Below are 492597 nucleotides of genomic sequence, written 5' to 3' on the forward strand. Positions count from 1 at the left end.
CAAATAAAAATTTATTAAATGTATCAACCAAAATTAATTTTAAACTACTAAGAACGCACTGTAATATGTTAAGAGCTGAGCTAAAATTCAAAGTCTCCAAAATTTATCAACTAAGAATCATTAAATGAATTTGATTTTAAAATAAAGAAGGTGGGAAAAAGAGAGTAAAAATGAAGGCATTCGCAATATTTCAGTCAATTGTACATCAATTAATCTTAAACTTTTAATATAAATAATTACGAAACATTTGTCATTAAGCAGCTGTGTGTTAAAATTGTTTTTGTTTCACTTTATTTACTTTCACAAAAATATTCTTTCTATTACGAAATGCAGTAAATACTTTGCGATTCCAAGGAGAAAAGCCCGCATGGCTTCTTTTGTCTCTCCGGTGTTACATCATCAAAGCAAAATGACAAAAGCAAATGTTGACATACAGGAATTAATGCAACGAAATTAGGTGCACAACTGCAAAGAAGATTATGTGGGTCATTCAATGACATATCTTTCCGAAAACAAGAAACTTGCCCTATTTTTTTTCCTTTATGGCGCATTACTGTTGAAGCACTGCTTTCGACTCCATATGAGAAAATATGTGCTTTCTTTCACTAACATTTAGTCCCTTCATTGTAGATGCACTTTTCCTATTCCTTTCATCATCTGAAATATGCACTAAGAAAATTTTTCATAATTTTGATCTTCAAAGATCCTTCAAACCGTTTTGATGTGGAAAAAAATGCAATGACTAGAAAATTTACATAGTTTTATATTAATACGGTAACTGTATATTAGTTAATGCTGAGCAGCCAAAAAACTCTTGAAGGAAATACATACTCATTTAAATCCCGACATACTTAATTTATGAATAACGATCCATTTACTCACTATTGATTTTTTTTTTCAAAATTTGTGGAGATTTATGTACGTTACCAAAACAGGGTTGTAATCCAACTTCCTCGAAGCCTTGACCCCCTTGATATCCAATTGTTCATTGCCCTGTATAGAGAGGAAGATATAAACAGACAATAGCATGCGTGCGTGCGCAGCTAAGAAGGCTTCCGACCACAGAGGTGAACCAAATAGAATCATATACCATTACAGCGGGGAAATCTTTTAAGTTACAATGTTGAATATTATGGACTAATATCAGTTTCTATATTTTACAGTTTTTCATGTCTAAAGTTAGTTCATATTAATACGCGTTCTGTGTACCTGAAGCAAACGCTCAGATTCATACTTCTTGCTGAATGAAAAAAAGCCTTACTATTCTATGATAAAATTACTAGTAGTTCGGGGATTGTTTAGCTTGATAATTGCGCACTCTAAGAGTAAGAGTTATCCTGATTATCTTCTGTAAATTCTAATAACATCAAATACAATGTTATTTACAGCGGTTTCTGCTTACTCAGTGTCTTGAGAATGTCTCTGTTTTACCAAGGACTACTCTATTTTTGAGTGTGTTAGACGTCCACGTTGTCCAAGCACAATTCGATGGTTCCCTTATGTGCCATATTCTTGTATTGACATAATAAAAGAAATAATGGTCCGTATCACATTCCTTTCCGCACTCGTAGAAGAGAGTATCCCTAAGTCTGAATCTTTTGGTTTTGAAACAGGGAAAGGTTCATGATCTGTCAAGAATTGTGTTAGGCTATCTTGGTGGGTCTTGATTTCCTTGTCAACATTTGGCAATAAGCGAAACCTACCTCTGCCTCTGACCATCTACTTTACCAATTTTGTAGCAAGCTTATCAAAGTTTCTCTCTTAATGTGAGACCAAGGAAGTTTAGTATATTGTTCTAGTAATTACGTGCCATTAGCTGCCTACTTGGCCAGAAGGTTCGTAGCTTCATTCCCTTGAATCCCTGTATGAGCAAGAACTCATTCTTTGGATGGAGTGGATCTTTGTGAGATAGGCATAGCCAGAAACTGTTTTTGAATTCGGTATACCAAGGGACTCCTGCTGATTTGTCCTGCGATAGCCGCCAGACTTGACACTGAATCGCTGATTATGGAAACAGACAATATCATAATCGAAGAGTTTATATGATAATGAGACATCTGATCAGGTACTTAATGTATGGTCTAAACTCGTAGTTCTCCATTATTACCTCGTAATCGATATTCTACCATTTGTGGGCAGTATCATGAATTCTAACTTTCCTGAAACGTACTACGGTGTGATGCTGATATTAAAGATTTAAATTTTAAGCTATAGTAATTATTAATTTCAAGTGTTATTTTATAATTTTATCAGAACTTACAATTAAATATAATATCATAAAATCTGCTCCTGGAAGTTGTAACATAAATAAACTCAAACGAACAGAAATTAATAAAAATTTAATCGGTACAAAAGATTTAAATTACACTTTTTTCAAAATGCTAAGCAAATCTACATAAATGCAAAGAATATCAATTATACGCTACTCTTCCGAACGAGCTCTTTTATATGAATTAAAACTATGGTGCTAAAGAAATGGCAGATGCATCTCAATAGCAGTATCTCTCGAGCCTTAACTCTTCTATCAAATGCTACTGATACTGAGTGGCCAAGCTCAGAACTCGCAAATGCTGAATTCGTTACTTCTAAAGCAGTAACCCAGGAAGGGGTTGTGAGTCGGAAAATTAATTATAGCAGAAAGCATAAGGGCTATCCAAATTCTTTGGATTAGAGATGAACCACAGTGAGTTTTTTAAGGTTACGATGAATTATTTATTATATTCACCTCCATTCTCGGTATCTTGTTGCAAGTCATAACGCATCCAGTTAACTCGTGGTTCGGATTTCAGGCAAGATATAGTTGATTTTGACGTTCTCTGCTTCGGAAAACCAAGTGTCTCTATGACATAAAGAAAATTGACTGACTAAAAAATTTCATTGCATATGCTAATGCTCTAATTTAGTGTTTACGAAGCGTTCTCGCATCGCTACCCATTTATATCCAGTTCCAATTTATCTTGACGAGTATGCATGTACTTACTCTAGTAAAAAATAAAGAAAGAAAAAGGAAACTTAAGAGGAAAAATACATAATAACGAAATAATAATTAAATTTGTAACCGTAAATAATTAAATAAGAAATTAATGACATAGTAATGTTAACAACATTATGAATAACGCTGTAACTGCGTTTTATATGACATAGTTTTTCACTCCTCCTGTCGGAGGCGTGGAAGGACCTACTGCCAATACCACCTCTCTGTTTCTTAAAAGAATATCCAAGTCATAAACTGAAAGCGCTTCGCGGGTAGTTTTCGCAGAAACAAAATTAAAATTGTGATTAAGTGACTAACTATGATTAGGTGTAGAAGATTAATTTCTTTCTTCTTTTCGAATATAATATTCGTATTCTTAATGCGATATAATCAATAGTCATTAAGAAGAAACATTTGATTTCTTCCCGTAGAAAATTTTTTAAAAAAGGGACTTTCATTACAGAAATCTGTAATATGATGTTTAAATAAGAGTAATATGCTTTTGGATTGATGAGCATATTCCCATTTAAGTTATGCAATGGATTTGCTTTACATCTATTCGATTTACAAGGAACACAGACATAAAAACTAGAACTCGCTGTATATATTTATGTATTCTCCATAATTAAATTCTTTTAGCATTTGCCATTTGTAGTTGCATTATGGCAGCATTGTATATATACAGGGTGCCTTTATTTCAACATTTCTTAAAAAATGAATCAGATCTTGAAAGATTTCGAAATAAAATTGAGATTTAATTTCAGAACTCAAGTATATTCAGTGATATTCTCCCTTATACAAACGGCAGCTTCACCTATTAGAATTTCCAAACAGTTCAAATCTTATTTTTTAAAGACAACTAAATTATAATCTATAAAATATGCTCACCTCATAAATTTAATCTTAGGTAGTCAAATGAAAGAAATGTCAGAGAAGCTTTACTAAAGAAATTTTGAAGATGAAAGCAGTTCATGCTTTATTGTCTTGCATTGTTATATATTTAATTGAAGTAGATTATATATACTTAAATATACAGAATACATAAATTTAATTAATTGTGTATTTGCAATTATAACAAATTATCGCTATGGACTGCGTTTTTATTTCATAAAGCGAACGTAAAAAGCATAGATTGTGATATTTTGATATCTCTTAATAATAGGCGAAAAATTTTAACAAGAAAAGATACCAATTAAAAAAAAAAGTTTTATTTGATAGTTGCATTTCACATACACGAGATGTTCAAATAAATAAACAAATAAATAAATAAAACTGAATTTCTTTCCCAAATGTCGACTTAGTTTTACTATTCGGAATCTTTCAAGAAATTTTTTAGTTTAATGAAATATCACTAGCAGTCTTTTCTCCCTCTAAACCACGTAAAGAATATGAAACTGCTTTTCAAACGATGAAAAGGCGCACGAAAATTTTGGAAAATCCGAAAATCCTTTTGAAGAGGCGGTAGTTCATAAAAGTGCTATATCGACAGTCTTGCTATTTTCAAAATGTTGTTCGTGAAAATTTGGTGGCTAGGCGAAAAGTTTTGAATTTTTTTCACAATATTATATACATTTGCATTTAACGATTAATCAATCGGGTAAGATGACATGTATTTATTTATAATTATTTCTTTACTCTTTTTTCAGAATTCTCCTTCCCTTCTCCTTTTTGCTTAAGCAAATGGATTGCTGCAAATTGAAACTATATACAGATTGTAAGTGACACTGAAAAGTTAGAGCAACACTGGCTAGAACAGTCTAAATGAAGATGATTTAATTGCAAGTTTTTTAAAAGAACGATGATGATGATTCACCGTGTGAAAATACAAACGAAGCTTATATAAGTAGAAGATTTAACAAATACAATGCAAGCGTTGAAAAACTTTTCACAAAGAGAAAATAAAACAAGCTAATATTTTATATTAATTATTGGTTTAGGAAAACGGCATAAACCAGCGTTCAGGTTACCATTTTTATTAAAAAAACTGACACTTTCATCTTTTATAAAATATTTGCTTTAATTTCTTTTCAGTTTTTATAGATTAAATGAAATTAAGGAAAATTTTCTATGCATGAATATTTTAGTTAATAAAGTTTTAATTACTTTTAATTTAAAGTACATTTAAATATGTAAACTGAAAATGAAAATGTTTGCTTAAAATTTTAATAAACGATATACAGGTAAAGTAACATTTCTTGTTACGGCTCCCAACGGAATATTGTTGTAATACCTTTTCCATAGATTCACAGAGAGTTCAATGTAACTAAATTTACTGACTATGTGTAGTATTTTGAATAGGAAATGAAACTTACTTTAAATTAATAGAAATTAATAATTTTAATTAATAATTTTTAAATAAGTAACTTTATCCGAATTTAAATACAATAAGTCTAATTGAATGTAACTAAATTCGAGAAGTTTCCACGTTAAAATTAAATTAGGAACCATTAGAGAATCGGAGGCTTGACAGATCTGTGAGCTCATCTCAGTCAGACTAAATTCTCGGTGACGTGTCTCGGACAAGTTCCTCGCCTTCACATACTAATTCGCCGGATGAAGAGTTCCTTTTCAGACAACCGAGTGAAATGGATCCTCCTCGTCAGGAGTCCACGAAGCCAAATAGACGTTCGGGAGCGTAATCTGCAGGTGATTAATCTCACGGCTTCGAAGGTAATATCCAACGAAGTAAGGTTTGTGGTGCATGTTACGCACTTCATTATATCTTCCTCCGAATCCGCCGCTGGATGCTTTAAATTGAAAACCATAAATCTTCGTAAATTCTTCCGTACACCGGCTTTAAGATCAGGGAAAGTTCAGAGTCTGCTTTGTTGGAAAGGGAAGGTAATGTTAGCATAAAGGAAAGCTGGATCATTAAACTGATAATGATCCTGAAAGAAACGTGCACTCTTGGCCACCTGATAAAACATATATTTTATTTTAATATTAAAAAAAAAACGCTGTTTAATACATTTTAATATTAAAAAATAAATGACATTTTAATGTAAAAAACGCTGTTAAATGCAAACATTATTAAAGTACAAAATGCTGTTTAATATAAATATCATGGTTAAAACATTTGGGTGTCCCGCATACAACCACAAGAAAAAGTATTTCTAAACTAGTACTTATATTTATACTGTAAATATTGTTGTTGTCGTCGTTGTCTTGTCTATGAATTTCATGGAGAAATATTTGCCGAGCCTCAAGGAGATTGGACTTCCATTTCAACACGAGTTTGGGGGAAGAGCACCCCAGGGGAGGATCAGAGGGTCTCACACCCCTCTTCCCTACCACCAATCCATACGAGAGAACATTCGGCTCACCACATAGTGAGTGCCCCATGCTGCAAAAACGCCATACATTTACAAACATCCATGCCTTCTCCGGGATTCGAACCCAGTCCCTTCGGTACCACAGTAGGTTCTCTTAACCACTATACTGTCTGGGCGACAACACGGTAAATGATGATAAATATAAAGTTGGGTGGTGTTTCTTTGTTAAAAAAAGCGGAGTGACTATACTTATTTAAAACTCGGATCGGATTATTTCGCGAGTAGAAATATCTCATTCATTAAGTAAATTAAGGGACTGGTATAATTTATTTCGATTAAGATTTCACTTGATAATCCTGTTAAGCGCAGAATCATATCACAGTAGCAGGATCAAGGACGCCTAAAGAATTCAAAATCATATAGTTTCCCTCAATGAATGTTTAAACGTCTTTTGAAAACAATGTTGCATTCGTTCTGCAAAGCCAACTTGACCTAAATTTTAAATTAAAACATAAATTATTTAGAACTCTGATTATCCTAAAAATAATTCAGTATTAATATGGTCTATTTGAAAATAAAATGCTGCTACTTATGTCTACTAAACAATTATAGCAGAACTACTGGATGTAGTTATTTATTATGGGGCATACCTACAAACTGCTTCTTCATAGTGTGTCTACAGAATTTTAAGACTGAATTTGGTATTTGTTGGCAATCCGATACCGCCAAAACACAGAAAAATTTCTACTGGGGGTCGTTTGGAGATGAAATCTGATTTTTAATTTCTGGCAAGTATTGTTCGGAAGTCGAATTCAGAACGGTACATTGTTGTTCTCCGTAGTTTGCTTCCTAAAGAACTCTAATGAGTAAAAAGATGACGACTAGTTTGCCGTTTATTCCTTCGTTCTGCATATCCCCACTGCGTTTCGTTGTTTTCGCGTGGACGCCAAACGTCCAAGTTAAAACTTAAATAAAATTTTAAAAAAAGAAGAAGAAAAATTATCCTTATTTTTTCTTAGTTCCCATCCCAAAAGAAAAGAAAAGAAAAAATATTAATAAGAAATTAAACGAAAAAGAATAAAAAATCTCATTTTTGTGAAAGAATCTGGATAGAGCTTCTAAGGTTGCCAATCACTCGCCAAGTGTGTAATTTTGGGCGATATATTGGCATATACCGAATAACCAACAAGTACCCTAAATTTTTCCAATCAGAAAACTATTAACCGGTAATTACAAGCCATCGTTCCTAATATACCTGTATTGCTTTCTTAAAATATTATCCACTTACGGAGGGAGATTAAATGGAATCCTTTCTTGGTTTTATGCATCCGATAACGGCTGGTATGGATCCAGAGATTAAACAACCAGAAAAAAAAAATTTCGTACAGTGCAACTATCGGAAAACAATCTATGAAAACAAAACTGCAGTTGATCTTAATCATTCTTCTTCTTTGGTAGGTTTTCTGACGGCGTACTGTTTTAATTCCTTAACATAAAATCTAATCTGAAATGACTGAAGAATTTCGGGAATCCAGAAAATCCAAACAGGATGAAGAAGTATTCCAAGTAATCCGGATGGTCCGTGAACGTTCTAAGTGTTAGATAAGCATTTGAAGGATAATATGATAACATTATTTTCTTCAGATGTTCATGAATTCAGTTTTAAACTTTGTAGATATACTATAATTATTTAACTAAAGAATATAAACGCTCATGGAAATGATTGAAGTAAGATGCAGTTAATTCTTGAAAGAAAGATCAGTTTTTCACGAGAGAGTTTTTTATAACACGGAATAAATTACTTTCCTAAGTGTTAATCAGTCTCGCAGAGTTCTTTATTACTAACCTATATAATCTTCTCTTAGACTACGTCTTCTCTTGAAGCAATATGGAAGTTCCATGATATGAGTATATTTATCAAAGATAAATTTTAACGGCTCAAGAAAATATCCACATCAGGATTGTGTCAGCTTATATAGAATTTAGATATCATTTTCAGTTTTCTCAATCAAAAGTGAATAGCAAATGTTACACTATTCGGAATTCATTTCACCTTCTCCATACACAGCCAGAAGCGAAAGGGGGAATACCACAGAGAAAGTCATTTCAAAATTCCATACATATCCCCAGGGTGACATGTCCCTATAACTTTTGACGGAAACTTTTAGCCTTTGGAACCTCGACGATTAATATCATTGGACGAGTCCATTGAATTGCGAATCAAAACACGTGCGAAGGTGACCCGATATTCGATACTCCTTGCCCTCCTCCCCTTACGTCCTTAGTTTTTCCAGAGCAAACAGCATACCACGGTTTATCTCTTGCTCACTAAGAGATAAATGAAATGAAGCTGTCAAATGCGCAAATATTCTTCCTCCTTTCACAATTTATTTTGATTCAAATAAACATTTTACCTTCAGTTTTAGGAGAGGCACGAAGCTCTTTCCTTTGGTAAATTTTTATCCCCTCCGCTTTAATGTGTGTTGCTTGCTATTGGATGCAAAAACGATGGAAAGCCAATAATTTTACTTGAAGATCCTAGAGATTTACTGTTGCAAATCAAAGTACTAAGAGGTTCGGACTGCTCGGAAATTTTGGGAAAATGATTAATTATAAATTATGATCAATGCTATATTAAATTTTTATTTATGTGAATTATATAATTCCCTTTTTAATAACTAAGTAAAAGTTAATAAAATGCCACTATCCATTAATCGGTAGAAGATGTTTTCAGTAAATTATGTTAACAATCGTAATAATAATTTTTAAAAAATTGCATTGTAGCCAAAAAATTTAGAATGAAAAAAATTATGCATTAATTATATTAATAATTTGATCTGATCTTTAGAGAACCTACCAGCGCAGACCGAAACAAAAAGGAAAAAACAAAAGTGATAAATTAATATTTGTGTAAACACAAAACGTCTAAGTATTAAAATTGGTGCAAGCATAACATTTGTGGGTGAGGACAAACATTAAACGTTTTAAAAATCAACTTCAAACACAAAAAACTATATAGTCGGAAGATTCAATGATCAGAAAAAATCCCAGTTCCATCTTAAAATATTGAACTCATAGTCTAACTGCAGAATGTTATAAAGAATAGAATAATTTCTTGCGTAGGTTATGTTTCATATTAAACTATACATGTTATGAATTCACTATGCTTTAACTACTTAAAAACAGAATATTCCATGCATTTATATGCATGATTCGCAGAAATATGCATAATAAATACAGAGATTAAATACTGGCTATCCATTTACATTTCTCTTGAATTTCTTGGCAAAACTGCAGAAGAAAAATCACATAGTGGAATTCTAAGAATCTAACTGTCGGCTTGAGTTTATCGTCTGTAAGCTGATGTTATAGAGGGATGTAGTACTTCAACTGCGCGAATGAAAATCCCCCCGGTTCCTGCTATAGTCCAACTGCGCGAATCAAAATTTCTTCCCCCTGTTGCCTACCAGGGTTACAATTTAACTTTTCGAAGCCAATTGTAGCCAAGAGGAAAATAAAAATAAAGAAATAGAACAGTGGCGTAGCGAGAGGGGGGCAAGGGGGTGCATGATGCCCCAGGCGCCGCTCGTACAGGGGCGCCAAATGGTCTCCAAACAAGATTTTCCGGAAAATTTCAGTTTTTATTTTGATCGATTTCTGGAAAATATATTTAAAATTAATAACTATTGTAATATAATTAATTATTTATTTTCTTGATTTGTGTAATAAAATGCTTGCAGTACATCAACCAAAACGTTCTTTCTGACCACTTTATTTCTCCAAAGTAGAGATATATATTTAAACGAAATGCACGTATATCTCTCGCTTTTTATTTTAAAACGATAACACGACCTTGTCCCGAATTTCTCAAATATATCCAGTTTCCAAATTCCGATTCCATAATCTGGAAATGGCATTTTTTGAGATTCGTAACGCTTCCGCTACAATGGATTGCGTTTGACTTTCCTGTAAACGTCTGATGGCCTTCCTGGCTACTGATTCAACTAAGTCATCTTGCTGAGATGTCGTATATTCACTGCTACGAAGCATTCAACGCATGTGAATTGTTTTTAATCTTCTATTACAAAAAGGAATACTGCAGGTCGTTCCTTACTCCTTATCTAAAACGCATAGTTTTCGACGTCACAGACTAAATTTGCATATTCCCAACTTTGTAAACGTTATAATTTTCCTTTATAATCTCTTCTATTTTCTTTTGTTCAAAAATGTTATCGATTATATGGTTATTTCATACCGAACCCACAATACACCCTAATTGTTTTGAGCAGTGAATGTGACTGCATGACGTTACTCCGTAGTAGAAAAGAAACAGAACCTAAAACTCCACTGCAGATCTATAGGGAATATGTTTTTCCAAACCTAAGAGTCGCACTTTAAATACTACTTATTATGAACGTTCGTTCAGCAAATTAAAATAAATTTTCACATATTTACAATCAACGGTGGGACAAGATCCCCTAAGTCATCTAGCATTTTTAAGTGTGGAAAGAGAAAAATTTGAAAGGATCTACTTTGATGAAGTAAATGATAAATTTGCTTCTAAATTTTCAAGGTAAGAAAAATGTATACATAATAATTAATTTTATTCATGTATTATATTATTATTAATAAATATAAGAGCCCGACCAAGTCGAGGTGCACGTGATTGAAGCGAGATGAGGACAAATTAAAATTTTTAAGTTGGCTGGTGGTGTGTCTGACAATTTGAGATCTTTGGCACTCCAAGCATGATGGTGTCCAGTTGGCTATGTCCTTTTGCATGCTATTCCATACGAAACTTTGCTATATCAGTTTCCTTGAAGCCTTGATGCCAGGATGCGACAGACGATGTAACTGACTAAAAATGGCATGGCGAAACACGGAGGTAACATAAGGTCGAAATCTTGAATCCTGAACATCACAATAAAGTGATTTTCCAGGTGACAGCTGCATAGGCTGCAAGTTGAGATTGGTGGAAGATTTGCTTTTCAAGAGGGTTTGTAGTTCTGAATCCCGGTGTTGTTCATCCGCAAGGGCAGCAAAGTTTATTGGCGAAGGAACGGCTAGTTCTTCAATACGAAACAAGATGTCTGCTACAATATTCTGCGAATCCGCAATATAACGGATATCTGTTGAAAATTGCCCTATGAAGTCTAGATGTCTCATTTGACGAGGAGAAGCTTTATCCGAACGCTGCTGAAAAGTATAGATTAAGGATTTGTGATCTGGGAAGATCATGAAAACGCGTCCCTATAGCATATGCCGATAATATTTGACAGCTTCATAAATTCCTAATAATTCGCGATCGTAAGTGCTGTATCTGGTTTGTGCTAGTGAGAGGTTTTTAGAAAAATATGAAAGTGGTTTCCATAATTCTTGACCTTTTTGTTTTAAAAGTGCTCCTATACCTGTCGTTGATGCGTCAACGTGTAGAGATATTAGGTTATTTTTTGGAAGCAGAAGAGATGAAAAATATGCAACGCCTTCGCCGGGAATCGAAACGCGGACCTCTGGAGTACTGGCCCAGCGTGCAGAACCATTACACCATGAAGGCACGCTAGGAAAGCGGGAGAAATACCTTATAAACTCCCCTTTTTAAAGGGCGACTGGGGTTTTTAGGGGCCGCAATCGCCAAATCCTTGGTGTGGAGAATCCTCATTCAACACCCCTTTTATTTTGGGCGCCACTGTAGAGACATTAGGTTATTTGGAAGCAAGAGAGATTGAAAAAATAGCAATCGCCTTCGCCGGGAATCAAACCGCGGACCTCTGGAGTACCGGCCCAGCGAGTAGAACCACTACACCACGAAAGCATGCTAGGAAAGCGGGAGTCCCTCTCCTTATAAACATAGAGTGATAATGGTTTAGATGCGGAAGGATACTGCAAATTTGTTGCCGGAATTAAATCATTTTTGCATTTTTTTAACGCTTCGCGAGATTCTGCGGTCCAGGTTATAACACGTTTATCGTTTTTCTTGATTCCAACCAAAAAGGAATTTAGAGGTGCTTGTATGGTTGCTGCATGAGGTAAGAAACGTCGATAAAAATTGAGCATAGCAAGAAATCTTCTTAAGTCGTAAGTCCTTCACTGTAGATGGTTCGGGCATATCGCGGATAGCGGTGACTCTATCTGGAAGGGGTCGAATCTCATCAGAGGAAATTTCATGACCAAGAAAGGATACTCTTGACTGGCCAAAAACGCATTTGGAAGGATTAAGACTGACACCGTACCTTTGAAAACGTTCAAAAACTGTTCTCAAACGTGAAAGGTGTTCTTGCTCTGAAGAGGAGGCGATTAAAGACGTCATCAAAATAAGGTACACAAAAGTCGAGGCCATTTAGCACCTGCTTCATGAAGCGTTGGAATGTTTGAGCAGCATTGCATAAGCCGAAGTCATGACCGGCAACTCAAATAGTCCAAAAGGCGTAATAACCGCAGTTTTTGGAATATCAGCTGGCTTAACGGGCACTTTGTGATACACCTGCTCAAGATTAATGGCTGTAAAAATAGCTTTTCACTCGAAAACTTGCATACAGCCTTGAATGTGAGGGATTGGGTAACGATCAGGAATTGTAGCTGCATTTAACCGGCGATAATTGCCACACGGGCGCCAGTTACCATTTCGTTTCCGAACTAGATGGAGCGGACTGACCCTAAAACTTTTTGAAGGACGGCAAATTCCCTGTTCCATCATGTATTGAAGTTCCTCTTTGGCGGCTTTAAGCTTGTCCAGAGTTAAGCGTCTTCGTTTAGCGGCAATCGGAGGTCCGGTAGTTTCAATATAATGTAATACATCCTGCTTGGTTTCGGAAATACCCATAACTGGGCGCGTGTTTGTAGGGAATTCTCTGAGAAGTTGATGCCATGGGGGAGTTACCCGAAATCAGTTTAATGCTCAAATATTGACTATTGCGAATTACTCCCGGATAAGTTAAGTTGGTTGTGGAATCTATCAAACGGCGATTTTTAAGATCGGCAAGCAAAGAAAATTTTTGAAAAAATTCTGCGCCAATAATAGAACTTGAAACAGTAGCAATAGTGAATGGCCATTGGAAGTTGTGGTGCAATCCTAAATCAACAGATATCAGGCGTTCACCAAAAGTTTGAATAGGAGTTCCATTTGCTACATAAAGTTGTAACTTGGTAAGGCGCTTTTGTTCGTGAAAATGTGGTGGAACGACAGAAACATCAAAAAACAAGAACGACAAGAAACTTAAGCCCGAATTCTTTTCGATGAGAAAAAGGCGTGCAAAATTCCAGCCGCTGTCGTTCACAACTTCAAGCAACGGCCCTTCTCGTTTCCCTGGTCGTTATAACGACACGGTGGGCGGCATTTGTTTGCCTTGTTTCGAAATTTGTGGTGGTAAAAACAAATACCCGGTCATGAAAAATTATAATAAATTCATTGTTACCGGTGATTTTAACTCTAAACATCCAAGCTGGGGCGCAGGAGATATTGATGCAAGAAGGCGATTGGTATTTGACTTTATCGTCTCTAATAATATAATTTTACTAAATGATTTGAGTTTTCCTGCAACTTTCAAATCTACCATCGGTGAGGTATAGACTGATCTTGTTATGACCTCACCAGGTTTGTCTCTCAATTCTGAAGCTCTGCAAGTTCTGATGGATGAGAGTCTTAGTGATCATCGTTATTTGCAGTTGAATTATAATGAAAATATTCATTGTGCTCCTAAGATTGTTTTAACAAGAGATGTCCACCGGATTACAAGGTATTGTTATAAAATTGCTCCGATAATGCAGAAATTTAAATTAGTTTATTGAAGTGTGAGGACTCTGATACAATTGAAAATTGTATTGAAAAATTTTTGAGGATCTGTCTATCGATGTTAAAAAGAAGTTACGAACAAAACAAAAGGGAAGTAGGCAGATTTCGTGGTGGACTCCACAACTTACTTGTATACGTGCTTTGAGGAAAAGTTCGCAAATTTTGAATTTAACGGACAATATATACGTAATGAAAGGAAAATTGCATATAAAAAAAATTGGCAACTTATAAACGTCTAATTTGGAAGACAAAATTTGAAACTAAGAAGAAATTTTTTCTTAATAATCTTTATTATTATGATGGTTTTTATCGAATTGCCTCTGAAAAAGTGAGACGTGCTGTTGCTCTGTATAATCCTCAGCACGCTGACAGTTTGATTGAACTCAATAGACAGAAGCTTTCGCAATCACTCAAATTGGGAGCACCTTAGGATATTTCATTAGATGAGGATAGACTTTCTGATTGCCATTGGATGACGCTGTAATTACAGAGGCAGAGATCAGAAGTGCAGTTGAACAAATAAGGCGTCGAAGCGCTCCGGGCCCGGACTGTTTTAATCCTATATTTGTTCCGATTCTAATTTTTACATATCTGGATATTTTTATATTGCTTTTTAATTACTGTTTTAAATTTTATGTGTTTCCAAGAAATTGGAAAATCGGTCGAGTTGTTTTAATTCCAAAGCAGAATGACAGATATAGACCAATTGTACTTTTGAGTGTTTTTGGAAAAGTGTATGAAAGAATCTTGGTTGAGAGATTGAAGTTTTACTTGAATAGTAGAATGATACTCAGTCGGCGACAGTATGGTTTCACAACTGGCTGTTCTACATATGATGCATTATATGATACTATTGACTTTATTAAAAGCAATAAGAGTTCGCATCACGTAGTGCTGCTGTCCTTGGATGTTTCGTCTGCATTCGATTCAGTGTGCTGGAACTCTATTTTACAAACCATGATTAACCTTAAATTGCCAAGGAGTTTGATTCAATGTTATAGGAGTTATTTTAACAATCGCAAAACCTTGTTTAATGCTTTTAAGGATGAGACTGCAGAGATAGAACTAGAGATTTTCATTGGTTGTCCGCAGGGCTTCTTCAGTGCTCCCCTGCTCTGGAATATCATATTGAACAAATTTCTTATTTTGGAATTCCCCAGTGATGTTAACTTTATTGCATATGCAGATGATCTTGCTGTTCTGATGTATGGTGCATCATTGGAAAAACTCGAGAAATCATTTGAGAATGTTATGTTAAAACTGGAAAACTGGAGAATCGGCGAGGGTCTTGAATTCAACTTAGAAAAACTTTTGCAATCATTTTCCCTCGGGCTGGGATCAAAGTGAGAGCTCCACAATTTAGATATCAAGGAAAAAGAATAAAGTTTGTTGATGTTATTAAATATTTGGGAGTCAAGATTGATTGCAAGTTGACCTTCGCAGATCATTTTAAAACAATTCATCGGCTCTCAGATGATATGTTAATGTTTTACAGGAGATCCTTTTTCTAGTGAGACACTTTGTAACAAATTATGCATTCTTAAAGATATTTTGAATAATGTAATTATCCCTAGAGTTTTCTATGGAATTGGTGCCTGGGGATCCAGTGCCGGGGATTGGTCAGGTTGAGGAACAAACTCGATGCCATACAGAGGAGCTGGTGCTTAATGATTACAAGATGTTTCCGTACTGTCTCAACTGAGGTGCTCTGCGTTCTAGCCGGCACGCCGCCTCTTTCAATTTTATATAAATTATATTTTGAAAAATTTTTGTTTAGAACTGGTAGACTTGATTTTAAATTGTATAAAGATATTTTGATTACAAGGCATATGTTTGAAAGAATTAATAATATTTTGGTACATTCTTCCGGTTTATGTGTTTTTGAATTTGATTGTAAACTCCCAATAGTCGGAGAATTGGGTATTTATGCTGACGGGTCCAGGCAAGATGATAAATTGGGTGCAGCATTTGTGATTTATCATTATGGAACTGAAATTGAAAATAAAAAATATAAGCTTAATAATTATAATTCTGTATTTCAATCGGAATGTTGTGCTTTACTTAAAGCCCTTCAGTGGGTTAAGGAAATTTTGACTTGTGTTAATTCTATTCATATATATACTGATTGTATGTCTTTGCTTCAATCCTTGACCTCGGCCCGTCCTACTAATTTATTAATATTTGATATTAAATGTCTGAAATTTTTGATGCAGAATATGTGCATTCATTTACACTGGATAAAAGCACATGTTGGCTTTGTTGGAAATGAAAGGGCCGACGTGCTGGCTAAAGAGGCGACCACTAATGATGATTGTGAATATAAACAGAAATTTCTGGTTTGAGAAGTTATGCAATTAGAAACATGAACAATTTTTATAATGATATTTGGAATACTACTAGATGGAATGAATCAGAGAGGTGCGTGGGTCTTTTGAAGTCTATTAAAATTCAAAATGGTATGCGACCAATTAGTAATATTGATTTAAACCAGTTTTTAACTGGGCATGGAAGATTTCCCGCGTACCTTTCGAGATTTAATTTACAAAATTCAGACTTGTGTGGTCATTGCTATCAAGTTGGTAACGCAGATCACTTCTTGAATCATTGTTCCTTACTGGAAAATTTGAGAAAGAAATGTTTGGGAGATAAGTCATGGAACTTGAAAATCGTAAAAACATATTCTAAATGTGCAATGGATTTGATCAATTCTAATATTGAATTTGGAATATTTGTTTAGTATTGTGTATATTTATCTTTTGATTATATGTATTATATTTTCAGTTATGAGTATTTATAGGTTTACTACGAAAATTTTGAAATTTTTCTGTGTAGTGTTTTATTTAATGCATTGTGGATGTTTTGTACATGCGGTATTTCGAAGAGATAAAGTTGATTGTTACATAGATATGGCTTTGCAAATGCTGAGAATCCTGATGGATTACCAGATTTAAATTATCGAAATTAGTGGTTTTGAGTTTTAGGATTTTGATTTTTAAATTTTAAATTTTATGGAATTTTTATATTTTTTAATTGTAGTTTTTGATTTTAAAATGTTCTGAAATTTTAAAGTTTTAAAATTTTTTCTTATATTCTGTTCTTAATGGAGTAATTACTAGGGTTTTAATATGATACATGGCAATCTTAAATTTTTCCAGTTTCGGTTATTGGCAGTCCTGGAGCTTCTTTTCTATGATTATTAAGGATAATTAATACATTTGAATTCAGATAGTAGTAGGGCTATTAAAGTAAATTTTTAAAATAAATTAATAGTTTAAATAGAATTATGATTTTACAAATAATATGCTATTAAAGTAATACTGTAGGGAATTCGGTTTGACCTTCTGCAGGTTATTTAAATTGGGAATTCCTCGATGGCTTTGGACCGCCTGTGCCTGTTCCGAAAATTCATGTGAATGAATATTTCTTGAGAGTTTCAGCCACTCTGTTTGCTCGTGGAGTTTTTCATTGTTTTTGGATTTTGAATGTTGGTGTTGTGCTTCGTTGTTTGTATGTCTCTTCCTTATTTTTAGTTCGATTATTATTTAGTTTTAGTCCAATTATTTTTAGATAATTAGCTTCTTTTTCTCTCTTCTTTCCTTTTTTGGTCTTGAGGGGGTCGACCTTTCATAATCATATGGTCATGGGACTAGGAGGATTGGGTCTTCCCTGTATTATGACTATTATGACTTGGAGGAGGGCTTTGATAACGTTTCCTCAGTTGGCTACAGCGTGTATTTCGACCACGTGATGCGGAGCTGTTGCGCTGAAAAAGTTCAGCTTGGATGACTACTAATTGAGCAACCCGTTTGGACAGATCATCAATATAAGCTTGTAACACCACAATACCTGGACCAGGAGCCTGCACTGCGTGTATTTGCGCTGGAATGGCCATCTCGTGAATTTTATCAGCGATTTCGGGAAGATTTTTAAGTGGCTCGCTACTGGCCGCTAAAATAGTTTGCATGTTAGATGGGAGTCTATTCATCCATAATGTTTTAAGAATGTTATCCGTTAGGTTACCGGCGACTAAATCTGACATTTTAGACAGCAAGTGAGAAGGCCTCATATCACCCAACCGTAAATCATGCAACAGCTGTTCGATTTTAACTGTCTCGGATTCTTCATAAACAGAAATTAATTTTTTTTAAAGATTTGTAATTGTCCGTCGTCGATGGATTCAAAATTATTTCATGAGCTGATTGCAGTACCTCTGATTCTAACGCAGCGATCACTGTATAAAATTGAGTTTCGTCGGCAGTAATGTGACTCAACTGCGCATCCAATTGAATGAACCATAACGATGGGTCTCGGCGAGAAAAAGGCGGTGGCTTAACTGCCACTCTCGCCAATTGCGAAGCAGCATCGTTGTCAACCACTTTAGCTCAATCAAATATGCACAATAATAATATGTATAGAAAAATAATGAATATGTATATAGTGACACAGTTTCTTGGTACTCGAAATCAGAGAAATTGGAGGCTCAAATGCAGCAGACGATACATATATCCGCTGAAATTATGACAGAAATATCTTGACTCACCGGAATGCGGCAAAAAGCTTGAAATGACAGGTGAATGTCTTACTTGCATCTCATCACACTGGATAACTTGTGCAACATTGAAGGTTGCCATTCGTAATAAATGCGTGTCACCAATTATGGTAGTACAATTTTTTGAGACAGATTGTTAAACAATTATAACAATTGAATGGAACAAATATTATTTTTGTTTTTGGTTGCTATGGGTTATCAGACTGGCAGAGTTGAGTTGTGGTAGGTAAGTTGCCACATATCTGTTTATCTATAATGTATATTAAACTTTTAATTGTTTAAAAACTGTACTTTTTAAAAACACTTATATAAATATGTAAAATAAATAACACCTTTTTAACTAATTCTAGATCATCGTAGGTCAGATTTTTCCGCCGACACAGATGCATTTCCGAATCCAAGGCTAGTGCAGTTAGGTAGTGACTAATCTTTATATATTTTTGAGTATTTTATGGCAGATTCAGCATTTTATTATTATTTGCATTATTTTCTTATTACGAATATATTCTATACATTATATTACTGAAAGTTTTTTTTTTGTGGGGGGGGGCGCCAAAAAGTTATTTTGCCCCGGGCGCCAGTTACGCTTGCTACGCCACTGAAATAGAATTACATATCACAAGAACAAGTAAAAAATATCTAACAAGCAGGCTAATTACTTGAATAACAGTAATAAATGCGAGAGCTAACAAAGAAAATAAAAGGTATTGGTAAACATATATATTAGCATTATAAACATCTTTCATTTACTATAATAATATCATAAATTAAATAATTATAAAGCATACCAATTATATTTTTTATAAATGACATCAGTAATAGTCAAGATGTCTGAACTAGAGTGGAAAATTTAAGAGAGTTCACTGGCGTGCAAAAGATTATTCCAATATCCAAGTGTGTTAAAGTGTGCTAAAAATATTTTTTGTTATTTAAAGTAATCATGTAAATGTTTTCAGAAATTAATAGTTAAATTTAAAAAAAAAGCTTAACATGAAATCTATTATAACAACATTACTATGCATTTGGAACACTGACGTATAAATTGTAAATAAATTTAAAATATTATGCTAAGTTTTTTCTAAAATTTATCTAGAAGAAAAGAATTAGATAAACAGTACTGCAAATTGATATAATCCAATCAGGCCTCTCAATAAATAAAAGTTTATTTTTTAACCAAAAATTAAAAATTATGTAAACGTTTGTGTAATATACTTGGAAATATCTGAACATATAATTATTTAGAAATGTATAATTAAATTAATAACAAGCTAATTAACATTAACATTAAGCTTAATTTCATTCAATCTAAAACAAGCAATCGATCAGGAGCTCCGTATAACTGAAGTTTTATTGCTGTTTTACGTAGATTTGCGTATAAAATAAATATTTGCACTTGTGAAACAAGTGAATAATGGAATAATGTACTGATAGTCAACAGGAATTAAAATACAGTGGTTAAAAATACAACTACTTGTCAGAAGGTATGCAAAGTTGCCATGGCTAGAGAAATTGAAATTGAATGATTATAGAAAACTCATGAAGTTAAACGCTACAGTGTGAAAAGAAAATTCTGAAATAAACATGTTAAGAAAATTAGACGAAGAAATAATCCATAATTTTTTTATATCCATATAAACTCTATGCATTTAGAAAAAGTTACATATAATTTGCACCGAGGAATCAATCACCGAAAACGAGTTAATTTCTTTCCTTATTTTTCCTTATTAGAGGGATTTGTAAAAAGGTATGCCAAGGTGAAATGTTTTGCAATATTTAAAAAAAATTAATTTAAAAAGTATTTTTACTTCATGAACTGAAATTTTTTCGATACATTTTTACTCAGTAAATAAGTACAAAAAAAGAAAGAGCTGGGAGATCTCTGGGATTAGAAACTCGAGTCGAACTACCAATGTTTAGTGACTTTTCCGCTTGATCATAAGACCTTTTGACATTAGGCTGAACAATATATTAAGGAAAATAGAAGATACAGCACAGATAAGAACAAAAGTGGGCTGAATTAGAGATTTACATGTTTGGTGAATGAGTTAAACTTATCTGTAGCCATTATGAAATATTAGGAATGTAGCATAAAAGCATCAGCGAAGAAGGCAATGGCAATCTAAATCATTGTAATCTAAATGTATAACATTATCAGTATATGCAATTAATTTCAATACTGCTGAAAAAATTATAAATGGATTGTATTATAAATCACATGAATTCGTTGCATTATAAATTACAACAGTTAGAAATATTATTAGCGTGATTTAGCGACTATCTTCGTTAACAAAAAATTTCAAATAATTAATTTTACAAATAATTCAGCTTGAAACTAGGTTAAAATTAAGCTGCCTGCTGAAGATATTGTTGCTGAAGATTAAGCTTTACCAAGGTGTTAAAAACATCTTCTGTTAACTAGAATTATGATGCAAGAATTTGTAAAAATTATCATTTAAATATAAATTGGCATAAATACAATACAAAATATATAAATTCTACATACATGAAAACTTGATAACACTGCAACAATATGTGAAAAAGAAATGGATAAAAAGAGAACTCAAAATCCCAAGATAGGAATATAAGGAAGTTCGAAATTTTTTTGTTAATTATGAAAATTCGGCAGATGCTCAAATTTATTAATTAAATGTGTATTAGAAATTAAATGTAGGCCAAAGTACATCAGGTAGAGTAACTGGAAAACAGAATAAATATTTAAACGTTTCTAGTATTAAAATATGGATTTTGTAAAAAAGTTAAATAACCTTAAAATAACTTCAATGACTAAAAATGGAAAGCTTAATAGGGCAATATATTGAAATACTATTACTGTGAATTCAGAACCACATAGAAATCCAATTTTTAGATTTAATAAAAAGAATTGTTTAAATTAAATTAGAACTGGTTACCTAAAATGGTAAATTTGAAAGTTAAAACCAATTTGCTATCTAAGAAGATTTGTTAATATTTATCTAGGGAAGAAACTTATTTAAGGTGCGCTACAAATCCGATATTTGATAGGTTGATTATGTATTAGTTTTGTGTATGTCATTAATCTATCAATTTTATATTTCAAAACTGATATATATATCAGCGACTAAAATTTACAGCTTGGAATGTTTTTAATTCTTACAGAGAATAAAAACGATCTGGCTCATTATTCTTTTAAGCATCATAAAACTTTGAAATGAGTGCAAAAGAAATTCATTTTTACTTTAGCACACACCAGATTTTAAATTAGAATTTGTTTTGGATGCACAATTTTTACAATATTGATAAACGAATAGGCTTGCAGTCTCAATAAAATGCCCCATTAATGGCTATAAAGGATTTTTTGTAACACCCAATCTTCTTGGTAATTCAAGTTCTTATAAAGAGGGGACAGGAAAACGTCGCACAGTTCGAGGATTAGATAAGAGGGGGGATCTTCGATCAAATTTCGCGCAGTTCGTACCCTACCGTTTTAGAGAGAAGCAAACTCCGATAACAGTTTTCTTTTGTAAGAATATCTGTTTATGTTATAATTATGTTTCTCTTGAGTAAAAATAAATCTTTTAAGAAGAATGACTCATCACTGCGCAAAATACCCCTAATTGAACCATACCACATAAATGCCTTCAAGAAGTCAATACAACTGAATACCGAAATATTATTTTATTCAAAAAAGAACCATAAACGAACTGAACAACTTTGTTTCTTACCTACTTCTTACATTTGTCTTTAACCCTCTTGATTTGCGTCGATAATAAACATAAAAAAATTACCTAAGTTGTAAAATTCGTTGAAGTTGTCAGTGAATTTAGCTCAAAAGTGTATGGAATTTCTAAGATAGTACAAAAAAGTTAGATTTTATCTAAACAGAGTGTCCGCCGAAGCATATCGGCAAAAACATCGCAGATAAAAACCTCGCTAAGAAAACAACGCAAGGGAAAAACTTCGCAGTACGCATCTTGGCGAAAAGAAAGCAAAGAAGAAATGTCGCAGTTCCTAAGCAACGTGGTATAAAATATCGAGGTAGAAAAATAAAGCAATGCAAAAACTTCGCAGTAATAAAACATCGACGTACAAAATATCGTGGTAAAAAATAAAGCTCTTAGAAATCATAGTATGATGATTACATCTAAGACTAATTTGATTACATCTTAGACTAATTTGAAGTGAATTTTCGCTTAACTATTCGGGAGGACAAGAAAGAGTAGGCTATATTTTAACTCCATATTTCATACTTTAGTATTAACTAATAAGTGTTTACTGAAAATATGAGAAGGAAACTTAAGCATAAAAATCTGGAAATTAATAAAACATGCTACTTAGGGAAAGTAATATATTTAAACTTATATTGCTAACAATTTAAAGTCATTGTTTAATTAATCTTTCTTTAAAGATGAATTAGCATATTTTATATGTAAATTCACTAATACTTCTTTATAAAGCATTTCTTATTTTCACAAGAACATATAGCATGAAAACATTATAAATAGGGAAATACCTAAATTTAAAAATCATCTAATTGCTATACATAGCATTATTTTTTATTAATTTTCAGATTTTGAATGCTTAAGTTTCCTTCTCAGTGAAAATTTGAGTAGTTAATGAAAAAATATGAAATACAGAGTTAAAATATTACTTATTTCTTCTTGGGCTCACAAATCATGACTCGAAAATTAATCACTTAAAATTTTTTCAATCAGAAAACGCATGCCTGCGATCATGCGATGATTTGTAGCTGCTTTATTTTTTTTACCACGATGTATGTACAACGATGTATGTACAACGATATATATGCAAATTTTTGCACCGCTTTATTTTCTATCACGAATGTTTTAAGAATTGCGACATTTTCCCCTTGTTTTCTTTTCACCTACGATAATTTATGTATACGACCACATTTCCCCCTTGCTTCTTTTTTCCTATGATGTTTTCAGCTGTGATCGTACACGAAGTTCTCCATTCACAGTACTGAGAAACCTTTTCATCAAATACTGTACTTTATTCTAAAAAATTTGCAATCAAAAGAATGTATCTAGGATAAATAGTTAAGGAAATGAAGTTTATGACTATTTTTTCCGAACACACTATTTGTGCAAGTTATGTACTTTTTCATTGCAATAAACGAACAGTAAAGTGGAAATGTATATATTTGCAGGATAATTAATATATTAAAAAGCAAAGCTTTCTCCCCCCCTGAGCTATTGCTAAAGGAGATTAACACTGATTTTAATTTTGCTAAACTTAATTCAAAAAGCTTGTTTTTTCAAATGAAATTTTTAGCGACTCAGAAAAGTTCAATTAGGTATTTATTCCTGAACCTCGAAATGCTTTAAGTGTGTTTTCTAAAATTATGCGAATAGTTAATTTTCTATTCGAATGGGGAGTAATATAAGAAACTTAATTTTAATATCTTTATAGGATATTAGATTCATTACAATGAGCTTTTAGACACAAATTCAGAAAATTTGAGTTGAATTCACTTATTAATCACGATAAAATAAAATTTTAAAAAAACTGCGGTCGAGCGGTAAAGAATGGGTTAGCTGCACGGGCGTTTTCGTGGTTTTTCTCCATGTGTTACATGTATACGAGCCAGTTTCCTTTAGAAAGTCCTCAACGAAGCCATCCCTCCCCTTGGCAGATAGCCCTCGTATGGTTTGCAAAGCTAATGTTTGGTAGAAATGTGGTGCTTAGGAAATTTAACAGAATATATTACTGAGAAGTTTGTTAGGCTATTTAATTATCTCTGTTAAGCTTTGACAGATTGCGATATATTTCTAGCATACTCTTACCCTATCTTAATAAAATTGAAATCTTTTTGTCATATGTCTTGTACGCATAAAAGCTTAATAATGAGTTTCCTTTGGGTAAATGTATGTGTCATTTATATTTATTCTAGCTTTTTAACATATACACTAGTAAAACACGACGGTGTTGATATGTATAACCTCAACCGTCAGAGAAATAAAACTATATTGCAAAGAACTTTAATGGATTTGTTTTCCTTTTAGGTCTCCAAGCAATCAAAAAGCGATTTCACTTCCCTAATGGCGCTATTTGAATTCAGCTCTGTTATTTCGACCGCTTGAAAGTGAAGTATCATTAAAACCGGATACGTCCACTTTAAACATCTGGTGCGATTTGGAAATAAAATTCCGGCTCGTGTAATGGAAAGTTCATTTTTGTTTCAGGAAGAGCTTTTGAACTTGATCCTCTAAATCCTTCATTAGAGGCTTGTAATGTTGCTTCCTTGCTGTGAAAGTATTAATGAAACTATTTACTTTACTTTTCTTTACAAAGTAAGAAATATTATTGCTCTTTTAATTACGCTACTATAAATCCGTAAGTTATAACGGAGAATTTTGTTCCTTTACAAGCAGCATCTAGTATACGAAATTTTATTGCTCTGATATTTTTACTTTAAATCACTAATACTAACGTACACATATACTTGCGCAAGTAATGTTATGGACGTGGTCATAAGATAAGCATTCTCTTCCAGGCAGTGAAGGCACACTATTTGAATTTAACTCATATTTCTTCATTTTCTGAGATAGTTCTCACAACAGTTTGAACCATGGAATAAGAATATAGCACACATTTCGCCATTCTTTTTAGTTGTTTAGATAATGCATGCTTATTTTCTTCGTTTTCGTAGTCCTTCATCATCTAGAAAGCCCGCATTTAATAAAAATTTTTTAAATTGTTGTTATTTATTGTTTAAATGTTTAATTGTTATTATATATAATTATTAATATTATTAAAAAATTATTATCAATTACTTTTTAAAATTATTAAAAAAAATTATTATTAGTAGTATATATTTTTATTAAAATTATTATTTATTAAATAATTATTATTATTTTAAATTTTGTTTTGTTTTAATTATTATTAAAAATTGTTATTATTATTTATTATTTATTTAATTAAAAAAATTATTTACAAACACACACTCTTATGTCCCTTCCCAAAAAATCCACCCGCATAATACTTAAAACTGTTGAATGCTGGAAGTTCGAACGGGGTTCGATACTAGTCGAATGAGCTGACTGCATGATTGGTTTTTGTGTTTTTCTCGGTGTTAACGTGAATACGAGCTAGTTTCTCTTTGAAAGACAACCCTTTTGCTTAGGTAGATAGCCTTGGTGTGCTTTGACTTAACCTTAACATTCGTTCAATAATGCTTGATAACAACCTAACCTTAACATTCGTTCAATAATGCTTGATAACAAATACTCAATAATGATGCAGTTTGACACGATTAATAAAGCGACAAAGATCGGTTCAAACTCGAAAACAATCAATCCACTTACTGTGTAAATATAATTCCAGAAGAACGTTTATGATTTATGACTGCTTTTGGCGCTAATTACCGCCAGAGACATGCGCCATAGGCGGTGCTATAGATGCTTGGAATGAATTAACGCATACATCAACAAAATTTGCCTATTGCTAGATAGATGTACTGGCATCCTATCTTGTCCCATATGTGTTCAGTCAAGAGATCTGGAATATCAAGACAGGATTGTAATACTACACAGCCTAAACGTTTGCTATATGCGGGCGAATTAAAGAAAGGCCTCTGACAGACGGGATAACATTGAAAATAAAACAAGTCGCAGCATGTCTTTAACCTATCGTACGTTGTTAAAATACTGTGATAAATCACCAAAAGCGACCGAATTTGGCAGGCAGTGGCTCTCTAAACAATATCGTCAATTATGATGTATGTTGCGCACAAACGTGAGTTCAACATCATTGGCCCGACTTCCTCTACATATAAACTCTTTTGTCATCCGAGTAAAAAAAAAAATTCTTTCGCTGCAAAGCTTTTATCTAATTGTAACCGCTGAAAATGACACGGCTACAATTAGATATAAGCTTTGCAGCCGCTATAAAAGTGTAACCGTTGTTGTCTTGTAAAGTGATTAGAATAAAATGAGCAGCAAGCGTGAAAAATGTGAAATGCTCTCACTGGAACTCACACTCTGGACCTAGACATGCTTTCCATAAAGGCACGCGGTAAGGAGAGAGAAAAGCCTTATGGCCTTTGTTGAGGATTTAATGGTAAACATTCTCTGCTAATTTTCTTGCTATAGTGTTTTGTAGTATGAAAACCGCAGGAGATAATGGATAAATAGTTCTGAGCGGCAGATGCTGTTATTGTGACTCTCACTGTTGTACTACTTATGCAACTCTCACCGTCGCATTATCATTATAAGAGTTACTCATCTTTGACTTGCCGCTACCATCATTACATTTTAGAAGCTGAAAGCACTCACAGGACATCATTGGATCGTTTTATCATTCCTCTCCTCTTGGTGGGCCATATTGATCTGTACTGCCAATTCATTTCTCCTGAGGTGATGATGCGACAATCGCCGCTTGTTGGTGGTGTCATCTTCAGGTGGGTCTCTTGGGCATTTTCATTTATTTAATGCAAACAGCACTACCATAGGCATAATTGACAGCAGTCCAAGTTAGCATAGCAATGTACCCTTATCCAGTGCTATTGAGAAGTTTCCAAACTTCCACGGAAAATATTAGTTACTCCAACAATAGGAAACATTTGTGAAAATTATCATTTGGACAATTAGTATGTTCGACTTTTGGTGAATCGCGTTGTAGAGGGAATGCGCATTGTAGAGGGAATTACTAAACACAGTAAGAAGTGGAAAAAAATGTCAATCAATGGGCTATGAGTCTCAAGTTCTAATATACTTCTCAACTATATCTTTGAAAAGACATCCTAAACATATCCCAGTCAGCTCTTCGAGAAAAAATGGAGAGAAACATATATCGCCGGATGGTTCTTAGTTTTGAACATGATGGCCATTTTCAACATTTTTTGTAAAATGATACTTGATATTTTTGAGATATTTGAAAATATTTTGGTAGAATTTTAAGTCTACTTTTTTTTATCGAAAATGAAAAGCCCATAAATCCTTTTAATAGGAAGAATACGCTAAACCCTTACTCGTTTAGGATCCAAATAAAATTCTCTTAGATCTGAAGTCTTTTATTACTTAAATACAATCAGTTCTGTTTGTTGAGAAATAAGCCAAAGTTAAAAATAGGGAGCATCAAATAAAATTTTCTTCAGGTTGATTTATTTTCAAGATATAAGTTTAATAACTCCTTAGTGTGTTTCATAAAAGCGAAACAATTTGAGTTTTATACTGATAATTGAAGAAGTTTTTGTGAAAGATGCGAGAACTGTGCTTGCAGAAGTTTGATATAATAATGGTGTTTCGTTTATAAGGTATTTTTCCCGCCTTCTTGGTGTAGTGGTCATCACGCTCGACGCGTATTCGAGAGGTCCGTGGTTCGAGTCCCGGCAAGGGCATTGCTCATTTTTCATCACTCCTGCTTCGAAATAACCTAATGTCTCTGCACGTTATTGATTGCTTCTCTAATTTCTTTCTTCTCTAATTCTTATTTCGACAAGCGTTGAAAGGCAGTCACATACTTGTGCCAACTTGAAAAAAAAAATGTCTGATCTATGGTTACAAATATTACATTTAAAATAATTTTTTCCAAGAAGCTTTTTTTCTGTAATTTTCTTGCAAAATTTGAACTTGTTTTCTTGGTAGTAACTATTCTGGACCAAAAGAACTCCTCCTTTGTTTCGGGTCAGTAAACATCTTCTTGATCTAACTGAAAATCGATAATAAAATATCAGTCTCTTGTTCTCCAAAGTTCTACTTATTTTAGCATCCCAAAATACAAGGTTTCTGCAAAATCGTTCAGGGAATAAACTGATAAAGAAGTCGATTAAAAATTACTCAGCGATATTTCTCATTTTGCTCAAATGAATGAAAACATAAGTTCCAAAAGAGTTACAACTATTTTATTACAAAATGTTGCCTGCAACTCTTTAATTACTATTTTCATTTTTTTTTTGTTTGCATTTAAATATTAGCATATAAAAATTATCCATCCCCTCTCCGTTTTTCTTTACGCACAGATTTATTATATTTGATATCCACATTTTATATTGTAACAAGCATGTATTACGTTGTCATAAAAGAAAAAATCTTGCTTAAGATGGTATAAATAAATACCCTATGCAAATTTTTTAATTTATTTTTTAAACTTTATAAATAGCAAATTTGAAAAATAAGCAAAATTTCTTGAAACTATAAACTTTTCCATGCGTCCAGAGTTAAATAGTTATGTACCAGACTGTATCTGTTCGTCTCATTCTTTTATTTTAGTGCAAACTCACTTTCATGTAACAAAACAAAATCTTCATAATAAAACAAAATCCATAAAAGGTTTTCTATGGATTTGGCCTTTACATTAATGTCGCTATTTCTAACCACGCAGTAAGTGTTTGAAATTTAATGACGTTTTTACTCAGTTTATTCTGATGATCACTAACCTTTGTGTGCTTTTACACAGCTTTTAACTTACCCATAAGTTTTGTAAGATTACGTGAATGTTTTAATATTGCACTTTTATTTGTTTTTAGTATTATATTATGAAAATAAATCGGCTTATTTTGGGTTCATGAACATACCAGTTTAATGTAAGCGTTTCAGGTAGCGTGATTTGCATTTAAACACAGCTGCACAAAGATCATTAAGAAAATGAAGGTCAGTAAATTATTTCTCAGGGAAAATGATCCATTTATGAAGAGACATCGTGAGGAAAACATTAAAAAAATTCTTGTCCCTAGTCAGTCCGGGAAGAACCTCATGAATAATTTCATTAGCCTAGTTTCTCTCTTAATTCCTTCTCAATGAAAATGAGCCGTTCCTTGGATATAAAAAAAATAATTTACTTTCTTTTATGCTAAGACAGTATCATAAACATTTATCAAAACCATATTCATTTAGTTAGCTCTAGATTGCATTTTCAAGGTAAAGACGTGAAGCTTTACTGCGAGGACATAATTAATGATGTGTTTAAATAAAACAATATTCAGCTTGATTCCAAGTTTTAAGTAATATATTGTAAGAATTTGCCATTTCTTCATTCAATAAAAGTATATTTTGAGACCAATAAGATATGAAAAAACTTTCTTGTTTAAAATTGAATTATTTTATGCAATCCAATTTTTGAAGGGTTACTCAAAATATTCATAACAGACTGTATGACTAATTTACGTACGATCATGTCCGTCTTTAAACATCACGCGTGAATATATTTAGATGGCTCCATACATACATAACTGCGTTTATCAATGGAAATGTTCTAAAGATTAAAATTTGAATTCGTAAGAAAGTATAAAAGAAACATTTGTTTTTGTTAGGATTGCTTTATGAATTAGACCACAATTTTATTAATTAATGTAAGCAAAATAATAAAATTTCATTTATGGCCATACATATCACACTTCATAACATAATAACTTTTGTTTTTGTAAATTAAAATCAAAACAGGAATTAAAAATAGGTAAAATTATATAAATAAAGGTTTTAATGGAAGATACATTTATTGCTGTCATCTATTATTACTAGTTTTTAGTTTAATTTTGAGTGACCGAAATCATTTTGATATAATACTTTTAGGGTTCATAATCGGCAAAAGTGTACCACTTGTATTTTTTAATTCACTTTAGCCTTATCCAGGATATAATTCTAGGAGATATCGAATAAAAACTGTGAACTAGTTTCATGTTTGGTTATTTCCAAGCTTTCAGAGTAATTGAATCTTTCGATTCATTTACTTAATATCCATCGGTAGCTGAATTTGTTCTAATGTATTTAGTTCTAATTGTATTGTCTAATAACCTAGCTCTTCTTTTTAGAGTCGAGTGTATCCACATCATAACGCATCATCGAAGCTGTTTTCTGTGGGCTGGAAAAAATTAACTTCTTTCCGTTTTCTCACCAGAATGGTAAATGAGTTCGAAAATATTTAAGCTGAAGTTTTTGAATCGTAAGACAGAGCGTATTTCTGCCTCTCGAGGACACGTTACTATGTTTTGCGAGCTCTGATAAGCTTTAATTATACGGGTTTGCCTTATTTGCTGCCTACATTTAAATTGATACGCCGGTTAGAGTTTTCTGAGCCAGCTTAGATTTAAATATACCTGTATAGTCCTTGACTAGTCCACGTTTAAATTTGAATTGACTGTTACTTTAGTTCATAGCCACAAGTTGTGGTTGATTTTTGTTAAGCGCAAGACGGGCATTTATTTTCTAAGTCCTGTTAAATAAAAAGATTGTTTAAAACCTTTTCAAGTTTATTTAGTTATTTCAGACGCAGCGGTAATTCGCTTAATGTCTGTTAAGAATTTGAAATAGTTTATGTTCCCAAAGAAAGACAAACTCTATAGCTTTAAATCAAGGATACGGAAAAGTACAGTCATGCCATCTCATACTTGAATGAAGCATTATTGCGTTCTCCAAAGATGCGCAAGCAGTTGTATTTTAAGACCGTGAACTGGAAGCAAAGGATTCCTTTACTGGATACCATGAAATCTTTGTCTTACTCAATCCATTTCTCTTTCCGAGATCATGTCAAAACACTTCTTTTTGTCACTTGCATGGTGCATGGTGTCCCAAATATTGTGAACACTTCCAGTGGATTATTAGTAAAGTCCTCGGCATTTTTTCACCAAATTTCTTTAAATGGTCCTTTATAAACCATTATGAGCTTGAAGTCTCTGTCCGCTTGTGATTGCATGTATATGAAATCAACTTGACAACTCGAATGCAATTCGCTGCTACTAACTGGTTTAACACGACCTTTGCTTGGTACTCTTTCTTTTGACATGATTAACAAAGATTTATATACTATATCATTATAATTTCGACTACAATGTTCTTGTACCTTAACTCTTTCATCATTCTGTTTTGCCCACCATGGCTGTTTGCAACATGAATTTATGAATAATTTGAAATCTCTCCTCCATAAAAGTTTAATAAATAATCGGGTATTTTCCATTTTTAACTGGAACGACGAGTTTTTTAGTACTACCAGTTATTACTATATCGTATCTTGATAGTCACTGAAAATCTTCTAGTGATTTGCCAGAAGTCTTCTCTTTGCTTCCTTGTCTTTTGAAGGAAAAACCAATTACACTGTTATCTTATAAATAACTGATAATTTTTCCTTTCCCCCTTTTTAAAAAAACATTTGAGCGTATCCAAATGATCATCAAAACATGACTTCTATATCATCATCGATTGTACTCACTAATACTGTAAAATTTTCGATGAAATCTAAGCGGTTATGCGCATGTTAGCAACTGACAGCGAAAGTAATATCAAATTCATATTACGCATAATGTAGAAAACGGAACTGTCGATGTATTTGTGAGCGTCCTGAAAAATGCGGGCAACTTCAATATAAAAAAGTAATCAACTGATTTTGTTTAGTTGACGGCGTTAGACAAAAGCAAACTCGCGTATTCGCAATAACTGTCATAAATAATAACTATAATAACTGTCATTTGCATAACAATGAGACGCTCACGCAGAAAAACTTACGCATACGTAATGTCAAATCTCAAACTGAACACTTTGAAAATTATTACAATTACCGTTCAATATTGGGAATTATTAATAACAACTGGTTCATATCGTTGCATGCACATGGGTTTATAATGGATTGAATGCACACAGAACCGATGGTAGCCTGATAGAATCTATTTTTTCAAAAGAAACACTTTATAATTCTGGAACTTTTCACAAAAGTACTTGTATAGCTCTTTCAAGAGCACAATCAGTAGTTACCACTTTCAATTACTAAGAATATTAGCTCTTTCATCTTATATAGTTTTCCTCCGACTGCCTATAAATTTCTGGTACCTACGATTTCTCGAAATTACTGGCGGGCATATACAGTTAAAGTTACTTAGCCGAATACGGTTACAGTTTCATATAGGGATCAATTACAGCTATTCAGTTACAGTATGAATTACAGTTATACCGGGACCGGACTCAAATGTCGTCAATTTTGGTGAATTTTTGCGATTTCTCTCAAATTCGGCAAAAGTTAGTCGCCAAAACTATCTCCAGCTTGGCAATGTATCGCCAGTTTAGTGAGATACCATTTACTTCAATGTTAAATAGATTTGCCCCTCTAACCTTATTTTTCCGGCAGAGCTTCACTCTCTTCAGACATTTCATATTGCATTATACAGAAGATACTACATTTTTACATATAATTTCACTAAAATTCTTACATGTATACAAAATTCGTAACGATATGATAAATTCTCATAAATTAGTCACTTTAGTTTATTTGTTTGGTTATTATTAACAATACACTTTATAACAAAAAAATCGACGCACCAAGAAGGAATCATTCGATTGCTTTGAAATTTCGTATGCATAAATGTTTTGACCAAATATGCAAGTGATTCAATTTTGGAGTCCTAGGAATGAATAGTGCGGTCTCCAGGGCATCGGAACTGCGCATCCAGCAGATGTATATGCGCGTATCTGCTAGATATGGGCATTTAGCAGATGTTTTTTAAATTGTTGTTAAAAAATTTCTGCGACATTGCGATTTAAGATACCTGAAAAAATGCCTCTCCGCAGGATTCCAGCTCATTACGAGCAACTGCCAGAATTTGAAAGAGGTCGTATCATTACAGAGGCAGGTTGGGCAAATCGAAGAATCGCTCATCATATGAGTCGAAGCGATGCAGCGATTAGAAGATGCTGGCAAGAATGAGTGAACAATGACAGATTTCAGCGTCGTGATAGTAGCGGTTGACTTAGGGCCACACTTCGGTAGCGGTTGACTTAGATCAGGAGGACACATTGATTGTCAGATCAGCTGTCATAGCGCCTGATTCATCGCTATCAACCATCAGACGTGTGAACCACACACGAGTGTCCACCATGACCATTCACAGACGGCTGATAGAGCTAAATCTCTGCTCGTACCGACCGTTATGCCACCTGCTACTCACGCCTGCACACTGTCGAGCCAGATTACAGTCGTGCTTGGCTCAATTAGGTTGGAATGATGCTGACTGGGGATGTATAGCCTAAAGCGACGCATCCCGCTTCCAACTGTGTCGTAACGATCATCGAAGACGTGTTTGGAGACGCCCAGAGCAGCGTGCCAATCCTGCTTTAACTATTGCACACCCCACAGGCCCTCAATCAGGAATTATGGTCTGGGGGTGCCATTTCCCTTGATAGCCGGACTCCTCTGTGTCATTAGACGCGCACTTACACCACAGCGGTACGTCGACGACATTCTGAGACCTGTTTTGCTACAGTTCCTTTTGCAGTACCTTGGCCTTATTTTTCAGCAAGATAATGCCAGAACATATACGGCACGTGTAGCTATGAACTGTCTTACAGCTTGTCAAACTCTTCCGCCAGATTTCTCTCTCATTGAGCACGTCTGGGATATGATGGGAGAGCGACTACCTCTACCAGGAAATGTTGATGACCTAACCCGACAATTGGAGCAAATTTGGCAAGGAATACCGCAGGAGAGCATCCGGGAGCTTTATCAGTCTATGCCACGCCGTGTAGCAGCTTGCATCCAGGTCAACGCCTTACTGAGCACGTTATTTTGTAACTATGTAACTCTGAAATAAATCATTCAATTGTTCTCAACTTTTAATCATTTTCTATCGTGTACATAATCTTCCTATCCACCAATTTTTGTCTCCATCTGACAAATCCTTCTTTGGTGTGTCGATTTTTCTTTCTTTCTTTTTTTTTTTTTTCTTTTTTTTTGGGGGGGGGGTGTAATATAGTGTAACTGATTAACCACATTGACCGTAAAATATATATTGTTACGGTTTTCTTCTGTCACCAGTTATTACGTTCCTTCACGTTCATACGGGGTTCGTGAGGATTTGGAGTGAATAATTACAATACTACCTGATGAAGTATCGAAACACCCTTTGTTCTTTAACTTAAAGTGTTTCACAAACAATAATCAATCAACAAATGGACTGTATTTCTACACTTTTATTTCATTACACTAATTATAAATAATATGTTAGCGATGCGAAATAACTGATACAAAATAAGCGAGCCATTCTACATGGCTGTCACAAACACAATTCTATCAATCAATTATCTTGTTGCCACACATAAAGTTCAAAACTAAAGGAAGAAAAACAAAAGGAATTTACGCTGTTTGCAACAATAAAATGAAGCAAACGATACTCACATAAACATCCTGGCCCTCGTTGAAATCCCAGGGGATTTCAACAGTTGGAGCATTTTGAAACTTCTTAGTCCGTAATAAAAGATAAACATAAGAAAAATAATACAAAATATTATTTGCGAAGCAGTTCATAGTTTTTTAGTCTGAATAGGAAGAGGACACAATTTCACGACTGGTCGTTTTATGACACCATGACCAGTTTTAATACTAGCAACTCTGACTCTTTGATCTGAGCCCGGATGATCAGCAATTATTCTCCCTAACACCCATTTAAGAGGCGGAAGGTTGTCTTTTTTGATGAGGACTAAGTCATTGATTTCTAAATTGTTTTGACTTTTTTGCCATTTAGGTCTTTGTTGAAGCTGAGACAGGTATTCTCGACTATCTACTTGCGAAAAGAGAGAATGTAAAAATAAATTTGCAGGGGCAACCGGTTCTTTGTCTGTTAAACTGGATCCGTCTGCCTTAACTACTTTAACTTTCATGTGTATATAAGAAGCAGCTAGATCAATATAGTCTTCACCACTGCCAGAAATATTAAATTCGATAGGTCCTCCATCTCGTATATTTGCGAGAAGGTGATATTCCACAAACTGTCCTTTTTCTATAGCTGTTTGCAGGAATTTACGCTGTTTGCAACAATAAAATGAAGCAAACGATATTCACATAAACATCCTGGCCCTCGTTGAAATCCCAGGGGATTTCAACAGTTGGAGCATTTTGAAACTTCTTAGTCCGTAATAAAAGATAAACATAAGAAAAATAATACAAAATATTATTTGCGAAGCAGTTCATAGTTTTTTAGTCTGAATAGGAAGAGGACACAATTTCACGACTGGTCGTTTTATGACACCATGACCAGTTTTAATACTAGCAACTCTGACTCTTTGATCTGAGCCCGGATGAACAGCAATTATTCTCCCTAACCTCCATTTAAGAGACGGAAGGTTTTTTTTTTTTTTTTTTTTTTTTTGATGAGGACTAAGTCATTGATTTCTAAATTGTTTTGACTTTTTTGCCATTTAGGTCTTTGTTGAAGCTGAGACAGGTATTCTCGACTCCATCTTTTCCAGAAGTGCTGAAAAATAAATTGTCTCACATGCCATCTGTCAATGTGATTAAAGGAACTATAATTTAGGTCTGGTTCAGGTATGGCAGTTAAAGACGTTCCTATTAGGAAATGACCAGGTGTTAATGCAGTTAAATCATTTGGATCAGCCGATGTTGGACACAATGGCCTAGAGTTGAGACAAGCCTCAACCTGCGCTATCAGGGTCTGAAATTCCGGATAGGTCAGCACAGTATCACCAACAGTCACTTTTAGATGTAATTTCATTGACTTTACTGCCGATTCCCATAGTCCACCAAAATGGGGACATGATCGCGGGTTGAATATCCATTTTATTTCCTCTAAAGACAAAAATTTGTGAATTTCTTGATTTTTCTTACATTGCAAAAAACATTTTCTGATTTCTTTGTCTGCACCTTTAAAGTTAGTACCGCAGTCACTATAAATCTCAAATGGTTTCCCTCTTTTTGCAATAAATCGTTTCAATGCACTTAAAAATGCCTTTGTTGACAAATCTTCTACCACTTCAAGATGTACTGCCTTGATTACAAAACACACAAATAAGCATACGTAATATTTAAATGATTTTTGTCCACGTCCTGCACGATGTTTAATCATGAACGGTCCAGAAAAATCTATTCCAGTTCGATGAAATGGTCGCGATTGTGTTACTCTAGATTCCGGTAGATCAGCCATTATTTGACTTGCTGTTTTAGCTCTAAGTTTGCAACACGTGATACAAGATCTTACTACTTTTCAGATAGCAGATCTAGCAGCTATGATCCAAAATTGTTGTCTAATTAAAGATAGAAGAAGTTCCGGTGCTGCATGCAGATATTTGACATGAAAGTGTCTAATTATGATTTCTGTCAGATTGTGTTTTGAAGGTAATAAGATTGGATGTTTATCATTTTCTGATAGTTGCGCATTTTTCAGTCTTCCTCCTACACGTAACACTTTGTTGTTATCTAAAATTGGACACAAGCTAAGGAGGTTGCTGTTTGTAGGTAAGTCCTTTCCCAACTCCAAACATTGAATTTCTTTAAAAAAGTGAAATCGCGGTATTATTCGGACAATACAGAAAGTTGCAGCTCGAATTTCATTACTAGATAAAAAAGACGTATTTTTTTTCTAGATATGCTACTTTAGAATTCGATATTAATCTTAATATCCAAGGAAATATGCGTTGTAACTTTGGAAATGAAGATATATTTGATATAATAGCAAGTTCCTATACAGGTTCAGAAACTACAAATGAGACTGTTTTACGTGCATCTGGTAATGCCTCTTCATCTATAAGAATATTTTTAGATAAGGCAATCTCACTGCACTTTAACCAAGAAGGACCATTCCACCACAATTGATGAGATAGTAGTTCTGCAGGAAATAACCCACGTGAAGCACAATCAGCTGGATTTTCCTTTCCATCAACATGACTCCACTTCTCAGGTGGTAAGATGGATTGTATTTCAGAAACTATTGGATATGAATACTTGCCATTTTTTAGGATCTGACCTTAGCCATGACAACACGATTTGTGAATCACTCCAAGCTTGCACTAAATCAAATTTTATAACTAATGCAGCTTTTAGAGATTGAATCAAGCGTGCCAATAACACTGCTGCACATAATTCCAGTCTTGGAATCGTAATAGATTTTAATGGTGCTACACGAGTTTTAGCTGTTACGAGTTGTTTAACATTAATGTCAGAGTTATTGCAAGTTTTGATATAAATAACTGCTGTATAACCTCTTTCAGACGCATCACAAAATCCGTGAAGTTCATATCGAAAATAATCAGGTAGCAGAATTTTCCTAGTTATATTTATAGAATTCAAAAGTTCAACTTCTCTACATAGATTTCTCCAGTTTCGATCAATCTCTTCTGTTACAGGATCATCCCATGATAATTGTAATTTCCACAATTGCTGAAGGATCATTTTAGCGAGAATTACAAACGGAGCTATCCACCCCAATGGATCGAATAGTTTTGCTACGAATGACAAAATAATCCTTTTAGTCGGAACACTTTGATACTCTATTACACCGACATTAAATTTGAATTCATCACTGTCCGGATGCCATTCCAATCCCAGAACTTTCAATGTTTTGTCGTCTATTACACGATGAATATTGTCACTATCTGTGTTTGTTAAGCCAGAGGTTTTTAATAATGACGGTTCACTTGTCGACCATTTGTGAAGCTCAAAGCTTTTTAGCAGTTGTTGCAATTCGTCTATCAATGCAATACCTTCCGAACTATCTTTTACACCAGTTAACATATCATCAACATAAAAATCTCTTAAAACTATATTCTTTGCCTTTGGAAAGTTCAATCCTTCATCAATCGCTGACTCAAAACTTTGGTTGCAAGATATGGAGCAGCTGCAGTTCCATATGTAACTGTTTTTCCAAACGACAAACTTGTATTTGTTTATACGGGCTATCTCTCCATAATATTCTCTGAAAATCTCTATCTTTTCCATGAACCTTTATCTGTCTGTACATCATTTTAATATCAGCGGTTATTGCAATGTTATGAAGTCTAAATCTTAGTAAAATACAAATTAAGTCATCTTTTATTTTTGGGCCTATCATTAGCGTGTCATTTAAAGAAACACCTGTGGTTGTTTTAGCGCTGGCATCGAAAACAACTCTCAATTTTGTTGTTAAGCTTCAACACGAAGTGATGTGGGATATAATAGTGTTTATTCTCTAATTCATAATCTGTGTCTGGCACTAATTCTACGTGTTCTAGTGAAAAGTACTCTTTCATAAACTGAATATACTGGTAGTAAATTTCTTTCATAGATAACAACCTCTTCTCCAAGTATTGAAATCTTCTGTACGCCACTTCACGGGAGTCACCTCGAATATCTCTATTATGTTTGAATGGTAATGCAACTGAATAACGACATGATGTGTCTCTAAAATGCGAGTTTTTAAAATGTTCTTCACAAAGTTTTTCTTCATTTGTTAAAGGTTGTACATTTGGGAACTTTTCTAACTCCCAGAAAGAATTTACTAACTCATCTGTGTTAGTATTCAAATGATTTACATATACTGGCTCAAAATTTGAAGATTAAAAATTTGTAGTACCCGAAATTATTCATCCCAACCTCGAATTTAGAGCAAATGGTAGATCAGGACCACGTTTGACAATTTCTCTCGTCATTAAATGCAGAAATACATTTACTCCAAATAAAATGTCAACTGGTTGGGACTTGTAAAATAAAGGATCAGCTAATTGTAAATCACTGAAGTTATCGAAGATGATTGATAGCAAAGATACATAGGAAATGTTATCTGTCACCTTGTCCAGTACAAACGCTGATCTTGATACACGAATATCACTTTTAAATTGAGAAGTGAATACTAAATCGACTTCCCCATTACTTATAGTATTAAATTCTCCTAGACAACAGAAATGGAATTATCTTTCACTCGTAATCCTAATTTCTTCACACAATCCCTTGAAATAAATGATCTCTGAGATCCAGTGTCACATAAACATCTACACTTCACAAATTGTTGTTCAGAATTTTGAACTTTTATTAAAGCAGTACACAATAAAATGTGACTGGTTTGATTACCTTTTGCATTCGAATCATAATGAGAGGCACAAACTGTGGCTGAAACGTCCTCAGGACTCGTTAATTCATCTCTTTTAGGGATAGATTGCGTAGGCGGAGATATACTGTTTAACTAAGTTTTATTCTTTGAATTATTTACAATGTGCAAAATACTGTGATGCTTCTTAAAGCAATGTTGACATGTATTTAAACTCTTGCATTTTTTGAGCAAGTGCATATTAGATAAACAATTAAAACAGTAACGATTAGATTTTACAAATTCTATCCTTTGTTGAACCGATAAATTTAGAAATTTCGAACATTTGGCTAAACTATGATCTTCTTTACAATAACCACAACCCAAAGTAGCAACCAGAACATTATTCTTATTTTGAAACACAGATTTAGGTACCTTATTACTTGTTGATTTGCTATTTTGAAGTGTTCTTGCATAGTTTTTTAGGAATTCAATTAAAGTCGTAAGTTTTGGAATCTCATTAGATTTTAACTGACGTTCCCACCATAATTTTGTAGAAGGGTCTAATTTTTGCAAAATTAAATAAGTCATTAAAGTGTCACCAAAATTATCAATGGTTTGATTCAATACTTCTAAAGAACGAATTACTTCATTAATATTGTCAACTAAATTTAAAATAGCAAATGCTGATTCATTTTGAATAGTTGGTAAACTTAGAAAACGTTTAATATATGCAAAAATTTGTTCTCTCTTATTTGAATATCTTTCGTCTAACAGATTCCATGCTATTTCAAAATTATAATCCGAAATTTGAATGGTTTGAATAATGCGATATGCTTCACCTTTCAACGAAGCCTTCAAATACTGCAATTTTTTAGCATTAGATAAATTTGTATTATTTCTTACACAAGCACTGAAAAGGTCTTTAAAAGCTATCCATTCTGTAATATTACCACCAAAAGTCGGTAATGTTAACTTGGGTAATTTTATATTGTCAAGAACCTGTTCTGAAATTACACTATTAGAATTATTTTTACTATTTCGATTTTTTAATATTTTTTCACCTTTAAATTTCCACAAATAAATTTTATCTGTGTACTCCTGAACATTATCTATTTCGTTTTCTAATTCTTTAGTATCTGTAATTAAACTTTCGATTTCAGAATCAAGCTTCCTTAACTCAGTTTCTTTTTGTGTCAATAATTCGACACATTCCTCTAGTTCTATTAAATTAATTTCATCTACAGTTAAAATAGTTTCAATTTTCTTTACATAATTAGTAACACTCCTTCGTAAGACTGCTCTTTTTGTTTTAAAAGTTATAAGATCACTCATAATTGATCAGTTCAAAAACAGAAATTGTTCTTAAATCACTTAACACTATTATTAAAATGAAATCGAATTTTATGCTGTATTACAACATTGTTCTTAAAATTTAACAACAAATTAAACGAATCTTTGTTCAAAATCCACTTACCTCACAAAGTGGAGGAATATTTTCACCAACCATATGCATATTTGCGTTGTTAGAATGCACTTAGAACAGTCACTATCTTCACTAGCTCTCCGGCTAGACTTTTGACCAACATTTATGTTCTTCAACTTAAAGTGTTTCACAAACAATAATCAATCAACAAATGGACTGTATTCCTACACTTTTATTTTATTACACTAATTATAAATAATATGTCAGGGATGCGAAATAATTGATACAAAATAAGCGAGCCATTCTACATGGCTGTCACAAACACAATTCTATCAATCAATTATCTTGTTGCCACACATAAAGTTCAAAACTAAAGGAAGAAAAACAAAAGGAATTTACGCTGTTTGCAACAATAAAATGAAGCAAACGATACTCACATAAACACCCTTTATTGGCCAGTATTGTCAGGACAGCTCCAAAACACGTTTTTACAGTCGTCAATGAACTAATAGAACTAATATAAATACGCTGACACGATCAGCGACACAGCCTCCAGGTTATCAGGCTATCACGGTGGAGAGAGTTTCACGGCAAAGCACCAGAGTACAGCTCCAGACTCTGCTTGGTCGTTCTCGGAACACCACGTACTCTCGAGACTCTCCACGCTACAACTCGCGATGCACTCGACGACACACAGAGCACAGCTCCCGACTCTTCGGTTCAGTAGTTCCCGGAGCTCAACACACTCTCTCGACGATGCACTAACCGAGATACACTAAGAGATTCTTCGATGCACTCGACGACCCACTCGGCGCTAGACTTCGAGACACTCGCTCAATGACTGATTATCAGCTCGCTCGACTCCGCACGGAATGACTAACTCGAGATTATCTGGCACTCTAGACGAGGCACTCTCCCTCTCTCGCAATCTATGCGAGGCACATACTTTAACTGACTGCGGATCAGCAGGGTTTATATAGCTTTCATTCTGGGCTAAATCGGTAAGAATTCGTTCCAGAAGGTTCTCCATCCGTTATGGCATATCGCTAATTTTGTCGCCAAATGGGGGAATTTCTCGCAAAATATGGCAACCCTGCCTTTCCATGCCATTTTATGGCAACCCTAAAACTGCTTTGCGGGGAAGCCATTTTACCGTGCCTGTACATTTCGTAACAATATAATCACAAAACCCACTATTACTTTTAGTATATAGATTTTACTCAGAGTGTAGTGTTATTAATTTAAAACTACAGTGTATAATTCTGCAAGATGTAAGAGATGCGGGAAAATGCGCATAATGCTACCTAATAATATTATCTTTAATCAATAGGATATATTTCTGCTTTTATGTCATTACTTGAATTTATAAATAACACTTTTTAATGTTTTTTAATGTTTTAACACGTATGTAATTTTTAGCTTTATGGTTAATATAAGAATTTTTAAATGAAATATATTTCCACCGAACATTTTTCATACTTCACATGTTTCTCTTCGTACGTAATGGATATTCGGTAGTTCCTGTTGTTTTATTTTCTATAGAAGAAATAAATAAAGCAGTCAGAATTGATTCGCCTATCGAAGTTGAAAGCGGGACTTCAAAATAATATTATCCTGATTACTATGCTTAGCCATGCCATTAATCAAGGCTGCAAAACTTCACGTTACAACCTAAATTTATAACAATTATTATATTTCTTCCAGCTAAATAACGATGCGGGAACACGAGAAGCAAATACTAATGCAAAAGTAATGCGATTTAAATTCAAATAAAATTTCCGTTCTTCATCATAAATGGACTCATTATTTCTGTAAAAGAAATAACCCAGAGCTTCAGAAATATATAACATCGATATCGAATTAGCATTTATTTCGCGTTAAGCTATTTTTTCTCCCTTCCGCTTCCTTTTGAAGATAAATATAACGAGAGAGAGAAGTAGAAGGTGTTTTATAAATTAAACAAATCATTTTGGAAAATTCTGTGTATTTTCAGGATTATCTTCTGCGAATGCATTTTTCCGTTTCTTCGTTGGTATGGTATTTCGTTGGCATTTTGTTTAAGTAAATAAAAGAATCGAATTTATTGTAACAGAAATTGACTATTCGAGGAATATTTTTCGTTATAAAGGCTTAAAGGATTATGATATTTCAGCCTCATTTTTCTGAAGACAAAAAAATTTAGTTTTACAGATAATGCATAACGGATATTAATGACTTTATATTGATTCTTGTGCTGCCGAGAGGAAATGTGGTTATTGACTCTGACAACCATACCGAAAGTTCCGGGCTCGAATCCCCGAGAAAGCATGGATGTAATTTATCTCTTCATGCCCGCCGCTGGGAAAAAGTATTGATTTTTGTATGACATTAAAGTCTAAAGTTAAAATAAATTTTCAATATATGTTTTAATATTCGCAGAATTTTCTTTGGTAAAAAAGTGTAATACTTTTATTATAATAAATAATATATAATAATAATAATTATCATAATAAACGTAAATAAAGTGTCATACGTTTACATTATTGGTAATGAAATGTAACACCTTAAAGAAAAGAACTAAAATATTTTTAAACTAGAAGTTGCTAAATTAAACAACTCAAATATTGTTTATGTGCAAAAAATATAGAGAGTTAAAGATTATTGAACTATTTCGGAATCAAGATTACTAACGTCTTTTAGTAGCAGGAAGAACTATGCGCCATTTGGTTAAGAAATTCCTTCACGAAAGCATCCCTTCCTTTAGGCCGATAACCTTCGCGTGTTTTGCAATAATCAAATAAACCAAACATTTTATATTGGCTTTTTAATAACTCATAGTTTGATATATGACTTATGTGCTAGAAGTAAGCTGAATTAAATGCAGCCGATTTTTTTTTCTTTCCTGGAAGCCAAATCTAGAAGAAGCTACAAGTGCTTATTCATTTTTATCATCTTGCCTTCTAGTGAGTATGATCATTAAGAGGAAGTAGCCATGGACTAAAATAATTTATTATATTATATTTTAAACTAACATTTAAAATGTAAGGAATTTCTTTTATACAACATTATTTTAAAGAGGATGGTAGACTCGCAATCATTCCCTGAAATTCTTATGGGAAACCAGTTGTTTAAAGATATGCATATTCCACAGGAGACAAAAGTGCGTAATTTTTTACTTTAAATTTTAACCGTACATCCAATGAAAGAAAAAAATTACGCTGATTTAATATATAATAAACATATTTAAACTCAGGAATATATTAAAAATAAATATTGCTCAAATTAACCATTTTATAATTAGCAACAAATGTTTACAAATTATTTTTAATTGAGATAATATTACGCAATGTGTTATTTTATTGAAGTCTTAATGAAATTATTTATTTCAAATTATTTCACACTGAATGATTTAGTTTCGTCTAAATTTCCAAACTTACAAAATTTATTTCATAATTCTTCTGAAGTTGAATTTTACCAAACTTCGGCTAGATAAGAGCTTCGGATATAAATCAATGTTGTGATACAGGGCTTGGACAAAAATATCGAAACTCCTTGTAAAATGTATATTTGAACTGAAATGTTTATTCTTGCGAAAGCTGTTGGTGGCGTTGATATGTCTGTTCACTAACGTCACCTGTACAACATCCTCAATACGTTGCAAGCAAAGAATATGAATGGGAGGAGAAGGCAAGTTCTCGTAGACATAATGTAAACCAGCCTCGCTCGCTTCAGCCGACTTTTGAATCGAAGCCAATATGATGTGAAGCAAACGCGCAGTGTGCTGGCGAAATTCATTCCCCTTGAAATGCTAATGAAGTACGAAACATAAATCTGCTGTTTTTTTCAGTCTGCTTTGCATATGATTATTATTATTTTTTTTTTATTTCACAGAAAAGTTTTTGTTTTACAATCAACCATTTTCGTACTTAAATATTTAATAAATGTTTACTATTATATTAATATTTCTAATGTAATAATATATTAAATTATGGTTTCATTTTAAATGTATGTGATAATACATTTCCATAAATAAATTCATAGATGCAGTATTTATTACTATTAAAAAAATAAAAATCATCGCTGCAAGTACCGAGAAGCGGAACCTACCAGAGCCTGGCTCCTCTATTTCTCAGTTTTTTTAAATAAGTCGCAGTTATAGCCAGAGCCCTAATAAAGAAGATTTCTCGCTCTTCTTTTATAGAAATAAACCACAATTTCAGCAGAAAATTCTTCTGATCCCGTAAAATTCAATTTTAGAAATAGTGAAATCTTAAGAGTTGATTCTAATTACTGAATGCAAGCCTGTGTTAAAGGAAAAAGAGCCCCATTCACATTTCAAAACTTCATTCTTCAAGAAGTGCAGTAAATTTACGAAATCTTGTTTGAGAACAAATAAATTGTTCTTTCCCAAAAATATTAGAAGTGATCACCGTAGCCATGCCATCGTATTAACTGTTTCGTTTTTTTTTTAAACATTTTGTGTGTTACTGATATTTATTAAATATCATATTCTTCGCATTTAAACCATACAATTCAGTTCAAGAGCAATACCGCAAAATAATTTTAAAAACGGCATATCTTTAGACTTTTTGATACACAGTTTCGCGCGCTGGAGATAAAAATGTTTTTCCCGCGCAGCGTTCGTTGCCACTGCTCCCTTTGAAATCCTTGAGTTTGTTAATCAAAAATTCTTTAATGTTTTACAAAATATGAAATAGATAATAAAACAGATTCCAAATTTGGGCTTCCAGATGCCCATATACGAATGGAGGAGTACGTTACTAACGTTGTTTTTTCACAGTACTAGAAACATAAATGCATTCATGCAGTTTCTTCATAATTTAATTTCTTTAAATATAATGCAGGGCTCTAATATTTGGTGACAATTTGAAAAATGAAACTACATTTATAATGAATCGACGCAAAATGCCAAGACGAAATTAATAGCCCATCTGGGCAAATTAACCTTTTGGGCTAATAAATAGAATTATTTTTTTAAATTACAGCAATATATGTGATCGTAGGATGCGCATCTTTATGTCAATGTAAATTTAAATAGCATCATGTATATGTGTTTCACAAAGATATGTTTTAGATGTTTTTTCCGAAATTTTCAGCTGCCATTATTCCCTTATATTTTCCTCTAAATTTTTAAATTTTGAAAGCAAATAACAGAAAGCTTCAACTGGAATCTTCATTTCGAGCTTCTAGTCAATATTTCTGTATCATTTACAGCTCACTTATTAACCCTGGTTTGATAACTTAATCGTAAAATAATACTAGATAGAGTTATATCAGGTGAGTATATTCTGTCAGCTTTTCAGATAAAATGACGAAAGAATCAGAATTTCCGCTCGAAATTCTATTTTCAGCTTTAGATCTTATTTTTAAAGCATATATTTAACACCATAAAAGTTCCATTTCTGTTAAGTAGTATATGTATTTTAGAGCAATAAACAGATTGCTGCAAGATTTTTGTTAGACGCACATCTTGCAGATTCTTTTCGTCAATATTAATTCTGGCACTGTAAGTAAACTTTAACAAGAAATGGGCTTTGGTCCTTTTGCCAACTTCGACTAAACCGGCATTGTTACAATAACATGTTTGCTGCTTCAAATTATACTTCATCTTTACATGACTTTCTCACATAATAATTAAAGTTTCCTTTAAAAGTCCTCCACGAAGACTTCCCTATACTTATACATGTTATGTTGGAAAAACCTATCCTTAATCAATGAATTAGCCAGGTCGAAAGTTACACGAGATTTACCGTACAGGCAGCAAGAACAGGCCGCAAGAATAAACAGACGCGGCCTCTAGGATCGTAAAGATAAACTGGCGATAAAATTGTTCACTAATTATCAAGTGAAGGAAGATCAATTTTGGCGAACAGTCTTTTAAAAATCATCAAGGTATCAAGTAGTATAATTAGCATAACTGAAGTTTATATTCCAACTCGTAATTTTTTCATATATTTATCAGCGATCTTAATATGTCGTGCATTTAACACAGTTAGGGTGTTTAAGTATACTGTCCTCTATTTAGCACAGATTTATAAAAGACTCATAAGTTAGAATTTCTATGTAATCTCTATTTAATAAGTTAGAAAGTTTGCTTAAATAGAACACAAATTAAAATTAACAGCTTTCACAAACGTTTAAATTGAAATGTTGAAAAAAGAACTTACAAGAGATTAATTTATAAGTTTTTAAATATCATCAGGCTTACTTAATAGGCAATAAAATCAGGAGTATATTCCAAAAGAAGAAAGTAATACGGCTGAAAAAGAATGAAGTACAATGTTAGTACGAAATATTTTTAAGACTTCCTTGCACCAAAAATATAGGTAGTATCATCTCTCGCCAGTATATCATTTGGCGCTCGTTTGTTTTTGACGTTGCCGAGTTTCGTTATGCAAAAATTACACTAATTTATTCTAACAGATCTTAAATGTACCCAGCTGAAGTACATTTTTAAGCAACTTTGGACATTTTAGTGAATAATGATTATTTTAATTTTTAACATGAATTTACCAGTGGAATAATAAACATAAAAAAGATTCCATTAGGTGTGGCTGTTTATACGAAAAGAGCTTTAAGCTATTCTTATTATCAAAGCACAATCGTAGAACTTCGAGCTAATAAAATGAAGCTAATTATGCGTTTAAGCATTTACGCTTAGCAATTATATTTGTTTACAGTGGTAAACAACTTTCAAAAACGAAGGGGAGGAAACACGATTTCTTTTCAATCCATAAATACATACAAATAAGAAATACATTTTTGAGCAGTTTTATGTAATCTAATAATTTCAAAATGAAAGCGTTAAAAAGTCTGGGGGAACTTTCAATTCGGCAAAGGGCATTTACCAGCCATCGTTTAACTCTGAGATTATATCATTTGTTTAATGACTTTATACGAAGATAGCACGCGCAATAAGTGCATTTCGTTATTGTTCTGTTTTGTTAGAAAAACGTTTTTTCCCTCAATTTGCGCTATGCACGTAATGCTTAATGCAGAAACATTACTTTATCTGATAAACTTTCAAAAAACGTTGCTAATTTTGGGTGTGGCACAAGTATTTTTCTCCTGAAGCAATACGCTAAATATCTCACTCAAAAAATCGATAGCTTTCTCAGACTGCGTTAAATTTAGATAAAAATCTTGTTCTAATTCTTGATAAGGATTCTGTAATATAGTAATGTTTAAAAAATACAGAAGTTATCGAATGCTTTTAAATTAATTATTAATGGTTTACAATACTGTAGAGGAATATTTCTCTTTTCAGTGGCCTGAGCTCTGAGTTTTTCATTTGTAGCTAAAATCCAAATATTCAAAGTACAATGAATACTTTCAAATTATTTTATCAAGTTTTAAAGAATTTCAAATTTGATTTTAAAAAGCTGAAAGTATACTCATGTAACTCACTTTTGTCTACATATAATATTTTATTTCTCTCCAGTCGCAAGCGACATAGAAGGTTTTTCGAAAAGAATGCATGGTTAAATATTCTTTGAACGGCAATTCTTGTAATTCACGATTTGAAATGAAGAAATTGATTATACAAGTTAGGCGATTAATTTTTTTTACAAAGAAAAGGACGTTTTTGCAAATACAAAAAGACCCAGAATTTGGTTTCTAAAATTAGAAATCCCGAGCTTTGGAAGGCAGTTAAGAAAAAGAAACAAAAATAAATAAATAACATATGTAATAAATTAATTAAAAATTAAAATAATTAATGTTGAAATCGCATAAAATTTAAAGAGATAAATAAAAATTAAATAAATTATTAGATTAATGATAAATAGTTCAATAATAAAACAAAATACAGGAGCTCGTTTTATAAGGGGATTCAGTTGGAATTAAAGTTTCTCTCAAAAACTAAGAAATAACTGATCTGGGATCTGGTTGAATTTAAGCCCTAACTGTTATGATTTGAAGAGATGATAGAAGAGAGATGAGGAAGATCATTCTTTTTCCAGCATGTAAGTGAGAAAAAGCCTAAACGTTTAAAGGTCATTAATGATATTAAAGAGAATGCTACAAACAATTCAACAATTAAAATTTCCTTCTGTGCGAAAGGAAATGCGTAGACCTGAAAAGAGAGAAGAGCACAAAACCTTCTGGCCAAAATCTCCTGCCAATATAATTCCAGTTGTCTACTGGAACACGAAGGCAGCAAAAATTTCTCACAGATCTGTGGGTTAAACTGCAGGCTGAGAACAAACATAAAGTTCTATACAACTGACAATTTGGTTAAATCGTTCCAAAAATCTGCATGAGCTCTTTTCGGCGGAAAGTCACTAGCACTGTACACAGACGACCAGGGTAATCCCTTTTAGTACTTTCGGAAACGAAAAATTTACCCGCTGCCACACATTTAGCGCCTTTCGTGCAGAATAAACCTTTGACATGTGGGTGCCATCTTTCCTTCCTTTATAGGCTAAACCTTTGTCAAAGGGTTTGTTTTCCAGGAAAAGACAGGCATGCACTCACGTGTTAGCATTGATTTTTAAGGCTTACTTGCTATTAAAATTAAATCTTCGAGATCGAAAGAATTTTCTGCTGAAATTCTGGTTAGATTATCATAAAAGAGTCGAAGCTCTTCTATTTAGGTTCCGGTGCGCTCCGGCTAAAATTATGATTTATCTCCAAAATGAAGTACCAGACACGGGCTTCAATGCAATTAAAGATTGTAGAGGGTCATTAGGTTTTTTGAATCAGGAGACATGAAAAATGAACAATGTCCTGGACTTGGACCTCTCGAATACTCGCCGGGTGTGCTAGAATTACACCACGAAAGCATCTGGAAGGAGGGAGAAAATACCTTATATACTTCCCCTTTTAAAGGGCGATTGGCGATCAGAGCACCCAATCGCCAAATTCTGGTGGTAACGAATTATTGTCCATCAGCATTTAGTTCGGGCACCACTGTAGAGTTATTTGGATTTTTTGAAGCAGGAGACTCGAAAAATGAACAGTGGCCTTCCGGGACTCGAACCGGGGGCCTCTCGAATACGCGCCGAGTGTGTTACCGTTACACCACGAAGGCATGCTTGAAGGAAGGAGAAAATTCTTTATAAGATTCGGGAGGATCATAAGGGCTGACTTTGAAGACCCCTTGTGGTCCCTGGACTACAGTTCGAGAAATTCAGTCTTATGCTACCGACATTAATTAATAAAAGACGGTTTTGACGTTATGACGTTATATATTATGTGCAATGCCTACAAATTTTCAGTTGTAACTCTCCCACCTGTTCACTTTTCTTGTAAGGAAAATAGAAAATTAATAAAATAAAATTCTGTAACAGTATACAGCTCGTACATACATTTTTCTTTTTCATTTTAAGTGAACAACAAAGACTTAGTTTTATTAGATGGCAACAGCGATTAATACAACTGTTAAAAAAAGGAATTGCGTTATTTATGGGATTTCCTGTTACATGTATTTCAGGAATGTTCAATTTCTTAAAATTAGGATTTTTACAGTACCTGTTTAGTTTACTAGCCTTAGATTTGTGAAAAGATTAAGTAATTCTCCGTACAAAATGTAGATTACTTGGCTTTTCTAATAGATTCGCATGCGTCAGAATGATTACAGAATGCCAGTTTAGAGCATTATTTAAGGTTAAGCTAGAATCTGAGACATCAGTACTTTTTTTTTCATTCGGATGATCAATACATCCAAATCTTTTCTAAATATGCTTTTATGCTTTTGATTATGGTTCAAACGATGCCCTTTTAAAAATATCTATTTGAATTTAATTTTGGAAACTATTTTTGTTTAAAGCAACAGTTCTTAGAATTTACTTTTAAAATAAAAGACATCACTTTTATGATGGCATTTTTCAAGCAGTTTTAACTTTGAAAGTATACTTCAGACACAAATTTTATACACCAAAAGCCCAAAATAAAACCACAGCAAAGCAGTTGCATACCACATCACAATAAGCATTTCACGACTAGTGTATTAACGCTGCGGCCAGTACATTTCAAGCTATAAAAAGTGATTTAATTGCAGGCATACCGCGAATGAAGACATATATCATTAGAATATGATGAATAATAAAATATATTTAATAAACACAAGTAAGTATATTTTTTGCATTTCTGTATATTTGAATTAGTGACAGATTATATTCTTTAAGAACAATAACTTATATTATACATGAATCGGAAATAATTAGAAATTCATGAGGTAAAATTTTTGTTTAAAATGAACAAAAATCGTACAAAGATTTAATTTTCTGATTTGATCTGTGAAATAATTTACCATTTGTACTAAGTTTTCACATCTAGAGTCAATATCAATTCTTTTCTAAATGCGCTTAATTTTTACAGTTTTGTTTTGCATGATTCCCTGCCTAAGTTACACCATACAAAAGCAGAACTGGATTTACTTTATTTGTGTCAGTTTCAGAATATTCAAAATAGCATTTTTCTTACGTATTTCCTAGTTGTATATTTTCTTAGTACGTGGGTATTCTGACTCTTCCTTATATGGGTTTATTTCATAATTTTCTTTTTTTTCCACTTTAAAGAAAATATGCTTGCATAACATCTGTAATTAATTAAGAATTCAAAAGTAAGAATTGTTTAATTATGTTAACTCTTTTGTTCCTCGTCAAAAATTTTAATAAATTTAAACATGATTACATTTGGGCATTCTTTCGATGACCTTTAATCTTAGGCGATTAAAAGATTGCACTCTCAAGTCCATAATTAAATTTTAACATTCCATTTTTTAGAAAACAATGAAACTGAATTCACTAATACTAATGTAGGGCTTAAAAGAGAGAAAAAACTTAGTTCTTCAATAAAATAAATGTATTAGAAAATAAAACAAATGCTATAAATCATTTTCATGGTTTTAATTTAAAGATTCTGACTTGAAACTGTTGCGGAAATTAAAAGTGCAGAATTATCAGGAAAAATTATTGTAATAAATACTACATCTGGGCCATCAATTGCACAGTCATGTTCTCAAACTATCATATGCGGTTAATTAGTTGCTTTTCGAATGTTTAAATTAAATAAAAATCTTAAAACTCTCTACAGATTATAATTTTTTCAGAGGGAAACATTTTATTCCGATATCATTAAGTTGTTACTTTAACGAACAAAAGTCATATGAAAATCTTTCATAATTCTTTAAGTTATCTGTTTGAGAAATTTTATATTAATTTGGCTGCGACTCAGTCACAGTCTATTACATTTTCGGAGCTGGGAATACGAAAAATGAGCAACGCTATTACCGGGATTCGAGCTCCCGGGCGTTCCGATTGTTTGCTGGATGTGCCTCCAGTGACACTACGAAGTAGACAGCAAGAAGGGGAAAATGCTATACAAGTTCTTTGTTACTACTGATACTGCAGGGGACAATTATTTACTCTAATACGTAGTTAGACTGGTTATTTCAGAAACTGGAATTATTTTTAATTTTAAAAATTATTAACATTGTTAAAACAAAAACTCTCAAAGTTGAGACCACAAAAACAAGCGAGAAACTATGGGGTCGTAGAAACATTTTTAAATTTTATGTTTTCATAAATAATTAGATAATTAAGGGGCTTATTTATATAGCCTCAAGGGCGCAAATATATTTGTTTTCATACGGCGCGTGTCACAGATTTGATACAAGGAATACCGGCCAATGTGTGCCAAAACATGAGGTTCATGCATAATGGTGCACCAGCATATTTTGCGATTACGGTACGTAACCACCTCCATGCTACATATGCCGGGAGGTGGACTTGACGCGATGTACCTATTGCTTAACCTGCACGTTCTCCAGACGTCAATCCCTTGGATTTCTTCTTCTGGGACCACCTGAAATCGGTTACAAATCAGACGCCTGTGATTGCACTGGAGCATTTGACAGTACGTATCGTCGTTGCTTCAGCAGACATCGCCAGCACACTTGGTATGTTTGAACGAGTCTGGGAATCCTTCGTTCGTCACTGTCTGCTGTGCTATGACCTTCGCAGCCGCAACTTCGAACATTTCCTATAAAACTTTTTCGTCATCTCTTTTCTAACATTGAACTGTGATGCACTGTAATCCTGCTTTACATCAAGAAAATGTTCTATTTATTATTGGCCCCTTTTATTCCATTCGGCATCACAGCCTTCATATCTATTTTTGTGATTTTGTCCTACTAAACGTGGTTTGCGCCCTCATGATCTATGGCAATTTTTCATGATGCGTGCTATCACTCCTCTGAATTGGTCGACCAAATTCGTAAACACATTATATAAGTCATATAAGGTGTTTCTTTTGGAACTTGCAGGTGGAAGAATTTTAGACGACTATTTATTATCTTTCCTTTCTTTAATTTTCGCTCTTTTATACGTAATTTATTTATGAGAGACGTTTCTTCATTTTAAACAACATCAGTAATTCTTCTAATTAATGCATTTTAATTTTCATAAACTTTATTTTTACTCAGTCAACGCGTAAAATTTTTTGTGTGATTGAAATAGGGTCTATGAGTAAAATAGCTTTGAGATAGCTATTTTTGAAGTATCTCTTTCTAAGAAATGGAAGAAAATAATTTATTGCAATGCTAGATTTCATATGGTTCTCGATCTGTCAAAAATTAATATGTAGTGTTTCATTTTATTTTTAATTAACTACTTATTTTATGTTTCCATCATCCTACTGATTCTAATTTACCCTACTTTCTTTGAAAGAGTGTAAAAATAGCGAGGGTGTTTAATTATTTTTAGAAAGATTTCGGAGCAGTTTAATTAACGTTTATAATGCAAAGAGCATTTTTCAAAATATTGATAGCTTGATATCAACGATCATACGGCTTGATAGTTTTTTTATTACAGACTTTTTTCCTACATCTTGATTTCTATGACAGAAGGACGTTTCATAAAATTTCAAGGGAAACTGTCGTCCATTCCTCTTCCACGACTTTCCACCAGAGCCCATAATTGTGGTGGGTCTGCGCTTAGAAAAAGCTATTTTCAAGAGACCGGATGTCCATAAGTGACACATCAGGCGACTTTGCAAGAACACGTTGAAAAAGTATAATCAACGTGTTTAGGTGATACCTAAATCAGTCTTCATTTTTTGAGAAATGTAGGGTTTTTTTTTTTTTTTTTTTTTTTTTTTTTTTGTATAACCTGTTGCTTTCTCTTGATGAAGTTTCACTCTCTGAAAATCTGTTGAGTTAATTTTAACACATTTTTCCTTCTCCGTATTTTTAATTTCCCGTCGTAAGAGAATGTAGCAACAGTCACAAACTTCTTACTTCAACTTCCTTTACATATATGGAACAAAGCTTGCACAATTTTTATTCTCTTTGTTTTATATAATAAGTATACTTTTCTTTTGTTTTGTTGTTTGGTGAAAGGGGAGAGAAGTGGGAGACCCTCAGGCCCGTACCCCCGGGGTGCTCTCCATCAAAATTGGGGGGCGGAACTGAGCCAAATCACACTATCACCCGGCGTGCTCAAAGCTGTTAACAACGATAGCGTTCTTTGCCACGAGAATTCTTTGAATCTAGCGCTCTTTGCCACGAGAATTCTTTGAATCTAGCGCTCTTTGCCACGAGAATTCTTTAAATCTAGCGCTCTTTGCCACGAGAATTCTTTGAATCTAGCGCTCTTTGCCACGAGAAATTTCGTGGACTTGCGCTGACTACAAGTACAAGCAAGCACAAGCAACAACAACATTTATGTCCTGCTAAATAGTTTTCATACAGGGTTCTACAAACTGCTCTGCGTTGGTCCACGTTCCCCGTCAAGGCCATGTGAACATTATTTTTCATTAGCTTTTTTAAATTATAAATCTTGGTTTATTGTTTTATTTTATTGTTCCTACAGATGTATTTAGTGACTCTTCAATTAATTTCTGCGTTGGCAGTTTTTCCGTTGTTACTAACAATTTAACTTTAGACACAATGCGTACCTTTTTCGGGTATTCATTTGATGTCTGCTTTCGATAAAGAAGAAATGATCAACAGTTTTTTACGTTTCGATCAATAATTTGGTTATTTTGCACTTAGAAATTTTAATACCATACACTCGACGACAATTTTCGATTATGGAATAGAAATATTTCTCTTCGGAAAGCGCAGAAATATATCCTTAGATCCGCAGCTTGTTTTAAAATTTTTTATCGCAATCTTTCTAAAAGTGTGTAAACACCCTCTGTACTGTGTTTTTTAAACCGATAACTTCAATGGTAGAAATTTAAATTTATATGCATTCGTCAGGATCGTTGTTACTTCCAAAAATTAAAATGCAGTCTTTCTAAATGGGGACATAACGTCTAGCGGCGTATTGTCCTTGAGAGTTGCAATACAGGAGACTAAGGGAAATTGTAAATACCTTTTATTCTTTTGATAAAAGTAAGAATACGTCGTTAAGCTCTGAGATTTGAAAATGCTGTCTGCTTAACCAAAAGAATTTAATACGAAATCAAGTAAACTGATACTCGATATTTAATGGAAATAAAATAGCTCGATAAATTCATAATCATTAGTTTCTGAAATTTTTATAAATGTTAGAGAAATAAATTTTACAGCTGTTTTACTAGAATAAGATAGATTTTATTGTGCCTTGAGTAAACAGAATTTTCAAAACTCGGCAGCATGAATACATTTCAGAAAGGAATACATGCCCGGACATTTTATCTTTCAAAAATATCTTTCAGAGACGATACATATGACCTATGCTCTGCAACGATTCTAAAGAAAAATAAATTAATTCAGCTTGATCAAAATGTAAATTCATTGATGAAGATGCGCTAAAAATATTCCTTCGTTCAAAAATCAAATTAGTTTCGGCTTTAGAAATTCTTTTAACACATTCTATAATATCACAGTCAGCTTTTTTGCATGTTGACTCAATATTACAGTTTACCGCAAAATACTTTAAAAATGAATCTTCGTAACTTTCACCAATATCCGGCGCTTTCATTATAGCCTGCAGTTCCTTTGAGGCTTCTTCTAAAGAAAGCCACATTTTTGAAATCAACAGTGCGTGAGAGACTGTGCCCCATGCATTGGCTGTAATATACATGGCCTTCTAGCAAACACTGTATCCCTTCAAAATAGTTACTTTTTTATAAAATTCAATTTTATTTTTCATTTTTTCGATATTTTAAATTTTATATTTGAAAGCTTTTATAATATTACAGTATAAAACCAAAGTGATAGAAGTTGGATTTACAGGAAGAAACATCAATTAAAATTTTTCAGAATGAGATCTAGAGAGGTTGTAGAGACGTTGGATTTTTTGGAGGCCGGAGAGATGAAAATTAGCAACCGCCTTCGCCGGGAATCGAACCACGAACCTCTGAAATACCGGCCCAGCGTGCAGAACCACTACACCACGAAGGCATGCTAGGAAAGTGGGAGAAATACCTTATATACTCCCCTTTTTAAAGGGCGACTGGGGCTTTCAGGGGACCCAATTGTCAAATCCTGGGTGTGGAAAAACTTCATCCAACACCCTTTTAGTTCGGGCGCCACTGTAGAGACATTAGGATTTTTTGGAGGCCGGAGAGATGAAAAAATAGCAACCGTCTTCGCCGGGAATCGAACCACGGACCTGTGGAATACCGGCCCAGCGTGCAGAACCGCTACACAACGAAGGCATGCTAGGAAAGAGGGAGAAATACCTTATAACGTAAGCAGCACAGTTATCTTTTGTAATCGTAAATCTGTTTCTGTTTTTTAGTTCGCTTTCTCATTTCAAAGGAATATCAGTAAAAGTAATACTTGTTATTGATGAGGTCTTATTATTATGGTAGATTAAAAGTAAATTCTTAATTCCTTTCAAACATCGAGGTTTTCCTTGTTACTAATAACCAACAGAGTCTTTTAATTGCTGCATCCATGCTGCACGTTGATAAAATAGTAACTCTTTCCTTCAATTCCTTAAAACCAACTATTTTTTAAATAGACTTCGGTGGGTGTTCAGGTAATGAGTTGTAAAAGAGTTAATTTTCTTCTGTCTTGTGTTACTTTATATCCATATATCATCTGCATTATGTTTCCTCTCTTACTGATGAATACCGTTTCTTTCTTTCCATCTTTTGAGCTATCCGTCAGTTAATACAAAATTTTCTCCCAGCATTTTAGCGAATTCAGTCACTTTTATGATTGAACAAGCTGTAGAAATAGGAATATTCTACAGTCTCATAATTTGAAGCAATTTTAGAAGAGCAATTTCAGGGTCTCTCAGTTTGTCAACCCCTTAATTCTTCCCTTGAGGCATTTGCATTTTTATTGATTCTTTATCAATTAAAGTTGTTTGTTTAATTAAACGGAGAATTTCCCAAATAATACTGTTAAAGAAATTCCCGTTTAAATGCAGACTACCTTTGTCAAGGTTTGTAATAGTTTAGCAATTTATCGGTTTCTTCCAGGCTTAAATCTTTTCTGTCAAGCTTTTCGAATAGATTACAAGTTGCGCAAATAACAATTTTAAAAAATGCTTTCTCCAATGATCTGTTAGATTTCTTGTTTTTCATACAAAGACGAATAATTTACGACAAGTTTTCTTAAACTGTGGTTCGCGACTCCCAAGCGGATCGCGGGACCTGCAGCAGGGGGTCGCCAAAAATTTTAGAAGTTTTGATATTTTTTTTAACTTATTATAATAATTTTACAATTACCAAATATTTTCCACAATGTATCTGAAAATAGATGAAGAGAAGACAATACAGACAAAGAAAAAAACGAAAGCGTTTCGACGCATTCTTTTTATAATATAATCGTTCACTTTCCTGGCTTTGCACGTGACTCTGTCATTTCGTCTGTTACTTATTTAAAATTTTCACATTGTTCTATGTCTTAAAATTAGAAATTAAAGTTAATGATGTAAAACTGCAATAGTATATTACAGTACAAGTGAAAAAAAATATAGTTTCGCTCACGCGTGTGTCGGATTTACGCAATACTTATGGGGGTTCCAAAAAATTTTAGTAAATATTATGGGGTTCTGGGGGGTCACGACTGAGAAAAGTTTAAAAAACCCTGATTTACGATAACGCTAGGAAGCACTGAAGTTTTCTGAGAACTCTATATAAACCTAAGGTATCGAATGGGAAGATTTTGAAGTGGATAGTTTGAAAGACAGAATTGATTTTTACTCCTGTATTAGCTAGCATTCCATGTATTAGCTCACATATTTACAGTGTTCCTGCAGAATTGCTTTTTTCAGCTTTAAGATACAGAAATTCTGTCGCTCTCAGCTGCAACCTGGGTAGAGAGGTTTGCAAGTAGTGTGTAACGGGGACCGGGGGATAGAATTACATTACCCGAAATTTCAGCCAGATCCGTTTGCTGTATCACTGAAGAAACAGTCTTTTGTCAATCTGAGTTTTATAAGCTGCGAAAATGAGTTTAATAAACATCAGTTTTTCTGTTGATTAATGTGAATTTTAGTTCCTTCAGATTTGAGCACAAGAAGCGACTAATTTTACAAAGTGAGTTTAATAAGGGGCGGGTACTGTATTCTGCAGTGTTTGCTGCAATGTATCTATCTAGGTTATATCGATGCAGAAACATCAAAAATATTCAATGCCCTTGCTGGAATTCAAATTCCGGACCTCCCGAATACGCGTCGAGCGTGCTTCTAGTTACACCACGAAGGCACGAGGAAAGGGTACTTACGTATTAAGGCAACCACCTTTTGGTGCAGTTTGGTGATTTTTTTTACAGATGAAAAGGTATAAATTACTTATCGAGGTGATAGTTGGGTTTTCGCTCACTTTTTTTAGAAAAGTTTTCAAACTGTCAATATTTAGAGTAAGTCGATAAACATTCTCTACATATGAAAAGAAAACATACTTTACCAACTTAAAATACAAATTTTAATTATTAACTCAGAATTGAGTGATACATTAAAATATAAAACACGTGAATTCTTATTCAAATTTTTCTGATATATTATGGAGGTATTCTTCTTTCGAAATGCACAGAGGATCGGACTATGACCATGGTTCCCGAAGAATTGTTATGCGCATTATTGCCAGATTTCGGCGACTTCTTCTAAGGTGGTTGAGTTAATATGTAAGTACCGCGAAAAGGAGAGAGAACGTAATAACTCATTTAATAAATGCATAAAATAAATTACAGATTTACATCCTTTTTCTAATACCATAGGTTCAATTTTCTTTAATAACATTGTTCAACAAATAGCATACACTAATACCATTAGACTAAATTTCAACCGTTAGTATGTTTTAAATTTAATATCGAATTAATACATTTATTATCAGTAGTAAAACTTCATTGTATGTCATAATGACTAGCTTTTAATTTAGTAATTAAAAATACTGCAAAATTTTATTTCTTGTTAATCTTTCTTCTTTTAACTTTACCTCAGTCCTCAGTGTATCCTATTATGATTCATAACTCATCACAATGAATCCTCAACTTTCTCCAGAAATATATTCTTTAGAAAGTATTTTCAAAATATGTGTAAACTTCATCTGATTTGTTTAACATGTTAATTCAAGAATTTTTATTCCATGTTGCAAGTACTTAATTTTACGTGCTCCACCATACGTTAGAATGGCTTAAGCTCCAGGTTTATCTTTAATGAAAGCTGAAGATGCACTTCAGAAAAATCAATTTTTGCAAAGCAAGCATTTCCTTTTGCATCAGATAATAATTGATTTATGCCAGGAACAGGATATGGATAATTTTTCATTATTTAAAGTGATTTTAGAATAAAATCATTTAGAACAACGGGAAAAGTAATAAAGATAAAAAAAGCGAAAAGAGAAGAAAAAAATATCTATTAAATAGTTTTAAGATGAAGAAGGAGAAAATTTAATTCATATGAAAAAAGTAATCGAAAATCATACTCATTCTAATGCTATCTAAAATAAAGTTGAAACATTATCATGTAATAGAACACATAAAACTGTCAAATTTCACAGGAATTGCAAAAGTAGCAATTAGAATTTTAACATTAACATTCATATAAGAGTGAAGTTTAAAAGAGCAAAAGAGACATCCATAATAATTTAGATTTTCTAATTTCGACAATTATGTATGTATTTTGGCAAGTAATCAATGGACTACACATAGGTCGAACTTTATGCAACATTTGGACGGACTTAAATAATAAGCATTTCGAAAACTGAAGAGTATTCGTAAGCAGCCAAAGACATTCTAAAAGGCACAATGGCATCATAAACATAATGCAAATATATCAACCAGAAAAAGTAATTATGCATTAAAATGAAAGGAAAGAAAAGCTTTCGCTAATGAAAATTAAAAAATAAATAATAAAAAATCTCATCCTCTCGATTTAAATAAATATTATTTATGCTAAAAAATGCAATAAGTAAAAAATGCAGATTCCTTAAAAATTAAATAGTAAAGCTTCGCAGTAAAATTTACTTCAGACTTCCCAAATACGCTTAGAGTGTGCTTCCAGTTACACCACGAAGGTTTGCGGGAAGGAGGGAGAAAATGCCTTATATATATACTTCCTTTTTTAAAGGACGACTGGAGACAAAGAGACCCGTTCGACATATCATGTGGTGAGGAAATATCGTCCACCACCTTTGAGTTCGGGTGCCACTTGTCATTAGGATTTTCAAAGCAAGAGACATGAAAAATGCCCAGCGCCCTTGCTGGGATTCGAACCTTCGATCTGTTGAATATGCGGCGAGTATGCTTCCAACTACACTACGAAGGCATGCAGAAAGGAGGAAGAAAATACCTTATATAGTTCTAACCTTTCAAATTTGTGAAAGGGATAATATTTAATAAGATATCTTTTGCAGAAGATGAACATATCCGTGTAATGTCCGTGGAAAAACAAAAACTTTTTTCATACAATTGATTTTACGTGGTCATAAAACTGCCAGTGCATTTGGCGTATTTCTCCCCTTTTTCGTGCTGTTTGATGACACCTGTTTTATAAGTATAACATGGAGGCACTTGAGAAAGGAGAGGTAGTTGAAACAAAAGAATTGATTTTCATCCAAAAGCATTACGTTAGCAGTTCATTCTGTAGTTCTGTTTAGCTATTTGAATACGACAAAAGAGATGAGGGCAAGCATCTAAGGGAAAAAATGTTTTCATAGAGGACTTCCTGTAGAAAGCTGGCACATACTTACGTTACAAGTGACGAAAACCATAAAAACACCAAGCGGCCACTCCATTCGCCGCAGTCTGAGTCCTGGTCGAATTACTAGTGCTTAGTGGTTTTGACTACCTGGGCCATGGTGGAGTCCAGCACTAACAGGTGTTCCTACGAACACTTGTTAATTGTCGACGAAGAGCATTTATGAGCAAATTTGTATATGTAGCCGGCTATTATGCCGGTACTTTATCGAAAACTTTCCGAACTAGATGAAAACATGCAATAGCATCTATGTATTCACATATATACAGAGAGAGATGAAGATGATTCAACAGTGTAAAGCTTAATGTGCAATTCTAGTGCTCTTCTCTAAATCTTAAATGAAAAGTCTGAACTATATATTTTTTAAAACTTAAAAGGTTTAAAAAATATAAAATCCTTTTTAAAATCTGAAGAATGTGGAAAATATGAATCAAACATATTTATAACAAGCTGCCGCTGAATATATCAAAATGATCCATGACATTCGGCGCTTCTTCTTCAATCTGATACTTTGCAGAGTTTGACTTTCTTTGTTAGCATAAACTAGTATCAGACTCCTAACAGATAATAAGCGAATTATCACGGTGTCTGAAATAAATTTGTAGAGACATTAGGATTTTTTGGAAGTAGGCAAGATGAAAAATTAGCAATCGCCTTCACCGGGAATCGAACCACGGACCTCTGGATACCGGCCCTGCGTTCAGAACCACTACACCACGAAGGCACGCTAGGAAGGCGGCAGAATATAGAGGTTTATATAGGCTGAGGTTTTTAGCCTATATAAACCTCTATATTCTGCCGCCTGGGTGAGGATAATCATCATTCAACACCCTTTTAGTTCGGGGGCCACTGTACAGACATTAAGTTAATTGGAAAAGTTGGAGAGATGAAAAATGAGCAATCGCCTTCGCCGGGAATCGAACCAATAACCTCTCAATTACGCGCTGAGTGTTCTGACGATTACACCACGAAGGTACGCTAGGAAGGCGTTAGAAATACCTTATAAAGAGCCTTTAAAAGGTTTAAAACAAACCTTTTTATTTAACAGAACTTAGAACATTACGCACTTCTCGTGCTCATAGGATCAACCACTATTTACGGCAATGAAACTTAAAGTAACAGTCAAATTCAAAATTTAAAAAGTAGGGCAGCAGTCAAAGACTACACAATTATCTTTAAATCTAAGTTGACTCTGTCTAACCTAGGACTAACTGTCTAACCGAGGTATGAATTGACTTGTCGGCAGTCGAAAAGCTAATTTATCAGAAATAATGTAGAACTAAGTCACGTGGCCTCAAGAGAGAGAGAAACACGCTCTTTTGTATCTTAAAATCCCAAAGCCTCAGCTTAAATATTCTCTAACCCATCTGCATTTCTGTAATTAAAAGAAAGAAGAATTTATAATAAAGGCTGAAATTGTAAATAACTAGTTAAGGCAAAATAATAGTAACCTTACATACTTATTTGACTTCTTTAATCATTGATGTTAATAAGATTGACGAGTTTCTTCTAGCCTACGAACCGGTCATCTTCAATTCTCTGATAAAAACAGAACTTCCTAGTGTTTTTTTCCTTGTATGTCAAGAACCTTAAGGATGATTGGGCCAGCGGTCCCAATCAGCCTTTGTTTTACAGAGGCATACAGTCATAACCTCTGGTGTGATGGTGTGGGGTGCTATTTCTTATGACAGCAGGTCATCTTTAGTCATCCTTCGTACATCTTTAAAAGCTCAACGATATGTTGATACCATCCTGAAGCCGGTTGCATTACCCTTCATGGCACATCACCCTGTGGCCATTTTCCAACAAGATAATGCCAGGCCACATACCGCTCTCATATCTCTGGACTGTCTCTGTGCGGTTGATATTCTTCCTTGGCCAGCAAGGTCACCAGATCTTTCAACAGTCGAGCATGTCTGGGACATGGTAGGCCGCCAGATTCAGGCACCGAAAAATATCACAGATCTGGAGCGACAACTGGTGAATGCCTGGAAGAATGTGTCGCAGGATGACATTAGGAACCTCTACCACTCCTTGCCTCGACGAATTCAAGCATGTATTGCCGCTAGGGACGGTTCGACCAACTACTAATTTGAACATTCAATGGGTGATTGTGAGCCGTCAACAGGTACTATGACCTTGATTTTTTAATTATTTTTTTTATCTGTGTATTAGCTATACACATATTCAATTTTATCAAAAAAAAAAAAAAAAAAAAAAACCACTTCCTTCATGGTGCTTTGATTTGGTTGCAAAAGAGTGTAAATGAGTAATAAAAGACCCATTTTTTTCCAATATTAAATTAATTGATTAGGAAAGAATTTAAATCTTCATCCAACTAAAATCCTAACAAAAACTGAGTTTCATTTTTTTCAGTGACACAAATTAATCATAGTTTTTAATTGTTTAAAATCGATGTAGAATATAGTGGAGACATACCATCTCCTTTTACTCATCTTTACCGCTAAAACCAAGGAAATTTACTTGTTTTTCTTTATATCTAGCTTTAGGCTCTTTCAGTTTAAATTTTATTCCTGCTCATTTCTTTTCTAACCTTTATGTCAGAAAAGTAAATCGTTATAGTCAAAATGTTTAAATAACTTGATTAGTAAAACTCTTACTCGTTCAAAAAACATATAAAGATAGACACGTTCACAGGGGGAAAAATCATTTCATGTATTTAGTATTCACCAAAAATAAAGTTTAGAAAAGTTACTTGATCTTTGATTTTATTTTATTTATTTTTTCTTTCGTTGAAGAAGATTGAAAAGAACACCTTACATTTTTTTCCCTTAGAAAAGTATGTTACAAATCATTTTTAATGAAACATAGTAAGACTATTCCTACAATAACTTTTTTTCCCTTCCTCTTCTGTTGCTTGAATTTTTCATGTTTTCGAATCTAAAACTAAGAGTTTTTAAACAAATGCAAAATGCATAAAATTTATTCAAACGCTAAACGTTTCGAAGCAAAATGGGTCAAATGTAACATTTTAATTTTTTATGTTCTTCCATTTATTTTAGAGTTAAAAGTAATTCGTTTGCGTTCAAAAACTGAAGCAAATTTATGTTCTTTGCCCGAGAACTATCACAACAATAGTAGCCTTTTATCTGCGAATAATAGTACGTTCCAAGACTTACCACAGATAATAATGAACGCTATATGAAACGCTATATAATAAATAAATAAATAAATTTAATAATAATAATAAAATAAATAAATAAATAAAAATGATAAATAAAATTGGTAAATTATATATTGAAAGGATTAGCAGTATCTAATTAAGCATACTGAATAATGCACTACATTACGTTGTATATTATAAAAATATATATAAAAAGCAATGCGAAATATATTGCACTGTTTCTCTCTGTCATATATGTAAAGGATTCAGACATTTTAAACCGTAAAATCCGAATGTGAAATGACGAAGAAAAATGTCTTTATTGTAGAATATAATGTATTACTTTGGATATTATAGACAAAAATCATCACTTTCCTAGCCCTAATTTGTTTCTTTATTGTAGAATATAATGTATTACTTTGGATACTATAGACAAAACTATTGTACTATAGACAAACAGTTTCCTAGCCCAAATTATGATTAGGGCAAGAAAAATGAGATTTTTATTTATAGTATCCGAAGTAATGCATTATATTCTATAATAAAGAAACTTTGTTTCTTCGTGATGTACTATTAGCTTCCAAACAGTCCTAGCAATCATTCCTTTTACGTTTTGGAACCATTATTATAATAAATAAAAAAAATGTTAGCAAGATAACTCGATGATACGGCATTAATGAAAATAGGTAGAATGCTAGAAGGAGAGTGGAGTGAAACTTACGACTGTTTGCTGAACGACGATTATGGTTAGGGCTAAATTAAGACTTTTAGAGGCCCTAAGAACGTAATAGAGTCTGGTACTCTCCATATACATTTACAGTATCATACCTGTCCTTTTCCCTGTTCCTTCTCTTTCTGTCTTGGTTTAGCTGCAGCACACATTCCACGGTGAAACCAACTACAAGAAAATTTTGAAACGCCCCATTTCTTTGGTTCCTGAGTACCTTTTTTGTGGTACCCCCTTTTAGTCATGCCTTAAAGCATGTGCTTATTTTGCTTAATAGTTAATCCGGCTCTGATGATGGTTAAGCACTAGAGACCTGTCTTATGGGGTTATCACATCTAATGATGCGTGAGGCTAGAAGAAACTTTTCCTTAAAACGAGCTTGTCTGTCGCCCACCATTGGAGGGTACCTAGCCAAAATATTGTTGCGTTTCTGCACGAGTTCGTGGATTTGGAGTGATTAACGACGACACTTGATGAAGTATCAAAACACAATTTATTTAACCAGTATTACTCAAGACATCTCCAGAAATACGTTTACTGTCGTCGAAAAACTACGACACACATGCTGAAGTAATGAGCAACGCAGCCTTCAGGTTATCAAGCTATAACGGTGAAGACAGCTTCACGGCAAAGCCCTCGAGTGCAGCTCCCGTCTCAAAGCTCAACACACTGGACGACGCACTACGATATACACTACTCTGCGTACATGCAGGGTTTATATACCTTTTGGGCTGCTTTCGAGAACATGCTGGGCCAAACCGGTTGGAATTCGTTTCAGAAGGTTCTACATCCGTCTATGGTATATCGCCAATTTTGTCACCAAATGGGCGATTTCTCGCCAAATATGGCAACCCAGCCTTCCTTTACCATTTTCTGGCAAACCTAAAGGGGTTTGCAGGGATAATTAGCCGCTCTTACCGCGGCTGGACATTTCGTAACAATGTGTTTCGTTAAAAGCTGTGTCTCGATTAACTATAGTTTAACTGCGCCGTTTGCGACCATGAGCACAAAACACACATGCATCATTCGAACTGCTTTATTGACGAAACAAGGTGGATTGACATTAATCATGTAGTACGAATTTTTTCCCTCTTTATTTTCGCTGCATTCAGTGAGCACAGATTTAAGGAGATAGAAAATTACTCTTAAGTAATCTAAGATAATATGCTGATCATTATTTGTAATTAACTGTTTTATCACATTGTGTTTAATATTGTGCATTTATATATTTATTTACATATTGGTAGCATGAGTGTTTTTAAAGCTTAATTTGGCTATATATACATAATTTTATGATAAAGTATTAAATAAAGTAAATAATTATTATTGTGTAATAATTGTTAGTATTTTTTGTTATTACAATTATTTAATTAGAATGTTTTATTGCATAATTTTCATTACAATAAATTCTAGTATAATATTATTATAATAAATTCTAGTATAATATTATTATAATTAATTATAATAATTTTACTATAATAAATGATTATTATAATAATGCTATAATTAATAATTATTATATATCTCTTTTATCTTTGAACTAAAATATATGTACACGATTAATTGTACACCGAAAAAAAGAAATTCCTCAATAATTAGAGGATAATTATCGTTATTTAATTAATTATAATAAATAATTATTATAATAATAAATAATTATTATACTTCCTCTGATTTGGGGACTAAAATCTATATGCATTATTACACATATTTGAAGTGGGAGGGGAGTAAAAAACCAAATTCATTCTAGAAAAAAAAGGCAAAATAATTCTTGTTTAAAAGATCATAATATTGGCAGATGTCGCAAATTCTCATGTGACCTCCTCACCCTCTTGCACGTAATTAACACCCCTTTTGGATGATCCTAAGTGTTTTGGCCGAATACCAGCCAAGGCTGCGTTTGACACGGTAGAACTATACGCGGGACTTTTTGAAATTGAACTGAAAATGTTTGTTTGAAGCACTATCCCTCGCATTATTTCAAAGAACTGGTTTTCGTTTAAATCATCCGTCAGTTCTCCCAAAACTAAAAATCAGGGGAAATGTTTCTTTCAACCCGCTGTGAGGTAAGCTTGTAAATGTGATACTGGTGTTCTAAGGCAAGCGGAGGAGAGGCTTCTTCGAGCAAGAAAGGTTTGCTATGGGAATTTGGCTGGCACTGAGGGAAGAATTACTGTCACAAACCATCATAACAAAGCAAAATTTCTATGGGAAATGCAAAAAGAACATGTTCTGATAGCAGATGACGTCAAGGAATTGTTTTCATCCTAGATAGTTTAATTGGACATAATCTGGAACATGTATACTATTAAGTCATCCATTATAAATAAACTCCTAAATGGCAAAAATAAAGTATGTGTGCATCTGTCTTCTGTTTCCCACTGACCTCTGTCTAAGTAGAAGAGGTTGTTCTCTTTTGAAGTGTGTTGCTCTTGTTTTGAATGCTGATTTAATTTACACAATAAAATTAATTTATTTTATCAATTAAAGTCCCGATGAATACAGATAAACTTTTAAAGCATTTTTTATTAATTATAATATAGATTTTTCTTTATACTTGTGTTTTTTCAATTATTGTTGGAATAACTGTGATTTTGGGGAAACCGTTATTACCCAGTATTATTACTGTGAAGTATTACCCGTTAATAAGGAGTCTACTGCATAACGCGTTTCAACTCAAGCACCAAAATTACTGAATTTTTCAATATAATATTATCGTTGTTTATTAATGATGATTCGATATACATAACACTTCGAAAGGGGAATCATGAGTTTTCTACTAGTACTTTCACGAACGTCATTAATACTGACTCTTTCCCGGTTTGAGGACCTCAGGTTTTAGGCAGGCCACAAATCATCCTGATATTTTTATAACATTTTTTAAAAACACAAATTAGGCAGCCCACAAATCACTGCCTAATTTGTGGGCATCCTGCCTAATTTGTGGCCTAATCCTGATTTGTAGGCATCCACAAAATCATCATGATAACCATGTTTACTACGAGCGGTGAAAGAACTCTATGCGTTCTCTATGCTATGAAAGAACAGTTTCTATGAAAGAACTCTATGCTTCGAACTCTCTTCTATGAAAGAAGAGATTATTATGAGCGGTGAAAGAACTCTATGCGTGAGACCTCAGATTATCTTAATTGAATTTTGTTAGTGAGAAACTAAGAATTACTAACACCTTCAATATCTCCAAAGCAAAGTAAAATTTTGATGTAATTTGGGGTAATTTCTTTTAATCATTATCGCCTTCTGAATGGCTGGCGTTGATTTTTCCAAATATCTTCAGCGTCTTGTAATTCTGTTGCCAAATCCAAATTATTGCCACCAAATATTATCGCCTTGTATTATTTTTAAAGAAAATAAATAGTGAAGAATTTGCATGAATATGTGTAAGCTTCTGGCATTGTGGAAAAACGACGGTACTTAAAGCCATCAAGTTTTGAATAATTCAGTCCTCCACTCAAACAGGTACACTTGAAAGCCCTAACTTTGAATTTCGTATTTGCTTTGTTATTTATTTCATAGTCTGTAAAACTGTAATGAAATTTTGATTAAGACAATCAACGATTTCAAAGCGAGCACTGGCAACAGTGCACCGAATAAAACATTTTTATCTCCAGTGCGCGAAACTGTCTATCGGAAATTCTAAAGATATGATGTTTGTTAACTACTCGCGTGCAATAAAATTATCTGATATCTTAGTTTACTGTTTTGAGAACAATGTTGTTAAAAATATGATGACAAACTGTTAGAAAAACGTTTTTCGCTTCGATTTGATGGAATACTTATGAATCTTTTGCTCAGTGTAGCATTCAGATGATGTCCCTTTGGCTGAGTGTAAAAAGAAGATAAAATTCTTTATGTGTAAATAAATCTTTGCATTGATGTTGAGAAAATTCTTGCTCCTTTCAAGAAGAAGTACCTTAGTTTTTACAGATAAGTGAATTATTTCCAACGCGCTTCATCAAGTAAAGAAGTTTGATATATAGCAGGTCCGTAGACGGTTAGTCACCATATCCGACACAATTATGTTTATTTTTCTTTTGCGTATCGTAACATTCTTGCTAAATGTTTTGTAATTTACTGTTGTATTGAATTTTATGTGGTGTAAGTGCGAAGAACGTGATATTTAATAAATGAAGCTAATCCACAAAAAATTAATAATAAATGGATAAAAACAATTTATCAGCTATCTTACTACCAAAACGGAACATTGATATCATTGACTGAGGAAAGAATGAAATAGTATAGAAAAATGTTTGCCAATACTTAACACTGCATTGGGAATTCTAAACGTGCGCTGCTTTCAAAATTTTTATGATTTTGATGTTGAAATGTATACGGCGAAGGAAAAGATACTAAATAATAAAGCTAAAAAGGAAAATAATAATAATAATAATAATATGAATAAAAAGTGGGGAGGGGACTGTAGAAGTGAGTGAAACAGCAAACTGATATACTTGCAACTCAACGAGAGCGTAATAAACCTTAACAAATGATTTGGGGCGATTGTTAAAATCTGAAATCTTTCAGAATTCCCCTCATCAAGATGTTAAGCAATTTTACTTTATTATTATCTGTTTCTGCAATAGGTTTTTCTGTAGCAGTTCTCTCTCCCAAAACAATCTAAAACTATTTAGTAACCGCACTTAAATAGTGTAATGGTTGTGTTAGCTTTGCAGTCTAGGAAGTAAAATTTCAAGCCTCATGTTTTTCAGCTCTGGACCACAAAAGACAGAAAATTCTTTCAAGGTAGTAGATCGAAAATCCCTTCAAGATAGTACTTCAAGGTAGATGATCTTCATTGTTTGATTGTGGTCAAAGGGCATCATCAGGCCCGGCGCCAGAGCAGATACAACCCGCGCGACCACACTGAGTAGCAGAATTTAAAAATGACGAAATTCTCTGCATGAGGTCTATAGAATGTAGGAGAGACAGAACCTGCACTAGGCGGCAGACAGTCTAGTGCTGATCCTAGGCATCATTCCTCTCCGATATGCTGAAGCTGCTGTAATTGTTGCGTCTCTTTTTAAACTAACGGACGAAAATCTGAAATTGTATATAGTATTATGAGAGGAAGAAAAAGCGATAAATTTAAGTGCAATTTGAAGTAACCAGAAAATTTCATTGAGCGAATTTCGAGAACGCATATTTATTATATGAAAGAAAAGAATGTTGTTGAGCATTCGGAACGAAAAAAATAATAATAATAAAAGGGGAAAATCTTTTGTTAAATAAAAAGGAAAAAAAAGTATTACTTTTATAAAATACATTCCTCTTGTAAGTTAAACGTAGAAAAAATTATATAAAGTTAAAAAAAAGAAAAGGTGAGAAAAAATTATGAAAGTTAAAAAAATGTTGAAAAAAAAAGAAAATTTATGTTTGTATATAAAAAATATGGAATGACAATTAGAAAATTTAATTTAAAGTAAGGGCGAGAAGAAGAGAAATTTGTATAAATTATGTTTGTAATATAAAGAAAAGAGAAATTTTAAAAAATCTTAACCTAAACCAAGAACAAAAAACATTTACAATTATGAATTCATTCATCATCGGGGATGTACGAAGGTTTGAGCAAGTTGGAACAGAACTACGTACGCACGGTCCTTCAGCCTCATGGTGGTTCCCGCTGCACAATATCAGATGCACGAAGAGGGTGGACACGGTCAAATAAAAGGATTCATGAGATAAAAGTATGGTTTGTGTTATCGTCCGCGTTTCCAATGCCACTGATGGCGGGTTCGATTCCCAGCAGTGGGGTTATTTTTAAAGCTCGTGCAGTTACATGAAATTTTTTCATTAAATACTACTATATTAAGTCAAATAATAGAATCAATTAAAAATAATAATTAATAACTTGGCAGGATCCACTAGAATCAATCAGAAAGTGAGTGAGACAACTGCTCTCCTAGCGGCCATTGCTGAACTAAAAAGAATGCACTAGAAACTTCTTGCATGTATCTGAATGTTGCAATCCCGTTGGGGATTTCGTATGACATCAGAGCAGCAGGGAGTTATGCGTCAATAGATAAACGTGTACATAAAACTGGATTACAACACAAAGAGGATGAAACGTGCATGGACCTTATGCAACGTGTCTGGGGTACAGCCACATGGTTGATAACGTAACAACCCCCCCACGTACTCCTCAGTAGATAACCCCCGTGAGTCCCAAAGCCCCAAACCGGTGTAGTCTATATACTTTTCTCTTTATGTGAGCTTTACATTGGTTGTGTTTAACACTCTTAGTAGTCTGAAGTGTAATTACTGATTGTACTCTGTGATACTGTGAACACCTGTACGAGTACTTCTGTGGAAAATTTCGGAACTTTGAACTGTTTCCTTTGAAATTGATGATAGGGTAATAAAATAAATTTTATTACCCTATCATCGGACCTGTGTGCATTCAATGTATTAGGAACCCGTACGCACCCAATATTATTGATTCTTGACAAGCTGGCTTGTTAGCCTTTTGCACCCATGTCCATAAATTAAGGATAATGCAAGCTCCAGTAAATAAAGGTTCAGAAACAAAGCAAACCCGACTTATTCATAAAGCCCATTTATTAAACAAAAGATAAATAACAAAAAAGATGATGCATGTATGATACCATTCATAAAAACTATGATTTTTTGCTCCCAGTAGCAATTACAAAAAATTGATAATACATGGTTGGTATGATGGTTAATACATTGTATGCCTCCCAGGCGATGAAATACAGTCCGTACGACGCCTAGGCATGTTGAGTATCAAATTATCGCGTTGATCCTTGCGGAAGATTACCCCGCTCAGCAAGCAATGCTCTCCGAAGTTCCGATTACATGTACAACGTGCATGACGAGCTGCGATTCGTGGGCCAAGCATGTTCCACACATGTTCTATCGGATTTAAGTCAGGTGAAATTGCTGGCCATTCTATACGGGTTATATCCTCAGATTGAAGGCATTCCTTTACAATGCTTGCCCGGTGAAGACGGGCGTTGTCATTAATAAACACGAATTCTACGCCCCTGGCACCGCTAAACAAGTGTACATATTGTTCCAGAATGAAGGCCCGATAAATTTGGATTGTCATGATTCCGATCTGAACAGGTAGATCTGTTCTGGAGTCTTGTATAATTTCACCCCAACACAAGCAATCCTGCACCATCGTAACAGTGTTGTTCAATGATGTTGTCTTGGTGATAAGGGGTACTTGGCGTTCTCCAAATGAAAGTCCAACGTGAGTCAGACTGCAAGCTAAACCTGGACTCGTCGGAAGACATCACACAAGCCCAGACTCAAGATGTCCACATTGCATGCTCTTTACTCCAGGCTCGCTGGCGCTAATCGCTGGCGATAGTGAGTTGCCGTGAGCAGAACACATCTGATAGGCCTGCGAGCATATAGACCAATATACAGGGTTTGCCGTGATACCAATATACAGGGTTTGCCGTGATACCAATATACAGGGTTTGCCATATACAGGGTTTGCCATATACAGGGTTTGCCATATACAGGGTTTGCCGTGAAATTGTTGAAACCATGGCTGAAGATAGCTGACGAGATAGGTCTGATGCTGTGCTACGTCTGCTTCTTTCGGCAGTTACTGCGAAATACCGGTCGTCATTCGGCGCTGTAACTCGGGGGGGGGGGAGGAGCTGTACTATAACATCTATTGACATTTCTATCATCGTTGGAATCGTTGCCAAAGCCTAGAGAGGACACTTTGGGCTATTCCAAGTTCCTCGAATACTTCCATCTGGGTACGCCCACATTTCAGGCGACTGATAATTCTACCACGTAAAGAAATCATCCACATGCGTCTTCTGTGTCATAACGATTCGGTTGTGATACTGAGCGGTTTAGAGACACGCTTGTGAACAATTTTACGTCTTTGCTACCGTTCCTTACATTCTCAACATCGTGACGTACTATCGGCGTCATCTGATGGTTTCCTATATTTTGCTTGTTATTCTTGAAGATGTGTTCGATAATTCTACAGGTGAAATTTTTACTTTAGAGTATGATTTCCGTGTGATTCTGAATTTTCTTTAATTTATGGACATGAGTGTGTTTTCACTTCTTTTTATACTTAATTTAGTATGACAAATCATAAGAGTAGTCTAAGGGTTAAGATGCCTTTGCGAGAACTTTCTAAGGGAAAAGCGGTCTTATTTAGGCTACACATGGAGGTAAACCATGAAAACACTCACGCAGTTACCTCATTATCTAGGATTCGATACTGGGTTAACCCGTTTGTTAAGCGTGCAGTTTTCTAATGTGTTTTAAATTTTTTATTACAGGGTTTATTTACTTTTCCTTGCTGTACTAAATTCGACAGCATATATAACGTTTTAAGGCTAGCGCGTCGCAGGTCCGGGTTCGATCCCCGGGCTAGGCAAGGATGATTCAGCCTTTCATCCCTTGAGTGGGTCGATAAAATGAGTACCAAGTTCAGTCCGGGTCTTGCGGTAAGCTGACCATTTGCCCAGGGGCACATGCTGATGCACTCCGGGGCCCAAGTTTAAAAAAGCAGATTTCGGGGTACTGCAGGCCGTGAAGCCACTAGGGCATTTGCGCCACTGAGTTTAGCTTTTTAGTTTTATAAGGTTTTTAAATCGATTTGCTTAAAGAGATTATTGATTTTAACCCATTGCAATGATGTGGTCCGGTGCTTGCTAAGTGTTCAAACTGACCCATTGTAATGATTTATCATTTGATGTCGTATATTAGTTTGAACTTTGTATAAAATTAAAATAAGAAAACGCCTCACCTTTGAATATTTACTCCTTAACAATTACTTAAATTTTTGATTTGGTTTAATTAATTAATTAAGAAAAGGCAGGCGAGTTGGCAAGTTCCGAAGAACATAGCGCTTTTTTTATTGCTTTAAATGGGCTATTTTATAACGGTGCTACTAGATATGTTTCAATACTGAAAGATGATACCTTACTTAAAGCTCGTTGCTGTTTAAAAATGGAATTGGAGGGAGGTCATGTGCAGGCCACATCAGATTTTTTAAATGCACATTCTAAATTTGCGTACATAATTTGGCTCCTCTACTCGCTATTCATTTGAGGCTCCCTGGCTCTGATCACTTTATTAAAACAATCATATTCATTTTATCATTTCTTAGACTCCAGTCTCGAACTGTTCTTGACTAAAGCATTACCAATGAGTTATTAATTCCATAATATTATTCATAATAAATTTTTTTGAGCCAGGAGAGTGACATAGTCAGGAAATCTGGGTCGATCCACTAATCCCAAAATTAGTAAAAATTAGATATTTCTTCTTAAATTACTTCAAAATTATTATGAAGCTGAATTGAAAAATGAAATGCAAGAAAAGAAATATCGCATATAAGCGATGAGGAGGGATAACTAGAGAATACTAAGGCTCAAAAGTAAGCAGAAAGCGAAATTCATCCTCAAAGTTCTATTAGTACAAATACTTTTGATTCTAATAATTTTTTAGCAAATTTTTTGTAGCAAAAAATAGGAATTTTTTTTTTTTTTTTACCATCGCGACTTGTGAGCTTTAAGAAAGTTGCTGTCTAGAATATCTCTATAAAATATTTAAATATTTCTGCCTGTGAAAAAAAGAAGAAGGAATCCTGAAGAAAAAATGTCATAAGTTATTAATAATAAATAAATATGAATAACTATCAATAATCAATTAAACCAATTAGTAATCATAAATTACATATTTGCCGGCGTATAAAACGCACTTTTTTCTTTGAAAATAGGTCTGAAAAACGAAATGCGTCTTATACGTCAATACTCAGTTTTTGATTATATTCATTTCTGGAAATTTCGAATTATGCGATTTTTTTCTTGTTTCCTTGAGGAATCAGGGAATATTATAGTTACGTAGAGTTCAGTGAATGCTCATGCGCTGTCATCGACGATTAAAACTGGGTTCGTTTAAACTTACCAATTTTTGTGAACGACTTCTAGTGTGCCAAATTTCTACTGTTCAATATCCTTAAATTTGTTGGCAAGTTATGGCTCAAACAGAACGTCGGAGAAAAAAGAACGTAACTTGTATGCTATGATATAATATACAAGTTACGGGTGATTGCTTATGCTAAAAAACGTGGAACGGGAGTGCAGAGAGGCATTTCGAGACACCCCAAATCTGCGAAAATGTTAAGAACTTGGCGCGGAATTATAATGATCAGTAATAAAGTTTTGCCCTTCAAAAATGTGCATAAAAAGAGGGTGTGTCTTATACGCCGGCAAATACGAAGTTCAATAAGTATACGTAATTGTAAAACAAAACTAAAAATGCTCAAATATACTTTCACTCCTCAATGAAAATTATTTCAAGACACACCCAATTTTTGAGAACGTCTTCTCTACTAAAGCAGGGTCTACGATTTCAATAACAGAAAGAAGATATGCACCTTTATAAAAAACTCCAGATTCACATAAAAGTGCTGACGATCACTTTCAAGCGAGAAACTGATCTTCAGTTTGAGCACGCTTTCTTATGCAGCGTAACTGTGTTATGGAGATTTCTGTCTTTTGGTTATGAAGCTGTCCCTTAGCGGACACTCATGGAACCAAATTTCTGTCCTTTATCAGGAAATACCCGCTAAATGGGAGTATTGTTGTCTCCTAAATCGAGGGTGCAGGAATTCAGGAATTTAACACAGAAAGACCGTTAACGAAGATTCTAATATATATGGAAAATAGATACTCAATGTATTCACTTTCTTGATTGAAAAGACTACACAATATTGTTACGAAATGTACACGCGCGGTGAGATTTGGCGACAAAATTGGTGATATGCCATGGACGGATGGAGAATTTTTTGGAATGAATTCTTACCGGTTTAGCCCAGAATGTTCTCGAACACAAGCCGAAAGTTAGTGTGTGCCTCGCCTAGAGTGCGAGTGACTGCCTCGTCCAGAGTGAGAGATAGTTAGTATCGAGTTGGTGTCTCGTCTAGCGAGTCAATCCCTGCGGAGTCGATCGAGTTGACAGCCGGGCAGCGAGTGCCGAGGGGGTCGTCGAGTGCACCGAAGGAGTCTGTTAGTGTATCGCGGTTAGTGCATCCTCGAGAGAACGTGTTGAGCTCCGGGAACGACTGAATCGAAGAATCGGGAGCTGTGCTCGTGTGTCGTCGAGCGCATCGCGAGTTGTAGCGTGGAGAGTCTCGAAAGTACGTGGAGTTCCGAGAACGACCTAGCAGAGTCGGGTGCTTTGCAGGAAGCTGTCTCCACCGTTATTGCCTGACAGTGTGAAGGCTGTGTCGCTGATTGTTCCAGCGTGTTTATAGTAGATCTTCGACGATTGTAAAATGTGTTATTGGAGCTGCCCTGATTAATATTGGCTAAATAAAGTGTGTTTCGATACTTCAGTAGTGTCGTCATTATTCACTCCAAATCTACAAACCCCATACGAACGTGAAGGAAGAAAATAACGTCACAACTGGTGACAGAAGAAGAGAAAACCGCACCAATATGCCAAATCTTCTACAGATCATCCGTTTCTTAATCATTGAATTTAATATGCGTGTCGGCTAATTTCAAATTTTCTTAAAGTCTTAAAACCTGTAGGGAATTGGTCAATAAATACAGAGACATATTTCTTCCCTGTGAGCAAAAGAACCCCTTAGAGCTTCTTTTAGATTAGACAATAAATAAGTAATTAAATATGTTTAAAAATTCATAACTTATAATTACCAATAGATTCTTAATCTATAGATTTTATATTCGGGTATATATTACTCTACGTATTGAAATTTCTTTATGGCTAGTTTAAATCGTAAATTGTAATTTCACAAAGTAGGCGATAAAAGAAAGCAGATTTGTGAGAAACTGGTTACGTGATATATGACTTGCAATCAAGGCCGGTGTTAGGCTGTCTTCCTCCCGGTGCAATCTTTGGCGGCTTCTTATTCCTGCTACCCAGAACTTTTCTAAATTCTAAAACTTTTTTATCCCAGTTGCACCTGCACAAATTACACCAGTTCTCGCACCGGCCTTACTTTATAGTTCCGCTTTTTGAATTAAGGGTCCGAAATGACATTAAGAAGAAATAAAATGTTCCGAAAGTTTCATCTGTACCTAGAGATCTGTCTTATTAGACACCCGCAAGAGATTTTCTCAACTTTTTTTTTTTTTTTTACCTTGAAGAAGCTCCCCCCTCCCAATTTTGATGAAATCGTTCCCGAATTAAATAGATATTTTTGCCAGTTCGATAATAAATAATGTCTTTCATTTATCTTAGGATATTATGACAGTGTGCTGCTGTGCTCAAGTTTAGTCATTGTAAGAAATCTTTTAATATTTTTATTATTATTAAACAATTACCAGGCCATTGACCATCAGGTCATTAGTCGGCGAGCTTTCCAATACTTTTTAACAGTACAATACAAATCATTTAGTGCAGAGCACACGTCCAGATCAGCAGCATTCACGTCTTATCCGATGTCACCAGATCATATTCAGGAAAGTAGTCAGTTTAAATGATGTCTTTTAGCATGACTTTTTTTAACAATAGTTTTGCAATAACTGTTACTTTATTCTGTGGGTATCATAAACAACACTGCTTACATTGGCTTGGGCTTTGTGATTCTTCCTTATATCCTCTGTGCGGACAACATCAAATTTTTTATGCTACTCATCTTGACCCGTTCGTGTTTTAAACTGTAAAGTTCAGAAATATTGGATGGCTAGAGATCTAATTGCGTCATACACAGTCTTCTGGCATTTGTAATCACTATATAATATATCGAATTCAAATTTCTAATACTTCTTCTTGTCCTTTTCGGCATTAAAAGTAAGTATCTAATGTTTATGATGAAGTTTTATAGTAATATCAGACTGCAAAACTCTTTAAGGATTTTCCTTTCCCCCTTTTAAATTTTAAATGATATATATATTTTTAACGAAATGATTTCTTTTAATAAAATTTAACTCTTGAAAAGGGGAGAAAACTGTGCTGAAACCTACACTGGAGGATTTAAAGTGAGAAATTATTTATTTGATGAGTTTTATGTTATTCAAAAGTGAAAGTTTAATTCTATGCTTGTTCGAAAAAGATGACTTAATAATAAAGATATGACTCAAAATTGGGAATGAATACATGTTTTTTAATAGTTAATTAAAGAAATGAATTTTAAAATCCAATGAGCTTGCAAATATCTGATATATTCCTTATCCGTTATCCATCTCTTTCAAACTAACAGTGTTATATATCTGACTCATGAAAGTATCTAAAATGTAAATAAAATAAATAAATAAATAAAAAAAAAACTTTTATGCGAAGAGGTTCTATATTTAGTTATTTGAGGGGCATTGATCGTATCAAAGAGGTCCAATCTCATTCTGGAGATTCAAAGATTCAAATTTTATTCTTTTTTATAGAAGCATATTTTTCGTTTTCTCTCTTAAATTCTACCATTTAATGGCCTCTCAGCAAAAGGTGTTTTGTATTTGTATACTGTTGCTTCGTTTCATTATCAATAGTTTGATTATTTCTGTTAAAAATTTTCTTTCATTTGTTTTCGAACAGCCGCTTCCTAACTTGTCGGCAAAAAGAAATTTTATGGAATTTTTTTTCTCGGGCAAACAGTTTATTCACGGTTCAATATAATCAATCCGAAAATTCTTTCACTTTCTGCCTTTCATAATTTTTGAAATTATTTGAAATTTTTCATGTGTTTAACCTGATAAAACTTTCTAGAGTCATAAAAGTACATAATTACGAATGGAAAATATATGATTTTTAGTGGAATCACAGGTTAAAAGAAAGAGATGCAATTAAGTTCTTAATAAAGTAAGCTTTCATTCTGAAACGACATTCATTCTACAAATCCTCAGTAGATGGAGCCACAGAATCTCAAATAGAAGGGGCATGTATACATCAGGAGATCGACTAAATGCAAAGAAGTGCGACCAATCAGAACACTGAATTGCAGACCAGCTTCCTTGAGAGCTGGCTTGTGTGAGAAAAATTTCTCAGCTGAATTTCGCAGAAAAAGATCTCTTAAAATTTAAGCAACTAGCAACTCTATTAGGACTATCAACTCAAAAATCTTAGGAAATGTGGACTTATTTGTTTTACCTGTTCTTCTGTATCAACGCTCTTAGCGGATTTACGAAAGGAGAAAAGGTACGGCTTTTGAGTTTTCTTTCCTTTAATAAGGCGCTTAGGTTACTGCTCCTGAATTGAATGTTTCCGTAGCTGAACCTCCATGACAAGCCATGTGTGCCGAACGGCTTTTTCTTAGTGTATTAAAACGTGCCATGTGCGTTCGTTACTAGTTATACCGCTTGAAAGATGTCATTCTTATGTTACTTGATGGAGTAAATATGAATAATATTGTGTTGTCTAACGTGAAATCTTTTTTTTTTCTTTTATTATTAACTGAAAGAAAAGCCAATAAAGAATTTGCAGCTTGCGTATCTTGAATAACCCCAGATATAAGTTTTTTTTAATGAACTGTGTGTCACTGAGTTAAATTAATTTTTGAAATTATGATATATTAATATTTCATAATTTCAATTTTATGATCTTTATATTTTATGATTTATTCATGTGTGTCCGATGCGATGCGCAATTCTGTTTGATAAATATTAGTATTTTTTTCTTAAAATGTAATAAAATTCATTTGATACTGTTTTGAGTTTTAATTAATTGCAATAATTGTGCAAGTATGTGCTGTATAAATGGCAGGAAATAATACGGAGTAGTTACATATTTAGCTTTTGTATTTATATTTAGTTAAATATTTAAAAGAGTAACATGCTGATATCAATAAACTTATTTGCTATGTAACAGCTGTTGTTGATTTTTAATTGTTGTTGAATTTTTTAGTAGGGAGGTATCATATTTTCATTTTCAGTATAAATAAAGTTGGAGTTTCATTAATCAGTGATTTTTAATTGTTTTCATATTCATAAATTTGGCTATAGATTGTTTTTAGTAGTTTGAAGCAATGTTTTTAGTAATGTAAAGATATTTATCCTAAATAAAGATTGGTTCCTTAATTTTTTTCCCTTATTTGTTGCTCTCGCAATAAATTTAAATATCGGATATAGTCTGTATTTATATTTTACTGTTTTCCTTTATAGGAAATACTGATTTACACAAGTATGAATTAAAAATAAATGTAAAATTTAAAAATGTGTATATTGAGATTTAAATTCTAAAATTTTGAAAATTTGAAAAAAAAAAAAAAAAAAAAAGCTTTTGTTTGAAGCAGCTTATTCTTGATCTAATTGTTATCTTTAAGTTATTTATGTACAATTATGATTATGTTGTACACCATATGAATTAGAGAAAAATGTAAGGGGGTTCGACAAAGAAAACTGTTCCTTTAAAAGGGGTCGATGCAAAAAAAAAAAAAAAAAAAAAGTTTGGGAGTTTTTTATATAGAAGGACTACCAAAATACTATCTAGCTGGTTCCAGATATTGACTCCTATTTTGGGAAGGTTCACCAGTGGCCGAGTCGTTGAACACTGGTAGTTCAGTCCGAGGTTTGAATCCCGCAAACGGGCTGGCTGCGTGGGCTTTTTGTGGGTTTCCCCATTTGTAACATGTATACAAGCCAGTTTTCTTTAAAAAGCCCTCCACAAAGGCATCCCTCCCCTTAGGCAGATAGCCCTAGTGTGCTTTGCCATAATTAAATAAACCAAACCAAACCTATTTTGGGAAGTGTTTGACATTCTCTTGTATTCTGTTATTTCCCTGATCATGTGGTACAAGCATAGCGTTACTTATTCCTGTATATGTTATTATGACTTATTCCTGTATGACCATTTAATTTCCATGTTTTGTCAGATGTGTTATTCCTGCATGACCATTTAATTTCCATGTTTTGTCAGATGTGTTATTCCTGTATGACCATTTAATTTCCATGTTTTGTCAGATGTGTTAGGTTAATGGTTTCAAACTCGGCAAGAAACCATATGCAACGCATAAAGCAATTTTATGTAGCTTGCAAACTGGGCTTTATACAGTTTTGTAAGGTTGGATGTAAGTGCTTCTGCACCGAATGATAAGCAGCCAAACGTATATTACATTCCACCTCATTCGAGATCTCGTCAACATTCCCAAGCTGATCGTGTGTTGGCTTCTGTGAGCCAAACACACTGGAATGTTGGAATCAGTATGGTCAGCTTATAGAACAGGAGATTACCTGAGGTGCATGGGAATTAAATCCAAGATTGGAATAGGAAAAATCATTATAAACCAAGAGAAATCCTGTATTATGCAATCAAATGGGATCATAGAATTTAAGTCATGAATTCTTTATTCCTGGTTTGGCAACAAACTCATTTACAGAATTTAAATATACAAGATTATCAGACCTCAGGAACAGATAAACAAGAAATTTCAATTAAAAAAAAAAAAAAAAGGGAGGTCATGAAATAAACAAGAAGAAATTGGAGAACAAAAGCGGCAAGAAACATTGAAGGATGAAAATATCAAGAAGGAATTGAAGAGCATAGACGACAAGAAGAATATATGAGGGACGAAAATAAAAGTATGAAATGGAATTTGAACTGCAAAAATTATGGATACTGTTCTGTTTTCGGGACCGGATTCAGAAATGTATGTATGTATGTGTGGACGTATGTTCATTTATGCATGTATATATGTACACTGTGGAAAAAAAGGGGGGAACAGGTTCTTTATCTCCCATTCTAGTGGGCCAATTGATGAAATTCAACTTGCGTTTTTCATATTTCGAAAGTGCGACTTAGGATATGTATTAAATTTATATATAGCATTGTTCTAATATAAGTATTTTGACACAAAATCAGACCATTTCTGAAATGACATGCCAATTGTTTTCCATGTTTTGATTCTACGACTCAAATTATGCCAAACTGCTAAGTTTTGTAAAAATTGCACGAGTAGTTTCCAAAACATTAGCTCTCAAAATTTTAAATCCTCAATGTTATTGAATTTAAAATATATTTATTAATATCTCTTTTTTATTAAACTTATTTGAATCTTCCTTTCATATTTCAAAATTAAGGTTCATTCCAAATAAAATTGGCCTATTTTTATGATTTATTTTTAAATTTTTATAAATTTTTCAAAAAAATTTGTATTATAACCTATAAAACATCATCTTAAAGTAGATGTATTTCTAAGTGTACCTGAAAAAAATTAAGAATTTTTTATTCAAAATTTCCCAAGATATATGTGAATTTACATTTTGGCACGTTTTGAAATTTGGTGTATTTATTATAAGCGATGATAACAGAAATGTGGTTTACGCACTTTGTTAAAATGGTAAAAATATACTTACGGGGGCCCCTTAGTGTAAATTGGCGATTTTTGGCATTACATGGATACCGATTTTGTGCAATTCTTTGACTTGTTATTTTAAATTTGTGTAGCGGCGATTTTTGTGCCAAAAATAATTACAAAATAGCAAGTCAAAGAATTGTACAAACACGGTATCCATGTACACATCAACCTATTTTCACTTAAAAGAATGGAACTACTCTGATATGCGCCCTCAAGTCGCCAAATTTCTCGCCAAATATTTTTGGCGAGAAACTTCATGCTGCCATATTACTATCTAAATTTTTTGTCTACATTTCGAACTTTAAGCCTAAAATGTCTCCAAAAACGTGATTTTCGCACATGCTAAAACTACGTTTTGAACACACGATTTAAGCTAAAAATCTGAAACAAAAACAAAAAATGGTTGATCTTTACAATATGGTAACTGGTAGTTTGGCGACATTTTGGAGGCGATAAAGGTAGTGTTTTTGAATTTAATTATATTTTAATGAAATGATAGTTATTTTGTGAATTTTATGTTTGTAGGAATTTGGTATACGTTTTAGTTGAAGTAAACGTGCATGGAAATAATATAAGTATCTGACATATATGTTCTTTTTACCGGGTTTAAAGATTGAGAAAATTGTCATGTATTTTCGTGAAATTTTTCTAATTTATGAGAAAAGAGCAGTGTACATGGATATAGTCAAGAGTGTGCGCAATGCCATTTTTGTGCAATTCTCGGATGTTTTTTTAAGTAAAAATAAGTCGGCGTGTACATGGTTTATGTGTATCTGTTATTTTGAAAAACGCGTAAGGAGTATGGTATTGTGCACTTTTTCCCAATTTTGCAGTGAATATTTGTCATGATTAAGCAGTTTTGTTAGATAAAATTTCTAGCATAAGTGTAATTCGGCTAGTAGATTGTTGGAAGAAGTGTTCAGTAGATAAAAAGAAAAGAAACATGTCTTCGGGAAAGAAAATAGAGGGTTGCTGTAAAAGAGTTGGTCGCCAAAAAATGCCAAGTTACCATAATGTTAAGATCAACCCAAAAAATTTAGATAGCAAAAACGCAAAGTTTCTAACCAAAAATATTTGACAATAATCCATGTACACAGCGACATGTTTTTAACTTAAAAAAAGTCTACAAAAGGCACAATATAGGCAACGAACGAATCTACGAACTACGCACACCTCGCTTTAATAAATTAACATAACACCAGTAAATTTCAAAGAATTCCATGTGCACAGCATCCTGTTTAAACTTAAAAAAAAATCTACGAATTGCGCAATTTAGGCAAGGAACGAATCTACGATCTACGCACACCTCGCTTGAATAAAATAACATAACAATAAATTTCAAATAATGCCATGTACACAGCATTCTGTTTCAACTTCAAAAAACATCTACGAATTGCACAGTCTAGACACTAAACAACAAAATAAACAAATAAATTTCAAACAATTAAAAAAAAAACCAACAATAATGACAGAAATTCATACTAAAGAACCAATGAACATAACATTCTACAAAATAAGAACAAGAATAAAATAAAATGCACTTACCATGAATTAATGCTTTTTTGAACAGCAGAAATACCAATTTCATATCACCTTTAACATGCTGCCACGTAATCACTATCATATTTACATGACAGCCAGACACACTATCCAGAAAATTCATGCTATGGTTCACAAATAAATATAATCACAAATCCCTACTTCTATTATGCACAGCCATTAAAAATAATCTCCCAGACCCTCTTTCCACACCTCCAAATACCCACTACCCCTCAACAGGATGGCCACAATGATATTTCCTTTTGCCGAACTTCAATTTAACAACTTCTACCATTTTATCTTTCCCTCCCATCTTCTCAGATATAGAGGCGAATCAACGAGCTCAGCAAAAGATTTTTCAACGTAGCAGGGTTGCCGTAGAACATGCAATCGTGCCAAAAACCAGCGCAGAACACATATCGCCACATTTGGTGAAATTAGGGCGTATATCAGAGTTGCACCAAAAGAACATCATAGAATTGCACAAACTTGGCATTGCGCATTCCCTTTGTCCATGTATACATGGATTTTCTTTTACTTAAAAATCAAAGGAGCAGCCAGCAAAAATGTATAATCTCAATAAACTGCATTTTAAATCAAAGAACATAAAAAAGGAAATTTATCTTAGGAAATATCCACTTACCTTTTTTAGAAATTTCCCTGTCTTCAGTCAAACAAAATTCCTTAACAGCATCCAAAATCTTTGTAAAATTATCTGAACTAGAATCCATATACTAGCGTCACCACATTAAAAAAGATAAGAGTAAAAAATATTCTCCGTTAGCGCAGGTATCCTACGTTCAACCATACATATTTCCTTCCAACAAATAGGAAACTTATAATGGCTACTAAGTAAATCTTCATTTACACATCAGTCAATTAATGCTGTTTCCCCCTTTTGTTCAAGATCGTACAGAAACTTCAAATTAATCTTACTACATTCAGCCATTTTACCGTCTAAACCATAAAACAGAAACATGCTTCCTAACCAACACACACCAGAAGCCCTTACAAATCTTTTACCATCATAACAAATTCACCGCAATCACCCAACCAATTACGCCATGATAGGGTTTCCGTAACATTCAACTACTCAGGTTACCATAAATGAAACAACAATTTCATGATAATACAAGGAGCACCGTTAAATCTACTCTGTTAAAATTATTTGAAAGTATGAACGATGACTTTTTTCCCACTTGTGAACAAGGAAAAGGAAAGGAAAATAGGTTGCTGTAAATTAAGAAGTTCACCAAGTGACTTATTCTTCATGCAAACTGGGGGAAAAAAAAAAAAAAAAATCCAAGATAAATTTTTAAATTTCTCACCAAAAATTACAACATATAATATCTAGGTATAATTTGAGTCGTAGAATCTAAATATGGAAAAAAATTGGTATGTTATTTCAGAAAAAGTCGGACTTTTTTTGGTCAAAATACGTATGTTAGACCAAAGCTGTATATAAATCTAATACATTCAAAAGTCGCTAATCCGGACTAATCGGGACTTCAGCGATTCCGGATTATAGATCATCAGTTTAAATCTGGTAAGATGGCATGCAGAAATTATAAAAGTAAAAATATGAAACCGTAATTTATGAAATAAAGAACAATTATGATCTATAGGGTATCAAAATTTACAAAAAAAAAAAAAAAAAATCTTAATATATTTTTTAAAAATTTTATTAAACATTTCTTTCAATGTAAGTTGTTTAAGTTGCTTCGTTTTTTATGTGATAATACATTCTCTTTAATTCTATAAACAGACATAATTTCATGTTCAGTTATAAAGTTCCGCTGTTCAAGTCCTATAATTGCTGTGCTGAGAATACCGACTAATTTGTCAATCGAAATTTTTTCGTTTTCAATAACCTCTGTTACTTTCTTCGCTATCGAAAGTGAATTATAATGACAAGGAATTTGATTTAAATCATATCAAAGACGGAGTACATCGAGATGAAATACTACATTTAGTAAGGAATTATAAGCCAAATAAAATAAAAACATCTGCCCTGAAGATAAGGATAGTGCTGACAGATCAACTTCCAATTCATTGGGCAAGCAACCACCGTGGCGTTAAAGATAAACAAAGTTTAGATAAACAAACGTTAAAGTTTAGATAAACAAAGGATAGATATACCTTTATCCATTTTTTTCAGCAATTTCACTTTTTGTTTAATGGACTTCGAAACGTACTTTCGCTTTGTAGATCCTTTACATATTAGTAAATATATATCAGAAATTCTATTTCACATAATCGAAAGTTCAAGCTTACTTTTATAAAATTGCTCTAACAGTCTGCAAAGAATAATAAGCCGAATCCAATTCGAAGATTAAGAAACAACGCAATCTGCAACATTAACTGAATTAGATAATTTTAGCTTAGCTTATACCGTCCGTTATACATTAAATGCGCATTCGTAAACAAATTTTGCGCACGCTCACACGCATATTTGCAGCTGTAAAGGTATTGCGCGACGTGATGCATGCACAGAAAGTTTCTAGCTTTGAGGTCCGGATTATAGATCGTTCCAGATTATGGGTGTCCGAATTTACGACTTTTGACTGTATATATCCTAAGTCGCGCTTTCGTGACAAGGGAGGAAAATGCAGTTTGAATTTCGTGAATCGGCCCAGTAGGAGATGCAGAACTGTCCCATTTTTTTTGCAGTGTGCATACATATATGCAGACACATGTACACCGATACATATATACATATGTGCACACATTTACATTTCTAAATCCGGTCCTGATAACAGAAGAGTCACAAATTATATATTGAAGCAGAAAGTAGGTGTGCAAATTCTGTCAACAGTCAAAATGTTAGTAGTACGCATATGAAGTCAGAATTAGAGCTTCATCATTTGATGCCGAAATTTAACACTTCTTGTGATTTTTGTTAACTTCTTGTGTATTAAATTAATACCTCATTTAAAAAGGCTCATTTAATGAATTTTTAATTTTTAAAGTTTTAAAAAGGCAACAAACATTTATCAAAAGATAAAATGTATTCCCAACTTACTAGACCTATATGTAATTTATTCTTGTATATCATAGCAGACGTTCTTACTGAATCTCACATTTTTTTTTTAAGTGAGTAGAATGACAACCAGAACTAGCTGTTGCCATTTCTTAATAGATATTCTGTCTAAATAATTTGCAATCATGCTTGCATTTAATTTTTTTACTTTGGTGGTGGTGGTTTTGTTAAAAAATGCTCTGGCTTGTTTGCTGCTTTCAGATCCTGTATTTGGCCTACATGCAGTTTGCATGCAAGACTGCTGTTTTAAGTTATCACACTGTGTTAGGACTATGGCATTGGATTATTCTTGGACCAATTGGTCTTTTTCACCTTAATAACATGACCTCTTTGTTTTATTCATCTGCTTGTAAACTAGAATTTGATGTTAAGGCCTCCTTAGAGTTTCTGTCAACTATAAAAACCTTCATTGCAGTTATGTTTGGGTAATGCATGGTTTCTGTGTGCTTTAGTAAAACATTTTTCTTTCTTTAGTCACAATTTTTCAGGTTTATATATTTGATGCTGGGGTATTTGGATCCAAATTTCTTCCTGATAATGTCTCTAGGGCTGATTCTCGTCCACTCACCAAAAAGGTGCAGGTTGAACAAAAGTAATGTAATTTTCTTTGGGCGGGGATGTATAGTTTTTTTTTTTTTTTTAAACGAGTGCGCTAGCTATTTTGAGGCTTTCACCGCTACTAAGGTCAGAAGTGGTGGTCATTTTATTATGGAGGCACTTAATATGCTGCTACCATTACCTCCTGTGATGGGACAGACAATTTACTTACATGCCTTCTCCAGGATTAGAACCCAGGCCCTTCAGTATCGCAATCGGCTACCCTAACCATTATACTGTCTAGGTGGTAACATAGACATAATATTTCAAATATTGTTATTAAATTTTCCTGTCAGTTATGTTAAATAACAGTTACTTTTTTCTATAAAAATATTTTGCATGTGAATAAACCATTGTAGTTAATAATTATGGCTTTAAAATAAAGTTCCTGTTGAATTTGCTTTGATGTTTCATCTTTATTGCATTCTTCCTTAAGAGTCCAAGAAGACACTTTTAAGACCGTAGTTGCTTTTATCTTTTGTTTCTATTGCATGTATGTAGGTCTTAATGGGAACATCTTCTACTCTTGTTGTTTACAGTTCTTAGAAATGAAAATGAGATTCCAGAAAGTAATTCTTAAATGACATCTTCTATTCGAATGCTTTTAAATTTTTCAGCAGCTACGATTCTTTTAATTTTCTACTTTTAGGTTATCCAAGAAGTTCATAACCTTGTTTTTAAAGTATTTTCAGCGCATTAGATTCAGTATTATTCGGTTTCATACCTTCAGATATTCACACATTAGTACAATAATCTCACATTAGTTCCTTAATTTGAGGAATAACAATAATACTTAATTTAGGTAGGTGGCTTTGTTTAAACTAAAAAAAAAAAAAAAAAAAAAAAAAAAAAAAAAAAAAACCTTTTTTTTCTATACATTGTTTTACAAAATTTTTAATCAAAATTAGTTGTATTGAAGAGGTAGCGATTATACCTTTTGAGGGTGTATAAAGAAATCCAAAACTGTTATTTTAATTTATGTAATTAATGTCTCTTTTTAATCCTAGGAGTTCTTTCACATAATCACCATTTGCAAGAAAAGTAATAGTATTTTGTGCATCTATTTTGTCCGGGCAGTAGAGCTATTGCTTTCAGAATTTTACAGTCATACTATGAATACATTCTGTGTGTAATTTATCAGTTTTTCATATTTTCATATCATTCTTTTATAAGTCTTGCAAATAGGACTTGTTTCAATTTTGAAGTATGGCTGTTAGCTTGAATTTCAAGATTATGAAAAATCTTCATTTTTTCAGGTTTATGTTGGAAGTCCCAGACCTGGTATGCAATTGGCATATATAGGATTTGATTGTAGGAAATGCATATAAGAATTCAGAAAATTAACCAAAATTATCTCTTTAATAGCATCAATGGAAAGTTCTGTTGTCAAAAAAGTGAAGCTCATTTTAGAAATTCCATCATTTTAATCAAAATCAAGATTATAAATTGTATAAGAATTCCTAAAAATAATTTGTGATTTGTAAATTCAAATTTATAGGTAATTGTAATGACTGTTGATCAGTGATATTTTTTATAAATCAGTCAGTTTTCCCTAATTTGGAAGGGATTATTGTGGTAAACTGCATGAGCATTGTGAGAATTATCTGTTTAAATTATGCCATTATTTTGTGAAAAATTGCTCAAAGAATCAAATGTCCATCTTTTCATGTCACTAATATTTCAGAATGATTTCTAGGTAAATTAACTTTTAAATGCTTCAATCTGCAATGATATTACAGTCAGAAAACGTTTATCCTTCATTCAGATTTCAAATTTGTTGAGGTAATGGTCAGTTTTTATTAATCTCCAAAATGTTGCAGACCTATAAATGCTGACTGCTCATAAAGCATGAAAGTTCAGCTTAAAATATAGTACTATTGAATGAAATTGGAATACCGAGAGAGAATGAGTTATCAGATCGAACAGATTTTCAGACTGGTTGTTTAGGAAGTGAAATGAAATGCATGCTTCTATTAATAGGGTACTCAACTCAGCTGCTTTTGTAAATAGGATGCATGTACAGTATTGATTGAAAGATGGTCCTGGCGAATAGAGATCTATATTATGTCAGAGATTGTTGCTGACATTGGATGAAACACCTGACCAGATTTGCAGATTTATGCAAAAGCAACAGATAATTTTTCATAACATTGCATCCTTTAAGAATTAATTCAACTTTTAAGTTTTTCTAGAACGTTTTACTTAACGAGGGAAATAATTACATTCAATACTGTATTGTGCATAAGTCAACCAACATGAGAGAGAAATGGGACTACATTAAAAATTCTGCTTAAAAGCTATGTAATTAAATAGCTAATTTTCAACCAGATATGCTGTAACCAAAGTTACACACATTTAGACAATAGTTTTTGCTATGCTGTGCATATACTAGCCTTTCTTTGGCCTGTTGAATTTATAGGTAATTGTACTGAGTACACTGAGCATATGTTGGGTTTGATTGCTGGAATATTGGCAGCCACGACTATTGTAGTGTATTGTGAATGTGTGTTAAATCTGTATGGAATAACGTTTCATGGAGTCATCTGTGTTGGTCAGTGCATCATTAGCAATCTGTTATAACTGCAAAAATGCATATACGTTGGCAGTGTTTTGATCCACATTGTGATTATTGCTGTTTACTTACTTTTGCTATTGTTTTTTAGAAGGATAACTGGATTCTTTGAGAAAAGAATTTTGTGTTTTTTGTGGTTTGTTCTTTTCAAAGAAGCTGACGGAAAAACATATATTGTTCTGCTATCAGGAGTGGATTGAGAAATGTATGTATTCATGTATGCATGTATATATATGTAAACACAAATGTATGTGTGTGTATACATATATATATGCAAGTATATGCATACATTCCTACATTTCTGAATCCGGTCCCGATTACAGAACAGTAACGAAAAATATCTAACAAAATGCTGTTAATAACATTTGTTTTAAAAAAATCCATCGCATGTTATATTATGTATCTTTATATGATTAGAATTTGATTTAGGGTAATGTTTGCGGTCTTAAGAACACCTAAGTTAATACTATAAAGTTACTCTAATGTTAATATACTTATCTACTATAAAGCTAAAAAAGCCTTCTACTAATAACACCAGTACTTTTTGAAACAAACCACGTGTGGATGAGTGGAAATTCATAGGCAATGGAATATTCTTTTATTCAGAATTACATTTTAAATGCGCGATTTATGAAGGCATGTATTGTAACATTTCAAGGCTTTCTCTGTAAGTTCCATAATCGTCCGTCAATCATTATCTTCCCTCACTCTCGAGTGGCATTGCAAGTGGAATATTTCGAAGTCTCTTTCCTGAAGTGTTTGCAAATTATGAGAGTTGCAGTTTTCAGAAAAGCATGCTTGTTATGATGTACATTTTTTGAATATGCAGACTTTCTGGTTCAAGATCCTAATTTACTGAGATAAGTTTGTAGAATGTCCTCTGCATGTTATACGATGTTTCGTATTTTTTAATGGACGAAGAAAATTAATTTTATACTTTTTGCAGGCGTAGCTAAATATAGTGAAACGTTCTTTATCTACGGTTTCATATGATTTTGGTATTTTGTGCTTACCTAAGAGAAATATGGACTACCGTTGATATTACTATGATTTAATTATGGTGAGTTTTGTAGGAGGGTCATCATTGGAATTTTCACTGTATTTCCACCTGCGAAGTTAAATATTGCAAATTAAGTTTTGATTTTGCTATCAGATACATTTATTTTAAAACTCGGCTTCTTATTTGGTTTGAGATTTATTGTTAACTGCTTATATAGCCATCGCCCCATAATTCAAAGAAAGCCATGAAACTTGACCTTGCAATTTTTCCTTGCTCGGCTTCTTATTAGAGCTACGTTAAGCGAAGCCAAAAAATGCAAATGTATCAAATGAAGTTGCATTTTAAAACAAAGACTTAGCTGTCTTGAAACTTCCACATTATTTGAATACTGAACTAAAATCGTCCGCCCCGCGTTACTTGTCTTTAAATTTTCTTTTACTGTAATTAGTTTTGCCCCCTTTGTCGGTTTACTTTGCGATTCGCATGAACTGTGTGTTTGAATTACATGCATGGTAATAGCTTAATTCCTTTTTGCGTATCTCTTAAATTCAATGTCATATCCCATCCTTCCCATTCTCCGAGTAATAATAAACGGAGCCCCGTGTTTTCATTTGCATGTTAATTGTCGAAAAGATAGTTATGGTTAACTAAACTAAGATATTAAATTATAACTTTATATATTTTGATTCTTTTAATACCAAGTGATGACTTTCCTTAATCTGTTACATTTGTGCTTTCCTTTTATATATGTGCATCGATAAAAATTAATGTTGCGTATCTAACTGTCTTAATTGTTAACTTGAAATAAAACAACTAGATATTTTAAGCGAAAAGGTATCATCTAAAGCAGGAATTCTCAACTGCCGGTGGATATTTTTACCTGTCTGTGTTAAAAAAAAAATTCTTATTCAAAATATAAGTACTTTTTGTACTTTTATGTTTTGTAAGATATTTTTTATGTTAATGCTATAATTTTAGGATCTAGAATCCATAATTTTATATTTGAAGGTTGGCAATGCTGGAATATGCTCACATTTGTGGCTTCTGTTAGGTCTCGCGAAAGGGTCAATTTGCACAGAAGGGCTGTTAATTTCGTTTCGGCATTTTGCGTTAATTCACTATAAACGGAGAATCACTTATTAAATTGTTGCCACTAAATATTAGAGCCCTGTGTTATATTTAAAGATATTAAATAATGAAAAATCTGCATGAATGTATGTTTCTCGCATTGTGATAAAACAACGGTACCTAGAGCCATCAAATTGTGAATAACGTACGTTTCCACCCGAATATGGGCATCTGGAAGCCCAAATTTGGGATTTGTTTTATTATCTGTTTCATATTTTGCAAAGCATTTATGAGTTTTTTTAATCAAAAACTCAACGATTTTAAAGCGAGCACTATACGGTGGGAGGGGGGACATTTTTATTTCCAATGTACGAGACTGCGTATCGAAATTCTAAAGATATGTTCTTTTAAATATTTTGTGATATTGCTGTTGAGTTCAATTTTATGGCTCAAGAGCAAAGAAAACTATATTTAATAAATAAAGGTAACACACAAACCGTTTAAAAACGTCCCTTTGTGCGTAATATGAAATCTGAAAGCTTTCAGAATTTTTTTTTTTTTTTTTTTTTTTTTAACTGGACAAAGTGTTCACAGCAGAAAAATGGTTGCAATAATTCTACAGTGCAGAAAAATAAATTGCGCCCAGCTGTGTAAATGAAGTGGTTGCCAAATGTAGCAAGCATTCCAGAGAACGTTCATAGGTGTCTTCCCGTTCGGTTTTCCCGTACGCGCTTTAAAGTCAATACGTTTATAATATTGAGCTGCCCCAGACGCTAGTTTTGTTATTCTGGATATTTCAGCTGGTATTGAGTGGTATAAGAGTATGTACTAACAGTCGGCAGTGAACGGGTTAACTGGTTTGACAAATGTAAAGTTATAGATACTTTTTTATAATCTATTTTAATAATTGCATAGGCTAAGAAAAAAAATTGTCCTTAATAACATGAACTTAAATAAGGCACGCTATTGAATTTTTTAAACTCCAGTTCAGCATTTAAAAACAATGACAGCAAAACAGAACTTGGATGTCCTCCAAGCAAAGGAAAAAAAAAAAAAAAAAAAAAAACCTTTTACTCTACAACCATGAATATTTAAAATATGCGGCCTAATTTATCCTTTGGCCTAAATCTACGGATGAAGATTTACGTCCGATGTGTATCATTTACCTTTTTAATTGATGCTGTTGAAACCATCAAAAATATTATGACATTTGAAGTTTGAACATTTCGAGCTGGAAAATAAACCCTCTGCATGTTTTGAATGTAAAAAACAAGAATTAAGGTTACAAACAAAAGCATTTAAACAAAACTTTGTTCAGAATAAGTCACAACAAAAATGTCCATACTTATCTGCACTTTACTAAAAACTAAAAAAATCATTTACAATTGGAGAAAATTTAATAAAATCACCGGTCCGTGAAAATTTTTCACAAATTTTGTCGGTCCACAGGCCAGAAAAGGTTGAAAAACGCTGTTCTAAAGGGACAGTGGCTAGCTACACTAGCGGGAAAAATTAAAGGTTAGATTATTAGAATATGGCAATGCACACAAGGGACTAAAGAGAGGAGTATCTTTGTGGAGGACTTTCTAAGAAAAACTGGAAACAAGAAATTCACGTTACACACGAGGAAAACCAGGCATGCACCCAACCCGTCTGCTTGGAATAGAATCTGAGTCGAACTTCTAGCCGTCTTAACTACTCGGACAGTGGTGAGGCGGAAAAATTAAAGGAACAGCTATACTAAGTAAAGGTGCTTTATGTTAATTCTTTTAGGCAAAAATTAAAGGAACAGCTATTCTAAGTAAAGGTGCTTTATGTTAATTCTTTTAGGCAAAGTCCAATGAAAGATGGTTGGTTGGTAGTTTAAGGTCAACATTATCACGTAATCCAATGGATTCACCTTCGCTACACGGAAATATGCAAATTTTTGCGCCTGATCTTTCAGTACGTGTGGAAAGGTGTGTGAGGGGCTGCTTCAAATTCTAATTTGAAGGATTGTACGAGTTGTTGAATAAAGTTTTCGATGTGGAAGGGGGAACATGCCGTTGAGAAGACATCTGGCGGATTCTGAAACAGATTGCAATTGAAGATTGGAACCAGGACAGATGTTCTAGAACAACATCCATCACGGAACATACTGGTTCCGCATCGGAAAACAGCAGGGAATCCACTACACAGTGTGCAGCGTTCTCACCTTAAGCAGGACAGACACTGGCATAGGTCTTTTAAGACTTAAAAGTAGCCTAAATCGTCATGTTTCGAATCTAGAAACGATATACAGACACTGGTTATGTATGCGGACAGACAGATCGTGGTCGAAAATGTGCTGCAGAATCTCAGTACGTTATTTGGCAACAATGGCTAAAAGAAACAGATGACTGAGTCAGCCCAAATTGCAAAAGAGTTCGCTTACAGCTACATGAACTCAATTATCCAGATATACCAAAAGTGACCGGTTGCATGAAAGAGAGCTGCAATACAAGGAAACCCGTTACTTGCGTGACACTAACCAAGGGTGAGAAATGCGTCCAGTTACTGCGGTGAATTGTGGTAAGAGTACCACTGATTGGACTCGAGTTTTCTTTGAATAAAGTTCTGCTTACATAACAATATATAGATGTGGATTTTAAGCTGTCAGTATTGCCATATCTGTTAAATATTAACCTGTGTTGAAAGTTAGGACGCCCGCCACCTCCCTGCTAAATTGTTCGTTTTCCGTCATATTGACCATTAAATTTGTAAAATTGCATCATTTTTGTTGTCCGCGCACTTAAATATTTGAACAAGTTGTATCTTGTGTTGAATAAGTAATAACAAAAACAGTCTCGCGGTTTCCATTATTCTTCGTGAATTTTATGGATTTTCTTTAAAATATTTTTCATTGCTTCTTTCTCAGAAAAGCGAGTTTTGTAAACAAATCTTTCAGCTTCCACTTCCTTGCATCAGAAAAGCTACCATTTGCCTTTAAACTTAAGAAAAAAAGTTTCTCGCTCTCAGAAAGAGAAACGGAGAGGTTAGAGAACTTTCTCAATTTTCAATCGGAGGAAATGTGGCCTCTTCAAACTCAATTTTGAAGTTCTAAACCTTTGCACTTATATCGCTTTATTAAAAGCTTTCTGTACGCAGAATTGTTTCGTAAATTCACTCAGGTATTTGTAAAAATTTCTTATGATTATTGGAGATTCTTCCAGGGTTAAGGATTCTATATTATTCTTTTTTCAAACTGAGAAGGGAAGGCTTTGTCCTAAAAATTTCAGTAGATAAGCAGGCTTATTTAAATTGAAATATAACTGTCGTAATAAAGTGGTTTTTATCGTTTATTGGCTCGCTGTATACAAGAGATGTGAATGGGTGCATAGAACCAACAATGTGATTGCCTCTTCAATTCTAAAAAAATATTGTAAACAATTTTGTTGATTGAAAAACACTTGAGTTGAAATGGAAGACCAGACGTATATATTGATTTAAATGCCATTTTAAGTAAGTAGACCATTTTTCGAAATGTTCTTAAAATTTAAGGCTTTTACTTTAACATGTATTGGAAGATGTAGTAAAGATGCAGTGAAGTACCACCTTCACGTACATAAATTTTCAAATGCATCATATCAGAAAATGCGTACATACTGTGTAAGTGTTTGCACTCTGTACTATCCGAAGGAAAAATCCTGTATCAATAATAATAATAATAAACATTCTTACTACGGAGTTCGAGTTTACTATCTGTGATCTGGAATATTTCTAATGAAGTAAATACTTTATTTTTACTACATACTGCTTTATGAATCTCTCTTTTGAAGAGGAGTATAGGGTTAGATTTTGCAGTGTGAATTTCATGTATTGCAAAAAAAAAAATTTAAATTTTGTAAAAATAATTCGAAATAATTTTGAAAAATTCAAAGATTATATGAAATATTTCATTTACATCAAATACAATCAAGTTTTGATAATCCAAAATTGAAGGTAGTAAAAATAAACTCGAACAAAGGAGATTTTCTATAAATTGCTCCTGCATAATATGGAAGACTATGCTGACATGCATATAACTACATTTCACAAAACCAGATGGGAAATTATTTCTTACTTTAATTTTTGAAATTTTTTTAATACGAAAAGAAATGTTGACGTATAGTTAAAATCAGCAGATTCATTATAAAAGTTTTCATTACGGTATTTTACTACGCAAAAATGTGAGAAACAGTTTTGGAAAAAAAATAATCCTGATCGAGAATTAGAAAGCATACATTATCATGAAAGAGATGGTGAAAATTTAGTATGTATACATATTTCATCTGGGTAATATTTTTATTCCTTTTACTAACCAAAATAATATTTAAAACCATAATTAAACAGTATTTTATAAACTTTATAGAGAAAATATATTGAACATTTTAGAGCATCGAATAAAACTGTAGAAATATCGGACAGTTTCCCTGACTTTGGAATACAAATATACCCTATTTATTCGCGTATTTTCCATTACTAGTGTTTCAGCTCTATTAAACGAAAACTTTAATTCGACGGTATGTATGCAAAGTATGGATGAATTATAAGGTGCATTGAAAAGAGTAGTAGTGAAGACAGTAATTGTATCAGATTTCTTTGAAATAAGGAGCTTAGTATATTAATAATGCATTCACTTGGGCTTTACAAAGTCCTTCCTTTAACCCCTTTTCACACATCTCGTAATTTTTATCTTTCGAATTTTGAAGAGGTAAAATTTAGTGGAAAAGTACACGAATAAATTCGTCAGATTTTTTTATTTGTAAAATAAATTAGTTGCTCCTTTAACATGCTTTTCTTAGTATTCGCAGAAGAAAGCGTTTATTTGTGGGACTGAGGTGTTGATGATCCAGGAAATCACGAAAAATATAAATTATTGCGATTTTAAGAATTTTACATACATCAAGTATGGAACGTGAGTTTGTGATTTGACGAAAATATGTAATATTGTTGTATCAAGAAACAAGGGTTTAGGAAATAATTTCTGCGTTTTTCTAATATTCGACGTATCTAAAAAACGTAAGTTAATGTTAATAGTTTTAAATACATTTCGCCTGTGGAAAATATTTAATTCGATTTATTGAAAAAAAATGGGAGATATCGTAATCGCTTTTCTGCAGTAGTAAAGGTTTTTCCTGAAAATACACGTTTTCGTTTGCTTTAAAAAATGACGTATGACAGATACCATTCCCCTCTCTTAAGGTAATATGATAGCGTTAAAAATATCCTTTTGTTTACGGGTCAAAAATTTTAACTTTGCATTTATTTGTTTTCTTGAAATACATTTAAAGTTGGAATTGATGCGCAGTATTGCTTTTCACCCCCTTTGTTGGGTTGGGGACGGGGGGGGGAGCAAAAAAAAAAAAAAAGAGAGATCAGTTGTTCCATCGAAAGATCGATACAGAGCGAAAATTCTCAAATTCGTTATGTATTTTGTTGAGCCGATTTGATTTTGCTAAACTGGCAGTTCGCAGTTTTTTCCCGACATATGAGATCTTTTTGTTTCTCAAAATAAGGGGGAGGGACACTAAGCTAAGTCGGATATTTGAACGTATTCAAGGATTGGAAAGATTCCGTTTTTATAATTTTACATTTAACCTTCTTTATCGACATTCGAAATCTTTACCAAGCTAGCTTAAAAAACAAGTCATAAAAGCTGAATTAAACAAAATTGATTTATTGTCATGAAGATGTCATATTTCAACTAATTATGAATTTATGATTTAAAAAGCAACTTCGTTCAACTTTTTTAAATAATAGCATGGTAAGTTGTACGATATATTTAGAATACAGTTCTCTTATTGAGTGTTCTCTAACAAGAGTGAAAAGTTTACAAACTGAAACTCAGTTAAGCTGGATATGCCAATATTATTTAAGTTTTCACATTGAGTTTTGAATTTCGAACAGAAACATAAACGCGATTTCTCCGTTTTTGTCTTTCTGTGCAAAACAATCAGTCACAGGTGAGTTTTGGTTAATTTTGATTGGTTTTAAAATGTGCAATGTAATGAGAGAAAAAAGGTGTATGCCTTTCTGTCAAAGGATTAAATATTCCTGGACATTTTCTAAACGGTTTATTATCCCAAATTATTTATTGCATAATGAAGCCGAGAAAATTATTTGTGGTAACTGATGCTTGTCAAGTGTTTTGTTAAATAGATTTGTAACGAGAAGAATAAAAAAGGAGAAGAAACAAAAGTTGTGAAATATGAGAATGCTAAATCTGTATGCGAGATCTGAGAGTATCTAAAAGTAAGAAAATTAAAGATATTCAGATATTAGACCGGATAGATTGAAAGAATTTTAAATATATTTTTTTCTCAGAATTTTTGTGTCTTTCACAAAACTTTCTTATAGAAATTATGTCTAGAAGAGGAATAGAATGTCTAGAAGAACTAATGGAAATTATGTCTAGAAGAGGAATATATTGAAAGAAGCACTGTATAAAATTATCGTCCAACGTACGATGTATTAAAGGATGATGGAATCGACTTTGCTGATAGCTTGTTCGTTTTTTCAAGCCAGTGGCCTTCATACTATTTTCTGCAGAATCTGAGGGTTTCATGCAACTTTTCAAGGGATTCTTGAATACTTTGTCTTATGTAGAACTAAATATCTGAGAAAATTAGATATATTTTATTGTCATTTGAATAAAATATAAATATTGTTACATAATGATTTTATTTCTGGGGTAGGTACTTTTTTTACCTCTTGATAGGGCTGGTTCCAAAATGAAAAAGTGTAGTGTAGTTTTATGAATTTTCCAAGTTTACAAAGTTTGAAAAACCACTCTTCTATACCGAGTAAAATAAAGCTTTCAAATTGATTTTCATATTTGGTCTTAATTTTTTTGTTTCTTTATTTATATAAAATATAGCAAAAGGTAATACAGTGTTCCACGAATTTTTAAAAAAACGGTTGAATTAATCTAGATGAATATGTAAGATGGGATGGATTGGCATGCGATGTTTGGCAATGCCTATAAACAATTATTAAAATTTATTCAATATTAGTGAAAATTAGTTACGTACTACATATATGTAATATCTGCTGTTTTTTTTTTTTGTTTACTTCCTGAATCATTTAAGTTCTTTTTTAAGAAAATGTCATGTGGGCACCACACGACTTCTTATACATATCTTTTGTGCCCTTCATTTAAATTTATTTCCTCGGATTATTCTAACTGACTTAACCGATCCTTAAGGCAAATTGAAAATGACATCCAAAACTACAAATTTTGGAATTAGATACTCAGTTTTTCTCGTACGGTATCAAACTCTTATAATTTTATTTTTTCATAATGAGTATAAAATTTTCCAAAATATAAATATAGGATCTGGGAGATCGCATTGAAAGTTATATTTCGTTATTTATAGAACATTAATTTTTTAAAATTTGACATTGGCAAAACATAAATACTTTCGTCATTTGAAACGCATATATATTTTTAAGTAAACGTTTGATACTGCCGATTGCAATGAAAAAAGAGGTGCATAACTAGGTGTTATAGCCGCAACGTTCTATGTCTAATCATTTTTGAGTTATGCGAGATACATACACACATCCGTCCGTACATATCACGAAAAAAATCCCTTCCGAATTCGTATTGCAATCCGTTTTGGAAGAAAGAGCCCTTTATTCTGGCCGTACGTACAGACGTTACTAAAAAACATTGTTCAAATGGATTCAGGAACGGTCAAAATGGGTATTCCCATTGAAATATGACACCTGAAATTTTTCGGGACTTCAGTACTTTTTTTTGCTTTGTAAAAGGAAGTAAAAATAGACCAAAAAAACGTGGTGACGTTATTATTTTTAATTGTGATTTCGTAAGAATAAAAGGTAAATGAAAAAAAAAAAAAAAGTCCTTGTTTCATTATAATGAATGCATAAAATTAAATGCATGACAGCCCATTTAACCGAATTTTCTAGGCAGCCTTCAATCTCATTTGGTCCAAATATTTGGGGTTCATCCGTAATTACTTTTGTGGTGTGCACAAGCTGTAAAGCCAAAATAAAATAAATGTAAAGCAGATTTTTTTACAGTTCGTCAATAAGATAGCACTGAATTATAAAATGATTCGATTGAGTGCTTACGAAATTTTACTCTTAGTTCTTAGGAAAGACCTCCTAGGTTTTGTCATAAAAAGATTATTTTAAAATTTGTAGCAGTTATTTATTATTTTTTTTATTATTATTATTCTTTCTTTCGATTCTACTGAGTCTTTTTTTATTTAGCCGGTTTTTAGTTCTAAAAACAAGTTTCCTGAAGGCCAAGGGGTAGTTTGTCTGTTGATAGCAATGTTTACCAGACTCATCATTCGTTATCTAGCTAAATGTTTACATGTTTACTTTTTGAGTGGTGACAAGGCCAATCACGGGATTTGCCGAAATAATTTCCTAATTAAAAGATTACTCGAAGCCTAACGATTTTAAGTTACATGTAAGTCTTGTGACTGCTCTAATGATGATTTCGTTTCTGATAGTGCTTTATGTTTAATCAGTTGTTCCAAATCTCTCTCTTTCAAAATTAATGTTCTAACAGTTAATGACTGAGCTTAGAACAGATGTAGAATTCTTTCCCTTAGCTGATTTTGATTAAAGGGAAAGAAGGCAGTGATCGTTATTTTAACATCTACAGCTTTTCCTAATCATGTTAAGTGACAGAAGGAGTCTAACAACGTATTTTTCGTATGTTTCCTTTCGTTTAATGAAGGCCGGAATAGTTTTTGAATGTAGTTTTTTCGTTTCATGTTAGTTCTTTGATCGGGAAAAGAAGTTGGGATATTTATTATCTGCGAGTTACATATTCTAATTATGCCAGCTTGAAAGGATCGTGAATGAAACAAACGAAGAATAGAAATGAGATGCTCACTACATTTTCTGATATATTTGAGTTCAGAAAGTGACAAGCTGTAGGGATTTATTATTTCTAAGTAAAACAGGACAAAAGTGTCGACGAGAAGCAGGGAGAGGAATTAACAGATAAGTTATTTAGATCAGATATTTATTGTACTGTTGACATTTTTTAAAGATTTGGTTTAGTTGATAAGGCACGGCACACTAGGGCTGTCTGCCTTCGTTGAGGACATTGTAAGGGAAATTGGCTTGGAACTACCAGTGTTCAACGATTTTACCGCTCGGCCGCTGGTGGGCCAATATTTTTTAAGGAAATTGTGAACTTTTCTAAATACAAGCATACGGTAACCCGACTAGCCCACCAACGAGCATACAGTAAAATCACTGAACTCTGGTAGTTCGATCTGTATTTCGATTCTAGAACAGTCTGGCTGCATGGTCGTTTCCTAGTTTCCTCATATGTAACGTGGATAAGAGCTAGAGTTTCTTAGAAAGTCTTCCATGAAGGCAGATGGACCTAGCGTGCTTTGCCATAATCAAATAAACAAACCAAATGGGAAGAGTAATATTAGCTTTCAGTCGCTTGGTTATTCTCGTAGATCTACAAAAAAATATTCGCGGTATTGCATAAGAATATTCTGTATATCAGCTATGGGAGGTTTGCCTACGTGGGGGTTTCCTTTGTGAAAGATTTTATAAGAGGCACTGATTCGTATACAGCTACGTGTATAGGGAACGGTAGAAATGTTCGTGCAGTAAACCTATTCGGCGGAATCCGAATCTGGATCAATAAAATCTTATCAAACTCAGCTACTGGTGAATTTCTAGAGTAAAATAGTGGTGAAACATTATTTAGGTGCATTAACATGAAATAATTGATGCGGTGCAGCATTTATCATGGCTGTAAATAAAATTATCAGCTACACTAAGAATTTGTTGCGGATTTATTTCAGACATAAATATCAAATTCATTTTTTCTTAGAGGTTTCAAATTATACTGAACCCTCTTCCTTATTTCTGATTTTGTGTTTATGTGTTATGTTCTTTTTTTTGATTGCAGTTGATATATACCAGTAGCTAGCAAAGTGTTAGGTGTAGGCTATAAACAAAAAAGTACAAAATTAGAAAAAATCGTATTTCGGCGCAGAAGTAAGATGCGTCCATAGACAGCAAAAGCCGCTTTTGATCTATTGGTTTAATATGCGTTATCAAATATTGCACATTACTTGGTGCTTAAATACAGAAAAAATTGGTCATTCTAAGAATAGCTTCAAGTTGTGTACCTAGATGAATCATCTCCCCCCCCCCGTTAAAAGAAAAGATCGGAGAAACGAATATGACGCCAATCAGAAAACGCCATGAGAGTCATTATTACTGTAGAAAATTCATGGCAATCATTATTTTAATTAAAAATGCCATATAATAGTCCGACAACTTTATAAAAAGCTTCATTTGCACAAACTTCGAAATTCAGGGTGTGCATGTGTATGGAATATTGGTAAAAGAGAGAAATTTTTAAATTTTTGAAAATAAGCAGCACCAATAGTAGATATTGATGCCATGCACGTATTTTTCAAACCATGTTATGTTGTTTATTTACCAACTGTATTTTCGTGAAATGAGTGCAGTTAGCTGTCTGAAACCCTATATCAGTTGTCAGTCTGCTTTGCCCCATACATTCCTTTTACCATATAGGAAATCATTCCTCCTCCCCCAGTTTCTTTCCAAAATTCGAATTATGCACATGCATTTATATAAATTTAGATTATTTAAAATGTTTCATAAATTAAACAACAAAAAAGTTGATAAATAAAAATTGAAAAAGTTGATAAATACCAAAAAAGTATTTTTTTAAAAAGAAGTTTTTATGAATATAAAAAAAACTACTTGACTAAAAGTAGTTTGTTATATTTATAAATTAGAACTAAAATGCATAACAGCTAAATAAAAGTCTGAACGTATTCACTCTTGAAACTATGAAATGCCTCCCGCCCCCTTCCTGGTTGAAAACCTTCTGCTAAATAAACTCATATCCTGGAAATCGGTTAACTGTTAATCCTTAAGATACAGTGGAATTTGAGCGAAATGCTGAACTAATTATAAAATAACCATACTTGAGCATTATTCTGTTATCGCATTTAAATTTTTTCTAATCAGCATTAATTTAAAAGCTTTAGCTAAATCAGTATCGCACGAAATGAATTTTTAATTAAATGTAGTTTAGAGCTTATTAAATATTTCTTCTTTTTAGTTCAGGATTAACTTTGCATAAAGTAGAATTTATTGTTAATTTTTTTTACTCCTTAAATCTTTTGTTCTCGACGCAACATAAAATGAGCTTATGTTTGTCATCAAATATTATTTGTATCTCGTAAAAATTCATAAAGCTGAATTAGCTTCTAGAAACTTAGATTCACCCCCCCCCCTGCTGTCGATTATGATGTCTGCAAGAGTGCTGATATAAGTTTGTTCAAAACAAACTTTGAAGTATTAAGAGGAAAATAAAATTTCGTAGTTCTTTGTAGATTTGATTAAGATTATTCGGGCGAAAAGGTTTTTTTAAAAAACGTATTTATTACTTTTAACGTTGAATTCCTAGTAAGGAATATGTTTGGTGGGATTTTATTGTACTGCCTGCCGTCTGTTACTTTGTTTTTTTATCCGTTTCTGAGCGTTTAGACCCAGCGATACGTAAAACTTCGTCTAGTCATTTGCGAGTGTTAAGCCTGAGGCGTTGAGAAAAAAAGTAATTTTTTACGGTAATTTATCATTCTTGTGTCTTTTTTTTTCTTGAATATGAATGAATTTATGTTCTTAATTGTTTAGACATATTAAGCCATTCAAGCATTTGTTTGTGAAAAAGACCGGAATAATTAATTTATATTTCTTACAGAGGAATTGATTACGAAATAAAGGTGGGGAAAATTTCGATCAGTCTTCATATTTCAGCTTGAATGCTATTTTTCCTTTGTAATCTTTTTTAAGAAACTAAAATAGCTAGAAATTAATCATATACGTATATTAAGTTTTTTGGAAAATCTTTCAGACTTTATATAAAAATTCTGAAATTGAGATTAGCTGTTTTAATTTAACAAAAAAAAAAAAAAAAAAAAAAAAAAGCATTTACGTCATCTGATGAGAAAATATTTGGATCCTCCAGCAAACCAGTTTTCAATACGTTAAACGATTGATTATGTTTTGAGTTTGTTTTTAATTAAGCGAAAAATATTCGTTTTGTTGAACGAAACATGATACATTTTCTTTCATCGTTTTTAATAGAGCTCTAAAATTAATCAAAAATTAATTCAGGCTAGTTAAAAAAAGGATTTCAACCGCTTTTTGTAGGAAAACCACAAAATTATATCGTAATTCCATGAAGAAAATATCAAGATAAGTGCATTAAGCGCTATAATTGAACCATTTATTTTATTTTTAAATATGTTATTACAACAAGTAACAGTTAATTTTCGGTTTCATCGATTGGCCTTTTTCTTCTTTTTTTTCCCCCCCGTATTCTAAACATATAAACAAAAGCATCGTCATAGTGTTTATAAAACGCTACACCTTTACTGCGTTTGTAGCGTTATAAACGCTGTAAAGGTGTAGCGTTAACTAACTTGAGTTTAAGTATTCTATACTTTATCACTTGTATAAGAGAATGTTGGATATTACTTCATATCAAGTATTCCCTCATGTGCCATGCTTGAATAACCTTGAGTGTTTTGCCATGCTTGAATAACCTAACCAAACCTGACCTTACTGACTATTACATTTTCATTAAAATTACTTTTTTGGTCTAGCTATATTATACATGTAATTTTTTGTATACTAGTGTCGATGTTAATCACACGCAGTTTAAGTTCTGTGAATGTAAACTGTGTCAAAGGACTTCGGCTTTATTGCAACATTATTTAACAGAATACTTTTTAATAGAAATATTTATATTAGTTAAATATTAAGTTTGCACCTGGAAAACTTTACTGTTAAAATTCAGTACATGAGATAAGACAACTCCGGTGAACGCTCACAAGAAAAAGAAGATTGATTCTGAATCCAGACGCTTTAGAATTTGCTCTGGCCAATGAATATTTTGTTATTCAGCATAACGAGGACATGCTGTGTTTGATGCGCTAAAAGAACATTGCTATTTTAAAGAAAATACTACTATGCTCTAAAGCAACAAGTTTTATCCTAGATTTTTTTTTTTTTTTTTTTTTTTTTTTTTTTTTTTTACGTTGAGTTTAAATTTTTACCAAATACAACTGTAAGGATCAGGGGACCATTTTATAATTTTTACGAAAATTTTTTTAAACTTAAAACTACCACAGCATGAATATTAAAGTCATTTAAAATATTTTTGAATCTGGAATCTGCAAAAATAAAAGTTACGTAAGAAATTTTATGGATACTGTATTATGTATATAATTCATATCTATGAACAGTAATATCTTATTCTGAAAAGAGCTTTTCTTTTTTGTCTTAAACGGGGAAAAAACTAGCTGAATGAAATCTCAACAGTTTTTCCTCATTACTTCATGGTCAGAAACAGCCTACCAGCGGCCGAACGGTAAAGTCGCTGAACGCTGGTAGTTCGGTCCGATGTTCCTATCCCGCGAACAGGCTGGCTGCATGGGCGTTTTCGTGGTTTTCCCCATGTGTAACTTGTATACGAGCCAGTTTCCCTTAGAAAGTCTTCTACGAAGGCATCCCTTTCCTTAGGCAGATAGCCCTAGTGTGCTTTGCCATAATTAAATAAACCAAACCAAACCAATCATGGTCAAGAATGTTTGGAACTAATTGCAGTGTCGGTCAGGCCGTTTGTATGTTATTAAAGTCTGCATTCGGAGCATTATGTTTATCCCTAGCATTTCACCTTAGACCATAAAGTGTGTGGGTGTAATGAAATTTTATAATGTAAGTAATTCGTTTGTGTTAATGCCGTTACAAAACGTGTATTTTAAAATTTGAAATGTATGTGAATAAAATACGTACAGGAGACTCAAAAAGTGTTGGGAAAAATATAAAGGCAAGAAGGGGAGAACCAAAATGAGCATATTTTGTAAAGGAATGTGTGTGCTGGAATGGTATGTTGAGCTGGTAGAGAGCACTGATGAGGTATGTGGAAATGGTTCGCTAACATAAATCACTGTTCCCATGTAGATTTTCAGTGATATATCTCGTTACAGAAAACGCGCAGCTTGTCTATATCTTTATTATATACGGTTTATACCTGGCTTGAGCAGGTAACACTTAGATATGGCAGCATTTACATACATTACCTCCACACAAACACATTCCATTACAGAAATGTACTTATTTCGGTTCCGTCTATTTTTTGCTAGATATTTTAGAACCACAATGTATTAACATATATTTTTGCCCGATATTTTAGAATCACACTGTATAAAGAGCTCTTGGATGGTCTCCTAGGAGCTTATGCCATCATTCCCCGCCTGAAAACATTGGTCAAAAGTAATGTTATTCAGTTTTATTTAAAGCTTTTAAATAATTTAGACTTTTGTTATTCAGAAAACGGATAAGCTATAACAGAAATAAAAATGAGAATGGTAATACTTTCAGAATCGGGTAAAATTATTTTTTTTCAAACTATAAAAATTGATGTCATGATATGTAAAAGATTACCGAATGGAAATCTCTTTTCTTTTTGTGAGAATGCGTATTTCTTGAAAACAGGAAGGACGTTAGTGTAAAATGAATCGGGGCTAAACTGATTTTAAGCTGTTAAATTTATTTAAAAAATATTTAGGAAGAACTTCTGTATTTACTTTACCATTGTTGATGAAAGCTAATTAAATACCATCAGTTCAAAAATACCAAAAGTGGATTTAAATCTTTTATTTGGCTGCTAGCCATTTAAATTTATTTTTAAGCCTTCTTCCTTCCTACGATTTTTTTTTTTTTTTTCCCTTCCAAATCTGTACATGCTGAATCCAAATTTGCTGAATTTTGGGATTAAGAGTCTCGCAAAGCACTAAAGGAAGAAAGGAGTGCCTTTATATGTGACGTTGCAAGGGGAACTGGACCAAATTCGCGGTACATAAAGAGAGAGAATTGTGGAAACTCCCACGCAGAGAGCCCATTCGCCGGAATTGAACCCGAGACGAACTACCAGTGTTGAGTAGTTTTAACGTTCGGCCGCTGGCCAGCTTGGATTTTTGGAGTAGGAAAAAAATTTTCTGAATTCTCGGTAAAGTCACCCTCCGTTTTGTGTGCGTAGGCAATGGCCCACAAACGATTTCAATGACGAATAATTTTTTTTTTTTCTTTTTCTTTTTATATATATATATATATATATATATACAAAATCTCATCTGATTAAATGCTGATTTTGATCTAAAATAACAGCCTTAAATACGTTTTTAGAATTTTATAAATATAAATTTCAGTTTAAAAATATGTATTGTGTGATGTTTATTTAGTTGCATACTAATTATTTGTGTTGATTTAGTTATTTATAATTTATTTAAAAAATTTTCGCTGTTTTCTAGACTTAACTTCAGGTGAATTTTGTCTTCTCTTCGATTAAGTTACTGCCCTACATATGTGTTAAGTTCTTCCATTCGTTAACCGAAATTTACTGATATATTAGACAAGCATACTTACTTTCTAATTTTTTTATTGAAGAAAGCCGCCCTTTTTTTAGCTACGAGTATTAACAAGTACATATTTCAGTTTTTCATCAAGTTATTGGAAGAGAAGTAATCGCAAAGTAATGAGTAGTTTTTAAAATTTGGCATGTAATTATTTTATTCACTTTCTACTGGGAAGTTACCATATGACTTTTTCTTATAGGAATAACATAATAATAATAAAAAAAATCCCTATTAAAATTTAGTCAATTACAGCTGCTCCATTTTCTCCTCTGCGATTATTATTAACTGTCATCTTCGCCGTGAATAATTTATACTTTTTATATGTAAATGAATTCCAGCGAGCATTTTGCTCTTAATCAGGTTTAAAAATAATTTAACTTCGAAGATAAAAGGGCTTGCAAAATTGTGTGTGACGTGCTCTTTTAAGTGTTTTCTTTTTTGCCCTAAGCGTTAGCATTATTTAATTTTTCAGTGCTGCATGGAAATAGAACATCAGCGATATCGAAAATACCCAATTTGCTAATTTGTGGTTTTAATCTGAAAGTAAAGTATTTCCTAAAAAATTCCTCTTTAAACAACGATTTTGTACAGTTGCTACCAGAAATGCTGCCTTCATCAACGATAAAATGGAGGGAATTGGTTATTAGATTCTGTAAGACAAACAAGTTTAGGCTTTACCCAGCGCTGACGTTACTTTCTTGCGGAAGTCAGAGAAAGAAGCCGCAGAGAGAGTTAGTGACGTTATACGAGAGCACAACTTTGTCATGTGGATTAGGACTGTCTGCGTTCGAGAGATACCTTCGTGGAGTCTTTCGAAGGCTAGCTGCCTCTTACTGGCATTTCTTATCCTGAATTCAATTCTCATGCATCACAAAAAACAATAAAGTAAGTCATCCTTCTTTGGGGGGGGGGAGTTAGCTGTAAAAAAGTTCTTTTAATGTATCTTCTTACTATTGGCCCAGTAGGATAAAATCACTGAATTCTCTTAAATTGTTAAGGATTCGGTTCCTGACGACTTAATTTACACATTCATTAGGAATCCCTTCGCTAAGTCTTACATCCTAAGTATAGTATATGCCATGGAGTGTTTTGGAGTGATAGATAAGCTAGACAATGGACGCGTATCTATTCCTAATGCCAAACAGTCCGTTAACATTTTGCCATAACTGGGGTAATTGATTTGATTAAAATATAAATTTTGGATAGGAGGGGGGAAAAAAGTTTTTTTTCTTTTTCTTTTTCTTTTTTCTTTTTTTTTTTTTTTTTTTTTTTACGGCTGAGAAGCATTTTACTACGCTAAATTTGAAAAATCTCGTTAACTAATTTTTCGTTAGAAGTGCAACAGCTTAACGTTTCACAGGTAATTTATTATTCCAAAACACTCAGCCGTTTTGTTTGATATATATTAAAACTGTTACTCTCATTTCGCGCGTAATTAACTTTTGCGTTGATAATAAAAGTTGAATTGTTTTTGACACTTTATATCCGAGATTCTTTTAAAAATTTTTTCTCGGAATGCACTTCTCGTTCATTTAAAGATTTCTTTAACCGCAAGGGCAATAGCCCTTGTTTTTCATTCAGATTTTTTTCACGTTGAGAAATAGTTTCTTCAAAAGTTTTTAAAGAATAAATTGGATGCTTTCCTGGCAAAGCATACGCGTACATTTTCTTTGTTACTAGGCTTACGAGTTTTCTTGGAAAGTTGCCGAAAGTTATTTCGAAAACTTGTGATAGCCTTTCTCATATCTCGGTTACCCTCTCTCGTTTGAAAAAATATGTAATTGCATGCCATGAAAGTTAAGTATATTCATTAACTTTTCGCGATAAGCGGAAATGCCCCATTTTGTTCCTTTTTTCCACCTCGTTTCAATGGGTATTTAAATGAATAGCATGACTTTCTTTGAATAAAAAGGCAAAAGTATCTTTTATTATATCAAGGAAATTGAGCCATATTTAACGAATTTAGATTTCGCTCATTAGAGTTAACATGAATCGCAACAGCGTGCGAATTGCCGAATGAAAAAGACTACTTAACATCAATAATTCTTTAAAATTCCTATTGGTGAATTTAGATGTTTGGAGTGCAAGTAATACAGATGACATTCCTTTCCTCGAAACAGATTTTATTGTGTAAGATTTTTAATTGTCATTACGTCCACCCGAGGCACTCTATTTTGGAATCATTAACACGTGACTTTTGAACTCTTGCCGTCAGAATTTGTGCTGACCGTTATTCCCAGGGAATAAGAAAGACAAACATTGAATTTTATGCTCCCAGGGTGGACGCCCAACAGCAGTATTGTTGTACAATGATAATTCTACCTTGGCTCAAATCTTTGGGAACGGACTGCTGCATAGGAATTTTCGTAATATTCCCCGTATGTAAGCTAACAATGAGCCAACTTCCCTTAAAAATCCTTCCATAAGGATAACCCTCCCAACAGCTAAATAGCCCTTGAGTTTTTTCCATAATCAATTTAACTCCTGCATGATGGGTCTTTACTCTTGCTCTCAAATTTTGGTTAAAAATGGAGTAAAAGCCTGGAAATCTATGTGAATCTGGAATGTGATTCTATATAATTCTGGAAATCAGAATTGAAATTCCGTTTGGTTATAGGACTACCTGAAGGTCTCAGACATACAGTGTCACTGCCAGTGTGGAAAGACGCGATGTGACGTTATATTCAGATGATTACTACAAAAATAACAATTTCAGTTTACCTTCCGTCTTAATTCATCTTTTGGTGGTGACCAAGCATGAAAACTGTCAATTCAGCATTTACTATGAGGTATTTTATGTTCTTTTAGGAATAAAGTGCTGCTTGGCGAACATAATTACAATTTAAAATAATGCATGATAAAATTCAGTTATGGATTCTTCACACGAGAGCTTTGCTGTCACAAATGGCATTAAACCGAATTTCGTTGCCAGGCAATAAGAACTTGCTGCGTCATAAAAGTAGTATGAGAATTTTGTCTAAATGTGTGAACACAGTGGTCTGCGGTCTAAACTGGATGACCGCATGCAGCCTCCGAAGCAATTTTATGCAGCCCGCCAGTACATTTCAATTATGTATTTGTTTTAATAAATGTCTCATAGATTTCGGTATAATTCATTGGTCAGTGGATTGCAATATAGTATCTGTTAAGAAAATAGAAAGGCACTAGCTCTCATTTTAGCAGTTATTACATTCCAGTTGAGTTGTTAGCCCTGGCACACAGGCAAAAGTACATATGTAACGTGTATATAACACAGCTGCTCTGACAGACTAACACCTTCTAGATAGTTGGACAGACCACACCCACAAAAGAAGTTAAGGGGGGGCATTAATCATTGCATCTCAAGAAATAACAATTTCAAATGTACACAACACTTGAAACGTATGGTTTCAATGAAAAAGACATGAGATGAATAGAATTACGATGTCAGTTAAACGACATATTGCTAAATAGACTGAGACAAACTAACGTACGGCTTGTAAGCCTGTTATTTGGGCTTGTCGTTAGATCTACATTATTACTCATCATTTGAAATTGAGCAAAATATTTGTTGCTGTCATATGAAAACTCATTGAATTAAAGTTGTAAACAAAATCATAATTGTGATTTTAATTAAGAAATTAAACTGCAGTCCGTGTCTTTAACAAAGGGCAAAAGAAAAGGGACAGAAAAAATGCGTGTTTTTCAGGATAAATGGTAAATTACGCACTTTGGCGTGGTTGTGCCCAATAAAATTGTATGTTTTACTTGTAAGAAGGGACTATCAGTTCCAAAAGAATATATATTACGCCGCCATTACAAAACGAATCATAAAGAAATATTTGAAATTTTGGAAGGCAAATTAAAGGAAGAAAAGTAACATTTTTAAAATCTGATCAATAACAAAATGATTTTACAGAAGTAAATAAATCCAGTGAAGCAACAGTTTATGTAAGTTTTGCTGTCGCACACATCATTGCAAAAAGATGAAAACCATGGTGAATTCATTAAAGAATGCTTGATTAAAACAGCTGAATTTATCTGTCGTGATAAATAACGGTTAAAAATATTAGTCGGTCAGCCAACAAACGTATTAACGAAATCGCTAGTGATTTTGCGGCGTTAGTTAAATGAAAAATTTAGATTTTCCAGCATACTTTATAGCAGTTGAGATAGTACTGACTTCACAGATAAAGCACAGCTTGCCGTTTTCGTACGAGGCGTTACTGATGAATTTGAAGTAGTTGAGGAATTACTAGAAATTTGCTGAAAGGATTTGCACAGAATATTTTTTCTGAAATAAAAATTGTCATAGATAAATACAAGTATAAATTAAAAATTGAGATAAAATGGTTGGGTTTTTATGTAATTGTGCAGCTGCTAGCGAAGACTAAAATGGAGTAGCGGTAAAATTAGGAAACAAAGCGAAAGAAGAAAATTTTCAGAATATGTTTTGCGCTTATATTGCAATGTTATCAAGAAGCACACTGTGCCGATGATTTACAAATGGATGCTACAATGAAAACGGTAATTAAAAACAGTAAACTTTATCCGTGGACGAACTATGAATCACCGAGAAATGTGTTATATTGCTTGAAGAAATTGAAAATGGTACAGAGAAATGCTTTATTATAACGAGGTGAGGTGGTTTAAGTCGAGGAGCTGTATTAAAACGATTTTTTGAATGAAATCGAAATTTTTAGACGTCTAAAAAATTATAAATAAATAAAAACATTCACGAGTTACTTAGTGATACATGAATTACATTACTTGAGATACTTTGATTTAGAATTTCCCGTTGATTTAACCTGCCATTTAAATATCCTCAATAAAGAGCAAGGAAAGGGTAAATTTATCAGCGACATGTGTACGTATATTACAGCTTTTAAAGTTACATTGCAAATACGGGAAACACAGTTGAAATAAAAAAATCCGCTCGTTTTCTATGTGTTAAATTCCGCACTGTTATTCGAAATGAAAGGTCTTAAGAATAGTATGCAAGAAAAATAGCATTATTACAACACGAATTTGATGGCACATTTAAGGAATTCAACGTTTTCTTGTCGAATTTTAAATAATTTTCATTTTCATTAAAAACGGACGCGGATATTTTCCCAGACAACCTAGAGCTGAAACTAATTAATTAACAATGTGAAATCTTATTCAAAGATTTGAAGAGACGGATCCGAATAACTTTTACTGGTACTTGTCAAAAAATAAATATCCTTAGTTGCAAATATTTGCATTAAAAGTAATGGCTTTGTTTGAGAATACAGATGTGAACAGTATAATATGTGAACAGTTTTTTTCGCAGTGAGAAAATTAACAACAAAGGGGCAGGACTGACCGATAAGTTTCTATAATCCATTATAGTTTCCAATAATTTTTCTCCAACCCTGCAAATGTAATGAAACTTGAAACGCGATTAATTTGAACATATTAGAATTATTTGAAATAAATGTTAGTCCAAAAACTTAATATGTAGCTGCTAGTTCATTTGAATTACGAAATTTGTTACAGATAGAAAATTAGCACGATAAATTTCTATTTTTTACTTTGCGTTTTTATAATTATTTTTTATATATGATGTGATAAATATTTAGTAAGTGAACTTTATTTCAAAGTTAAAATGTAGTTATTCGTGCGAAATTTCATTAAAAAAAACTAGCTTCCCGATTTCAGGTCTTGCATGCTGTCCTCATGTAATTTGAGTTTGAGACCACTGTTCTAACAGTCAACTTTATGCCAGCTTGTTATGAGAACTCACCAGTCACAGCTAAGGAAACACGGACCGACGTTCGATCGATGGTTTCACTATGTCATCTGCACATTCTCGCATGCCCTCCCTGACTGGCTACGACTGAAACCTTATTCCACAGATGTAAATAACGTTAATGATTTTTACGCTTAGGCTTATGGCAGTGATGACGACTAGACCATCGTGAAGGCACCATTTGAAGACTGTGCGAATTGTGTTATTACTGTGCGCCAAATAAAAAACCCGTTGATGACCCTTACAGTTAACTAACTTTTAGAACGATACTGTGTATGCATAAAAAATGATGGTGGCAGTTATATATACGTTTATACGTTTAAGAGATGAATCTATGTATTCAGAGGACACTCGATAAATCAGGGTCTCGTAAAAATGCGTATTAATTTGTTTTGCTGGTGTTTAAATAAAGCTGATATTATGTTTTAAAATTTAATTTTATAGGCGATGAATATTTTTAAACATCAATATAAATATGTATAAAATATTATTATGTATGACTTCCCCTGACATTTCTAAGACCATGACACATTCAAATTCAGAAAAATTAGACTAATGTTCACGTTGTAGGGAGAAAAGACATCAGGGTCTATTATCTTATCGCTAAGATCTTTATTTTATTAGCATACTTACTTTATATGTATTAGATTTGGAGTCTAGTAGATACATAAATAATGGAGTTTTGGTAATCCGACTTCTTAGCTTTGCGTGTTTGTTTCATAGAAAAGCTATGTTTTATTTCGTATTTCTCATGGGACATTTTCAAGCATTGACGTGAAAGAAGTTACTGAAAAAAAAAACCAGAGTTTGCTAAGCTGAATAACCACAGCAGCAAAATTGATGTTAGGTGGATTCTTAAAGTCAGCCTTTAAGTTTTAGGAACCAAGGCTTATAGAGTACCTTTGTAATAAAATTACAATTACCTCCACATCGTCGAAATTAAATCTGGCAAAAGTAAAAAGTAGCATTCCCTTAAAGCACATGAAAGAAAACCACTATAGTTAAGTGAGAGAAATTGATAAGGTGTCCCAATTTGGACAAAATAATTGACTTCTTGATGAGTGCGAGCATTAAGGAGAAAATTCCTCGAGACGAAGAGCAAACTAAGGAGCCTTAGCTGATTGAATATCGCAGAGCACATAAGGGCTATTAGCCTAAAGGAAGGGATGCTTTCGTGAAGGATTTTCTAAGGGAAACTGGCTTTTATTTACATTACGCGTGGATAAAACCGTGAAAACATTCATGTGGTTAGCCTATGTGTTAGGATTCGAATCTCTATCCAGTTGCAAGTATTCAGCACTTGATCCTAGCTAAATAAGGAAAATATAAAATCTGTAGAAAGTGAATATTGATGGGTTCAGTGATGACTTGTATCTTAATTCTCAATACTAAATTCGTTTAAAATTCTGTGAGGTTGCGATTCCGCAAAAGTTATCCGCTTTTCCCGTATAAGGTATTTCTCCCGCCTTCGTAGTCAGCACGCTCGACGCGTATTCGAGAGGCACGTGGTTCGAGCCCCGGCGAAGGCGTTGCTCATTTTTCATCTCTTCTACTTCCCCCCCCCCCAAAAAAAAAACCTAATGTCTCTAAAGTGGCGCCCGAACTAAAAGGGTTGTGGATGATGACTCTCCACACCCAGGATTTATTTGGCGATTGGGTCCCCTAATCACAAGTCGCCCTTTAAAAGGGGGAGTATATAAGGTATTTCTCCCGCCTTTCTAGAGTAGTGGTCAGCACGCTCGACGCGTATTCGAGAGGCTCCTGGAAGGAGTCCCAGCGAAGGCGTTGCACATTTTCATCTCTCCTGATTCAAAAAAAAAAAAAAAAAAAAAAACTCTAATATCTCTACAACCGTAAGGGGCTCGGATTAATTTTTGAAAATTTAATTTGATTTTCAGATTAAAAAAAAATTATTAAATTTTATTTGATCTGAATCGTTCTAGTCTACTGTAGACATCTGCAGAATATTCGTATTTAACTTTGTTGTACGTTCACACAGTAATGTGTACGTTATTAGTTATATTTTCATCAGGGCTGAACTACTTTGATAAGCTTTCAGGTCTTTCTGGATACAAAAGTGTAAGAAAATTAGAAAATGAAATTAGCCAAACAACATAAAATGTGGATGTCTAATTAATTATTAATGTATTAGAATCATACTATAAATAGTTTAATAACCTGAATCATGCTTCATGAAAGGAATTTTCATCAGTTTCCAAACCTTCTCCGCGCAGTAGACAGTTATATGATATTGCTTAAAAAGAGTCTGATTGGGCTAGGTTATTATATTAAAATATAACAGCCGAGTTTAAAAAGGTAGGTTCTTGGATAAGTGCCATAATTTGCAGCTAGGTCGTTGAGTTCTTCAAGCAGTGACTCATTAAGTAACGGATGTTTTGCATTACGTGTTCTGTTAGCTTGTTGTGAAGGCGTTGTTATCGACAAGATTCCGTTAATTCTCGAACTGAGAGACGCTATTTGCTGGAAGTGTTTCCTGTAAATCGGTGTAATGGACCTCACCAGTTAAAGTGGATCCGCTTGATTACATTTCTCACACACTCTCCTTAATGGGGAACGAACGGGAAATTACGCGTTTCCCGGTATAAGCTGGTGTTTGTCATTATATGCTGTCGCTTAGTTATGCTTTCATTAATAATCCGAGCCGAGACTCTTGATACCTTGTACTATTATTAACCGATAGATTCCCCCCCTTTTTTTTGTTTGTTTAAGGAATGAAGTGATGATTTCAATATTAGCCGCTTTTTTAATGTTTGCAGAGTATAATCCAGGTAGATTCATCATCGGGTGTTCTCTCTCCTTCCATCTCCTGAAAATGCTTTTGTAAAAAACTGTGTTGCATTGTTGTATAAAAAGTAAGTCTCAGCAATATGCAAAAGAAGAGGAAGTTTGTGATTACTGCGGATTTTAAGTACCTCAGGAGACGAAAAAACACACGGTGCAATTCTCCTTATGCTACGTCTGTTCCGATTATGTTCTTTTGATTTTATGAATGTAAACCGCATAGATGACTATAGATGGTGCCATCACTGTTGCCGATTTTGTACAGTTGCTAACATTTTGCAAATTTTATTATCTTAAGTTCCTGATGCAGCTAGACTTTTTTTAAAGTTATATTTACAAACGCAGAAGTCACTTGTCCGTCGCATTTCGTGCATGGTAATTTTTTATTTATTTACTTTTTATTTTAATTTTTTATACGTTTCCGAACAAATGCGAAATCAATTTTACGTTTAGATTGAAGATTTTGCAGACAGAGGGGCAACTCTATTGCTGCATCCAATTTGATTATGGTAGCTGTCTCTGTTTTCTGTGGTGCCCAATTTTCTTGCGAGGTTTATGATCAGAGTGAGTTTAGTCCAACTGCTGTTCAGTCATTCTCACAGAAAAGCATGCTTACCTTTGGTCTTAGATCACGGCATTTAAGATTCCGTAATCATATATATTCTCGTATTTAAAAAAAAAGAAAAAAAAAAAAAAAGATTAGTTTGCAATCAACAGCTATATGGTCTTATCAACAGCTATATATTCTTATTTTTTATTTTATGATTATGATTTTGTTCCTGTGATTATGTAAATTTCATTTTTTTTCATTTATTTATTAAATAAAAACAAAGTAGGATCGTGAATGCTTTTCGCATTAACTTTGCTGTTTCAGTAACCTTTTGATGGTAAAGATTTGTCAATTAGTAAACTTTTCTCCAAATTTCCAAAATTCCATCTGAGAAGGTTTTCTCAAAATAATTCAAATTTTATTTTATTTTCCGTAATACCCATGACAGTCTGTATTTTGCGCATTTATGCAAAGCTATAAATAAAAGCTGAAACCATCAGCCTAGCGGCAATGAAAACCGGCTTCTGTCTTTGAAGAACAGCATGTAATAACAACTATTATTTTTGTTTCACTTAGCGTAAGGTTAGATTAGATGCAAGGTGCTGCCTTATCCCGGGGCAATGTGAAGTCGTTGAAACCGTGGTATGTTATGTAGACGACCTTTTGTAACGATCAATATCTCTGGAAATTTCTATTTTTAAGTAATGTGTTTCTATTGTACAATCTTCAGATTTGTTTCTTAAGGTTAACTTTATTACCCCCAAAACATAGACTGCAAAAATAATTGTGATTAGTTTTTATGACTATCGTTAATCCAAAGTTAAATTTAGTTTAGTGAAGAAAACCGAACTTTCAGTTTAAGTTCGAATGTGTGTTTGCATAGATATCATTTCATTTATTGTGAATATTTTTATTTTAATCTGATCATCTGTTTTAAGGTGTATCTTAGAATAAGAGTCAGTTCATCGAACCATTGTCGTGTGTTAATTCAGCCATCATAAGTTTTCAATAAATGTATACATTTATGTGTATTGCAATATGTGTAATGGGAGATTTATTTCCCCAATATAGTCGGATTTCACTTGAAGAAATTTCTGGGTCTATTCCAAATTAAATGGAGCCATTGAAGGAAGCAGGAAGTCATTTTCTTTGCTGTCAATCAGGCTATCGGCAGGGGAAGCAAGGGGATAGTGCTTAATTTCCGTTTTGTAGAGGCTTTGTCCATCACTTAAGACCTTTAACCTCTCAGAATTGGTAGTGTTGGGACTAATTTGAGGCTAGTACAATAATCGGGAGGAATTCTACAACGCCTGATCCGCTCTAGTATTAAATTATATACTGCTCTTTTACTTAGATATTATTATTAAAATAGAACATTTTTATTCCACTATACTTTGATGAACGATAGTCATCGTATGGGTAGAGTTCCTGTATTATGGGGATATTTTAATGTTAAGATACATGCTTTCTATTCATATGAGAGTGGTCATAAGTGTGTTTTGTGCGACAGTTCAGTAAACGTACGAAATGTTTTTATGCGACATCGAAAAAACACGCATCTGCATGCATTGGTTTAGTGATAATTTTATCTAATTCAATATTCAATGTAGTTTTAATATGAATTTATTTGAATATACAACCAAAATAATATATTCTAAGAACTGAACATCCAGTGTAAGTTTTTCTTTTATTCTTAAAGGAAATTTATTGAAATTTTAATTGCTAAATAGATGAACGAAACGGAATTTAATTTGTAGAGTAAAAGCCATAAACAAAACGCACAGTAATTTTTCGCGTTTGAACATATGGGTGTTCCCAATAACTTACGTATCTTAAATACTCATTAATATACCCTTCGAATAGGATTGAATGATTGGTTTCAAATTCTAAAAGCTTACCCGCCCCCTTAAGAAATGAATATAAAGATGATTTCTTGTGTTGATTATTTTGCTTTCCACTTAAAGCGAGTAGTTTCATTAAGGCTGGCTTCATAGTGAAATATATCATGATGTACTAGATTAAATTTAAGATTAAAAGTCTAGATTCATTTTAGCAGAAAATTATAGGTCTTCATTATCAGTAGGAAAAATTATTCATTATAAACACATTTTTCAGAATAACATAAGATCTGAGCATGAAATACATTTCGGCTTGGATTTAAACGTTAAATAACTTAGGTGTTAATGTCAAGCGTGTTCGCTACGGAATGAATTGCATGGGAGTGAAAATGGGTGAATTAAAAACTAAAGTTGTATGTACATTTTGAGACTTGGCGATAAGATTAAAGGGAATTAAATAATAAATAAAGATTAAAGGAAGGAAATCAATTATTTTAGAACATAACTCAAACTTTGCGCAGGAATAAGAAACAAAGTTAAGAAATTAAATCAACCCATGAGGTTGATCAAATACTTCACTGTGTACAATGTTTCGGGTAAAAACATAGTTAAACATTAATGTTCAATACTTTAAACTAAATGTACCTTCGTAATAGAAAATTCGCCTATGCTTTAAAAAATGTAATAAATTGCAACACAGTCGGTGTTAAACACCGAACGTTCAATTTTTCTCCACCGCATGCGATAGAAAAAGACCGCAGGCAGGATAAGGGGAAATTCCTTCTTGCTTTTACGGACATGGAGGTAGGAACACGGAGTGGGGGAGGAATGGACAGTAAAGGAGTATGTGTGTATCTATCCCTTTGACCTCAATCAGCTGAGTGTGTCTACGCCACACTCATTTTTTTTTCTTCGCTTTTTCTAATGTAAGATAATTTCTTTTCTAGAGTGAAATCTCGTCCCTTGTATGTTGAAAATGCATTGTGCAACCGGCTGGCATCATGTTATTTTCGGGTTCTCCCTATAGGCTACATAAATACAGACTAGTTTTTCCTAGAATGATTTTCACAAAGACTGGCATTCTTTATGAAGCAGATAGTTCTGATATGATAAATATTCCTTTGAAATACGCTGATACATTTCATTATTTTAAAACAAAAAGAAGAAAAAATTAATTTCATCAGTTATTCAAATTGAAAGCGTGGTTTAAAGTAATGTTTATTTTTCATATTCTGGTTGATAAAAATTTTGTAAATTTCCCGCATAACGCTCAATTTTTAAATTTCCGTATTCAGAGTTGGAAATCTTAACCCGCTAGAGCGCCTTTTCTTTGGCAGTTTATCGTCGTCAAACTTGAGGCCTGTTGTAGGGTACTCGGAATTTGCTTTCGGTGACATATAATCCACCGAAGACTTTTTTATGTGAGACTTATTGCACTTAATTTATAACTGTAATGTTTTCGGCAATGCATCAAAATCTGAGATTCGGCTGAAATTCCCGTGGGTCACAATTATCTGCTTTTGTTTCTTTAAAATATTGTAAGCTGTAACGCGATGATAGCGATGCCGTTCTTTAAAATGCCAGAAGACCAAAGCGTCAGAGTTCTGTTTCTCTGAAACGATCCAAAGCAGATGTGTAATATATATATATTTTTTCCCAGAAGATAGTGTTACTGCTAAAAAGGGGGGGAACTAAAATCATGAATTTTTTAGCATGGATTTAATTGATGTGCTTTATTACGTAGGAATGAAATATTTGCTTTCAAATCGAAAATAATATTTGTTTTTAAAGTAGGAATATCGGGAAGATTATTATATTGGTCGTCTGTTATAGAATTGTTTACCACAAATGTTGCTTTTCTTAAGTGAAAACTAAAAGCTTAATTACGATGATTAAATTATTTGGGGGAAAAAAATTGGAGCCTTTTCGAACAACAGACGAAGAATTATTTTTCACTTCTTCGTGATTAGATTATTCTATTACATGCATTGGTTCGTTCATCAAAATACTATTGTTGTTTAGTGCTAATTGTTAAGCGAAGCAGGAAGAAGAGAAAGGAAAAGTAAATATGAGATATTTTGTATAATCACATTTATTTGATAAAAACCATGGGGAAAACTCTTACCTTCGTGTAGGAAGCCACCCAAAAGGTATTGTTGTTGCTTAAGGTATCATCTAGGTGACAAGTTCTGTTAATCGGATCCTACTTCCATGCCAATAGAACGTAAGCAGAAATAGAAACTTGTTCTTATTATGTTCAGAAAGATCTGATATTTCACTCATGGAATTAAAGTTGTATTTGGTTGGGTCTAGTAATTTTCAGATGTGTAATCTTGAAGACAAGTTTCTGGCTTCACGCCGGGTAGATTATCAGGTTAACTTCAGAAGTGGTGGCAGGTATTAGTAATCGATATTAAATTGTAGGTTTTAGGCATGGGATAAGAAAAGAATCTGATGGAATCATATGATAATGCAGTATGCATCTTTTTACTAATTATGCTTGCAAAATGTTCGTTAATGTTCGTCTCGTAGAGGGGCTACTTGCTAGAATTGTAAGGATCCACTTGAGTCATATGAGCCACTTGAGCCACAGTGTTCGGCGCTTAGTGTGTTTCGTTTTTTAGAGTATGTCACTTTCAATCCGCTTTTGCACATCTTCTTAGTTTATTCTGTTCTCTAGAAGAAAAGTTATGTGCTTTTAAAATATTAGGTTGCACCCTTGTATAAATGTATAAATAAGATGTACTATTTATTTTTTATAAATGTTTTCCAGTAGCTTGAGAGTAGTAGGCCCATCATGAGTTCCTTGTTGCTTTGTGTACGAATGCATGTAAAATTGTACGTCTGTTTTTAACTATTAAATTTAATTATTTCTGAAACTAAGTTACATTGTTTTATAATTAATCCAAAGGGGCAATGGGCCCAGAAGGAGTATTAATTTCGTATTGGCATTTGGCGTTGATTCACTACAAGCCTTGTTTCACTTTTCAAATTGTTGCCACCAAATATTATCGTCCTGTATTATATTTAAAAAGCTAAATAATGAAGAATCTGCATAAATGTATTTATGTTTCTGACATTGTAATAAAGTATGTGTGTGTGCCTAGAGTCATCAAATTTTTAATAACGTATCATCTCCTGCGAATATGGGCATCTGGAAGCCCAAATTTGTTTTATTATCGATTTCATATTTTGTAAAATATTAAGGAATTTTTGATTAACAAACTCAAGGATTTCAAAGCCAGCAGTGGCAGCGTTGTACAGAAAAAACATTTTTATCTCCAGCCGCGAGACTGTGTATCAAAAAGTCTAAAGATATGCCCATTTTTTAAATTATTTTGCGGTATTACTCTTGAACTGAATTTTATGGTTGAAATGCGAATAATATGATATTTAATAAATATCAGTAACACACAAAATGTTTAAAAAAAAACTTTGGACGTAATTTAAAATCTGAAACCTTTCTGATTTTTTTTAAATTAAAAAAATATTTTAATATACAAGGTGTGGCTATTAATTTTCAGGGCTGCTCTTATAACACCAGAACAGATGATGTCAAAAATGTAACCTTTTAATATGTTTCGAAGTAATCCCCATCTGCCGTAATACACTTCTGTGCTCGGCTGTGTAAGATGTGGAAACAACTTTTAAAATCCTCTTTCGGAAGGCTCTTCAATGTCGACGTCACGTTCTTCTTGATGTCTTCAACATCCACAAAGCGTGTTCCTTTGATCGCAGTTTTGAGTTTGGGAATGTTCGGTGTTACTCTCTTGACTTGGTCCCCGCAGACTTATTTCTGTTTCCCAAACTTAAAACTGTGATCAAAGGAACACGCTTTGTGGATGTTGAAGACATCAAGAAGAACATGACGTCGACATTGAAGAGCCTTCCGAAAGAAGACTTTAAATGTTGTTTCCACAACGTATACAGCCGAGCACAAACATGTGTTACGGCCGATGGGGAACATACTTCGAAACATTAAAAGGTTACATATTTGACATCATCTGTTCTGGTGTTATTAGAGCAATTCTGAAAATTAATAGCCACACCTTGTATTTGTAATAAAAAAAGGGCTTTGCAATATTGATGGTGTAGAATGTAGAAGGTTTGAATCCGTATGAAGAGCAAAAATTTAGATGGCGTGGTGGAACGCTGAAATGCCGATCCACAATGAATAGGAAACTGCTAGCCGAGGCAGATTAAAACTTCATTTTATTTCAGTAAACATGTTGCGGCCGAAAATAATATGATATATGATTTGTGACTATTTTAAAATGTTTACTACATTTTTTATAACTTTACAGTGAGAAGGAAGCGGCAGATAGCAGTCCGGCTAGGCCGAGGAGTAGGAAGCGAGTGCGATATGTTCAGGATGAATTTTAATTCACACCGAGTTAGTTCTGTTTTTCAGTGTATTTTGATTGAATAATTAATATTGTTGTAAAATTATTATTTGCTGTTTGAGTTTAGTTCCATTTGCATCATCAGAATTATATGAGGCATATATCAGAATTATATGAGGCATTAGTCTTGAAATGACGCAATGCAAAAAGGAGTTACTATTTGTAGAATACAGAAGGGAAATAAATTTACACGTCTGATTTAAATTATAATTTATCTTTAACATATTTTTTATTTTTCTTATATATATAACTGTATTTATATTAGTGTTTTAGCTATATTTTTAAGTCTTGGTTCATGCATAATTGGTTGATATGGCCGATTCGAGAAACTTAGAAGCAAAAGCGTGTAAATTCGTTTTAATTATCTCTGTGCTTTAGATTTCTTGATCTTAAGATCTGTGAAGCTTAAAATCTCGTTGCCGTTTGTCAATACCAAATGATACGAAAGTGTGCTGCGAAGCTGTGTTGAAATCACATCATCATGGTGGTGTAGCTATTTTCTCCCTCATGATCCTCTTTTTACGTCACGTTACAGTACTTCACTTGCTTTCAGTGCTTGGGGATACTGAGCCTAAATTGCTTTGTAGTTCGAGGAACCAGAATTGTTCGGCCATTTTTTCTCCCTTTTTCCTGTCTTTATGTCGGTCTGTTGTAAATAGTAGGTTTAGTCATGAAATGGTTAGATTCCCTGTTGAAGTATGTGAGAGAAGTTTCGGGAGTTTCCTCTAGCGATTTAGAGGTACGTAAACTCAACTTAGTCGTCTCCTGGGGGTTTCTCGATGGAACACGTAAAGTCTTGGCCTTGCCTCATAAAATTGCCCTTAGAGAAATTTTATTTTACTTGGATTCTCGCCAGAATGGTATTTCAAGAGCGTCTACAGCTTTTGTAACTACTTTCTTTTTTTTCACGGCTCGGACGTTTTAAAAGTGTTACGTTGCGTAATAAATAGATTGACTGCGTAATTTCCGAATCTCTTTCAGCGTAACGAGCAACGTATTTTCTAGGCAAGGTCGAATTTTGTGCCATTCATGGTATCAAGTGCAAATAAAAGAACAATTCGTATATAAATTATTAATGACTTCTTTTTGTGGCATCGGTGTTAAACTTGCGAAACGCGCATTTTGTAATATGCAAAGAGTATTTGAACGTTTTCAATCGGTTAATACGTTTTTGGACAGATATAAATCTTTCTTTTGTCGAATTTACTTGTAATGAATGGGATTTAACTGACAAGGCTGTATACGCAGTGTAAAATTTAACAAACTGTTTTGTCAGTCATTTTGCTTTTCTTTGAAACAAAACCTTGTTTCGTTTAATTATTTTAAAATGGTTGATATCGCATATGCTTTTTAATTTTTATCTTGGATGAGAGCGTTTTTATTGTAGAACTTACTTATGAAAGAAAAAGGAATAATCAGTAAATTGATGATTGATATTTGTCAGTTCATTTAAACCTATGTTGCTTATCTGAATGAGAGTCAATTCTAAAGTGATAATAAAATAAATTCATATGTTTGATAGTTTTATGTATATGAAAATTAAATTTGAACAGCTACATAATATTTAAAGGAAGTGAAACGTGAAATTAACTTCAAAGCTAATTCCCGACTGCAAAAAGAGTGTAAAATGCATTTACAGTTCCCTTATGTGGCATAAATAAAAACCTTTTACCCCCCCCCCAAAAAAAAAAAACTGTTCCACTAAAATATCTTCTTCAAGACAGGAATGCATCCTTCAATAGTCGAATGATGAAACTGTTAAACCCTGGGTTCAAATCCTGTCGAACGGATGGACTTCGTGGAATTTACCCGTGTGTCAAGGTAAGTACTAACGTATTTCCATTAGAAAATCCTCCACGAAGAATCTGTTTAGATAAATAGTCCTTATGCCCTTTACCTTTATCAGTTAACCAGGTACTAAGTGGGTGTCAACAAGGTACAGGTATAAGTGGGTGGGGCTCCAGAATTTCACTGTAGGTTGTACAGGTATAGATAGCCCCACTGTGCTAACTATGCAGCTCCTCCCTAGTTTCAAAACAGAACAACCGGAGGGGGGCGATCTGTGGATCTTCCACCCCTTCCCCTATCACCAGCCACTGAAGAGAACTTTTGGCTCACCTTGCATATGTCGCTTTAGTTTCACAAACAATTCACCGCATGTATACTTACAAGTGTTTATGCTTTTCCAGGATTCGAACTCTGGCTTATCGGTAAGGCAGTCAGCTTCACTAACCAATAGCTTATACCGTCTGGGCAGCCAGTTAACCAATCTGCTAACCAAAGGTAAAAAACATCGCAAGAACCGTGTGAACTCGTAGTGATAGTTCGTTCCTTGTTCGTTTCTGATATAGTCTGTTTGTATATTCCCCCTTCGTATAATGCGTATTTGAAGCATTTTTCTGTGAAAATTGCGAGAAGATTCCTGCTAAGTTCTAGATAATTCTGAAATGCTTTGCCTCATAAATTAACCTAAACCTAACTGAAAGTAACATAACGGAACGCTAGCCGGTTATCTTTTGAGAGCATATGTAATTATTTTTGTAAATATAACGTATAGGACTAGTCTGAGGAACCTGCTGCGTTTAAAATTATAATTTGAAGTGCTTAGTAGGATTAAGAAGCTCTGCGAATTGGAAATGAAAACTGCTTTGTTATAATATCTAAAACCATTATTTTAAAGTGAGAAATTTAGAGCTCCAGAGACTTATCTGAATGAAGGGTATTAAAGTTTCAGAAGAGAGACAGGACGGACGTGACAGGATAACTTCAGTATGCAGAAAATCGCCTTCAAATAATTGATGTCGTATTTACTGAAGAGCTTAGTTTTTTAGCGTGTGATTGTGTTACAATAAAAGTAAATATTTATGAAATATGAATTAAATTTCTCTTTGCTAATTGGTAATCCTGTAGTCATAATTACTGTATCATACGTTTTGTTTAAATTACTTGTGTGTGTTTAAAAATGTGCATTGTAGAATGTATGTGTGGATATCGAATTTAGGTGAAACATTTATTTCAGGTACAAACGGCTTTAAAAAATTTTTATTTCAGAGGCTCTGACAGGAGACAGGCATCTGAAATATTTTCACTAATTTTTAAAACATCTCTAAAACAGAAAAACAAGGAAGCACCTTTGTCTTTCTTTTATTGAAATCAAGATCATCAGAAATCATCGAAATCAACAAGTTTCTTTTGTCGACATCAAGATCAGAGTTATTTCTGTTAGGGAATTTTGCAGAAAATTCCACAGTGAAAACTGCAAAGATGCTGCATTCCTTTCCTGTTGGGCAGTGGTGTACAGATAAGACAAGGTTTAAGAACTGTTAACTTTCCATTGTTTAGAAACCATACTACGTTTTATCAATTTCAAGAAATAAACAAAAATAAATCCGTTATCACCTGCAACTAAGTGAAATTGCGCATTTTCCAAGGATTTTTTTGTCTCTTTGTTTGGCGATAAGGCTACATTACTGTTACTCTGAATGCTAAGATAAAGTGTTGTTAAAGACTAAAATAACTAGCATGAGTTTTAACGAAAAAAGATTTTTTTTCATATAACGAGGATAAAAATATAATAAGAGAATCTAATTTTTTTTAATTAAAAGGAAGCATTTTTATTTAGTAAAACTATATAAATATATAGTATATACTCGCATGTTTTCCTCCTAGATTTTCCGACTTTGTCTTTTGGGAAGCGAGAAGAGAAAATTACAGGCTTTGTACCAAAGTTTCTAAACCGGTTGGAATTCCTTGCAAGGAAAGGAATTGTTCGACTACAGATTATAATGTTTAAACAGTGACAACAACCTCGCGGTAAAGGCATAGTTGAAATCACATAACTCAGAAGGGAAAGTTAAAAAATTTAAATTTGGCATGATAAAACGTGCTGCGTTTAAAATTATAATTTGAATTTCAGTGCATTTAAATTTAATGATGTAAGTAGAACGAATAGAAAAGTTACTCGGTTTTATACTTATTAAATATAATATTCATTTTATATTAATAAACGTATAAATAATAAATACATATTTATTGAATGTAATAAGTCTTTAATTTATAAGTACCTTCGTTGCAGATCTTTATAGTTTAATACATTTCACTTTCTCTTATTATTTGAAGTGCAGTATTTAAATTTAAAAAAAAAGGGGGGGGATTTTTGGCAGTGCTGGTGATCTGACACATGTAGTGAGAAAAGGTGGAGTAATAAAGATTTAAAAGTCCTGTGTTATTTCTGGCAGGAGCAATTAAAGAAAGAATCTGACATGTTTAAGAACTCCAAATGGTTAGGTGTTATTTACATTTGAAAGAAGTCACTTATAGTAATCGCTTTCAGTATTTTTTTTTTTTTTTTTGTGTGTGTGTGTGTGTGTTCTTACTAATTATTCTTTACTGTTTATATCTTGCGTGTTCGTACCTAGAATCAGAAATTTAAAAAACAATATGGAGAGACAATGAGGGGACAGAAGAAGAAATTTTGGAATAATAACGGTGCATTCAAACATTTGAATGTTGTAATTACATTTTCCTAGTTTTTATTGAAAAACTACTACAGCCTGTTTAAAAAAAAATAGTAGTAGTAATATTTCCTATTAGAAAGAAGTAATTATTAAAACAGTATTTTTAAGACATTTGTAAAAAGTAAAGACATTCGACAAATACTAATGGATAAATTACGTAATTTATTTCTAAAAGTACAAAACTGAAGTTAACAAACACATACATTTCAAAAAGCAAAGAAACCATGTTAAAATTTTTACTGATATCACTAGCCACATTTAAGATCCGGTAGAAACATTTGGTATTTGTTAAAATTTGTTAAACATGTGCTTGCTGCGTTAAGATAAAAGAGTTATCGCACTTAACAGAAAGAGATTAGAAAATTTTCTCGTGATAACATTAAATACCCCAGGAAGACGGCTAATTTAATTAACAGACCTATGAAAAATTCAGAAAAAAAAAAAGGGATGAGAAAGGATTGCAGTAAAAATAAAGACTGTAAAGAAATCTGCATTGAATGAGAAAATAAAAAAATAAGATTTCATACTTTGAGTAATAAGTCAACAAAAATTCTACTTTTATGGCGATGCTTTAGTGTAAAAGTTTCTGCAAAGTTTATCACTGAGGTTGATTTTTTAAGTTAAAAATTAGTCTTCATTAGAATGCGGGCTCTTTTAACCCGGTACTCCTCTCGGGGTTTCTGTCTTCGCATTTACGTTGCCTTTTCAAAAAATCACTAAAGAAATTTGTTTATCTAAATTAATAATTTCAAAAATCGTTGCTGGGGTAATAACATTAAATCAATACTTATCAAAGTGTTGTCAATTAGTTGGTTATTGCAATTATGAAAGGAAATCTAAATAAATGTTTCCAGTGATTTGAATTGAAAGAATACTTTTCAGTAGCTGTGGTTTTGCATTCAAGCTATATATCTCTATGTATTTTAATAAGGGTTAAGGTTACAGTGAAGTGGTTAAATGAAAAAGGTAAGAATTTGTTGAAAAAATTCAAAATCACCATTTAAAGTCTCAATATAATAAAAATATAAATCCTTATTGTTAGTTAATTCGTGATTAATTTTTGGAATCGTTTTGCAGATATAACCTTCAGATACTGTGAATGTGCAACCCGATGAATAATTAATTTTTATGCAAGGAGTAAATAGAAAAAAATTCCGAATCAATTATAAAAAAGAAAACAGCGTCATTTACATGTTGGAAAATTAATGCGACTAATTGTTTTAATTTACTTAAAATGGTTAAGCAGTATCTTTCTCCAGCAATTTGTAGCATATAGCGGGGACTGGATAATGAAACACATGTATCTGAATTTACTACTTTTAAAACACAGTGTAGGCCATCTTTTGGACGCTAGTATTGCAGCGATTCATCTTGGAAACGACTGATCCGTGTGATGTACAATAATTATTTTTAGTTTCCCGTGCAAGAGTGTGGCTATTTCGCTTCCTGGATGGAGGAGAAGGAGGAAAACGTTTTCCATCTCGGTCCATTAGTATGCTTGGATAGGTTTAATGGTGTTGAGCTTAGGAGATGATGCTGGAGGGGGAAGATGTATCATTTCTGAAAATAAAATTTAAAAAAAAAAAAAAAAAAAAAGTATAAATCTGAAGAACTTTAACTGTGCAACATTTTTTTTTTTCCCCTCTTTAAAATAAACAAATTTGGGTTGAAAAATAATTTTTATTTTGTAGCTTTTGTTTTTAAAAAGTATTTTAAGATAAAAATATTCAGTAAATGTCCGGAAATTAAATATTTCGTATCTCAAATCATTCACGTATTTTATCATCTAGGCCGGATTCCTTCTAGTGTTCCTTCGTGGTATAACGGTTAGTACACTCGACGCGAATTCGAAAAGTCCAGGTTCGAATCCCGACTAGGACATTTCTCATTTTTTCCTGCTTCAAAATAACCTAATGACTCTACAATACAATGGCATACAATGGCCGAATAACAATGCCATAGTTAACAGTGGCAGTTAGGCCGGTAATACAAATTTACTAGGTATTCGCTGCAGCCCTTTTAATATTTAATAATTAGTATCTTCTTGAGTTACTACAAACTTAATAACTAGTATTTTTTTACTCAACCTAAGATTATTAGTCGTCAACATGAACTACTATTATTTTGCAGATTTTCTTAAAATTAAGAAAAAATTTAGCGATTTATTTATTTATTTTTTTTACAGAATATTTAATTTCGGTCGTGAATATGTGTTGAAAAAGGATCTAATTTAATAAATTTGTTTTATTATATCTTCATAAATTTTCTATGAAATAAGTGCAAAGTGTAGACGTTTTTAACTTGTTAAAGTACAACGACTAATTTATTAATTTGATTTTTTGCTGTATATTTGACTATAATCGAAAGTTAAATTTTGTATTTTCCGAACTGTTATACTTCCATTGCTGAAGTTATTCTCAAATTTTGTATTTTATTTTGAGAAACTTCGAACATTACATGTCTGTGATCTGTATTTAAGGAATAAAAGTTCGTTAAACTATCTTTTCCGAACACCCTGTGTATATCGACGTTTATTGCGTTGAAATTTCCATTCATATTTTACAGTGTATTCGTAAGAATGTAATGTTAAAAAAGTCTTTGCTTAAGATTTTTTTGTATAAATTTTAATGTCCTATCTTAATCTGTAAATTTTTGGCGTGTCACATTATGCCTTTGGTTACACATTTGTCTGTGTGTTAAGCAACCAAGTTAAAGAAGTATAATTACACTTGCGTGATATGTTCCCCCTCTTCTTTCCATCCTACTGATGACTCTATCATCGTTGCTGCAGTAATTACGTGTTACATATTAAGGGTGCAACAGACAGGATGTATCTGAGTATAGGTGGTGTGCAATTTAAAAGAAACTGCGCAATTATCTGTTGTGAGAAATGTACCAAATCTGTTTTAAAAGGAGTGGATTTAAATATAAGATTTAGTGTTTTCCAGTAGACATTAGGGAACAGCTATTAAAAAAGTAGCTTAAATGTTTAGTATAAATATTTTTATACAGTATTCATTCCCATGCTTCGCTGTAATTTATCATCTACTTACTCTCTGAAAAATATGGAAAAAAAATTACCTTTGCAATTAGTTCTTATGTAATATCATGCGTACATATATAACTAGTTCTCATGTCCTGCCGAAATTTTAGTATAATACAAGGCTAGAAATTTGAAACTTCGCGGGTGAATATACTACGATTCATATGGGTGTTGGCATATATTAGCTGCAAACTGCTAAGCGTTGGATTTTTATAAAAACAAAATCTCCCAAGTGGCAATTTCTGAGAAAATTTACTGCTGATTCATAATCCACATGAATATAACACCGCGTACTGCTAAAATGATGAATTTTAAATAAAAAAAGTCGTAATTTCTAGGAATTGGAAAACTTGCAGTTGATTCATAATCCATTTGGATAACACCTTCTTTGATGTTATTAAAATTGTTGAGTTTATAACAATTATTATGTTGGTTTATGCTCGCTAGTTTAAAAATTAAAGGCTAATTCCAAAATAAATTTTTTTTTATTTGCCTACATTCACCTTTTAAAGAATCTACACTCCGTCATTGACGTCATTAGTACTTCTGCTGTAATCCGCAATGCTGTAAGCTCATGCGCTGTCCCTGTGCAAGATTCAAATAAAAGATTCCGAGCTTATTTATAGGCTCTGGTGAAGTACGCACTGACTTTTCTATGCCTGTTCGTGTCTGAGTAGCTCACGTCTCTTCGCTTAGCTATAACTTTTACTATTTAAGATGCGATCAGTGTATGTAGAATTGTTGGGCGCTTAGTAACACCCATAATATTGTGCCAATTAAAAAGATACGCTGTAATAGATCAGTTGTCAAGAAGTAAAGCTACATCTAAGTATTTGTGCTTTTTACAGAATTCTATCTGATCACGATGCATTCTGCAAGTATGCCACATCTATCACCACACCGACCATAATTAAAATGTTAATAGTTGCCTTCTGCAGAATTATTACATATAAATGTAAGATATCAAAATGCGAAGGGAAAAAATTAACAAATTAAATTTAATTGGAACAAATTTCTAATCTATAGCTCTTTAAATTCTTAATTTTAATTAAATACATCCCCTTTTCAAGGATCCATATTGCACCATTTTGCGTCTTCATTTTCTCTACAATGCGAAAACTCTTGCCCAGTCTTTTGCACTTGTTTGCTAAACGACGTCTCTTCGTTTAGCCGCATTCTCCATTATTTAAAATGTACTAATTGCAGATATAAGAAGTAGGTGCGCGTTTAGCTTTGCTAGTGTTCTAACAAGCAGGAAAAAATGTGTCGCTTAAGAATTGTTCCTGTTAAGAAATAAAAATGGATATTTTATCTTCATGATGGCTGAAGTTGATTGCAGCTGCATCGTTACATTGTAACGCTTTCACTGTCCCTACTACGACTTAATTAGTTCGCTCATCGTATCATTTCTAAAATATCACAAATGTCCTCATCTCAGTTTTCTACAGTGTATTGGAAATGCACGCTTCACAACGTCTTTCCGGACTAAATTTGTAATTAAAGTCTCAATTAAATCAAAAACGCCATTTTTCTAAGATGATCTAAACTTCTGAGAAGGAAGCTGAGGCGCTCCTCAATTCGCCGATATAGAACATCTGAGGCATGGTGAACAGAATTGAAAATCAAAATCGATTTCGGAGTCAGTGCTGTCGAACAGTGTCCTCAACTTAAAGGTATTCACTCACCTTAATACATCGATGAGAGTAGCTTAATTTATAAATAACATGCCATCCAGAAACAATAGTAAACAAAATTGCCTGGTCCCATATTTTATGCAATACTCTTTGGGGACGCAGATCCTCATCTGTGTATTCTTGTGCAATTAAAGTATTTTTTATCATAGGTACCCAGCTCGTATGTCATACGTATACTTTTGTTTCTCTTCATTTCTTATCAAACATGTAAACAGTATCTTTGATGGATGTGCGATGTAAGATTGTGTGTTCGTGGCTCGTTTCAGATAAAAAGTGTGTCCAGAATCAGTGTTTAAATTGAATGTAGACTTACCTTAAACAACACTTAGCTCCAGTTATCTTGGCTTTATTGACAACGAAAATTGTATCATCTCAAACGCTATATTTTTTTTTAAGACGAAAAAAGTAGTATGCAGCGAATTGATCACAAATAATGACGAGATCCTGAAGCTTTTGGTAAACCTTAGTATGTCTCTTTATTTTCAAGTATCAGTGGTTGCTGGAGAAGTCCGAAACTGAACTATCTAATTGTGTTAATTAACGGTTCCATGACAGTGTCAAATAAGGATCTTCGGGTGCAACAATTCTCACGTGGAAGACCTTGACCGGGAAGGCAATTCATTGTGTTCTTGCTGAGGAAGCGATTACAATTTATGAGATTTATGTTTTGGGAATATTCACCTCTCTGGAGACGTGTTTGATCCACCTTGAATTTATCGACTATTCTCTAATTCTGACTTTTATCTAAATGATTTAAATGTCTTTCAGGCAGTTAGTTTTATACTTGACACATTAAAACCTAAAATTTGATGTTTAACCAGGATGTGCGTGCGACGTCGAAATGTTTCCTTCTGTGACTTGCTTGTGTTTACCTTATTTGCAAATTGTATGAGTATCTCCTTTTAATCAATCTGCAGTTAACATCACTTTTGCAATTAGCCTTCAGTTCTGAATACGAGTGTATAAACCATACATCAATAAATTACACGATACTGGTGCGTGTTATTTAATATTTATGCAGTAGTACGTAAGTACGCATGACTTTTTGTTGGCCACTTTTCCTTAAAGAGTCATAACTCTAAAGCGAGTACTGTTATATCTGTAAAATGTTTTGAATTTCTTGTTTTAAATGATATAGAATTTATCAAGTTTGAAATTAACGTTGCTTTCAGATGCTCAGAATGTATTTAGGACTTTTAAACTGAGATGTCTAGTATTATACAGCTTTGGTGCTAAATATGTTTCCAAAAACTTTTCATCAACTCGTTCTCTGTACCTACTGTCTTTGGCATCGATTTTCACGAATCTGAAATTGATCAGCCATTCTCCGTGCTTACCAAAGATGTCAATATCTACATTCTCTTCCATTTCCATAGTCGACTACAAAATTAAAATTTCGAGCTAAAAATTCCTGATTTATCAATCTCTAGAATCTTTTGTTATTATTCGTGCAATATATTGCAATTGGTGTGAATGAATTTTATTCTTTTAATTTTTTTTTCCGAATGATGTGAATAATAGACTCTGAAAATAACCAAAATAAGAAGTGGATATTACATTTCGGGAAACACAGATTTATAAGAAAAGACTGTATAATTAGCCACATTTAATCTTTCGAAAATGCAGTACGTAATATAATTACCAGAACTGGGTAATAAATTGCAGCGTTAGACTTAATGGAAATTAATCACTTAAGCTTAAAGTAAATAAAATAAAGTACTGTAATATTTGTTTTAATTTCTGAATGTAATGGTGCTTAATTAAAATACATTTAGAATTGAAATGATATTATGTTATTAATTCTCTTCTACGCGTAATCTTTGCAAGCTAGATAATTTAATTAATTTCTCTAATCTGGTCCAATTTTAGAGGCTTAGGATATCATATTTAGCCTTCAGACTTATAAATCATTCTGTTATGTATTGTTCAAGAATTCTTCATTTAGTCGCAGTCGTAAGAATTTTAATTGTCTTTATGGTACTTATTTATAATATAAATGGTATGATATTTATAATCTCCATTTCTCAAGGATACTATCTCATATTCTACAATTTAATAATCTTATTGATTATTTAAAGGATACTTATTCATATTTACTTACAATATATTGGACATACTTGAAAATGCATCTTAAGAACGATTTGAAACTACGGAAGAAATGAGAAATATTTAATTGTATTTTGAAAAATTTGTTTATCTTTTTATATCAGAATTCATGCCTATGTATTGTGCCGAGGTCTTATTATTACTGTATGTACTATATCGATGCTTTTCAATTTAAAAAATACAATGTGAAATTTATAATTTGTGAAAAACTTTCTGTATTCATGAATGTAGTTTTCAGTATACCGCGTTGTGTTAAACTTAACAGCTCTAAATAGGCTAAAGGTAGTTTGAAATTGCATTTGGGGGTCATCTCTAGAACCTCTCTTCCACCCAATTAGATAATCTACGGGAAAAAATTCAGATTTATATACTGCTGTTTTAAACCTTTATACAGAATTAGAAAATATATGTACACAATGCATTTACAAAATTTATAAAACAATTTTAATTGCTATTTCCAGCAAACTTATCAGGCGATAATTGGCATATTTAGTATGATAGTATTTATAAGTATGACATACCAACTTATGTTTCCTGAGTAGCCGTCTGCTTATTGGCAGAATTTTCTCTGCAGTTAATCGTGTGCTTTAACACGAAAAACATCTGCTATGATTGATTCAAAAATCGAGTAAAAAATAGCTATAAAATTTTGCTGTAAAGCGGGATCATTCATTATTTATTTCAACAAATGAAACTTGACGCTTTGTTTATTATCCTGATGTAAAAAGTCATCTGCTAGAGTTAGAAAAGGTTCATCACTATCACAGGAATTTTGTTTTCAAAAATCTAGAGACTATGTTTGTGAGATTTTTTTACTTTAAAGGAATAATTCTCTTTGAATTTGTTCCTAAAAGACAGAAGGTGAGTTCCAAATTTTATAAAGAAGCAATGGGTGGACTTCTGAAGTGAATTCAGCCAGGGGTGTGTGTGGGGGAAAACCTTGGTTTGTGCTGCACGGCAACGTGCCTTTACGCAATTCCTTTGTCTTGTAGTCATTTTTAACGCAGAAAAGTGTCACAGTTCTCAGCCATTTATTTCTCTTATTCGCCAGATTTGACACTTGCAGACTAATTTCTTTTCCCTAAAGTGAAATCTCTTCTCATAGGTTATTTTAGTAGTATTGAAGCAGTTCAGAAAACCATTACCAGAGACTTAAAATTCCAAAAGCTGAGTTTTGTGAAATAAAGGTGCTATATTTGAACTTGCCAAGTGTGCTATATTTGGACTTAGACTTGTAAGAATTGTATGTTGAAGGCTACGACGTAAAAATTCTTTTTTCAGTTTCCGATTTTGTATGAACTCCGTCCGGAAACTTTGTATGCGCGGTATGTAAATAATGCAATAGCGTTGCCCTGTCTTCGTCCAATTTATGAATTAATAAATAAAATTATTTTTCGGTTTCGCTTAAAAAGTAATATTAAAAACGGTGTAAACTTATAATTGTTTTGCTGTTACTAAGTAATGTACTGAGAATTGTAAAAGATAATTGTGTATGTTTTTACACTTTAACTTCGCTTATTGTCGACATTTTGCTGAATATTACCGCGACAAGATACTGCACTTAAATATTTTTTCAAGCAGAGTCACAGATAAGAGACCCAATTTGGTGACAAATATATAATAGATAGATTTGTAGGTGGGTTCAACAGTATCAGTAGCTTGGTTTCTGAAGCGTTTCGTTATCGGAGATGTCAAGAAGCACCTTGCCAGGTTAAGGTTCATTTTAGTTTACAGCGGAGAGAATCTATTTTTGAACTCGTGTTTATGATCCTTTTAAGTTAGTCTTTCACCACGAGGCGGAATGCAAAGCAAACGTCAATGCTGAATTGTTAGAATGGTGTAAAGGCGTTTGTAGTTGCCTAATATAATAGGCAAGCAAATATCTTCCTAATTATTAGGAAAACATATCCGTTTCAAATTCATGGATACTGAAAAAAGATTTAGTATGCTTTATCATGTATACACTTGATCGTTTTTAATTTGTCATTCTGAACTCGCGGTATTGTTAAAAAAATTGGCAAAAGGATGTAAAGGTTTATTATGCTACTAGATCTTAAGAAAACCTTTTTCGAAATCATGTGAATTTAGAGAATCTGAAATGGAGTTTTTAATTTTTGTCGTAAGTGGAGTAACGCAGACATTTTCAAAATCTTAGCATGCGGTAAATGTAAAAGAAAATGCTCATTTGATGTAAAATAGTTTGTTTGAAACCATGGAGATACAAAAATTGTGTCTTCCACAGTAATCGTCCTAAAATTTAATATATATATTTTTAAAAAGTCTCTCTGTCCCTTTTAAAGCCATACTCGGCCTTTTAGATTACAGAATATCTAAATATATATATAAAAAAATTGAATAAAGGGGGGGGGGAATATTGGCATTGAAGTAGCAAGTCAACATACTCTTCTTGAGAGCGCAGATTAATTTTATGCTGAATTTTAACCAACTTATCATTAGTTGTGAAAATTAATGAAGATTCCTTTTGTTTCGTAGCATTCCATTAACTGCTTTATTGAATTTTCTTACCAAGTTGCTCCTTAAAAGCTGACTCAGGAATGTTTTTGTCTCATGAATTTTACCGTGACGAAAATAGAATTTTTATGAAAGATAAAGTATTCCGCGATTATGAAAGTATTCATTTCCCGATAGCTTGCGTCAGAAAATGTTTAATAAAAGTTTCATGGAATCGACGCAGATATTAAATTTTCAAAAGAGAAATTATGTGATATTTTCTTGGGTATTTTTTTTTTTTTTTTTTTTCTCTTTATTTCGTTAAGAATATTCAGCGAAATGGATGTTTTTAAAACAGTTTTATGTGTTTTTTCGGCAGTTCTTTGACTTCCATTAAAATTATTTAGACAGCTGAATAAGTGATAGTATTTAAAAAATAGTTTTCTAGTGATTTCATCAAAGAATTTTGCTTCATTATAGTATACATTTTACGTAAACTACGTAACAATGAGTGCACATCATAACGCTGGATCATTTTTAAGGTATTCAGTGGATATTATATGCAACCATTTCGTGTTATAGTTTCAGCAAGAAAGTATAAGTATTATGTCATCTCCGGTCTGAAGTAGCAGTAGCGATTATGCAAAATTGCTTTCGGATAGCGAGTATTAATATTATGTATTATTTATAAATGTTAGGGGCAAATTTTGAGTTTTATGTATGCATAGGAAGTAATATAACTATTTCATCATAATTTAACTGGTGAAAGTAGCTGCATATTTTTTTTTTTTTTTTTTTTTTTTTGTTTGTTTGTTTATAAGTTTTCTCCATGTGTAACATTAATACTAAATTTGTTAAGGCCTCCATGTAGACATCCCTCCTCAAAGGCTGTAATGTGCTTTGTCATAATTAAAAAATCTGGTCTTTTTGCTGCATTGATGGACATTCTGTTCTAATTTGGAGATAACTGAAATTTGTAGATATTAGAATTTTTTTTGAAAGATAATTGGATAATTTTTTTGATTGGATTTCTGTATAATTTGTAGAATAAATAAAAACCTTACGCTGCAAGGTTTGGAAACATAATTTTTTGGTCATAATTTTAATATCATTAATAATTTGAGTAGTTCAGGATAGAAAGTAGATGACTTTTGGACGAGGATCTTCCTCCTTATTTATATAAGAATTTTTATTATAAAATACGAGTTAAGGGAAATTGCGTTGATTTTACCAGTAGTGGTATTTTTGATTCTTTGTAAAGGTACTTCGAATGACAAATACACGACTAAATAATAATATATCCTTCAAAATTTCGATTGGCAGATGAAAAAGAATTCATATGAGACGTTTATGGATTTTGGCACCCGCATATTAAAAAGGTTGCCTTCCTTTATTCCAGACCAGATATTAAAATGTTTCCTCGTGCTTTGTATTTAATGCGAGTACTTAAGTCTAATGAGTGCGTCTTTCTTTAAATAACGACTTTACCGTTTTCTTACAGTTACTTACTCTTTACCTTTCTTTGCTTATGTGTATAAGGTTTAGCATTTGTTCTGATTCTTTGCGGCATTCTTTCGTTCCCGTGTTCCATACAGTGTATTAGAATAAGAATAAACATCAAATAAGAGACGCTTTTGCTATTTTATTAAAAATTAAATACGAATTGCTAAATTTTCCTTTTTAGTGTTTTGTTTCGTGCTATTCTTAAACTTTGAAATTTTAGCCCTGAAAATGATTATTGGTAGTTTAAAAGCTGAACTTAGCAAAATGCACCATTTTTAAATTAGTGAATTTTATATCTTCGATATCACAAATTATAATAAAATGGATGATGTTCTTTAATAGGTGTCTATGTAATTTATGCAAGAAAGAGATTAGTTTTCGTTGAGAAATATCTCAAGAGATTGAACTATTTTTTACATAGAATTTCTGATTTTGCATCACGAAAAGATCCTTTCACTGATTTCAGGATTTCGGCATTGCATTACTTTTTTACGCTGCGGTATCCACGGCAGTCTGTTTTTAAAATTTTGATTGAGTGAATGGAGTGGGGGAACTCGCTCAAGGATGGTGGCGTCATCTTTGGTAACATATTACTTATGCTATGCTATGTAGGCTGAAGTGAGAAAGAAGAATTCCGGTAGTGCACTCCGATGAAAAGTTACTGAGAGAACGAATGTTACGTTTCTGTAAAGTTTTAAAACAAACCGTATGAGAATTATATTTCATTGCTCTCCGAAACAATATTTCAGGATCGACGTGTGGGTCTGCGGAAGTTAAAATCACTTGATCATGTCCAGACACTGCGTTTGAGTTTTTGGAACTCTGGAAGTTTTCGACGATCAAATGCTGTGATGATGATGATCAAGTGCTATTTGAAAATTTCTAGAGCTTGTTCGCGTGCGTTCTTCTAAAAATGGTGTGCGCTAATTTTATGCTAAAGTTTTTGTGTAGAAAAATGTCTGAAATGCGTGTTTAGCCAGTAGTTTTAAATACGGGTATTCCGAATTAAATCAGCGTATGATCCTTCATATGTGATGTTCATACGAATCCACCTGATTTATTAGGTATTAGGTGTAGTATTAGGCGTCATTCAAATACAGTGTAGCCGAATTTTTAAGTGCGAATTTTCTGTGAGCTTGAAAACAACAGTAAAATCGGAATTTCGAGTATATAAATTCGATGAAAAATTATCTCGGTTAAAAATCACATTGTACTAAACATGTTATCTAACTTTTGCGTAACTATCATTACCAGAAACATCAGGAATTTCCGTAAATTATCAAAATAGTTGAACATTCTAGGCAAAATGTTCCCCATTTTGTCACGAGACATCTAGTATCAGTTCCTACACCACTAATTTTACAGTAATCCGCAAGGGGATTTAGAACTTGAGATTGTGTTTAGATTTCTAATAAGGGTTGTTATTCTGTAATTAAGGGTCGAGAAATCGGAATCTACCGTAGTGATTTACTTTTTGTAAGTTAGGTTAATGAATCGACGTGGGCATGATGGCGTATTTTAGAGCTTCTTCTTTAATGAAGATGATACTGTTCAGTATGAGGACTTGCATTTTTTCAATTTCTTTCCTCCCAATTATTGCAACTCACTAGTAATTTGATAGTTCTTTTGCCAGTGGTTGAAATGATCGATTGCTGATGTTTTCAAAATTTCTTTTTATGTGATAATAAGACGGGTCAGTTTCATTTAGGAACTTCTTTTAAGGATCTTATTCCTTTCCATACGAGAAACATTTTCAGCCTTATCATGATTAAACAATCCAAAACCTAATCGAGAAGTTTTTCGTTTATTAGTGTAAAACGAAATATAGAACGTTAAGTTAGTATGTTTCAATAAAATATTTTACCCGTCTTAGTTAGCTATGGAATTATATAAATATATATATAAAAAAAAAAAAAAAAAAAAAAAAAATACTCTAGGAAAGTCAATGAAAGACGAATTAAAAAAAAAAAAATAAATCTGAGGTAGTTTTTTTTTAATTATTTTTTTGACCGTTATTTTATTTACTTGTTTAAAGTATTTATTAGTCCAAAGGGGCAATTTGCCTAGAAGGACTATAAATTTCGTTTTGGCATTTTGCGTTGATTTACATTTTGCGTTGATTTAAAAGCATTGTTTCACTTTTCAGATTGTTGCCACCAAATATTATCGCCCTGTATTGTATTTAAAGAAATTAAGTAATGGAAAATCTACATAAATGTATGTATATTCTCGCATTGTGATAAAAGAACGGTACCTAGAGCCATCAAATTTTGAATAACGTAATCCTCCTGCCAATATGGGCATCTGGAAGCCCAAATTTGAAATTTGTTTTATTATTGATTTCACGTTTTGTAAAACTTTAACGAATTTTTTAACAAACTCAAGGATTTCAAAGCGAGCAATGGAAACGTTCCACAGAAGGGGGGGGGGATTATCTCTAGCGCGCGAGACTGTGTATCGGAAATTCTAAAGATATGCTGATTTTAAAATTATTTTGCGATATCGCTGTTGAACTGATTTTTATGGTTTAAATGCGAAGAACATGATATTTAATAAAAATTTAAACGCACAAAATGCTAAAAAAGGGTGGGCTCCAACTGCGCGAATAAAAATCCCCCCCGGACCTGTTATAGTCCAACTGCGCGAATCAAAATTTCTATCCCCCGTTGCGTACAGGGGTGCAATTTAACTTTTCGAAGGCAATTGTAGCCAAGAGGAAAATAATAATAATAATAATAATAATAATAATAATAATAAAAAAAGAAAGAAAGAAATAGAATTACATATCAACAATCAGAACAAGTAAAGAATATCTTAACAAGCAGTCTAATTACTTGAATAACAGTAACAAATGAGAGAGCTAACAAAGAAAATAAAAGGTATTGGTAAACATACATATTAGCATTACAAACATTTTTCATTAATTACAATATTAGAGCAAAGAGTATTATAATAATATCATAAATTAAATAATTATAAAGCATACCAATTATATTTTTTATAAATTGCATCAATAATAGTCAAGATGTCTGAACTAGACTGGAAAATTTAATAGAGTTCACTGGCGTGCAAAAGATTATTCCGAATCAAAGTGTGTTAAAGTGTGCTACAAATATTTTTCGTTAATAAAAGTAATCATGTAAATGTTTGCAGAAATTAATAGTTAAATTAAAAAAATAGCTTAGCATGAAATCTATTATAACAACATTACTATGCGTTTGGAACATTGACGTATAAATTGTAAATAAATTAAAATTATTATGCTAAGAAGTTTTTTTTCTAAAATTTATCTAAAAGAAAAGAATTAGATAAACAATATTGCAAATTAATATAATCAATCGGGCCTCTCAATAAATAAAAGCTTATTTTTTTAACCAAAAACTAAAATTGGAATTTAAAGGTTTGTGTAATATACTACTTGGAAATATCTGAACATATAATCAATTAGAAACGTACAACAATACGTAATTAATAACAAGCTAATTAACATTAAGCTTAATTTCAATCTAAAACAAGCAATCGATCAGGAGCTCCGCATAACTGAAGTTTTATTGCTATTTTACGTATATTTGCTTACAAAGGTTACATATAATTTGGATCGAGGTGCCAATCATCGAATCTGAGTTAATTTATTAAAGGGATTTGTAAAAAGTTAAAGGTGAAAATTTTTGCAATATTTTTAAAAAATAAATTTTAAAAATATTTTTGCTTCATGAACTGAAATTTTTACGATACATTTTTACACAGCAAATAAGTACCAAAAAAGAAATAGCTGAAGGATTTCTGGGATTAGAAACTCGGGTCGAACTACCAATGTTTAGTGACTTTTCCGCTTGATCATAAGACTTTTTGACATTAGGCTGACCACTATATTAAAGAAAATAGAAGATACAGCACACGTAAGAACAAAAGTGGGCTGAATTAGAGATTTACATGTTTGGTGAATGAGTTAAACTTATCTGTATGCCATTATGAAATATTAGGAATGTAGCATAAAAGCATCAGTGAAGAAGGCAATGGCAATCTAAATCATTGTAATCTAAATGCATAAAATTATCAATATATGCTGTTAATTTCAATACTGCTGAAAAAATTAGAAAGGAATTTTATTATAAATCACATGAACTTGTAAATATATTATTAATATAAATTATATTAATAATATATTTAATTATATTAATAATATGCATTGTAATTTATAATTAATATGCATTGTAATTTATAATTAATAATAAAACATATTATAAATTATAAATTACAACAGTTAGAAATATTAGCGTGATTTAGCGACCATCTTTGTTAACAACTAATTTCAAATAATTAATTTTATAAATAATTCAGCCCGAAACTAGGTTAGAAAATAAGCTGCATGCTGAAGATTAAAATTTACCAAGGTGTTAGAAATATCTTCTTTTAACTAAAGTTATTACTTGCAGTCTCAATAAAATGCCTCATTAATGGCGATAAAGGATTTTTTGTAGCACCCAATCTTCTTGGGAATTCAAGTTCTTAGAAAGAGGGGACAGGAAAAAGTCGCGCAGTTCGTCTATTAGATACGAGGGGTAGGGGAAGATCTTTAATAAAATTTCGCGCAGTTCGTACCCTACCCTAAAAAACACCTGTTTGGAAGTAATTAAAAATCTGAAAGCTTTCAGATTTTCATTTTTATTGTTTTTATCATTGTTGGTTTTATGGCGTCTTTACTATTGCATATTTTGCATTTTTGACTTAACTTTTTTTTTTTTTTTTTTTTTTTTTTTTTTGAAGCGTGTATTTTTTCTTATTATCTACTTTTAATTTTTGTCTACGATCTTTTCCTTTTAATTGCTTTTTTTGCGGTATGCTCAGATTAATTCCCCCCCCCAATTCTGATCTCTGTCCCCCCCATTCTGAGCTATAATATTATCTTAAATACTTTTTTTTTTTTTTTTTTTCTTTCCCTTGTGTGTGCGAAATACAAATATTTCTTAAACTTTGCCTTCTTCATCACAGTGAAATTTGTCAACAGCACTTTTGCCACTCACTAAGCTCTGGTCTTTAATCCTGTCTTCAGTTTCTGGAGGCTGATTGGTTCCGTGGGATTTCATGGTTTTTCCTCTGCACGTGAGCCAAATTTGCTTTTGAATTCTTGAGCCAACTTATCTCTGCACATAGTTAACTAACGAAGCAAGCAGCCAACCATCGTCACTAGTAATAACGATGGGTAATTGAAAAAATAATACAATTATATTTTAATATCATTTTTATGATGAAGTCCTCTTATTTAAAGGGTGTCAAATGATAGAAAGATGCGAAGATGTTTTACGCATTACAGTGATTTTAAAAAATCATCAGATCTGAAGATATACCTTTATAGATACGTATAATTCAGTATGCATTCGTAATATCTATCGTTTAAAAATATACGTTTTTACTCATTCAGCAATTCAAGAGTTTTATGAAACATTAAAAAAAATATCATCATCATAATATGGAAAGGTAATCTGATAACAGGGGAAAACTTTGAACAGAAGCTAAAAGATTAATAATGGAGTCACAGAAGTATCGCTACTACCCAAACGTCAAGTTATTCCTGACAAATTTGGCCTTGCCTGTTGGAAACCTGTGATTTCCACTAATTGCTTTCTCTGGCAGTGGTACAATAGTAGCTCCTTCCTGCTCTGTTACTGATTAGAAGATTGTTTACGTTTTGTTCTCAGAAATCTATGTCTGGAACTTATCCAGTGCTGCCTGCTTCCAATTGATTTCCTGAATACGGGAAATCGTTAAGTCACCGCCCAGTGTGAGGAAGATTGCTTCCAGGCTCTTGCGGACATCCGCCAAACATCTACATCCTTCCGGTATTAGTTCCTTCACCACCTTTTAATGAGGGTACCCCAACTAATGCGCATCGAATGAAACTTGTTCAGTGTTTGCTATGTGGTTTAGTTTAAGTATCTTCTATTTGAAGTGGTAAGAAGGGAATACGGTAATTAAAAAAATTTGTATTTAGTTCTGAATTCCGTTGTTGTTGAGAAATAATAATGGCAGTTTTCAAAGGGAAGAATAAAAATGAATATTTGTTGTGGAATCTGTTAAGTTCTCAATTCAAGCCTTTTAAAAATTTCATGATTTTTTTATAACTCTTATTTATTTCACATATGGCAGCATTTGATGTGGCGTTAATATGTAATTCTAATATAAATATATAATTCATTACATTTAATCAAATTTCAGATGTTAATGAAAGTTGATGTATTTTTGGTTGGAAGAGTGGCATTTATTGAGTATTATCATGTAGCTTTCTCGCCAATTAAAAATAAGTAAATTTTTTTAAAGGAAATTATTTTTTACACTTATTCTTCACAAATGGAATGAGTCTTTTTGTATATCAATTCTGTGTAGTCAGTAGGTTTTTAATTTTGTAATATCTATCAGTCGGTTAATTTAAAAATAAATTGACTTTTCAATTAAAAATTATGCGCCTAAAGCTTGATAAATTGTGTTAAATGACTGTAGGCTTATTATCCCTGTGTAGTCAGGGTTCACCAATGACCGAATTATTAAATCCATGAAACGATGAGATTGCCCACCCTCCAGTTTCCTTCTGCAAGAGTTAAGCGGACTCTTTACTTTATGAATAATTCGAGATTTTATATTACAAGTTTAGAAGTAGTTTGCTTTAGAATGCTTTCTTTTACACAAATAGCCTTATGCGTTTCCCGGATATTAAAATGTAGATGAGTGAGAAATTAGAACTGGAGTGGATTTAGTTCATAACATAATCTTCTTTAACATCTTGGAATTCGAATTTAACTGCAAAACCGAGCGATGCAATCATTAAAGGCTCATCTATATGCACGAAGAAGCAGTTCTGAGGATCAGCCAAATGAGTTGTCCGGAAGATGCCTTTGGTCAGCTTAGTAATTTTGAGTTCCGGTGCATTCACCAAGCATCCATCTATAATTTGCAAGGGTTTTACATCTAATGCTTTTCGTTCATTAGCTTCAAACTTTGTTCGAAGCTAATAGTATGACAAATTCCGGAATTCGGCTTGTAATTAAGATTTTCATAAACAGAATGTATTTATGGGAAATCTTAATCTGTGAGGCTGTCACGCGTGACATCGACATCTGCGAATTAATATAGTACAGAATTTGTACTACAGAATACTATTTGCACAGAACAAAGGGCTTAAAATCCCAATTTTGCATCTTTAAATAATAATTAAATCTGTTTTCTGTAACAGTGCATTTAGTTTGAATATTTTACATTTGCTACTTTTTACTTTATTCGTAATTATAACCTTGTTTTAAATATGTGTATATGAAATGAAAATATATATTTGATAGGGGAAAATAAATCTCTATCGGAAATCTTTTTCTGCTGGAGAATTTTCTGTTAGTTGTGAAGAGTCTCAATCAGTACTTTATCTTAAGAATAATATAGTTATGAAATCGTATTCGTATGTATTAATGCAACAAGTAGCGTGATCGTAGATTTGCATTTTTGAGTATAACTTTCACTTCTTGGCGGGTGTTATTCCGTAGCCCTATGGAAGACTGTCAGGAAGAAAGGAAAGAATAATAAATAAAAATTAAATTTAAATGAAAGTGTAAAGAGATAAACAGAGATTTAATGAAAAATTAAATTAATTACAAATAGTTAATTAAAAAAATTAATTATCACACCTTAAAATTTTCTCGACGTTTGTATGGAGAGGGAAAAGAAAAAAGTTGCCCCTTATAATTATTGATGAAATGCGGAAAATATATCAACCGCAGTGATTTTCTCATGATTCTTTTTAGTTCCAAGTAGATCTTTGTCTGGATTTTAAATACTTAATGCCAGTTTTTAATGGAATTTGCTGTGTATGCTTTCTAATATGAAAAATAAAATTCATTATTATTTGTGACACCTAAAATTTGTTGAATTGAAACACATTGGGCTGTAAATCGTAAATTTTTAATAATGGGGTATCATATAAGGGGGGGGGAAACGGCTTTTCTTTGAGAACTTGGCAAGAACAGCGTATATTGACATCATTTTCGACGTTTTTTGAACGTCTGCCAAACGATGTATTGTTTTTATGTTCTCGACTTTCGAATACTGATAGATTTGAAGGAACATATCTAACGTTATCTTTGTTTTTAAAGATGAAAGGTTAAGAAAAGATAAAGTAAATTTCAGTAAAACAGTATCAGAATGTACGTTTTTGTTATTTACTTTTTAATGCTACCATATCTCAAACGTAATGTGAGGAGCTGACAATTTTTAATGCCATTATCAGTGAAAGAGAAACAAAAGTCTTTAGTAGGTTGTGCCAGATTTTCTCCTTTACTGAAACTGTTAGGTATATTAAAAGGTTGAGGATTGAAAAATACAGATTTTTCGAAATCGCAAACGATACTTTTTTGGTAATTCTGAGTTCTTACTGTTGCATTTTAATGCGAAACATACCATGGAACGTCAAAAATATGGGTGTGGCCCATTGCTATGGAAGGCGGGGGGGGGGGGGGCGCTTCAGAGGAGAGAGAACTGTAGCACTATTTCGGGACCGTCCTTCTTCAAACGCGTTAAGTGCTTTTCGTGCCTCTGCATAGTAATTGAAAGCGCATTTCTTCCCACCTCCCTTACCCACCATTTAATGTTGTTTTTGTGCCCTTTGTTAATTGTATCTCTGCGTATGAATGCTTGACATGATGTTTTTCTTCTGGAGGCGAAAATCTGAGATTTCGTTGTGAGATTGTTAACTTCGCCCACCTAAGATCCCACACATACGCATGAAGAATGGTTAATATGCAGCATGGGTATCCGTGGATGACCTATCACTTACTAGCATTCGTATATATTCGTATAACGTACATAAGGGTACAATTTAATTGATAAATAATGCATTACATTGTACATTAACAGCGTGATATCCCGTTTCAGCCTTTCTAGAGAAGCCAACAAAAATCACGCCATTTTATGTTTTTCCTCCTCCTCCTATACCAACGTGTAAGAATTGATTTTTAAAAGATAAAAAATCAAAGCACATCATAGCTTAAAATTTTATTGTGTGCATATATCACATTGACTTTTCAAATTTCACATTAAATATATTCTGATTTTTAGCCATCATATGTTTATTAGAAAAAAAAAAAAGAAAAAAAAAAGAGTTTTATTATAAAGGTGGATGGAAAACATTCGGAAATATCAGATTTTCTGACTATCACTTTTTTTTTTAACTAATAGAATAAAATAAGAAATTAATAAAAAGTCGGGAACTGACAGCTTGTTTAAAATTTTATTCTTTAATAATGTTACGTCTTTGAAAAACATTGCGTCGATAATTTGTTGCAAAAAATAATTTAATTACGTGTAATCTTGGCGGTGTTTTGGCATCGAAAGCATCGTATCAAAGTTACCTTTTTCAAAAATTAAAACTTTTATTATTAATATCGCTTAGTAACTGTCCGTAAATATTATTTTTTGCTTTTTGAAATTCTGAAAGCAGTCGTAGAGAAAATATAAACTTAATTAGTTCTTCTGTATGGCAGTGTTGTTTCATTAGTGTCAACTTTGCTGCCATGTCCCAAGAGTACCAAAAAATTCATTAATTTGCAGCTCCTTAAATTCCATAACAGCTCTGTTATGTGTTAGTTACTATGTTAGTAAACATGACAGCAAAGAAAACTGACAAACCATATGTAAATTATTTATTATGAAAAGGAATCATTTAGCCTAAAAAATGTATTTATATATATATAGCTTGAACATAATTGTTTTCATGAAATTAAGGTAGTATTTAAGATTTGCAGATTTCTATGTTTTTATTTTAAAATATTTCAGTGAATGTTTTAATATGTCAACAAAGCTCTTTCTTTCTCACTATTTTATTCATTTTCGTAATTATCACTTGTTAACAAAAAAGCTGTTCTTTTTTTTTTTTTTTTTTGATTTTTCAGTTCGGTTAAGAGTTAAAAAATTTGGTTCTATCATTTAATATTTGTGGGATTTAAAGAATTAAGGGCATTTATTAATTCAGCAGTTACTCGTCGTTTTATTCTTGTGATGTATTCAGAATGTTCTCTACTGCCAATTAGAGAATATTTATTGTTTGTTAATTAAGAGCTTTTGAAAATTTTTCATGGCTTTTTTCTCAGTTCATTTGAAAGTTTGTGACAGGATTTATTTTCGAGAGTGAATCATTATTGTTTCAGAAATCTGTGCTGTTTTTTTCTGTGTTTTTGTTGTACATTTCTGTGCTTCTTCATTCACATCCGGTGCAAAAGTGAAACTTGTACCATATGCCATTTTTTATTTCTCTTTCAAATGTAACGGAACTCTTGTGATTAGTGAAGTAGTAAAACAAGCCGTTTAAAAATGTGCGTTTTTAGTAATATTTTGATACTTGCTGTCGGCACTTAAGTTTTGGTTAATAAAAGACATTTCTTAGTCATGTTGGGTAACCGAACTGCAGAATTTGTGTAACCGTACATTGTCATGAAGAAAATGAATCGTGAGCTGTACATTGTCACGTGAATTGAAAATGAAACGCAGGATTGAAACTGCAAACTATATGTGTAAACTATCCTTATATAACGTCCTTTAAGAAAAATCATAATTGCCGTAATGTAAATTTTTTATCAACGTAATGATACATCGAAGTCCAGAATCGTGGGCGAAATTAAAATGTGATTTTTTCCCCGAGGGTTTTTTTTTTTTTTCCTTCTAGCGAACCTTCTTACTCAGAATAACTTTTATTTAGAGGGAGATAAATGATCGTGCTGTTATTTTTTAAATACCCTTTATTTACGTAAAAAGCGTCAAATTTTGCTAGAAAACACATTCTTTATACTTAAGGAGACGTATGGATTTGAAGAGAAAGTTGTACTTTTAATGTATTAATTATGTGATAATTTATGTATTTGAATTATATCTAAGTATATAAATTACCCTGATTGGGCAACTTTTGGACGTTATCTTCCTAAAACATAGCATTATGTACCCTCTGAAGATAGGGTAGGGCAGTCTGCTGTAGCACCCCATCCAAAAAACGTACCGTTATGGTATCTTTTAAGCGAACTTGAGGTGACTCGCTGTTGATACTGAAGGCACTCCAAACCATAATGCAATGTTGACGACAAGTATCTCATTCAACAATCATGGCAGGATTCGATCTGTTTCTACTTCGCTCCAGACTCTTAGTCGATGATTATCATTAGTAAAACAGAACCGGCATTCACTTAAGAATTCCTTTTTAAGAAATTCAACCAAAATGAATTTCATTCACCCTTATTGCAAGATCTGAAGGGAAACTACGTGCAGTCCACAGCCACTATCGATAATTTCGTGTTTAATGCAAATTTTAAGAGAATTTTCTTCAGTCAGTGTTTGGATATTTATGTAAAAATATGGAATTGTGATAGAAAAACATATCGCAGCAATATTTTAGAAATTTAATCATAAATTCAACAAGCTTATATGAATTTCTAGTTGCTTGAAAGCCGAAGGAAATTTCAAAATGCTGCTCTTACTAAAACGATTATGCAGATTTGAATTTTTCTAGAAAGAAGCAGTAAAAGGAATATATTCAGGTAAACAAAGGAGATCGAAAGTATCTTAACATAAGAACGACAAACTGTATTAAAAAAAAAAAAAAAAAAAAAAAAAAAGTTTAAATACTTTAGCATTCATCTCAAAACTGAAATATAGCTAAGAACGTACAATTATGAAGATGATAAACAGTAGTTTGTGCTTGAGCACAAGACATTAAATGCCCCAGGATTAAAAAAAAAAAAAAAAAAAAAGAGGTGGCTCTAATTTTTGCTTTAATGACGAAGAGGAAATTTGTTGATACTTTTTAAACGCCTCAGCAATTTGCTGCCATTCTGAAGCCTGGATAATGGATGATGAGAAATTATAAATGCCTGTAAAGCAGATTTAAGATATTTATCATTCTTTACGCAAATACATGTTAACAATACATAATATAAATACATTGTTAAAATCTATATTTATGTATTCCTGTTGGCCTAAAATTTTTGTTGAAGTAAATAATTACGTCTCCATCCCAAGTTCACTGAAAGATAGTCAGGGAGGCTGGTTTTTTTTGTAAAAGTGCCGTTAAATTTATACAACCGATTACCCGTTCACCAATGAAAATTTTATTCTCAAAAGTGTCTCATTAACCCCTTAAATACATTCATCATTCCGTACTTCATATTAAGATAGCAGTGCTGGTAAACTAGTCCTGTTATCAAACTCTGTACTTGTCTTCACTTAGTAATTGCTATCAACTGGAGATAATTATCGAATAGAAGAAACTTGACACCGTAGTACATCTAATTGTCATTTTGTTTCTATGTTTATCGTCTTAGTTTAGTTGCCTGTGGCGCTAAGTCTTCCCTCCTACTCGGATTGTAAATTGTACAGAGCCCTCGTGAATTGATAATTAAATTGTAATGATTTGCAAGAGGCGTAGATTTCGTGTTCCAGTCATAGAATTTTAGTCAGTTGGATAGCTATCAAAATTGCTGCCAAGGAGTGCATCACATTTGGCACGATGGTCGCATTTTCCGAATGTGTTCCAAGTTAATTCATTTTCCGAATGTGTTCCATGTTAGTTCATTTTCTTTCTGTTAACGGATATTACAGTTTCTCACGCTTTCGAAGAGCTGCTATGTATATATTACGTATCGCTGGGCCTTGCTAACTGTTCATTTTCTCCCATGCATATTCGCCTGCCACAGGACTTTCGACTCGCCGTATAGATTTATGCGCATTATCGCATAGACTTTTATCCGCTTAAAAACTATCAACCTTCTCCAGGATTTTTAACCCAGGCCCATCAGTACGGCAGTCAGCGTTACTAACCACTAGACAGGCTGGGCGTTGCTATGAAATACACTGTGCGTCTGCAAAGTTTTTGGTCTAATTAAAAAAAAGGGGGGGGACCGTAAAGAGTTTGTTAGGTTATTTGAGTGTATCAAAAAACACGAGGACCTGGTCTACCCAAGGGTAGTAAAAAGAGTAATTACTTTCAGAAGTCAATGATAAAATCGTGCATTTAGGTTTTGGTTTTATGTGATTACGCAAAGCCTTGAGGGCTATCTGTCTAAGGGAAGAATGCTTTCGTGTAGAACTTTTTAAGAGAAACTGGCTCGTATACACGGTACACATAGGGAAAACCACGAAAACGTCAGTCCGTTCGTGGGATTCGAACCTCGAATCGAATCACCAGCGTTCAGCAACTTTACCGCTCAGTTGCTGGTGGGTATCTTGCATTTAGGCGTTTCAAAGAAAGACTTTTTAATGTTATGTAGATATCTCCCTCCCGAAAAAAATGACATGTCTTTCTTACGTTGAGCTGTGGAAAAACTATTTTGGTGAAGCAGAATCTTTTTATTTAGATAAACAACAGTAAATTGAAATGGTCTGAAATTAAAGATTCAGGTTAAAAAAAAAAAAAAAAGAAAAAAGAAAAAAAAGAAACTGTCGCAAAAGTAAATAAACGTGGATCAGCTTCTTATGAAGTAGTGATTTCAGAAGGTATTTTGGTTAGCTAATTATGAAATTTGAAAAATTAGGTTAAATCCTTTCAGCCATTTAAAAGGGAAAAAAAAAAAAAAAAAAAAAAGTTTTGCCCATTCTCTCTCAAATAACACCATCATGCCATCAACATCGACACTAGTCGACTAAGTTTTTTTGAAAAATGAGTATCGTACAGTTTGAAGAAAGAAGCAGTTGAAATTAATCGTAAAAGCTCTACAAAGCTGCAAAATTAACAGTGGATTAAATTACTGTGATTTTTTGAAGTGCCATTAAAAATACCTAGGAATTTTCAAAGAAAGTTCACAGTAGTGATAAATACTAATAACTTCTTGCTAAAGAAGGTATGTTCAGTTGAGATATTAATTTTTTTTTTAATTCACCGTTTTTTTGTACTAAGTACTTCTTTATTTAGATTTTTCAAACGTATGTGCTTATTCTAGTAGGTTTTATCGTCTGTCGTGAGTATTTTCTCAAAATTTTCTCGGTTTAGCAAAAAATATTAGAGCAAGCCTACATATAAGAAATATTTTTTAAAAACTGAAGTAATTTTATAAAGATTTTAAACTTAAAGTAGTTTTGCTTATAAAAAATTTTGGAATATTGTTTTTAATCGATATATTAAATTGCATTTTTCGAGTATTTAATAGCAAAACTAGAAACATGATAATCATATAAAATACTTGTTTTCAAGTTTCACTCATTATAAAACTTCTTATGATTCCCATTTTCGTAGTTTGTTAATATTAGTTCCGTACTACACTCCTGGAAGTGATAAAAAATAGAGTCGCCAGACTTCGAAATAATTAAATTATTTATCCTTTTTCTTCCGCTTTACAGTTCCTGTTCTTTTGATATACCTTTTTCGTCATATTTTTATTATTAGAGTTTGGTTATTTATTCCTTATATTCTTTCGTCAACAGCCTCTTTTTTCGAAAATTTCATCTTAAGTAGTACATATATTTTACGTTTATTTTCTCGGCACGGACTTTTCATCCTATAAAATACTGCCGTTTGTCACGGAGAATACGCCGAATGCTGACTTGGGGGGGGGGGATTGAAAGAACTCCTTGTCATCTGTATAATGCTAGTTTTCATTCCGTCTTCATATATGTTTGGAGACGGAAGAGAGATAACTTCATTTTACTAAATATTGTTATTTTTCTTTCTGTGCCATAAATGAGATAAACCACTGTATGATATAGTTTTGTTTATATGAAAATTATAATGCGTGCGCTTCATTGAACAAGAAGTTCCTAACAAAACAGTAGTTGATGGGCTGTTAGAATAAATTTATTGTTCATTCGCTATAGTAATACATATTAGGAAACAAAACGCATTGCAATTTTCTTTCTTGTTTTCTCTGGTTTAAGAATGCAAATATTTGACTTCAAAAGTTGTTTTATCTCATATCTCGCTGATATTTGTTTTCATTAATTGTTCTTCTACTATGCATTTGACTTTTTCCTTTCTAGAAATAACAGAAAAAAATTATTTACGTATGCTTTGAAACATTATTAAAGTAACGGTTTTCAAACTTACGCATTTCGATTCACTTGATTTTACTATGAACGATTAAGATTAAAAATTAAGATTTTAACTGTCGCTAAAGAGTCTTAAGATTTTAACGGTCGCCAAAAAAGACTTGTTGTGGTATATTATGCTTTAACTGAGGTTGCGACCTACCAATCTCCTCTTGCATTCACTTCTGTTAACCCCTTCCTTTTTTTCAGATTTATTATTAAGCATCGGTTTCTTCCTCACTTACAGCTCAACCTCACTTAACAATTTCCGCCACATACAGCTCAACAAAAAATCACAAAATTTTTAAAAGATGCCTTTAAAATTCCCGATGAAGTGTTAAGTGTTGGCATATATTTTAATATTTTTTCAGTCTTTTGTCAGTTTATCATATCTGTTCAGTTTTCTTAGTAAGATGGCTAACAAAAAAAATATTTTTGTCTTTTTGTTATTAACTTTAATGTGTTAACTTTATTAAATATCACGTTCTTCGCGGTTAGCACCACATAAAATTCCTGTAAACATCAAAATCACAAAATATTTAAAAACAGCATATCTTTAGAATTCCCATAGAGAGATTGCCATACATATTTTTACATTCGCTATATTATTTGTTAAAAAAATAGCCTTTCCCTGGGCCGGTAGTCTAAAATAGTTATAAAAAAGGAAAAGTATATAATGATTTTAATGAGTCTAGTTAGTGTAATTTCATAAAAATATTCATTATTTCTAATTAAACATCTCATGATTTTAATAATGTTTTTTGAATCAATCAAATTAAAAAGTAGAAAAGAATATTTTTAAGAATTGTGTTTATTGCTTTTAAGTCGTGTAATTTATTATTTAATAACCTTGCAGATTAAATTTGAAAGTATTCACGTAAAGTCTTGCCTGCTGGAAGTAAAATTGTTTTATTTCGCACAGTGTTGCCAATGCTTGCTTTGAAATCGTCGATTTTGTTAATAAAAAAATTCATTAAATTTTTTGAAATATGAAGTAAATACTGAATTTCGAAATTCCGGGCTTCCTGGTGCACAAGTTTGGGTGAGAACTACGTTATTGAAAATTTGAGGACTTTAGGTACCGTCGTTTTTTCACAATCCGAAGAACATACGTACATGCATACATATCAGCAGATCCTATATTATTTAATTTCGCTAAAAATACTACAAGAAGATAATATTTGGTGGCAACAGTTCTAAAAGTGATATGCCGTTTATAGTGAACTAACGTATAATCCGATTTGGAGAACTATAATACCTCCTTTTGAGCTAAAAAGGAACACACGTATGTGTCTACTAATATTTGCATATAAAAGTTGTTAACAGTTATATAAATAAATATATGTCGAATAAGGCTTTGTTTGATACTTCGATTGGTAGATGATAGATTAACAAATTTTCGAGTTAGAAAAAGGGATTTGAATTCAAATTAACCTTGTTTTTTTTTTTTTTTTATCTAATTGTATAATATCGCCTTATAATTCATATATTCTTCACTTGCTTTGGGCACTATGGTTTACCTTCAGCCACCTTATATATGGTGTAATAAATATCTTTTATTATTTATAAGAATGCAAATATAAGCTTTCATCGGTTAGATATATCATAAATTATACGAATTATGTTGGAGGTATTAAACTAAAGAAGCTCATATATTCCTTTTAAACGCCCAGCTTATTAAACAATGTATAATTTTAATTTGAAAGACGTAAGGACAGAATAAAAAACTTTTTCCTCCAAAAAATTATAAAACTGCTTTAAAATGAATTCCGAAGAGAATTTTTCGTGGTGTCTGTACGTGTACGTACATACGTACGTATCTCGCGTAACTCAAAAACGAGTAGCCTCAGAATGTTGAAATTTTGTATATAGGACTGCTATAACATGTAGATGTGTGCACCTCGTATTTTGGTTGCAATCGGCCGCACCAAACGTATATAAATATATTTTTATATTACATGCACTCTGTTACCCTGTTCAGTGATCACAGTTTCTTTACTCATATATGTTTGTAAATTGTGCATTTTTTGCTTTAAAAATGGTTGAATTATGTTGTTCTTATCTTCCGGTTGAGGTTTCTATGCTTTTAGGAAATCTGCAAGAAATATTTGTACAGTTATCAACAATTTAAAAGCTGTTTAAGTGCGATTAAGTTTTAAATAACATGGCGGACATATTTGTTTACATTTGAAACAGCAGAATAGTAGATTTGTTACCAATCTAGAGAGACTAAGCTTCGCAACAACAAAGATAACGCCTTCATTTATTATTGCGAATTAAATCATGTTTAAGCCTTTCTGGAATTTTTTCGAGGAAATAGCTGTTTAAGATTTACTTCGTAATTTTTAATATAGATATTTTGAGTTTTTATGTATTTTTGCCTTGTCGCGAAGTGAGAACTGAATTAATTGAATGAGAAATACTCAAGCGTCTGTGAAAAACTGTATCTTTTTTGTTTTGTTTGCTTAATTTCTTTTATACGTCGTTCTAGATTCATTATACTATTTGAATAGAACGATTAGATAATTCTTCAAATGAATTTTGTGTATTCTGAGTTATAATATGAACGAAATATAACGGTGTTAAGTGAAACTAGCGTTAGAGTGTCGCTATGATAAACAAATATAGTAAATTTCAAAAAAGTGCATGTATTCTATTGTGATTTATGCGCTATCGACGAAATAAATTTAATTCAATCCAGTAAGTTTAAATGAAATGCAAGAGAAAATGCGTTTATACGCAGTGGTGTACACATCAGATTTTTTTTATCATTTCTCTAATTTTCATACTCTAAGCAATTAAATACTCTTATGAAATATAATTAATATTCGTCATAACCAAGGTAAATGCCATTCCATCCCAAGAACTTCAAGTTTTGTTGGATATATAATGAGAAAAAGTACTTTTTGTTAGAAAAATGTATAAGTGAGAAAAATTAATATTACACACTTAAGTACCAAAGAAATGGGAAGGAATTCGAACTTCACCAAACAAATATAATGATAATGCTCCTTTGAAAGTGATTAAACGGTTTTTGTCGTAATGGATTATTAAACTTTTTTTTAATATTTCAATTCTATAAGTGTCGACCAAACGATTTATAGTACTTCATTCCATAGATTCCTTCAAGAGGGGGAAGCGAAAATAAATTATATTGTAGTTATTTATAAAATTGAAACAAAATAATTTTCAGACCTTAGTTATAAACCAGTGAGATGTTTTTATGCGGTAAAATTAATATTCTCAAATCATTGAAAATACTTTTCCAATAATACTACCTTTTATGAAAGGGGAAAAGAAGTTTTACCACCGAAATACACTCGTGCTAAAAAAAATAAGCAACAGACGCTAAAAGAAAATGTATGAATGTGAAAAGGGGAATTAAAACTTACAGTTGACATATTATTAGGTGGAGGTTGCATCGCCGAATGCAAATATGCAGCCAAAATTAGTATAAAAGAGGGTACCATAAAAAGGTTCTTAGGTATTAAGGAAAAGGGACACCAAAAATATCCCATTGTCAGCTTTACTATGCAGTGCATGGTACAGATAAACCAAAACTGCGAGAGAGAAGGAATGAAGAAAAAACTGTTGTAAATATTTGTGGGGGCGCAAAAATCTTTTAAGTGCTTAACGCCTTTAAAAGTCTTAATCCGGCTTGATTTTTAGGGTTCAGGCGTATTGTAAGAAGAGAAATAGCAATGATTGGAAAAATCTTTCAGGAATTGGATATGTAAATAAAATAAAGGAAGGTCATTCAACTTCGCAACAAGTACGAGATACAGATATAACGGAATTGGAAAACTTTAACAGTTTTTGATCAATAGCGTTGTCTGACTTATTTTCGTATATGATGTTTGATACTGAACATGCATTTTTCGTTGCTACGGCGGCGAATCCCCTTCCAATCGAAGAGAATGCATGTGTAGTGTGTTGTTCAGTGATAATGGAAGAAGACCTGCTTTGAAATATGAGTGCTTTACTTTCATTATCTGGTTGCCATGGCTACAAGTAGCGAGAGACAACAACGGCAGTTCAAGTGAGTGTACGGTGGGTTTGCCGCTCTTTGGTAGCCTTCGAAATTTCAAGGAATTGAATTTGTAACTCATATGTTGATGGTAATTGGCCGTTTAAATGTAATTAAATGATCGATTGAAACCTGCGGTGTTGTGTGTGGTTCTCTGTCAGTAATCGTTTTTAAAGGCTCGTTTCACGTGGTGATAAGTGTAATTTTAAGATCTGTTATCTTATTTTCTTTAACGCTGACCAAAGGGCAAAAATTTTCTTTTCGGTGACTTGCTTAGATTGCATTATCTGTTTTTTTGCAAAGAGCTGAGATTTCTTTGCATATCTAAATTATCGTAAAGCTGTAAGTAGAAGATATTTAAAAGTGTCAAAATTCATCAGCAAACAATCCATTAAAGCAAGTTCCTGAAGAGTGCACAAACCAATTTCAGTTAACAGATAAATTTTAAACCATAAATAGAAATTTTAGTCTTAAAAAATTGTGTGCTACGAATGAACAGAACATGGAGATAGAAACAGCGATTTTAATTTGTGTTATATTTCAGTTGTAGCATCTTATATTGAAAAACTAGTTCCTGAAGGAAACTCCCCGGCGTATTTACCAAGTTCTGCAATGAATCTAAATGTCCATCTAAAATTCTGCTTGTAGTGTTTCAGTGGTATTCCAATCTAAAATCATCTTCAATCTAGTTTAAAGGGAATTTATTGGAATATCAAAACAAATATATCTGATAATGAATCTAATATCTCATCAGCAGCATTAAATCTGCATCGAAACAAATTAAAAAAAAAAGAGTTCTATTTCACACTGTTGCCAATTGGCGTTCTCTATATCAATGCGCTATTGGTTTTCGCGTTCCCATTCAGAGGTAGAGAAAAGTTCTGTTCAAAGAGGAACACTCCCCTTAATACATTCAAGAGATTTCGAGACACACATTGGAAGGATACTGGTCAGATAGGGCTGTGTCAGCTCGATTCTGCTCATTGTTTTGGTTTCAGAAAGGCATTTGCAATGTATGTCGCCCCATCTTGTTATTGGCAGAGTTATTCGGACTGGTGCAAATGTATATTTGAAGTGTTTAGTGATAGATGTGTTTCATGAATTATCACTGATGATAAGATGGGCTATTTATCTATAAACCGGTGATGAAATAATTACAGATGGTTGAGTGTGTGTTGTTAGTCAAACATTGGAAATAAGAAAAAAACATTGCCCCCCCCCCCTAAAATATAGTAGTTGCATCTTTTGATTTCAAAAGTAGCTGGTTCTTAATTGTGAACTGAAGTCATGAAGGGCTGTTGCTGCAGAATAATATCTAAGTGTTTTACCATCATTTGCTTAAAATTTTTTCCGAATCGAGACCCAGAAACTCATCTAAGGACAACATTTGCATCATTACAACAATCTGCTTGAGCAGCAAAAATTGTAAAATTCCAGCAACACAAAATAACAGCTAGTCTACTAACAGCTGCCATATTTACTTGATTCAGAAGGCTTTGTATTTATTTTTTTTAGGTAAACGATGATTTGAAAGAAAAAAAAAATAATTTTTTGCATCAGATGAAGCCGTAGCTTTTAAACAGATATTTTGGAAACATCAGACAAGATAATGCTTTGATTATCTTGAAAATGATTTCAGAGTATGACAGTGGGCTTTTAGCATCCTGATCTCATAAAATCAAGATTAAAAGATTTATTGAATCTTCTTATAGTTTCATGTTTACTTGTTTTCATTTGTAAGTATCTCGAAATTGCTTGAGTGTTCCTTGTAAACCAGTCTTCAGATTTTTCGCTACAAATTAGTAAAAGTATTCATACTAGGAATCTTATGTTTTTATTCTTATGCGTCTTATAATTCATATCTTTGTCTTGAATTGAAAATAATGTTATTATGATAACTTTTTATTGCAGTAGATTATGCTGTTTTATGTAAGAGAAGGTATAACACACAAATACTAAATATAAGTAGTGTTGCTTTTGATTAATTCGCATATTTTTGTTTTAACTAGTATTGGTAGGCACAAAATTTGATTGAGTGAGTAAGTTATTTCTTTTAAAAAAAGTACTCAGGAACTGTTTGTCTTAAGAGGGATGCGGATGCCTTTATGGGGACTTCAATGCTCATACTCGCATTGCACAGGAACCACCGACATGCAGTCGGCCGAGAAGTCTACTGTGATCATACTCAGAATTCATCAGTTTTCAGAGATGCTGATATGACGACACAGAATTTTGAGAATCCTGACGTTGTTATTATTTTTTGAAAAACTATAGCGACGATTGTACTATGAAACTACAGAGTGCTATTCACTTGTGAATCACGAGTTTTGGAAGCTGTCTTGAAACCCATGATCTGATTTTCCCTATGCTGCTTTTTCCTATTCTACAAAATGTAAGGTATTCTCTAAAGTGTTCCACGTGTGCTATACAAACATTTGCTGAAGAAATCAAGTTCAATTTAATTCTTGAACATTCTCTTGATTCATAAAATGAGTGATGAGAAATTTCGAACTGAACGATGTGACTGAATTTCGTAATGTGGTTTTTAATCTATACTTCTATTCAGTTTAGCGATTCTGTCGATTCTCATTTTAGTGTACTGTGGGTTATAGCAGGATAGCTTTTGTCCCACCCGCGGCCTACTGATCAAGTCTGTAAATACTGGTAGTTAGACCTGGGTTCGATTCCAAGCGAACGGGCTGGATATATGAGCTTTTTCAGGGATTTCTATGTGCTTAATATGGATGCGAGTAGATTTTCCTTAAGAAAGCCGTCCACGAAAGTAATTCGACTTCGTATTGTACTGGTATTTAACCTTAGCGAAATGGCTGGTTATATGACCATCTAATTTATTATGTGAATACGAGCCAATTTCCACGGGAAAGTTGTTCATGAAATCATCTCTCGCCTTAGCTAGGCAACCTTAAAAAAACCAAACTAAACCATTAAGAAATATCAGAATATTACTCAGCAACATTTTATCTCATGTTGTGCTAAGAGGTAATATATTATTGTTGCAGCTTGTAGGGTATACTGAAAATGTTTCGTAGATAACAGCGTTTTTTCGATTTCATGGGCCGCTGGTTAATCTTATTTTTCATGGGCGGAAGAATTTGCCGTGATGATACGAAGCTAAATATTTAACATAGACAAATAAATATACAGAGGGAAAGAGTCTTCTGTATATTCAGTTGAATAATTCAAGGGAGAATGTCCGAAAACCGTTACAGCGTACCCAAACCATAAATCTTAAATCAGCCTATATATAATTCTGATTAACTATTAGAATTATGAAATTTTTTATAAAGATTATGAGTCATTGTTTCCTCAGTAGTTATCAGATTATCATAAGCATTCTTAAAAATAAAAATAATAAAAAATTAATTAAAAAAATATTTTGTTACAAAAAGTGTATTCGAACTGGAGTAAGAATTTTCTTATTTCGTCTTAAATGAGGTTTCGCAAATCTTTATTTCACTAATAATCAGCTTTTAAGTGGTAGTGAATTCGTATTTTTTTATAATTTCTTATGCTTATGGTAGCATATATAACAGTAAAAAAATAAAAATATGGTGAATTTCTTCTTAATTTGAATCTAATAAAGTAATAAATGTAGTTTTTAATGAAGTAATAAAGCTTGTTTGCTATATATGAAATTAAAACTTAGGTTGTTAGTTTTATTAATTTAAAATATAATATTCAAAATTTCTGAATAATCAAATAAATGACAAGCGTTGAGAGTGATTATTGTGCTTCAGAACAGTTTTGATAGTCCCTACATGTTTTTGCCATCATCGATGAAACAAATTCTGAATTCAATAAAAAAATTTAGACAGTGCACAAAAATTATCTCAAATTTTCTGGAAAAGAAAGTGTTCTGGAGCATTTCTTTAAGGGCTGTGCGAATGCGTTAATATGTAACTGTTTTAAGTGAAAGACGTGAAATTTCTGTCGTACATCTATAGAAGCACAGTTATGGGGTATTTTCTCCCTCCTTTCCGCTTGTCTTCGAGGTGTAACTGTAAGCACACTCGACGCGTATTCGGAAGGTCCGAAGTCATTGCACGTATTTCATGTTCCAGCATCGATATGTATAGTTTTTATAGTTTATATACCCACATATGGCGGAGTGAATAAGGTCACTGAAACAGTATTAGTTTCGACCTCAGGATTATTTCTTGGTAGATGGGCTGGATGTATGGAATTTTCTTGGCTTTCGCCCATGCTGTAGTACGAATTCGACATAAATTTTGTAAGGCCTTCAACTGAAACAGCCCTTTTGCTTAAGTAAGATAGCCCTCGCTTGATGCCCAATCTTCTAAAAGTAAGGATGTTCAGGGTAAGGTTTGGTTTGTGTGATTACGGCAAAGTATCGAGGGCTATCCGCCTAAGGTGAGGGATGCTTTCGTGGAGGACTTTCTAAGGGAAACTGGCTCGTATACACGTTACACATGGGGAAAACCACGAATCGCTCATGCATCCAGCCCGTTCGTGGGATTCGAACCTGAACGGAACTACTAGCATTCAGCGAATTTACCTATCGGCTGTTGGTCGGCCGTACAGGGTCAGCAGTTCTTTTTACAAGGTAGTCCAAAACTTTATAAAATATTTCAAATATTTATAAAAATCGAGCAAAGAAAAATACAAAATTCGATTCGCTCGAATTTCGTATTTGATCGCAAGGCAAGGGATTTTTATTAGGAGGGTGCAAGTACCGTGAACTCTCGTTTGTTCAAATTTTGATTAATTCGAAAGGTTTCCGAATCTTTACAGCCTTTTTGGACTCCTTTTATTGATAAATTTAATGAATTTTTGAATACGTAAAAAGATAGTTTTTTGTTATTAACAAGCTCAACGACTTAAAGCGAGCAATGGCAACACTGTACGGGAGGGGGGGGGTACATTTTATCGCCAGCGCACGAGACTGTGTTTTGGAAATTCTAAAGATATGCTCAGTTAAAAATTATTTTGCGATATTTCTGTTGAATTGAATTTTATGGTTTAAGTGCGAAGAACGTGATATTTATTAAATAAATGTAACACACAAAAAATTTAAAAATATATAATAATATAAATAATATAAAATCTGAAAGCTTTAATTTTTTTCCCTCTCTCTCTTATTTTTATGTTAAAAATTTGAAAATTTTACGTATTGCCACTTTATTATTTTGCCTTAAAAGATTTAAAAAAAAAAAAAAAAAAAAAAATTGCAGCAAGATTAACTTCAAGATACGACCTTAACTTCCACGCTTGAACGCTCAGGCGAACTCAAATTTGTTATTAGTGATAGCATATCTTGCGATCATTTCTTATTAAAATGAATAATGTAAAAATCATTGTTCTATACATAACCATTCATTCTATTCAAAATTCCAATGCCAATGTAATCTAAATGTAATTCATTTCTGTAAAGCGTTCTTGCTGTCTAATTCCTTATGAAATATTAATGAATTATCGGCATATCAGCGCATTTAAGTGTATTTTACTACTAGCAAAATACAGTTTCCTGAAATGAATGCAGAGTTAAATTAAATGAACTTAATCTATGTTATAATCGTTTACTCCTTGTATGGAAATGGGAGACGCGCCGCTCAATCTAACGTCGATGGAATATGCTTTTCCCTAATATTTGATTATGCTGTCTGGGAGTAATTCATGCTAATTTGTGTAAACTAAGTTCTTAAAGGTAATTTGTAATAATAATTTTGCTGGCAGAGCTGCGATAAAATTAAATGATCAAGAAAAGTGACACATTTTCTCGAAAAGAAGTCGTAAGATGTAAGAATTTCTGTCACGTGGAATTAAAAGTATAATTATAGGATTAAAATTGTTAAGCGCTTCAAGAATTGAGACAAAAAAAAAAAAAAAAAAAAAAAAAAAAACCACTTTGATTTGTGGTTTTTTAACTGGACATAGTAATAAAGCTTGTTTGCTATATATGAAATTGTAAGGCTTTTACTCGGTTTAATATGAAAGGATTTGTCTCAGAAGTTTTCAGTTTCCGTACACACACATGATGAAAACGGAATGGTTGGGAGGGGGGTAGATTAACATAAAGGATCCAATCATAAGACTTATTTCCATTGAATGTTACATAAGAGAGATCATTTTGGAAGCCAACATGCGTATTGTGTACCTGAGAGTAGAAGCTAGGAAAAGAAATGACGTAAATGTTTTACAAACAGTATTTGTACTAAGTAGATGCAGAAAGTACTCTAAGCTGTGATTGGTTAACATGGAAAGATCTTGAATTTGGGGGGGGGGTAGATGAATTAAGGGGGAGAACATAAAATCTAGAATAGTTAATTTTGAGGTTCCCAATCGTTTCTTAAAGCTGCTATCGTATTCTGTTTAATCCTACATATATATTAAAGTAATCGATTTCTGTACTGAAAACATAATTTATGATGTTAGAAATATCTTTAAGTAATTGCTATAACGCTGCTTGTATTTCAATTTATATCAATTAATTATGTTTTTAAAAGTAAGATCTAAAGTACTAAGAAATATGTTCATTACCTTTAAATCGCTTGGATTCGTAAACAGTTATAAACTAAAGCTTTAAATTCGAAAAATTGTTAAAGTGATCTAATGTTTTGTCGACTGCTGACATTCCCATAGTTAAACGCAAGAATACATAGAAGATAAAACCTTATATTCAGCGCAGTGGGAAAACTTGCGGAGGTGATGCGATGAATATTCGTAGCGGTCGGAGATATTTTCAAAGTACTTTAATAAGGATGTTTCTAACATATTTCAGAACTATTTTGAGAGAATAAAACCGTTGTTGATGCCTTATTTTAAAATGTGCTTGTATATGAAAGTTACTTTCAAAACTGAGCAGGAAAGGAGCTTAGTATTTTATTATTTAATTCTCTGCAGTTTCATTATTACGAATGTACAATATGCGTTTTGTAATTTGATGAAGTAAAATATTGTTGGGTAATGGTTTAGTAGGTTCGCAATGGATTGAATGCAAAGACCAATGTTAAAATTTATTTTACAAAAAGAAACGCTTTACAGTCTCAGTAACACAGAGCACAATTAGTAGTTACATTTCAAACTACTAAGAACGTTAAACACAACGCAGTGCAAAGAACATGTAAAAAGTGAACCTCCTATGGTTATCTTAGTACTCCGAATTCAGCTGTGAACTCACTTCGGAGCAAATGCTCTCTCCAGTCATATATAGTTTACCCCGATTGCCGAGAAATCTCTAGTACCTTCCACTTCTCAAAATTACTAAAAGGCGTATGAGGGCCGGATACGGTCACAGTTACATATAGGGAACAATTACAGTTCTTCAATTACAGTACGAATTGCAGTTATATAGGGACCGGACTGAGTTGTCGCCAAATGGTCGCCACCTTTGGCGACTTTTGGCGATTACTTGCCATATTTGGCGACATCTCAGCAATTAAGCGAGATAGCATGTGTTAAATAGACAAAAGATACTACAATTTCACACAGAATTTCATCAAAAGTATTTACAAGTATACAAAATCCCTACCAATATTTTGTGCAGCTTTTAATTTATTCATTATTGGTATCACTGATAACAAAGGTCCTCCAACCGTCAGCAGATATTTTAATTACGGAGAAACCTGCGTTTATTATATATCATTGAAAAATTTTGTGCTTTTGTGGTCGAGTTTCAAATGGGAATTACTTGGTATATAAGTTACAGAAGAGAAAAGAAAACAAAGGATACCAAACTATTGTAGATTGATGTTCACTTAAAAATCGAACATCTAAAAAACTTTTTTCTTAGGGATTTTAGCCACCATTCAGTCATAAGTCGGGCATTGCAACCTTGATGGATTCAGGTAATTTTTGCGTAACATAAAGTGTAATTCTTGATTGGTATTGAAAACAATCTATGTGTTTTATTAGTATTTTATAGGTTTTTGGGAATTTTGCTTTGTTTTCTATGCATTAAATTATATAATTTTTGTTTTTCAGGTAAGCTGATCGCGTATGTTCTTATTCATCTTTGTAGCCATTGTTAAAGTGTTAGAATCTCACTTACGGTAAATATTTTATGATTCTGTTTTATATTTTTCCTCTCTCTCTTTCTACATATATAAACAGTTCTTAATGATAATTCATACCACGATCACATTAAGCAGCGTGTACTGTAGAATACAAAAATTTCGGCATTTACATTAGAAAATGTGTTCGCTGAGCTCTTATATTCTTCTAATCGGCTATTACGTACTCCTTATAGCTTTATCAAATTGGGCAGTATTTCGAGCCATATTATAAAATGCTGAACTTGGTTGAACGGTCCTGTTTTTAAAGACATATCACTCACCAATCCTTAAGATGACTCGGATGCCAAGTTAATGTTAATCTGGCATTTTCTTCGATCATGATTAGTAGAACTGCTACGTGTAACAAGTCAACCATCTTCTAGCGTCTAGTTGTTCTTAACGTTTTTGATGCTTTAGAGGGCGGAATTGGATAGAACCACTGCCAAACCGGGAAACAATTTCATAGGGAAACGTTTCCAACTCCTGTTTCCTGGAATTTTGCGTATTTACGTCTCTAGTTCTTGCTTCCTTCGGGTTCGCTAACCTACACGAAACATAACGTCAACGGAACGCTTTTGCGATTGTTATAAAATATTGCGGTTTAAAGCATGCTGCTGAAACTAATTCTGGAGGAAAAGTTACAGATTTCATATCTCGTCTATAGGTATGATACCAGTTTCAGGCTTAAACTCCGAAATTCTGCATGACATAAGTCTTCTGTTGGCTGTAAAGACGAATAATAACAATGGCCATTGTAATAATAAAGTCGTAATGTGAAGTGGACATAAGAAGTAAGACTGCGTTTTGGAAACATAGTAATATTTTTAAAAAATATTCACAGGTAAAAGGTCCGATTTCTTCTTTTAAATGTCTTACAGATTTTATTAATGTATAGTTCTCTTCTCGGATGCATGTTAAATTAAGATGGTAAAAATGAATTTTGAAATAATGGTTGAAAGTCCTGAAAGCCCAAGTAAATTACATAGTTGATTTTGTTTACTTAATTCACTATTCCTTATTTTCGTTAAACATATGTGCTTCGTGATTCTAAAATACATTGCAAAAATGTAAATGAGGCAGAAGTGACCGAAATAATAATAAAAAAATGTTACACAGAATGTATATATGCGGAAATGACATGTTGAGGTACTAGAGGGCGCTGCAAAGGTAGGTGGGTGAAATGGGCCCGCTAGCGTTAATCCTCATTCCTAGTGCAGTTTCGAGTAATTGTATCGCTGCGTGAAAGCAGAGCTCACCGATATGCGTTTTCATGCCCAAGATCAAGAATTTTAAAAATATGATTTAATTATTTTTCAAAGTTTTCATATTGAATATGTTCACTGCACTGTGAGACATGTTATGTGATTCTGCAATCCGTACTTATTCCTCAGTAAAATATATTTAATGTCTAATTATTGAGACTTCAGAAGGATTTTCAGCTTTCCGTCAGGATGAAATATTTCAAAATTTATTCCTGATCATAAATTACCCAAGTGTGTGTAAAACTTTTCTGTATTCATCTTATGAGTAATCGAACTAGAAATATTAAGCAAGAGGAACATAAAAAGAGTTTAGGGGTTCACCCTTAAAACTTTAGGCTTTCAACACAATCCACAGCACAAAATGCCAAATTAAGCTACATGTTTTTAAATGTAATATTACAGTTTTTACTAGTTAACCCAAACTAAATATATAGCAAAATCATTCATATGAACTTCCACTCTTGCTTCTCTAAATGAATGTTAACTAGCTTTACATTTATCATACGTATGGTATGCGCATAAATGTATACGAATTCATAAATAAATGACCAGTTTAGGCAATATCTTACCTGTATGTGTGACGTGCCAAGCACTGTTTTTTTTTTTTTTTATAGAAAAAATAAGACCTCGTCTCTCACTCCGAAGGAGGTGGCCAGAAATCTTATGCAAATTATTGTCTGATTATAGCAAAGAATACGGGAAAATTTTTTCAGAGTGTGGAAGATTTTCTGAGAGAAACTAACTGGTATTTTTATTATACCTTGGAAAAGCTATATAAAAGATGGAGTAATCAGCTGTTTTAGATTAAGACTCTTAAAAAGCCAGGGAATATTCTTTAGATCGTTGTTACTAAATAAAATTTTGCATTCAAGTCAAATTTAAATTAATTTTGAGTACTAAATCGAATATTTAATACTTTAAAATGTGAGAAATTTTATTTATATTCCTTCTGTAAACAGCAGCTGACCCGTTAATAAGCACACAACTGTTATATCCATGCAGCAAGTAAGCGTCTACCAAGTGCCAGGATGACTAGTTATGTGGCTATTATTAATACAAAATAGGATGGGTTGTCGAGACAAGTACGCTTATCATTAAAACGGGAAACATGAGAAATCAACAGTGCCCTCGGCTGAATTCCATTTCCATAGCTCCCGATCGCTAACCGAACGTGCTTCCGTTTACTGGAAGGCACACAGCGAGAAAGGAGAAAATTCTTTACAAGATTACAAAATCGAGCATTGGGCATCGAGGGCTTGGAAGTCGGTGCTTACAGAGTTGATGTTAGTCGTTAAAATCGTTTGTAGTTTTTTAATAATAATTTTCCGGAATGATTCTATAATTTTAATTGTATTATCTTAGGTAATCTGTAATTTGAGTCAGTGGGGTTCCCACATTTTCCAGTATGGACATATTTAAAGACGTAAGGTTATACATACCCTACACGACTGCAGCCGCATCTTAACCCATTGGTTATTAATTCATTAAGTATTAAATATTTATATGCTAAAAAATTGCTTAAATCGGCAAGAGTTTGTACATTAAAAGTACTAGAAACTGTTTGGAGTGAAGTAAGTAGCAACTTTCAAAATCATCATTATTTCTGTCGTAGAGGACATGCTTTCATATGTGTGAAAGTAAAGAATGCTGATATATATGAATTGCTCTGGGATATTCAGACATGATCATTACGTTTTGGAATATTCAATAACAGATGAAACTTGCTAAACTTCTGCTTTTAGATATGGGTTGAGAGAAGTAAGAATTTAGGAAACTCATCATCCCAAAGCGAAGGCACCAGATTTTATTGCCAAGATTGTTTAATTATTCGTTTTGATATGATATCTGTTGGTAGCATTAAAATTTTTGTAGTACGAATTTTTGACGTTTTCAGAAATCTTCAGAAGTTTAAAATGAAATGTATAGTTTTATTTTTATAGCATTTCATTAAAATAATAGTAAAATTTGCGTACGTGTTCAGTTTTTCTTCCGGGAAAAAAAAAAAAAAAAAAAAAAAGTCATGTATGTATATATTCAGAAAGGTCCATGTTGACATTATTTTAGGCTGTAGTAAACACTTTGATGTCATTCAGTATCGAACTTAGTTTATTCATCCGTAAGCCATCCAACACCTTGTGTGCACATTTCGGTTCTTTTTCATTTTCCGTTATTCTTATTAGTTCTTCTGAATCATTGTATTAGGAGTATCTATATTTAGTTCTGATAAAATCCTGAAATCCAGTCTTTGTCCAAGCAACCAACCTCGTGTTTTCTTCTTTTATCGTTTTATATTCTTTTGAAGGTGAGGAGCTTACAATAAGGCTCAGTGTTCTTATTTTGTTCATCTGCTGAATTTTTTGCTGTGTGCTACAGGAATTTAATTTCTTCCATTCCTGAATTAGTGTCAAGTATTTTAACTTCAGTACAAACCTTAGTAATAAGATTTTACTACTTCAGAAACCGTGAGTTTCTTGTCCCCCCCAAAAAGTCTTTTTTTTTTTTTTTTTTCTTCATCTACTTTGGATTAATGTGAAAACTTGTCTTTAAAAATAATGCATGAATAATCCAAAAATGGAAAATCCTTGTACCGATAATTAAAAAATGAATTGGAAAGCTGCAAGAAAGTTTCAGCTGTACAAGTCTGGTTAAGAACATATAATTTATGACACAAGTTTAAAAATTTTGTTTCGTAATATCTAAATGTTTGATAAATGCAAAGTATTTGCTAAAATTTTAGCTTGCATCTATGTAAGTATACAGTTTAAATTTAGTAAATTTATGTCTTGATTACCGGCTAGTTGGATTTTTTTTTTTGAGTGAAACAAACTTTTTAATTTCTTTTATTAATTTTTAAACATATTCCGTCTTTTAAGGAACTAGATCATTTTCCGAAAATTATCGTCAAAGAATTTTTACTCTCCTAAGTCAAGCATTACTTGGAGAGGAAAGACTGAAAAATCTGTCGATGTGAAAATGTAGCGTGTCAGGTACCATACTTCATGTTTACGGTTTAATTTTCCGCCTTCTTTAATACCCATCAAGCTTTCTCTTAGAATTCCTTGGATTCTACGTTATTTGCGCTTTGTCTCATTTATTATGTGCTTATTTCGAATTACTTGCTCCAAGTTTGTTGACTTAGAACTTCGTTAGCAGCCCTATCGTGTTACGTGCGGTTTCCCATACAGGTGTTCCATCACCTCTTCGTTAAGGCGGCGGAGAGCGTGACACTGGGCATGAACTGACATCTACGCATAGTAAGCATTCCTTTCTCGTGCAACGGCTGCTAGCTCTTAACTCACTTTCTGGGTTAATTATTTTGAGAAGTTTGTGTCATGCGGGTATAGTCTGGTTAGGATATATATTATGTAAGCTCTATGCGTTTCGTGCGCTCACAGATAAAGTTGGGTTTAGCAGATTAGGGTGGAATTGATCAACTAAACTATTTTGGTGCAAAGAGCGAGACTGCATTAGTTTACAACAGCATTTCTCAACTGCAAGAATTCCATAGAAGGTTGCTGTGTCGCTGGATATTTCTTCAGGAAATTTGTGATTGGGAGAGGGGATATATCAAATTTAGCTGAAACAGAATTCGGTTTTGTTATAAGAAAATTAACAGAAACTTGTTTTAGTTTTGCAAAAATGAAAATTGATTTCGAAGAAATAAAGCTTAAGTGTGTATTTCTTCCCGCCAGCAAGATCAGTTGAAAATCTTTTCCAGTTTTAAATCAGTGAGGCTCTCCCTCATGTATTCTACACTTCATTAGCATCCAATGTTGTGTATATTTGGGATACGATTTTACGGTTTATTTATGGTTAGCTACGAACATCGAGAATTCAATTAGAAGCACTAGGTTAAAGTTTCTCCTCACGTGTCATTGAATTATCATTAATAATCCATTGCTTGTATTTCCATTCGGGAAAAAATGTTTGTGGAGAGTATCTGAAAGATAAATATTTCACCTAAATTAGATATTATTAAATTCCTTTGATTATATATTGAAGTTGAATGAAAATTTGTCCATAACATGCATTTTTTAACAGTGTATTTACTTTAGGTTAAAACAACACGCCGAATAATGATTATTGGAGAAGTCAAACAACAAGAATCAGCGTAAGATTTGTAAATTTTTGCAGTACTAGTTTTGATGGTTTAACTACAGAACTAGCTTCATCAGCTGTCTAAGTGCTGCTGCCTTCTCCAATAAGTGTATTTACTTAGACAAATATGAAACAAACTTAACAAAAGCAAAAACGCGAAAAAATAGCGAATTATGCATCTATCAGCGGAGCACAAACCATGAAGATGCTATTTTCTGTGGAAGGTATAAATTGCATTAAAAAGTGGGCGAAATATTAAAGACCAAAGAAAAATTTCTTTGCAAAATAATTTTTGAGTTATTAACTATACAATTTAATCACGCTAAAGCATCATCAAATAACAGTTGAATCTTTAATTTAAAAAGGGGAAAGAATTCAAAATACCGTTTTGTGGAAACAACGAAAAAAAATCTGCTATTTTTTATACATTTTCTTGTTTATTATTATTTTTGAATGAACTCTTACTGGGCTCGTTTAAACGAATTCGTATTTTTTCCCCCTCTTCTTTTCTGACTTTCTATGAAATGATAAATATACCAAAGCCTGAAGATACTTATAGAATAAAAAAAGTCTATTTTTCAAGTTCTTGCGTTAGTTCTTTCCATTAAACTGGGTTATTCAGTTGTAATAATTTTTATGCTATGGCCGGCTTCTGCAACCGATGACCCATTTCATAATTTCTGGTGACTCACGTGAGTTCTGGAAATAAAGTGTAATATGTAAATTGTAAAACATAGATACGATACGAGCACTTGAAGAATACATTAAAAAATAAATCGAAAATTAATAACAACGACATTTTTTTTATTACAGAGTTGTAGTAATGAACATGCATTTTATTTTTTTAAATAAAAAATTGTAACATTTTAAGTAGAAATTGATAAATTTGGAAACACAGATCCATAATTCCAAAAAATGGTTTTGCCATTTTGTCCGCATTCGGTTCATCTTATAAATATGAACAAATATTTTTAACGCATGAAATTTATTTTAATTAAGAGGAGGGAGGAGCATAGGAGCAACTTAACTACCGATCCGTCTTAAGACGAGTAACTATAAGCCACGTGACTAAATGACGTCACAAATTCGGAATCAGGGGAATCATTGATATCGAACAGAAAAAGTTCATTCAGTTATGTTTGTTTTTATAATAATTAGAATTTAAATTTTTATGTGTAAAATTTAAAGCATTGTAATTATTCCTCGATAAAATGTATCTTACTGATTATCAAGAAAAAAAGACTGTTCTACGTAAATACCACTGGCTCGAAACGTCTTAATACATACATTTTGGTTGATTTTGACTCGCAGCCAAAAAAGGTTGCCGATGTCTGTGCCAGAGCTGAAAATTAAACATTCTTTCATAATGAAAGTAGTTTTTCATATTATTATTATTATGCTAGAACTTGTCTAAGATTCTTCACTATTAATCGGAACTATTATGTAAATACTGTGTCAGAAGTTAAGATGTATTTAAGTTCTCTGCCATATTTAATGTGATATACATTATTAAATAAATATTCTTTTCACCTTTACAAATATATCGAGCGAAAAATGTATTGAAAGCCTGCTTCTGGGAATCCACAAAAGTATTTATGCTGTATTTATACTATTTACTGAAGCTTACCTAATTATCTCTTCTTGATAGCTTATTTAATACCATGACAAACTAAAGTTCACAGCAAATGATCATTGTAATTTTAATTTTTAATGTGATTCTTATATGAAACTTTTCACAAAAGGGGGAAAAAAACTTATAGGCTGTTTATTTATTTGTTTCTTGTGTAAAGGACAGCAGTGAAATAAAAAGTTCTTGAAAGGAAGTCCATTTTCCTTTGCCGTAACCTTAAAAGGAAAAGAAACTGGAAGTCAAGAGGGTAAACATCCTTAATTTGCTTTCAGATTCAAAATTTGCTGACACCGATGAAGGTCATAGTCATTAAAGAATTCTACTGATTCTCGGAGTTTTTATACGCATTACGTGATGTTTTTCTGTTTTTGCGTGTTTGTTCTCATAGCTTTCGTAATCGGATTTCTTATGAATGTTTTCATAATTTGATAACAGAACATCCCATCGTCTCCCAAGACAGACTTCCTTCATAATGTAGAAAAACGTTTTCTCTTATCTGAAAACAAACATCAGAGCTGTAGCGAAGTATTAATAGCTTTATTATAATACTCCCTTACAGTAATAAACTCTTGATGCATGGTTATGAAGAGCGATTTGTAAATTCTCCCTTCATAAGAAACTAAACTATCATGCAAGTAAGACTTATTAGCTAAGTATACTGTAAGAAAAAACTGATTTTCCCCCTGTAGTTGCTGAAAATTTTCTAAGTGCATTTCTAAGTACATTACTGCTTAGGTTTAGACCCGACGAACAGGCTGGATGCATGGCTGATAGCGTTTTCCTGGTTTTGGTTTAATAGGAACATGAGTCAGTTTTGCTTTCGCTTAAAAGCTTCCCCGTCAGGTTTCCTTTCGCTTAAATTGCCTTAATAATTTGATTGATTAAGGCAAAGCAAGTGAGGGAATCAATCAAATTAAATTATTTCTTGTCGAAACAGTGTGTCGTCGCAAAGTTGACCGCCAAAAAGGAGGAAGGAGAAAGGTATTAGTTGTTTTCGCGCTTTGTACACTTGTTTTTTATAAAAGAGGTGTAAAGTAATCGGCGACTGACGTACTAACACTTGACATGAAAAGGAAAAACGAGTCAACTACTGGCAAGGAAGTCTTTGAACTACAATTAATTGAGTTTTACTTGACGTTGGCGCACTCCATTGAGCCAACATTCCAAAGCATCTGTCGAGTGTTTCTTAAAAGTAGTTTATTATGTTATGGTCTAATACATATTCTTTTCCTCGGCTGTTAAGTAGCTAGTCAAAAATGCGCTGAAACCTAAATAAATTAATTAGTCTCTGAACACGTGAACTTCTGTATCTGCTAATTTGGTACCTAGAAGTATACTATTTAAATATAATATACATATATAATAATAATAAAAAGGACAGTTGTAATCTGCGTATTACCACAGTTTAATCATTAAATTGTATTATTATTAGTACTTATAAGACATGCGTACGATAGTGTATGCAAAAATTAAGCATTTATAAAACTTGAGAGTCTTTCAGGTATATTTCGCTTAGGTCACGTCTTGACCCAAAATTCAACGTCAGAGAAATACAGGTTGCAGCTGTAGTCAACTACTCGTTACTCGTTATCTTTGATTTATCTTTCAGATTAGAAAATCATTTTGACATCAGTATTAAACAAAGTGAATTATTTAAAATCAATGCATATTCCTTATCGATATTTGAAGAACTAGTAAAATCATTTTTCATTCATGAAATACAATTCTAGACTCATACTCAGTATTTCTTTGGAATTTATCTTTGGCTATTCAACGCGTCATTTTTACATGCATAGTAACCTGTAAGAAGTGGGCTACTTTATTTTCCCAGTCTACCATGAAATTGGCAGAAGGTCTTGCCAAATTTGCGCCAGTGATTCCGACGGGAGTCACTGTTTAATAGTGAATGAATGAACAGATCGCTGTTTAATAGTTAGGTAATTAACAAATTACGGATATAGCATAAAGATCTTTGACTTACACTAGTCATTTCAGCGAGTTTTCGCAGAACAGATCATAGTCAGTTAGATGATAAACAGGTAAAATGGTTTATCGAGAACTGATTGCTGTTAGATGAAACCAAGACGAAGATCTTACAAGTGTGTATGGCGTCACGTTTATCATTATTGGCGTTATATTTCCTTGTGTGCCAACAGTTTTTATTTGCCGAAAATGGTCGACAGTTTGGTTGGTTTGTTTGATTGTGACAAATCAGTGGAGGGCTATCGTGGCTAAGATGAGGAATGTCTTCCTGAAGAACTTTCTAAGAGAAATTGACCCGTATAATATATATACGTTACACATGAGGAAAACCACAAAAAAATACCTACGCAGCCAGCTCGTCCGGGGATTGGAACACCGAACCGAAATACCATCAACAACTTTATCTCTCTGCCGCTGGTGGAAAGTGGTCGATAGAAAAATACTTAAGTCCCGAAACTACTTAAAAGGTGGTAAAGTGAATTTGTAAATTTTTGAAAATGCAAAGCTTTCCGGCAATGCATTTTTTGTTACTTTCTGCTGCACATAATGCGTAAACTTAAATATGAAACTATATCAAAACTTTTATTGTTTATGGATACATTAGTTTATTTCTGGTTCTGTTTAAGAAAATGTTCTCGTAAAATATGCTTTTAATACCTTTGGTTAGTGTGATGAAAATTATATCGGGAAAGATGTTTTTCGTAAAAAATTAGATCCTCGTTATGAATTTTAAAATGTCCTGTCCTTTTCCTGTACCAAACGGATTCTGGCTAATCTCAATAAAGACAGATATTTGGTGTTTTCAGCTGACACAATAAGCCTCAAAATGAGCTGAGTCTGTCCTTACAAACAATGCGAAAATTTGGCAATTTAAAGTTTACTTTGTAGCCAACATCGTGCGAGATCCGTATGAACAGAAAATTTGAGCGCTGTGTGTTTTAATCTTGAATGCTGTATGATCTTTTAAGTGTAGCATCGAGATCTAAATTGATTCTTCAATGTTTCTTGGAAGTTAGCGTCACAAAAATTAATACCACTTCTCTTAGTTCCATCCAAGTGAATGAGTGGCAGCATCGTATGGCAGAAATTCCGAACAGAAGCGGTAGTAGTCCATTCATTGTATTTTATCCATTGTTATATTATTCACACATTCACTATGTATTCTTATAATCATGTATCTGAATGTTTTTCAAGCAACATTTCCTTTTTATATTTTTTGGGTGTAAAATAAATGGGTGGATGCATAAGGGGTTCCAAGGCATGCGAAGAAACCATTAGGAGTGGGAAAGTGTACTTGTTGAGGCAGCCGATAAATAGTACCCCCTCCTGTTCGTGATAAGTTTTCTCCAGAGTGGTTGCGTGAACGAGCCATAAGGTGAGGTGTCGGTTAAAATTTCTTTGACAGTATAATAACTGTTTCGGTTGAAAAATTTACTTTTGTCTGAAACCGGCAGTATATTCTTTCACGTTAAGTGCTTGTCTGTTCTGCTAACGATTAGATTGTGAAGTATCTTACCGAATGCGACAATTTGGTAATTACTGTTAGCTGATGTTTTGAATGAACCTTGTATAAACTATGATTAAGGAAAGTGAATCGATGCTTTTATCCACATATTTCAAAATGTTTTGGTAAATGCCTCTAGTTTTCGATTATCTTAAAGAATTTCTCGTCGCAGATATTTCAGTGTGAATGATTATAGACACGTTGGCGTTTCAAGATAATGCATTTTTATCATTTATAATGATTAAACATTTCATAAATTTGATGTTGAAAATTCAGATTTTGATACGTTAGTTTATTTTCCCTAAGGACAAAAAATACCATATTTGGGGGGGGGGGAGATAAATTGGAAATGTCATCCAACAATAATTGTTCTTCTGCATCTGTTTGTATTGAGTTAAGTATTTGAAACATTTCATCCAGGAGCTGCAGCTTATTACATTATCTTTTAGACTGACTGTGTTGATTTGGAAGAGTATCTGCGTTACCTGTGATTTTATGCTGATTCTCTTGGTCATTTAAGAAATATTCAAATGGTTTAAATTCAGTCACATTACAATTTGATCGCTTTTCTGTCTCTTCTTTTTTATATGTGTTATATGTTTTATATGTGTATTTTTAATTTATTTTTATTACATTAATTAAAAATTTCTTGCAATATTGGCTAATGGCGCAACTTAAATGTGATTACATTTATTTACATGACATAATAGCCTTGCCAGGCAGACTCATAGGCCATCAGGAAATAGAAAGTGCCTTACCTTGAAGTAAGATAAGAAAAGTAGAGTCAATACATGAAAATTGATATTGGGCCGCTGTAAAAGAAATTACGGTAATCCAACATTAGACCGCCTATTCCATGTTTTTTGGCATTAATGCACAGGAAGGAAAGAATTCATTTTTTCTGTGTCGAAAGCTTAGACATGAAACTTCACGATTGAGCCCAACAGCACAATAAAAATGGAAGCAAAGAATGAATTGTATAAATGACTCACGAGCAGGCTACCCAAGAAGCAATCACCCTTTGTCATTAGCCTTGGTATTGTGAGCTTTCGCTCCCATCCGTTTTGTTTAATCGAAAAATCTCACACTCTCATCGCATGAATCTTACAGAGGTGATAAAGGAGATTGGTGATGGGGACGCAGGAAGGAAAACACGTAATCAGATGGCGAAAAAACAGATCGTAGCGAGAAGAGGAGGGAGTTCCGTAACAATATCCTTCACAGCTTCTTTCACTCATGCCCCAAACACTGCTTAGACTGTGCCATTGCGTAATCTGAGTTTTCTTGGTAATTGATTCAGATTCGTAATTCTTCTCAACACAGTCAGTCGACATTGTAATTTTCATTGATTACTGGCTCATTCAGATTACTGTATTTTAATCTATTTTATCTCTACTTTAATCGTTCTTGATAGTATGTTCTTGCACAATCATTCTAGGCATCTTCCATAATGTAGTCTGTCTGCCTTTTAGAGATGTGGCGATGCTGCATCTCAATTCGAATGTCTTCAAGCCAGTAGCTATTTCGAATGATTGGCGTTTGAAGAAATACATTCAAAGAGAATGGGCCAATGATATTTTTTAGTCCTCAATGCCAGTTCTTTGTTACATTGATCACCGAAAATTATTCAACTGAAAGTTGGTTTGAATCAATCTTCTTAAAAGGCCAAGTTTAAAATAATAAAATTAAGCAAACTCTTTAGAAAATTAAATAATTCATGACTATTATTCTGGGAAGGTCTTCATATATATTTTATATTGGAAAAAAAGTTGCTTTGAATCAATCTTCTTAAAAGGCTAAGTTTAAAATTATAAAATCAAGTAAATTTGTTAAAGAATTAAATAATTCATGACGGCAACATATGCTGTTCGCCTATTTGTAATGGTTGTTAGTTATTGATGTATTTTGCAGTATTAAAGTGCTTATTAATTAATGCATGAAATTTGATTTGGGTATCATTGTCAAAAAATTCCTTGCTTGAAATATTGTGTATATGTAACAAGTGGTCCAAAAGTAAAAATTCAACAAGCCGAAAAGTATAGATAGTGGCGCAATGCGGCTTGGGGAAAAAACTCTTCTTTCTAGAATAGTTAATATTTTTATCGAAGGGTAGTGCTTCAATTCTGTCTGTTGTCCGTTCGTACAGTGGCGCAACACAGTTCGCAGTTCTTCTACGTAACAACTGTAATTCATGAAAATGGCCGTGTTTGGCGTGACACTCTGCCCAGTATCGAAGAGACGAGGTTCAGCCACTTCGAAGAGAGTTCATATGCCATTCCTTTTACATGAGAGCGAATATTCTTTCAATAATATCGTCAGTAATGTCAGCCGACCTGTACTACGTTTGCGACTTAAAGAGAAAATGTATCTATTGTGTAGTTAAATATTTCGTTGTTAAAAAAAAAAGGTCCATGTATTTCGGTTTAAACCGCATCCTGCTTCTGTTTATACAGTTACGGAATTTTGTATATATGTAAAGAATTTTAGTAAAGTTATGTTTAAAATTATAGTACCTTGTTATGTAACATGAAAATCTGCAGAGTCGATGCTCTGCCTGAAAAATAAGATTACAGAGGCAGATCTATTTAACATTGCGGTAAATGGCTTTGTCGCTAAATTGGCGGTATATCGCCAAGCTGACGATTATTTTTGGTGACTAATTTTTATCGCCAAATTTGCCAAGAAATCGTCAAAAGTTGCAAAACTTGGCAGCCGTATGGCGACATTTTCCTTGGCCCATGTATAATTATAATTGTATTGATCTCTCTATGTTACTGTAACCGTATCCGGCCTTTATATGTAACTTTAACCGTCTGTCTGTCTATATATGCATTCCAGTAATTTGGAGAAGGGAAGATTTAACAAGAGATTTCTCTGCGACTGGGGGAATACTGTATAAGCCCGAAGAAAGCATCAATTCTGGATTTTAGTTCATAGTCGAGTTCAGAGTATTGAAATTATCTCCATGTGTGCTTTGCTGTTTAAATGCGCTTCGCTTTGTATTGTGTGTAACGTTTTTAGTAATTTGAAGTGTAACTCCTGATTGTGCTCTGTGATACTGAGAAGAACTGTACGATTATTATTGTGGAAATTTCCAGAGCTTATAAGTCTTTGTTTTGGTAAAATAAATTTCAAGCTATGTTTGATTTCGTGGCATTCATTCAATCTATTACGAACCCGTATGCTCACAACAAAACTTATCGAATTACTGAATTTTTATTTTTTCTGTTACTTTTGGAAAAACTTATGTATATACAAGGTGTGGCTATTAATTTCCAGGACTGCTCTAATAACACCAGAACAGATGATGTGAAAAACGTAACCTTTTAATATGTTTCGAAGTAATCCCCATCTGCCGTAATACACTTCTGTGCTCGGCTGTGTAAGTTGTGGAAACAACTTTTATAGTTCTCTTTCGGAAGGCTCTTCAATGTCGACGTCATGTTCTTCTTGATGTCTTCAACATCCACAAAGCGTGTTCCTTTGATCACAGTTTTTTAGTTTGGGAAACAAAAAAAAAAAAAAAAAAAAAAAAAAATATGTCTGTGTGTGTGGGGGGGGGCAAAGTCAGGAGAGTATGGCAGATGATGCAGCTCCACGACCTCATGCTTGACCAAAAACCTCTTCACTGGGAACGCAATGTGGGGGCGGGCGTTTTCATGCAACGTGCGTCAACCTTGATGAGCTTTCCGATAGAGTACTTTAAAAGTCGTTTCCATAACTTATTCAGCCGAGCACAGAAGTGTATTACGCCAGATGGGGATTGCTTCGAAACATATTAAAAGGTTACGTTTTTCACATCATCTGTTCTGGTGTTATTAGAACAGTCCTGGAAATTAATAGCCACACCTTGTATGTTTTGCGATGTGTTTTATTATTACAGCTTTTTTTAATAAAAGCTTCATCTATGACAGTAAATTGGTATTTTGAATAATGTAAAAATTTCAGACTTTTATTATTGTTGAGAATTACAATTCATTAAAAATGTTTAATATTTTTATATATGCCTCCCTTGCAAGTAATTTACACATTAACATTAGAATCACATACCTCTGACGTATTCAACATGCTTTGTACTTCAGCGAATGAAGAATGGTTGAGTAATATTAGTATAAAGTAATCCTCAACATGCACAAATATAAGCAGATGAAGCATCTCATTTTTTGGATATATATGTTTTGTTATATATTTTAAAGTTGAGCCCTGCGATTACTATAACAGATGAATTCTTTTATATGTTTTCTATTTTTAACTAATTTTTATCCATTAAGTTGAAACGATAATGGTCGAGCATTGTTTCCGTATTGGTGATAAACCCGTAATACTTGTTTACCAGTTCAAGTCAGAAAGTATTCGATTACATCCACACTTTATATTTGAATTTTTGCTTAATATCCTTGAATTACTTTCTTAGTTTACATTCATCGAACTTTAATGATTTCCTGTGTATTGCTCCTTCCATGAATTCCTTTGCTTTATGTACAAGTATGTATGAATAAGCGTGTCCGAAAATCACATGCTCATCATTCAGTGATCATTGCAAGTTTTTTTCTTTAAACTGTATGAAAGCTAAGTTATATTTTTCATATATTATTCACCAGAAAGCTAGGTTCATATGATTGGTCTTCTCTCCTTTAAATTGAGTTCTGTGAGAAAATTTGCACGTTTTTATTTGCTGTAATTCTAGTTTATTATAAACAGAAACATTATTTTAAGTTACTAGTTTTAGGGTTACATGTATATCTTATTTATGAGATAATTCTGTGTTATTTACTTTGGCATCTGCTGAAGAGCGATATTTTAACATTCAATTTTGAATTCTTTAACACGCAAGGCAGGCTGAATTCTTGAAAGTAGTTTACCCGGTATTTAGCCCCAAAATGCTATTAATCTCAAACACTATTTTGCGTTGTTTCCATTTTCATTCGAGTCTCTTGCTATTCCGGGAAAACTTAAGATATGATTCTTTTATATTTAATCTTCTGTTTTAATTAACAAACTAAACTACTTAAAAATGCAGTTTTTAAGAATATTATTATTATTATTTTTACTTTGTTGAGGCATTCATTTTGTTTACTTTATCGAATCATCGATGCAGGATGTGGAAAACATGTTCTCTAACATCGAATCTCCCGACTGCCAACCGGATGTGCACCACGGTTACTTCACGAAACCACACAGAAAATATCTTTGATTGATTTAAATAAAAGGGCATTAAATTCATTATAAAGCTAATTAAAACATTAAATAGTTTTATCGAATTATATATTTTCTCACTTCTTAAATATACAGAAGATGTATAACGTTCCCATTTTAGTCTAAATGCATACTCATTTGTAGAGACATTAGGTTATTTTTAAAACAAGAGTGATGAAAAAGGAGCAACGTCCTCGCCGGGAATCAAACCACGGACCTCTGAAATACGCGCCCAGCGAGCAGACCACTACACTACGAAGCATGCTAAGAAGGTGGGAGGTATATTTATCTAATATCTCATAAATGTTTCGCTATTTCATCTGGGCCATCTTTATCGATGATTCCTAGTGGTAAACCAACTGGTAATCAAACTTTAAAAGAGCCTTTTTCTGCGATCGTCAAAACCTGAACCCTTTCAGATTTTTTTTTCTTTTGTTTTGTTTTCCTTATAAGTTAACTAAGTGTCGATGGAAGATAACCACATTTTTTTCGTAGATATTTACGTTCAGGTCAATGAGATACAAATTGAAATCTTCTTGCCTATTTTAGCGTCTCTTTCTCTTTTTTTTCGGGGGGGGGGAGGAAGCTCCAGCGAACGAGTGTGTAAAGTCGCTTACCACTGCTAGTTGGGTCTAAAGTTCGAATCCTAGCGAACGGGCTGCCTGCATGGGCAATTTGTAACGTGTATACGAGCCGGTTGCATATAAGCATTCTGTACCGCGCCACGCACAAAAGGGAAAATCCGTCCTCTTGATTGCATTTGGCTTCCGATGACATAATTTCTTCTACGCTTAGGAACACCTTGACATTGCTTGTGCTCGAGGGTTGTACACCAGCATATCGTTTGTTCACATTTTGATAGCAGTACCTAAATGATTATTACCTGCGTTGTATTTTTGTTGCTATGAGATTACAGTTCTTACAACTCTGTACTGTGGTGAATTCAATATAAAAAATGTAGCGATTTTTTTTCCTAGAGAGAAAAAGTATCATTTCTTCATGTTCTAGCTCCGTAAATATGTATTAATTGCAGAGATTTTAAGTGTATTCTTAATTTTAAATCGTATTAAAGGTTTGGTTGTGATTATTAATTCATTCTTTCATGCTCATTATACACTGACTACCAATAAGTATTTGGACACCTATGCGAATGACAATATCTGCGGTTCTAAGGTATGTCAAGGAATCCGCTGGTATATATCGTGTAGGAAACAGCATCGGCTTTAGTGGCATGCAAGATCCCTCGCAGTTCGGAGCTCTCTAATTTCGAGAAAGGTATAATTATCGGGTATCACAAATGTGGCCGATCCTTAAGGGACATATCTAGCGAGCTGAAGTACCCAAAATCGACAGTGGCCTATGTGATTAAGAAGTGGAAGGTGAGCGGTGATTGTCGGAACGTGCCCCGAGTCGGCAGACCAACGAAACTGGAGATAGAGACCGACGAGTGCTCTCCAGAGAAATTCGGAAGAAACCGCACCCAACCGATGGCCCTCATCCGGGAGGAGTTTCAACAGGCATCCGGGAGTATTGTTTCAATGAATACCATCCGTAAGGAAGCACATCTGCTTGGTTTTCATGGTCCTGCTGCTGCCCATAAGCCTTTGATCACAAAGTCTAACCGCGCTGCTCGGTTAATGTGGTGTAAAGCACATCGAAATTGGACCGTAGAGATCAGTGGAAACGGGTCCTTTGGAGTGACGAATCAAAGTTCACCCTGTACCGTTCGGATGGCAGGGTCTGGGGTCTACCTGGAGAACGTCTCCTGCCAGCATGCATTGTGCCAACAATCAAGTTCGGCGGAGGTGGAATTATGGTCTGGGGGTGTTTCTCCTGGTATGGGCTGGGACCCTTGGTCCCCATTCATGGTAAGCTCAACTCCGATGCCTACTGCACTATTTTGGATGACAATGTGCTTCCTACTTTGTGGCAGTTTTACGGGTTGGATCCCAGTTACTTTCAGGACGACAATGCCAGTTGTCATGTTTCGACGTTAACCAAGGCTTGGTATGGTGCCAATGGAGTTCATCGAATGGATTGGCTTGCCCAGGGTCCAGACCTGAACCCTATCGAGAACCTCTGGGACGAGTTGCATCGCCGAATTCAGGGGTGCACTACCCGTACAAAATCGGTGAAGGGAACTTCTATGTCTTCTCCAAGCCGAGTGGAAGAAAATACCACTAGCTGTCATACAAAGACTTGTGGAAAGTATGCCCCGGAGGGTCCACGCTGTAATTACATCTCGTAGAGGCTCTACCAACTATTGATTTTGAATAAAGTTAGTTTTTCTTTTCTATCACAGGTGTCCAAATACTTATTGGTAGTCAGTGTATATCCATTCTCTACAGATGCAATTTCCGAAAGCATGAGACAAGTCAGTTTTTGGAAATAGCAAAAACGACGTTGGGAGCTAAAATAATAGTTCACAGTAAATTCACAATATTTATAATCAGTCTGAAAAAGTAAAATTTATTTTTGAAGTTAGACTGATATAGATTTGGAATAGAGAAATAGAGATACGTATTTTAAATTGAATAATATTACTTTATAAATATTGCCTAATTTTTAATGTGTAACATCTTTTGTACCTTTGCATAAAAAGAGTGTTTATTAGCGAAGGGAATTTCTTTTCTTATGCACGTGCATTAAATTCAGCGACAATACTGAATGCACTTTTTTTTTTCCCCCCATTTAAGGCAACAGAATATTAGAAATGTGCAAGACTTGGAAATAACATAAAATTTGCAAAGGAAATATTTTCTGCAATGTGAAAGGAACTTGAATGCAACAAAATTGCGATAACAATAATAGACTTACTAGCACACAATGCCTTTACAGTTGGATCGAGATCGTCGTGTTTTGGTTTTTGCATTAAGTATTCAGCTATTTATATAATCTAAACGTAAGAATTATATTAAGATTGCATCTGATATTAACAGCATCTTTGAAAGATTTTTATTATTTTATTATTACATGAAACAGGAAGCCATGGGCAGACACACTGCAGCTAATTCTTTTCGTTTCAAAGAAAACAAATGATAATTTTCACGATTCTGTGTTACTCATGCGCGTCATTCAACGGAGAGGGGGGAGGGGAAGCCGTAAGAATCACGCCTATATGTTATTTACGCTATTAATCGCTATTAATTAATATTTACGCTATTGTTATTTACGCTATTAATTGAGAAAATTATGTCATCGGAAAGTATATCCAGTCACAAGTACGGATTTTTCCCTATGCGCGTGGCGCGGTACAGAATGCTTATATGCGAGCTGGTTTTCCTAGAAATCCCTCCGAGAATGCAATCGTCCTATTAAGCAGGTAGCCCCTCGAGGGCTTTGTATAATCATTTAAACCAAACTTCTTTTTTTATAATTTATTTTTTTAATTAAATTTTTGGCGGTTGTACAGACTGGCTGCGTAAAATTTTTATAGTTTTCCATATGTGCAAACATAAATTCAGGTCTTCCCCAAAAAAAGTTTTCCGTGAAGCGTCTACACTTTGGCTGGTAGCTCAGATATGTCCTAATTAAAGAAGCCTTAAAAATATACTTTTTTAACGCTATTTGTATTTAACTTAATGTAGTAAAACCTCCGATTCAAGCTCAGTAAATTTATAAAGGTGTTCATATCGCAAAACTGTCAACATGCAGTCTCGAATATAAATGAGGTTTCAGATTTAACCTAATCAGCATAAATTTTATTTAAAGCGCAAACGTATGAACCTAAACTGAATAATGGAACTATTAATGACAACCTTTCTCAATTTAGCGAAAGGCAAATAACTAAGTTGAAAAGCAAATACCCAATACAGTTGTTCAAACTCGTTTGGGAACTCGGCGAATGCAGCATCACGGCTGCTTCTGTAAAGCAAGCTGATAGATTATGGTGCGTTATTCACATTGAAATTCGTTATTATGCTTTCATTGAAGCCATTGTTATATAAACAGCATTAACGGAGTTTTGAATGCGTTATCACTCGCTGCAAATTTCCTTTGCCTGTGCATGATTATCAGCAGCATCATGTAGATTGAGCAGTTGGGTTGAACGTTAGTTTAAATATCAAGAGTATTCGAACTGTTATTTTCAGTTTGTTTTAATACGAGTCATACATTGCCGTAATATGTAGATTTGCTGTTAAACTGATTACCAAAATTGCTTTTCATGTACTCAGTTTAACTCTAATATTTAAAACAAATTTAAACTATTCCTCATAACTTTTTTTCTGAATCGTTAGGAACTATTTTTAGCATTTAAAGGTAGAAATAAATAAAATATTCTTATAGTATTATTATCTTTCCATCTGTTTTTAAACTGAAGTTTCTGTTTTCTAGTTATGTTTCAGGTCTCTTTTTTAGGAAGTTCCTAGTTCTTTAAGGCTGAGCTACGTTTCTTCAAGTTTAAATTCGGTTGAGCGAAGTATTAATTTTAATTGCATTTAGCGTATCTTAGAATGTGATAATCAAAACCTTTTCCCCCATCCCACGTTTAAAGATCTTAAACTGATTAGAAAACCCAAATGCAATTTGGACACTAATGGATTTCTCTCTATTATTGTTCAAAATAAATGATGTGTTGACTCTACCAACAAAATTTTTGCGATTTTGACTTGGATATTTTTATTCTTTAGAATACGCGTTTAAAATATCTTAAGGGTGTAAGACGAAACTAATACTTATTGTGCTTGTTTATTTATTTATTTTTTTTTAAAAAGTCGTTTCAAATCTTTTGAATCGTCCAACTACCTCTGTGAAAAAAAATTCTGCGGCGAATTCAAAACTGGCTAAAGCTCGAAACATTTCTTTAGATTTGCATCTAGATATGGACGGGCTTTTCTGAAAGATGATAAAATTGTGGCTGTGTGTATATAATTCTAAAGAGGAAAATTTATTACGTTTCGAGAGACGAATGAGGAGTCTGCCTTCTTGGAGAATAATGTATTGTCTGCTACAGAGATAGAAATCCTTTTGGAGAGCATAAAAGAAGTCAAAAAAGTCTCGTAATCTGCATGACTTACACTACATTTTCAACGAAATGCAGGTACTTGTCGAAATATATGTTGAGTGTTCTTTTGTTGAGTTGATGAGTGCTTCTTTCAGCGTGTTCTTTCCATATAAACGTGTTGAATGTTCAACATTTTACTCGCAAATGCAAGAATTTGTGTTGCAGTACTTACAGCAAGCATCTTTTACTTTGGGCTGCTAACGTCAACTCAATCATCCGTGAAACGAAGCTTCAGTAATTTATATGCACGCCTTTGAAAATTGGTTTACCAAAATGCTTCCTTGGAAAGTGATGGCCTTCTTCTCTTGAATCTCGCCTGTTCATGTGATATGCATTAATTTGCACCCCATCCTTCCATCCACGAACCATTTTTGTAACTAATGCTCTTCCCATGTCCTTGGAGATGTTGAGGAAGTGAGCTCCGATGCTCTGTTCATTTAATATTTCATTGATCTTGAGGGTCTAGCTCTCCAGATAAATTGTGATTGGTGAGCTAGGGTGTCTCGCAGGGAAGGCCACCATCGTTCGAGCCTCTTGCGCATGGAGAAAAGAACTCTCCGAAGGGGAATTTGTGTCAAGTGTGGTGACAAATGGTCATTTAACACCACTTCTTGCCTTTACTTTGTTGGGTACCATCTTCCCTCCTTGAGTAACTTTTATTCAAAATATGTCATTCACATAAGCAGTCATCTTTGACGATTAAGTGTTAGGAATGACGTTGTTGGAGGTACTTCTTCGCCTCGCTGGAAAATTTAATTGAAATTAATGGTGATTAATGTTTACGAGTAACAGCTGACGGCTTTATGCATGTTAACTGAAGATTGATTTTAACACATGTACTGTTAAATAGTCTTAGTTTGTTCTGCTTTGATGTTTATTGGTGGCAGACAGCCATACTAAAATTTGACGTCAATAGCTTATCGTATTTTGTCGTTTATTAGCCCAAAAATGTTATTAGTCTCTGGGATTTTTCGTCGAATCATTATAAATACGTCATTTCACTTTTCATTCAAGTCTGTTGCCATTCGGCAAAATGTAAGATTGAAAAACCTTTCAAACTGAATGTCTTGTAGATTAACAAATTAAGATATTTGAAAGCAGCACATGCATTTGTTTCTTATAAGCACTATTTTCATAAAAGCATTTTTTTTCTTATTTTTGAATCGAATTGATTTAAATATTAAAAATATCCTTAATTTTTGATCTATTTAAAAATATTAAATATTTTTATAGAATGACGTCATATTTTTAGCTCAAAGAGGCAGTAGCTCAGAAGGGCTATTAGTCTCAAAACGTCTTTTTATTGCGTTTTAATATAAACGGCGAATCACTTTTTAAATTTGTTGCCACCAAATATTATCGCTCTGTATTATATTTAAATAAATTAAATAATGAAGAATTAGTATGAATGTATGTGTATTTCTCGTGTTGTGAAAAAACGAAGGTACCCAGAACCATCAAATTTTGAATAACGTTATCCTCCAGCCAAACATGGGAACATGGGCGCCCGAATTTTGAATTTCGAATTTGTTTTATTACTTATTTCAAGTTTTGTAAAACTTAACGAATTTTTGATTAACGAACTCGACTATTTCCAAGCGACTATTGGCAACACTTTTTTTTTTAAATCTCCAGCATGCGGGATTGTCTATCAGAAATTCTAAAGATACGCTGTTTTTAAATATTTTGTAATTTTATTTCGAATCGAATTTTATATGGCGTTATTGTGAAAAACGTGATATTTAATAAATAAAATTAACACACAAAACGTTAATAATAAAAAGACTAAAAAGTTTTGGAAGAATTGAACTGAAAAAGTAGAAAAAAAAAAATTTTTTTTTTTTCCTCAACTCTTAACGGTGCGTCGTGAATTCTAAACACATGCTGCTATGCCGCTTTTAAAATTTTTGTTGATTTTCCTATTAATCGTATATGGCGTAAGTGGGAGAAAGGGAGAAAACGATGCTTAATCATAAAGCTAAAAAGACAGTGAATGAGAGGATTAGCAGGAGTGAGTGCAACATCAGTCTGGTATCCTGTGAGCTAAGCGAAAGCTTAAAAATCTTTAACAAACCCTTTTTGCGACTGTTAAAACCTGAAATATTTCAGATATTTTGTAATATCTATATTTATTTTTATTTTAGGCTACGCAAATGCAATATATGAGTAATAACCTTCACGGGTAGAAGTTTAAAAGTTGTGATTCCGGAATGGTCCAAAACCCATATTTCAATAAAATGACGGAATTAAATATTATTCGTATATTTAATTTTAAAGTCACTATTATAAAGCAGAAGGTATTGTTATATAAAACTGTAATACGAAGTAATAATGCTATCGTAAAGTAATAATTGTCTTTCAGTGTTGTTGCAGTATTGTACAGTAGAAAACAGTTTAAGTCTGTATTGTAAAGAAGAAAGAGAGTTTTATCGCCGCTTCTCGGATGAAAGCAACTTAATTATTATTATGCTAAGAATTATGTTAAAAAATCGTGCTTTTACTCATTTTCAGCTCATTATTTTATTTCTCAGCATATTATCATCATCTTTAAAGTTTTAATAGCTTTAAGAATGGTTGAAAGGTAACAAGTCTTTCAAAAATATTCTTGCTACTAAGTTTATAATCTTTCGGTGAGAACTATGAAAGTGTAGTATTCATTTGTTTTCGTGAAGAAATGATCATTTAAAATTGTCTTAACAAAATAGACAAAATATGTTGATTGCATTTTCTAAGAAGGATATTATAAACCGGCTACATGTTGATTATTATTGGTTTTCGACTTGAATGACTTGTGCAATGGAACTGTTTATTCGTTAATATCTCTTTTTGAAGAATGCTAATATGCTTCACCTACTTTTACCCATCGCAAGGGCGAAAAGACCACTATTAAATACATTGAAAGAATTTGGACTTCAAGAAGGAAATAACTTTATATACCTTGGTGTTCATATTCTTTCTAATTTTAATTTCTTGACATATTCATAGATCTTCTAAATATCTTTATGCAAGTCGGGTATAGCCCACCAGCGGCCGAGCGGTAAAGTCGCTGAATACAGGTAGTTCGGTTCGAGGTTCGAATCCCGCAAACGGCTTGGCTGCAAGGGCGTTTTCCTGGTTTTCCCCATGTGTAACTTGTATACGAGCCAGTTTCCCTTAGAAAGTCCTCCACGAAGGCATCCCTCCCCTTAGGCAGATAGCCCTCGAGGCTATGCCATAATCATACACACACACGCAAGCCGGATATAAGAATACTCTATAATGAATCGATTGCTCTTTTTTTTTTTTTTTTTTTTTTTTTTTTCCCGCGAATCTTTGAAATTCCTTCAAAATGATGCTTTTCTTGATCTGACCGTGGGGAACAGAAATTGGTAAATGACGATCAAACCTGACGAGTAAAGGGGAAATTAAAAAGCAGTTAACTCTTTTCTGTGCTTTACGATACTTGCGTTATGGCAAGAAAGCAAAGTTTTTTTTATTATTATTTTTATTTTTTAAGTCCAAAGTGGCAATTTGCACTGAAGGACTATTAATTTCGTTTCGGCATTTTGCTTCGAAAAAACGCTGTATCGGTTTAAAAGGCTGTATCGGTTTAAAAGGCTGTATCGGTTTTCAAATCGTTGCCACCACATATTATCGCCCTATCTTATATTTAAAGAAATTAATAATTTGCACAGAAGGCTACTAATTTCGTTTTAGCATTTTGCGATGATTATAAACGGAGAATCACTTTTTAAATTGTTGCCACTAAATATTAGAGCCCTGTGTTATATTTAAAGACATTACATAATGAAAAATCTGAATACATTTATGCTCAAATTTGAAATTTGTTTTATTATCGATTTCATATTTTGTAAAACTTTTAACGAATTTTTGATTAACAAACTCAAGGATTTCAAAGGGAGCAGTGGCAACGCTGTACGGAAAAAAGATTTTTATCTCCAGCGCGCGAGATTGTGTATCATAAATTCTAAACAAATGCTCATTTAAAAATTATTTTGTGATCTTGCTCTTGAACTGAATTTTATGGTTTAAACGTGAAAACACAAAACGTTAAAAAAAATGCCCATTTGGGCGTAATTTAAAATCTGAAACTTTTCAGATTTTTTTAAAAATTTGATTAAATTTTAATTGATTTTTTTAGGTAATACAAATTTTTTTTTAAAAGCATTTTGAATTATAAATGAATATATTTTGAATTATAACATATAAACGTTTTCCCATCATCAAAAAGTAGATATATTTCTGGTGTGTGTGTGTGTTTGAATTCATTACAACATATATAAGATAAATAAAATATGATTTGATTAAAAAACTCCTTACCATAAGCAGACGATGTTTGAAAGAAGACGTGTTAAGTTGCATATATTAAATCGTTCCTTTTAGAATTCTGTTAAATGGTTGTCAAATAACACTGATGTTGAGGAATCATTTATGCAGATTACGAAATGCTCTTTGCTCCTCCCCCCCTCTCTTTTTCTTTTTCTTTTCTTTTCTTTTCTTTTCTTTTTTTCTTTTCTTTTTTTTTTTTTTGAAGCTAAATAAGAATAAATCTTGTGAGAGATACTGCGTTTTGGATCAGTGTTTTAAAAAGCAGATCAAGATTTACTTAAATTGGCCAGCATGGTCATTTGCTGTAAATTCTGTTCGGAGCACTGGCATGACCTTACTAATACGAATTTCTAGTTTCAGAATATTCATACTAGTAATCTGCATGATCATCAGTTAGGCCGTAATGAGGATTAAGGGTTCAAACATTTATTGACAACATTGTGCATGATGCAAATGATTGTCTAGGTATAACTGATGGTCTAATTTATATTCATAGGTGAGCACATTCAAATATCTCACTAGCATTTCCTTTAAATTTATATGTGTAATTACGTGTCCTGATCTTTTCGAAAGGCATTTATTTCCCTTTTATGCATGTTTCGTGAGATTTGCTATAGTAATTAAGCAAAAAAATTGTATTAAAATCTGATGAAGCATCTACTTTTGTGTGCTTTTTAGATGATGCAAGTCATTATAGTAGTTATGTGCTTTGGTTTGCTTTTAATTGGTTTGCCTTAAGTATTATCTGTTTTCTTCTTTCAGTTATTTGTATAGAGGTACATATAGAATGTTTTTCGTCGAATCTTCCCTTACGTATTCGCATGTATTTCCGCATTCTGTTGTTACAAAACCGCATTAGCTCCCAGTATTAAACATTCGACATTCGTTCTAATTTAAACCCAAGCAGTTTATTCAGCTCAGTATTCAATTTATAAGCAAATAATTAACTGATTGCTATATAAAACTGAATACTGAACTGCAGCTTACTCGGTTCAGTTTTCAGTTTATGTGTAAAGGCCACAGTTTTAATGTTTAAGATTATAGATTATTGCAGATTTAATGAGAGATTGACTAAGATTCGACGAAAAAAAGGGTCTGAAAGCTTTCAGATTTTATATTGCGTCTAAAAGAGCGCCGTGAAAAATTTCGGTTATCATATTTCAACGAAAATATCCATTTTGACCGCCATGGAACGCAATTTAACGATGTTTTTGCATAACATCTGTACGTAAGGACAGAATAAAGTACTCTTTTCCCCCAAACGAATTATGAAACTGATTTAAAATGGATTCAGAAGAGATTTTTCCGTGGCGTCTGTACGTATGTATGTATATCGCATAACTCAAAAGCGAGTAGCCTCAGAACGTTGAAATTTTGTATATAGGACTGCTATAACATGCAGTTGTGCACCTCCCTTTTTGGTTGAAATCGGCCGCGCCAAAAATATATATGTTTGTCAACTCGCGTCAGTTTATGGAGCAATGCAGGACTTTGGTTCCAGAGTCACCGATCTTTACAAGCGTAGTATAAATAACCTTGCCATATGTACATTAGCAGCAAAACTTAGATGCTGTTAGAGATTATTTTAATTATATATATATATGTTCTATCTGTTCTGCTCTTTTACAGTCTTTCCTAAAATGAGCCATTTCCTTTGCAACTTTTGACAGTTTTCCTGAGCAGCTAAGTAAAAGCATCTAATAAACGCAGCATAGTTATTACTAATGAAATATAAATAAATGAACGTTTTTACAAACATTTGAATATTTGGTCTGTAAATTGTGTAAATAACCTATCTTTTCTTAATATTTTTGTTATTCTTGAAAATCTTATAAGGACTGGTCGTTAATCTTACAATTTTTTCCTTTTTGCATACGCTAAAAATACTCGACTGGCAAATGAACGTTGATAATCATGTCTTTGTTTCCCTTGAGGTGTAATATAGATCTGTAATGATATGCAGTCTCTGTTTTTAAAACCTTTAAGCTTCTGAAAAATTTTCCTTCTGAGGAATGAGAGTTTTCTGAAAACTTCGCTATTAAAAAATATAATAATGTCAGCAGAAAGAGGAATTGAGAAATTTAACAGGATCACCAATTTTATTATGCTTTACGGTAAGAAAGGTTTCACATTAGGGGGTAAAAAAAAATCGTCTTTTCGTTAAAACTTATCTTGAACTTTCGTAATAATTAAACTGTTGAGGATATGATTCTAGCAGATAAACTAAAATGGGCCGTTTCTGCTTAAACCTGCTATTACGTATGCCCTTAAATAACCTAAAAAATACTAGACTAATTGAAAGAAATGCGCATGGGAAGTCTAGTTAGAAATACATGAGCTTATAAAAAAAATAAATGCATAAAGCTGTAATTGGGACAACTAAATGTTTTAAGTGGATTGGCAGTTTGTTTCGACCCTGTTGTGCAGTACATTGTATGATTGCGTAATTGGCGCAGGTAATTTATTATTAATGTTGGCAATTCTTCTAAATTGGGACCGAATTGAATGGAGATCTGTTTTTATGCGTCTGTGAAACATCGTATGAATCTTTATACTAGAAACAAATGTATCTTGTAATGTTTTGAAAGTGTTGCAAATAATGTGTAACGAAATGTTACTTAAAATATACTGGAAATTTTGCAAATAGTAAGCATTAAAATTTTTATTTGTTAGCTTTTATTCTGTCATATGAGGTAACTTTTGTAGATTCCGTTATAAACCGAGGAAGTAAGTTAGTAAAAAATTTTCATAAGCTAAGAAATCTCCGAATTATCCGAAAATTAGATTACAGTTTGCCCATGTTACTAAATATGCATCTTGCTGTATATTATTTAATGTTTTTCATGCTTTTGCCATATATTTTGTATGTTATTGCTATCATTGTTGGTTAGTTGATCAATCTTTCTATTTTTCCTGCTAAAATTATTCATAATTTTCTTCCGCACATGAATTGAAGCCATTCGCATTTATCAAAATTCGCGAGAAAAAAAAAAAAAAATTCAGCCTCACATCGATTTTAGTGACTGCATTGTTTTGTATGAATGCTCATTAAATTATATTTTAAGGAGATAAATTTAACTTATATTTTAAATATATAAATTTTTGAAGTACATAAAACTAACTACTTGAAATAATTTATTATTCTAGGACGTATTTCCTTAATTTTGGCTGAACTAACGTAGTGCGGTCCGTGGCATTAATGCGCAGTTAGAATTTCTCATGTGCGTAAAGAAGTTGGCTCCTACCGATTAAGGAATGAAATTTTGTGGAACAACGTTGAATAATTTTGTTTCTTCCCGAAGGGACTTTTGTGAGATAAACTTAGAAAATTTATTACGGAAAAGCACTTAGGAGCGACGCATAAGGAAGAATGGTGGAGGATTTTCTAATGAGCTGTAAACAATGTTCACAAAAGGCTTTACCCGGTCTTCACTTTCACTTGGCCGTAGAAATATATTTCCAGTTACAAAATTGTTTTAAATAAGGCAAAGATCCATGTTTTGCAGTTTTAAATTTAAAGACAAATTTTGTAAATTAAAGACATAAATTTTCTAAATTTTTATACGTTCCTCGGGTCTCTAAAGATGTATTTTGAAAAGTTTTGTACTCGTTGTAAAAAATAAAACACAAAACGTTTGACTCTCGTATGACGAAAATTAATATAGAATTTGATATTAAAATCGAGAATCATACCCAGCCGCTTTACGCAAATTGAGAAGAGAAATGTTTGCATGTGTATGTAATTAAAAATAAAATGTGTTTAAAAAGAAGTATCTGATGTTAAGTAGTTAAGTTTCTGTGGCGATTATTGTGTAAAGTCTTGATCAGTGGAATTTATTTTGTTTTTTAATCGAGATATTATTTACAGGGTCGTGTAGAGTTCATGTTGTAGATCAGTATGGGCACTTAGCCAACTCGTAATATTCTTTGCATTAATTAAAAATATTTTTACGATTGCCAAATTATGATTCTAAAGTAAATGCATTTTTAGACTTATGAATTATTTGTGTGAAAATTCTTCCAATATATTAAATGCAATAAAATTATAAATTGGAGACACTAGTAAATCACAAAACAGTATAACTGAATGACATTTAAAAGAAAAGAAAAAAAAAAAAAAAAAAATCAACCTCGGTTTACTATTCTATTTACTAACTGACCTCTCACTTAGTCACTAAAGGTATTAGAAAAAAAGTGCTAGTTTTAAATATTTAAGTAGTTGAAATATATTTCACTTTATCAGGCCAAGCTTAAATTTCCTTGGATATATGAAAGAAGTGGAATTAAATTCTTAAAAAAGAATCTGTGATATATAATGAAATTCTTGAAAACTCTTGAGAGATCTGAAAATAAACTGCTGCAAAGTGCAGAAATTGAAATTCAGGCTTAGCTGTATTGTCTTTTCTTCGAAAGAAATCTTCGGGGAAAACACTTTTATTTCCGTTTTGAAACAAATCTTTGGCAAATTGAAATTACTTTTTTCCTCAATTGGAAATTCTGTTTGCTTTTTCTTCCCTTCGAAGTTTAAAAGAAAATTTCCGTTTTATTTGGATAAGTCCTTATTGAACACAGATTTTACAAAAGTAAGTTAAAAATGAAACGGGAGAAAATATAATCTGCAAATCGTGTTTAGTTAAGCCCAGAAAGAAATGCCCCAAAGACCTGCTTAAAAAAATTTAAAATGCCGGATATAAGAATAGAATTATATCACGAAGGAGAAACAACAAAGAATCAGATACTCTTGATTTTAAGCTTCGAACTGACTGATATATAAGCCAATTTCAAAGGTGACTTGGACTGAACGACTTCTGTTTGGTTTGCCTCTGTGTTTACGTAGAGATTCATTTATTCCTGAAATGCAATCTAAACGAAGCGGGCAGGGTGAAAAAAATTATAATAAATAACATAAAATTAAAAAAAAATTATTTTTATACCTTGATATTTATTTATCAGCAGTTGAGTAGAATACTTTTCTCTCTATATTGGTGTATTTTTTCTTTCAGCTTTTTAAATTTGTAAGAATTATCGATTTTTTTAAATCAATGTTTTGCATTTTTGTTGCGTTATCAGATGCTTGTAAATAAACGGCAAAGGTGATTGCGTTCATTTTAATCGTAGCATTTCTAATGGTATCGTTGAGCCTTTTTTTTTTTTTTCCCCTCTTTTAATTTAGAGCAGAAACGAAAGAAAAATAATACCTATTGAAAATTGCTGCTCTCGAAATCGATTGTTTTAATATATGTACGCTAAATACAATGTTGTTATTGCGATTTTGATTGTCACATTGGCGTTTTTCTCTTCTATTCTATAAAGATACAAGTTTTTCAGAAAAGAAGTTTACTGAATTAGTAATATAACTGCGTGTAAAAGTGTAGGATATGTATAACGCTTTGGAATGATTTTTAACGTCTAAAAACATAGAAGGTGTTCATGTACTTCAGTAATTTAAGAACACTGATCAGCGGAACTGAAGATGAATTATTAGGTTTATTGCACATGTCAGTATATCGGTAGTGAAATTTCAGACAGTGATAATCTGTAGCTAAAACTCACTTATAGGCACTAGCTAAAATATACCATTTTCAACCAGCTACCACGTAAAGAGTTTGATTCCTTCGTGGTTCTGGTTCCTTTGTGGTATGATTGGAAGCATGCCCGGCTAGCAGTTGGAAAGTCCGGATTTGGAATCCCATCAAAAATTTTGCTGATTTATCGTGTTTTCTATTTTGAAAAACCCAATGATCGTATAGCCATGATCTATTAAATAAAAATATACACGTTTCAATCAGCCGGTTCATTCATGCCGGGTTCTGTAGAAGTCCGATGTTCTAGATTTTAAGAAGCTGTGTCATTTTTTAATTCATGTATTATTTTAAAAAGTGTGTGTGTTTAAAAAAACGTTTCTGGTGAGTCCAACGAAGAAAAATCTGTATCATTTTTAGCTGAAGGCAACCGAGAAATGAAAACTTGTAGATAGTAATTCGTGCCGTTTCCATTGGCCTCAAGCGGAACGCTCTTTCATGCTTCTTGACCATTACTAAGTGTATTACTAACTGATGGAAACTGTCGGATAGTGTACTGACAACTTCTTTGGCATGTAACTTTTGCAGTTCATCCCTATTGGTGGTTATTACTGAGTGTTCATGCTGCTTGCGTGCAAGGACTATATTGCCAAATCGAAATTTTTCTAACTGTCGCTGTATAATTTATTCATTTATTGTGTCAGTATAATTTTTCCATTGTAGGAATCACGAAAAAAGAAATGGGTCATCTGTATGGGCAATTTACACTCGAATCCATTCATTTCTTTATATGATGGAAATCTTTCTTCTGCTAATGTTTCTTGAATGAGTCCAACCAGTGTTAGTCTACATGTGTCCTAGGGGACGTTTGAGTGTTATCCAGTGTAGTTTCTCTAATTTTTATTTAGTTGCCTCAGCAATGCGAGATCTTTCAATGTTTTGAAGGAGGAGCCCATTACGGATCGGAATAGAACGCCTTTTAAACTGGTATACTGCATTAATTGTATGTTTTTAAAGATAATCTATTTCCACGATGCCATGAATCTTTGAAAACAGTAGTGAGAATTTTGCTTGCAAATAAATCGAGTTATTTACGTTCATTGGGTAGCTAGCGTTTCCAGCGCTTGAAGACAATTTCGGACCTCCTTTTGCCTTCTAAAATGCAAAGGGTAACATCAATATGGCCTCCACTGGATGCTGCCTCCTTGCTACGCCATTGTAAGTGGAGCAATTTCATTTGCTGGAGTACTTTGTTTATAGTGTTTAATGGTGCACTTAACATTAATAACTGGTTACAAATGCATCTGCCTTTGCTTCATAGCAATTCAAATGTCTTTGACAATTTTTTTTTTTCTTGCAACCTTTGATTTGCATTACAAATTCCAGACACCTACCTTGTCGTAATTTTCGAAGTTTCAACTTAAGTATATTCTAGATCTAAAAAGCTTACGAAATATAGTGCAGCCGAAAGTTGATTAAAGATCCTGCATTTCGTAATGAGGAAGTTAGTCGATTAGTAATGTTATTAAAGATTATCTGTATGTTTTGAAAAATGTGGGCCTTTTCTTCAGTGCAAGATGGTATGATAGTGTCATTGTGAATACAAGCAGTTGTTCATTTGTTTCACCAGAAAGCATTAGAAACTGTGTTAGTTTAAGCTATCTATCATTATAATGAAAACGTTAATACGGTAATATTTTCGCATTACTTCCGTAGGCCTGTGTTGTAATATTTTTACTCATAAAAGATGTTTCTATATAAATATGATCGTTTCATTAGTATATTTTAATTCAATTTCTCTTGCTTTATACATAATTGTTTTTAAAGATTAAACATTAATTTCTTTTAATTCAACTGAGAAGATAAGAATTAACTGATCCACTCCTCTTTTTCGTCAAAGATAATTAAAGGAATTAGACATTAATATTAGCAAGATAATTGCATTTATGGCATTTATTTCATTCCTGTGGCATAATTATAAAGCAAGTATTCATTTCAACAATTGATTTAGTAACAAACGTTAGATAAATTTTCGAAATATTTTTCTTCAAAACCTATATTTAAAGTAATGTATGATTAAAAATTAAAAGAATTTCAAAACTCTTAAACTCTTTAAAATTAAAGTTTTTGGCAATTGAAGCGCCTAATGCAGTGGGCTATGCATTAGAAATCGCTGCTGCTAAAGATAATTATCTCCTTTACGTTTTTAGAATTAGTTGTCACATAAAGGTATAGCATGCAATATACGCTCGTTGCAGTAAATACATTGTCAACGAAATTTATTGTATGTAAACATGTCCAATGGTAAATTTGTGATAGGCATAGATTTATATACTTTCTATCAACTTTAGAATTGCTTGATGTTGTATTGAAAAATTGTTTCCGTTAGGAAGAGTAATATTTGTTACCAAAACTGCCGGGAGGGAGCAATTCAAGTCGATTGAAAAATGATGGAATCTCAACGACTGGAAAATAATGAATGATTGTAAGGTAGAGCATATCAGGTGTAGGCATCTTGAACGAGCATTTATGTATTAGAAAGAAATCCATGTTCGCGTTTGATTGGATTTTTATCTGACAAACAGCTTAGCAACTTAAAAGATTTGTGTTCTGGATTTCCCAATCGATTTTCTATCTTGGATGAGGTTAACGACATGGTGCTACGGTCTCTGTGCTTTTGCTGTCTAATAAGGGTACAGTGTATTCGTTTTTAAACAATCGATTGATACACCTTACTGCAGCTCTGTGAAAACATGGAATCTTAATGAAATCTATATTTTGCTTATTTTGTAAATTTTCTCATAATTTCCCCCTTTTTTTAGAAAAGTATTTGGTCTGTTGGACTGATGTTTCTATGTCTGGCAATAATTTTTGCTTCTTTTTCTTTCGAAGATTCTTTCATCGCTTTTTAGTTTTCGACGTGCTCTTCACATGAGTACTGGAGGTCTATCCGTGCTAGGCTAGAGTTTAGGGTTGTAAAAATGTTTTTTCAAGACATGGTGTGGTCTTGGCGGTATTAACTTTTCGCCAAACTCTTCGGTAGTTATGTTTTGATTGGTATTTTGCTAGTGTTGCTGATAGCACTGTCATTGCTGAGTATTGTCGTTGCTGATAGCACTGTCATTGCTGATCTTTCTGAAGTTGCTGAATGCTGTATCGTTGCTGATCATATGTTCAGATTGTGGACGACTTCTTAATTCTTTAGTTTTGCTTTTTTGTTTAGTATTTTGAAATTCTTCGATGCCATCTTAATTACGGCAGCTTCATTCTTTTCCAAGCAAATTATGATCGTTTAGCCAGCAAGTTTGCCATCAGGTATTTAAAGAACTTTTCAATATCGATATCGTTCGCGTTTTGTCTGCATGGAATTAATTTTTACTGGTGGTGTCAGCGAAAAATTCATGACTAGGTTAAACGAACAGCTTAAAAGAAACACATAATTTTTAAATATCGGTGTTTCAAAAAGTATTCAAATATTTCAACGTATACAGCTTTTATTTTTAATTTGGAAACCGAAGTAAATTTTTCTATTTCACGTATTTAAGCCTTTATTCGCCAAACTCAATTGCAGTTAGATTTTTATCTTTCATTACCACCTAATTAGACGACATTTTTAATAATACAAGAGAGGAAGTAACTGTACAGTATTTTTTGACATATTCCTATTTGGGTAAGCCTACCAGCGGCCGAGCGCTAAAGTCGCTGAACACTGGTAGGTCGGTCCAAGTTTGAATCCCGTGAACGGGCTATGTATAACGTGTATACGAGCCAGTTTTCCTTAGAAAGACCTCCACGAAGGCGTCCTTTCCCTTAGGCAGACAGCTCTCGAGTGCTTTCCCATAAACAAATAAACCAAACCAAACTATTTGGGGGAAACACTGAATCTAATTTTGGAAGCATTCTTGTATACTTTACCCTAATGAATTCATTCTTACTGCGATTCATAAATTTAATCTCTAGAGTGTGATTAAACGAATACCAAATAATTATTTAGAAGAAATTCATTGATTAGTGCTCAATAAATTTTTAATAAATTAGAAGGGCTCCACAACATTTATTTTTATATTTACAACAACAATAAGAATAGTATATATTTCTTCTGCAGAAAATCGTTTCCTCCTCAGTGTCTGAAATAAACGTGCGTAAAAATATCAAAATTAATTAATAATTTTAGTATTAATTAGTTTTTAATATTTTTGTCTTATCCTTTATTCAGAACATTAGCAGATAAGTAGGTAAATCTTGTAATGTTTTAAATGCCGGGTGTTTTTAGTCCAGATTAATTTAATTTGTTGGATGAAAGATTAACTAAAAATGATTTTTAACCAGTTGTTAATGTAGATTTTTATAAATTATAAAAATATTTTACCTTTGAAAAAATATTGATATTACTATACCTCCTTTTTTTTCCAATCTTGGAAAATTCTTGTATATTATTCGTATTTGAAGAACATCTCACCATATATCTAACCAAATTTCTCTCTGCATTTTAATAAATTTTAATTTTACTTATTTTAGCTTACTTTAGTTCAACTGCCATTAATTTTGAAATATGAAATGAAGGAAAGTATTAAACATTTTACATTGCTTTCATTTTATCTATCTATATCTTGAAATTGGCAGAATCCATTTCCTGTTAATTTAACATTTCCATATGTCCTAATTTTCTCGGATATTACATCTTCGGTTTTCCTCAGGTGACGTCATAAATTGCGGGTAATATATTCTTACCAACGACCGGTACTTCAGAAAGATAATTTCCAAAAAGCGGCAACCCAAATACTGTGCTTGCCTTCGTTGCTATGACAACGATAAAGGAATATCTATCGCTATGGCAACGTCCCCCCCCCCCCACGATTGTGGCTGCCATTGTTGAATTTTCTCTTTTAGAGGACTGGAATTTCCGAACTAATATATCGGATTTCTGAACTGTCGAGTTAGGAAAAGTTTCTGTTTTTGAAAATTCAGCAGTTTATTGGAGACAAATGCGAAATGTTTTCTGTTTCAAGCTTTCATATGTCTTGCTTATCTGAGCTGTAATAGCTCAATTTATTTTTTGAAATCGATGTGCCTGGCTGAGTTTTAAAGCACGAAACAGAAGTATGTATCCGTTGACAGCATAATGTATTATGCTTACAATGTGTAGTATATTGTGACAGTAAAGCCATAAATTTGTGGTGATTGTTTTCTGGACGTGTCACGGTTTAGTGATTTGTTAATTAAGCTGCTAATTCATAAACTTCTTTTAACTCAATTTTTAGCGTAATTTCTTTTGATGTGTTTTAAATTTAAATTGTATTATGTCTTAATCATAAAAAATAAAGCATAATACCATAAATTTACTATTACATTTTTGTGTATGAAAACGATAAATAAATGAAACGTGCTTAACGTTTCCTGTTGATTAATGATGGCATGAATTTTCACAACAGATTATTATACCGATGGAAGGAAATTCGTTTTGGGGGTTGGTAAATCATTTCTGGTCTAAGCAGACATTGGAAATAATCCTGGTTTAGATTTTTTTTTTTTTTTTAATATAAATATCGTTTTAAAGCAGCAAGAAGGACAATAATGAAGAAAAGAAAATTTTTGTAAAGATCTGCAATCTTACGCTACACGTTTGAATTTTGATGTGCGCTTGTTACTTTCTAAGAAAGTATTGTATTCGCGAAAAATTTCGGTTATCAAATTTCAACAGAAATGTCCAATTTGACCATTCCTGAATCCCGTTGGGCTATTTTTTGCATGCCATCTGTACTTACGAACAGAATAAAGGATTCTTTATTCTAAAGTGACCTAAAAAAAAAAAAAAAATGGAGGGGGAGCGTCTGTGCGTGCGTATATATCTGGTTAGGTGTCCTTTTAGCTACGAGGGAAAATCGAGAAAATAGTGGACTTTTAGCCAGAATTTCTTTTTGCCACACAAAAGGGAAAGTCGAGGCAGGTTACAATAAATAAACGCTGCCCACTTAGCCAAGACATCGCAATTTTGCCCCCCCCCCATTCCATTCCGGGTTTAATTTTTTCTTAAGTCCGATGTCTTAAACTGGCTCAAATTTGACGACCGTTTGCCAAATTAGCATACTAATTAATAACACTAACTTCCACAGAGCAGGCAGACTACTTTTTTTTTTTTTTATTTTTTTCAGTTCGATCATATTTTAAACGAAATTACTCAGCACACAATACAGTTTATTTTGATTTGATTATGTTTAAGAACTAAGTATTGAAATAAACTTGAATTGGAAAGACTAAAAATGTTCTTTGTAATTCTGGCTTTTGAAAAAAAATCCAAACAAATTAAGTTAAGGAAAACTAAAATGCGGGGATTTATAAATAACTCCTTTAGTAATTAGTTTATTCAGCTAGATTGATATTTCTGTCTTTGACATACTACTTAAAAAATTGGTAAGACAGTAAAGCTTTCATATTTTATCCTTAGAAGACAGCACTTTCATTTTAATTTACGGTTATTTAATTAAATTAAATTTTATAGCAGAAAATATGAAAATTGTTTCACTGATATGTGTTATGACTTCTAATTGTTATTTAAAAAGGAAATAAATCAGCAAGCTTAACATGTATGGCAAACGGCTGCATTCTGACCTTTTAGCTCAAACTCATATTTAATATCTCAGCGTTAGGCACAGATATTCCAATCAGCATTAATGAATAGTTAAAGCTTTGAAAATAGTTTAAAAAATATTTTTAAAACTAAACTTTTCAAGATTGATTCAAAGTAATTTATCTCGGGAAGAGGAAATTACATGTGAAATATATTACCTTCAATAAGAACATAGTAGAGCACGACTTAAACATAACTAAACTGCTTTATTTTACTAATATGAAATAAAGTGAATGAAAAGATAAATTAAGTGAATGTTACAGGTAATCTCACAATTGTAGTAAGTCCAAACAGGATTCGATTCATGTAACGATGACTCACACACTATTAGTCCTCAATAAATACATTCAAAAGGCACGTTTGCCCTCATATGGCTAGCTCGATGTAAGCATTGTAGTTTGACATCAGGGAATTTGAGAATCGAAGGAAACACGTCTTGTTTCCAGCACTTCCAGCGGTCGTCTGCCGTTCTGCAAGCTGCGCTAAGCTGTGAAGACGTCACGCCTTGCTTGGGTGGAAGTAAAGGGAGTCGAAGAATCATATATAATGTATACACACACACCCGCGCGCGCACACACACACACACACACACGAAAAAAAAAAAGTTTAATTAATTATGCAAAGCATTCCAATAAAATGAGAAAGAAACTCAAAAGACTGAGTAGTAAAGTTAACAAAAATATGTTTCTAAGGCCCATATCACACGGCGTTTGTTTCACACGAACAACTGTTTCGGACAATTTTTCTGCCTAGTTTACTATTAAAAGATAGACGTGCGACTTTTTCCTTCCTTTCGAAAAAAGTTGCAAGTTGTTCGTTTTCAACCAATCAGCTATCAGCTCCGAATGCTGTTAGCTTATTTGTAATGGAGAACCAGTTTTCCCTGTGTTAACCCCAAAGCGAGCTGTGGTGATTGGCTGTTGTGACAAAGCAGAAAAATTGTTCCAAACAGTTGTTCTTTCGAAACAAACCGACGTGTGATAGCAGCCTAAGAGATAATGCGTAACTCTGGCCGGAAAATGCTGAAATTTTGTATACGGTACTGCTTAAACATCACCAAAAAGAAAAATTGTTGCAGAAAACGTGACTGCTGAAGTTAATATGCATCTAAAGAATCCATTTCCGAACACATACAGTGAAAATGCAATAGTATATATAAGCAGAATTGCTTGAATGGAAAACAATTTACAGTGGTGCTAGGAAGGTGCTGATGGTTGGTGGAAACAAATGCTGTTTTCCAACTGAGTCAATTTTCGCACTATTTTCGACCTCCAAAAGAGTTTATGTGCCAAGAACATCAGCAGAAGCTTTAGCGTCCACACTGTCTGCTTCTTGCAGTAAACCACGGTCACACCTGCTTTATAGTTTTGTTCAGTGGTAGTTTGCAGTAGATCCACGTATCACATTCTAAGAAAGAATAAATATCATAAACTATGTAACCATTTTAGAGATTATGGCGCAGATTGTGTATCATATTTCATTCTTCAAGATGATGTCCTTATTCGCCAAAGACAAATTATTCAATCGTAATTTGAAGAAAAGGATCATTAACAGGATCATTTAATTTGAACATGATCATTAAGATAAAAATCTTTCCTGCTGTGCACTATCACCAGTTAAATATCATTGAACCACTGTGGTCTGTAATAGTTCCATTTTGTCCTCCCAGATCTCTCTGGAATTGCAGCAGTTTATAATAGCAAAATGGTACGAAATACCTATTACCACTATTCACAGTATGTGTGCCTCCATTAAAAAAAAAAAAAAAAAAAAAAAAATCAAGCTAAGTTTTTCCATTGTTTTGAACAAATCTTGTAGCTCATATAGCATAATGAGCGCAAATGTTGTTGATTCAAGGTATAGTTTAAAACTACTAGCTTTCGTATATCAATAATACATTGAATGCCCGCACGTAACCAGTTTATTTACTGACGTGAGATCTGTTTGGTGTTGCTTGTTCTATTTTCAGTCGATTTTCTTCTTTAATTGAGTGGTTGATACACCGCTTATGTTCTATATATAGCGTATCGGGTACATGCTTGCCATATTATTTGTGTTTATTAAAATTTGAAAATAAATTTGATTGATTATTTACAGAGCTGTCTCTGAAGAACGTTATAAGATAAATAAAATTACCTCAGATTATTCAAAAAGTTACTTTATCGTTTAATCACAAAAATTTCTTGCATTTGTCTTACTCGGACGATCATAATTTCCAAGATCAAGCGCCGGTGAAGAGGGGGAATAGAAATCAAAATAAATGGTTCAGCTCATCTACCGCCTATCTGGCCATGGTCATTATCTCTTCTTTGATAGCGAAAGCCATTTCTCGTTTCGAACGCTAGCCCTTTTTTTTTTTTTTTTTTAAATCCACCCTCGTCACATCGTTACGTGATTTTTTAAAATCCCGATCCGGAATTAGCCTTTCAAATGAACCTATAAAGCGGAGCTTTCGGAGCTGGTTTATTAACTACGTCTTTAAAAATTCAACTGATTCGTGCTGCGGTTCGTGGCGCCATGGGAGTTAAGGCCAAAGAAAAAGCGGAAAATAGGTAACTACTTTTTCCCAATGAGTTGAGCCTTGCTATTTGTTTTGATGGAGTACTGGAGTTTTATACCAAGTGAATAATATGTGTTCTATGAACAGGAATCGCACTTTTAATGTGTCCGGTGCTATTATATTTGCAGGCCTATATGTTAGAATAACGGTTGAAACTGTTTAATAATTTTTCGCTGTAAGCAAAGTATGCATTCGCTGTTTTTATTAATATTTTACAGCTGGAAAACTATCTTTTTGACGTTGTTCTTGCATTGGTGTGTTATTTAGCAGAAAATGGCATCTCATAAATTGTTCTGTTTGCTGAGCGAAGCTCTCAAATGCCGAAAGGCGTCCAACTTCTAATTGGTCTCAAGAAGACTCAGACTTTAAGAAGACTCGTGGAGTTAAAATCAAGAAATCGTAAATTTTGTTCAGATTCTACATTTTAAAAATTGCCTATTGAATATATTTTTATGCAGTGTTAATATTGATGGAGAAAATGATTTTCAAGGGGAGTATTGATGTAGTTTTTAATTACTTATTTTAATACTTCCCTTCACGTGTTAAATAAAATTATGCTTATATTTGAAACACAGATTAATATATCGCCTTTATAAATAAATTATTCACCAAATTTTTTGCAAATTTTCGTTTTTAATTGATCGTTATTGTAAGATAACTTGCATAGCACATAATTTAAAACCACATATATAGTGGTCCTTATATCGTTATTGGGATGGTGTGATCAGACTCTGGAAACAGTTTAGTCAAAATGATTCTTTAATTTACAAGTCTTGGATTTGTATGAAAAATGCGAATTTGAACATCCTATCCTCTTATTGAAAGTAGAATTGATATCAAAATTCACTTTATTATCAGAAGATGCTTGCACATTAGTATGCTTTGTAAACTAATAAAGAATTTAGTCATACTAAAACACATGTAAGACTACTTGAGAAAATTCTGCAGGTGTTTAATATGTAACTTTAGAAGCATAAATATACTTTTAAGCATTAGCGAATTTTAACTTTCCTCTTCTGTGCAATTATTTATAGTAATAGTATAAATATTTACTTTCCTTCCCGGATAAAAAAGCTGATCTGAAAACTACCATGGAAGAAACCGTAGCTGCATCTGTGAGCTTTAGATAGACTCCTTTTTTTTTTAATTGATTTTTTATTAATGATCCTGTGCATCCCAGTTTTGAAGTTTAGTTGTTTAGGCTTTGAGGTACTGATAGACTAAATTTTATTTCCGAGCATAGTGGGTGTTTTGTCTTTTATGCCCCATTTCCGGCCATATGCGTTTACCCGCGAAGAAAGAATCCGTGTGTACTTTTTAAACTAAGAGTTCCAGATCTGCACGAATGCTGTGTAAACAGGATATGCATGTTCCCTGGTTATGTTATGTTAGCTGTAAATCATTTAAATTTCATCCTTTTTCCGGGAATAGGTAATTCCTGCAGAATTGCTTCTGCATCCGAATCGTGTATCTTAATAAAGAGGTCGGAGAGTTGTATTATTTTTAAAAAAGAAAGTGTTAGTTTTAATTAATGAAAGAAGTCATGCAATTGCAACTTCATATGAATGCTTCCCCCCCCCTACACACACACACACAGTCTAAAGCCAAGATTTACGTTTTCCAAAGCTTTTTCTGCCATAACTGTTCAATATTTTATTGCAATTTCGATGCTTTGATCAAAACTTAAAATAAATGAACTCTTTTAATCATTTTGCACTCCATAGGCATATAAAGTAGCAGCAAATAAATTCCAAAATATTTTTAGTTTTGCTCTTTCAGAGATTGATTTAATTGCTTTTTTTTTTTTTTTTTTTTTTTTTTTTTTTAATTGCTGATTTAATTGCTAGGCATATTACTTAAATTCTTCTTGTTGTCTTTCACGTGAAATGCAAATTTAGCCCCAAAAAGTAAAATTTAAATAAGGAAGAATCTGTGTGTGGGTTTATTCCTTGCATTGTGAAAAAACGATGGCATCTGCAGCCACCGAATTTTTCATACACGCATTTCCTCTCGAGTATTTACACCTTAAAACCCGTATTTTGAATTTCGCTTTTTTTTTTTTTTTTTTGTTTGTATTTTGTATAAATTAAACGAATTTTTGTTTAACAAATTCAGCGATTTGAAATCGAGAATTTGTAACACTGTTCGAAATAAAGCATTTTTATCTCCAAGTCGTCAGACTGTTGCGATCCGGTAAAATGTTTTATCTTTCAGTTTTAATCAACAAGCTCGACTATTTGATAGCCACTGCCAGAGATAAAATACTTAGATTTCCCACGCCCCCGACATGTTGCCATGTCTACGATATTTAATTTTCAGATTTAACTTAGAAGGTTATTGAGAAACAGCCTAAGCAACTGAAAATCATTCAACGCGGTTATTAAAAATACTTTCTACATTTTATTCTGATTGTTTAAATAAAAATGCATGAAAATCAAGAGATCAGAAATATTAAATTCTTTTATGAAATTACAGGAACTGGACTCATTGACATTGTTATATGCTTTTTCCTTTTTTTTTTTTTTTAAGAAGTAATATAGCTAATAAAAAATGTATAAGAACCTCTAACACTGTATGGGAATTTCTAAAGATATGCTAATTTTAAATATTTTATGATTTTGCTGTTGAATTTTATGTTGCGTAGGTACGAAGAACGTGACATTTAATAACTAAAGTTAAACACACAAAATGTTAATAATAATTTTTAAAAATTTGTAAGTCATCGTTATTAGAAAACTGAACGCTGAGACGATTGTGGGGAAAGAAAAAAACAGCACTTAACACTGTGTCGAGAATTCTAAACATATTTGCTTTTAACAATTTTGTGATTTTGTTGTCGAATTGTTTGGACTTAAGTGTGAAGAAAACGATGCTTAATAATAAAGCTAAAAAGACAAAAAAAAAAAAAAAAAAAAAAAAAAAAAACAAAAAAAAAAAAAAAAAAATGGTGTTAGCGGGAGTGAATCGAAGAGAAGAATGGTAACTGCAATCCTCAGCAAGAGCATAAAAAGCCTTAACAACAAACCCTCTGATTCGACGTTGAAATCTGAATCCTTTCAGATTTATTTATTTGGTTTTGCTTTGTGTGTCGTAAGACGTAGGTTTCAATGGAAAATTTTATTGGTGGTTGCATCATGTATCTTATATCCACGTGTTTTTAAATGAGGTCTGTTAAAATTTTTTTTTTTTAATACTTATGTGGATTTGTGATGCATAAGAGCGTTGTTGCTTCCAAGAATTAATCTGACGTTACCCCTTCTTGCCCTCAGTGAATGCGAGCAACTAAAGGCTCATATTGCTTTAAGAAGAATTCCCGCATTGCTTCAACAGCGGTAATAAGAAGCAGTGCGTGTTTATGTGACACACTTTCATAAAATGCAGAATTTCCCCCTAACCACTTAATTTCGTATTCTTAGAAGATCTAGTGTAAATAAATAAAACAAATTTACTGTGTCAGAAAGTGTTAAAATATATGCAATTGGGACATTTTGATATTTTTATTCAGAGGTTATACTTGCGGTATTCAGTTATATATATGATTTTACTCATTTTTTTCACATTGTCTATTTCATATAGTGACGCGGAAAATTTAATTTCCGTCAAAGGAAGTAGAATTACTTTGAGTTTCCAATTAATAATAATTATTATTTTGAATTCTTAATTGATGTTGTTTTTCACGTCTAAAAATTCAATATAATAAGTGTTCCTTTTCGATAATAAATAATTCATGATCATATTTTTTGAATTATGAATGAAACGAATTAATTTTAAAATCAGTTCTACTTCATTAATAATTGAAATGAATGAGTTATATTTTTTAAGTCTGAAAGTAATTATTCTTTATAAGTGTTCAAAGATGGTTAGTGATATATTTTTTGTCTTATCATTTTTATGTGATTATTTCACATGTTATGAAAGTTTCACTTTCTTAATCCACCTTAGGTGTCGGTCTTTCCTGGACTTCGATTATCCATTTGCTCAGTGGATTTATTGCATTTAAAAAAATGTTAATTATTCCTAAAAAGTAATGTGCGTTAAAAGAAAACTGAAAAAATGACTCATTGTGCACTCAAGTTTTCTTAAATTGTGCACTCAGTTTTAAATTCTCAGTTTTTTTTCTATTTCAGTTTTCTTAATGAGTTAACTGTAATTAAATAATATTTTTAAATTCAGGAGGGATGTCTTATGTGTATTCCTTTCTTTTCTTTTCTTTTTTTTTTTTTTTTTTTTTTTTCCATAAACTCGTGACAAATTTTGTTTAGTAATTTTAAAAACGCTTACTGTTATTCTGTGATATTTTCCTATTTTATTTTTTTAGTTAATTACTTTCTTTCTAAAGCGATATTTTGTAAAAGAATTTTTAACTTTATAAATAAATAACCAAAGGTCCGGTGGTGAAGTGGCTAGCGCATCGCGCAGCAGCACCACAGGTCCAGGGTTCAAACCACGAGTTGGGCAAGGTCGTCTCAGCCTTTCATCCCTTGGGTCGATAAAATGAGTACCAAGTTCGCGTCGGGACTAAACACTGAGGGTCCTGCGACAAGCTGACCACTTGTTCAGGGCATATGCCTACGCACCCACGGTCAAGAAAGCAGATTTCGGGGCACTGCATGCCTTGGCCCATTAGGGCTGTTTGCGGCACTGAGTTTAGTTTTTAATAAATAACCAATTTTATGATATTTCAAAAATCCTCCATTTTTTTTTTCCATTTTCTTAATTGCGACTTAGTCGTTTTAACTTAGCTAAATTTGATATTACCATTTGCTGCCCTGCATCCGGAATTTTCATTTCGCATACCGTTCCACTTTCAACTTAGTTATCTTGACATTTATCAGACTTCCTGAATGTAGTGAATGCTTTTTTCTTTTTAATGCGCTTATGCACAGAATTTCGCTATTCTTTTGTTTTATTTTTTTGTTATTAATGCGTGATGAACTTTTGAATGCGAATGGATGTTGAGCATCTACAAATATTCAATTATAATCTCTTATTGATGGCAGTATCTGTTACAACCAGTCTTATCAAATATAGCACTGCATAGACAGAAAATTGAGAAGTTATAATTAATAATTCAAGAATGTAATGAAGCATGAAATTAAACTTTTTAAGTGTGATGATGTTAAGTTCCAGATATTACCCTTCAACTGTTAAGTTGATTTTGAGAAATATATTAAAATAAATAAATAAATATTTATATATAAAAAGGACCTATTTACCACCCATGGGAGATGACTTACGTAATTTGTGTAGTACTTAGAAATATTTTAGGCTCATGCCGAAATTTCAACGATTTCTGTGGTGGCGAATAAATGATAGGTTAGGAAGTTAGAAATCTTAGAGAAGAATATTGTAGTTATTTTCATTGAAATACTGGTCTTCTGCTAGAGGTGGTCGCCATGAATACGTTCTCTATATGTTATTAATAATGCTTCTTATCCATTTTCACCGGGATTTAAATTCAACCAGAGCTCAGATTCGATACTTCACCGCTTTCGAGCGAAATCTTAATTCCTGGCATAGTTCACTATATTCATAAGTAAAATGAGCTCTATTTTATTGTATTGAATTCAGTATAGGTAGAAAATTCTGTTACTAAAGCAGTATTTCTTTAACAGTACCAACTATTGAATATATGCCTCACTTTTCCTTGGAAGACCAATGCAAGAAACTTAATAAGCACATAAGGAACAAAAGCCCATTTCGAAATGCTGTATTTTCAAGGAAAGTAATATTTTTAATTCTACGCATTTGGTTTAAGAAGGCTTTTAAATGGATTAGAACCCAAAATATAAAAATAAGCTCCTCTGACGACGAATATGATTTAAAACTTTCTTTGGTTTTCTCTTTCATTTTATTTTTAGTGTAATTTAATTTTTTTGTTTCTTAAATTACCATTTATTTATGAATATTTTGATTTATCTTTTACATCTTATGTGATTTTAATATTGTGTTACTTTATTTATTTTCGCCGTTCCCGAAGCCTTTTTTAAGACACTTCCAAATTTTAGAAATAAAGCTTTTCTTTATCTTTTTATTTAAGTTTGAAATGTATTTATATGGAATCTGTTAAATGATTATCATCTTAAAGAACTTTTGTATTTGAACCTGCCTATTGAATCTATTTTAATGTAATACTCATTTTTTATTATTTGAAATTATTCTGAATGTGGAGACTTTCCCTCTATTCACAATATATTACACTTCAAATCAAATAATAATTTCTGCCTTTCATCCATATTTATATTTTACATTCAAAAAGATTTTCATTGCTCTCTTTTACACAAAGCGTTTATTTAAAAGTGATATAAGTCTTTTGTGTTATATATTTCTGTAATAAATTCTATCATAAAATATTTGTGTAATATATTCTATCGTGAACTTTCTGTTTAAAAAATTTCCCTGAGTAATATAATTGTCTGTATTCCTAGAGACTTTTCCTCAAATAAATATAATGCATTGGAGGAAGTAAAATGAAAGTTTTTAGTTATCTTCGATGTTTCGATTACTTGGATATTGTTTTCCTTTTTGAAAATTGAACCCATCTTTTTGCTGTTGCCTTTCCTTTTATGTACGCTGAATTTTACATTTAAGTACTATTTGAAATTGTATTCTTATAAAGAAAAATTATTTTGACTGGCAATATGCTTGAAATAATTCCATTGGATTGTATTAATTAAATATTTTTTGTGGTTAATGCTGCATTAGTAAGAATGCTTAATTATATAACTTAAACACTTTAAAAGTCGCGGAACGTAATAACATTTATGCAGGATGATTATTTTCTGACAAAAGTAATGAACAATGCGGAATCAGTATAAGCTGAGAACCATCCATAAGAATTGTGTGACTAAAATTCAGCTTTTTGTATAGATCCCCATAGAACAAAAACTTCAACTATTGAAATATTCTTGACGCTTTGTTTTAAAAAGTTGCGAGAAAATTTCATACCTTTATGGGGAATTGAGGGTTCGAAAACGAATCTAAAAGCTAAGATCCATTTTTATTGCTGTTAAAATTTCACTTTTTCCTGGTGAAATTTAAAGAGCATCTACAAAGCAGAAATTGCTCGTTTTGACAATTAATAGTTATAAGGTATGTCTCCCTCTTTCCTAGCGTGCCTTCGTGGTGTAGTGGTTCTGCACGCTGGGCCGGTATTCCAGAGGTCCGTGGTTCGATTACCGGCGAAAGCGTTGCTAATTTTTCATCTCTCCGGCTTTTCAAAAAAAAAAAAAAAAAAACGAATGTCTATACATAGTAACAAATGGAACCCTCCCATCGCAATGCAGAAACTGTTGTTATAAGATTGTCTACCAATTGTCTTTTAAAACAAATATCTAGAGGCAATATTTTAGAAAACAAGTCTATATCTGCTTTTTCTGAATACTTTATGTAACATTTACAATCACTGTCATTTCGTTATCGTAATTATAGGAAAATAACATATAATTAAATGTACCATTAACCCTCTTCCCGTACTGTGTACAATAACAGACTACATTTACTTCAAACGTATAGTTATACTGATTTATCTCAATATACAAACAAATCTTAATTGTTAATAGGAATTACTTTCTTAACTACGTTTTGTATAAATATTGATTAAATTATTAAAAATTTTTATTAAAAAAAAAAAAAAAAAAAAAAAAAGGACTAGTTACAAGAAACAAATTTCTCAAAATTCGGTTAGTTTTAAACGGAGCCAATCTTCTGTTGAAGAAAAATGAATTTTGATAACCTAATTTTAAAATGTATATAAATGACGTTGTTGCAAAAATGTGTTTTTTAATTTTTATATCGAACGCATTAAATCCACTATCTGGAAATACCTAGCCCGAAAAGATTGTCACAGCATTGGAAGAGAATGCGTGGGAAGGGGGGGAGTTTTAAACATGGCGCTCATTGATGTATTATTCTGTTCACCAAAAGATAAGCCGCCCAAGAGGAAAATTCTGCAAGATTAAAAATCCCATTTTGAACTCTTTGGTCGACAACAACGGAGTCGAGATACCGACAGAGGAGAAATTCGTTGCAACCAAACAGGCTTTTCCGGGTAATAGTCTGTCTTCCTGAAATCCTGCGGCAATAACTATTTTGTTTGCTGTCGTCCAACACTTGGAGCCATGCGGAAGATACTGTCAGAGCTTAAAAGTTAAAAAATAAATAGTAAGGAGACATTGCCTTTATGTTTGCACTAGAATATTTATGCCTGTGGAGAATTGAAGAACGAGTTATGAAATATTTTATATTAAGATGAAGAAATTCATTTTTGGAATTTCTGAGGTGTCTTGGGAAGATATGTAGGAAATATTTTAAAAGTTTTATAGCGAGTATAAAAATTTTCATACTGACTGGGGGGTTATCTTTGACTTTTTGTAATTATATAGTTATATTTGTATGCCATCTTTTACAGTTTGTTAGAATTTTTTTATTTTTGGGGGGGGGGGTATGCTCGGTCATTTTTATTATAATGTGGTTTGGGGGGAGTTGGGGACTATTCCTCTATAAAATCCTTCTATCTCTTTGGCATTACATGTTCTAAGCAATCTTGCGTATAATAGAAATGCAAGAAAAGTTTTTAAAAAAGCATTTTTTATTTATGTATTATGGGAGAGAGACTGGATTTTCATCTGATATACACAAATGTGCATTTTTTTTTTAATCTGCAATTTTATTATCTTATCTAGATAGAGTACTTCAAAGTTATTTAAATAATGCAGGAAAGAAAATATAATAGCTAAAGTGAAACTGCAGTTAATACGTAATAAAGATTGAGGAGGCACGTATACCTTGATTAAAATATCCTATAAAGCGGAGGAGGGGGGAATCCGGACACTTTGTGTTTTTTATCATTTTTTAATTTTTATTCTATTTATTTATTTTAAAGAATTTTTCCGGACTTGTAGTACTTCTGATTTTTAACAGTATACTTCTGATATTTACTAAATACTTCTGATGTTTACTAAATACTTCTGATGTTTAGCAGTATATTATGAGAAAAGAGAACAGGTAGTTGTTACTAATTTCAGTGTAAAAGAAAAAACTACCCGCGTCCAGAACCGCTGCAATAGACCCAAAGGAGGAGGTGGAATTTAGATGCTATAGACCGAAAGGAGGAGGTGGAATTTAGGTGCTACAAAATATTCAGAATTTACATAAGGACAAAAGGAAAAATTTAGGGATGACAAAAGCTTTCGAATGTGAGAGAGATACTGGGCAGCAGAATTTAGAAGTGGCAAAAGTTTTAGAATTTAGGTATGCCCCGCGCAGCACAATTTAGGTTCCATACAGATTGAATCATGCAGTAAAATAGCGCCGGCTCTGCGTATGTCTCATTTGTAATTGCGAAAGATATACAACACCAAAATTTAAGTTATAAAATCGGCGTCTGTTGTAATAAAAGAGCAGAAATAAACTATTCTGCCTAATTTTTTAGAAATATAACAAACCTTCTCCAAAACAACCAGTAGCGTTTCCAGAGAGTTTTGCTGCTCTGTGGTGGTAGTCGTCTTAAAGAAATGGGGGTTTAAAGTCGATGTTTTTCATCTTCTTCTGTTGACTTTCAGTACTCGTCGCTAAAGGAGAGTTCACTACATATTGCAAAAACAATATAATCTTTACATTTTTTCATGTGATTTGTTGGTGGGTAACTGCAGGCAGCATCTGTCCAGAGCGCATCATAAAAGGTCTATTTTAACCGAAAGGAAAATAGACCTTCCGGTTAAAATGCAAGCAAATAAAATTTTCACACTACTAGCACTACAGTTTTTGTGGTTTGACTTAAGTATGACCCGTTATGCAGGAAGAAATTAAGGCAGGTTAGGTAGATTGTTTGATAGCAAAGTACATGACGCTATCAATTTAAGGAGTGGGATGCTTTCGTGGAAGACTTTCTTAGAGAAACTGGTGCGCATTCACGTAACACTTAGGTTAAAGCACAAAAGCAAGCCTACCATGGTGCCAGTTATTTCGCCTGGTTCGAATGGTCAATATTTCAGCGGTCCTTATCATTTGGCCACTGGTGATGTGATAGTTAAAAACTACAAAAGTATATGAAATGATTCAAATGAAACAAGCGCTTAGGAATGCCGTCTGATTACGCTGTATGTGGTTTGGGGCAACCCTTAAATTCCCTAAGAATTGAACCACTGACCAACTGTCGTTTTCATTGGTGTATCCTCGCGTCCATTATCAAGAGGAGGGGAGGGTATTAATTTTTTGAAAGCAAATTGATAGTGGATATCTTAATATGCATTACTTACTAAAGTTGGAATACGTTACGATAGGTACGAAAAGCTTTAAAAAATTCTGATTCACTGCATTATTTCAAAATTAAGTTCGGCAGACTGTCTAGAAGTTAGTAATAATGTCAACGCTGGAAGAATGTGAACCTCTTATTTTTAAATAGTATTTCATGTTTGTTTATGCATCTTTCTTCACGATTAATTTTGGTGCTGAGTTTATTTAAATATTTCGTAGCATAAATTAAAATTTATCAGAATGTGTCAATTTTCCCCAGCTTATGAAATAAAATTTTCCGAACTTTTTAAATGCTCCTGGAGGAATCTTCTGGAGTAAACAAATCATTAGATTATGTGTTAAAAACGAATGTCATATTTTTTAACTTTACATACGTTATGCTATCTAATTCTTATTTATTTAAGTTAATGTTATTTTAGCAGGTTGACAGATAATTTGCTATACCAAAATGCACTAAAGATTCGTCGCGTGAATTAATCTTATTTCCATGAAGGTTAGGTTTTATGGATTAGTCTACTATATACATTGTTCTGTAAGAAAAGTACATTCATCGTATCAAAAATTAATTAACAAAATAATGAGAGCGAAATTAAAAGTTAATGAAAGAAAATTAATAAAACACTTTACTCGAGCAAAATGCAGTTTCATGCAATGTAAAATCATTTATATACTTCTCCACTGGAATCGAATTTTTCTTTCTAAGAAGAAAAAATTCAGTAAAGAATTCGTGCAGCATCATTTAGAAAATGGCTGTCTCAGTACTTTTCCCTTTCCAGAAAAAAAAAAAAAAAATTCCTGCGTCCGTAGCTATGGAACTCCGTGGAAACTTAGAACTCCCACTTACCCATTCATGGGGAAGATGATGGTACGAAGCAGCAGGAAAAGAGGGAACAAGGTTGCGAAATCGCCGTTCATAGAACATCATTGTAGTCTATTAACCCTTAGATAAGTTTACCCGGGGAAAAAAGATGGCAAGATTAAAAATTCGAATCTAACTCGCCCACAAGATCCTTTACCCCGTTTTTCCTTCCCTACAATTGCGGGTACGCTCTGCCTAGAGCTATTTCATTCATGAATGCCTCCGCAGAGTGAATGGTGGTCACGTGATGCGAATCACAATCCCGATGTGAATGAGAACAGTGCGTCTGCCTGCCTCATCCTCTCGTGATTTTTCGTTGTTTTGGAGGGACAGAGGAACTGATTTCCGAGTTTCGTTATTTCCCCCGCCGCACGAAACAAGCGGCTAGAATGTTTCCGTTTTTGGTGGTGATTATGAATAGATTCATTTCCTTTTTGAATACTCCCCTTAGACTAGTTTTCTTTTCCCCATTTTTTATTGTTATCAAATGAAATGGAAATTCCAATAGTAGCTAAAATTTAAAGGTTATCTCTTTAATTCTAGTTACTATCTTTTTTAATACCTTATTGGAGATTTTAAAGGAAATAGATGCTTTCAGTGTTAATTTCCTGAATCCTTTTCAGTTTCGCTATCAGGAACTGTATGACTTCATCCTTGTATTAAAAATGCCGTAAAATATTTTTCTGCTCAAATGTTATATAGTCAAATCCGTATCATTACCAAACGTATGTAATCATGTGTAACCCTGCCACGCGTCACAAAAAAAAAAAAAAAAAAAAAAAAAAAGGAGAGAGAGAGAGAGAACTTATGGTTGCATTATTTATTTTTAATAATATATCTCGATTTTTTAATTCTTTAAAATGTAATTTAAAAAGAAAATAATTAAATTATTTATCAGATAATGTGGCTTTTGAAAATATGTGAGGTCACATACATAAAATTTACAATTATTTTGTGATACATAACAATAGTAATGTTTCAAATAGCAAGCGTCGATCAGTAAGAAGACTTAAATTTACTGAAATATATTGCGAAGACGAGGAACAACAGAAACACTCGAAAGTAAACTGTGCTCTTTCTCGGAGTCTACCAAATAGTTCGGTATTTCCCGAACAATAAAAAGTACGTGGGAGAAATTCTTAGTTCTATACATCATATAAACTATTTAAAACTGTTATTTTTTAAAAAAGAGATAAGGGCAACAAAAAAATGTTAATGATTTCTGAAATTCTTATTTTCTTCCGAACAATTAGTCAGTGTACTGCATTGTCATTTCACGAAAAACAGTACTTGATCAGTTCGATATCTGTGAGAAAATGAATTAATTAGTGCCCTTCAAATTGGAAAATTTTATCGGTTATATCATGAGACTTTTTTTTTTTTTTAAATTGGAAATGCTATCTATGTATATGGTGCATAAAATCCTATTAATAATGTGTGTATACCGTGATAATGGCTGAAAAATGTGCTGAATAATCATCTTGTGACACAAAGTCCCACACTTTTTTTTAAAGAATGCCCGAGATTTGTACGTTTTTTCTCGCTCTCCGGTTGAAGTGTAGTTTATATATTTTAAGTATGCATGATCTGCAGGTATCCAAACTTCCTCCCTGCTGTTGGAGAACATGTCTGTCATCGTGACGAATTGTTCTGCTTTTTCTCTGTTTTTGAAAGTGGAAGAAAATGTATGAGAGTATATAAGATCATACATCATAAACTATTATTTTGACGTTACTTTCTAATGTACGTTATGTGGTAAAAAAAGAAATAATACATGTAAGGATCTTTGGTACTGAAAGTTTGAATTAAAGGGGAACGTAAATATCATCTTTAATTCTCCATAGTTATCAAAATTAAGTGTTCGCGAGTTAAACTGTTAATCTGTTAAACGCAAGAAGAGTGCGCTGATGCTGAAATTTTAAAATACTAACTAGTATATTTTCAATTTTATTATTCACAAGCAGGTTAAAAAAAAATAATGGTTTTGGGTTTGGTTTATTTAACCATATACCGGTTTAATTTTTCTTCCATGTTGTGAATAAAAATAAACATGGTTTTTATAAAACAATTCTGAATTCAAATCGATTACATTAATTCATATCAGCAGGTAAAACTGTTTTAAATAATGCATTTATTAATTTAAGATAATTTTTATTATGGCGAACATAAGGCCTTTTTATTGATAGTTGGCTTTTTTTATTCTGACCCAAGTGCAGGACAGGAAAGATTGCTTTACAGGTGATATTCATTAGGAAAAATAGCATTTTTTTAATAATTCTATTTTTATTTCTTTTCAAACTTCAGTTTTGGTATGATATATTTTAAAACATGGAGATAAACAGAGTCGAATATCACAGTCGGACGAAAAATTTTTTCTGCTAGCATTCCTTTTCGAGCCTAAACGTTTAAACGAAAAGCAGTAAACCTTCAATTGGTTTTGCAATCCAATCGCTCCTGAACTACTACAAACATTTATTAGAAACACTGAAAAAAATATATATATATATATTAAAAAAATAAAAGAGGAAAACCGGGTAAATGAAAAAAGCCTCCTTTCGCTGCACCCGAGCGTTCTTTGGGCAAAACTCTTATATGGTTAATTATGGCAAAGCATTAAAGTGTCTAGGGGGAGGGATACCTTCATGGAGGTGCATGGGCGTTTTCGTGGTTTTCTCCATGTGTAACGTGTATACGAGCCAGTTCCCCTTAGAGAGTCCTCCACGAAGGCATCCCTCCCCTTAGGCAGCCTAGTGTGCTTTGCCGTATTTCTCAATACACCTTCATGCAGGACTTTCTAAGCGAGGCTCGTTTATGCGTTACACATGGGGAAAGTCAGGAAAACGCCCAGCCTCTTCGGCAGGATTGGAACCCCGGACCGAACTACCAGTGTTCTTCTACCTCACCGCTCAGCCGCAGTTCGGTGCGAGGGGTGACAAAATGAAATTGATGAAAGATCTTCCGAATCATTTTTAATTTATGCGTGTCGTTCGTAGAGGGAGTTCAAAAAGCGCTATTTCATTGGGTTTAAAAATAAGTCGTAAAATCTTATAACGGTTGATTTCTGTTTTTAGTCCAAAGGGATTTGAATCCCGAAGGACTATTAGTTTCGTTTTGGCATTTTGCGTCGGACTCATAAATGTCGGTTCACTTTTCAAACTGTTGCCACAAAATGTTAGAGTCCTGCATTATATTTGAAGAAATTAAATAATGAAAAATCTGCATAAATGTATGTATATTTCTCGTATTGTGATAAAACAACGGTACATAGAGTCATCGAATTTTGAATAACGTAATCCTCCAACGAATATGAGCATGTGGAAGACCAAATTTGAAATTTGAAATTTGTTTTATGATCATTTCCTATTTTTTAAAACTTTGACGAATTTTTGATTAACAAACTCAAGCATTTCAAAGCGAGCAATGGCAACGTTGTGGAGAAAAAACATTTTTATCTCCAGCGCGTGAGTCTCTGTATCGGAAATTCTAAAGATATGCTCGTTTTAAAACTATTTTGCGATATTGCTGTTGCACTGGATCTTATGGTTTAAGTGCGAGGAACATGATATTTAATAAAGAAAGGTAACACACAAAATTTTAAAAAACGCCCCTTTGGACGTAATTTAAAATCTGAAACATTTCAGATTTTGTTTTTTTTTTTAATTATTTTTTTCCTTCTTAATCTTTATAACTTATTAACATTAATAAGGCTTCAACTAACCTTTAACTAGTTTAGTTATATAACGAGACACGATAAAAGGAAACGGATGTAAACAATTAGTAAGAAGATGCAAGAAGAAATTTAGCTATTTTAGAGTGGTAGAGGGCCGAATTTTTGTATAAGGAAAGTTTAGTTTAAAAAATTAAAATGTAATGTTAGAATTTACATATTAAAAAGTTGTAATAGTCTTCCTTTGCCATTTTGTTTTTGGAGGTTCTGAAGTAACATTTTAGCTAATATTACTCAAGTAAAAAACGTTAAATTTTCTTGAAATCAGAAACGTATTTACTTTGTGTCTAACATCTTATTTGACAGATTCTAATGAATTTTTGCCGTATTTAAAATTTTCTTCTACCAAAATGTTATCACGAGTTACACATTATTATGCTTATATACCACTTTTCAGAGATTGATTCAGAATATTCCTTTCCCTTTTTGTTCAATCACGCTTTATTTTACCAATTTATTATTCTTGTAAAGCCTTTTTTTTTTTTTTTTTTTTTTTTAAGCGTGGTATGACTCTTAGGAGAGGGGATTTTTTTTTAAACTCTTCCGTTTTCAAGTTTTAAATAATGTAGGACCTACACATCCAAAAACTGTTTTATTTAAAACGCTAGTACGTTTTAAACACGGCAGCTAGATTCAACATAGTATTAAGAATCTCCTAGGATCAAAACAAAAGCTCTCGAAATCCCAAAGATAATTTTGGAGTGGACTCGGCACACAGGTTCTGAGACGTGATCCCTGAAGTATGAAAAGAAAACAAAAAATGACTCTACTTCGACGGGAAAATAACTTTTACTGCTATTCATCATCACCGAAACAAAAGTGCTGGATTTTCAGGAGGAGTGGTGGAAAAAGTAAGAAAGAAACCATTCTCTATAAAAATGGACGAGAAAGACGTGGTGGATTTAATATCCCAAAAAGAGGCTGGAGAAACGTATGCACCGGGGAAGTAACTATCATCTATGGCGAAACGGAAAGAGCTTAGTGGCAAGAGCGTTTAGTTTCTCTTCTTTTATGAGAAAGTACCCTTGTGTCGTTTCGGGCGTGAAGATGAGAGAGAGAGCCTCACGTTAGTTAGAAAAGCAAGAAACGGAAAGTGAAGTGTCCTTGTTTTTGGCGCTAGGCGAGGCCGCACTAAAAGTGGATTTGGCGAGAAAATGGGACGTCTCGCCGTCCAGGCGCCTTTAGAGAGCTCCTCTTAGGGGAAAAAAAAAGAAAGGAATTAAGGAGAATCGCAGATGTTTTTTCCTTGTGTTTTCATGACTGCATAGCCTATATTATCAAGGCTCTTTTTCTTAAGTTGCATGTGTGGTGTTAAAAGCTACATATCAACCTAGTTTGGTATGTAATCAACCGAAATGATTTACCCGGGATATAATAACCATTACCATAAAAGCAAATGAAGTGTTAAATGTAAAATAAATTATTAAAAAAAATTCTGAAAGATGTCTGATTTTAACGGTTGCCGAAAAGGGTTTGTTGAGATTTTTTACACTTTCGCTAAGCTCGCGGTCTACCAGTCTGCTGTTGCACTTCCTTCTGCTAACCTTCCCCCTTTTTTTTTTGTCTTTTTTTAGTCTTTTTTTTTTATCATTAAGCATCGTTTCCTTCGCACTTATGCCTCATACAGCTCAAAAACAAAATCACAAAATTTTTAACAGCTATGTTAAAATTCCCGGTAGACAGTCTCCCGCGTTAGCGATAGAAACGTTTCATTTCGAACAGTGTTGCCACCGCTCGCTTTCAGATCGTTAAGTTTTTTAATAAAAATTCATTAAAGTTTTACAAAATAGGAAATAAATAATAAAAGAAATTTTAAAATTAAAAATTCGCGCTTCCAGGTGCGTATGTTCGGGTGGAAGACTACGTTATTCAAAACATGATACCGTGTTTTTTTTTCACATTGTAAAGAATATATACACATACATACATTCAAATTCTTCATTGTTTAATTTCCTTAAAAATAGTTTTTATTGGCACTAATTTGAAAAGTGATACACCTTTATAATAATTCTGCGCAAAATCCCATTTCGGGACTAGCAGTCCCTTTTGGATTTAAAAAAAAAAAAAAAAAAAAACTTAAGAAGATTCTTATTTTCTATTTTCGTGTAATAATAATACCAGTAAAAATATGAAGAATGATTGGTTGCGATTAATGAAATATTTAGTAATGTTAGTTTGTTGAGAAATTGTTTCGGTACTTTCCCTCTACATTCTGTCAACGGTGTGATTTTCGGTGAGGCTTTTCAAGTTAATCTAAATTTTTTAATAATTTTATTGATTGTGAACAACTCATTAAACTGTTTCTAGTTTATTTTATTATTAAACGCATATGTCTAAAAAATTTGTAATTATTTTTAGACTTAATTATGCATATATTGAACAGGCCTTTCGAAAACTTCAAAAGCCTTTTAGACCATGACAATTTCAGTCGCCTGACACCTTCTATAAAGTTTAATGAATTCAAATTCTTTAGATTAATTGCGTTTGAGTAACTGAAGATCATGCATAAATATTGCTAAAGACATACGCACGTAAATTTTCGCTCTTAAAAAATGTATTCTGTACTAGAAATGTGTGAGTATGTAGGTTTGATTTTAAAGTTCCAATTTGTTGAAATGCAGATTGTAAATTTTTTTGTGTTTTAGATTTTTTGTAGAGTTGTAACATTTTAAACAGGGTAATACACGTTACTGATCTAAATATACTATTTTATAGAGAGTCTGTATAAAAATTCAAATTTTGTATATTTCGGTAAAATCTTAATTGAACCGCAACCCGCTAATAATCAAATAACATTGTTAGGAAATTTTATAATGTAACATGAAAAGCCTCAAAGGTGAAGCTACGCCGGAAAAATAAGGTTACAGATGCAAGTCCATTTAACATTGAGACTATTTTGCCAAATTTGGCTATATTTTCCCTGTATAACTGTAATTGGCGCTGTAATGGAATAAGTGTAATTGATCCTTCTGTGTAATTTTATCTGGCACTTATATGTAATTTCAACCATATATGCCTTCCAGTAATTTCAAGAAATGGCATGTGCTGGAAGTTCCTCTGTGGCCGGCGAAAACCTAAGATCAGAGCGAACAGTAATTTAGAAGTCAAACAACAAAAATCAGCGTTATATTTTCAAATTTCCACAGGATTAGTTTCGATGTTTTTACCGAACCATCATCCTCAGCTGCAAAAGCGCAAATGAACGAGATAAGATATAATGATTAAATAAGATAAGAAAGCCTGGAAAGGAGTCAAGCTACTGGCGTCATCTGTTGATGTATAAGGTATTTCTTCCGCCTTCCTTGCGTGCCTTCGTGGTGTAGTGGTTCTGCACGCTGTGCCGGTATTCCAGAGGTCCGTGGTTTGATTCCCGGCGAAGGTGGCTGCTAATTTTTCATCTTGCCTGCTTCCAAAAATCCTAATGTCTCTACAGATGAAGCCACAAGCTAAAACATAATTTCCAGTGGAGGGTGCGTTAAGATGTCTAGAAACCAGACTTCGCGAATTTCATTTCTCCTGCATCGAAATTTATGAGCTAATTTCCCTTACTCTGTTTGAAACAAACTCATTTAGTTTTCCAAAATATATTACAAGCAAACTGTGAGATTAGCCATGGGAAGCCCCCTCAGTCCCATCCTGGCTGATATCTACATGCATTATTATGAATCAAAATTTTTTCAAACTTTAAACTTCCCGGTATGGTTCCGCTACGTAGACGATACTTTTATCCTGTTTGAAGGTAATAAAAATGATTTAAATAAAGTTCTTTCAACAATGAATTCCATTGATCCTACTATTCGGTTCAATTTTGAACTTGAGACTTCCAATTCTCTTCCGTTTCTCGACATTCTGGTCACAGGTAGCACACCCAACTTCAGTACTACGGTTTACCTTAAACCTTCATCGGTTTGCCTTCCACCACACTTCAAATCATGTCATCCGACTAAACAAAAGTTAGCTTCATTTTATTCCTATGTTTTCAGTGCTCTTCAAGTTTGCTCCTCCAAACTAGCCCTTGATGAAGAACTAAATTATTTAAAAGCAATAGCTATTGACAGGGGCTTTTCACCCAACATTATTAATCAACCAGTTAAAAAATTCTCATCTCAACACACTAAAAGCCACACTCTTATTTTAGGAGATTATAAAAATTCTGTTGTCATTCCCTTCTTTCCATCAATTAGCTATAAAGTTGCACATATTTTGCAGAAATTTAACTTTCGGGTTGTTTACTCTCCCATCAATAAAATTCCAACTTCTATACTCAAGGACCCCATTCCGGATATGAATTCCTGGGGTATTTATAGGATTCCTTGCCAGTGCGGTTTAATTTACATTGGCCAAACTAAGAGAGCCTTAAAATTTCGCGTCAAAGAACATGAGGCATATGTTAGAAAAAAGGAAACACAGAAGTCTTCTGTTGCTCAACATTGTTGGTCCGAAAATCACACTTTCAATTTTTCTGCTGCCAAAATTATTCAAAAAACATCTTCCATTGGAGAACTGGATTTTCTAGAGGCATTTCACATTCAAAAAAATTTTTCTGTTTCAGTTAATGACCCCTAATTCCAATCCATCTTTGGCTGCAGCCTCTAAAGAAATTATGTTTTAGTTTCTGGTTTCATCAACAGATGACGCCAGTAGCTTGACTCCTTTCCAGGCTTTTTTATCTTATTTAATCATTATATCTTATCTCGTTCATTTGCTCTTTTGTGGCTGAGGGTGATGGTTCGGTAAAACCATGGAAACTAGTCTTGTGAAAATTTGAAAATATAACGCTGATTTTTGTTGTTTGACTTCTAAATTAATATTTGTTCGGCGTGTTATTGTATCTTGATCAGAGAGAACATCAGCTATCATTTTGGGATTCAGAATTGACTTCGGAGTATTAAGAGATATCCGCGCGAGCTTTGCATTGAGTATTTAACCTTCGTAGTATTTTGAAGTGGTAACTGCTGATTGTGCTCAGCCATACTGAGTAGAGCTGTATGAATACTTTTGTGAAAAGTTTCAGAACTATGAAGTGTTTCATTTTCGAAAATAAATTTTATCAAACTATCATCGATTCTTTGTACATTCAGTCCATTAAACGTATACGCACGCAACAATATAAATAGAAGAGAGCAAAACATGACTTTGACGGAGGTAGGTCGATAGGCTTGGATGAAGATAGAATGTGGAACAGCCTCTTCTAGGTTGGAGGATGTAACGAAGAGGGGGTATATGCAGTATTTTTGAGATGATAGAAAAAAAGTATAATAGAAGACTTACTAAAGGTTGTACCGCCTTAGATTATTTAACATTGTAAAGATGTTTTGAAGCTGTCAGGTAAGAGGTGTGTAGGAGATCAGAAACGCATTTGATATATAAATGAAGGCTTTCTGTGAGAGAAGAAAGAAAGTATTTAACTGAATGGCTTTGATTGGGGAAGGTATTAAAGCTAAATGTTTAGGGTTTACATTTCTCTTTGATAATTGCTAACACCTTACGAGGATAAAAACAAAAGTCTCCTTGAAGAGGAGGTATGGGATATATGTTACAAAAATAATTATGTCCTAGAACTATAGTCGTTTACTTTAAAATAGACACTTCAAGGTCGTAGTGACCCTCTCCTCATTTGCGATCGTTACGTGTGTCATTATCACCACACAGAGGAAAATCAAGGAGATTTTCATCATATTAGAGAATTCGACCTTTCTTCAACGGGCATTGCCATGGTTATGATATGGGTACCAAGAAATGGCCTTGAGGTCAGGACTTAGAAGAGACTATTTATCCCTGCTTGAGGTGACTAGTGACTATTCTAAAGTAACAGACTGTAGATTGGGTTGGAAATTTTATTTTCTTTACCCTTTGATTACACTTCTGTTTCATGGCTAATAAAAAAAAAAAGATTTGTTTGTGCATCTAAAAAGTTGATTATATTTGTATTGTTCTAAAATCCATAAATAGTTTCTTCTTAAAGAACCTGTCTGTATTTTGAATTAATGTATTTTATCTTCTGTTTCTCAGCCGTTTTCAGTCAGACGAGTCTAAATTAATTAATATTGTATTACTTTACAGCTATTGCGCAAATATTAGGAATTTTATTTCGATTTCAATGAATTTCAGTTAATTCAATCTTTGATATATATTTGACGGAGCTAATTCGGAACTTGAACTCAAAATTTTGAGAACTGAAAACCTTTCTAACGTAAACTAAAATCATTTTTCTTGGTGAGCTTCAATCTTGGAAAATTGCGCCCTTTAGCTTCTGCTTCTGTGCTGCTTAAGCGCTTCTTCGCTGTGCTCTCTTCCTATGGCAACAGAACCAAAAATGTAAATTTTCTCTAATAATTACGATTAGAGTGTCAAGTGAATTGTGGCCACAAATGGTAAATCGAAATAAAAAATGAATATTTAGAATATTTAATCTTACTTGGCTGCCAAGTTTCGTAGTCAGTACGCATTCAACATTTTAGCATTCAGCGCAATCAGAATCTACCTTTGCAATACGGATCTGCGTTCTAAGCTATCTACGTGCTACTCCATTAACAATGATACGTCTTTTTTACATTTTATAATTAAAACATTTTATAATTTATAATTCATATTATTTTTATATTTAACTAATTAAACTTTTTATAATTAAAGTATGGCTAAATTTATTGAGAAATGCTGAAAAAAAGGAGGAGGAAATCATATTTAATATTAATAGAAATGCGAGTGGTTAAACAGTATCTAGATTCTAACATTAATTTCATTAGTCGATGAAGGCGACATTTACAATAGTTTTGATAACGCTGAATTTCATGAAAGTTAAATTTTAGTGCGAAACTATTTCACATTTCGAGACTCATTTTATGCATTACTGATTTTTTATTCAAATTTAGAATCTGTGAAGATTAACTTACTATATAATTATTTAAAAAATACCTTTTATGATATACTTTAAAAGGTAATATCTGAATATCAATGGCATTCACTAAGAAAATATTATAACAGTAAAGTATCAGAAATTTCCTCCGTATGCAAATACGAATCTTTAGGGATAATTATTCGCATGTTTTATTAAAACCGCTATCCGAAACAAATCGAAATTTTGTCCATACATAAAAGATATGAAATTTCCTGTGAGTGACTATAATTAGAAATAGCGGAACGTGCTGTGGGATATTTAATTTTTGTTCTGTAGCATATCCTTTTAGATAGTTTAATGTTTGCAGAAGTTAGTTCGGGAATGTCTTGTTGGGAAAAAAAACGTACTATTCCGATACAAAACGGACTTTTTTAAGGGGGGGGGAGGGAAAGTGTGTGTAAAACTTTAATTATCTAAGTTAGTTTCATATTTGGTCTTTCTTTAGTTTCTCATTTTCTTAGATTATTTATGTTCTCTGGCGCTCTATATAATTTACATTTTAATGAAGATACCTTTGTATTGTGGAAAAGGAGTACGGCGGTTTGAAATTTAAATGAAGACAAAAGTTTTCCTTGGATCACCATTAGTTTTATAATAAAACTTACTGTATTTCGAGTAAGACAAATTTGAAATCCCATCTCTTTAAAGTACTAAAATATTTTGCCACATTAAAAATATTTTTCACTGAACAAAACGACATTGGATGAAGATTAATTGATTATAGCAAAGTAAACAAGTGCTAGTTCCCTAAAGGGAGAGATGCCTTCATGAAGGACTTTCTAATCGAAACTGGCTCGTACTCACGTTACACATGAAGAAAGCACGAAAACTCCCATGCAGTGGGGATTTGAAGCCGAGCTGAACTATCAGTATTCAGCTGTCTTACTCAGGCGGGCAGTGATGAGGCACTGCTTGGAGAAGCAGCTCTTTGCAACGTTAATCCAAAGCTAACTTCGTAATAACTGAAAGAGGAAAGTTATTCTCTATTGCTAAGTGTGGATTTTGTTATCAACTTGGTTGACTGTGACATTTGTTAGCTATTTTATAAATTCATGATCAGTCATTCGATTCATTGTGTTAACTTTAAAGACTAATGCCTTTTCATGCATTTAGTTTAGCATGTTGGATTGGATTCAGTCGATATCAGATATGAATTTCTATCGAAATCTCTCTCTCTCTCTCTCTCTCTTTTTTTTTTTTTTTTTTTTTTTTTTTTTTTAAATTCCAAACAGGACAATTTGCCCAGAAGGAGTATTAATTTCTTTCGTTTTGGCATTTTGCGTTAATTCACTACAAATGTCGGTTCACTTTTCAGATTGGTGTTACCAAATATTAGGGCCTTGCCTTATGATTTAAGAAATTAAATAATGAAGAATCTACATAAATGTATGTATGTTTTTCCTATTGCGATAAACAACGGTACCTAAAGCCATCAAATTTTTGAATAACGTAATCCTCCACCGAATATGGGCATCTGGAAGCCCTAATTTGGTGTTTGTTTTATTATCTATTTCATATTTTGTAACACTTTAACGAGTTTTTGATTAACAAGCTCAAGGTTTTCATGGCAGCACTGTACGGGGAGATATTTTTATCTCCAGCGTGCGAGACTATGTATCGGAAATTCGAAAGATATGCTTTATTTTAAAATTATTTTGCGATATTTCTGTTGAATTGAATTTTATGTTTTAAGTGCAAAGAAAATTTAATAAATAAAGGTAACGCACGAAAGATTACAAAAAGTCACTTTGGGCGTAATGTAAAATCTTAAAGCTTTCATTTTTTTTTTAATGCATTTTCTTTTATTTATAATATTAGGAACAAGAGAAAGAATTTAATCTTAAGACCAGTCACCGTTAAAAGAAAATATCCAAATGGAAGCAAAATTCTCAATTTCGGCCGAGCAGAAAGGAACTGAAAAGGGTTGAAGCTAAAAAATAGGGAAAATTTTTCACTGGTCTGCATGAGCGCCCTTTTTCCATTCCCTCTTCCACTTCCACTATTGCTATGAAAAGCGAAAGTGATGGACACAAAGCATGCACAAAGGAGTCATAAAACAGTCGTTGATGCTTTGATATATATATATATATATAAAGATCCTGTTTTGTGCGAAACAGCTTGCTCTGTCTAAAACAACGGATTTGTGGATCATCTTGACTTTCCGTCTTTCACCCTATGTTTTTTCACATGCGAAAGAAAAAGCTTTCTGTGCCATCTGGCGTTTTTTTAAGGAAGCTACAATTGCAGATAGCAGTTTTTAACATTTATTTTTATTTGGTCGTTAAGTTTTATGTCCTGTGTAAGACTTTGGATGATGTTATATTACAATGGAATTCAAGAATTTCTGGCAGTATTGGTTTACCGACTGAGCCAAAACATACCATGAAATAAGCGCCCAAAAGGTAAAATTTTGTTGTTGAGATGACTTTTAAATGAATTATACGCAATAAAGTAAAATACTGACAGATAAGACAATATGTGTATATAGTAAAGTGACGCAATTATGAGATATTTATAACAGGCAGCTACTATTTTTAGGGTGAAAAGAGGAAATAACCAAATTGAAATAGAGAGCCAATCGACTATTGCAAATTAAAGATAGAATTTTCATTTACATATTTTTATCTTACATATTCGTTTCTTATGTACTTTTTATGTTACACATTCGCCCTTAGGAAAATATTTTTCTTGATAGTAAAAATAATGTACCCAAATAGACTGCTCTAACACTTTTTCTGTTATTAAGTCTTTTGTCGTTGAAAAGGGGATGCGTGTAATAAAAAGTGCGTAAATCAAAATTCTATTTTTAATTTGCTGTTTAGTTCGTTGGCTCTCCATTTTAATTTGGCTGTTTTCTCTTTCCATCAGAAAAGTAGTAACTGCTTAAAGCTGTCACGCACAGCTAAAAGTTTAGTATTTGACGTAAAAATTTTTCTTTGTGGATGTAGTAATACCAAGTATAAGAAACCTGTTCATGTTAACTTTTTGTGCTACGAATTTTTTCCCCCTCTTTTAAGTCTTCTTGACGTTCTTGTACCTTAATGCAGAAGCAGATATTGCCAGTAATGTGCTAAAATTCGTGCTGGAAAAGTGCGGAGGAATAAGCAAACTCTGATTTCGAAGCTTTTCGTAGCTAATGATGTTACAGTTCACGATTTCTTTTCACATTCGTACCTGTATCAAAGGCGGAGGGTAAAAGGGAAAGCAAAGTAAATGTCGTAAAATTCTTTTTTTCCATGAATAGTCTTATATCTAGTTTCGTGTGACGGATGTTACTTAGTTCGAGCATGTATTTGTACTGAATTGTACATAATATAGCATTATAATACATAAAATTGTAATAAGTGTCCAGAAAATTAAAAATTTTGCGAAGTATGCAAGAAGTAAATATATACGTACTATGAACTAGATCACTAAAAAATAAAATTTTATAGAAGTTAACTTGCACCTAAAAGAATATAATATCAGAAAATTTTAAAATTCGTTAATTGAAAAAAGAATTTATATGTATTATAGGGTTTCAACCTTTTATCTAACAGTTAAATGTGTAGGAACTTCGTGAACAGATAAGCGAATAAGCGCTTGAATTCGGGAACAGAGACGTGAAACTCAAGAAGGGTTAATTACCTTTTGTTATTCAAAGTGTAGAATCGGGACTTACTGTCTAGGAATATGATGTTTGTAAACTTACTTCCGGTGTGGCTGTCTAGGGGCTAATAAACTAGTCCGATTTATGTAAAACTTGAATATTTAATGAAACATAAATAGTTGCTACAGACTACAAAGTAATTACATACGTAGAAGGAAATAGGTGAGATTATTTACAGATGAAGAGAAGGAATCATCTTTTACATTCAAACATCTTTTAATCGCGTCATCGTCTTAATGGCGGAATCGTCTGACTTCCATCATCGAGAAAGTAAAAGATTTATTCTCACAGCTTGTCGCGTCATCCGATTTTAATGAACGATGCCATCCCACAAAAGTAAAAGTGAACCGTCGGCTCCTTTCTCAGAGCGTGCAGCAAAACCTCCACTTGGGCTTGAACTCAAAGTAATAAGAAATGAAACTTAACTAAAAAGATACAGCCGAAGCTATCAAGATTTCTAAGTAGTTGGCCCCTAAATATCAGCTAAGCTGTCAAAGCTATCAAGGGCCTGAAATACGGCTGAGCGTAGTATTAGCTTAGAGAGAAAGAGGGAGACGTAGCCAAAAGGCGAACGCGCGCTAGTTGGAGACTGGATGTCTAACGAAGTCAGTCGAACTTCGGCATAAATACCTTACTCATTTGCATTAAACACGATTCTGAAAACACATTCTGGTAGGAAATTGTAAGCTGAAATTAGGAAGAATTGGAAAGTAACTTTAACTAAAGATAACTGATAAAAAACTGTACAGTAAAAACAAATTCTTTGAACAAAATATTTATTCGAAATCTGTTTGTTTCTGATATTTTGTATGATGGGAACCTGAACAGACATTTCCAGAATTAGTTAAAATTAGTGCATATAATATAATGTAATGCCATAGCACTTTTATTTCATTGAATTTTTTTTAAAAAAATTATCCTAAATGTAATCCGCTTCTCCAAGGGTCCTCCGTAACTCCAAGGGTCGTTTTTTGCATTTTCTGAAGTTGTGCAAAAAAATTGTCAGTTGTGTACTAGCATGCATGTAACATATATTTAGGAGAGAATAAGGGGAATTTTTTGGGGGGGGGGCATCAGTAATGAAATATAGTTGGTCAAATGCGTTGGCGAGGTTTATAAGGTTGTACATTTTTACGGATTTCGCAGAGACATTACTACATTACGAATAGCATCTTTATTGATTAAATACATATTTTATAAATTTTTATTCATGAGCGTATTATATGTTTAATATCCAAGTGTTAAATCTGATATCTTGGACGTTCTGTTACATATTACAATGTGCTGCTTTTCAACTGGAAATTTACCAGTAAAATTAGCGAACAGAAGAGAAAAGAATCTTTTTGCTGCGTATTGTTTTTCATTTGGGATAAAACTGTTTTCTTGATACTGATACCACTTACTTCCTGACCACTTCCTTTTTCTTCGGACAAAGTGTTATCATTTCCGTTCTAGTTTGGTCACCCTAAATGTGTGTGAAGCCTAACGGAGGGAAAAAAGTCTACCTTACTTTTTTTTTCCTATTTTGCGACATCAGCAACATTTTTATTTCTTGTGGTTAGCTTCGCCCACCCTATCTTGTGGTCCACCCATTTTGTTCGAAGCTCCATGGGAGTGATTTTTCTGCTGTTTTTTTCCTTTGAAATCTCTTGCAGTATGCTAGCTGTGTGGTCAGACCTTGAGAAGATCGGATGGCCAGAAGTGTGACGTCAAGGGGATTGAGAAAGGATTGTTTCAGTTTACGTTTAAGAAAAGACTCTGATGCAATTGGAACCATGGAATTGTGGAATAGATCCAGAGTGTTTATTATGAATATTGGAATATTTTTCTCAGTTTCATTAGCTCAAAATCATTGATGCAAATAATAAATGCAGGCCAGCTTTGTTTAATTTCTGAAAAAATGGTCGGTGCGAATTCCTAATTTTGCGCTGGGTATTGCCATATAAGAATTCAGCACCTGAGTGGCTAAAGCTGAAAACGGTAATTATTTATTAGTCTTGGCTTCGATTTGTGTCAGCTGCATGAGATTTTTGCGGATGTTCCGTCATATAACATCTGAAATAACATCTGAAACATCTCGTTTTGAATTAAACGTCAAGGATAAATTTCATGGCCATTAAAGTTAAAAAAATCTGTTTATTTTATTGAATGCAAAGACACAAAGACTTTATCTAAGGAAATTGATGGCCTTGTGGATAATTTTCTAAAAGAAACTGGCTCATGTTCGTGTAGAATTTTGAAAATTTTTATTTTCGTAATTCTACTTGAAATTTTATATTGTCTTTAGAGCTATCCGGTATCAGGCAGGTTAATAAATCACATTATCACACAATATCCAAGTGTTAAATCTGATATCTTGGACGTTCTGTTACATATTACAATGTGCTGCTTTTCAACTGGAAGTTTACCAGTAAAATTAGCGAACAGAAGAGAAAACAAGCTTTTTGTTGCGTATTGTTTTTCTTTTGGGATAAAACTGTTTTCTTGATACTGATACTTGATTTCTTGATACCGAGTCGTATATGCTAATTAATCTCGATACTCACATTTGAATTTTTGTTTGCTTTGACTGGTTATTACGCCTTCTTTCTGATATAAATGTTCTTACTGTTTCAGGGTAAAAAAAACTTCAACCTTTGAACTTGTCAGGTTTCGTATTGAAACTGCTAGTACTCTTGTAGTTTGCAGAGAAAAAGCTACGGGTAGTTTTTAAAATGGGGTGCTTCAAATTACTATAGTTTTATAAATATGTTACTTACATAAGGCTTTCTGTATTAATAATTACTAGAACAAGCTACTTCGTTCCTTAAAATTTTTCTGTTCAATAATTTAAACCTAAATTCTCTTACAACCGCATTGCTGATTGTATTCTAAATTTATGATTTGAAATCTGGGCTTCTTCATTATGCAGTCTGAATGTTTACATAATATTACACGTACACATACTAAAACATTTATGAGAAAATTACTGTCTTAATATATTATTTTCATTTTGTTCAAGTGCTGTTAATAAGCTCTAAAGTTTTGAAGGAGAGGAAAACTTTATATTAATTAACTTAAATAAGAAGTTGATTTTTGTCCAATTATTGCTTCTCCCCTCTTTTTAAACAAGTCTTACATCTAATCACTCTTTTAGAAACATGCAAAAAATACGCCCCAATTATTTAGTTTTAAAAATTTATGACGATTACTTTCCTTTTCTGTCGAATTTGTGAAGATGTCTCTGAAAACAAAAATAAAATTGGCACTACCGTCAATTTTTTCGAAATTATTGGTCGAGTTGAAATATTCGTGCGCTGCTGTGCTCTCGTTAAATTCTCGGATTTTCTTTTAAAGAAATTTTAAATGAAATGCTGCATCGGGAAACGGAGTGCCTCATCGATTGTAACGAAATGCGAAATCGATATTATATGTTCCTGCTTTCAGGTTTTTATCATTTATTTAAAAAGCAGTGCCATATTTACTTGGAATGGTGTGGTGGTTCTGATTAATGGACTTTTATTTATCATATTTTAGTGGGTTTTAAATGCGTTTTTGATTCGTTGTGTGCATTGAACACACATCATTGTACCATGAAATACATAGTTTCGTTGAGAACCATTTTTCTTCTTTCCTGGCGTTTTTGTGAATTTAATTTTTATGCTTTAATTCTTGCAAAATCACTATTTTAATTTTTCTTAAATGTGGGTTTTGATTGCCTGTGTTAATCATTTAAAATTCTTAGTTGGAAAATAGAACTGTTTGCAATAAATGAAAAGCTTGTTCATACCGAGTCTGATAGTAAATTTCCAAAAGTTCTTGTAATGAGCTAGTAAATGAATTTCTAAAATTTACTTCAAAATGTGCAATGGTGTAAGAAATAAAATTTGACAATATTAACGTTATTTTTCTTAATACTCTACGTTGAAGAAAGAGATACAGAAATAAATGCTATTTTTTGTGAATCTTAATTAATAACAATTATTTGGTTTCATTATTTCGAAACAATATTAGTATTGTAATATAGTTTTATTTATTTAAGTTGGGTAATTTTAATGCGGAAAAGCACTTGAGTGCTCTCCGTCTAAGGGAAGGGAGACCTTTCTATGAGAAGCTGGCTCATATATATATGTTTCGAATGAGGAAAACCAGCCAAGGCGCATCAACCGTATTTATTTAATAAGGCGCATCATCAAGTTCTTAAAAGTCTTAGAATATAATCTCTTCAGAATGTGTAAGTCTCTTATTCGCCCTCTCTATTCCGTAGCTGAGGCAAATGCTTTGCACATTTTCATGTCGCCACAATATTGAACTGTTTGAAAAATGTGGGAATTTTTTTGTAGTCCAAAGAGTCGGTAACCCAAAAGGTCTATTAGTCTCAAAACGGAGTTTTGTGGCTTTTCAGATAAACTGTGAATCACGTTTTAAATTGTTGCCACGAAATATCGCCTTCTATTATGCAGGGTGTTTATAAACACCCTGTATAATAGAAGATACATTTTTGAGTAATACGTTCTAATTCCAATTTCTTTGGAGGCGATCCGAAAGAATGCTGTCAAAAGAGGAAAAAATAGCCATTGTTTGTGCCCGTACACGTAGTTTAAAGTATCAACAGGTGCAAGAGGAGTTCTCCCGCAAATTCAGAAAACTAGCCTCTACCAGAGCAGCTTTTAAAACCTTGGTAAACAAATTCAAGTGAATTGGTTGTGTTAAAGATGAAGACCTTTGTGGGAGATCTTGGATAACGTCCTAAGTTGAGCAAAGCGTACAAGAAGCGACTAAGCATAGCTCCCAGGCTACACGAAGACTCAGCCGGAAACTCTGTATTTCGCATACTACTGTTTGGAAAATTCTGCGCTGTCATAAGGATGCCTGCCACATTCAAACTGTGCATGCGAGGGTTGTGCAGCTTGGCAAGCCGTGTGTTATGGTTTGTTCGAAGCAGTGGATAATGGAGAATGTTCTCTTTAGCGATAAAGCCACATTCCATCTCAGCGGCCGTGTTAATTGGCATAATTGCCGAATGAGAGCCGATGAACAACCGAACGTATCATACGAATCTCAGAAAGTCACGCCTAAAGTTAATGTATGGATTGGAATAACTAAGTCTAAGCTCTGTGGACCTTTCATGTTTTCAGAAAGGACCATCAGTGGAGAAATTTATCTCGATATGTTGCAAGAATATCTTGAGCCACATCTAATATCAGATAGCATTATTGACACTCTTGTCTACCAGCAGGATGGGGCACCTCCCCATTTTGCCATTATTGCGCGTAATTATCTTAGGCCCATATCACACGGAGTTTGTTTCACACGAACAACTGTTTCGAACAGTTTCTCTGCCTGGTTTACTATTGAAAGAAAGACGTGCGACTTTTCCTTCCTTTCCAAAAAAATTGCAAGTTGTTCGTTGTCAACCAATCAGCTACCAGCTTGTTTGTAATGGGAAACGAGTTTTCCCTGTGTTAACCCTAAAGCGATCTGTGGTGATTGGCTGTTGTGACAAAGCAGAAAAATTGTTCCAAACAGTTGTTCTTCCGAAACAAACCAACGTGTGATAGCAGCCTCAATGAAACTTTTCCTGATAGGTGGATTGGCCTTGGCTTTCAACAGCTTGGGCTCCACAAGCACCAGACGTAACTTCCCTAGACTTTCTCGTAAGGGTTTTTGTCAAGTCCAAAGTGTACAAAGTAAGGACTGGCAGCACTGAATAATTAAAACAGTGAATTATGGCTGCAGCAGCTGAAATTACACCAATAACTTTATATAAGGAGTGTAGAGGAGTGGGGGCAATTGTGCTTAAACACTCAGGAGTGCCACATTGACTTGTACTACTTTAGTGTTTTATTATTTTGCATTTTCATGTAAATAACTTATATTTCAGAATAAAGCCTGTTTAAGCAAAAATGTATAGAGACTTTATAAACACCCTGTATTTAAAGACATTAAATAATGAAGAATCTGCATAAACGTTTGTAGTAAACTATTATCCAATCAAAGTATGAAACCACCGTTTCTTAAAAGCCATCTTGAATCTAAGTATAACAGTTTAAAGGATAGATCTGAAGAGTATTTTAAGAGAAAATTATCGGAGTTCAAAAATAGTAAACAAGTAATGAAAGGTTTTGGTACTTCAAGCGAAAATCTTTGGAAGCTAGTTACCTGATAAGCCTAAGAACTGCCACTGTGTAGGCTGACACTATTGAAGAAAACGTTATATTACCAACAGCTAAAGATACCGTTTTAAAATTATTCAACGAAAAAGCGGCTAATGGACTTAAAAATATTCCTTTATCAAATAATACAGTAAGTAGACGAATGAATGAAATTGGGAATTCCATTAAAGAGACACTTATTCAAGAATTAGAACACAGTGAGTATTTCTCATTGCAATCGGGTGAAAGCCCTGATATAACGATCTTTGTTCAGTTACTAGTTTACATACATTTTGAAGAAGATAAACGAATTGCCGAAGAGTATTTATTTTGTAAATTTCTTCATGACAGAGTAACTGCAAATGACATTTTCAAAGTAATTGATAATTTTGTCTCTGAGAATGATATTCCTTGGAATAAGTGCATTGCCGTATACAGTGATGGAGGAACATTTAACAGGAAAACATTTCGGTGTTATTTCTCAAATTAAGAAAGTAGCGCCTGAAACTAAATTTACTCACTGCTCCACTCATCTTGAAGCTTTGTCATCGTATCCAAAACATTGAAGTCATTGAAACATTTGAAGTCATTGTATCCAAAACAATCCCCGAAAACCTGAAACTCGTTTTGAATCAAGCTGTGAAAATTATTAATTTTATTAAAAGCCGAGCTTTAAATTCAAGAACATTTACAATTTTATGCCAACAGATGAGCAGTGAACATGAAACGCTTTTGTTACATTTCGAAATAAGGTGGTTTTCTAGAGGCAAAGTTTTAAATCGTCTTTTTTGAACTTCGATCAGAAATTCAAATTTTCCTCTATCACTCAAAATTTGATTGCAAAATTGTTTATTTAGTGAATTATAGTTGGCGCGTTGAGCATATTTAGTTGATATTTTTGGGAAGTTAAATGAATTAAATTTAGGATTATCCAAGGACAAAGTGTTAAAATTTGTTTACCATTAGAAGTAAAATAAATGCAATGATTAAAAAAAAAAAAAAAAAAAAAAAAAAAAAAAACCCTCCAGCTAATAATCAAAGAATTGGATAATAAATTTCATAGCTTTTTATATACATATATACATGTTTACTTTTTTACAACTTTTAAAAAGTTTTCTAACCGAAAATAATTTGAAAATGAAAGAAGGATTAGCATCCGACATTAAAAATCATTATTTTTCATTGATAAATAATTTCAACATGTATTTATTTTCCCGAGGATTATGAAAAAGAAAATTGGATTAGAAATGAATTTGTTCAAATGTTCAAATTTTATCTCGTGGAGAAAAACAACTGATAGAAGTTTCCTATGATCAAGTGCTAACTGAAGATTTCAAAAGTAACAAACTTGTTAACTTTTGGCTGAACCGAAAAAGAGAATTTAAAGGCATATCAAATAAAGCTATTAAATTTTTATTGCCTTTTTGTACAACCTATTTGTGTGAACAGGGATTTTCTTCATGGATTCTAATTTACTGTTAAAACTAATTGAAATAAGACCAGACATAAAGAAACTGATATTTCTTAAACAGGTCCAAATTTCACTATGCATTTTAGAATTAAATTATTATAAGTTAAATTTTGATAATTAAAATGGTAACGAAATTTAATGTAATATTTTTTACGTGTGCATATTAAATACAAATCGGGAATAGTTTGTGCAAATGACAAAAAACATTTAAAAAAAATATTTTTATTGAGAAATTGAAAAATAATCATTGTAAAATGTAGTGGTTGTACTAAAGCTTTTTAATTTTTGTTTAGATGGTACCCGATAGTTAAAAGGTTGAGAACAGCTGCTCTACAGAAATTGGGTTGGGGGGTTAAGCTAACATTTTGTAAAAACCCATCCGGGGGTAATTTTAGAAACATCCGCCACATTCTAATTTGCCGGATTTCTTCCCCCAAATATTAAGTATTTCAAAATGAGCAAATATTCTGCTGCAAGGGAAAATTAAAGACAATTTCACGGGTACCGAAATGCTTAGATTTTTATCAGTGTGTTGTATCTGCTGATGAGGTTGCAAATTCCAGCTGTTCTTTTAGCGGGTAGTTAGTTATGCAAAGAACCCTTGGAAGAGGTAATTATAAAATTTCTTTGTGTGGACACAAAAATCGTAATTTATTTATTTATTTTTTTGTCCTTTTCTTGATGCTATGTCTGTTGAATTTTTCATTGATGGCAGCCTGCTGCTAGAGAGGAAACATTCTACGATTAGTGGCATCTTTTTTTCTACAGCATGTTCATTCCTTCTTGATCCTTGTCTTTTCTCCTTCTTTCTTTTATAGTAGATTAGTAGGCTTTAGGGCCAAGTGTTAAATACTGGGAGGATGAGATTTTGAGCAACGGGATGTGAATAGAGTGCCAGTTTTGGCGACTTACTCGATTCTGTGCTTTGGTGTTGAAATTTGTCGGACTTCGTTTGTGAGTAAGAATCACTGTGCCTGCAGGAAAATTATTAAAGTGAACGAAAGTAATAAAAAGTGTTAGAAAATGGTGATTATTTCTTAATCATCCATGAATTCGATTTGAAGACTATTTGTGTAACTTTTTGTGTATGTTGAATTTTTTGCAGATGATATGATTTATAAATTGTGAATTTTATTGAATTTTATTCAGAATAAATTGATTTATGAAATAAATAAATATTGTTTTGTGAATGATATGAAGTTTTCGAATTGCCGTTGACTGTATAAAATTTCTTACATAAATAAAGCAGTTTTTTGTTCTTCGAGCAATGTTTGATTTTATTCCCCATATTTATGCTCTGGTTTCTCTTCATCATTCGATCTAAAGATCATTTTTTTTTTTTTTTTACAAAAGAAGTCTCTTTTTAACAATGATATGTTCTTACATACATATATATATGTTACATACATATATACATGTTACATACATATATACATGTTTACTTTAAAAATTGCTTAATTAATTTAAAAAAATAACCCCCCTTTTTCATCCCATAAAAGGAAAATTAAATGTTTAAGAAATTACACATTTCTTTCAGCATGCCTTCGTGGTGTAACGGTAGCACACTTGGCGCGTATTCGAGATGTGGAGGCTCGAGTCCCGGCGAGGGCATCGCTCATTTTTCATGTTTCCTGCTTCAAAAAATAACTGAATGACTCTATAATAATTATTGTTATTCCACGTTTGCGTTTTATATGAGTTTTTTTTTTTTTTTTTTTTTTTTTTTTTTTTTTTTTTTTTGTGCGTGTGTGTGTGTTAAATATGTTAGTAAGATTAAACCCTGGCACTTCCCTAAAGTGAGCTGTTGAGCATCGGTAGTTTCGTTCTGATATTCACTCTTAGCCTCGTAACCACTCCAGCTATATGTGAATGGATTCATTGTTGTTCCTTTGCATAGCGCACATAACTTTCCTCTGTAAAATTTCCTACAAAGGCATCCATTTCGAATTTTTTCGTAATTAATTTCCTACGAATTATTGAATCATATTATTGTGAATTTTTTATCCATCTAATTAGTCCTTTTTTGGGTAAATATGAACAGATTAAACTTTTTTTTATTTTGTTTTACTTATTTATTAACAGCTTGTACTGGTAATGCCACGAAGAACGTATCATTGTTAAAAAGAGACTTCTTTTGTAAAAAAAAAAAAAAAAAAAAAAAAAGATGCATATACCGATATCAATATGAAAGAGTAGAAGCATCGTTTTTAAAAGTGAATTTTATTGGGTAATTGAGGTATATTGCGTTACTCTACTATTTTTAAAGAAAATATGCGGGTTATTATACATATACGTATGGAGTGAATTAATTTAATAGTGGTTAATAACTTCAGTTCTTCCTCTTTGTTTTACGTATTTTTAATTGTACAGAGCCCACGTATGCTTTCGCTAATCAAGTAGAATGATTGTAGTCTGTAAGCGCAGTTTGTATCTTCAGCCTACTGGTATTGAAAAGTCTTACCAGAGCTGAAATAGTAAATCAGGATCAAGAGATGATTATTTCTTTTGCTAGGGAAGGTTAACTTAATGGTGTACGTTAAAGCGCACCAGAGCTATTATATTTGCTTATTTAACAGGGGTATGCTTATAACCAATGGGGAATGAGTATGAAATCACTGGAAACAAGACAGCTTGTTTATTTTTCCATAATTCATATTCTAAAATATTTTAACTGTTCTTAATAGTAAACAAAATGATTTTAAATTCCTTCTCTTATTTAAAAGTAAATGTGAAGAACATTCTCTTAGAAAGTCATATACTTACTAAGGTTTCTTTTAACAATGTAACTGTCGGATTTTCTGCCATCTTATAAAAGTTTAAAATACGAGTTCTGTTTATTTGCTCTTTTTGAACTTTAAGAAACGCCTATGGCTGTTTCGAATTTCCATGTTTTTAATATAAATTTGTTTATTATTATTTTTCCTTTGAGAGGAGGGGAAATTCTCTCTTTTTTAACTTGGTCTAATTTGGCGGAAAATAACGCACATTGGCGCTGTTTCTTCCCCCCCCCAGTTCTTTAATAACAGCAACCTTAACTCATGTTTCTTGGAGGTCAGGAGAAGGTCTTGTAATGAAACTAAATCGAAAAGAAAACGTCAGCCGTGTTCCTTTTGTCTCTATTTTGTATGGATAGTCACGTATGCCTAAAAATTGCATTTTATATGCATTCAGAGATTTATGTTGCCTCATTTGGTTTCAAATGATTTTTAAACAACTGAAATAAGAAATAGTGTAATAATAATAATATCTTGTATAAGTAATTTTCCATGTTGCATATATACATTGATATCTTTTTTGGGGGAGTTCATTTTTAAGATTAAGACATTAAAGCGTGGGTTTATTTAGATGGCTGTTGTCGGATTTTTATTTAAAAAGAGCAGCAAGAACATTAAATGTTTTCCTCATTGTTTATTCTTTAGTATTTATATATCTAAGAGTTTACGTTTCCTTTTTAACATGCCTTTCATCGTTTTTGAATACGTTTCAAATCATTAGAGTACTAATTTTCGCATCTTTTAAAGTTGCTGTTTAAAGCAACGGTCTATAAATTATAGTAGACTTACCTTGGGGCTATTTTGTGGAGGCTAAAGAGTTGCTGCATCTGATTCTGTTAATTAAGTCAACGAATTGTTAAAATTTTGTTAAGTAATTCCTGAAGTTATGAAGATCAGTGCCATAATTTATCTCTGTATATGTTAGTCTGTATCTGAAATTACCAAGTAAAATTTACTACTTTTATAATTTGTAGTGTTTTTAATTAATTCCATTGCTATGTTGTGACTACAGTTTTGTCAGACAGGCCTATTTGCCAGTTACGTATGTACTTCCAAGGGGATGCCGTAAGGATAAAAATCTGCCAACACTGGTTGTGAACAATTTGAGATAGGAACAACTTTATATGTTACGAATGATTTGTCTCCTTTTTTTGTTTTTGGTTTATATACAGGAGCCTGCATATTATGCATTTTATTACGTATTTAAAAAAATTTTGCATTATGTGTTTTAGCTTGCTTGATAGTAACACTTTTTTTCTTTCTTCTATAGGTAAGCTCAATGTATTGATGGATTTCTTTTGATTCTGGATTACAGTCTAAGTTCTAGTGGCAGTGCATGACTTTTCATCATTTTTAATGGCAGAAGGTTTCAGTATTTAGTTGCTCTTTTTTTTTTTTTTTTTTTTTTTTTTTCTTTTGTGCCCTGTGTTTCAGATGTCATTAAATTAGAATTAGTTTCTGTAAAAGTTTTGCTGCTTTCTTATTCTACCTTCATCGAGAAGTTGTAAACTCTTGGCGACTCTTGAAAGCATTCGCGAACTCGTTTGCAACTAATTTTTCGATTAGCTAATGCACGAAAAACAAATGCTCTAGGAATTTTGCACTAGAGCAGTCAGTCAGTAAATTTAAAAATCCAAGAAACTTATATTTATAAGTTTCTTGCTTTTATATATATATACATATATATTTATTTCGAAAAATCCTCCTTTTGTGCGCTGTTATTCTGCATATGTACACAGGGATCTGTTTTGCTTAAAACATAGAGAATTATACAAACTTTCCATCGATGGAATTTGACATTGTGTATTGTCCAAAAAGTTACACCCATGTTTGGTAGCTACATAAATACATTTTGGTGACATCGTGAGAAATTTGACGACTACTTTGCCTCTTAAATAATTTTTTTTCAACTTTTCGGCAGGGTGCGGATAATCACAATATACTTAAGTTTATAATCCAGAATAGTAGTTGTAATATAAACAGTTTATTTACCAGAAATCTCTCTTTCAGTTGTGTGGGCATGCACAGCTATATAGTAATTTTCATGTAGTTTCATCAGCTGCTTTTACTTTCTTTGTACAGTCAGAAGTCGTTAATTCGGACACCCATAATCCGAAACGATCTATAATCCGGACCTCAAAGCTACAAACTTTCTGCACATGCGTTGCGTTGACGCATGCGCGTAAAACATTTACGGCTGCAAATATGCGTGTGCTCATGCATGTAATACGTTTACACATGCGCGTTTAATTTATAACGGACGGTATAAGCTAAGCTAAAATTATCTAATTCAGTTAATGTTGCAGATTGCGTTGTTCCTTAATCTTCGAATTGGATCCGGCTTATTATTTTTTGCAGACTGTTAAAGCAATTTTATAAAAGTAAGCTTGAACTTTCGATTATGTCAAATAGAATTTCCGATATATATTTACGAATATGTAAAGGATCTACAAAGCGAAAGTATGTTTCGAAGTCCATTAAACAAAAAGTAGAATTGCTGAAAAAAATGGAAAAAGGCATATCCTTTGTTTCTCTAACCATTCCGAAATCTGTTTATCAATTTCACGCTGCTCTGCGGAGGGGGGGGGGACGCTGCGGCGCGCAATGTATTGGAAGTTGATCTGTCAGCACTATCCTTATCTTCAGGGCAGATGTTTTTATTTTATTTGGCTTATAATTCCTTACTAAATGTACTATTTCATCTCGATGTACTCCGTCTTTGATATCATTTAAATCAAATTCCTCGTCATTATAATTCACTTCCGATAGTTAAGAAAGTGACACAGAGGTTATTGAAAAAGAAAAATTTCGATTGACAAATTAGTCGGTATTCTCGACACAGCAATTATAGGACTTGAACAGCGGAACTTTGTAACTGAACAAGAAATTATGCCTGTTTATAGAATTAAAGAGAAAGTATTGTCACATGAAACGAAGCAACTTAAACAACTTACATTGAAAGAAATGTTTAATAAAGTAAACAAATAAATATTAATCTTTTTTTTTTTTTTTTTGTAAATTTTGATACCTTTTAGTTCATAATTGTTCTTTATTTCTTAAATTACGGTTTCATATTTTTAATTTTATAATTTCTGCATGCCATCTTACCAGATTTAAACTGATGATCTATAATCCGGAAAAATCGATAATCCGGATTAACGACTTTTGAGTGTATATTCAAGTGACTGAATAACATCGACATACAAAATACTAATTTTAGTTCAGGACCTGTGTGGCACATCTGTATTTACACACTGCTCAGTTGTTAGCGATATTTTCCACCGTAAACTTGTTCAAGTTTTTCTTCTTTCAAAATTTTCTTTTTATAAGAATATTTGTATAATCATATAGTTCGTCAATACGAATTCTCAGCGTTATTAGATGAAGTATCAGCTGTCTTGTGCAGATAGTGTGTGAGTTGTCTATGCAAGATTTTAGATCTGTAAAGGCTGTAGTTTTCTTACTTGGTCTGTGTTTGGCAACACATAAATGCCAGCCGCTGTATACATCCAATAAACTCGAAGTTAACAATGACAGTATCACTCCATTTAATTTTCTGTGTATCAATTTGCTTTAGAAGAAATCAGGCTGTTAGAAATCTCATAAAATTTACAGTAAATACTTTCAAAAGAAGTTGTGCTTTATGCTGTCATAAATCTTTCTACGCAATATTTTGCGTGCTTTAAAGACATTATTTTTTTAGTCGTAATATTATTAAAAATGAGTAATGAATAAATTACTGAAAATTCAAAGCATGTTTTGATATCTGGCCATTAAAAAAATCAAAATTTTGTTAAAATGCTGAAATTCCAGTATTGTAATTGTTACCTTGTTACATGATAGAGAATAAGCCTTTCGAAATTTGCATAAATATATTAAGTGAATAAAGAATAACAATTCTAAAGCTGGTAACTAATTAAATTGGAATGTTGTTAAAAAACATATCATTTGTGAGTGTAATTCTGTTCGCAGTTCGGATGTAGTTCTGATTCTTTATGATAATTAACATCATTTTAGTCGCGAAAAGAACGAGAAAATGTTTTCTAATTATCGTCACGTTCACTGCACGCCACGTGAGGCGCGTGTGTTTTTCTCATTTTGATTTTCATTCGCAACGTAGTTTCAATCTTAAGCCTAATTAATAATCCTCATGTAATTGTAATCGGAACATTGCTGAAACCAACTGCGTGCCTTCCGTCCGCCCTAGCTTGCTCTCATCGTAACGAGCAAATCTGTAATTCTGTAAACAGAATCCCAGATCTTTGGCTGGGTGCCAATTTCGAATTCGTTTCCGTAATAAGCGTTGTTATTAATTTTTAATATTTTGTTCGAATGCAAATGACTTAGCTAATGTGTTCCGAAGGGATGTGTCTTATCAGCTCTGTCTCAGGCGTATTTCTTGAGTTTGGGGTGAGTAGAGTGGAGAGGATGCTTCTGGGAATTATATTTTTGTTTTCTTAACGAAGTTTAATTTCGCTTTAACGAGCCGATTATTCCCGGAATCGCGGCCGAAAATTTGTGTTTCTCTTGAAGCACATGGAATTACTCAGAATTTGTTAGAGTGTAAATTTTATGCTGAACTCAAAAAATTTTACTGTTGGTATGCATAAACATTACTTTGTTACGAGAAAAGGAAAAATGAATTATTCGTTCTCTTGAAATGATTTTAATATTCTGTGTGTATGCTTTGTAAGGAATGTTCGATGAAATTTTATGGATGTAGGTAAAACTAAGAATGTTAATTGTGAGCAAAGGACGAGCTAGCAACTTTCAAAATATAAATTAATAATTCTGAATTCTTAAGCAAGCAAGTGTTTTAAAGAAATAATGATTTGAAGTGTTTATATATTGTAAATGTTTTCTTAAAAAGTAATTAAAGTAAGTAATGAAAACTGAATGACATTTTATCAAAATAAATGTATCTAGCGATACATATATAATTTGTTCCTGAATGCTTTATTATTTAGTAATAAAATTTATTAGAAAGATACATATATAAATTAGTGAACATAAGCAAAAGTGCATAATTAATTATAAATAATTAAGTGCATGATTAATTATTACAGGCATATGAAAAAGGTAACTTAAATACAGAGTGTTAAGTGCTGCATAATAAACATAACTTCCAGAAAAGTTTCTGCATTTTCACTGAGCTAATTTTATTAAAACAGTAATTTCCACAACACATTACTTTTTAACCCACCCTGGGGGGCAGGAGGGGGGAGAAAATATCTTTTTATTTGTTTTTTAAAATTAGTTTAAATATATTCAAATTTATTTTGCAAAAAAGCAGCTCAATTTGTTTAAATACTATGCATTCTCTACATTATCAAAAATACTTCTAATTTATACCAGTCATCCAAGAATTCATAGGACTTTTATCAGTTAATAATAATTATCTTTTATGTTTATTTATGCATTTAAAAAAATTTGTGCTATTGTAATAAATGCATATTTTGATCCAGTAAGTTATTCACCATAAACAATTTGAGTTGGGATTTCAGTTATAAATTAAAAATAGTATTAAATGACACTGGTTTTATATTATATAGAAAAAAATTTCATACCACACTAAAATATCAGTTGGGGAAGATAATTGTTTTTACAATGATAATGAAAATGTGTGAGTAATTATGAAAATTAATTTTTTTTTAATTCTTTGTAATGTATCATTTTTGTAAAAGGCAATAAGATGATCCTTTATTGCTCCAGAAGATTTTGATCTTTTTCAGAAGATGTCGTTAGAGATGATAATCATTGTAATGTCAATTATTGATTTTCACAATAGATTTATTCTGTTCAAGTCTGCTGTGGTCTGTTCATAAAAGATGCTGGAACAGAAATGCATTATATCATTAATAGTTTATTAATAAAATTACGAATTAATGACAAAATGGAGCTAATTATGCGGAGGAGGATTTGGATAAAAATTTATCTGATACATAATTTTCTGAAATATTATGTGTATGTATGTGCATAATATCCTAATATTATATGATATAGAAATCTTAATGTGTAAGATAAAAGGCATATTGCAAAAATCTTGTATTATAAATTATCTGTGTGATGATTTCAAAAATATTTACTGCTTCATCTAGTGAAGTATTTACTTTTTGATTTTCTTCATTGGTTAACAATTCTCCCCCTTCTTTTTTTAAAGCAATTGGAACTTTATAAAGTAAATTAACCTCATATTACTATAAATTGTTTGTGGTACTTTTCTGTCAATTTCTTTTCACTAAATATAATGATGCGATTTATGAAATTTAAAGACATGCATATATAATGACAGCTTCAAAACAGATTGCCTGATGCAGTAGTGTCAAAAAGAGGAATAAACTGCCTTGCTGCCTCTTGAACATTAATTTATCATATGTTACCAGCTGAGTTGCAAAAATAGAATTTAGAAAATGCAGTAATAGTTTGAGAATGTGGTGAATTATTTAGAGATTTGTATGATGAAGTTTGTATGACCTGTTGAGAGAGAATAAAATTAATGTGTGAGAAATTAACAACTGTTTTCCATAAAACTTTGTTTGTAATTATAAATATTGAAAATAGTTTAGTTTGATAGTGAAATTAGACATATTGGTCATATCACAGTAGAGAAGTTACTGAAGAAAATCAGTTGTAAGTATCACTATCAGTGTTTACATATCTTCTCAGAAGTACTGTTCCTTTAAAATTTTGTTGCCTTGAGAGGGTTCGTAGTACTGCATTGTATGTCACTGGTTAGTTTGCTAATGACTGCTCTTTATTTTGGAAGGGGGGGGATCTTACAAATGGCTTGAAGGTGGAGAACATTCAAGAGGCTATTGTTAATTTAGTAGTAAATTTTATTGGTACTCTTAGTGCATTTTATGTACTGCTGTGTAATTTTTACATAACGGTTCTTGCCTCTGCTTATAGACATATTTTGTTTTCTTAATGAAGTCAAAATCAAAAGAAATGTATTGATTTTTAAAAAAAATCTGAAAGTTATCAGATTTTATATTATGCCCAAAAGAGCTTTTTTGATCTTTTGTGGTACCTATATTTATTAAATATCACGTTCTTTGCACTTAAACTATAAAATTCAATTCAACTGCAGTATCACAAACTAATTTAAATAGAGCATATCTTTAGAATAACTGATGCACAGTCTGACACGCTGAGATAAAAATGTTTTCCCCCCCCTTTTTTTTTCCTGTACATTGTTGCCATTGCTGTCTTGGAAGTTGTTGATTTTGTTTATAAACAAATTTGATTAAATTTTAGAAAATATGAAATAGATAATAAAACAAATTCCAAATTAGTTCTTCCAGATGCCCATATTCATGCGGAAGATCACGTTATTCAAAATTTGATGGCTCTAGGTACCATTGCTTTATCACTATGCGAGGAACATGCATACATTTATGCAGATTCTTCATTATTTCATTTCTTTAAATATAACACATTGTGATAATATTTGGTGGCAACAATTTGAAAAGTGATACAGACTTTTTAAGTTTTCAATGAAAAATGCCAAAACGAAATTAATAGCCCCTATGGGCTAATAATAATAGATTATCTTGTAATTATCTAACTTTCAAATATATGATATTATTTGAAAAATCTAGACTGGTGAAGTGTTAAGAAATGGGTACATTATTTTAAGCCTACTTCCTTATTTTAGCTTATTTGTCTAAGATTTCTGTATTCCCTCGGAGTAAAAGCAACAATTTAAAAACTAGAATAAATTTTTAAAAAAATTTGTGTCAGGTAAAGACAAATGTATGAGAAATGATTTTGAAAGTAATCGGTTTTTTCTGTTACTTTTTTCTCTCTAACTCATGGTGTCTTTGTAAAAAAAACTGCAAATCATTTTCTGGCTGCAAATCTAAAATCATAACCTTTTTAAACGTAAAACAAGGGAAAAGGTATACGATCGCATTGTTTATTCCCCCCTTTTTTTGTGCCGTTTTTCTCCTTTATCCTGACATCAAAGCTTTCTCAGGCTTCTCTCCCGCTACATATTTTTTGCCCCACTTTAAACTGTATTGTTTGACTTCTGAAAAATTATTATTGCCCGACTTTCATCGATGCTATTATTCTTCCGTTAAAAGCAGCATTGTGTGTGTAGGAGGAGAAAATGTAGTGTTTTTTTTTTTTTTTTCCTTTCCCCCCATACTTTTAGGCACCTCTATTTTTTCATCCATAGAGGCATTTTTAAAGTTTAGGATTGTTGATTTTAAAAGGTCTGTTGAAAGCACAATTCAGGTTATAGCAGCAAATTGACTTTTGTTGAATCTTATAATGTTTAATGGACATATTTTAATCAATAAGCAGAACGGCTAAAAAAAAAAGGAAGAGAAAAAGAAATTGTGAAACTGTCGGAGATACCGCCAGCGTCTAAAAATAAGGCAAGCATGGATTTTACATATTTTGATCAAAAACCTGGCTTTAAAGTCAGAATCTTCTTTAGGCAAATGCACTCGAAAACATTAGCCAAGATTCTGTAAAAAATGTATTATTGGAAAATACAGATCGCCGTTATTGGTAAAACTGCTAAATACAGCTGGAAATATTCACAACTTCTAATAGCTCCGAAATCTCGTTACTTCGGATTGTTTTGCTAATTTTCGCCGGTGTTATGTTTATATTAATGTTAAGTGTAAAACGTTTACGTTGTAATGAAGTTTTATTTATTACTGAGTGATTTACGTACATATGTGGAAACAAAATGAAATTAACAGCAATATATGTATCATAAGAAAATGCGGTTTTAGTTGGAATATTACTGTTTATTAGTGATTACATAGGATAAATTTACGTCGACGTAGCTTTCTGAAAAATGCATGTTTTCTACCGAAATGGCATAGAAATTCAAACCGAAATATGGCTGTATACCAGGCTAAATGAAAAATATCAGCTGGCGTTATGCCGGAAGAGAAATAGTATGTTCAGCGTGCGGTTTGCCTGACCAGTAGCCGGAGACCATTGAATGTGGGTAGTTCAATCTGGGTTCGAACCCAGGTGAGCGGGTTGGTTGCATGATTGTTTCTTACGGTTTTACCATGCGTAACATGAATACGTTCCTGAACCTAATCTATATGAAATTTTCATTCTAAAGAAAAGGATAAGAAGCGTTTATGTGTGTATATAGATGATTCGCTTTTTCTGTCCATCGGGTATAATTTGAAAAACAGATAAAAAATTTAAGCCTAAGAGCCTGTGGTTTTTAAAGCTTGACGCAGTTCCTATTGAAGTATAGAATGTTATACGTCGAGAGTCGCACTAACTTTTACATTTTTTTGGTATTTTATTCTGTAATTTAGTAATTCGTTATCTATATTTCTCCAACAAGTGCCCTCGTATTGCTAGTAAGTCATTCCCTAGAAGACTCCGAGTGCAAAGAGTTAAACTTGACAAAAGCGCTTTTAAGGAAGGCTGCGTTCTTTAAAGATTCCCCATAAATTCTAGCTCACATATACAAAACAACCGAAAAACTTAATGCAATCAATCTGTTTCGCTGCCGGAAACCGTAACTGGAATGAAACTACCTGCGTTTCACGTCATGAATAACGTAATGCCTTCAGTAATTGGAATGCAAAAAATGTATAGGCCGTAGTTTTAAAGGTATACTTTTAGAAATCCAAGTATGGTATCGCAAAAAGTAACTGACACCATAATTTAAATTCTTATTAATGTTTTTAATTTATAAAATACTTTCTTAACAGAAAGGACTTCTAGGAAAGTTCGGACGAATTTTAGAGTCTCGCTCATGAGCGGAAGGAAGGAATGATAATAATAAAATAAAAAACTAAATTTGCTTTATAAAATCATTATCTTTTCTTGGAGATAGTTGAAATTATTGGTTGATAAGCATTTTAAAATAATAGAGGATGAAATTTTAGGAATATCACGTTGAAAATTAATTATTATTCATGTGAAGTTTCTGTTTCACCATCTCTAAATCATTTTATGTTTTGGCATTACAGCGATCCTAACGGTTCCCCGTTTAACAAAGTTTCGATGGCTGGAAGTCATTTCCGTTATTATTCGGTCATGTGAAAATAGTTTCTGAAATACTTTAGAGTAGGAAATTGCGCTTCGGTAAACCGGATCAAAAGACTGGAGTTCTGTTTTAACATTTTCATTCCGCCGTGAGTATTACCGTATGCATTACCCAAGGAAATAATGCACTGTTCATATCGATTATTGGAAACTAGCTATGAACGCATTTTGCGATTAAGGTCGTGTTTATTGCTATAGAAGTTAATGCATCCTAGGTTTACAGTTGTACTACCTTTAAATTCTTTAACTGAAATACATAAACGTTATTTTATCGTATCACTATTTTTATCTAATGTTGTAGAAACCCGGATTGGGTTTTAGTAGCTACTAGTGTCAATGTGTTAATCTCTAACTATTACACAGTTTTATTTATTGATAAGGAGCGTATGTTTTCTGTATATGCTTTCGACTGGTGATAAGATCAGGTTGTCTTGCGAAATTAAGCAAAATTATAGATTCGATGTTCTATATCGTTACCAGCAAGGGCCAAAGTCAGTTATTCTAAGAAATGTTTTGCTTCGTGAAAATGTTATTATTATACAAGGAACGTAAAATAAGCTACAATTTGACAACGACATATAGGGTGATGATCTTACCTTTACCTATCTAAACGTCTCCCAAAAGCGTGAGCGTTAAATTCTGTTGTGAGGTCGAACATTCGTTTGTACTTGTACAGAATGAGTTTCTTGCTGCATGACATTTTGTCGATTTCGTGTTTTCAAGGATGTTGAATTAGTTTTGCATTCAAATTTATCCTCAGAAATTTTGTGGAATAACGTGGGATCACTCAAATAATATTAGAAATCAGCTGAAGGAAAATAGCGTAAAGTATATATGAAAAAAACCAGGCATTCTTTCAATTCCTCCATCTCTGACTCTCTCTCTTTCTTATTTTAAGTGATTAAAGTAAGTAATTATCTTAAGAATGTTAAAAATTCTGAATATAATCTACGTATGATCTGGTTTGGACCAAGAATCGGAACTTGTGAGTTCTTTGTCGGTAAGATGGAAACTGTAAATATCTTCTTTAGAAAACAGACTAGAGAAACTAATTAAATTTGTTACGGAATGTGAACTGCATGTAAATATCGAAAAGGGACGTTTCATCTTCCATAACTCTTAAGTTCTCTCTCATCTTCCATAACTCTTAAGTTTATACTTCCATTTTCTTCTTAAGTTCTCTGTTTCTGTTTAAAAGGAGAAAAAGAAGAAGAAGAAGAGAGAGCGAGTGAAAGATAGAAGGGAAGAAAAACTAGTTGGAAGAAGGAATGAAAATTTGAGAGAACGATATAGTCAAGATTCCGGAATTCCGTATTAATCGGTCCTACCGTGGAGGGGGATGATGTTGTTTATTGAAAAATTACTATCAGAAACCATTCAATAACATTATTGAAGTCGTGTTGTAAATATTATTTTTCAATGTTATTTATCACTTAGTTTCGTAATTTCTAATTTTGTTTAGAATATATGTAACCAAGTGAACTTACCCTCTAGATCAGCGGTTCTCAACCTCTTGACTAACGCGTACCACCTAAACAAAAGTTGAAAACCTTTAGTACCACCACTACAAAGTACTACTACCACCACCACTCTTGAACAAAGCTCAAATTGCATAAATTTACTAGTGTTAGAGAAAAAACTCAATCTGGATGCTGGGGTTTTAATTTTTGAATTTAATAGTTAAAAATACTTTGCTTCTTTGCGTACCACCTATTTTTCTCTTGCCTACCACCGGTTGAGGATCCCTGCTCTAGATTAAACTGCTTGAAAATACATTATTTATAGTATTTTTCTATCAATTGTAATAGTTTTTCCCTCCTCTGCTTTTTAACTATTGGATTAAACATGAATTAACCGCGGATGTCATCCCCGACATTAACCGGTCAGTCCGGAGTTCAGTGATGCTATATTTAAAGCATTTGAAAGAACTCCATTGTTTGAAGCATACCACATTTTATGGATATTTTACAAGGTAATAAATATGCCAAGGGATCCAATTCTCCAAAATGTTAAAACACGATCATGAGGTTGACCCGAATTTTGTTTTCATTTCAGAACTTTTCGATGTGTCATGGTTGAAGTCAGAGCCTTAATTTTAATGGGGGGAGTGAAAATTGAAGAATGATATTGAAGATTAATTTAAAATACAATCATTTATAGCTTACTATCTTTCCCTTCTGACGTTTTTCAAATGAAAATGATAGTAAAAGGAATTTTGCGCATTCGCTATCCAAAAAGTCTTTTTTTTTTTTCTTTTTTTTTTTTTTTTCTTTCCCCTACCGTCGGAATTTCGAAATAGCTCTTTCCTCCTCGTATCCTTGATGAGATGCTGTGAATTTCTCAGACTTCATCTTAACTTGTTCGAAAATTGGAAAAGTCGGTGGCTACAGCTGAATTAAAATTTTTAATTAAATTTTCTTTTTCGCTAGAATTTCAATCATTAGCATTTCCTTCGCTTTTAGATGAATAGTTAAAGACTCGAAAACGTTCAGCGAATTTTCCTAAAACAAACATTCGCGGACGTCGTGTGACTCTCTCTAGGATTTTAATTCATTCGTTTTTGTTTAATTTCCATCGCTTCTGTAATTGAAAGGAGAGATGAAATATATATTTTTTTAATAAGTAGACGGCATTCAGAGGAGCAGTTTTTTTTCTCCGACCTTAAGTATGTGCGCTAGGAAATTTGCAAAGATAAATATGTTTAACTGCGTAATGAAATCTCAAGAGTCGTTTATATCTGGCTGGAATCGAGAAATTGCAGTCCTACCTTTCAGAAGTGAGAGATGTCTCTCACATCTGAAAGGTGAGAATTATTTTTACATTTTTTTTACGAATTATAATTATATTTGCATTTTTTACGCGTTTAAAGTAAATTGCGCCAGTTTTAGTTTTGTTGTCAAATTGTTCACGTCTTGTCTAGTTCAAATTAACATCTGCACAAATTAAAACCTTTGGTATTGTGGTTTAACGTGGATGCAGTTGCATTAATTTAAGCAAAATATTACGACGAAGCTATTTTTTTCTGCTTCACTTGAACCAAATTTAGCTGTAGGCTTCTGAGAAACCTCAACATCTTGTTAGTGTAAAAATTTGTATTTTCCACATTCTGTGCTCTTTTCTCTCTGCAGAGATTCAACTCTTTCCTCTCCGCATCCTTAATTGCTTGTTATCTAAATTTGAACAGAAATTTTAATTTGCCTATCATAATAATTGCTTTAATCGAACTTCATGTAGTTTTTTCTTCGTAAGAACCAGGTCCCTTAGAAAATCCTCCACGCAGGTTTGCCACCTTCTTCAGTATCCTAGAATTGCACTAAATATCACGATTTTTTTCTTTCTTTTTAATTCTTGTTGAGTGTAACTGTATATGAATTTCCTTAAACTGAGTATTAAAAAATTCAGTAGAACTGGATTTTCTGGTACTGACGTCTGTCAGATCATAAAGATGTAGACAGCATTATGACAAAAAATATTTTTATCCTAAGAACTCCCGTGCAACATATTACAAATTTCTTGCTCGAGTAGGAGCTAGTATGTCGTGGCAATTGCTACCATCAGTTCTCAAGGTGTAAACAGTTGAATGGGAAAACACATGTAGACAAGCCACCAGATGAGTGAAAATCTCTGGTGGTGATAATAAAAAAATCTCTACCACCGATAAATTAGACCTCTGTGTATATAGGTGGCAAACGTCTCGAGCAACGCCTTCTGTAGAAACGGAAAGACAATCGACCTGACGCAGTCGGCGACTTCTTAACACAGAATATTCAGTTATAATTTAACCATGTAGAGTAGATGCTTTTCAAGTGATTGCTGTAAAAAAATATTTTTAAGAATAGTTGTTTAAGGAACCAGGAATTTATCTCGTAGTGAAACTCCATTTATTAGAAATTAAAAAATATTGTTAATTTGTAGGCCTTTTGCTGTATGTTGTCAATTCTATATATGTGCGATATTTCTAATCTAATCGAGTCATTTTAAATGATAAAATAAAATATACATGAAATCTATAATGCGTTAAGCTGCGATTTTAATGCACATTTATGGAGTTTGTGTTGTGATGAAAATATAAATGTATAATATTTTGTATTTAACTCAGATTTTACCGTCGGTATAAGCCATATCTGTTTATTTAAAAATATTTGGTGCTTAAGAAAGTTCGGTTCTGTATTGTGTATTTGGCTAGTCCTTTGCGAAGATACAATCGAGATACTTCCTTCTTCGCCAAGGACTGGTGATTGCGCATCGTGGCTAAATGATTAATAAGTCGGAAGAGAACTGGACGGCTGTTTTTGGCTTCATTTAGGCAAGGCTCTTAAAGACTATCTACTTAGGAATTTTAAGAGAAATGGGCCCATATTTAAACATGGAGGGGGGGGGACCACGAAAACGCCCATTACAGGGCCCGTTCGCAGGATTCAAACGCAGGTATTCAACGGCTTTTATTTACTCTGCCACTTGTGGGCATAGAAGGATTAGGAATATTTAATTAGGGACATAATGACTGCCGTGTGTAAGAATTTGTGTAATTCGTTTAGTGAGAACTTGAAATCCAGAATTAATTAAGATTAATTATTAGCACCTAGTGTAGGTATTTAAACTGAAGAATTCTTTATGAGCGTTAAAAAATTGTGCCGAGATTTTAGTTCTTAAAGTGAAATCGTTCTTTGATGCGATTAACAGTAGGATTTTCTCGAAAAATCTGTTAAAATGTATCAAAAGAAAAAGCCAAGAAGGTATTCTTTTACACATCGCTTTTAACATTTTTTGGGTTGGTAATTGCAATTTCGTCCTTCTTTAATTTATCATATTTATTTTCATCACAGACTGCTTATAAACCGATTTGCTAATGGACTAAAATACCAAGCCAGTTATGTTTCCAGTGGTTAATTTATTATACAACGGATGTAACGTAATGCAAGGATAATTATTCCTGTGTTTTATAAAGTCTTGAAAAGATAGTGTAAAAGAGTGAAAATAATCAATCACCCGAAATCGTGTTCCAGAGTTTCTTAAGGAGAAGGGAAAAATTGTTTGCCTATTTTAAGGGTTATTAAAGAAGGATTAGATACAAGTAACTAATTACAAAAATAAATGTGAAATTCTGGAAGTTAAGTGTGAAAACGAGAAACCGAATTATTCAAAAAACTTAACAGAACATGTAGTTAAAAGTTAAATTTCTGTAAGAATGTGTGAAAAATTTCGAGCGGCAGGAAAAATGAAATTGCTGAAATAAAAGTGATTTTGCAAAGTGGGTAAGTTGCGTTTAATTTATTGTGAAGAAGATTATGTGTCTATTATGAACGCAAAATACAGTCTTATTTATTAGTCCAAAGGGGCTTTGTCCCTGAAGGACTATTGTTTTCGTTTTGCGATTTTGCGTCGGACTCATAAACGTCGGTTCACTTTTCAAACTGTTGCCACAAAATGTTAGAGTCCTGCATTATATTTGAAGAAATTAAATAATGAAAAATCTGCATAAATAATTGTCTATTTCTCGCATTGTGATAAAACAATGGTACATCGAATTTTGCCATCGAATTTTGAATGACGAAATCCTACTGCGAATATGGGCATCTGAAATCCCAAATTTGGAATTTGTTTTATTATAGATTTTATATTTTGTAAAACTTAAACGAATTTTTGATTTACAAACTCAATGCTTTAAAAGCGAGAAATAGCAACGTTATATAGAAAAAAAAAAATACTTTTATCTCCAGCTCGCGAGACTGTGTATATCGGAAATTCTAAAGATATGCTTAATTTAACATTATTTTGCGATATTGCTCTTGAACTGAATTTTATGGTTTAAGTGCAAAGAACATGATATTTAATAAATAAAGGTAATACTCAAAACGTTAAAAAAACGCCCCTTTGGACGTAATTTAAAATCTGAAACATTTCAGATTTTTTTAGTCCAAAGGGATTTGAATCCCGAAGGACTATTAGTTTCGTTTTGGCATTTTGCGTCGGACTCATAAATGTCGGTTCACTTTTCAAACTGTTGCCACAAAATGTTAGAGTCCTGCATTATATTTAAAGAAATTAAATAATGAAAAATCTGCATAAATGTATGTATATTTCTCGTATTGTGATAAAACAACGGTACATAGAGTCATCGAATTTTGAATAACGTAATCCTCCAACGAATATGAGCATGTGGAAGACCAAATTTGAAATTTGAAATTTGTTTTATGATCGATTTCCTATTTTTTAAAACTTTGACGAATTTTTGATTAACAAACTCAAGGATTTCAAAGCGAGCAATGGCAACGTTATGCAGAAAAAACATTTTTATCTCCGGCGCGTGAGTTTTTGTATCGGAAATTCTAAAGATATGCTCATTTTAAAACTATTTTGCGATATTCCTGTTGAATTGAATTTTATGGTTTAAGTACGAAGAACATGATGTTTAACAAATAAAGATAACGCACAAAACGTTAAAAAAACGTAATTTAATTTGAACGTAATTTAAAATCTGAAACATTTCAGATTTTTTTTTTTTTTTTTTTTTAATTCCAAAGGGATTTGAATCCCGAAGGACTATTAGTTTCGTTTTGGCATTTTGCGTCGGACTCATAAATGTCGGTTCACTTTTCAAACTGTTGCCACAAAATGTTAGAGTCCTGCATTATATTTGAAGAAATTAAATAATGAAAAATCTGCATAAATGTATGTATATTTCTCGTATTGTGATAAAACAACGGTACATAGAGTCATCGAATTTTGAATAACGTAATCCTCCAACGAATATGAGCATGTGGAAGACCAAATTTGAAATTTGAAATTTGTTTTATGATCGATTTCCTATTTTTTAAAACTTTGACGAATTTTTGATTAACAAACTCAAGGATTTCAAAGCGAGCAATGGCAACGTTGTGCAGAAAAAACATTTTTATCTCCAGCGCGTGAGTCTCTGTATCGGAAATTCTAAAGATATGCTCGTTTTAAAACTATTTTGCGATATTGCTGTTGCACTGGATCTTATGGTTTAAGTGCGAGGAACATGATATTTAATAAAGAAAGGTAACACACAAAATGTTAAAAAACGCCCCTTTGGACGTAATTTAAAATCTGAAACATTTCAGATTTTTTTTTAATTATTATTTATTTTTTTAAGCAAATTGCAAAAGATTTCCTCATTGGCATATTATATTTTAACCCCTTGTGATATATATATTCTGTTTAGTTGCCCAAGACCATGCTTGCAAACCACGAGTGTAAGAAGGAAAAACCGTTCTTGCCTTTGTGTTGCAAACCCTTGACCTGGAGAATAAGTTGTTTAGTTCTCGTGGATTGGTTTTTCTTCTCCATTTCATTCCGTTAGAAAACAAATGGACGTTTTTGCGACGCGACAAGGATGCAGGATTTTTTAAGAACCTTGCTCTCGCATAAAGGCTGTGCAATTCTCTCTCTCTCTTTTTTTTTTTTTTTTTTTTTTGAGTGGGACTAGGGGGAAGGTACTTTTAAATGAAGAGATTTTAACGTCCCGACAAACTCGCCCATCCTTTCGTTAGTCGGATGTGTCCCGTTGTTCATTTGAAAATGGTGAAGAAGGTTCGGTTTATATCGTAATTTTGTTATTTGTAAAAGTTGATTTGAAATTTATTTCAATTGGTGTTGAAAAATGGAATGCTGATACTTAATAAATGGATTGATATTTTATTGCTGTTCAGTTAGTTCGTTGTTTCTGAAGAGTATATTGACCACTTCCAGCTCAAGTCGTCTTTAAATAGTGCTGGTCGAAAATGTGTTAAAATCTGCTGCTATTAGGAAGAACAAAATATTATTGAGACGACTTTCTTTCTTTTCACCATCGACGGAACAGCTGGCCCACTGGGTTAGGTGCTTTTGCGCCTGTTGTATCCCGTCGATGGAATTAAAAATAAATACATGAATAATATTGAGATGACTATTAGTTTGTTGTATTGCTTGCTTAAGCTTTGTGTCGTTAGAGTTTAAAAGGTACCCTAAAGCTGTCACATGTTTAGCAATGAGCCGCCAATTCTTTGATGCGCTAATTTACTTAATACGTATTTTTCTTTTGTGACAGAAAATCGTGTAGTGATAATATTATGTATTTTTTGCATGAGGCGTAAATATATTGGATAGTCAATACCGAGATTATATATACAATATATATTATGTAGTATCAATTAAGTCGCTTTGAATGGTACTGATGTAGATTAGATCACGATAGCTCCATTTTACTAGTTTGAAGTTGTCATTAGCTAAGTAAGTAATGCATTGGTAGAAGGAGATATTATTGTGAATTAAATGGTGATTATGATAAAGACGTTAATATTTCTTCATAAGCTGTCGCATGTAGAGCAATTCGTTACCCCCCCCTCCCGAAAAAAAAAGCAATTAACATGTGTCAAAGATTGGTTAAAATTTAACAGCATCATATAAATATTGTTGCGTCAAAATCAATGACTTAATTTAACCGTAGCTAACTAATCTCGGACTGTCTTCAGCAGTTTAATTTTAGTTTTTCGAAGATGTTCATCTCGGTGGGAACTCAATTTAATGCCTTTGTATTTTTAGGAATATTTTTCACATACGTTTGATATTGATATGGTATTTACACATATATTTGATGTTGATAATTTGTTATAAAATGCTATCGCCAATAAAAGATGTTTCGCCATTTATTGTGTATCTCAGCTAATCGTTTGGAATGAATTTCTTGCTGCTTGCTGATTTTCAGAGTGATTGCCTTTCCTTTAGACGGGCTCTTTATCGTTCCTAACTCAATTAGACGCATCGCCGCATCCATTAATAAATTTTAAAATCTCATGTTTATTTGTTTATAATAGCTGGAAATGCAATCATGCTTTTCATATATATTTATCAATGTAATAAATGTCTGGGAATAATTTTGACAGCATTTTACGTGATAACTGAACAGATAAGTAAATGGCAAACAGTGTAAGAAACAGGAGAAGGATGCGGAAAATTTGTATATCATATATATATACGACTCATTACTTCTAGTTGAATCTATAATAATAGACTTTTGTTAAAGTCATGAATACTGAAGCAATTCATTCACGCTTTTCGGTATTTTCCCTTGTAATTACGTGTCCTGCGCGAGTGTCACTCTACCACCCTTAAATTTCTTAAACAATCAGAAAACTTTTGTTTTCCTTTTATTTACACATAGTGGGTTAAATCGAAGACGAGTGAGGAAATTTTCGTACCGCAGTTTCAACAAAGAATGAAATCCCTGCTAAATGTCTGGAATTAATGCAGTTAAATATTTACCTTCCTCATTGTCTGCTTCCAAGTTTATTTAAATCTTTAGTTTGATATGAATTAACATATTTAAATCTTTTGTTTCTATACATATCCATTCCACGACTGTTGATTCGTTCTTTCGCGTCCTCTTGTGGTTCCTCAATTTACTCTGCTTGCTTAGGAAAAAGATTCTTAATAACTGGCAGAAAATTTCGAAATCTCTAATACTCATTATAAACGGAAAGCATTAAATCGATTCGTTGATGATTTCAAAGCAAATCGGAAACTTAAAATAAGGCTGGGAAATAATTGCCGGTTCTCGATTGTAATTTGCTGAATTCTCCATAATCTGCGGAATGAATTTTGGCAAAAACAGAGGGCAGAAGCTGTTATGTGTTTCGAATGTGCCTTGGCATGCTAATGTTAAAAAAAAAAAAAAAAAAAAAAAAAAAAAATCAGTTCCCCTCATGAAAACAGCTTCTTTAAATTCCTAGATATTGCATCTAATCGTTGCAATAAATATAGCGATTTTGGGAAGATTGACGAAAATCAGTCTATTCCTAACTATTATTATTACGAAGAAAATGTCCACCTTTTTAAAAAGCACTTTGAGGAAAGGTTTATATTCTCAGTATCTACGCTGCGAAGAACCAATACTGTACAAAATCGAGAGTGTAAGGTAACCCACCTCCCCGCCCCCTTGAAAAAAAAAAGACAATATAAAATACAAATTTTTTATTATGATATAGTAATTAATAACTAAGATTATTAATGCATTTCTAACATTTAATATGTACAAATTTGAATGTTTTTTTTTTGGGGGGGGGAGAGTATTCTTCGATATCTGACATGGAATTGGTATAACCTTTCTGCTGGCAAATGGCACCTTAGAAACCGATTTAGACCCTACCTTGGATGCCAATCTATCGCAGTTTTTGTGCTATGTTGGTGACAGTCCTACTATCTGAGTGCCTATGAGGACTTTGTCCGTGGGATAATCCTATTTGTTATTATTATATCGTTATTAGAATTTCTATATTATATTGTCGGTTGTTTGTTCGTATCGGACTTTCCAACGCAAGGTATGATTCTATGCATTGGTTCTTCGCAGTGTAGGTACTGTCAATGTAGGGCCTTTCCTCAAAGTGTTTTTCGAAAAATATTTCATTAGGTTCGTAATGAGAATAGCTAAGAATAAATTCGTCTGTCTTCCGAAGTCATCAAATTTATCGCAATCGTTAGATGCAACGTCTGGGAATTTATTGAAGCAATTTTTCTTGCGGTGCTTTTTTTTTTTAACGATGGTAATTTGTATTATTACTATAACCCAAAAATTTCAATCTCTTTGCCGTATGAAAGATATCTTTGTAAAGGAATTTCGAGCGGAGCAGATCCGTATTGACTTGAAAATTGGGAAAACTCGGAAAATTCCATGTTAACCGCCAGCTTAACCGTCAGAAATCAAAGCGACGAATTGATTATATTTTCACCCGTCATATCCTCTGTTTTGCTTGTGGATTCCAATAATTAGAAAATAAATCTAACAGATACGCACCGCTACTTATTTCTGAGCGTGAGAATGAAATCAGTAACTGAAAATGAAACGAATCTTTGCTTTAGAGCAAGGTAAGGACGAAAACATATTTGAAATTTTTTCAGACATTTGTAAATATTTACTAAATTTAATTATTTGTGATAAAGATAAATAGTGGCTTTGTATGCAAGGAGATATGTAAAAGACGTTTCTAGTCTAAGCTAAAGTTTGAGTTATGTTACAAATACAAATATTGCATCTATTATGAGATTGATCTGGCGAACCGGATCTCCTGTTCCACCAGTTTAAAGCAGTTGCTTATGCTCTTGTATTTTACATGCGTTATAGATTACGCGTGCCTTTTGCCATTTATATAATGGGGAGTAATCTGGTTTAATTATCAATTCATCCTTTTCCGTCCCATCTGCTGCCTTACACCATCGCTCTCTTTTCCGTTTTATTCGCTGTTCGAAAAATCTATGATAAAGCGAGTGCTTGTTTTCGTCAATTAAAACGGTCCAGAAGGAGATGGACCTTTGTTATTGTGACCTGACCTCGCTTTTCTAATTTCTAATACAGTAAATCCTCTTAACCAATAAAGTTCGTGTTAACGACAACACTTCCTAACTTTTGTTAGGAGGTGTTGTCTTAGCATGAAATCGCTTAAGCAATTATTAATACTATGAACAAAATTTCGGTGCCGACAGCGGTGTATATGAATTTATAGAAAGAATTCCGATTAACACGAATTACGAACTGTTTTTTTAGTCCGTTGCGTCATTAGAATTTATCATTTAACGCGAACTTGATTTAGCATTAAACGCTTTTTATATTTGAACTCCATTTTCAGTCAACATTAATAATTTATTTGTGAATTTTCACGCGAAATGCATACAAACTGTTAGATACAATTAGATGTCTAACTAAAAAAAAAAGAATTTCTTTCTGTCTCTAGCTTTTCCCCACCCCCCTTTATGTTTTTTTATAAACTTACCTTCTCGCAAAAAATATACGCTCTTCACAGTCATACTTTATTCATGTCATCGCTTTTCGATAAGCACGTGCATTTGCGAAAAACTGTTTTGAAGGATACGAAGAGTAAAATTAGAAGAAAAATTACTGATGAGAACCCGGAGAGCTTGCTAAGAATTGTGGTCAGAGTTTTCATTGAGAGAAGAATTTTTCAAAAACAAAATTAAATATCCTTTTTATTTTATTTTCTCGCATGTCTTAAAATTTAATGATAAAAGTTACCAAAAATAAGCGAAATTTATTTATATGCTTCATTATACATTTTATGTGCGGTAGCAGCAAGCTAAAATGTTGAAATATATTCTCCGATTATTTAAAGCAAATTCGTCCTATCGTTTGAGGACCAAAATTAACTAATTTGAATCTAAACCTTTAAAAACTGATAAAATTTGGTTGTATATTGCAGAAATAAAGTTCGGCATTAAATGCGACTGCTTCAAGGGCACTGACTTTTAATTTAATGTCTAAACATTCTGTTAGATAAACGTAACAAATTAAGCAAAATGCAATATTTAAGAAGTAGTACGTGCAATTAATATGAAGGTGGGAATATTGGCATCCAGTAATTAGCAGAAATAATTACATCGTTGCTTATTTGCTTTTACATCGCATTCATCATGAATAGCTTTTTTCCTTTTTAGGTTTAGAAGCGCAGTTAGTTTTCGAAGTAATTACTAGTTTATCCGTTTCATTAAAATAATATTTCTTTTTGATTTTTCCTTTTTCGTGTTTTTATTTTGTAATTAAGATCTATTAGAACTTATATTTAACAGGAAACCGTCTCGATGCGCTTGGTTTATATTTAACGTCGTGAATCAGATAAGAAATAAATTCTCTTGACTGACTTCTTTCTTTTTTATCCCCAGAATAACTGAAATATTTTATCACATATGATTGCATGTGAGCTTTAAAAACATGCTTATTTTATGTACATAATCTTCCATATTTTGATAAAATTAACAAATTTCTAAAATGAGAAGCATCCGTGCCCTAACGAATATTGACCAGTAACCGTATATAAAGCAATAATATAGTTTGTTATGAGAAAAAAGCATGCATATGTAGTGTACTTCGAATACATTGTATACTGCGAAAAAAAGAGGGGGGGGAAGTTCTATATCTCCCGTTCTACTCGGCCGATTGACGAAATTCAACTTAATGTTTTTCATGTCTCGATAGCGCGACTTAGAATGTGTATTAGATTTTTATATAGCATTGTTCTAATGTAGGAATTTTGACACAAAATCGGACGTTTTCTGAAATAACGTGCGAAATTTTTTCCATATTTCAATTGTACGACTAAAATTACACCAAACTACCAAGTTTTGTAAAATTCGCACTAGTAGTTCTTAAAAAATTAGCTCTCAAAATTTTAGCTCCTCAATGTTAATTGAGTTTGGTATATATTTATTAATCTTTTTTTATTAAATGTATTTTATTCTTCCTTTCACATATCAAAATTCAGGCTCAATCCAAATAAAATTCACCCATTTTTATGATTTATTTTTAAAATTTGTATTTCTAAATAATTTTTATAAATTTTTCAAAAAAATTTTCAATTATAATCTATAATTTTTTTACCATCATCTTAAAGTAGACGTATTTCTAAGCATACCTGCAAAAAATTACAGTTTTTAATTCAAAATTTCTGAAGATATACATGAATTTATATATTGGCGCGTTTTGAAATTTGGCATATTTGTTGAAAGCGATAAAACATCAAATGTGATTTAGACACTTTGCTAAAATTATTTGAAAGTAAGAACGATGTAAATGTACACTGCTCAAAAAAAAAAAAAAAAAAAAAAAAAAAAAAAAAAAAAAGGGACAGTGCTATATCTCTCGTTCTATTGGGCCGATTGACAAAATTCAAACTGCGTTTTTCCTGTCTCGAAAGCGCGACTTAGGATATTAGATTTATATATAGCACTATTCTAACATAGGTATTTTGACACAAAATCCGACTTTTTCTGAAATAACATACCAATTTTTTTACATATTTCGATTCTACGACTCAAATTATGCCAGAATACCAAGTTTTCTAAAAATCGTACGAATTGTTTTTAAAATATTAGCTCTCAAAATTTTAGCTCCTCAATGCTAATTGAATTTGGCAAATATTTATTAATATCTCTTTTTTATTAAACTTTTTTGATTTTTTTTCTCTCCCATTTCGAAATTTTGGTTCATTCCAAATAAAATTTACCCATTTTTTGCGTTTTATTTTTTAAATTTCTATTTTTAAATAATTTCTATAGATTTTTCGAAAAAAATTTTGAATTATAACCTATAAAATTTTTACCATCATCTTAAAGTAGATGTATTTTTAAGCATATCTGCAAAAAATTAGACTTTTTTATTCAAAATTTTCTAAGATATACACGAATTTACATAATTTCGCGTTTTGAAATTTGGCACCTTTTTTTTGAGCGATAATAACGCCAAATGTGGTCTATGGATTTTTGTTACACTGAATTGCCACAGCTATTTTTAACCTTAAACTTCAAGTAAAATTTTACGAAGAATTAATTATATGACATTTTTTCCCTCAATGATGCGTAATAAATATTTATTAATACTATATGAAAGGCTATTTTTTAAATTATAGATGATATTAGTGAAATTTTTAACTATTTTTTCTTAATTTCTCTCGTATCTTTTCTTTTTTTTAAAAATTTAAGAGTAAGTTTTTGTAAGAGTCAATTTTTATCTTCGGCGTTTTATCGTCTGCTACTTTACTTCGTTTAAATCGAATTGTCTAAAACTGAGAATTTTCGTTTGATATTTATTTGAATTTTATGACATTAACTGCATAATTTATTTCTAAACAAACTGTTGCTTTTGAAGTGGCTGAAAGAGCGGCTGATACTATCATCCATATTTTTAAAGCACAATATATTTTTATAGAAACATAATATTTAGAATAATCATTTTTTATAAAAGTCAAATTATGATATAAACATACAACCCTCTAGAGACTGAATTAATGGAAGTTTAATGGTTATGTAGAAATTATCTGCAGCTACTTAATGGCTGGATAAGTCAGCAGATTCTGTGGACAAGTAAGAATAATTATATAAACGACACCAACATTCTGGATTCAATAAACAACGAGGATACGATGTTTACTAAATGAATTAAGAAGTTTTAAAACATAAAAAATCAACTCATTTTTTTCCTAAAATGTATTTTTGTGCGTAGCGTATTTTCATTATATCATTAAAATTCTAATTTAGAATGTAATTGTCAAGAACTGAATCCTAATCATCAGTAATATAATAAGTAATTATTACGGTTATTAATAAATCCTTCTTATAAAGTAATTGCAAATATTTCAAAAAACTTTCTGTCTGAATGCAAACATTTTTCTATGCAAATATTTTTAATTTTATATTAATCAAGATTGCACACCATATTACTTATTTCCACTTCAATTCTTACCGTCAGTTCTAGTAGAATTTACAAATCAATTATATTTAATTAAGGATTGGATTAGATTATTTAATTATGGCAAAGCACACGAGGGCTATCTGCCTAAAGGGAGGGATGCCTAAAGGGAGGCCTTTCTAAGGGAAACTGGCTCGTATACACGTTACACATGGGGAAAACCACGAAACCGCCCATGCGGCCAGCCCGTTCGCGGGATTCGAACCTCGGACTGAACTACCAGTGTTCAGCGTCTTTACCGCTCGGCCGTTGGTGGGCTATTTAATTAAGGAATGACCATCTAAGTTAAGAAACAGCGTACCGTAACAACATTTCAATTATTGGCGCCGTATCTTTCATGTTACTCCCGATTGGCTAGCTACATGATTTTTAATGAGTATTCGGATTTTACTATTAACTTCACTTGGAAATCGCGCTTAAACTAGGTTAGTTGGTTATTGGAACATAGAAAGAAATTGGGAGCTATATGATTAAGATGCTTTCATAGAGAATCTTTGTAAAGAGAACCTAAAAAACTACGAAAACCAACCATGCTGTCTGGGTTAGACTGAGCAGCAAACAATTAGTATTTAACAATCTTTCTTTTTTTTTTTTTCAAATGCTAGGCACCTGATGAGGCTCCAGTTTAATATTTTATTTGTAAATATTTAAAATATTGTTGTATTCTTAGACACAAAAAGCAGAATTTAAGTTTTGTTAACTCGTTAGTAAACTACCAAGCCGTAGTGCAAATGAATATTCAATTTCTTTGGCAATAATTGTATTCACTTAATATTCTTGGAATATGAGCTAAAGAAGGAACGTTCTCGGAAGATTAAAGAAGTGTTTAAATCCAGTGATATTAGGTTTGACTTACAAGCTCAGGATCAAAACGATTCTGCAATTGCCCGAGTAGTTGACTTGTAAATGGATGTGAATTAAGCAGATGACTTTTAATCTTACATTATTCAGCTAGAAAACGTATTCCAAATGTTTTGTATTGCATGAAAATGCATCTTTTCATTATTCAATAACCAGTCGGAGAACCGCTTGTGTTCCGAAAATAAGTATGTGTACTCAATCGTCCTGCATGTTCTTCAAATTTGTCTTCTTGTGATTTTTTTCTTGTGATTTCACACCGTTTACTGCTGAATGACAGCTAGTCTTATAACAGAACCATTTTTTTTCTGAAGAGCAGTCGACAGCTGGACCACTGCGATTGCAGCTCACTTAGAGTCAATATTAAAATGTTTCGTGATACATGAACTGCAGTAACGTGGAATTTTAGATACTACGATTTTTATGCAGGGCTGGGCACCACCTCAAGAGTGTCGCATAGTTACTTAGGCAACATTTCACGAATGAACGTCTTATAGGCCAACACTTCCCCTCTTCCCACCAGACCTCAACCACTGTGACTTTTGACTATGAGGTTATCTCAAAAGCACTGTTTATGGTGATAATCTAAACAATTTGGCAGAAATGAAAAATGTGATACGCTGATAACATTCCTCCTGATATGCTATGTGTAACGTGTATACGAGCCAGTTTCCCTTAAAAAGTCCTCCACGAAGGCATCCCTCCCTTAAGGCAGATAGCCCTCGAGTGCTTTGCCGTAATCTAATAAGCCAAACCAAAATCAAACCTGATATGCTAAGAGCTGCTGTTGAGAATGCAGTAACATGATTTAACTTGCTTTCGGAAAATGCTGGACGCTACATTGAACATGCTTTGTAACACGTTTCGGAAAATATTAAACACATTTTAAACAGATGTTTTCGTGTCTTATTTCATTTAACAGTATTGTATACAGCGCCATTTTCCCCCTGATGGTGAGTTTTTGAACTCCTTTTTTTTCCGCCGAAAATAAATTCCCATAACCTCCTATACACGATTCCCAAGTTTGATAACATTTGGTCCGGTAGTTTTCCTTTTGTGACCATTTCAAATTGGAACTTTAATTATAACCACCATGTAAATTAAACTTTAAAAATTTGACAATTTGGTTCAAGTCCGAGCTTTAAAAAAATATATATATAAATATAATCTTTTACGTTAATCCTCTTAGAAAAAATGTTTTAAGAAGCTAATTTTTCTCTCACGTTATAGATTGTATAAAAAAACATGATCTTAAATATGATTTAGATTGTTTCAGCCGATATAAGAATCGGGTTACTCTGTGGTACAGAATAAACCCTGCTGGACTGTTTTATTTCTTTGTCATTTAGCAAAAATCTTTTAATTAAATTATTTATCCTTTGGACTTCGCTTTAAACTTTATTTATAGCTAAAATGACTAGAAAATGAAAAGCTTGTCTTTAGCTGAAACACAATTCATATAATTGATATTTTAAAAAATTGACAAGAATGCAAAATTTATGGAAGTCTAGCAGTCGATAAATCTTAATTTTCTTGTGTGAGCACTGAAAATAACTGTAGAAGGAAAGAAGAAAATTAGGGAGAAAAGTAAGCAAAAATTTGCAGGGAAATTTGGCTGTCACACATACCAAGATGTTCAAAAAGTTGGACGCTTTCGAATATACTTTCAGGATACTTCAAAGAATTTAGGTGTTCAAAGAGAAAACACTTGTACGTGTACACCGGCAAATACCATCAATTGAGCTTGTGTTAACAGAAAAGACAAAACGATATCATTGCAGATTAATGTAAAGAGCGACTGGTTTTAAACTATATGATTGTGTAAATTACGTTATAGAACATATATCGTATCATAAATGGTGAATCCCATGATTTTCTCAGTCGAATTATTTGAAGATTCAGGAGTTTATCCAGTGATGTATGTGGATGTCACCTAAAGATGTTTTTTTTTTTCCTTCCTGATGAAACAGCGGCCGAGCGGTAAAGTCGCTGAACACTGGTAGTTCGGTCCGAGGTTCGAATCCCGCGAACGGGCTGGCTGCATGGGCGTTTTCGTGGTTTTCCCCATGTGTAACGTGTATGCGAGTCAGTTTCCCTTAGAAAGTCCTCCACGAAGGCATCCCTCCCCTTAGGCAGATAGCCGTAGTGTGCTTTGTCATAATAAAATAAACCAAAACCTTTTGATGAAATCAGTCTTTCCTTTCATCTCATACCTTCAAAATGTTTAGCCTCTAAAGACTGATAAAGGCTCTGACAAAATACTTCGTGAATAACTTTCTAAGGGAAACCAGCTGTCATACGCGGTACACATGAGAAAATCCACGAAAACGCCCATGCAACCAGCCCGTTTACCGGGGTTCGAACCCCGGAGTGAACTACCAGTGTTCAGCAACTTTACCGCTCGGCCGTTTGTGGGCCTTTATGAAATGGAAGGCGATAACTTTATTTAAAAGGATTGTCAGAAATACCAAAATGTTTCGAAAAGTTGGATACTTTTCAATATACTTTCAGAATGCTTAAAGAAAAATTTAAAAATTTTAAATTTAAAAATTTTCAATCCTATGATATTTGATTCTTGCGATTTCAAAAATAAAATATTTGACTAAAATATGAATAACATTTTAAGAAACCAAATGTAGGATAAAATTGTGTAAAGCAATGGGCAAAATGATAAAATTGTTTAAAGCAGTGTATGCAAGTCATCCTAAGTTAAAATATCTGTTATACATCTCTCTTATATATATATATATATTTTCTGAACGGAACATTGAAAGGCGCGTAAAACTGTGCTTTTCTGTATTTTCTCTTTTAATATAGTATGCAGTTTTCAAACGCATCGTAGTCTGGGTTACAAAGTATTCTTCCGAAAGAAACGCAGTTCAAATAAATAAAATCAAATTCTGGAAAATTGATATTAATAAATATATTTAAAATGCTCAGTTCGAAGGAATAAATAGAAAATTTTAAAACAATTATCTGAAGAGGCAATGCAACACAAGCAATTAAAATAAAAGTATAAAAATTTAAAAATGACCTAAAATAATAACTATGACGAAAAATATATATAAAGAAAACTATTTGAAAAAAAAAATAAATAAATAAACGCTGCACCTTTATTTACGCAATTCGAATAGGTAAATAGAAATTTTTAAAACAGTTATTCGGAAAAAAAAAAAAAAAAAAAAAAGTTCAACTTAAACAATTAAAATGAAATTCGAAAAAGAAAAAATTACTTAAAATAATAAGTTATAATTAAAAATATAATATAAAGAATATTATTTGGAAAAAAGGAACGATGGTGACTTTTTTTCCTCTCACGGGAAAGGAAACTAGGTTGCCATATATTAAGAAGTTCGCCAAGTAAAGTATTCTTGGCGCAAACTGACAAAAAAGTGCCAACATAAATTTGTGAATTTCTCCATAAATTTCTCTCCAAATTTTGCAAAATTTCATATTTAGGCGTAATTTGAGTCGTAGAATCGAAATATGTAAAAAAATTGGTATGTTATTTCAGAAAAAGTCGGATTTTGTGTCAAAATACCTATGTTAGAATAGTGCTATATATAAATCTAATATATATCCTAAGTCGCGCTTTCGAGACATGAAGAACGCAATTTGAATTTTGTCAATCGGCCCAGTAGATCGGGAGATATAGGACTGTCCCATTTTTTTTTTTTTTTTTTTTTTTTTTTTTTTTTTTTTTTTTTTTTTGGAGCAGTGTACCACAATGTAAAAAGATAGGAAAAAGGTGCCTTTTTTTCCACTGCGGCGTAATGGAAGGGAAAGGAAAATTGGTTGCCATATATTGAGTACGCCAATTGAATTATTCTTGGCGCAAATTGAAAAAAATTGCGCCAAGATAAATTTTTGAATTTCTTCATAAATTTCGCACCAAATTTTACAAAATTTAATATCTAGGCATAATTTGAGTCGAAATATGGAAAAAAAATTGATATGTTATTTCAGAAAAAGTCTGATTTTGTATCAAAATACGTATGTTAGAACAATACTATATATAAATCGAATACATAGCCTAAGTCGCGCTTTCGAGACATGAAAAACGCATCTTGAATTTTGTCAATTGGCCCAGTAGAACGGGAGATATAGAACTTTTTTTTTTTTTTTTTTTTTCCCCGCAGTGTACATCTCTTCTTGCAAACGTCCCGAAAGAAAAGTATAAAAGTATACTTGGTTTATTTAGGACTAACAAAGGTTTATCTATCTTCCTAAGGGAATGAATACCTTCGTGGAGGAGATTTTAAAGGCAGTTGACTCTTAGTCGCTATCATCAGAAAGTTGTTGTTCACAGCTAATATAAAATTACTGAATCTGATGAGTATGGTTATTGAGTAAAAATAAGACTTCCTTTCATTTCTAATTTAATTTTTTTTTTTTTTTTTTTTTTTTTTTTTCCCATTTAAACTATAATCTGTAAAAAAAATTATTGAGGTTCTTGTTAAAATACACACTCCTAAGGAGCCCTTCAAACTTCATAAGGTATGCATTTCTGATAGTTCACTTTCTAAGTAGGAAATGAAGAATTACAGAAGAATAGAATAAAAGCTGCATTGCATCTCATCAGAAATTAAGCATTTATATTTAAATAAAAGTTCGATTTGACATTGATAATGGAAAGCAACATTTTATCTGACGCTTGTTAGAATTCTAGCTTTCTGTAAAAGATAGTGAGATTGGGAGAAGAGATTATTTCCATTTTAATAAGATTACTTGCATAAAAACGAAATCTCATTATTTTGATTTAAAGACAATGACAAAGAATTAATCGAGCAACTTTTTGAGATATCAGAAACGGAGTTTGCTTTCAAGAAGAAATATCAGCGAAGCTTTTCTCAAGAAAGGTTAACTAAGAAGTCATTAATTTAAGCTTAATTGTATGTGTTTTTCGCAAGTAAGTTTAGTTAAGACTTCATTTTTAATATTAATGGTGAGAGAAAAAATATTAAATTCTTTTCCCTCCATATTATGCATTTTTATAACATTTAATATAATAGAAACTTTTCAATGGATTTTTACGCGTATTTGTATTAAAAGCCAGAGAGGAAATCATGTACAGTTAGGAAAAGGAAAGTGAGTTTCCTCTACTTGTACACTGAAAAGGAAATACTTCATGCTCAGAAGAGGAAGTTAAAGATAAACTGTAAGTTGTGGAAAATAAATAACTCGTAGAAAGATATTTTCACCCAGAAGACCATTAATTATTACATAGTTTAACTAGCTGCTATTAAATAACATTATGTTCTCTTATAAAAATTCCTGTGTAGAGGTTACTGGAAGCTCCAAATTGTTTGAGAATTCTCCATACTAAATTGTTTGAGGCAAACAGGAAAAAGAAGAGAAATGGAAACGTGAAAGCAGATCGTTGGAATATTTGAAGAATATCGAAAATATAAGCAATCATTATTTTGAAAAACGTTGTTTGAAATTTAATCTCCAGTTTCTCTAAGATGGGTTTTATATAAAAATACTCGAAACTCTAAAAAATTATAGAAGGAAAATTAATTTTTGCTATCGTTAAATCGTGACAGATGTGTGCTCTTGTGCATCTTTTAAAATTTCTCGACGCAAAATAAAATGTTATCGAAATCCGCGAGAAACATTTGATATATTTCTATGTATACATGCGAACATTTCATTCGCACCGTACCCGAAAAGGGGAAAGAGAGGCTTACTTCTCTTCCGAAAAATAAAATACGTTTTCCTTGAAATATATATTCCATTCGCATTCCGAACTTTTCCCCAGATTTATCTCATAGGGATATAAATATGAGGAATATCCTGGGATATGTATGTGTGCTTTGCCTGTCAACCTACCCAATACTTAAATTAAATCTATCGGAAATATTTGCCACATTTGCGTGAAGAGTTTCGAGTTCGCATGTATACATGCTATGTTTCGGGTGTGAACTTAGGCTTATTTCATTTTATGTTAAGCTGTGTCTAAATAATTTCTGCTTGTTTTGGGTTCTGAAGGCTGCTATTTGTTGGCTCTGCGACTTTCTCAACGTTATGCCTACATTTTACAAATATTATTTTGGTGCAGAATTCAGGGGTTGCTGGAGTGGAATTATAATTTTAGTATACCTAGAAAGTTTGACATTAATTATTATTTTAAATTGTGTAGTGAAGAGTGCATCTCCTGGAGAGAATAGAAATTCCTCTGTAGCACATTAAATCGGATTTGATAAATGTAGTGCATCGGTACATGCTGCCATCTTTTCGAACCCCCTCCCCGAAAAAAAATAATCACATTCATTCTTAGGATAAGATGTGTAATGGTTGTTCGATTAGGAGTGCTAAATTATAATAAAAAAATATGTACTGTTTTTGGTATATGCATTTCAACTTATGTTTGTTTGTTATATTGGTCTTATTAGTGTTCAGACTTATAAAATTTGAATGTTTCGTACTTAAATTTTTAAATCTATCTGATGGTTTATATTTACTAAAGAACACGTCTGTTTATTTTGTCTATATCTGGTATGTTTGTTAATATGATGGTTTGCTGTGTTTGTTAAATATGGATAAAGGCGCTGAAAGCCAAAATCTTGTTTTCGGGGGAGGACGGAGAGTAAATCGAAGATTTAATTATTGTTTTCAATTCATAAGCAATAATAATATTGCTTATTGATAGTTAAAAATTGCTGTCTCAACGTAATATACAGTTTATGTATATTATTTGTCAGCTAGTTTGTTTGATGGCATAATTTTTTTATTATGACGTTAGAGAAATACGTGTTGAAACTTTGTATTGAAAGATAAAGACGAAGTAAACACTTATTACTATTCACGTTAGAAATGTTAACTCTTTTCGTTTTTTTCCATCCTTTTACGTTTGCTAAGGCTAAAAGGGCATTTACTATAGAAGCGGTCTCTCAAGTGTTGCCATTCACGCGGCATAAAATCGTTAATTTATTCTCCAAAGGAACCTTATGAATTGCCAATACTTTGTTGTGCTCCCATTTCATGTGATTCTGATGCTAGTTTTCCAAACTAAAATATACTGACGATTCTCACCTTGCGAACTTTCACTGTACGAACTTCCGGCAGATACGAACATACTTGTTTTCAGAGTAAAATTTGCTCGGAGTCTAAAAGAGTTGAGCTTATTTTTTTTTAGAAAATCAAGAGCCGCATTCTGAGAGGTTTACTAACGTAAAGTCTGCTGTGCACGATGCCATAGAATGCTGTAATATTATTTACGACGATAGCAAAATAAAATCTAGACAGAGAAGTTTAGACGCTTGTTTCTTAAGAAAGACATTTCAGAAATCGGTATTGCTGGCATCTAACATGCCAACTTCTTTCACCTCTCATATAGTTTCTTCACTACAAATATCCCTTTTTCTTGTCGATTTAAGTCAGTCGTTGAGTTATCCCACCCGCATAAAGATCTACTAGCTTCATCATCACCCAATGAATGCCAAAGACGACAATCCATAGTATGAATTGTATAGGAAAGTAATTATTTATTAATAAAGTTTTTATTTTTAATGTGCTGTGTTTAAAAATTAAAATGCTTTATTTATTTTTAGCATTTTTAATTGCTTATTTTTTAATATTTTTAGCTCTTGTTTCACGAATATTAGGAGGTATGAGTGGCGAACCTAGTAACATTTTACTAACAAATTAATGATGTAAACCTTCGTTCTGAACATAACACTTTCGTGAGGTGGGCAGCGTCTGTATTCTATTTTTTAATTATACCTTTAATTGATATATAATTCATAATGCTTAAAATTTTGTAGTTTATAACTAACTGTTGATTTTCATAAGCATTTGTATTCTTATTGTGATGGATAAAATGCATGTCTAAAACTCCGTACTACGCAGAATAATCGTTCGCGCTGTTTAACTTTGAGTCATTAACAGTATTGATTCTACTACTGTTATTATTTACTATTACTACTGTGATTGGTAAATTTTGTAAATAGATTTGTAGAAGGTTGGAATGCCGAATGAAGCTTTCATTAGCTATGGAAAACGTAAATCAAAACTCATATTGAAATTTCCCAATTTATTTTCTTATCTTTTGGAAGCGTTTCGAAATTTATTATGAATTTTGCATGATCTTAATAAAATTCATCTGATTTATTTATTTTTCAAATGTATCTCTATATATAATTTGAATTTTTAACCGTGCACCTCCAAGAAGAAATAGGATATTAAGAAATATTTGAAATTTCGTTGCATTTTTAAACTTAGCATTTGAATTAAATGTTTCCAAATGTATTTTGCTGTTCGCAGCGAAAGTACGATAAAAAATTTTTAGTCACAGTGCCATGTTTCTTTTCACGGTTAGTTGGTTTTAAAGCATTTATCCCCTCCTTTTATGGAAATAGAAGACGTATTTGCTTATTGAAATTTCAGTGAAAGTTTTCTTTGCTGTTTGATGTAGGAAATTGTGTTCGAGCAGAAAGATTAAAAATACGAAATCCGTGGAATTCTCCGAATGTGTTCCCAGACAGTTCCTGGATCGTATCCCTTGTGCATTCGAAACGTCTTTTCCAGAAACGTTGAAATAAAATTTTGCGCCACTTGAATTAAATGCGTTTTTGCCAGTGCTAACGACTTCCTCTTTCTTGTCGTTGAGAAGGAAGTGATCAAAATTGAGAGTTTAGTACGTTGGAAATATCTTAATTGCTCAATCTGCCTTACAATATAAATGGCTTTTGCAAACATTTTTTGTCCTAGAGCTTGAAAGATTTTCTTCAGACACATTTTTTGATTACAGAAGCGCTCTCTAGTAGTATTTAGCCGTTGAAAATTATGATCCATGAATACCGTAACTATACAATGTAAATTAAATGTAATATGCTTGCTATCACGATAAAATATATGCAGTGCCCGCCGCTTATTCGTTAACTCGTTGGTTAATAAACTCAGCTGCTTATTGCGTTCAAATTTCCACGAACTAAAACTGACATATACTAATCAATAGAAATAATTTCGCCGTTTAAACTCCTTTCCGCCGCTTATAAAAATCAAACTGGCGAAAGTCTGATTGTTCAGATCCGAAATAAACTCTTTTCGTGCTTACTTCCATCACCTGGCTCATAACTTTCATTTAAATGTTAGAAAATCAAAAAATAACCTCATTCCTATCTGTGATTATGATTGCCATTAACTATGTGAAGTGGCCAGTGGATATCTTAATAAAGTAATAATTTGTGAATAATTCATTTCGTTTCTGTATTTTGTTTCTTGCTGCACCATACAAATTTTGCTATTCCCCCCCTCCTCTTCTGGACCAGCAATTCTCTGCTGTAAATGAAGTTAAAGAAATCTAAATATGTAAATCCGTTACTTGATCATCGTAGTTTATTAAGACTAAATAAAAGTAAGTGTAGGTCGAGTAACTGAAAATGAATATTTTTATAGATCTTCAGATCTTAATAAATGAACTTTGCACATTTGACGTGCCTTATTTGTTCAGATTTATTGTCATCGTGTAGTGTAAATCACCTTGGAAACTGTATTATGATGTAGCTTGATTATATTATTTATTAGTTGAAGAAATTTGTTTTGTTTGTTAATATTATCTTCAGTATGGATTAACTGATGTGTACAGTTTCAAAATTTGATCATTTTCTTGACGTTGCGCAATGCAGCTACAGGACAAATGATGTAAAACTGAAACACAAAGTGAAGCTCCTACTCTGGTCGAAAGAAGGGTTCGTGTTTTTATTTGAAACATTCACCTTGCTGCAGCAGCATATCCTTAACATACAAGCGAGTAAAAAATTTGGGGAGGGGGGAGCGCCATTCATCTGGACTGGAATTTAAATGGCATTTTAGCTCCCACGTGCCAATGCCTTGCTCTTGCGCCTTTGCTCTCGGATTGGTTCTTCTAGAGGAGGCACGGACGCGCTTCTGGAATTATAATTCGCTTCAGAGGTGTGTGGCGTGAATAAAAAACGGCGAATTTCGTGCGGACGTTGTGCGTATTCTCGAGGTGATGTAATGCTCGGCATTTTATTATTTTTATGTTACTTTGAGGCGTTTCTGATGTTTGTATTGGGGTGAATTCCGTGTTGTGTGGGTTAAATTCTTGGTGAGAAGTGCATCAGGAGTAGAATGAGATGTATAAAAACGTGAGAGGCATAAAAATTATCAAAAGATGAATCGGAATGAATTTGTCCGTTGAGTTTAAGCGCTTGTGAAGAGATTACATGCTTTATGTAGTGGTTTTTATTTTTTGAACATAATGGAGGCGTCAAAGGGGAAATCTATTTTGCGTTATCACTGAATGGCCCTTCTGTCAACCTCTCCAGTATGTAGAGAGGGAAGCTTTTTGGGAGGTGGATAAGGCTGTTTCGATGGTTTTTTTTTTTTTTTTTTTTTTTCCCTTCTTCTTGTATCTGACGTAAAAAGCTCAATGAAATACCCAGTAACACCTCAAACTTGAAACAGACCGAAGTGAGTAAACTAAAGATTTTTTGGAAGGAAATCCTCAGTAAAATCAGGTAGTGTAATTGGTTAATAATTAATAATTTGCTTAGAACTTAACACCAGACCCTTACTTAGATATATTTTCACCTGAAGCAAAGTGTTAAATCGGCGCAGTCGAATTATGTGATTATATTCTGACGCTTCTTTCATTTTAGTAATAGGCAACGTTAGGCGTAGTCTTAACGAAATTTCAAAATTCAGATATGATTGAACTAATTCGTACTCCCAAATTAACTTTAAAAGATCTTATTTTGCTTTAGCGACCAGACTAAGATTTTTCTTTTAAAATATCTAAATCCAATGACATTAATTTTTCACCAATTAGTAAAACATCTATCACGTCTTTCAGAAGTATACTACAAATTCTTAAAAAAATTCTGATTATTTATTCTCGTTTATTGTTTTTAAACTGATTTTTTTTCTTAATCGATGATATACACGTTAAATAGCTTACGCTTTACTGAGTGGCATCACGCTGGCGCTTAGAAGATTGTTTATCGTGTTTCGTATTCGGGTATTTCGGGAGATGTATTTCGGGTTAATGGCAATATTTTGCTTTCAAGTAGCCGAGTCAGCTGATTAAAATTTAACCGTAAGTATGTTACATTTAGTTGAATGACAACAGTCTGTCACGTTGAAGATGAAGAGCATTGGCGCTTTTCGCTTTTAAATAACCAAGTTTATTAATCAAAAGTTCATTAAATTTGTAAAAATTATGAAGTAAAAGAAAAAACATTGAAATTAAAAAATTCTTTCTTTTAAATTATGCGTGCTTGAGTGAAGTGCTACGTATGTTCCAAAATTTGGTGGTTTTCGGTGACGTAATTTTTCCACAATGCTATTAATATGCGTACTTACAAAGAAATTCTTCATTATTTAATAGTAGAGATTGATTTTTGAAATTTTTATTATTTAAAATCATTTAATTGAAAAGCTTTATTTATCTTTTCTATTCCTTGCAATATTAAATACCGCCATAAAATTTTGAACTGATTTGCTTAAAGAGGCTGTCATTGCAATGATGCATTATTTGATGCCTTATGTATAAATTTGAGGCGTTTATATAAATAAAAAAAATAACGGGCTGAAAATCATATACAGTGTGTAATAATTATTTTTTGTCTCTCTTTTAAATATTAAATTGTTAATAATTAGTTACATTTTTTATTTAGTTTCCGTGATTGATTGAAGAAAACCATCCAAGTGCTCAAGATTATAGCGCTCCTTTTTTTTTTTTTTTTTTTTTTTTTTTAAATTTCTTTGAGTATGGCATTTTAAATTGGCTCTCCTCGATATGTTTCAAAATTGAAAGTTAATGACAATAATTCATTTTAAATATGTTTATAAATTTTCGCGGCTAATTTGACCCTTCGTCTGGACCTTCATTTGACGTTGCCTCGTTTGCCTCACCCTTGACTCGGCTGTTTAACATGAAACTATATTCTTTACTGTAGAATTAATTCTAAAGGGAAAAATCATATTTGTAATTTAATGGATAGTTAAAATCTTCGTTATTCATGTAATTAATGCTGAAAATATTTTCTAATAATTTGATTGTTTAAGACTTTTTTTCCCCTTTCATTGCATTTGGCTATGTTAAGACAATGATTTTAAGTACATATTATTTTTCTTTTTTATCTTCCAGAAATAAATATAACAAATTTGCCATTCATATTTGGCATTTTTAAAAAATTCTATTTGAATTTTTACATTTGAATTCTTTTTATTTTTATAATAACAATGATTCTTCTCTTAAGTGTAAGATTCTAATTGGATCGACGTAGATGATCCCGATATAAAACTTCATGAAATTTTATTCTTCGAGTAGTATTTACCAGAAGTAATATTTAAACTTCTTAGATTTTACTATAAAGTTTTTCCAAGTAGACTTGGCAAATAAAATAAATGAAGAAGTTTAAACTTCTTTACTGCAGGTTGCTTCAAATTACTACATTTCTTTCAGATTACTCGTCTGTAAAATGAGTCAAGAGTACTACATTTTACAGTCACATAAATATTCAAGGTAAGTGACTATACGTATTTGAGTAATAAAAGCAATTAACCCGAGATGGCAGTGAAAACCGGTAATAATAAAAATAGACCTTAGTTATCAATATTTACGAAAATTTATTAGTCACAGTATTTTGGGTCTCGGACAGAAATTTCATATTATAACTCTAGTCTTGTATTAAGTTTGAAAATTATTTATTTTAAGTTAATTCAAAATCTGCTAGCTTCGTGAATGAATTTCCGTTCTTGTCACCATAACATCAGTTGCTGCTCGTGGTAGATTTTAACTCGTGGTAGGTGGTAAAAGGCAGCACCTTCTTATTTTGTTCTATTATAAGCGAGAAAAATCGACGTTTGCTGAAAATCGTTGCTTGGGTGTGTCTCCGATTCTTCCTCTTGCGTGAACAGGGAAATTTGTTTTGCTGTTCCTCCGTTCAGCTGTGTTTAAACTTGGATGACAAAATGACGTTTACAGCTAAACTATATTAAAGCGATGTTTTTATTATGTCTGGATTTAATATGACTTTAGGTCTTTTCTATTTTCCTCTACTTATATTTTGAGACGAAAAGAAGTGTCTAATATATATTCTATGAAATGACTTTTCGAGATTTTAATGGAAGAACGTGATATTATCTTGACATTTTCTTTGTTATATTTAGCCTTTTTTTTTTTTTTTTTTTTTTTTTTTTTTTTTTTTTTTTTAAGATGCATTTTTATGGAGGTATTTCATGTTAAAATGAAAACACAATGACACAAATCGACATTTTAATAGCTACAACTAATTAGTATTTAATCGTATTTTAATACGAATTTACATAGAAATGATCTGTACCGAACAGAATTATGATTCTCATAATAATATTTACGACAGTTGTCAAAATATGTAAAAAATCTCATGAATGCAATGTGCACTGTTGGCCTTAAAAATTGCTATACATGGAAGGGGCATGCAAGAAACATTACATTTGCATGAAAGGTAATTTCGTCGAACGTCAAATTTGCATGCATATGTAACCGATTAGCATTCCAGCGCATGCGCACAAAACATGTTTAAGTGGAACATTGTGTCGCTTTGAATGCTGATTGTCTTTGTGCGGGTTGTATTATGCTTTACGTCGGGAGAAACTCCTACCGGCTTGTATAGGGATTCGATACTTGATTTAAATACTTGGCTTGTTTGGAGGAAGACAAGTAGCCGCACGAGCAGTGCGACGACGTCTGAAACACAACGAAGTATTGGCAAGGCGAACATTATTGCTGCTCTCCTAGACGCAGAAACAGGGTGGCCACAGTGGTGCAACGAATGAGGACACTTTATACATAAACGGTAATATGTCGTATAATCGTGGTTCTGCATATAGCATTATGATGGACGTTTCCGTCTGTGGAAACGCTGAGGAGAGCGAACGTTGTCAGCTGTCATCATCGTCATACGGACGTAGCATCTGACATGCTGTCATTGAGTACACAGCCGGTCACCTGTTATTTGGATAGCCGCATCTTTCAAAGAGATAATGCACACGTGTTGCCCGTGCTGCCCTGACATTCTTCAGTACAGAGGTGTTCGACTGTTGCCCTGACCACCATGTTCCTCAGATTTCTTACCAGTCGAGAACAGATACAGGTAGAAGTGGTCGAGGGTTCTGTGTATTTTGAGTACCCTCTTGCCTCAGAAACACTGTGCACTTACATCCATTTTTCTCTAAAATTGGACCATCGGTACGGTAGTCAGCGTCATTAACCATTATACCGGCTGTGCGGGACACCCTTTGAGAATATCAAGTATTGGCTCCCCAAGAGACTGGCAAGCCACTACAGTTGATGATCTCTAGCATAGACTTGAAGCCGCATGAATGAAGTACCCGTATTTGTCATCCAAGCTCAGTTTGATATGATGCGTAATCGAATCACATTCATTGGTGCTACCAGAAGTGACAGCTCTATCTATTGGAATTGTGCACGCTGTGTACCCCGAACAACTTGAAAATTTAATCATGTCTGGTCTTTCTCCCGTTAAACTGCATGTGCATAATAAATAATATTCTTTTATTTACTTTCCTTCTGGGCTTAGCAGTTATTGCTCGGCAGTGTATAAACTTGTGACCTTTCATTGTTGTAATTCGCTGAAGAATTAGTCAGTTAAAAATGGTAATTGGAGAAAACTCAAGTCTTTTTTTTTTTGGCGGGGGGGGGGAGTAGACAGGCCACTAACCCTAAAGATTTATACTTTAATGGATTTGCATTGAGTTTTAATTATTCACGTGTTTAATAATTCATTTTTTAATTATTAAAATAACTGTGCAAATTTAGGCTTTATTGCCAGTCTTGTTTGTTTTCTGCTTTGTAGCAAATTTGTGCAGTGTTCCGCTGTTTGTCTGAGGTAAAGTATTTTTTTTATTGCCAAAATAATCACTCCATTTCTTCTTTTTGGAGAGTAGTATAGGGATTTTGTTCTTCGAAACCCAAAATGGTTAGTTGATTATGTACATGAGAGCTCTCTGCGTCAGGAGGACTGCCTTAATAAAGGATTGGAAATAATTGATTCGTATTCACTTTACATTATAAGGAAAACTACGAAGACCCATACTAGAAGACCTTTCGCCATAGGCCGAATTCTGGATGAATTAAGTATGTTCAACAATTTCATCCATTCGGCTGCTGGTACATTGTCAAAAAAAAAAATTTTATACTATAATGCTGACGACCGTATTCTGTCAAAATAATTCTTTTCAAGAAACTCAGACGTCAAGCAATAAAAAAGTATCAAAATTATAGTATTAATCCTGACAGAGTGAAATCAGGAACTTTGAAAATGATAAAAAAGCTTTTTGAAGAGAAATTTAGCTTTGATAATCTTTGTATCTTTTTTTATTGGCTAATGGCTCGGGGAGGCAAAAATTGGATATATCTTTATTTAGACATATGCGATCATATATTTCGGAATCATTTCATCATGCAGTAAATAGATAATCCAATGTGGGCGACACATTAATTATTTAGTGCACTGTAAACTGTAGGGATTGACCCAAGGTACATTAGAACATGTCTAAAAATATTAAAAAAACTAGTCATTGGATGATGTGCAGCAAGATTTAATATTATATATATATATATCTGCACGCATTTACACATTTCCATTTTCTTGGAACTTGTACGGGAATAAACCGAGAGCGTATGCATTGTAAGCTGTCTTTGTACAATGAACTTGTTACAATCCACATTAAGGGGGAAAAATTGCTCTTTGAATTGCCAGTCTTATTTGTTTTCTGCTTTGTAGCAAATTTGTGCAGTGTTCCGCTGTTTGTCTCAGGTAATTGCACATAATGTACGCAATAAAATGCAAAAGTGGCATCCAGATTGGGAAAAAACGGCGGTAATCTGTATTCTGAACGAAACACTGTATGTAAATTGATTTAAAAAGAAAGGAAACTTTTAATGACACAAAAGTTTTAAGCGTTGTAAAATACAGACATCGGGAATAAAAGAATTTGAATTGGTTTGCTTCGTCAATTTAATTTGAAATTTTGAAGCAACTTTAAAGTTAGAGTACGAACATACTGTTTCTCTGCGTAGAGAAAATCATATTGAGCGAGTTACAGCTACAATATCTTGTAAAATTGTTTTGATATGTTTTATAAATAGAGTTTTCTAATGCACACCTCTAGCTGAGGCGTTCTCAGCTATGGTGGAATTCGGCCAGCCTCTTATTTACCCTTTAAATATTTACTTTTAGTTTATGAACATAAAAAATTACTTTATTCAAGTTTTGGTATTTATCACTATTTTATGCCCTTTCCATGCTTAATGTATAAAACAAATAATCAAAATTAAAAAAAAATCTGAAATGTTTCAAATTTTAAATTACTTTCAAAGGGGCTTTTTTTTTAACATTTTATAATATAAAATAAATAAAGCTACATTTATTTATTAAATATCATGTTTTTCGCACTTAAACCATAAAATTCAGTTCAACAGCAATATCGAAAAATAGTTTTAAAATGAGCATATCTTGAGAATTTCCGATACAGAGACTCTCGCGCTGGAGATAAAAATGTTTTTTCTGTACAACGTTGCTATTGTTCGCTTTGAAATCCTTGAACGCTTTGAATCCTTAAATCAAAAATTCGCTAAATTTTTACAAAATTTGAAATTGATAATAAACAAATTTCAAATTTGGGCTTCCACATGCCCATATTCGCAGTAGGATTACGTCGTTCAAAATTCGATGGCTCTATGTACCATTGTTTTATCACAATGCGAGAATTTTACATACATTAATGCAGATTTTTCATTATTTCATTTCTTCAAATACAATGCAGGACTCTAACATTTGGTGGCAACAGTTTAAAAAGTGAAACGGACATTTATAGTGAACCAACGGAAACAATAGTCCTTCAAAGGGACTTTTGGACCCTTTGGACTTTCGAAATGCCTAAATATACCAATATAAATTTACGAATATTTTTCCGTCATGTCTTAGAAAAAGTATTTTTAGAAAGCTTGTTTGCGGAATTTATTAATGTAATTAATTCTAGGAATATTTCTTAATTTTTTCCTTCCCTCCCAGTTACTGTAAAATCAACTATCTCGCCCAGATCAGTCAGTGTAAACTGTGATTTCCAAAAAATGAATTGTTTGCATCTCGACATTGGCGTCTAGACATTCCGACTCCTTTTCTTCAGCAAAGCAGTTGCGATTCCATATATTTCCCCATAAATTATCCAGTGTTTGTCATGTGGGGAATCTTTGGGATGTCTTTCTGTCGCCAACACGTGTCGTTGTTCATTATGAATTGATCTGTGGTATTGACATTAAAATATTCTGAACTCCTTGCAAGCAGATCTGATACAGTTTGGATGTGAATGTTGTGAGAGTTCATATTTTCATAATATCTATCAAGGATTCATTTTGCCTTTTGTATCTGCGATCACAGTTTATGGATGAGCTGTTCGCTTGCGAATTTTCGCAAATCATAAATTGATGCTTGGTAAATTTATTTACTTTAGTAAAAGTTAAGTTCGAAAAGGGAATTGTTCTTATTTTCAGTGGTGAGAATATTTAAACGACTGTATGTCATCTGAAGCTTTACTTGAAACATTTGATGTTTGTTGCGTTTTAAGCAGACAGCTAGAATATTTATTTATTTTATCTTAAAACAGGTATATACCGACGTTTTCCGGAGTATCTTAAATTTCTCTTAGGAATATAGAAAAGTCATGGATTTCTTTAGAAAAATATTTTTAGAAAGCTTCGTGTTTTTAATGGTTGGACATTTAATTTACATTTAAATCTCTAAACGATCAAATGCGATGATTTAATCTGTACAGTATTTGAGATTAATCTGCATTCTTTCAAGTATAAATTGAATTTTAAAGTTGGACTGAGTTAAAAAATTTTGGAGGAGTGCACTGTCGCAAATATAATGTTCCGCTCTGTGCTGTGAGTATGGAGTGGTTGCTCCTCTCTTCTAGTATTATTTTCTTTAACCCTTTCCGGCACGCTACCGTTTAAAGTTGGAATTTTGCTAAAAAAAAAGAAAAAGGTAGGCAGTCTAATTAGGCCTAGAGTAAATTTTGTGAAGATAGCACTTATCGTTTAATTCTGTGGGTGTGCCCATTTTGGGCACACTGATTGAATAGAGCTTCGAAAAGAGTGCTGAAACTAACATTGTTGTCAATGAACTAACCAATGAGATGCGGAGAAACAAAGAATACAGACTCTCAGTTGTCCTAGATTATCGGTGAACCTGGTCTGGGCACACCTAGGGTTCGCCGTTTGATTTTAAGGAAGATTTCAAGGTAAAAATTTAAAACTAATATAGAATAAGGAGATTAACATACAGCCAAAAAAATAACAAAGAATTTCTGTTCAAACAATTCCTTTTATACCTGGCCCACCAGCGGCCGAGCGGTAAAGACGCTGAACACTGGTAGTTCGGTCCGAGGTTCGAATCCCGCGAACAGGCTGGCTGCATGAGCGTTTTCGTGGTTTTCCTCATGTGTAACGTGTATACGAGCCAGTTTCCTTTAAAAAGCCCTCCACGAAGGCATCCCTTCCCTTAGGCAGATAGCCCTAGCGTGCTTTGCCGTAATTAAATAAACCAAACCAAAACTAAACCTTTTATACCCTAAAAAAATCTGGAAAATTTCTTTGAAAAATGAGAGTCTTAAAAAACTAAACGTGGCTAAAATATATGGACTGGCTTGTTTTGAGCTGCCATCTACTATAAATAAAGAAAGTTCAGAGTAACAATTTGGTTTTCAGAAAAAGTTAAGCACTATCAAGCAGCTTGTTAGATTAGCCGAATTTGTCGGTGCCGCCTTACACAACAATCAGACGGTTGCCTTACTCATGCTAGACGTGGCGAAAGCTTTCGACCGCGTCTGCCATGAGGGGCTTATCCAAAAGCTCATCACTCTGGATTTTAGTCGAGACATCATTCTCCTCCTCAACTCTTTTATCACAAACAGAAGATTCTTTGTTAACACTCATGATCATAATTCTGATTGCAAGACGCTCAGAGCCGGAGTGGCTCAAGGCTCTGTTCTTGGACCTATTTTGTGTATTTTTTACGTCTCTGACTTCCCTAAGATAAATTATGATATTAATTCCTTCCTCGGATGCTACGCCGATGATACAGCCGTCGCCATTAAGTCTTTCAAAACTATACTGCTATTAAAAATATGCAAAGATTTGTCTCTGATATTGAACACTGGTGCAAGCAATGGCGCATCTCCATCAACGCTCAAAAATCACAACTTCTGTTAATTAACAAGAAACGCATAATGACTCCTGCTAGAAGAAAACTTAAAATTTTCAATATTATTGTACGTGGAAGTTAAAAAAGCTACTTACCTCGGTGTAGTCCTGAACAAGCAATTCAAATGAAAAGACCATATTATTAAAGTCAGAAGCAAAGCTCACACTGTAATGAACAATCTTGCACCCCTACTGGGTAAATACTCTAAATTGGATCTTTCTCGTAAAAGACACCTTTATACGGCCATTATTAGGCCAATTTTTTCCCATGCATTCCCTGCTTGGGCTACAGCTACAACTAAAGACCTTTACAAACTGCAAATTCTACAAAATAAGTTTGTGAGACTTATTACAAATGCACATTTTTGTGTGTCAAACGACACTCTTCACAGAGATCTTAAACTGGATACTGTTGAAAAATACCTCCATAAAATGAATAAGAACTTTTTCGACAAAGCCATACAATGCGACTTTTTACGTCATTTCAAAGTTTTTGATTATATTCCACTGAGAGAGGACAGTTGCATCAGACCTTACGCGGCTCACCTCACCCGTGACGATAATTTCACTACATAGTTCGCTTTCACGGATTTTCCTGTATATAGTGTATAGATGTTATTTTATCATTTGCATCTCTTTATGTGTCTTGTATTTGTATTGAATGTAATATGTTACAATATCTGATTTAAATAATAATACTTTTCTCAGGCTTATTCTCTTATTTTAACCACCCATCCATCATGAAACAACACTACCAGACACCAACTTATACTTAGCCTCTCCATGTGCGCGGCTTTCTTAGTTTTCTTTCTTCTTGTGACGCTGGTGACCCCCTTTTTCCCATTTCCGACGCCTTCTCACTCCCCGGTCAGACCGTTTAACGTCTTGTGCCCTACCGGGATACTTTGTCAAAGAGCCGGCAACGTCGCCAGCTAAACAGCGACAACTCGATATAAGAGTATTGGGGGGGGGGAAACTATAAATCTTTTTTCATTCAATTTTTCTGTGCGTAAAGAAGGAAATTTTTAAGTGTGTTAAACGGGACTCACTGTGCCTCAAAGGGTTAAAGCTCGGTTTTGGTTTAAAGATTCCATTTCCATATAATGCCGTCCACAAAATATTATTTTTTAATTGCTTATGTCATGTGAATAATAAATTTTAATGTTGTTTTTTAAATTGCATTTTCCGTTTTCGAATTCATTATTTTTCAAGTAAAACTCTTTTGGTTCGTAGTTAAAAATTTTCATAGCACTCCATTCGTTCATTTAATTTTTTTAGTCGATAGAAACTGGAAAATTGATTATATCCCCCTTTCCAAGCTAACATCCGGCTCATTAGCGGCAGAGCGGTAAAGTCTCTGAACACTGGTAGTTCGGTCCGAGGTTCGAATCCCACGAACAGGTTGGCTGCCTGGTCACTTTTGTTTTTCTTCCCATGGGTAACGTGTATACGAGGAAGTTTCCCTAATAAAATCCTCCACGAATGCATCCCTCCTCTTACTCAGGTAACCGTTAAGACTTTGTCCTAATCACATAAACCAAACCAAGCTAACATCGACAAGATTTGGGATGAAATGACAGTAGCTTCCGATTGTGATCCCTTCAAAAGAAAATGCTATAGAGTCGGTGTATATGAAATAAAAGTATTAGTGTTGTTTGTCCCCCGTAATAAAAAAAAAAACATTTTTAGGGGCTCTTCGCTTTATTTTCATTTCATTTTATGTATTTATTTATTATTTGTGTGTGTAACGTACTTTTTTTGACGTATATTTGTGTTATCACTAAAAGCTTCATATAGGTAGTTCGCAAGATCAGGTCTGCATTGACCTTAATAATGATTTGCCTGGAATGTCTGCGTGCATCAAAAGATAAATCCAATTCGTTTGGTGCTTAGCTTGTTAACAAGGTGTTACAGATCCAAATGGATAACTATTGCGGATATTATCAAGATTTGGAATAGTTGTTTCTGTTAATGGATTGAAGGTTTCAACAAGTATGTGGTAACATTTAGTTCTGTGATAAAGAATAACGAAACATTTATGACAGCTGTTCTGAACTATTTTTTGTCAGCCAATGCTAATTGGTCTAAGAAAATCTCAAGAAAAGAAATTAATGTTGTGTCTAATTGGATTTCCTCACTATAAATGGCAAGTACAAAAACGTATGGAAGCGTAATAATAAGCTTCCTTCCTTGGGATTTCTAAATGAAATAATTTATTATAGTTTTAATATGCGATGAGGTAGTCATATCTTAGTGCATTATCGATGCTGTAAGGTTTTGTGTACTGATGGTTATCCGAAAAATAATCTCATTGGATTATTGATGTTATAAAATTTCATCTCCTAATGGTTATCCGAAACGTAATTATCGTACTGAAAAGTCTACGTTGTAAAATATTTTTTCCTGAAGATTTTCCGAAATATAATTGTCTTATTACATGCAATGAAAGGTTTGGTCGTGATTAGTCTTTGCAAAAATAAAAATTTACTGCTTCAGCATCTACTTTACAACAAAAATAATATTTATATCATAGTTCCGCCTTTTTATTTTTAGCCTTAATTTTGGAATTTTAACTTTATTTTAACACTTGGAAAAAAAGAAGAGCGTTCGAAATTTCTAACTGTTGTCGAAAAATGGAACTTTCTTCTGATTTGTGAGATTAAAGATGAAGCGAATGCGACAATATCTGAAGAAATAATGATCCAATTTACTCCGTATCTTATTTCCAGAGGATTTCATCGCCGTCGGGCGCTTTCCGTTTTCATTTCGAGGTAACTGCAGGGAGCAAATCTGCTTCGAATCTTGCATTCGACATATATGCTGCTTTCTAAATCGGCTGCCTGCTGGCGTATATATCGGATTTCGTTTCTCCGATTTAATTTTCTTTCTTTTTTTTCGTATCTGCTTGATTGTCATTATAACCAGAAAAGCAGAGTTTGCTATTGCCTGACGGGTGAAATGGTATTTTGTTTTAAATGAGAGGTTTCACAAAACGTGAGGCATCTATTGAATATTTTAGTCGCATAATTAGATCAGAGCTATAATATATGGCTATATCGGAGAACGTGTAGGAATTCATGGTTTATTCATGTGATGTCTTATTCTTTTTCGCATCTTACCGTTATCGTAAAATTTAGTTGTGTCCTGTTTCTTTAGACTTTTACGAGAGTAAATTACTTGTTTGGGAAGGTTAAAAGGCTAATAACAGAGCGATGCAATTAGAAATTAAAGGTAAGTTCTACCCGTAATATCTCGGTCAAAATATCACTTTCTGTCGCACTATGGTTTTTGCCTAATTGATGCCAGCTTTTTTTTATTTTTAGTAAAATAGAACTGTTTTGCGAGGATAAACTCTCGCAAAATCGCACAAGAAGCGAAAACTCATTATGTATCCATGAACTGCAGTTGAACAAGACCCGCACCCAAACAAAATTTGAGTAAAAAATCTCGGGTTAAGAGCTATTTGACTTTTAAAATATTTAAAAATTTGTCAGCTTTTGCTTTTTTGAAAGTACCCCCCTTCCGGAAAAATGAGCCAATGGAACGATCGCATTTAAATTACGTATGAGCCTTTTTCACATACAGAAGTGAGAAATATTCTTTTCATATATTGGAATGTTATCACTTTTGTTTGATGAAGCCTCACTAATGACCGAGTGGTTAAGACCGGTGAATCCTGGGAGTTCGAACTCTGGCAAACGGGCTGGCTCCGTGGATGCTTTCCCCCGTGTGTAGCGTGAATAGAAGGCACTTTTTTTTTACAAAGTGCTAAACGAAGGTATTGCTAATGTATTCAGATAGCCCACGAGTGCTTTTCAGCATTTAGATAACCTAACCTTATTTTATAAATTATGATGTTCCAATTTTCAGAGCGTTTTCTCCCCATCAAATTATGCAGTGGAACTGCGTCCTCAATATACAGAAGAATTCGAACATTTAAAATGAAATATAAATAAATATGATTAGTCAGTTACTTCCTGGAAACGAAATCTGAAATTGTGGTATCTCAGTTCATTATTCCTAATGAGCAAGTTTTTTCTTTCTAAGGTTCCTGGAGTGAAATTACCTTAAGCACTGTATTAATGTTTAAATAAAACAATAATTGCTTTAAAAATGCATTTTTTTTAAACATGAAATAATGAAATGCTGTGTTTGTGCCTCTATGGTTATGAAGATGCTGTCGAGAGATGGAATGCAATTTACATAATCAGTGGTGATTTACAGAATGCTTTTTGTTTCGGTTCATCGAGGGGGAAATTCGTATTTAAATATGAAATAGAGAACTGAACATTTAACAATTTCCAGAAATCTAATAAAAATTTGTAGAATGGAATTCTTGAAATAAATAAAAACTTTAATATCAAATTTCTTTTTCAATGAGTAATATATTGCGTAAAACAAAGTTAGGTGTTCCTTTTGTTGGATTTTTTGACTAAGATAGTACATACTAATTTGCCCCTCGCTCCCTATTTTTAACTTCGCTAATTTTTCTTGTCCTTTGTGTTATATGTTTGATCAGATAGCCTGGCTCACTAAAAGTAGGCGGCCAGTGAAACTCTGATTAAAATCCGTTTACAACCACGTGCAGTGCTGATAAGGACCACGTATTTCTGAGACTCCTTCCGCTTTATTTTTCATACTTTCTCCTGATGAGGAGGGACCTTTAGCTGCCCTCGAAATCAATTGAGTGTTTCAATATTCTTACGCTAAATACAAGGTTGTTTTTACGATTTTGACTGATAGGTGTTATTTTAATCCAAATTATAATGTTAAAGCTTAACGGAAAATAAATCAAGGTGCATAGCCATTTATTTTACTGTTCTTTTCTTTTATGTGTTAATGTATAGAAATAAAACTTTTCCATTTTAAAATTCAATAGCAAAGCATCCTTTGAGCATTTTACCCGGTGTATATACAATCCCACAACTATTCCCTCCCTAACCAAATATTTAGATGTGTAGGAAAATGCTGAGTAAAAATATTTTATTCGGATGCTATTTTCCACTTAATCATCAATAACTTCTTTTTTATCGTGTTTTCTTTGTTTCACCATTTCTCTTTGATTTAATACCTCATATATTATATTTTGAAAGGAAAGTATATCTGATTTTTCTTATGTCTCGGTATTGTAGAATTTCATTCCGTGTGCAGTGTGTAATAGAAACAAAAAGAAGATAATCGGGGTGGAAGATGATCTTTCTGTAAATTTAATAAACTTTATGGCACCAACTATATCCACTCCTTTGATTTAGAAATGTTGCTTGCTGTATAAGATTTATTATATTTACTAAACGACTTGCTTCAGAGCATAAGTGGTCTATGAAATTATGTGCGAATAATATTGATTAAATTAATAATATAAAATCCATAAAATTATTATGGAACTGTTTTTAATTTTGTGTAATAATAGGCAAAATTCTTGTTTTAGTTTAACGTTTATATCTATTAAAAATGTCATTATATTTGGAAAGAAAGAACACCGCCTTTTCGTATTATTTACCAATTTCTTTTTATTGCAGTATATTAATTCGGGTCTTATCTTTAATTTCTATGATTCTTTCCATCTTTTAATTATTTTTTGGTTTAGTTTCCTGCTACGCTCTTTCTTTCGTTTTATTTTGTTTATTAGTTTTCTATCATACTCTTAACCAGCCGTTAATGTAAATTATGTTTAACCGCATGAGATTTTTCATAAAATTTCTTGCTTGAGTAAATAAGAATACTATGACAATGGTTTTCAAAATTTGGGCCTATAATTAACGCCTTAACGAAGTAACAACTAACCGTTAGTTCCAAATCTTAAAGGAGCTTCTCCATAAGAAAAGAAACCTTTTGGGTAAATTATGTTTTATTTATACAGATGCAGATTCATTAGGTTATATCAATGCTGGAAGGTGAAAAATGTGGAGTGCCGTCGCCGGAATTCGAACACTAAACCTCCCGAATACGCGTCGATTGTGCTTTCAGTTACGAAGGAATGCGGAAAGGAAAATACCTTATAAGTAAAAACAGAATAAAAAGAAATGTTCCCAATTCTCGGTGAGAAATCACAACCACCGGGAGGACTAATATGAAATTTTATAAAATGTATATTAGGGATGGACAAAACTTTTCTTTTATGAGATCGGATCAGAACGATTTGCTCTCTGAAATGAATCGCTTCTTTTTTAGGACTCGTTGCTCACTAACAATAACCGTGATGAAAAATATCCGAAACAACAAATAAATCAAGAGTGGTTAACGGGGATGGAACGAAGAGCAGAAAAATCGAATGAGCAAAGGAATATACTCACCTTTAACTAAATGTAAACAACTAAATATAAATATTCATGAAGGAAAAGCAGTTCTCTATTTCTAGCATGCTTCCAAGAAGAGCACTCCGTGAACTGTAAAAGAGCTACGACTCCATGTCCTGGAATCGGGAATAAATTCACTCAATGAAGTGAATCGGTTCTGTGAATCAGTACCGGAGGGGATCGTTCAGCTCTACTGCATATGTCCAATTAGTAAAGATTTTTAATGGCAGAAATTGGAAATGAATAGTTTATTTAAATATAGGATAAAAAAGAAATAGTTGTAATGATTGAGAGCATTATTGGCTACCATAAAGCTCAGTATTTTAGGCTATACAAAGTTTTTAAGGGGGGATCTAATTCATTTACACGAGAGATATTTCTAAAAATAGTATATTTTCTAGATTGTTGTGCTACAGTTGTGCTTAGATATGCAATTTCCTGATGTCTTAAGTATTTCAAAGGATTGTTCCTTGTAATGATTACATTTAAAGTAAAAGTATACTTTTAATTATTGTTTTATAATGACTGCCTGTGGGATTTCTCAAATAGAAGTTAATTCTGATTTTTATTTATGGGACGGCTTTATTCTGGATTCATCATTTATGCAGTACAATAAAAGATTACTCTTTTGGTTCTTTTATTGCGAATTTATGAGCAGTAATTCTCGCGCAGATGATTACTTGGAGTATTTTCTTCATAAAAAAAGTCGACTTGAATGGTAGCTTTCAAATCGATTTCGAGATAAATTTTCCCTCTGTGACAGAACTCTCATGAGCCCCTTTTTACATCTCTTAATGAAGCTCCTTTTTAGAAACTCACCGAAAGTTCATTAAAATTTAATTTATCGTTAAAAGAAACGGCGCGTTTTGTTGTAAAAGTTTAGGGGTGCCAGATGAAAATTAATTTTCATCCATTCGAAGAGTGTCACTTGCAGGAATAACAAATTATCATCCGAAAAGAAGCTTAAAGGATATTAGCAAGGAAAGGATTAAGTGAAAAATTAGAGACAGCCTTAAATGCCTCGTAATCTTTCGATGCACCTTTACCTTTTTTTTCATCGGAGCACAAGTTTATGGAAAAAGAAAAATGGATAATTAAACATTAATCCATTATATGAATTTTAAATTAAGTAAATTTTTGATTTCTAGCGATAGATACTTCTTTTTCAGAAAACTTTTGATTAACTTTTAATTCTTTAATTAGATTCAAGGATTGCATGAATTGATATCTGAGAGCATTAAATCGTCCTCTGTTTCTGATTTCAAATGAAAAACTCTATGAAATTTCTGATTCGGACTTTCTGAGAAAGATTCCGAAGGAAAAACTATTCTAAAGCGCTAAATGAACATTGTGGGGTTATGAGTTTAAATAATCTCTTTCTAACCCTTGCATACGGGAATAAAGGGAAACGAGCGTGCAGACATCGCGGCAAAATCTGCTGTTGAACTGTCCAATCGCCTTATCTCTTTTCGAGACATCTGCTGTGTCATCAAGAGGAAGATACGGAAAAAATGGCAGCAAATTTGGGATGTTCAGCTTAACAACAAGTTGAGAAATTTAAAGCCCAGAATCGAAAATTTGGATTTTGCTGGAAATCGTAAGGAGGAAGTTCTTTTGACTCGCCTCAGAATTGGTCACACTAGAGTCACACTTAACTATCTTCTCAAAGCTGAAAATGAGCCTCTTTGTTTTAATTGTAATGTTTATCTGTTCGTCATATTTTAATTGAGTGTCCATGTTTTAATAATCTTCGCCAGAAATATTTTAATAGTTGTTACTTACCTCTCGACCGTTTAATCGGAAGAGAGGTCAATTGTAATTTATTTTATTATTTAAAAGAGACTGGCTTTTATTACCTAATGTAATTTGTTTTGAAGACTGTGTCTTGAATTTTAATGTGTGCTTTTAACTTGTGTTTATATGACTTCATCCTTTGGATTTGTATACTTGTTTTTATTTATTGAATTTTAATGTCATCAATTAAAATTATCCCATCTTGTGTCTGGCGCGTTATAATCATCTTTGGTTTTTGCGTCATAATCACTCACTCACTCACTCTTTCTAACCCTTGTAAGCTGACAATCGAATTTTCGCTGCCTCTGAATTAATACGACCCAAGTTCTGACACAGTTAAAATAACCTTTCTATCAAATCTTTAAATCAAACAGGAAGCACCACTTGTGTATACAAATAACCTCCACCACTTGGAGAGATTTAAAATAGCATAAGTTGAAATTAAATTCGGATATCGTAGTCAGAGACTACTCAACTTGCCTATTTAAGCTGTCTTAGTACTTTTAAATGGCCCGCTTTTCACGTTAGGCTAGCAAATTGACTAAAGCAGGAAGAATCTGGTAGAGCTGTTAATAATTTCCGGTTGGCTGGCGATATCTCAAGCAGAGATAGTAAAGTGCAGGTGAGGTTGTCAAAAGCTTTACTCTAAAATATGCAAAACCGTCCATTTAAGTACTCAAACAACTAATTTGCATTCTAGTGAGTTCTATGGAAAGGAAAAGTTATAGTTAAGATTTTAAATCCTAATAATATGTTAATTAACTTTAAATATTTTATAACGTGTCTTTCTGCATCAAAATCGTATTAAGTATAAAATTAATAAAAATCTAAGTTTAGATTGGCGGTGGTTTTAGAAAAAGAGGCCGCGGAATCTCTCGAAATATGTAGAGTTTTTGTGCAAAATTTACTCCACCTAAGGTTAATTTTTACGTTAATGTTATATTTGGTATAGTGTATTTCTGTTCCATATATCATAATAGTTAGTCTAGCTTTGCATCGCGGTCCACTTGTTTGTAGCGCAAAAAGCGTCATTTATTGAACAAAATGAAAAATGATAAAAATATATCAGATAAACTATGTAAAACACGATTGGTGATGATTAAAATCAAAACTTTTAACAGAATGAACTATGGAAATGCTTTTTCTAAATCAGACAATTCTAACTCAGACATATCTTTTAGGTAGTTCTTATTGCGAAAAAAAATTAAAGAAGGCGAATGCTTTATCAGATAAGAGGATTGGAAAAGGAAATAACCATTTTGCTAAGTATTCAAAACTATTTCTTAAAAATTAAGAACCGTAAATGTATAAAATCAGAGTAGAATATAGAATGGCGGAGGAATGAATATCTGATCTGAAACAAAATTTAATTGCTGAAAATCATTGAAAGAAGTGAAATTTTGTGAACACTTTTTAAATCTGTTATTTCTTTTATTCATGTATCTTTATTTATAAGGTACTTTCTCCCTCCTTTTGGCGTGCCCTCGTGGTGTAATTGGAGGCACACTCGACGCGTGTATAAACACAGTGTTCGACTCCCGGCGAGTGCACTGCATATTTTTCACGTCTCTTGCTTCAGATTAACCTATGACTTTAAAATAGCAGCCAGAGTAAAAGGTATTAAACAATAATTTGTTACCGGTAGGATTTGGCGATTGGGTCTCCTATTCCCCCAGTCGCTCTTTAAAAAGGGGAGTATATTAAGGTATTTTATCCCTCCTTTTCCCTTACCTTCGTGGTGTCATTTGAAGTATACTCGACGCATACTCGAGAGGTACAGGATTCGAGTCCCGGCGATGCCTTGCACATTTTGTAAGTTTCCCTCGTCCCCTCCTCCCCCCAAAAAAACTAATGATTGCATATTAACTATTACTTTAATAAACTGATCGCTGTATTCAAATGAAAATCGAATCCCAGAAAATAAAAGAATCGGAATATAAAATTGTAATGCTGACTTCTAGACTCATTGATAAAGCACTTAATTTATGTCTACAGACTTCGGAAAATAAATCATCTTGAGTACTGTAAAAGTATATTAAATATGTTGCTTTCTATGGGTTATTCAGTGTTTTTCAACATGTTTCATTTTTTTTTATCAGAAGCAAGCCTCTGAGGGTAATAAGAGGATATCCTGCTTAATTTCTAAAAATATAAAGCATATTTGATTTCTTCAGATAAACAGATTTTTGCAGAAATTGAAGTTCCTTTTAAGAACAACAGAGCATCTGATAGAAGAAAACGCTCATAAAAATAAATCTGAATCTTAAATAGCTAAAGCGTGACTAATTTCTCTGGAGAGACGATTCATTCTGATAGCTATCTAAATTCTCAGATTAGCTGAAAAAATTCCTTGGAGCTAAGAAATGTTGCAGTCTGCGTAATAACGAGTACCCAGTTTTCGTATAGGAGGAATCAAAAAAGATACTGGAAAGCACATTGGGATTTTTTATGTAAGTGGGGAGAAAAATTATAAATTCCGGAAAGAAAGAAATTTATAGCGAATAGATGCGTTACATTTTAAAATTTGTGTTGCAGAAGTTTGTGACCATTGGTTTCCGAGTGACTTCTCGATTAAGATTTTTTTCATCTTCTTATTTTATAATTAAGTGTTTTTCGAGTGCTTAAGATATTGTTGCATGTTTGCGACTCGTAAGGATTTGCGTAGTGGATAGAAAGGCCAGTTGGACAAGAATTTGAATTATTATTGCAGCTCTATATATATTAACAGTTACAGAAGAATAAAAATGACTAAATAAAATAATGGTCAGTAAAATCCGATAGACGTTACTTTGCTCTGCTTAAGACAGGATGAATATAGTAAATTGCAAAATCAGTCAGTGATCAAAGGTTACCGAATGCTTATTGTTTTAGATTACAAATTTGATTCGGAGCTTTCTCGACTGTGACATATTCTAATCCAGAAGAGCTGGGGTCAATTACTTCAAAACAAGCCATGAAAATTCGTTCTGGTGGAAAGTGCATTTTCTAGAACTTAGCAAACGTCTTCAAGTTGGTTAGTAATCATCATATGTAGCGAGCTTGGCAAGTAGTTGTCGCTAAGGCCTGTTATATCCGGTTCCTTTTAAGTTCTTGACACAATTCCAGCGTATGGTTATTCAGAAACACAAATGCTATTTAAAAAAAATTCATATGAAAATACTACAGTTGTTACAAGAAAAGATTGTTCAAAGCTCGCAATTAAAAAATGTTGCATAGAATAACGCACAAAATAATAATTAAACAAATACTAATACGCAATAACAGAAGATCGAGAAAATATGTACAGCAAAAATACAAATAAATAAGTGCGAATAGTTACATAAATTCTAAAAAAAAGTCTAGTTTATAGATTTGATGTATTATTGGAGTGATGCGCGAATAGTGTTCTGTTAAAATGAGTAGTTATGATGTTTTCAAAAGGCCAGGCAGAAGGCCTTTTGAAAACAGCTAATTTGTAGCTGTAGTAGGCAGAAAACAGCTAATTTGTAGACGTCCGATTTAAAACCATATCGAGCATTTCATGGCATTATTAAGTAGAATTTTTTCCCCCTTAGTCTGAATCTATTTAATTAAAAGATTGTTTGCATGTAATTTATCCACCGATTTTTCAATTGTAGTATTTTCATGTGCCTTTTCTGATTAAAATTTATCATTTTGATATAAGGATTAAATCATATGATGAAGTAGGGTTAATTTGAGGTACTGGCGACTTAATGTTCTAAGTTTTTGATTAACTACTAAATGAAATATAGAAAATTTGTATTCATGTATTTATTTACTTATTTATTTTCTATAGATGCAGAGCTCTCTTCATGACTGCTTTTTATTTGAACATTCTTCAGCTCATTTTGACATAAAGTTCTGTATGTTGAAAAGAAGTTCATTTCAGCTCTTATATATATATATATATATATATATATATATATATATATAGCGAAATTAATAGCCTTCCTGAGCTAACGCCTTTTGGGCTTTATATTTCGCTTTGGCATTTGGCGTTGAATCACCAGAAATGGCGTATCTTTTTTCAGATTGTTTCCACCAAATATTATCTCCCTGTATTATGTTTGAAGAAATTAAATTAATGAAGAACTGCAGAAATGTATGTATTTTTCTCGCATTGTGATAAAACAACGGTACCTACAGCCATCCAGTTTTGAATAACGTAATCCTCCACCGAATATGGGCATCTGAAAGCCCTAATTTGGAATTTGTTATATTATCGATTTCAGATTTTGTAACACTTTAATGAAATTTTTTATTAACAAACTCAGAGATTTCAAAGCGAGCAATGGCAATACTGTTCCCGGGGGGGGGTAGACATTATCTCCAGCGCGCGAGACTGTGTATCTAAAGATATGCTGATTTAAAAATTATTTTGCAATAATGCTGTTAAATTGAATTTTATGATTTAAGGGCGAAGAACATTTACTTAATATAAAATCTGAAATCTTTCAGATTTTTTTTGTATTTTGAGCCAAAAGAAGGGTTAGTTCAGAAGGGCTATTAATTTCGTTTTGACATTTTGCGTCGATTCACTGTAAATGTGCGTATGACTTTACAAACTGTTGTCACCAAGTATTATAATAATAACATTCGGTGACAATTTAAAATTTATTTTGCGATATTGCTGTTGAATTGAATTTTATAGTTTAAGTGCGAAGAGCATGATATTTAATAAATAAAAGTAACACAGAAAACGTTAAAAAACCTCCCCTTTGGGCGTAATGTAAAATCTGAAAGCTTCAGTTTTTTTTTGGGGGGGGGGCTAAGTTTCAAAACTTTGTATCTGCATATTGTGAAAATAAACATAACTGGGTTGTTATCCTTTTCCATGAAGAGAAGCTGGTAAAAGTATAAATTATCTTTTAATATCGAAACATATTCTCTGATATCATATATATCTTTTCAAATATGTATGACTTTTTTTAATGAAAAATGTAGTAGTTTTTCCTTCCCGACATATTTTACGTTTCATATTTCTTATTCCTTAATAGGTTAATCACTACATAATTTATGTAGATCTGAGAAGACATTGTTACCCAGAGTATCTTACTCATTCCATTCGATAATATTTATCCTTATGTCGAAACCATTGTCAAAAACGCTTTCTATACCGTTAGCGTAGTGAAAGAAAATTACAGTCCTTCTGAAAGGAAAGCGAATTCTTTAGTTTAATCCTTTGATCTTGCGCAACCACGGATTTATTTCTCTACTCAATATCCTGGAAGTAAGTGATTTTAAAGAAAGAAAAACTGTAAGAACATTGGATAAGAAATGTTTTTGGTCTCATTTCGACTTAGCGGAGCGGAAGATTCGATCATCGTAGTTTTTCCATGAAGCAGAAATCAGTATAGTTCCTTTTAACACATGATCGTTGCATTCCTGGAAAAACGTTGAAAAATGTCACAAGAAATTTCAGGTCAACTAACCTTAAATATGGGTAATGTGAATTCCATCTTCCATGTATTCGTTTATACATGAAATATGGAGATTTTAAAGGAATGGAAAGTAATCCTGTTCTTCACTAGCACTGCGATTTCTTATTTCAATATCTAACTGAACACCAACTAGAACTTGTGAAGTTTAAAGACACTTCTGACATCTCTAAAAGATAATTAGGGCCATTCAGAACATAGGAGGAAAAATGGCGCTTCAGCTGCTTGTTTACTATCTAATGGAACACTAACTAGAAAGCTCAGAAGTTTAACACGTTGAGCGCCACGCGTATGTTTTAGGCAATACCGTTCAGGCCACGCGCTTCGCTTAAAAGCACTGGTATTGTAGGGCCAGTGATTCGTATCGCGGTAGAAGATAGCAACAAGTTGAATTCCGTCGAACAAAAATGCAAGAATATCTAGAAAACGACAACATAAACTCCGAAGAAAACAGGGAAAAGCCTCTAAAGTACGGAAATATTGTAAATTATGTTATGATAAAAATGCAACAGAAGCTGGTAGAGTAATGGCCAGAAAAAAGACTAAAGAGTGTTGTCACATTTTCTAATAGCTGTAATGGAGAACCGTTTTTATGTTTACCGTGTTTCAATGAAATCCAATGAATCAAAATCAAATCATGTATCAAAATTAAGTAAATTTTAAATAAATTTTGTGTAATTCCATAAAACAGGGTAAATTTTATAGTTATTTATCATGTTACACGCTGTCAGCCAGCGGAGGTCGACGCGGCATAAACGAAAAGGTCTAGTGTCGGCCACAAATGGCTGACGCGACCTAAACGGAAAGTTTAGTGCAGCCACAGATGGCTGATGCGGCCTAAACGGGAAATCTAGTGTCAGCCAAGGATAGCTGACGCGGCCTAAACGGAAAATCTAGTATCAGCCACAGATGTCTGAAGTGGCCTAAACGGAAATTCTAGTGTTTGCCACAGATTCAGCCACAGATGGCTCACGCGGCCTAAACGGAAAATCTAGTGCCAGCCACAGGTGGCTGACGTGGCGCTCAACGTGTTAAAGATACTTCTGACTTCTCTATACAACGACCAAAAGAGAAATTTTTAAATAACTAAGTAAATAACTAAGTATTATTCATCTCGTATGCTCAATCAGTAAGTAATTTTTAACACCAGTTATATGCAATATAGCAGTTTCTTTATTTAAATAAACTAGTTTATCATCTCGAAAATATTTTATCGTAATGGCATAATCCTTGTAAGCGAGGCCTTATAGAGGTAATCCAGTGTTAACTGTTTACATGATGCTGAATTCGATTTCAGGTAGTTTCCATTTATTCTATTATATTGCTCTTTAATTAGGGGGAAAACATAACTCTTATGAAAGTAGAAAAATCTGTAATTAGTAGAAGATAGAAGAAAATAATCGTCTTTCCCCTGCCTCCTGTGTTCTCCTCATTTAAGAACCAATATGTAATTTACCCATCCTCTTTCTTGAAGCTAAGTCTCCAAAGCGTAATAATTACTTAATAATTATTATTTTTAGCTTTTAATTTAATTAATTCCAGCTTTTGTAGTAATTGTAGTAATTGTAAATTAAACTTAAAAGTAATTACTTGGTAATTTTTTATTTTTAACAACAACATAAAGCAATAATAAAAAGCTGTAATTCCAGCTTTTGTAGCAATTAAAGTTGTAAATTAAAGGTAAAAAATAATTACTTGGTAATTATTAGTTTTAACTTTTAACTCCAGCTTTTGTAATTCGCACATCAGATTAAATTTTTTAAAGAAATCAGCGATGACCCGAAACTTCTCGTAGAAAATAAACAAAGGTGGGCGGATAAAATATGTCCTTTTTCGCTGGGGGGGGGGGGAATTTAAGTGTACTTTGTTCAAATTAGTGCCTTATTTTACATCCATAGCCCTTTTTAAAAATAATTTTTCGAGACAATAGTAGCCAAAAAGATAAGATCTCTAAAAACTGGTAGTTCGACCTGGTAGACGACTTAGTGTTATGAGGTCGATATCGGGCGAACGGGTTTGATGCATGGGGATTTTATGATTTTCCCCAAGAGTAAATACTAGTCAGTTTCTCTCCAAAGTCCTCTACAGGCATCCCTTCCATACGGCAGATAGCCATGATATATTTTGTGATATTTAAAAATAATATTAACAAAAAATCTGAGAGAGTTCAGGAATAGCGCAACATTTTATCGGATATTAGATGAACATGCATGCAGACTAACATGGGAACGTTATATATCTTCTTTGTATTTAAAAAGTGAAAAAATATGTAATGTAATTCTGTAAAAATGTTTAATGTTTTTAATTAGATATATCGTGTATTAAATGCCTTTATTTAAATCAATCAGATTGCAAAGTAAAATAATATTCTTAAGAACTGCATCTATTGCTTTTAAATAGTTTTATTTTTTCATTAATAATAGACACGGTAATAATAATAAATACGGTAAATACAGCTTCTTATATGGTGTACTCTTATAAATAATTCATTTAAAAAAGCTGTAATGATGGGAAAGGCTACACAGTTTTTATCTCGTAATTAACTTTTTTTTTTTTTTTTTTTTTTTTTTTTTCCATGTTAAGTCGCATGCATCCAAAAATGTTCGTAGGATCTTAACTAGATGGAGGTAGGTCGCTGGGAGAAAACCTTTGAGTGACATTCAAGTCTGCGTAGTTACTTTCTGGTTTCCACAGGGAAGATGTTCTCTCCATTTCCTAGCGTAACTCTATGGAAAGAGGAGGAATGGCCTTGGATAGGATTTTGTTAAAGATGAAAGAATGACCTTGAAAGGTGCTTGGAAAGAATACCATTTTAAGAAATTACATGAACTGGTCATTCCTGTGAAAGAGTCCTTTTTCTGAACTGAGGGAGAGTTGGAAAATTATTTTAGTGAATTAGAATTTCTAAAACTGTACGCTAAAAATATACGAGTGAATGTAGTGAAGACGTTAGGCATTTTCCTTTTAGTGCCTGAAGCGGTTCTAAATTGTAAGAATTATCAAACTAACAACTTTTATTATTATAGAAATTATCAATTTTTTTTTTTTTCGAATAAATTTTTTCTTTTTGGAACATTGGTAGGTAAACATTTGGACTTGTTCTCTTGAATTCTAGTACCTTCCTCAGGGTGTGGGGAATTGTTTGTTTGAATTACAGCAACCCAGAGAGTGACTTCTGCACCGTTAATCTCCGGTTCGAATCCCGAATCAAGCATAGATATTTATGACAGTACTTTTCCGTAAGGCCACAGCGGCACATAAACTATAGCTATACGAAAGTTTTCGTGAGTGGTTAGTGGTACGAACCCGTCGTACCAGTAACCACTCACGAACCCAGTTTCTTTTTCTGCATGTATCGGGCTAAAGTTTAATCATAGTCGGGCTAAAGTTTGGGAAAATATTCCTGTGTTCTTTATTTTAGTTAAAGTAGCCACGTTATGTGTTCAGGAGCTATTGCAATAGCAGTTATAAAAAATCGCTGTTAAATATGTTGCTCATATAATCTTGCAAAAATTTATTTGTCCTCCCGCATAAGAGATATTTATTTACAAACATTTTCACCATTTTCCTTTGTTGGCGGTGTAGGAAATAAATAAATAAAAGGCTGAAATGCATTAGAATATATTATTTAAAGGTGAATGTTGATGTGGAGATATTTTTCTAGTCCTTACTTTAGTATTTAATTTTTACACAGCATTTTCCGTTTTTTATTATTATTTTTATTTTGTGTTTATTTGCGTTTCTTGCTCTGTTTTTATTATTTTGAAAGAATTTATACTCTTTTTTTTTTACGGCGTTTTTTAAACGCTTTATTTCCTCTTCTCCATATGCGGAGTTCTTCGTGGAATATAGCCAAATGTATGGCATGCAAGGCTGGAGGTTGTGACAGGGGTTAGTGTGCTTTTTACTCGTGTAGAATCTCGCCAACTTAGCACTGTGAGTGTTCTTTGTGCGTTTATAGACGAGTTCAAGTGTTTCCCCTTAAAAGATAGAGCCAGCAAACCCTTTAATACAAATAACCTCACAATCCAATTTGTAGTGCCTCATCGAAAATTTCCAAGCGTGAGTTTATTATTCGATAAGTATAACCGAGAGGAATCGGGAGTAAATTAAAATGACTATCGCTTATTCGTTGAAACTATTTTGCGAAGAAATGGCCTGTAACAAAGAGGTGCCTCAAATTGATTGAAGTTGTATTTATTACCTTGCGAGAGCGGTTAAATCTCATAGCGAACTGCATTTGGTAATCACATTTAAAAAAAAAAAAAAAAAAAGTATGTGCAGTGAGGAGGAATATGTTCCCACAAGACAATTTATAGGGCCATTTTGTTTGGATTCCACGTTTATACTAAGAAAGAGTTTTACTGCGCATAGGCTGCTATATCACATTCTTAGATTAGAGGCAGTCTAGTTAATCGATGTACTTAAATGAAGTTGCTTTCTCGTTGTCAGAAATTAGTAAACTAATGAATTAATTCTTGTGGTCTTATTTCTGTAAATTTAATTCCAAGGAAATGAATTGTTGTAATTATAAATAGCGATTGCTGAATGAAATTTAAAAATTTTCCTAAGAAACAATTTGCAGTTCTGTAACTTTTCACAAAAGTACTACTGTAGTTCTTTTCCGTATAGCAGAGCGCAATAAGTAGTTACCACTTTAAACTGCTAAGAAATGAGTAAGCTCATATGAGTAAGCTCGCGCGGTGATCTCTTAATACTTTGAACGAAACTCAGTACTCAACTCAGAACGGATGCTGTGTCCGGTCTTACATAGCTTGCCCACGTCCGCCGAGAAATTTCATCGCTTTCTCGAAATTTCTTTTTCTCTCTCTTTTTTTTTTTTTTTTTTTTTTTTTTCGTACGTAGTTTATCCGCCAATGTATATATGTATGTATATTCGTTATGAAGAAGGGCAGAAGTGTAATCTGTTATTGCAAATTTCGATGCCTGATGCACCCAAAAACTTCTTTTGGGTATTTCCGGTATTTGGATTCGAAAGGTTTCTGTTAAAACTGCGTTGAAATGAATACTTTTATGTGTGCAATATTCCCTTTTTGCGTATTAATATGTAATTAAATCTGAACATATGAAGTATTTGTTAAAGCTTTGCATTTCGGAATACTTTTTTAATTTACTGTAAAGAAGTTTTAATAATTAATATCTACATCAGTAGTTCGCTTTCTTTCTTTAAGATGTATCTTAGTTGAAAAAGGTGCATATTAATTACAATTTAAGAATACGTAAAAGTAGTTACAGTATGTGGAAAAATCCTCTTAAATGAAATAGAAAATCCTCTTAAAAATGGCTGGATATGTTTTTAGTGCAATGGCTTAATCAGAACGGAGGGAGGATACATGTTTGTTATGTTTGTCATATTATCGGAAATGTTCATTAGAAAGATCAGAAAAATTACATTAAGCATATCGTATGAGAAAGAATGTAACCTCTGTACGACAGATTGTTAAGCAAAGACCTAAAAGAACGCAAGAACATAGGTAGTTTTATCGGTATCTCTGTATAATGCTACCTTGTGTGTTCATCAAAGTCTAAACTTTTACAATGCTGGCTCGGCATCAAAGTAACTTTATGACCGATGAACATGCAAAGGGAATTAAAAAAATGGTTTGGTTGGTTTATTAGATTACGGCAAAGCCCTCAAGGGCTATCTGCCTTAAGGGAGGGATGCCTTCGTGGAGGACTTTCTAAGGGAAACTGGCTCGTATACACGTTACACATGAGGAAAACCACGAAAACACCCATGCAGCCAGCCCGTTCGCGGGATTCGAACCTCGGACCGAACTACCAGTGTTCAGCGACGTTACCGCTCGGCCGCTGGTGGGCTACTTAAAAAAATGGTGTCCAACCGGTTTTCCCTTAAGGACTACTTTTAAATTTCTGCGCGTATCGCAAGCACCTGTTGTTTATGCTTAGAATATAGCAATTTCTTGAAATTATATAATCTTCCTGCACGATTTTGTGTTTCCAAATATTAAGGAAAATTAATACAAACCTACAAAGAATTTGCTAATAAAACTTAAATATAGTATAGGTTCAAATTAATTCAATTTCAAATTAGAAATTATACAAAAGCACATGCTAATAAAGTAATTACTACTGCAAGAAAATGTAGCTGTTTTGTCAAATACTTCATTCGGTATGTATTGCATTTAGCCATTACATTAACTTGCTATTACTAATAAGATATATGATTATTAATAGTCTTTGATAAATTATTAAAATTTGGCTGTGTTCTGATACGTAGCATGTTGTTTTTCACATGGAGTCAGCATAGTTGTGGACTTGCTTTTTATGATTTTTAAGTTGTGAGAAAGCTTGCTCACAAACGTATGTTACCCAAAATCATTTATGTTATGATGAAGTCTTATTCAAAGATAGAATTTTTCGTGATAAAATATTATCCATAGAAAACACTTTTTAGAATCTTCTTTTGAATTCTGGGCTAAGTAAAGGAAAGTTTTCGCCATGCTTAAAATGGATCAAGCTTCAGAATGAATCCTCGTATAGAATGACAATAAATGACGAAATATGTTGATAGCCTTTTTGTACTAAGTTATTCTTCCACAAATCTAGTCTTATTAGAAAAAAAAAAAAAAAAATTTCTCCATAAAGGCATCTCTGCCAACAGGCAGATAGCCCTCGAGTTGCTTACTCTTAATTAATTAATCTAATCTATTAGCCCTCTTTGAAATTAGTATAGCAGAATTTTTCGCGAAATTGGTCGGGTAAATCACAGGTCTCGAAATTCCGCTGTCTACCTGCATGGCCTTTCTCCTAATTTTATCTTCCCTCCCCCCTTATGATGAAATATCTCCACAAATAGTTAAGCCGCTAGATACTAGTATTTTGGTACAGGTTCGAACCCAACTGACTGAGCTAAATGCATGATTGGTTTTCGTGACTTTTCCCATGTGCAACGTGAATATAACCCTGTTTTCTGTAGAAAGTCCTCCACGAAGGCATCCGTTTTCTTAGGTAAATGGCTCTCATGTACAGTTGCCATGTACAGATTACCTACTTTGCGATAAAATGTGTACCCATCTCATAGCTAACGAACGCTGTTACTCAGAGTGGTTAAGCAATGAAATGAATCGTATCGCTGCTTCTGCACCCTCTACTTTAACACTTTACAATTTCTTACGTCAAGGCCTTCTTCCCCCCCCCCCAACCATGAATCATAACTATGGCATCAGTTATAGCGGAAAAAATGCCGAATTTTGTAAAAAATCCCCCAATTCCCCTCAATGCAGTAATAACGATGAACGTGACAATTGTAAATGGGGAAGGATGATAGAAGATGGTACTTATTAAGTATATATTTATTATTTTGTTTCCATTATTTTAGAGAATTTTCATTCAAAATTGTAAAATTTTACTTTGATTTTATACATAGAAATCCGCTGAAAGCAATAATGATCCCCTTGATCCTTTACCTAATATAAGATGTAAATCCCCATCTCTGCTAATGCTTCATGTCCTTGATTAATGTATTTTATGTAATTTAATTTGTCCAGTGTATTATTTCGTATTTTTTCATTTCTGCATATTTACATGCCTAATATGATGAGACGACGCGAACAAGATATAGATTTATTCATACAGATAATCTCAAAGATCACAAAAGGATCCGAAGAAAATTTAACATTCAGTCACAAAATGACAAGTGAAGAAATCGAACACAGATGCTCTAGGTAAATAATAACTTTATATAAAACTATTCTGCTCAGCCTTTAAAAAAAATTATTTTGCACGTGAACATTATATTTATGCTATATTCCTTGCCTCTTTCTTCCGAAACCTTCTTCACTCGAATAAATTTCAAAATTATTCCACCCAAATAAACGGAAAGCTGGTAGGAAAGAAGTTTTGTTTTTACCAGATGGCAGTACGAAGAAGACTTATTATGATATAAAAAATTTGCGCTTTCAAAAGCTTAATTTTTTTATTCTCCTGTTTTGCAGAAGTGGAGAGGGGGAATGTATCTTTATATATTTTTTAGCAGGTGGCGCTTTTGTGCGCTGAAGCACTCTAAAATTCGAGACTCGACTTAAGTTTTTTTCAATTTTTATTTACTTTATTTTGCGGTTTTCTTAGAAATACCGTAGAATTGAATATTAAGTAGATTTTGTTGGAAGAAATGTTTTCGAGGACTATGATGCTGCATTTATTTTTTGCATATATTACATCTGTATTCTACTTGTTGCATTAGAGGATTCAGAGTAGCGGACGCATTTATTCTCCTATAAATTGAGTTAAGATTTGTTGAATTGTAGGAAATTTGTTCCATATATATATTCAGACTTTTTTTTTTTTTTTTTTTGTAGGGTTTAATTAGGATGGTATCGAAAATGAGTGTCCCCAACAAATTTAAATAAATTGTATTAAATAATTTTGAAATGAAAAAATTATTTCGGAGAGGGGAGGAAATCTGAAAGGATGATATCTTAACGTCGCAGAGAATTTGTTTGCATTTGAATTTGAACACTGCAGAGAATTTGTTAAGTTTTTTTATGCTCTCGCTAAGTAAGCATCGCAGGCTACCAATCTGTTCTTGGACTCACTCCTGCTAACGCCTTTTTTTTTTTTTTTTTCCCCGTCTTTTTAGCTTTATTATTAAGCATCGCGTTCTTCGCACTTACGCCACACAAAATTCAAGAGCAAAATCACAAACTGTCTAAAAATAGCGTCATATCTTATCTTTAGAATTCTCGATAGAGTGCTAGAGGTTGCCGTACATTTTTTTATATTCGCTATATTATTTGAAAACTAGCGGCTAAAGTATCCATCCGCCTGAAATAACCAATCATAAAAAAGAAAGTATATAATGATTTTGATGAGTCCAGTTGATATAATTTCATAAACATATTACGCTTTACTGATAGGAAACCTGCTGATGCGTGGAGATAATAAGTATTCAATTTGAGGCAGTGGCAACACGAAACTTTCTGATAGCCGAATTTATGGATTAAATTTGAAATATAAATATTTTACGTTTTGCCGAATGGCAGTAATGTGACGCTCTGGAGATAAAAGTGTTTTATTTCGAACAGTGTTGCCACTTCTCACTTTCAGATCGCTGAGTTTATTAAGCAAAAATTCGTTAATCTTGTACAAAATATGAAATAAATCAAAAACAAAGTTTGAAATTCAAAATTCGGGCTTTGAAGTGCCCGTGTTCTTGTGGAGGATTACGTATATAAAAAATTCTGGAGCTCTGTCAGCGTTTTTCCACAATGCGAGGAATGTATATGCATACGGATTTATTCATTTTTAAAATTTTTTAAAAACGATTGTACGTTGTGATAACATTTAGTGGCTACAATTTGAAAAGTGATTCTAGTGCAAAATTCATACTAAAAATGTGTGTTTCGAGACTGATAGCACCTCTGTACTAATAAAAGTATAAAGCTTAAATGAAATGAATTATGTATACGACGTTAAATGATGCATGTGCTACTGTTATGTAATGCCGTTATTTGTATGCACAGGATCATGTATGCCATCGTAGCAAGTGTATTATTCTACATATAGTTAAATTTAATTAATTTGTATTATTTTGAGTTATTTTGTTGATAATCTCTTGCTAGTTCATATCAGATATCATAAGGAAGTTAAATTATGCATTATTAATGTCACAAAAATTGAGTTTCTTTCCCTGCTGTCTGTCAAATCTAAAAAGCAATTGCTTTTTGTTGGTTTATTGCATGGTTAAAAAAGATCCCTTAAAGGTTCTTAGTGCATTTCAGAAATTAATTATGAGAAAAACGCAAAAAATAAATATGTAAACTTTTTAAAGTGTACTACAGTAATTAATGAAGCTTTTATTTTGTTAGTGGATCCCCCAGCAAAATGCTAAACCTACTGTCACGGAAGAAGTTTATTTGGGTATTATAAATTTATTTGGGTATTCATTTACAACTATTCATCAATACCCCTAATCTCATGCCACCCCATTCTTCAAGACCGTACAACTCATTATTTCGTCTTTGGAAGTATAGCGAGCTGAAATGTACATATTACAAGTGACAAACACTGCAGAACTCAAAACGCGTTTGCAACAAATTTCGTAATTCGTACACTAAGACTTGGGAATAATGTGATTTAAGAAATTGAGGGGGTGGAGGGAGAGTTTGTGTTTGTTGTAACATTGTTTGGAACCTTTGTGTTTATGTTGCTTCTGCTTTTTCACGAATAGTACTTTAAATTTGTCAAGGCTTTTTGGTCCATCGTGTATATAGGGATTCGTATAAGGTGCTGGAAATATGACATTTGAATGCTTTCCTGACATAAGTCTCAGTGCTGTTACTTCTACTACATTTTTCAAATATATTAGTCTGCAAAAAAATTTCAGTACTGCAATTTTTAACATAAACCTTGTTTAACACTTTCTGATAACTATTACTTGCTAAGCATCTTTGATAAACGGTACCAATACATGTCCTGTGTTAAAGCATAACTAATAATACTAGTTTACATTTCTTTTTCGGGTAATTTCTTCCTTAAGTGTTGAAAGAATCGCCCGTCTCCTGAAAAGTCGTTAAGAGTTACACGAATTGCTAAATAATGCGTAGCAACATCTGCATTTAAGCTGTTATGATAAATTACCTTGTAACTTTCTTCCTTGTTAACGATATAGTTCAGAGCAAAAGAAACGTATTTAAAAAAGAAAAATAAATAAAGGTGAAACACTGAGCGTTAACTGTTTCGCAAGCGATAAAAAGAAAACAAATAGTTATTCGTATAAAGATATATTTCCTTCCTTTTAATGATATCTTTTAGTTAAGCGACGAAAATTTTTCTCTTCTTCGCTTTTTGAACTTAGTGGAAACTTATTGCTAAGTTTCTTTCCTTTCAGATTCCGTAGTTTCTTCCCAAGTTCTTCCAGAACGGTGATTTCGGTTTTTTTTTTTTTCCTCCCAAGTTTTTTTCCCACTTTTCTATCCTTTTACGTTATCTTGTTCTACTTCACCTTTGTATGCGCCTTTGTCTTTTATCCTTTGCGCTGTTTCTTGCTCGCCCATATTCTCCCCCCCCCTTTCCTTAGCGCATCTTCGCAGCAATGTAGCAAGAAAATTTTCCTCTCTTGTTCTGGCAACGGAGATTAGGCGCTTACCTTACCCCCTCATCTCCTTCTCATTGTAGTTTTTATATTTGTTTCTGGCAGGGTTTTCACCTTTGTGTCTCCTCCTCCCTAAAGCCTTGGTTTGCGTATTAAGAGATGAAGTTGTAGTTGGTGTATAGTGTTTTTGTTTCTGTTGTTATCTGTTTTGGGATTAAGAATTTCCGGACTTCTGGGAAACAAGAGATATATGCATATGTACTGTACTTTTCCTTTCTTCTGTCTTTTAATTTTAAAAATTTCTAGTTTGCATATCATTCTACATGCTTTTAAAAAAGCAACAATAATGAGTTTATGTTTGTTCTAAATCGAAACTAAAATTCTTATACAATGGGTAGTATGATATCCCTTGGTCCTTTATAGGGAAAGGAAACGTTTCAATATTATTGTTTATTCTGAATATTTTACCCAGGTAGCTTTTAGTTGAAAAAATTGTGCCACAATAATTAACGTAAAGGTATTTGTTATGGTGTATATAGCTTGTGTTTAATTCTGTTTTCTAGACCTAATTATTAATCATAATCAGATGGCTGAGTCCACGAAATAGGTAGCTTTTTGTTTCGTGCAGTCTTCTCCCGCCGTTGAAATGAGCTCTTTACAGTGACAGCTACTTTTTTTTCTTCTAAGTGGCATAAATATAGAGCTTTTTTCTTTAAAAATATCGATGACGATATCTCTTTTTAGACAGATAGCTATCACTTCACTGACATGCATGTTATACACCCCAAATCTATTGACGTCTCTGTAGTGACGTGCAGAATCAGTTCAGACCCTCCCCGGCATTTAAAAACCTGTGGAGATATTCTCTGGCTTTTTAACTTGTTGATTACTAATCAACCTTCGACGATGAATGATACTAAATTAGGGAAAATGAAAATATTTTATTATGATATTAATATTAATGCTAGCCGTGGGACGAAAATATCCTATAGAATTTAATAATCGCTTATAGAATGTTAATAATGAAGTTTGTCTAGCAAACTGGAAGATTCCACCTATCATGGCCTAAATTTTAAAGAACGAAGTCAGGGATGCATTTAGTTTCTATTACTTACGGTAAACTGTTGAAGTTTGTATTCCGTGGTGTTCACTTTTCACGAAGAAGTGTTTTGCTTTTTCCTTGAAGTGCTTTAAATCCCTCCTCAATTAACCCCAAAACTAAACTGACTCAAACTGTCGTGTCTCGTGGATTTATTTCTATATACATACCGGGTGGCCATAATTAAACTGACAGTGCTCACAGTGTTCTGTAGCGCGATCTATTTGCGAGAATGACGCCACATTTTGTAGGAAGATTAAACAAGATGGGGGACGAAGGATTCCGCGAAAAAAACAAATTAGTTCCAAAAGTCACCGCTAGGGAAATATATGTCGCTGTGTAATAGAAAATAGAGTGTTAACAAATGCAAATCAATACGGAAATTACCTTTTATTTTGCATTCAAATGAGGTTCAATGTGGCTGCCGTTGTTGTGGACCACATATTGCATTCTGTGCACAGTATGCACAACAGCAGTAACAGTATTTCTGTGTAACATGTCTGCAGGAATCTCCCGTACAGTCCGTGATATGTTATCTTTCAACGTAGCCAGGTCCTGGACCACTCCTTGATAGACCTTGGACTTAAGGTAATTCCATAGCCAGAAGTCGCATGGGGTAAGATCAGGCGACTGAGGTGGCCATGCAGTTGGAAAGTAGCGGCTAATGACTCTTTCTGTTGCGAATTTCTGTGGTAGCATCTGTTGCACCCGTACAGCAACGTGTGGAGGGGCTCCATCTTGCATGAAAATGCTTTCCCCTAGGCATTGTCTTTGCTGAAGTGCTGGAATTATCAGTGATATTTCTCTCCGGTAACAGAACAGGTTTCGGGTCCTGTCGGGGTAATGTTCTCATAGAAGAATGGACCTAGGATAAATTCCGCTGTGAACCCACACCAAACAGTTACCTTTGGTGAATGTAACGGAATTGCTGTGAATGCATGTGGTGGTTTGTCATCCCGAATTCGGCAGTTCTGGGTATTCACAATTCCATTCAGGTAAAAGTGGGCCTCGTCTCCCCTTAAGATTTTTCACGGCCAAGCATTATCCACCTCCATTCTGGCAAGAAGGGTGAGAGCAAAAGTCAATCGCTTATCATGATCGGGGTACAGTAACCCCTGTACACGGCTGATCTTGTACGGATAGAAGTTGATAATATTTCGTAAGATTTTCCATACCGTACTGTAAGGCGAGGTGGCAGCAATATTGTCTGGTCCTCTGTCGACAATCGCCGTGGCAACTGCTTCGATTGTATCCTGTGGTACAGGTTTTCGTCCTCTGCCTGACTGAAACTTCATAGAACCTGTTTTCTCAAACGTCGCAACCATTGCTTTTGGCCCATTAACTGACACAGCACTGTTACCTTTACGCATTTTTTTGTGCGTTCTAAAAGCACGAAGAGCGGCTGACGCATTGCACTGGTTGAGGTAAAAGAATTTGACCAGTAACGCAAGCTCGACTAAAGAAGGAGAAATTGCGCATAAACTTTCAAAAACGTAACACATTGCCTTTTAAAACTCAAGCAGCTGGCACTGTGCGAATGGATGTAACGTGAAATTTGAATAAAGAACTTCTTCTGCTCAGCGTATGTGATATTGCAGATCACGAGATTTTATCGGTACTTGAACTAAATCAGAAAATGTGCATAATAAAAGGTAATTTTATTCCGTATTAATTTGCATTTGTTAACACTTTATTTTCTATTATACAGCGCCAAATATTCCCCTAGCGGTGACTTTTGGAACTAATTTGTTTTTTCGCAAAATCCTTTGTCCCCCGTCTTGTTTACTTTTCCTACAAAATGTGGCGTCATTCTCGCAAATCGATCGCGCTACAGAACACTGTGAGCACTGTCAGTTTAATTATGGCCTCCCGGTATATCTTTCTCATCAGGAATCGTACTGAATATTAATTATCTAAACAGGAAATCCCAATTCCAAACGACATTTATTTGTTTAATATATTCTACAAGAAGATTTGTTATTAAACTAGTACTTTTCGTGATCAGAATCCTCAATCTGCTCGTCTGTTCTCTGAACCTCATAAATTGTAGAGCGGGATGGGAGTTGTGGGTGCTCTTTCAGGCACTCGCGACCAAGTGCCTGGTCAAAAGGTTAACGATCTGTGCTGATCTTGGAAGGAGGAAGTTATCTTTTCCGTATCTGGTGCAGACAGTGCTTGCTCTTGTTGAGGATTGTTTTTGATATTTAGTGGTCGACTTTGCTTCGCGCTTTTGTTTGTGTATGTGGTTGCAGGTCGTGTTATTAACAGCTCTTAAACATAAGGGCTCCATTTAAGAAGTCGCTGCCAGTGGCCTTCGTTAGCATTAAACATTAAATTTGTATGTTTGGTATTGCTGACATTTGCGCGTTATCCGTAAACATTAACATAGGATAGATTTTTTTAGGAGGCTGCTAGTGTTTACAAGAAATACGAAACGTATCATAAGATGGCAATAATGAACCTAGCATCTTAAGAGCAGATTCATTGCTGTTAATTCATAATTAACCCAGCATGTCTGCCACTAGTGGTAATCCAGTCAAAGATTGCAAAATGGTTAATTTTTAACTGTATTTTATACGTATTTGGTGAAAGAATTAATCAAGTAACGTTCTTTAATCCTCATTATTACGGGAATCTAACGGTACTCATGGAAATTTCTCATGGGTATTCAAACTCAAGTTCTGTGTTACATTGTTAGTGTGCTGCAAATTCGAATTAACTTTTTGTTTGTCTTCTGCTAGTCGTAATTTTAATATGTATTTGTTTTTCTGGTTTGTAAGGATTTTGTACTATTACGTTTATTACCGGAGAAATCTGAGCATTTTATATTTAAACTGTAAAGTGAGAAACTGTGATACAGAACAACCTACATATTACAGTATAACTCGCTTAAAATGCTAAATAGTTGCAGATAACAATGCAGGCCATATCTGCTGCTTTTAAACATATGTATATTTAATGAACGGCCGTTTGAATTCATTTAATAGGCATTTTTATATTTTCGGGAACCGATAGGGAGAATCGTGTACCATTAAAATCAACGTAATGGTGACTTATCGTCATGCTTCATAGATATTATTTAATTACTGTATTATTCTAGCTATGACTGCAGATAGAACTGGGAACATGTAACTGAAGGCAAAGTATTTATTATTTAAATTGGGTAGTCTTTCTGCGTCAAACAGGGAAGGATTATGTATTATACATATTCCCCAGGAAACAGACTGAACGTAACTCACGACCGTTTGTTCCTTTGTCTGAGTTTATTTACGAGTTCTCTGAGGAATAAATCGGAGTTTTTTATTCCTTTATACTGCAGGAGTAGATATATTTTATGCATTTTAAAGGATGCAGTTTGTCTATACACTCCCTTCAGTATTCTTGTCATATAGTCTCGGAAGGGAATTAAAATTCGTAATATTGATCTGTTGGTGGGCTTAAGCGTTTTGAGGAAGTTTAATAGGCCGGTTTAATCTTCTATTGTAGATTAAAATGCTAGTTGAGAACAATGAATGCTTATTGAGGGGACAGTGTAGGTAAAGTTTTTATTTTATTGATTTTGCGTTTGAATGACATTTTGACCTTGGAGACATTTTGACCTTTGTATTTAACGTTTCCTCCTAAGGTACTTATTAGCGGTCGTAACTCGTAATTAAAACTATGATTTAGTGGGTCAGTATATAATTACAGCTGAAGCATTAACAGCCTAGAATACATCATTACTGTTCAGTCTCAATATACACTGGCCTCCAAACGTTAAGGAACAGCATGTTTTTCAAAGCTTGTCATTACAAAAATGTCAGTAACGTTTAAATTCACAGTTCATATGCATGACAGTAACGAAGTTTAAGAAAATATATGCAGAAACAATAGCTAGCACTTTTATTTTATAGAAATGAATACATATATTGGAGTTGGAGAATGCATATATAAAAGTTGTATTTTTTGTTCACGATCTTCAGTTGTAATTAGTTTCGTGGACAATATCCAAGAGAGTCTATCAATGTCCACGAAAAGTCGTTTGCCCGATTCGATGAGGTGGCGGGCGATCGGATGAATGGAAATGGGGATGTCACAAGCTGATGCTACTAGACGTCACAATGTCTCTCATAGTATGGCCCACCCACTATGGAATCAGTTTAAATCCGAGGCTTCTGTGTCTAGAAGACATGTTCGAGGCAGACCTAGAGTTACAACACCTGCGGGAAACCGTTATTTAGCCCTTTCGGCCCGAAGGAGGAGTAGCATTACTGTGTCTTAGCTCATGGCAGGTCATTTAGTGGCAACAGAACAAGAATTTCAGCTATTACAGTGTGCAGAGGCCTGGACAATACAAGTCTGTATGCAAGACGACCAGTTGTTTGTGTCCTCTTGATCCGAGGACACAGAGGTGCCCGTTTATGTTGGGCAAGAGAAACGTCTCCTGGACTAGTCAACGGTGGGCGTCTGTTCTCCTCACAGACTAGTCCAAATTCACACTGGAGAGTGATTCAGGTAGTCAGCTGATTTGAAGGGAACAACGCACCAGATACAACCAATCCTACATAGTGGAAAGACACGGTTACAGAGGTGGCGGACAGTGGCGTAGCGAGGGGGGGCAAGGGGGTGTATGATGCACAGGGCGCCGCTCGCAGAGGAGCGCCAAATGGTCTGCAAACAAGATTTTCATCATATCACTGTGTTTTTTTCGGGAGAGAGGGGGGCGCCAAAATGGTATTTTGCCGCCGGCGACAGTTATGCTCGCTACGCCACTGGTGGCGGAATAATGGTTTGGGCTAGGATCTCTCTCGGTGTTCACACTGACCTTCATGTGTTCCATGGAGGAACTTTGACCAGTGTGAGATATCAAAACGAGATCCCTGTTCAATATGTCTGCTCATATGCTGCTACTATTGGTCCTGGATTTCTTCTGATGGACGGAAATGCGCGACCGCACGGAGCTCGGGTTGCTGAAGAATATATTGAAGGTCACGGTATGGAGCGGTGGACATGGCCAGCTCAGTCCCCGGACCTGAATCTGATAGAGCATCTTTGGGACTACCTTGGGAGACAGTTTGCTGCTTTAAGTCCTTCTCCAAGGTCGTTAGAGGAGCTTGACCAATGATTACTCCGTGTCTGGTCGTTGCTTCCTATTTCACTGACCGACAACTTAATTGACAGAATACAACGTATCTGCCGCCAATGTATTGCAGCTAGCGGTGGACGCATTCCTTATTAGAAACCATTTTTATAAAGTTACAACCCCATTTTTCCTCAAAAAAACTGTGATATACTGTTTCTCCAAGACTGGATTGCTCTGCCAAGAGTGCAATTTTTTGCTGTAATTCATGTTTGTGTTTAACTTTAGAAACATTCTATGTAACATTAATTAAAGAACTGTTTAGTGAACATGTCGTGTAAATTCCTTGTTTCTATGTTGCTTCCTTCTGAAATTAGATGCAAAAAACTTGTTGTTCATTAACAAGATGTAAACCAATTCACGCTTGACTTGTGGCCGAAAAGACTGTTGCTTAGATGTCGACTAATGCGCATATCACAATTGGCTTCATGGTTAAAACATCATTTTTATTTCCACAGGAATAATTATTCAGAAATATTTATCTGCTTAACCGGAACCTAAGGATGCTAAATGCGCCCCACAATTTCCATATACGCAGTTTACATTTCAGATAATAAAAAAGAAAGCGAAATTAGGGACGGAGTTTACTCAGGAAACAGCAAGCGAGAAAAAGCAGCGCGGACTCAATTTGGTCCCATTCATTGTCGGAATGTGATTGTGTTAATCCTAAGTATCAGTTGGGCTATTGATGCCGCAGTGCAGAAGGATTGCAGGGAAAGAATGACGTAACATGCGGCAGAGTGACGCAAAATGGTACAAAGCGAATCTTTGAAGCGGGGATGTTTTTAATGGAAATTTATGATCTTGGAGGCCTATTGCTAAGTTATTTCAATTAAGTTTAAAAATTTGTTTTACATTTTATCAGTATATATTTATCGCTGAAGATTAACAGCCTAAAATGCATAAATACTGTGGAGTAGCGGCATTGTAATATGTATATTTCTCTACTGAAAAGTATTATGAAACAGATTTCAGTTATTCTGAATTTTAAAATGCTGCACAATAATGATAATTATCATTGCTGTTTCGTTTATAACGCTGATAATGTTTAAATCTGTGCATTTTTTTATGTAGAAGCCAGATCTTTGTGAGAAATGTTTTTGGTAACAGAATTACTAGACATAATGAAACCTATTATTTTATTCAACCCTTTTTTAACTGACTTTAATCAACGGTTGGATTATTTATTTTAAGTAAAACCTTTTTTTTTTTTATTATCAGATTTCTTTATTTTATCTGCATCTGTAAGTTATTTATCTCCGCCCTCCCCCCTGTGAATGAATTACAGAAAGCTTTTTTGACAAATTCGCTTTATTCTCTAGAATTATAAAACGTTTTGTTCTCAAGAACTTTATTCTTTTATCTTAGTACTTCCTCTTTTTTATGTTTTATTTATGCTGATATTCTAAAATGAAAAGATTCTCCTTTCCTGAGTTATTGCTTTTGACTTCAAATGCCGGTAGCAACAGAAAACAAATAGAGTCTATAACTCCAGAACGTTTTAACTGTTCTAGTTCTTCATAACAGTGGCTCCCATTGCAGTCGCTGTTGAAAATTGAAGATATTACTTTTTTCATTTCTTTTTATATACATCGTTACCGAATGCTTTTCGAATAATCTTTGTCTGAAAAATTTCATTTATTTTTTGGTCTTGCAGAAAGGAAGTGTTCTTTGACCGTTTTCTGGCTGTTGTGAAATCAGAGTTATCTTGAAGTTAAAGGTGCCATTTGTATACTTTGGTATTTTATCCTCTTTAATCTAAAGGACAGATACTTTATCTAAAATGCCACTCCCAGAACTGTATGTTGGTACGGCTAGTGAGATGTTTTCCAAGGGATGATCGTGCTTCTGAAATATGTAAACAAACTGCAGTTCTCCACCTGTCAAAACGCTATTTGCTGTAAGATAGATTTACCTTTTTTAAAGGAAGACTGCTGTAAAATGACTTTCGCTTCGTGGCTCATAAAATGACCTTTTCTTTTGCGAGGAATTACTTCTGTTGATGTTTGGCGTTGCGGTTTCAATTAAGATTAGTCCCTTTACTGAACAATTAAAGAGGTGTCTTGTCGGTTTCTACGTATATATTAAATTTTTTATCTGATAACTTTCATAGCTATGGAAGTAGTTGTGCGTGAAATTTGACTAAATACTGAATATTGTTAGTTATTGGCGAGCATGTTTGCTTAAATATTTCAAAGCAGCGGGATGGAAACTTGGTATGTACACGACGTCTGGGGAAAACCACCAAACCACTTTGTACCCATGATTTATAGGCCAAAAGTATGAGTTATGAACTGCAGTTTTCATAATGTTATGATAATGATTTTTTGTTTTTATATATGTTAAAAAGAAAAGAAATCAGTCGCTGCGAACAGAATCAGTGCAAGCTATCGTTGTTCTGTAGCTTTAGCCACTTGGCGCCCGGAATATTAATGAAAAGTCATAGCTTTCTGTATTGTAAAATTAACAAATTTTTAGCCATTTTTTAATCACAGAATCAAATATAAATTGCGAAATATGGAAATAAAAATGATTATAAACATATTATTCATTTCTTATAGACTAGATTTACGTGTTGCAACAAAGTGAAGTTTTAATCAAAAGGGGACAAGAGGAGAAAAGAAAAAATTACATTGTGTTTATTGCTAGGATTTCGAAGCAAGTAACGGGAAAAATCAATGATGCGTATGCCGGGATTAGAACATCTTCCAATGCTTGTTTGACGTGCTAATCGCTTACACCACAAAAACATGCACGGGGGATGTGGTAATTTCTTATAATGAAAGCACAGAATTTGAAAAAAAAAAAACCTAATTTGAGCACCATTGACTAAGTCTTAATTACACGATGATGTTGATAATGGAAATTACCTTGATTATACTCGAAAAGAAATCGAGAATTACTAATCTTTGAATGCTGTTCTTTGCATCCTCTTCAGGCGGGAGTATAATTCTCAGTTCAAAGATTTTCTGCGATTGTATTTAGTGTCAGAAATTTTATTTAAACTGCATTTTGTGAAAAAGAAGCTAGTTAAATTTTGGTTCCTACGTAATGGCACAAAGTGGTAACATCGAACAGTAATTCAAAGAAAAAATTCAACGCACAATTACTCTATTCAATTAAATATCTCGAGCGCGAATTTCTGTGGTTGTATCCGTTTCGCTAAGCCTTTGATCCCCACTAAGGTAATCCTACGCGCTTTGGCCGCTTACTGTTTGCTGAGAAAAATAATTGCTTCTACTAGATACTTACAAACTACTCGTGATTCATTTTGTGGTCTATTGCAAACGTCATCTAACTGTAGTGTTGGATTCGCTGAAGAAAATATTGAGGGAAATTATATAAATTCTAACCATCGCATCTAATTTCAGTTCGTCAATACTAAATATCTGCTTGCATCTTTTTTAAACAAAATGACGTTTTTATAATAAATAAATATTTATATTATCAATTACATTATTCTGTGAAATCACAAAGATTCCGGTTTAACTGAAACTTTACCGTATTCAGAAGGGAGATAATAGATTTAAGATGAAATACATTATTATAAAATTATGCAAATGTACTCCGTAGTTTGTAAATATTAGATTCAAAGATATGATGTCTAAAGCCCTGATGGTATTTCAAAAGTTCAAAAGGTTTAACTCAAGTTCTAATGGAAATTTGTGAATATTTTTAATAGCTGTGCATCATCTTTTCCCTGTAGATTTACTATGAAATGAATGTAAAAAGAAAACATTGCGGAAGTGACGTAATATGTACCCTTCAGTTTTTTTCTGTTTTATTTAATGTTAAAATGACATGTTTAATTTAAATCTTAAAAAATGAAATTTTTAAGTAATTTGAATTTGGAAGGAACCTTTTATAGTGCAAAATTTTAATGCTGCAGCTTCTCATTTCCTGGAATTCTTTTCTTCAGTACCGTTTTGTATCATAATCTGTTTGCTGATATACAGGGTGTCCCAAAAGGTCATTTACAAACTTTGCGTGCTGGTCTGTCAGGCCATGACGAACAAGTTTTACATAGGAAGTTGTGTCCAAAACTGTGACAAGTCTACCGGCATGTTGAACCTATTGTGTTGCAGTTATAAAGTTGATTAGCCAAAAATCATATGTTGCTGATATTTATTTTTTAAAAATCACATGCAAACTTCATTTGTGAAAAATCATAAAATATGTATTTTAAATCTTAAATTGCATTAGTTTTTAAATAAACACTTGAATATCTTAAGTTTTTTTTTTTTTTTTTTTTTTTTTTTTTAGCCCAAAAAAGGCTATTACTCTGGAAGCACGATTTTGCGTTGTTTCAAATTTTATTCGAGTCTTTTGCCATTCGGGAAAACACAAGATATTATTGTTTCATATTTAATCTGTTATTAATTAAGAAGCTATTTAAAAGTAATAGAAGCAGTTCTTAATAAAACTGTTATATATATTTTTAATGTGATTTATTTAAATAAAAATGCGTTTAATTTATCATATATCTAATTTAAAACTTTAAATATTTTTATCGAATTACATTACACATTTTTTCACTTTAAATACAGAAAAGATATAAAACATTCAAATGTTACTCTAATTGCATATTCGTCTGATATATCATAAAAATGTTTCGCGATTCTATCTCTATTGACAATCTCTACTGATAAACTATTCTGAAGTTTAAAAGAGCCTTTTTGGGCAATCGTTAAAATCTGAGCCCTTTAATATTTTTTCCCAGGTTTAATTTTGGTTTATTTATTTATTTTGAGAATTTGTTAACTTTTCTTTATATATATAAATAAGATAAAAAGTGTGAAGGCGGGGTTTTAATTTTAATTGGCTGTAGTGTCAGTTAGTTTTATTTCATTTTGGAGCTTCGTCTCTCTGTCCTAGAGATAATGCTGTAAGTCTTGGCTGCGTCATTCAGACTGGTCATGCAGTCTTGCGTAACCCTTGATGCAGATGTCTTTTGCCCAATCAAAATAACTGTGAGCCAAAACCTTTGACTCCTTCTCTTCTTCCTTTGCATTACTACTGCGACACTCTCTCATTTTATGCTTTTCAGCCGCTGCTGCAATCACGCTTTTATCGCCATACTATCAAAATTGTAAATGTTCTTTAACAGGCACGAGTAGAGTGCCAAGTAAATTGTGGCCACCATTGTGAATTTAAATAAATATGGAATGTAATTCGTCTGGACTGTTTAATCTTCATCAAACTGGATGACGCTAATTTAAATTATCTAAATTACGTCATTTCTAGATCATTCGATTTTGCATGGCCTGCGCAGCGCTGATGAAGTAATAATTGTGAACGAAACTTTTAACTCAAACCAAAACCTTTCTCTTCTTGGGCTTCCATCTTGCATAACTACGCACTTCAGCTTCTCTTTCTGCTCTGCTTGGACATAATTTCGCCTGGCTGCTTCATGTTGCAAGAATATCCAAAATGTAAATGTTCTGTAAAATGACACGACTAGAGTGCAAGTGATTGTGGGCACAAACGTCAACTGGAAAATGAAAATGGAATTAAAACTGCTTCGACTGCTAAGACTTTTTAGGTATTACCAAGTCAACATATTAGCGTACTACGCAGTCGGAATGTTTCCTCTCCAATATGCCATCTACGTGCTTCATCATCAATATTTCCTTGCTATTATATCATATATATATATATATATATATATGTGTGTGTGTGTGTGTGTGTGTGTGTGTGTGTGTGTGTTATATTGTGATATACAACATACTGTGTTACGACTCGCATAGTGTAGCAAACATACGTATTGTGTAGAGAGAAAAAAAAAAAAGATTGTCTCCTCGATTTGTAATAATTTGTTTAGAAAGTACAGATAGAGGTGAGAAGTGATTCTTTGAAGCACAGTCTAATATTAAAGATCATATATTTCAATCTTTGAATGAACTTGAAAATTTTGTACGTTAGGTCGAGACTAGAGGGGAGTGGAAGATACAGAAAATACATTTTTAAAAACTAAGAAAATTTATTTGTTTATTAAAATTTTAGCGCTGCACATTTATATCTACAGAGAAATGTCGACAAACGACAGTAATATGTGCTAAAGGAATGAAACTCGATAATTTGAATTTTTGATTCGGAAATAATTCAAATTCGAGTATAGGCGAATATACAAAAATATTAAACCTTCTCTTATAGCTCGAGATCCAAGATTACATCCATGCCATTTTCGTTTCGCAAATTTTCGATAGATCTTACATCGGTTTTGTTGCCAGAGTTAAAGGTTTAAACAATGCAGCTTATTGCTGAGTCATTGTAAAAGTGTTTCTTTGTGGTCCCGAAGGTGCCAAATTGAAATTTTTTCTTACGTTTATATACAAAAACAGTTCCACTGCTGTAAGTGCCTATTATGATGCAATTCAAAATGCAAAGTACTAGTAGTTCATATGGTTTCTGGTACCTTTAATCGAAACGCGTAGCTTTCACGTAAGTATTTGTTACGAGATAGGTTAACTTCCATAACCTAGGATTGCTTTGTCTCCTTATGTTGACAAGATCAGGTTTCGCAGAAATTAATTAATATTTCTATTATGATTTGTAGTTCACGTACATCTTAGTACCATCGGTTCATTGTGCTTTATATATTTCCAAAAAATACCAAACATTTTCGCTTTAAATGCTTTTGTAGGCAACAATTATTATTGGTCATAATAACTACAACTACTTCTACTAGATAAAAACTACTACTTTCACTTCACCTATAGTTTCAGTTTAGTTTTCGAAGTGTTGTCATGCCTGAAATCGGTAAGGAGTTAGTGAGTGCTACAATGAATAATAAAGATGTTATATATGGAAAAAATTGATTCTTGCTTTTGCTTTCTGCCTTTTAAATTATTATAAAAAAGAACTTTGCAAGCAACTACACTTTCATCTACCAATATTCGTATGCGTTGGAATTTGCTAAGAGATGAAGACTCGGATAGCATAAGTAGCCATAATTTATGTGGGATCGGAAAATTAATTACATATTTAAAGTGAAAAATTAGGCTACTATTCAATTATCTGATATCTCGCGAAAAGGTAATATTCGTAATTTATTGTAATCCGAGTCCGAATTAGGCAGCAACCTTCTCGATGGAGACTAGGCTTTACCCGTAGTTTATATTTCCCGGTTTGATAAATTACTTTTTAATCTCTGTTCCTTAACTTCGCAGATGCGGTTTTGATATTTATTATCTACTCATTGAATGAGTGATGGCCAAGTAGACACTTAATGTTCCACTGCTGAAATGCACGGGAATGCTAACAGCTTCCGAAAAGGAGTAAAAAATGTCGCAGAAAACGGAGTGCGAAATAATTACTCCATCCAGCGCAATGCATATGATCTTATCAGTTTCCGCCATTGAGAAAGCTCGAGAAGTTTCGTTATTACGTCTTTAAATATGATGTATGATGGGGATATCCGTCGGGTGCTTGAAGTTATAGTTATGGAAGCATTCATTTTGAGCGTCCTGGAATAAAATTTCTTTCTGGACGTATCCATTGACTGAACAGATGCGTTTTGAATACCATTTTTTGAGGAGCTTTTAGTTGTTGCTATTCGAAGACCAAAATGTAAAATTGAATTTTTTTTTTTTTTTTTTTTTTTTTTTTTTTGGAAATTATTGTAAACAAGGCTGATAATTTATACGTGTAATGTTTCTTGGACTATGGATACTTACTATTCGCGAACATACTGCAGTAAAGCACCATTTATATAGCTTTCAAAAGACCGCCGAAAAAAGGCACATAATCGAAATTACAGTTTTAAGAATATGATCATATAACTTAACCATACACTGTTAAATGCACTAATAGTTAAGCCGTAATACTGCTGTTGTTATGCAGATTTAATTTTATCGTCTGTTTTTAAGTTGCTTAAAATATTGCCTGTATTTTAAATTCAAAATATCTTATTTTTTAAATGATAGAAATTAAAAGCTGCATAATATTTAACATAAGAATGAGAATTATCTTATTTTTATTTCAATTGTTCATCTTGAATAAACGCCTTTTTTCTACGAAGAATTTCACAAAGGTGCAGGTTTTAGTTTTTCTAAGAAACAAAACTTCGTGTGTCGTCAGAGTGTCATTTGATTTTGGGCCTTAAGTAAAACACAACAAACGGCAAACACATTTCAGTTAAACTATGCTTATGAAATAACATAGAAATGAAACACCTCTTATCAGCAGCTAAGTCTGTTGTGAACAAATCTTGTCGAACGAAACTTTTCGAAGAATCTTTGTATTCATAAGTTTAACGTAGTTAGATTCCGTCATCCTTCTTCTTTCTGATTGGTTTACCTACGCAAAACATATTATCGAACACATTTTTTTCCGCGACCATCACAAAATATTGAGCTAGAAGTTTAGTTCTGGAGGTTTGCCGTAGGAGAAAATTTCGTCTTACGTGAGTGTGATAGCTACTTTAAAATACCTCCAGTTAGGCAGGTCAGGTAGAAGCTAGCCCACCATTTCAATACCACCATGTGATTGATGTATTTCTGAACGTAGGTAACTGTTAAGCTGACGCGGCACACCAGTGTTCGATTATCTTTCCTCTTTCTTAATTTTATAATAAAGAGACAACGGATTAGGCCGGCAAATATGGAATGGAACCAGAAGATGCAAATCAAACTCACTTCTGCTTAATATGGAGCTGATATTTGTAGGAACGACCCCCGTTGTTGCTTTTATTGGTAGGAAGGGAAAATACTTAGTTGATTGCTCACTCCCTATCCCAATATACAACTTCCAAATGGGTGGGTCGGAGGAAAAATGATTTATAACTGAAGTTATGTGTCATAAGAAAGAAATATTAACATGGATAGCAATGAATTGGGACAGGGATGAAATTACATATAAATGTAAAAAGACATATAAACTGTGCTTCTCTTATTATTGGTCTGTTACTCCTCGAAAATGAAACATATTTTCCTTTTGTAATATTTTAATTTTCGTAAACTTATAATTAAAGTTTTATATCAATGCGACAAAGATATTCATGTATGAGCATTCTGAACAAAATTTGAATAAACCAGAAGATCGAAGGAATACCACATAGAAATAACATAAAAAATTTACGAGCAAATATAATGTGATTTATATGAAATTGCCACTTTCCAGTTTCAAGCGGAAAATGAAATGAAAGAATGCATATTCTGTGTAAACATATGTAATCAATATATGTTATAAAAGTATACAATGTGCGTGCCGCTAAAACTTAGAAACGAGTTCCAGTACGATCAAGGGAGTTATATGTCCTGGTAGCCCTTCATGCCCCATCCGTGAAGAAGGTTCCCGTTTTTACCTGAAGGGCGTGCTTTGGAAGATACAACGGCTGGAAGTTTGGCCCTATAGAAATTTCTAGAACAATCCACAACATTCGAGAGCATTCCAGAACATCTGTAACATTTTGGAATGTTATGTTCAGGAACATCCCAGGTCATTGTGGGAACATTTCAGAACATTCTCAAATGTTGTGGAATGTTCTGGAACATTGTGCACCATTCGACGCTTTTTTTGTATGGTCGGGGCTACCCATTGGTAGGGTTGTATAAAGCAAGATCCGTGAGTTCGAACGTCAGTTTCTTATCAGTGAAGTGCAGTGAGTGAGTAAAAACAAACGGTGAAGTGTGAGTAATCAAAGTGGTACAGTGACTGAATATAAAGTATGGAAAGTGTGTAAAGTTGATTTGATTTATATTTTATAGCCCAACAAAACAGAGGAGATCTTGCCAGATCTGAAGCAAAACGGCAAAACAAAAAGAACAGCGAAAAAACGAAACGGTCGAAGAGCGCGAAGCACGTTTACATTCCCAACGAAGCACCATGAGAAGCAGAGAAACCGAAGTACAATGAAATAAACGAATTGAAGAATCCAGAATTGCGACACAATCTTATAACAAAAGACCAACACTGGTTTCATTGGACGCACGAGGCAGCACCGGGAGAACATTTTTAATAAATCTATTGCTGGCAGAAATACGTGGTAAACAACACATTGCACTTGCACTGGCATCATCAGGCATTCCCCCCCCCCCTTATGGAAGTAAGACGAACTGCCCATTCCGCCCTACAACTACCGTTAAATATAGCCGAAGAAAAATTCCCAGTATGTAAAATCTCAAGAGCATCTGGACCGGGGGAGGGAACTTCTGAAACAAGCTAAAATTATCTTCTGGGACGAATGCACACTGGCTCATAAAAATCACTCCAATCCATGGACAGAGCATTACAAGACTTGACCAGAAACTCTGAAGTGATAGGAGGAGCTCTACTCATACTCTCAAAGATTTTCGACAAAAACTTCTAGTTATCCTCAAATCAACACCAGCAGATGAGGTCGATGCATGCTTAAAAAAATCACATCTCTAGCCACACACAAATCCACGACTAACCAAAAAAATGAGAGTTTGAACTAACGAAAGCACATTTTGCTCAAGAACTTTTACGAATAGGCGAAGGCACATATTCTACTGACCAGACGACCGTCCTCATTGAATTCAACAGTGATTTCTGCAAAGTGAACTCGTACACCAAATTTATCCAAACATTGTTCACAACTATACCAATCCGGAGTGGCTATTTCAAAGGGCAAATTTAACAAATAAAAATAATATTGTTGACGATATCAACTTTGATATTCTAAAGAAAATTCCCGGTGAAGAGAGAATATTACAAATCGATTAAGACAGTGGTAAACGTTGAAGTGTTAACTTCGCTACAGAATTTTTTAACTCCTTGCAAGTACCAGGAATGCCATTGTACTGCCTTCGACTGAAAATTGGATCTCCGATGATACTATTTAGAAATCTCATCTCACCGAAACTTATGGAACAAGGATGGCCTTCAAACAGCTACCTAAGTTATGACTGAAAAGGACAGAGAAGACACAGTATTTATCCCCAGAATACCACTGCTATCTTCTGAACTGCCATTCCAATCTAAAGGATTTCAATTTCCAATCAAATTCGCCTATATTTTACAATTAACAAAGCGCAAGGACAAACTTTAAAACATTGCGGCATCAGACTCAAAGACTTCTGCTTTTCTCACGGTCTTACGTAGCTTGCTCTCAGTAAGAAATTCGAACAATTTGTACATATTTGTACATCGGATAACAAAATGAAAAATGTTGTTTATAAACAAGTATTGTAAATAGTTAGAATATGTTTTCAATAAGAAAAAAAAATCGACATCTTATATTTTAAAGTTTATCCTTTTATTCCAACTACCACACAATCTCATATCAAATCTCTGAGCAAAGCCCGGTACTCCAGCTAGTACTTTATAAAAACTAGAGTTAGGGTCAAAATTATGTGTCACAAACATGAGTGAAACGTAGATATGGTAGTATTGCAATTTGTATGAGACATGTTTCAGACTTAAGTGGTTCAGTACAGCCCCATTAGGTGAATGTGTAGCGACATCAGGTTATTTCGAAGCAGGAGAGATGAAAAATGAGCAGTGACCTCACCGGGACTCAAACCACGGACCTCTCGAACACGGCTGGAGAAACACATTATAAATGAACATATGAAATATGGCTCCTGAAATTTAAAATTAGTTTCTAATTAATTAAACTTCTTAAAATAGCAAAATTTTTTTGAATATTTGAAATTTTTATATTTTAAAATCATGTTCATTTCGCACCGAATTCGCTTTTGAACGAAGTTAACTTTTTCTCTTTTACCCAATGTGCTGAGATCTTAATGTGCTTGGGAGGAAGGGGGCGAACAGAGAAGTTTCTCACATCTTCTGCCTCTTTTTGGACAGATCACTTTTTATGTGCGTCATTTGCAACAAAAGTTTTTGTATGCCAGTGGCCTAATTTCTAAAGGACTGCATTTTCTAAGAAATGAGAAAACCAACATCTGGAACAAAGCTATTTGATAGAGATAAATGAGTTACTCTCCAACGGACGCGAAGAAGACTGACAATTTACCCTATTCTCTCTTTGTTATGGAAAATAGGAAAACTAAGAATTCAATCCATTGGGGGGAAAACTAAATTTTAATCAACTCTTTTCAATGAAATGTACTAACTTTAAAAATTAACCTACCTACTGTATTAGCTATAAAATAAACCTTTAATCGTAAAGAACAGTCTTATTGTACTACTCATAATCACTGCATAATTCACTATTTAGAACTTTACTTTCAATTATGAACAGCATAGCCAAAGCAGATCCCTCCTACAAAGCAATCGAAGAATACACATTAAATGTGTAATATAAAACATCACACATTATTAGAAGTATTTTACAGTGAAGACGAGAATTTAATGTACGATATTTATGATAAAAATGCAGAATGTAAGTGTAAATGCATTGATTATCTTTAAAGTAAATATTCAGTGCACGCAAGGAAAATTTTTTTAAATGCCATGTATTTTGAAATTGATTATCGAAAGATTATTAATTTTCAATCTTCGAAACTAGAGATCATGAAGCATTTAAAAATTCTTTGCGATCAATTTATGTAAGCATAATTTTGATATTATTCGGGAATTTTTTATTTTTTTTAGTTTTTTAGATAATTTCTACTGATGACGAAGCTTTCTGATTTATTAACGAAGCTAAATTTCCCAATTGTATTCATTTAAATTATAAATTCGAAGGAATATGTGTTTCTAGCTATACTATTAAGTTTTAAAATTCATTCGGCATTCGCAGTTTTTTAGTCTGTGCCATTTTATAATTCTGTAATTTTCAAAGTTTGAATAATAGTTGTAATCAAGATGTAAAGTTTTTTTTTTTTTTTTTTTTTGTTTTTTGTTTTTTTTTTTTTTTTTTTTTTTGTTTTTTTTTTTTTTTTGTTTTAAATTTTTCGTTAAGTCTTGCTTGTAGGTGCTGTGTGAAGTATTACAGATTTTATTAATGGTATTTTTTTCAAAGGAACATAGCCTTAGCGTTGTAGAGTTGTATTTTAATAACTGGTTGAATGCATTTTATGTACTCATTATTCTTCAAGAGTTAGGTGTTCAGGGTGAAACAGTTTGAATTATCTTTTGGTATTTATCACAAGCTTTTGTCACTTTTATTGTGAAACAATGGATTCAAAAGCTTGTTCGCTTTTCATATAATTTGGAATACAACGATTTGTCATTTATGTAACAAAGCAAATGAATGCTTCAACATTTACGATGACAATAGTATTCCTTTATCTATTAATATGTTTTTATGTTATTTGAAATAGGGAACAATCATATTTAAGGAGAAAAACTGTGTACTGCTTAATTGTATAGTAATTTAGTTATATAAAGATGAATCTGGAAGAGAAGTAAAATATATTTATTGAAAGGTAAAATTTTTAAAATTTTTTCAGTCTGTTGAAATATTAGATTTTTGGTGAGGTGTCCGTCGTTTTTAGAGATACGTATTCTGATGATTATTTCTTAGCCCAAAAGGGACTATTAGTTTTGAAGTGGGATTGACGTTAATTCAGTATAAGCGGCGTATCACTTTTGAAATTGTTTCCACCAAATATTATTGCGCTGTTTTATTTCTAAAGAAATTGAATGATGGAGAATCTGCATGTATGTATCTTCCTTGCATTGTGAATAAACGACGTTACCTCGAGCCGTCAAGTTTTGCATAACGTAGTCCTCCATCCAAACATGTGCACCTGGAAGCCCGAATTTTGAATTTCTTTTGCTATTTATTTCATATTTCACAAAACTTTAATGATTTTTTTTATTAACAAACTCAACGATTTGAAAGCGAGCAGTAGCAGCACAGTCCGAAATAAACTTTTTTTATCGCCAGCGTGGACTACTTCCATTCGGAAAAATGTAAGATATTTATCTTTCAGTTTTAATTAACAAACTGGGCTCAGTAAAAGCAATGTGTTGTAGCGGGCGGAAATAAAATACTTTTTATCTTCCACGCGCCAGCGTGCTGCAATGCAGTAAAGCCTAGAATTTTTTCAAATTTAATTTGGAAGGTTAATGAGTATTAAAAACCGACTTAAAAACAGTAAACACAGTTAAGAGCATGTTTTATATTTTTAGTGTGATTGATTTAAATAAACACGTATTAAAATCACCAGCTGTCTAATTACAAATATTAAATATTTTTATATCTATTTTAGCGGTTAGCTCTTAAAGAAATAATATAGCGAGTGCAAAAATATGTATGGCAACTTCTGTCATTCTATGGGAAATTCTAAAGATATGCTGATTTTAATATTTTGTGATTTTGCTGTTGAATTGAGATTTATATGGGTAAGTGCGAAGAGTATGATATTTTGATAAATAAAGTTAATGCATATGTTTAATAAATGAAATATATACACAAAAAGCTAATAAGAAAATGACTAAGTCATATTGCTAAGAAAAATTAACATTGATGTGATGAACTGAGAAAAGCCTAATAAATAAATAAATAAATAAAGGTACTCCAAGACTACATCGGGGATTCTAAACATACGCTGTTTTTAAAAATTTTTCAATTTTGCTGTTGAATTTATGTGGTGTAAGTGCCAAGAAAGTGATGGTTACTAATAACGCTAAAACAGGCAAAAAAGAAAAAAAAGGGGGGGGCTATCTTAAGTGAGTGCAAGAGCAGACTGGTAGACTGCGAGCTCATTGATAGCGTAAAAAGCCTTAGCAAACCCTTTTGGGGGACTGCTAAAGTCTGAAACCTTCTTTTTAGTGTGTGTGAATTTTTTTCTTATTTCGCTTTAATAAAAATAATAAATACACACTGCTTTCATTAAATAAGGTCTTTCTTGTTTAACTAAATTGAGAAAAAATATAATTAATGATTTAATTATCACGTTTGTAATAGTCGGTGTGTTTCCTCAGTTTACGCTGAGATTTAAGTCCCCGGGGGTGTTTATAATTAAATTTGTAATTGAGATTTATGAAAAATCTCGGATAATAACTGCAGTTTTTAAGTTTTTATGCACTCTCAAAATTTTTATCTGGTTGCTTTTATTTTTACAGCTTCAAGTTAAAAATAATGATAATTATTCTTTTTAATTGTACTAATAAATTGAGAAAATTACGTTTTACAAATATATGATTGGAAAGGAAAGGCATTTAGTTCTTTCCAAATACTAAATCTCTGAGATGCGACAGCGTCAAATATGACGTTAGTATTAATTTATGGTGTAGTAGTTTACGTATGGAGTTTTATGCGCATATCTTGTTTATCTAACGTGAAGAAACTTTCTATGCCTTATATTATATAACAAATATGTGCGTGTATAGTAATCCTCATTTATTCTAAATTTCATATTTTTTACACTTTTGAACTTTTTATTATTATTTTTTCAAAATTACTTAACGTACTCTAACTGTAATTAATTTTCTTTTAGGTAAGTCTGCTGTGGACTAAAAAGAGTCTCATTTCTTCCCGGTGATCTGGCTATTTGTGACTTCTTAATCCTGCGTCCTGCGATTGCAGCTTTTAATTCCTCCCCATACGTTATGTTGCATTTTAAGTATTTTTGTTGTGCTAAATATTTTTTATCTCTTGTAAATCTAATGTACTTGCTTCATTTAGACTATTTCTACTGTATTCTTATTATAACAGTAACCAAAGAATTCTGAATGTTTAAGGCTAAACCAGTACAATATGTGATGTTTTACATGTGACTTTTGTGTATGTTAAATTTGTAATACCATCTGTTTGTAATACCAAACCAGTCTAAATAAAAATTATGAGAACCACGTGCGTAAATATCAACTATAAAATGTGCTTTTTACCGCAACTGCATTTTAATAGTTGATAAAATCAACCGAGTGGTTTCCTTTTGTTGAGAGTAAATTGTTTTGTGTATGTGCATTAATTCCATGGAAGGAAAGAATTAATCTTCCTTCTTACCTCCATGAGAAGTTGACTTATTTTGAAAAGCGGGCAATCCCATCATCTGTTGGAAAATAATGGGAGGTATTAAATAGTCAGAACAGGTATTTATGTAAGTTACGTAATCACATTTTTGGATCATGAAGATAAATGATCTTTTCATTTTTGTATATTAAAATTCTGTAAATCCAATTCATTTCCTATTGCGTTTGATTTTTGCTGAAACTGAGTTTTAACTATCGCTAATTAGAAAAACGATTATTTGAATTTGAAAGAAACAGCGGGAAGACCTTGTGGTAGTTATTCAATGAGAAGCGAAATCTGAAGGACTCTTGATATAACTGAGCGTGAAAGCATCAGTTTGTTATTATTGAAATTAATTTAGAACTGCTATTAATTTGAGTGACAAATTACAGTTTTTGATGTTGACACGTGAAGATTTCATTGGACGAGTAACCATATTTGTTGAAACGTGTACATTGCGTTGAGAAAGCTTCCGTCTTCTCCAATTGATCGGATATAACTCTGAACCAGGTATTACTGTTAAACGTAAGAAACAATTTGGAAGTAAATTTGAAGATTTCAGAAGGAAGTGTTATTTGTGTTAAATGCACGGTTCATCTTTTAATGTAATATAAATTGTCAAAGTTTGTGTGACATCCGTATTCAAGGATGAACAAAATTCGCAAGTTTTGTTATGAAAATTAATAATTTGTTTACCAATATCGAAAGAAAAATCTCATATTGAAAATATCAATTTCTAATAGAATTTTTGCCTTATTTAAATCTGAATATTTTTATTCTTTATTATTGCGACATGTATTTTGAAAGTTTATTTTCTGAATAACAATAATTTCTATAATAAGTTTGTTTAATTTAGTGAAGTGGAAGGTTCTAAGAATATGTAATATTCCGAATGTAGATTGGATTTGTGTGCCTTGCCACGTACTTATATAATCAAGTTGAATACATAAAAGTTGACGCTTTTGTCGTTTCTGATTCTTCTGCTAGCACTGATTGTCGCTCATAAATAGTTTACTCGAAGAAAGTCTTATTAGGCGTATCTTATTTTTCAAATTAAATCGTATATATAAGATTTTTTAGGATGATTTTATTCGTGTGGAGTTTACTATTATGGTGCTTTGAACCCAGTCGGAGTACTTTTTCCAGAGAAGGATGTGACGTTTATGGAAACTGTCGAGCAAATAAATGACCTGTCGGAAAGCCATTTCCATCCAGAAAGCTTGCCAGGATATCTTCTAGATCTAGTTCTAGCTAGCAAAACGATATTCGATTCCTAACTGATGGGTGTCTGTATTAGGGCTTGGGGAAGTGGGAAGAAAAGGGAAAAGCAAGAAAGTCAGAGATCCCGTGCTCATCCAATAAGAAACCTTCATTGGAGACGGCTGCGTTGTTTCATGCTTCTGTTGGATGCAACATGCACTAATATTCTTTCACTTTTTGCTATTCGAGTAGTGTCATATTGAAGATGAAATCCAATAGTCTGTAATCAATCTGTAATATCTTTTACCGGTTTCCTGTGTAAGGAAATTCGATAGTTTTTCTATATGATAATCTGCGACATTTAGATAAATGGCTTTATACTTCAATATAGATATTCAACTGTGTCTATATGAAATTAATATTTTCATATGGTGTTGTTAGTACAGGTTTTTGCTTTTCAGAGAATCGGTGCAGGCGAATTATTATTATGTTTTTGTAGCTTTTCTGTTTCACGAAGAAAAACAAGTATTTTCGCTTATCATTGGAGGATATTTTTACTTTAATATTGGTAGATACATTTGACTTTCGGAAGTCTTAGGATTGGCTTCTCTAAGAATTAAATATCTCCACCATAAAACGCAGTAATGTTTTCATCATCTTTGATAATGTAGGGCTTTCTTTCAAAACACGAAATCCTTCAGTTTTTTCTATACGATTAAATGCTTTTAATGAAAGCTGTGCACTCGATTGAAACTTAAGAAAACTGATAAAGAATGGGTACTCATCGCCGTTACTTTAAACTTGAAGATGTTAAGTCCTTTTTAAGCATGTTAAATATCTGCTAATGAATTGAAATAGTTTGGTAAGGAAAATGAAATAATTTATTACTCTGGGAACATGTTTAGTTTTTTCGGATTCAAGGAAACATGGAACACTAGGAATATTCAGGCAAATAAAAATTAAGTGCTAATTTGCATTAGATACCCCTCTTTTTTTTTCTTCTTGATAATAACGGATATGTTATTAAAATTACAGCACCATGAAAGAAAGCAAATACAAAAAGATATGTAGTGTACGTAAACAGTATGGCATGAAGACAAAATGATTAAATTTGTAAGCAGTTTGGGGGTTTACAGAGGTACGAAATTAGTAGAAACAGTTGCCACCCCTAGAAGCTGAAACGGTCCTTATCCGGTTAGGCATGAGGTCAAACTAGGCTTGAATGACAGAAACGGGCAATTCATCCCATGCCGCTTCAAGTCTATGCTACACTTCATCAACCGCGTTAGCTGGAGAGGGGTGACTGTCCATTCTCAGCTACCCATGATCAGATGTTTTCAATGGGTGACAGGTCTGGAGACCGTGCAGGACAGGACAGCAGTCGAATAACCTGAGTATCAAGGAAGGTCAGAACACGACGTGCAACATGTGATCTTGCATTATCTTGTTGGAAGATGGCGTTTTTCAGGGCTCGAAGATAGGGCACAACCACTGGACGTAAGATGTCAGAAATATACCGATCAGCGTTCAAATTGCCGTCGATCCGCACTAGAGATATGCGTGTTGTGTAACCAATGGTTGCCCAAACCATCACACCAGGTGCAGGGCCCCTATGTCGATATCGAGTGCAAGCAGGCGACGTTTGTTCTCCTCGGAGGCTCTAGACACGTACACTACCACCATCAGAATACACTGCACGCAGGACGGGATTCGTCTGAAAAGACGACATTGTGCCACTCTCGTATCCAGCTTTGACGTTCAGCGTACCAGAATCGGCGTGTCTCTATGCTGCATTGTCAAGGAAAGCCGAGGTAATGACCGCCGTGCTGATAGTCCACGCTGCTGCAAACTTCGACCCACCCTACGAGCGGATATTGGGCGTGCTGCAAATATGCCCATTTCCTGACTACAGTGGTCCGTGATGTCGTTGTACAGTGTTGCAGGGCTGACCTCACAATATGTGTGACCACTCCGGCGTTAGTTATGGGAGGCCGTTGAGATTCTGCAGGCTGTTCTGTATGACCTTCAGCAACCCATTGATTCCATATTTGCATGACAGTATTGGATGTCGATCAGTGCGACGGGTGATATCACGGGACAATAATCCATGCCCTCGATAGGCAATGATTCTGCCTGTATCAAATTCTGACACTTTCTGGTAAGCATTTAATCTTCTTATTTGAGGCAAAACACGATATTCTGAGCAATGTCCGGCTTTACAAAGCGCTTTTCGAACGAGAAATCTATTATACAATCTTTCTTTTATGTAGTGCTTCAGATGTCGTTTTTGCCACCTGCGTCGTTTAAATGCACTGAAATACTAATCATTTGCATATCCGAACCTCTCCTTCCTTTCATATGATTTTGACGTTCGTCAGATCATTCCTTCCTGGTGTTGCAATTTTAATGGCCAGCAGTGTATTTATGCGTTATTTTAACTTCTGTGAGCTTGCATAACAATATTTAAATTTTTGTGTGTGTAATTTTTTCGAAAATGCGTTTTCAAATCCTGCGAGCGAAATGCCAACAAACCTCTTTAGTAGTGTGGTCTCTCTCTCTCTCTCTCTTTTTTTTTTTAGGCTGAGGGACGCTAGCCCAGAAGGTGCAATAAATTTCGTTTTAGGATTTTGCGTCGAAAACTTTGAAAGTCTGAATCACTTTTCAAATTGTTGCTACCAAATATTATCGTCGTGTATTATATTTAAAGAAATAAATTAAGAATCTGCATAAATGTAGGTATGTTTTTCGCATTGTGATAAAGCAACAGTACCTATAGCCATCATATTTTGAATAACGTACGTCGCCACTCCAATGTAGGCATCTGAAGCCCGAATTTGTTTTATTATCTGTTTCATATTTTGTAAAGCATTTATTTATTTATTTAGGACGCAGTCCGGCTCGTCTTATGACACGAAGGAGCTGCGCCCATATTAAATAACACACACACACTAAGAAAAAAAAAAAAAAAAAATAAAAGGGGGGGGGAATACAATACATTAGTAAATCAAGCTATAAAACAAACAAACATCATCTTATTGGTTTTTATAGTACAAAGCTTGTGTATAGGAACTAGTAGTTGAAATTTTGGCTTGTTCAGATTTTTATCTACATTATCCATTTTATTTGTAATTTCCGTATTATGTAGATCAGCATTTTTCAGGTTATCATGAGTCGTATTTAGTTTTCCTTGCAATCTTTGTGGTATGACGTACTTTCCATTTTTCTAAGTTTGATACCATTATCGTATTGTTTATTAATGTAGTCCTTATGGTTAGTTATGTTGTCTAGAGACAATCATTAAAAGTGCTATTAGCTACTAGATTAAAGTCGTATTCAGAACTGTTAATTCTGAATTAGAGTCTGATAAATAATCCTTTGTAAAGCATTTATGAGTTTTTGATTAAGAAGCTCAAAGATTTCAAAGCGAGCAATGGCAACCCTGTACGGGGGGGGGAATCTCCAGCGCGCGAGACTGTGTTCCGGAAATTGTTCTCTTTTTAAATTATGTTGTGATATTGCTGTTAAATTGAATTTTATGGTTTATGTGCGAAGAACAAGATATTTAATAAATAAAGGTAACACACCAAAACGTTAAAAAAAAAAATGGCCTTTTAAGCTGAATATAAAACCTGAAAACTCTTTTTGGGGGTTAAAGTTTGGCTAATTAAACTCTTTTATGATATATTTTCTAATTTGTGAAATTTTATTTTTTTAAGCAAATGTGCTGGGAATTTTTCCGATAGATACTAATATTTTCAGTAACGAAATATTGTAATTTATACTATTTGCAGTTTATGCCCTTTGAGATGAAATGATTAACATTGTTCGGATTAAATGATTAACATCGTGTATATATTTTGGATGGGGCTGCCGTTGTGGAAGAGTAATAGCTTTAAAGATTTTCCAGAAAAAAGTAGCCTAGAGTTTTTGAAATAAGCAGTAGTGTTATTTGCCAGAAATTCTAAAACATTGCTTTGTAGTTATGAATTTTATCTGGCATCTCTGTTTACTTCTTAAATCGAACTATGTAGCACCGAGCGTATCAATAACGGGGAAAGTCCACTCTAAAAGGCGAAAGGATCAAAGTTATATTAGACGTTGTTCTGACTTGACGTATTTGGCGACGATTTATCATTTTTGAGGTCATGTGCTATACTTCTTTTCTCTAGTTCGCTCTGACAAGAGAGAAAATTTGACCTTCTCCTCCTGTCACCGCCATAATACTTTAGTATTGACATCGTTTACTTTTCGTCTGTTCTGATGTATTTCGTAAAATTTGTTATTGATATTTGATTTACTCGAACTTTGAGCATTAATATTTGCATTGACCTGAAAACTGACAAGGCTTTGATTGTTTTTGTTCTGTATGCATGTGTACTATGTTTTAAATGAACATGTGTGCATTTTATTTTTTTATTAGTGAAGAATTTTAAAAAGAAGAATTTGGAGCCAATATTTTAATTATTTCGAATTTCTGTTTAATTAGAACTGTCATCACAATAATATATCTCTCTTTATCTCCATTTCCATGAATGTGGATTTTTTGTAAGCGAGAACTTGCTGTAAAATGGTCAAAATTCTTTTCTTTTTAATATGTGATAAAATGAAATTTAGGAGAGATTACAAAAGAAATGCTGTTGAGTCCAAAAGTATGTATGATTCAGCCGACGAGTGTCAAGCAGTTCTAAAGCACTAGCTTCGGTTAAAATACAATCGAATGCGTTTTAACCGGGAACAATAGGATCTCCCCAATTCTGGAGAAGAGGTTTTACTCGATAATTGAATATATATTTTTAGAACTTTTGTGATGCCATCTGTAGTAATTGTAGCATGCGAGCGTGTTTTTCAATCTGTCGGCCATTATTAAGCAAATAATATTTTTTTTAAAAAATCATGAAAATAATTTAAAATTAAAACACATGCACATGATTTTATATTTCATAAAGGTAAAATTGAGCAACGTTTTAAAATTACCATATATTAATTTCCGTCTTTCGTTGGACCGATCATAATAAACAAATTAGGTAAATCTATCCAGTGAGTTATGGTAGTAAGAAAATCGGAACTTCTAAATGTCGACTTAAAATTAAGATCGAAGTTTCATGTATCTCCCGAAAACATATGGTTACTGAATTGAGGTAGTTTATTTCAGATTCGATTTCGGCAAGTGAACGAACGATATGGCTGCGTGGGGCTTTTCGTTGGTTTTCCAATGTATATCTAGACTATTAACCAATTGTCCAGTTGGATGTCGACCTCAAATACTCTCTCTTAATGCAGTATGCCAAGAGTATATTCGAGGACTTTAGCATAATAAGCGTCATTTAAATTAACTTTCGGGGTTGTCGCTAAATTTTTATCCCCGAGTTCGCGATTTCACTAACACAAGTCCGGCATCTGCAGTTCTTCCCATTTATTTTTAAACGCGTAAACAATAGAATGGAACATTTTTTACACTACTTAATCATTCATGCAGAGCAATTATTTGCATAATTTAATAATAATATACACAGCAACCATTCAGCTTTGTAATAATTTCTGATTTATTTACTTTTCTTTCAACTCAAATGTCATTTTACTTTTAGGAAAAAGTAAATAAGCAGTAACTATTCCTTCTTTGCAAGTTTAAGCATTGTCGGACTTGCTGAACCGTTGATCCCACAGACCACGATTAAGATCAAACCATCAAGATTGTATGTGAGGTAATTCAGCTGGGATTCTATCTCCATTGAGCATACCTAACTCCCTTCTTCCCCGGTGATCAGGAGCTTTCCTAATCGATGCCGGCTCAAAGATTTCTGGTTCAGCAAATCCCATCATCCATTACTCTGTCGGGCTGTACTGTTTTCGTTTAGATATTTAGTGGTGGTTAACGACCTGCGAGCTGGGTGGAAAAGCGGAGCCATAGCCCCACTAACGATTTCCATCCGTCGCAAAAGGAATTGAAGAATTTTGGAAAATCGCTTTTTAAGGTTAATCATTAGGATAATAAATTTCCTAGAATTTTTTCTTTCTTCCTTCCTTGGGCAAAGAGGAAAAAGCTGTGTGTAAGAAGAAAGTGTCAATGCATTACCCATACAGAGTTTTCAAAATATTTTCAATAAAACGTTTGTCTGACAGGGCATTTATGTGCGGATGAAGTTAAAGTATTTATTGTGTAATTGGAAATTATGTTAATTAATCACTGTATTAAAAGTTATTTATTAATAACTTTATTACTGTTTATCTACAGAGGCTAGTTACCTCCTAGTTCTATAAAGCATGTATCTATTAGATTGCTAACTTAATGAATCATTTTGAAATTTTATGATCCTCTTTTTCCCTCTTAAACTGGGCATTAGAAGCCTGTGAAAGAAGGCTCTGCCTGCAAACACAATCTGTACTTTCCTAGTAGTAGCGATGCGGTAGTATAACATGTGGCTGCGCTGCAGAGTAGCCTAGTTTCCTTCAAAAACGCTAATGGGAATGTTAATGAAGGCTTTCGTAACCCTCTTCTTCTTTCACTAACCTGTATAATTGACTTTCACACTGAAATATTTAGGTGTTTCTAGTCTACAAAGACACTAAAGTAGGGGTTCTCAGACTTCTTTGCCCCATGAATCCCTTTCACAATAGCTAGAAATTTATCCCCACTAATCCTTGTAGTGTTCCTCCTTTTTATTCCACTAAAACTAAGTGTCGAGGAACCTAGTGGACAGCTGTGCGAATAATTGTTAAATCCAAGAACACTACATAATCATTCATGCAGAGCAATTATTTGCATAATTGAATAATATCCCCAGCAACCATTCAGCTTTGTAATAATTTCTGATTTATTTACTTTTCTTTCAACTCAAATGTCGAACATTTCACTTTTGTAAAAAATAGCATAAAATCAAAAACGTAAACGTAGACACAAGAACTAGAAACGTAAACTCAAGAACGGTTAATTACCCTTTATTTGCTCCAAGTAAAGCTATATACAGTCGGCATCTTTCTCAGGGCGTACAACAAAGCCTCCACTTGGACTTAACTTAAAATGTAAGAGCTAACTAATAACTAAAGAGATTTAGCTGAAGCTAACACAATTCTAACTTAATTGGTCCGTAATATTAAAGTAGCCAGCGAAACTATCAAAAGGCACCTAATAAGGCCGAGCGTAGTAACAGTTAGAGAGACGTAGCCAAAAGGTAAACATGCGCTATCCAGGAATCCTAACTCTCTCTCTCTCTCTCTCACTGATTCGGTGGAACTTATATACTTTCGACTTCTCATTTGCATTTAAGATTCTAAAAACTCATTCTGGTAAGGAACTCTAAGCTGAAGCTAGAAGAGATAGATAGAAAAGTTTCATAAACTTAAATATAACTTCTAAAATTAGAATATACCTTATTTTCTATTCAAAACTTTAAAAATAAGTCGAGAATAAAAGATAAAATATATTTATCTAGATTTAAATGATTTATTCTACATATTTTAATAAATTAAGCAACGGAGTCTAGAAGGGGTTGATAAATTACAAAACAGTACCAAAACTTGAATAAAAGTATTTTTTATAATGATAAAATAAAACCAAATACTTAACAGATAAATACATGGTTGACTGCATTCCCCTCGAAACTATGAAACTACTCCCCCTAAAACTACTTTCCGTCCTAATTCTTCACCTCCACTTGGGAAGTATTCTAAAGCAGAGCTTATTGGGAACCCCTGCTCTAAAGTTACCTGTGTCCATGCTTTATCTGAAATTCATACCTTGGTCCACGAAACCTGCCTGTGATAGCGATCGGACAGCTCTTTAGTCATTTATATCTGTAGCAATGGTTGAAATTCACTGGTTTTGAATTGGTAAGAGAAGTTTTGAATTAGCCAGTGGTCTGTGTAGAGACTATCGTTTAATATGGGCACTAACAATCTGCATTGTTCACTGTTAATAACTCGGAATAGGAAAGAGGCAGTTTCTTTGTTGGTAAATGTTTCACAATTTAAACAATATTGTATTTAAAAATTAAATCTCCAATTTAAAATCGCATAGTTGATGATGTGATTGTATTTTAAGATTGATTTTCATATCATGCTTTTTGAATAAGATGTAAAAATGTTCAACTAATACTTGTTTATCAATTCTGTAAGATTCACGTTCATATTTTACCCCATAATTTCTATGATTTTCGAATGACTTCTAAAATTTTTGAACGGTTCTGTATTTTCAAATACTAATAAAATTACAAGTATAGATTTTAAATAACTTTTATGAAGTTTTCGTTTAAATACATGCTTCTAGCATAGCTTTACTCCAATTTTTTTTTTTTTTTTTTAGTTATAGAAATTTCAAATAGTTTCACTTTTTACCAGAGTGATCAATCATTTGGAGCGTTGTGTTACATTTGACAGTATTGAAAATGCTTACATGTGCTTCAACCGTTTTCACTTTTAATATTTTGCGAGTAAATATTCCAGAAACTCCCCCTCTTCTCGATAGTGAATGAAAAATATTATATGTAAAATATTTTGAATAAATTTTAACCCTCCGGCAGACTTCCTGCATGAATATTTATGCAATCAGTAACTTTGTATGACGTTATTGTTGCATTTAATCTCCTTACTTGATTCCTTTAAAGATTGTCCTTTTTTTTTTTTTTTTTTTTTTTTTGTTTTCCAAATAGAGCATTACTGTCTCAGAAGTAATTAACCATTTTTTATATCTGTTATATGAAAATCACTTTTCTCATTTTTGTTATAGGAGAAACATGTATTGAATGGTTTATCTTTCTGATCTGCAAAATAAAGAAGACCTATCAGATTTACAACATAACCCATTAAAATTTTGGATTATAAAATACATTTAATATCATAATTTAGTACGATATGACTGTAAGGTAGACCGAGATGTGTGTCCTGGTTGAAGCATCTAGTATTGCGTGTTCCTGTTGAAGAGAATGTGATCAAAAAGTGTATAACGTGTTACTAATTCATAGAAATGTAAATCTAAGGTCATTAAATATGTGCAAGCCGCCTCGTTGTATCGCACGAAAAAAAAAAAAAAAAACTTTCTTCCGTTCTGATGTCATTGTTTTCATTCTTTATTTTGAATTGAAATTAACAATTAGAGCATCACAAAGAGATAAAAAATAAGTTTGATGGAAAAAAAATATCCTCTAAAAGTATGATTTTGATTAATACTTCTATAGAAATGTATACATGGGTGGTGCTAAAATGAGATCACCTATGTATCTGGTAGGCATAGATTAATTCTTCCTTATAGTACATAGTCAATATTTCAGTCCAACTTAATTAAGCTTATATTAATTACCGTAGATGAATATACCTCTTTTACATACTAAAATTCTAACAAAAATAGATTGCAGTCTTTTAAATCCTTTTAATTCGCATAGGTGCCAACCGTCTCTATCTAAAATTATTAGTCATTTCACTTTTCACGTCTCACTGCTATCAGACGCATTTTATACTGAAAATTCGATGAAGTATCATCCTTTAACCTTCAATTTATATTAACAATTAGGCATTGAGATAATCCAGTCAATAGAACGAATGTGCCCCCTTCCCTCAGGGGAAAAAAAATCTGCAATGATACAAAAAAAGGGGGGGAAATTGTATTTAAAATGGGAAGATTGTTTGTTTGTGACTGTATTTAGAATAAAAAGTTAAAATAAAATACTGTTTTGAAGAATACAGCATTGTACTGCCAAATGAAATAGAATTTCTCGGGAAAACATTTGCACCGAAAATTATTGTGCAGGTTCGATTGCATACAGCATTCGATTACATTAAAATGCATAAGAGTATTAATATACTTTGCGTATTTTAATTGCCTTTTTTATTTTTGAACTATGCAGAGCTTGTAATTTAAAAGAAAAAAAAAGTAATAATAAAACAGATGTTTTGTTTCCGAAGTTTCTGCCGCAATTTTTATATGCAGTTTTGATGCTGCAGTCGGTAAAAATACAGTACAGCATTTATTTTAAATTAAATTGAATACTTAAGCACTCAAGGAAAATAAGACATTATATATTTATCAAGTTGTGGCTAGAGATTGTTCTGGTTTTATTTTAAATAATATATATTTACTGTTCGTTAGAATAAATAAAAGGGAAGCTACAATAGGATCAGTTTTCATTCTAGTATTGATTTTTATTCGTACTATGCAATGTACAGCCAACTGCCGATTAACCGAGGTAATACCAGGAACAATGTTTATGGCGTACTCAAAATTAAGAGGGCAGTTAGAAAAACATAAAAAGTAGGAATAATCTATACTCTATAGTATAATTGACGAGTAAATTAATATATACAAGTTATTTGTATTTTCAAGCAGTTTAATTTGGAGAATAAGTCAATTGGATTATGTGAATTAAATCAATACTTGAATAAAAAGAGCACACTGTAAATAATGGAATAAATGTCATTGTAAATGAAGAAGTTAAAGATAGTAGTGTTTTTAAGGAGCAAATGCAAGAGAATTTGAGCAATATTATTGTACTGAAACTCGTCTGAAAAATCATATTGAAATTTCGTATTTTTCATTCTACACTGTTTTGCTTATAATTGCGTACATTTTTTTATTACTTGTCATTCTTATATTTGGATTACGTATAATCAAATTAGCACTTGCTTTAAGTGAAAACAACTCTGAAATGCTATTGCATCATCTGTTGTCACTGCTGCTATCTCAGCATATTTTATTAATCTTCATATTTTCGGTAGACAGTTTTGTATTACGTTACTTAAATATATACTTAAAATAAACGATGATGGTTTGTGATAGTAATTTTACATCCTTCCCCATCAAAAACGAGGTAAAGTTATTTGAATAAGGTAAAGCATACGAGGCTATCCTTACCTGGATAATTGTGAATCTTTTGTACGTCGTTTTCGACTGTCTGATGAGTGAATCTTTTTGTCATATATCGTTCCCGAAACTGATGGATCATTTTATTTGTATTATATTATAAAGGCAGAGGCGAATTTTCAAGATATACAATTCGGTATAAAATAGAAGTTTAATTGTTAGATTTGGTTTAATACAGTTTAATCATAATTGCTCATTATTATAAACTACATAGTACCTTGAAATAATGAAAATTTTATTGAAGAATTTCAATTTCTAGCTCTTGTACGCGAAAAATACGTAGACTGTGTGAATCAATTTTTCATGTTATAGCATTAATTAAACGTCGACTTTTTTTCCTGATATTTTTAACATTTTTGTTTAAACACTGCCAACATTATTGTGTAATAAAAGTAACACCAGACTTAATAAAACTGTAAATCTCTTGTACTGAGAATACGTCTAATTGAGTGTTCTTCGAGTTCAATACGATTTTATTAGAAATAATGCCCCAAATATATCATTCCGAAAGACCATTTGACGTTCTTAGAATGTACTAATTTAATTGTTGCTATGGTGATAAATTAAATTTGAGTGGAACCTACTCTGCGTGAAATCATTGAAGAATCTTCAGATAATGTTCTGTCGAGCACTAAGCTCCAATAATTGCGGATCAAAGTAGCTTGAGTAATTTATTTATATTCGTGTGCATTTTATGTTTGGTTTATTTATTTAGGTACGTGTTTCCCTCGAGATCTGGAAAAATAATTTTTTTCAAAATTAGTAGTACCAGTAATGGTCTTTACCTCACTGAAATGGTTATTAAAGAAAGCGAAGTTAAATTAAGGAAAGCAGCCATGGATTAAGTTTCGAGTCTAGTAAAAATTTATTGAAGAAACAGCTGTTGTACCTTGTACGCTAAGATTTAATTTTGAGCGATGAAACAGCTGGCGACTTAGCAATTTTCTTTATTTTCATTGAGACCTTAAATGCGTGCCTGTTACTTTTTGATGTTGTTTTCTTTTCATAGTACAATATCGGAAACGTTTACTCAGCTTTATCGGTGTGCTTGTCGATATAGCTCGGCCATGGATAGAATTTTTAAACTTTTTTCATTTTAAGTGTGTGCTTTTAAGAGATATGTGTAATGCATGCAGAAATGGATTTTGCAATGGATAAATAAGTTTCACTCATTTCGTGTGTCCGTGTATCATTAATTAATAAAAAAGTACGTTCGTGGTTAGCACTTATTCCTGAAAAAGAAAACATTAAATTTTCAATATGAAGTATAATTTTTCTGGCATATTTAAATGTTCAACAATTTCACACGGTATTATTTATCAATTAAATCAGCTGTAAGGCTCCATCCGTCCGTAATTGTTGTTGAAAAAAACTTATGTAGCATTACTTACTTTATTCATTTATTTTCATTGTCGTTTATACTACTGTACCGTATATTCCGGCGTATAACGCGCACTTTTTAGAACCGAAATTTACGGATGCGCTTTATACGCCGGTTATAAAAATGATAGCTTAAAAAAAAAAATCTGATGTGTACACCACAGGACTTCCTTGTACGGACTATTAAATTATACGCATTTTTTCTTGCATTTCATTTAAACTTATCGGATTGAATTAAATCTACTTCGCCGACAGCGCATAAACCACAATAGAATAAATGCATTCTTTAAAATTCACTCTATTTGTTTACCGTAGCGACACTCTGGCGCTAGATTCACTTAACAGTATATTTCGTTCATATTATAACTCAGAATGCACAAAATTTATATCATTTAAAGAATAGAATTATCTAATTGTTGCCACATGTTCTATTCAAATACTATAATAAAGCTAGAATGATGTATAAAAGAAATTAAGCAAACAAAACAAAAAAGAAACAGTTTTTCACAGACGATTGAGTATTTCTCATTCAATTAATTCAGTTCTCACTTCGCGAGAAGGGAAAAATACATAAAAACTCAAAATATATATATTAAAAATTACGAAGTAAATCTTAAACACAAAATTCCGGAAAGGATTAAGCATGATTTAATTGGCAATAATAAATGAAGGCGTTTCCTTTGTTGTTGCGAAGCTAAGTTTCTCTAGATTGGCAACAAATCCACTAGTCTGCTGTTTCAAATGTAAACAATCAATGGCCGCCATTAAAATTGTTGATAATTCTAAAAATGTTGTATACAGATTTACTAAAGGCATAAAAACCTTAACCGAAGATAAGAACAACATAATTCAATCATTTTTAAAGCAAAAAATGTACAATTTACAAACATATAAGAGTAAAGAAACTGAGATCACTGAGCCGGGTAACAGAGTGGATATATATATAAATATATTTATATACGTTTGGTGCGGCCGATTACAACCAAAATACGAGGTGCACATCTACATGTTATAGCAGTCCTCTACAAAATTTCAACGTTCTGAGGCTACTTGTTTTTGAGTTATGAGAGATACGTACGTACATACGTTCGTACAGACGCCACGAAAAATTCTCTTCAGAATTAATATTAAAGGAGTTTTATAATTTTTTTTTGAGGAAACGAGTCTTTTATTCTGTTTTTACGTACAGATATCACGCAAAAACATCGTTAACTTGCATTCGATAGCGATCAAAATGGATATTTTCGTTGAAATATGCTGCCTGAAACTTTTCTCGATTACAATACTTCCTTTTTACTTCGCACAAGGAAGTAAAAAGGAAAGCATGAGATTTTTATATGCACCAAAATGCTGCTTATTTAAAAGAAATGACATACCTTAAACATTTTCATTAACATGTAGAGTTCGTCATGTTAGTCTTCCGTTATATCTTCAGGCATATAATCGAATTTTGTTTCATCTTCCTCATCATTGGTATTTTAATCCATAAATAAATAATCATTATCCGCTCCATCTTTCACCAACACCAAACGATTTTGCTGTAGCACGATTTCCATTTTCTTTCGCAAAACGAATAGCTTTGCATTTGAAACCACCACTTTTTTTTTTTTTTTTTTTTTTTTTTTTTTAAGGGGAGCCATATTTACTACTAAAAGGAACACTGGCGATTTACTGAAGCCTTCGATTTTCACTTCAAAATGTCGGCTTCAAATAACTACAGAGAGTAAAAACATCTAACTCCTAATTCCATGAATTAATTCAGGTTGGAAGTGCTCTACAATAACATTCTTTTAGACAGCTGCATTGAATACAATCCACCCTGTTTGCCGAAATATGTACTCCATCCAGCATTTAACCCACACACATATTGTTCCCATTATCGCTTGTCAGTGTGGTTTACCATTGTTCGAAAGGCTAGGACAAATGTTCGAATACGTGACCTCAAAAGAAAAAAACATTGCATATGTATCTTTAATGTTTCTCTGTGAAGAATGAGGTGCGCGTTATATACGGCGAATATGCCTAAATATTAAAAAATATTGCTTTAAATTATAAATGCGTGTTATACGCCGGAAAATGCGGTGATTTAAATATTATTTTTGAAAATTCGTTAAAATTGTCGACACCTTATGACCGTATTACCGGATATTAGCTTTTATTAGTTTATTTAAGCGTTTTGCTGCTGTTTGTATTTTTTTACTAATGTCGGAATGAAATATTTGTGTATATCTTCTTAAACTTTTAATCGTAAATTCGTTGGTATGTTTATATTTTTCTCTTTAATATGCTTTTTGCTTTCTATGGAAAATAAAAGACTGATTTGTTTTATTGTCTTTATCAATTTGAATCTAAAAGTAATTGACAATTTAAGTGATTAGCACATGTAGTAGATCCACTGGTAAGTTCGGATCCTAGTAAAAGCACATCATTTGACCATTTGAAGGCACACCATACATGACCATTTGGTAGATCCATTCAAATGGACCTACCAAATAGTTGAACTACTTTTCGTAGTTCGGTTCTCGGTGAAAGCGCTGTTAATTTTTCGTGAGTCTTGCTTCGAATAGTGTCAGCACACCTTTCCTATTTAAAGATAAATGAATGTGTGGTAAAATAGCTTTGTATGCTTTTTTAAATATTAGGTTACACTTTTTAAAGTATTACAGTTTCCAAACGAGTGTGACGTAGTGGATGCTTCAGTATCAACACTGGTAGTGGTGATCCACCACTTTTATTCACACAACGTAACACAGATACAACATTTAATTAATACATTTAGAAAAACTTGAGTACATATCCGAGTTGGTGACACGATCAGAGACGTTAACGAAGATAGCACTCGTCATCACTGGACAAATTTAGTCTCCACACCTCAGCTCGCTGGCGGAGCTTTTCAACACTCTTCTCTGACAGGCGTCTCACAGAAATCTCATCTCTTTACGCATGCGTATTCCTCAGTTAAGTCGTTGCCATTCACAGTTCTTTAAAATAGGCGTTAAAATGAATTACAGTCCTCGTAGTGTGATCTCTAGTCGAGAGCATCATAGATCTTTCTAGTAGAGAGTTCAGGGGCGTTCTTTACAGACTAACTCCAGATTTTGTTTTCCTCGGACACAGAGGAAACAAAACGTTTTTTTAAGTTCCTACGGGATAAAATACAAGTTCAGGCTGGCGTTCGCTACACACAAACACCTTCCGCCTCCAGTTTTTGTTTCTCCGGACACAGGAGAAGTAAACCTTCACAGTTCACGGTTTCAATAGATTGTTCAACATTTTACCAGTTAATTTTAAACCACGAAAGGTTCTTCACTCTCATAACCAGGCCATCATAAAAAAAATACATATAACAATATATGAAAAACCAACACAAAAATTTTGTCTTTATGAATAAAGTTAACAATTTACTATATAGTATGAATTTAAAAAAAAATATACTATATACATAATCAAATAACAAGACAATTTAAAAGAAATGATAACTAGTCTATTTAACTGGCATGTACAGAGTTTCTACTTAGGCAGTCTACATTTAAATTGTCACTTCTCTTTTTATGATGTATGGTAAAAATTATAAGATTGCAAGGCTAAGGCCCAGCGTAATAATCGACCATTTCTACCTGAATTATTTTTTAGCCATACTAGGGGATTATGGTCCGTTTGAATTGAAAATTTAGTCTGCCCATCTATATACCCTTTCAGTTTTTTTATTCCATACAGAATTGCGGCACACTCTTTTTCAGTGGTCGAATACTTCCGCTCACTATCAGTAAATTTTTTACTGAGATACAATATGGGATGTTCTTTTCCTTTATCATCCTTCTGGGCTAAAACAACACCATATCCTTGATCTGATGCGTCTGTCTGTAGTATAAATGGTTTAGAAAAATCGGGTGCATGTAGCACAGGCCTACTAGATAGCTTTTCTTTTAACGATTTGAATGATTCATTACATTCATCATTCCAAACAATTTTACCCTTTTTGTTATTCCCTTTTAACAAATCTGTCAAAGGTGCGGCTATAGCAGAAATCATAGGTATATATTGTCTGTAGTATCCAGCTAACCCTAAGAAAGCTCTAATCTCAGTTTTAGTTGTGGGAACAGGAAAATTTTGAACCGCCTCGATTTTTAGTTCTGCTGGAGAACGTTTTCCTCGACCTACTATGTGACAGATATATTGCACTTCTTGTGCAAACTTGCACTTAGAGGGTTTAATAGTTAAATTGGCTTTTCTGATTCTTTCTAAAATTTCATGTAAATGTTGTAAATGTTCCTCCCACGTTTCAGAAAAAATAGCAATATCATCTAAATAAGGGGTCGCATATTTCTCACATCCGCACAATATTTCGCTCATCATTTTACTAAAATAATAAGGAGCATTTTTAAGCCCAAATGGCATGCGCAAAGGCCTATATACGCCAAAATTTGTAGCAAATGCAGCAATTTTCTGCGCCCTAGGGGTCAGCGGAATTTGCCAATAACCTTTAGTTAAGTCTATCAAGGTGATAAATTTGGCTACTGCAACAGTTTCGACACGTGGCTCTATATTGGGGATCGGATAGAACTCAGTACGCGTTATTTCGTTTAACTTTCTGTAATCAATACACGGCCTAGGATCCCTACCTGGTGCTTCAACAAGGATCATGGGTGAAGTATGCTCAGAGGGTCCTGGTTCAATAATCTTGTATTTTAACATTTTTTCAATCTCGACTTTAAGAATTTCGTTCTGTCGATTTGTCATTCTATAAGGCTTATGCTGTACGCGTTTGTCACTGATTAGTTCGATATCATGTTCGACTAAATTTGTTTTCCCTGGAATATTCGAAAATATAGCAGAAAACTTTACCAACAATTTTCCCAACTGCAGGATTTGTTCATCACTAAGTCTTTCTTTAAGATTATCTTTTGCTATTATTTCATTAAAATCAAACACATTGGGGTCGGTTAACATATAAGGAAAATCCTCCTCTAATTCCGAGGTTTCAACTATCTCCTCGTTGTCAAGGAGCAAGATATTCAAAAGTTCAGGTCTCTTATGATAAGGTTTTAACATATTGATGTGATACACTGTATTCCCTTCCTGATTCCCTTCAAAACTAACCACATAGTTTGTTTCTGATAATCTTTTCTCTATTTTTCCCGGCCCTTTCCATTGAGGAGCGAGTTCATGGGGTTGGTTCACTGCTAATACTAATACAGAATCTCCTTGCTGGAATACCCTTTTCACGGCATTTTTGTCATACCATTTCTTCCTTTTATCTCTCCCCTCTTCCATTTTCTCTGTAGCTAATTCTCTACTTTTCTTTAACCTATTGATTAATTCGAAAACATATTCTATCACGGTATCTTCTTTTTCCTGAGGATCTAACCATTTCTCATACAATAATGCGACAGGTGTTCTGAGGTTGGTCCCGTACACTAATTCAGCTGGACTAAATCCTGTACTATCATGCGTTACTGTTCGCAGGGCAAAGAGAGCGGCAGGTAATTGTACTTCCCAATTTCAATACATAATACTTTAAGACAGGCAGCTTCAATACATAATACCTTTAAGACCCTTTTTATTGACCTATGGAACCGTTCTACAGGATTGCTCTGGGGGTGGTAAACCGAACTTCTGGAAATTTTTATACCAAACCTCTTCAAAAATTCAACGGTTAAGCGACTCATGAAAGATTTTCCTTGATCAGTTTGAACCTCCCTTGGAAAACCCATCCGACTAAATACCTGCAAGAGTGCACTTACAACAGATTTCGACATTATATCCGGTACCGGGACGGCGTCAGGATATTTAGATGCTAAGCACATAACTGTAATAAGATATTTATTACCTTCAGTAGATGTAGACATAGGCCCGCAAGCATCTACATTAACCTTACTAAAGACTTCCGATATCACAGGTACTATTACCAACGGTGCTTTCTTTTTGTCACTTGCTTTTCCTACACGTTGACAGGAGTCACATGTTTTAACGAATTCCTCAATGTCTTTATAACAATTTGGCCAGAAAAAATGTCTTAGTAACCGGTCTTTTGTTTTCAGAACTCCTAAGTGACCTGAAGTTCCTTCATGACAAATTGCTTTAATTTGCTCTCTGAGGTTTTCTGGAACAACAATTAAATGTTCTTCTCCTCCTAACTTATTTACCTTCTTTTTTACTAAAACCCCATTTTTAATCCCATAACTTGTTTTACTTCCGCTTTTTACTAGTTCTAATAAAGGGGCAAGTTCTTTACTTTTTTGTTGTTCATCAATGAAAGTACTTGAGTCAATGTGAATTGCAGGACTTGTGGGGACACAAAGGTCGACAGGAGGCAATATCTCTCCATTTTCTGACTTCTCATGAGCATCGTCCTCCTCTTCCAATTCTAACTCATTCTGCTCAGAATTTTGATTCGTCTCACATAAATTTTCCGCTTCCTTTAATTGTCGTGCTTGAGATCGAGTAACGACCGCATTAACATTACCGACATACGACGAATAATTTTTCTCAGTTCCTCTGAGAAGAGCCGCTGTATGATTACCTAATATATATCGTCCTTGGTCTAAGTGGTCTCCTATAACAGCTGCTTTGGTGGTTACTGTACCCAAATCGCATTCAATATCTACTTCAGCAACAGGTAAACAAGTCATATGATCATCCAACAAATGTCGAACCCACACATGTTCTCCCTTCATTCGATCTATGTCTACATATTTCTGACAAATAATATCTACCGTTGCTCCTGTATCTATTAGAATAGGTACTTCAAAACCATTTACTCTTCCATTTAATGTATAGGGATCTAACAGATTCTTCTCTGATCTCCCGCTTATCCGATACAAATCTGCCTTTTGAGTTTTTAAATTAGGGCACTGAGGACGTAAATGGTCAAAAGATCCACATTCATAGCACTGGAGTCTTTTTCTCCTATCAAAATTCGAGTCTGACTTTTTCCCAACATTGCGTACATCATCATCTTTTTTAAATTGTGTGCCTTGAGGTTTTTTTTATTTTTGAAAACGTTACCAGTGGACCGAAAAACACCCATTTGTCTACCTGATATTTTCGTTTTCATTTCACCCAATTTCGTTTTCCCAACCATCGTCTTTTTCGCATCTTCAAATTCCTCTATTTTACCCACCAACAGTTTTGGTGAAGTGATCGTGGCCCATTCATCTATAAAATGTTCCTTAAACTCATTAGGCGTGCGCCTTTTAATCTGATCTACCAACATTAAATCCTTGAGTTGCTCAAATGTTTCGATTTTTAACCCCTTAAGCCACCCATCTAAAAATGTCTTAATTTCGTGATAAAAATCGTACCACGTAGAATCCGGATTTTTCTGAGTCTTAACAAGAAGTTGCCGAAACTTTTCCGCACTTAATTTAAATCTTTTAAGTAGTAATTCTTTAATATGTTGGTAATCTCTAGCCTGTTCTTCAGGTTCCCTAGCAATTATATTATTTACCTCAACCGGAAGGACACCAATGAGATATGACACCCATTGATCCGTGGGCAATTTTAAAACTTTAGCTTGCCTCTCAAAAAGTTCTAAGAATAAACTGATATCATCAGTTTTTAAATTAAACTTGGGCATAAGTTTCTGAAAATTCTGATTAAATACGGTTTCACCTTCAGGTTTAGCATATTTAGTGTTCTGTTTTGCTTTAAGGCATTCTAGTTCTAACTGTTGCTTTTCAATTTCTTTATTTTGCTGTAGTATCTGAAATTCCCTCTCCCTAGCTTCCTGTTCTAACTGTAATTCTTTCGCTCTTGTTTGCTTCTCTAAGTTTTCCTTTTCTATCCTATCAGTCATAATACTTTCTAACAAATTTTTAACAAATTCTTCCTCATAATTTTTACTATTCGTTATTAATTGTTTTAAATATATCACTTTCATATCTTCTAAAACTATTTCCCCAAGTTCTGAAGCGACAAGGAATAGATCCCTTTTCTTAGCTTTTCCCAAAAATGCCATTTTCACAAAAGTAATTGCTCAAAACAAATAAGAACTCAAATAGTTATTCACAAATAATACACATAAAAATATATCAGAGATATAAAAAACACTTTCTTCTTTCTTACAAAATTAGGCAAATAAATAAAAGGTTAATAAAAGCATTAATCATTTTGGATTTATTTCCATTCAAACATGAAACGAATAAACAACCTTACTGAATACTTCGTATAAAAAAAATAATAACAAATTCTTTTCATTTGGTACAGCCAGACAGAAAAAAAAACCAGAGTGGCGCCAATAAATATAAACACCTTTAATTAACTATCGTTTCAGATACTTCCGTTAGCAACCACATGGCCAACGCAAATACTACGTAAATTCGATAGGCGCAGGTTTAAATCAGAACACTATTAGAACTTTTCTTTACTGCTCAAAGCTTTAAAATGTAAAATGAAATGATAAAATTTAACATTCTACTTCTCAGAAAATACGCATCCTATTAAAATACAGCACTGGTGTGCTTTCATGAGAAAACAAAAGTAACAAGTTTTTAATATATTCAACAACTTATTTCTTTCATAAGAATTTAACATAAATTTTCTTCTAATGACTTAGAAATGAAAATTGCAATATTGCACTGATGTGCTTTCACATATACACAAAATAAACAGTTCAGATTCTATCACACCAATTTATAGCGAAACGTTAAACATAAATACACTGATGTGCTGTTTATTTACGGGAATGGATTTTTCCCATTATCATACAAAAGAAAAATATCTCGTTAGATATATAAATGCAACACTTTGATTGTTTTAAAAACTCTTACGCACTGACGTGCTATAAAATGCACTGATGTGCTACGTGTTAATGGGAAAATGTTTTCCCGAATATACCACAAAAGGAAAATATCTTGTTAGATATATAAACCAAACACATTGAGTGTTTAAAACTCTTATGCACTGATGTGCTACTTCTGCTTTGGGAATTGATTTCCCGAATAAGTAATAAATAACTACATTATACACTTCAGGCCTGGAAATGAATATTGTGGAGAACACATACCTGGTCTCTTGTCACACAAATCTCGGTGGAACCTCCAATTTTTTTATTTCTTTTGTTTGTGACGTCGTGGATGCTTCAGTATCAACACTGGTAGTGGTGATCCATCACTTTTATTCACACAACGTAACACAGATACAACATTTAATTAATACATTTAGAAAAACTTGAGTACATATCCGAGTTGGTGACACGATCAGAGACGTTAACGAAGATAGCACTCGTCATCACTGGACAAATTTAGTCTCCACACCTCAGCTCGCTGGCGGAGCTTTTCAACACTCTTCTCTGACAGGCGTCTCACAGAAATCTCATCTCTTTAACGCATGCGTATTCCTCAATTAAGTCGTTGCCATTCACAGTTCTTTAAAATAGGCGTTAAAATGAATTACAGTCCTCGTAGTGTGATCTCTAGTCGAGAGCATCATAGATCTTTCTAGTAGAGAGTTCAGGGGCGTTCTTTACACGAGCCTTTTGAAGAAAAGGACTTGTGGCGGCCGTTGTTTTATGGCTCGCAATTTTCCAGTGTTTTCGGTGTTTTAGTGAAAATTTTTTCGTACCGACATCTGTGAATCGAATTAGAAATGCGATGTAAGAGATCGCTTGGCCTCGGGAGTAGAACTCGAGGCCGTGATATGGGAGCTGAATTCTCTATCGTTATGGAAAAAGAGCTGTTTTGCCCTAATGGCAGAGGATTAGACTCCCATGACATAGAGTTAAGTTCTATATTAGGAGCCAAGTATATTTCTATGGTGCCAAGCGATCTCTCGCATCGCGCTTCTTATTTGACCCACAGATATCGCTACCAAGAAGGCCTACGCTGAAGCGCCGAAAGCGGCAAACGAGAGAGCTAATAAATGTTGATTGCATTTTCATTTCGTAAACGAAAGTCACCTTATCAGTATGTCTTTTATGGTCTTCTGATTTTTGTATTGCGTACTTTCTTCGTTTTGTTAATATGATTAAATGATAGTTCCTGTTAATATGAGAAAGTATAGAAAGAGACAGAGATAAAAAGCTTTTTCTTATCCCATATTACGCCAGATTTTTTAATCAAATCCCAATTTTAATTTTTGAATTGATAATTTATCAACTTATGAAAAAAATTATTCCCAAAAGATATATTTATAATTACACGCATGGAAAGTCAGAATTTTCTTTCCCCCACGTATTTTATTATCATATATAATTCTACGTTTGAAGTTTCAGGTGCAAAATACATGTGTAGAAGTATAAATATTATATATGCATTGCACATACATATAGTCACTCATTCGATATAATGCTCCGTTCTTGTTCATTTGTCTGAAAATTAATTTGCGTTCGAAAGATGTTTAAATAATAGGAGTTAATCAGCCGTCATTTCATTTATGTTTTAGTAAAGCGTGTAACATTTGCGCATGATGGTCGGTCATGGTGCATAAGCCTTGAGAATAGAAACGTAATGGTAAAATTATATATCGTAATTCTGAAATTTTTATGAATATTTTTTCCCTTGTGAAATACTCTTGACGTATTTTTTAAAATTTTTTTATTAAATATTTATCTGTTTTTATTGTAAAAACTAACTTAAGTGCTGCCCCATTTTTTTTTAATAGTATAAAATTGAGAAAACTATATTTCACCTATAATATACCTGACAGAAATTTATCTCTTTTATTAATCCCCGAAAAGTGGCATTATGTTCAAAGTACATATATGCGCATCGAATACGAATCTTCTCTGAAGAATGTAAAGGACAGTAAGATCTTTCTATATATCATTCTAACATATGTACTGTTTATTGAATAAGCAACATGATCAAACATACCATTTTTCTAGTGATATTTAGCAGAGATTGAGAATGAAAGGAATTATATAATGACCCTTAAAATCAAAAAATAAGGTATTAAAAACTGTAATTCAAAATCTGTAATGATGACTGTTTATAGGAAAATATGCGTTACTATTTGAATCTTAAGTTTTATTCCTGGATCATGTGGCTTTGAGATTTCTTCGACAAGGCATAACAACTGGTGGTTATTTATTTGTAATAAACAGTACTTAACAGCTGATTAACGGTGCTTAATAATAGATGAGCCACTTAAAAAAAGTATTACTTAATACTGCCATTAATAAAATTCGAAAATATTGATAAGATTGCTAACAGAACTGCTTGCTCTGTTTCTGTACTATAGTTTCCAAACATAGAGGAAATAAGTGTGCCTCCTGCGATGACGAAAACATCCATGAAGCCGTCAAAAAATCCTAAAATATTTGTGAACTTCAACGAGTGAACAAACTTCGAAAAAATATAAAACTCCCCTCCCCCCCCCAAAAAAAAATCATTCGAACGTGGCATAACGTTAGATAAAGAATGAAAAATAACATCAGGTAATAAGCTGATGATTTCATGGGATGACAAGTTTTACGAAAAATTTGGACTTTTTCTCGACAAAATGAAAAGCTCTCTCCAAAAGTCAAGCGTCGCTTGTCATAAACAATTTGAATAATAGGTCGTGATGTGAAACATAATTGAGCAGAACATTATGACATAAAATGATAAGTCACATGTTTCTCAAATGAAATAATTTTTTTATAACTGTTATAGTTTTAGAGGGGTATGATGATTGTAGACTGAAATAAAGTGGGGGACAAGTGTGTGTCAAATAATCACGTAGTGTCGCAGACTTAAACGGTATATTTAGTGCATGTAAAAACATGTTCGTTTATTTTGTTTTTTTATCATCTGGAAGATTTTGATTGTAGAGTTTTTTCACGCATTAAGAAAATTAAATTTATTTTTGAAGCATATAAGTTTTCCTTGAAAGTGAAAAATCTTCGGAATTGGTTTAGAAATCTAAATAATTTTATTTATTTATTTTTTTTTAAGAACGAAGCAAATTTTCATTCTCAGTTTAGGAAAATAAAAGCATGATAAAAAGCGATCATTATTAGGCACAGCAATCGAGGGCTATCTGCGTAAGGGGAAGATATCTTCATGGAAGACTTTTTAAGGAAAACTCTCTCGTATTTGCGCTAGATCTCTTGTGCAGCCATTCGCCTTCAGTTTCAGGTGCAAAATACATGTGTAAAAGTATAAATTATGTATATGCATGCACTTATGATGATATATGCATTGCACATACATGTAGGTCGATATACTAGGGTTCAGCACTTTGACCGCTTGGCCGCTGATGAATACTTATAGCTAATAAATGTATTTCTGGTAAGTAAAAATAACAATGTCCACATTTTTCTCATTTTAGAGGAAAATGTCCAGAAATGGCACCAAGCCTTTTAGTTCGTCTAAATAAGATCTGTATAAAATATGCATATATGAGTAAAGCTACTTTCGATTCAGTTTTTTTATTTAACCTAAAAATCTTCTCTCTCTTTTTTTTTTTTTTTTTCCCTAAAATTTTAAAATCTGTTTCCTCTATTATAGGAATTTAAAGATTTATCCTGAATGTTGAACGTAATAAGTCCTTCATTTTTCATTTACAGCGGCCCATATTAGTGGCCGAGTGATCAAGACCGCTGAATACCGAATCAAGGATTGTCTGTATGATTGGTTTTCCCTTTGTGTAACTTGAAAACGAGCTAGTTTCCGTGAGATATTCTTCCGCGGAAACATCTTGTTCCTTAGGCTGATAGGGGCCCACCAGCGGAGGAGCGGTTAAGTCTGGTGAACACTGGTAGTTCGAATCTCGGCGAACGGGCTGCTTGCATGGGTGTTTTCGTGGTTTTCCTAATTTGTAACGGCCTCACGAAGGCATCTCTTCCCTTAGGCAGATAACTCTCATGTGCTTTGCCGTAATCATATAAACCAAACCTTAAACTGAGAGCTTTCGTTTGCTTTATCTTGTTTTTAGGTAGCTTTATTTAAAGTTGTTAACAAAGAAACCAACCGAACGTTTGCTGGAGTTCGAATCTGTGTCGAATTACTAGTACTATTCAATGGTCTTAACACTGGTATTCATTGGTTTTAACACTGGTATTACTGGTATTCAATGATCTTTGCCGACCGCTAGCGGTTCAACAGAATACGCACGTCCGACTGGCTGCAGATTCTCCCTAATAATAAAATGCAGATGATATAGCAAAGGGCAATTGTTTATAGCCATGCTTACCGATTGATAGGTTATTTTTAGGTAGCCCCCCCCCAAAATTGCGATTAGTAGGCTATCCGTCGGTAGTCGTTGCAAAAAAAGCCGATTAATAGGCGATCGGTCGGTAAAGTGTTAATCATTCGGCTTGTGATGAGGCCACTGTAAATGATAGAACTTCATTTAAAGCCTTCAAAAGTAAATGTAAAAACATTTGAATCGCCGAAACATTTATTTCTCCTGTTCTATTTAAGCATATTGAAGATTATTTACAAAGCTGAAGTGATCGATCTCAATAAAATTCTGCCAATTAAGCAGTGACTCATGGTATTGTGCATTTTAAATAATTAATGCCTTCTTTATCCTTCTGACGGGAAGAATATTTTATCTAATGTCCCATAAAATTTCACCTTTGCAAGAATTCGACTGCCAAGCGATTTAGAATTGGATCGAAGTTACAAAGCATCCGTTTGTCGGGCAATGAAGGTGCTTTGTCTAAGAATAGAGAATGTTTCACCTTGAGCTGATATCGAAAGCGGAACGTAGCGGGAGGTTTTAACATCTGTTATTTATTCTTTTACAACATTAGTCACATATTAATTACAAACGAGGTTACATTTTTTTAGATTTCTGCATTTTATAGCTTTTGTTTAAATAATATACCTATTTAAAAAAGAATTCGAATAAAAGTTATATATAAAAATAAAGTTTCTGATGGGAGGGTTGGGGAGACGTTCTGAATTTTTTCTCCCTCTCCCAACAAAAAAATTCAGAAGTCTTACAGATTCTTCGTTATTTAATAATACAGATTCTTCGTTATTTAATAATAGAGACTGATTTTTCTAAAGTCGGTCATAATATATAGTAGGGTGCTAAGCTTCTCACCATTTATCTGTCACACTAAGAGCTTCATAAGATCTAACGAATAACTAACTCTTCATAAATTTGTAGATGGATCATTAAAAGTTGAGAATGGAAGATCTTTTTCACATTCAAAGAATGGTAAAACTACAAACTGAACCCATTTACACTGTAGCTTGGTACTATATATTACAGAGCTGTGTAGCAAAATGCTTAATTACAGACTGTAAAGTTTATAGTAGATCAGCAAGAATGGAAACCGAGTTAAAAAAATGCTTCATTGTATGCCGTCATGAGAGAACAGATTTGCATACAATTGCTGCTTGTGAATTGCGAGAAGTTTCACACATCGACGACTTGTTTTCTTGACGAATATATTCTCTGGAACGTTTCCTGACTTTGACCCAAATCAAAGATTGCATTTTTAATGTGCTGATTCTTCCATATTTGATTCTTCTCGTTCAGCATTAATTTCGGAATTTTCATCAGCTAAAAAGAATAAAAAAATTTTGAAAGGAAGAAAACTTGAATTTCTCTCATTTGTTCTCTTCTTTTATTTATGTTTTTGTTTAGCGGAGAAAAACTTTTTGTCGTTAATAGAATGAAGCATAAAGGTATAGTTTATTTATATAGTTTTAAACTGAATAAAAGTAATGAGAATTTTCTTACATCTCATTTTCTTACCTGCTCGATGATACGCGTTATTAAGAAAGAGAACAAAAATATTTCTGAAAGTACCTCAAAACTGCTTATGCTTCAGCACGTCGATGTCTTTCTGAAATTATTTCTAGCAAAATGTGCTGAATTTCAATCACGCTTTTACACCGCTAGAAATTGAGCCAGCATTATCTTTGTTTTTTTATTTGTAAATGCTAGGATACATTTGCTTCCCAGAATTTAATATTATCATAAACTTGGGAGCAATCCTACAACTTTCAAGAAAGTAAGTTTAGGAAGTAAGGTTTCGTAGTAAAGATGCTGAGTTATATAAATGGCAAAAATAAATATGGAAGCTATACTGGTAATAAAATGGAATTATCTGAAATGGAATGTCTTAGAAATTCTTATTATTTCGCAGTTGTATTTGACATTTTCATATTTGCGCTTTTAAATGTCAAAGAAACATAAAAGTTCCAAAACATTAATTTATATGTCTGAGCTTTCTCTCCCCTCCCTTGATATTTAAAAGCATTTCTGACATTTATAGAATTATGTCTTTATGAGTAATGAAACTTCAGCGCAATTAATGTACGTAAAATAATTTTTTTCTTAACGGAAAGATGAGTAATTTCCATTTGATTAAAACCATGAGTTCCAGAGGGAATGCATTAAACGGAATTCTCTGAAATTTATTAATAATTTGTTTATTTTTACATAGCTTTTTGGTTAACTTTTACGATTTTGTAACGCAAGTTTTAATTTGAAAAAAAAAAAGAAGAAGAATTACGTATTTTTGTTAAAGTGTAAAATAACTAAATGATTGCCATGTATTTAGGTTGATTTATAATTCAGTTCTTGATGGAAAAAAACGGGGAAGCATTTTATTTTCCTTGTTGCATTTATGAACATTTATTTTTATGGTATTTTAAACTATATTATGTTAACTAGATAATATTTGATTTTTGATATTGTTATAAAGTTTCTCTATAATATTTCTGTAAATATCAAATTACTAAACATAACTTTTTCTAATTTGCATTTTTATTTGCTGAACTTAATCTTAGCCATATTTCGGAAACTGAAGGAGAACATTAAAGTATAATTGATTGAAACGACATAATTCTCTTTGCTTTTAGATTAAAAGCGTGGAATTTACTCTAAATAATTATATTTTCATAAATCGTGAACTTCAAAAGTGAATATAAAGTTCTGAAACTAATCTAATTTTTGAACGCTAGGAGGGAGACTGGAAGAAGAGAGAGAAAAGATATTAAGTGGTTTTGCTAGTGAAATTTATGAGAATTCAAAGCGAAAATTTAATTAGTGGTGTCAGAGAATCACAAAATTGGCAAAGATTGTCCCTGCTTCTCGATCGAGATCTGCTGGAACAAGTTCTACCGGCATTTGTTATCTCTTAAAGTTCTGATTCTTTCGACCTCAAATGTCGGAAACATGTTCACTTGGGACTTGTTGCAATCTACTTCATTGTCTGGATAGCCTTACTTTCTAAACATTCAGGGAAGTATATCGCTTTATGAAGTCATACATTATCCGTTATGAGAAATTAATAGCCCACAACTCCTCTAAAAAGTTTCACATATATATCAAAGATGTTTCTATCTTTGAGTGTTTGATGGTTCAGTCTGAAAAATTGCAAAGAATTTACACTCCTGTGTGTACTGCCATGGAATCACTGCAAGGATGTAGTGGCTTTTTCATATGTCATTGTGCGAAGACGTGGAAATCTCTGTATAGCCATTTGATATCCTCTAACTGCAAACCATGATTCTTTCACTTTTAAATATATGTTTGTCTACGAAGCTACTGAGACGGTAATCTGTGTTTGGCTGCTTCAGATTCGTAAGCATCTGAAATCATTTTCTGTGTAAAGTATAAATCCATCCGGTGAAGACGGCCTTAGCCCATGGAATACCAATTACGATTTTCTCAGCTCTATTTCAAAGAGTTACTTTTGTGGCTGAACTGGATGTTTTGTGGCAAAGGCCTTTAAATCACACGTTGCATGGCCGTTTAAATAATGGTAGTTATGCGTCTGCGCAGATGAAGCAGATTCGTGGTCTATCAGTCAGTTGTGCTGCGTTTGTCTTCATTGTTGAAGCCACAAAGCAAACTTTGCATTCGAATTTGATCCTCAAACAGCGTTATCCTGGACAGTGAAATAGTTTACCTGCTTCTGTAATGTTTGGGGGATTTACTGTGAATTATGATTCTTTTATAAATATTTAACCATTATTTAAACGGCTATTTTTCAATCTAATTTTTGAATCTCTTACTCGCCAAATATAAATTTAATAATTGTACTTATGCTCCGATGACCCTATTTAGTTTTTGTTAGTAAATGAAACACATAACAAAACTTTAAAAAAATTAAAGCTTAAAAATTTAGTTGGACATTGCAAAAACATGCAGCAAATATCATTAAAGAAAATTTAAACAATTTTTTCCCTGCAAAATTCGCTAAATTGATGCATCACATTTTCCGTATATGTTAAAACGGAGATTCTTAAAGTGTTATCTGGCAATCAGTTTAAGTAGGTTTTCATGTTTTTTTACAAAGAGAATACTGCTGAATGCTGTAGTCCATGAGTCAAATTATAACATAGAATATGACATATTGCGTGATGTGCTCGGCAGTTGATATGGTTAAGGGTGAAAATCATCTTATATTTCTTGTTTACTGGGAGAATTTAAGAGATTAAAAATCTTCAGTTGTTTAAAAATTTCTAATTTTGTTTTTGAGAGTATGTCTTCGAATTTACAACCATACCTTGTAAATAATCATCGTTGTCTTCTAATTCTTGACACCTTACCTTGTAAATAATCATCGTTGTCTTCTAATTCTTGATACCTTACCTTGTAAATAATCGTCGTTGTCTTCTAATTCTTGACACCTTACCTTGTAAATAATCATCGTTGTCTTCTAATTCTTGACACCTTGATAGCATTTTTCATATGTTTAACTTTCGTTTATTTACGTGTTACTGGAGTAAACATAACCAAAAATGTTTTACATTTTCAGCGCTTTAGGCGTAATTTTTTAATATATACGAATATGTAAGATAAAAAAATATGTAAATCAGAGTTCTAACGTTAATATGCAATATTCCCTTGGCTCTCCATTTAATGTATCATTATTTTCTCTTTCCATCCTAAAAAATAGAATCTGCTTGTAATATATTTTTCTAAACTGCGTCATTTCAAAGTTAATGTTTCTTATATGATTGTTACATAATGTTGATATTGTAGATAGTTACAAGATGCTCCAATCCGTAATGATTTCAAATTTGGAAACCGAAACTAAAAATTAACCATTTGGGTTAAAGCTTAACTGAAATGAAATCTTTCTGAACCAGATTTTCATCTTACAATCATCCCATTTCGTCTACCTTCTCTCTATCCTTTCTACGCGATCCTATCGCCAACTATAACTATGTGAAATGGAACTTGTAACTTTGTAACTGCCTTTGTGCTTGTGCAATGCTTTATTGTATTTTGTTCGACGACGTATGAAAAAAGTAAAGAGGATATGTGAATATTGACTGCATTTTATAAAAAGAAACTTTCATCAAGAAAAGAATAAGCATCATCGAGCGTCTGCTTTGAACCGGTTACCATAATCTTGGACCCAGATTCGAATCCCAGAGAAAGCATAGATGGTTTGTGAGCATACAGTGTCATTGTAGCATGGGTACACGTAAAATATTCAGCCGAAAATCCTTCCGAGAGTTATTGGAAGCGGAAAGGGGTAGAGAATTTTAGACTCGTCTCCCAGGGATTCTGTGTGTAAATTGGTACGTAGTAAGGCAAACTCACGCTCTCAGTTATAGAGCTCAAGCCAATTGCAGACAGAACCCGTACCTCATGTCATGATGAAATTCATGGTAATTTTTCTGTCAGACAAGTGAGATATGTCACAACAAAGTCTATGTCTTCAAAGTTATGTTAAGTGTTGGTAATGGTTTGTTGTATTGTTGACTGTAGTCATTTTACGCAGTTTTATATAGTGCGTATTAATTGATGGATAAATTAATGTCATAAAAGTGAGATTTTTCTATATAATATTAGGTAGACCGCTGTGTTGTCATACTCATAATCGATTTTCTAGTGAATAAAATATCGCTGTGAAAAATAAATGAAGTGTTTAAAATAAACTTATAACGATTTCTTATCGAAAAGAATCCATATCTTTATTCATGACACGCTTTTTTTATTGTATTCGCTTTTCTTAAAAAAAAAAAAAAAAAAAAAAAAAAAAAAAAAAATTTAGGAGATTGGGAAAATAAATGTTTCTTCCATCTTATTTTCTGAAATTCGAGAGGGAGTGTCAAGGAGAGATCGTCTGGGATGTTGTTTTCACTGCATCACGTCTCGGTTATTCTTTTTTTTTAATTATTATTTATGTATTTTTCCCCAATGCCATTCGCAGATCGAATTACTGATAAGGTAATTATTCCCGCTTTCTGTGTTGTTATTCCCTCTCCCCCTTTTTCTAGGGAATTTTCTATTCGAGTAAATTAGCGATAATTAGCTCATTAGACAGCACCTTTTTCATTTTTATTGTGTTTACATCTACGTTGATGCTCAATTAATATTGGTGTTATGATAAATTCGAGAATGATTTGCTTAACGCTGACGTTTTTGAGAGTAACTTAAAATTTATTTTAGAGATTCAAATACATTGTTGCATAGATAAAAGTAAAAAAATTAAATGTGTGTATATTTTGTGTGCATGTATATTTAAATTGATAGCTATGTTAACATGCATTCGCAGTTTGAATTTTGGAAACCAGAGTCCTTTGAACTAACTATATAAACTATTACTGATTTAAAAATTGACATCGTTGCCCTAAGGGACAAAAATGTCATGCCATGAAAATCAGAATTTATCTGATTAAAAGCATATCTTAAATCAAAAATATGAAGACGGTAGAATAAAGCTATATAAAAATAGAATAGCATTTACTAGGGATATAAAACAGATTATTGTCTTCATCAGATCATATCTCAAATTTACTGAGAGTAGCTGTATCCGTGTAAACATGCAGGCCTGTTTTATTATAACTGTAGTTCTGAAACTCTTTTAATCCCGCCTTTCAGAAAGGTTAGAAAAATCTTCCGCAACTATGTAAGCAACATTGCTGTTGTAACAAAATAATTTGTAAGTAATACTATTTTGGCATATTGTTTTGTAGTTCAAACAAACAATTAAAATCAAATTTGTAATAATTATGCATAAAAATAAATCATTCAAAAATTGGTATTTGCAGTATGTGAACAAGAATAACGTAATAGTGAAGAATAGAATAGTAAAGTTATGTACATGTTGTTACGAAATGCCCAGCAGCTACGCAGTGAGATAACTTCCCCGCAAAGGAAACTCAGGGTTGTCAGATTTGGCGACAAAATGGGCGATATGTCATAGACGGAGCGAAAACATTCTAGAACACATTTATAGCAGTTTTATCGAGAAAATTCTTTAAGGCAGGTTAAAGCTATATATACCCTGCCTGTCCTGGGATAGAGTAGTATCCTGAGTTCAGACATTAGCTTGAGAGGGATCGACCGAGCTGTATTTTAGTGCTTTACCGTAAAGCTATCTTCACCGTTGCAGTCTGAAGCTGTGTTGTTGATTATTTCAGTGTGTTTGTCGTAGTTTTTCGATGAGGGGAAACGTGTCATTGGAACTGTTCTGTGTAATAGTACCTACTGGCGAATAAATTGCGTTTTGATTTTTCATCAAGTGTTGTCATCAATTAATCCAAATCCACGAACCCGTAGAAGGCAACAGTACGATGAAGTTATAATTTTCGCCATCCATAAAGAAAACAGCACACTGTTGTAGAAGCTCTGCTTATAAGCTTATAGATAGTGATTATATATACTGTATTCTTATGGTAATCCTGTATAAGATTCGGGATAGTTATTTTATTACTTGTGACTGTGTGTTGCGGCTCGCCAGGTTCGTGCCCACTGGACTGATGATTTCGAATTCATCAAACCAGAATAAATATACTCTAAATAGCACATTTACTTATTATGGACAATACTATTACAACACAGGTAACAACTATGCATTATGGACAAAGTTTTATTCATTCATGTAACGCAAATAGTTAATTCATCGTGCTCTCGCGTACGTTTTAAAATTCTGAAATACATTGTTCCGCGCTCTTATCATTTGTCTGGTTTTGAGTACGTAAGAAAGAATTTTTTCTATTAAAAGAAACTACAAGCAGCAGGTTGTAGTAGGAAGAGTAGGTTCTTTGTAAATTCCATGATCTCTTCCTTGCCATGGGTCGAAAAAAGTGAAGATGTGATTAGGTAAAAATCACATTTAGTGTTTGGACTCGCTAAAAGTTTCTCGGGTTTAAACTAGTTGAATATATTTTGACCCCTTTCCTAAAGTGAATTAAGGAGAGATTGTTTTATGTTATCGAAATGCATTTACTTTCTGAAACCATGAAAACTGACTTATCTCGTGACCGTTTTTTTATTAGCCCCTAAAGAAGTGGTGCCTTATGTTAATTGATTTTAGACATGGAGTTGGGATAAGAAATAAATCGTTCATGAGGAGTTAGATGACTATATTGTCAACGGTCTTTCCGACCGCACAAAAGTTAATAAATAATAAGAGTATTTCAAGTCCATCTTTGCTATGGCGACCGGTAGTTGTAACGTCTTTTTTAGGGAAGACATTATAACAAGTATCAAGTTGCATATACAACTGCGCAGAAGATCAGAAATAAATAAGTAAATGCTACATAATCTTTCAACAATAATTCCGCAGAACTGAAAAGAAAAACTCTTTAGTATGTAAACTAATTTGGGTTTGTATAGTTTAACATCATTCCTTTCATAGTAATTGAAGTCTCAAAGTTGGAGTTTTAGGCTTCGTATGTGCATCATTAATGGATTGATTGCATTAAACTATATACTTGCTTTAAGTGCTTCTGCGCATATATCCGCCATATGAGGCTTTATTTTACCATGTAAGTTACGAAATTTTGTAATGGCTGATGTATAGATTCAATTCGAAGAACTCGTACTCAAGTGCCTGCGTGATCAAACACGAAGCGACAACACATTATAATAATTGATCTACTATATGTGTAGTATGAGAGCACATCTTGACAGGGTGCCTAAAGCTGTCTGTTGCCATGAAACGAGCCCTAACGGATATTTCAAAGAGATGTCTTGAAGAAATGTATTTAAATTTGCCATAAATTGAAGCTTATTTCTGATTTGTTAGGTAAAATAAAGTTTATTTATAATAATGGCCTTTTTTAACCTAGCATTTTGCTTTTACAAAATTACTTGTTAAATATAATAAGAATACCAAGTACGTATATCTAAAAGTTGTATAAAAAATAATTTAAGTGTCTTATTTTTCAGCACTCGGTAAGTTTGATTTTTCTGATCGATTTTTTGGGTTTATATATCGATTTACATTTGAGTATATACGGTATTTTTAAAGTGAATTTTTATGAATGCTTGAATGTAAGAGCTCTACTGTTCTAAAAAATCACTTTATTAAGAATTTTAACAAATATTCATTTCTTCTTCCTTTCCAGATTTTCATTGCAGCTGAAATGTGCTTGGCATTTTTAGAATAAATAAAACTAAAATGATTTGAATTGTAAGCTTTTGTGGAGGAGTGTATTTAATTAAATTTCATGTATTATAAATTTCAGCTTTAATTAACATAGTAAATACATATAAAATATTTTCATTTTGAAAATATTAGTTGAGTAAGAGAATTCTTTTCCATTTCGTAGGGGGGAAAAAGGATTTCATTCTCTCGAAATTCCTTTGAAATTCGGAAAAATGAAAATTACTCTCAAATGAGAACTGGAATTTGCTTAATTTAAAATTATTTTATGGAGCAGTATTCTTAATATACAGAAGAAAATCAGCTGTTAAATTTACCAGTTCAGTTCTCTTGAACAGTATAAAACCGGCTTAAAAACTAATTCAACGTGCAGATCGAGATATTTGCAAATTCGTTCAACCTTCAAGTTCTTGAATTCTGTACTATAGGAATTTAAAAGAGGCGAGTGTTTTTAACTATTTTTTAAAGATTAGGTTTATTTAGTTATGGCAAAGTGCTCTAGGGCTATCTGCCTTATAAGGTATTTCTCCCACCTTCTTGGCATGCCTTCGTGGTGTGGTGGTCTGCACGCTCAGCGCGTAATTGGGAGATCCATGGTTCTATATCCTCTCGAAGGCGTTGCGTATTTTTCATCTTGCCTGCTTCTAAAAAATACGTAATGTCTCTACAGCCTAACAGGATAGATGCTTTCGTGGAAGACTTTTATGAGAAACTGACTCGTATGCACGTGTTACACAAGGGGCGAAAACCAGGAAAACGTCCATGCAGCCCGACCGTTCCCTGGGATTCGGTTCCTTAACCAAAATACCAGCTTTTAGCGACTTAACCTCTGGTGGCCTATATTTTTTAAAAAAAAGGACCAAGACGCCAGTGAAAAATTTAAAATCCGGCCCGAAACAGCTATATCTTAATGTTTGGCGTAGATTTTAATCAAAACTCATCAGTTTCAATGGAGATTATGCATAGGATTAGGAGGGGGAAAAATAGCAGTTCGGTTTTCGAGATGGGACTAGGCCTGCAATTGGTAATTTGATAAAAATCTGCGCCGAATAGAATGCTGCTTTTTTTGGACTAATTAAAAAAATTTTATGAAGAATGGTTATTAGTCCAAAGGGGCTTTGTCCCTGAAGGACTATTGTTTTCGCTTTGCGATTTTGCGTTGAATCACTGTAAATGTCCGTTTCACTTTTCAAATTGTTGCCACTAAATGTTAGAGTCCTGCATCATATTTGAAGAAATTAAATAATGAAAAATCTGCATAAATGTATGTATATTTCTCTCATTGTGATAAAACAACGGTACATAGAGCCATCGAATTTTGAATGACGTAATCCTCCTACGAATATGGACATGTGGAAACCCAAATTTGAAACTTGAAATTTGTTTTATGACCGATTTCTTATTTTGTAAAACTTTAACGAATTTTTGAGTAACAAACTCATTTGAAAGCGAGCAATAGCAACAATCTACGGGGGGGGGGACCTTTTTATCTCCAGCGCGCGGAACTGTGAATCGGAAATTCTAAAGATAGGCTCCATTGTAAAGTGTGAAGAACATGATATAAGAAAACGCCCCTTTGGATGTAATTTAAAATCTGAAACCTTACAGATTTTTTATTTTTATGCTTTTAATATATTATTGGCCTAAAGCAGAAGCTCCATTCAGATGTGCCCATGCTCTTCAATTCCTGTCGTAATTACTTAACTTTTTTGGTTACTATTTATGAGCGTGATTTTTAACTATGTAGTTAAAATGGATGATGAATGCAGGGAGGGCACTTATTTTATCCTCTGATTTGCATTTCATTAACTTTGGTGATGGGAAAGGGCCTTTGTGAAGCAAAATTTAGAGAAAATGAGTTTTTAAAATTTTATTTCATTCATTTAGTTATTTATTTCTACGTCTTTGATTATCCCGAATTGCTGATGCGCTGGCATAAGAAATCGAATCGTTATGCTAAATACGTTCCGGGCGAACGCGTTTTCTAAATTTGATGTATGTTGGAATCAACGAAGAGATTTCGGAATCAGATCCGGAGATTATGAGTATTATTTATATTTAAATGAAAATCAATTAGCAGCGTTCAAGATGCAGTAGAGTGTGGTCAGAGGTACCTTCATTCACATCTAATTCCAGATTAATAAATCAGTTTCCGAAAATACCAAACAAAGCTTACATTAATTAATTAATTAATAAGCGATGATCATTTGTAAAAGGAGCTTATAGTAAGGGTTATATATAGTTTTGTTAGAATGTGCCGTCCAAAGCCATAAAATCCTTCTCTGTTTCTTCCCTTTTTCTTTCCGAAAAAATATATAGCTCATTACGAGAAAGCAACGGCTGCTGTTATCGATTACCAGGGGTATGTTTTACTCTGCCGAAAACAATAAATTTTCATGTTTTCCGCAACCATGGGACGAATGCTTGGCATTCTTGAGAATGCTACCCATGAAGTGTGTAGAGTAGATAAGCATTTTCTTATGGATGAACGCATGGCATTCAGTGTGTGTAAAGTGGGCTTAAAGCAATTGATAATCCACTTCAGTCTATTACCAACCTGTCCGTGGGTTTCATTTCTTCGTATAAAAATGTCTGGTTTTTGTTTCCGAAGTTATTCTTTCCTGTTTCATTGTTTGAATCGTGAAACATAATGAATACTGATTAGAATCTGTGTTATAGAAAATTATCCGTAATGAATTTGTTTGGAATTGAAAGGAAATTTTGTTAGTAAATAAGAGCGTCTTTCTAAATTCGTTACAGGCAGATAATTCTTTTGTTTTCTGTGCAAGTATTTGAATTTAATTAATATATATACATTGGTGGTTGTGTCTTCGGAGTTAAATTTTTAATTTTTTATTTGATTTGGGCATATGGTATATATAAATATCATGGAAGTTAATTGATTTTTGCATCTGTTCTCTAGATTCTGAGGTATAAGAGTCGGTTTTATTTTTAACACATTTTTACACCATATAACATATAACTGTAAAAAGAATCGGGGTTTTCAGTACTAATGAATTCTTTGTTTTCTTTACTATTTGTTTGAATTTCAACAAAATGAAGCAATGCATTTTCCATTATTAAGTAGTAATATCTCAACGAAATGTTGCCACGAGTTGCTCTTAACATTGTAATTTTGATTTAAGCTATGCAGACAAGGCATCATTTCCTTCTGTGTACTGCTCTTTGAAAAGATTGAAATGTACCGAAACATGCTAAAAAACAGCAGTGTCCCATTAGGTTCTAGGAAGTGTTAGGAATATTTTTCAGACGGTAGAGTAGCTATCACGATTGTAATCATAAGGTTGAGGGCTTTGCGAAGTCGCATACACTTAAATTCGTTACTTTTTACATCATAGAAACTGGTATAAGGTTTTTGGCTAAATGTTCTAACTGTTGAAGTTCTTGCTAATCTGGTATAAGAACCGATCACTCATAGCAAAGCAAACACGAACTAACATTCGATCGTGGATTACGCTCAGTCGTCTGCATATTAACGCGTCCTGAACTTTATTTTCTCGTGAATCGTGAGAATGCTTCTATGTAATGTTCTTGATAGGATACCAGAAACGTTATGCTTGTAATCCTTTACTCAAGGAATTTAATATCCTTGGATTAATTATCTGAATGAAAGGAAAAGAACATTCTTGAGTTGGATGGTATGATACCAACTTAATTTGTTGGCGGTAGAGTTTCATGAATTTTTCTTTGTAAAGAAAAAAAAAAAAAAAATTAACTTGCTGAAATGAAAGAACATTACTATTGAATGACTTTCGTGATATCGTTTCCTAAGAATGATATTGCTCTATTTTCTGTATTAATTTGCTGCTTCTATTTAAGACTGTTTTGTTCTGTGTTATGCATGTAGTAATTTCTATTACCTGAATATAATAGATCTACGAGTCGAGATTAATGTTATTATTTATAATGTAAATTTGTGTAAATGTTTCACTGGCATAGAAATTGTATTATAAAATTTGTATTCTACAGCCGTTATCATATGATCGTTATTTTTTGAAATAATAAACAACTGATATTTTTATGGAAATATAAAAATTTGCTATAATATTGGGTCAGTCCATAAATTCGGAGCATTTTTTGATAAATGTTTAAATAATATAAAAGACACAATTTAACATTTTAATCGATTATATATTTTCCTCTATTATCTACAATGTTTCGCCATTTTACGAGCAGCTTTTTTCGCCATTGCTGTAGAAAGACTTCAATGCATTGATGCAAAAAAACTTGAAAGTTCATTGCGTACATCCTGTTTAGAATTTAATTTTTTTTCCCAGTAAGAAATTTTGTAAGGCACGAAATAAGTAAAAATCACTTGGAGCAATATCTGGGGAGCAAGCAGGGTATGGCAAAAGCTCCCAATTAAATTCACTAATTTTTTGCAGCGTTGTTCGAGCCGTATGCGGTCTAGCGTTATCATGATGAAACAACACTTTCTTGATATTCACCAATCGTGGGTGTGTTTTGATCAGTTGAGTTTAGACGGCAAAGCTGTTCACTATAAACTTCTGAATCAATCGTTTGATTTGAGTCTAACAGTTCAAAACGTCCTGAACGGGGTTCATCATCAATGCTGCTTCTTCCAACTTTAAATTTTTAAAACCATTTCTGGGCAGTCCTTGCAGTAATAGTGTGTTCACCATGTACACTATTAATTTTTATCGCTGCAAACCTGGCAGATTCACCACACGAAAATAAAAAATGTATTACAGCACATTTGTACTGATTATCTATATTCATCTTCTATGGGTACTAAAATGCGTTCGATATTTACGAAAGTTGGTGATGAACTGAATAATATGTTATTCAAACGATGACGAGTTTCAACAGGTTTTAACTTGTATTGTTTTAGTAAATGCGTTATAGTGAATTCCACGCATACTCTTAATGCGCACGAACTTATGGACTGATCCGATACAATTCCGTTGATATTTTAGTTGTTGAATTTCACTATAACTTCATTCTTCGTATGGAAGTTAGCAATAGCGCTGGGATGTATTAAAATAAAACGATTCAAATTTTAGAAATACGAGTAAAACCAAACCTGATTCTGGTAAATAGGACAAACAGTTATTTGTCAAACCATTTAAAATTTCGAAAATAGGTAACTGATATTCAACATGCCTGTAAACATTTTGGTAATTTTATTATTTTCTCTTTTAAATATTTATAACGCATGCGGGAAAAGATTAAATGGGATCTATAAAGTATTATTTTATATATAAATGCAAGCTTTTTTACTTTGTATTGTGTTAATTCTTATGCTTTAATGCGTGACTAAAATTTTATCATATCAACTGATATTAGTTTTAATATTTTCCAACAGTATACCGTTTTAAATAAATAACATTCTAAGCTGTACGCATCTCAGCTATTCACTAATTTTAATTTATCTTGCGTACTCAGTCATTAGAGAGTTAGCTGCCTTGTCTCCTAATAAAAAAATTACATAATTTATCGTAAAATGAATGAAGTGTTATTTTAATATTTGAATTCCTTATGAAATGTATCGATTTTAAAAACAACAGTGCTTGAAAATCGTTTCTCTGCAGCATTTTCTTTGGTATTATTTCGCAAGAAAAGCATCGAAATGTGCAAAGTGAAATCCCTATCATTACCATTATTCCCTATAGAAGGGAAAAGTGAAAACAGAATTTGTCAATTCCGCTTCTCATATGCATATTTCCGATGGCTAGACGGCTGGATTCCGAATGACATAGCTGTATATCAAAAGAAAAATCGGTCGGTAACTTTTACGGACCGTTTACTGTCGTCGTATAGAATGTTTTTTAGAACGAGAATATTTTTTATTCTCTTCTTTTGAAAGATTCCCTGTTTTTGGTGTCGATCTGACTTTTGTAATTCGCTTTTCGTTGTATATGTTTTCTTTTAAGTTGAGTGTTTTATTTCTGATTTGAGGTAAGGTTCAGTTCCCCCCTACCCCGTTAGATTTTTTATGTATCGTGTGACTATTTGCCATTTTATATTTCAAAAACGCAGAATATTTATTTGTTGCTCTCAGTTTCTGCGCTTTATCGATCCATTTCTCATTTCATGCAGTATCAGTTACTGGCGTCAAGTTATCATCGTTTTTAACTCCCCCCCTCCAAAAAAAGAAAGGAATTGTATTGATTAAACCACCTTTTTTTTCCCTTAAATATTCTTTTCCTTTAATTTGCCTTCTTGAAATTTCAATAATGTTTGGGGAGGGAACTACTAATTAATGCATCAATTATTTTCTTTAAAAAAACCTAAATTCATGTGCAAATTTTATTCATGAGTAGTAACTCTTAGCTTCAGTACATCATTTCTTAGATACAAATTATTTCTTCTGTATCTGTCTCCGGATATGTTTTTTGGAGGGGGGCTTTTTGTTAATTTTATGTCGCTAATTTTAGAAATAAGCAATTAACTTTAAAAATAAAGTTATTTGTAACCATGTTAGCGTATAAATTTGATTCTACTAATATCATTTATATGCAATATGTTAAAAGCCATTGAACAATGGCTTTTTAATAGAAAATAATATTTTGACTGATCTGATTTTAAAGCATAAAGGCCACTGTCTATGGAAAATATAGGTTAGAAGTTGCAGAATAAGAAGAAGCAGAAGAAAATATGTATCAGAAGTTGCAGAATAGATAGCGTTTTCTTTTTAAACTGACACTCATTAATCATTTAGGTTTTATATTTTGCCAAGACACCTTCATCTGCTTGGTAATTAGATTTTAATTTTTTTTCTTTCATTTCATTGAAAAATATTAAAGTTCGTTTTGGATTCATGAAAAATGACACAAGATCTACAAGAAAAATTATGTTTTGGTGTATTGATTTAAATATCTTCTTCCAATATGAGCAAAGAATTTCATCAATACTTCCATCCGTTTCAAGCAAATCTGAAAAATTTATGCTGGCCATTTGTATGAGCAGATAGTGAAGCCTCTCAGAATGCATTTTGATAACGAGAGTATGAGAAGGCAAGAAGCGAGATTATATACTAGAAAACACCAAAGTGGCAAATCTATGCACAAACTGAGCTTTGCCATGTCCTTGGAAAAACTACGTGATGGAAATACAGCCATTTTCGAATAATTTGCATTAAATTCAATTGAAATTGCCCTATGCATTCCAAGAATAGCGTATTTTTATTAATTTATTCACAAGGGGAAAAAAATGATTAAAACACTGAAACTGACTTATTTCTGTGAATGCTGAAGGCCTTAAGGAAATATAATTCATTTCTGGATCATTTCCGCAAAAGACGAACCTGAAGAAATGGACAGCTAGTATGTGATTCTTCCCAGAAGACTTACTGATTCATCTTCTGTGAGATGAAAGTTCATATACTTTCATACGAAATTTTCGAATTTACTTCAGTGCATATTAAACTGTTCCGAAAGGCGGTGTTACAAATTCATCAATAATTCAAATCTCGGTTAACTGGAAAGTAATACACGATCGAGACATTCAATATGAAATGTGGGAAACATATTACCTTTCATTTTGTACGGTATTCACCACTAGCTATAATTTGTAGTCATTTTTCAGACAACTTTTCAATCACTTTTTGATTTTTGCCACAAAAATATTCATTTTTGACATTTTCGACCCGTTCCGGTGAAAGTTTTTACCAGCAAGTAAATACTGTCATTACCGATAATAATTGGATAAGGCAATGTTCGAATTCTTAGACGGACGATTTCCCATTATTAGACTTGCAGAGAGATTAGGCACGTCTCGGAAGAGGGACTATATGCCCTCCCATAGATTCGAATTCCAGATCTTCCGATTGCTAGAATCGGAATGGTGCTACGAATTACGCCACGAAAACACGCAGTGAGGAAAACGAAAATTCCTTATAAGCTTTATTGAATCACTCTGTAATTTAATATTATCTTGCTGAAGAATCATACGAGATCTGTTGTTTATCGATGCCCATTCAACAAGCAAGTTGCTTGTTTCTTAAAGCCCAATTCAAATTATTTAAGTTACAGCAATATAACTCTGCATTAATAGCTTGGTTATTTTGTAAATGTTCAAAACAAATCACATCTTCTTTTCTTAATAAACTTCTTTGGTAACCAAAACCTTCTTTAGATGCAGTCCTTTGATTTTTGTTTGATACTTGACTTTTCTTTTGAACTTAACCACCGACTTTTTCGAATAGCATTAGCATAAAGAAATCCTTGTAAATCATAGTGCGCCTTAAGAAAAGCTTCTCCTCGTTTCTTGCCAACAGAGAAATGCAAATCAATATCGGTTGTTGAGGGGTTTTCAGCTGTGATCTCGTATGGAATCCATACGCCAGCACGAGAAAACTTTCTTATTCGTTTAAAATGATCTATAGCTGTTGACTTTGCAGAGTGAAACCCCTCCGTTATTTTTTAACTGGTGATAGATGGGTTTGGCATTATCAACAGCTTCATCATCTTCCTTTTTCTGTGATCTCTTACTTTAAAAGTTTGTTCTGAAGATTAAAATTTCTGTTCTGGAATTGTATTAGTCGCCGTTGACACTGACTTTCACTGATAAACACCTGAATACGCAAACCCGACTCCCTATCGCAGCATTTCCGTACAAGCGAAACTTATTCAAGTTATACGAATTTAAACTTTTAAAAACACATATTTTCGAAAAGATTTCTTCAGTTTTGACCACTAGTCTGTATCGATCGCAATCTAAAAGAAGATCTAATAATAAAGAGTGTCTGGATTTAACGTGAAGTGTCTGTATTGAAAAATGTTTGCGTGGAGACACAGTTATGTCAGAGATTAGGAGGATTTAAGTCCCCATTCGAATGTCTTCTCACGACAGCTTGGATCGTAAATGTCTATATTAATAGAAAGGAAGAGCATAAAATAACTTCTCCTCTTTTTCAGTGTTTTTAAAGATAAGGGATTTTGCTGGAACTGTTACTTATGGTTGCATTCAAAACTTTTCTTAAAAAAATAATAAACACACAGACCTGCCTCGCATACGACGGATGTCATTCATAAGTTGTTTAATTCCCCTTTCCAAAGACCTTTTTTTCACATCCGGTGCGATGCATTCATGTGCTCATTCGCTTTAAACACGAAAGGATCGGTTTTGTTCTCTCACAGTGTACATTAATCCGCTTTTCGGTATTGTCATTCCTCCGTCCATAGTCATATTTGCTTCGCTATGAAGTCACCATGTGTGTGCAAGATAATTTTGGAATAATACTTCGGTAGATTTTTAAATAAAATATGAGCAAATTATTTATAACACATGCATCTTTTGCCCATTATATTCTTGCTTTTGTTATAGTATATTTGGAACTGAGCCCTCGAGAGTTAGTATGAATAATCTACTTTGCCGCTATAGTATGTCTGTTTTGTATAATTTCTATATCTCCGCTCAGGTGCACTTCCCTTTTTCATAAACAAGCAGTTAAATAAAGCAGAAATGTTTAATTTTATGTATGAAGTATTTGTATTTGTGTGTGTGTTTGCATGTATTAGAGTGAGTGAGAGGGGGATGAACTTTAGAAGAGAAATGTGTTATTACATTTTTATACTCTGTAATTGCTCTTGAATCCAATAGAAAAGGTTATTAAAAAGTGCTGTGTGTGTGTTTTAATGGTGAGGTGAAGCTCCAGTATTTACCTTTTATCTGAAAAGAAAAACCAAAAATATATGGCTAAAATTCTCTTGCAGTGGAATGAACCGTTTAACATGTGAACTTTCCAGAACTTCGGGAACTTTTTTCATATATTATTTTGGCCTCCAAATTCGAAATAAATCTGCAGATAGGAATATTTAATTTTAGCACAATATTTTAAGATTACAGTAATAATTGTAATATTTTTAAGATTACAGTATGTATTTTTTACATTATGGATTTGCAAAATATTTTCTGTAACTTTCGCTGACTAAATATATCGCTGACTTATTTCTCGAAAGTATATACGTATGTATAACATAACGTGATAAACTCCTCTCATTTTTGATAATATTTAAAGCTCTGTGTAACAATTACTAGTTAAATAAAATTCTTATTAGCTAAATTTGAACTCCGAAAATGCCAAAGCCTGAATCTGCAGTAGGTGTATCTGAATGCATTTTAACCTTTACTAGCTATATGGTATAGTTTAGTTATTACTTTCTATCTAAAGTGCGATAAATGTAATTTGCACTTTGTATTATATTTTTTTATGTTATTAATCACGCTAACAATATCGACATAAATGCATACTGTTTATTTTTCTAAAAATTGTAAGTCTAGGAACGGATTTACAGATTTACCATCAGATGTAACGAAAAGTTGCATTTCGAAATACAAACTGCTGATGGAACTTAATTATTCCTAGGTGCCACTCAGTTTCTATTATATTCAATTCTGAGGCTTAGCTCAGGGTAAAGATAAAAAAAATCTGAATTTATTACCATAATACCGCCGGATTTTCACAAAAGCTTTTGAACTCTCGAAATGCCACAGATTTACAATATGCAGAGGGGAAAAAACTGTGGCACTCTTTTTCTGAACTCCAGATTTAGATTAGTGTGCACCTGGTATTAAGCAAATATTTATGTGGATTTTCTGATTATACCGTCTTTATTGCATTTCACTTTCCGATTACGAAAATGTGAATTCGTCGCATTCAGGTTGATCTGTGACACACATTGAAGTAACGTTCCTATGTAACCTGAGATTGCTAAGTAAAACATATTATGATAATCATATTAAGAAAATCCTGTTATCGAAAGTCTTTAGACGAGGCATCATTCTTGAAGATTTCTTGAAATCCGTTATTGCTGAAGAGAATTTAATTTAATAAACCGCGGGACTAATTTTCTGACATTTCTTCCCTGATCTGCCAAAACAAAATGTGGATTCGATTTCCAGATGCGAATTGCTTTCATTTGTCTTTTCTCGCCATGCTAAATGAGATAAATTAATAATCCTTCCCAAAATGCACGTCTTTTTTTTTTTTTTTTTTTTTTTTTTTGTTGTTGCTTTCTGAGTGTTTATTTTAAAGGGACGGGTGAAATTAAGTCTTCATGCGAAGCGATAGTATTTGAAACTCCAGTCGACTCCGTTTTGTTCTCTGAAATTACTTTCGACAGCCTCTTTGTCCAATATGAATGATTTAGTCTTTTAATTTTAAGTGAATTGATTAGGAGCATTCGGGATAGGAGTTAGAAGGGGATTGTGATATTTACTTCCATTTGTGATAATTTGTTTGCTTGTCATTTTCCCGAGCAATTTGATCACGGAGTCGTCTTGTTAAATTGCGACCATTAGATGTGATTAATGTTTGAACTTTCTGATGCATTCGGAATTAGTTGTAATTATTTGGAAATGGCTTTTGTTGCCCTGGATAATTTCATATGTGTGAGATGGCGCTGACATTTAAATGTCTCAATTGTGGAATTTAATGTATGCGCGTGGATTTGATGTAACTAATTGGATAACAGTGTTGTTTTCTGTGCTGTGTTTAAGTCGTATTTAAAAATAAGACAAAACTCCATTTTTAGCATATATATGATATTATTGATTTCAATTACATTTTCTGCTCATTTCGAAGAACGACTGACGTGGGTTTGTTAGTTGAAAAAGAAAAAGACCTGGTCAAGCTATCAAGAGAATGATATTAAATTAATCGATGAGATAGATTATTGAGGCTGACTATCAAGAGAATATCGAATTAATATAGAGCTGAATAAGTTCATTTTTAACTTAAGGTTTCTATTTTCCTTCATTTGTGAGAACAGCAAAATTTCGTTTATCTGAACGAGTTGGAAGTTAAATATTTCATTGATCCTGTCTCTATTATCTCTCTCTATATATATATGTATGTATATGTCCATATGTATCTATCCATATATAACTATCCATATATAACAATGAACAGGTCAGTGTTAAAAAAAAATGTCATTTCTATTTTTGCTTGATCGTACGTGTCATTATATATATATTTGTGGGAGCATATTCATCGACGCCTGTTACCCAGCGAAATGTGACGTCGTCTGTCTCAGCCCAGCGCAGCGCAGCGCAAAGCAGCAGGCGACCACTGGACCTGATGAGAACAAGCTCTCATGAGCAGGTCTGAGAATCCAAGATTCCTTAAGTTCCAGATCCAAACGGACGATGTGTTATGAGAATAGACGTATGCTCCAAGGCAAGACGTGCCCTGTCTGATTTATATCGAGGACTGTTAGAGCAGCGGTCGTCAACCCTTAGAACTTCACGGACCACTACATTATATAATTTTATACTTGGCGGACCACTAATATGAATTTAAAAAAAAAAAAAAAAGAAAAAAAGAAAAAACTTAAATCAGACCTTAAAAACAACATTAATACGCAAAAACAATAGTCAAATTTCCAGTACCTGTAATTCTAATTTTCATTTGTTAATATAATTTTCGAAACATTTCGTGTTCAGCAGCATGCGTTTATGGAAATTCAGACTATGCCGCTGATTATGAGTAACAATTAAAACATATTAACATCTCACTGATACACATATTTCGTTCACATTGAAAACTTTTGGTTAAAAGTACAAAAATCTTACCTTCTTGTGCAGAAAGATTCACATTTCCATATCACTGAAAAGGAACTTCTCGAAAAGCAAGAGCAAACCGACAAACGAAAGCAATATCAGTAAACTGAAAGTGTTATGCCCACAATGTTTAATTATTGTAAACATAATAATCATCGCTTACTGAGCAATGGCGCCATATATCAACAGTTAGACAAAACAAAAACAGAAACTTCCAGTGATGCATAAACGAGAACGGAGATGGTTCTCACAAAAATCCATCAAGTTGCCTATTGACACGGAGAAAAACTGTTATTAACGACTACAATAGCATATGTTTCTAATTCAAAAGGAAAGATAATTCCAGTTCGCGCTATTATTGATAACAGCAACATATCCATGAATGCCAACTCTCACTTTCAAATGTGTCTAGATACACCTGCAAAAGTCGCTAAATTTAGAAAGAATTTCGCTAAAAGTAGTGGCTAAAATTTAAAAAAGAAAAGTATAATCCATATTTCGTAATATGTTTTGTTACTTTTCATTTTTTAAACTAAATCTTCATAAAAATATAAATAATGTCCTAAATTTTCTGCGAACCATCAAAAAGTTTTCACGGTTGGCGACCGCTGTGTTAGAGGATTTAAGTTTCCCAGTTATGCCCCCGTAAATGAAAGTCCTGTGAGAGACTTACTGTGCAAGAACTGTTATTAACCTCTGTATCTTTGTGGGGGGGGGTAACCAATTTCAATTTTTATGTTATGTTAATTTCAATTTTTATGTTATGTTAATCTTCCATTCATTTCGTCTTATTAATCTTAAAAATAAAGTAGTTAGCTATTTTTAACTCGTACTCAGCTCAATGAGTGTTCTTGATGTTGCATAACCCCACATATATATGCGTACGATCAAGCAAAAACAGAAATGACTTGTTTTTTGCACTCATTGCTTTTGACAGTAATTTTATTTTTAAAACATATTGCATAAACTTGATTATTTCCTTTCAGGTTTTTTGTATCAGTATAAACTGTCTCTCTCTTTTAATCCACGCACGAACAGTAAAGAGAGATAAGTTAATTTTTTTTTTTATTATATTATAGCTGTAATCATTTTAGGCTGTTTCTCATGGATCGCTTGGAAAACCCCAAAATGAGAAAGCAAAATTTGCTTTTGAAAAAGAGAGATCTATGTCTGATTGCCTTCGAAATCGGAAGATTTTCATTGAGAATCAATGCCAGTATGAAGTTCTTTTTTCGGCCTAATTTTAAATTCTGTGTGACTGTTGATGAATCATTTGTAACACTGATTATTTATTCGCTTTTATTGAATATTTTTCATATCTTGTAAAGTCTGTACTAGGAAGATTATTTTAAAATTTTTACTCATTTATTGATCGTGAAGGTAAAAACGTTTCGAAGTTCATGAAATAACGAAAACTGTTCAAATTATGTGAATTTAGCGGTTTTTTTTTTTTTTTTTCTTTCTTTTTTCTAAGAAATAACGTATGGTAAATCAGTAATACCTGCCTGGCTTCTTTTTGAATCTCAAAACGGTTTTTCTTCGATTTTGTGAGATCTTTGTATAGAATGAAGATAAATGTTTCGATTTCAATGGCTTAAAAGGATTCGGCGACACAGACATGACTGCAATTGCCATCTACGATATCGTCGTGGAAAATACATTTTATCTGAAAATATCCGTGCTATTTCACTTTCGAATTCCTTGTGAAGTCGTTTCGAAAAGATAGATATAGGGTATCATCTTTTTCTGAGAAGGACATTCCTATCAGAGCCGCTAGAACATCGAGATCAAGGCAGCCAATAGTGTCATTGCCAGTTGCAAAAAAAGAAATTCATGATTCTATTTCTACCCTCTTCTGACGTGCTTTTGATAAAATACCCCGTCTCCTATAAGGTCAATAGTCGAGTACTGCGGAGGGGGAGGCTAAACTAGAATTCAGATAATTTGGAACTTTACCAGCAGTTTCTTCTACCCCCCCTTTTTTTTTCTTACGTTTGTTTTTTGAAATTAGACTAAGGAATAGGGGTGACAGATGATGTATGAAATCATGTACATTTTGATGCCGTACAACTTGCATAAGAAATTGCTTGTCGCCCATTTTAGACATTTAGCGCAGTTACTCTTGGAAACTCAACTGTATTTCTTTCAAAATCTCTGCCCATAAAAAGTGATTGTTTATGTATTAAATGTATATTTTTTCAAATAGAAAAAGTTAGTGCTATTTTTTACGCGATAAAGGATTCAGTAATTTACTAATTTAACTAACAGTTGCTTATTTGTACCCGAAGGAGGCTAATTTTTGCGTTTAAAAATTCTGAACGAAGCAAATTTTTAAAGCCATGGTAGCATTATTTAAGATTGTTAAAAATGTCAAAATTCGATTTGATTAGAATTAATGAAACGTAATAAACATTAGGTAAGTGAGTATTTGATTATATGAGGTTTCTGTAAGGAAATAAGTTGTAAAGCCATTAAGTTTGTCAAATCAGGAAACGTGTGCAATGCCCTTTTCGGGATTCGAACTCTGAACTTTCCGAACTGCTAGCCGCAGTGTTTCCAATTATACCACAAAAACACATGATAAGGAGATAGAAAATAGTGTACATTCTCTTCCACCCTAAAGGTGATTGTGGAAATGGGAACTTAATCACTAGATCCTGGTAAAGAAGAATTATCTTCCACCACACTTTTGTTAGCATTTAGAATATTTTCGAAGCCGAGAAACATGAAGAATCAGCGATGTCTTCGCCGACATACGATGTTCGGACCTGCTTCCAAATTCAATCAGTGTGCAAATTATACACGAGTTCTGAAGGTGTGATAGTGTCTTTAACGCTTTTTATATCAGTATACACAATTGAATTGTAACTTCGATATGAACAAACTCTTGCAAATTATTTTACCTGGCCATTTTAAAATAACTTCCATTATGAAATAACGACGTTAGGCAGTTTTTGTGACTAGAATCTTTTATAAATTGTCATTGATATGCTGTGTAATATACTCTACAGTCTTTAAATTGTCATTATTTTATTAATGACAATTTAAAGACTGAGAGTCTTTCAAAATCTCTGCCCATAAAAAGTGATTGTGTATGTATTAATTGTATATTTTTTCAAATAGAAGTTAGTGCTATTTTTTACGTGATAAAGGATTCAGTAATTTGCTAATTTAACTAACAGTTGCTTATTTGTACCCGAAGGAGGCTAATTTTTGCGTTTAAAAATTCTGAACGAAGCAAATTTTTAAAGCCATGGTAGCATTATTTAAGATTGTTAAAAATGTCAAAATTCGATTTGATTAGAATTAATGAAACGTAATAAACATTAGGTAAGTGAGTATTTGATTATATGAGGTTTCTGTAAGGAAATAAGTTGTAAAGCCATTAAGTTTGTCAAATCAGGAAACGTGACTAATTCTGTGTCACTGTTGATGAATCATTTGTAATACTGATTATTTATTCGCTTTTATTGAATATCTTTCATATCTTGTAAAGTCTGTGCTAGGACGATTATTTTAAAATTTTTACTCATGTATTGATCGTGAAGGTAAAAACGTTTCGAAGTTCATGAAATAACGAAAATTAATTATTAAATGTTTATTAAGCTAAAAATTATGTCAAACGGCATTATTTACAGAAAATAATTCTCCCCGTTAGATAATCCTTAATATTATGATTAAGAAACTTTTAGTAAACTGTAACAAAATGTTACAATTTAGGATGGAAACAGCGAATTAAAAATAAGCTTTTTTTTAAAAAAGGTAATAAATAATAAGGTGCTAGTGTTTTATTTTCAGTTTACAAGTATGTTTTTGTTTGTGTTTTCCAAAATGATTTGTAATAAGTATTTTTGTCTGTTAAAGTGTATATAATCATGCATACGTTTATGCAAAAATTCTGAATTAAATTGTAACTTTGATGTATTTTCTTTTTTCAGGTAAGCCTGACTTGTGCATTGACTTCGACCTTAGGTTCTTCATTCTTCCAAAATGAATCGCTGCTCGTTTCCACATAGATTACAGACAAGTTATACTTTTTAATTTTTTAAAGTTTATGTTTTTCATGATTACTTTTTTTATGTTTAAAATTAACAAAAATGATGGTAAACTAGAAATATTTTTTTAATTTCTTTCTATCTTTAATTGGAAGTATTATATATTTAAAATGAGCAATTCTAAAAAAATTGCAATGAAGTTATGCAAGATAACTTTAAAACATACTAGCATCGAATCATTGTAAACAAGAACGATGCAAGTAAAGATTCCTAAAAAATAAGGAGAAATGCTTTGTGTATGATTTCCCGAGTAGACAACGTTTAAGTACTATCATCATTTATCGAAATGATGTCCAATTAGGTAATTGTTTGAGTGAAAAACTGGTATTATTTGCTGGAAAGTTAACTAATCCAACCGTGTCTTTACAAAAGAAATTGCTTAGAATATGTTTTATATATTAAATTGTGTTTCCCAGTGTTTATATTTTACATTTTGAAAGCTTTTTTTTAATGTATAACAAAACTCTATCCGCTATTTTATTTTTTACCGTTTATTAGTGAACGGTTTACTGAAGCTAATTTCTTGGTGCATTTTGTTACCCAAATAACATACCCGGATAAACAGCGTAGGAGTTTTATACTTGTCGGAGGGGGGGGGTTCACTTTTACGAGGTGCTGCGAATTTAATGAGGCTTTTCCTGTTAGGGATTACCACTACGCATAGACGTTAAAATATAGCCCCATTTCTCAGATGCGGGATAAAATAAAGACGTGTGGGAGAAAAATCAAGATTTATGCATATTTTGTTTGCTAGTGAACATTTTAAACACGCCTCCGTAATTGAAAATTAAGTAAAAATTTATGAGGAAAATTGATAGATAAAATTCCAAATTTATGTGTAGAGGAAAATCTGTGGTAACTTCGACAGAAAATGTGCTTGTTGATCATTTGGTGCTGTTCTTGCGGGGAGAAGCTGTTAAAGTTCTGTATTATAATATTTTTTAGTGATGTACATTGACATATTAAAGACAATTAAAAATAGAGCAAACAAATATCATTGTAAATACTTCTGGTTTTCTTCCGAAGTTTATATTTTTCTCTTTTTCCAGTCATTTAGTACCTTGGTTGAATTTTAAAGCATAGCTTTTAAATATGCATCTTTTTTAATTGAAATTCAACGTGTCTAATAATGTGGGCAAGTTTGTAACCGCACTTTTCGCAAGAATTGATTTAAAAATATATAGTCAGGCTCCAAGGATTTTACAGTTACAAACGACCGTACTTAGAACAGAATTAGAACTCGTGTGAAGTCTACCAGGGGCCGAGCGGTCGCTGAACACTGGTAGTTCGATCAAACGTGCGAATCCTGGCTAACGGGCTAGTTGCATGGCCGTTTTCGCGTTTTTCTCTATGTGTAACATGTATACGAGCTCGTTTTCCTTAGAAAGTCTTCCACGAAAGTATCCCTTCCCTTATCCCTCGAGTGTTTTGCCATAATCAAATAAACCAGTCAGAGAACGCGACTAAATCAGCGTGCTAGCCAGCCTCCACTAGTACCGGCTAAGGTTTACTATGTTGCAAAGTTTGTTATTTTCGTCCAAGGTCAACTAAAGCGGTGACGTCGACGTCCTACTCTAAACAAAGTTCCTCCCCCCCCCTTGTGTGGGTAAAGTAACATCACTGAGCAGATATATTATGTCTCGAGCGTCGGAAAAAGAAAGATTTGGCCTTAAAAGAACATAATCTTGTTTGTCTTCTGACCTTCATATCGACTGCATCGGTTTTTTTCAATTATTGCTGACTAATGCAGTAATTGATAAACGTTAATTTTACCGAGCCTTTATTCACTTCTCCAGTCATAAAGTAATCTGAAAAATAAGGGCAAGGTAAGAAGAATTAGAAACATCCAAAATTGTCCTAAAAAATTAAATCATGTAAAAATATTTAAAATAAGGAACTAGAATTATCCCAAATCAGTATATTTAGAAACTGTTTCTAGCATATTTGCGAATGGATTTTTAACACTTGTAATCCGATGAAGACAGAAATTGTCACTTCACTTGCTCGACTTATTTGTCGGTGTAAGCCAAGCAAATTAAAGTGACGTCTATTGAATAAAGATCACAGCTGTTGCTACTGGACAGTAAAAGTCTTTTCTTTATTCAAAATAAGCACAGAAGCACCCACGGGGCGTTATTATATGATGGAATATTATCCTACCGTTCGGTATCGCTTTTTTGAGTAACTCAATCTAAATATACGGTTTATTTTCTATATCTCAGATTTCTTGGAATTAATTCTTACATTAGTAGCTTAAAATTGTGTCAGATACTAAACTGGAATTTAAGTATGAAGATCGTATTGCGTTTTTTAATTTATATATATTTATCTCTGTTAGATTTATTTACAGCTATAAAACAAGCAGCTTGTTTATTTCGAGCTACTGGGTGTATAGTACGAAGATGGTATAGGCTCAGGAGTACGAATTTGACATGCATATCTGTAATGATGACGGCATGCATATCTGTATATTATAGAGTTTTTAAGTTTTCACCCATTATAAAGCAAATGCCATGCCCTTTTCTGAAACAAAAGCGATAAAAATATTAATTTCTGCTGTTTTCCTTACCCCTAGAGCGAAACTTTTTTTTTTTCTTCATACTCTGATTAAAAAATCACGTGTTTCTAAGCAAAGTCATGTTCTTTTGATATGCGCCTGTCCACAGCATCATTGACTCCAACTCAATGATGCTGTGATTCCTTCATATTAAAACATTTTTACATTTAATTTTTCTTTTCTTTTGTTATTCTTAAATTTTTACGTATGTTTTACTTCCGATTTATATATATATCAAATGAAATTTGAGAAGTGGTGTTTAGAATTATTTGCTATCAAGCTGCTCTCTTGCTGTTTCATAAACTCCTTATAAGCTGCTTAAGATTTTATTAAAAAATTAATTACCTTAATTTTATTATTGTATATGCAACAGTTTCTTCTCTTCCCTCTCCCTATTTTATATTTAGGTGTTCATTTTTTTAAATCAACCCCATTTTGTCATTCTGTACTATATTTTTTAAAATTTCCTTTATATTATTTAATGTAGAATCATGAGGAAGAAGCAATATGAATTTGCATTAAGATATTATTAGCTACGAAATTTAGCATTTTTTCCTATATACATTTATGTCATTAAGTTGTAACGAAAATGAGGTCGAGGGAAAAAAAATATTTCAGATTATAAAATAGCATTAACATTTTCATCGATTTTTTCAGAGTTAATATCTTAAATAAGGAGGGGGGTTGAAGTGCATGCTTTGTATGGAAATATTTTTCCCCCATCGCCGTTGCGAAGAGCTGATATATTATAGTCATAGAATAATTTTTAAGCGTTATTGTCTTCGTTTATCATGGAGAACATTGTAACAGTACTTTTTAAAATCATATTAATGTTATATAAGAAACAGTTAAAGCAATAAATTACCATAAATGTTAGAAAATGCGAAGATAAATTATAACAAATTCCATGTGTATTTTAGTGTTTCAATGGATTTTTTAAATAACTGAATTCCAGCTCCATTTTATCGAAAGTAAATTGAACAGGAACTTTTGTCTTGCCCTACTTAATTTCTTAAACCTACTTTTTAAGATAACGTGATCTTAGAAACTCATCTTTTGTGTACTTCTTAATTCATACATTATATATATATATTAGACTAGGCCTAGGAAATTATGACCTGCGAGTCACCGACACGACCTGCGAGTGGCTCATTTCAATGACCCACTTGAGTTCCGAAAATGAAGTATAATACATAATAAATTATAAAGCATAAATATGAAACAAGCATTTGAGGAATACATAAAAAAATTGAAAATAAGTTATAACAATTGGATTTTTTTTTTATTACAAAGATTTAAAATAACGAGCATGCATTTTTATTTTAAAAGAATAAAAGACTGTAACATAATTTCAAGGAGAAGTCGGTAAGTTAGGCCACACCGATTCTTAATTAAAGACTGTTTTAAAAAGAAAATAGCACTGATCGGCTTAATACACACATTTTGGCCCACCGGCAAAGCTGCTAAATACTTGTAGTTCGGTTCGGGGTTTGATCTGCAGCGAACGGGCTGACTGTTTGGGCGTTTTCATGGTTTTCCCGTGCTTAACGTGGATACGAGTTAGTGTCCCTTAAAAAGTCCTCCACGGGGTATCCCACCTTTCCGTGTAGTACTTACTGGCGAAGCACGTAATCAAATAAAATAAAAATACACACGTCTTAGTTGATTTTGTCCCGCAGGCAAAAAAGTTGGCGAACGCTGAATTAGACTTGAATCATGTATAGATGTTGAGTGCTCAAAAGGCTTATTTTATTTGACTTTACATCATAATAGGATTTCTACGGATTCCAAAATATTCGTGTACATCTGGATGATTAAGCATATGATATTTAAGTCTTAGATATATTGCATCCAAAATTAATCATTGTTTGTAGGTGCAGAAGTTAGATATGGTCAGTTAGTTTAAAAATTGCCTTGATAGAAAACTAGTTTTTAGGGAAGGTTTTAGTTAAAAAACGCAAGAGGTTCTTATTATTAAGAATAAGAATTTTGGTAATTCTTATTATTAAGTAGCTTTCGGTATGCTACTTCCAGCTCAATTCGTGAAAATGGGATATAGCTACCAAATAAACAGGTAATCTTGGAAATCTTTTGACATCTGGAGAAATGAGTGTTTATAATTAACATAAATTAGCATATTTCAAGCAATTTTTTTTTCAAGTACCTGACATTAAAATCATAAATAAAGAACAAAGCTTCTGGGATTGTTTTGCTGTCACGCAAAAATATGCATATTTAATATGTTTATATATTTTGTACTTTTCTTGTAGTATTATTATGTTGTAATATTTACTTCACTGTGTTTACGTCATAAAAATGAATAATATAATGCTCTTTATAAATATACGCTTTGCTTATTTAATTAGGTAAAATTGCTCAGATAATCGCAAAGAATATCGGTATCAAAAGATACAAGTCTGAGAATCCTGGTTTAGAGCATAATTAAAACTCTTCCCAAGAACAAATTATCTTGCCCCACGCGCAGACGTTATTCATTTCTAAGTTGGCTTAGACCTTTATAAATTATCTGGCTATAGACAACCTTGTTTCTATAAGCAAGCACATAAACCTGCTAGTTGACTTATATAGTCTGGCCTTAAAAAATGTAAAGCTATACGAGAATGTATATCATTTGCAGTTACAAATGTTCTCAACAATACATCCATACAAGATAAATGTTTGGCGTTATATGTCACGCCTTGAGGATATAATTGCTCGGAGATACTGTTATTTTTTCATAGCCATTTAACGTCTTGCGTAAATAGTACACTGTCGCCGCCGTACCTCGGAAATTAGAGCTTAGTATAATGTCTTCCGATGGTGGCGAAACGGAAAAGAAATAAGACGGGCGCGACAGATCAAATAAATGTTGCAATCGTTCTGGCATTTTTCTTCTTTGAGAGAGTATCTTATTTACAGCCATGGTTTAGAAACTAGGTTTCGTTCTAAAAACGCGACAAGCGTCGGTCTGAATGGAGGAGTCATTTCGGATGATGATAATATACCCCATTCGGTCGAATATCCAGTTTCAGATTTATGGCAGTTGGATACTTAATGAGTACTTCGTGGCTGGAGGTCTCGTATATCTTCAATTCGTAATGCAAAAGCTGTTGATTTAAGTTGATGTTCTCGTGATTCAAATCTTACCAAGGAACGAAATGGCCATGAACTTGCTAGACGAAAGTCGTCGAGCACTTATGAATAGAAACTTTTTTTTTTTTTTTTTTTTTTTTCAGATAGTAAGAAAGTGGCTCAAATTAGCATCGCATGCCTGTCGCTTGACACTTTTTCGTGCAGTTTAAGTTTTTTGGATGCCTTTCAGTACTAAGATTCCTCCATATTCTCTGTAAGAGCTAATTTCTAAACAAAAGTACTAATTAAAAAAAAAAAAAAAAATGCGAAAGTAGACTGCTTTAGCGATTTTATAGGCGATTTTTCCTTATTAATGTGATTTTTAAAACTGTGGAGTATATAATTACTTATAATAAATGCAACTCGTTGACTGCATCGGGAAGTTTTTAGAATTCCAGTCTAAAAGCCCATTTGATTTCCATGTTATATTTGTTTAAAATTCTGATTATAATTTAATTAAAGTTAAAAAAAGTGATTGTATATAAGAGTTTTATTATTTATAAAGTGTTTCACCTACGAAAAAAAAGCGTCCCAGAAACCTTGTCGAACTAAAAAACGCCGAAAATTGTGTTATTTCTATTCAGTCTGTGACGAGAAATCAGCCATTTGTGTGGAATATATTAAATAAATGATAAAATTAATAAAATGTTTTGTATTTCCTCTGTAGTTATTAATAAATTTTTATTTCTTGTAAGCTAGCCTTGATTTTTATGTCTATTTTCAAAAGCCATCTTCCCTTAATCACTATTATTCTTCGAATATAAACGCATCTGCACGAAAATGACAAGGGAAAAAAAAAAGTATGAATTATCTTCGGTCGGCGTCTTGGACAAGAACGCAAAATACGTGCTGTCACATCGAATGGAATAATAATGAAATTCAAGTCGTGTTTAAAAAGTAAACGTGCTGAAAAAGGATCTTCAGAAGTTTTAAAAATGGATGGTTTTTGAGTAAGGTTTAACTTTTTAAGCAACAAGCTTTAAAATTACCCTTCACTTACAGTTTGCATTAACTAGACTTTTCCGAAACCAGCATGGGATAAGTAATTTGGGCAAATAAAAGAGGAAAGAAGTTTTAAAAAAATTTTATTCCAAACTACTACTGGCCGCGTAGCGACTAGTTTTAAATGTAATAAGAAAATGCCTAAAGGGAACAACACCAAACTTTGCACAGAATTTTACTGAGCAGAACAATTTTATCAAAAACTTGCGAGATTTCTTTTCTTTCGTTATCGAAGTATGCGCTGTTGTTATTTCAGTTATTCCTAGTAAGCGAAATTCAGTTACTAAAGCTTCAGATTTGAAAAGAAGCCGCATTGTATTTATTATGCAAAAAAGCTCACACCGTTTCGCCTAATTTCAAGTTTACGTTCTGACAGTTATTTAGTTTTTCGGTTATTTCATATCTTCTTAAACGCAGTATTTTATTCACTAAATTATTAATGCTTAACTGTTCTTCATTAAAATAACTTCCTTAAGTTAAGTTTACCTGTTTGTGTTTATATTTTGCAATATTTTCAAAAAGGGGCACTGAAATTTTTTAGATGATTTAATTTCTCTATACATTTTCCATATGCGAAACGCAGGTGGAATAAAGATGTAAAAATTCTTTTACAAAATCGTCTCTCTATAGATCTCGCGAGCTCTCTAAAACATACTGCATCTAGAAAATACGTTTATTTGATTCTTGAATGTATTTCTTATCCTACAAAAACATTTTCGTGCCATAAGGAGCGGTACTAACAGAATTCATGTCAGTTGTCTTTATAAAATCAAGAATATATGTACAGAATGGAGAACGTATTCCCTTACGTTGCCTGAAGCGGGACGGTGCATTGAAATGTATCGACTGTACCGCTCAATCCTAGAACTCTAGTTTATGTTATTGTATTTTCTGCTTTGTTAACGGTGAAGTGAGAAACTGGATCATATATGGAATACTGGCATTGAAAATCTGGTATTGTTTATAATATCCAAACTGCATGCAGTGCCAGAGGTAACTGTATATTTACGTATTCTGAGAATAATGTCTTGGGATTCATTAACTATTATTTACTTTTATAATATAGTTAGTTGTGATTTTCATGACGAATGGATAATACAGGGTAGTAAGTTATTGAAAGAGCTGATTTTGGTGAGATATCTTAACAGAATTTATCGATAAGGTAAAAGCCGACAGTTGTAAATAAATGTTCTTTTGTCAAGAATAATTGATTTTTATTACAAAATTTCAGGGAGCATTTTATTTTTCATGCTTAATTGTTTTTTGTCGGTCAAGTAACTATTTATGTGCATCATCTGCTACCTCATTCCATCTCATCCTATGGCCGACATATGCAGAGATCGGTCTTTGCTTCATATGATCCGATTTGGAGAAACCGCTTCATAATGAACTGGGCATAATATGAGCACTACCCATACAGTTTAAATTCAAGTGATCTGAAGATGTCTGGCCACTTTGTTGGTTGCAAAGGTTTCAGTCATCAACCTAAAAAATAATCCATTTCCTCGCCGAATTTTTGTCTTATTGAAAGAGTCGATTTGGGTCATATCGTTTGTTTCAAATACCACATTTTTTAATAATTTGAATGATTAGTTTATGAAAATTTCTTTTTCAAATTACCAAATTACTGTATTTATTCAAGCTTTTTTTTTATCTTCTTTATTACTTTCCTTTTGTGCTTATTATTATTATTATTATTATTTTAAAGAGTGTAGAACTACTGCAAGACTTTTTTTTCCAGCTGACTAGTTCCCTGATCATACGGATTTCTATGTAATTTTATAGTAAATAGAAAATACGTATTTTATATGTATATATATATATATAATGTTGTATGAACTTAAATCCATTAGTGCGAATACAAGTTATTATGTATGAATCAGAATTATAATATAACTATAAACATTAATTCTTCCTCTCTATTCTAAAATCATAATAACTTATCTGCATTGCGTCATTCAAATTAATCATGCGATCTTACGTAACCGTTAATACCAGATGCCTCTTGACGACCAATCACCGAATTGTAAACCAAAACTTTTCGCGTGCTTCCATCTTTCATAACTACGCACTTCAGCTTTTACTCTCTACTGTGCTAAGATGTAATTTCGCTGGCTTGCTTTCTATCCCAACAATATCAAAAATGTAAATCTTCTGTGGAAAGGCACGACTAGAGTGCCAAGTGATTGTGGCCACAAATATCAATTGGAATTAAAATCGCTTCTACTCCCAAGTTTTATTTACGAAGTCAACACATTAGCTTACGACGCAATCAGATTACTTCCTCTTCAATATAGGATAACTACGCATCTACAGTGCTCCGTCATATCCTTTGCTTTTATTATGTCAATTAAGCCGGTAGCATAGTTTCCTGCAGCCTTGAAACATCTTCAAATCATCGTTTTGTGATAAATCCAAGATAATGTGACAGAAGTGAATCATCAAGTTTGTTTTTTCAGTGTTTAAAAAAATAACAGATCATTCTTCTGCTGTGGTGTTTTACAAGTGCTTAAAAAAAAATAATCACGCGTAGTGTTTACAGATTGAAAGTAATCTCTCGATAAATTGAGAAGTTCGAATGCCTAGTGAAAAGGAAATCATCAGTGAATTACCGTTTGGGAATTAAGCATTACAGTGGGTTCAAGGTCGATCTGAGTTAGTGTTTGCAAGTATGTGCGACAGAAAATTATTTGCACTTCCGCTTTATCAACAGCTCAAAAATTATTACATTCGTCTGAATCTAGCTCAGGAACTAAATTATTTAATATGCTGCGAATTCTATAGTTTTCATTTGAACTTTGGTTAAAATTTCTGCAATTTTTTTTTTGAGAAAATCTGAAATTCTTGTTCATTAATTTTTCTAAGTTTTCATAATTATGTGCGAGCAAATTAAGTAACGAATTTTAAGCTATTTAAATTATTCATAGGGAAGGATGTTAAGATAAGTTTTTATGTTTTTGAAATTTTGTTGAGAATTTTGAATACGAATTTTATAATTATTCTAAAAATAAAGATGTTAAAAAATAAGTGAAATTATTACAGATATGTAATATGAAATTATGGTAAATGCATGTTAAAATTTATGGGTTATTGTGTGTTAAGTATAGTATGATGAGAATGTACTGGTTCCTTCAACAGAGGCCTGTAATTAATTACCTCTGTACAGTTGTTCCCTTCACCCTCTTCAAGTAAGATAATGTTGGAGGCTCTTATTTTATGAGTGTTTGTAATTTTTTTGTATTATTATTATTATATTTTTTTTATTATGGAATGTATTAGTGCAGTTCTCAAAGGCCAGTTACCTTAATGCAATTAACGGAGGCCTTTTCAAGTAACTGCCTAGGCACCCTGGGCCACTAGTGCAGAGAACACACTGGTTAGCTCAAGAGGACAGCCCTATTGATGGATATGTTTGTTTAGAAGTATTGCGAAGCTTCCAGTTTGGTAAAATCAGGAATTGTAAATGAAAGATGATAACGGTGAAACCATAAATTATGAAAATCTTAATCCTATTATTTATCATGTTAAATTATAATTTATCAGTATAGAAATCAGTATCATAAATATTTATGTGCATTACATTTAATTATAAGTAATGATTATGTAAAAGTTTTTGTGATATTCTGTAATAACAAGAACCTTCCCTGATGAATTATGATTATGTGAACTCTCAAACAAAAAGACTTTTGGACCGAAATGCTGAAAAATTCAATAGGATTCTAAAAATTAAAAATTTATTTAAAAAAATTGATATTTATAAATTATACTTTACAGGACAAAAATTTTATGATTTATTTTTATTTTTTTACATTTGCTAGTGCTTTAACTCTTTCTCTTTAAAAAGGCTTCTCTGTCGCTAAGCCTTTTTCTTTTTGAAGGGGGGGGATATGTAAGATAAAAATGTATGAATCAGAATTATAATATAACTATAAACATTAATTCTTCCTTTCTATTCTAAAATCGTAATAACTTATCTGCATTGCGTCATTCAAATTAATCATGCGATCTTACGTAACCGTTAATACCAGATGCCTCTTGACGACCAATCACCGAATTGTAAACCAAAACTTTTCGCGTGCTTCCATCTTTCATAACTACGCACTTCAGCTTTTGCTCTCTACTGTGCTAAGATGTAATTTCGCTGGCTTGCTTTCTATCCCAACAATATCAAAAATGTAAATCTTCTGTGGAAAGGCACGACTAGAGTTACAAGTGATTGTGGCCACAAATATCAACTGGAAATAAAAATGGAATTAAAACTGCCTCGACTGCCAAGTTCTTTAAATACTACGCAATCAAAATTCTTCTTCAATATGGGTCTAATCACGCATCTACAGTGTTCCGTCATTTCCTTTTTCTTTTATTATGACATATATATATATATATATATATATATAAGAGAGAGAGAGAAATTTTATAGTTTAAAAGGAGAATAATCTGCTCCTGAGGGTATGAAATTTGGAAATTTATCCTATATCCCTTTACTTGAATATAGTGGAGAAGATAATTTTTGACTCCGTGCTCAGTATACCGATGCGTGACTCGAGCTTTCGAAGTCCGCTTTAACACGTCTTATTGCCAGCAGCACTCGCTTCCTTATCTTTTCAGTTGTGATACGAGATGTTGATAGCAATTTAGAAAGGAAATGGAGAAATGAGAAAAAGTGAGAACAATTCTTTAAAAATGTAGCATGGGTTTGGAGATAATTTAATCCAACCTCATATAGAGGCCTCATATCATAGACTCGTTTCCTTCGTATACTATTTATGCTTATAAAACTTGTAATTCCTGTGGAAAATATATCCGAAGTTTCATAAAACAAATGTCCTCTTCATTTCTTTTCCTACATAATTTCAAGCTGAGCGCAACCTGAAAAAAGTTATTTATTTTCGGTCTTAATAACATTGTTCTTGTCTTGCACTTCGATTTATTTCAGTATCTCAGGTGTGATATTTTGTTTATTTGTTCACAGTGCCACGGTTCTTTGGCGAAGTCTGTGACAATGGTATCTGTCATCAGCTACGTATGGCTTCGCTTAGATTGGCATGTATTTGGTCTTTTCCGCAGAAATATTTGCTTGAGATATCGCAATAGACTTTACTTCTGTGTCTTATTCAATGTGATATTTTGGCAAGGAGTGCGAGTAGTAAATTAAAGATTATGAAAATTATTGGAAAGAAGTATGTTAGTCGTGCAAGTTTGTTATCAGTTAGGTTTATGTGAAAAGTAGCATTAAACCAGTCAAAACTTATGTAGCATAAAAATTTTAGACAATTTTTATTTATTAATTTTTTTATTTTTTTAATTGCAATGAAAATTTAAAAAATGTTTTCTGTTGTTATTTGAAATAATTGCATAATTCTGTGCTGCGTAAACTCAGTGTAACAGGATCTATAAAAGCAGTTAGCGAGAAACTGCTCTATTCAAATATGTATAAAAAGTAAAATTGTTTCTCATTATCATCTAAAACTGACTGGTAATTTATCTTAAAAGAAGCTGAAAGGATCAAACATACACGAAATCCTGCAGCTGTCATGCAACATTTGTTTGTGTAGCAACTAAATAACATGCTACGTTTGTTTTTCTTTGATGGTGAATTCAAATAGGCAGACAATGATGTTGCATCAGACGCAAAAAGCATAATCTTCATTTTTTAAGAGGAAAATATGATCAAAGAGAAGCATCTGCTTTTAGGCAATCTACTCCCACCTTTTCATTTACAACCGGAATATCTGAGCTAGGCACAATCGCTTTTGCGACATTTTCTTTTTGCTTTATAAATGTAATTTTACTAGTGGGCGAGTGGATGATGAGACCATTAAAGATTGCATGGGGTTTCCGTCGTTTTGCGCATGTGCAACTAGAATACGGGTCCTTTCCCCTCAAAAAGTTCCATGGAGGTAGGAAGCTTTCTTACCTCCATGGAAAGTTCTCCATGGAAGTTACCTCATATGATAATCCTTCCTTTGATTATTTTGATTTAATAAATAACCTAAACTTTTCTTGTAAATCTTAACATTACAGCAAACTTTTTAAGCTTCTGAAAACCCGAATCTTTGGTTTTGTTGACGAAACAGAATCAAATAGTAACTTTGAAAATTACCACAAAATATATCAATCAGGAATGTGGACTTGAGGATTCTATCAACAGAGCTGTACCTGGGGCAAATGACGCACGTCGCTGTAACTGCTTCAGTGGTGTATTTATCCCGTAACTTGAATATGGCAAAAGTGTGCGATGGCTGTTCGCCTTGCGAGAAGAAAGCCTACGCAGAGGACCTTCTAAGGAAACTGGCTGTCAGTTACGCAATAAGGAAAGCAATAAGACTTCAATGCTGCTAATCCATTCGTGGAGATTCAAACTCAAGTCTTATCTGGCGACCAATAAAGTGCAAAGTGAAGTTGGCCTCTGTCCATTTCTACTATTCTTTTTCTAAGTAATATATAAAGTAATTAGTAATATATAAAGCGCATGTTTTTCGGAAATCAAAATATATGTACATGTTTAAGCTTGAAAACAGTTTACTTACTTTTTAACGAATTTCGACCATATTGTAGTACATATAACCTTTAATGTTAGTAGGGGAGTGCTTTTAAGAGGTTTCTGAATTTTAAAAATTATTAAAAGATATTCTGAATTTTAAAAATTATTAAAAGATAACGTTGCAGTATATCTCTTGTCGTTAATTTCCATTTCGAATATTTGAAAAGAGAATAAAGTTCTCTTTTTTTTTTAACGCTTTTGGGAGAAAATCTGTGGGCATGAATATATTTTTTACCTATGGCAAACTAGAGGAAGTCGGAATGAAAATTGTGTTAGACGGAAAGAGTTCGCAAATCACTAACTTGAGAGGTTAATTACACTTTCCTCTATATTTATTGGAAAACTTTGAATAAACATTTTAGAAGGTTAATGGGCTTGATAAATTGTTTTCCAGAATTTAACGGGAACAATAAATGTTAATGAGGTCGTACGTGGTGATGTGAGTAGACGTTTCTTGACAGGGTGTGACTTTGTTGGTTGCCGGGTGATTGATGACATGATCGTTAGGATCTTAAATATTAATTTAAGTTATCTACATTGGTGTTTTGGGGTGTCAGAACGAGCCCGAAATTTCGGTCACATGATTAAAAAAGGAATTTTTTAAAAGAAATGTTACGTTGTTGAGCATCGTGCAATATTAAAGAATTTATGTGCAAACTTTTGAGAAACTCTGAATACATCCGTATCATTTGAGTTCAGATATTTAACATTCTATAACATAGTAACACATCACAAATCCACTAGCTTTGCAAAACTGTCTGTCATCAAAATCGAAGTTGGACAGAAATTACCAGGCTTTTAGTAATTGTAATCCCTTCATCCGCTGGTGTACCTTGATGATAAATGGTATTGCACTGCAAAAAACCGAAATATTTCAGAAAGATTACTAAAATAATAAAATGCTAGATGCTAAAATAATAAAAATCGCCCAGGATCCTAAAGAAAAATTCTGTTGGGACTTCTTGGAATTTTTATAGCCGAATTTAATATTATAAGTAGTAGATGTTCAGAACTAATTTTCTTAATGTGAAGGAATAAGATCGTTAAACATAATGGTAAAAGAATAAGATTGTTAAATATAACTTCCCATGCGTATTTCAGTTTTGTACGATAGGATTATTTCCGAATACTGTATATTAATTATTTGGCATTCATTGTCGATTATTTTATCTACAGTGCAGGTAGAGTTTTCCAGACGTAAGTTTTTAAATTGCTTAACCTATATTTACGAATTTACCTTCAGTATTGTAACTGGAAATGCTTTTTACTTTCGTTTAATTAAAAGTATGTGTAATTGTCGCCTGCAATATTTGCTGAACACATCTGTAACGTTTGTAATTTTTTTCTGAGCTTCGTTTGTGATAAGAAGTTCCAAACGCCCTCCGTTATTGCCACATCATTCTGATTTCAGAATAAAGAGTGCAGATAGATAATAAGATTGAGTGTTGGAAAGTTGGCTTAAATGTGCACAATTAGCTAAGTTAATTACATGCCGACAGCTTTCTGATTTATTCTGCAAGAAGTCAACATCAATCAAATTTTGTCGAGAACTATACATAGCGGATAAAATTTTCATAAATTAGAACAATAATTTTCTGTAAATTAGCGTTACAAAAATTTTGACAGACTTAAAAGTCCTTACACTCAAATCGACAATCAGTCTTCCGTAGCCATGTCACTACAAAAGTTACATTGACGCTAATCGAAGCTTCCGATAACGGTTCAAATGTTTGTGCTTTTACACTCTTAGTATCGTATCTAAGAAGTATAATTCATTTTTTTATTCTGAAGGCATGACCTTAACTCCCAATTAAAAAAAGCTTCGCTCTCTTATTTCCAGAACCTAAACTATCCTAAACTGGTTTAACGAATGGCTAATGCGGCTATGTAGTGAGAAGCCCTGAGTTTGGTCGCAGCGAATAATCTTAATGTAGGCATGCTTTGACTCAGTTAGCTTCTGGCATTCCCTCCAGGTCCTGCAGTCAAGGAATTCTCTATTACTTCATGTGTGCTAAAGCAGCAAATTGATAGGCGTTACGATAGTGCATTTTGATTGCATTACTATATTGCATTAATCGTGCATTTTGACGAGCATTTTGTTTGCTCTTGAAGAGTAGGTAGTCGATCAGGCTGGTTTCGAATCGTGGTTAAAGTATAAGTGTTTGGAATGATAACTTTTCTCTTTTTGTGAATATTTTTGGAACCATTTGCAAAAACTTATACTACGCGAACCCCCTCCCTTTTTTTGTGTGTATGTGGCTGGAGGCGTGAGCAGAATAATTCATCAATTCATAAACATCTGAGTTGACCAAAATGCACGAATAGCGATGACTTATTCGGCAATGACAATTCTTATTTATTTCTGATGGAATGAGCTGTTTGTGCAAGAATTTTTCATTTTTGTTGGTGTAATGTAAATATGATCCAATTTTCTCGGCAATTATATAACTATTAACGAAATAGGAATATGTGAGCGTATCTCTCTATAAATTAATTTTCTTTATTTCAAGAGACACTGCATTTTGCTTCAAGTCAACTGAGCCACTTAAAATTATTTACTCCAAAAGACGGGAAAAGGAGGATGACCTGATTTATTTTTGATGAATATGTTTGCTAACATTTTTGGAGGAAAGCTTTTCTAATAGTTCATCTTTTTTTATTATCAGAAGAAAACTTTCAAGCTTCTGTTTATTTTGTATAACTATGCTGTTTATTTTGTATAACTATGCCTTAGGCAGGTAAGTAGCTCATTTTTCAACTGATTTAACCATCGAAAAAGGAGTAACTTAGAGAATCTGCATTGTAATGGAATTTGCAATTTTATTAAGTTACGGATCACAGATTCTTTAGTCTTAATAATCTCTTCGGAAGTGACAGAATATTTTTAATTTAATAACCTTGTTTGTGAAAAATATTTCAACTGTTTTGCAAATAAGAGGCCATAAAATAGTGTACATTTTACGTTGCCTAACTTGTTGGGTGACTAAAAGCCGTACCTATGAGGAAACGATTGCAAGTAAAAAGCAAGGCCAAAATTAATGTGTCAGTTACCTCTTAGCATACAGGATGAAATCCAAGTGCACCAGTCTGTGTATCGGTATTTCCTCATAACGTCATTTTACGTAATAGCAAAGGGATTACTTGAACTTTCCTCCTAACTTTGGAAGAGAGAGACATCATGATTACATCTAGGTACTGTTTATCAGAATGTGAGTGAATAAGAGGTTTTCTGATAACAAGCCATTATTTTTTCCCTATGTTATCGTTGTTAGTCTTCCTACCGAAGGAGTTTTATCACCCATAGGTGGGGGTGGGCCGTAATTAACGAAGAGCATTAAAAGTTGTAAAGGTATTATCTGTACTCTTCATTTTTTAAAAGCAGCAATTTTTTTATCACTTTATTAAGCGTTAATTGTTGAAGCGTGAGGCTGTTAAAGTAATGCAGTCTTTATTACACAAACACTTGTCCAAGAAATCAAGTTTTGCTTTCTGGATGTAAAAAATAGAAATATTGCTAACGAAAAAGAAAAAGGTGTTTCAGTGCATTCTCAGATGTTTTATTTATGGCCTTGTAATTTTAAAAAATTGCTTTAGCTTTAACAAAATGTTGTTTTATTTAAGACTGATATGTATATTTATTCCCACTGTCTTGTGCCGTAACATTTTAATTGTCAAGAACAGCTTTGGTTATTTATTGTTATTAATATTAATTTTATTTGAAAACTGTGATGGAATTCTTCGATATAATTTTAGGGCCTGTTAATCTTTGCAGAAAATATGCATCGACGTAATCAAACTGAGGGACTCGCTGTTTTCTAAATTGTTTAACTTTTTGAATTGCATGCATAGATTTCCTTGGAAGTAAGATGGAGGAGATATCTACAAAAAATAATGTAATAAAAAATATAGCTATTAGCAGTTATTTGATAACTGTCAATTATTCGCAATCAGAGGAAATTATGTACTATAACTGTATTATAAGAAAATCTTTGCAACCCATCTTCAAAAGTTCATTCCACATGTTGAGAACCATTATTAACTAAATCGGAATTTTCCATTCTCTTTTATGAGTATTTTTTTTTAATTCAGCTACACGAGCAATTTATTAGCTCATTTATTTCACCCGATTACACGCAATTATAGAAAATTTCAACTAACTGTCCTTTTTATCAAATTTCTTACTTCATATAGTTTTACTTCCATAAGTGCACCGGAAAGTTTTACTTGAAATTCTTAATGCAATTAATGAGTTATAAAACGTACAGGAATAGATTTTTCAGCTTCAAAAATAATTTTTAGTAATTTTTTTTTAATCTGTTGGGATTTTGGAGAAAGTATTTGAAGTATTAAAAGGCAGCGCTTAGAACTCTGGCACACTGGTAAGGAGCAAGTAGTCTTCTTGAATTTCGTGAAAGCTGTATTTTGGTATATTCTTCTTGTGTATCGATTTTTGATGTGCTCCGATTCATATATCTAATCATCGATTACTCTTCCACGTAATTATCTGCCAGTTACTGCCCAAACAAAGGTCTTTTTCGCGTCCTACCTTTCATTGTTGAGTCACGTGATTGTGAACGGTAGCCTCTTGCCAAAATCCATTAGCGCTACCAGTAAGATATTGGAGGGGGGACGAGGGTTTTTTTCTGTTGTTCCATTTATGATCGAAAACTGGACAGCGGTCAGTGGCCTCTGTAATGTATGAGGCATATAAGAAACTTGTCTACCCGCCTGTGAGTTATGATTGCTTTGTTTTGGGGCGCGGAAAGAGAGCGGTATTTTGATTTTGATTTACTTCTTATGGTCGAGAAGTTTCGTTTCTTGGTACAGATCCCCTTCTGAAGATGGATGTGCTACTCGGGAGTAAATCGAATGTTTTTTCGATTGTAATTTTCTCTCCTAATAATAATGATCAACGATCTTATTTGTTTTCCTTAAGATTTATAGACCAAACACACAAGTATTTTGTAATGTTTCAGTTTTGCGAACATGGAAATCCTTCTTCCAGTACAGTAAGATAGATTTTTTAGTATTAAATTGCCTGTTACGATGCAGCTGATGTAAATGACTTAAGTATATGCTTAACATTACTCTTAATGCTGAAATATGGTAGACCTTTCTTTAAGTTGTACTTTAGTTCTTTAAAACAGCAGTCGTCAACCTTTAGAACTTCACGGACCACATAACTGATACACATATTTTTTTCACATTGAAAAATTATATGAAAAGTACAAAAATTTTACCTTCTTGTACAGAAAGCTTGACATTTCAATATCACTGAAAAGGAACTTCACGAACAGCAAGAAAAAACCGGCAACCGAAAAGCAATATCAATAACCTGAAACTGTTATGCCGCCAATTTTTAATTATTGTAAACATAATAATCATATAATAATCATCGCTTACTCAGTAATGGCGCCATCGATCAACATTTAGACGAAACGGAAACTTCCAATGATGCAGTTATAAACAAGAATGTAGATGGTTCTCATAAAATCAAGTTGCCTTTTGACACGGAGGAAAACTCTTATTTAACGACTATAGTAGCATATGTTTGTAATTCAAAAGGAAAGAGAATTCCAGTTCGCGCTATTATTGATAACAGCAGCATATTTCTGGATGCCAACTCTCACTTCCAAATGTCGCTAGATACACCTGCAAAAGTAACTAAAAAGTCGTTAAATTCAGAAGCAATTTCGCTAAAAGTAGGAGCCAAAATTTTTAAAAAAAAGGGGGTATAATCCATATTCCATAATATGTTTTGTTACTCCTCATTTTTTAAACTGAATCTTCATAATATAAATAATGTCCCAATTTTTCTCCGGAACTTCAAAAAGTTTTCACGGACCACCAATTGGCGACCGCTGCTTTAAAAGTAATTTGTATGGATCATGGAGAAGAATATTTAGTTTAGAACTGTATAAAATTTACATAAAACCTGATATTGTAAAGTTCGTCAAAATAGGCTAGCCACTTGGCTAGAATGAATGAAGATCGTTACTGCAAGAAACTCTTTCTAGCTATAGACCTCAGGGCAGACCCTCGCTAAGATGGATTGATTGTGTCGAAAAAGATCTTAATACGGTTAAAAAACTGGAAAACAGATGCCAAAAGTAGAAATGCCTGGAAAAGACTTCCGGAGAAGGCCAGGGCCCACCCAGGGCTGTCGAGCCATTGAAGAGGAAGAAGAATAAAAGTAGCTCGAAAGTATGGCCTTTCCATGTTTTTTTTTGGGGGGGGCGACAAAGAACATGAAAGGACGTACGGTACGGCGAACGCTTTGCTGAATACGATGGTTGGTACAAAGAATAGGGCTTTTCCTTTATTTTATTCTTTAATTTATTTCCCTTAATTAATAGACAGAGAAGTTGTAACTTCTAAGGTATAAAATAACTTGGAACTATTTATCCGAACCTTTGACTCCTATCTACAGAAGTTACATCCAGTGTCGAGTTATCGCCTACGGATTATATAATTATTAAAAGCAAGATAAAACTCACTGGTAAAAATTGACATAAATTTTATTAGTCGCGACTTGTGGATGTACAGAGCTAAAATGGTAATTAAAATGGAGATTTCATCAAAATTTACAGGCTACATGCTTTTTCACTAAGGTTGCGATGTGTTTATAACAAGATTTTGACTTATATTCAAAACACGCTGTGATTGGAATGGAAAAATAACTTTCTTAATACTGTTACGAAATGTACAGGTGCGGTGGGGATAGCTTCCCCGCAAAGCAGTTTTAGGGTTGCATAAAAGGGTATGGGAAGGCAGGGATGCCACATTTGGCGCCCTGCCAAACGGATGGAGAACCTTCTGGAACGAATTCTTACCGGTTTAGCCCAGATAGACTGATAACCTGAAGGCTGTGTCGCTGAACGTGTCAGCGTGTTTATAGTAGTTCATCGACGACTGTAAAACGTGTTTTGGAGCTTTCCTGACAATACTGGCTAATAAAGTGTGTTTCGATACTTCATCAAGTGTCGCCGTTATTCACTCCAAATCTACGATCCCCGTACGAACGTGTAGGAAGAAATTAACGTAACAACTGGTGTCAGAGAAGAGGAAAACGCAACAATACTTACCGAACTCAGCCAAACCTTCCAGTATCTCTTTCACAGGCAATTATGAGTTCATTCAACAGAATCACAGAGCAAGCTCATATTTAAAAGTACGTAGTACTTGTAAACTACCTACGCTGCTTACAACTTAGTTTGCATTAACTTTTAGGTCTGAGCAAATATCGAGCTAAGAAATTAATTTAAATGTTAGTAAAATTTGGTAATGCAGTTAGGTAATTTAAAACTAACTGTAATTTAATTATCAATATGTTAATTATTATTTTTAAGGAATTGCATTAAAGAATAGAGGGATAATATTATGCGATTTCGTAAGATATTGACTATATAAAATTTGTTCAACGGGAAATTGTGCATTTTTTTATTCCAAGTAAGAGCCACGTGCCCAAGCGTATATTATTACGTTAGATATGGCTGAACGTGCTGCAACGGGTTACATTTGCAGATTGGGCTTCTGTCTGCGAAAATGATTTGATGCTGTAAGACTGGGAAGACGAAATTTCAGTTCAGCCATTGATTTTTAATATTGGTTATCGGAAGATGAAGAAAACTATTCTTTACAACGGGAAACATCCAGAAAAGAGAACCTCCTGAAAGCATTCGATGCAACACTTTCGGCAAGAATTGTGGAAACGGTCGAAACAACAATTTATTTGAGACAGTGAAGTGAATCTGGTTAGTGTTGTATACTATCTTTTGGTTTGAAGGCTTTACTATTGTCGTAACAAGCAAGGAGAAAAATTAACTGCGCCCTCACCTAGATTTGAACTATGCATCTATCAGTTGTTGGCTGGATGTGTTGTAAGGTGATTACGTCATCCTGAAGCAGGAGTACATGAAAAATGAGCAATGCCTTCGGCCGGACTCGAATCTCAATAAGTGCCAAGTGTGAAACCGTTACAACACGAAAGTATGCAGAAAGGCAGGAGAAAATACCTTATACTGCTACCTCATTAACACGCACATTGGAATGTGGTAGTTTCTTGTAACTTCTCCTGGAGTAAATTTTGTAATCACGCAGAACAATAAAATGGTTAGTTGTATTTTTGACTCGCCCTGTACGTAGGAAATATTTTGAAAACAGCGTTCGCTTTTTTTTACAAGAGGAATAGTGGAAGAAGTTCGTAATTAATTGTGTAGCATGCATACATATAAATAACCGGAAAATTGCACATTAGGAATCTATTCATATTCCTTCTACAGATGCATTCATTACCTGTACTTCAGAAAAAATTATGTATGTAAATACGAATTTTGTGTCGCAATCTTAGGTATTAGGAATCTATTCATATTATATCTGCAGGTGGATTAATTATCTGTATTTTAGGGGAAGAGGAATTAAGTTGCAGAGAAAGATTTCTTATCTTATTTTAATTTTGGATACCATTCTTTTTGTTTATTTGCTTTGTAGGTCTAAGAATCTATGCTATTAATATTGTATAAAATCTGTCATAACATGCACCATCTAATTTGTAAGTATATCAGCTTCAAGAGACATATTTAATTGTAAATACTGAAAATTTAATGAAAATGCGTCGAATACGTGAATAAACGTCAAACTTAATACAAATAAATAATAAGAATAATGCACTAAATAGCATCTGAACTCATTGGATTGATTCTAATTTTTGTGGCAGTCTAACAAATATGACAATTAATACCTTGACCAGAACTCCATGATTTTCAGATTCGCTAAGCATACCATCTGTTAAGCTAAATCGAAAATCTTTTACAGATTACAAAGGGAATTAAATAAATTTTAGTTTCTGTAACACATAACTGAAATTTAATTTTGAATCGCTATTTAATTATACACATAATTTTAAAGAAAAGTCTTTACAATTTCGGTTTAAAAAAAGTTGGTTTTCTTAAATATTGATCTTAACCGTTGTATTTGCAGTTACAGAGTTTGTCAAAACAAGGTGGAGAATTTTAAGTAGTTTATCATAGTATGCAAGATTTATGTAAATATAAAAGTTGATTTTTTGTATGATCCCCGTAGTTCTAAAAGCGCATTTAATGAATTGTTCGTTGTGCTTAAAAAAATTAAATGTTAAAATTTCCGTTCTCCTGTGCGAAAAATTATTGAAAATGTTGTAGAATAAATCTTTTAAGTAGGCCATTTTACAGTGCCATTTACACAGGATGGTCATTAAAAAAATTATTAAAAAAATAAATTAAAAAAAAAAAAAAAAAACTTCCCCGATATATGAATTTCTAGTTAGTCTATTCGTTTATCCGCTTAACCAATCGAAAACAAGTTTGGGATATTAATTATTTGAAGATATGCGCTCGAGAGTGTGATGATTTAAAACAACAAAGTTCTCACTGTTAGTGTAAAAACATTTCGAAATTTTTGCATGGCAATATCCACTTTTTTTCTGCGCAGAGCGATCGGTGCATTGGAAAACCATGAATTGCGTTAGAATGATACACGCATGACGAAAATTGCCGATGTTTGCAAAGAAGAGCATTGTAAAGGACCATTGGCAACACAAGAATTGAACTTGAATTACAATGAAATTGAATTGGAATTACATGTTTTCAACGCGCTCACTTTCGCAGACGATAACGCATTGCATGCAGGAAATTGTTGACAACAATGTGGAACGTAATATTGCAGGAAGAATCTGTATAATTTCAAGTTTTATGGCACATTTCAATTCTGACAAATCTTATAGATTTTATGAGTACACCTTATATTTCAGATACCCTCCAGAAATCCATCGAAGGGGTTGGGGGGATGGTAGTGGCCACGAAACTGCAGAGTTACGGGAAATGACTCTATCTTGAAACATTGTACACGTTAAAAGCAATATAATTCCAATCCCCCCCCTTCCTCTCTTGCGTTGTCATAGCTCCTTTACAATGCGCTCTTTGAGAATGTTTTAGGCCGGCAATTTTCGTCATACTTTTATCGTTCCAACGGCATCTATAGTTTTTAAAGTCTGTGATCAATTTGCGCCGAAAAAAGTGGTATTGCCATTCGAAAATTTCCAAATTTTTTCACTGTAACTCTGAGAATACTGTTGTTTTAAATCATCACAATATAGAGCACATACCTTCAAATGACAATATCTGAAATTACATTTCGATTGGTTGAGCAGATAGGCCGCGAGGGGCTCTGTATTGGAGAAGTTTTTTCATGACCACCTTGTATATCTGTTATGTTGTTTATAGTTCGATCAGAGTTTCCTGAGACATAAGGAGGGTTAGGTTACTTAATTACGGCAAAGCCTCGAGGGCTATCTGCCTAAAGGGAGGGATGCCTTCGTGGAGGACTTTCTAAGGGAAACTGGCTCGTATACACGTTACACATGGGGAAAACCACGAAAACACCCATGCAGCCAGCCCGTTCGCGGGATTCGAACTTCGTACCGAACTACCAGTGTTCAGCGACTTTACCGCTCGACCGCTGGTGGGCCATAAGGAGGGACTAGTAAAATCTTAATTATAATTTAATGTGCTCTCTTTGGTGATTCTATAGTGATTGAAACAGCGCCCCTCATTAGCAATTTTTAAATAACTGTTTTATGGAATCAGCGACAGAAGATGGCCTGAGGAAATTAATTCGCAAATCCTTCCAATGAAAATAATCCTAAAAATTTGCAGACAGATGGTATTTCTTCCCTTTGATTTAACACATTAAATTATAATTAAGATTTTATTAGTCAGACTTTTTGCTGTATAAGCACTATATAAAAATTTAGATTTTGTATCTATTGAATTGTCTTGTTGCTCAGCATTAAAACTGTTTCCATAAGATTCTCAGCTTTATTTAGAAAAACTTAGTAATTGGAAATATCTCTGAAAAATGTACTTGGCTGAAATCAAACTTCGAAAGCCTTCTAAAAATGATGCTAAGATCGTAGTGCATAAATGTTCATTAAATCGGCCAGAATTCGGTTATTAGTGTTTTGTCTTTAATGTACTCGACATAATATCTGTGCTTTTCAGATCTTGCTAGTTATTGAAGCCATTAGATATGTTAGTGGAGAACGTAGAAATTGGTGGCTTTTGTAAGCTGACGGAAAAGCTGTGAGAATTAAGTTCTTTAATTTTTTCGCTATAATACTTCCTAGAGTATGTAATCCGAATAACTTTTCTTAAGCATTTCTATTTTTGCCAAAACGTTCGTTTTAAAATGTTTTGCTACGTAACTGTCAAAACTTTTCGAAAAGATTTCGCCAGAGATATTTCTAACGTCAAAATTATTTAGTCTTTAAGTGAAGCAAACTCAAATTTAGAAACCGTTCCTAAGATTCTCGTTTCAGACTGATGTTTTATACATGTTTTATTATTTTTCCTGTAGTTGCTGTTTTATTATTATTATTTATTTATTGGGGGGAGGGTGCAGCTTAAAAAAAAAAGTGTATTCTTTACAGTGGGTGAGTGTTTCAACAATCCCGAAATTAGATTTTGAGTATTTTACTTGTTTCTGCGCTTACACCTATATTATATTTATTAAACAAATTTTTCATTAACATTATTCGGCTCTTTTATTTGTTAAACACTTAATGTGAAATGGGGAAAACAGATTATTCGTAGTTATTTTAAAGCAAACTTGTTATCCCCAATAATTGGAAAACGCAAACTCTGGAGTTCTTAATTAGAAATCATTTTATTGCTAATGAGTGACCTGTCTCCCTAATTAGTGAATCTCGTGTAATTCTATTAAGGTTCGAAAAGGGGAAATCAGTTGGAAGGGATTTTGAATGACATCGTTAAATAATATGAATGAAGAGGAATTATAATCGAATTGGCTTAATGTTGCTGAAAACTGGGAACTTCCTCAAGGCGGATTCCAAATTTAGAAGTTCAGTTATTACACTCCTTCAATCTTTTTCTTTTTTCCATTATTGGAATTCTAAATAAATAAGTTTGGAGATTTGAGTGCGAATCGATAAAAGTCAGTTGGAAATAATATTATTGAAATTCTAAGAAGTATAATTTAAAATATCGAACTGGGCGTAATTAGAAGAAGTAGCCAAATATGCAAAGGCGGGGGGGGGGAAGATGAACCGGAAAACAAATGGTAAGGAATCTATGTTATAATATTTTACCATGCGTATATAATTTCTAGATTATACATTTTTGTTTGAAGATTTTGAAATTTGATTTGAGACAGACGGAGCTCAATATGTATTATGGTTTCGGGCTTTCGCAAAATTATATGCACGGGTCTTAAAATGCACTTATGAAACGCCACTAGTGCATTCTACGCCCGAGCTAACCAAATACTGCCGTGTGATATATAACGCAAAACGCGTAGTTTATGATAGAATAGACCAGTACGCTGTCTCATCACTTTGTCACTAAAGGAAGCATTTGCACGATTGTCAAGACTTCATTATTCTTATAGCCTTTAGGTGTAAAATTAGTAACTGTTTTAAGTCGTAGCCGATTATAACATAAATTAGCGCTTGCGTTAACGTGCATCTGATTCGACGAAATCGTTCAACAGCATGTCAGTTTGTGTTTGCTTCGCAGTGCTGGGTAGTTCTTATACCAAGCTGGGGCCCACCAGCGGCCGAGCGGTAAAGTCGCTGAACACTGGTAGTTCGGTCTGAGGTTCGAATCCCGCGAACGGGCTGGCTGCATGGGTGTTTTCGTGGTTTTCCTCATGTGTAACTTGTATACGAGCCAGTTTCCCTTAGGAAGTCCTCCACGAAGGCATCCCTCCCCTTAGGCAGATAGCCCTAGTGTGATTTGCCATAATTAAATACACCAACACCTTATACCAAGCTGGCCACTTTAGTTCAACAGCCATAACTTACAATACCCGACACTGAAGATGCAACACCAAGAAGGAGTGGTCAGAAAGTGATGAAATTCGGCAAAAAGAGAGAGACAGTAACGAGCAATAAGTGATCTTTATTTCGAAATGATATAAATAATACAGAGCGAGAACAGCGTCGGCTCAGTACGTTGTAGGACCGTTTTGGACGCCGATACAGGAAGTAACATGTCTAGGTACAGAGTTAATGAGACTACGGATGGTGTCTTGAGGAACAGCTCTCCATTACGTGTCAACCATTTGCCATAATTTGTCTTATAAGTTATTTCTCCCACTTAGTGGTGTAGTGGTTCTGCACGCCGGGCCGGTATTCTAGAGGTCCGTGGTTCGATTCCCGGCGAAGGCGGTTGCTAACTTTCCATCTCTTGCTTCCAAAAAATGTCTCTACAGTGGCGTTCGAACTAAAAGGGTGTTGATTGAGGTTTCTCCACACCCAGGATTTGGCGATTGGGTCCCCTGAAAACCCCAAAGGGGAGTATATAAGGTATTTCTCCCACTTTCCTAGTGTGCCTTCGTGGTATAGTGGTTCTGCACGCTAGGCTAGTATTCCAGAGGTCCGTGGTTCGATTCCCGGCAAAGGCAGTTGCTAACTTTTCATCTCTTGCTTCCAAAAAAATCCTACTGTCTCTACAGTCTTCTGAACGCGGCAATGGCAGGATCCGCTAATGGCGTCCAATCGCATCCCAAATGCTTTCGATTGGTGAGAGATCAGGAGAAAACGGTGGCCGAGGAAGCATCCCATACACCTTGCAGAGGAGGTTGGCTGATGCGAGCAATGTGTGGCAGGACTTTATTCTGTTGATAAAGGAATACTGGGCACTCCCTGAAAGTAGGGGAGTGTCACCGGCTGCAGCCCATCAGCCACGTATCGTTAGGCCGTCAATAGTGCCCTGAATACGAACTGGTAGAGGTGACTTGGAATTCTACACAATTGCGCCCCAAACCATGATGTTGCGTGGTGTGGCGTTTCACAGTTGCTGCCGAATTGAACCTGCCTCCACATTGACGCCACACTCATACGCGGCGACTATCACTGGAGAAGCAAAAGCGTGACTTATCTGAGAACAGGACCTTGTACCATTTCGGCGTTCACATTGCTCGAGCACTGGCAGCGTTGCAGACGTTGGCGTCTATGATGTGGGGTCAATGGAAGTTTTTCTAACGGACGCCAGGAGTGCATGTCACTAGCCAACAATCGACGGCAAATGATTCTGATCGGTATGGGAACATCCAGGATGTCTTGGACACATTGCGGAATGGAAGTAGAAGTGGCTTGCAGGTGCTGCACTGCTTGTCGGCGGTTACGTCGATTCACGCGTGCTGACGTCTGTGTAGCTGTACCGGCACTCCTCGAACGTGTCATATTTACTTGTGCCAACCATCGTCGCCACAGCCACCAGGTGTGTATCAGCTGAGAATTGCCGTATGAACTAACCTGCCCTTTTTAGTACGATCACCGTGCCTCTCGTCTCTCTGCTGGAACTGCCTCCGTTGACGACCGCCTGACATTCTCTGCCATTACACGCGTTCTCTGAGACAAGAACAATTTTTCTACGATGATGTACTTAGCAGAAATAACGACACGAACATTGAACATTCTGCAGGATCCTTCTCTTATATCTTCTTCAACGTATGCTGAAGAGCTCCACATTTCCCATCAATCGCATAACTCGGTGACATGCTTCTACCCTGAAATTTGTTTAATGTTTGGGCCACTCCTTCTTGATGTTGCATTTTGAATGTCGGGTAGTGTATACCTCTTTCCTTTTAGCAAGGTCTGGTTGCAACAAAGTTCAGCATAGGCCACTTGTGACAGCAAAGCCCTCGTGTGCACGTTCTGTAAGTGTCCTGTCACAAATACCAACATCTTTTAAACATAAAAATTTTCCATTTACCCATTCAGCACGCAGCCTTCGCGTCTTATTGTCATTGGTATTGGACTTTTGCATCTCTTAAACTAATACTTGCATAAGTTACAGAATTTCGTCACAGAATGCCTTGCTGGTATCTGATGATTTTATTCTGGGATATTTAACATATACCACAGCTTACTGAACTGTGCTGAACATCATACGATGGACAGTGCGGTGGTTAGCGGGGGTTAAATGCTAGCCTGAAACCAATGGTGTAGTTTTGCCTTCCTTGTAAATAAAAGGCTTGGCTGCCCTTTCCTCATCTTGGGCGTCATGACATAGGTTCCCTTCTGTGGTGCATCATGTATAATGTTCTTGAGGATGGGATGGCTAAATGTGCTATTGGTTCAAGCATAATTCCGACCTGGTAACCATCGCCTAGCCGTTACTTTAAAAGTAAAGGGGAGAACCACTCGCGTGTTCCATTTTATAAAGCAGAAAACTGGTATAGGTGTATAGAATTCCAGGAGAGTCTCGTGTAACTGAGCTCTCTGTTTGAACGTAAGTATTGCTTTTTTACTACACTGACTACCAATAAGTATTTGGACACCTGTGATAGAAAAGAAAATCTAACTTTATTCAAAATCAATAGTTGGCAGAGCCTCCACGAGAGGTAATTACAGCGTGGACCCTCCGGGGCATACTTTCCACAAGTCTTTGTATGACAGCTAGTGGTATTTTCTTCCACTCGGCTTGGAGAAGACATAGAAGTTCCTTCACCGATTTTGTACGGGTAGTGCACCCCTGAATTCGGCGATGCAACTCGTCCCAGAGGTTCTCGATAGGGTTCAGGTCTGGACTCTGGGCAGGCCAGTCCATTCGATGAACTCCATTGGCATCATACCAAGCCTTGGTTAACGCCGAAACATGACAACTGGCATTGTCGTCCTGAAAGTAACGGGTCCAACCCGTAAAACTGCCACAACGTAGGAAGCACATTGTCATCCAAAGTAGTGCAGTATGCATCGGAGTTGAGCTTACTATGAATGGGGAACAAGGGTCCCAGCCCATACCAGGAGAAACACCCCAGACCATAATTCCACCTCCGCCGAACTTGACTGTTGGCACAATGCATTCTGGCAGGAGACGTTCTCCAGGTAGACGCCAGACTCGCCTCAGACCCTGCTATCCGAACGGTAAAGGATGAACCTTGATTCGTCACTCCAAAAAACCCTTTTCCACTGATCTACGGTCCAATTTCGACGTGCTTTGCACCACATTATCCGAGCAGCGCGGTTGGACTTTGTGATCAAAGGCTTATGGACAGCAGCACGACCATGAAAACCAAGCAGATGTGCTTCCTTACGGATGGTATTCATTGAAACAATACTCCCGGATGCCTGTTGAAACTCCTCGCGGAAGAGGGCCATCGGTTGGGTGCGTTTCTTCCGAATTTCTCTGGACAGCACTCGTCGGTCTCTATCTCCCAGTTTCGTTGGTCTGCCGGCTCGGGGCGCATTCCGACAATCACCGCTCACCTTCCCCTTCTTAATCACATAAGCCACTGTCGATTTTGGGTACTTTAGATCGCTAGATATGTCCCTTAAGGACCGGCCACATTTGTGATACCCGATAATTATACCTTTTTCGAAATCAGAGAGCTCCGAACTGCGACGTATCTTGCATGCGACTAAAGCCGATGCTGTTTCCAACACGATATATACCGGCGGAGTCCGTGACGTACCTTAGGACCGCAGATATCTTCATTTGCATAGGTGTCCAAATACTTATTGGTAGTCAGTGTACGTAGCGCTGAAAATCATCTGTTTAGGTGCCGTTAAAAATCTCTTATTGGCGTTAAAAATCTGCTAAGAGAGTGTTGTAGAAAGCCATATATATTTTTCTGAAACATGCGTATGTATATGTAGTTTGATCCAAATACAAAAATTTTGAATAATGAATATCTCATTTCTCGATGCCGACTTAATAAATGTAATTCATTGATTGTCGTATTTTTTTTAATGTGCCTAGCGAATAACCTCATTTCATTTTCACGACTTTATTTTATTTTTAAACTTTTAAAGTAACAGCTGTGTATTTGCGATTTTACGAAGCTGCAAAACAGCGTACATTGATTTTCGAACGAATGTATTTTATTTATTCTTTGAAGATATTTTTCTTCATTCTCCTTTGACAGACTTTTATATCGAACTTTGTTTATCTGCCTTTTATTCCCTTTTTCTACTTTCCCGGCAGAATTCATATTAAATGTCTTCCTTTGCTTGACGGCTGGGAGGACTAAAATGAACGAAAATTGTTAAATCGAACACAGGAAGAGCTTTTCTTGGAAAATCCGCCCAAGAGAAACATCCGAAAGTTTGAAAGAAATGATTAACGGTTGGTAAAATCCGGTGCTTTCAGCAGCTGCATAATTTATATAATTACTATGTTTAGGAGCTTCGCGTTTTGGAGCGCTGCTGCTAGCTAGAAGAATCGTTTGTGAGGTGCTGCTTTTCGAATGTCTCAACCTGGCAACCAGAGAAGAAAATATTTTTGCAGTGGCTTTTTTTTTTTTTTTTTTTTTTTTATGAATATGTTTCGAATAAAATTGTCAACGATTTCTGGTTGTTTTTATTTATGTATTAAAATATTTTGCACTTTCTTTTTTATGAAAGTTTTGAGAGCGTTATGTAATATAGACTACATTCCTGTTCTTTTATTGCATGCAAATATTTATGTATCCTTTTATGTAGTTTTCTGGCGGTAATAAACTCAGAACTCTTTTCTGTAATACAAAGTTGTTTTTGTCGTATTACAGTTATAAGAAAGCGAATCAGATATTATTGTATTCAACAGCAGTCGCCTAAATGTTTTCTATAGCACTTACATAAATTCATTCTTGTTTAAAAAATGTGTTACTTGACTATTTAATTTGTATTTATTTATATAAAATATTTTTGTTGGTTCATCTAACTTAATTTTAAAGACAGAAAGCAGAGTAAAGTATGATTTCGCCGCAGCTTTTTGCTCATTGTATCCAAATGATGACTGGAAAAAATACTGTCTATTTCGATTCATATTTAATGCTTCGAGAAATTGAAGTTCCTCCGAAAGTTTAGTTTTCCTAATCCTTGGATATATCATTTTGATCTAGGAAAGCTGTTTCCAAAGCATTCCTATTCCAGTTTTTCCTTAATCCTTCAGCTGTATTGAAATATGACAAAGGTTGCAAGACACGAATGCCTTTCATGTCCTAATAATGTAGGATAGTCATCTAATCCTCTTCAAAATGGTAACTTCAACAAATTAATTTTAACAGCAATGCATGTCCTGGAATGGTCGAATTTTGTCGCTGAAGTAATTGTCTATTGTATATGTTTGTCTTTCAGTATGCAATGTTACCCCCTTTTTTGGGAGGGGTATCCGCAAATTCTCGCTTATTACTTTCGTGTTATTTTCTATTATGCAGTCTTACGTCTAAATGTAATGCTTCAATGTATGCACAATAAATCCAATCTTGTGTCTCTTCTCTTTTCATATTATATAATGTCGTCAATAATCAGTATATACTTAATATAATGTGAATATATTTAATGCTGTCTAATTACGCATTTCCTCGTATTCCTCTTACCTTTAGCTCTAAGTCTCTAATCAATTTTTATTTGAATTTTTGTATTAGCATTTCATCCATTTTATTTTCCTCTTTCATTTATCATTTGAAACATATTTGTGCACACTTTTCATTAAGTTATTTAGACATGGCAGGGGTTTTCACACTTTAGCATTATTACAAACATGTGATCTAACCTTTTTTTTTTTTTTTTTGTTATTTACGTTCCAACTTATTATAATGTTCGATCTATCGAAATCCGGGTCTTTTGTCCGCCTCTCTTCTGCTTCCGTTCTCCGATGTCGCTCTTGGTAACTGCAATCAAAATTTTTTACATGAAGTGCACCTGGGGCTTTTCGCGCTATGTATCTTTCAAGTGATATTAGCGTCAATGAAAAATTAAAATTTGCGGGCTAATAAAACTGTCTGCTTGATTTAAAGGGTAATTATACACAATTTTGTGGTTAATCGAACGTTTTTGGGAAGAGAGGGCCGATAAAATTATGAATCCCCTCAAAAGTTTTTTTTTTTTTTTTTTTTTTTTTTTTAAAGAAAAAAAAGCTTATATTTTTTTAGACATTTGCGCCTCCTTTATTTTTTTCCGATGCCATGAGTAAATCGCGAATTGGAAGTATATAAGAAATGCGTTATTACTATTGTTGTGTGCGTACGGGTTTGTAAAAAAAAAAAAAAAAAAAAAAAAAAAAAAAAAAACGTTTCGCAAAAGAAACTTTACTCAAAATTACTGTACAACTCTTCACAGCAGCACAGAGTAAATCAGTAATTGCACATCAAACTAAGAACGATAAAGACAACGCAATGCAAAGCGCATAGGCGAAGCTTCCTCAGAGATCTCAATACTCCCACTTCAGCTCTGAAATCGCCAAGCTAGCGATGCATATAATAAAACTGTGCATTGTCGCTTTTGCAGAATATAACTACGTGTGCTGTGTTTATATCAGTGCTCATTTTCATTAGCTCTTTTTTCTCTTCTTTTTTTTTTTTTTTTTTTTTTTTTTTTTCCTATGCTGGAGATGTGAAATGGGCAATGCCGTTGCCGGGATTCGAGCTCCAGACCTCTCGAATATGCGTCGAGTGTGCTTCCATTTACAGCATGAATCCATGCGGAAAGGAGGAAGAAAGTATCTTATTAAGCTTCACCTGTATTTTTGGACCCACCAGCGGCTGAGTGGTAAAATCGCTGAATACTGATAGTTCCGCCCTGGGGGAAGGCCTCCACGAAGGCATCCCTCCCCTTAGGCAGATCACCGTAGTGTGCATTGCTGTAATCCACTAAACCAAACCAATCAACTGTATTTTACTAAAATTTCGTTATTTAAAGCTTTCAGCATTCGTAAATGCAGTTGTTTAAATACGAGATCGAAACGTTTATAAACTGAACCAAATCTTTATTGAGAGAGTTTAAAATATTTTTTGTTATTACGTATGTATGTAAAGTTCTCTTGTATACGAAGTAAATAAATAAAAAAAAAGATAATATGTTCAAGTCGGAAATATTTTAAATTAATTAAATATTTAAGATTTAGTAGTTGGTAGTGGCCACATTCATTAGCAATTGCGAAATTCAGCAAAACTAATTTTTCTTTCATGTTTTGCTTTTGCTATTAGCTGCTGAGAAGCTTTGGAAAATAATATGTATGCCCTAAGCTTTGGCATCCGATTATAGTTAGAAAGATTGCTTATTTTGGTTAAAGTACATACATTTTTATAATACATGCATATAATTATATAAAAATCGCTAGTTTAACCAAGTTTTAAAATCATTATTTTAGTCGAAGCTACTTGAGCTAATGCAATCTTAATTCAAGCGTGTAGTAGGTTAAAAATTCCCTATCATGAACTGCTACACTTCATCTGCCCAAAAAACACCTGATTAATTTTTAAATATAAAGTACTTTATCTCCGATAAGAAAAAATGTGAGGAAAGCATTTCCGGCATCACGCCTATTTCAACAATAAAATGCATTGATAAAACTTGAAGTAGATGTAAAATAAATTTAATGTGTTAAATAAATCGAAGTTTGCTTGCCGTTTAAAGTGGAAGGTGGAGCTTGCAATCTGAAAACTTGACACGTCAAAGGAAATTTTAAATAAAAATACTCTTGCAAACTGACAGAAATAAATATTTACTATTAACCACTTGCGCTAAAAAGACGTGAGCCGCGAGCGACGTGAACACCATGCGGATAGGAATATATCGGAAAAATGAAAATAACGTGGTGCACACGTCGCCTAACAACGAGATTGTTTATTTCTCGAGTTACAGCTCTGGATTGCACTCGTAGACGCGGAGCGGCGTAAATGAGGAACTTTACCGCTTGTTATATTGTAGCGCGCGGCACCGCAACCGTGAAGTTTAGTCGTAGCGCAAGTGGTTAAATAAACTGAAATAGATTTGAAAAATAATTCGGATCTTAAAGGTTGCATTTGCTTTTGAACAAAAATTAATATTAATAGAAAAATATCAAAATGTTAGAAACTGCATTGTTTAAAAATTTTTTAATAAAATTAAAATAAAATATATATAAAGGTCTCCGATTTGTAATTTTCCAAAATATAAGCCCCTATACTCGTGGACCCCACTTAAGCCAGTGGTCATAATGTCCGTGCATTAAGACAATCGTGTAATTCTTAGGTAATTCCTTATAATATTTTTAAACGCATTGCCAACTCAGCTTGCTATTAAAGATCGAAAATTTAAATAGATATAAAATATAGTTAAAAAGTTTACCTGGAAATATCTCCGTGAGATCGTAAGCTACAAAGTTTTTGTATTGAAGGGTAGTAATGCATAAGTCCACGCTTTCAATGCATAAGCATTGAATGCATGGACTCAATGTGCATTTAAAATTTGTTTCAGGAAACCTTCCGTTTCATGATAAAATAGTTTTTGGCTGTACAGAATTCACTGCATTGCATGTGAACTCTTCAACTTTTCAGATTTATTTTTTCAACATTTCTTTTAAAAGACCACCTTCCTTTTCAGATTGAATGAATCTATGCAAATATTTTTAAGCGTTCAATCTGCGCAATTCATTCTCATTTGTCATCATTACATAGATAAATAATTTTATTTTACCGTATAGAAAGGTAGATATCTCTTACGAAACTGATTGAATTCTGATGCTTTCGTTGACAGAGAAAAAATGAATCCCCTAGAGATTCTTTGCTGTTACTATGCCAATTCTGGTATTATTTCCAGAGCAATGTTCTTCCCCAACCCATCCCCCGTATTTCAAGGAAGAGGGGAAATGGTACAAGGGCGAAAGTAGATTGATCTAAATCAGAACCGACCGGAACCGGTTTAACACGATCTGTGATTACTATAGTTTTCAATGAGGGAAGGCGTAACTATAGTCTCGATGGTTACGGGGAAGGTGTAGCACAAGGTTGCTCCTGCTATTAGTTTCTGTTTTGTTATCTTTGCCTTATTCTTAGCAAAGATGAAGAAGAAGGTAGTAGACTAAGTTCTTGAGACTTTCCTGTATGATGTTGTAATTAACTATTAGAAATTTGATGGCTCATGGATTACTCGCGCTTTACAAATTTGATGTATGATGCTGTAGAGTCTTTAGGTCTTTTGGAACAAGAATTTGGAAAGGTCAATTGCTCTCTAACCGCAATAACGAACTCGAAACTTTTGTTAGCTGGATTGCCATTATACCGCAATGATATATGAGATAAAGACCTTTAATTCCGCACATCCGCCCACATAGTGAATTAGTAATCTGGGGGAGGGGGTGGGAGATGAGACTTGGGTTAATCAATGACGAGTTATCATCGCGCATTACATTTTAGTTCGCCACTGTATTGTCATCAACTTTTTAGATCTACAATATCTAAAAAAACATCTGTACACTCAGTTGGAAATGAACCTTATACCTGAGACACCGGCAGTGTACCACAAGCATACCTCAGGATAACGTCTTTGATTCTTTACAGTGTTATTGTAAAGGACATTCTGTCTTTGGAATTATTTTTTTAAGTCGAGGTATTCAATTTATTATTATTCGTAGATTGAATTTATGCTTATTTTAAATTGAATAATCAAACATTTTATAAAGAATAAGGAAACAGTGAGACCATGGATTTAACAAAGTGCAAGTTGTATTAATTTTAATTTGTACGTGTTTATGCCTTTAAAGTAGTTCTGTAATCATTATGAATATTTTGTGGAAATTTTGGCATGCCAAGGTCAGGAACATATTTATCAGGAACATATTTCATACCCAGTTTTCAAATATGGAATACCTTTTCTTTATCCGCAGTGCCATCAATCAGTAGAACTGCATCAAAACAAAGCAAGCAGCCGCACATAAAAATCCACTAATTTTCTAAACGTGTACGCACCACTCATATCCCTACTAAATCTCCTGATGTATCATCCACTGATTTTTGTGCTATTGGACTTTTAAAGATAGAATTGTCCTACGACCCTCCTTGGACTTTGGAAAGCTGTTCAAGAGGATTGGGATAAAATACGCTTTTCGATACTAAAAAAAGGCTTTATTGTGTTGGAAATTACGGTGTAGAAAAATAGTGAAGGATAAGGAGTATCAAATGGAACGTTTAAAACACAAAAATTTTAGGTAAAATATTTCTGTTGATACAATGAAAATCGCCTAAAAAATTGTGCGAACAACCTTAGTAACACTTTGAGGTAATGGGGAATTAGTATATATAAGCTGGGAATAATGCAAGTCTCACGATATTTTTTATTCCATATTTTGATTGTATTTCTTCTGTCATATAAAGTAACTTTTGGTCGTTGACTTTCACCGTTGGATCTTAACAAAATCTGTTTTCAAGAGTTTGAAACATTTGAAAAATTTACAAAACGTATTTTGTAAATTTCCATTAGTTAAGAAAAGAAAGTTAATGAGAAGTGTTTTAATAAATACGAAGTTGCACATTTTCTAAATTTTAATAATTGCCTTCTAAAAAAAAGGCGTTTATTTGAGGAGCTATTGGTTATTTTATAAAATTTAATCCGGAAACGCGAACTCAAATTAGGTCTTTTCATTTGAAATTAACGCAGGAACAAGATGAATTTGATTAATTATTGAATTATCGTTACTAGATTACGTTAAGTTTTTTAAGTGTATCCAAATTTGAAATGGTTAATTATTAATTGGTAAATATATCGATTCTTTGTCATGATGTAAAGTCTTTGAAAAATATTTCGTACAAGTTCTTGAAACACAGATTAAGATAGTTGCTGGTAAAATTTATAAGCACGATTCATATTTGTATCTTATGAGTTATAGGCTGATCATCGTTAGAATCTTTTGACGAAACCGCGTAACTTAACTCTAGTTTGTTTAGTATTCGACTAATTACTCAATTTCTGGCGTTTTAATTAAGAGACTTTGTAAAAGGTCCTTCCCCCCCCCTCCGAAAGTAATGAACGTTAAAAGGAAAGGCAGAATTATGCAAATTATTTCTAACAACGTTTTTTAAAAATGATATCGAAAATTTTTCGTGAAGCCGTTGTTGAAGTTGCGATTACTTAACAGTTTAATTGATTGTGTAGTGTTTATAAAAATCTGAAGATAATTTCTTCGGTAAATGCGCATCACTTGAAAGCATTGCGTGACATGCTCATAGCTTCCTAGAAAGACTTTTCTTGGAACTATTGTCTTTCTGGAAGACATTTTCTTAGATCTGATTAACTATCGACCATCTGGATCAACAGTTTGTGTTTAGGCCATCAAAGGTAATTGAGTAATACTGCAACTTTCCAAAGTACAAAGAAATAAAGCACAAAAGTAAAGCTGAATAATCTTGCAAAAATTTCATGTCATGAAAACTGCAGCATTTAAACCAGATAATCTGAGATTTTCTCTAAATTTGCCTTGAGGGACTAGAGGAAAACTCTTTTATTCGCAGAGTAAATGAAATGTCAAGGAAAAAGGCTGAAATGTTCTTTCATCTATTCTTTTTCCTCTTTTTTTGTCATGGCCAGTTGTCTGCCCTCTTTAACAAAACAGCAAAAACTTCTTTCATAAAGAGGTCGTAAATATGAAGTACTTAAGATTTTACGACGTGGAACTATTATGCATAAAAGTACATTTTCGAGAAATCAGCATGATTGGTGTGTTATTTTCATTTTTATACATATTTTAAGATTATTACTTACTGTCCTGAGCATAAATTTCTATTGGAACTTATAGCACTTGAGCAAAAAATAGGATTTTATTTAGAGAAGGGGCAGTTTACCAAGTTATTGTTGCATAATGGTGAGTTTCGTTAGTCTTGATTTAAAAAAAAAAAAAAAAAAAAAAAAAAAAACCGATAGTTATGAAAAACTTTCTTTTTTTGCCAAAAGTCCTTTGACAAACAGAAGCAGATTCTGATCATATGTATTTTAATAAACCTGTGCTGTGTTCACTAAACATTCTTTTTCCGTCTTACCCTCTAATCTGTTCTTTTTTACTATCAGCTTTTAACGTTGTCTCGCAAAACTTTATTTTTTGTTACGCAGAAAAAAATGATGTATTCTTCGTAGAAAGAGGAAAGAATTATACAATGCTTTATATTGTAATGTACAAGAATGGCTGACACGTTGTTTCTTTTGTGCTTCTTAAACGTTTAGAGAGTTCTATATATAATGAAATCAGTGCTTTAGCTATGTATTAAAATGTATGGCATCTTTATGTCCTTCAGAATGGTACCGTTAAAAGCATTTAAAGCTTTTTATTGTCAGTAAAACTGCCCCAAAATCTGTTTGTTATTGTCTTTAAACTTGCTTGAACTTCATCACGTTGTCCTTAAAATGTGTTATCATTGGGAGATACTTGGAAGTTTGGAGCTTCTAATATCAACTTATATTTCTTGAGCTGTGTACAACTCTGCAACGGATTAAAGAGTATTAGAGTTACTTTACAAGATTGATTGCTGTCGCGCGCGAGTTATAGCCTTCATCCTGGCTTGTTGCCACAGCAACTGGCGAGATGTCGTCCAGCTCTGGAACGTGCTTCGACCGCACCCTATTCACGACATCCGTCAAAACATTCTGCCGCGAAATAAATGAGCAGGATCATCCTTTACTCGCTCAAAATGGCGTTGGCTGCCACTCATTGCCTTTGTACCTCATTCGGGAGTCACTGGTAATCGCCAGAAGTCTTTTATAAGAGTTCTCTTAACCATATTGTTAGAATGGATGCGAGATTTCTATTGACAGCATTAATTGTGGTTCTTTATGTGACAGACTTCGCGCCTTTCTCTATTCAGTGATTCGTGCTGTGAATTTATTTAAATAATCGATTTTCTAGGTCATTTATTATTCATTTCAACGCGAAGGAGTAATTTAGTTGACACGAGAAAATATGCGTCTCCGTTATATCTTCAGTGTTGCATTTGGATAATGACGTTGAAAATTTTAGGTTCAATCGCCTGGATATTGAAAATCGACGGTGCAAGATTCAAAATCGTTGTAATAAAAGTGTAATGGAAATTTAAAAAAAAAAAAAAAAAAACATTGAAGAACAAACATAACGGAAATTTTCTGAATTTTATCGAGTTTTACTAGTTCTACCGTGGATTTGTTGGTTTTAGGATTTACCAGTTAGTGTTTAAAGAGGTGAAACTCTAGAAATTAGAGAAGCGTTATCATTCCATTGTCCAGTGTTTCCATTATTACCAACTGCTTGTTTAGTGCCTCTTACTACTTCCTTGTGCGAAGTAAAGGAAATATTGTAATAGTGACAAATTTATGGTATCATATTTCAACAGAAATATCCATTTTGACCGTTCCCGAGTCCATTTGGACAAATTTTGCGCATGACGTCTTTACGTATAAACGGAATAAATGACAAATTTTTTCGAAAGCAGATTGTAAAATGGATTTAAAATGGATTCAAATGGAATTTGTTCGTGACGTCTGTAGGTATATACGTATGTTGCACCTGAACTAGAACAGGAAAGGTAATACGAGGCTTGTTTTAAAAAAAAAAAAAAAAAGAAAAAAAAAAAGAAACCGAAATTTTTTGAAATTGCAGATGGTTTGCTCCGATCATTTTGCCCAATTAATCGCCTTTTATTGGGTTCTGATGTATGCATTTGTTGTCGAATACCTACCATTTCAGCGAGATTGGGCATAGGCTGCTCGTTGGTTTAGTCAAAAAAGCAAAAATGGATTTACGCGAACAACGCATCTGTGCGAAATTGACGCAAAACTGGTAGAAACTTTCATGGAAATATTCTGAATGCTTAATCAAGGACACAAAAATGACTTCAAGAGCACAACGCTGTCCTGCGATTAATTTCTACGGCCATTTAACAGCAAATAGACATTTTCAACCGGAAAGAACAGAATAACAAATCGACAGGGTGTTACAATTCCTACTTCATATTAAAAAGCAAATGTTAAATCTCCATAGATTATGGAAATTTTTTCAGACATATTTAAAATAGTGAGCCTGTGGGAAATATATGTCCTAGCTCCCAAGGGGGTCAGAAGACGAAGGTGCAAGGACTTGACACACCTTCTCATGTCATGAAGGCAATCAACATGTTCATTGTGCACTGTGAATTTGTACTACGTGGTCAGACAGAAAACAAGTTTACCAGAGAATTCTAGTACAATCGGGAGACGATGTGCTTAGTAGAGTTTTGAATTGGGGGGCAATCAGATTTGGATATTGCATTATGGCAATGCTCCAGCTCAGGCTTCGCTACTTGTTATCAATAATCTGACAAAATATCACTCTTCCATTGCGCCCCACCCACTGTGTTCTCTGGACTGGGCCCCAGCAGACATTTTTCACTTTTCCAAACTTAAAATTGCTTAAAGAACTGCTTTAAAAGGACGTCGTCTCCAGTCCGTTGAGGGAATTTAGGAAAATGCGACAGCAGTATTGCATGCCATAAAAAAAATATATACTTATATCTCCAGCAGACGTTGGAACTAGAGGGTAGGGCTTTAAAGGGGACAGTGATTGAAAGTTCGTATAATTAGCAATAAAGCAAGAACAGCAAATGTTTGGTCTTTTTTTTAACAGTGCTCGTACTTCTTAAGATTTTGCCAAGATAAAAAAAGATTAATCATGTGTATCAAAGAAATATTGTGTGTCAAAATATAAATTTTCGTATACTTTGACACCACATTCATTTCTTTGGTTCTCAAAACAGGAATTTTAAACCCGTTTTGCTCTTTCTGTGCAAATATTTATTTTGATATACACGGTACTGAAAGTCCTCTACTCTTCCCTTGACATTTTAAAAATTGATTGGAGACATTGTGCTAATAGCGGCTAAAAGGTTAAACTGTTAAAGAATTATATATTATTTTAGTCTGATTTCGAGTGAAATACGATAGTTACATAGAACTGTTTTACTGTTTTCTGTGGATGAAATTTAATTATGATTATTAAAATCCTAAACCTCCGATAAAGCTCCCCCCCCCGTGACGGGTGCAAGTCATCAAAGACGTCGGTCAGTACTAAAGCCAGAAGCAGTGATTAAATATATCGAGGAATGACAAAGCGATTCAAAAGGGAAGTGCAGCGAAAAGATCACGTGTTTTGTCATAATCAGTTGACTGTTATTGAGATGGAGATCTTTTTAATATTATTTTCTCAGTCTTCCAAAATGGATTGAAACAAGAGTTTCCGTATGCAGTTTATTAACCTATAATTTTGGGCATTTGCCGCCGAAATAATCATCTAATATATTGTGAGATGTTGTAATATATGATATATGGTTGGAGAAGCCGAATTTTGATGTGCCATGACCTCAGAGTTGTTCGTATGAAAGACATTGCGTCACTCGCTATTCAGAAAGTTTCGGTGTGGAATTTTAATTTCCATGTGTAAAAAGGGCCGGTATGCTAAAAAACTTGTATTATTTGTATATCAATTTTATTTATCTAAGCACCATAATTTTCTGGGCTGCTGTTAACAATTTGGATGACTGACCATCTTTTCGTATAATTCAAAAATCATGATGACTTGCTATTGTTCGAAAAACTTTACATTAAATTAATAAGTCTGTTATGACATATATATTTAAAAATTTAGATGTTGATTATGTGGGTGTATAAAGAAGAACGTGTGAATCTTATATGTTTATAAACAATAACGTGCTATCATGTTTTCGACTTGAAGCAAGATAGTTCCTGTTTGTTTATAAACATAAAAGATTTACATATTATTTTATCATACATCGTTTATACCCCATAAATATTGCTGAAATGAAAGCGCAAGCAACGGCATTGGTAGCTTTTATGTGGGCTTTTAATCATTTATATGTTCTTCTATGGTCTCTGTATGGCCATTTAAATGAACTTTTCCTGGGAATATACTTTTAATGACATCATTGTATTTTTCGTGTGCTGCTGGCTTCTTTTCCTTTCAAAATAGATGGTTTCAAATTTCTGGCTGTAGAATTACAATGAAGCACTTCAGGAATATGTACAGAAGGCGAATAGTATCGTAGAGGACTTCCCAAGAAAAGATTAACTCGATACATGGGAAAAATTGGAATTCTATCATTGAGAGTTAAATTTTTGACCCAAAATGACGCTTTTATATTTTGAATACATAGATCTTAGTGAAAGAATTTTAATCTTGAGTGAGAAACAAACTAAGATAAAGTTTCTTCTTCCTGGATGGCGACTGTTATAAAACATCTGATATAAATTACTTCCAATTTTTTCCATGTCTTTTTCTTCCTCGGATATTCAGAACAATATATATCGTTCTGTTAGTTTAAATTTTTCCCTGACTTTGAATAAATTTCTTGCTTTTTCGACGCCAACCTCTTATGAGCTCTCAAACAAGGAATGATTGATTTCGGTATTAAAACATTTCCCAAGAAAAAGAATCGCTACCAAAACTTCTGAGGATGGGAGTTTTTGAGAATTTACCTTTAATGAAGAGCTAATGAAGGGTTGAACTTTTCGAATTTTCTGCGCCTTTTTTTTTAATTAATTAATCAAATGTCTCGTTAATTACCGTTACTTTAGATGCTCTCTCGTTCCTTCTCTTTTTTAATATTTAAGTCTGGTTTAATCTGCTAATTTGGGCTTCTTGGTGTGTATAATTGATTTTCCATTAGTGGTAAAGAAGCCATTTCTTTGATACTTCTTCTGTGCCTCTTAATTAGGTATTTAAAATTATTTTGAGTATGATATTCGATTTCGAGTTCTCGTTGGGTTACGAAATGTATCTTGAAAAGCTTTCTTTTATTTCTGGATTGCTGATTTTTGATATGTTCTCAAGTAGATACTGAATTGGGTAAGCAGTTTCCCTCCTTCCTATTTAACTATTTCCATGAGGATTATTGAATAGCAAAGATGTATTTAATAAATTCTGAACTGACTATAAAATAAATCTCTTGTATTTCTCGTTTCTAGACTAACTACTTCAATGCAACAGATTTAGGAAATACTATATTAGGGATTAGGTAAAAGCAAATTTCGCTAATCCGATATGCATAATTTCATTTTAATGCTACAAATCGAATGTATCACAATACCGACTTTTGGTGAAGGATATATTAGGAATCGAATTAATGACATTGACAGAATTTCCTTGAATTGACAGAATATATTGATATATTTGTAAAGATTAACCAAAGATTGAAACTCTCCTTGGTTATTAAAATATATATGTGATATTTTCATGCGTAGAGGAAACCCGACACTTTTAATTTCCGGTTGTCGAAGGGACTTTAGTGCTTAGTTTAACTTCTGGCATTCGTCATGGCTGAGGGTGAAAGCCTTGAAGACTAAGCTAACAAAACTGAATTTGAATCACTATCTTTATTTTTACGCATTTCAAATCATTTCCTTGGCAGACAAATTACTTTTCGATCATAGTTGAATACAGCAATTTTTATGTACACGGAGAGCAAAGGGGGACAATTAAGCATAGTAGCGCAGAGATGTTTGTGGGGTAGAAGTTAAGTAAAGGAATGACGTAATTGCTCGAGAAGCAGTATTTATACTAGGTAGGTGCATATGTATAGCTACAAGCAGTGTTATGTAATTTGGAATCTCGAATTTGGGAGAGAGGGGAGAATATTAAATTTTGAATTGTCAGTTTTGAGGTTGCCAATTATTTCTTAACAAAGCCATCGTATTTTATTATATCTTACATATATACATGTAGTATTTTCAATGCGCAGTTAGGTACATGGATATTTAGCAGCTTTCGATAGTCGAGTGGAAAGAAGGGAAGATGACGCTGACGCAAAGGAATTTGAAGAATTTCCATTCTTTATTTTCACGCATTCCAAATCATTTCTTGGTAGTTAAATATTTCTAGATCATAAGCAATTACAAGAATTTTATATATACGTTACATCATCTTAGAATAAGAATAAAGGAAGGCTTAGCAGCTCATATTTGTCAGCGTGGCGGGAGCTAAGAAAAGGAATGACGTAGTTATTTGTGAGCAGTATTTATACCTGGTAGATGCAGAAAGTACTCAAAGCTGTGATTGGTTAATTTTAGGTTGTTATGTAACGTGGAAAGATCTCGAATTCGGGTGAGCAGATGAATTTAGAGAGAAGGACACCAAATCTAGAATAGTTAATTTTGAGGTCGGCAATAATTTCTTAAAGCAGCCATCGTATTTTGTTATATCTTAGATATTCCCCAGTCCCCTGTAAAAGAAAGGCTGGGAGATTATGGTGGAAGAAAAAGCATTAGTATATTAGCGAAGCGAGAGAAAGTTTATCGTATGAGGAAAGACATGAGGAAGCATCAAGGACATAGCCTGCAGGTGTCCCTATGCCCCGTCGTTGTTCATGACCTTTCTCATACGTAGATTATGAAATACTTAAACGTATAATTTACAGTTATTATAGCAACAATATAATCTCTAAATAATAAATTAACACAAATATAATTTTTTAAAGTCCTCAAATTGTTAAAATGTCCAATGTAAATTTGTTAAGTCTCTTGACGAAAATAGTTCTACGGAATAAATGTTCAAATGTTTTCACAAAGTAAATGTTCTATAACTGTGATATTGCATGTAAAAATTTTGGAAATCCTTCCCTGAAGTATCAAAATTGTGATGTGAATGTTCCAGAAATAAGAACCTTTTACAGACTGGACTAAAATCTTAATAGTACAATTGTACAATTGTAATAATACAATTGTTTTAAAAGAATATAGTGCTTAAAATTATTATTGAATTCTAAATTTTGCTACATATAATTTTTTAATTGTTCAAAAGTTAATTTTATATTTTGGTTTTCAAAATTATATCTCATATTTTGCTGCTCTATTGCTTTTTCTCTCAAAAAGGCTTCTCTATCGCTCCGTTTTTTTTTAAGGGAGGGGGGAGGAAGACTGTGTAAGATACAAAATATGAAAGCAAATTTCTAATTTTAATTGGCTGTAACCTGTTTTATTTTTTTAATTTAATTTGGGGACTTCCTCTCCCTATCTTAAAAATAGCGCTATAAGTCAAAACTGCGTCATTCAAATTAACCATGCGATCCTACGTAACGCTTATTGCAGATACCTCTTGCCCAGTCATTAAATTATAAACCAAAACTTTTTTAATCCGAACTGGAACTTTAGACTCCGTCCCTTCTTCCTCTAAATTGCTGCGACACTTTCGCTTGCGCTTTCTTCCTGGCCAGACGCTTTGCGGCTACCTTCTTTGTTCAATGTATATGTGCTAAGCTAACAAAAATGTAGTATGCATAAGACGTCTGTCCGTATGTGAACCAAATATTGCGAATCCAGGATTGCTTTACTCAATAATAAAATTATTTAGAATCCGGCCTTTGTGGCTACTAAACTTCCTCCCCCCAGCGACCTTTAGATTCAATTTGATAAAATTCCCACCTCCTAGCTAAAGTAGTGTTCTGAATAAAAATATGCTTAGATATAAAGAGAAATTACGTCTTGGAGAGGGGGAAGTAAGAGTTTTTCAAAATAAGGAGTGAGCCAAATTTGTTAATATTTGAGAAGTTAATAGAAATCATTTTGTATAGGCACAGAATTGGCACAAAAAGGCACAAATTTTCGTGTTAGTTGTATATCTCATGAAAGAAAAAAATATTTTTTTTAGGTAGAGGACATTTTTGTATAGTTTTAGAAGAAAATTAAATAAAAGTTCATCGACAAGGAGACTTTTCTGATATTTTCTTGTAAGGATCGTGTAAGGATGTGATTTTTTTAGAATTCCCTTACTGATCAATCCAAATATATCAATATGTGAGAAGGAAATTCTGCATGTAAGTTTAATACATAAGGCTGGCGATAGATCCAAGTGTTCGATGTGGTGTTAAAAAACTAAATCACGAATTGTTAAAACAGAAGAAAAATTAATCAAGGAAAAACATCTATTTCTTAATATTTCTGCGGTTTCGTATATGATGCCAAAAAGAGGACGGAGGGAAGAAAATGATAATTAAAATATAATGTTTGCTTATAATGTAAGAACGGTATTCATTAAAGCAGAAAAATAAGAATTTAATGAATAATGAAAGAACGAGATTTGTAGCAGTAGCAAAAGATGTTAAATAATTTTATAGCTCCGAGTCCATTACATCTGTACAAATAGATTATATAACCATATTCAGTGTTTTATTATTTTTTCCCTTTAATTAAACATGGGGTAAGTCTCTCAGCGCGCGCTCTATCTGCCTGGTAGAGACTTTCTAAATAACTACGAGAGATTATCTTATTTTCACATTACTTTTGAAGAAAATCACAAAACACACATCCCGCCCATTTGCTGCAATTCCGTTCCCTGGTCGAGCTGTCATTATCTAGTGATCTTATCTGCTACCAAGTCTTGATAAAAAAAGTATTCTGCTAGAAAATTTGTATTTCTGCTTAAATTGGCTTTCCATAAGAGAAAGTTCGATCATTGGTTTTTAAATAATAATTAGTAATGAAACATTGTTTCATTGTCACTTAAGAACACCGAACTGTTCTAGTTCGACGCACGCTTATGTTTTCCACGTCCGGCTAGCATAGGAAGTTCCGGGCATCGAATCCCGGCTAGCTTTCGCTTTTTGTGGGCCAAAGGGCGTTAGCCCAGCAGGGCTATTAATTTCGTTTTGGTATTTTGCATCAAAAAGTTTAAATGTCCGTTTCACTTTTCAAATTGTTGCTACCAAATATTATCCCCCTGTGTTAAAATAATGAAGAATCTGCATAAGTGTATGTATGTGTCTCTCATTGTGATAAAACAACGGTACCTAGAGCCATCAAATTTTGAATAACGTAATCCTCCACCGAATATGGGCATCTGGAAGCCCCAATTTGGAATTTGCTTTATTATTGATTTCATATTTCGTAACGCTTCGACGAATTTTGGATTAACAAACTCAAAGATTTCAAAGCGAGCAATGGCAACACTGCACGAGGGGGGAGGGAAAAAAAATCTTATCTCCAGCGCGGCGACACTGTGTATCGGAAATTCTAAAGATATGCTGATTTTAAAATTATTTTGTGATATTGCTGTTGAATTGAATTTTATGGTTTAAGTGCGAAGAACATGATATTTAATAAATAAAGGTAACACACAAAACGTTAAAAAACGCTCCTTTGGGCGTAATGTTATTTTTTTTTAATTTATTTCTCGTTTTCGATAAATTTCTAATTACTCTATAACTGTGCACGTTTTAGAAGGTTACGGCAAAGCCATTAATGTATGTAGTATATCTTATGTTTCTGAAATAGAAACAGTGCACTATTGTATTCTTGCCCCCCTCCTGAAAACTTAACTGCTTATGTTCATGATGTCTATTCCAACATTCTAATTTTTTCCTCCAACTGAGCTGAAGATGACCCCAATTAGATTTATATATATATTAAAAAAAATGAAGAAGCTCTTTCTTTAAGTGGAATTCAGTGAATACTTCGTATGCTTATATGATTAAACTTAAGATCGTAGTTTCAAATTTTATACGCGTTGATATTGAGCTGCGTTTCTTTTTCTCTGTGTACATCAGATGTTCAGAAGTTTATCAGCATTGATTTTTGTACTTTGATTACTAATAATATGAGTTTGCCATTTTTCTGTATATTTCAGCTACAGAAAAATTTCGATATATTCTTCGAGCTATAAATAAACTATAAATCTTATAAGCTTTTGCTGCTTATTTGGACAATGGTTGAGTGCTACATTACGTTGTAAGAGATCACAAGCGCAATTTGTCTTAAAATTTACCCTTTGCGGTTATTATACTTCGCTTAAAAGCAATTGTTACTAAGCTCCCATTCGAATTCGGTTCTTTTATTCGAGTTAAGTCCTCTGCTTTTCCATAGATGGCGCTTTTCTCAAATATGTTCTTAATGGATTTCTGAAGACTTAGAGCTTGATTTTTTTTTTCTTCAAAAAGTTTTAAACAAAAATACAATAAAGTGCTTTTATATCTTTCTTACCATTTCTTCTGTAACAAGAAAAAGAAGTACTAAACGTAATTGTTTGCTTTTTCACCCCCAATGAAAAATGATGTTTGAACAATTATAGCGGGCGAATGGATTTTATGGAATGAAATTCTTAACATTTTGTGCACTTTTTCTTTTTGTAAGTTCTGGAAACAAAAGAAAAAGTTACTGATTGGTAGGAAATATCATTTTTTCCCCTTGTTTGCTCTGCCAAGTTTCTAATAAAACAAACTAAAGCAGGTGCTCTGGAACGTATTTAATGAGTTCTTTGAGCGTTTCATATGCATCCCTTACTCCAGCAGAAAGAAAATGAGATCTGCCACGAAAATGAACGAGATAAGAGTTGCCTTTCCCTCTCTGATGTTCTGTTTATTATTTATTAAAGGGCTGTGTTTCTGTAAGCACTCAACTTCCATTTATATTTTCTCCCCCTATTTATTATACATATGTTGGCATTCTTCAATGTCTTACGATTGTTTTAATGGCAGTGACTGAACGCTTATATATATGATATATTATATGTACGATGAACAGAAAAGGTTAAAATTAAAATGTTATTTTTGAACCGCATGAGCGCCAGTTTCAAAACCGTGAATTAGAAGAAATTATTTTCGAATCTTAGAAAATATAATCAATTAATTCTATAGCTATATATATGTGCGATAAATAGAAAAGGCTAAAATTAAGATGTCATTTTTGAATCGCATGAGCGTCAGATTTAAAATAGTCAATTAGAAGAAATTATTTTCGAATCTTTGAAAATATAATAATTTAATTCTATATCTATATTAGCGAGGAGTGGAAAGGGAGAAAAGCATTAGAAAGGTCTGGAGTATTAGTCCTCTTAGTTTATATGCTTCAGTTACACGTGTATCCAAACCAGATGTAGCCTATTAAGTTAAATTTCTGGCGTCGCTGTGTTACTGATTTCCTCGTTAAATTTGTTTTCCCAATTTGTTCCCGTCCAAACAACAGAATATGTGTCCACTTGCTGATTTCTTGCAATGTAATAATGATTATTCGAAACAAAACTGACATTGAATTGAGAGGAAAATGGATCAGTATTGTCATTTGAAATTAAATACAACGCATATCGCACATCCATCTAAAATGTTCTGAAATTTTAATTGTAAAGATGGTATATTGTAGGTAAGGCGTCTCTGTTAAAGTTGTATCACAGATTCAAAACATTTCGTAATTCATTCATTCATTCATTACTAATTATGCCGAAATATTGCATTAGATGCAACGTGTCCGGCTCATGACAAGTATGCCCGAGGGGCACATGACATATCTGTGTCTGGACCGAGAAACATTTCGTAAGAACAACTATTTAGTACAAATTTTCTGCTTTTGTCACATGATGAAAAACAGCCAATCAACACGTATCACTTTGGGGTTACTATGTTAAGGACAAACTAATTACAAATCATGTTTGATGGTGGAGGATTCGATGCTAATAGGTGACTGGCTGTTAAAAATGAGATATTTCCCTCCCCCCAAGGAAGGGGGAAATCCTTCGTCTTTGTTTCAGTGCTAAAACAGCTAGAAAAATTTTTTGGAACAGTTGTTTGTCTGAAACAAATAGCTGTGTGATAGCAACATTTATATTATATGGCGAGTTGTCTATTATAATGAATTCCACGCGTATAAATATAACTTCTTTCTGATTTTACATAATGTGGAATTGGATTTTTTTATCAATAACGTGTGATGATTTCTCCATTCTGGTAATCAAAGTAATTGTGTGCTATTCAAAGAATTATGAAAATACGTTAAGCACCCCCCCCCCATTCTGCGAAATTACAAAATAATAGGAGTCTTCATTTTTTTTTATTAGTAATAACTACTTATTAGTAAAGATCATAGCGCAGGGATGTCTAAAATCCATGTTATGATATCGAGAAAATGAGTCTAATATGGGGTATGGTCGCCTCTCACAGCCAGACAGGTCGCGCAGCGTGAGAGCATATTGGACAAGAAGCAGTTGAGTCTCTGTGACAGTCGATGCCACTTAAGTGGGAAGGCAGTTTTCACTCCAGGATGGGCATGGCAGATGAAATTGTCCTCCCAATAGCGTCCCAGCCATGCTGCATAGGATTAAGGTCAGGAAATTTGGCTAGCCAATCCATGCGGCGAATATCCTCACGTTCTAGATAATCGTCGATCAGCTAAGCCGTATGTGGACGAGCTTTGTCGTCGATTAACGTAATCCAGGGCAAACTTCAACCCTGGAAAGTCGAATATTGGACTCCAAGACCTCATCTGTATACCTGATAGCAGTCAAAGAGCCTTTGTCAAATAGATGCAGTTGCGTGCAGATATCCAACATTATGTCTGCTCCAACCATTATACCTCCACCCCATGACGATCCTTTTCCCTGATGAGAGAGGGATTGCATCGTATTCCAGGCTCTTTCTAGATACATGAACATTGAGAATCTGTGTCTAAGTTGAATCTCGAGTTATCAGCAGGTCTTCTGGCATACGTCTCATAAAGCCTCGAGCTGCTGCAGACCGTAAAACTCGGGTTCCATTGGCAACATACAGCATACGTGACAGCTGTGAAGTTTCAGATGTTCTTTGTTGCCGCGCTGAGAGTGCAAAATAATTATCCTCATTCGTCGTTTTGGGTGTTGGTCGACTTTGTCCTGGTCTTCTCGATATGGATCCAGTGTTCTGAAATTATTTCCACAAATTGCAAATGACACGGGACGTTAATTTGCCTGACTCTTAATTATTGACAATTCTCCATCTGATTCCGTCATTCAAACGTTTGTGGCTACTACTATGAATTTTTGCATAGTTCTTTGGCGACATAATTTGTACCATTGGTTCAATACTATTCCTAAAAATAGACATAATTTGCGAAGTTTCTTAATTTTACTCATGAGTGTATGAATAAAAACGAAGTCTTGTTGTATCTAAACTATATTATTTAATTTATGTAAAAAATGCACAAAGCTTATTTTTCTGTGCCACTTTTGATATTGACACAATTTACTGAATGTAGTGTCATAAGGACATGTTTTCCTTAGCATACCGACTTCACTTTGCTTTCTGTTTATTATTTATTTATTCAAATATAAATTTTGACAAACTATTGTCTTCTAATACCTTTTTCTTTTTGTAGCAAATAAAAAGTGAAACATCCTCAATCTGTATTCGGCAAATTATTTTACGCTTTTTAATGGAGTAACCAGAAAGCTATTTTTAAAAATCCAGTGTCTTAGTCGTTGAGAGAACGTTTAATTTCCTGTATGAAAAATGCAGGAAACCCTTGCTAACGCATTCAGTATCAAGGAAGATGCAGAACATACATTAAGTGTGTAATTTTGTTTTGGCATCACTCGGAGTTTAACGTTAGTTGCAGTAATGAGAGATGGCCATGACAAAATAATTCTATGACTTTCTGCCATTTTCCTTGATGTTGAGCTTCATATTACAAGGCTTATTTTGCATTTTTGAAGAATGCATGTTACGGCAATCGGAGCTCATTTAGCAAGGAAATTCAAACAATATACATGTATTGTATTTCCTATGTATAATATTTATTAGATGAGATAATTTTTTGAAATGTAACTCAGTTCTCTATCTAACGTATTCTTTGTTTTGTACATTCGGTAGTAACTAAATTACAAGTACGAGATTCTAAAACTAAACAAAATATCAGGCCAGGCAGCGTGAAATAAAATTACTAGACACCGGCCGAAACGAAAGCGAAAATAGAAAATAATAATAATAATATTAATAATTGAAATAGAAAGAAATTAGCAAAAGATTTAAAAATTTCGCCTGGAAATATTTGTACAAATATGAATAACATTGTAACTCCTTGCTTTCCAATTTTTTTCATGAGCTCAAAACTGCGCGAGAGTTGAGAAGTTTGAAACAAGGAAAGTGCTTTCGAATGTGTCATAAATCTAGAAAAAAGTTTATGCGAATGCTTTCATCGTCTTTGAATGTATCAAATCTTGTAATATAATTGAAGTTAAAAATGGTTACTGATGTGTATTTTCACATTTCAGAGATTTTGTGTGCTCCATTTATTCTTAGAACCTTTGTCATCCAATTGGAGAGACTGACAGTTAAAATATTCTTCCATGCGTTCATCAGTAATGCTTAAATCCTTCTAGATAGTATTTATTCTTCCCGGAATTGCAGTTATTACCTCTTCCAGACAAGAAAAATTATTCTTCGAGGTTGTATTGACGTTGCGCTGTGACGTACACTAGCTGACGTAAAAATATCGTCTCATGTTCTTTCAAACTTTCATCTCAGAATATAGCGTTTGGTTTGAAATGTTATGACATGCCGATTATGGTAATAAGTGCAAGTTCTAACGTCATTATAGCGTGATTTATTTTGAATATTTTTGCTTTCGTTTTGGCCGATGCCTAGTAATTTTGTTTCACGCTGTCTGGCCTGATATTTTGCTTAGTTTTAGAATTTCGTACTTGTAATTTAGTTACTGCCGAATGTACAAAACAAAGAATACGTTAGACAGAGAACTGAGTTACAGAAAATACTGATAAAACCATAAATTGTACGTATGGAAAAAATGATTGGAGAAGTAATGCTTTTCTTTGTACATTATTAGAATGATCGATTTACAAGGATACATCAGCGTGAATTAGATTTTTGAAAAAGTTATTATTGTGCTGTTGGAACCTGTTGTGTAGAATGATCGATTTACAAGGATACATCAGCGTGAATTAGATTTTTAAAAAAGTTATTATTGTGCTGTTGGAACCTGTTGTGTTTATACGAATACTGATAAAAACGTCAGCATGAAGAAGATATTCAGTAGTTAAATAGGAAATCTTTTTAATTGTTGTTTGCCTTCATGCTGGGAGAAACATCGTTTTCGGTTTTCTGAATTTTCTACTGCGCAAATTTTAGTCGCAGAACTGTTTTAAGTTCCAAGCCTGTAAATTGTTACGTGATATTTATGTAGAATTTTATTATGTTAACAGTTATCTAAGAAACATTCATTCTAAGACCACACAAAATTTTAATACAACTAGATCAACCATTCCACGGTGTCTGTAAAGGTACTTTGTGTTTCATTTAAAAAATGTTAAAAATTTTAATTATACCTATTTTATTTTTAATGAAGTTTTAGAGAATTTAAAATTTTTACTCTGCGTTAACTTTTCAAAGAATATACTTCATGTCAGAGAGACTTAATTTCAGAAATTAGTTCAATATTTATTCGCAGTTTTGACAATATTGGCATCAAAAATTGTAAAGTTGGCAGAAAGTTTATTTTATTATATGAATAATGTGTAGTCAAAGTCTGCATAATACGTAACGTTAGAAATTCTTTTAGAAGTTAGCTCACACTTTCTAATAATGTTATGTCTAATATTTTATAATGCTTCGAAACCAATGAACACGTGACTAGGTACCGAAGGGTTATGTTGTCAAATGGTTACCATTTGTACCAAAAGTTGATTAGGCTTGGGGTTCTCAAGAAGGTGGGAGAATTTCATAATTTCGGGGGGGGGGGAGAAGGCGGTTAACCTTTTATTTAGCTGTTCAGTATTTAGTTTTAGTGTATGAATATAAAGCAAATTACTTTTATTCAGGTATTTGTATTTATGAACATTTTTTATACTTTCTGCTATTTAATTCGTAAAACGGGTTAAAAAATAATCAAAATCTAAATAACTGTATGCGTACTTTGCAAGTTGTGGAAAGGAGTGGAGAGAGGTAGAATGAATTTCTAGCAGTGGTTAAAGGGTGCCCGGGGTAAGAAAAGTTGAAGACCTCTGCATTAGGCAATGCAAGATAAAGACATGTACGAGAATCTGTCATCGCACAAATATCGAAATCGACAAGCTAGAATTACTTCTAACAAAAGATTTCAACAACCAGTTTTCACCGAAAAGTCAAATGCCTCGTACGGCAAACCGTTACTGATAGCATCTTTAGAAAATCGTTGAGTTGTTATGTTGTTACATCGGAAAAAATTAGAATTACGATGCTGAAGACATGTATAACGGCATTAAAAATTTACGACTGAAATTTACTATTTATTTCAAACATTTATTCGGTATCATGTAAAGAAAAGAATCTTTTAATTACTCAGTCTTGGCAATAGCCTGTAGTGTGAATGAGTGAGAGAGATCATCTTATGTTTTAATAGCAAGCGAAATAATAAAGATGGATGATAAAATGAACGCATGGTAAAATGTCTAAGAATTACAAAGGGTGCTTCAGTAAGAATGACATGATTTTAAACGGAATGGCAACCGTGTTTAAAATATCACTGTTCCTATTGTTATTTGTGTTTAGTATGCTGTGACAGCTTGTCATACCTAAAGGACGTTAATTTTGGATAAAATGTTTTCTTCGGTTAAGCTCATTTTTGCTTGATTTGGACATGTTAACAAACAGAGGTGTCGTTTTTGGTGTGAAAACACTCCATAAGTGATGCACGAAAAGCTTCTGCAACCTTAGAAAAAGGTCGTTGTGTGTTTTTATGGCATAGTGGCATCATCGCACCTCATCTCTCCCAAATGGAGGAAATACTGTTAGAATGACTGATGAATTAAATGAATGATTTATTTGTGTACCATACCAATGAATGATGACAAATTTCTTGTGGCAAAATCTGGAGAAGACAGATTTGGGGGACATGTGGTTCAAACAAGACGGTGCCACGTGCCACATTGCTAACGCCATCACTAATAACATATTGGAGGGGGATGGTGAAAGGGTGATTTCACGAAAAGCAACTGTGAGTTGACCTTCCCAAAGTTGTTTGTGATTTAGCCCTTGAAGTATTAAAAGATTAAACATCGAACGTTACATTCGTGACGTTAGGCCAGAGTTATTGCCCACAATAATCTAAAATTGATTTTATCGAATTCGCTTGTGTGCACGAAGTCGAGATGGACAGTAAAATGATGTTTTATTCCGAATATGTCAAAAATTGAATTCCATAAAATGGCCACGACTTTTGGCCTTAGGAGTGACCAATGCTGTTACAGGGAAGTGCCCTCGCCATTGGGGGGAGGAATTGAATTCCAGTGAAGTATAAAATGTTTGTTGTATCTGAAATAGTTTTTATTTTATTTCATTTTAAAATCATTCATTTTTATTAGAACACATTTTATTAACGTGCTTTGAAAAGTATATAGGCATATTGAAAGAAGTCTAACATTTTTTTGAAGTCTCATTCTGGGATTTAATTTTTTTTAGAGTTAGCTTGTAGCTCTTTTCCATTGCATGAGAGAACGACGGTAGATTTTTTTGAAGTTCTTATTGCCTTAAGTTTACCGAAACGTAAGGAAAAGAACACGATTTAGGTAACTGTAACCAATAAAATGATTTATTTGTGTAACATTTATATTAAAAAGACGTTTGTGATAGACATGTGACATTTGCTTGAAATTTTCTCTTGCGAAACGACGCCTCGATTCTTTTCTGTCGTATGTACTTATTTTCTTTGGCTTTAAGAAAATCTTGGCATTTAGATACATATACCGTAGATAAGCGAGGATCAGTTGTCGAAAAAGATATGAATCCTAATTCTTTCGAAAAAGTTTAAGATTTCCATTTTATATGCAAACGAATGAGGCTGCGGATTTGTTTTATTTATTCGTTATGGAAACGGCGAAACTTTTAACGTAAATGTATGCAAACCACAGCAACGAAAAGGAAAAATAACCTCTTCAAGGAAAAGGGCGGGATCGGAATAATAGGAACTGTCTGGGCTTGAACATGACGCATTTTTTCCTACGGATGGGAAATGCGGTGAAAACTGTGGGAAGGATATGGTCGGTGCATGTTCTGTCTAGCTCTTCGTGGAATTTGATTCATTGTTATTTCTTCTTTAAAATTTACTGTATGCTTTCTGGATTTTACCGAATTTATAAGAGATTTAAGTGGGCCAAAGATGTATACTTCCTTTTAAAGTTTTATTTGAAAAAGAATAATTTAAATATTATGGAGCAATCTGTCTAGAAAAATATCTTTATTATTATTATTATTATTTATTTATTTATTTCTTATCTTTACTTTTTCAAATTCTAAATCAACGAAACATGAGAAATATAAGCTTTAAATGTCAAATTATAGAAATGTTGCATACCTCAAAGTATTAAAGCCCACAACACAATAACTGAAAATTAGTTTAATTCAAAATAAAGGAAAATTAGTGTCTACATATAGTCATGTATTTTCAAATAATAAAAGTAGATGTACTATAAGAGGAAAATATATATTTGGAATTGCATAAGCATTACATTGTAGCGCAGTATACAATCTACCAGTACTACATTAGTTGTCTATTTTTTAAATATGAAATACTATTTTTAAATCTGAAAATAAATACAAATAATTAAGAATAGATAAATGAAAGTGATTCTGTTAATTTAATAATTCATTAAAGTTTTAATTATGTTAAAATTTAATTTCAGTAGCTTCAAAGTTACAGAAGAAAAAATGATTAAAACAGTATTCAATTTTAATGGCGCTATCTCAGAAAGAAAGAAATAACTAAATGCGGTAAAAGGGTGCATACTATATCATCCTCTCTCTCTCTCTCTTTTTTTTTTTTTTTTCCCTTTCCTTTCTTAAAGAACCATTCGTTATTATAGTATTTTACTTTAAAACGGAAACTTCAAGATTGTTTTCCGCCTCTCGATTTGGCCATGGGAACAACAGCTGCGGGAAAAAAGTTAAGTCCTTTTATTTTCCCTTACTTTCATTTCCGTTTAGCATGTTTCATTTCTGTACTAAACCAAAATCTACATATTTTGATTTTTTTAATGTATTTCTGTATGTTAAATATTTCTGCTTTTAATTAATACTGAGAAGGCTAATTATTCAAAAACTTTTAAACTATGATCCCGTTTTTAAAGATCAAATTGAAAATGAACTCTCTTTTCAAAATTCTAAGTACTTAAGTTTGAAACGTCGATAGTCTGATCTAAATTAACTTTCAGCCGCTTGCGAATGAAGGCTGCCATAAACTACAGCGTTAAATGACGTAGAGAAAATAAGTTCTATGCAGTGATGACGGCATAGGTTACGATTGCAGATTGGGGGGGGGCGGCTGACGACAGCCTTAAAATAGTAAGACTATAGTTATTAAAACTTTTGTAATTGTGCAATTTCTACATTCAGTTTGTATTCCGATAAATATAAAGTAACAAACTATTCATGCATCATCTAAATGTTATATTTTAAAAATAAGTACTTGTATGTAAAAAAATTAATTCACCGTATTATTAAGTGTACACATTACAATGGAAATTATATTGTGGTTCGACTACTTAAACTGTTAATTATTTGTATACTACGTGCAACATAAAGACATTAAAAAGTATTTATACCCAAAACAGATTCTTTACAAAAATGCTAGCTGGTGGAATGATCTCTTCTTGTGTAAGATAGAATTTATATTCAGTTAATTTCTAAGCTAATGCATATCAAGTCGGAAGTTGACCATGCTGTTTTAAAAAACTTAAACAACCTTTTTTTTCCGTCATTGAAGTGAACCGCTTCTTCACGAAGAATTCCAAAAATTAATTTTAGTGCAGCATAAAAACATACCAATTTCTCTACAGTATGGAGACATAAGAAACAAAACAGTGTAGATTATCTTGTTTGTGTTTAGTTTTCATAGAGTATTTAGCTGGAAACAGAGAAATTTTAGAGTTGATTATTAATCGAAGAATATTTTAAACATACCTTGCGAAGGATCGCTTTTGATTAATCTGTAGGGTTTTATATTATATATATAAGGATTTAACTCAGTTCTCTTATCTGTTTGCTTTAACTTTTACTTTAGTCAACAGACTGAGATGCAAAATGTATATGCTTACAGTTCGAGAGAGTTCTTGGTAACTATCATTCATTGCATTGCTTTTCCTTCTACTGAATTCTATTATCAGTTTTAGCTTCTCTAGCCGCAGTTGCTTCATGAAAGGTTGGAAGGCCGTGTTAGATCTTGGTAGATGCGTGTTGGTTTGTGTTTAACACTTTAATTTGACTTCATTTGAGTGTATGTTACTGTAATTTAAACGTAAAACAGGGCGATAAGTTGTTTTTCTTCTTTAGAGGGGTCTAGGAGTTGACAATTAAAAGCAGTCGTACAATTCGTATCCAAAAAGTATTGCTGCAGAAGAATGCAAGCTATGTAAATAATATATAAGTGTTTATGAATATCTGATTATGTCAAGTTTTTAATATAGAATAAAATGTTTATAAAAATCTGTTTAATTGAGATCTATTGTTGCCGTATAGCAAGATTCCGTTAGATAATACTGTGTTTAAGATTCTAGGAATAAAACTTAAATAATCACCACATGGGTGACGTTTGACTATCGGGTTTCACAAAGTTTTCGTTAATTAGGTAAGATGCAAATTTCTCCCACGCTTGTGCTTGTAGGTTTGTTTCGTTTATTAATTGATCCAAGTACGCGAGGAATTCCTGCTAATGAGAGTGGCATAGCATTTTTTTAGAGAAACATTGATTTATATATTCAGTACAAGTATCAGAAGTCAAAAGAGCGAACTGTTAAGTGGTCCGTGGTTTTAGCTAATGGAATACGAGCTAGGCTAGAAAATTATAATACTATTAATAACTATTAATAGCTGTCCTGGTTGTTGTTGTTTAATGATGGATCTGTAGTATCACTATTTACGTTAACTTTTAATCATAATGTCGAATGTGCCTTTAAGTAACGTGTTTCTTTTGAGTCCAAAAGGGGCTATTAGTCTCGAAATGCGATTTCGCATTTATTCATTATAAATGGCGTATCACTTTTCAAATTATTGCAGCCAAATATTATCTTTATTTCTAAAGAAAGTAAATAATGAAGAATGTGCATGCATGTATGTGTGTTCCTCGCACTGTGAAAAGATGACGGTACCTAGAGCCCATAAATTTTGAATAACGTAGTTCTCTACCTGAACATGGGAACTTGGAAATCCGAATTTTAAAATTTCGAATTGTTTTATTATTTATTTCATATTTTGTAAAATTTCAGTGACTTTTGTTAGTAACAAATTCGACGATATGAAAATGAGCAGTGGCAACACTGTACGGAATAAAACACATTTATCTGCAGAGCACGAGACTGTTGCCATTCTAAAAAAATGTAACGTATTAATTTTTTAATTTTAATTGTCAAACTCGGCTCAGTGAAAACAGTCTGTTGCTGCTGTCGGAAATAAAATACTTTCATATTAAACGTTGTTCCATTCAGTAATGCCTAAGATAGTTTCAGATTAAAATGGAAACTTATTGAGTAATAAATTAAGCGATTTAAGAGCAATAAATGTAATTCTTAATAATATTTATATTTTTATGCCATTGATTTAAATATACATATATTATAATCATGAGCTGTATAATTGGAAATATTCTATATTTTTATGGAATTAACATTAGCTGGAATTACTAAAATCATTATATACTTTTCCTTTTATGGTAATTATTTAGGTGGTTAGTTTTAGAAATAATGTAGCGAATATAAACTGAAACGCTGTGTCGAGAATTCTAAAGATATGCTGTTTTTAAATATTTTGTGATTTTGGTATTTAATTGAATTTTATGTGGCGTAAATGCGAAGAAAGTAATATTTGATAAAGTTAACACATAAAAAGTTAATAATAAAAGGGAAAAAGAATCGTTAGTCATCTTACTAAGAAAACTAAATATTGATATGCTAACTGAGAAAATATTGGAAAAAAGTATAAAAATGTATGCCAACACTTAATACGTCATTGAGCATTGTAAACATGTGCTGCTATGCAGCTTTTAAAAATTTTCGTGAGTAAATAAAAGTTGTGATTTTGTTGTTGAACTATATGTGGCTTAAGTGTGAATAAAATGGTGCTTATTAAACCCTTTCGGGCGACCATTATTAAAAATCTGAGACCTTTTAGAATCTTTTTTTTCTCTTCTCTAAACAAAAGCTAGGCACTTGCGATGGATGGGTACTTAATATTATTTAGACAATAGTTATGTTTACAAATTTAATGGATTTGCTGTATTGTAAATATTGTAATTTAATTAGTTGATCAAAAGTCACCAGGGAATGAGTAGGTCTTTGGCTTTTATTCGTAACATAATTTAATTATATTTCGTGTGTACAAAATTACAGAGGCAAATTTACTTAACATTATGCTTTAAGGAGACTTAACTGTTAACATACGAAAAGGGTAAAGGGAGAAGACAAACTTTTGTATTGAGAATCCTTTTTGGTATATTTAATCTCTTTACTAGGAAATAAGTTGTGTGGTTATGTCTTTTGTTGTATTGGATTTAGAGACTTCCAAATGCATTTGGCAATAGGCTGATTCAGGGTTATTTGGATTGGAAAAAGGATGAATCATTTTGACAGGATGATTTGCTTGATTCTTCCCCCTCTCTCCATCTGTCTATGCGTTAATGTGTTGTTGGAAAGGATTCTGAAAATGGAGAATGAGTCGACCATTAAGCAATGTATTTCTAGTTCATCTGTTTCTTTAGTTTTAATTCCAGTAACTTACTCCAGAGTAAAAGAAGGATCGTGCCAAGGTGACATGAGATGCGGATGGTTGATTTTCTTACTGTTTCAATAATAGTATATTGATGAGTTATGCATAAGAATTTGCAGATTTGTATAAATTCATTTTGCAAAACTTATTTACAATTTATTGTTATAAAGCAAATTACATGATATAAGCCCAATAGCCCCTTACCGAATTAAAGAAAACTCCATGAAATAAAATTTTAAAGGAAGCCATTTTATTTCTTGATATGCAATTGTGATCAGTTTTGGCACGTATAAAAATTAGTTAGCCAAAAAACTGCTAAAAAATGAACGTTTCGTTGATTTTTTTCCCCCTGCATTTCATATCATTTACATGCCGACAGCATTAACTGTTTCTTTTACGAGGAGTCAACTGCGTTAAGTATCTTTAAATATTCCATTTTCAAAAAGTGGAAGGTAAAATTAGAACTAATATTCCTGGGATACATTTAAAAAGGATTGTATGTATTTAATTTTTTTAGGAATGCTAGTGGGAAGATCATTAGAAATAATTTAAATAGTTGGGTAATATTTTATATCTCTCTTAAAGAGAAAAAGTGGATACTTTATACAAGGTCATCGGAAAGGATGGATCTTATTTTAAATTTCTGGAATTGTGCGCTGTCATAAATTCGCAAACATTCTTAGCAACTTTTGTGCTAATATAATTGGAAAATGTTCGAGTTTTGCCTTTATGGATGGGGGAAGTAACTTCGACATTGCAGAAGCTTTCGTGCTACCCTTTTAAGCCAGCCAGTTCAGTTCGCCTGAAGATGGCGAGCGTGCAAGAAAAAAGCGCACTGCGTTTTGCGGCATGCGGAATTTAAGTCATTTATGAACATTCATGGGAAATTTTGCCGATTATAGGGGGCAACCATCGATCACAAACTTGTCGCTTGCTGCCCTTATCACAGTCACATCAGATATAATTGAGCTTACATGGATAGAAACTGAATACTTTTGGTGTTCGTAAGACAACCGAAACGGAGTTCATACCGACACTTACCAATTATGCGGGTTAAACAATATTAAACTTCCACGTTTATTTTATTGTAAAAAGGATAAACTGGCGCAAATACTTTTTTTATTAGAACTGTTTTAAATCTGGTTTACCTTTCTTCCCGATGACTCTGTATAACTGTCGCCATTGTCGATACATTTCTTCAGAGGATGGATCCACTGTTTGTAACATTCGTGTATAAAAATACACTGGTGTGCAAAAATTAAGGACGAGACGGTTTTTTCAATATAACTTTGAACAAAAGCTTTCCAAATCAACACATTTAATACCGTAAGATCCCCAATACGTAAGGACATGAGTAATGTAAGCAACACTTACTAAAAGAGAAATCAGAGGGATAAAAAGAAACTTTTAAAGGGATAAAAAGTAGCATGGAGCGCAATGCGACTGAAGGTCGAAACATCCCTGTGATGGGTGTCCAGCAAGAAACATCCGGTCTTTAATAGGGGATATGATCTCCCCTGACTGCTAGGCAGGTTTCACAGCTTCTGCCCATGCTGAGAATGAGGGTGTCAATGAGTTGTTGAAGCATTGCTGCCCATTCGTCTTGCAGCGCCAATCGAAGCTCCGGAATCGTTACTAGTGGTAAGGTACGAGCTGCCAAGCGTCTGCCTAGAAAATCCCATACATGCTCGATGGGATTGAGATCCGGAGATCGTGCCGGCCAATCCATACGTTCAATATCCTCATTCTCTAAGAGCTGTTCGGCAGCTACTGTGCGATGACATGGTGCATTGTCGTCCATGAAAAGGAACTGCGGACCCATAGCGCCTCTAAAAAGACGCACATATGGAAGAAGAATCTCGTTACAATAACGGGTCCCGTTGACTGAACCTGCGTCGAAGATGTGAAGGTCTGTACGATTACCAAGCATGATGCCTCTCCAAACGAGAACACCGCCACCTCCATACCTGTCCCTTTCAATGATGTTCGAGGGATGATTGCGGCTTCCCCGCTCTCTCCAGATGAGTATGTGATGAGAATCGCTACTCAGACTGAATCTGCTCTCATCTGTAAAGAGTACTCGTCCCCATTCATTGTCTCTCCAATTCCGGTGTTCCCGGCACCACAGAGAACGCCTTCTCCGATGGGCAGGCGTTACAGGTACACACCGTACAGGGCGTCGTGCAAACAGACCACCACCGTGCAGTCTTCTGGCCACGGTAAAACGCGATATCGGTCGTCCAGTCGCCTGTGTCGTGTGTCTAGCGATTTCTCTCGCTGTCTGCCGCCTGTTTCTTCTGGCCTGTAAGGCAATATACCGGTCATCTGCGGGTGTGGTTCCTCGTGGACAACCACTACTAAACCCCCGGATAGCTGTTCCTGTAGTTTCAAATTGTCTCCAAAGTCGTGAAACGATGCTGTGAGCAATTCCGAACTCTGCAGCCACACTTGTCACACTGCGGCCTTCCTCCAACTTTCCAATGATTCGACCTTGGGTAAAAGCATCCAGATGCCGTCTAACAGATTGATTATTCGACATTTCTCGCTGAGGCAGCAACTCGTGTGATTTTAACTGCTATACGGCGTGCAATCTCTTTACCAGAAATACTGATCTTACACCGACAACATGCTTTATACTACTCAGACACTCCCCCATTACATCTACCTGCATATCTGCGCATGTGCTACCGTACATCACCTGACTTAATCTCCTGATTGGTCTTTCTGTCCGCTCTGCCTCTTCGTTCAGCTGATATGCTAATTTTTCGACTTCGTCCTTAATTTTTGCACACCAGTGTATTCTGTTTGTTTCGTTTTACTCCGTGTTCTTGAATAGGCACCCCCTGATTTTCTAGCTTTTCCAGAAAGTCAAAATTTCTGTGAGAAAATGGATGAATGTGGAGGGGAAAGTCGTCGAAGTCAGTCGGGATAGTTTAGAAGAATACCCGGAGGATCCAGAAATTCTGCGATTTTCGCGGAATTTGAGTGTGTTGTCCAAAAACGAAGTAGGTAATTATATCGAAATTATCGAATAACTAGAGATTTTAATGAATTATATGAACCTAAAGGAGTTTTTACGTGCCTTGAAATAACGAATACATAGCAGTGTATTCTTATATGATACGGTTCTTATAAAACGCGTTTTTATAGCGCGTTTAAAGTGTAACACTATTAAAAATTACTGCATTTATTACTTAGCCGATTTAATTTCAAAGAAGACCGAAATGCAGAGCAGTGATTAAGATCACTGAAAGCTGTATGTTCATTCCGATTCGATACCTGGCGAACGGATTTGCTGCGTGGTTGGTTTTTCGTAGATTTCTCTCTATATAATGTAAATACGAAACAATTTTCCTTTGGAAGTTCTCCATGAAAGCATCTTCTCCTTTACGCAGATAGCCGCCGTGGGCTTTACCTTAATCGAATAATCTAACATGGTAATTCGATCTTGGTTTATCTTCGTTGATCATGCTGGCGAACGAACATCTTGTATGCAGATTTTCGTGGTTTCTTCTATTCCTTATTCCGTACGTTTTTCCGATTTGTAACGTAAATCGGAGACGGCTTCTTTTAGAAAAGTCTTAAACGCAGGCACTTTACCCGTAGGTAGCGCTAGTGTGCTTTGCAATAATGCAGTGAATACATTTTAGTCAAGTTTATGTAGTTAGCGACTACAGTGGAAAATTAGAACATAATCGAAAAATTGCAGTCAAGGATATAAGAAATACGTAGATAGAATTAATACTTATTACATGCTCCGCTCTTAGGCACTACACGGAAAGAGAAAGATACACTGTGGAGGTCTTTTTAAGGTAAACTGACTCATATCCACGTTACCTGGGGAAAACCAGGAAAGCGCCCATGCAGCCAGCCCGCTCGCCGAGAATCGCACCCCGGACCGAACTGCCAGTGTTCATCAGGCATTACCTATCGGCTGCTAGTGGGCGCACGTAGAAAGAATTGGTAGAATAATTTCTTTTTGAACTCTGATGTATCATAAATTCAGCAGAAGCTATGTAAAATCAGTCCTAAAATGACAGAAATAGTTCTATTTCAATTAATCATGATCATTAGTATACCTTAAAAACATTTTTTATAATGTACGAAAAAAAACTTTCTTACTTGAAACCTAATTGGAAAGGGAGATTTAAATTGTGAAAGGATTTCATTTGTAAATGAATTATCGGACTTAAATTTTGAGCGAGTGTTATATATCTGCGTGTTCTAGAAAAATCAAGGAAAGTAGAGTATCTTTAGTTGAAAAGCTGATTATATCACTGGTCTGTTTTTAAATTGTTGATTTTCCATGCTTCTAAAGAATATTCCAGTTGCTCAATTCTAGGTAATAAACCTGTGCGAAAATTTTTGCAATAATACTGCGGAGTTCTTTGTTGGTATGTTTTTAAAATGTAGTCTGTAGGAAATTTGCATTGGTTTTTGTAAGAAAGGTTATTTTCAGTAGAACTGACTGAAACTGCCGGAAAGTTTTGATTGAAACAAGGTATTGTTTACAATTAAAAATCTGCCAAATTGCGGGGCAGGTGCAAAACGAAAATATGCCCGTTAGGGTAGCCGGTAGAAATATTAAGATTAAAGAATTATTAGAGGCAATTCACCTGCAGCAGATGAAAATTCCGCCGTTGCCAAGTATTATTTGCTTAGCGGATCGCTTCTGATGGAAGGTAATGAAGTAACCGTATGGAAATCTCGTTGTGTACTCAGGAGTAATCTGGGAATGGTGAAAGGAGTTTCCAAATAAAATGAATAAGATGTGACTTGTGTACGAGAGATAGCTTTCCTGAATTACTAGGCTTTATAAAGAATTGGTGTCTAGTAGCAGAGTTTTCGAATGTACTAAACTGCTGCATAGTTGTAGGATTTTTCATGATATTCATGTCGCATTAATAATAAATTTTTATGAGTAATGTCAAGCAGTTGAAATGGGCAGGCACAGAAATTAATGTTAATTAATTAATAGATTTAAATCTGCTTTATATATTTGATACGTGCTACATTTGCTTTATATATTTCATAAGTGTTACTTTGAAAGCTTTGCAGTTAATAAAAACAGAGTATAAAATATTTGACATATGATTTGTATTACCTTGACATGTGATCATGCTTGTAATTTTATGAAGTATGGAATATTATTAAACTACTACGGAAATTAACAACAGTGTTTTTTTTACACAAATTTCGTTCTTCTGCTTTCACATACATAAATGGCAAAAGGGCTACGCTTGAAAATTGTATTTTTAATATTAATTTTATATAAATTTTGCTCAGAAAACTGTTATATATATATATATATATATATATTTTTTCCGTGTGCGAGCCTTTTTGTGACGAAGCGGTGAAATCGCTGAATACTGGTAGTTCGACTTGGGCTCTGTTTCACGTGAACGGGCCGGCTGTATGGGCGTTTTCGGATTTGCCCCACGTGTAACGTGAATACGAGCTAGGTTCCCTTAAGATGTCAAGATTATGAATGTTAAGTGGAAGGTTTATTCTTCCACTTTACACTCATAAACTTAACAATTTCTGAGTGAAAGTTCAAACTCTAATCCGAATGTCAATTATATTGAAAATTTACTTCTCGTAATTTTATTTTCATATCAGATATTTAAATCCATATATTTAAATGCTTGCTTCGAGTGGGAAACGGAAATATTTTGTGCAATTTGATGAGGTATGTCCAAGAAAACGAAAAAAAAAAGCTTTGTTTACGTTTAAAGCCTCTTAAGCCCACTTTGAAGGGGGAACAGAATTATGAACATCCGATTTTTCACTTCGTAATCAAAATTAGTCTAAGGAAAATATTTGAATAATTTTTTGTAATGTTATTTTCAGATTTCATTTTCTTAAACTTTTTAAACATTTATTTATCGTGTGAAGCTCTCGGAAGTTTGGAATCTTATGTGCTTATACAGAACATGTTATTTATCCTAGGTCCAAAAAGTTTTTTTTTTTTTTTTTTTTTTTTAATGTAGCAGGAAAGGTCAGAAAATATTTCATTGCATAGTTCCTTCAACTAACTGAGAATTTCTGTATGAATGCATGAAATTATTATTATTGAAATTGTGTGAAGTTATATATGAATAGGAATTACGAAGATTATATGTATAAAATTCTAAGCACATCTCCTCTTCAAAGGATAAGTTTTGCATCGCTTTGCTTCACTCTGCAGCATGTAATGTCACGTTTTCCCTGCAATATCTGTGTACTGCGAAATCTTTAGCCCAGTCGCTGCTCAGGCTTAACACAAAGATTCTCCTACTTATAAATACTACCACAGTTAGTCCGCATCACTTTTTCTGACCTGCTGCTGCTTGAACAAACAACGTCTATCGCTTCGCCTTCTCTCTATTCTTTAAAAGATGCGAGTCTATATTTGAAAATTATATAGATTATATATATATGGCCTGATTACAAATTAGGTCCTCGAGTTTTAAGAACCTCAGTATCTCATAACTTCTCACAACACTCCCCGTTCTCTCGGAAACAAGAAACATGGGCATTGTGGATCCCTGAAATAGGCCGCCTTCAAGACTGCTTCAATGTCAGACTGTTGGTCCTTGAATATTTATTTATTAGACATCAATTTAGTAGTTCTGCCATTTTTCCAGTTGTAAGATATATATGTTCGACTTCGGTTTGAATCCAAACCGTAAGCTGCATGGAACTAAGTTCGTAATCGTAATATGAAGGGGGGGACTATAAGCATACGTTGAGAAAGCATTTTGCGTGTATTGTTTATTTTCATGTTCGTTTTATCTCATTTTCAGAATATGAATATTTAAAAATCTCTCCCTTTTGGTTGCATTGCATCATTTCTTTTCTCTCTCTCTCTCTTTTTTTTTAGTCCAAAGGGACAATTTGCCCTGAAGGACTATTAATTTCGTGTTGGCATTTTGCGTTGAAAACTTTAAAAGGCTGTATCACTTTTCAAATCTTTGCCGCCATATTTTATCGCTCTGTCTTATATTTAAAGAAATTAAATAATGAAGAATCTGCATAAATGTATGTATGTATATATTATCTCATTGTGATAAAACAACGCAGGGGCGTAGCTAGAGGGGGCATCTGTCCCCGGGCGCAGAATCCAAGGGGTGCCAAACTGGTGTTACAACATTTTAGAATTAAATGTTTTCCATCCTTGGCAAGCAGTAGGGGACGCGAAATCTTCAGTTGTCCCTGGGCGCTGAAAACCCTAGCTACGACTCTGAAACAACGGTATCTAGAGCCATCAAAATTTCAATAACGTAATCTTCCATAGAATATGGACATGTGGAAGAACTAATTTGAATTTGAAATTTGTTTTATTTTCGATTTCATATTCTGTAACACTTCAACGAATTTTTGATTAAAAAAACAAAACGATTTGAAAGCGAGCAATGGCAACACTGTACGGGGGGAACATGTTTATGTCCAGCGCGCGAGACTGTGTTTCGGAAATTCTAAAGATATGCTCATTTTAAAATTAATTTGCGATATTGCTGTTGAACTGAATTTTATAGTTTGAGTACGTAGAACATGATATTTAATAAATAAATAAAGGTAACGCACAAAACTTCAAAAGAACGCCTCTTTGGACGTAATTTAAAATCTGAAACTTTTCAGATTTTTTTTTTTTTTTTTTTTTTTTTTAAAACCAGAATCATTTTTATTAAGATCTGGTAATGAAATGTTAAAAAATGCTCATTCTACAGTCGTACGTGGAGCTTAGTGTAACTAATATGTGTTGTACAAATTTTTTTAAATTAATGTTTTGGCCTACATTTATGTTACTTTATTTTATTACCCACACAAGGAAACCCGTTTCTCAGGGCCGTCTTAAGGAATTCGGCGCCCATGGGCTACTAAAAATAATGCGCCCTTTTTCCTAAGAAAATACACAGAATGGCAAATGGGAGTCGGAAAAGTTATACTAAACAAAAGTGTCAGAACTAGAAAAAAAAAACTATTTATTACTTTTATAATAAACTGTTATCTTTATTGTAACTTTTCTTATTAAGTCACTTATTTAAAGGATGGGTATAAATGTTACCCAGATTTGAGGGGATTATCTCAATAATGACAGTTCCGATCAGTTTTTAGTCTAATCCTTAGAACTTGATCGGAACTATTATATGATTCTCCATCAGTGCATAACATAAACAAAAATAAAATTTTAATTAAATAAAAAAACCATTTAAGAACAAAAACACACCTTAATCTAAACAAATGTAACTTATATATTTACTTTCCTAGCTTTTTCTTTGGCAAACTGATCAATAATATCAGTAGTACTTAAATTTTCAAATAAATCTCTTTCAATAGACAAAATACTATTGAGAATACTCATTGAGTTTACTCTGTCCCAAAGAAGATCGTAAGTAATTTTTTATTCTTTTGATTGCTGAAAATGATCTTTCGCCACTGCAGTTTGTTGTGGCGATACTTAAAAATGTGCGTATTGCTGTGATTACGTTTGGAAATGTAGATTCAATTCTTAACTCGATTATTGTCTTTAAACTTAGTTCTGCGATATATATATTTTCGGTATTTTCCAATAAATTCACATGTTTAAAATGTAGGCATTCTTCAATAAAGTTGTTTTCTAAATCATTCTGATATATTTCGCATAACTTTACAGCATTATTTCTAATTATGTCTTCATTTATATTTTTTAAATTAACTAGAAACCCAGATGTTGAATAAATGTCAACATATGCACATTTTCTCTTTTGTACATCTGCTAAAATTTTATCAATAATAGCATAATATGTTTTTATGCGGAATTTGTCATTTGCATCAAGTTGCACTTCTTCCGACGTATTTTCGTCGAACTGTCTTTTTCTTTTCCGTAACCGTTTGTATTCATAAAAGCCAGATAATTTTATACCTTCTGATTTGTAAAGGTTAAACGAATCTATATTTCGTTTCGATTGTACAAATTTTTCTAAAGAAGCATATAATGAAACAATGCATTCAATTGTAATATCAACTTTTTGAAGCGATATATTAGTTTTATCGATGGTTTCCAATATTTCACTCCAAAATGCTATCATAATAGCAGTTTCCAATGAGTTGAACTCATTTAACAATCCCTGGGCTTCAACTTTTGTTGCAGGCTTTTGAAAATTATCTTCGTAAAGTTTAGTTAAAGCATTTTTAAAATTTTCATAGCCCGAAACCACTACTTTCACTGAATCAGCTCTTGCTGACCAACGAGTGTCGCTTAATTTTTTGGGAACTTTATTTTTTGCTGTTAGCGTATTTTTTAAAATTTCCCATCTTGATGTTGATGCGGCAAAGAAATTGTATAAGTTTTGTAGAAACAAACACAATTTAGTTGCTTGTATGCAGCATTCAGCTGCCGATTGTCCAATTAAATTTAAAGAATGTGCCGCACAGGGCACGTAAATGGCAAGATTATTTCTAGATTTAATGCGTGCTTGGAGGCCGTTATATATACCCGACATATTAGAGGCATTATCATGAAATTGTCCTCTACAATCTTCTAAACTAATATCTAAATCAGATAATAGCTTTAAAATACAGTCTTGCATTTCTGAGCTCTTATGGCCAGTATTCTCCAAAAATTTTAAAAACGTTTCAACGGGTGTTCCATTTTTATTGACATATCTTACGACAATGGTTAATTGATCCATATGGGAAATATCGGGCGTCGAATCGACTATAATAGAGTAATATTTTGCCTCTTTTAGTTCCGTGATAATAAAACATCTAACATTTCTGCCCAATATTTTTAGAAATTCATCACAAATATTTGCAGATAAATAAGAAATATTCCCAGTACCTTTATTTGCAAAATTAAATATATGTTGTTGCAAAATAGGGTTAAATTTTGCTAAAAGTTCTAAGCACCCTAAATAATTCCCGTTATGTTTATCACCAATAGTTTGATTTTCTCTCCTAAAAGCCAAACCCCTTGAACTTAAAAATTTTATGACTTCGATGATACGTTCTAAAATATTTTTCCAGTAATTCGTATTTTTTTCCATTGATATAATAGAATAATTTTTGAAATATTCCCATTTTTCTGTAGATCTGTTCACAATTATACGGGTGTTTTCTTTATGAAGGGCTGAATTTTCATGGTCCGAAATTTTTTCACTGTGTTTCCAATCGTTAAAACCTGCACTAAATGGATTATTGGCACTACCAAACAGTTTGCAAGGGATGCAATATACTTTTCCTGAAGTATTTGAGTATAAAAGCTAGTTTCTTTTTTGTTGTTTTCTGTTTTGTAAACGTCTATAAAATATCATTTTTGTAGCATATTTGCTCTGTGATTTGTAGACCACTTTAGATGCAGAAAAGTCTAGTTCTTGAATATCTACCTCTACGTTAGATATGTTCTTCATTATATCTATAATTTTATCTTCGCTTAATCTTCCCCATAATGCTGGATCAGTATAATTAACACTCAACATATTACTAAGTTCATCTTCATCTAAATATTATCTTTCTTGATCTTCTGGCTGTGGCTGTTCCATGTTTGTTGTTTCTGGTCCTCTTCTTTTTCTTTCACATTTGATTGCTGGGCATTATTGTCATACTGTTGTTGATTTTTTTCTTTTCCCTCTTTGTGTTGCTCATCCTCTGTAATATCCATAGAAAGTGTTTCGCCTTTTTTAAAGAAATTTGTTAATGTAGGCATTTTTTCCAAGAGAGCTTTTTGCCTCGCCTCTTTCTCTTCTTTTAATTTACGGTTGGCGGAACAGATAATTTTTTTTCGTTTATGTTCCATGGTTAGTCTTCCTACATAATGGAATAAAAAATTGTTATAAAATTGTTAAATATGTATATATCATTATTAATTAATTTTTAGCTAACATATACACTAGTGGACAAAAAAAAACGCATAATCAAAAAAATGGCATCTAGCAAGATAATATTTATTAATTTTAAAAGGTTAAAAAATAAATTGGTTTTTTTCTCATTTTATATTTAAAAATATATTTACTTTAAGGTATACGGTTTATAAAAATCAAAGTGGACAAAAAAAATGCATATTGTTTAATTAATATCTTGTATGCCCACCCTTTGCTTTATAAAGTGCTTCAGCTCGATCTGGCATACTTTCGACCAACTTTTTGCAGAAATCCGGATCAATCCTGTCCCATTCTTCATGCGTTATCCTTTTTAACTCATCAATGTTTTTTGGCTGTCTTTCCCTTATTCTTGTTTTCAGGTGAGTCCAGAGATGTTCTATTGGATTCATATCTGGTGATTGGGATGGCCAGCTTAGCACAATAATCTTCTTATCTCTGAAATATTCTCTTGAATGCATTGAACGATGCTTTGGATCGTTATCTTGTTGGAATTCATATCCATTAAGACCCATTTTTGAAGCTGACAATGCAAGACAAGAGTCGATTATCCTAGTATATTTAAGGGAATCCATATTTCCCTCAATGATTGTTAACATTCCAGTGCCATTAGAGCTAAAACAACCCCAAACCATAATATGCCCTCCGCCATGTTTAACAGTAGGCTTTAAATTTTTCAAATTATATCTTTCCCCTTACCTTACGACGCACATATCTTCGTCCATCTGATCCAAACAAGTTTATCTTGGTCTCATCTGACCAGATTATGCTATTCCAATGCTCTTGAGTGTAATAAACCCATTTCTTAGCATGCTCATATCTGCTTAAAACATTTTCAGGACTTAAATATGGTTTAGAACAGGCAACTCTGCCAGGCAAACCTATAGAACACAATCCACGACGAATTGTTCTAGATGAAACACATTTTCTTTTTCTGTCATTTAATATATTTTTCAATTTATTTGATCCTAATTTAGGATCTTTTGAGATATTTTGCTTCAAAAAAGTTAAATCACCTGATGAGAGTGACAACTTTCGGCCAGATCCCGGTTTTCGAGATGAAGACCCTCTTATAATATATTTTTTAACAATTCTGGAAATTGTTGATTGATTTACGGAGTATTTTTTTGCTAACTCCATTCGGCTCATTCCAGACTCGTGGAAAGCTTCAATTTGAGCCTTGTCTTCAATTGATAATTGCTTTGATATGGATGCACTGAATCATAGAATTTTTTTATGTTTTTTGGCGGGAAAAGGCAATTTTTTTCAATATGCATTTTTTTGTCCACTTTGATTTTTATAAACCATTCAATATACTACCTAATTTCTTTATACCTTAAAGTAAATATATTTTTAAATATAAAATGAGAAAAAAAACCAATTTATTTTTTAACGTTTTAAAATTAATAAATATTATCTTGCTAAATGCCATTTTTTTTATTATGCTTTTTTTTTTTTTTTTTTTTGTCCACTAGTGTATGTAAAAGGAAAAGCACTTACCTTAGGAAGATAATAATATAATTTAATAATTTCCACTTAATTTTCAATTTTTAATTCACCTTATTCAGTCGACAAATACTAAAATTATATCAATTTTAGTTTTGTCGTGCAATCTATATTAAGGTACGCATCAGTGACCCCTTTATGTTCCTATCTTTTATCAGGATTGTTAAAATAATACAATTTACGTTTAGATAAATGAATATGCCCTGGCGACGCGGTGAGTATACGTAGGTGGTCTTATATTAACTCCAGTACAGCTCCGACAGTTCAAATGCGACTGAAACAAAAGTACGATGGGTAGGGTGTTACTCCTATTTCGCGTTGCCCTTCTCTATCTATCGTTTTTCAGCACATTTGGAAGAAATAAAAATCAGTTTAATATTTTAAGAAGTGTTTTAATTTAAAAATAAGTAAAAACTAATAAAATGAAAAATAAATTTTTACTATATCGCAAATAAAAAATTGCCGCCTCAAAAGGCTTGCGCCCTGGGGCTATAGCCCATTTAGCCCTGTGGTTAGGGCGGCACTGCCGTATTTTGATTTGATTTGTCAGTTATCCATGTCAAATGATAAAAATTATGATTCACGATTGTTACTTAATAACTTAATGGCATCGATATTTACGAAACACGCAAAAATGATAGTGCGGTTAGATACTATCATAAGCGTAAATAATACCGAAGTGGTTGCGTTGATAGTAGATTATTACCCATCCTTGACTATGCTGGTAAAAGCCTTTAGCGCCATCTTTTAGAGCTAAGGAGAACTAAACGGAAAGGGAATAAAGAAATAACATTAGAACCATCTGTAGCTTTGATGCTAAACAAAAGTTGTTTGAAGTTGTGTGTACCACAGTCTGTTTCTAATTAAAATTTTATTTTTTTATTTATTTGTAAAAGGATTAGGCCTTTATAATTGACAATCGAAACATATAGGGAACGATAAACGATTTCAAATCGCTCAGAAGTGTGTTACATATAATTTATATTTTTTTTACTTAGCGGTAAAATTGAGAGCAATTTTTTTTTTTTTTTTTTCTGAAACATGTCTTATTATTGATTGAAGATGTTCAGATTTACATATTGTATTTCACATTCCCTACTCCCGTTCCCCCAAAAATACTCTCCAAAGATGAGTTTTGAAGTTATTTATAATTTTATAATTGGATACTGAAAATATGACTAGAACAGGTTTATATATGCTAATCAGATTTTTGATTTAATTCTTATACTTCATTATAAAATACAAATGAATGCAATAAATAGCTAGATTAAGGAAACAAAGAATTTAACTATCAATAATCTTTAAGAAAATTGCAAGCTTTCTCTCTCTCCCTGTCCCAGCTGTTTTTAATTTGTAGTAACATAAACGAGCATTAATTAACACTAGACTTTAATTAACACTAGAAAAGTCAAATTATTTAATTTGACTTTGAATTGAAAATTTGTTAATTAACTTTTAATTAACACTAGAAAAGTCACATAAACTTGTATTTTTCAGCGCAATCAAGTAATTTTTTTTAAAAATGGGGTGAATATGTTTCGCTCTCTGTTGTTTTCTTATTTTCCCTTATAACTTCTAAGCTAATAGATATACTTTAGTGGAATTTAATTTAGACTTACCTCAGTTAGTGAAAAGCATGAAGATGACAAAAGTGCTAAAAGTGATTATGAGAGAGACATGAGTGGCATTGTTATTCTCGAGTCTATATGTTTTGTATGTATGATTTGAAGCCTAATTGCAAATTTGTTGTTAGCAATTAATTTCTAAGCTTTTTGAATCATGCATATATAGTTACTGGTTTGTGATTTCACTAGTGATTCAGCATTTGATTCAGCTTGTAGTAAATAAGTAGTACACATTCTGAAAACTGCAATGATAAAAATTTATTGATAACAATTTAAGAAATTAGTTTTATTAGTACAGTTTAAGAAATTAGAAATGACAGACAAAATCCTCGAATTCAATATCCAATGAGGAATCTAAAAAGAAGTTTCCATGAATATATGTGAATAAGCACCTAAAAAAAAAGCATATCTGGTTACATGGCTACCCATGCAAGAATTAAAACCTCTTGACTAAAAGATGGTGTGTAGTTATTGCCATCGTTGTCAGTAGTTTAGCACATTTGGGAATATTGGATAACACATTTCATCTATGTAGGCACCTAAATTCTCAGAATATCGGTATGTAGGCATGTAAAAATCTTCATACTGAGACAGTTCTTTATGATATGAGGATTGGGATGTGGTGTAGGATGTATTGATGATGTATGGATTGGGATGTATTGCATCATCTCATGCCTGTTGTCTGTGTCTTTAATCTTGGGTCCTACTCTTCATGAATCCACTGGATGATAGAGAGCTCCATACTGGCCTTTTTTAAGTAGATGCCATGTATGTATCATATTCTAAACTAAACTATTAGCATGAGTAAAATTATTTTCTTTCCTCCTTATAAAGATTTTGTTATTTCTTGAGGACTTTGACCATTAAGGTTACTTATCTCTCTGAGTTCCTAAGTGGCATGCTAAAAGAGCAAGTATATCACAACACAACATGTGTTGGAATTAATTGCAGGAAAGCAGTCATTTATAGCTTGATACCAAAAGTGGGAAATTGAAGCTTTATGCAGTGAATACCTTCGCATAGCCAGGAGTGTCTTAATACTAATGATTCCCACATTTAAAACTTTTGTTAAATCTTTAAGCTAATGATTAAGTTTTAATAAATGAAGATATGTCCGTATTTAAATTTCACAAACTGCATCTTCTAATTTGAAAGATAGGAGAGCACATCAGGGTTCAAGAGTGAATTAAGAACTTCCATTTAATTGTAAGTATATAAAAATTTAAATTAAGTATAATGGCTGATAGTTTGGCAATTATTATTGTCAAATGTTATAATACTCATGTAATAAAATCTCAAGGTATTTAATAAGGTACAAATAACTTGAAATTTAATTTTGTTAATATGTAAGTTTTTATGAAACAGTGACTTATTTCCTGCAACAGATCTGATAATTTAGGTTGTAAATAAATAACCCAAATTTTATTTATTTTAAGCTTTAAATACTAAGATGCTAATATAAATATATTATATTACTGTAAATATAATATTTTGAAGGGAGTCTGATGGGGGAAAAAACTCTTGGAGGAGAGGAACTGACCATCATTACATTAATTGTCATACATTTACAATTATATAATAGTTTATTTGTATGTTTTATTGAAAAGTAACTTTAGTTTTAGATGTATAATTCTTTATATACTAAGAATGTTTCTGAAATATGTTTTTCTCAGCCTTTATGAATTATATAATAAAAGAGGATTAAAATCAAGATGCATTTTATTGGGTTCTTTTCATCATATATTAAAATATTTATAATCATTTTCTGTTAATTGCATTTATATGATCTTGTTATCATGTTATTTTTATGCTTTTAGGAAACTGATGTGAAACAAGGGGATAATGAACTGTATTTTCTTAATGATTCTCCGGTGAGTAATTTCATTTCTGAATTTATTGCCATTGTTTAAATAGTTACTAAAATATTCTGAAACAGTACTTCCCATCGGTGAGCTATAGGGACTTGTGGGGCTTGCCCATACCCTTTGTTAAATTTGTGAACCCTTGTATCTAATTTGTGAGCTGCTTGTTCTTTTTCTTTGTTTAAAACAAACAATTTAATTCTGTATTAAAGTCAGAGGAATTTAAAGAATTAATAACTGAAAGCATAAGTAGATTTTGCAAATTATCTTTATAAATTTTACTAAACTGCTTTATAATGTCTTTACAAAGGTGACCAGATTTTAACATTGGGAAAGCGAGACACCATTGTCCGGGAGGGGGGAGGGTTCTTGATTAAAAATTTGGTCTATATGGAGGAACTAAAATTTTCATAGATCGCAAAAATAGTATTGAAATATATTTTTTTTAAATTTCAATGCAAGTACAAATTGCAAATATATTACATTATAAAATGTAAAATTAATACAAAATAAAAAATTATGTATCATATTTTATGCATAAAATGTCCTTCAAAATGTCAACACTTAAAATTGTAATTTTTCGGATGTCCGCATGTTATTTACCGTAAAAAAAATGCATTCAGTCTCAGCATTAGTTCCTGGTAAGAACAGTGCATATTCCACAATTTTTACTGCATTATTGTATGGACAAAATTATGAAATATTTCTAAACATTTGTTCTCTATTGTGATTTTTGCTGATGCCCAATATTTAACCTTTTCATTATCAATATACTTTTTTAATAATGATACCTCATTAAAAAGATCATGTTCAGAAGGGAAATTTTGAGTAATATGATCGAATGATTTTTTTCACATCTTCCAATTAAGTTCTTGTTTTAATGTAACCCAATGGAAATGTTCCATATCATTGTAATGTACCGTCCACTCTTCTAAATAAACTATGCATTTATTATATAACTTTTTAATGTGATTCATAATATAGATCAATTTTAGGGCCGCTCATTTATATATTCTACGTCGCAGATTTCCCTAAAGTGCAAATCAGTCAAAGCCATTTCTTTGGATGCTACGCGGATCACATCGTGTTAGCTAGTAAATACAGGAGAGCTGAGCTTGCTGATAAAAAGCTTCAGGATATTATGCCTTTAATTGAAATTTGGTCCTCTAAGTGGTGCATCTGCATCAATCCATAGAAATCGCAACTGCTTATTATTTGACGTAAATCCGCCAGGACTCCTCTCATTGTTATTCTGAAATTATTCAACACTGATATTCCCACTGTAGACAAAGCAAAGTATTTAGATATCACCTTTAATACTAAACTTACCTGGATGGATCATATCATGAAAGTTAAGAGAAGACCTTTGGTATTATTAACCGAGTGACGCCTTTAATAGGCACGTACTCTGTCTTAAAACTTCACAAGAAAAGGTATATCTGCATAACTATAATTAGACCTGTGTTTGCCTGCCTGGGCCGCCTATGCCAAGATAGATTTGCAAAATAAAACTTTACGGATGATTACAAATGCACATTATTATGTGTCTAATGAAACCCTGCACAAAGACCTCAATATGGAATATGTAGATAGTTATCTACACAAGACAAATAAAAACTTTTTTCATAAAGCACTTACTTGTGCTCACATGAAGCACTTCAATGTATTTGATTACTTCACACTTGAGGGACTTTGAAATTAGACCGTTCGCAGCTCACCTGACCAGGGAATTTCCTATGTAGAATGTCTATCGCATAAGTCCTCAACATATCTGCTCCCTTATTATTTGATTGCACATTGTAAATGTACTGTTCACTTAGTTATTTATGTATTCTCAGGTATGTTTATGTATTCTCACAAAACTTATGTATTTATATGTTTTCTTATTTTGTATTTTTACTTATGTGTATGCATTAATTTTCAAGTTTGAATTTTCACTTAAAATTTTCACTGTACCCTCACAGCACATTACGTCAGTTGTTAGATTCATCGTCTTGCATCTCCATTGTTCGCTTTCTATCTTGCTTGGCTCGTAGAGCCTTTGTGATGCATGGTCACCCCCCGCTTCTCACCTTTGACCTTTCTGCCATTTTCCCAGACTACTCTGTGTCATCAGCCTATGGCAAAATTGTTACTGAGCTGGATACATTGTGCTAAGCGTGATATCCTGGCCGATACCTGCACCAAACAAACGAATGATTCATAATATCTGCGCGATTTATTGCACCTTGTTCTTCTAGCTGGCTTATACTATTATGGATAGTTAACGGAAGAAAATTATTTTCTAACCACTCTTAACACTAAAATTTTAAATTCATTTTTACTTCTATTACCGAAATTTTGTCACCTTCAATAAGTTTTATAGAATTTCGAAAAAGAGTTGCTTGATTGTGTACAAAGTCTGGCCAAATTTTTGAAGATTCTAAAATTTAGGACATTTATCCTGTGATAGAAAGTAAGATTTCAAGCGATCGTATATTTTCAAAATTCTTTCGATAGCTGGCAAAAGAGCTAACCAGCAAGTTTTACTACGTATATCTAATCGTAAGTATTTTCTCATATTCGACTTCCGTAGTTTCAGAAAATTCTTTAAGCATGTCAACGTGCACTGTGCATATATAGAAATAATATATTTCAATAACAATATTTTCCACATCTACGGGTTACAAGTCAGCAGCTGTTTGAATGCTGTTATGTATTATGTGCATTGCACAGTCAACACGAATAATGTTTTGATTAAAGTTTTTGTTTAATTTATAAAAAGTATTATTTGTACCTCTTTTCGCTTTTTCCTCCAAAATTTGCATTTGTGTTCTTTGCACGATATGCAATCATTTTATGTTTTAAATTGTTTTTCTTTTTCAAAATATTAATATTTGAACTGAAAATTATTTCAGAAGTTTCACCAGGAAAAGAAATGAAATATAAAATTCTAATTTTTATTCCAATTTCCAAATCAAAAAAACTAATAATGGTTGGAAATAACTGTATATCCTTATGATTAGATGCATCAGAATATATGGATATAAAATTAATTTTTTATAGATATTTGTTTAATTCGGAAAATGAATATGGGAAAAGCACATTACACACAATTGCCTCGGATTTTGTTCTAGGCACAGGCAAACTTTTTGTTGGAATAACTTTCGGACAACTTGTGATGTACATTCCATAGATCTGAAGGAATGACTGTGATTAATAGCATGAAAAGACATGTCTTATTGCTAATGCTAATTTCTTTTCTTTGTCTCTATAGTTATTTTCTGAAAAAATTCCTGAATTTTGGAGGAAGATGCAGGAGTATTTAAACATTTTTTATGTTTCTGTGACTTTAAGTGATTTGAAATATCATTGTTCCCGCTGTGTGAAATAGGAAATTCACCATTACATTTCTCACATTTTAGCATGTAATCGCCTTTGGTATTTTTAATAAAAGGAAATTTACATAAAAAATAGTTCATCGTTGAATAGTTATTAGTAGTTCATCGTGGAATTTGCACCCTCTTCTTTTAGTCATTATGTTAAAAATCTAATAAATAAATAAATAAATAAATAAAAATTATATTATAAATTATTATATACGTATTGCTCAAAAACACAGTAAATAAGTACATAATTACATGAACATATTGCATTGTTAGTCCATAAATTAAATTAATTTGATTGTTATAAAGTTATAAAATACTTTAAAAATTATTTTATTTTTAATCCTATATTTCTTTCTAAATAATAATAGTATTGTATTATTTTTCTTCTGAATTTACCGTAACATAAGTCGTTAACGTGTTACTTTCGAGGCCGGTGCTAGAGTTTTTGCTGCCACTATAAAATATAAATAATATAAGTAATGTCTGCTAAATTCAAGAAAATTTTTGTATTTATGAAATAAGTTACTTACCTAAACTATCTGAATAGCTCATTTGTTAACATCACTTTTTAACTAGCACTAATGCGATGTGTATCATCTGAGAGACAGTTATAAAATGTTTTCTTCATGTTCAATGCCAAAATATGCCATTGTTCATTAAGTCCAAACAATGGTGATTGAATTCTAACAATTGATCAACAATATGAACTTTGATAAGCAGTTCTTGACAATCCGTTCTCAACAATTATTTGTTATTACTAAAGTTTAACATAATAAAATTAACAAAAATAATATAAAACTCATATCCTGGCAAAATAGCCAGATGGTCGCCGAAAACTGTATATTCCCTTATAAGGTATTCGTCCTGCTTTCTTAGCATGCCTTCGTAGTGTAGTGGTCAGCACGCTCGCCACATATTCGAGAGGTCCATGGTTCGATTCCCCACGAAGGCATTGCTCATTTTTTATGTCTCCTACTTCAAAAATATCTAAAGTATCTACAGTGGCGTCCAAACTACTAAAAGGGTGGTGAATCATGATTCTCCACACCCAGGATTTGGTGATTGGGTCCAATAAACCCCAGTTGCCCTTTAAAAAGGGGAGCATGTAAGGTATTTCTCCCGCCTTCTTAGCAGGCCTTCATAGAATAGTGGTCAGCACGCTGGGTACGTATTCCAGAGGTTCATGGTTCGATTCCCGGGGAAGGCATTGCTCATTTTTCATCGCTTCTGTTAAAAAAATATTCTAATGACTCTACACCTTTCCTGTTTTCCTGGCATTCCCTAGCTTATCATGCTTCCAAAAATCTGGACTTTTTTAAAATGCCGTGGGACAAATTATTAAAAATCGGGATCAGCCCACCAAGAGCGGTACGTCTGATCACCTTATCTTTACGGAATGTATTATGGAAGCAAAATGATTATGAGATGAAAGATGGAAATAGTGAGACCTGAATAATGAAACTTAAAATGGAACTTTAATGTTTGTTTTCCTAGAATATGAACATGTCCTTGACCAGAAGTGAGTAAAAGGATACAAAAATTTATTTTCATATTAAAACTTGAAATAAAAACTAATAATTTTCAGATTTCTTTTAAATAGCTTTAACTTGGAAACTGCATAGCAGAAGTCCTAACAGTATAAAGAAAGTTAAAGTCAATTATGTAGATTATTGCTTATTAGTAGTACTGAAGCTGAATGAACTTTTCAGCTTCTTGAACAGTATTTCCACGAAAAGTTCTCTTTTGACTGTAACATATATCAGATTTAATGACAGTTCCCTTAAATGGAAATTTTTAAGAGAATTTAATCCTGTGCTTTATATAAAAATTCTTCTGAAAAATCATCTTCAGGGCCTTAGAACCTACTTGAAAATTATCTGATATGAAAAAAGGATATGATGTATAGCAACTTCTGGTATAAACTAAGCCACATAATTAAATTTACTTTTACATTTTTATGTAATATTTTCTGGGTTTTTTTATTTATAGAATTAAAAAAAAATTGTTCATACACAATTACTTGAATTTTCTGTTTTTGTAATAAATTTAGTATTTAATTAGAATCTGATATTTTGTTTTCATAAAATAATGTGTAATCAAGTTAAAATTTTTGGTAAATACCACTTTTCTCAATCCTTCTTTAAATCTGCATTCATCTTTGTTAAAAAGCTGTTAGAAATACTGCTGATTTTTTAGGTTCTGCAAATAAAATATTCCTGCAAATCAAGTTTAACTTAAATTTAATTTCTTTGTATATGATAGAGTTGTATTTTTATCAATTACTTTCACATGAGTGATTATCTTAGGAAGGTTTCTTCGTATATACTACATACATAATGTATAAGGTTGCCTAAATAGTGTCAGATACTCTTGTATTGGCTGTGATATGTTTAGTTTCTGACTTAATTTCTACTATTAAATAATGAAGAATCTGTTTATATGCATGGGTGTATATTCATCACATTATGGAAAAACGACAGCACCTAGATCCACCAAATTTTGAATACCCATAGTTCTTCAGCCAAAGAAACATATGCACTTTAAGCCCGAATTTTGAATTTTTCTGTTTATTAAATTTTTTGCATGAATATAATGAATTTTTGCTTAATAAACTCAATAGTTTGAAAGAGAGCTATGACAACACTGATCGGAATAATGACAGTTTTATCTCCAGCACGCCTATAGTACAAATATAAGACTTGCCATTCAACAAAATGTAACATATTTATTTTTCAATTTTAATCAACAAACTTGGCTATTTTAAAAGTAGTGTGTTGCCAATGCCTGATATAAAATATTTTGATCTTCCACTTGCGAGCATGTTGCCATTCAGTTAATTGAAAGTTATTTAACTGTCTTTATTCTCTCTGTTACTGAGCAGCTAACTAATCAATGAAGCAATAAGTGCAGTTCTAAAAAGAACAGTTTGTCTACTTTTTAATTTGATTGGTTTAAATAAAAAAAATTATATCATGAGATGCCATATTAGAAATATTAAGTATTTTTATGAAATTACTGTAGCTGGAGTCATAGGACCATTTACCTTACAAATGGCTAGTCTATTAAAAATCTGGAATTGAAATGAGTTTGGAAAATTTCCTTTGTTTTCAGTATCTATGCCATAAATGCAAATGCTTACAAAATTTGGTACCTTTTGGGTAATAGGGTGTCACTCATAACTGTGTGTCTTTTTATTTCATTTCACATGCTACTGTGAAGTTATGGTAAGGTAAGTAGGAAGAATAAACATCAATCTCGTAATTTTTTCTTCAGCATTTCCAATCAGTTTTTTGTTAAAATTCTGATTTTAAAAAATGGAATTCCTGAAATAAACTTTCATAACGTGGGGTTTCGGAGAGTATCTGCTTTTGGTAGTCAACTGTAGGGCTTCAGTTTGCGTGTAGGTCCGATTACCCCTAACACAGGAGTCTTGTGTTCCCTTGTTGGGCTTCTTAGAGGGTGGAGTGGCCAGACCCGAATCTAATTTCTTTTCAACAGGGATCAGATATATCAATTCGTATGATTGTATGTCTCGATTCTAGTCAAGTCCAAAATAACTCAATCTTCTGAAAAGTCTAAAGATACCCATCGACACTAATGCCAATAATCCAAAAAATTGTCTGTGTTTTCTAGTTGTCTCTAGTCCAGTGGTTCTCAATCTTTTGACTAATACATACCACCTAAACAAAAATTGAGGAACTTTAGTACCACCACTACATTTTACAATGATTATTTTTCAGTTTCTAACTAGAAATGTTAAAAAAATATTTTGCCATTTGCACAACATATTGGCTATATATATTAAATATGCACACTTAAAATATATTATATCAAAAGATGGTTGCCATTTTAATTATCAAAATTTAATTCTAAAATTTGCTGTGAAATCTGGACCTCTTTGAGATCAATTTGTTCCTGGCTGATCTTAGTTTTAACCTTAAATTAGAATCCACTTTTAATTTTATTTGTATTTATTTTTCAAATATAACATGGAAGAAAATCCTTGTTCATACAAATAGGTTGTGCAAAATGGCAATAAAAACTTAATAGCTTTATTTGAAATGCCTTTAAATTCTTTTTTTCGGTTCAGCCAAAAGTCTACAAGTGTGTTATTTTTGAAATTTTCAGTTGTTCGATCACAGGAAATTTCTATCAATTGTTCTTTTTCTTCATGAAATGTTTGAATTTGATAGTTAATAATAATTTGTTTCGTTGCATCCAGCTATTTTTCTCTTTCGTATCACCAGTCATACGCATGCCACCAGTTGAGAATCACTATTCTAGTCATTCTGGTGTGCAAGATGTTTCCTTCCTTAATAAATAAACACATTCATTCCTGTGTTAGTGAGTTTCAAAATATAAAGTGTCTCTATTCTGGAGACTTGCTTATTGATACGACTTCGGCCTTCCAGTTTGCTTCCTTACTTATTACCAATCTTGGGCACCGTCGCTGTAATAGCACATAAGACATATCTGGTTGATTGACACAAAACACATGATCTTCATTTTCAACTCGCCTGATCTGCTAAAAAATATAAAAGCTGGATTTCTTAATTGTCCTGCAAGACCATATATTCCACACCAGTGGGTTGCTTCCAATGCCTGTGTTTTGTCCATTCCCAAGATTTCCTGTCGTGGCAACTAGACGTGTGCTTAGTGTTTGAAGATTGGGGACAATAGTGAAAATTGCATGGATGTGTCATTGCCATAATTTGCAAGGGTGAACACTCTCTCTAGTATTTTTTCCTCCTGCCCAAAGTGGAAATCGGAAAAGGAAATTCAGGCAACAAAAGTGACAGGAAATGCTTATGCTGAAGCCAGAAGGATATTTGAAAATTCACAACCATGATTAAGTAAGTCTTTCACTAGTCTTGTAAAATCAGCTAGGTCTATCACTACTCAAACCTCTCTCAGTAGACCTTTAGTTCTACCATCAAGTATTCTAGAACCTGCAGAAAATAATAAAAACAACAAAAAGAACCAACACATATAATACCAATAAATAAATAAACTATAGTTGAAAACAAGGGGAAAAACTGCTAACAAAACATTAATCAAGAGTTGAAGAATTAGCAATAGCTCAATAGGTGACATTATTTTGGAATCAATAGACTCAGATAATATGGAAGTGGAAGATAGATTAGAAATTCCCAAACATCTTCCATGCCAAACCAAACAGCGGCACAGAAAGAATAAATATTATACTTAATGGCCACCCTAATCTCATGGAACTGTTGCAGGTTCTACCAAAATCTCGATAGCATCAAACATATGATCAGTGTCTATCATTTTGTTTGTTTGGCAGTCTAGAAGACCTCAAACAAGAGCAACAAGCAAAACTTTGGAAGTTTCCCTTCACGAGGAAAGATAAAACAGTGGGACCTCGAGATATGAGCACCTCTATATAAGAGCAATTTGAGATATGAAGAAAGCATGAGTGAAAAATGTGTCTCTAAATATGAGGATTGACTTGAGTTACGAGCAACTAGCCAGGCTGTTAGTATGCGTAGCACATTTCCCGATCCGGCTCGACCTCGGGGAATACCCCTCAGTTTTCTTCGATCTACATGTTTGTGCGCTTGTGTGTTAATTGTTCTTTACTTTAAATGTGAAAATAATTATTTCACAATGCCTCCCAAGAAGACTGTTGCCCCAGATAGTGCGGCAAAGAAAAATAAGGAAGCCATGGCCATTGGAATTAAGAAAGAAATCACAGATAAACATAAACGTGGTGTAAGAATGATGGAATTGGCAAATACTTGTGGTTGTTTGACATCAACAATCTGCACTATTCTGAGGAAGAAATTAAGAAACTTGATTTGGCCAAAGGAGTTACCGTTACATATAAGCACTGTCCCAAACTCCTAGAAGATGTTGAGAAGCTGTTGTTGGTGTAAATTCATGAGAAGCAGTTAAAAGGCAATTCATTGTCAGAAGCTATTATTTGCGGCAAGGCTAAGAATCTGTACTTAGACCTTCTCCAAAAAACACCAGGTACGTCAAGTGAAGATGAGATGGCAATAATAATTTTGGAATGGATTAACTGGATTTCCATTATTTTCAATGGGAAAGTTTGTTTCTAGATAGGAGAAATTCACTATACAAGCTCAATGCGGGAACAAATTAAGAAAGAAATATCTCGAGGTTCCACTGTATGGGTGAGCGTAGTTGTAAAGTTGTAGGTATCCTTGCTGAACTTAAAGCTGCATTGAATGCTCTCCATTTGACAATGTTCCTCCAAACTGTCGCTTTGCAGATAAGCTTTCATAATCTGGTTTCAGTTTGCTCTGTTCATTCACCACCTAATGATCACATCGACCAAGCAGACAGATTTGAATGACCTTATAGAGCAGCTGCCTGAAACTTTCATCTTACTAGGAGACTTTAATGGTCATAGCCTTCTCTAGGGAAGTAAGTATTTGAACTCTTAAAGGAAGCAGATTGAGAAAGTAATTGAGGATCACCCGTTATGTTTGTTAAACGATGGTCAGCACACTTACTTCCATCAACAAGGACTTCTCATACAGCAGATCTTGCTATTTGTCCGCTGTCAGCTTTGGCAGTTTGTTCATTTAGTGTTGGAAATGATCTGTATGGGAGCAATCATTTATTAGATCATAAATGATCTCTTCTCCTTTGAGTTTCAAATTATTCTATTAGAAGTTCTGTGCATTTTGGTTTTGATAGAGCAGATTGGAACTGTTTTTCAGCAGTGGTAGAAATGATTGAGGAAATGGTGAACTATGTGCTTATCAATGAAGCAGTGAATGTCATCAGAGACATCATCATCCAGGCAGCTGCAACCTCTATACCTCGATAATCAGCAAATCATCATAAATATGAAAACCATAGTGGAACCATGAATGCCAATATACTTTAAGATAACAGAGTAAAGCTGGGGACTTTTCCGTAAGTGCCTCACTTTGTCAAATCTCATCACCTTCAAAAGAGCCAAAGCAAATACAAGAAAAGTAAGATATCAGAGCTAGAAGGTTTCATGGATTTCCTATCTGTGATCAATAACTTCCTCTATGCCAAGTAAACGAGTATAGGAGAGAATTAAAAAAGGATGCAGAATATATAAAAATCATTCACTCTCCTTACTGGGAAAAGATGGCTAAGTGCTAAGCACCACAGAAGAAATTGTGTTGTTGGGGAGACTTTTCCTGTGATCTCTAAAAGCAGCTGTTATCCACCAGAATTTTTTCCTTACAAGGTACACTCCGAGAAAATTCCCATTGTGTTCAACTCTGAGCCTTGTAATGGTAATTTTAACATGCTTGAACTAAGGAGAGCTTTGTTATAAACACATAGCTGTAGTCCAGGTCCAGATGGTATCAGTTATAAAATGTTGAAACATCTGTCCTGCAAGTGATTGACTCTGTCCTCACTCTTGATAATCAATTGTATAAAGGAGCATACTTTTCCCAATGTATGGAAGAAAGCTGGAGTCATTCCCTTAGCTAAGCCAGAAAAAGAAATGAAGAATCTCTAACTTTCGGCTGATCGCGCTGACCAGTTGTTTCTGCAAGCTATTTGAAGAAATGCTGAACAACTGCCTAGTCTGTTACCTGGAAAAGCTCACCATATCAGAGTGATTTTTATAGAAGTAGGATACCTGTTGACTATATGTTACTTTTAGAAACCTCTAAATCCGTAAAGCCTTTGTGAAAAGAAACCATCTACTAGTTTCCATATTCTTTAACATTGAAAAGGCTTACAATAAGGCATGGAAATATGGCATTTTGCATGAAAATCATGCTAGTGGCAACCTGCCAATTATCATCCAGAATTTTCTGAAGGCAAGATCTTTTTAAATGAGGATTGACTCTATTTTGTCAGAAAATTTTCAACAAGAGGAGGATGTGCCACAGGGTTGTGTTTTAAGTGTTACTTTATTCAATCAAAAAATAAACTCTCTTTTAAAGGAACTTCCTCCTGCCATTTCAAGATCCTTGTACATTGATGACCTCCAGATCAGTTGTCAAGTTGCAGATTTGAGATATATGAAGAGGCAATTGCAGATCACTGTATACAAGATTCAGGAATGTCAAATAGGACACTGTTTGCATGAAGTTCAGTAGAAGGCAATATCTCCATCCTGAGCCTCAGCTTTAACTTCAAGGGTTACCGATTTTGATTATATCCAAAGTAAAATTTTTAGGAGTGTTGTTTGACTGAAAGCTGTTCTTACTCTCACATTGCAGTACTTGAGGAAGAAGTATTTGAAGATTTTATATATTTTAAAAAGTTCCACCAAACACCTTCTAGGGTGTGAAATGCGGCTCATTGCTCCATATCTACAGAGCACTTGTCTGCTCAAGATTGGCCTGTGGTTCAGTCTATGTATCAGCATGATCTTCAGCTTTATTGAAACTAAATCCCATTCACCATCAGGCTCTGCATATATGTTCTGAAGTCTTCAGAATATCTCCAGTCCAGAGTCCTTATATTGACTGTTATGAACTGTTACTTAAGATGTGAGCATTTTTCTGTCCAATATTATTTCATCATAATATCACAAGCAACTGTCCTCGGATTCTTTTGCTTGATAACACGTGTGACCACTTATTTGGAGTGTGCCTTCCTTCTCTTAGGGCTTTGTTCACTGAAAGGAAATTACTGCGTGGATGATGTGGATATCCAGGCAGTAAAATATTTTTAAATTCCACCTTGGGAAGATGCTCAAATTCGGCTTCTGCATGCCTTCCAGCGTCTTGAAAACATAATATGGATGAGATCATGTACAATGAAATTTGTTTTGAGCACATAGAAGAGTACAGTAGTTCTATTACCATTTATGTGGATGGGTTAAAAGCAGCAAATCAGGCTGGAGCGGCCTTTGTAATTGGAAACCATGCGGAGGGTAAACGTTTACAAGAGGTGTGCTCTGTGCTTACTTCAGAATTAAGTGCCTTGTGTTATGCACCTTCTTTTATATTCAGACAATACCAGAAAATGTTGAAGAAGATGCTCAGAATCTGCTAATTGATAAAATCCAAAGTATAAACCTAAAGTTGAGAAGTCGGACATACAGGGAAATGAGCTAGCGGATATCACTGCAAAGTCTGCTTAGAAATGGTCATGTCAGCTTGTGCCCTACAGAGATATTAGGAGTCATCAAACGAATCCTCATAAATGGCAACTTTCCTGGAATAAAACAGCTTACTAATAAGTTGAGAAGTATAAAACCTCAAGTAGAGTATTGGAAGACCAATAGAAAATAGAAGTAATTTTAACCCATCTTAGAATTGGTCATTCTTGAATTACACTCGATTACTTGTTAAAAGCCGAGAGTGAACCTCTTTGTACATATTGTAATACTGTTCTGTCAGTGCGTTACTTTGTAGTAGAATGTCTATATTTGAACAGACTTTGAATGAAGTTTTATAATGACTGTGACTTGCCTGTTGATCATATAATCTGGAAAGATGCCATTACCAATTTATTTCAGTGCTTTTAAACTTGTATTTATCTATTATGTGTGCTTGTAGAAGTATAAAACTTGCATTCAGTATGTATAACCTTTAACATTTTGTGCCAGAATTCCAATACTACTACTGCTGCTATTATTTGTTGCTTTGTTTTAAGTATAATGTTCATTTGTTTACATATCTATGTAAATTTTGCTATTATTCTGTAGGAAGATAAGATTGAAGGAAGTGCTTTAGATGAAGAATTTGGATCAGACCTGGAACATTCTTCTGGACGAGGAGTAGATGATGAAGATGCTCCAGGATCTGGGTTTGGACCAGATGATGATGAAGATGAAGAAGATGAAGATGCTGGTTCAGGTGGATGTAAGATAACTTATTTTGATGGGTTCTTCTTTGGTGCAGTTATTTGTGATTTAATTTGTGCACTGTATTTATGCATGGTTTTATTGTAATTTATGTTTATTACATTCTGAAATTTTGTGTTACTATGAGTGTACTTACCCTGTCAAATTTTGATTTAACATTATTTTTAATAACTTTTTATTTATTTCCATGTAGAATGATATTAGAATAAAGAAAATAGTTCAGAAAAGCTGTTTACGTATCTCAGAAATGAGTTATTTTAAATATGTAAATGCAAAATTTCTGCTTCAGCAGTTTAAATATTCAAGCCCCTTTTTCCTATGGGAGTACAAAATTAATAATTCTGTAATTTTTATAGTAATCGTCTAAGAACATGAAGAGGTAAATTAACATAATTTGCTTTCTTTTACAAATATGCTGGAAACTGAAAATATTGTTTAACAGTAATATTTAAGCTTAACTCAGCTAAGTAGTATATAAATTAATTCAAATGTATAATTAATGGCATCTTTTTATAGTTTTTATGCTTTACCTTGTTTTTGCAATATTTTTAAAACCATCCAGAAATTAAAAGTCTAGGATTATACAAATAAATATTTGAAAAAAGTATAATTATAATATAGTTAGTTAATATACTTCTTCAGTATATGATTTCATGAATGACTAGCAGGTAGGCATACTTAGATGATAAAGGTATAGTATATTATGTAATAAGATGGGAGATTACGTAAGTATATCCAAAAGTGAGAGGTAGCAAATTTCTTACCCTTATGTTCTATATCTGCTTTTGCATAAATTTTACCTTCAGCAATAGTGCATATTTAAAATGAAACTGCAAGGTATTTTAACCCTCTGGCTGGCAAGGGTGTATTCATATATGACCTAGGATATTTTTTGTGACAAAGGCAGTGTAGGAAAAGTACATAAATCCACATATAAAAGACCAAAGATACTTTGGCATTAAAACAAAGAAAATACCTCTCTCTCTCTCATGGCAGTTTTGGAAAATTTCAGCTTTCTCAGCAAAAGTGCCAGTCAGAGGGTTAAAGGAAGTTTTTTTTTTTTTTTTTTTTTTGTTTGTTTGTTTGTTTTAGCTTAAAAAAAACTATCATGACAAATATTGCATCTTAATAAATACTAGAATTTTCATTGTCATTTAAGATAAAATATAATTTTCTCAATTACTAAAAGTGAACTTTAGTCATTTTAATAGTACCCATATCCATCAAACACACCAAATTCTGGTAACCATGCATATGACAATTTCAGTTTTGACAAGCAAAGTTATTATTTTCATATATTTTGTTTTTGTTTATATAAAGTTATTATTTTCATATGTTTATATGTATTTCATAAAATTATGTTAAACAGAAATAACTACTGTTTTTTTTAATGTGGGATCCAAATATTCTTATTTTTATAATTATAAATATTATATTTATTAATATTCTTATTTATATATTTCATCTCATATTAACAGTTAGAATTTTTGTAATAAATTTTAGGTATATATCAGCGAAACCGCCTTGGTGCAGTTTAAAGATTTTTTTACTGAAGAAACAGAATGGCAACTGATAATTGAAAAAAAAAAAAAAATTACATGCATACGTATTTCATAGTTTAATTAAATATTTATCCTGAATTAATAGACACACTTACCAAAGGATTTTTGTTTATTTTGTCCTGCTAAAAATTTTGAGGAAATCACTTTAGGAATACATTCAAAGCAATGTTACCATGAAGTATGGTATTCCTGAAAAAGTTGTACTGCTGTTTATTCCATTGCAGCTAAAATCCCACAAGCACATACATATTTGAAAATTGAGTTTACAGCAAAAGAATATCACAATTTCTTCATGAAAATCGTTGGAGTTAGGAGTATGTTACAGGTGCTTCAAGAAATTTACTACCCAATCGTTTGTGACTCTGCAGTTTATTTGCAGTCCATAACTTGTTCAACATAACATTCTAAAGGAGATTTTTTTTTTCTTCTTTTTTTTTATCATTGGCTTGTTATACATTGCAAAATATTCTAAACTTCGCTTTTAGAATCAAAACATTTCATATGCATTGCCAATCTGAAAATCTTAACATGGAATTAAGTTATTGATATAGAACAATACAACATGATTTACGTAACAAAATATAGGAGAAAAACATATGAAAATAATAACTTTGCTTGTCAAAACTGAAATTGTCATATGCATGGTTGCCAGAATTTGGTGTGGTTTGAAAATTTGGTAACTTTACGTAGGTGCTTGCATTATTACATTAAGTACCAAATTTTATGGGGAATATAAAGTCTTCATCTTTTAATACAAGAAAATAAGCATTGCCTTGTCACTTTATGCGCTTTGGAAAGAAATTAGTATCAGTACTTAATTTAAGTGTACAGTTTTTCTTTTTCCTTGTTATACTTACCTTGTTAACTTTTTCCTTGTTATACTATAGCTACTTACTATACTAATACCATCACTACATAATGGAAACTTTTATTATTTACAGTATCCCCCTTAGAACACCCTCATAATCCAATAAAGACTACGACAATGTCCACTACAACTACTGTTAGAGTTAGGGTTCCAGATAATAAGGTATGTACTTTTGTTCTATAAATTAGGTGCTTTATTTTCTTTTCCTAAAATTAAATACATAATGTTACCAAAGAATAAACTCTTATGTTTTGGGATCCAAAACTGAATAAACCAGTTGTCATTAGGGTCAACACTTATAATGTGTGATATTTATTGCAGAGCAGTGCTATGTTCTGTTAGTGATACAGCATTTTTTTCCCCTAAATGACATGAAGTGAAATAATATGTTAATGCATCTGTGATTGGTGAATTTGTGCTCTTAGCATAAACTATTTAATGATTATCCATCATCTAGCTCCAAGCCCTGTTTATCCTAATATATAAGAAAGAATAAAAGCAAAACATTTTTGTAGTTGATTATTATAAGTTATGAAAAGCTTAAAATGTGCAGTCTTAATTTCTCGACTGCTGAATTTTTAATAGAATACTGTCTTAAAATAGTAATAGATATAAACAAAGCATGCTGTTCTAAATGTCTGGATCCTTTCAAATAAAATTTAGTGCTTTCCGTTTGAAATTAGTATGAGTCTGAAATTGAATTTTTGTAAACTTAAATATGTTGAACTTTTTTCAATTTTTTAAAAAATATTTCAATAATCTAGCTTAATTTTTCATCAAATGCTTTTGCGGCTTCAAAAACTTGTATTTTATGGATATGAAAATCTGCAGTCATTTGTATGCATAATGCAGTTTCTCATATCTATCCCTAAGCATCTGTTGATTTAGAAATCGATAAATTATGTATGGAAATATTTTTCATCATGCTTCAATCATTTGTCTGCTAACTGTTTTGTTGTTTTATTTTTATTTAACATTGAATAATAGCTTTAACTGTCATTGTTATTTAAAACATGAAGCAAAATTATTATTGTGATATGCTTCAGTGATCGTTCTAAAATTTTTATAGATGTTAAATCAATTGACACATTTTGTATCTTCAGGAATACCCACCACCACTTCCTGATGAGGAGAACAGAATACCTGATGCTTTAGAACCTGTTACTCATGAAACATCAACAAAAAATAATGTACATAATGTACCAGATGCAGTTCCAACCAAATTTACTGATTCAAATACACAGAGTAATGAAGTTCATATTATGGGTCAGAAACAAGAAGAAAGGCAAACATCATTTTTCGGCCAACCAGGAATACTTGCAGGTATGTAGCGAAGCATTCTTTTTATAAAACACTGTTGATTTCTAGGCTAACCTGAATTGGTTTCTTGGGTCATAGAAATAATACCATATATTTTATCTATCAATTTGTTTTAAGAGTTTATTTTGTACTGTGAGAGTTTATTTACTGTGCGTAAAATTATGATTCAGAACACATTAAAAAAGTAGTTTATTGGTGTAGTTGATGGACTGAAATGATTTTTTGAAATTCCATTCTATAATTTAATGGCTGTGATCCTAAACTGGTAAAATATTTCAGTTTACTTATGAAATGTCATAGGATTTTCTTATAAATTTTGATAATTCCAATTCAAGATGGTTGCTGAAAAAAAATTATGGAATCAATTTTGTATTGTAGTAAAAAGTGGTGTTGGTGAATCCTTTTATCTTGGAATAGTGGTTGTGCAGGTTAAAGAATCCTGCAATTTTTATAGATTATGTCTTTTTAAATTTTATTTACTTTTCCCCCTGTCTAATATTTTCAATTAATTTGAATTATTTGCACCTAACTAATCAAGTCATATTTTTAAGAGTTATTTACTCAAGATTTATTAAATTAAAAAATGTTAACCACTTAACAGATTCTTTTTTCCGTCATATTATGACAAAAAATAAGCATATTTTTGATAAACATTTTTATGAAGAAAGTCATTATATAAACCCAAATCAGCAGTCAGAACTATTACAAGTATTGAATTTATTGATTTATGCTAATTTTTATTTTCATCGTAAAAAGCACATATTTCCTTAAAGTTGGCTTTTTTCGAACAAGTAAGCGAACTGGAAAACGCACTTTACAAAAATAGATGTCAGAATTTAAAATGTTTTATTGTTATTACATATCTGTTCGATTCCAAAGAAGAATTATTAATATCAAGAAAGAAGGATTATTAATATCAAGTTCATAAAAGTTCCAAATTTGCGTTAGATTATCTATACTTTCTGTTTCTTCATCACTGGAGAAGTCAGACAACAAACTGTCATTACTTCCAGAATCATTTAGTGAAATTTCAGATTCACTATCTGAGTCAATATCAGAGTTATATCTTCAGTTATAAGCTTCTCATTATCATTCATTTCTTCTTTTATTTTAGCTCCAAATTTAAAACAAATAGTATTCGCAGTAGCCGGAACACCGGAGCTAGTGAAAAGAAATTTTGCACTTTTATTTGCGTAAAAGAATTCAGTAAAACCTAACCTTGAAACCAGTTGTTTTGCAATTCTAACTTTACTGGACTACTAGCGCCATCTGTTAGAAACATTACACACTAAACAAGCAAAAAATTCGGGCAAATCAATGTTTTAGACTAGAAAAAAGTTTTGCCCGAGCGCCGCTCGGGAAAATCAAAAAAGTGCCATTTACAAGTACCCGAACGGCGTTCGGGCAAAACTGGGAAGTGGTTAAATGCATTCATATACAAAGAAAATAAAAACAAGTACAAGAAAAAAACACAGTGTAGGAAAAAATTGAATTATATTTTTTAAAGAAAATAAACTTTTTGTGAAAATGTATTAAAAGTTTTTTATGTAAAGAAGCTGTAATGCTTTCAAAGTAATTTTTACAATCTTAAATGAGAGGAAAAATAGATAGATAAATAAATAAATGCACTGTTTTTACCATATTCAGCTGAGCAATTTTTCTTAAACTGAATTTCTGTGTTAATCCTACCATTATATTCAATGCACGTGCATTTAACAACATTATTAGCAGTTTACAAAAAGTGCTAGAATTGAAGTTTTATGTATAAAAATCTCTGCTACAATGTTTAATGCCATAAAAAGGTGTCTGCATAGGTTGTTTTTAAAAATTTATCCCTACTGCTGGTATAAACGAACTCGTGTGGCAGAGTCGTAGCTAGGGTTTTCAGCACCCAGGGACAACTGAAGATTTCGCGCACCTACTGCTTGCCAAGGATAGAAAACATTTAATTCTATAATTTCGTAATATCAATTTGGCACCCCTTGGATGCTGCGACCGAGTACAGATGTCCTCCCTTGCCCCCCCTCTAGCTACGCCTCTGTTGTGTGGAATGTAAGCAAACCTTTATATAAGATGCATTAAATTTGGAATTCAATATCTATCTGAAAAGTTATAGGTAAATAAAGTCTTTTGACATTTTAACTGTGTAAGTTCAAAATTGATTTAAATAAATGGAATATACACCAAAAAATATATCTAAACTGAAAAATTTGCAGGTTCGTGTTCCTTGTGTGCTACATCAGATAGAGAGCATTAAAGCATGTGCAGAATTTTCTGCATACACATGCTACATAATTTTAGTTTTAAAGCTGAATTTTTTAAAAATTAAGTTTTTGTTTGCTTTCAAATATGAGTATAGATTACAGGTACAGGACAAAGTCCATAATCTGGACGTCCTTTATCCGGAATGATCTATAATCCGGACCTCAAAGCCACAAACTTACGCATGCATGTTTGGTGCGCACGTCCGCTATGCATGCGCATAAAGCTAGTAAGGCATTTACCTATGTGCGCTTCCAATAGTGAAGAAAGGAACAGAGAACGTTATTGAAAACGAAAAAATTTTGATTGACAAGTTAGTCGGTATTCTCGTCACAGCAATTACAGGACTTGAACAGTGGAACTTTGTAACTGAACAAGAAATTATGTCTGTTTATAGAATTAAAGAGAAAGTATTAGCACAAAAAACGAAGCAACTTAAACAACTTACATTGATAGAAATGTTTACTAAAGTAAACAAATAAATATTAAGCTTTTTTTTTTTTTTTTTTGTAAATTTTGATGCCCTTTAAATCATAATTGCTCTTTATTTCATAAATTATGGTTTCATATTTTTAATTGTATAATTTCTGCATGCCATCTTACCAGTTTTTAAATTGATGATCTATAATCCGTAAAAACCCCTAATCCAGAATTGCTGAAGTTCCGACGAGTCCGGATTATGGACTTTGTACTGTATTAGCAAATTTTTAGAATGCTATTGTAATATGTATAACTTTTATCTTGAATTTAACAAAAAGTGCATAAAGTTTTCATTGTGTTGCTTAGTTTTTATTTTGACTGTATTATTGAGTACATTTTAATATTTTTACAGCTGTCATCGGAGGAGCTGTTGTTGGCCTGCTTTGTGCCATACTTTTGGTTATGTTTATTGTGTACCGAATGCGGAAAAAAGATGAAGGAAGCTATGCATTAGATGAGCCAAAAAGGTCTCCTACTGTAAATTCGTACACACGCAGCAGCAACAAGGAGTTCTATGCTTAACTATCTTGTCAAAATTGAATGAAAGGAAACACAAACTTCCAGGATGGACTTTTTTAATTTAGATATATGGAGAGGAGGTTATTGAAATGTGTGAGTGATAAAGAATGCAAGTCCTTCTTCAGACATCTCTGGTGCACGCAGCTAGAACTCTTTTTGAATGTAATGAGCTGCAGTTGCTGCGTTTTCACAGAACCAAACAATGCCATTGTCATATTTTTGTTCATTCTGTTTGTTGTTTGTTAATGTTTGAACTGAGTTGAGTTACTTGGATTCACCTTTACCTTTTGAACATTTTGCTGATTGCTACTGGAATGTAAATGTAGTAAATCAGATCAGCAGAAAAAGGGCTTCTTTCCTTCTAGCCCTCACTGCATCTAGAATGGCACCCTTTTCCATAACATCAGTTGTGTTATAGATGTCGTAGATGTGCATATGTAACTGACTCTCACTTATTTCCTTTAATATCATGTAAATACAGGGGTGACTGTTGAGGAAATGTCAGTTATGATTATAATTTTAATGCATTTTTTTCCCCTTTTTAATAAAAAAAAAATTACAAATCTTTTTTATGCTACACCAAAACATATTGTCATAAAAATTATAATATCCCAGATATCTTTTTAAATCATAAGTATAGTGTTATAACATGGATGTTTACTCAGTCACCCCTGGCAATGGTAATTACTAGCTAAAGGGGGTTATTTATTACAAACTTTAGACTTATGTCATATATATGATTTACATTGCTATTATTGCATGATACAAATTATACCTTTGATGCAGTAACATTCCATACCTTTTCTTGTAGTTAAATATTCTTGATGCCTGTCAAATGGTAAAACATGTCCATTGCATTTCCGGACCGTTATACAATCTGTCGTTTAAATAAATGAAGTGTTTACATAAAACAAATTTTCTACAAGTTTTGTCAGTGTTGAATGTATTATGAGTAATGATATTTTTAGCTGTTTCCCGTCTGAGAATGAAATATCTGCTCATTTTTTAATTGTATTGAAATGTTAAAACTATATTATACCAATGCAGGCATTTTTGATATTTTCCCAACTTGCCATTTTCACTGTGCTTGCTGTAGATATATTTATTTAAGTATCTTCTTTTATCTGTTTTTACCATATAGCTTAAGGAATTTTAATTTAAAATAACTTTAAATGCTTTCAGTACTTTCATTCAACTAAACTTTTCTTTTTTGAAGTTAGAGTAATCAGTCACTTCCACAAAAAGATCTTTTCATTTTGTATAAAAAGAGAACAGCGGAATGTGACAGTTTAATGAATTATATTAATGACAATCTTGGGCTGGTTGTCCATGTTTATATTTCCTCTTTCATTGTTTCCTTCCTTATTATCAGTTGTTAAATTTTTTTGGGGGGGGGAGAATAAGTTTCTATTTAAATTTGAAATTTTTTTTTTTTTTTTTTTTTTTTTATATTATGCCGATAAAATTTTAAAATGACACTAACTTTTGAATTTACATGTATTATATAATTTTTTACTTTAATTAGCAATTTAGTTACATTATTTTTACCATTTTTTCATGTATTAAATCGCTCTAATATTACACATGATATATATATCTGCTTTTATTTTGTTATTATGTATGCTATATAGCATTTATTGTACATCTGCATTAAGTTCTACTATTTATTCAAGTCTCTTATTTGTGTACTGTGTTCATAAAAATGTTTGAATGCATGGTTCTTCTGAAAGGAAAAAAAATATGAATTAGAAATTTCAAATTTAATTTTTCTGAAACTGTTTTGTTTTGAAATAGTCAATCTCACATTCTTTGAAATAAATCCATAGCAAGTTTTATTTCATTAAGAGTTAGTAAATTTCTTTTGCCTAGTAACTTGGCATCATGGGAAAAGTTTAATAGTTTGGCTTTAGTGTAAGTTTTTACTTAATTTGTATTATAATGATAATTGAAATAATGTAAAAATTTATACCGTATTCTTGTTTTTAAATGTATTTTACCTAGTTAAAATTTTTTATATCGCATTTGAATACCATATAACATCAGTTTCATATCCTCATTTGGTATAAATAAAGAATTACTATACTACAAGTTTTAGAGATGGTAGTTTATAAAAGTCGGTAAGCTGTTTCCTGTGGGGATATTATAATGTCACAGTTAGGAATAATCGAATATGCCAGAAGTATGGTTTATTGTGATGATACATTGAACAAGTGCTAACAATGCATGTAATGGATATTTGATTTATAGAAAATTTTTATATCTGTATATGTATTAAAATTTTTCATCAGTGAAGATGTAAAAAGTGTGTTTTCTAAAGTAAATGTGAGTCTTGTGGATTAAGGTAAGGAATCGGTGTAACTGCTATGTGTACTGTCCAGTATGAATTTTTGTAAATTTTGTTTTATGATAGATTTCCTAATAATTAATACATATATATTATATTTAAGATGGTTTAATCATTTAGTATTTTTTAAATACTAAAACAGTTTCTAAAATTATGCTAGTAATTTCTGCTAACAGAAATTGTATTTATGCTTTTTTCTGTTAGATACATCATTTTATTCTGAAAATTTTTTATCATTTGTATCAAGATTATTTGAATTTCAAATACTTACAGTGTATTTTTATTTTAAAAATACAGTGGTTCCCTGGTTTTCTGTGTTAGTTAACCAGGCATAAAATAATACCTTTTAAACAAGTTAAATAGCAAGTTTAATAACTTTTATTTTATATAGCCTTGTTATTAGTTGTTAATTTGGGGGGGGGGGGTAATTTTCTATTTACATTTAAAAAGGTGCATGTTATACTGATATATTTTTAAAATTAAATTGTATTATATAATTTTTTTACTTTAATTAGCAATTTTCATTTTTTCATATATTAAATTATAGTTTTTATTATGTGAATTCTGTAATTTTAATAGTTTTTTTCTTTGAGTTTGCCAACTTTTGGCATCTTTAAATTGAAATAATCATAATTTTGATCTTGTAAATATGCATGTCCTTTTTCCTGTATACAGGTGAAAGATTATTAAAGGAAAAATTATTTTTTTAACTTCTTTAGTTTTAAGCTTTTTCAATCTCTGAAGTTTAAGACTAGATTTTTCAATTATTTTTTATTTATCTTTTTTTTTTTTTTTTTCAATTTATTATTTGATTTCATTTGTGTTAATATTTTATTCTAATTGATTAATGTTTATTAATTTAAAATATAATTTGCATTACTTATGTATAGATTTATGTTATTGTTAAAGCTCAGATATGTTCTACAATGCAAAATAGAAAAAAAAATAATATAAAAATAAATGGGATAACTCATGAAAAATCCAGTTGTTGTATGTTAATATTATTAATCTTAAGGAATCTGTTAATACTACTAACAAAAGAACCACTGTATTTTTAAAAAAAATTGTTATATACATATAATTATTCTTATATTATTTTCAAGATAGTGTGCTGTGTTTATTCCTAATCTGCACAAGATTTAATCATGACTATGGCACAAAAATTTGTTTGTTTTTTACATTTGAATATAGAAGTTGTGTAAATGTCTACCTGCATGCTTAGATAATATTCAGTATTTACATTTATGTGGTATAAACAAAGTAAATTTGTACAGTTGTAGTGTATGGTACTTTACATTTTTTAAGGAATATTTAAACATTTTAAATAGTTTACAAAAAACATTTGTAACTGAGACACTTACTTATAGTTTTTAAGTTATGCCAATTCCTGCTGAAGCTAAAAAATGCTTATTTGAACACTAACGAAAGAAAGAGGACCATTATGTATTTTATATCCTAGAATTAACCATTTCTCTTTTTAAATGGTAACTATGCAACACTGAAAATCAGTCTTGTTTTAGCTGCATTATACTCTCTTAACCCATGAAATATCTACTACCCATATGCCTTACATTTAAATTATGCAAAAATACTGACATATTCAGTATTAGGTTTTACCAAATTTAAGATTACTTCTGTTATTAGTGGAGTTATGATTTTAGTTATTTTGAATTTTATTACAAAGTATTAATTCTTGTTGAAACCTGGCCAAAATTATGTAAACCTCCCTTAAATATTTTATATGACTTTAAAATAAATAGAAAACTGTTATGATTATATTAACATCAGAACTGCATTACAGAATACTAAAAATATAGTATGTAATTAGAAGGTGGTTTCAATCATTTTGGAAGTTCTAAATAGGATAATCAAAATTTCACACCTGCTATTTTATAAGGTCAATGAAGAATTATGGAAAATACATACTACTGCACAGTGCAGTGAATGCAGTTGAAATAGTTAAAAATGTTAATTACTTGCATGATATATAATATGATCCAGTTTACCTGGAATGATTATACATCTAATATGGGAACTATGTTTAAAAGTCATACAGCAAACATATAGTTTAGTAACAATGCTGTGTTCATTATTATAGGTAGTTTTGAGTTCATGGATGCTTTGGTTATCTTGTTATAATGTTTTCGTTATCTTGTTATAAATGTAGGTAGGTAAAAAGTTTTCATCTTCGGAACATTTATTTCATTTAAAGCTTAATCATGGTTCCCCATTTGTGAAATCTATTATCAAGAACGAGATAAACAAGGATAATTTTAATCTACTTATATATTTCTTCTGTAAGCATTTTAAACTTATATAACAAGTGTTATAATTTGTTAAAAAATGATACCTTGGACAATATTTTACAGTAAATATTGTTGAATGGAAAAAATTGCAGGAAACGCGGGGGGCAAATACATGTATAGTAAAAAAGTAAAATATACAAAAAATTGTGAACTGAGATACATTAATGTTGCTTGAGAGTCTTATTATTATTTTTTAATAAAATAAACATTACTTGCATGAATTCCTTTTAAGGGAATGAACTAAATATCATTTCATTATGCTCCATAACACATCAAATCATTTAACCCTCTGAGTGGTATGGCTCTTTTTTTTTTTTTTTTTTACTTATTGAAGAAGCACAATATTTAAAAAAATATTATTAGCTGTCTAATTACTTTTTTATGTTTGTTTTGCTAAGCTTCTGTGCCTTAGGATAATATTTAGATCACTAAAGAATATAAAGAAACAATATATTTTAAATAACGAGTTAATATATATACTGATGAAAAATTTCATGGCTGAATAAAAGCTAACGTGCCACTCGGGGTGTTAATAAAAAAAATTAATTTTGCATAAAGAGACCTAAATATAATTATTTCCTTTTGCCAAAAAATATTCCTGAGACAAATTAGCTGTGCAATGCACATATGTATGTTCTTTCATAAATTTTATACTTGCATGTTTTTTGCTAGATTGGAGAAAGTTGTAGTGTAAATGTGCATTTTTATAAGACAGGCAAATTTTAAATGTTTTGTATTGCATTATGTATGTCTATCACCAGCTTGCCTGAAACATCCATATCTGATGTCAAACATGTGGTAAAAGGAATTTTATTTCATGTACATATTTTAGTCATAATAGCCTAATCATTCTTCAGTTTTGTTAGAAAATTTGCTCTAAAGTTCTTCAAATATGTATGAAGGATTTTTATTTACATGTAAATTTTAAAATAAGTAAAAATTAAATATATAATAATATAATATATAATTTGATATTTATGTAAACAAGTATATGCACTGTAAGATTGCTTTGTTTTAAAAATATCAAAAGTATTCTGAATGGTCTCATTCTTCCCCTCAGTCTTTTGTTATAAATTCAGAATTATTTATGTGGATTATTGCATGTACAATATGTCATACATTTTAAGCATACAAAATTTTATACTTTTTACTGAGATTTTCATGGGCTAAATGAACAATTCCTGTGTTGCTGCTTTTAATATACTTTCAAATTTGTAAATTTAGAAAAGTTGTTTTTCAATTGAAGTACAATTTGTAAATTATGCAAAACAACTGTTCATTATAGCATTAAAAATATTAAAACTGTGAATTGTTTGAAATTCTTTTATTTTGCTTTTACATAAATAATTTTAATGTATACTAAAATTTCAGAAGAAACATAAGCTTTAGTAATGTATATTTCTAAAACTATTCCATAGTTTGAAAAATTAGACTAATATAACAGTATTCCTATCCTTTTAGTTTTTACTTCCTTGTACGAAGTAGAAGGAAGTATTGTAATAACAAAAAACTCCAGTTTTCGTATTTTAACCGGGTATTCATTTTGACCACTATCAAGTGTAATTTAACTATGTTTTTGCGTGACGATGTACGTAATTTAACGATGTACGTAAGGACAGAATAAAGGATCTGTTTTCCCAAATGAATTATAAAACTGATTTAAAATGGATTCAGAAGAGATTTTTTCGTGGTGTCATTACATATGTACATATGTATCTCGCGCAACTCAAAAACAAGTACCCTCAGAAGATTGAAATTTTCTGTATAGGACTGCTATAACATGTAGTTGTGCACCTTCTGTTTTGGTTGCAATTAGTCACACCAATATATATATATATATATATATATATATTCTTATATGTTGGTAAATTGCACATTTTTTACTTTAAAAGTTATTGAATTATGCTATTCTTATCTTCCGGTTAAGATTTTTATGCCTTTAGTTCATTTGCATGCAATAGTTGCAGAATTATCAATAATTTAAAAGTTATTTAAGTGTGGCTGAGCCGAATTTTTTTACCATAGCAGCCATATTTGTTTACATTTGAAACTTGGGACAATAGTGCACTAAGTCTTTCTGCATCCTCAGTGTCTTTTTACTGAGTGGGACCAAAAAGAAACTTTTAGTTTTTTTCCACCGAAAATCTATCTTCTTGCTTGCTGGCCAAATTGTTTGTTTTTGTGGAAACTGTAAATTTAATTGTAAAAGTTGTTTTTCTAATTGTTTTAACTGTATTTGATGTTTTATAGTTTTCTATATCTTTCAATTAATGAATTGAATCTTTCAATTATTTTGATTAAGATTGAAATAATTGAAATTAATAATTTAAATAATTGAAAGATTCTTTCAATTATTTTGAGTTTTTATGTATTTTTGCCTCTCCACGAAGTGTGAATTGAATTAATTGGATGAGAAATACATCTCTAATGAAATTCGAGGAAATAAGTTTAAACGAAATGCAGGAAAAAATGCGCATAAATTAATATTCCGTACAAGAAAGTTCTTTGGTGTGCAGATCAGATTTTTTGAGTCATATTTAGGCAATTTATTATTTGATTTTATGTATATCTTCAGAATATTCCTTTCTAAGATACAATAATTCTGTATAGAATAATAATTTTGACAAATATATTCTCTGATAATATTTGACAATTTTTTACAGTTTTTTTAGGCATTTGCATTATTTTAAGTGCCAGTATTAAGTGAGGTTTAGAAAAAGTGATAGTCTGTAGATTCACTGTTTTTTCAAATTTAATGATTAATTGTTAATTTTATGGACATGATTTGAAGGAGCTAATGACTTCTTTAAAATTATGTCATTCTCCTCCCCCTGGGAAAAAAAAGTGTAATACCTTGTAAATAAAATGGCTGATACATTTGTATTTTAAATGCAACCAAATAGTATTTTTTACAAATTTTCATGTAATTCTTATGCTTGAACTGAAGTTAAAGCTCAGGAAATGCTTGCGATTTATCATAGTATACATTTTATATTAAAAAATTTGTATTTAAAAAAATATTATTGCCCTACTTTTAGAAAATTAAACAATTAATAACCTTGGATGAAAAACAAAACATACAACAGTGACATATATACTTGGAGGTAATCAGAATGTGTATATATCTTTTAGTTTAATAACTTTCTGAAACTTATTTAGAAGGATTTTTTTTAAACTTTTATATGCATATGTTTAAGAAATGTTATTAATTACAAGGCAATCTGATGCATAAGTTAAAATTCTGTATGTTACATTCATAATCAATTGTTTTTTACATTTTTCATATCTGTTCACAAAATTAAAGATGTTGTAAGGTACTAGTTTAAATGCTAATCATATATTTTAAAATATGCATATTATTTTTAATTTAAGAAGGATGCTATGGTAGATCGGGAGTTTTCAACCTTTTTTTTTCCATCATGCACCCCCCTCTCCCTTTCCCCACTGCTAGAAGTTCACTAACTCCTTTATCTTAAACTTGAATATTTAGATTTGGATTACTTTTGATGTGTTTTATTGAACAAAAAATGCGGAATATTCATAAATAATATTCATAAACTAAAACTAAATAGCTAAATAAAAAGTTGACCACATCCCTCACAAAAAATATGAAATTCACCCTTGGTTGAGAACCCCTTAGCTAGATAGCATTGCCATTTATATATAGAATGCAAGTTTGGAGAAAAATTTCATTTATTTTGTATTTGAAGTTTAAAAAAAATCGTAATGTTTTTATATTAATTGCTGTGTATAGAATGAGATAATTATTGAGTACTAGTTCTATGTTATAGTCAACAAACCTCCGTTATAAATTTTTCATCCTAATATAAAAGAAACTGCTCAGTTTTTACTGCTGTTTATCAAAATTTCATGAAAAGTGAACTTTGAAAAGTAACAGCTAATAATGTTGTTTTGATAATGCTATAGTTTTAAGAAATAACAATTCTGGGCATATAGTAAATTTTAGTTACATAGTAATCAATCTACATAATCATTCTGTTATCACATAACTATGACACAAATGTAAATTTAGAATCCTTGAATACTTCTATGATCATTTACAATTTTGCAATATATAATTTATTGAAACTCTTTTAATAATTTTTATAATAAGTTCTAAAACACTTTAGTTTATATAAATTGTCTCACAAGAATAAATTGAATCTAATTAAATAAATACAAATTTAATTAAATAATTAAATTAGTTTATATAAAAAATTTTTAAGATTAAAGATATATAATAATTTTAATTTCGAAAACATTCATTAATTCTAGCAATATCATCGGCAGATTCAGAATTATTTCTTATATTTGATGCCCACAAAGCGTGGTTTCACCTAGGTTTTATACACTCAGCATGTAGGTTTTAATCATAGCAAATAGGCTGATTGCATGACAGTTTTCATGGTTTTCCCATATGTAATGTGCAATTGAACCAGGTTCCTCCACAAGGCATCTATCCCGTGATGCAGATAGCCCTATGATGATGCTCTATGATGCAAATAGCCTTTATCAGTTATCCAATTGATCCAATTCTGCACCTCAGTGTTTCTCAAACTTTTCTTTATATATATTAGAATAGAATGTTCTGTGGATGACCTTATTCTTGTTCCCTTTGAAAACAATTTTTGAGCACATGCTACTGCTAGTATACTTATATTTTTAAAACAATATTAATAAAAATTCATTAAATTTTATATTGCTATTAAATAATCAAGTTAAAATGTTTGTTTTTAATTATTCAAGTTTATTAGATTTTGGATAATCTATTTGATGAACTAAAATAAGTGTTGGTACTTATTTTTAATGAAATGGATAAACCTGCAGATTTTTGCACAGCTATTCTGTTTGTGAATGTATGCTGGTAAGAAAGGTCACAGTCATAGTGCTTTAAATCCCATTTTTGTTGCAAAGACTAGAGTGGGCAGTCCATAGGTAGAATAACTGGTAATTCATTTCATAAAATATCAAGTCTTTGGAGAAAACATGATAGACGATTGCAATATGTAATTTTCCAAGGCGATTGCCACGTATAATTTTCCAAACTCTGAGATTTTCAGCTATAGTGTGGTATATACAGCTAATTTGAATTTTATTTTATTTATTTTGTCACTTTTTTGGAAATTTAGGTGGACAAGAGCAGGCTTACAGACCATAGATTGAGAAACGCTTCTGTACCTGATTGGGTTAATTCTCTGTATATAGAATACTACAATGATAAAGACTTAAATGCTGATCATTGGTTAAGAGCTGCTTTAAAAATAAAATTATTTTCATCCTACATTAATAAACATATAGGGAAGTTCATTTTGGCATTTGTGGCTTTGTCCTGAATAGCAAGAGGTAAAACAAAATTTTTTTAGCAATTTGTATATGTTGTTTTAATGATTATTATGAAGTATCATACTCTAATCACTAAAATATACCTTATTAAAAAAACTAAATATAATAATGAAAATAATTAAAATTTACAGAGTAGGTGAAATCATTTAAAAGACGTGATTGCTCGTCGGGGCTTCGCCGATTCCGGATTATAGATCATCAATTTAGATCTGGTAAGATGGCATGCAGAAATTATACAATTAAAAATATGAAAACGTAATTTATGAAATAAAGAGCAATTATGATCTAAAGGGTTATCAAAATTTACAAAAAAAAAAAAAAAAAAAAAAAAGCTTAATATTTATTTGTTTACTTTATTAAACATTTCTTTCAATGTAAGTTGTTTAAGTTGCTTCGTTGTTTGTGCTAATACTTTCTCTTTAATTCTATAAACACACATAATTTCTGTTTCAATTCCACTGTTCAAGTCCTGTAATTGCTGTGTCGAGAATACCGACTAACTTGTCAACCGAAATTTTTTCATTTTCAATAACATCTCTGTCATTTTCTTCACTATCGGAAGCGGTACATCGAAACATGCTTTCACTTTGTGATCCTTTGGCAGCTCCAGAATTGGAAACTTTTTGACATGTTGAAGCTTAATTTTTACAAGAAAGTTGAAAGTTTACAAGAAAGTTTTGAAAGTTGAAGCTTAATTTTTACAAGATTGCTCTAACAGTCTGCAAAAAATAATAAGCCAGATCCAATTAGAAGATTAAGGAACAGTGCAATCTGCAAAATTAACTGAAATACCTTAGAATCAATAAAGATAATTTTAGCCTAGCTTATACCGTCCATTATACATTAAACGCGCATGCGTAAAGCATACCAAAAAAAAAAAAAAAAATTGTGGCTTTGAGGTCTGGATTATAGATCATTCCGGGAAATCGATGTCCGGATTACGGACTTTGTACTGTAATGATAATTTAAGCAATGTGCAGAATATACAAACATAATTGTTCCATCTCTTTGTATATGTCATTTCCAAAAGCAAAACAAGTCAAATATTTTTTTTAATTAGTTAATGTTAAATAATATATAAAGACATCTTATATTTTACTTTATTTAATCTATGAAGTACTTTATGCAAGAGCATAGCTGCTGCAAAACCTCAGCATAGGCAACAAAATCCCATTAGTTATGATGTGGGATGTAAAAGGCTGAGAGAATTGTATTTCTGGTGTTGATTCTGAGTAGGATGACCTTTGAGATTTAATAAAAATATCTATTTCTTTTTATTAATGAAAAGCCAATTCATAAAAATAAATATTTCATTCTCAAAATTCCATTTTCATCTATCATTTGTTCTTTACCA

The 492597-nt window shown here is 33.0% G+C and overlaps 1 protein-coding gene across 1 annotated transcript; it reads left to right on the forward strand.

The window, feature by feature from the left end:
* The first annotated feature begins 78559 nt into the window (after window positions 1-78559).
* LOC118187640 (uncharacterized) lies at window positions 78560-487209 on the forward strand. The gene is made up of 6 exons (XM_085823655.1): window positions 78560-78773; window positions 461025-461078; window positions 474081-474237; window positions 476743-476831; window positions 477773-477992; window positions 481084-487209. The coding sequence occupies exons 1-6, from the start codon at window positions 78705-78707 to the stop codon at window positions 481251-481253; spliced, it is 759 nt and encodes a 252-aa protein (XP_085679781.1). The 5' UTR covers window positions 78560-78704; the 3' UTR covers window positions 481254-487209.
* Window positions 487210-492597: the final 5388 nt, after the last annotated feature.

This window comes from Stegodyphus dumicola, chromosome 9, assembly GCF_044657685.1.
Source record: "Stegodyphus dumicola isolate Sdum_Otavi_A_Nest chromosome 9, ASM4465768v1".
Classification (NCBI taxonomy): domain Eukaryota; kingdom Metazoa; phylum Arthropoda; class Arachnida; order Araneae; family Eresidae; genus Stegodyphus; species Stegodyphus dumicola.

Bases quoted from the DNA above. Each gene is read 5' to 3' on its own strand.
- LOC118187640 (XM_085823655.1), top strand. From the start codon at position 78,705: ATGTGGACTTATTTGTTTTACCTGTTCTTCTGTATCAACGCTCTTAGC. The intron at 476,832-477,772 runs GTATGTACTTTT...TTGTATCTTCAG, and splicing joins TTAGGGTTCCAGATAATAAG to GAATACCCACCACCACTTCC. The intron at 477,993-481,083 runs GTATGTAGCGAA...ATATTTTTACAG, and splicing joins CCAACCAGGAATACTTGCAG to CTGTCATCGGAGGAGCTGTT.